This window comes from Cyprinus carpio, chromosome B14 (assembly GCF_018340385.1).
Source record: "Cyprinus carpio isolate SPL01 chromosome B14, ASM1834038v1, whole genome shotgun sequence".
Lineage (NCBI taxonomy): Eukaryota > Metazoa > Chordata > Actinopteri > Cypriniformes > Cyprinidae > Cyprinus > Cyprinus carpio.
The window spans coordinates 8,954,414-9,493,551 of NC_056610.1; the positions used below are offsets into that span (position 1 = coordinate 8,954,414).

Genomic DNA, 539,138 nt, shown 5'->3' on the forward strand with positions numbered 1-539,138 from the left:
AATACAATTTAGAAGTAGTGCATGTGTTTGTAAATTCTATAAACTGTATATTCCTTTCATATTCCCAGTATTTGTGAGTGTTATGTATATATTTTTTCCTAATAATTCTGATTTCCAAATTGGAAAACTACTGATTTTTTATTGTGTGTTGTCATGTGAACATGTTTGCATCAAGTTAGATATATGCGATTAGTAATAAACACTCACTTTTAAACAAATAAAATGCATCATTGGCCCCAAAATAATACATGACTGTATATTTGCAGAAACAGGTGTGTAAATGATCTGTTATCTGTAAATCATCCTTTTTGGTTCCACAAAGCAGGAAGGTGATAATAATCTGTGACAGCATGAAATATTGATGAACAGAAAATGTATGTGACAGCTGCCATTTATTTTTAATAAAACATTATAGACTACACGCTACAATTCAGTTCACTTCTAGAGAAGCTGAGATCTGCATTGGCCCATGAAGCACATTGATTATATTCCCAAATCACTTAACAAAAGAGTGACAGGGCAGGTTAGTCCATCTTGACAGATGCCCCTCAATCACCCGCTTCGTCCGGCCCAGGAGCCTCTGATCTACATAATCCTCTGCAGTTCAGGTGGAATAATTAAACACCTTCCCTATGGGATGGAAATGGCACTGACCACATGTAGAGATTTCAGAAACACCTCAGGTAGATTGAGATCTGGTCAGACAGAAAACAGCGCTACTGTTCACAAACACACACATGCACACAAATACAAATGAATTATATAAGGTAAATTGTCACTCACCATCACAGTTTGACAAATCTGTGACAAATTTTTTCTCTGTATTAGTCATAGAAATGCTATTGTGGATTTTTCTTTTGCTATTGGGAGAAAGAACACCTAAAATATATAGCCTATTTGTTGTCATTTCCATTCACCACCATAGATTCCTTATGACAAAAAATGTATTTTATTCTGTCTTTTATTCAATTTCCACTTGAACCTTCCTTTGAGGCTTTTTAAACATTAAAAGCTCAATCTCTCAAAATAATAATATGTTCTGGTCTTGTTAAATCTCCATGTCACTTGGGGTACTTTTGTTTTCCACTCGACTGTAGGTCTGTCAATGAGGCTACACACTGTGCTTCATATTGACCGAACATCTATTCAGTTCTGCTTAAGTGCATCTGGCTTCTCCGTGTCTTCTACTCAATACAAGAGGCTGATAATACAGTGGGACATTAAATGTTCTTCTGTTCTTATAAGAAAACATCTGGAGTATGCTTTGATCATGAGAATCAGACCCCATTCTCTGGTTGTCATGATAGAGAACCAAGAGCTCTTCATTACTGTAAAGTTGCACTCCGCCTCTGAGTCACAAGCAACAAATTACATTTCCTGTGTTCGCAAGTGACCTTCTGTAGGTTCTGCTCTGGTTTCATTGAGATAAATGTGAAAAGGCCAGTAAATGTGACATGACATTTGAAAGCAGATCATCTTGTGATAAACATTGTACTCATGTAAGTCTGCAGAGGATATGCCTATTGAAAATTTCAGCCTGATTCTAATATCTGTTTTTATTCTGAACGTAACTTTGGATAGTGACTAAATTAGGTCAATCTTTTCCCAAAGGATTGTTTTATGACAATGACAGATGCTGAGCTTTATCCAAATTTAGACAACTGTTCAGCATAATTATGATCATCTAATTCCCAAACCTACATTAATTTAGTTTGGAGAGCACTTCTGATGACTGTACGCACAGAATAGCACCAAATGGTTTCCCATGTCGTATTCTTTTCAAACATAGAAGGCAAACCACCTCATTTAATTGCAACATCACTTAAAAAATTATTTATTGACTTGAACTTTGCCCTTTTGTTAATCAAATTCATATGAAGAGGCTTGTCAAACTACAAAGCCAAACAACCTTTTCACCTGTAATTGTCTGTCAACGCTGCTATTGATCAAGATGTCCACAGGCTTTCTCTTGTGTAATCAGTTTCCTTGTGTGTTGATCCATTAACTCAGAAGACATCTGAGGATGCACAGAATCTCAGTCTTGCTAACTGATATACCTAAACATCAGACTGGATTATCAGACAAAGTATTTGTTTTACTAAAACATTTGCAATAAAACAATACTTTATCAATTATATGTGTTTTTCTCTCTCTCTCTTTTTTCTTCTCTCTGAGAGTTTAGCACGGTAATATACATGACAATGTTAATGTGTTTGGTCTTGGTGGAATAGATCTGCTAAGCTGCTACTGTAGCAGAGGTACTTATTTACAGAGGTATGATGTCACACTTGTCTGTGTGTGAAGACACTGCAGGCAGCGGCGCAGTGCAAATCCATGAATTAATGTTCAGAAGAGAAGAAAACTTAAACGGATTTCCCCTGCTCAGGGAATTAGGGAGCAATGAACACTGTATAGGGATCTTATCAGTCGGAACAAAGTTCAAGCACGTAGCTCTCTTCTTATGAGCTGGTTATCTGAATCAGATGTGTTAACTAAGAGAGACATCCAAAATATGCAAAGCAGGGGGGTGCAAGGACTGGGATTGGGAACCGCTGCAGTATCAGATCTGTACAGGTGGAGCTGGGGAAGGGTTTCTGAAGTGCGCTGCAACTGCTACAGCAAACACTAGCCAAGTATTTCAATGTTGGGCAGCAAGCTCATTAGCTGCTAATGCAAAAGAAACCAATCTGCCATGCCAAGTGAAAAACAATGTCAGTATGTCTAGAGTTTCATGAAACCATATTATGTATGTATGTATGTATATATATATATATATATATATATACATATATACATACAGGAGCTGGTCATATAATTAGAATTTCATCAATTTTTATTTCACTAATTCCATTCAAAACGTTAAACTTGTATATTATATTCATTCATTACACAGACTGATATATTTCAAATGTTTATTTCTTTTAATTTTGATGATTATAACTGACAACTAAGGAAAATCCCAAATTCAGTATCTCAGAAAATTAGAATATTACTTAAGAAAGACCAATACAAAGAAAGGATTTTTAGAAATCTTGGCCAACTGAAAAGTATGAACATGAAAAGTATGAGCATGTACAGCACTCAATACTTAGTTGGGGCTCCTTTTGCCTGAATTACTGCAGCAATGCGGCGTGGCATGGAGTCGATCAGTCTGTGGCACTGCTCAGGTGTTATGAGAGCCCAGGTTGCTCTGATAGTGGCCTTCAGCTCTTCTTCATTCTTGGGTCTGGCATAATCGCATCTTCCTCTTCACAATACCCCATAGATTTTCTATGGGGTTAAGGTCAGGCGAGTTTGCCGGCCAATTAAGATCGGGATACCATGGTCCTTAAACCAGGTACTGGTAGCTTTTGGCACTGTGTGCAGGTGCCAAGTCCTGTTTGAAAATGAAATCTGCATTTCCATAAAGTTGGTCAGCAGCAGGAAGCATGAAGTGCTCTAAAACTTCCTTGTATATGGCTGCGTTGACCTTGGACCTCAGAAAACACAGTGGACCAACACCAGCAGATGACATGGCACCCCAAACCATCACTGACTGTGGAAACTTTATACTGGACCTCAAGCAACGTGGATTGTTTGCCTCTCCTCTCTTCCTCCAGACTCTGGGACCCTGATCTGGGACCCCTGCAAAATTTACTTTCGTCAAAGAACATAACTTTGGACCACTCAGCAGCAGTCCAGTCCTTTTTGTCTTTAGCCCAGGTGAGATGCTTCGCTTTGTTCAAGAGTGGCTTGACACAAGGAATGCGACAGCTGAAACCCATGTCTTGCACTGATTCCAGCTGCAGTCCACTCTTTGTGAATCTCCCCCACTTTTTTGAATGGGTTTTGTTTCACAATCCTCTCCAGGGTGCGGTTATCCCTATTGCTTGTACACTTTTTTTCTACCACATCTTCTCCTTCCCTTCGCCTCTCTATTAATGTGCTTGGACACAGAGCTCTGTGAACAGCCAGCCTCTTTTTGCAATGACCTTTTTGTGTCTTGCCCTCCTTGTGCAAGGTGTCAATGGTCGTCTTTTGGACAACTGTCAAGTCAGCAGTCTTCCCCATGATTGTGTAGCCTACAGAACTAGACTGAGAGACCATTTAAAGGCCTTTGCAGGTGTTTTGAGTTAATTAGCTGATTAGAGTTTGGCACCAGGTGTCTTCAATATTGAAACCTTTTCACAATATTCTAATTTTTCTGAGATACTGAATTTGGGATTTTCCTTAGCTGTCAGTTATAATCATCAAAATTAAAAGAATAAAAACATTTGAAATATATCAGTCTGTGTGTAATGGATGAATATAATGTATACAAGTTTCACTTTTTGAATGGAATTAGTGAAATAAATCAACTTTTTGATGATATTCTAATTATATGACCAGCACCTGTATATATATATATATATATATATATATATATATATATATATATATATATATATATAATGATATTATGATATAAAATATTTAAAATGTATGCAAAATATATATATACATTTTTACTGAAATAATTTAGTATTATTTTAAAAACACTCAAAAACACATTCAAAACACTTTACATTTTTGTAAATTTTTCATTCTCTAATAGTGAACCCGTGTAAAATAATTAATTTAGCACACATACCCTGTGGCCTCTGCTTGTCTTGTTAATAATGAGGGCTTCTGGATGTGGGCAGGGCTGCTGGGCTCTCCTCTCGGTCTCCTGCTGTTCCCATCTCTCACGCCACACACACACAAACACACGCACACACACACACACGCCGATCCTGATGCTGGAGTCAGAGCATCACCTGCAGTGAGCAACGCTGGAGTCCCGGAGCAGCTCTCACAGCCTGGATGTCCATGAAAGGCAGAGGATCCAAATACCAGAAAAGAGTGTCGTTTTCTGAGGATGAAGATGAGCAGTGCTGGAAAGAGGAGAACGGCGGAGTGGACGCACATAACCTGAAATCCGGTCAGGGAAAGACGGTCAGGGATTCATCGGGATATTACCGGCACAACATGTGAGTGTTTATACAACTTTACAAACTCACACTAATGACTTGGATTTCATAAAGCAGTGAAATGAAACACAACGCGCAAGGACAGAATACATGATTGCATGAAAAGTGTAATAAATAAGATTTCTGTATATTTATTTGAGCTTAAAATAGGCTATACGTTTCATAGTCATCTCTTAAGTGTGTGTGTGTGTGTGTGTGTGTGTGTGTGTGTGTGTGTGTGTTTTAAATAGCCTACATTAAATATGTTGTTCCGGTTGAAATAGTCCCGTTTAACCTGTTTCTGCAAACATCTTTCATTAATAACTCGAAATGCTGAACGACGTAAAATACGGTTTATTTAAATTTTCTAATAAAAGCTGTGATATATGAACCCTGAAGCGACACCTAGTGGAAGGTCATTTCTCCACTGAAGATTAATGTGTGTGGGTTTACTGTATTTGTCTCCATAAGTGAGCTAATGTCTGTCAGAGAAAATATTTCTCACAATATATATTTTTAAACATAATATAAACAAAAAGTAATATAAGCATTAACCACCCCAGTCTTTGTTGTGTACAAATTATTAAAAGGTCATTTCTCCACTGAAAATTAATGTATGTGTGTGGGTTTACTGTATTTGTCTCCATAAGTCAAATAACTTCCATAAAATAACTTCCTCACAAAAAATATATATAAACAAAAATAAAACAAAAAAAAATTTTTTTAGTATAAGCATCAACCACCCCAGTCTTTATTGTGTACAAATTATTAGCATTTTTTTTTTTTTTTTTTTTTTTTTTTGAAAATATGTAATTCCTGGCTGAAATTAAGAAGTATAAAGTTTTCTTTTGTTGTTTTTGTTTTCAAAAGTTCATTAAAAGTATAATGTGTGAGAAAAACAAAGGAAGATCCAGGTAAATATCTAACAATATTTCCACTGTGCATCATTTCCAGTTCTGCTCCTGCTGCTGCAAAAAAAACTCGTATAAAAGCATGACATGTAGCTGATTAGTAGCAAACACTAAAATGAAATGAAATGTCCACATGATGTGTCCACTGCTGATCATTAAAATAACAACATAAATTAAAATTATTTTGTAAATAAATAAATTAATTAATACTTAACTCATGTTTAAACCCCAAAGGAAGATGTTTCTTAACAAGATTTTGACTTTTTCTCATAAAAAATATTGTGTGTGTGTGTGTGTGTGTGTGTGTGTGTGTGTGTGTGTGTGTGTGTGTGTGTGTAAAAGCCAGGTAATTTTGTAGTGTTTTTATTTTTAGTAGGTTTTTATATATAGTTTTTATCCATTTTTTATTTCAGTTTTGGTTATTTAACTATATGAAGCTGAACACAAGCTATGTATGTAAGTTGCAGAAAAAAGAAAAATGCAGCCACAAGTGAAGTACGATGCCTGTCAATTCAAATCTTGATTTATAATCTCAATGCTGATATTTACTTTTCAGGATCTACATGATAATTAATTCAGAACTGGAAATGCTCTTTCAATACATCACAATATGTCAAAATGTCCATTTGTGTGACTGATGCATCTCATTAGTGGTGGATGTGCTGTGTACATGCTGTCCAGACTCTGAAATACCCACCAGCTGTTTACGTTTCAAAGACAGCATGTTCTTTTTGAATAATGAGCTGCGTCCCTGCATAATGACAGATAGTCTTGGTCTATCTTGATTATGCACATCTATATGAAGCATTGCTGTGCATTGATGAACATGTGCACATCACAGGCACGTTTTAACATTTTAAGCATGTTTAAAACTCTCACTTTTGTACCTGATTAACAAGGAGCTGCATAATTTATGCCAATCGATCCATTTTTCACGATAATGGAGAGGGTGTTTTAATGAGAGGAATAGAAATAGCTTCAGCTCACGTTTTCTGCTTCCGCATCCATATTTTCTCTGAATGGGTTTCAACTTAACAAGGAATTTCTGATTGCTTTGGTCAAATTTATTTTTTACCACGGCTAACCTTTTACACCAGCATTATCATAAAGAATAGCTAAACATTCATATGAGCTCTGCTTTGAAAATAAAAACTGTGATTGAATGAAAATCCTCAATACAGTTCATTCTACATAATATTAGTTAGAGAATGATATACAGTATAAAACATGACTTAGGGAATTAGACAATATTTTACCATTTCAACTGATACCTTTTTGAGAATTTTTGAGAACACCAAACATTCCCCTGAAGTTCTGTATACCTTCCATAAAGAAATAACCAATTCCAATAAATATCTGGTTCAATCAAATTCAAACCTTAAAAAGTGCATGTTCTGGGAACATTCAGGGAATCATAAACAAACATTTCTCAGATGTCCTTGGAACCCAAAAATTGGTAGCTGGGTTATGTTTTAAAAGACATTATTATATTAATGCTGAAATTTGTTTTGTTGACAATATGAAATTCTTTACAAAACTAAGGGCCGGATTTGCTAAACAGGGCAAATTAACATCAGAGCACAATTCCATAAATGCGCAGATGGTAGGGGAAAATTCTCCACACATTAAAGAACACAGATGTAGTCAGATCATGTCAATAATGACCAGAGCAATCTACCAAGACCAGCGCAAATTACCGTCTGCTTTAAAGGGTTAGTTCACCCAAAAATGAAAATGAATCCATGTTTTACTCACCCTCAAGGCATCCTAAGTGTATATGACTCTTCTTTCAGATGAATCCAGTCTGAGTTATATTAAAATTTTTCCTTGCTCTTCCAAGCTTTATAATGGCATGGACGGGTGTTTTTTTCAACAGTCCAAGTAGTCTTATAAAGTGCATCCATCCATATTAAAAATATGTCTCACCTGGCTCTTCAGCGGGTGAATAAAGCCCTCCTGTAGCAAGGTGTAAAAAGTAAAAAATAAAAAATAAAAAAAAACGCATCAGTTCGCTACAGGAGGACTTTATTTGGCCACTGGAGCTGTGTGAGGCACGTTTTATTATGGATAGATGCGCTTTATTTGACTACTTTTGGACTGTTGAATAAAAACACCCACCCATGCCATTATAAAGCTTGGAAGAATTTTTAATGTAACTCTGACTGGATTCGTCTGAAAGATGAAAGTCATATACGACTAAGATGCCTTGAGGGTGAGTAAAACATGGGCTAATTTTCATTTGGGTGAACTAAGCCTTTAAAACATACTTTTAGAGACATTAAATAACGGTGCAATTTATTACAGTAATTTGACTAGTAAATTAAACTTAAACCACGTTTTGCGTGATTAACTCTTTACGTGCCAACATTTTTGAAAAAAGTTGCCAGCCACTGGCCGGCGATTTTTAATGATTTTTCACTAAAAATTTGATAGCCTTAGTATGAATATTTGAATATGCCTACACCAAAAATAAAGATCAGAGCCTCTACTTTTAAACATAAAAAAATATGTTTTATTCTAGCTTAAAGCATTCTTTTTTATCAACACTTGAATATAGGTAGGTTTCATAAAAATGTATAGTTTTGAGCAAAAAGGTGAGAAAAATCTAATTTTTATCAAAAACTACATCTGGATAACATTCAGTACGATCATCAAAGCATAAATCCAGTAAATCGCTTCCATCAACACCTCCAAAGCTTGCACAGACATACCACTTCCTGGATCAACATTTACTCCATAAATATGCAGATTTAATTTATATGCTGTCTATTGCTGATGATCAAAAAACCATTATTTTTTATATATGCATCTGTTTACCAACAAGAGACCACGCACTCGTTGCTCTTTATTTCTTGTCCTTTCTCTTTCTTCCTTTTCTTCTTCGTTCTTCTTACCGTCTTCACTGCGTGTCTTAAGATAGTAAGTGTTTTTTTACTCATGCCAAAAGACGGTTTTGCGGCTGACACAAGCTAACAAGTTTATTAAATCTTGCCATATATTCTTTAAAAAAAAAAAAAATGTGTTCGCACATGATATGTCCATCGTTAAACATGCGATATATATATATATATACTATATATATGCGTATATATATTATATAATCTATATAAATTATATAATACAATTTTGGTATTTTTTTATTTTAATTTTGTTTTTGTAACAAAAAAAAAAAAAAAAAAAAAGTAAATCAAGTGAGTTTGATTCTCATGGAATACAGGTGAAATATAATACGTTTATTCAAGATAAAAGCCTGCTGCCAAATCAATAAATGTATATAATCTAAATCTTACAAAACTGTAAAATCATCATAAAAGGCTCAACAATATAAGAATAGTTTTTGCATTGTTTGGATACTACATGCAGCAGCAAGGTTTTAAGTTAAACTTATTAATACCTTCAAGATTCAAGTCATGTTCTGTGGTTTTGCTAGTTGAGGGGTTTTAGAGGAGGCCCATCTGTCTCTGTTGCGCTTATTGATTTGGCATGGTAGAAGTGTCTGCATGGAGAGTTTTGAGTTAAATGCTTTCCCCTCCTTTCTGGCCGCTGTGAACGTGGGCGTCTGAAGCTCCAGGACCTGGTTTCTGTGTAAAATGATTTTTCGCGCTCACTAAATCCTGCGTAGAGACCGGGTCCATCTGCGCTTCCGTCACACTATAATTTCAGGCCTTTAAATTAAACAAACTCATTAGTAAATACTTACCTCATGTTTAACCCCAAAGGAAGATGTTCTTAACAAGATTTTGACTTTTCTCATAAAAAACATTGGTCGTGTGTGTGTGTGTGTGTGTGTGTGTGTGTGGGTGTGTGTGTGGTAAAAAGCCAGGTATTTTTGGTCGTGGTTTTTATTTTTAGATGGTTTTTATAGATAGTTTTTATTAATCCTTTTTATTTTCAGTTTTTGGTTATTAACTATATGAAGCTGGAACACAAGCTATGTATGTAAGTTGCAGAAAAAAGAAAAATGCAGCCACAAGTGAAGTACGATGCCTGTCAATTCAAATCTGATTTATAATCCTCAATGCTGATATTTACTTTTCAGGATCTACATGATAATTAATTCAGAACTGGAAATGCTCTTTCAATACATCACAATATGTCAAAATGTCCATTTGTGTGACTGATGCATCTCATTAGTGGTGGATGTGCTGTGTACATGCTGTCCAGACTCTGAAATACCCACAGCTGTTTACGTTTCAAAGACAGCATGTTCTTTTTGAATAAATAGAGCTGCGTCCTGCATAATGACAGATAGTCTTGGTCTATCTTGATTATGCACATCTATATGAAGCATTGCTGTGCATTGATGAACATGTGCACATCACAGGCACGTTTTAACATTTTAAGCATGTTTAAACTCTCACTTTTGTACCTGATTAACAAGGAGCTGCATAATTTATGCCAATCGATCCATTTTTCACGATAATGGAGAGGGTGTTTTAATGAGAGGAATAGAAATAGCTTCAGCTCACGTTTTCTGCTCCGCATCCATATTTTTCCTGAATGGGTTTCAACTAACAAGGAATTTCTGATTGCTTTGGTCAAATTTATTTTTTACCACGGCTAACCTTTTACAACCAGCCCCATTTATCATAATAAGAATAGCTAAACATTCATATGAGCTCTGCTTTGAAAATAAAAACTGTGATTGAATGAAAATCCTCAATACAGTTCATTCTACATAATATTAGTTAGAGAATGATATACAGTATAAAACATGACTTAGGGAATTAGACAATATTTTACCATTTCAACTGATACCTTTTTGAGAATTTTTGAGAACACCAAACATTCCCCTGAAGTTCTGTATACCTTCCATAAAGAAATAACCAATTCCATAAATATCTGGCCAATCAAATTCAAACCTTAAAAAGTGCATGTTCTGGGAACATTCAGGGAATCATAAACTAACATTTTCAGAATGTCCTTGGAACCCAAAAATTGGTAGCTGGGTTATGTTTTAAAAGACATTATTATATTAATGCTGAAATTTGTTTTGTTGACAATATGAAATTCTTTACAAAACTAAGGGCCGGATTTGCTAAACAGGGCAAATTAACATCAGAGCACAATTCAATAAATGCGCAGATGGTAGGGGAAAATTCTCCACACATTAAAGAACACAGATGTAGTCAGATCATGTCAATAATGACCAGAGCAATCTACCAAGACCACGCAAATTTACCGCCTGCTTTAAAAGGGTTAGTTCACCAAAAAAATGAAAATGAACCCATGTTTTACTCACCCTCAAGGCATCCTAAGTGTATATTACTTTCTTCTTTCAGATGAATCCAGTCTGAGTTATATTAAAATTTTTCCTTGCTCTTCCAAGCTTTATAATGGCATGGACGGGTGTTTTTTTCAACAGTCCAAGTAGTCTTATAAAGTGCATCCATCCATATTAAAAATATGTCTCACCTGGCTCCAGCGGGTGAATAAAGCCCTCCTGTAGCAAGGTGTAAAAAGTAAAAAAAAAAAAAAAAAAAAAAACGCATCAGTTCGCTACAGGAGGACTTTATTTGGCCACTGGAGCTGTGTGAGGCACGTTTTATTATGGATAGATGCGCTTTATTTGACTACTTTTGGACTGTTGAATAAAAACACCCACCCATGCCATTATAAAGCTTGGAAGAATTTTAATGTAACTCTGACTGGATTCGTCTGAAAGATGAAAGTCATATACACCCAAGATACCTTGAGGGTGAGTAAAACGTGGGCTAATTTTCATGTTGGGTGAACTAAGCCTTTAAAACATACTTTTAGAGACATTAAATAACGGTGCAATTTATTACAGTAATTTGACTAGTAAATTAAATTAAAACGTTTGCGTGATTAACTCTTTACGTGCCAACATTTTTGAAAAAAGTTGCCAGCCACTGCCGGCGATTTTAATGATTTTCACTAAAATTTGATAGCCTGTATGAATATTTGAATATGCCTACACCAAAATAAAGATCAGAGCCTCTACTTTTAAACATAAAAAAATATGTTTTATTCTAGCTTAAAGCATTCTTTTTTATCAACACTTGAATATAGGTAGGTTTCATAAAAATGTATAGTTTTGAGAGCAAAAAGGTGAGAAAAATCTAATTTTTACATCTGGATAACATTCAGTACGATCATCAAAGCATAAATCCAGTAAATCGCTTCCATCAACACCTCCAAAGCTTGCACAGACATACCACTTCCTGGATCAACATTTACTCCATAAATATGCAGATTTAATTTATATGCTGTCTATTGCTGATGATCACATTATTTTTAATATGCATCTGTTTACAAAAGAGACCACTCGTTTCTTCGTCTTTCACAAAAGACGGTTTGCGCTGACACAAGCTGTTATTAAATCTTGCCATAATTCTTTAAAAGGTGTTCCACATGATATGTCCACTGTTAAACATAATATATGTCCACAAACATGATATGTCCATATAGTATTATAGAATATATATATATATATATATATATATATATATATACATATATATATATATATATATATATATATATATATATATATATATACATATATATATATATACACACACAATATATATTATATAATATATATATATATAGATATATCTATATATATATTATTATTATATGATATATTAGTTTAAAAATGCCTAAAAAAAAAAAAAATCAAGTGAGTTTGATTCTCATGGAATACAGGTGAAATATATACGTTTAATTCAAGATAAAAGCATCTGCCAAATCAATAAAATGTAATATAAATCTTACAAATACTGTACTACATGCAGCAGGAAGTTTAAACTTATTAGTATAAATATAAGAGTATATTATGGAGTATATCAAATATAAATTTTTGGATACTACATGCAGCAGGAAGTTTAAACTTATTAATACCTTCAAGATTCAAGTCATGTTCTGTGTTTTGCTAGTTGAGGGGTTTTAGAGGAGGCCAATCTCTTTGCGCTTATTGAATTGGCATGGTAGAAGTGTCTGCATGGAGAGTTTTGAGTTAAATGCTTCCCCTCCTTTCTGGCCTCTGGTGACGTGGGCGTCTGAAGCTCCAGGGACCTGGGCTGTGTAAAATGAATTTTCGCGCTCAAGTAAATCCTGCAGTAGAGACCGGGTCCATCTCGCTTCACACTATAATTTCAGCCTTTAAATTAAACAAACTCATTCTGTGTTCATTTACTCCCTAATTTATCACCAGGTAATGCATGTAGTAAATTTGTGCTGAAGTTCTTTGATGTCTTGAATGAGTTGTTTTTATAAGAGTACACATTAATACAATTTAATTTGCCTGTGGGTTTTCATTTCTGATTCTATTTTCATGTGTTTATGATTTTTGCTGACACTGTGTTTTTCATTAAGGATTATATTGTATTAAAGCAGATTAGTTTGGGTGTCAGTCAAAGGTTTGTTTAATTTAATACAGCATGAATATGGCTCAGTAAACAGGTGGATTTTAATACAAGGGAGTTTAAAGGGATAGTTCATCCAAAAATTAAAATTCTTTGATTAATTACTCACCCTCATGTCATTCCAAACCTGTAAGACCTTCGTTCATCTTTGGAACACAAATTAAGATATTTATAATTAAGATAAATGTGTAAAATGTCATAATATGTGTAAAATATCCTTTTTAAATTAATATTTTCATTTATAATCTTGAATGTGTTAAATATATATTAACATTTTCCAGCCATGCTTTGCTCTTAAGTATTTGAAACCAGATATTGCTCTCTGTGAGTGCAGTCTCTATAAAATTATTATTATTAAAAAATAAAAAATAAAAAAAAAATCAGAAAATTCATGGATCAGAATGTGAGAAACTCCTCTCAGAATAAGTTTTGCAATTAGGACAAAGTTTCAGTGTCAAATTCTCAACCAATAGACCGTTCACAAAGACCCGCCCTCCTTAGTTACTGTTGCCATTACCGACAAACAATGCGCTCCCACACCAGAGATCGTCTTACTATAAGGAGATGAGAGGGTCTGTATTACTTACTATCGGAGAAAGCATAACAGCTAACTTGTACAACATGTCCCTTAATAACCAATCACATTACAGCCTTGACGTCAATGAATTTCAGTCAGAGTTGTGCGACACTCAGTTGTCATTTACGGATACCATAGGAATGAATGAAAAATGTCATAAGCTGAATCCCACCTGCCGCAAAAAGTCAGTGACTTCTCTTATAAAATGGCATTCTTTTTTAGTATTAAACTCTAAAAATAGTTCAATCCAAAAGTATTATTTAGTGTAAAACATGTTAAGGATTTGCAGATAGGCAGTCATATATGATAAGCCGTTTTCTCTAAAAAGCTGTTTATTCAGTGTAGTGAAGCCTCTCCTCCATTGACATCCATTTAAAAAAAAACGTCCTCTGGTCTCCTTTCCCATAGCCATTAAGCTTTTTCGGCTAATGGTTGCAGGCTTGCCTTCTAGTGGCTTTGCTCACACTACACTTCATGTTCTCACACAGTCAAAAATACATCGCAGAGCAAAGAGGAGACTGACAACACACCGACAGAGAAGACAGAGCAGGTCTCAGGACTCTCAGCTTTTAAAATGTAATTTTTAAAGAAATTCAAACAATAAATACCATTTTGTGGCTCTTTAATGTGTCGTGACAGTTCACTATTGCCTCAGTTCAAACACGTGAACCGATCGTCTTTTCATATTTATGTAAAGCACGAAATGAACATGAATAAACATCAGAAAGTATTTTAACCACAGAACACACCATTTTTTTAAGTTTAAAGGGGTCCTATATGCTCTTTTACAAAGTCTTGATTTTGGGGGTGTACTAGAACAGGTGTGGTGAACTCCAGTCCTGGAGAGCCGCAGCCCTGCAGAGTTAAGCTCTGACCCTAATTAAAACTCACCTGCCTGTAGCTTCCTATTTACTGTTCAGAACTTGATTAGCTTGTTCAGGTGTGTTTGATTAGGGTTGAAGCAAAACTCTGCAGGGCTGCAGCTCTACAGGACCAACGTTCGCCACCCCTGTACTAGAACAGGGTTCCGGGTTTGATGAAGGCCTGCCTTCTGAAAAACGAAATGTGATGTGATTGATTAGCTGTCCCAGTGCGTTGTGATTAGCGAACAGCTTAGACGGTGTTTCAGTACTGCCCTGCCCCTTGCCAATGCAGCAAGTTTCCTCTGCTCCAGTATAGTAAGGATGGTGTCAATATTGCCATATAAATTTGAGCTGGATTCAGACCCCGAGAATATTGAACAAGAGGATCGCACAGAAACTTTGCATGCATGGATACTACAAGACATACAAGAGTGTTAACCTTATTTTTTTATTTTATTTTTTTGGCTAAACCACGTTTCAGATATGAAGTCAACAACTGCTTAAAAGAATTTTACTCTATCGCTTTGTTTTATCCAACGGGGGCGTCCCGAGGCTCGAAAGGTGTAAATCAGCACAGTGATTGACGCAACCAATAAAATCTTTCAAATCAGCTGTGGGGTGGAGTTTCCACTTTACTGGATTGGTAGAAAAAAATGTGCATGCGTGTCATGTGCCTGTCTGTCAATGGGAAGAAGTCACACACTATTTTGGAGCTCCCACCCACACATCTCCAGTGTTTACCATAGACTTACACTCTATTTGCGGTGGCATATATATATATATATATATATATATATATATATATGCAGATTCATTCTCTGCCAACAGGCACAAACGCTGGAGTGGTAGAGATAGAGGTTTCCACGGTAAAGGCTGTACACAAAGCAGCGCTCCGCTCACAAACGCTACTTTATTAGACATTACATGCAAGATGTAAGGAAAATGACGTCCAAAATTTTCTGAAGACAGCTGGTTTCCTTCAGAAATACTGTGATATAAAAACACCTGCACCGGGTTTCGATTTTGAAATGTGCAGTGCTCATGTTTATTCAACGAAGTCAAAGCCTTTTGGAAAATCTGTTTGTGGCGGTCAGTTTTGACATTGTGGCAATCAATGTAATCAATGTATGAGAAACCCTGTAGTCTCATAATTGAAGTGTAAATTCTGCAGATTTCATCATTGTTCAGTATTGTACTGTCAGCAATTTACAAAAATGTTTTCATAATTGTAACATACATATTTACACACATAATTATTCACGTGCATGTGTAATAACTTGCGAAAACTTCACGCTACAGCGGCACTTCTTCTTCATCGCCGTGTTGTCTGATGCACTCAACCAAGCATTCTAACCACGACCTCACCCCTCCCCATCCCCAAATCATTTGAATTTCCATAGGCGGGAATTATTTTAATGATATTCTAATGGGCCATTTTAAGACATCACAAAACCTGGAAAAAAATGCTGTAGTCCAAATGAGCCGTTCATTGTAGTTCTTGAAAAGGGATTGTAGCAAATTAGCTCAAAAGGGAAATGTACTGTATATAAATGATTACAATTGAATATGATTAATTACAATTATTTATATGAGCTGCCAGTAGTAACTGTAGCAGGATTAAATTGCCATCATTGAAAACAGATGAGCGCACCTCACATGTGCATATACAGGTGCATCTCAATAAATTAGAATGACGTGGAAAAGTTCATTTATTTCAGTAATTCAACTCAAATTGTGAAACTTGTGTATTAAATCAATTCAATGCACACAGACTGAAGTAGTTTAAGTCTTTGGTTCTTTTAATTGTGATGATTTTGGCTCACTTTTAACAAAAATTCCACCAATTCACTATCTCAACAAATTAGAATATGGTGAAATGCCAACCAGCTAATCAACTCAAAACACATGCAAAGTTTTCCTGAGCCTTCAAAATGGTCTCTCAGTTTGGTTCACTAGGCTACACAATCATTGGGAAGACCGCTGATCTGACAGTTGTACAGAAGACAATCATTGACACCCTTCACAAGGAGGGTAAACCACAAACATTCATTGCCAAAGAAGCTGGCTGTTCACAGAGTGCTGTATCCAGAAAGTTAACAGAAAGCTGAGTGGAAGGAAAAAGTGTGGAAGAAAAAGACAGAACCGCAGCCTTATAAGGATTGTCAAGCAAAATCGATTCAAGAATTTGAGTGAAATCCACAAGGAATGGACTGAGGCTGGGGTCAAGGCATCAAGAGACCCCACACACAGACGTTTCAAGGAATTTGGCTGCAGTTGTCATATTCCTCTTGTTAACCCACTCCTGAACCATAGACTACGTCAGAGGCGTCTTACCTGGGCTAAGGAGAAGAAGAACTGGACTGTTGCCCAGTGGTCCAAAGTCCTCTTTTTAAGATGAGATCAAGTTCTGTACTTCATTTTGGAAACCAAGCTCCTAGAGTCTGGAGGAAGGGTGGAGAAGCTCATAGCCCAAGTTGCTTGAAGTCCAGTGTTAAGTTTCCACAGTCTGTGATGATTTGGGGTGCAATTTAATCTGCTGGTGTTGGTCTATTGTGTTTTTTGAAAACCAAAGTGACTGCAACAGTTTACCAAGAAATTTTGGAGCACTCCATGCCTCCTTCTGCTGACCAGCTTTTTGAAGATGCTGATTTCATTTTCATTTTCATGATTTTCATTTCATTTTCATCTGCCCACACTGCCAAAAGCAACAAAAGTTGGTTAAATGACCATGGAGTTGGTGTGCTTGACTGGCCAGCAAACTCACCAGACCTGAACCCCATACAGAATCTATGGGGTATTGTCAAGAGGAAAATGGGAAACAAGAGACCAAAAAATACAGATGAGCTGAAGGCCACTGTCAAAGAAACCTTCCATACCACCTCAACAGTGCCACAAACTGATCACCTCCATGCCACACTGAATTGAGGCAGTAATTAAAGGAAAAGGAGCCCCTACCAAGTGATGAGTACATGTACAGTAAATGAACATACTTTCCAGAAGGCCAACAATTCACTAAAAATGTTTCTTTTTTTATTGGTCTTATGAAGTATTCTAATTTGTTGGGTTTTTGTTAAATGTGAGCCAAAATCATCACAATTAAAAGAACCAAAGACTTGTTTAATACACAAGTTTCACAATTTGAGTTGAATTACTGAAATAACTGAACTTTTCCACAACTTTCTTATTTATTGAGATGCACCTGTACAGCTCCTGATTGGGGCGAAATTCACAGGACTTTGAAAAAGTTTCAATTCGGTCGATTGTTTTTTTTTACCCCATTTAAACATGGATCTCTATGGAGACTGGCCATAGCTGTCAGACGAGATGGCAGATAACAGCGGCGGCACATGTTATCCACAATCTGATTGGTCAGATTGCCTGTCAATCAAGCTCTTTGTGAATGGTCAATTCCCCAAAATGTTTTGATGTTTTTGTGTACTACTTTGTATTGTAGAGCGTGTAGAGAGGAATATAGAGGAAACTTGAATATGAGCATCTTTTGAATAAGTGCAAATGCCATGATGATAAACTATAGCTACAAGGCCCAATATTATTAAAATTATTAAAAGTATTACCCATCCATATGAGGGAAATTAACTCTATTGAAGTTCACTGACTGTTGCTATTATATGTTCTCTTCACCTCAAGTGCTCACTAAACAATAAGACACTCACCTGTTGTGTGATTGTAGCATCTGTTGCGTTTCATTAAAAAGCTATTAAATGCCAGAGGGCGAGCTCGTCTTCAGCAGGACCGTCTGGCCCGAATCATTTTCTGCTTTCTGTCCCAGTGGTATCATGTCCCTGATGATAGCTACACCACTTGTCAGCTCTCAGTGAGAAAGTCAAATTGTTGGCTATTTGTCAATGGCGTGAGATATAATCAAGCAGCCAAGTGCCACTTGGATGAGCTTGAATAATGTAAGGTAAAAAAGCCTACTTCTTTTTCAATTGCAGGAAATCTTCAGATAGTTTCCCCCATCGCAGGATGACCCTACCACGAGAAAAGGGCCGACGACAGGCTGTTCGCGGACCAGCGTTCATGTTCAATGCCCGTGGCAGCAGCCTTACGGCGGAGGAAGAGCGCTTTCTGGACGCGGCAGAGTATGGTAACATCCCAGTGGTCCGGAAGATGCTGGAGGAATCATCCACGCTCAACGTGAACTGCGTTGACTACATGGGACAGAACGGGCTACAGCTGGCTGTCGGCAATGAACACCTAGAGGTCACCGAGCTGCTCCTGCGGCGAGACAACCTGGCCCGTGTCGGGGATGCGCTCCTGCTGGCGATTTCTAAAGGCTACGTGCGTATTGTGGAGGCCCTGCTGGGACATCCGTCTTTTTCGGGCGGCGAACGACTCACCCGCAGCCCCTGCGAGCTGCAAGACGACGACTTCTACTCCTACGACGAGGACGGCACGCGGTTCTCGCCCGATATCACGCCTATCATCCTGGCTGCCCACTGCCAAAAATACGAGGTCGTGCACATGCTGCTGATGAAGGGAGCCAGGATAGAGCGGCCGCATGACTACTTCTGCAAATGCGCCGACTGCACGGAGAAGCAGAGGAAGGACTCGTTCAGTCACTCACGCTCCAGGATAAATGCATACCGCGGACTGGCCAGTCCAGCATATCTCTCTCTGTCCAGCGAAGACCCAGTACTGACTGCGTTGGAGCTGAGCAATGAGCTCACCAAACTCGCCAACATCGAGAAAGAGTTTAAGGTAAGATGGCCGCCACTTAGGGAATGGATTAACATGCTTTTTTTTTTGCTTTAATGGCTTTTTATTTGTTTTGAATGTTTTAATTTGATTTGCATAATTTTGCAAAGTTTTTCTTTATTATCTGCGTACACACTGCAGAGTTTTGGAAGTCACAACCACTTTTAAATATGAGTGAGTTAATCTACTAAATTAGCTATTACACTGCATATATAAATAATAGGCTAGGCATGCATGCAGGAACTGTGAAATCAAATTAATGAACTCTAATAAGTGGTTGATGAATCAGTCAAAAAAGATTCACAAAATGATCTCAAACTCACTTTTGAGACTAGACTATCATGGTCTATCTATCTTATTTTTAAGTTTGCACCATATGTTTTCCTTGAAGCACCATGGCTTTTTTAATGTGTTTTTGAATGAGAAATATTTTGTATATATATATTGTTTAATTTTTTTTTTATTTTTGCATAATAGGTCCCCTTCAAAAAGCACGTTTTGTAATTTATTTTAACAGATTGCACTAGTTAATCACATCTTTAAAGTGACGCAACAACAAACTGATTTGTGAACAAATGGCTCTTATGAGTTGGTTTTGATGAGTCAGTCAAAATGATTCACAAATTGATCTCAAACTCACTTGTAAGACTGAACTGTAATTGTATTTTTATGTTTGCACCATTTTTTTTTTCTTGAAAGCTTTTAATTTAAAAGTGTTTGTGAATGTTTTGATACTACAGCAGACATACTATATTTTTCTTAAAACATTTTGCATAATAGTTTTTTATTGGCCATGTACACACTGCAATGTTTCGGGAGTCACACCTTTTAAATATAAGAGAAAATTAGTCTTTATTAGTGCATTACATATAAAAATAGGAGTCACTTCGGGTTCCCACTGCTATAAATAATTACTTTGTGTAATTTATCATTCTATCAGGTTTCATTAGTTGATCACACCCTTAAGTGACACAGCACCGAAAAACGCATAAACCGTGGTGTCTGATTTATGAACAAATGACTCTTATGAGTTGGTTTTGATGAATCAGTAATAATATTCTCAAAATGTTTGTGATTTAAATCAGATTCAATAATCATTCAAAGCTGTTACTGAGAACACCGCTGACTTACTGAACTGAGTCATTTTATATTGTCTTATTCGAAATGAACCTACAGTGTGAACACAGCCAGTTGCAATCTATATTTTGTCAAACTTTAAATTTCCTTCTCCATCCCAGACTTTCACAGAATCAGTTCATCTTATGTTTGCTTCTTAACATTTATCTCCATTTTAACAACATTTTTAACTTCTGTTGCATATGTGTTTGTGTGTGCTGCCGCCGTCAACAGGATAAAAAGAACCGTAATAAAGAGACATCACAGAACAATGGCTTCTTTCTGGTAAATATGTTTGACTATATAATTTTCATTAACTCAGACTAACAGTAACTAATTGTCATGCTTGCTGATTCAGCTCTTATGTCAAGGCTGGCCTGTCTGCTTGTCTGTCTGGAAAATCGAATCGCTGAATCGCTCAGTTCTTGCAGCAGCAGCAGAACCATTAGACATGTGAATGAATCATTTGTTGTATTTTATTAAGCTCCAGAACTAATTTATTCAAAGTTTACTGGTGCACAAATAACCACTGATAAGGTATATAATGATGCATAAATGTGTGAATTTCACAAAACTTGTCATATTTCAAACAAAATTAAAAAGAATAGAAATTGTATAAAGAAAATTAAGAAATTTTGTATAACCATAACCTTTTTGAATTTGCATTTTAATATATATACAATACTGTGCAAAAGTCTTAGGCCAATAGTATTTTCACCAAAAAAAATAAAAAATCAATAAAAAATGGTTTTAAGCCAGTTATTTATATATTTTGCTGTAGTGTGTCAGTAGGAAATAAGTTTACATTTCCAAACATTCCTTTTGCCATTAATTGTAATAATCCAGTGAGATTTTTGTATACACAAGAAGTCTGACAGCAGCCAGTGCTCCACACAAGGATCTGATCTCACCATCATCCAGTCCATCTGGGATTACATGAAGAAACAGAAAAACTGAGGCAGACTAAATCCAGAAAAACTGTGGCAATCACCTTCACAGGCACCTCCATCATCACCGTCACCCAAAAACGGCCCTGGATTTTCTCCCAAATAGGCCCAGCAAAACTACAAACAGATGCTACTATCTCCAGAATATTACAGCAATTCTGTCGTATTTATGGCAAATAACATCACAAAACCCATGGTGACCCTTCTGACAAAAACAAATGAAACCATCACATAAATTCTATTGATTTCCACTACAAATACCACTACAAACCATCAACTTTTAACCATTAAAACCATTAAATAATGGTATCATGTAGTGTGTTTTTTGGGACATATTACATTAGGATGTAATGGTTTTAACAAAAGCCACCAACAGAAGGCGACCAATTACCAGCAGAGACCAACAGGCACCATCACAGTTTCCATTAAAACCAATACAATTTCATTATAACCAGTAAAACATTACAAATTATATGTGATGTAGGAGATTGAAATAAATGTATTATTGTATGAACTAAAATAATTGAAATCTATAGAAAAAGAGCAGAATGCAAAATGTATAATATTACGGGCTGTATACGGCAGTTTCGGTTTCTTATGAGCAAAAATAGATTGCATTAGCGCCCACTTTTGTCGGCTGTCAACATCACTTTATTTGACACTTTTTCTTTGATGGTGAATCAGTCAGGCCGACGGCCATTGGATGGACGGCCATTCTGGACTTCTCCAGAATGTCCCGATGGCCAGTCTGCCCCTGCTGTCACCTGGTCCCAATCACACCCGATCCCAATCGCCAGAGTACTGATCACCTGCACCTGCACTCACTTATCCTTCCCAGCATAAAGCCACCTTCACTTCAGTGCTTTGGTGTCTGGTCTACCATTCACTACACTGAACAGTACCAGACTCTTGCCACACTAACCTGTTTCTATTTTACCTCCAGAAACTCTGATGATCCTTTTGTGGTTTTCCCTTGTTGTCTTCCCAGTCTCCTGTATCCCAACTCCATACTCTGAATCCATGATCCATTGTCTTCCCAGTCTCCTGTATCCCAACTCCATACTCTGAATCCATGATCCAAAATCCACTATCTGTCATTCTCTCTGGACTGTTGCCACTGCCATTATTCTCACCTGCCATTCATGCTGAATTAAGACTGTTCAGTAAACCCTGTCATTTCACTAACCTCCTGTCTCTACCCTGATTTGTCACCTGCAATGCTTCCTGGAAAAACTATGTGCAAGTGTACCTAGGACAAACTATATACTTTAACAAAAAAATTGATAAAATCTACTTATTTAATAAAATAAACTCACAAAATCTATTTACTTAATTTAGTCTTTATTTATGAAAATATCCTCCCTTTACACCGTTTACACAAGTGACTAAAACTTTTAACAGTTTATAGCTTTGCAGGAAGGTTTCATGAAGCATCTTGGAGACATTGCCACAGTTTTTCTGGATTTAGTCTGCCACAGTTTTTTTTTTTTTCTTTTTCTTCATGTAATCGAAGACAGACTGGATGGTGAGATCAGATCTCTGTGTCAAGCACTGGTTGCTGTCAGACTCACTCGATTATTACAATTAATGGCAAAAGGAATGTTTGGGAAGTAAAAGAAAACAAACAACTGGCTTAAAACCATTTTTTGTTGGTGAAAATCCTAATGGCCTAAGACTTTTCACAGTACTGTATACATACAGTATATGTATGTATAAATGGATGTCAATGGTCCTAAAATCAGGCTACACTTTCTATCTAAAAATATTTTATATATTTCTAGTTATATATTTAATATTTTAAATCTAAGATTTTATATATTTCATATATTTTGTTCGTTTGATTTTGGAGTCAAATATGACCTGGATATGTTTCTGTGAGATTTACGTAAATATTACTTTTGTTCTTGGTGTAGCCTACACTTTTGCATTCTCTCTTATTGAGCAAATGAATGTCACATCATCACATGCAACTAATGTACAGCCATCATGCATGTAATAAAAGCCATGATGACACTGTGTCTAATACTCATGTAACATATTGTCGTTAATATTGCTTTTCTCATGCTAATAAGAGGTTTGTTGTCATCCTGGTGCTGGTATAATATTTTCCCACAGAGAATAATAAAGCACACAACATGTAATGTTTTAAACAGAACCTCAGCAGCAGCATGCTGGGTGATCACACGGATATGATGTCTACCTGATGTCTATCAAGTGAACACTGGGGAGGACTGCACACCGTTTAATTATGCTTATTCAGTACTGTCAATAATGTTTTTAAATGAAGCAAAGAACCATTTGGCATCATGAGTCGAATGTATCTGAGCTTAACAAGTGAAGTATTGACTTTTCCTCATAATAAAATATTTATGGTTTAATAATTCAGTCATGAAGAAGTCAAGAAGTCAGTCATAGAAACTCAAGTGAATCAGTAACCAGGATTATCTTCTAGAGTTCTAGAAAACACAGTTCACTACAGTCAAGACTCCATCAACACTTCATTCACATAAAAACCTTTTAAAAACTGCTGAAAATAGCTTTTAAGCTTAAACTGAGCTTTGAGTGTGTAATAACCTTTGAATTTTTCTTCAAAGCTGCATTAAAGTCAACATGAAATTATATTCACAACCCATTTTACCTAACACTGGTTATTTAAAGAGAAGAATATAGGGTGGGGCTTTAAAAATGTATTTATATACTGAAAACTGGTTGTTGCATGTCAGAGTTTCCCCTCTTGAAACACTGATTGTGACCATTGGTTGAACAGCCTTGATGATTTTTAATTATTTTAGCTTAAAAGGAAATGCATTTCAGAGATTATGTAATTTATTAATTTTAATAAAAGGTTGTTTTTTTGTGTGAAATAATATGCACCAAGTCTTTTACATCAAGCCCAGTGTTATGGAAGTTATAGGATGAGTTTTGATTTTATGTTTACTTTAGCTTACTATTTTCTGTTGTTTTATGCCATGATGCATTTTATGATTATGTAAACTCTTTTCTGTTCCAAAGAGTTTTCTAATGATGTAAAATATTTAAAGTGGACCTAAAAATTATTTGGACACCTACATAAATATGTCTGAATATCATTAGATATAAAATGTAAAACAAGTGTCATTTATTGGAAAGAAATATAGTGTAAGCACGTTACAAGCAAACATTTTGCAAATCATTTATAGGCTCTAAAGAAATAGTTCACCCAAAAATGAAAATTTGCAGAAAAATGCAAAAACCCTCAGGTCAACCAATATGTGGAGTTAGTTTCTTCATTAAAGAAATTTGCCATTACATCACTTGCTCACCGATGGTTTCATGAATGGGTGACGTCAGAATGACGTCCAAACAGCTGATAAAACCATCACAATAATCCACAAGTAATTCACATGACTCACATGTGAAGTGAAAAGCTGTGTTTGTAAGAAACAAATCATTTGTTTAGAAATGTTTTGGTTTTGGCTTGTAAACTTGTGTCTTATCTGTGCATATTTCTCTCCTGATTCAGACGAGAGGACTTTTTCCACTGGAGAAAGTAATATTATGGATAGAGGACTCAATTGTAGTTGAAAACATCTTAACCATGTATTTGCACTGTAAAAAAAAAAAAAAAAAATCTGTACAATTTACGGTAAAAAAAACAGCAGCTGTGGTTGCCGGAATTTTACCATAAAAACTACTTTAGCTGCATTTTAGGTTTTAACTTCAATTTACAGTTAAATACCGTAATTTCATTAACTGACATAATGTTAATATACCAACCTTTTGAAGTACTGAAATCTGTTTTGTATTTTGTAATACACTGATAACCACCAAATACAGGTGGTGATGAGAAAGTCACATGATGAACCAAAACCCATCACAAGCAGCTTTTAAATAATAACATATATAGAAGGTGCACAGTGTCATTCACACAAATGCTAAACACCAGCATGGTAACACACATGAAACTGAAATAATGCAATAAATATTAATTTAACAACATTAGGTGTAACACACAACCCTAATATACAAAACTAATAAGAAAAACAAAAAACAAACATAAAATTTTAAATGTAATGCAGGGAATTCTGGGAATTTCAATTTACGGTTATTCACTGTAAATTATACATTCTTTTTCACTTACAAAAATGGTATACTACCATAAAATTAAATGTAATGTCCAATACAGTTTTTCACTGTAAATAGTAGGGGAATATACCGTTAACCATTTAACAGGTTTTTACTGTAGCATTTTTACAGTCTTTTACCATTAAATTCATGGTCATTTACAAACACATAACTTTTCACTTGACAAGATATTAATTGATTGACTGGAGTCATGTGGATTACTTGTGGATTATTGTGATGTTTTAATCAGCTGTTTGGACTCTCATTGTGACGTGAATGATTTACTATTTCGTTCCCCTGATGTGTTAAAACATGCACACGATTAATATTTTGTTCCCTCGATTTGCTAAATCGGGTGCACAATTTACTAATTAGTTTTCTCGATTTATATATCGTGTGCATGATTTAGCAAATTGAGGGAATGAATTAGTAAATTGTGAGCACAATTTATAAATCAAAATAATTAAATAGTAAATCGTGCACATGATTTAGCCTACTATTTTTGTCCTGCATGCCATGTGCGGAAAACAAGCTGAACACACTGACACTACAAACATGAAGAAGGAAATATTGACATTAATGAAGAGAAAACATCCTGTAGCATTTGACACATGTAGATCCAGATATTTGATTTGATATGACATTTAATACATTTTTAAATGTCCAAATATTTTTGGGGTCACAACATGTTTTGTTGCTCACTGGCTGAACGTGTTTATTCTATAATGACAATAATGCTTTAAGTTACTGTTGGAAGGACAAATACATTTTCAATACAATAATAATATTCAATAATTGGAAGGACAATATCACGGTCAATACAATCACAAACTACCCTTTGAAAAATTGACAAATCTTGGTAAAATCTCCCAGACAAACTACGTCAGAAAATTTCATTCATTTGTCTTCCATGAGAACTATTAGGTCTGAGTGGTGTTGTGTTTGAAGTCTGAAGCCCTTGAGTCAGATGTTGCAGTGGTTGTTCAAGCCTGACAACCTTTTCACCTGAAAGACCCCTTTGGACTGTGAGCTCTTGTTTTACAGTGTTTAAACCAATCTTCTGCTTTTTCTCTCCTTCTCTACAGAATGACTACAGGAAGCTGTCTATGCAGTGTAAAGACTTTGTGGTTGGCGTTTTGGATCTGTGCAGGGACACGGAGGAGGTGGAGGCCATCTTGAATGGAGATATATCCGCTGAACTCGAGGAAGGCCAGCATCATCGCTCCCTGCTCAGTCGAGTCAAATTGGCAATTAAATACGAGGTTAAGAAGGCAAGTGTCCATCTAATGATGCCAATACAGAGATTACACTGCAATTTCAAGGATGTTTAGATGTTCTTTACAGGAAAACTGAACAGATAAATGGATAGTATGACAGATATTTCCTCAGCAGATATTCAAACTAATGTTTTATTATGACTATGAAACTGAGCTGAAGAATTAATGCTGTATCAGATGCAGGTAATCACACTCGCTCAGTCCATCTCTCTCTCATAATGCTCGTCTCTTACAGTAATACAATACATTTTCAATCGAGCAACTCAACGTTCCTTCGTTACTAGTTCTTGAGTGACTTTTATCGTATAAGTTACAGAGGCTTGGGCTCAGCTGTTAAACTCTCAACTTAATTTTTTTTTTGTTGTTTCTTATGTGTTTACATTTTTTTATTTACATTATCAAATAATATAATAGAGATATAATAATAAATAGATACTTTATGTGATATAATTAAAATATAAATAATAAATGTATATACATATATGCATTATTATATAAAATATTTTATATAATATAGATACATTAGATGGCATTATAATGTAATTTTCTACCTTTATAAAAAAAATAAATTATTCAAATGTTATTATTACATTAAATTATTACATTAAAATAGTATGTATGTATGTATGTATGTGTGTGTGTATATATATATATATATATGTATATATATATATATATATATAAAATATTAAAACACATCAATAATAAATAAAAAATAAAAAATAAAAAAATATTATTTATGTTAATAAAAGTATATATTACTATAATAATAAGATACATTTTAATATAATATGTCTGCATCTTTTATATTATAATATAATACCAGAATGTTATATTAGGATATAAATAAGTTGAAGAATCCATAAACACGTCAGCTTTTTAATTAACAATTCAATCATTTGTTGTAGCAGGTATATTGTGGCCCATCCAATCAGACAGCATCACACTAAACGCTGGCACTCTAAATAGTTTAAATCCCCGGAGAAGCATCACAGACATTATTGTAATTCACTAAACTGTGCCTGCTGTCCCCACGATCATCATGAGCGCAGGATCTGCGGCCCGCGGCGGCCCTTTAACTCCTGTCATTAGCAAAGAGCTGCCCCTAGAGCCACAGCGAGCAGCATCTGATCCTCTGTGAGCGGCCGGCAGGGACAAACCAGCTCATTACAACACAACTATCAGCATCAAACACATCTCCGTCACTCTCCTTCAGAGAAAGCTGATGCTCACTAAAGTCTGAATGTCTGAGTTTGGACTCCCTCTACCCCGCCACAGCTACCACGATACATTCAAGAACAATAATGAAACCCAAGAAGGAATAAAAAAAATAATAGAATAAATAATAAAAAAACCAACAAAACCTAAAAGAAGGAATAACCAAAAACAAAACTCAAACCGTCCAAAACAAGTAACCATACCATATGAATCAAAATATGTAAATAGTATTATAACAAATATTTGAATAGAGATAAATTAAACACTTTTAATTAACAGCTACCTTGCAACCAAACACGACACCCCAGCAACCACCCAAACAACCCTAACAACCAACCAAACACCAAAAACCAACCAAACACCCTAGCGACCATATTTAAACTGAAGAATATTTAAAAATGTTATTACATTTAATATTTAAATACAGATTTATTAGATGTAATAATCAAACATTATGTAAAAAATAAACAATTAAAATAAATAAATTAAATAATATTGTTTTTAATATTTATTTTTACTAAAATAAAAATATAAAATATTTCTAATGAAATAATACATTTAATTAATATTTCTGTAAAAATCTAGTTTCTGAAATAGGTGTTTTCGCACCTATTTCCAGGCCTTGTTATATAATATACATAATGTTTTAATATATGATGTACATGTAATATTTTAACATATTTTATAATATAATAAAATAACATTTTAATAATTTATTTTTTATGGTAGAACATTACATGTAATAACATTGTTATTATATATATTCAAACATAATATATACTAATGCAGACATACATATATGTATATATATATATATATATCTGTGTGTGTGTGTGATATATATATATATATATATATATACACACGTATGTGTGTGTGTGTGTGTGTGTGTGTGTGTGTGTGTGTATGTATGTGTGTGTGTATGTGTGTGTGTGTGTGTGTGTGTGTGTGTGTGTGTGTGTGTTTTATACTTTTAATTATATTACATACAGTATATCTATATTCATATATTATGTAATATTTTAAATATTATTTTATAATGCTAATATAATATTCTAGATCTGTTCATATGTTATATATATAATGATACAAATCTTGAATTGAATTGAGCAGAATAATGAAACTACTCTTCTGCTTTATAGTTGAAGCAATGGCCAAGCAACCACTAATCACTAAAAGCACTAAAATTAAAAACAAGCAATCTATATTAAAGGTAATATTCAAACATTACCTAAATAATAATAATAATAATAATAATAATAATTATTATATATATATATATATATATAAATATATATATATATATATATTATATATATAATATATATTATATATATATATATAAACATAAAAATTATTCATATTTAATTAAAATTTCTGTAAAAATGTACTGAAATTTTCACTCCTATTACTTTAAACATTTTATCAGCCCAGCTGGTTTAACTGCTGTTGCTATTTCCTGAATAATGTCACAGCAAGGGCATGTAGCATGGTTTTGATTTTGGTAGGTGGTCTGAGATTATTAACTGTCTCCAGGTGTGCGTGGGATCCATTGGTTTTGTCGAGAGCAGCAGTTGCTTGGTGTTTCTGCTGATAAGTAAATGATGCTTGGAGGGAATTCAGCCAGCAGTGACAAACTCTTGAAAAGGTTCCTGAGGTGTTGTCTTCATCTCAGGTTAAACTAACACAAAAATGGCACCTTCCTCAACAGCCTGGCGAATCTCCAATCTGATCAGGGTGCACAGGTTTATTTCTGTCTGCTGGTAATGCCAACTAACTCACAATGCAATCATGACTCATTGCACCAGAGAGGCACATTACATCCTTGAGGAACAGCTTCTTTCTCTCTCAGTGTGGTGCACATCACTTTTGTCCAGTACATCACTTAATTTCTGTCCTTATCTAGACAGAAATATATTTTTCCGCTGCACAATCTCAGAAACCAACTGCTGTCTAAGATTATTCATGTGCATATATTACAGTATTTTTTATAATGTCTTCAAAAATGTTTCTAAAACATTGACACGTCCCGTTTTCTTGTTGTGATTAGAACATTAAACGTTTCTTAAATCAATCTGCAAGAAAAAAAACAACAACAACAATGACAACAACTAAAAAAAAAAAACGTTATTTTAACATTGTTTAAATATGGTGAGATATTATATATAATATTTCATGTATTAATATTACACTTTTTATATGATCTATAGTCATCTAATATTTGAATAATCAAACAAAAAAAAAATAAAAAATAATATAATAAAATATTTATAAATATAATATAATATAATAACATTTTAATAATATATTTTTTAATATATTTGAATAGTATATGTAATGGTATAACATTACATGTAATAACATTGTTTTATATATATATATATATATATATATTATATATATATTATTTCAAACATAATATATATACTAATGCAGACATATATGTATGTATATGTATATATATATGTGTCTGTGTGGTGTGTGTGTGTGTGTGTGTGTATTTATCATTTATATTTTTAATTATATTACATACAGTATACATACATCTATGTTCATATATTATGTACTATTTTAAATATCATTTTACAATGCAAATATAATATTTTAAATTATGTTCATATGGTATATATAATGATGTTTAATATATTAATAATGAACTTTCTATATGATCTATATTCATCTAATATATTTGAATAGTATATGTACTTGTATGTGAATATTATATGTACATTGTAGAGTTAAAGTTTTGTAAGTGTGCAGATAATACATAAATATAGTATATTAAATATGCTAAATATGGGTTAAATTAAATCAAAAGCACTAAAACTGGATGTCCCTGTTCTAAGATATTTCATTCTCTTTCTCAGTAATCTAATTGTGGTCTGTTATTCATAGCTGTTCTCTCGTCCTGAGTTCACATTCTTTCATAATTATGTGGATGTATTTTCAAGTCATTTATTCTGAGCCTCATAATTTATGGCAGGAAGGGGTTTATAGGACAGGCGTGAAATTAACACCTGTTATTCTCTCAGGTCTCAAATTAATTAACCTACTACCTTAATAGAGAAGGACAGGCACACGGGAGGCGGTGTGTGTGTGTGTGTGTGTGTGTGTGTGTGTGTGTGTGTGTGTGTGTGTGTGTGTGTGTGTGTGTGTGTACGTGGCCCACAAAACTTGTGTTGGAGTCTCTGACACCGGTGTGAAATGGAGAGGGTTTTCGAGAACTTTGGTAGCAAAACTTCTCATTAACACTCTTACAAGTAAAACTGTTTCTTTAAAAAACCTGAGCCTTTTTATTGTCTTCAACCACACATTCTCTCTTCAAAGATATTTCAATGTCAGCAAACATGAATGAGCAAAAGCGTTTTTACTACTAAAAAACTAATTACTTCAGCAAGATGTCATTTACTGATATAACTTATGTGAAGGAAAGTTGAAAAGAATTATTTTAAGAGCCTCCAAAACTTTTACAGTAATAATAAGTAGTGTTATAACACTAGTGTAGTTTTTATGAATATTCTGAATATTTTTTTATTTTAATATTTTCTAGTAAATTTTTATCAAAATTTTAGTAATTTTGTTGTGTTTTTGTCTTTGTAAGGTTTATTATTATTTTTATTATTATTATTATTTAATGTCCATAGTTTTTATAATTTTTTACTTAGGTTTTAGTACGTAAAGTAATTTGAAAAAACTAATAAGAAATGTTCTCTTGGCAATTAGCTAGTCGATAATAAAATAATACTTTTTTAATTATTATTGCAAAAAAAAAATAATAAAGTGTTTAGAAGGATAGTGATTAAAATGAAAAAATGTTTTATTAAAAATGCATATAATTTCAAACAGTCTCAAAATGGTCTTAGATTTAATTTATCATCTTACATCAACGGTTTATTATAGTAAGCTAAATCTAAAACCAAATGACACCATTTGATTTGAAGTAATATGCATTTTTTTTTTCTTGGCCGAATGCACAGCTACTTTTGAATGGTCGTCTATGGTGAAGGATCTGCTAAATATTTAAGAGCAGGACTGGACCGCTCAACTGCTTTCACAGCCTCTCTTTGTTGTCCTTGTTGTCCAGTTCATTTGCCAGTGATTCCACATAACATAATAATGAGCAGAACACCATTCAGCACAGATGAGTTACGTGTGCACTGGGATGTCTCTGTGGTTTGTTGCTATGGAGACGTCTTGCGCAAACTTTGCAAGATGCCATCCTCGCACGCAAAGTTATATCTTTAAACAAAGCCATATTCCAGTGTTTATGGTCATACCAGACATTATTTGTAGTGTTTTATTATTTATTTATTTAAAATATATATTTTTTGTAACATTACTGTATATTTATCATTATGTCTTTACTGTCACTTGATCAATTTAATGGGGCCTTGCTGAATAGAATAATTATGAATACAGTAAAGCTTAATTTGAAGCCTTTATACAGCTAGTTATAAATGTATTTTTAATGTATTACTTAGGCCTAATGCACCTTACAGTGCATGAGCTCATGAATAATTGTAAACATAGATACACGGTACATTATAATAAATATCCATGAATTGCTACACCTTTAGAAAGTATAATGCTTTAAAACGCAAACAACCAATTCCAGATGTAACAAGGAAACATAAATATTATAATGCATTTTAGCTTTAGTTATAATTATACATGAAAAGATCTAATGCTTTACAATGTACATTATAAATGCATGTGCAATACACATAAAGACTTCAAGAAAAGTGCTACCAAATACCTACAGTTATACCATGAATCTGTCTCTGTTTCTGCAGTTTGTGGCTCATCCGAACTGTCAGCAGCAGTTGCTGACGATCTGGTATGAGAATCTGTCTGGTCTTCGGGAGCAAACCACTGCAGTGAAGTGTCTGGTGGTTTTGGTGGTGGCGCTGGGACTCCCTCTGCTAGCTGTGGGGTACTGGTTTGCCCCGTGCAGTAAAGTAAGACACATTAAAACCCTATCAAAAACATGCCTGGGTCCTGCAGTACCATTTTAGACACTTGTTATTTAGTATTTATCTAGTATTTAGTATTAGTATTTTCTCTGCAGATGTCAACTTTGTGAAGTCACTTTTGTTGCTATGATGGTTATTATAGGTAACTAAAACTAAAATTATAAATAAAAACATAAAATATAAAATAAAATAGTAACATAAAATGTTACTTGAAATAAACATAAATCAAAAGTTATTTTAATACATCAGGTTAATCTAAATGAAAAAGAGAAATATTTCCTTGGCGAAGAGTATTTCCAATTTCCTTATTTCAAATAAGTTTTTTTTATGGTTTTAGTTCTATTAAATATAATAACCCTGGCAGTAAGGTGACACATTTGCAAAGTAAAAATTACAAAAGGTCATTGTGTCAAAATACACAGCTACTTTTGAATGCTGCTATCATAGTCTCTCTTTATTTTTCTCATCTCCTGTCAATTTTTCACAAAACCATTAAAACAAAAAAAAAAACGATAACAGAAATAAAATACTAAATAAAATAAAAAAAACGATAACAGAAATAAAATACTAAATAAAATAAAAAATTTCATATTAATTTATAATTTCATATTAATAAACTTGATATAGTAAATAAAATTCATATTAATTTATAATTTCATATTAATAAACTTGATATAGTAAATAAAACTGAAATAAGAATGAATAAAAATTATTCAGACATGCAGTATATAAATAAAAAAAAAACTACTAAAAATGACGAAAGCGCACAACAAATTGAAAACAAAATATAAAAATAAAAACTGATCTAAAATATTAATACAAACTATAATAGTATCTCAGTGATAGTAAAATAACGCTGCTGTCTACAGTATCTGCCATTTTTAAGATGCATGCAAGACAAAACAAAAAAAAATATATTTTTAAAAAAAATACAAAAAAAAAATATCAATTTATTTTTAAAAAAATTGTTAATTCAACCATTAAATTCCTATTCAATAATACATGAAGTTTACTAGTAATTGCTGAGTCAATTTTACACAAATAAATTATTTTTCCAGTATAATGAGTTATTCAACATATTTGTTGATCTTTTCCATGTTTTCTCAGCTTGGTAAAGTACTACGCAGTCCTTTTATGAAGTTTGTTGCTCATGCGGCCTCCTTTATCATCTTCCTGTGTCTGCTGGTGTTCAATGCATCCGATCGGTTTGAAGGCATCACCACCTTTCCCAACGTCACCGTCACTGACTACCCGCTCCAGATCTTCAGAGTCAAGACCACACAATTCTCCTGGACAGAAATACTGATCATGGTCTGGGTAGCAGGTAATGCACCAACATTTGTAATCAATATTGATTCATTTATATGATTTCAGCTCTTCATGATCCCTTTGTACAATCAACATTTAGACCAAAAGAGATTTGCAAGATATTCGATGAGAATTTAATCTCATTACTGTCTAGGAGAAGCAATTGAGAGATTGTAGAGATCTCATTTGTGGTTGTTCTGTCATATATAAAATTGTCAGTTTTAGTAGTGTGGGCCATTTATTCAAAAGACTAAAATGTTTTTTCCTACACTGTCAGAAATAGAGTTCCTCACTTCAGGATTAAAGCAGGATGATCAATGAACCTTTCAATAGTTTCGACCTGATGAGACCGATAGAGAATGAGAGTTTAAGTGGATTACAGTGAATGTTCTCTGAAGTGACTGAAAAAGTGAACACTCATTTTCGTACAGATTAGTGCTGGGTAGTAACTTTGGTAACACTTTTTTAAGGTGTCCTTGTTACACGTTACATGTACTTACTATTATAATTACTATTAATTATTATTAGTGCTGTCAAACGACTAATCACAATTAATCGCATCCAAAATAAAAGTTTTTGTTTACATAATAAATGTGTGTGTACTGTGTATATTTATTAAGTATATTTAAAGACACACACATACAGCATGTATTTTGAAAATATGTACATGTATTTATTTTATTTTATTATCATATAAATTATTTCATATATAAACTTATTTAATGTATAAATGTAACATATTTTAAAAATATATATACATGCATGTGTGTGTATTTATATATACATAATAAATATACACAGTACACACACATATATTATGTAAACAAAAACTTTTATTTTGGATGCGATTAATCATGATTAATCGTTTGACAGCACTAATTATTATGCATAATTACATGGAAGTAACCCTAAGCCAAACTCTAATCCTAACCATAAAGTAAGTGCATGTAGTTAGTTAATATTACTCAGTACTTAAATGTATTATTACACTTTAACAAGGACACCTTAAAGTAAAGTGTAACTGCAACTTTCTGAAAGTAGTGACGTTTGTAACATTTCTACATTTTCAAGAGTCATTTTTGTCCATGCATGGCTTTTTACATCTTTTTTTGTAATTGAATGTTTATATTTTTACATTTATTTAATCAATAATACAGTAAAAAAAATGTGCAATATTATTACTGTTTAAAGTAACTGTTTTCTAGTTTAATTAATTTTAAAATGCAATTTATTCCTGTGATGCAAAGCTGAATTTTCAGCATCATTACTCCAGTCTTCAGTGTTACATGATCCTTCAGAAATCATTCTAATATGCTAAAATGCTGCTCACGAAATTATCTTATTATCAGTGTTAGTTAGTTTGTTCATTTTTGAAACCGTGTTACCTGAACTAGGCTACCTGATACCTGAGCTTATTTTTGAGGACATTTCAAGGTTCCACACTCACATTAAGAAACTCCAAACAAGCAAACAAACACTGTTCAGCATATAATTTTAGAGTCATTTAAAACGAGGAATGTTCATTCATCACTGTCACATTGTGAAAGGATCTAGTAATGCAAGGCTTTTCACAGGCAATGCATCATTGAGAGGGTGAACCGCATATTGGACTGGGTTTAGAACATTTTCCTATTTAGTTTGTGGTTCAGAGAGTTCACCCACACTGAGTGCACCTCATTACATTTGATGTAAGAAAATGTTTCGCCATTTCATCCAGGACAAGGTGCTGGGATAAACACATTAGATAAGGGAAACTAATACGTGATGCATGCCATGTGATGTTTGCATCTGTAATATTTCATTTTAAGGGTGATTAAGTTACATATTATATATTTTCACCAAATATAATTTCATCTTCCAGCATTTAAACTTAATAAAACATTGAGTTAGTGTCACCAAATATAATGTGCTGTTGCTGCAGTGTCTCTTAATAATACATGACACCATGTGACTTTTGCTGAGTGTTTGCTTGCATGGTGCAAAAATCCAAAAGCGTTGCTTGGCTTCCACCTGAATAGTGACAGAGTGACGGTCTTTCAGTCAGTGATGACACCTTTGACATATTATGAGTGTAAAAGCATTCCTTATTGTGCTTGTGTTAACCGATCAAACCTGCTCTAACTGCAGAAGTGACCATGTGTGAAGTCCATTAGTAGTGTGACCTTTTTTTTAAACCAAGCACACACTACAAGCCTTGAGTGTGCACTAAGCTTTTGGATAATTGAATTTCTTTGATTTATGCATTTAGTTTACCCTAATCTTATAGATAATTGCATTTTTTACTTTAAGATATGTGTTCAGAATGTGTTCATAGTGTGTTTGGAATATTTTTTCAAAGTATGTGTTCAGAATATTCATTTGTGTGTTTTTTTAATGTTAAGTATGTTCAGAATGTTCATTTATAGTGTGTTTTTAGAATGTTTTCCCTTACTTAGTTTATAAAGAACATTCAAATCATATTTTCATAATGATCATATTGCGTTCAGAATGGGTGTTCAGATTGTTTATAGTGAGCTTTTAGAACATTTATGGACAGTGTATTCGGAATGCTCATTCAAAGTGTGTTTTTAGATTATTTGCTCATAGTGTGTTCAGAATGTTCATTCAGACTGTGTTTTAATGACAATATAATTACACATACAATACAAACATAACATAATTGAATTTTGAAAAGAAAATTAAATTAAATTGATGTTATAGTTCACAACACACATCCCCCCAACGGAACCTGAACCCCTGACCGTTCCCCCTTCAACACAACCTCCTGTCACTGTTCTCACTCATTCCAATGGCTTCTGCTGAAATAAAGCATTTAGAATTTTTTTTTTTTTTTTTTTGTAGTTTTGGAGATGAAAATCACCTTTCCATCCTAGCATGCTTTTAGTATGAGAGTGAACTGAGTGAAGTTTTTCATTACTTGGATTTCTTTTGTCATTCTTCTGGCTTTGATTTAAAATTAAAAATCTAATGCAATGTAGTTAATCATTTTAACAGAATTCGCTGAGGCTCCATCATAATTTTCCTATCAAACTGTTCTCCTCAAGCTCTTTGATTTGTCTGATTAATTCTCTCTTTCTTTTTATCTCTTCCTCACCTCTTACAGTATGTTTTGATGTTTCAGTATCTCAATATGAGCTCAGTCCACAATCAGCTGTGCTGTTTTGTCAGCTCCATGATTATCTTGTCTGATCAACAGGGTAAATGTTACAAATCCATACCCAAATTTTAACTTTTAAGATAATATGTAAGAAATGAGGAATTATATGTTGTTCAAAGAAAATGAAGCATATTTTTTGATTTTTTAATATGGCATTTTTGTGATAAAATTGAACATTTTAAATATATATTTTTTTATATTTTTAAGTAACATTTGATAGTTTTTAGTAAATAAATTCTAAATTTGCAGAGTGAAATTGCAAAGTTCATTTTATCTATATTCAAATGTATAATAATTTATTACAAAAGTGTATAATTTGATTACAAAACAAAAATTAAATACATTTTATCATGACAATTCACACATTAAATTAGTTTCATGGGCCAAAAAAAAAAAAAAAAAAAAAACGAACTAAAATGTACATATACATAATGGTTATGTGAATTTTGGAGTGGAAATATGCTTAATTGTCCATCAATTTTCAATATAATTTTCTTATGCAAAAATATTTTTTTCTGAATTTATGACCTGGATATGATTTTGTGAGATTCGCCTCACTATTCTCATCTATTTTTTCATATATCTACACAAATACATCATAATTGCCTTCCATTGTTTTTACACTTTCTTTAAAGCACATTTCCATCTGTTTTCCGTCAGAAAGAAAGAATGAAGGATGAATGTTTGGGTATTTTCTGGCACAGTGTAGATGCTTGAATTGCTTGAGTTTGAAGTTACCACAAGAAATGATAACTAATCTGCAAAACTGGTCTTGTTGAGTTCATTCAACTAGCACAAATAAGCTTATTTCTGTTTTCAACTACACTGCATACAATGCTTGTATAAGCTACTGCTGTGTTGACCATCAGAACGCCTCTGTTTTCTGCAGGAATGATGTGGTCGGAGTGTAAGGAGCTCTGGACGGAGGGTCCGAGAGAATATATCATGCAGCTGTGGAACGTTCTGGATTTCGGCATGCTCTCCATCTTCATCGCTGCATTCACCGCCCGTTTTTTCGCCTTCCTACAGGCAATGAAAGCCCAGGAGTATGTGGATGAGAAGATCCACGCTTCAGACCTCTCACTGGTCACGCTGCCGCCGGACATCAAATATTTCACATACGGTAAGAGAGAATCTGAGCACTGCTCTGTTTCAAAGAGAATCTGAGAGAACACACAAACACACAAACACACACACACAAAATTAACATTATGTTCTACATGAATATTGGTAGTTTTATGATATTATGATTGAAAACATGATTAAATGTAATGATTTTTTTACATGCATTTTTTATTACTTATTAAACAAAATAAATGTAAAACAACTAAACCTAAATTTCCTGTATTTTCAGCGAGAGACAAGTGGGTTCCATCGGATCCTCAGCTGATCTCTGAGGGTCTGTACGCCATCGCTGTGGTCCTGAGCTTCTCTCGTATCGCCTACATCCTCCCGGCCAACGAGAGCTTCGGGCCGCTGCAGATCTCTCTGGGACGAACCGTGAAGGACATCTTCAAGTTCATGGTCCTCTTCATCATGGTCTTCCTCGCATTCATGATTGGCATGTTCATCCTTTACTCTTACTACCTGGGGGCAAAGGTTAACCCTGCCTTCACCACGTGAGTGACATGCATGCACTGCAATGCATATTGAGGAAAATATAAAAAATATGTATAATTGGGAATGTGCATACATATTTTCAAATGCACTAGTTGAGTTAACCAGGTATATATGGATTAGTTAATGTCTACACATTCTTGTGCTAAAGACAACTATTACAGATAAAACAAACAAGCAAAAAACAGGCCAGATAAATTAACTAGTGAACCTCACAAACTGACTAGTCAGCTGTTGCAATGACTAGATGACAATTTTACATTAAAGAAATTAATTTTAATATCTTAAAATAATTTTTATATTTTTTAATGAATTTGTATTTTTGTAAAGATAAATTGTCATTTTTAATTTGCAATAAGTTTTAAAAATATAAAATAACTAGTCTAGTCAGTTTCACAAATTGTCTAGTCAGCTGTTGCAATGACTAGTCGACCATCCTGACCAACTTAACACATATTTCTATGTACTGTACATCGAAGCAATTACTTTTTTTAAAAAGAACTATAGGAAATTAAGATTATAGGCAGTTTAATTCAAGTGAATTCATTTCATGTCTACCGGACCACATAGGACACATACTTGCGCTAACAACAATTACAATAAAACAACAACAATAAAACAATCCATAAATACTAACTAGTAAACCTCACAAACTGACTAGTCAGGTGTTACAATGACCATCCTGACCAACTTAACACATATCTGTAAATCCTTCAAAGCAATTAGTTTTACAAAAAATATTTTGATATCTTTAAATTATTTTTATTTTTTAAATGATTTTTTTTTTGCATTGATTTAGTTACATTCTTTTGTATAAAATTTATTATTTAATTTTTATTATCTCATTATTGTAATAAATATAACACATCCTTGGCTTTTGAGTTTTTGAGTTGCTGTTACTCATCTTACTTCTGAGTTTTTTGTTACTCATCTTACTACAATAAATGTTACTTTTGTGCAAGATGGTCATAAATATACCACATGCGGCTGCTCATCTCAAAGTAAGGCTATCTGGTCTGTCAGGTGGAGCATCTGTAGTGAAATTGTCAGTCCTGTGAAATGAACTCTTGGTTTCCCAGCATCAAATGTGAGGTTGTCAAGTGCTGGAGCTCATTTCACACTAGAGTGACTCCAACGGGATGAGGTTTGTTTCACAGCAAGTCAGAGGTGATGACACAAGTCCTACAAGTCAGCTTTTGTGTGTGTGTGTGTGTGTGTGTGTGTGTGTGTGTGTGTGTGTGTGTGTGTGTGTGTGTGTGTGTGTGTGTGTGTGTGTGTGTGTGTGTGTGTGTGTGTGTGTGTAGCCTGGTCTCATTGTTTATACATAGGTATTAATACGTGACATTTATAAGCACAAAGCGTACATTTTGTACTTTTTTATTGATGCTAAAGCGTACAATTTAGACATATTTCAACGTTTGAAACGCAAAAAATTGCTACGTATTTTTAGCTAAAAGATGTAAAATATTTACATATCTTTTATATCAAGATATTCATATCAATGCATTTTTTATAATTTTATCAATAAGCGATTTAGATTTTTAGACCCATTAACCTACCCCCAAACCTAAACTTACCCATTTTATAGCGAATATTAAAATGATATAAAACGCAATTCACCGAAATATGCAGTAAAATAACCGTTTTAGTAACAATATAGCATTAAAAATATTTTTATAGTCGCTTACTCCACTCCTACCTCTAAACTTAATCATAACTATTTCTGTAAGGTTACACTATAAGAAAAACATGACAGACAGATAAATGCAATTGCAATTATTTATTTATTGCAAAAATGTCAAAGGCATGTTGCAAAAGTAATCCAAATGATAATGAGTTGCAGCCGCAGTCATCTCTGGCGGAGTACAGTAGGTTTGTGTGAGGTGCAGAGCAGAATTTAGAAGTTGTTAATCGCTGAAAATATTATCCAGATTATTTTCCCAATCCACTCTGAGAACTCGTGAAGTCACGCGTGCATCATTCAAACACCCCTCACCAGAAACAAGGCATGACGCAATCTGTGACAAATGCAGGCGAGAGTCAATGAGCGTTCGATTATCCTTTATCGATTATGTTTGATTATAACCACATTTTACGTAAAATACATACAAATTATTATGAGATCACATTGCAGTGTGTGTGTGTGTGTATTGTATGTACTCACAGTAGACAGTAGAGAGATTAAAGTCTGGAGTTGGTTCGTCAATTCCATCATTCGTGTGATTGCAATTGATCTGATGTGCATTCAGAGGAAAAATTACCAGATCATATGTTTTCACTCGCACCAACCACTATAAGCAAGTTTGAAGGACATTTACAATTACTGAAACAAAAATGTAAAATGGGTTACGGTCACTTCATGTTGACTTTAAACACTCTCTTCCCTCTTGTGTGTGTTCACAGGGTTGAGGAGAGTTTTAAAACTCTCTTTTGGTCCATATTTGGGCTGTCTGAGGTGTCTTCTGTGGTGTTGAAATACGATCATAAATTTATCGAGAACATTGGCTATGTGCTGTACGGGATCTACAACGTTACCATGGTGGTGGTTCTGCTCAACATGCTCATTGCCATGATAAACAGCTCGTACCAGGAAATAGAGGTGAGCTATCTTTCCATGCGCTATTTAGAGAATCACACTTGAGTTTGCATACAGTTTGAGCGTGAGTTACTTGTGCCAAAATGAAACCTAAGAGCAAGCTCATCATAATCAAGATTTAAAAAGCTGTGATTGAGAGGTGAATAGAAAGAAAAAAACTACTACACACTCTTAAAAATAAAGGTTCAAAAAGAGGGTTTTATCAGCAGTAATTCTTTGGGGAACCTTTTTGATTACAATTTTTTATTTCTTTATTGGAAGAACTTTGGTGAAATTTAGTATAACATTACTTGTTCACCATTGGATCCTGGGTTGACTTTAAACGGATGGGTTTAAATTCTGACGGCACCCATTCACTGCAGAGGATCCATTGGTGAGCAAGTAATGTAATGCTAAATTTCTTCAGATCTGTTCCCATGAAGAAACTAACTCATCTACATCTTTGAAAGCCTAAAGGTGAGTACATTTTCAGTAAATTTTCAAATATGCCTTTAAAGTCTTCTTTGCCAAAAATACTTCTGGAATCAGATCAAACTTGTCCTCTGTGTTTCCAATAGTCCCCTGGGAGAAAATGATGTCTGAGGCTTTTGATAACACTGCTGTTAAAATGACTGTAATCTTTCAGAGGGACTCTAGGGTTTTGACTCACTGAGCAATTATACTTGTGCAAATGGCCCATACTTCAGATTTCTGGAGAAGAGGCATTTAGCATCTATTGCTGACCGAAAATGTAATTCTTATACAACACTAAACCTCAGCTTAACCCTTGCCCTGCTGAAAATCCTATAAATACCTAATTCGGTTTTCCTGGTCAAAAATTACTGACCTTTTTAAAAAAATCTCTCATTATGCTATATTATCATTTTTATTTATCAAAAAAAAATGTAAACAATTATCCTTTTTTGCTGGACGGGGTGGATTTCTAATAGTTTTATACAGTATCTAACAGTTTGTTTTTTGCAGGATGATGCAGATGTGGAGTGGAAGTTCGCTCGGTCTAAACTCTGGCTCTCGTATTTTGACAACGGCAAGACTCTCCCGCCTCCATTCAGCATCGTCCCCAGCCCGAAGTCCTTCTATCTGTGTGTCAAGAGATTGGTCAACCTGCTCCGGTGTCGCCGGCGCCGCCTGAAAAAAGACGTGGAGCTGGGCATGGAGAACTCGAAGTCCAGAGTATGTGTCTGCTGTTGAGTATTGTGTGTATTTGTGTGTCAGGGTTGCACAAAATACTGATTTTAAGAAATGCATTTTTCAGTTCATGAATGTGAATTTTAATTGAATTGGCCAAAATACACAAAAAATTGAATGAATACATTAAAAACTACATGTACAATATAAATGTATACATTATATACATACATACACACAAATATAATATTTATATTTAATATGCCTAGTTAGTAGATATTTTAAAAATGATTTTTTTTTTTCATTTGGAGCTTGATTTGGACAAATTTAAAGGCGATTTTCTAAGTATTTTGATGGTTTTGCACCCTCAGATTCCAGATTTTCAAATAGTTGTATCTCGGCCAAATATTGTCCTATCCTAAAAACATACAACGTAATTCCTGCATTTTGGAATTGCTATTACAATTCAGATTTATGGTTTGAATTTTTATTTAAAAGACCTTTTCAGTTCCATTCGGAACCTTTGTGTGTGTGTGTATGTGTGTGTGTGTGTGTGTGTGTGTGTGTGTGTGTGTGTGTGTGTGTGTGTGTGTGTGTGTGTGTGTGTGTGTGTGTGTGTGAGAGAGAGCTCTAGAATGATGCATGATATCTTTCCTCCTCCAGTTCCCTCTTTCTGAAATCTGTAGCCTGAAACAGTTCTCCACCTTCAGTTCAGATTTTAAAGGATGAAGTACCTCTCCTCCCATCCGCCCTGCTCTCGTTGTGATAATTAACTTAACCATTCATTTTCTGCCCCTTTTTGTCCAGTGAGAGCCACAATGATCTATCTGTCTAATAAAGCCCAGATAATACCTCCTTATGTAATTAACTTATCGACATTTCCCAAGCCAAACCGTTTTTACTGTTTCCCTGAAAAAAGACAGATAGTTCTGTCCTTATTTAGCCAGCGGAGAGAATCGATGGCGTTTCAATGCAGAATTGAGTGGAGCAAACTCTGATGAAGAGGTGAGAGATGATCATTGCTTCCTCAGGGCAAATGTCACTTCATCTCCTGTGCGAGCGTGAGCACATGTCCACAAAACCACAAGAGTAACCGTATTATTGTGATTCATCTGAGGCAGAGGCCTCCATCTAATTCACTCTGATCAGTTCAGCGTCTCTCGTGGGCTGCGTAATTGAAAAACTGACAAGAACATGTGCAGAGCCGCATCTACAGGACACAGATGAGAAGGGCTCATCTGGTGGTTGCATGCATGGCTGCTGTTGTTGATGTTGAATCAGTCACTAGAGCATCAAGAAACATTCACTCATGCACAGGGACAGTCAAGCTGTTATGAGTTCAGTTATAATCGCATCAGATTGTAATTTGTTTCAGCTACCACGGGCGGTTGTTTAAGTCTGTCTTTACAGTATGAACTGTTGAACTTCACTGTAAGAAATCTGTAAAATAGGGCACAATGTACTGTACTAATATGAAGGATTTTTCATATTAATGTCAGTGCATTTTCTGTCTTCTGTTCAGAGTTAGTGTTATTTTAGTGTTAATAACTAGTATTTAGTGATATTTTAAATATCTTCTATTTTCAGTTTATATTAATTTTTTTTTAGTTATTTTATGATATGCTTTTGTATTTTATTATATGCTTTTGACATTTTAATTCGTTGTTGTTTTTTCAGTATTTTCCCATAATTTCTAGCTTTAATGTAGAATAATATAATATTCTGTATAGACTTTTAATATTTCTTAATATTTCTGTTTTAGTTTTAGTAGTTTTAGAACTTAAGCTTAAAGTAAAATTTTTAATTTTGTCTTGGAAATCAACTGAAATAACGGCGTTTTTTTATTATTATTATTATATATGTTGTTATTTCAGTTTTATTTCAATTACTGAAAACATTTGTTATGGTTTTAGTTAACACTAACAACAATGCTGAGAAAGTCTTCAGTGATTTCAGTGGTTTGTTACGCCCCCTAGTGGCCAAAAGTTATATATAATTTTATTTTATATTTATTTGCTTCTGAAATTTTATCAATTTCTGAATGTTTACTTGTATCCTTAAAACTGCAGTTAACTACATGTGAAGCTGCAAGCACTGTTAACTTCATTATTGTCTTTACTCTATTGTCTTTACTCATTTCTTGTGATTTTTTTTTATTTGTTTTGTTTTTATTAACTGCTAACTAAATTATTTGAATTATTATCTAATTGTAAAAATGGCTACATGTAATTTCTTCATTTGTTAACATTTAAATATATTATATTATTATAGAATGGATGGATAGAGATATATTTAATATTAATATTATACATAAGTTTTGTTGCTGTGTTTAAATTGGAATCAACACCACTTGTGAAATTTTAGTGGTTTTGATCTCAACTACTGAAATCAGGTAAACAGTTATTGAAACCCCTGTGAGGTCATCATCAATAATCAATATTTCTCAATGCTTACAGCTGAACCTCTTCACCCAGTCTAGCATGAGGATGCCGGATTCTCACAGCTTCAACAGCATCCTAAATCAACCCACACGCTATCAGGCAAGACCGCCATCATATCTCTCGCTCTCTCTCACTCATATGATGAATCATCACTACAGATTTCACCCTTATCCATTTCTCTGATCTTCATTTTGTCTGATTCCCTCACACAGCAAATTATGAAGCGTCTCATCAAACGCTATGTACTGAAAGCACAAGTGGACAAAGAAAATGATGAAGTGAATGAAGGTGAAGTGTGACTTACATTGAGATTCTTGTTTGCCATAAAACCAACCAATTTGATATTAAAAAAAGGATGATTCTTTGATAAATCTAATATGATTAGGATGTAGTAAAAAAACATATTTTGATTGAAGATTAATAAACCTATTTAAGGATCATTAAGAATTTTTTTTTTTTTTTCATTTTTATATTATTTGCATGACTATTATGCATATTTTTTACCCCCAAATGTTCTTGACAGTTTTCATATTTTCATATATACTTGTGTTTGATCTGTAGGCGAGCTGAAGGAGATCAAGCAGGATATTTCCAGTCTGCGATATGAGCTGCTGGAGGAGAAATCTCAGGCCACAGAAGAACTCTCACTCCTCATACAGAAACTCAGTGACAAACTCAACACGCGACCTGTCCATCCACACTGACACAAAGCAACAGTGAAGTCATTATTTGTGTGAAATACTTTATTCTGTTCTTCTTTAATATGCAGATATCCCGAGCTCTGTCTGAACAATGGCAGATGAGGGCATAAATTCTACACTTCTCCTTTAAGTTACTGTTAACTAGAAGGTAAAATGTGGTAAAAGGTGTTTTTTTTATTTTTTTTTTTTTTTTTTTTTTTTGATTGACAGCTCCATGCACCCAAAGTTTTCTGTATTTGAATTTCACATACAATTTCCAACCATTAGGATTACATAGTTTTAAAAGAAATGAATAAACTTAATGTAATGCATATTTGTCAGTCATACATAAATGGTTTTCAGAAATATTCTGTATCTCTAAAATTTTAATGTCTTTGAGATGCTATTGTAGTTTTATTAATATTTTGAATCTATTTTTATTTATTTTTCATTTTCATTTTCATTTTAGTTCAAGTTTTAAAGTTCTAATTTTGTTGTGTTTTGTTATTTTTAGCATTTCATTTTTAGTCATTATATTTCTGAATATATTTAATTTATTTCAGTTTTCTTTATTTTAGTACATCAAATAAATTAGTACATTAAATTAATCCAAATGTTTAAAAAAAAAATGCATTGGCAACTAGCTGAAGTAAGTTTTTTATGATTTTTTTTTATTTATTTTTATTTTTTTGCAGTTAATGTTTATTTTATTTCAAGTAATATTTAAGTAAGATTTATTCAGATTGCTAAGCATAAACCTGTTCATTGTAAAAACAATTAAATCTAACCAGTAAAAATAAATATGAGCAAGCAATATTCAAATAGTTTAAATATAGATTGAAACAAATTTTTATTGATGACAAATATATAAACCTAATAATTGTGTACCGTATTTAAAATGCATTTATTTTATTTCTATTACAAAACTTGGTAACCTGACACATATGCATCACAGTATGTTTAGTAGTTAATGTTAAAACTGTGAAGCAATTCTAATGCATACATCTTTAATTTATGTCTGAATATTTTTGAGGGTGTAGGCTATTTTACCTCCACATAATTTAAGAATAACTAGAAGTGCGATATTCAGTAGTGTTAATTACCTTCAGTACCTGCAGAGCACTGAAATATGTTTGGAGTGACTGTATATAGTCAAAGATTCTAGATGATATTGGTGAATCTGTCCAATATAAATTGCTATATTTAATTGTTACGTTTTTATGTTTATTTTTTTATCATTGTGTATAAATGATCAATTTAAGTACAATTTTTTTGGTATTATGTACCAAAAAACTACCATTTTATGTAAAATAGAGGTAATTCTGAATATTTTAATTAGCAAAATGTATGGTATTTCTCAATCAACCTTAGGCAGGGATGTTAGTTGCATCCTGTTTTAATCCATTCCCAGCATTCCTTGGGAACCTGTATGAGAGTAATTATAAAACTAAAGTTAATAGATGAAATATTAGTGGTCAAGTGTCCATAAACCCATCAGGATTGAGAGATCTTATGAGAGCTTCGAGCACAAATCTATGCAGGGTAAATGTTTATCTGTATGTCACAGTTGTCAACATCTGACAAATTATTTTTAATAATATTATTTATTGTTACAGTCACTTCAACTGTGTGCACACAAATTAATTAGCTGTTTACTTTCTGTTTAATTAATATTCAAGACTTGTTGCCTGAATTTTATTTCAAGTAATAGTTTGTCCAAAAATTAAAATTCTCTCACCATCATTTATCAAACCCATATTAATATATATCTTTGTGTGAAATACAAATGCCGTTCAGCTGAGGGTTTTCTACTGTCATTATGTATTGGTGGTCCATAGAGGGCGCCATTTAATTTCACAAAGTGCAACTCTGCATTCTTAGAATATTCAAGGCTCTTTTGATGAATTATTATGTAGGCTATAGCCAAATGAAAATCAGTAGATTGTATATTTCATAATATATCTGCAGCAGTAGGCAGTATATATTTAGGATCAGAGCAGGGCTACTCAACAACAACAAAAAAAATGTGTGAAAATATGTCAGTTAAGATTCGTTTTTGCTTGCATTTTCGTTTCATTTCCTTAGATGTTTAAGCTATGCATTTTCATATAAATATTACCAATTACATGATTTTAGAGGGAAATCTGAGAAATGTAACTATAAATATTACTGTAATACAATAGCATTGAGACTCTAAATTTGACATTTTTAATGTTTTCTATATAAAATCTATTCATGAAAACAAATGTGTCGTAATTCATTTATTGTGAGCACATCACACAGGTCTACAAGTGAAACCTAATAAGATCTTTTCACTGAGAAGTTCTTCAAGGTCCTTCATCAGTGCTGATACATATTAGACGAGACAAACATGTGCCATTACTAAAGCTTTACACAGTCCTTTAAATTATTGTAATACAGATTAATCAGTGTTCTTAAGAATGCCTTGATGTCTACACATACACATACACAACTAAAATCAACCCTGAGGTGGGAGCTGGCCTCCTTTTCTGATACTGCTTTAGATAGCAAATGTTTTCCCCTTTTTGGCAACATGCAGAGTCATGTTCTTCCTGCGAGAGGTTTATATGAAAGCCTGTTTCTTTAAACTCATCATGGTCGTGTCTGACCCTCAGGAGTTGCAGCAGAACATGCTGGAGAAGTTATTCATGATGTCCCATGGTTCAGTTGTGACATGAAATATTATGCAATGGGACTGCTAACAATACAAGTCTATATGAAGTGACGAAAGAGCTGTGCTATTTTGAAGAAATAGCATTAATTTCAACACAACATTCTGAAGTTTTGAAATATCACTTTGGTGTTAGACTCAACAAATATGAAGCTTTTAAAATGAGGAGGGTGGACCATGGACCTCAGCACACAACAATTATGTGTTATGAAATAGTTCCTGAATTTACACTATTTAAAAAGTAAAAAAAGTTTAAAATTACATGATGAAAAAATAAACATTAAATACTTTACTAGCGCACATTTTTAACCAAAAATCCATTAAATTTTCTTCATCAAATAAAAAAAAACCTGCATTAAATTAAAAATCTAACATATTTAGTTTTTGGTAATCTTTAATCAAAATCTGAACATTCGCTTCTGGAATGGCAAGCCTTCTCTGATGGCTTGGGCAGAATATCCTTGAACACACCCCTCCAAGTTAGATTGCTACGAGTGAGACACAGAGAGGAGGAGCACAAAAATAAAATCACGCCCTCCACCTGCTGGCTGTAGTATTCCCCATAGACATAATATAGTCTATGAGTCTAAAGTATGATGTCTATGATATTCCGTTTCAGATGGAAATACGTCACTACAATTAAATAAATTCGCTTGGAAGTCGGCAGCAACTTCCGGGTCACAGGGACAGGGTTGCCAGGTTTTCGAAACAAAACCCGCCCAAATATACACAAAACTATTCACGTCTCATATGCGTTCTGGGGGGGGGGGGGGGGGGTATTGGGGTCGCTTCAAACCCGCCTCAAAGAAACCCGCACATGAAAAGAGTCAAACAAAACTCCCGCGGCAGCAGTGTTAAAGTAGCCAAGTTTCTGCAAAACCTACAATTCTGAGATGGGAAAAAACTATTCGCTTCTTTTGCAACTTCCAAGTCTTAAAGACACTGCATTGCATGTACAGGCGCGTTTTCCGTTTCTGGTTCTAAGCGTTACTATTCGCTTCTTTTGCAACTTCCAAGTCTTAAAGACACTCCAGGGTTAAATCCTCATAACTTTTACTGTGAAAGAACTAGATGATTAGGTCTGGTTTCAATCTGCGCGTTGCGAGCTTGTGTGTCAGGATGGCCGAGCGGTCTTAGGCGCTACTGGTTTCAATCTGCGCGTTGCGAGCTTGTGTGTCAGGATGGCCGAGCGGTCTAAGGCGCTGCGTTCAGAAAAAGAATAAGGTCGTAGTTCTCCTCTGGAGGGCGTGGGTTTCGAATCCGCATTTAATTTACACTGTTTCCTACTTCTGACAAACACCTAACTCTTTTTTTCATTAAGGCCAAAGAATCCTACAAAACATGCACAGGGTTTCTTTCCCAAAGTGGGGATTTAGTCCTTGTATTCATATTTATTCGGAACCCCCTGGTGGTTCGTGAGTTGAATGTGGTTACCCTTTTTCTTTGTAATTATAGCATGTATACAGTCTATGGTTGGTACATTTATCTAATAAGCATGGTATGCCCTTTGAGTTTATACCATTAAAGCAAATGAATTAAAAAAAAATAATAATCAATTTAAAATGTTTTTTGCAAAGAAATGTTTATATTCACAGGTTTATATAAATACAATATTTATTCTGATCTGTAAATGTATAAAAAATTTGAATTATATTTTGGGGAAACCCTGTATAAAAAAATAATAAAATTAATTATCATTATTATTAAAAAAATTTATTACATTGTAAATTACAGTGTTATGATTGTTTTATTGGATTTTGTTTGGAGTGTAATAAAAACAATAGATATGTAAATATTACTAAAATACTAAAACTAAAACTGATAAAAAATAAATAAACAAATAAATAAATAAATGTTTTTAAAGTTAACCATGCAAATGTGCCACTAAATAATTGGAATATTTACTTAAAATCTCAGGGGGTACTTCAAGTACATAATTAAGGTCAAAGGGGTTCGGCTGACAAAAAGGTTTGAAAGCCCCTGCTATAACACAGTGCTTCTGGTACCACACAACACCAACAAATCCTAAAGTGGCTGATGGAATACTCTACAGGACATCTACACATTTATTATTGTAAGCTGCGTTTCTTTTTTGTCTCAGTCAATAGCATGCGTATATTTCAGGACACGCCCAACCAATCAAATATAAACAAGTTCATCCTTACCCTTATTTTTCTTTTGTCACATCACAAAGAAGCATGCTTCAGACAATGAGTTCAGATTACAAACCCGATTACAAATACCCAGACGAATGTTACAGCCCTTGTTTAACATGGTTTACCTTTCTGTGATGCTCATGAAATATTTAGGAACAAATTGTTGGATCTTTTTAAATAAACTTTTTTTTTTAGCTGGAATGACAAATGTATGGAAGCTTGTTTATGCAGAATTGTGAGATAAAAAGATTGTGGCAGAAACAGGCTTCCATAGAAATGTTATTGGAGTAACATTGTGACAACTAGCCCCAGTCTTTCTTATGTAAAGCATAGAGTCTAAAAATCATCTTTTGTGTGACTATTTATTGCCTTTATCTTGTTTAGTTCTGTAATGCACAGCATGTTTGCACATAAAGCTTTTCATTGGCATTTTATTGAGTATGTGATTAGCGAACTTTAAACTTTGCGGCTTGTTTGGAAGGTTTGTTTGATTTGTGTGAGTGTGGAGGAATTACTCACAGCTGGCGCTGATTCAGCACTATTTTATAATCACTTGGTAAATTATTTACATGAAATATAGATATCTTCACTTATCCATACAAATTGGTACTATAAATCACATTAACTACTTAATACATAACACTGACATAAATGACTGAGCATCACTTTTAAATATTAAGTCCAGTTCATTTAAAACTGACCAAACAATTTGCACCTAAACATTTCATGAGGATCCAGAAAGCAGAGTGTTAACTGGGAGCTGTAACATGATAGTCTGGGTACTGAATGTTGTTTTTGTCATGCTTTCTGCAAGTGGTGTGACTAGCGGTGACAATAGGCAAGAAAGAAAGGGAGAGACCTTGCATGTATGGACATATATTTTTCTTGCCCTGACTGCATGGGCGTGTGCTTCATCATCATGACATCACAATCATTACATAACAAAACAAAATGAAAAAAACAATATAAAAATAAATCTATAAATTTCAACCTATTCATCTCACCCTAATAACCTTTAAATGTATTGCATTTTCTAATAGCTAAATGTATTGCATATAGTTAGAACTATACACGATAACTATATAACCAAGCCTGACTATATAACTATAGAGTTAGAACTTGGTATTAAAGGGATACTCCATCCCATATTTTGGATGAAAACCTGGAGGCTTGTGACTGTCCCATAGACTGCCAAATATATAGCAGTGTCAAGGTCCATAAAATGTATATGAAAGTCGCCATCAGAATACTCCATCTGCCATCAGACGTGCAATCTACTTTCCTGGACCTTGACGACTTACAATAATTTTAACACTTAAACAACAGATTTTGAGAAGCAATAATATACTGTATAAATGCTGTAACAAATCAGTCTAAAAAAAAAAATTGATAGAACATAAACAGAATAGAGGATGCTAATGTTAGAGGGTCAATTTAATATAATTAAATAAAACAATAAAACAAGTAGCCTAGATAGAATAGAAATAGAAGAGTGCTAGTGAAGGTCAAGGTTTTATATTTGATAAATAAAAGAAAACAAGATAGCATATAAATAGAAGAGAGTGCCAATGTTAGAATATCAAGTGTATAAGAAATATAGTATAATATAGTATAATATAGAAAGTAAATATGAGGGTTAATATAACCATTTTTATAGACAACAAGGTTTAGAGAAAATATCTGTGGTCTAGTTGTGCCCTAAAAAGGGGAAACTTATGCAGATTTTTTTATAGGCTAAAAGTCTGCCCTGTTGTCTCTATTGTCATGTCATGACTTGTCATGTTGTTGAATCTTGCTAACTTTATACTGTCAGTGTGTTAAATCAGAACCTGGAAATAAAGGCAAGTTACATCTGCAGGCCAGTAGAGCACTTTTCAGTGTTTATGCATTGATAAATGACAGTCATTTCAGGACAAATAAGCTGCTGAGTTCAAGTACACTTACAGCAGTATGTTTGCTATAGAATTTAATCTGTTTGTTATGGTGACTTCAGTTGGTTGGAAGAACCAGTTCTTGATGAATCACTGCAAATACAGTCACAAAGACTGGCGGAGGGCAGGAGGGGCCCGTGTGCCAAATAGGACAAATATGCTATAAGATTTACATAGAGATAGAATTGTTTGCATTAGTCCTTGCTTTCACTGTCGAAACATGCAAGTCATAGTGAACAGAGCAATAGGTTTGAAAATGATTAAGGGCAGCAAATAGGGCAGCATTTGCATAGCCCTCGCAAGTTCTCCCTAGCTGAGGCCTAGAAAACAAATCAGAATTTCACCATAAATACACTTTTTACACTCCTTCTCAAGTATTTTGTTGTTAAAGGAAAAGCTCAGGCCATCCAAGATGTAGATGAGTTTGTTTCTTCATGAACAGATTTGGATAAACAGCATTACATCTCTTGCTCACCAATGGATCCTCTGCAGTGAATGTGTGCTTTCAGAATGAGATTGCAAACAGCTGATAAAAAACATCAGGATAATCCACACCACTCCAGTCCATCAATTAACATCTTGTGAAGTGAAAAGCTGCATGTTTGTAAGAAACAAATCCATCATTAAGTTGTTTTATCTTTAAACCGTTGCTTTTTGCCAAAATACAAACATAATCCATAATAACGCTTCCTTCAATAAAATCTTTAATGCAACTCATGATGATACTGATGTGCTTTTTCTTGTAATTCACATTCTCAGCAATTTATTTCACAATTAATCTTGTAAAGTGAAATATGAACATTGGTCTTGCTTTCTGACAATAAGAAATGACAGTAACTGGACAGATTACAAACGAGAACTATGTAATTGCCTGATAACACAAATAATAATAATAATAATAAAAACTCTTAGCTGATAATTCATTTAAAAACCATAAAATTAAGGCCATAAAATGCAATAAAAAAAACACATTACAAGCAGAATATTACTTCTAAAATAACAGTAACAGTACTCCTTTTCAGTTTGTTTATGCTGTGTTACCCAGGTGAGAGGAGTAACACACTCCAGAGATTGAGAAAACATAGGAGAAGCCAAGCATTAATGCTTTAACTGACACACAGATCTAATTAGTTTATCTGGAATGCACATGAGGAAAAATATAAAAGGTTAATTTCCATGCATCTCAGGCCCAGTACTAATCCCTAAATTAGTACACTAATACTAAATATGTGTTCATTTGTCACCCATCCTCCTCTTTCTCTTGCTGTTCTTTCCTGCTTCTGTGTTTGTGTATATCATTAAATAGCTTTTTGGCCAGCTAAACTGGAAGAGGGAGACTTGACTCTGTTCCAGACAAATGCAATTCAACTTGGCCCGCAAAGTAGATGAGTATGACAATAAACTACCTCATTTGACCTGAACTGTCTTTGCTTTGCTTATATATATATATATATATAGTTTTTTTTTTTTTTTTTTTGCTAAAAAGTTGGTTGCAGTTGGTTGTCCTCCAGTATTTTAGAATGCAAAAAAAAGAAAAAAGAAAAATTTTAGAATTATATTATACCCTATGGAAGTGTAGTTCTGCAAAATAAAATATAATAAAAAAGGTAATTGCAACTTTTTCCACAATTTGGACAATTTTTAGAATTGCCTTTTTTTTTTTCTTTATTCTGAGATTACATCTCACAATTCTGACTTTTCTTTTCAGATTTGCGAGGTTATATCTTACAATTCTGACTTTTTCTTAGAACTTACAGAAAAAAAAATAAGAGTTGCAAGATATAAACTCAAAATTGCAAGGAAAAAGTCAGAATTGTGACATAAAATGTTGAATTGCTTTTATAAAAAATAAGTTTCCACAGAAAAAAATTCCACAGGACACTAACTAAAAATATCACACACAATGTTATGGTAAATATTAAACTTCTTATTCCACTTCTCTGTCCAAATACTAAATGAGTTCATTCTCAACAGTGAAATGCTGTTGCATAACCACTGCTTTCACTGACCAGTGACATAACATTATACTTTACCTTGCTTCAAAATCAGGAAAAGATAATATCTCCAGGAACTGCATGAAGACCTTGTCCCCACTTAAAACATCCAGCGGATGAGTTCTGGTCAGCTCATGAGTAATTTTAAAAGGTTCATTTTAAGATTATAAGTGCATAAACCCAAAACAAAACTTATGCACACACTTTCACATAATGCATTTTGAAAAAGTGACATTTAATGTTATCACTGATGTCTATTCTCATCCAGAAATTTCATCTGTACACAAACTACTGCAGCTTTTCCTAAAAATAAACTAAAATTATAATGTCTGGACTATTTCTCGTTTAAAAGAGTTACATCGATCATCTTGAAGGCCTTTATCCAGACATTTTCATTCAACACGTGACAGCATTTCAACACTGTATACATTTAGATTGTATGTTTCCTATATAGTTTACACTATAGGCTGTAAAACAGGTGTATAATGGTGATTTTGCACTTTTACTGTATTCACCTCCTCAATAAGAGCTGAACAGGATGAACCAGTTCCTAAACAACTGGAAATGCACAACAACCAATTGGCAAAAGGAGGTGTGCAAAAATTTGTGCATGAGGCCAGATGTGTTAGACTGTATGCATGTACACAGGTTAACAGTTTTGGTTGCATGCTGGTCCCTTTTTTAAACTAGTTAATAAAATATGTTAAAATGGCAACTAAGAGTAGTTTTAATGACTTCACTTTAGCAGTCTTGTCCTATCAGAGTTATGAATGAATGATTCACTTTATCACTCCCAGCGCTTCCTTAATTAGGCACAAATGATTTTCAAGAATGTGCATGTGTTGCATCATGACCTTTGAGCAAAGAAATGACATTTGGAATGACATGAATACATGAAGAGGTTTTCCCCCCTTGCAAATATATATTTTGACTTATCAGACTGAACTCTGTAGACTGTAGAGCCAAACCCAGTACCGAATTGGTATTTGGCAGTATACTGACCCTGGTATTTCTGTGTCTGGTCAGTAATACTCCCAGAGTTGATTGAAAATCTGCAGTGTGTACAGGAGTTTACTGGTCCGTATAAAGCTCTTTTCATGCAGTGTAGTTTGTTTATATCTGGTTGGTTACAGCAAGTGATCTCCAGTGCTAAAAGCTGTTCCAAGTGGATTGAGTAACAATAAGCTCCTCTGAGATAAACAAAAAGATGCACTGATCACTGCAATGCAAGAAATAAAATAAGCATCGCTCTCTATCTCATTCCTCTTTTCCTGCATGTCTCTCTCTCTCTCTCTCTCTGTGTGTGTGTGTGTGTGTGTGTGTCTGTGTTAAACAGCTGTTTGACCATCTGTCTAAAATGGAAGCGACTCTGTACCAGACCAATTTAATCATAAATACTTGCCAAACTAGGCTAGCATATGACATAAAAACAAGCTTATCTGACCTGAACTGAGTTGGCGTTCATTTCCTCTCTCTCCCTCTATTTTTTTTTTTTTTTTTTCAGTTGACAACATCATGTAAGCCAACTGTTAGTCATTACCCCTCAAATTGAGAATTGAAAATATGCCTAATGGAAACGCGTCACTTTCGCAAAAACGCCCATATATCGCAAAAAAAGTTTTTACGCTCGCATGAGGTGGTTTTTCAGGCAATGCGAAAAAGGAATAAGTCGCAAAACTGCAATGGAAAGGTTTTTTTTTTCCGCATTTGCAGGTCACATGGCGTATGTAAAAAGTAACATGATCATTCTTCAATGTACTATAACCTCCAAGAAACATTTAATACTTGGCCTCTCTCCAGTATAAGGGTTTCCCCTACCATTAATGCTTAGACAATTAACACTGCACACGTCTGCGGTTCAGTGTGACTCTGATACAGCCACTGGAGCTGAAAGCGGCCACTCTAGTAGTCAATGCTTGTTTATTCCAACCGCGCCACGCACGTTTCTGAAGCGGCTCTCTGTGCTGCTTCTGTAAAGATACACGCATACGCCTCCTTTGAATAAATATAGCCACAATCCCACCAAATTCCGTTGCCATGACTTATCGCGAGAGGAAACGCCGTCAATACTTTTTTTTTTATCGACATTTATAAAATATCGCACAAGTTTTGCGCAAAACTGTAATGGAAACGCGCCTAATGACTAACATTTCCAACTTTACTTTTAGGCATTATATTTATAAAAAAGTTAAAAGTTAATTAACCGAGACATAATGTCTGCTATTATTTAAACAGCATCAAAATCCTTTTTAAAGTTGCGTGTACTGTAACATCACAAATGACCCACTGGCAATCAATCATGCGTTTTTATGAGTGTTGTCATCATGAATGTCTGAATGCAGCAATAGTTGGAGCTACGCGCTTTGCTTGCTGAGAGGGCGCGTGCATGACTCATCAAAAAACTTAAAGACTTATAAAGGGAGCGTGGCGAGATCTTCTGTGCATTGCATTTCAGGAGCAGCTCACGCATTGTCCGAAACACTCAGCCTTCACTACCCACTCTATTCTACACGAGTAAGTACCTTATGCACATTTAAGTACGTGTGATTGTTCCTTAGATCTGCGTTATGTTGGATGTATTGCTTGCAAACAGTTGCATTGCTCTGCGGTAACAAATGATTCACGGCGTCGTTGAACTCAACAGTGTGTCTGAAGATATTCCTAGAGCTTAAAGGGATACTCCACCACAAAATGAAAATTTTGTCATTAATCACTTAAACCCATTTCGTTCCAAACCCGTGAAAGCTTCGTTTATCTGCTAAACACAGTTTAAGATATGTTGGATGAAAACCGGAAGGCTTGAGACTGTCCCATAGACTGCCAAGTAAATAACACTGTCAAGGTCCAGGAAAGTATGAAAAGCATCGTCAGAATAGTCCATCTGCCATCAGTGATTCAACCATAATGTTATGAAGCGACAAGAATACTTTTTGTACACAAAGAAAACAAAAACAATGACTTTATTCAACAATTCCTCTCCTCTTTGTCTCTCCAAATCAGCGTAGTGCCATTTTGACAAATCTGAGCAGTACGCAGGCGGCGTACGCTCTTTTAAACATGCCATCTGCGTACTGCTCAGAATTGCCAAAATGGCGCTATGCTGATTGTGGCGAAATTGAGAGGGAATTGTGTTGAAAATAAAGTTCGTTGTTTTTGTTTTCTTGAACTACTGATGGACTATTCTTTCATACCATAACACTATTCTTTAACAACCTATCACAGATGGAGTATTCTGACGATGCTTTTCATACTTTCCTGGACCTTGACACTGTTACTTACTTGGCAGTCTATGGGACAGTCTCAAGCCTTCCGGTTTTCATCCAACATATCTTAAACTGTGTTTAGCAGATAAACGAAGCTTTCACGGGTTTGGAACGACTTGGGTGTAAGTGATTAATGACAAAATTTTCATTTTGCGGTGGAGTATCACTTTAAACTTGTATTACTTAATGTGCAGCTATAAAGTCCATTCAATGCACGCATATCTAAACCGAACGACATAAGTTTTAACACTGCAATATGCGTTATTCTTATTTCTTATGTTTTGCATGACCTTCCATGACTATTTTGGAGTACATCACTATGTTATGTACTGCAAATGCCAGTGCATTCAGAAAAAGACATGGGCGGTCTAGAGGGAGTGAATGAAGAACTTCACTAGTACGCAATCTAGTAATGCGTGCAAATCTGTCTTTACAATCGCTGCAATACATTCCCCCTGATTACTTCCTCTTTTGAGTGTTCTGCAGTTCCTCTCTTAAAGGTTTTCCTGTTTAACTCAGTTTTTTTTGTTTGTTTGTTTGTTTTGCAGTGGCTCCCTACACCCTGACATACTTTCCAATCAAAGGTTTGTATGAAAGGCTGATTCTGTAATCTTGTCACGTGATGCGTGTCTAACTGCTCAGAAAAGTCTGGAAAAGTTTTCTTGAAATTGTTCCGTTGAGGCAGTATTATGCAATGGATCTGCAAACAAAATAAGTGCAAGTTGCATGCAATAAGAGCCATAATGCAACTATTAAAAAAATTATATTTAAGTAATTGGTTGAATTTGCGTGCAACTTTAATAAGATTTGATTTGACATATTTGCATAATTTATAATAAAGCTTTCTGGCTAACATGCATTCTAAGAACGTTTTGCTAACGTTCTTAATAGAGTGGGGGAATTATGACGTCACTATGACGTTGGCTGTTAGCATGACACTGGTTTCCTCTACAAAAAGCCTATAGGATTTTTCCATAGGTTTTTGGATTATCGCAAAAAATAAGCTCTGTGTTCCACTATAATTCATGAAACTTACACGTTTTGTCCATCAAGATAATCTTTACAAAGTAATAAAACTTTGATGAATTTTGAAGCCGAAATAAAAGCACCAGAACTTAAAAGCTAAACTTAGGCTATAAACGAACTACAGCACCACGGTCGCTCGACTTCAGCGTCACCACCACCACGCTTCCCACAACTTTTTCAAACTTATTTTTAACATGTTCAGTGAAAAGGATTTACTCTACATATGAATTTTGATCCACGCTACATGAAACTGAACATAAACTGAAATATATACAAAACTAGAGCCAAAGTAAAACTGAAATGAGACATTAATAATAAATAGTGAATAAATGAAACAATCATAACTAAAGGACATATGAAAGCACGTGTTTCTGTACATTTCGAAATAAGGTGCATTAAAAGTCAATAAATCCTTAATTAATATGAACATTTGAATTAAAAACGTGTCTCCATGAACTATTCAATAAAATTCTATTGCATTTAATCGATTAAATAACAGCAGAGTGAGGGAGTTTTTGGATATGGTCTGATTAAACTTATTTTAGTGAATAAAGTACCACATTTCGGCTTTGTTAGGGTGGGTAAGTTACACAAAATGTTGTTTTATCCTTGCTTCTACAAAATCCTCAATCTATATGCTTTCTTACAGCTTCATGTGGCCGTAAACATTTAAATTAAACATGGTTTTACAAACCGAGTCTCCACATCAGTAGGAAAGCGATAAAACGAGTATCTTCCATCTGAAGCCTTCGTCGACCAACAATATAAAATGCGGGAAACTATTAATTTGTTATTCTACTATTAATTGTATTACAAATTATACTATGCCTGGAAAATACTGTAAATGGAACCGGAAGTGCTAAAATGCTAACTCTCAAAGTGACATCATAGTTCCCACGGAATGTATGGAGCCCCTAAAGGGACATGGTGTTTGTAAAAAATCAGAGTGAGTGAAAACATTTGGGGTGGGATGAAAAAATATTTTTTAGATTTTTTGCATTCTCTCGCTAAACCTGTTGAGTTCAGAAAAAACACTTCCTGTTTACTTTACAGATTGTAGTGGTTCATACAGCTCGCACATTCACAATGGAGTGGTTCTTAGTTTTATTTTTAACTTGGACGAAATAGTGCATGCTTATCAAGGCATGATTTTGGGACATTCTAAAACGCTTAATGTAAAGCACTTGATGACTAAATTCAGTACACAGCTTATTAACAAAGCATACAGACAAGCAATAGCCCAGAATATGAACGTAACCTGGTAAGATGCACTTTAAGCGTATCCCTCATAGAGAGAAAATACTTAATTAATGGACTAAGACAGTGGTATAAAAAGGCAGAATTCGGTATACAGTTTATTAATAAATTAATTATACATGAAAGCAGGTAAGCTCTGAAGTACAGAAGTGTTTTCCTCCCATAAAGAAAATGCGGCTAGACCAAATGTGCTATAGAAATTATTAAAAATATATTCTGTGTACATGCAAGCAGATGAGCCCATATGATCTTAATTACATAAGCGTTTTCTTCCCCATAGAAAACCGCGCTTAACGTGGCTTAATATAAGAGGACAGTGATATAAAAAGCCCAAATTTAATATTTTATTAAAAATATACTACAGGCAGTCAACGCAGTAATCCATTAAGCCAGTGGTTCTCAAACCTTTTACAGAGGTGTACCCCCTAGGGCAGACCACAGTCACACCTTTTCCGTTAAAGGACAATATTTGCCCCTTTAAATCGATTTACAGGTGCATTTTTTTTTACTGTTATAGAGGCCAACTTTTTCTAGCCTTATTATTTGTATGTCATGTTTTATGTCATTCTTGACATTCCATTAAGTGTATTAAAAATATAAAAAAAAAAAAAAAAAAATATCAAAAAAAAAAGATACACTTATATATAAAAACTAAAATCGCCAGTAGGTGGCGGCAAGTTACTGTCTATCCCAAATGTGCTGAATCTGCTGATGTAATTACAACCACTAAGTGATGGAGAAGGGGAGGGGGATGCCAGAGGAGAGCTGAGCTAAAAAAAAACAAAAAAAATATCGCCAGCAGATTTACCAAGCTGTCATTCAAACGGTATATATACAAATTAAAAATAAATGTAGAACACGCCTAAGATTGATATAGGCTACAGCAGTCAGCTTAATTAAATAGCACAACAGAATTGTTGGAATTTACATCTTTTATTGGAAAAAAAAAAATTGGGGTGGGTGTAAACTTTTTTTTTTTCATGGTTATACAAATGTTAAGGGATGTTTTAAATTATTATTTTATTTAATTATAATATAGCTATATTTACTAACAACTAACAAAAGTTAAGGAAAGTTGCCATTTTATAATTTACCAAATATTATATGTACATTTGAATGTTTTTTTGAACATTCAGAAACAAGTATTAACATTAGTTATGAACACAAACTTTAGATAAACATCCAACTAAAATTTTTCGTTCCATGAACCATGTATAAATATGTTTTTGTGCTAATGTTTTGAGTGTGTTATTAAAGACCAGATAACTTTGAACAAATGTTCTGGTAACGTTAACGGAAGAATGTTTGTTCATAACTTCGAGAGAACGTTAACCAAAGTCCTGAAAACATTCCTAGTTATCTTCTATTATCTCTGTTATTTTAGTAAAGCCATGCACAATAACATCTCTGTTCAGAGAATACAAAGTGAAATATTCTTCGCTCCACTGCTAATCTTTGGCAGCCTGCATGTTCTCTCAAGCCAGCCAGCTCTTGGTTGTCCAATCAAAATGTGACAATTTTCTGAAGACATTTGCCCTAGATTGGGAGGAATGGCAGTGAATCTCAGCCCACACACACTGAAAAAACAATTCCTTTGTTGGCTATAACCTGAGTGTTTTGCAGACATGTCTTTACACTTAAGAGGATTGTAGAAAGCTGTTGACTCTGCGTCATGTGCATCTCACAGGCAGATGTGGTGCCTTGAAGATGATTCTGGCAGACAATGAGCAGCAGTTGAAGGAGAAACTGGTGACCAAAGAGGAGTGGATGAAGAGTGATACGAAAGGCAGCTATGTGAGTTACAGAACCCCCCCCCCCCTTTTTTTTCAGTTTTTTTATTATTATTTTTAATCACAAATAATCTATGCATGGTTTAATGAAGTTTAAGCTGTATTCCTTCCCTTACATGTTGTTGTGTTTTTTTGTTGTTGTTTTTTTTAGCTCTTTGGACAGTTGCCTAAATTTGAAGATGGTGACCTGGTCCTGTATCAGTCCAATGCCATTTTAAGGCATATAGGTCGCAAACATGGTAACAATCACCATTTTAATGCATTTAAATAAAATCAAGCATACTTAGTTTGGTTTGTAATGACCACTTGCTCCATGAAATCCTAATATAGGGCCCAATGTAAGCCCCCCCCCCCAGTTTAATAATTTGGACGTACATTTTCACTATTAATGAATTCAAATATTAATATACAGTATTTCTATATTTTTGTATTAAAAAAACTATGCAGTTTTATAATTTACATATTAAATATTTCTTTCTGCGATGACTGGATGTCATTCACTGAATTAAACATGCAATGTAATGTGGTCATGTGGCAACAGTTGCATAATACATACTTCCTTTTTAACAATACAGAACTGCCTTTTACACTGGTCTTTTACAGGTGCATATGGAAAAAACGACTGTGAGGCTTCTCTTATTGACATGATGAACGATGCAGTTGAAGATCTTCGCATGAAATACATCAAACTGATCTACCAGGAATATGTAAGCACTGATGTGACTGTAAATCTAGTCTGAGTATGATAAGTAATTAATTAGTTAAAGTTTAGTCATATATTTAATATATAAATTCATTCCGGTTTCTGTTTTTTACATTTAATTATTTATTATTTATTTATTTCATTTAATTATTTATTTATTTCATTTACTTATTTTTTTTTATGAATTAAAAAACAAAGGAAAGTAATATAATACACTTTATACTATATATTATTTAATGCAATTTATAAAATATTATTTATCAAACATTTAATGTTTTATATATAACAAACATTCAGACACTGGAAAAAATGGTCGCCCTTTAGAGCCATTTGAGGGTAAATATCATGTGATATTACCCAAGACAATAGCTCATTATTTTCTATTTTTATTGTGTCCCTATCTGTAGGAGACTGGTAAGGAAGCGTACTGCAAAGATCTGCCCAACCACCTCAAACCATTTGAATCTATTCTGTCCAAAAGCAAATCTGGATTCTTAGTTGGTGATCAGGTGAGAAATCCAGCACAAACACCAGAAGGGTAACGGATGTAATATAGTACAAGCTTAATTCTGACTGTCACCCGTATTTCTAATCTCCTCACAGATCTCATTTGCGGACTACAACCTGTTCGACCTTCTTCTGAATAATAAAGTCCTTTGCTCTACCTTTCTGGACTCCTTCCCAACTCTCAAGAGCTATGTGGATAAGATTGCTGCCCGTCCCAAAATCAAAGCCCTCCTGGAGTGTGAAAACTTCAAGAAGCTTCCCATCAATGGCAATGGCAAGCAGTAATTCAGTAGAACATTCACTTGCTGCATTCCCTTACAGACAGTGGCACTTGCTGTTAAAAGACCTTAACTGGTGCTCTGTGGTTAGCAAAACATCTCAGGTCTTTGTATGAATATCTGTTTTGTATGTTTAACTGTTTTTGATAGTTTTTATTAACCGAAATCCATGTATCAGTTATTATGAATAATAATAATAAAAAAATTAAACATGCAGAATGGTTTCAGTGCTGCTTTAAAGAACAACTTTGCACCACCTATATATAAAACATGTTTATATTGCATTAATAAAATAACAACTTCTGTTTTTAATCATTTTGAAGTTATTTTAATTAAAATATTAAAAATATTTAAGATTGCAATATATATATTCTGATATATAGTATTAAATATATTTATGTATACTTTAATAAATTATGATCTGTGTACTAATGTATAATTTATATATGTAGGTGTGTGTGTGTGTGTGTGTGTAGGGAAATGAATAATAAAAGTAAATAAAAAAATTAAGTAAATAATGAAAATAAAAGTGAAAAACAACGAATTATTTTTAATATAACATTTAATAAAAAAACAAATATCCGTGCATGCATGCATACACATGTTTCCAGCATTATTTCTGCCTAGTCCTGTCCTGTTTCTGTACTGCTGTAAAGACTTTGACAGGCTTTTATTTTGAAAGCGTTCTAGATCAGGCGCGTCTCTGCCTTCACACATCTGTCAGCTTCAACAGCCATCTGCACAGTTAGCCAGGTGCAGTTTAAACAATGTCTTCTGTTGAAGAAATTTCCTACTCCGTGGCGGAGAATTTGGAGGAGGACGGAGTAGAAGAGGAGAACACTGTCGAGGAGGTGGAGATGGAATATGAGGAGCCTGTTAAAGGAGGCTATATCTTCTACAGGTGAGTTTAGCAGCTAGCTTAGCATAATAACTGAAAGAGTGTGTGTGCGGCTAATCACTTAAGTAAGAGATGTTTAGTTATTCTCCTCAGCATTATGTGGGGCATCAGCTTTTAATAACGTTTTAGATGTGAATAAAGATCCTCTAGAATAACGACTTTAGTGTAATCCTTTATTAATAATCTAGTCAATAATCGCTACAGATGTGTTTAGATGTTAGCGCTCTGAGTGAATCACGTGAGCTGAATCAATACGTCAGAATGATTCATTTGAACTGGATTGAACAAGATGTAAACAACCTGTGTAATCCAGCAGAGCTGAACTAAAGGAGTATTTTTCATCCCGAATTTAACACTAGACTAGATGTTTTCTTATGCCAGTATTCCTGGGCTAAAGGAGTCTTTTAAATCCTGATCAGGACTGTAAAAGTCTGTTTAATCTTGAGTTACCAGGTCTAATCATACAGTAGGTGTTTTCTGAGGGTAATTTTTCTTCATTGATTCATTGACCCATTCATTCAAAGTAGTTGAGACACACAAAATGATTCCAGAAAATTAAGCCTAAAGACATATGTTCAAGGCTGTTATAGATTCTGTCACCCGTTTTCTGGTTGATTCAAATGAACTGAGAATTAAGAGATTCATATGAACCATTTTCTTTATTGATTCATTCTGCTGACTGGTTGGTTTAATGCTGACACTCTGTGATACGTGTCACCTCGAGTGATATCACATTCAAGAGATGCATATGAACTAAATCACTTTTTTGAGCACTAGAAATCTGGCTATATTAGTTTATAAGAGGTTCCTTTCATGAAGTCTTGGTGAAATGACTGAGCCATTTAATGTTCACTGTCTTTTAATGTGCTTGTTTTTCTATTTTAGGGACAGAAAAGAGTGGGCTGATCTAGAACCCGTGCCTCAAGATGATGGACCAAACCCTGTCGTTAAAATAGCTTATTCAGAGAAGTGTAAGTGTCTTTTGTTTATTCAATCAGAACATTAATTTCTCATTTTTTTCATATTTCATACTTTTCTCCTCACATGAATAATCCCAACTCATATCCATCGCTCTGTTTTATGCTCATTTATCTTAAGAAATCATGCAGTCAATGGGATAATGTTCAGTCTGCCATAATTATCACAAAATAAACAATTTCAGTGCAATACAAGACCCAATCATGCTGTTAGGGTTTGTTTACTTACTGTATATTATCAGCTGTTCGTTTGTTGAACGTGTTTGTCTTTTCATCTGCAGTTACAGATGTGTTTGACATGTTCAGAGCGCTCCTGAAGAACGACGAGAAGAGTGAGAGAGCGTTTGCATTGACTGCTGAAGCCATCGAACTCAATGCTGCAAATTACACAGTGTGGTGAGATAGATAGCGGATAATTAAATGAACATCTAAATGTGAATATCTTCTTAGGTTCCAGAGCATATTAATGCAGCACTACTATTCAAAATGTTGGGTTTGGTAAGAATATTCAGCATCGTTACTCTAGTCTTCAGTGTCATGTTTCTTCAGAAATCATTCTAATATGGTGATTTTCTGCTTGTTTATTATTTTTATCAATGTGATTCCTTTTTCTAGAATTCCTAGAAAAATAGAACATCATTTATTTGAAACAGGAAACTTTTGTAACATTATAAATGTCTTTACTGTCACCTTTGATCAGCTTTAATGCATCATTGCTGAATAAACATTAATTTCTTGAATGTTAATGTGCATAACACATACACTAAGTCTGCAGTGGCTACAGATTTAAACATCAGCAAGCCTTCTGGTTGCTTTGGTCTGCAAAAAGCTACAAAGTCAGTGCAAGTCACTTGCATCCTACATTAAAGTGAGGTGTTTAATGTCTGTAGGCACTACAGGAGAGTTTTACTGCAGGAAGAGATGAAGTATATCACTGCCATCATAGAGGATCAGCCTAAGAACTACCAAGTCTGGTAAGTCCACCTCAACCTATTGGTACAAATTTGAAGTTTGATGAATAAAAGTGAATGAATAAATTCATGATTTTTCAAAATGATTTAAAAAAATGAAGCCATTTTTAGAGTTTTTCATCAGTTTTGCTGTAGGTTCAAATTCTCTCGTATTTTACTAGCACACTATAAAAAATGATTTTTCAAAATGATTTAAAAAAATTAAGCCATTTTTAGAGTACATTTTAGTAAACCAGTCCCTCTTGGTTATTATTATTAAACAACTTGTGCAAATATACAGGCATCACAGGCGGATGGTGGTGGAGTGGCTGAAGGACCCGACTGAAGAACTGCAGTTTGTATCAGAAACTCTTAGTCAAGATGCCAAGAACTACCATGCATGGCAGCACAGACAGTGGGTCATCCAGGTACAGATCCAAGTCTAGTGTGGTGTGTAACGGTTTGCTGATCTGCATGTGTGTTCATGGTCTGTCTCTGTGTGTCCCAGGAGTATAAGCTGTGGGATGGAGAACTGGAGTATGTGGAGGAATTGTTAGAGGAGGACGTGAGGAATAACTCCGCTTGGAATCAGAGACACTTTGTGATTAGTCACACCAGCGGATACTCCGACCCTGCCATCCTCGACAGAGAAGTGCAGTGAGTCTCATTCGTTACCAAATCATAGCTTTTTTTGCTCAAAGATAAATTGTATAACTCCATGTGATCCTTTGTAGTTTTGCAAAGCTGAAATACTTAATACTGGCCTTGAATGAATTCTTTGTTTTTACTTGCATATCATATTTCTCAGGCTTTTGAAGTTATGCTTTATGCATTTGAGGGTGATTATTCAATAACTGCATCCAAATTTTTATTCACACAGTTTAGATTTTTCTCATAATTCTAAGGAAAAAAAGTCAGAATTGTAAGATATAAACTAAGAATTGCAAGATATAAAATAAAAAAATCTTAATTTTTCACAATACCAAGTTTACATCTCATAATTCTGATTTTTTACTCTGAATTTACATTTACATTCCTTTTTTTTCTGCCATGGAGTAAAAATAAAAAAAATCACAATTATAAACATCACAATTATTTCACAATTCTGACTTTTTTCCTCAGAATTGCAAGTTTATATTGCACTGAATTTATACTGATTAATTGAAAGAAAAAGTCAGAATTGTGAAATGTAATCTCAGAATTGCGAGAGAAAAGAATTTTGAGATAAGTAGCAACTAATTTATGGAAATGTCTAGTTCTAGTGTAATGTCTAGTTCTATAATAGTGCAAAGTTCTATAACATTAACAAAAATGTATTACCTATAAAATGATTAACATATTAGAGTCAAAGTGATGTGCATATGTATCACCTAAAGATGCTTATATGAAGAGCATGCTAGTGTGGTTGCTTATTGCAACATGTGAATGTTTATCTGGTTCCACCTGCTTTTAAAGAAACAGTTTCTGTAGAATTTACACATTAAGACTATTATTTGTTACTTGATAAGCAAATATGGCCAAATAAAACCATTCAGTGCCTCTCTTTCCCTTTTTCTCTTTCTCGTCTTTCTCTTTTTAGGTACACCCTGAAACAAATCAAGAAAGCTCCTCACAACGAGAGCGCTTGGAATTATTTAAAAGGGTGAGTGTTGCAAACAGATATAAACAGCCTGTGAAGTCATCCAGTCAACCAGCAGATGGCAGATTCTCACCATTAACAGACGTAGATGTATTGCATAAAAACACAGTTTTTACTGAAGAGCCAGAATGAATGTTTATGACTATATATTGGCAAAAACATAACATGGATCATTAACAGGGTTTGCCAAGGTATGCATCACTATTATTGTTGCTTATACTTGGAAATAAATATAAATATGTGTAGTATTTGCATGCATTTAAACATTGTGTGTATATTGTGATTTGTCTCAAAGCATCTGTTCTGTGGCTCAGGATCCTGCAGGATGGTGGGCTCTCCTCGTATCCTGGACTGCTGGAACAGGTGACGGAGCTTCAGGACACATGTAGTTCTCCATATCTCACCGCCTTCCTGGTCGACCTCTACGAAGATGCTCTGGAGACCAATAACTCCAGCTACGACCAGCAAGAAACACTCAACAAGGCTTTGGAGGTGAGCTGTGAGTTTGCATAAAGAGAAAACAGTAGCCATGTTTACATGAAGATCGTTTTCAGATTAAGATAAATATTGTTTGGCTGAAAAGGAAAATTTGCTGAATGTTTACTCACTCTCAGACCATCTAAGATGTAGATGAGTTTGTTTCTTCTTCAGAACAGATTTGGAGAAATTTAGCATTACATCACTTGAGCAAATGTTCAGCAAATTATCATTTTTGGATTAAATATTCCTGTACGTTTTTTTTTTTTTTTTTTTTTTTTTTTTCAGAAAAAGATACAAGTAAACTATGCACACTTTTTCTCTGCTACTCACCTGTATACAGTCATATGACAGTTGTGTTAGTAGTATGACCAAATACTGATATTAATCTGCATGTAAACATAGTCAGTTTTGTGTGAATAACTGCTATAAATAGCTGCCTTTAAGGTAAAAAAAACAGTATTTATTGAGATTTAAATCATTAATTGATCACCAAAGCATATTAATGAAGCAGAACTGCTGTAGTAAAACTTCTCAAAACTTACATAATGTGCCCATGTGCAACATTACTGTAAGAAGTGAACTCAGTTATGAGCATTTATTATGGGTAACATTATCAAATGCTGTTTTTTTTTTTTTTTTTTTTTTATCGTATTTCATTAGCCCGTATCACATGTAAAGTGTTCTCATAAAGAATATGTGGTTTAATTCTTTGGTGTAGTGATTATGTTTCATCTCTTTTAGCATGTAGGTTCACTCACAGATATCTATATTTCATAGAATCTGCTGAATATTTCACAGTTTGGTGGTTTGTACAAAAATAGACATCATCCACATCCAGTTATTAAGGTAATTAGAGATTTTGGAATTCTGTCTTTAGCTGAAAGCGCTTGTCTTTAAATATTAACTCAACACAACTTTAATAGATGTTAATTAATAATTAATCCATACCAATAAATAAAATTAATATAAAATGGAACATGGCTGCCTCTGCACGTCAAAGAGCTTAGCATAAAGGAAGGAAATCGGGACAGAGAAAGTATTATTCGCCTCTTGAGTATTTCTCCGTGACAGGCTTTGTGTTTTCCTCCACAAACGTGCGGATGTTGTGTCTGTGTTGAGGTTAATGAGATTTCTTTGCTGTGGGATTCTCATCCTGTGCCACATTGATGATGATGGAGTTCTGTTTTGAAATTGAGGCCATGTGTATGTGTTAAAAAAACGCTTCAACCTTTCAGCTGTAGTCAGACTCGCCTGCATATGAGATGAGGAATATGAAAGCTGTCAGAGGAAAAGTGTCCATGGATATGAAATTAATAGTTTTGTGCCAAGACAAAAAAAGAAAGCTTATAGTAATGTGGGGTGAATGGTATTCAGCGAGTTGCACGGTTCTAGACCTGATTGTAATCTCTAAGGACGTTTTCACAGCTGGTTTGGAGTGTTTGTTTCATAACCGGGTGCTGTTTCCCATCTTAGTTTGGCTTATTTAGGCATATATAAACATGACAGTCTCACCAAAACAATCTGAGACCGATGAACCAAACTGTATCATAATTCATAATGGGAAATGCCTTATGTAAAAAGCAGAAGTGTCTGATTATATGATTAGTTATCACAAATAAAAAAAAAAAAAACTTTTTATCCTAAAGTACTGTGTAATTGCTGTTCTCCAAAAAAGGTGCAATTATGAAGACTTGATTCCCACTATAATATTTATAGGTATGTACATGCACACATAATTGGTTTCCTGCGCGTGTATGTATAACCAAAAAGAAAATTCAGTTTAAGTCTGTTTCAGAAATCTACACATCTGAAAATGCTCTGAATTTGATTCTTGAACCAACTTTATTTTGTAAGTTTCAGTACAGAATCTATAGTAAAGTTCTCACAGTTGTAGAGAAATGGAATTTACATAATTCTAGAGTGTTTCTGTAGAATTGGACATTGTAGCTCTCACATGGTGAAAATCGTTTATTATAACCCTCAAATGGTTCTTGAATGTTTCTAAGGGCTTCTACAGTAAAACTCCACCCAAAAATAATAATGTTATAACATAAAATAATGATCATATGATCTGATGGGTTCTACAATTGAATGCTCACATCAGTTATATAATAATTCTAAAAGATATTTGATGATATAATGATGATTTTTTTTTTTTTAAATGTAACCCTCATATGTTTCTGAGGGCTTGTAATATGGAACCCTCACATGGTTCTAGAAAAAAATGTCTTCCTTAGTATTAGTTTTTGCAATACAAATAACTAAACATACATAAATTAAGATACAATTACTTTAGATACAGATGTACAATGTCTTGGAAAATTAAACACCATGAAGTGAGTTTATGCGTTATGAGTTTATTTGTTCTTCTTTTAATTATAAACTCACTTCATTTTGATCAGTTTGTACTTTTGTAATTTTGCTTCTCAAGTAAAGATATCTTGATTTAAGAATCTTTAGATATTTGCAATGGAAAATAACAAAAATACTGATGAAGAACATCTCTTTTTTTGAAGTGTGGGCAGTGAAAATTATTTCTATATTGTAGTGGATGTGAACAGAGCTATTCAAGCCTTGTACTGCTGTGTTCTTTTGTAAAATTAATTTAAAAAGTAATGGAGATTTGTTGTATTTTCAAACTTTGAAGTGTTACTAATGTAACTCATTTAGAGTCTGTTCTCTTGACATTTATATTAAGAAATCCTATTCGTTTTGTGTTCCCTTTTATTTATTCCCTAAATTGTATTTTCTTTGTTTAAAAAGTCTTACATTTTCCTTCATTAAATCTTTTTAAGGGGTGCTACTGTGGAAACATCACAGTTCTGTAACATTTCTAATGATTTCTTCAGTGGCTCACAACAGTTCTAGAATGGTTCTTCTCCGTAACTTCACATGGCTCCAGAATATTTCTAAGGATTTCTACAGTGGAAGCCTCACAATGGTTCTAGAAAGGATCTGAGAGATTCTACTTTGGAAAACTCTTACAATTCTAAAACGGTTCTCAAGGGTTCTACTGTGGAAGCCTTACAATTGATCTATCGGTAAGCCCTGTTCCTCCCTCGGACAAACAAAAGGAGCTGCTCACTGTCTTACAGTGACAGCTGTCAGTGTGAAAACCTTGTCCCACAATGTTTTTGAACTATTTTGGAGACAGAAGGACCACCATTCAAGTGGGAATTAAATATGCCTTGGAGGGATATATAAAAGATTTTAAAATAAATATTGAGGGTATCAATTTGGAAGCGAGGGTTTACAAATCACAGTGCAAGCGGGAGATGCCTCATGTTACAGTGCTGTACCAAATTCTGCACCCTACCAGATTCTGCATCCCCTAGTATTGGTAGGTTTAGGAGTATTAACAGTAGAAATCTTATTGTAGTCTTCAAATCTGGGTGTTGTCGTACGTTTTAAAATCACTTACAGAGGAAGTTTGGTCCCATCAGGCTAACTTTTCTTTTTCTTTTGTTTTCACTCAGAATCTTCTAATCATAGGTGTATTGTTGACGTTAAATCTAGACCCTGAATATAAGACGACTGCGTTTTTTCAGATGTATTTCCAAGAAAACATTGTCTTATATTCGGGTCAATGCGGTAATTTACATTTAACCATTTTAATATGGAGAGGCACTGAAATGTTTGTTTTTGACCAACACTGTACAAGACGTTAGAACAGTTTGCTATTTATGTTTGTACATTGCATAAACTCACTAGTTTTAACGTTAGCTAGTTTTAGGCAGAAATACCTTGCTGAAGCACAAGATAACATTAATGTACTACTTGAGCAGATGAAAATTCTAACTTAATGACAAGCAGAAAATGAAAGTTTTTTTTTTCTTCATTGGGATTAGGGTTGAATGCTTACAGACAATTTGCTCTGTTTTCTTTGGGTTTTGGAAATACAATAAAATAAATTCCATTGCCCATCCTCTCAGGATACCTGGAATCAGTGTTACAAGTACCACAGGCACATCAGTTTTCCATTTTTATAGCATCAAACCCATGAAGGCTTCAGATCTTCCAATGATTCTCTATGGCACTGAAACCTAAAGATGTCCGAGTTCCGCTCCCCGTGCAACTGATACTCAACTGCCTTTGGCTCATCTGCGTTCGAGGGGAGGGGCTTACCGATAGGCCAATTCTAGAAAGGATTCTGCTCCTGTTTATCCCATGCTTCTAGAGAATTCCTCAGCAGGTCGAGCTGGAGAACTCAGACCGCTGACCTTTCAGTAAGGCTGTGAAGTGCAGAATATTGATGAGCGTAACCAGCAGATTTCTTTTCATAAGGTCTGAACTGGCTTTTACTGCTGCTCAGAGGGAGCCGGCCGTCTCACTGCTGTACGCAGGTGCTCTTTACATGGGAAAATGTCAGAGCTGCATTTAGACTTCCACTCTGAAATATGTACAGTGTTCAGTCAATGTCTTGGAGTTTACCATACATTTCTTTTTCTTTTCTTTTTTTTGGTTCTTGTCAGAATGCATTTCCATTTCTCCCCTCCGTAACATCTCTGCTATCTCCATCAATAAAAAGAGCCCTGATTGTTCTCACTCTTTCACACCTCTTTGTATTTTTTAGCTTTGTAAGCTCCTGGCCGAGGAAAAGGACACCATTAGAAGGGAATACTGGAATTACGTGTCCCGTTCTCTGCAGAAGACGTATGGCTCAGGAGACCCTGTTTCCTCCTCCTCTGACCCACCACCTCCTCCCTCGTCCCAGCAGCCCGACATGGAGGCCAGTGACCCTTGAGGAGAAACACAAGCCTGGACACATGCTTAGACAGAGAAATTCTGAGACATGATAGACTCTTTATCTTTGTATGAGTGCTTGTGTGTGCAGGCTTTAACAGCAGCGCTTGTAAGTCAGAACGGTGTCAAACTCCAAGTAGCCATATGCTTAAACATGCTCAGAAGGAACTGTACAGTGAATGAAATGGACTGTGGGAGTTTGGCAGTTAATCATACCACTCAAACTTATGTTTTAGTTTTCAGAAGTTAAAAGTGTCATTTATCAGAACGAATACGTTGCCAACATGCTTCAGGTGTAGTCAGAAACTTTTCTTGCCAAAGCATCTTCTGGTCTGTGTTACCAAACTCTGCTCAGACTGTCACTGTACACGCTTTTTTGTATGTTCAGAAATAATGATGGATAATGCTAAAGCTGATTGACTTTATTTCTTTTGTCTTACATTTCCTGGTTGAAATAGGATCTGAAAGTGACTCGTTACTAGAAGACTGTTTTTAAGAGTTGTCTAAAGTGTTTGATTTATAGGCAGGTTTCAGATTTCAATGCAATTTTTAGCAGGATACTTAACCAATATTATACTTAATCTTTTGGTTTTTATCACTTTGTTTTATTCTGTGAAAGAAAACGGCCTCCACAGCTCATTGCTTTGCTGTCAGGACAGTACAGGTATGAGAAAGTCTGTCTTTTATAGCTTCCAGTGAAGGATAATTCTACTTCGTTAACTTAAGCTACTGTTTGCTATTATGAGTCATTTTTTTGTTACTAAGCACAGGCTGTATTTACTCTGACTTCAGCAGACATCTGTGGGCAAAGACTGGGGTCAAAGCAGTACAGCTTCCCTAAAGTACAAGGGGGTAATGATCCTCGTTCAAGGGCACTCATCTGATGAAGAGCCCTGTGGCAGGATCTGAAGTGTTTATGGTGCAGAGCCCTGGCAATGAGACCTTCCTGCTGTAGCATTAGAACATTACAGTATTAAGCACATCAGAGAAAGAGAACAAAGTCAGAATTGCAATTTGCGTCAGAGTTAAAGTCCAAACAGCTGATTAAAAAAGGAAGCATTATTATTGATAATGGACTCAGTTTAAAGTTAAAATGCCTCAATGATGAATTTGTTTCAGCCAAAATATTTTCACATCAAATTCAGAAAAGAAAAGAAAAGAGCAATCAAGTCGGCTTGTGTAAGTGAATGTGCTTAGACCAAAGGCTCTGGAGCTTAATTGAGATACACTATAGTGTGAGAAAAGAGGATTGTTATCTCATTTCCAGATGCAGACAGGCTGCAGACATCGACCGTACACAAGAAGAAAACAATGCCTTCCAAATCACGCAGAGAGAGCCCAGGACGGGAGCTCACAGAAAGGTAACTTTCCTTTGAACTTTGCTGCATCTCCACTCAGGCAAACTTGAAAGGAATGAGGTTTAGATGCAGCTGGATGATTTTTGGTGTTCGACAAGATGTCAGAGGCAAGTGACGGTGATGGCTATTACCCCCGTGACAGTGACTGACTTGTGGGTTACTGGTAGATTTGGCCCCTGGGACTGTCTGATCTTAAAGTGTATGTTGTTGTTTCCTTTTCTGTTCTGTTTTATTTCCTTTTTCAGGCCTTTGATCACATCAGAACAGTCTTTTTAAATAAACTATGAGTTCATTCTTTTCCTGGTTTCTTTTATGGCTGTGGTCTGTATGGAATATAAGCATTTTGCTATATATATATATATATATATAATTTTTTTTGTAATTTTTTTTTTGATCTGATTTTTTTTGTTTTTGTTACACTTCCAGCCATTTAGTATAGTGTGTGAAACTGTATGCAACAACAAACTTTTCAAACATTTGTATGCTGCTTTGTTGTCATTTGACCTTATTACTTTGCATGTTTAGGATAGCTATAAAGTAGCTATAAAGCTAACTTCAACAGCAAGGTTATTTTTAAAGTTGTTTGATACTCAATTGACCTGAAAGAGAAAGTTGGTGAAATGGACTAAAAATGCAACATATCACTATCAGTTTGGCGCACTAGAAAGAGCAAGTCAGGTTGGGAGCATTGCGTTGTGGAAGCTATTCTGAAACTGCTTGCTAAGCTACAAGCTCATCTGTTAATATTTATCATCCAAGCGACTGTTTTGAATACGTAGTTAGCTACAAAAAATAGCTATCCAGTGAAATACTATAGTCTGAGTCAAGCCAAACCAATTCACTTGAATTGATCAGACTAGGCCTAGACCCAGCATAAGAGAAACAAAGGATCGTTTCGGTGAGTCTGTTTTGTTATACTCTTATTTGAGATGTTTAAAATAAAGTCGACATTGCGATTTGTTGGGAAGACAAGCGTGTAATTGTAAAAGAATGGTGAAAATATTGTCACACGATGCAAGTTAACTTAGTGGTGTCGCTCTATTTATTTAGTTACTTCTCAAAGGTGCAGACACGTTAATGAGATTTTGGCAAAATTTTGCGGACAAAAATGTACAAAATAGACCTTACTCAGGGTAGCACCATATTTAATTTCTGACAGAAATGTGAGGATAGAAGTACAGTTTATACTGTTGTTTAACAGCATATCCATTGTTCAGCTGTCAAAACATATTTCTGACAATAAATAAACAAATTAGATCATAGCAAGTGTAACTGCACCTTTTCACCTAAAAATGAAAATTGTCATCATACTCACCCTCAAGTTCTTGTAAACCTAGGTTTTATGAGTTTATTTCTTCTGTTAAACATAAAAGAAGCTGTAGAATGTGCATAACCAAACAGTTGATGGTCCCCATTGACTTCCATTGTATGAAAAAAAAAAAAAAAAAAAAAAACGAAGTCAGTGGGGACCAGGGTTACTTACTGTACCAAGATTACAGTGCCCTTGTAGGTTATAGGCCTAGATTTTTAGTATTCCATCCATACTTATTTTCAAAAGAATAGTATGCAGGCAGCATGTCATTTAAACACACCCCATGGCTTTTGTAGTTAAAGGGATACTCCACCCCAAAATTGAGTTAAACCTGGGATACTCCCCTAGACCCATGTAAATAACAGTGAAATTTTGTCATTAATCACTTACCCCCATGTCGTTCCAAAAAACATAAAAGCAAAAGTGTTCCCGTCGCTTCATATAACCCAGATTGCACGTCTGATGGCAGATGATGTATTCTGAAGATGATCGCTTGCAAAAAGTGTTCCCGTCGCTTCATATAACCCAGATTGCACGTCTGATGGCAGATGATGTATTCTGAAGATGACTTTCATATCTTTTATGGACCTTGACACTGTTATTTACTTGGCAGTCTATGGGACAGTCTCAAGCCTCCAGGTTTTCATCCAAAAAATCTTAAATTGTGTTCCGAAGACGAACGGAGCTTTTATGGGTTTGGAACGACATGGGGGTAAGTGATTAATGACACAATTTTCATTTTGGGGTGGAGTAACCCTTTAAGCATAAAAATGAACAGATTGTAGCTTCCCAACCACTCCAGCAGACATAGTGTCATTTGTCAGATTCAGATAAACAGGCATCCATTACAGCAGATGAAAACCTTAGTTGAACAGGGCTGGATGGAACAAGATAAAATACATCACCCCTCGTGAGTCCCACACGGTCTTTATCAGAACCTGACACGGGACCGCAGGGGCACAGAGCTTTAATGAAGTACAAATCCACATTAATCGTGTCTCTTCAGACCCCAGTGGTTCAAATACCAATTCCATAATGTAAATCCTCAATTTGCATGTATGCCATGGCAGGATTTTTCAGTCATTTGTGTGAGGTGACAACATGTGCAGCTGAATTTCATGGTCTGTTTCATAACCTTTCCATCCGGCAATAAACTGCAGCAGAACAGACGCCATCTGAATGGAGAACGACAGAAAGCGAGACATATCTCAGCCAACTTTAAAGAGTTCCTGCGAGAAACGGCAGGAATGTGATCCTAAATGAGGCAGAAACTCATCAGAGGAGGTCTGGAGGAAATGCCTTGTGCTGTTTCGCGTGTAAATAACATCCATCCATTATTAATTGCAGCCTGTGCCAAGACCTGCTACTCGACACATATAGCGATGCCAGAGGTCAGACAGCTCATCACCTGCCCTGTGCACCAAGGCTTCTTAAATAGCTTTTCTCCCCATTTTTCTCGTTTCACAATGTTTGTGCTAAGCAAGCCAAGCAACTACATGATTTTTATTTGTCCTCCTTACGCTAAACTTTGATACTTAATGGAGATCATGGTTGCTAGGCGACACTGGGGTAAAAGTTGCTTTACAAGGTGTTCGTCATAAAGCCATGTCTGTGTGTGCATGAATGAGATCTCAAGCATCAAATGCAGCTGTTGGTGGGCAGGTAAACCTTTATCTGTTGTCGAGCTCAGGGAGAGAATACTTATAAAACATAAATCCCTGCTCATCTGAGACGGAGATGAACAACAGTTTGAAATGGGAGGCCAAATTATTGTTGGTCTGTCGTGAATGTGTTTTATGATGGAGCTGTGAACGTTTGTGGAGTACCTTTGGATGTAAGTCATGGCTATTATGGTACACTTACATCTTAAAGACATAGTTCAGCCGAAAATTAGAAATCTATCTTTATTTACTCACCTTCACATCGTTCCAAAACTGTATGACTCACTTTCTTCTGTGAAACAGTAAAGAAGGTAAGAAATGTTTTGGCAATGCAATGGAACTCAAATAGATTCTGTGTTCTTCAAAATATATATATATATATATATATATGATATATATATATATATATATATATATATATATATATATATATAGACTTATGTATATATTCTTCAAGTCATCACAATTTAGACCATATATTTAGGACTTTTGTATTGGTTTTATTTGTATTTGAAAATTAAAAAGTTCTTGATGTTACATTTCATTTTTTTTCTTTTTTTTGTCTTCAAATCCACTGTTTTTTGTTTTTTGTTTTCTTTCTTTCTTTTCTTTTTCTTTCTTTCTTTCAAGCTTTCTTGTCTTTCAATGTATGATGGTTTCCTCAAGAAATGGAAAGTACCTTAAAGAAGATATTTTGAGAAATGTCTCAGTTTTTGTCCATACAGTTGGAAGTCAAATGGACTCCAGTGTTGTTCGATTCCCAACATTCATCAAAATACCTTCTTTTGTGTTCTGCAGAAGAAACATGTCATGTTTTTAACCACAAGATCACAATTGTATGTGTACATGGGGTTCTTGGGTTGGCTTCATGTGTGTTTAGACTTTAAAAAGTTCTTTGTTACATTTTAGTTTCTTCAGATCAGTGTTTCTAATATTTTAATGTTCTAGTGCCTGATGGTTTTCTATGTAAATAGAAAATATCTTACATAAAACGTCTCTTCTTTTGATTGTATCTTGAAGATGTTTTTGTCCATACAATAGGCTTCAATGATGTTCTTCTAAAGATCTTCTACAGAACAGAAGTCATAATGATTTGGAACCGTTTTCATTTCTGGGTGGACTATGCCTTAAAGGGGTACTCCACCCCAAAATGAAAATTGTGTCATTAATCACTTACCCCCATGTCGTTCCAAACCCGTAAAAGCTCTGTTAGTCTTCGGAACACAATATAATTTTGGATGAAAACCTGGAGGCTTGAGACTGTCCCAAAGACTACCAAATAAATAACAGTGTCAAGGTCCAGAAAAGATATGAAAGTCGTCATCACAGCAGAATACTGTATCTGCCATCAGACATGCAATCTGGGTTATATGAAGCGACAGGAACACTGTTTGTAAGCGATGAAAACAAAAATAACGACTTTATTTAATAATTCCTTTGTCAACAGTCTTTTCTGTGTCTGTCCATATCACCGTATACTGTGTATGCTCTTCTGTGTCATCCACGCCACAAGGATGCAGTGTTTCTACATGTATTTAGCTTTGATTTGAAATTAAAACAGTGCATCCTTGTGGCACGGATGATACAGAAGAGCATACAAAAATTAAATCGATATGTTAATTTACAAAGGAGACCGTTGACAAAGGAATTATTGAATAAAGTCGTTATTTTTGATTTAAATTGTGTTCTGAAGACGAACTGGAGCTTTTACAGGTTTGGAACGACATGGGGGTAAGTGATTAATTACAAAAATTCATTTTGGGTGGAGTATCCCTTTAAGATAACCATTTTGTGTGTATATACATATAGGGTATATCTATATATATATATATATATCTAGATATATATATATTATATACATATAGGGTTCTTGGGTTTGTTTTCATTTTGGGTTGGTTTTTCAGTTAAATTTTTGTTAATTTTCTTTCAAATGCATATAAAATCACCATTTTGGGCGTATACAATGTTCTTTTATTTGGGTTTATTTAATGTGTGTTTGGACATTAAAAGTTCTTGATGTTAATTTATTTTATTTTTTTCAGATCACTTTTTTTAATGCACCAGTCAGTCCATGATGATTTTCAAATATAAGTTACCCTAAACAGTCTCTTCTTGTGACATCAGACTATAAAAGCATTTTGCCCTATATAGAAACTTAAATTTTGAAGGCTGGTGGTCAGTTCCTTTTTGCTTTTTCCTTCACACTTTACATTTGTGTCCTATAAAATTCTAGATCTTACTAAGAAGCCAAACTAACTGCACATTTGTATTTACACCAAAAACTGCACTAAAACATCTGTTCCACTAGTTGCATCAAACAGAGTTGAAATCTCTTTGTATGAGTGGCCTGACATGGCAAAATTGACTCAAACAATGGCGTGAGTTTGTGGTGGGAGGATTTGTCTGGTTCTTGTTTGTCTGAGTGTTTGAAAACAGTCATTATTTCTGCATTTCTGTTTGGTGCTGCTATGGTAGACTTGACGAGAGCTGTAGTCTTCTATTCAGAATATGATATCTCTGATACGTGTTTAATATGGAAGTCAAGTCGTCTCTTCTCTTCCTCCTGCGTGGGCTGTAACATGTCACTGTAATATAATTAGTCCAAGCAGTTAATCAATATAAAATACATTCTGCTTTCATTGTGGCTTGACCTTCTGGTTGACTTGGCGCTGTCAAATCCAATGAGTGTGTGTCATGGAAGGAAGGAGTATTGCTGCTGCCATTGAAAGAGTGAATTTGTTAATAACAAAGATAAACTGCACATCATTGCTTGAGAGGAGACATGTTGAAAAACAAGGGAAACAAGATTAGGTCTTTAATTAGTAGTGTTTGCGAAGTCAAACATTACTACTGTATTATTATTGCTTTGGGTAAGTGATCTGAACAAACCCCTGACTAGCGCTGCAAAAGGGTGGAACATTTCCAAAGAAATTTTGGAAACTTTCCAGGAATTTTTGGAAACATGGAAAATTTCTGAAATTTTCCCCTTTTCCTTTGCAATCCTACACCTAACACTAAAAATTAAACGTTGACGTAATTCTGTGCTCCAGATAGAAATGATTCCTAAAATTATGATTTTGTTATTTTACTATGTGATCAGAAAAGTTACAAAAGTGACCAGCATCTAGAAACCCATCAAAACCCTTGCATAGCAACATGCTAAAAAGTTGCAGATGCATTTCTATGGATATTGTATAGAGTTAGTTTTGGACATTAAAAAGTACTTTATATTACATTTTAGGTTCTTCAGATCATTGTTTTGGCTTCTAATTTTTAAAAGCACCAATACATGATGGTGTTCTGAATAAACAGTATAAAGTCTCTTTATAAGACATGACACTATAAAATTTTTGGCTCTTATGTGATAAATTATTCCCTTCTATGAAAGTAGCATTGGATTAAATCGTCTGCTAATTAAATGTAATGTAAAAACCACTCAAAACATTTTAGCTGTCACAAAATTTGGTGTAGGATTAACCTCAAAAGAATTTTCATTATTGCTAGTAAACTTTACAAATAAATACAAAAACACACTGAATTAACTACAGTTCTGAAGTAAAAAGCCTTAAGTAGTATTTTCTTGTAAAACATACTCCAGTAATATTTCTTTACAGTTTTGCAGCATCCTTACAATACCTTAGCATTATGGCAGAGTTTTGTTTTAGCAAACTGCACCCACATATCAACTTGAACTCACACTGCATTTCATACCCTAAAAATGTCTAAAACATCTGATGTGTTCTTGCCACCAGACACTGAAGTCTTTTTCATTTTATTCAGCTTTTAAGGCACGCTTCCAGTTTGTGTCCTGTTCCAGATGAGTGCGTGCTGCTCATCCTGATTTTGAATAGTGAAAGCGCTGTTGTTGTTAAGTTATTTGGCACTTCTTTGTCTCCGGCTTCCTGTTTGTTTCTCCTGGGATTTCTTAGATCTGCCGGTGCTGCCATGTGCCAGTGAGACTCTGCACCGGAGAACAGACAACGCCGAGATCTGCTCTTGACAGAGAAGTATACACTTTACGCAGAATTGTTCTGTTCAGTCTTTCCCATACAATTATAATAAATGGGGACTGAAATGTTTCAGCTTAAAGATGACATAAAGCAGTATTCAGATAAAAATAGCCCATATGTTTTGTTGGAGCCCATATGTCTTATGTTGCTTTGTGATGTTGGTGCGTCCATTTTAAAGCTTGAAAGTCTGCATTTGGAACTAAATGAGGATGAGTTGGGTGAACTGCACTGAACTGGGTGTAAGCGCTGATTTGAGATTTGATAAGTGCTTTTATTATTATTAATCTGAATAACCAGTTGTTCCGCAAAATAATATAGTTCATTAGCTGTAGGCTGTTTGTGGTTGTCAGATAATATAGCAACTTGTTCTTGGCATCTTTTGAAGATGTATCATATTTAAATGTCTTTTGCTGATTTGTTTGGCCTTGGGTTGTATTTGTCAGTCTGACAGTCTTCAAGAGCTGAAGATGTTTAATATGAACACGAAAGTTAGAAATTCTGAAACTCCCTGTATGAGGCAGGTTTACTCATTTTTTAGACCAGCTGGCAGACAAAGGTGGAAAAAGAAACTCTTGTCGAAGCCAAGGCTTGCTTACTGCTAAGAAGCAGAAATATATTTTTTGATATTGCTGAAAACATGTCCAAAACCTTGAACAGTACTCTATACACAACCCTGTTCTTAACTTTCAGCCCCTTGAAGCTTTACTCAGATGGGATGGTGGTGGTACAGAAGCGAGCCAGGACAGGTTCAAGTAAGGGTGACTTATGTCCAGCATCTCAATGGCCTTGTGCAAAAGGCTGTAAGTCAACATGAAGTTTGAATTCATAATCTTTCATCAAAATAACTCTCTGAAAGTACTTTGGCTGATATTGCTTAAAGGCCATATAGGCTATTGGTTAATATTTATCAATTTGTTAAAGAAATGGCACCCAAATATAAAGTGTTTGAAAATATATTCACTTTCAGGCCATCCAAGATGCAGATTAGTTTGTTCCTTCATCAGAACAGATTTGGAGAAATGTAGCATTAAATCACTTGCTCATCAATGGCTCCTCTCCAGTGAATGGGTGCCGTCAGAATGAGTGTCCAAACAGCTGATAAAAACATCACAGTAACCCACAAGTAATCCACACGACTCCAGTCTGTCAATTAACACCTTAGAAGCGAAATCAAGATGTTTTTATCTTCAAACCACATCTGGCTAAATCCTCTATCTATAATATTGCCTTCTCCGGTGAAAAAGTTGTCTCGTCTGAATCAGGAGAGAAATATGCACCGATCAAGCACTGTTTACAAGAGAAAACAGCTCAAAACGGCACTGAACAAATATGTTGGTGGATTTTGATATGAGAGGACAAACGGGAATGTACTTTTTCACTGGACAAAGCAATATTATGAGTATATGACAAGAATTGATGGTTTGAAGTAACATGCAGCTTTTCACTTCACAAGATGTTAATTAATTATTCTGGTCAGCTGTTTGGACTCTCATTTTGATGGCACCCATTCACTGCAGAGAATCCATTGGTGATGGCAAGTGATGTAATGCTCAATTTCTGTTTCCATGAAGAAATAAACTCGTTTGAGAGAAATAAACTCATCAATACTGTACATCTTCGATGGCCTGAGGGTGAGTACATTTTCAATTTTCATTCACCCAAAAATGAAAATTCTATCATCATTCATTCCCCTTCGTGTTGTTCCAAACCAGTATGACTTCTGTTCTTCTGTGGAACACAAAAGAAGATATTTTGAAAAACATCTGAAAGCCTTTCTAAAATATTGCCAAAAACTACTTATGCAATACTGCAAACTCACATTCAATCTGGCTTCATTCTGGTCTGGAACAGCAACTTTGCACAATCCAGTCAATTCCTAGCAGATATTCTCAGAAATACATCATTCTACAGTAGTAAAATGTAAGAAACATACAAAAATATCCAAAGTCTATGTTTCCAAAGCAGTTGCTATAAGAGCAGTGTTTTTTTTTTTTAGCTTAAAAAGCATCAACATGCAGTGTCTAGGGAATTGCACCGGGAGCATTTTCACAATGCTTCGTAGTCTTGAATGTCGCGTTTTGTCTCGGCATGAGGTGCAGACACGAGACGCAAGCGAGACCGCCTCTCACCCAGAACAGCATTTAATTGCAGTGATTACCAGCATTACGGAGATAATTGTTAGATTCTATGGTTCAGATTGGAGCTTTTGGGGATAATTTGCGCTGTTTTAATGTGTATGTATTGGCTTGATAAACTGGTTTCTCCAGGGAATCGAGAAACAGCCCTTCTCTCTGCAGGGCGCTTGAGGGAATCAGCCAGTCTTGAAATTGCCCGTCCTAATTTCACTTCTCGACTTCACGTCACTACTTATGAACTTTTAGCTCAGACTATTTCTCTTTAATACGTATTCAAAAAGATTTCTATGACTAAGAATAACTAGCTTTTGCTACAGTATTGTCTTTTCTGGTTGACTGCAGTCTTTTACCATTGGCAGCTTTGCAATTTTAACAACTTCCACAAACCAATTATCTGTAAAATTCAAACTTTTTTGTACTGTACATGTTCTTTTTATTTGGAAAGCTCCGATTCTTGGCTTTGAGGAGACAAAACATTGGCTGATGGTAGTTTGTCTGCTCCATATGATATAAAAGCATAACATGACTTCAGCAGCCAGCAGAGCAGAATGTGTTCATGTGGATTTGGTGCAACATGCTCATTTGTGAGACAAAGAGTCAATTTTCCGTCTGTGCCTCTGTCTCTGGGGTGTGTGCAGATGAAAATCTGCTGCCATCAAACACCTTTCAGCATCACTTGCTGCGACACACAAGGCACTCCCAAAAATAGGATGCATTTAGTTGCGCATGTGGGACACGTCTGCTCTAAAGAACCCGTAAAAGATGAATCATCTGCACATCAGACACTTTTTAAAGGTGACGCAGAGACTCGCTGAAGATCCACCCAACCATTCAAAAGGTCCTGCAATGAAAAATACAGCCTTTGTGACTTTTTTTCTCCCATTTAGCAAACAGGTGCATTAAGATGTAGTTGAACCACTTGAACACACTATAGACTGTCTACAGCAGGAGTCTGGGTCTCACTGCATTTGAATTGGTTTGAGATGGAATACAAAGTTATATTTATATACACACAGTGGTGGGCCAAATTATTAGAACATTAATATTTATACCATCTAATTTTTTTAATCAGTTAAATAATAAACAGCTATATTTAGCTGTAGTGTTTCAGTAGGAAATATCAATTTACATTTCCAAGCATTCATTTTGCCATTAATTGTAATAATCCAGTAAGATTTTTGTTTGCACAAGTAGTCTGACAACCACCAGTGCTGCACACAGAGATCTGGTCTCATCATTATCTAGTCTGTCTGGAAAGACAAGAAGAAACAGAAGAAACTGAGACATACTAAATCCAGAAGAACTGTGACAACGTCTCCAAGATGCTTCAAGAGACCTTCCTGCAAGGCCAGTGCTCCATACTTCCTGTATGCAGTGCATGCAGCTGTAATGAGCTTGCATTATCTATAAACCTGAAGTGATTAGTGTACTAATTTCATTGTAAAGTTTCACCTGTCACACTGCAGTTTGTAGTGAACTAGAGATTTTAAAAAGAGACTGCTAGCCATGTCCACCATCTAAAACATAAATTTGTCCTTAAATATGCATATGCATTTTCAAATTGTGTTGTTGGTTTGTGCATTAACTATCCATTTACTTCTACAACATGGTACAAAAATCTAAAAGTTTTTATTTGACATTTTTCAATTTGAGGCATATCAAGGTTTACTTTATATTTTATTTTTTTGACCAATTGGCAGACAAAGGGTGGAAAGAAACTTTTGACAAAACCATGGCTTACTGACGCAGAGAAACAGGAAGTTTTCAGTGATGTCTCAGAGTTTTGGACCCCTCTGTATAAAGAGCTCCAGTCATGAATATACTTTTCTGTAGCGCCTGACGATTTCGCGCTGTTATCCTTGATATATTTAAACTGAGAGGATCATTTAAAAGCGTGACATCACGAAGAACACTCCGAGAGCCTCTGTGACACATTCAGTAGTTGGTAAGAGAGACCAGTAGGGGGTAGGATCGTTTTCCCCTGATCTCCAGCCTCAAGCAGCCCAAGTTCGGTCTCAGTGCTGCATGAACGCACAGCGAGAGGGGGAGGACACTTCCCTCTCCAGCATCAAACGTGAGGGATGCGCTTCATCGCCTTAAGGGGCTGGATGGATGGAGCGACAGGGTCATGAAGGTGACCGCAACCTCTGGTTTGGATTTAGGGGGCCGTTTCCGCAGAAGGAGCCTATCCATAATTAATAAAAGCGAGTCGGAGATCCTAGAACCGAAGCGCAACCACCGGCGAGTCATGTCACCAACTGACAGCGCTTCCAGAGGAGCTGACGAGGAGGACAAAGGAGGATGAAGGAGGCAGAGGAGGATTATAATGAAGCTGAGTGGCAAAGGACTGTGCACCATCGTCTCCAGCAGTCTGCTCTTCGTGTGCGCCGTGAGCGCCGTGGTCGTGGGATTCAAATGCATCGCGTTGGGCTCCAGGGTGCGAGCGCACTTTCACCTGGCCACCGCGGCCGGCGCGTTTTACTCGGGCATCCTGGTGACTCTCGGGCAGGTCCTGATTGGGGTGGCGCTGGTCTTTTGCCGGGGCAAGCCCAGATGTGCGAATTTCTTCCTCTTTGGGATCTTAGTGTTTCTTTTGGGGGTCCTGACGGCGTTCTCCGGCGCGGTGGTGGATGGCGACACGGTGTCCCTGGTGGAGAAGAAGTACGCGCACTATTGCCAGAACTCTGTGGATGTAAACCCGGCGTGCGACCGGCTCAAAGTGTACCAACGGTGTCTGGTGGTCTCCACTATCCTTAACACTCTGGAGTGCATCCTGGGGCTGATGAACCTGGTGATCATCAAGCGTTACCAAACGGCGCAGTTTCACCGGAGACGCCGGACGCAGAGGCGGAGCGCGCGGATCGTGCTGAACGAGGAGCGCGACTTCGCGGTCACGGAGTTCCAGCCGGTGTCCTACATCAATTTGGCTGTGTTTCACGCGTTGAACGACGGGGAGGTGCAAAGCCGGGGCCACCCGTCCATGGAGCTGCCGGGCTATTCGCCCGCCAATCCGGAGCTTAATCACACGTACCCGTTTTCTTACCCGCTTCACAACGAGTTGCCACCTGCCTACGAGGACATATTCCCTTGAGAAGCGAGCAGCGAATAGCAAAGAAGAGGAACCGAGTTGCAATTTTGCAGTGACAATCACGCATTCGGCACGCTGAACTTGGAATCGACACGATTATTTCTATATTACGGTGACCAACTGTTGCCTAATATACTTTTTAATTCAGTGGAGGTTACAGCCAGCGCTCTGAACAAACCCTACAGTTGTTGATAAACTACAAAACGAACCCATGAGAAGGTAAACGTACTGAAAGGATTAAATATACATGCAAAATTTGTTTTTTGACTGACCGATTGTATTCTCACTTCATCCCTTGTCTAAATCCCTAAGGTTTGTGTACAGGATTCCCATTGGACTTTTTGGAATTTTAAGGATCCTGATTTTCTTACAGTATTCCAGCAGGGCACAAAACAAAAAGAAGTTACCAATTGGGCAAAAAGAACAAATGAGAACGTAAACGTACTGGAAGTATACATGAAACTTTTTTTTGTTTTTTACTTTCCTGGTTGATTGTATTGCCAAATAATCCTTAGTCAAAATCCACCCAACCATAAAGGATATGTTTTATAGGATTTCAACATGTGGCAAAACAAAAAGAAGTTCAGGACAAAATGAGCCTATGATAAAAGGAAACTGAAAGAACATTTGTTTTTTGACTCATTGTTAGGTGTGTGATGATTTAGAACTAATCATTTAGAACCAGAATCATAATTGTGTTATTATTCCAACAAAATACCCAGAAAATTCCCAGAAGGGCTATTACGATTTGCAACTGGATAAAATGTCCCTGTAGAACATCAAAAGTATTCTGAAAGGCCTGCAATAAGACATCTTGTATTCAGCCTCATGATTTCTTTATAATCTCTTCATCCCTGATGTTTCAGACAAAAAGCCACTGCTGCTGCCCATATTAAAATGACAGGCAACAACAACAACAAAAAAGTACCTAACACCTATCCTATCATTGTCCAGTAGCAAGAAACCTATGAAATTCCAAATAGCACTCTAAGAATCAAATAAGAATTCCTGTAGGATTTTTCCTTTAGGATTAACACTAGGATTGACGTTTTATTGGGAATCCTGTACACAGTATTTTTTTGACTAGGGATGCACATGTATTTTCTCGATGTGGCTCTCTTGTTTTCCCTCATATTGCTTATGTTTAGCTTCTGAATAAAAGGTGTATGTACTCTCTCCTAATGTTGCTGTTGAGTTCAGGTTAACTAATGCATTTGTGCATGCAGTGCTTCTCGGGAGGTGACCGCATGTCTGCCTGCAGCAGGTGTTGCCATGGTTCCTTGACCCTTTTTCTACCTGCGTGTAATTAGATATGTAACAACCCAGTCTTTGAAATGCAGATTTGCTTGCTTTGTCAAGTTTGATCTGGTGTACAAAGCAAAGCAGGTTGTTTAATGTAACAAACACATTCATACGTTTCAGTTTAGCGTTTTAGAAAGATCTCTTTGAGTCCATCTGAATGGATTTCACTGAATGCCACGGGGACATTTTCAAAGAGCTGCGCTTTTCCTCTGAGGTATTATATGCATTACAAACACAAGAAGAATTTGCGTGAGTTCGGTAATTATTCTGAGTGGATATTATATGCTTTGGCACAACACCAAAACCTCTGATGAGGCTTTTCCCGATTAAAGAGATAAGCTTTTGTCTGAGACGTTACTGGAGCTGGACGTAGAGTGGGGTCTAAACGTCTGAGACCATGAGTGAAAGTGCTGCTATTTTCATAATGTTGTTTGCTTTAATAAGAGCAGCTCTGAAAACCTGGTGATCATGTTCTCCAGAATGATTTGAGATGGTCTAAAAAGCATTCTGAGATTTGTAGGATATGTGCAAATAATCTTAGTCAGAATATACACACTCTTGTTAAATATTTGCAATTTAAAAGGACTCTTTTCTATTTGAATATATTTTCAAATGTAATTTAATCCTGTGATGCAAAGATGAATTTTCAGCATCATTACTAAAGTGTCACATGATGATCCTTCAGAAATTATTCTAATATGCTGATTTGCTGCTCATTAAACATTATCAAAACAGTTGTGCTGCTTCATATCTTTGTGGAAAGCTGATGAGCATTTATTTGAAATATTTCATAACATAAATGTCTATACTGCCACTATTGATCAATTGAATGCATCCTTGCTGAATAAAAGTATTAATTTCTTTCTAAAAAAAATCATACTGTCCCCAAACTTTTGAAAAGTAGTCACCTAACAATCAAATGTATGTCATTTTCTTTGTTTTCTTTAATTCGAGAAGTCGGAACTGTTTTCCAGTTTTGAAGTATTAACTTGATATCACATTTTTAGACCCTACCCTATCTTGTGGACATTGTCTGCATTTATCAAAATGTGTTTTAGATTATTTTCTTCAACACTGAAACCACTTTAGCCTGTTTGAAGCTTGTAGTGAGTGATGGTGTGCAGTATTAGTGTACAGTACATGTGTATTTTTACTAAAATGAGACATCTTATCCTCAGCTTTGTGATTTGTTTTCCTCTTCCCTGAAATGTCAGACAAAAAGCCATTGCTGTTGGCGACATTAAAATGACAGGCGTTACCATTCAGACAGAAAATTTCTGCTTAGCAGAGTTGTGACTGTAGGATATTATTAATGTTTCTGCATCATGTTGTTCCAGAGTAATAGGAGAACATGCCCCTGAATGTTTAGCTGAAACGCACAAACAGCAATGCTTCTCTCTCAGCATATCCAACTTGTCAGTTGCTGGAGTTGTTTGGTTAGAAAGATGCTTAATTATGTAGTTACCATTTCTGCCAGCAGGGGCAAATGGAGCAATGTTAAATGAATAGTTCACCCAAAATTGAAAATTTGCTGAGAATGTACTCACCCTCAGGCCATTCATCATGTAGATGAGTTTGTTTCTTCATCAGAACAGATTTGCAAAAAATCAGAATAAAACAACACAATCACCAACAAATCCACCACAATGAATCTAAACAGCCAAAAAAAACACAAAAATCTGATAAACAACAACAATAATCCACACGAACCCAGTCCATCAATTAACAACTTGTGAAGCCAAAAGCTGTATGTCTATAAGAAACAAATCCATTATTAAGGTATTTTAACTTTAAAGATTTTACTCAAAATATGAGTCCATAATCCATAATAACACTTCCTACAGTGAAAAAGTGCAAAAACTCACATCAAAATCCACCCACATGGATTGGCATAACTAGTTGACTGGAGTCGTGTGGATTATTGTGATGTTTTTATCAGCTATTTAGACTCTCATTCTGACGGCACCCATTCACTGTAGAGGATCCATTAGTGAGCAAATCTGTTCCAATTAACAGTTAACAAACTACATCTACATCTTGAATGGCCTGAGGGTGAGTACATTTTCAGCCAATTTTCATTTTTAAGTCAACAGCTCCTTTTAACTAGCAAACTTGAATGTGACTGATCAGATATGAATGAACGGTGGCACTCAGGTAATTCAGTGAAATCTGCTTCATGCATGCTTGCCCTTTATCTAATAGCGACTGTTGCATTTTGCAGGAGAGGTTGTAAATATTTTAAGCAAATCTTTTTCACCCTTCTAAAGTTTGATATGCTATTGAGATCTAACAGTTCACATTTAGAGTGCATATACTTCCCAATTTCCCCAAGAGAATTTGCTCATCAATAGAACTAAAAGAGCTCTGAATATGTATTAATAGCCTAGAAGGGAAATGATGCCCCTTTGAAAATGGCAGTCGTGCAGAATAACAACTGCATGATGGGAAACCGAATACCGTCATTGTGTTTCTGAGGTGTAAGAAGCTTCCAGCTGTGAAAAGTGCCTTTTGAACGAATCCTTTAAAGATATATTTTGATAAAAATTTCATAGGGGTGATGTAAGGTAAGGAAAAATGGTAGAAAGTACATCTAAATTTAGGTAACATCAACTGGAAATGTTTTTGAAGGTCAGTGAAAGTTCTGAAATTGGTTGCACTGTTGTCTTTTCCATTCTTTTATGGCAGATCTTCAGAAATGGTTTAATTTAGCTAATGGAGGTGAGCAATGTGTAATGCAATTTACTTGTTGCCTCGTTCTCAGCCCATTTTCTGTTATCTATTATTCAAATGGCCAGGACAAGAAATCACAATGTTCTGCCCTTTTTAATTTGTTATTATGCCTTTTCTTGCACATATCTGCCTGCGGCCTTTAATTTTGATAATGAAATATACAGTCTAGTGGTTGATGCAAAATGTATTGCTTATTTGTCAGAAGAAAAAAAACTGTTTATATGAGTTAATTGTCTGAGATGTCGTGATTACTCTATCGTTGTTGTTATTCTTCAGATTCACTCCTGTAAAGAGACGGACCCTAAATACAGCTTTCTTTCTCAGTCTGAACTTTTCATGTAAGTTAAAATTGTCAACTGTACGTTCATATGGATTGCACAATTACAGCCATTCTCATTCAATCAGGACTGTATTTGTAAACTTCAATGGCACAATTGACTTGTAAAAAGCTTTGTTGAGTACTTTGAAGTCTTATAGTAGCTCCTCTTGATTTGAAGACTTACCTCTGTTATGTGGCACATTTCCGAGTGAAACAGGATATAGACAAAAAATGTAGGGCAGGACTTGATTTTATCCTTTTGGGAATTTATTGAATTGTGAAAAGTGGCTGTTATTTATCTGGCCCAGAGATGTCAGCGGGAAAAAGGAAGTGGTCATATTTTGATGAAAGCTTTGTTAGTTGGAATATCACTATGGAGATATAAAACGAAGGAAAACACTTACCATATCTTTTGTTGTTGATGTCAAACATCATCCGTCAGTCGAACTCTACCATATTTTGGACGCATTATTGAAGTAACATGTCAACATGGACCAACCAGAAATAAAAATATGCAAAATAAAAGAAAATACAACCCAAGCAACATTAAATATGAGTTTAGTGAGGATATACTTTGGTTAAACTCTACCATATTTTTCTTCACTTGACGAAGTTTGTCAAATAACATGCCAACATGAACAAACCATGAATAAATGTATGAAAAAAAGAAAAAGAAAGTACAACACAGGCAACATTAAATATGGATTTAGTGAGTATAAACTTTTTCTGCCGAACTGTAATGTGTTTTGTGTGGTGAATTTTTGCCAGCTGAAAGCATTAAACCATAGAAATGTAGTGTAATTACAAACACAGGAGCCCGTGTCTTGATCAAAATTTTGCAAATTGTTTGGCCTCTGGATGACAGATGTAAAACATTTCAGTGTTTGATTTCAAATTGAGTCAAATTACATGCCAACCCGGACGAACCATGAATAAAAATAGGCAAAATAAAAGAGAACACAACCCAAGCAACATTAAATACGGGTATAGTGAGGATTAACATTTTATGCCAAACTTTAATGTTTTATGTGGTAAATTATTGCTTGCTGAAAGCATTAAACCATTGAAATTTAGAGATATTATAAACACAAGAACTAAAAGACATAGATTTTCCAATTTTCCTGTTCAGCCTGTGTCTTGATGATAATTTTGCATATTGTGAGGCCTTTGGATGGAAGGTTTAACACATGTCAGTGTTTGACTTTTTAATGCATATTTAGTTTTGTATGCCTTTTAAAGGGGTCATATGATGCGAATTTAATAAATAAATTATAAAAAATAAATTTTCCATACCCTCCTGAAACAGCTCGTTCTAACACGGCCCTATATCTCTACGTCACTATGTGGGAAGATTTGCCGCCCAGATGTTCACGTAAAGAAAGAAGGCGTATTCTCATTGTAGTATTGTTGTTGCCGGCACCGGCATGTCGTATAGACGCTGTGTGTTTTCACTTTGTTTGGCCTTCCAAAAGAGGATGATATCCGCTTCGTCATGCCTGGAACTGATCAGTGCTGGTCGCTGAGGAAATATATCAACTTTGCACTGTGGATCGCAAAATGGGCTTTCACCGTGGATGAAGTGGCGTCCAGCCTGGGGTCGTCACACGTGTTTGCTGCGAGACGAAGGTATGCTCCTTCGTAGAATCCGTCTGCCGCACCGTTCTCAAGCCGCCCGTCTCTGCTCACTCAAGGCGTGTGACGCTGTTTCGTTGAGAAAGCGAAACTACTTTGTTTTTGCCTTCCAAAAGAAAACATGACTAGAAATCATGTTTATATCACGTTTATAATGGTTTTTATGTTTTTGTCTCGTCGCTCCGGCCAGACAATGCAACACAATATGTTAAGAGGTGTAACATTTCCGTCACACGCTTGAGGCGTTTGGCCAATCACATCACGCTGGCTAGCTGGCCAATCAGAGCACACCTCGCTTTTCAGAGAGATGAGCCTTGTGAAAATCAACACATTTCAGAAGGCGGGGCATAGAGGAGACTCAATAATGTAAAGTATGTGGAAACTAATGTGTTTTTTAAACCTTAAACTGCATAAAACATTCAATAACACCAAATACACAAAATAATGTTCTTTTTAGCAGCATCATATGACCCCTTTAAAATTACTTAATTCTGCCATATTTTGGTCTCTCGATAGAAGTTAGACAAATAAGAGTAATTAAAAACACAATAACTATATAAACATACATACATATATACATACATTTTCCAATTTTCCTATTATGTAAGTCTATGTCTTGTTATTTTTGCATATTGTTAGGCTTCTGGTATCTTTAAATGATTTCAAAGTTCAGTTTTGAGGGCATTTATGTTTATTTTTTTAAATGACTTAAATCTAACATATTTTGGTCAAACTCTACCATAATTTGTTGACTTAATAAGTTAGTCAAATTACATGCTAAATGGACAAACCATGAACAAAAATATGAAAAAGAAAAGAAAATATAACCCAGGCAGCATTAAACGTGTGTAGTGAGGATAAACTGTAATGTGTATTGTGCAGTGAGTTATTACCAGCTGAAAGCATAAAACCATTGACATTTAGAAATATTAGAAACACTGGAACTATAAATTCCAGTTTTCAGTCAGCTAGTGTTTTGCTAATAATTTTGCATAATGTTGGACCTGTGAATGATAGATTTAAAACGCAGTGTTTGACTTCAAGGGCATTTTTGTTTTTGTATGCTGAACGGTACTGTGTTGGGTCGCATTTGATGGACTTAAATCTGGACGAAACAAAACTAGCCTCTAGAATAACATACACTGATGAATGGTGCAGTAAATAGGGTCTGTATTTCACACTGGTTCTAAGGCGTCTCTTTAAGGCAGTAGAAGTGTGAGAATGGTTGAGATTCATAGTTGTGTGCTGCTGATTGAGCTCCAGCTCTGCAGTGAAATCTGTCTCTGCACAGGTGAACCGTTTCCAGCAAGGCAGATGATGAAAGAAGCGCCATCAGGGCTTCAGAGCAAACAGCGCTTGTTATGCACGAGCTGCCTCATGGACTTTGATGCTTCTATTTTTAGGAGTGATATATTTGCCTGTTATGTTTCACATGTGGCTGTGGGATTAAAGCACTGCTGGTGTGATGGAAGTTTATCCACTCTTGAATTAAGCTTTTTGTTTTAGACGTTAAAGCTCTACCCTTCCATCAATGTGACAAAACGTGTTTTAGATCTTGTGTGTGTCTTAAGTATTTAGGCTTATGCCTATCAGATGAATCTAATGAATACATGTCCATTCAGGGCAGATTTCAGTGGGAAGAAATAAGATTATATTTTGCATTAAAAATAAGGCCTATTTAAGGCACATTTTCCAAACAAATTGATAATATTGATAATTCATTTATTATATATTATATTATATATATATAATATAAATTTGTCTAGTATCTATAATATATCATATATATATATATATATATATATATATATATATATAATATATATATATATATATATGATATATATGGTAGCATATATATAATATAAATTAGATTTTATTGCATTTCAGTATTATTTTCATGACAGTTGATCTTATGTTCACATTTAAGTTTTGTTATTTTAGTATCAGTCAATTAAAATTAAAAGTTTTAGTCATTTTATTTTTTTCAGTTTATTTTAAGTTTCATTTAAATTTTAAAGTTTTAGTCATTTTTGTCATCTATATAGTTTTTTTTTATATATATTTTTTTTAATTAAATTATATTTAAATTGTTTATTTATTTTAGTACATCAACTTAAGCTAAATGAGAAATGTTGCCTTGGCAACTATCTTAAATAAAGATTTTTTTTTAAAATGGTTTTAGTTACAGTTTTAGTTAACTATAATAACTGAAAAGTATTTTTTTTTTACTTTTTGTAATCTTTCAACAATATTTCTTACCATAATAATAGTGAGAACTGGTGAAAATGTCCCATGAATGCGTAAAGACAATAGTGTCTCAACACACACACACACACACACACACAAAAAAAAACTAAAATGTTTCTTACGTCAATTTCGCCTATTTCTTTTGCCTATTTTTGGAGGTGAAATGTGCCTTTCTCAAGACGTTTTTTGGCAGGGTTTCTTCAGATTCACCCTATTGTCTTCCAGTGTTTTGAGGTCATTGAGTACTATGATTATCCAGCAGTTGGCATAGAAACCTTACAGTGCAGTATTTTTCATTAATCATGCTGTTAATCATGCATTTAATGAGATCATTCCGCGTGGACATGGATTTATAGTTGCTGGTACTGACTCCTGTGTTCTTGTAAGCCTGGAGTGATTGTGTGCGTGTACGGCAGATCTGCGCGCCCTCGACTGCGTCACGCTGATAAAGCTGGACACTGGCCAAGGTCCCGTCTCTCCTCGTGCGCTCGCCTTCCTGCTTTCAATTTACCCTGCTTGAGAAGAGAAGAGATGTTATCCTGCTCTCTTGCTATGAAGTCTTTTGCAAGCTTCAACATGTTAATTCAACATGAATTACAAACTTAATGTATTCAAATGAATATTTAATTTTAGAAATATTTTAAAGGTATATAAGGATGAATTCATGTCTGCATAACTAGTTTACAAATTGTCATATATTTATAAATCACTGGTCACTGTTTCCACAAAAATAGGAAGCAGCAACATTTTGAACAATAATAATAAATAATAATAGCCACTTGTTTCTTGAGCAGCAAATCAGCATATTAGAATGATTTCTGAAGGATCATCATTTTCCATATAATTTCCATTTTAGTTAAAGTGTTTGGATTTTTTTTGTTTTTTTTATCAAGGTTTTATTTATTTATTTAAATAATATAAGTCACGTGATATTTTATTCTCTACTGATTGGCTCAAACAAACTGCCACTGAGATGAATGTGTTACATAAAACAAGCCTGGAATATCAGAACATATTGATTTTTATTCATTAATCTTGAGTTGGCACAGTTCATTTAATGATCACTTGAAGCAATATTATTCTGAAAAATGATTGAAAAGTTTCGCTCTTCACAGAATAACTCTGGAAGGCAGGAGATTTTCAACTCGAAAGCAAAAGCAAGAATTTCAGCTCTCATCAAGCAGCGCATCCATTACTGCCGCCGTTTGTGAAGCTAATGGTGGTGATCAAATCTTCACGTTTATTCCTCCTTTTTTAAGCTTGATCGGATTCCCAATGAGAATACGGAATGTAGTTCACATCCAGGGAAAGTCTGTTAATTCCCATCAGAGGTTTAATGAAACCTGTTTGTTCAATTTAGCTTTATGGTGTTGGTTTTTGGAGCCGTTTGCCTCAGGCAGCCGCTTTAAAGTGTCTTATGAAGACAGAATAGACTCCTCCTCCGTCAAAGCAAACATAAATAAGCTTTCCCGCGCTTCATTTAGCCGCATTAGCGTGGCACTAATACTGTTTGGGCTCCCGCCAGCAGCACCAGCCTCTGCAGAAGTGCACACAATCTTTCTGAGGTGAGCAGTCATTCGCTGGAGCTGGAGCTGGAGCTGGAGCGTGTTTGTCTCTCTTGTTTAAATGTGGGTGAGATTGGATGAACTCTGTCCTGGTTGAAAGTAAACAACAGCTGTGCTGGAAAATACAGGTGTCGGAAAGGAATGTTTTGGGTTTGGTACACGTTAAAGAGATTGTTCACCCAAAAATGTCATCATTTACTAGTTTTCTTCCAAACCTGTATGACTGACTTTCTTCCAGCACACAAAAGGAGAACTTTTAGAGAATTGCACAAATTTTTGCACAAATTCTAAAGGGCCGTATGACTTTTGCATGTAAAGAACAGACCAAATTGAAAGATAATCTAAATGTAAAATCTGTTGGTTTCATATTTATCCCAGTAATGTGTCTTTGTCCCATAGACTTTATTGTAAGGTTATTATTGTTTTTATGATGTGAGGGACAAATCCTATTGACTGTGATAACTGACAGCATTTCACAGATGTTGCTGATCAACTTGTTTTGGACCCATAATGTATGTTTTAAGATTAATAGTAATTTCGATTGGTACATGACATTTCAGAAGGTTAAATACTAGAAAAATCAAGACATCAGGAGGTATTAATGGCTCTGTCACAGAAATCTCTGCTGAAAATCGACCCACCTATAAATTTTAGGTGAGGTAACTTAATATTTTGTAGCCTCTTAAGGTCTGATGGATATTAATGTTGTGTACAATGGTGTGAAAGGTGCGTTTCTGATTAATGTTTATCAGATAGAAATCAAGTAACTTCTTCTCTCTGCATTTCCATGAGAAACTGCTCACAGACTCAGGCAGAGTAATTGGTTCAATTGTTTTGTGGTTTCCAATTCATCTTAGAGGAAAATTCAATATCATCGCTTTGAGACAGAATGACTTTCACTTTTTACCACTGTGGAAGATGAAAAGCTGTGAAAAACTCAAACCAGGAAGAATGCTTTGTGAAATGAAAGAGCAGCCAAGAGATTGCTGACTTTTTAAAAAGGAATAGTTCACCAAAACATAAAAATTTGACAAAAAAAAAAAAAATAAATTAAAAATAAATAAATTAGTTTCCCTTAATTGTAAGATTTGGAGAAATTTAGCATTACATCAATTGCGCACCAATGGATCCTCTGAAGTGAATGGGTGCCGTCAGAATTAGAGTCCAAACAGCTGATAAAAATCACAATAATCCACAAACAATTAACTCGACTCCAGTCCATCAGTTAACTTGTTGTGAGGTAAAAAGCTGCACATTTGTAAGAAAATAAATCCACCAAGACATTTTTAAATTCAAACTGTCACTTCTAGCCAAAATATGAGTCAATAACCCATAATAATGCTTCCTCCAGAAAAAAAAAATAAAAAGTCCATCCCCTGTTGTCCTTTCACATCAAAATCCACTAACAGCTTTAGACTCTTTTTACTTGTAAACAGCGCTCGATCTGTGCATATTTCTCTCCTGATTCAGACTAGATTAGTTTTTAACTGGAGAAAGCAATATTATGGACTCAGATTTTAAGCAATTCAATTCACAAGACGTTAACTGATAGACTGTAGTCATGTGGTTTTAATCAGATGTTTTGACTCTCATTCTGACGGCACCCAATCACTGCAGAGGATCCATTGGTGAGCAAGTGATATAATGCTGAATTCCTCCAAATCTGTTCCCATGAAGGAACAAACTCATCTAAAGCTTGGATGGCCCGATGGTAAATCAATTTACAGCAAGTTAAAATTTTGGGGTGAACTATTCCTTAAAGGACAATAATCTAAATGGTAAGTATACTGAAGTGCATTTTTTTATGATTAAATACTTTCTCCTATGTCAGCTTTGACAGTTTCCCCAAACTGTGCTTCCAAAACCTTGACCAGCCCAGAACAGCAGCATTGTCTCAACCAATGGCCCGAGTTTGAGATAGGACTTTCTATCTTTCTGCCCAATGTCAGACAGGGGGAGTGTTCAGCAAATGTTTTCGAAAACAGCAGCTCTCTTTGAGGAAATGACACACTTTATCTTTAAGGTTTTGGCAGCAGGTATAGTGCACAGTAAAAGTAAAAGTAAAAACTGTGGCTATAAAAATGAGGTCTTATGTATAAAGTGTTTCATGTTTTTAATTATGTCTGGCACTGGCTCTGTCAGCTTTAACAAGGGCTTCAGATCAGTGATCTCTGCCTCAGCTTGTGTGTACTCACTGCCTGATAAAATTTTCACAAGGAGTCTTTACACAACAAAGTTGAGTTGATTTATGCTGATTCAAGCCTATAAATGCAAAACCAATCTTTGGTTTTTCTCAACAAGGATCATGTGACACTGAAGACTGGAGTAATGATACTTTGCATCACAGGAATAAATGTTCAAATATATTAAAACAGAAAATAGCTATTTTAAAATGTAATAATATGTCACAGTATTACGATTTTTATATTCCTGATTAAATAAATGCAGACTGGGTGAGCATAAAAGACAGAAATATTTATTTAAACTTTTGCATTGTAGTGAATAAGTGACTTTTCATACTGTGCATATTTTATTTTATTCTTTTCTTTGGTAAAATTCTTAATGTTTCAGTAAGATGACTTTGTCTTAGAGCATTTCATGCTCAGATTGTAAATTCAGTTCATGTTTCATCTCTCTGCTATTTGGGAGAAATATTGGTTTGAAATATTTCACTATGTATCCGCTCGCTCTGGGTCCCTTGTGTTGAGATGACAGGCCTCTGGGGGAAGCCGACTTTGTTATTCTTTGTCTCTGAGTGTTTGCAGACTTTCGAGTGTGCACTCAATAGCATATGTAGTGTGTGAGACATGATGTGAACCATGCCACACACATACACACACACATTAAAGAATGTGAGAGTCAGTGTCAGCTCAAGTATGTTCAGAATTTCACAATGCTAAATGTCACTCAAATACAGGCTGTGATAAATTAACTTTATTGGCCAACTAAAAACCTCTCAAGCACTTTGAATGTTTCAGTAATTAATAATGACAGTAAAACTCCTGACAGCTCTGCATTATGGTGTATAAGTGGATGTGGGGACAGCTGCCATTCAGCCAGAGGCCATTGCTGCCGCCCACTGCAGTAATGATATTATGACAATTACATCATCAGCGTGAGACCACTAGTACACTAAAAAAAAAAAAAAAAAAAAAAAAAAAAAGGATTAAAACGAAAATAATTTTCACTCAGAATTTGCTAGTGAATTTTCACAATTAATTACAAAGAAACAGCAACTAGCACATTAAATTAAACATGAAATTTTAAAGTGAAATAGTATTTTCTTGTAAAATGTATCCTCTAGTAATCTTTATTTACAAATTTGAAAAAAATGTTTTTTTACAGGGTCTAGGAGAGAGAGAGAGATTTGTAAATTTTTAAAGCTGTAAAGTCAAATTTTCACTAAAAAACAGATTTTCAATCATTTTGGATTTGGACAAAAATTTATTTTTCATGACAAAGAATCACTATCTCCATTATTTTTCCATCCAAAGTTACTTTTTTTGCGCAAAACTGTAATATTGCATAAAAAATTTGCTAAAAAGGCTCCATTTTCATCCATCCAACAAGTTGATGAGAACAAAATCTTCACTACGTGATCAACTTGCGCTAAATATCATGAAGAAAAATTTTATTTGCTGCAGTAGGAGAAGGCACTGTATATAATTATTTTTGTATACAATAAATTATGAGCTTCAGAGCACCCAGACGAAATGCGGTCATGTTATCTTATTCTCCGAGCCTGAATGCCGTTCTGGGAGTTAATTATATTGAAGCACTTTGACGAGACTTGACTTTTGACGAGTCTGTTAGTTGGTCCACTTATGCTGTCCAATCGCAGTCAAATTTTGTCTTTTTTGATGTACATTAAGGAAATAATTCTGTAAAAGTATATCTTGTATGTATATCGCAAATGTTTTCTTACCAGATAAGAAATTTATCCTACTTAGTTGAGCGCATATGTTTTTATGCAATGTTTTAGACTTCCATTCAGCATATTTTTATGCAATATCCCAAAAGTACAAAAATAGGTGGATGGAAACTATTAACATCACATAGAAATTAAGCCATAAATATTAGTATTGCAATTTTACTGTTGTTTTGTAAAATTTAATTGTTATTATCTTTATCATTATTACAATTTTTATTTTAAATTACTATAATATTATTATATATTTTAACTAGGCAAAAGTTAAATGTCCAGATTTCGCTGATTTTATTTCCAGCAAAATTCTTAACATCAATATTTGTATAAACATAAACTTTAACATAAAAGTTCAAGTATTGTACTTTTACAGTTTTGTAAAATAAAATACATTATTACTATTATACATTAAGTTTTTCATATTATACCTTATGCAGTATTATGTAGTATACAGTTATATGTGTATTTGACAATTTTGATCAGAAACAATTTCCCTTTAAACAGTTAAAGTTTAATGAAAAAAAAAAGTATTAAAAGTGGCTCTGTTTGAGAATCACATCTGTATGAATATAAATGAGATCATTTCTGAATTGACTAAACACAGAAACAGTGAGAGCGCATAAGGACGAGGCTGAGTGAAAGAAAGACGTGCACTAAGTCTGTTTGAAGGAAATAAATGGGGAGGGTTTCAAAGAACTGGAGACTGGAGGAGAAAATTGCTGCAATGGCAAGCAGCCAGAGCCATGCTGAGAGTCTGTACAAATGACCATTAATGAGAGAGAAATCAATGACAAGTCAAGAACCAATGTAGAAAAAAAACATTTGACTCGTTCAAGGTCCCGTCGATGTTCTTAAATACATCTGAATGAGAACTGCTTGTTTTCATTTATATTCTACAGGCCATTAAGTTGCAGGCATGATGACGCTGAAGTCCTTCAATGTCACATACATCCTGATAAGATTTATAAAGCTATCTAAGCAGATGTTCCACGCATATTTAGTGGATTGAAGCTGCATAATAATAATATTCAGTATCAGTTAAAAGTCTGTGGTTGGTAAGATTATGTCTTTGAAAGAAATGCTCGGTAAGGCTGCATTTATTTGATTAAAAATACAGTAAAATCTGTAATATTGTAAAATAGTTTTTCTATTTGAATATATTTCAAAATTTCATTTATTCCTGTGATTCAAAGCTAAATTTCCAGCATCATTCCTCCAGTCTTCAGTGTCACATGATACTTCGGAAATCATTCTAATATGCTGATTGAGGCAACTTTTTCTTCATAAAAACAAGTTATGAATCCATTTCTCAAAGGCTTTCATATGTCATTCTTTCTGGGGAATAATAAATGAAAATGCTGGTCTTTCTGCATCTTTGTGAAATCTAGATTGTGGTTTAAGAAGTCTGTTGTATCTGACCTCGACTAACTAACTAATTAGCGCTGACGGGAAGGCTTTTATTTGTCTTAGTCATCTGAAATGAACGGATCTCTCTATCGGCCTTTATCTTTCTGTGATTCTTTTTGAAAGAGAATGTGGAAGTGGTCTTGGCAGAGTCTGGTCTCTTGGTAATGGTGGACCTCTAACATGAACGTCTGCCGCTTTAAACTGCCACGTCCAGTGTGCTGATCCCAGCACAAAGCTGAATGGATGAACTCCTTTTCATTCATAGCTGACTCTCTATTTTGCCTTGTTCAATAGAGCACTAAAACTTAACTTAGTCCAAAGACACATATTCATCACCATGACAAGGTGACTTCTTCTAAAAATAAAAAATTTAATATTAATTTTATTTTGGTTTTTGAGAGAGAGATTTCTGTTTATTTAGCTGTTTTGTTTGAGCTCTGCATCAAAGTTCTGATCATTCCAAAGCAAAATGTTTAACTTTGAAATCAATGTTTTATGTCATTCAGTCATTTTTGGACTGTTTTAACATGTTGGTGCATTTTCAGAAGAACACCAGATGAAGCTCAGCTATCAGAACCTGCTGTCATTCATTCATTAGGGTTGTATGTGTTTCATTTTACACAATCATTCTTTCAGAACACAAAGATTATTGTCACATTTCATGGGAACATTTGGGTTAATCAGCTAGGTGAATAAGAAATAAATATACAAGCTAATACTGCAGAATGACATTCAGGGTTTGAAAGAATTCTTGGGTTAATTTATTTTGAAATAAGTCTCTTGTGCTCACAAAACTGCGTTATTTCATCAAAAAATACAGAAAAAACATCAACAAAAAACACAAAAAAATCAAAAAATACATAAAAAAAAACAAAAAAAACTGTTTGAACATTTGCGTTATTCCATCAAAAAAATACAGAAAAAATCTTAATTCAGTAATAATATGTGGTATTTTATTCTATATTACAATATAAAATAACTTTTTTTTTACTTAAAATATGTCCACATGGAGCGGACCTGATTTATTTACTATGATGCACAAGCTGAAAATCATTCTCTAATTACAATACACCAGTCTTCAGAAATCATTCTAGTATGCTGATTTACTGCTCAAGAAACATTTCTGATTATTAACAATGTTGAAAACAGTTGTGCTGCTTCATATTTTTCTGGAAACTTTGAAATAGAAAACTTTTAATTACAAATGTCTTTCATTTTTGATTTAATGTGGCCTTGCTGAATAAACATATTTTAAAATGAAATAAAATGTCCGATATGTGATATATATATATATATATATATATATATATATATATATATATATATATACACACACACACACACACACACACACATGCATTCATGTGTACACAATCATAATAGTGTTTTCACAGTATGACTGAACTGACAGTTAATCTTTTTAGATTGGTGTGACCTTTGACCTCTGTTCACATGCTGGACAATGATTGTGATGTGATATATTTACAGACTTTACAGGCTTATAATTTCATCTGTTATATGGACTGTAAACCAGATATTTAATTCATTGATTAATAAAATGAATTAAATATATTAAAATGTATTAAAATAAATGACAACAAATGAAAATGAAAAGTTCTGTGTTGTATTATAAAGAAATATGAAATGTCTGCATGTCTGTTGTAAAAAAATTACTTAATGATTTTATGTCTACTAAATTAATTTACTTATTTGTTATCAATTGAACATATGCTGAAATACTTTTTTTTTATTTTTGTTTATTATGTTTTTTTACAGAATCAATTAATTTCTCTTATATGTTGTGAATTGACATTGAGCTGTTGATGAATTCACTGTGACTTCACTGTTTAGCACCATATAAATGAATGCTAAATAAATGAAATGAGAAGTTCTTGAAGCTTAGTAATTGCTGTCCAGTTGGAAGAAACTAGTAGTTTTAGTGTGTCAGCCTACATAAACAAGATGAAAAATAAATAGAAAAAACAGGCATTGGGAAACAGAAATCTTTGGTCAAGAGACCTCAGAGAAGGACAAGAAGAAAGCAGGCAGAGAGAATGTGAGCTGCAGGATAAAAATACAAAAACAAGCCATTTCTTGGTAACCGGAGTTCACAATCACAACGGAGACAATTAGCGATTGTGACAGGTGAGGATCTATTTCTGCCGCGGCTGATGTCACATTTCATTTCACAAATGATCAGAGATTTTGATTGAGCAGAACAGTGAGAAATCAGTATGAATAAAACATGCCGCGCTGCTCAATTCTAGCAAAGTCACATAACACTGATTCCCCAATGAAAGATGCACTGCAGACAAGGTTACGGTTTCAAGATTCGAGACGATACCCCCCAGACTTAGCTACTGTTCATGATTCATGTTATTCATAACAAGCCACTGATTCTAGAGAAATGGGACAAACAACATTCAAAACAAAAATAAATTGCATTAATTTGTTAAAGTTTTGGTGCTTTTTATTCATTGATGCGCTAATCAAAAGTGACAGTAAAGGCATTTATAATGCTGCAAAACATTTCTATTTCAAATAAAACCTGTGCTTTTCATCAAAAATCATGTATCACCGTTTCCACAAAAATATGAAGCAGCACAGCTGTTTTAAACATTGGTGATGATCAGAAAATTAGCATATATGAATGATTTCTGAAGGATCATGTGACACTGAAGACTGGAGAAATTATGCTGAGAATTCAGCTTTGCATAACAGGAATAAATTACATTTGAAAATATATTCACATAAAAACAGGTATTTTAAATTGTAATAATGTTTCACAATTTGACTGTTCTTACTGTATTTTGATCAAATAAATGCAGCCCTGTGGGCAGAAATGACTTCTTTGAAAAACATTTAAACTTTGGAACAGCAGTGTATATAAATAAAGAATACTGTATGGTTGTAAACTGATTTTCTGCTCTATCCATTGAATTATCATCAAACAATCTGACAAAATATTATTTGGCACGCACACATGTGGTTGTATGCCATTTTACAGTATGAGTGCTTTTTTAAGTTGATTTGACAGAAAACTTGAGCATGATTGCCTTAAACTTAAATAAAAATACAAAACACACTAAATCTTGTGTGACTCTAAACTGAACTCTTAGCAGGTAAAATATGAAAAGAAGACCTGATTGTCTGAATAATATGAAAGGAAGAATAAAGAAGACATTGTTTTGCTAAAGAGAAAATCAAATGAGATGGTACCTTTGTGTGAAGGACATTAGTGAGCATCTCTAATGAACTTCAATGTGCAAATGTGGCTGTTTTGGAGACTAATGGCAGGTATGACTGTGGGACATGCAGAGCAGATGTCCTCAGCCGTCTGTCTCTATCTCTGGGCACAGATTCATCCTCTCCAGGCTTAAAACGCAACAATAATGGAAGTGGAAAGCAAGAATTGATCTGTGTTAAAAGCCACTCGTGAGGCGAGGACCCATTTGTCTGTGTAGAACAGAGTAGCAGGTAAAAACGCTTCTGGAAAAGCTCCAGTGGACATTAACAGAAGAGAGCAGGTCTGACCGTGACAGAAAATACATCATTAGTTCGTAGTGTTTCTCAGAGCCATTAGAAACAGTCCAGCGATGTTCTCCACAAGAGCTCCTGCTGTAACACTGAACCAAAGCCACTCAAAAAATCTGTCATTTACTCACCCTCATGTTTTTCCAAATTTGTATTTTCTACATAAATAAGGCTGTTTAGACGAATGTCCAGGCTGTTTTTTTCAATACAATGATGATGAAGCGGGTCTGGATGGCCAAAAAGTAAGATGAAATTCTGATGCTTGTACTGTAAATCAGTGAGATCTTTATAACAGTATAGCAGACTATTTACATAAAATGATATAAACGTAAGTTCTCACTCTGTATTGCCAATAATATGTCTTAGTAAGATAGTAAAAGGCTTAATATTATGATTAAAACATATAATGCAATGCAAAATGATGACTGAGAGATGAACAAATAAACAATCATCAAAAGCCTGATAATCATATTTGATTATATTTTAACATGATTTTTCTTAAAAAAAAAATAAAAAAATAAAAATAATAATAATGTACGGATCAAGAAAAGCTAATTTGCTTCAGTCCAGTTAGTGTTCATCCTGAAATATTACTAACAATATTACAGTTATTCTTACGTTTACTTCATAAAAATCTGTAAAGATTTCCCAGCAAATAGACATGTAAAGAATAAGTTGAAGGTGGATGGTTGTACAATTATACTAAAAGGTTTTTTACTTGCTAAAAATGTCTAAACTATCAATCAGACAGAAGGCATATAGTAAATTGTGTGGAACAGCAAAGTTTTAATCATGTTGATCATTTAGAAATGTGCATATCAAATATAATACAGTAGGCTTTATAGGGTTAAGGTGCCAAGTCTGACAGACATAAGAGCAGCATGAATGTCCTACAAAAAAAGTAGGTCTGTTTTGGCAAAGTAATGCTCTGAACACACCTGTGAAATGCTCTTCCTGTTATAATGGTCCACTAGAGCAGGTTTCTGGCTGGTCAGGTCAGCTCCACACAGTCAAGAACACCAAGTGAACTCTGACCTTATGCTTTCTCTGTGGTTTTGTTAGACCACCAGCCATTAACAGTCCAAAAACTGCAGGAGTCAAAGAGGTGAATCCCACGAATCCAGAGATTTCACACAAACCTCCGCGGAATGATCCTCCTGATCCTGCAAGAGGTGGAAAGAGCTCGGGGAAATACTGTAAGTTATTAAAAAAAAAAAAAAAAAAACCTTCTGGCATTTCTCTGAGGTCCAGCCTTTGTTTTAAAATTACAAAAAATAGAAAATATGCAACAGAGGTAAATATTTCTACTGCTTTTTCATCATAACTTATTTAATTTAAAAAAATACACATTTTCATAGAGATACACATATATATATATGCAAAAGAAGGAGAAGTTATATTAAAATGTCCAAACAATGAAAAAGAAAAACCCTCCCTCATTTTTCAATTCATTTGAAACTACAAAATCCCTAGTGGCATTTATATTAACTCCAATATTAAAGATTTTGCCAGTATTTAATATTTAACTTGATAAAACATGCAGTAAATAGCAGTTGCTGTTTCCTATGCAGTATCTGAACAATATGCAAGAACTTTCTTGGCATACTTTAATTATCTTTTGGGAATGTTTCAGATTACAATATACATGTTACACATCATAAATATTATAATTATTTACAACAGCATTAACAATAATCAAGTGTGTGTATATAATTACAAGAAGCTCCACAAAAGTTATTATTTGGAATTGCTCATGTAATCATTTTAAATGACTTAATCAATATGGCAATCAGTCTAAATTACACACTAAAGTAATTACTCTGTATCGTGAATGCTGTAATGTAAAATGGTTTAAAGATACATCTAATCATAAAAGAGATGTTTTGGAAATATCAACTCTTTTTGGCAGGATGATTTTTTTTTTTTTTTTACCTTCATTTACGTCTCGGGCGAGATGCCCGGAAAACTGTGGCAGTGCCGTCCTGCTGTGCTTTGTTCGGATCTGTTCAGACAGAGAGTCAAAGCGTTCAGCGTTAAATCTCTGATAACTGCTGCTGTAAATCCATACAGGCTTTAATGATGGATTTTATTATGAGGATCGAGGGCTTTTGTTAATTGAACTTCTTGCAAGCAAACATCTAAGTGTATTTTGTTCACAAAATAAAAGCGTTTTGGGGCACTTCCTGGTTTCACATATCAACTTTGGTTGCTTACAGAAAGACATTTTCATTAAAAGTTTTGAGAATGCTATGCAGAAACTCTGCTTTGATTCAGACCTGCTTTGCTCAACCTGAAATTTAAACAGCACTTCTTTCCATTTTATAACAGTGTCAAAGACGAAAAGTGTTTTTCAAGCACCAAAATTAGTTTTATTACAGTTAAATTTTTTTCTGTACATTATAATGTGTGGTTTTTATTAATTAATTTATTTATTTCTAAACAGGTTTCCCAATTTCATTCCCCATATTACCTTGCTTGCATAACAGAGATGTTATGATACATTTATCTATGTGAAATTTATGGTAAAAAAATATTGTCAGCTGTTGTTGTCAGTAAAAAATAAAACTAAAAAAAATTGGGGTTTTTTCTGGGTTTTGAACTTACATTTACAGTACACTGTTAAAAAATAAGTGTAATTTTAAATGAAAAATATAGTAAAAAACAATACAAAAACAAATATTAATAGGTTATCAGTGAGTATATGTTCCCGCAGCAGGCCTATACAGTATACAGGGAAAAACTGTAAAAGATCTAAGCAGACATTTCATATAATTTTACAGTAAAATTGTGTTAAGTAAAAAAAGAACAAATCAAATAATTTATTCAAAAACTGTAAACTGATTTTCCCAAAATGCCCTGTGAGACACTCCACATTTGAAAGTATTTTGTTTTAAAAAAAAATCATGTTTCTTAATAATTTTTGTTATCAGTTGTAACATAAAACCCAAATGTACAGGTGTTGAGAAAAAAAAATAAGAAGAATAAAGTTATTTCAACAAAAACCATAAAAAGTGAGCTGTCATGCAGAGGATTCTGGACATGTCAATTTACATTATTTCACTGTAATTTATAACATGACCTGTTCTTTTTCACATATAAAAACTGCACATTTACTATACTGTATTTTTTGCTTTTATTGCTGTTTTTTGACTGTATATAGTAACGGTTTGCTTAACTCGTCAACTAAAAAAAGTAATAGAGATTTAATATAGTTTTTGACTGACTGACAATAAAACAGGAAAATATCCCACAGACTCTTTTGAGAGCAAACAATCCCCTAGTAACCACACAGAACACCCTAGCAACTGTATAGCAAAATGTTCTCAGAATGTTTTACTAACATTCTCATCAAAGTTACAAAACATTATTCCTGAATGTTCTCTGACTGTTTAATGTTTTAGAAACTTTTTTCTTAGTCATGGAACATTAAAGGAACATTCCATTTTATCATTTTGCAAAAAAAAAAAAAAAAAAAAAAAAAGATCCATGAACGATGTATAATTAATGTTTTGGGAACATTATTAAAATACAGAGAACTTCGAATGAACATTCCACTGTTACTGCAAGAACGTATGTTTCTAACTTTGAGAGAACCTTGCTGGAATGTTAGCCAAGGTTCTGAGAACTTTCCCTGTTAGATGGCTACCAGCAACAACCTATAAACTTTTAAATTTTTAATACATATAAACGCAACAAAGATTTGATGATCAACAAACTGCCTCAATCTGTTGAGTTTTTTTCTTCTTGAAAGCAAGTGAGTACTCACTTCAGTTGAACAGCCTGAAATATTCTCTACACCTTGGGCATATTCTGTTGCGCTTTATTAATTTAAAACCTGTTTCACAGCATCAGAGCAAAGCTTTATTCAAGAAACCAAAGTTCACTTGAAACATTTAAAACAAACCCTATAATAGAAGAAAACGCATGCCATCATGGAACCACAATGGAGGAAACTGCTAAGCGCTCTCCAGCATTGATCTACTGTTCTCTTGGCTGTGAATGTCAATCGATCTGATCTTGAGGAAGAATCTGATAAATGGGTGAATATGTAGTTTTGCATTCATTTCTCGAATTCTTTCCCTTGTTTGGATGGTCTCAGAGCGGCATAAAAATAGCCAGGGATGATGAAAATTATGTCAAACTGTATTATGAATAAAATACGTTATTTAAGAGACTCCAGAAGGCGAATGCATTCAATATTAAGGGAGAAAAACTTGTTGATTGGGTGTTTACAAATGCTTTTTGGAGAACATCTGCCGTGCAACTGTATGTGTAACTCTGGGAGGAGATTTTTGCATTGCATTCCTGTTCCACAAGCCAATCGTGGCATGCTTTTGTGACCTCCAAAAAACTCACATCTCATGGTGATGAAATACTTAATGAGTTTATATTAATTTGGTCAGTGTCTTTAAATTTTCCCATCACTAATCAGCAGTCTAGATCTTTTTGGCGAAGCCGCTATGGCAGGGGACCAAATCTGCTGATTGGTTTGGCAGAGGTTCTTCAGTTTCTAGTGAGCTCAATGAGGAAGGTGTGATCACAGTCAGCTCACAATAAAATCACATCTGTGATGTCATTTCCTCGTGACTTCTTACAACAAATCATTTGGAACAAAAAACAATCACAGCAACTGCAACAAAAGAAGAGAAAACGTTTGCCAAAAACACAAACAAAGCTCAAAATACAGTATAGTAGCAATAACAAAATATCAAATGATTACAGGTCCTTCTCAAAAAATTAGCATATTGTGATAAAAGTTCATTATTTTCCATAATGTAATGATAAAATTAAACTTTCATATATTTTAGATTCATTGCACACCAACTGAAATATTTCAGGTCTTTTATTGTTTTAATACTGATGATTTTGGCATACAGCTCATGAAAACCCAAAATTCCTATCTCAAAAAATTAGCATATTTCACCCGACCAATAAAAGAAAAGTGTTTTTAATACAAAAAAAGGTCAACCTTCAAATAATTATGTTCAGTTATGCACTCAATACTTGGTCGGGAATCCTTTTTTTGCAGAAATAACTGCTTCAATGCGGCGTGGCATGGAGGCAATCAGCCTGTGGCACTGCTGAGGTGTTATGGAGGCCCAGGATGCTTCGATAGCGGCCTTAAGCTCATCCAGAGTGTTGGGTCTTGCGTCTCTCAACTTTCTCTTCACAATATCCCACAGATTCTCTATGGGGTTCAGGTCAGGAGAGTTGGCAGGCCAATTGAGCACAGTAATACCATGGTCAGTAAACCATTTACCAGTGGTTTTGGCACTGTGAGCAGGTGCCAGGTCGTGCTGAAAAAAACGAAATCTTCATCTCCATAAAGCTTTTCAGCAGATGGAAACATGAAGTGCTCCAAAATCTCCTGATAGCTAGCTGCATTGACCCTGCCCTTGATAAAACACAGTGGACCAACACCAGCAGCTGACATGGCACCCCAGACCATCACTGACTGTGGGTACTTGACACTGGACTTCAGGCATTTTGGCATTTCCTTCTCCCCAGTCTTCCTCCAGACTCTGGCACCTTGATTTCTGAATGACATGCAAAATTTGCTTTCATCCGAAAAAAGTACTTTGGACCACTGAGCAACAGTCCAGTGCTGCTTCTCTGTATCCCAGGTCAGGCGCTTCTCCCGCTGTTTCTGGTTCAAAAGCACACGCCTGTGCACGGTGGCTCTGGATGTTTCTACTCCAGACTCAGTCCACTGCTTCCGCAGGTCCCCCAAGGTCTGGAAATCGGTCCTTCTCCACAATCTTCCTCAGGGTCCGGTCACCTCTTCTCGTTGTGCAGCGTTTTTTGCCACACTTTTTCCTTCCCACAGACTTCCCACTGAGGTGCCTTGATACAGCACTCTGGGAACAGCCTATTCGTTCAGAAATTTCTTTCTGTGTCTTACCCTCTCGCTTGAGGGTGTCAATGATGGCCTTCTGGACAGCAGTCAGGTCGGCAGTCTTACCCATGATTGCGGTTTTGAGTAATGAACCAGGCTGGGAGTTTTTAAAAAGCCTCAGGAATCTTTTGCAGGTGTTTAGAGTTAATTAGTTGATTCAGATGATTAGGTTAATAGCTCGTTTAGAGAACCTTTTCATGATATGCTAATTTTTTTGAGATAGGAATTTTGGGTTTTCATGAGCTGTATGCCAAAATCATCAGTATTAAAACAATAAAAGACCTGAAATATTTCAGTTGGTGTGCAATGAATCTAAAATATATGAAAGTTAAATTTTATCATTACATTATGGAAAATAATGAACTTTTATCACAATATGCTAATTTTTGAGAAGGACCTGTATATATATTATGTATAGTTCACTGAGAGCACCAAGTTCCTCAAAAATACTAAATTATGTATTACTCTTTTATTGCAGTGAACAGGTAACAGATAAAAAAGAACAATTAAATTACTGAAGTAAAAATAAACCTGAAGATTTAAATGAGAAAATAACTCTGATACTTATGCATAATCTTAATATCCATAATAAGCCCTCTCTCTCTCTCTCATGTCCGTCTTTGTGTTGATCATTTGTGACATGTTTGTGTCATTTTTAGAAAATGTTTAGCACAGACTCAATTGCATTGATCGGGGTGAGCTAACGCAGTCAGACAGCCGTCTGTGAATCAGCCGAAAGCACGCCGACGCCAACACGGCCGCGCTGTGCTCAACTTTCTGGGAAATTGTTTGGTAACACTGTTTGATGGAGCCATATCAGATCTGAACTTGGCAACTCCAGTGACATATGTGCGAGCTCATGCCACGTATTAATGCCAGCACAGCCAGAACTCAAATAGGTGTCAGAGATTACAAACAATGCTCCTGTATATTGTTGACAAATAATTGACATTGACATTGACATTGACATTGACATTAATGATTGACGTAAAATTTAGGCTCTAATGGAATTCTGCACCAAAAAATGGAAAATTCTGTCACTTACTCACCCTCATGATATTCCAAAACTGTATTTTACTTTTTCTTCTGTGGAAAACATAAAATGAGACGTTTTCATGCAAGCGTTTTTCATGCATTTAGCCCCCACAGGGACTGAAACGTTCTGCATAATGCATAAAAGTATCCTAGTTCATAAGTTTTGCGAGTGAATTTAGTGCAAAGAAAAGAACAATCCATTTTCAATGAATAATGACTTTAATTTTAGTCTGTTTCTTACACAAAACTACTGTATGACATCAAAAGCCGCAAAATATAGCGCATGAGTCATATGTACTACTTTATTTATGCTTTTATGGTGATTTTGCATTTATTCTGAGCTTCCCAGCTAACAGGGAATTCTCTGAACATTCTGGCAAGCCTCTGTTGAAAAACTATTTACACATTTTATAAATGTTTAGCTGAATGTTCGTCTTGTTTTAGAACATGCAGAGAACAATGAAAAGTAATGCTCCCATTAGTCTTGCAAAATGATGAAACAGAATGTTCCCTTTGCATTCACATAATCAAGAAAAAATGAAATGTTTTCAACTTTTAGAGAACATTTAGAAGTAACATTTTCATATCCTAAAGGGAATGGTAACACATTTTTGCTCAGATCTTTGGCTAACATTCTGGTAAGGTTCTCTCAGGTTAGTTAAGTTCAAACATTATTCCAGGCTTCCAGTGTTTATGTTTCCAGAATGTCTGTTCAAAGTTTGTTCATAGTACAAAAACTATTCATTAATCATTCATGTTTTTTTTATGTTTTAGGTGTTTGTCTAACATTTGTTCATTCATAATACAAAAACTATATATCTGTATATATAACAACAATATATATATACAAAGAACATTCAACAGTAATATTCCCATAATGTTTGTAAAATGGATAACTTAATGGGAATGTTAGCAAATCATTTTTATAACATAATTTTGTTAGCTTGATTTTAAGCCTCAGTACCGTGTTTATCCATTTAAACCAGATGAGGCCAAACTTGTTAATATTAAGGTCCAAAAATCAAACCTGAGGCTATGGGCCAAAAATAAAGTTTGAATTATATCCAATTATATAATATGTATTTTATATATAACATTTACATTTACACGCTTTTACATAATTATATTATATTATTTTATATTATTAATTATATTATTAATTAATTTCCCTGTTACACTTAATGTTTTCACATTTTATTGGTTAAATAAACATTACATAAAAAGAGAGAACAAAAATAATTATATTTTGTATTTCATTAACATTATTTTTATTTTATTTTATATTTTAAATAATAATTATACATTTCATAATGTTTTTATGCATTTTTACATTTATTCCAAAATAATAACGAAAGGCAGTAACAATTTGAACAATATTTTGGAAAGACTTCATTAGTTAGGCTAACATTAGTTAACATGAACTAAGAATGAACAACACTTCTACAGCATTTATTAATTTTAGTTAGATGCTATTTACATTAAGTGAAAATAGTAGTATTTTCTTAGAGATATGCTTTTTACGCTTAGTGCAAATAACTATAGATTCTATTTACACTATGTTAAAATTGCAGGATTTATACTAGTCGTGTTTTCTTTTGGAAGGCAAAAACAAAGTAGTTTTGCTTTCTCAACGAAACAGCGTCACACCGCGGCCTAGAGTGAGTCACGGCCGCTTGAGGCAGATTCTACGAAGGAGCGTACCTTGGTCTTGCAGCAACCACATGTGACGACCCCGGGCTGGAGGCCGCTTCATCCACGGTGAAAGCCGATTCAGTCATCCACAGTGCAAAGTTGATGCATTTCCTCAGCGACCAGCACGGATCAGCTCTAGGCATGACGAAGCGGATATCGTCCTCTTTTGGAAGGCCAAACAAAGTAGTTTCACTTTCACAGTGAAACACACAGCGTCTATACGACATGGCGGCGGCAACAACAATACTACAACGAGAATAAAAGGTGCGCCTTCTTTCTTTGCGTGAACATCTTGGTGGCATTATGCAAATCTTACCACATAGTGAAGTAGATATGTGGGGGCGTGTTAGAATGAGCGGTTTCAGGGGGGAATGGACGAGTATTAACTTTTATAAAGAATATTTCTTTGAATTTGAGACTTTAGTCTTTGCAAACTTTACAGATCTTCTTTATTCACCACGAGCTTGTAACACTCCAAAGAGAAAGCAAAATTTAAAATCGCATCATATGGCCCCTTCAATAGTCAACTTATTTTCAAGTCATCGTCATAAAAGCCCTGTAAAACACTGTCAAAGACATGACATCTTTCATTTCATCATGCTGAATGCTCACTAACTGACACAGTCGTCACGTTTTACGGCCATTTCAAGTTTTATTTTGACGTGACACATAGCAGTGATATATCTAACTGAGTGAGTTGTTTACTTAATATTTAGTCAATAACACCATCATTTTCTTCATTCAAGCCGAGAGCTAGCACGAAAACAAGAGGCGGGATTTATCGCATGTACCAATCACATCCAATCATAACTGATCATATCCAATCATATCACGATCGAGGCATTGCCTCCTCTCACGTGACTGTCTCCCATTTATTCTCAGTTACCCCCCACTAAACCCACGGCACGCTAAGGGGTCTCTGTTGTAAGTTTATGACTCTCTATTTTAAAATTGTATGTCATTTGGTCATCAAAGCCCCTCATCTGTCTGCAAATACCTGAGGAACAGTTTAACTGTATGTTTAGCCAAAGACATATTGCACATTCGACTCTGACAAAGATGCTCATCTAGAAAAAAACACTGTGATGTTCAGCAGTGAAACCAGCCAGAGAAGCATTTGCTGTTACAGGGGATTTGCTCATGATTGATTCTTTGAGATGAGTGCGAGCCGTATGGCAGCGTTGATGGCAATTTCGCCTCTGCCGTGGCACCTGGCCCGGGGATTACCATCATCCAACGCTGTCAAAGACACTGAAGGGCTCTCAGACGCCTTAAAATAAGAGTTACAGAACAACAAACTAAAAGACAAGAGCCGCCTGAGAGTGTGTGCTTACAGTTGTTGGCCCCAGTTAACTCTCTTATGGCTTTAAGTCCACGTCTGTTAGCTTTGAGGCCATCTATATGTTAATGTTCTCCTAAAAGTTGACTAAATTAAATTTAAGAAGCCAAACCCCACATTTATGGAGGCTAAAGGTTTGTTTGTTTGTTGGCGTGTGTGTGTGTATGTGTGTGTGTCCTTGAAAAGATGCATTAGCTGGCTAAGATTGGTGTATATCTCAGCACTGGATAAATTGGAAATGATCCAAAGGAAATTGAATTTGCAGGCAGAATGAGGGGGCAGGTGAGGGGAATGGCCAAGTTCCCATAATGCATCACTTCTACTGCAGTAGGGATCTATGCCACGGCTAATACGAAACATTTAAAATGCTTATAGGAGTGAATCCAGGCGATATACATCAACTACACTTTGCTTCTCAAACTGATTTTACCGTGACATTAAAGCACGACGGTGTACTTCGGTGGGCCATTAGAGGCCCATTTGATCATTCCAGCCACGTGATTTGACAGCAAAGTTGGTTTTGATTTAGTTACTTATGGATTTGTTCTTCTTTGAAAGATACACATCAAGGTCAAGAGTCTAATTTTGCCAGAGCGCTCAAAGCGTTTCATTAACATGGTAACTCGGTTAAGGGCCGATATGATCTGTCTTCTCACTGTCGGCTTTGGCTTCTTGCTGTTGATGGACGTCGGACTTGTGACATAATCATCACTCAGCGCCTGACGTATCGCTGGCGGCGAGCACAATGCTGGCTGCCGTTCATCACCGCAACAACCTCAGCGGCCTTTTCCTTAGCTACAGGTACGGTTGTGTCCTGGGGCAGATTTTTATTAACGCAAAAAGATTTTGACTTTTTTTTTTTTTTGTATTAAAACCTACTGTTGGAAAACATTTTTTATTTTTTTTTTATAATGCAATCATCATTTTTGCTTCTTTTCAAAAGACCTTGCAGTATACAAGAAATTATGTAAAATAAAGCATTTCAGCAGGTGATTCTGTCAAGTTTTTAATCATCAACTTCTACATATGTGACCCTGGACCACAAAACCAGTCTTAAGTGTCAATTTTTATACATAATCTGAAAGCTGAATAAATGAGATTTATTAGGATCAGACAATATTGGGCCGAGATACAACTATTTGAAAATCTGGAATCTGAGGATGCAAAAAAATCACAATACTGAGAAAATTGCCTTTAAAGTTTTCCAAATTAATTCTTAGCAATGCATATTACTATTTAAAAATTAAGTTTTGATATATTTCAGGGGGAAATTTACGAAATATCTTCATGGAACATGATCTTTACTTAATATCCTAATGATTTTTTGATAATAATAATTTTGACCCATACAAAATATTTTTGTCTTTTGCTACAAAAACAGTATAACCTAGCGACTTAAGACTGGTTTTGTGCTCCAGGGTCACAAGAGTTAATTTGCAAAAACCGGAAACTCAGTTTTTAACAATTTTCAAAAGTCCTGTTTTTTCATTGTGCATTCCAGTTAATCTCAATCAAACTGCAGTTGGGTTATTTTGATTAGGTAAAAAATAACACCAACAACAAAAAAATACAGCTAACTAACACAATAAAAACATGATAACATAATAAAAAGCATGATTTTTTGAAAATAAAAAAACTGAGTTATCTGTTTTTGCAAATAAACTATTCATATTGAGCAGTTTATTGAAGCTCAATTTAATGGTTTTAATGGAGTTAATATATTACATAAATAAATTTAAATATGGTTTAAATGAGGTTATTGCTGGTAACTGTAGCTCAATTTAATGGTGTTATTGGAGTTACTGTAGTATGTTACTTTTTTTTATTAACCTTAAAACATACAAAATATAACCATAATCAGGGGCTGTAAAGTAACTGTACTTCATTTGAAGATAGTGTGTATATAAAATAGATTAATTAAATAGAAAAAAAATCCCTGATCTTTGGACCAGAACAAAACAAATGACAAATGTTATAGGAGTTAATGTTACATAATGAAAAAAAAATAATAATAATAATTAAACCGTTAACCTTCATTCAAAATATGGTGATAATTGATGAAATATTTTTTTTATGTATACAATGACTTTACACTCATTATATACATAAATAAAAAATAATATTTCAGCAATTGGTTCTCTCTGTTTTTTTTATCATCAGTGGAGCAGGTTATAACATTAAATCATATAAAATATGACCATATTTTAAAATAAAATGATAACATTGAATAAAATAAAATATTTTAAAAAAGGGAAAAATGGAGTTTCATTTCTAGACACCTACAGGTCCAATAGCGCTCATAGCTGAAGAAACACCTCAAATGTGTTGCAAATACTAAAATGTTTTGAACACACATCAGACTGATGACTTCAGACTCTTAATTAATGAAATAAACGAGCACTAACCATCACAGGGTTGTGAGTAGTTCAGCACATCACAGATGTCTCTGAGAACCAGATCTCAAAACCTGAGTCAGCAGTTCATCTGATTCTCAACTGGAAAAGCAGCCAAACAAAGCTTTGCTACACACCCTACAGTAGGTGTCCAATGTAGGCAACTATTGTGAGGGTCTGTTTCTGCTGATTTCAGATGAGGACTGAAGCAGACGCTCTCCAGGATGTTCTCTCATCTTTGGCTGAACGAGGAACCTGCCAGGGGTCCTAAAACATGAAAAAAAAAAGAAAGAAAAAAAAATATTTCAACCAGCTATTTTCTCAGGAGATTTATCCCTCTTTCTCATCAACTTAAAAGTACTACAAAAGTAGGTTATTTCAGCTCAATTTAATGATGTTACTCAAGTTTATATATTAAATGATGAAAGAAAATTACAAATCTAATCATTAACCCTCAAATACAAAATATCACCATAATTAAATTAATTATTAAGTAAAGTAAATCAATGTCATTAAAATACTGTGCAATTAAATGTGAAACATAGTTTATTTACACTCAGGTATAAATGTCTGGCTTGATATCATTACATTTACTTAATGTGCTAAAATTTCTCTGTACTTCTGGCACTTCTGTGTTTTTTTTTTTTGCAGTGGAGATTGCTAGACTTGCTAAATATATATAAAATCATATATATATAAAAAAATATATATAAATATATATATATATATATATATATATATATATAAATTATATATATATATAAAATTAAAATATATATATATACACACACACACAATACAATATATACTGTATATACAATACAAAAATTGTGTGTGTGTGTGTGTGTGTGTGTGTGTGTGTGTGTGTGTGTGTGTGTGTGTGTGTGTAATTTAAAAAAAAAATATGAAGGGGTATTTTTAAAAGGGAGACGCCTGAAATAAACAACACCCTTATTAAAAAAAAAAAATGTAAAGCTATTATAATCTATACTTTAAAACCAGAATAATGGATATTTTTCTTTCAAATCATGCCAGGGCATGCAACTTGAAGAATCACCTATAAATATAAAAAGACATCTTGTGCTTGACTGATTGGACATTTGGGCAAACGACATTCATCATTTTGTATATGGCAGGCAAATATAGCTGCCAAAAACAGGAGAACAACTTTAATGATAATAAAGAGAGAAACTCATTTGAAGCATTATTGAATCCTGAAGGGAGTCTTTGGGATGAAGCCAGTTTAGACCCTTTCAAACACCAAAGGCATTAGACAAAACGGATATTCAGCCAAGTTTTTACAATTTCATCAGCAGTGGCTGCTTCATTTTCTTAGAATCATATTCATATCCTGACATGGTGCCAGTGTTAAAGAGAAATAAAATATCAAACTAAATAAATAATTAAATAATTAAATAAAAATAATAAAATAAAATACCTCTTTCAGCTAATTGTTTTCTCAAACATTTCCAATAAACTTATACAAGTTGTTTTTACAATTTCATCAGCAGTGGTTGCTTTATTTTCTTAAACACATTTACATCTTGACATTGTGCCAGTGTAAAAGAGAAATAAATAATACAATTAATATAAAATAAAAAATGTACAGTCATTTTTCAACTAGTTATTCTAGTTCTCTTAAATGTCCCTAAGTAACTTCTACACATTTTGGCTGGATAAACATTTACATTCTGACATGGCGGCAGTGTTAAGGATAAAATAAAATATTACATTTTATAAATAAATTTAAAAGAAATATAGTTATATAGTAATCAGAATCATCATTCTAATTAATAAGTTTAAAAAAAATCTTGATAAAAAACAAAAAACATAAGGTCATAATACAAAATATATATATATATATATTTGTTACAATTAAATGATTTTATTTTATGTACATGTCCTATATGTATATATATTTGTTACAATTAAATGATTTTAACAAATAAACAATTCCAATATATCAAAACAAAATAAAATTACAATTAAATGATTTTATTTTATGTACATGTCCTATATGGCAAAACAAAGTAAGGCATCTTCAGTGTGAAGTCAGAAACATCAAGCTTCACGATCTGTGAGAGAAACATCTGAATCGTATCGATCACTTGTGTTCTCTGAGAAACAAAATCAATCGATTCCTTCATCCTCTGGAGTTTCACACTTTATCAACCACAGGCTCTGCGGTTCAAGATGTCAGACATGTCTCTATGCATTCTTTTAAATCTATTTGCAGCTCATGCATACCAACACAGCATCAAACAGCGCAAATCTGCCAATTCTAGAAACACAAATGAGTTGAAATGTAGGTTGGTCTCAGTCAAAAAAGCAGAAGGACCTCTGTGTATATGAGGTTGATGGATTCAGGCCTTTGAGATGAGAAGCAATTCCTGTAATGATGGACAGCTGCGAGGAGACAATAGGTTGCTAGGCGACAGCATGTCGAACAGACAGGTATGTCATGGTGGCCAGAACGAACAGAGAAAGTGGCATTACCCTGGAGACGGAGGAGAGAAACAGAAAGATTGAGCGTTTAGACACCGCAGTTGTTGCTCAAGGTGGACGAGGGACAGAAGTGTGTGACGATTCATCATCTTTGTGTCTCAGACGGCTTCACTGGAGCTGCTGACAGGTGTGTTTTACAGGTAAGTGTCCGGCGATGTGAGAGGTTTCATTCACATAAACATGTCAATATATCACAAACACCATATTTACAATCAAACCATGAACAGAAGAGCTTGATCTCTTCAAACATAAGACTGGAGATGCAAATGGACCAAAGACACCAGAATATATATAATAGTTTATTAAAAACCCTTCTGAAATCTTTTGTGCTGATCAAAACTGATGCAAACACCAGCACTAACACGAAAATACCCAATGGGGCACCTGTTTATCAGTAAAGACCTCTTTGCAACTAATTTATCTATAAATCAAAACCAGTTGAGACGCGTAGGGAAATCAAGTCATTTGCACCATTAATATGCTCAGCAAATGAAACATTACCTATATGTAAAAACACACAGAAGTGTTAATGAGAACACCTGCAGACGACTGTAGGCCAAAAAACACTAGTGACTGACGTACTTAAGTGGCCAATTACATCCCAACTGGTCCAGATTCATACTATGCCAAAATCTCTCCATTCAAATATCAGGCTGATCTACAAGACAACTGAAATAACCTACAAATGCACCTCATTCACTCTGTCAAGTTCTGAACACTGTAGTATTTAAAGTAAAATCATAGTTCATAACAGTATAAAAAGGGTCTCTAAGCATGCCGTTGTTCAAAGGGGTCAAATAATCTGGCCTATGAACACATATCCCTGGGATATACAGGAAACGCCGGATTCCCTGTGTATGTCTGCTTTGTTAGTGGGTGGCTGGGAGTGATATAGCTTAACTCTTGAGCAAAATCGCTGCCTGCTGGGATCAGAACAAACACAGAAGAGAAACTCAAGCTTCTGCCGGGAAATGGGACGAGCCGAGATATTTAAAGCTGAATTTGTAGCCTAGAGTGACAGGTTTCTGGAATAGCCGGATTCACACAGCTATCTGGCGGCGAGACACGAGAAGATCCGGCGGAGCGTAGGAGGAGGAACCTCCACGGCCTTCTGGTGTTAATGCCAGTCGGAGTTTATATGCTAATGTGCACCTTTTGTCTTTTGGCTTTTCATGAGAGGTTTTGAGTTATGGAAGAGTTTAACCAGTTAGTCATTGAAGCTATTGATGGCTTACTTTTACTTACTTTTGGCTTAGTTTTTTTTCTTCTTTCTTTCTTTTTGAGCTATACAATGTCTAAACTTCTGCATCACAGAAAAGAAAAGAAAGTCATACAGAATTGGAATGACTTTAGGGGGAAATATATAATAATAAAATAAAATAATTTTTAGGTGAACTTATCCCTATAAGAACCTCGCTCCGTATGGAGATTGAATAAAACAACCTTCCAGCCACACCATCTGCAAACAACAACTTCATTAAACATGCAATCCATAAAACCTGCAACTGAGAGACTATTACCTATCGGCCAACATATGCTTTGGAACAACATCAAAATGTTTTCTTCTTTACACAGTCTGTCTCTTGAGTGTTTCATCGACATACACAAGCTTGCTTCACTCTCACAGCTGAAGTAGCTCCGTTTCATCAAGTACTGATTGCTTTTTTCCTGCTGTTGTTTCGGAAATTCATATCAAGCGAGACGCGGGATGAGGCAGAGTTATATATTAGCCATGTCGGTTTTATTATAACACTATGAAGACCATCATGATTTTGATAAGCTGAGCCGCCCATGAGCACATAAAATGGATGAGGGTATTTTGTTTGATATATGAATAGACACACAGTCTCTTTGTTGTCTTGTTTCCTCATCGACCGAAGTTCATTTTGCATATGGAAAATCCATCATTTCCGCTCAAGGTTACGGGAGAGTGGAGTGAGGAATAATTCTGGGATATGAAGACAGATTGAGAGAGAGGGAGAGAGAGGCCACATACACACTGCAGCAAAATTCGGTTGTCAGTTCACATTAGTGCTCAATCTCTTTTGTACACACACAGTTCAGTCATTTCACAAGAATGATGACAACGGCATTCTACAACCTGAACAGATTTCAGAAAAATTCAGGTAGTGAGAGCCGCATTTACAGAAATCCTACACAAGTGCTGCGTACAGAACTGAACTGTTCAACTAGATGTTAATGATGTAATTGAATTGCATATCAGCTTTGAAAGAAATCAAGAGAAGGAAGTACCTTGGAAGTATCTTGACTTAGTGTTGCCTGACCTTTCATCAGCAAATAATAAACTTAAATACCAAAAAAAAATCAACCCCTTAATTTTTAAATAATGTAAGCCACATACCAAAATATAATGGATCGCTTCATATATCATGGAAACCCAAAGATGCTTAAGTATCACTTACAGTAAGTAGACATGGCAACCCTTTAAAACATTGTTATGGTTACAATGGTGTCAATCATCGCAATTTCGAGATCGAGTTCAGTCATGTACACATGAAATGATAATTCAGAGGATTCACTCCTGTATTTAAAGTTGCAGTATGTAAACTCGAAAGCTAGCTTTTAAATAATTACTGCAATACAATTTAAAAATATTGTTTCTCCTGACCACTCCTCCTCAGACTAAATGCTCACACAGGTTGCCAGATTATGGGCAAGCAGCAGGAATGAACGCAATTGACTCTTCGTGAAGACCTTGACTGACAGGCAATCTGACCAGGCCTAACATCGAATCTGCTATTTTGTCCAACAAACATATCAGACAGGAGAGCAGATTAACATCAACAGACTTGAAAATTGTTTGTATTGATGTCTTTCCATGGTTGAAATAAAATAAATTTTTTTACATTCATGTTTATTTTGTGTTTCAAGTAAATATGAAAAGACGATCGGTTCACGTCATAGAGCTTTTAGATGGATGCCAGGGTTTTTAGGTCAGGTAGAATCTGCGATCACTGACCCAGTTTGTTTGGCATCCGGCTTCCATGACTGCAGTACACTGTGTTTTCTGCTAACTGGCAACCCTGGTTGTGCTATTGGGTAAATACTATTGGGTAAACTGGCAGTGGGCAGAATCACACAAACCAAAACAAAAACAGACATTCCGACACTTAACACACATTGCAAAGCAGAATAACTTCCTGTAGCACTGTTTTTTGGATAAACAAGTATGTTAACTTAGCATGTTTCCTAAATATCTGTAAATATTTTATGGCATTTTTATGCTTTAATACTGTAAAAAAATAAAATAAAAAATAAAATAAATAAATAAAATTACATATTGTACCTTTAAATGTGTTAGTCATTCCTGATACTTTACAGTGTATGTGGCTAAAAAGATAGAGTAACACTGTTTTATCGAGTAGAAGGACGATTTATGTTGCTATTTGTGATGGCTGAATCATCACAATCAAGCTTGAGGTAAATGGCTGTTCCTGCTGACAACTTTACAGGCCCGGCTCACACAGTCTGGTAAACAACACACACACACACACACACACACACACACACACACACACACACACACACACACACACACACACACACACACACACACACCTGATTGTACATTCAGCAGCCCTTGAGCAGCTGGATAGCTGGTGAATACTAAATATCAACAAAGGTTACAGCTTGACCAGGGGAGCGCCTTCAAAAACACACAAAAATGATAAAACAAACTGTGACTCATGATGACATGAACCTGAAGTGAGCAGTTTTGGTGTTTGGCTTGCTCTTTTCGTTTCACTTTTACTATTGCTTAAACAACTTTGGCATAAAACTTGGTCCTGGTTTGTGGTACTCACAGGAATGATTCCTCAAATCATGTGCTTTCTACTGTGGAGGTGTGATATTACATTTCTAAGCAATTTGGACTTGTGATTTTCAGCTGCTGGACTATAAAACGGACAAAGAAAAACTCATGGATGCACACTGGCGAGACACGCGATTCAAAGGGTATGTTAACATGTTAAAAACCATTTAGACCACCTTATCATCCACACAGCAGCGTGCTAAAAATAAATCAGAACAATCAGAAACCACACAGCAACACTTTTTGCACAGACAAAAACACATTTTCATCAGAGAAAGCAAATCTAGTTACTGAAAATATGTGGTAGTTCTGAGTATTTTGAGGTACTGTGTTACTTTCCTGAATCATAAATCACAAAATGATTCACTCTGATCATTTAGTCTTTAAAACCTTAGCAAATGCCTCACTGTTATCATAGACAGAGAGATTGCAACACAGCCGATTATCTTACAGTATAAAGACACATTACAGGCGAAAAAGAGCTCTTCTGTACACTTGCAAACTCAGAAAAGCTAGAGGAACACCATCATTCACATCTGCCACGTTCAGTTTGTTGTTTTTACACTTAGACAATGAGAACAACAGAGAGCTGAAGATATAGAAACACTCTGGAAAACGACTGCCATAAACAAAGATGTGAGGGGAAAAAAAATCTATATCATTTTATATATGTGCATGTCCAGGAAAATATGGAGAGATATTGACAATGTGGCACAGTTTACTTTATTAAATGTTATGTACAAAGGAAAAAATGTGTTAAATTATTTTAAATAAAACAAAAAATTACCTCAACTCATTTTGTGAAATTGTGTATTTTCAGGTAAAACAGTGGGACATATTTACTTCACTCTTAATTACTTAAACAGTTTTATTTGACCATTAATTGATTAATAATTGTGAATTTAATAAAAAAATAATAAAAAAAAAAAAAAAAAAATAAAAAATAAACAATCATTAAATTTAAATGTTTAAAATACTATTATCTTAGACTGTGATATTACTCTTAATATTATTTTTTATTATCTTTTTATTTATTTTTTTTACTGAGAGATATTAAAAATATTGCACATTTTGCTTAATTAAATTAGTTATATACAAAGAACAAGAGCTTAAAATTATAAATATGGCACATAATTTTAAATGCATAAAAAAAGAACTTTAATCTAGTAAAACAGTTGGGAAATATTTTTTCTTCACCCTTATATATTTAAATAATTTTTAATTATTTAAAAATTATTAAATAACTAAAAAATATACAATTAAAAAAAATATATTAAATAACCCAAGGGTAAAAAAGTATAATCTCAGACTCTTATATTATTACTATTATTTTCCCCTTACCAGTGTGGCCTGTAGCAAAAAGAAAAGTTTCAAAGACGGAGAAGGTTTATACTACATTTTTCTGAAAATATTTTAAAGGCAAAGAATAACAAGAATCTTGCACTGCAAGTCTATTTACTGAAAAACTAAGAGGCCGATTTTAGTTCATGCCTCTTTAAAGAGCAGTTATCTTGTAAAAATGTAAACGGATCTCTTTGTGTACGCCTCTGTTTCCTCTCACCTCACAGAAAAACAAACTGAAAGTGCATAAGAGAACAAACAGCATGAGTTAAGCGCTCAGAGGTACTGGTCCTCTGCAGGAGAGTTCATTCCAGCGGCCCGCTGGCAGTTTGAAGGTCTTACTTTGAGGGGCTTCACCCTTGCAGACAGGACCAGGATCAGAACAACAAACACACAAACACTCAGAATGACGCATTAGAGTTAAACCATCAGCCACACAATAGTCCTGTAGCAGAAAATACATGACTTATAGAAATAAACCCATATGAACACATGAATGCAACCTGTTTGAATGAATCCAGCAGTTTTATACTAGTATTATTTACATGCTATTATAGTCTATGTTTTAAATTTAGTTTGAAAAAGAACATTTCACATACAACTTAAACAAAGTAATTTAAATGATTAATTTAATATAACAAAAAAAAAATTCAGTGCAATATTTTAGAAAGCACATTTCATATACAACGGTAATTCAGTGGTTTACTTGTTGATTTTAAAATAACAATATTTTTTTTTTTTTTTACATTTATTTATTTATTGATTCATTTTTATATTTCTATTTAGTTTTTTTTAATTATTATATTATTCCTAGTAATTTAGTAGCTAATTCAACTTATTTCAGTTAGTAACATTTCTAAATTTGTTTAAATATTCTTTCTTTTTTTTCTGATTGATTTCATTTAATGAAAACATTTTAGTTGACAACACCACTGAATCCCAGGACAAAATGTCACTCCAAAAACATTTTAAATAATTTTTTGCATGTGTTTCAACTCATTAAAAATATTTTTCATTATATTTAACATTTTTACTAGTTTTAGTTTACAAAAACATATCTGAGTTACTTTTAAATCAATATATTTTTGCATTTTAATTAATGAAAACTTTTTTCAATTTGCATTTCAGTTTACAAAAAAATTATTTGTAATCATTTAAGCTAACAACAAAACAGCTGAATTTCAGGGGAAAATGTCACTCCAAAAACATTTGAATTCATATTAATATATTCTTTGCGTTCCAATTAATAAAAACTATTATTCAATATATTTTTTGCATTTCAGTTAATATTTTTCAATATATTTTTGCATTTCAATTAACAAAAAAAATATTTTTAATAGTTTTAGTTCACAACAGCACTTCATTAATTCTCATTACATTCCAAATCTGTTTGTTTTACAAAACAAAAGAAGATATTTAAAATGTTTAAACCATTTTTTAAATAGAATGAAAGCCAGTGGGGTCCAAAACAACAACAAAATGGCACATAAAAACAAAACCAACTTTGACTGGTCACTTTACATGATGCTCAGATTGTCTCTTCCTGTCTAAATGGGTGGAATTAGTTGCAAGGCTGGCAAGACTTTATGCTGACAGTCAAAAGTCTGGACTATTGTTCTATCAGACAATCTTTGGCCAACAAGAGTGACCCTTAATCCTTGGTCAGCCGGAGTCATAATGACAGAACGCTCTTTCTGTCGGCTGTAAATTAGGGGTGATGAGAGAGACCTCAATTCAGGACTACTCAAGTAAATCAGGGTCCGCAGGGACAGAGAGAGGTTATCATGATCCTCTGTGAGAAAGAGAACTCATTCAATTACTGCTGCTCATTTCACACACACACACACACACTGTACCAGTGTTATCTCGTCCTTTACAGAACAGAGCCAACAGCGAGCCTTTCATTAACAGCTAAGCTCGTTTGATCATGTCTGAGCGATCACAATGAAAATGATGTGAATGTCCATCCACAGTCATTTTTAAACGAAAAGAGAAACACGTCTAGCTAAGCGAAACATGCTTACTAAGTCAATTATCACTATTTTTATTGCTCATAGTTTGGTAATGGATTTGAACAAACCCTAAACACTAAGTATTAAGCTTCAGTGTGAACCGCTACATTAAATTGTGTAGACTGTTGTGGAGAGGTTCAATGTAAAAAGCAGTAACATGCATGTGTTACCTCAACGAGCCATTTTTACCTGATTTAATCCAAAAAAATTATTTTCATTTGTATAAATAATGTATTCAGTATTTGTATAATCAATATATTTGGGTTGATTCAGTAATGCTAAATATTTTTATTTGAATAAAACAAGTTAATTTAGATGTTGACATATCTAGGTTACATTTTTATTTATTTATTTATTTTTTCCAGTGTAAAATAAATTCTAAAATAAATGAACTAAATAAATTGTTTAGCATTATGGCAGCAACTTTTGCATGGTCAAGAACCATTTATTAGAAAATGCAAAAATTCTAAAATTATTATAATTATCATTCAAAATGTATTATTATTAATTATTCATCTTAAACTTTTCTTATGCTACTATTCACAAGTCTGGGATTGGTATAATTTTTAAAAATGTCTTTGAAAAAAGTCTTTCATTCTCACAAATGCTGCATTCATTTGATCAGAAACACAGTAAAACAATAATAATGTTAAATAATATTTACATTTAAACTAGATGTTTTATATTGTAATATATTTTAAAATGTAATTTATTCCTGAATTTTCAGCATCATTACTCCAGTCTTCAGATCAACATGATACATAATATATCAAAACAATATACTAAATTTCATCCAAATAAACATTTCAAAAGATCAAAAAATACTATAACAGTTGTGCTGCTTCATATTTTTTTGTGGAAAATGTGATACATCTATTTTTTTTTAAGATTCTTTGATTAATATAAATGTCAAAAGAACAGAATTATTATTATTATTATTATTTGTAACATTATGTCTTTAATGCCACTTTTGATCAATTTAATGCTTTTTTGCTGAATAAACATTCATTTCTTTCACTATGCTGTAAAGGAAGGCAGAATGGGTTGATAGACAGAAAGGCACAAAGAGCAGAAGAGAGCGAATGCTGCTATCACTGTGTTGCCGTTTGCTGAGAGCTAATCCTAAATTTACCTCTGATATAAATCAGGATCAGCCCACACAGCTGTAGTCATGGAGACTGACCCGCGGCTCCACAGCAATATAGAATATTCTCTCCAGATATAGAACTCTGTCACTCCAGAACAAACACACCTGAATATAGAATGAACACACTTAGCACGAGCAATCAATCTGCAGAGAACAGAGGAACATACAACACATGATTAATAGTGTCTAACAGCTCCTGAAAGTTACTAATAGCAAACAAATAGAGTTGCAATGATAAATTTACATGTTTGGCTTGGAATAACATGCACAATAAGACCAGGACTGTGTATTATTATTAAAATAAATAGGGTAGATTTTGATTCTTGTTAAATTAAACCGTGGCATGCCATATTTTCACACCTCTAGCCTCTTTGGTGGAATCTCTCTCAGCGGATCAGATCAGTATATCAGATGATTTATGTGCTGTGGGTAACCTGTCATTTAAACTGCATTTTATCATCTGTCTGTAACTAAAGCATCTCATACATCTTCACCTCAAGTGTTTTGTTCCAGCCCTCTGATTTAAATGATTGGTAGTCTAAGATACTAGAGCTGTCAATCACTTTTTTTGGCTCATCAGTATTGGTTATAGCCTATTTCTTTGAGCATCTCAGTTACACAATATATTCACAAATTTAAAAAATATATACAGAAAATATTTTTTTTAAAAGTAAATATTTTTTGTTAGTTTTAATCAAGGATTTTGGCCATATTCAAGGAGGGTTTTTGAGGATAAATGGACTTTTTAAGGTCATGCCACAGCAACTCAATCAGATTTAAGTCTGGACTTTGACTTGGCCACTCCAAAACCTTATTATTTTTTTCTTGAGCCATTCAGAGGTGGACTTGCTGGTGTGTTTGGCATCATTATCCTGCTGCAAAACCCAAGTGCTCTTGAGCTTGAGGTTACAAACTGACGGCTGGACAATCTCCTTTGGGATTTTCTGATCGAGTGCAGAATTCATGGTTCCATAAATTATGGCAAGTCATCCAGGTCCTGAAGCTGCAAAGCAGCCCCAGACCATCACACTACCCCCACCATGTTTGACTGTTGGTATGATGTTCTTTTTATGAAACGCAGTGTTGGTTTTATTCCAGTTGTAATGGGACACATACCTTCCAAAAAGTTCAACTTTTGTTGCATCAGTCCACAGAATATTTGCCTAAAAGTCTTTTTGGGATAATCAAGATCTTTTTTGGCAAATGTGAGAGAAGCCTTTGTTTTCTTTTTGGTCAGCAGTGGCTTTTGCCTTGGAACTCTCACATTTTTTTATCCAGTCTCTTTTCTTATTGTTGAATCAAGAACACTGACCTTAACTGAGGCAAGTGAGGCCTGCAGTTCTTTAGATGTTGTTCTGGGTTCTTTTATGACCTCCTGGATGAGTCATCGTAGCATTCTTGGAGTAATTTTAGTAGGCCGGCCACTCCTGGGAAAGTTCACCACTGTTCCAAGTTTTCTCCATTTGTGGATAATGGCTCTGACCGTGGTTCACTGGAGTCCCAAAGCCTTAGAAATGGCTTTATAACCCTTTCCAGACTGACACGTCAACTATTTTGTTCCTCATTTGTTTTTGAATTTCTGTAGATCGCAGAATGATGTGTTGCTCTTTAAGCATGCTTCGCTTTGTCAGATAGATTCTGTTTAAGTGATTTCTTGATTGGTCTCATTTTCATTTTATCATGAGCCTGTAATGCCTGATAAAGCAGCGTTTGTGAGCGCAGTGCTGCTTTGTGTACAGCTTTACCGGGGAAACCGCTATTTTTACTGCCCCAAAAGCGGCACCTAGTGGCAAAGAATGAATTTGCATTTTCATTCAGATTAACGCCAAAAGACCAACAAGTGGGCGGGCAATATGCTAATGTGTCATGTTGACATCATCATGAAATGACTTGGGATTCATTTTAAAAATGACTTGTTTCAATGATTCAGTCACTCTTCCTTTTGAAAGACAATAACGTTATACACGGTGTACTTTCAGATTTAAAAATTTGCAGGATGTTTTCATTCACTTAGAGCTGTGTTACACACTGCATGAAAAGTCATTTTCAAAAATCCATAATTGGGGCACTTTAAAGGGGTGGTTCATTGCGATTTCACTTCTTTAACGTTATTTACGCTAGTCTGTAATGTTGCTGTTTGAACATAAACAATATTTGCAAAGTTACAAAGCTGAAAGTTCAATGAAAACGGAGATAGATGTCTTTTAAAATTCTGACAGTTTAATGCCTACAACAATGGCTGGTAGGGACTAAAAGTTACTTCCCGGGATTTGTGAGTAACAAACCCAGATAAATCCTGCCCTCGGGAAAAGGCAGCAAAAGGTGAAGCCATGCTGTGCTGCTTTAAAGAAGAGGAAGAGAAAACTAGAGATGCACGTAAAAATCTATTCATAGATGAATCGCGATTCTGTCTTCTAACGATACTAATGGATTCACAAGTTTCAAAATCAATGTTCTAAAGCAGCAATTCTTAATACTGTTCCTCTCTCCCCATATATATACATATATATATATATATAATTCAGCTCAGCTCCAAAAATAAACTGTTCCAATTATCCACTTATTTTCACATAGCTATGAGAAGCATTAAACATGGACGCTCATGCAATTGCCGTACTGTATTAAATCTTTAATCAGGATAAAACTGTATATTAAAAGCTAACCATAAGCAGTAGCATTTACAAATAACAGCGTATCTAAAAATATGAGACAACAACAAACCAAAAACATAGGCCTCCCATTAAAAGGCATGCTTGCACAGGTTCTGCACAATGCTCTTCAATAATATCCTCTGCTTCTCACTCGGGCTCAAACAAAGTGGTAGCGATCTAAACCATCTTAAAGCCTGCCCTTGAATACCTGTATAGTTCTGTAATCTATCTATGAGTATGTCATGATCTATGGTGTTGAACGCAGCACTAAGATCAAGTAAAACTAGCAATGAGATGCAGCCTTGGTCTGACGCAAGAAACAAGTCATTTAAGTAATTTTAACAAGTGCCGTTTCTGTGCTATGATGGGGCCTGAAACCATTCATGAGGACACAAATTTGTATAATGACATTGGCATGACATAGGTACAGTAGGTATTACAATGTGAAGGTGATTTAAGAGGACACTCGCTGTCCCCTTAATTCAAAAGACTGCAAAATCAATCAGAATTATTTTTATTTTATCTAAAAATGCTCTATGTTTCCTGTGAGGGGTTTAAAAATATGGTTTGTATGGTATAAAAATCATTGCACCTATGGAGAGTCCACATAAACCCTAAAACCAACATATGTGTGTGTGTGTGTGTGTGTGTGTGTGTGTGCGTGTGTGTGTGCGTGTGTGTGTGTGTGTGTGTGTGTGTAAAGATGACATCTTAAAAGGCTGCTTAATTATTATGCTGTAAGTACTCCTGTGATGCTTTTAAATGCAGCCTACAGGTACAGAGAGGTGTGTGATGTCCCTCACTGAAGCCTTTAATTATTGAGTTATGCAGGATAAAATTTAGATATTACAGAAAGACATGGCATGTTGACATGACCTTCCTTTCCGAGAATAAGAGCAATACTCACACAGTCAAAATGAAAAGATTTAATTTCAAACTCCCAGTCACCAAGTTCCAAGCTTCATTACGATCACAAAAACATCTGCTCTCAGGAAAATCTCAAAGATGACACAGCAGTGTTTATCAGTCCTGTGAAAGGTGGCCCTTCTCCAAAAGAAGGAGACGTCTTTGACAGCAGGGCTTCTGGGAAACGGTGCGCATTTCCGTGTAATGAAGGACTTGCACCGTGAATACCTCCGTTTTGCATGTGAATGATCAACTGTCAGGTTGCAATTGGTAAAAAGGTTAGTTCTGCCCGTCCTTGTCAAAAAACCCTGAAGCGGCCGTCTGACAGAATGAGCCGAGAACCACTGCTCTTTTCCGCTCTGATATCTGAACACACCCGCAGGCCCGACACAGCTCTTGTCATACAGCAGACCGTTATCTACCGGCATTCACCGTAGCTCTGTGTAAAGTTATTGTCTCTCAAAACCTATGACATATCAGTGAATTACCGCTAACTCCTCTAAATATGCCCGTGCTCATGACTTATGCATGCCAACCGAAGCCTCTAATGCTCATAAACAGGGCCGTCACTAGGATTTCTGGGCCCTGTGCACTAAATTTGCTATGGGTCCCCCTCAAAATCAGGAGGGGGGGGTGCTAGTAAAGTGTTTTACAGTTCTTTATTTTTTTCTACTGGTTTTATTTTTTTTTTGTTTTTGTTTTTTTACTCAGTACTGTTTTTTAACCTCTGGACTGGGGTTACAATTTGTCCCTGGACAAATCGAGCCCATCTGGCCCACAAATTCCCCCTTGAATGTTTTGATGGGTCATAGGGCCTTCAATTAGAGTAAATAAATTAATACATAAAACAGGACAGAAACGAATACTAATAGATATTACTGAATTCACGACAAATGCAACAAACTTAACAATGCGTTTTTGTCACACAGAAAAGCACTTGACAGTAAAGCAATGATTTTGAGCTAGACTGCACTAATGCTGGAATAAATTCTGTCATTTTCCCCACCCTCATATTAAATTAAATTAAATTAAATTTATGCATTTAGCAGACGCTTTTATCCAAAGCGACTTACAGTGCATTCAGGCTATATCATATCATATCATTCCAAACGACTTTCTTCAGTTGAACACAAAATAAGATTTTGTAGAATGTTACCAAACCATTTTTGGTTACCCTTGATTTCTACTGTAGAGACAAATTTTTTTTTTTTTCTCAAATTATGTTCCACAGAAGAATGAAATTCATACAGGTTTGGAATGGGATGATGTTGAGTAAATGGCAATTTTCATTTTTGGGTGAATCTCCCTTTAAGAACTTTATTATTTGTAAATAATAAACACATAATTTATATAAGACACTGATATTTATCTTTAATGAACATTTAATTAAATTTTTGTAACTGACATTTTACTTTAATTAAAATTCAAAATTCATTGGTGTTTTCCAATATACCTCATTGCCATGCCTGTTTTCAGCCAGCATCACTACAGAACCTTTAATGTTCTCATATCACACAACTGTATAACAATTCTGTGTCACATCTGAATGGATTAAGCGACTTGTGCAGTTTATTACTTATAAATCGTGGCAGAAGAGAGGCCCACGTTCGTCAGCGCTGTGGGGTGACTGATTCCACACTGCTTTCCACCGCGGATGCATCAGGTAGTGCTGCTTCACACTTTTGGAGTATTTGCTTTATGCTGTTTCGCATGCACTGTAATTTCAAACTAATATCGGGGAGGTCGTCCTCGTTTCGGCAATAGGCCCACTAATTGAATGGAATGTCCCGGTTCTCCTGAAGGCCAGTAGGCGATCGCAGGCCCCCTAGAACTCTGGGCCCTATGCACTCTGTCACCCTTTTCCCCTACCAGCGATGCCCCTATTCATAAATCTGAATGCGGCAAGGCTAATTTGTTTGCCTCTGAAGGTCTGTGGATGGATTCTGAAAGTTCATTCACTTGTTGTCCATCCCAAAGTTTGCTTTGAGAGAGAATATCTGTCTGTGCGCAGCGACACAGCTAGAATATGAAGTTTCAAATGTCTTAATAGAGACTGCTTTTAAAAGAAACAGCTTTTAACATGCAAAGCGTCAAACTCAAAGACCATCAGTGGGAAGAAAAGTCAGACGTAGCCTTCAGCCCCTGCTAATCAGAGAGAGAGAGAGAGATGAAGACGGAGGAACAGAAGGGAGAGAGAGACATCTGTGTCTTTGTTACATTAATTTAAAAGGCAACCGCATGTCTTCCCGCATCCTGGTGAATTGATAGCGCGTGTGCAGATGCAGCACTTTGAATAAACAGACAATAAATGATTGCAGAGAAAGTTCAGTCTTGTAGGGTGTTTACACACAGGACCTCATTCATTAGACACCAGCAAAATTAGCGTGTAAATCATTTGTAAAACTATGATTTGCATAAAGTAATTTATGTGCAATTGGATTTACGCTGCTTGAGCTTCATGAACGAGGTCCTTCGAAGGTTTGTTCGAGGGCTCTCAGAGCAGTTATCATGGATTTTGGAGTAAATGTGAATCAAACAAGCCATCTTGAAATACATAGCGATTTTTGTTTGTAACATGCATTGTGAATGTAAAGCTTAAAGTTTTGCTTTATCATCACTGCAGAACGCAATGTTATGGACAGAAGACGTTTTGAGGTTAAAAACATCTTGATGATGGATTTGTTTCTTACATGCAGCTTTTCCCTTAATTGATGGACTGGAGTAGTGTGAATTACTTATAGATTATTGTGATGTTTTTATCAGCAGTTTGGCTCTCATTCTGATTGCACCCATTCACTGCAGATGATGCATTGTTGAGCAAGTGATTAAATGCTAAATATTTCTTAATAAATCTTTTCCAATGAGGAAACATCTTGGATGTAAATTTAAAGGGTGAACAACACCTTTAAATAATAAAACACTTAGGAGGGAGACAAGGGAGTGTTGTAACATGGGGTTTGTTGTAACACTGTCAGTTTGACCAATCAGAAACAACCTATGGTTATGTCATCCATATCATACACTCCCATCTCCACTTTGAGCTAACAGGAGAAGTGGCATGTGTCTGTGAGCAAGATTGTGAATTTCGTCACCAAAAAAGTGATTTTCAGGTAAGAAAGTACGTTTTTTATCAAGATTATTTTTTCCCTAGCATTCGTTGTAATGTAGATAAAAAAAAAATTACTTACATAATCTTAAGTAGCCATTTCTCTAGTTTAATTTGATGCTAGACATTAATGCTTCAAACCCACAGGCTAAAAGAGTTAGCTATGTAATGGCTGCTTGGGGTGGGGATAGTTGTAACAGTTCATTAAAAATGTTACAACCAACCCCTTATGATGACTTAGAATTATTATTATTTTTTTTACTTTTCTCTTTTTTTCTAGCATGCCTAGGCAGTCGAAGCATAAGACAGACAGGGGTGTCCCTGCAGAAATTTTGAGATAGGCTGCAACTGAAGTCAGGCAAGGAAAATCAGTGAGATCAGTCACCAAGGCCCATTCCATCTGTCACATTACACTGTACAGATATTGTAAAGCCTTACAGAAGCTAACAGAAGCTTACAGAAGGTATTAATTCACTCCACAATTATTGTCTCCATTATTAAGAAACCACTGGTTAACAACTTTTTTTTTGCAGTGATTAGAAGATGATAAACACAGCCAGTGATGCATGGATGAAAATGAATCCTGGAAAAACTATGTCAATATATGACATCCCAGGCCTGGTCAGGACCGCATTCCCTAATGCTGCAACCCAAAACAACATACAAGCTGGTTTTAGATGTACAGGCATATGGCCTTTCAATCCAGAAATTTTCCAAGAGTGTGACTATGCACCATCACAAGTCACAGATCAACCTTAGACGTCTGTATCTCTGGCCTCCTTTCCAGTTGATCAGCCAGCCCAAGCATCCACTTCAGCTAACCAACCAGCCCAAGCCTCCACCTCAGCTAGAACTGTTAGATGATTTTTGACATCCCAGACAAACTAAAAAACTGTGAGATAGAGACGACAAAGATAAGGTTATAAAAAAGCCAAGTCTGTGTGTGTGTGTGTGTGTGTGTATATATTAATAATATGGAGGTCTGTCTCCGCCACAGAAGAAAAAAAGTAGGGTGCTAAACAAGTCAGAGCAATGAAAGGCGGAGTAAAAGGCGCCTTTGATATTATTTTCCTCTAAACCACTAGATGGCAGAAAAACTTGGCGTAGCACTTTCCAAAACATCCACTTTTCAAGATGCACGTGCAAATGTAGTCTCAACCTCAGACGTCACGCCCACGGACCATTGGCTGAACGTCTGGATGCATATGGGACACAAAAGTGGAAACACTTCAGGAGTGTCAAAGTCGTCATTGGATTGGTTGAATTATACAGGATTTCCGGAGACGTGTGTGTCGCGTTCTTTAATGGTCCACCTGGAAACAAAGATGCCGTGATGCCAAACTCCCTCATGAAAGAAGAAAGCTGTCGTGTTTTCAACAGTGACAACGAGCGCTTATCAGGATCAACTGAATGCTGGAGTTTCAAAAGTATGTGAAATATTCAAAGTTTGCGGCATAGAATCTTTAAAATATGTCCGAGAGTTTTACACACCAGTCTGTTATCAGTATTGCCAGATTGGATGGACGATTTCCAGCCCAAAAGCTCACAAAAACCCGCCCACTTCAACAAAAAACTGCCCAAAACTTTAACTTTGAAATAATGTGATAGAATATGTCTATTAAGGTTGATATGAGCTGTTCTTAAAACAAAATAATGATGACAAAATAATATAAATATAACAAATTAACCATGGATCAAATCGTGTCAAATACATTAAAGAGAATTATCAAATATGATTACAATATTCAAGCAGACACTGTCAAATTGGCTATCAAGAATTTAACAGATACCCTTGAAAAAAAAAAAAAAAAAACATGTATCATTTTCAATGTCAACAGTCAGAATTTAAAAGCAAAAAAGTGCCCAATATAAGTGATCATGACAGTAAAAACTGTGTCATTCATTGATGCATACTGTATGATAATCAGACAAAAAAGTGTCTCGCTCTTTCACACAGAACTATATAGGAAGTCTTTCGTGAAGTTCTCATTGTAGAACATTACAGAACTTTGCACAGTCAAAACTAACATGTCCAGCAGCTTTCAATCTAGACCGTTTAAAAGATAAAAGACAGGATTGTATAGATATAAATAGATTTTGATTAAATATGAATCACGTCTATCGGCTGATCCCTCGTGATTGGCTAAAAGTGCAGCCGCAATGTCAACATCAGCACCAGTCATCTTTGCAGTGTGTGCGTGTTTAGTAACATCTTGATGACTGATTGGATGCATTATATGCACACTTGGGCTTGTTTGTTAAGCAATTAAGATGTTTAAAAAACCGCCAAACTGACCCCAAACCAGCCCAAATTTTGTCCACCCACCCAACCCAATTTTTACCCACACAATCAAATCCAATATTTATGCATGACTTCAAGTGGAGTTTCTGAAGTAAGAAATTCAGACTTTCTAATTTAATCGGACTGCAGCATTAAATACAGAAAGATATTTACATTGTATATGTATATGTAACCCCTCTCTCCCGGGTCCTCACCGCCACACCTCACTCTTGCGCCAAGTGGGCCTCGAACCAGGCCGGGCCGGGTCTCCAGCGTGGGAGGTGGACACACTAACAAGGTGGCTAAATGACTGCAGCGACTACAGCACCTACCCGCTGCCCTCCGTTACATATAAACCACAACTTTTCAGTGGAAAAAAATAACAGTAAGGCTGAACTAAAATGGACCAAATCACCTTCTAGCAACTAACAATACCTGTCAACTTCCAGCAATTCAATCACTGTCAGTGATGAAGTCAGTGTGAACGTCCCTATAGAGGAGGATTTTCAATCAAAACCTTTATTTCTGGGCTCTGAATGAAATGAGTACATTTCTACATTTCATTCTGTCCCAATTGGAAAGTTATCAAGTTTTTAATCCCTATAAATTGAGCTCTGTTCGGCCTCCTATCGACAGCGAACAGAAGAGCTGGATTCTCATCACGAATCAACACTTCACCATCGACTTTCTCTCATAAGCGACTGCTTCTAACTGCCAGAGTGGTTTTCCATGGTAAGTTGAAAATTACATCAGCATCTGCTGAAAATCTCATTGTTTCTGTTCACACTCGCCAATAACTTTCATTGTTATTAACCTGTCTGGACAACATATCTAAACCAGGCTGACACATTCTCACCCCTGTGGTCTCGGCCCGGCGGCTGAGCGATTCCCTCACATCTCGCTCCAGCGGCGAGGTGCTTTGACAGGTAATCAACTGTAATTTCATGCACTGCATTATTGCAGCCAGGATGTAACAACTGTGGCCACTTCCTGCGGAGTGCGAGCGAGCAGCGAGCCGAGGATTAGCCCACTGCTGATGGGGAGGGAGAAATGGGGAAGGGTGAACAAAGGCATGTGAATTAGGAGAAGGAAACATGAGGTGAAATGGAAGGAGAAGAAGCACTAGAGATGGTGTCAGACTAATCTCAGCCTCAGATGGCATGTCCGTGGACCATTCACAGACCCCCTGACATGTGCTGCTCACAAAAATGCCAAGAGCTGACTAAACTGACCTGTTCCAATCAGGCCGGAAATATCCAAGAGACTGGACTTTGCAGAAATAGCAAGCCTGTGCCTACTCAGAAATTGCATTGTGAAAATGATATACCCTACCGAGCATGGAAAAACTGAGCTGCCAGTTGGACAGCACTGGTGACCATTAGCCGAGAAAAATAGCACCGAGCAGATACTTGCATGCTACAATAAATAGTGTGCAGAAGGAAATTATATATATATATATTCAGTGGAGATCGAAATTAGAGAACAATCTATAAATACTTAATGTTTCTGAAATATTGTTAATCTTCATCACTCAGAAGTTGAAAGAATATTAGCTGTAGGTATACCACTGTTCTACTTGCATGTTTGATAAAATATCCAAGGCATTTCAACAAAAACCTTTATTTTGCTGAAAACAGTGGTCAAAATTAGAGAACTGTAACCACTGTAGCACAAAAGAAAACTTCAACTAAAATTTGGGAGGGTTACAGCTGTCAGAAAGTAGTAGAAAATTAGAAAGGCCCTTGCTTTGAATACCTTCAGCACATCTGCAGCCACAGGACATCGCTAGTGTCTCACACTGTGCTGGTGTGATCTTGGTCCACCTTTTTCCAGTTTCTTTAACAGTTCGGTAACCGTAGTGAGATTCTTAGCCATAACTTTGTTGCCAAGGTTTTTCCAGAGATTTTCAGTCGGGTTTAGATCAGGACTCTGGCACAGCCATTTCATTATTTCAATGTTCTTAGTTGAACTGCTTTACTTGTTTTGCAGTGTGACGGGGGTATTGTCCTGCAAGAAAATTTCAGGCTGATTGGGAGATGACTGCAGGGAAGGTACTGCATGTTGTTGAATGAGGTTTTGATAAACATTTGCATTCATCCTGCCATGTAGCTGTATATTCCTGCTGCAGAAAACATCCATCAAAAACCATGACACATCCTCCTCCACACTTCTTTACACACTTTGGGCTCAGTCTTTCGCCAGTTTGATGCTGAATAAAATGTTTCCCATCAGACCCAAATCAATTAAACTTGCTATCATCACTGAAGTGAACTTTGGACCAGTTCTCCTCTTTCTACACAACATACTTCTCAGCAAAGGTTAGTGTAGCCTTTTGATTCAATCTGCTGATGAGTTTGAGTGACTGCAGAGTGGGTTTTTAGTCCTAATTCTCTTAAACAAGACACTGTATGCTGAGATAGATCCTTACCCTGTTCAGCACTGAACTGGAGAGCAATCCAGGCTGCAGTGTTGAACCGATTCCCCATTGAGAGTTTCTACATTACGCTGTCCTCACATGCATTCGTCTTTCGTAGATGACCAGCCTTTTTGGGTGACTTGAATGAGTTAGTGACATTGTAAAGATGCAATATTCTAGAAATCACAGACTTGAATGGATCTACTTCTTTTGTGATTGGCCTTCACCTGGACAGCCCGCTGTTGGAGGGTTTCAGTCACTTTAGAATGGCTCAGCATTTTGCAAAGTCAGTGAAAACTGGAAAGTTCGGCTTCCAGTTAAATAGTGTTTGTCAGCTAATTAAGGAAATTAGCATGAGGTGCCAGATTAACACCAATAACTGGAAGGTAACTGAAAATGTTCTCTAATTTTATTTGTGTGTGTGTGTGTGTGTGTGTGTGTGTGTGTATTTTGTAAAAACAAATTGCTTTGGTAATTCATAAGTATGACATGAAAATCGCAAAATTATTAAGACTTTTTATCTCATCGTTTTAACATTTTATGTCATAATTATGAGTTTTCTCTATTTCCATCACATACTGTAAAAGAATCATAGTTTGGTAAATCATAATTATGACAGTTAAAAGTTGAAATGTTCATGTCAGAATTATGACTTTTTATGTCATGATTTCAACTTTTATGTAATAATTATTTTTAGTTTTCTCTATTTCAACAACATAAGAAAAAAATCATGTTTTGGTAAATTTTATGACCTAAAAGTCAAAATTTCAACTTTTTAGGTTATAATTATGATTTACTAAAGCATGATTTTTTTTTTTTTAATGTGGCACAAATAGGCTTCCATATCCTCATATCCGTCCTCATTACTGACTTTCTTCTGCAAGACACAAAAGAAGATATAGAAGGAAAAGTCAGAGGTTTGAACTTATAGTCAGCTTACTCAGTCAAAAGTATAGTTAAGCAAGACTACTATCAAAGACCAAACGGAGGGAACTGGCAAATCCTGGAAAGAGTTCAAGATTCAAGGAAACTCCAGCAGGTTGTGAGCTCTGAGGTCAGACCCAGCAGGTGTGTTCTGATTGGACGAGAGAGATGGCAGACTTCATTTAGAGCTGACCTCTGACACACACACTCACGGCTGTCAGTCAAAACACATCAGAGAACACTGATTTTAAGAGAACCTTTCTCTTGCTACACCGCAGACTTTTTTTTTTATATGACCTCTGGACATAACCTGCTTAAAAATATATGATGAAATGTTTCTTGATCATCAAATCAGCATATCAGAATGATTTCTGATCATGTGACATTAAAGACTGGAGTAATAATGCTGAAAATTCAGCTTTGCATCACAGTAATGAATTACATTTTATAAAATACTAAAATAGAAAGCAGCTGTTTATAAATTGAAATTATATTTCACAATATTACTGTATTACAATTTACTGTATTTTTATCACTAAATGCAATCTTTATGAGCATAAGAGACTTCTTTCAAAACCAAAAAAACCTTACAGATCTTTTGAACAGTAATGTACCGTATAATGTCTGCATTTATCATTGTTTTCCCCTATCAAAACATAACTGTGTTTTATGGGTTGTGACCCACTAGTTGAGAAGTGCTGATATTGAACATAAACACATTCTTGCGTCTGTGGCTCAGGCTGGATTTTGTGTGTAGGGGAAAGCGATTGTGTCTTTGCCGTTTAGAGATGGAGTTTTTTTTGTCAGGGCTTCTGAAAGCAAACAAAAAAGGATTGCTCGCAAAACACGACAAGCGGCAGCCAATAAAGTGCCAGGCTTTAAGAGCATCTCATCTCATCTCTCTTTCACTCTTACACTCTTTTCATTTCAGATAGTGGTGTGTAATTCTTTTTTCTCCGGGGTATTCATGGTATGTCTTAGTTGTGAGTCCATGGACACTGTCAGAAGATGGAGGGTCTTTATTAGACAGAAGCGGACGGTGACTCAGGGATGAACGTCTGTCTGCATTACAGGACAAGAATCCAAGACGGTGAAACTCGATACCATGATTTTTATCTTATTTCGGGGAACAAAGGATGAATTAAAGAGTATAGTCTCTCTCAGCCTTAAAAGTAAAGTTTTTTTGGTTGTTTTCTAAGTTCAGCAAAGAACCAGTTTAAGTTGTTTGTACTGAAATTAATACTTTTTATAGTAATATGTTATTTATACTTTTATTCAGCAAGGATGCATTCAATTGATCAAAAGTGACAGTAAAGACATTTATAATGTTTATAAAGATAAGGTGCTTCTATGCTTCTATATATAAAGGTGCTTCTGTTGATTATTAGCTAGTTGGGCAAATAACCTTTTTCTTATCAATAACTATTTTGGGGGGCTGTACAGGTTCTTTAGCTGGTATATAGTTTAAAAAAGAATTTTACAGAAAAATTCTAATCATTTTTATATAATTTTTTTTAATAAAAAATTATAATGCTGCATTGTTTCCTGCGATGGTGATTTCTGAGTAAATACATTATGCTGGATCAAAAAGTCAGGAAACCCATCATTTTGTAGCATATCCTACAGTATATGTAATTTCATGCAAATTATAGCAATAGACACTTGTCCACGGCGGAAAATTGCACTTAGAATGTAAAAACGCCATGCAACCCGAGTCTGGAAGAGAGAGAGTGTCAGTTTGCTGATTGCAAGAAAATAAACTATAACTCGTATTCTCATATAAACCTCATCACCCTTACTCAGTAAGATTTTCATTACAGAAATGAACACTTTTATTCGGCAAGAATGCATTAAAGTGATCAAAGTGACAGGAAAGCCTTTTTATAATGTTACAAAAGATTTATATTGCGAATAAATGCTATTCTTTTGAACTTTCTATTTTTCATAGAATCCTGAAAAAAATGTTTCGACAAAAAAATTAAGCAGAACAACAGATTTGTACATTGACAAAATATATAATAAATAATAAGAAATGTAGGAATATAAGACAAATAATCAGAAATGTTTTTTGTGCAGTAAATCAGCATATTAGAATGATTTCTGAAGGATCATGTGACACTGAAGACTGGAGTAATGATGCTGAAAATTCAGCTTTGCATTTCAGGAATAAATTAAATTTTATAACATATACAAATAGAAAACAGTTACTTAAAACTGTAATAATAATTTTCAGTTTTACTGATTCTGCTGTATTTTTTTGGTTGAATAAATGCTGTCTTGGTGAGCATAAGATACTTCTTTCAAAAATATGAAATAATCTGACCAATCCCAAACATTTAACTGGTAGTGTATGGTATGTTTTGTGCAATATGCATCTGAACGGTCCATTGCTGTGTCAGCTGAGGCAAAAGTGACAGCAGGAGAGATTTGTAATGTCAAACTGTAAGTTCATAATCATGTTTACTGTTTTACAATAACCTCAGAAGCAGGTCAGATGCTCTCATCTTCTGCAGGCCGCACACATCTGCTTATCAGCTCATGGGAATGTTTTTGTTTTCCATGCCTTTTGATTGAGTTTCCCTCCGTTTGAAGATTAATACGCTGCGGAGAGAAAAAGAGAGGGTTATTTGTGTTTATCAGAAATCCCTGTCACCTGATGCAGCAAAGCTGTGTGCATGTGGTGATCCCTCACTTGTTGTTCCATAACACAAGACTTCAAGTGAGTGTTTAGGCCATCAGGGTGCAGAGGCCTCTCTCTCTCTCTGTGTGTGTGTTTGTATCTGTGTGTGCGAGCTTCAGAGATTATTGTGCCCTCTCTAACAGAGTCAAACATCACACACAACACAAACACAGAGAACCTCACAGTTCTGAACACACACAACCAAAATGAAGCAAACAATGCATGCAAACAACATCATTTCTGCAACATTATGAGGAATTATCAGAATTTTTCACAGAATTAATACACAATTTTTTCCAGTGCATAAACAATGTCAACAGACTTATATTTTGATAATACCAATTTTTTTTTTTTATTCTTCATTTTGTTTTGCATATGATGCATTTATTTTAACAAACCATGTTTTATCATTCTTATTCTTATTATCTCTACAGTGGAAGTATCATTTTTATTATTATTATTATTATTATTATTATTATTATTATTTTACATTTGCAATGCTGAATGTCATGAGCATATGAACTGATCAAAAATGCAATTTTTCAGTCTTTCCATATAAGAGCATCTGCCAAATGTAAAATTATAAATGTAAATACTACAAGTAGTACCAATTAGTAACATGGTATACTGTAAAGTACCATAGTATTAGCATCTCATATGGTCACTGAAGTGTGCCTCTGCCACGGTATTTTTCTAAAAGTCATTCTAAACATCTAAACTTTTAGAAGAACAGTAATCCAGAAGTATTGTTTCTTTTTCCTGGAACACCACGGTATTACCATCTGGTATCATTATGTAAGTGAACACAAACAACAAGAGCAACAACACTAAAAACATTTGTCTAAAAACTCTTTTTTTTGTCAGTATTGTGTTCAAATCACTAACATATGAGCATTAGTGATGCTTGATTAGCACTAATAAACAGTGTTATTTCACTTATATTATTGTAGTTTTTTTTATTTTGAATTAGATTTTATTTTTATATTTTCTGTTCTCATTTTGTTTTAGCTGTAGTTTTTCATTTGTTTATTTAATTTGATGTATTGAACTGGATTCAGTGCGTTGTTTTTTGACACAGGTGTGGTGGGAATCAGCTCTTTGGTGTTTCTCTGAGTAAGAGTAAGAGTAAGAGTAAGAGAATAAGACGTCTGCAGGTGCATGTGTGTGTGTGTTAAATGTGCCACAGGAGAGTGAACACTGTGTGAAGGGAGAGGGAAGCAATGGAAGACAGCATGAAAACATACAGGAGACGCTCTGTCTCACAGACTGATGTATGCAGTATTTAGACAGTCACTCTCTCTGGACTCAAGAAACATCACTGTATGAGAGACAGAGAGAGACAGAGAGAGAGAGAGAGAGAGACAAATAATCTGGTACAAATCAAAATTCCACAACCACATCAACACAGTAAAGCAATGCAAATACTACACCTGGCTCAAAATCCACAAGGAACCCTGGGAACACAACACACATTTACATTAGGCACTAACCAGATAACACACACATCACACTACAACTACCTGGGTTTGAAAATCACATCCACAGGAAACTTTAATCATGCTGTGAATGAATTGAGAGATAAAGCAAGCAGGGCCTTCTACCCCATAAAACTGCAATGTGCTATAGAAATCCCTATTAGAATTTGGATGAAAATATTAGAATCAGTAATTGAGCCCATTGCCCTCTATGGCAGTGAGGTGTGGGGTCCACTGACAAATCCAAATGGGAAAAACATCCAACTGAGACCCTGCATTCAGAACTTTGTAAAAATATATTACACGTGCACCGGCACACAACAAATAACACATGCAGGGCAGAATTAGGCAAATATCCTCTAATCATAAAGATAGAAAAAAGGGGTAATTCAATTCTGGAAACATCTGAAACTCAGTGACCCCCAATCATATCATTATAAAGTCCTGCAATACCAAGAGATGAGCAAAGAAAGCAAGCCCCTCCTTCAGATTCATCCAGAGCTTCAGTCCTGATGCTTCACTAACATCTACTGATGCTCTGAATCACAACATCAGAATCAGTCAGATTACTGCACAAATCAAACAGAACTACAATCTCTCACTGGCAAACCCAAACACAACAAAAGAATAAAATGCAATGCTATTTAGCCCTAAAGAGAGAGTACAGTATGGCAGAGTATCTGTACACAGTGTCAGATAAGAAACTGAGAAACACATTGACCAGATACAGACTCAGCGGACACAAGCTGATGATAGAGACGGGCAGACACAGAAAAACAGAGATTGTGTTCACACTGTGATTTAAAACAGATGGAAACAGAACTACACTAACAGAATGCAGCAGAAATACAGCAGATTCATCAGACATTTAAAAGTCTTTTGAACCAGGATAAACTGCTGTATCTGGTAGAAGAAAACACAAGAACTGCTGTGTGTTTGCTGCTCAATATGTGTCTGCCTGTCACCATAGATGAGAAAACACTCAACCTGCCCTGATCTGATGTTTCCAGCACATGTAGATTATGTTATGCCATATTACTGTATTATATTACTTAGATGTATATTTTGCCTCTGTAAATCTAATACTTTATCTTATTTTATTTTATTTCTAACTTATACACTTACATACACTAATTCATTTTGCACTACATTTTTGCATACTTTTTATATATTTTTATTATTACAATTATTCTTTTTCTTTCTGTTAATACATATGTGCACTATTTGTAAGCAGCCCAGCTGCAACTGCTTTGGCAATACAAATGTACCGTTTTTGTTATGCCAATAAAGCTCACCTAAATTGAAATTGAAATTGAGAGAGAGAGAGAGACGCTTGTGATGTATCAAGCATTTCATATGTAAAACACTAAAGGTGTTTGGCAGTATCACTCAAGACATGAACATATGCTCAGGTGAAGAGAAAACATTGCTTTTACAAGAGAAATAAAACATTCAGTCATTTAACAGTCATTAAAACTGTACTGAACCATTAATGTAGTTGATATTGAAATTTTAATTCTAAACCCCTGAAACAAGATATTTAGCTATCTCACAACGATATTGTTTTACCAGACCAAAACATTCAGACAATAAAAAGGGTCATAAAAACTGTAATGATAATTATGAAAACAACATAAACAGCACTATCATTGTTTACATGGTTAATTATTTGGAAACTACATCTTAATAACAGCATTGCTATAGCTCAGCTGGCTCAGTCATGGGTTCATTTTCAAGGCAACACATATATGATAAAATGCATAATCAAGCTTGAAAAAAATAGAAAATGTGCTGATAATGTACTCACACTTTTAGGCCATCCAAGGTAGAGTTTGTTTCTACATCAGAACAGATTTGGAGAAATTTAGCTTTACATCACTTGCTCACCAACAGATCCTCTGCAGTGAATGGGTGCCGTCAGAATGAGAATCCAAACAGCTGATAAAAACATCACAATACTATACAAATAATTGTTCTAGCAAAAGTCCTCTGTCCATAATATTGCTTTCTCCAGTGAAAAAGTTGTCTTATCTGAATCAGGAGAGAAATAATAATAATAATAAAAAAAAAAAACAGACCAAGTCTTAAACAGTTCTAAACCAGCTTAAAGAAGTGCTATTATGGATTATAGACTCATATTTTTTGTCAGAAGCAATGCTTTAAAGTTAATATGCCTTGAAATATTTGTTAGTTACAAAGACACAGCTTTTCACAGGATGTTAACTGAGGGACTGGAGTGGTGTGGATTTCTTGTGGTTGTGATGTTTTTATCAGCTGTTTGGACTGTCATTCTGACTACATTCTGGATGCATTGGTGAGCAAGTCATGTAACATTACATTTCTCCAAATCTGTTCAATTTCAGGTAAACCAGTCCTTTCATGTTTCATTAGGTCTACACTCTTCATCCAGACATGTATTCTGTGTTTTTGGTCACCGCTGGTCATCATTTGCCTCTGCAACACTTGACTATTGTCACTGAGGATCTGAAAGTACCTTTATGCAGCATAAGACTCTTTGGAGCCCAGGAAGATGGACTTAACAAGCAAACCTGTTCATGACAGGTGTGTGTGTGTGTGTGTGTGTGTGTGTGTGTGTGTGTGTTTGCAATAACTCAGAAAAAATAGAATAAAAAACAAAAACAGACCTGGAAAAACAAAAAAAACTAAAAAATAAAAATAATAATAATAAAAACAAAAACTGCTGCTGCAAAAAAAAAAAAAAAAAAAACTAATACTAAAATAAATAAAGAAATAAAAAATACTGTTTCAGTTTTTCTACTTCAAAACTGTTTAATTCAAAGTGTTACTTATCATTTTTTGTAATTAACTGTGAAATTTACCAGCAATTTCTGAGGGAAAATTGTTTTTCAGTGTAATTATTATAAAAACAAAAACAAAAACAAAAAACAATAGCAACATCATTTTTTTATTCAATTACCATTCCATTTCTTAATCTTATTTGATTTTTAGATCTTAATTATGCTTTAAAATAATAATATCTCATGATTTCATTGTTTTGTTGTTTTCCAGAAAAACACTATTTTAATTTCTGTGTAGGGGTTAGTCAATCATAACAGAGGTAATATGTATATGTAAATGAGTGTGGCACTTCTGTGTCAATGCCCGTTCAACATAAAGCTTAACGACAACAAATATGCCACATTATACAAACTTTGTTACTTATTTCACAGCATTATTTACATAGAGAAGTCTTAAAGGTACAGTCCTGTTTAATTCCAGAAAAATCCTGCAAAAAATTAACTAACATTATTGATTAGCATTTAGGGGGGGGGGGCACCTTTAGGAGATACTAATGTTTGTGGCTGCTGAACTAGATATAAACAAAGAGCGCCTGTGCTGAGACTATGTATTAGTCATCCTTCCGTCTTCATGAAATTATCACAAGTTTGCATGTCCTGCCCTTCAGATGTTGTCTGTAGATTTATCAGTTATCTCTCCAGCATATGCACACATATTTCCTTGCCTTGGTTGATTCTGTTTATCATGCAGCGGGTGGCATGTGGAGGACCTTCAGAGCCGCAGACAGGTTCTCTTCTGGTGGATTTTTTACACTTCAAAGACAGACTCTCCCACTCACTGGACTAAACAGATTCATACAAGAGATTCATTACAATAAAACTCTCTACTGGTGCCAATGTAAAACTTGTAACTGTAAGGATATTGCTGACTCAGGATCTAAAGGGTCATGAAAAAAAAATCTAAATTTAAAATTTAAATTTAAATCTAAACTTGCTGCAAAACGGCCTGTAATGTTACATGATCGCTTAACTGCCCACATTAACCAGTAAATGTTATTACACATTTCACATGCAAAGAAGTCTGCTGATTATAAAAGAGGACATTTGTACATGAAAACAGCCTGTTTGTCAAAGTGCTTTTATCATGTTGCTACACTCTCAGAAAAAAAAAAAGGCACAAAAGTTGTGACTGGGGCGGTACCTTTTCAAAAGGCACAACTTTGTATCTAAAAAGTCCATATTGGTACCTTAAAGGTACATATTAGTACCTAAAAGATCCAATAGTGTTCTTTTTGAAAAGGTACCGCCCCAGTGACAGCTTTTGTACCTTTTATTCTGAGAGTGTATGCGATTACTAACTGCAAGTCTAAAAGGATCCATGTAAAATAAAATGCTAAAAAACTGCATATCTATGGAAGCCTGTTTCTGCCACAGAATAAAAAAGGTAACTTTTTTTTCTCTCATAATTCTCACTTTTTCCTTGCAATTTTGAGTTTATTACTCATAATTCTGTTTATATCTTACAAATTCTGACTTTTTTTCTTGTAATTATTTGTATCTAATAATTCGGTCTTTTCTCTCTAAAAATTCTGACTGTTCCTCACAATTTTGAGTTTATATCTCACAATTTAGATTTTTTTCCCCCTTATAATTCTGACTTTTTTCCTCAAAATTCTGAGTTTATGTTTTATAATTCTGACTTTTTCCCTCACAATACTGTTCATATCTCACAATTCTTATTTTTTGTCTTGCAATTCTTTTATAAATTCACAATTCTAAAAAGAAAAGCTGGAATTGTGAGACAAACTTGGAACTGCAAGAAAAAGTCAAAATTCTTTGTGTATTTCTTGCAATTCTAAAAAATTTTCTCAGAACTGCGTGAAACAAAGTCTGAATTGTGAGATAAACAAATAACCGTTTTTGATGTTTGTTTTTTTTTATGATGGAAACAGGCTTCCATACACATCAACCATTATGTATTGTCTCACGTTATCAAATTAAAATTAAATAAATAAATAAAACAAATGAATCCCACACAAGAAAAACCATGAGGAAACTACAGAACTGCTCTCAAGGTCACCCTGGAACCCCCTGCGGCCAGAGGACAGATAGCTCTCTCTCTCTGCCACTGTTTCACTCTTTCCACTTGCTTGTTTGTGAAACACTCAGAAGTCATTTGAATGCCAAGTACTACATTCAAAACAGGACAAACTTTGTCTTTTTTCACTCATCTTTCAGCGTTTCTCTCTGAATAACAATGTAGACCGGAGCAAGCCTGAGAGACGTGTTGCGCTACCGAAAGCCCTTTGGATTTGACAGCCTGGGATGAATATTCATGCTCGCTGCTTTCCTCCTACGCGCTTTCTCTTCTCCGTCGCTTTCTCTTTTCTTTATTTTTAGGTCAGAATCTTGTGGGAGGAGCTCGGAACAAAAACAGCCTCCATTAAGTCTGAACGATCATCCACAAACATACAAGAAGGTGCATTAGTGAGCAGACTCCAGACTTTGCCTTGTCAGCCCGTTTCTGTCCGGCGAGATGCCTGTCCGCTCTGAGCTATTGTCTGGTGTCTGTTAAAAGTCCACTAGTGGGCCCGGAAAAGGTTTTTGTTGGTTTGTTGGAGTGGACAGAACGCTGAGAGGGTTTGTGATCTCAGGTGTGCCTCAGCTTTGCAACGGTTGCAGTTTCCTTACAGCTCTGTTATAATTTAGCCCTATTCACTCCTGCTGAGGAAAGCGGCGGTCCGTTGGGTATAGAGTAGGTTTATTCTCAGTGTTTTCTTCACTGAGTTTTAACGTGATAGTTTTATGAGTGCCTCCAGTCGTGATGTAAACAGTGTCTGAATACACTCTTAAAAATAAAGGATCCAAAAGGGGGTCACAGCAATGCCATACACTTTTATAATCAAAGGTACTTTATTGGCATTGATGGTTCCATGAAGAACCTTTCACATCTATGGAAACTTTGCATTTCACAAAAGGTTTGTTATTGTGGAATAAAGTTTTTTAGATTATTAAAATATTCTTCACACTAAAGAAAAAACATGGTTATTTTAAAAACAGTTCACTGAAAGGTTACTTTGGGGAACTAAACATGGCATCGCTGCGAAAACAGCTTTTTAGAGAACAATTTATGTTCCCTCAAATAACTTTTCAATGAACAGTTCTTCAAAGAAACATGATTTGTTATCTGCCAAAGCAACTTTTTAACATTTTTTAGTCTGTGTTTCATTTATACATATTCTTTAATTACAGGTTTATTTCAGTTAATAAAAATGATTTTTAATAGTTTTAGTTAACAATAACAGCACTAAGTCTTAGTCCAATATAATGGGTATTAGATAGCTATTGTAACTACATACTTTTATAGACAGCTGCTTGAATAATAAACACAAGAGACTCTATTGCATCCTTGAGCAATGGAGTTTGTTACTGCAACAGTAATGCAAGATTGCTTGTTAAGCATGTAGTTAGTATTTACAATGCAGTTTGCAATTTGTCTAAGCATTCACATCTGTGTTTATGTTTGTGTGTATAATATGCTTCTGACCTTATTTTGACACAGATATCCATGTCCAATCGGCAAAACCAGCTTCAAACCAGCACAAACTAGCCAGACCCAACAAAGAGATGGAATCCTGCTGGTCTAAACCGGTCAATTCAGCAGGACTGTCTGAGGAAAAACTGTATTGATCTAAGATCCTAGACTCCTTCATCAAGACGAAAACTGATTCTAAATCAATACTCACCTCAGTCCAGCTTGAGACCTGATACAGCGAAGCGTTTGCATTTTCATTGCATTTAGCTTTCCATTACCGCTGAAGCAGTGACCTTTGACCTGTAATCTTACAGCAAAAAGTAAAGTTTGATTGAAATCTAAGTCATTATGCCCTGAAAATGCCAAGTCATGTCAGGGTTGAATATGCTATCATAAGACTTTAAATATAGTGCAGAATAAGTACAGGCTGCTTTTATAGTGTTTTCATGAACTATATTCTATTCAAACCAATCATCTTACATGGTTAACTATTGAAATATACTTACAGGAGAGAATCAAGAAAACTGGCTGCTGAAAAACAAGAAAAGTCACTGTAATATTACTACTGTATGCCATTTACTATTTAACCTTTCAGTATCAGACATTACCTTGGATCAAGTCTCGAAACATTACAGTCAACGTTTACTCTATCCATACTGTCTTTAGTCCATTTCTTTGCTATTTAATGTAGGATAGAGTGTGTTTAAAGTTTGAGCTGAAGTTAATTGCTCAGCTGTGGCGATTTTCTGCCTCTATATTACTCCTGCTGATGTACTCTTGTACTGAATAGGATTTGTTTCGGCTCTTATGAAGCAGTCTAGGACATTTCATAAGCTACTATTAAACTGTAGCTCTAAACAAAAGGCCTAAAGAGACCCAATCCATCTTCAGCTTTAAATGACTTCAGCAAGCAAATTGCTCCTTCTATTAGATGCCTGTAGTAGCAGGCAGGCTCCAACTTTCTCTCATTCTTTCTTGGTTTTTCTATCACATCAATCTCCCATCGACACGCATCCACCAGTAATTACAGAGGAAAGCAATACTTTTGAATGTAGGTGCTTTATTTGGGAGAAAGGTTCAAAGATGCTTTGCTTTACAACACAAGGAGCAGAATAAATATTGATCTTTGACAGAATAGTATAATGATGCATGGTTTTCAATCACAACATTCATCCTATTAGAGAAAAACTAAAGATTGAACTGTCTTTAGGGAAAGTATAAAAAAACAAAAGAGAAAGAACTGACAAATAAAAACCGCCAACAATCTGATAAAAGAAAGACTGTTAAAATCAACATGAAACAATTCACAATCCATTTTACTTTTATAATGTGATGTTTGGGGTTGGAACGATTTGTAATGTTTTTGAAAGAAGTCTATTATGCTAATAAAGGTGTATTTCTAAGATCAAAAACACAGTAAAAACACAAATATTCTGAAATATTATTACAATTTAAAGAACGGTTTTCTATTTGAATAAATTTTAAAATGTAATTTGTTCCTGTGATGCAAAGCTGAATTTTCAGCATCTTCAGTGTCACATGATCCTTCAGAAATCATTTGAATTCATTTGTATTATGATCAGTTGTGTACGATCAGATATTCAAAAGGTTCAAAATATGGGCGGCACTAAATTTTATCAGCTGAGAATTGATTGATTCACGAAACCCAGAGTTAAAGCTGCATTTAAATCAATAACTTTAAGTATTACTGTGATTTTAGAAAAGTCGCATATAACAAGATGACAACTGTAAAGTCGTTTAAAAAACTTTTGTTAATGTTCATTTTAAAGTTTATACAGGCCAGTTTATGCTTTCTATACACCCAGTGCCAGTAAACAAACAAACATATATAGTGTCTGAAAACAGGATAAAATCTCACACGGGTGCAAACAGTGTCTAAACTGATTATGTATGAGAATATGATCCAGTCACAGGAAGTAAAACAAGAGGGTTGCTTCATGTTCAGCTATTTCCTGCTGCGGTCCGACATGCACAAACAACAACAAAACAAATCAAATCAAACGGATGAAAACAGACCGGATGGAACGCGTCCAGAGCTCCTCGGTTCTATTACGCCGTGCGTTTACAGCTGCACTTCTTGCAGATTTTAAATGAAGTCACGGGTGGCTGCTCAGAGATGTTCGCCTGCATCCCAGCCAGCCTGCTTAAATGAAGGATTAAATAAAGGGAAATCACTATCTCTACCTGCCATCCACCGCAGGTGATCCTCGGCACTTCTATAAGCTTCCTTCCCCTCATAAACACAAACCTTTGGCTCATTGACAGCCCCATTATTATATTCGCAACACACACACTACACAAACATATCCCACAAATCCTGCTGAGGCTGAGAAAGCTGAATGCTTTTCCAGGTGCTTAAACCTACAAACACACACAGAGTTCAAAAGCGAGAATTTAAATAGAGAAACTTTATCCACAGAGAGAGAGAAAGCAGCGCTGCGGCTCACAGCACGTCACATGACGCTTCAACTCCTGCAAGAAAATATCTCTCTGTGGGAGAGTGAAGTAAACATCCATGAAAGCCAGAGAGAGAGAGAGAGAGAGAGAAGCACTGCATTAAATCATTTTCTTAAATAACTTTTTTTGTTTTGGTTTTCAGTAAAAACCTCATTACAGCAATATATTTAGAAGAAGCAAAGAAGCAAAATTGCATAGGATATTAAGACTTGTTTCCAGAGTATATATATAGATATAGTCTCTGAAAACAAATCTTATTTCCTGTTTTAAGCATAAAACTAAGTGTTTAAGTGTTCTTTTGGCTCAAGCAGTATAGCGCATGGCACTGATAACGGAAAGGTCATGGGTTCAATCCCCAGAAAATCAAATTCAATTTAAGTCACTTTGGAGAAAAGCGTCTAGTAAACAAATGAAATCAAATTTAGTAAGGTTATGCTTAAAACATGTAAGTAAAAACACAAAAGAAATGTTAAATATGCTTCTCAAACATACTTTTATTGTTGTACAAATGTCCAGATATATTTACTTAAAAAACACTAAAATACTGATTAGGAAGATTTTAATGAGCTCTTTTATAAGCCCTAGTATGTATAATAAAAAAAAATAAAAAATAAATAAAAAAAAATCAACCATTTAAAAATTTGAGGTCTTTAAAATATTTTTTTCTTTTTAATGTTTTAAAGTCACTTTGGCTGCATTTATTTGATCAAAAATACAGTAAATCTGCAATATTGTGAAATATTAATGCAATTTAAAAGAACTACTATGCATTCCAATATATGTTTAAATACAATTTATTCCTGCAATGCAAAGCTGAATTTTCAGCGTCACATGATTATTCAGAAATAATTCTAATATGCTGATTTGGTGCAAATCAAAACAAAACAAGACTAAACAAAACAAGATAAAATAAGATAAAATGTATATTTATTAGAACATAACATTGGTACATTAGTATCACTATTTGTGCATTAACTCATATACATTTGCTAATACAAACGCACAACACACTTGATATTAATCTGATCAATCCATTGTTTTAAACCTGACACCGATACGCTTCACTCAATGTTAAAATCTGAACTACTTTTCGCTGTCATGGTATAAATTGGAATGTTAACAGATCGCCTCCTCCAGGTATTATAGACCTGTCTTAATTAAAAGTAATCATAAAACACACATCTGCCCGTGAAAGGTGTAAAGACAGCTCACTGCGAGAGGAACCGAGAGAAGAAGAAAATAAGGGAAACAACCCACAAGGTAGAGCTGTGGAAAAAGTGGGACAGAAAAACACAGAGCATGAAGTCAGTGACAGTCCAGACGGGAGTGTGTCCGAATGTCGTGGAGCGGCTGAGCTCTGCTCAATGACTGATAAGAGCTTAGAGAGCAGGACAGCAGCTCTGGTGGGGGACACAGTCTTTAAGGACACCGGCTGGAGACAGATGGACAGTAAACCACATTAAAAACACACTAACTCTCCTGTTCCCTGACAGAGAGAGATGATGATGGATGGGTAACAGAGAATCAGTCTCGGGGCTTTAATTCGAGAGGCTTTCTCATACTTTCTCACATCTGCTGCTCGTCCTTGACCGTTTTTCACCCACTGAGCAGAATGAACTGACCCACGACTGCTTCAAAGCAAGTACTGAGAGAGTTAGTGAACGCTGGTTAGTCTGAGATGAACACTGGTTATCACACACCACGGTCAACATTGAGAAGTGATTTTAAATAAGAACAAAATGCATTAAAAAAGAAAAGACATACAAAACTAAATATTAAAGGAACAGTTCACCCAAAAAAGAAAATTGGATAAAAAAAATTGACTCACCCTCAGGCCATCCAAGATGTAGATGAGTTTGTTTCTTCATCAGATTTGGAGAAATGTAGCATTACATAACTTGTTTACCAATAGATCCTCTGCAGTGAATGGGTGCCGTCAGAATGAGAGTCCAAACAACTGATTAAAACATCACAATTATTTACAAGTAATCAACAATTTCTTACAAACATGCAACTTGTCGGTTCACAAGACATTAACTGATGGACTGGAGTCATGTGGATTACTTCTGGAGTATTGTGATGTTTTTATCAGCTGTTTTGGTTCTCATTCTGATGGCACCCATTCACTGCAGAGGATCCATTAGTGAGCAAGTGATGTAGTGCTAAATGTCTTCAAACCTGTTCTGATGAAGATACAACCTCATCTACATCTTGGATGGCCTGGAGGTGAGTAAATAATATAATTTTTTATTTTTTGGTGAACCATTTCCTTAAATTCAATAAGCAAAGCATGCAAAACATCTAATAATTTACCACATAAAATCTCACAGCAGTAATAAATTAATGCTCCTCATACAGCTATCTGGAATACTTTATTCTGGTTAGTCAATCATAGTATTACATGGTCTTTTTTTTAATGACTCTAATTACTCCACACACTTTCTTCTCACATGAACAAGTAATTTGAACTCAAAAGAATATTTAATGTGCATTTATTTATTTATTTATTTGTTAAGCTGCTGTGCAATAAGCAGAATAATGCACAGTCATCTGATTGCAAAATAAACACCCTCAGGATGAAGCACTAGTTGCTGGGATTGAATTAGCCATAATGACCAGCTGACTGAACACTATCCCTTATATAAAATGAAGGGTAATAGTTCAAATGTCAAATATTGAGCATTTTTACCCTTGGAAAGGTACAATTAGTGTACTGTGGGTCTCTAAATCAGGCACTCAGAACAGAGTGCGATCACAACTGAATCCCAGAGGTCAAACTAAACCTCCAGACTGCGTTTGCTCCAGTGGGAGAGACTGTCCTCCACTCTTTCCCTGGAGGATGTTTGCAGTTCAAAAAGGCATTAGGTTACAGAATCAACTTCTCCAGCCAATAAAAAGGTCAAAGCAGAGCATGATTCACTGGAAGGAAGCAGACATCTCAAACGCCCACTTCCTTCACGGTATCTGCTAGAGTAAGGGGTAGGAATCATACAGAGTATAACAATTCAAATGATTCCAGAATTCTCAACAATTCCTTTATCGGTTCTAATTTTGAACGGCATCTTGCATCAGCGTCCTGATGTTAAGTAACACTACAGACTTTAACAGAAACAATAAGAAGAAACATAAAAAAATGTATGATCCCTTCACATTTATTCAATATAGAAAAAACAAAAATGTCATCCATCCATACATCACAAAGTGAAAATTTGAAGCAGCACAACTGTTTTCAACGATGATCATAATAAAAATGTTTCTTGAGCAGCAAATCAGCATATCTGAATGATTTCTGAAGGATCGTGTGACTGAAGACTGGAGATTCGGTCCTTTGCTTCTAGGGAATAAGTTACATTTTATATATGCAAACAGTTATTTTAAATTGTAAAATATTTAACAATATTACTGTTTCCTATTGTATTTTAGTCTTGATGAGAATAAGCCACTTCTTTCAAAAACATTTAAAAAATCTTGATCTTAAACTTTTGAATGGTAGTGTATGTCAATGTCATCAACAAAAGAAATTAAACAGTCCATAACCATTAATGGAAGCAAAACTTAAAACTTACAACATGAATTTGCCATTCAGAGAATGACTGTTTAATATACAGTCACATGGAGCAGATTTTTTGACCAATAAGCTTTCGCTGTGGGCGGAGCTACTAAGCACAGTGTAATGAAGACAGAAACAAAGCAAAAGACAAAAAGTCTTGTGATGGTCAGTGTGTTAAGTCTGGTTAAGTCACACTGTTAGTGTCACTGATTAATAAGTGACATTTAACACAACTTTAAAACTTGCACACAGCGACTGTATCAAAACAAATCAGACAGGCAAAACTGTGAACCACAAATTAAAAAGCATGCAGAAATGAATAACTCTCAATCAGAAAAGGATTTGTTTTATTAATATTAACCAGATCTAAGCACTGAGATAAAGAAAAACACTTCCCAAGATAAATCAATTTACAATTCACATTCCCAACAGGCGGATTAAACTAAAACGTCACGCGTAGTTGTGTTTACATATGACTTAAAAGACTTTTAAGATCCCTTAAAGCTTTCAAGTGTGTGAGGAGTTTACATCTGCTGTGATCTCAGCAAGGGGAGATTTATTAATGATGTATCTTATCTCGTATTATTCTAAGGTGAAGCAACGGTCAGGAACAGAAATTGCAAGATACAAAAAGAATTACACTCTCCATTATCTGTAAAGCTTTAGGAAGAAAACTGCATAGAGAATGAGAGGAATTATCATATGTACACCCATAAGTCTTCCCAAACATTATCTGCACTATCGAAGACCCCTCAAAAAATATAAAAATAATTTCATCACACACACAAATGAGTAGAAGTCAGTAGAGCAAGCCAAATCTCCATGTAAGCTCTGAATTCTTAACGTTGACCTCATTCACAGTAGTAGTATTACCGAAAACCTTCTCCCATCGCTTTTCCTCTTATTTCTCCTTTTGGTGCATAAAACTCAACTGCACCGTTTGTTCTGTACCTGAGTTTTGCTTTGGTTTTGCCTTTGTATTCATGGTCTGGCCGAGCGTTCCTGATCCATAAAGGTGAAAAATAGACATATGGCGGTGTTGATGAGGGTATGCATGGCCTCGTACAAGAGTTTTGGAGAAAACACGCTCCAGATGAAAAGGTGGTATCGGAGACCAGTGACCAGAACCACATAAAACACTGCTGGGATGGACCGCAGGAGCGCGAAGCAGTAGCTGCCATGACCAAGACCCATTACAGCCCTGAAAGAGAGAGAAAAATACCAGAATAAAGATGTGCAACCCGGTTATGGTCTGGACTGAGTCTATGATATGTGTCATTATAAAAGACTGTAGTCATAAAACCATCAGGTTTCATCGACTGTGGTTCATTCCTCGTTTAATGCTAATGGAAAAGCTATTACTTCATTTACTAACCTTTGATTACGTGTTATGTTTCACGACAAACGTCTATGGTACATTCATTAAGATAAATGCCAGCCTGATAGGCAGCCATCAGCAGGTCTAGATGCAATAATCGGGCATACTAAAAGATAATGGGACCTTAATGGATTTGAATAGACTGGATCAGGCTAGCCTAGACTGTGTTAGACTGGCATGCATTTGACTGGACTAGACTAGACTGGACAAGACTGGATGTCCTCAACCTATCTAATAGACTAGAACGGGGTAGATTACATTGGAATGAAATGAATTAGACTGGACTAGAAGGGACTGAACTGGACTAGAAATAACAGGACTGGACTATCATGAACTGAAGTTGGCTAGGCTAAATTAAATTACCTCAACCTATAAACTGGACTGGCTTGACAGACTAGACTGGGCTAGATTACTTTGGAATTAATTGGTTTGGACTAGAAAGGGCAGGGCTGGATTAGCATGAATTGAAATGGGTAGGTTAGTTTAAATGACCTCAGCCTATGAACTGGACTGGACTGCCTTGCACGGAATTGGACCGAGCTGGTAAAAGACCTCAACCTATAAATTGTAGTTGATAAGAGACTGGACTGGATTAGACAATTTAGGACTGAACTGTATTGGACTGGTTTGGGATGGACTATAATAGGCAAGACTGAATTTATATGGACTGAAGTGGGTTAGGTTAGATTAGATGGCCTCAAACTATAACCGAACTGACTGGAGATGGTTTTACTGGACTAGACTGAACTACATTGAATTGAATAACAGTGTACTAGAATGGACTGAACCAGATTGAATTCGGCTAGACTGGACAAGACCAGACAAGTATGGACTGAAGTGGGTTAGGTTAGATTAGATGGCCTCAATCTATAAACTGGACTGGACTACATTTCACTGAACTGGACTGGAGTTGATTATATTGGATAGATTGACAGTGCTAGACTACACTCTAAAAAACGCTGGGTTATTTTTTAAACCCAAATGCTGGGTTTAGACTGCTGGGTAGGATGTTGGGTTGTTTTAACCCAATTTTGGGTTGAAAATTGGTCTTGATCATAACCCAGCAGCGCTAGGCTGGGAACGCGGACATGAAAGAGAGCATGCGCGTCACGTTAACATCGGACAACGCCAATGCGAGAAGCTGTCATTTTCTCAGCGTGAAAGAAGCGAGAAGCGAGTGAAAGACATTATGGTAAGTAAAGATTAATAATGTAAAGTTATCATTCATTGTTTATGTCCGGGAGTGTTTTGAGGTCTCATGGAAGGTGGAAATAAAATAACGTTAGCCTATATTGAAAAATACGCGGACACTGTTTTTGCCTCAGAAACGGAGGTCTTAACAACCTCTTTTACAGAACGCAAGAGGTACTTCTAATATAACGTCCGTGAGTGTCTTATGTCATATTTACAAAAGATTTTACAATATCTGCACTTTTTGAGGTGTTAATAGATGGTTATTAACACATTTTCATGTTAATTTGTTATCTTATTTTTCGCGGTTAAACTGAATGTAGTTTCATAAAGGAAGATTTTTCATATTTTGAGACTGTTGAAGTGGTAATTGTTAAAAGTAATGTTTTGCATGTAATATTTCAGACTTGTTGAGCTTGTGTCTTCATTGTGCCCGTGCCGGGAGTTAAGGACACAGAAGCCTGCTTTTGTGAGGAGGCGATTTTCTCAGCTTCTTCAGAAGAGCAGGAGTAGACGGTTTTAAGGCAAGTAAACTTCATAATTCCATCATGTTATCAATTTTTTTTTTATTATTCATATTTTTTTCACTAAGACTAAAGGAATGTTTGTTTTTGTAGATATTGAAAGCCAGAGACATAAGATAACTTAATTCTTCTGAGACTGGTGTGAGTTATTTTTAGAAAATAAATGTTTCTGTTGTGTCCTGCTTGTTTACTTCACATTTTGATGCAACAACAGTGTGATTACATGCTCATATTTCATGAAAACCATTGATGTCTGTGTTTTTCATTGCAGAACTCAAACCAACTTTGGAGTTAAGGACACAGAAGCCTGCTTGTGTGAGGAGGAGGTGATTTTCTTTGGAAGAGACGGAAAGACAGTTTAAGGCAATTAAACATCATAATTCCATGTTATCAATTTTAGAGTAAAAGAATGTTTGTTTTTGTAGATGTTGAAAGCCAGTGACATAGGAGAGCATCATTCTTTTGAGATTAATGTAAGTTTTTTTTAGAAAATAAATGTTTCTGTTGTCGCCTGCTTGTTTACTTCACATTTTGATGCAACAACAGTGTGATTAAGTGCTAATCATGAAAACCATTGATGTCTGTGTTTTTCATTGCAGAACTCAAACCAACTTTGGAGTTGTCTGATTTGGCATCATTCTTGGTCTTCCTTTCTTAAAGGAATAGTTCACACAAAAAAAATAATTGCCCTCATGTCACTCAAAACATACAAAACCTAAAACACTCTTGTCTGTCAACAGAATACAAATGAATATATTTTTAATTTTCTCATAATTTTTTGTTAATCCATTGAGAGTCTAGATAATCGGTATTTTCAAGCCTCATAAATACAGAGTTATTGTAGAAGTAATCCATTCCGATATTTCTATATGAATAAATCTTAAATTATATGATAGCAAACATGTCTGTTCAGAAGAAAATATTGGTCTCCCAGAATTGCAGTGGAGGACAAAAATTAGCAGAGTTTGTATGGGTCTGGAACAACATGGGGGAGAGTAAATTATGACCATTTTCATTTTTTGGTGAACTCTTTGAAGAGCAGCCCTCCATGTACATGAAAATTTGTGAGGTATGTAAATGTCATGTCTATTTTAATGTTTCAGTAAAGAAGTAGCTTTCTGAAAGCAATATATTTATTTAAACAATATTATATGCCCTTACACTAGTGCTGCCATTACAGCATTTTGGAGCACTGTGGTAGACAGAGACATTAAACAAAGTGTTGAAATTATAAAAGACTATTTACCTATCCTTACTGATGTGAATACACCTCTATCTGAAAATGGATTTAGTTTTAATTTAATGTTTAATTAAATGTTTTCTTTTTTCAAATGTTTTTCTCTTTTTAGGCCACGGATGAATGCTGGTCAAAGAAGAGAATGTCCTTTCCCCTAAACAGCAGTGGTTTTAAAGGAGGACGCTGCCCTGGATGATGTAGAAGATGTTACATGCTGCGCTGATGGGGCTTCTTCATGACTACATCAATTATGCTAAAGAGATCATGAAAATTGACAGTGATGCATGATCTGTATTCATGGACAATGAAAAACTGTCAATGTATAATTTGTAAAAACAAAATGTTAAATGCTTGTTCTGTGTTGTTTAGTAGAAATGGAGTTTACACTCTGTCATTAATACACATGCTCACATTCTTTCACACTTTCATCAGTTAAATGTTATAATATCATTGTTAATGTTGTGGTTTATTTGTGTACTGTCATGCCAGAATAGTTAGTAAAGAACTTAACTTAACTAATTGTACAATTATTGTATTTTTATACAATATATAAAATTTACCAAAAAAGTCAGTATTGATCTTGAAAGTTCTATTCAACAAATGTTCAATGCTTTATTTATAAACTCTGTAGCTGTTGATGCCATACTTTTCTGCATTTCTTCTTACATGCATGTTACTTTTTGACTGTTATCTCTTGTTTTTAATCAGTAATTACCTTTTGATAGTTATTCTTTGTGTGTAAAAGTGATTTTAAAATGAATGTTTAGCTCGATTTGGATTCGTTTTATTTACTGGACTATATTGAATGGGCAAGACTATATTGGACTGAATTATGATGGTCTCAATCTATAAACTGGACTGGTTTACATTAATTTGGACTACGGCTGCAAAATTATTCAAAATATAAATTGAACATGATTTGTAGGTTTAATTTAACCTTAAGGAGGTTGTAGGTTTAGCTCAATTTGGATTCATTTTAGCGTAGCAATGTAGTAATTTAAAACCATAAAAAAGCAACCCAGCATGCTGGGTTAAACATAATAACCCAACTTGTTGGGTTAAAATAACCCAGCGCTGGGTTCGTCTATTTTTGACCCAGCGCTGGGTTACAAAATAACCCAAAATGGGTTGTTTTCAACCCATCAGTTTTTAGAGTGTACATTGAACTGAATTAGACTGGACTAGAATGGACAGAACCAGACTGAATTAGATTATAATGGGCAGGAATGGATAGGACTGGACTAGTATTGACCGAAGTGGGTTAGGCTAGATATGATGGCCTCATCCTATAAACTAGGCTGGAGCTGTGACAGACCGGATTTGTTTAGATTTCACTGAACTGAAATGGATTGGACTGGATTGGACTAGGATGGATTTTAGTGGGTTAATCCATTTAACTAGATTAAATGGCCTCATTCTCTAAACTGGACTGGGGTTGATTTTATTGGACTAGACTGACAGGGCTAGATTACACTGATCTGAATTAGACTGGACTAGAATGGACTGTACTGGACTATAATGGGTGGGAATGGACTAGTATGAACTGAAGTGGATTAGGCTAGATATGATGTCCTCAACCTATAAACTGGTCTGGAGCTGATGATAGACTGAATTAGTTTGGACTATGTTGGATTGAAATTGATTAGACTGGACTATAATAGACTGAAGTGGGTTAGGCTAGATTAAATGGCCTCAATCTATAACCTGGATTGGATTCACTGAACTAAACTTGATCTGATTTTACTGGACTTTAACTGAAATTATGGATTTAACTGAAATACTGGATTATGGTTTGGTTGGGCTAGATTAGATGGTGTCAACCTATAAATTGGAGTAATTTACACTACTTTGGACTGAACTGGTTTAGACTGGGCAGTGTTCTGTCATTATAACTCTTGTTTTGAACAAATATTAAGTGTTTCAGCCTAAAGTACAAGTGTTACTCATATGATAGACACCAGAATCTGGTTCCTGGATTGCAGGCTGTTGTATCAGAAATCTTTTCTCTAGCCCTGGGCGGATCAATGTGCGAGCAGTCCGGTCAGCCTTTGACTCACACTGTGAGAGTTTGGCTTACAAAATGAGCAAATGACCCAAAGACATTCCGGCACCAGCCTTGCATTAAGAATTTGGATGTAGGGCAGGTTCTACAGCACCAAACAGAAAAAGCTCCACAATCTGCGGTCATGAGTCAAAGACATTCCGGCACCAGCCTTGCATTAAAAATGGAAATTTATTGTTGTGGCGACATAAATATTGATAGCCCAATTCCCTGAAGTGGTAAACACAGTGCTTTCTGTCAATACTGATATGGCAAGTGAAACATTAAGAGAAAATAATCAAGCATGCAGCTCCCATCTTTCACAAACAGCGAGCTGAATCGAGCCGGCTGAAGATGCTCCCCGGATGAGCGCGATGGCCTGGCGTGTTTTGTTGTGAGTTTAAACTCCCTCATTCTTCCACCCAAAGGGACTGCCGCAGTCTGGCCTATAAAACCCCTCTCACAGAGAGAGAGAGAGGCTCATTCTGGGAGATTTCCTCTCCAGTGTAATTATGCTCACAGATTTTATATTACAGTGAAAGGGAACTAGACAAGGATAAGTGAGATAGCAGTGCAGGGTTCAACCTGGAAACTAATCAGTGAATTTAAATTACGTTACGAGACAAACAAGCAAAAGCCAAAGACTGACAGGAGAAATCACTACCAAAACACATTTAAGGGGACAGTGATTTACTCACCCTCATGTGATGCCAAACCTGTGATGGGACACAAAGCATATGGACTACATTTATGGTAATTTAATGGTGTTTCTTCTTTTGTGTTCTGGAGGAGAAACTAAGTCATAAAGGTTTGGAACGACATGAGAGCGAATAAATGATGACAATTTTCATTTCTGGGGTGAGCTGTTCCTTTAAATTTGTTTGTTTTTGCTGTTGGAACATGCAAAAATCTTGAGCAATCTTGGTTAGTTTCTACTACTTCCTCAAGTTTTACAAAATAGGAATGTGACAGAAAGGACAATATAGTTTACTAGGAGTAGACAGACTGAAAACATGATGCTCTCTGCTCTGTTGGACACACTATCAATCAATGCAAGACAACAACAGCAAACCACATTTAATACGGAATCATCCGAGGAACAACATATTGTTCAGTCCAGTTTTGACTGCTCCATCATTTTGACTGACAGTTCGCTTGTCTAAACAGACCGGCTGATTTCCAGACCTGCGGAGCTGCTTGTACTCGCAGTGAATCTTCTGTAAACTGTACAGCCACATCACAGTCCCCGCTGCTGATTCCCGACAGCACTGCCTAAAATCATTTTCCTGCGTCTGTCACAAATTTCTCTGCGAACAGAACTGTGGTCCTTTTCCGCCTCACAAGGAGTTTGCCGGCGGATGAAGGCATTTGCAATTCAAATCCACACCTCAGACACTCGGGTAGTAGATTGTTTGCAGGATTCAATATCCCTGAACACAAAGCACCTGTTGCCTCGGAGGAAATGAAATATCTCCTAACAAGCCTCCGTATTTCTCTCTCTCAAATGGATTGTGTAAATGCTCTGCTCAGATGGGGGACAGGTCAGCCGGGCCTGCTGGGATTCCAGAAAGCAGAGTATTGATCAAAGAGCATTTCCTGGATCTCTTGTGTGTGTATGTGTGTGTGCTGTAGTGACACTGCTGACTGAGCATGCTGAATTATATAAGTCAGACTAAACGTCTCACCACTTAAGACGGTCATTTATCAGGCTCTAGTCGGACAGCACTTTAGGGGAAATCTTCGAGCTTCACAGGGACAGACTTTATAATGAGATAAATAAAGAGTGGGTGGTTCACACAGGCAGAGTTTGATGCTCTGCATTTATGTGGGGTTATGGGATGTGCAGAGTGCATCTACCAGGGTCACGTGAATTGCAAATGCCTTTTAAAGTCAAATTTGATTCCTTAATTTGAATTGAGGAAGTAAAATGGGATGCAGAAGTTTGAATGTGAATGAAAGCAAAATAAACTGAAATTCACAGAAAATCATATAACTAATTTTAACTAGAAAAGCAAAGTTTGAATAGCTTTGAAGTTTAGAACTCTTATAGATGGAATGATTGATCGATAGATACTGTAGATAAATTGGTGGAAAAAGAGCCTTCTCAGAATCCATGTTCAATTTCTTTGAACTGCAATTCAGGAAATTCCTATTTTTGTCATTTCAAATAAAATTCCAACTTCCATTAAAATTTCAGCTGATTAATTCGAACCAATTTGTTCTTTCATTTTTAATTTTGCCCTATCCTGACATCACTGACACAAATGCAGCTGTGTTCATATTGATTCCATGGTCTAAAGAGTGCAATTCAAACACTCCCAAACCATGCAAATAGTAAACAATGTATAATTCTCAGGTATACCTGAAAAACTGGCATTACAACTGCAAAGTGAAAAAAAGAAGGTACAATACTAAAGTGTTGGTGTAAAAGCAAATAAATAATGCATGCATCCTGTGTTTTATTATAATCAGATATGAATTATCACAACTACTCCAGTCTATGCACTAGAATTATTTAAAAATCATGAATATTAATATTTAATTTATACGTGATGAAAACAACAACTCTCAAACCCCATATAAGACTGTCGTGCCTTTAAAACTTTTACAGTATGTAAATGCCCTCTGTGTTTGCATGCAAACTGAGAAGCAACTCTGATAAAATGCAGCGGCACGCTTTAAAGTTGGGATCTTTCTGAAGGATCTGCAGCTGCTACACAAAGACCACACACACACACACTGCAGCACAATTTGGTTGTCAACTCACCTTTTAGTGCTTAATTCTGTTCAGTACACACAGTTAACAGACAACTGTTAATTCTACAACCAAATTAAAGGTGCAATAGGTGACTGTCTTTAGATATTTTTTGTTATGCTGGTTGAAAGTCTCTTCACATCCCGACCTCATGAACAGTTAAATGTTCCCCACTTATGCAAAAAATGTGCAATATTCTTATATTTATTTGTTACCCCTCCATCCAAGGTCTCTGCATCTTACTCTATTCTATTCCATTATCATCTATAGCACAACTGTTCATACAGTTTATTTATTTGCAATTTGTTTTTTGTTTTGTTTTTTGCGTTGTTGTCTCTGTGTACTGGAAGCTTATGTCACTAAAACAAATTCCTTGTATGCGTAAGCATACTTGGCAATAAAGCTCTTTCTGATTCTGATTCATATTCTGATAGCAACCATTAGGTTAAGTGGTCTAAATGTATTTGTCTGTATTTATATATTCTGTGGAAGGCGTAGGATCAAGAAATGTACGTCCAATCAAAACGCTCTGTCTTTTTAATGCCCTTTGGAACATATACGCTCGCTTCGAACTGGATATATATATCGATATAATGGTGGAATATCCAGTGATGTCCACTTTGCAGGGCACTTACGGATGAATAAAACAAATGTCGCACGTGATAAGAGATACATATAAAATGTGCAGCGCGAGGACTAGAATTGGGAACTGCTGATGTAGCTTTTTGTAGCAATGTTGTCTCTGGTATTCTGGTCTGTGTGCGTTCAAGCGGGGCTTGGCTTTGGATGGCAGTTGCAGGGAGGGTGGGGCATTCGTTTTCAGTGTTATCAGGCTAAAGTTAGTATTTTCCAAGATCTCCTACTGTACCTTTAACTCCTGAAAAATTCAGGTAGTGACAACAGCATTCACAGAAATTCTATACAGTGTGTACAGAACTGACCTGAACTAAATAGTTAACGAGTTAATGATGAAATGAAATTAAACGCATATCTGCATTGAGTATTTTCTGCATGTGGTATAATAAAATAACAGAGTATACTTTGACTTTGAGGGTGTGTTCACACTTGTCATGTTTGGTTAGATTAAAACAAAATCTGGTGCGATTGCTCTGTTAGTGCGGTTTGTTTGAGTAAGTGTGAACGCTGCAATCTAAACCCTGGTGCGCACCAAACAAGCGGACCGAGACCGCTAAAAAGATGGGTCTCAGTCCACTTCCAAATGAACCCTGGTGCGGTTCGAATGAAATATGAACGTAACACGGGCCAAATACTTCTAAATGAACCAAAAACAGGAAGTAATGACAAGATGCAATGCTACGCTTGATTTGACGACATGATTTGACGATACGGTGTAGCCAAAACAAAATGAACAAAGGGGAAACGTGGAGCAACAATGAGGTAAAGTGCCTTTTAAGAGCTCCTTGGGAGTTTGCAGGTGGTGAAAATAAATTATATGTACACGCATAAATGAGTGCACTTAGTTCAACAGACGGCAGGTGTGTTCGACTTAAAGAAGCGCTGAGCAGACCGATCAGTTAATGGGTGCTTTGATATTATACACCCACAGCACCACTTTAAGTCTAACGCACCTTCTGTTTGCGGTGTTCGTGAGTTCCATCACGATATATACATCATTCAATCCGACCAATCAGGTTTGAACGTATCCCTATGCCTTTAGGTTCAGTGTCTTTAGGTTCGCTGTCAAAAATGCCAGTGTGAACGGTAGGTGGACCAGAACCAAATGAACCAAACGAACTGAACTACAAGTGTGAAACACACCCTGATTTAGCGTTGCCAGATCTTGCTAGAAAAAACAACAACACCAATTAAGAACAAGCCCATAATAAACTCAAAACCAAATGGTTTATCTTAGAAATAAGCCACATGACGTACTTTATTTACTCTTTAAACTGGATTGCTTTATGAGTTAAGCCCAAAATACAAAGATGGTTGATAAGCATCGCTTATAATAAGTGAACATGGCAACCCCCATGCAAAGCAGCTTTCCAAAAATAAACAAAACACTTAACTGCGGTTGTCACTCCTGAAAACTTTAGAGTGTGTACATGGCCTTAAACAAAAGCAGCCAATTTGATGGCTCTTAAAGGGATAGTTCACCCAAAAATTTAAATTCTGTCAATACACCTGGGAATATTGCAGTTGCATTGCTGTCTATGAAGGGTCAGAGAGCTCTCAAATTTTAATCAAAAATATCTTAATTTGTGTTCCAAAGATGAACGAAGGTCTTATGGGTTTGGAACGACATGAGGGTGAGTAATGACACAATTTTCATTTTTGGGTGAACTAACCCTTTAAGTTCTTCAGCTGTTCAGTAATAACAGTATCTATCCTACAGTACTTGCTCCTTCTTGCCTCATCATGACTGGATGGAACAAGTTTCTGCACACCTCAGTTTGCATGTGGGTGGTCTTACATGTCTGATGTCAGAACGCTTTTGCAGTGTGCGGAGGAAAACTTGAGTGCTGAACGTTACAGTATGTTTTGATGGCACATTGAACTCTTTTAGCTCAAAAGATCAAGGAAAATTTGATTCCTACTGGAATGACCTCTTAAAGAATACTTTCTGTGTGTGTGTGTGTGTGTGTGTGTGTGTGAGTGAGTGAGTATCTTGGGCGAAGTCTGATTGTCTCGGAATGATTTCCATTATCCATTGTTCTGTGAGTGGCTCTAATTGTACCATCATTACCAGGTCGAGCTCTAATAACTGCCCCTGATTCCTCATTCACTCTGACAGATCACTTCAAGCGCCATTAAAACAATTATCTTAAGAAGACTAACACTGATTAATATAACCATAACGTTCTGTAATTACGCATCACTGATATGTGGATGTGGCCTGAATCTTTGAAAACAGTCTTTTTTGTCAGTCTTCTATTTTGAAGTGATACAAATGTTTAGATTTTTCAGAAAAAATGCATGTTTGCTATGAGAAAAAAAGATTACAGACATCCCTATTACAGTGAACTACAGAAGAACTGTTATTGCCCTATAACTCATGAGTCATTTCAAGCTTTTTTTACTGCACTGCAGTATTTTTAATAAAAAAGTGTCACATCGGAAGGTTGTTGCAGCATCATTGCATAAAACTCTGTTTAATGAGGCCAATGTTCAGTAAAACACAATGTTCTTTGCCAAACTTTGTAGAAAAACTCTATGGCAATACAAAACGTTCCCCAAAAAAGCTGCAGATATATACAGATATTATAGTTTTTATTCATATTTTGATTTTTTTTTTTTTTAATTGAATGAAATTTTTCATTTTCATTTTAAAGTTTCAGTCTTTGTGTTTTTTAGAAGTTTTTTTTTCATTTATTTATTTTAAATGTCCTTAACAGGTTTTAATTTAAATTTTAGCTATTTTACTACTTCAAATTAAACAATGAAAATGAGAGATAAAATAAGTTCAATATATATATATTTTTTTCCTTAAATACTATATTTCAGTTCAGCTTTTTTTAATGATGTTAGATGTAGTTAACAATAATAACCCTGGTATGATAACTATACGTTTACATTCATATACAGTACATATAGGAGTCTTAAAGGTACAACAGGAAAGGCCTGTTTAATTCTAAGGGTCAGTGACAAGTCAGACAATGGACATAAACTACACATAAAAAAATTGGTGTAGGATTTATTCTTAAAAAAAAATAATAATAATACAAATAATTACAAAGAAATGGCAAGCAACACCTTGAACTGAATGTGAAATTTACAAGTAGAAAGACTGAAATAATATTTTATTTTATACAACAGTTCTTTCATGTCCTCGAATCTGATTGGCTGAGAGGAGTGCAATATTGATAACAGAACTCCAACGTTTCACTGTTTGTATCACTCTGCTTGCAGTATTTCTCACAGCGGGTGTCATGGTGAATGCCCAAATCCACTGTCATTTTATAAATAATACTGTTTTTACAAAGAATGTTCTTTTAGCCAAGAATTATTTCAGCCAAAAATTACCAATGGAAGACAAGACAAAAAAACAAACAAATTCAAGAAAAATCTTTTTATCATAATCTCATTACAATACTTTAATTCATTATTTGATTTAATATTAAAATTAGAAAAATGAAAAAATGGCTTCTCTTTCGTTTTTTTTTTTTTTTTTTTTTCATTTTTCATTCAGGGGTAGAAAAATGAATAAACAGCTTGAATATTCGATTTCTACATGTGGGCGGGAATTAAACGCCCCTTTCTGCTGACTGGTCAGCCAAAGATCAAACCATGCCGTCATCAGTTCTTCCGGAGTTTCACGCAGCAGAACAGTCCTCTGCTGATGCAGTTGTATAGATTCTTAATGCATTTATTGCAACTACATTACATCTTTTTTCATCAAACAAACAGACTAAAGAATAGCTTGACACAACTCATATCGGGGCAGAGCCTAGACAGGGCTTTCTTCTGTGGAGACCAGCGGTTCTTAAAGTGATAGCGGGTCCGTGAAATAATTTGCTCTAGCCTACTGTATTTTACAGACTGTAAAGTCACTTTTTTTATCATGATACATACTGTGATTTATTCCAAAATGACTTATATTATGCCTTTAACGTCGAATAATCTAAATTAAGCTGAATTCTCGTTTTTAGTTTTTTGGAAAAAAAACAGAAAAGGAGCCATTTTCTCAATTCTCTACTTTTAATATTAATTCAAAAAAACGAATGAACGAATGATACACAGATTGTGTTGCCTGGTAATATCAATAACTTTTTTCTCTCTTAGAAATGCACATTTGACAGTCGCTTGAGGTAGTATGCAGATGTAAATTTTTGTTCATTATCAAAGTCAGTAACATCTGTAAAAATTGTAGCAACCTCATTTTTATATGGTAAACTAAGTATTCTGACCTGAGTTTTTTTTTCTTTTGAACTGTAAGAAAACTGAACTGTAATTATATGCTATTGTCTCTCATAGTAGCATACATTTAAATCATGATAAACACAGTTAAAACCATACATATAGCACCTCAATACCATGGTAAAAATATAACTATATGGTTTTTAGGTATTTGTATGAAAAACAGTAGTCTAAAAACATTTAGGGTAAATGCACACATGCTATAGTTTAATCACAAATAAATACTATAATTATATTAGATTACTCCTATAATAAAATTAAATATGAATATCCCACATCTCTGACACAATACCATGGTACAGTTAGCATTACTACAGTAAATCCATAGTAAATGATGGTGACTTGTAGAATGAAAAGCCTTCTGACTGTATCATTGCACACAGTGTTTCTCCTGTTTGTCAGCACTGTTTCATCCGGCTTTAAACTAGTTTAAATTACTGAGTCATTTGTGTTGCTTGTTGAATGCAAGCGCTTCACACTCGATCTGACTGAGATTCACCAGTGAGTAAACTACTCCATCGCCCAGCCCTACCAAGAATGTACCTGTTTAGATTCAAATATGCGGTTTGTTAATAAGGATAATGTCTATTTTTATGAGCGAGTCAGCAGTAAAGACTTTTATATTGAAAGAGACTGAAAAAGGGTAGTTATTTTTATTTTCAACAACACCTTGTAAGACGCAGAGAACAAATGCACTGAGCAGTGCTGTCATCAGAAATCATCCTTAAAAGATGAAAGGATAGTAGAACAAAGATATTGTTTTCCTCGTAGCCGTGCGATATGGCTGTATACTGGCACGAGTGAGCTAACTGCACAGCTACTCACCTGATATTGCTCATGTAATAAGCACTCTACATAGATAAAAAATAACAGGTTGTTTTTGTTTCTACAGGACTAGCTTTTGCCGGAGGTTCAAATGAACACATTTAATTAGAAACGGTCTTCTCAAGAGCTCAAAAGGCCTGTTTGGAAGTCGACAATGTTCATTATGATTACTGTGTTTAAATTCAAAACAGTTTTCTTTATGTGAATATATTGTAAATGTAATATATTCCTGGTAGATACTTTATCAGAATACTATAAGATCATATAACTCCAATCCTGCAACATGAGCTTGTGTGTGTGTGTGCGTATGTGTGTTACCTGTCTCTCTGTGAACTGAGGAAGCACAGCAGATGACAGGCCCAGAGCAGCGGTCCTGCGTAGGTGCTCAGCGCCGTCAGGAAAATGGCAGGTGCTTCCACATAACTCTCCAGACCCACAAAACCCACAGAGATGTCTACCGTCCCGATGTTATTAGAGTTTCCCTGAAGAGACCATAAAACATCAACACACATAGGTTAACATACATTCTGACATTTTATAAAGACCCCAAAAATGAATGTGCCATTGCTATCTGGAATAACATGTGAGCGAGGGGAATTAATATTTTTGAGTTAACTCATTTAATTCTTTGTGCTGGGGGTTTGAAAACATCTGAACTGTAATTATATGCTAAATAAGGGTTCTTGAGTTGATGAAAAGATAATAATATAATGTTAAATTAAAATAAATAAATGTGGATGCACATCTCCATAAAAATTAAATTTCAATATAGCATAGAACGATTTTAAAATCATAGGCAGATTTTATTCAATAAGTATATAGCTTTTGGGCTGTGTTTCATTTTGGGAATGCAATGTGCACCACGTTTACATTTGCATAATTTCCAAAATTTCTGTGGATAGAAGTTTACAGCATTTCAACAGTATTCCACCAAAACAAAAGCTTGAGGATTTGAACGTTTGAAAGTGAAGAATTTAAGATGTAAATATCTTAAATATTAGTATTGTACATTCCAGTTTAAAATAAATTATTATAATTATCAAATACTTTTTTTTTAGTTTCACAGGATAATTTACATCAGTAGTATATTAATTTCAATAAATTTAAAATACTAGTGATACTACTACTAAAAAAAAAAAAAACAACTAACTAAAATAAATAAAAAAATCAACCAACATCAGAGAAAAAAAAAAAAAAAAAAAAAAAATAATAATTATTATTTAAAATATAAATAATTTCTAAATAAAAACAAATTAAAATATTAACTAAAAACAACTTTCATGTTATTTGACCAATAACCAACTAACCTCAGTGAACCGTGGACATTAATAATAATTATTTAAAATATTAATATAAAATGTCAGGTGGGACTTCAGCTAAATATTTGACATCTAAAGGGTTAAGCTGAGAAAGAACGTTTGGAAACGGCTGATATAAACAGTAGCAGAGTGATGCAGCAGAGGCTTGAGGCGCCCTGCAGCATTCAGGTGAGGTGAGAGAAGCGCCGTGTTTCTAGCCTCCACTGACAGACTTGAGTCTGGGGGTCCCTCGGCTGATGGACGGATGAGGAAGAGGGGAAACAAACGAACAGATACGGCTCTTTCCTGTCAGTGGCTCACAGGAGGCTGTGTCTGTCACTCCGGCTGCTCCTGTCAGGACAGGCAGATTGGAAAATCCTCCTCCTCAATCGCTCTCCTCTTGCCTCTCTTACTCCCATTATTTCAGGCTAGTTTGCAGTGTCAGGGTGGGCGGAAATAGGGCCTGGCCTAACAAAATGAGCTAAATCAATGTGACAATTTAAAAATTCACAATCACCTCCACCCTGCTTAATGACTAGAGAGAGAGAAGAATATATCCGTCCTTTGACAGTTCAGTTGCAATGACCCTGACTGTCCCTCGATGATGATGTCATTGTCAAGCCCATAATTCCATGCTCGGGTGCTTTAAATGATAATTGGCCAGTAAAGCATCATTTATGACCCTCATTTACACACACACACACACACACACACACACACACACACACACACACACAGCTCTGATTTGATTTAAAACCGATTCTTTTGATCAGGTTTATAAACAGTCCATCCATCTGTCATCAGCTGGGAAAAAAAGTTTTGCGACTTTTATTCCATGTCTGTCAGTTTAAAGGTCAAAAGTTTGGAATTATTAGAAATATGTAAAGTTTTTAAAAGAAGACTTCTATGCTCACCAAAGCTAAATTTATCTGATGAAAAAATGAAGTAAAAACAGTAAAACTATGAAATATTATAATTTAAAATAAATAATTTTTGAAATTATAAAATTTTATTTATTCCTCTGATGTCATATTATTATCAAAGTTAAAGACAGTTTTTGCTGCTTAATATTTATGTGGAAACTGTGATAGACTGCCATTCAGAAGTTTTGGGTCAGTGAAACAAAGAAAAATAAATAAGTAAATAAATCAATCAATAAATAAAAAACTTCACATTTACTAAATACGGTATTTCTATTTCAAATAAATGCAGTTCTTTTGAACGCTGTATTAATAAAATAATCCAGAAAAAAAATGCATTATGGTATTTAAACATTCAACATTGATCATTCAACACTGATCATTGATTATTAATAATTGATCATCAATAATAATAATAATAATAATAATAATAATAATAATAATAATAATAATAATAATTGAGTAGCAAATCAGCATGTTTAAAAGATTTCTGAAGGATCATATGACACTGAAGACTGTAATAAGCGGAGAATACAGCTTTGCATCACAGGAATAAATTTCACTTGAAAAATATTTATAAACAGAAAACAGTTTGAATTATAATATTTCAGAATATTACAGTTTTACTGTATTTTTTTATTAAATAAATGCTGCCTTGGTGAGCAGAAGAGACTTCTTTCAAAAATATATATAAAAAAATCTTAATTATTCAAAATTTCAAAGTGTAAACTGCACCGTACATTTTTCAGTCCAGTCAAATGCTGTCTAGAATAAGTCTTGCCCCCATTACAAAGCAACCGACTAGCAAGAGTTGGAATGAAAGCGTTCTTAATTGGGTCTTTGGTTGCCCTAACATGCAAATTTTGACAAAATATTTTCCTATTTAATATTTATATTTTATTTTAGCTTTTTTTTTTTTTTTTATTCATCACTCATCATTACCTGAAAGTAGAAGAAAGCCTGGCCGAACCAGTAGTGCATGATGGTAGTCTGGGCGGCATCATAGTGCAGCTTCTTCCAGATGAACTGAGCCATGACGGTCTGGATGAGGAGACAGCAGGCCAGCGTGGGCAAATTATGAGCTCTGAACAGCAGAGCCACCAGTAACACCACCCCGCTGTACACTTCCCACAGTCCTCTGCTCTTCAGCCTCCCGCTGTCCACCACTGACGACATCACCTGCGAGCGCAACAGGTCCTTCACGCCAGTGAACAAGATACCGAGGACGAAAACGTAGACGAATCGCGCCTCGACGGTTCCTCTGAAAGACAACAAGAGAAAAACAGAAGGAAATATTCTTGTTTAGGCTCATCAAAGACACTCACATTTTCACCTGCTCTCTTTCTTACACACGGAAGAATTGATATTGAATGCAAGCAGCCTTTTGTTTGAAGGCTCGTCTTCATCTTGGCCAAAGCAATAACAGCGAGGTTTGGTGCTTCGCAGGAGAGAAAAGTTACTTATTATAGCCCGCAGGGGGTCAGAAACTGCCTCAAAGACCACCTTCTTGCTTTTGACAATGTAGTAAATGGGAAAATATCAGGTTAACATCAGAGATACAAGAGAGACTATACGGTACGCAAAATATCTCAAATAAATGCTCCTACTGTCAGGACAAAGTACACTGAAGCTATTTAATGGGACAATATACAGTACAACATGTTAAACTAGATCTGATCGTAATATTAGTTCAAGAACAAAGGCTTTAACCCTCTGGTGAATCAATATTGGTGGTGGTCAGAAATGTCTTATTCCATTTCAATAAAAATGAAGCAATTTCAAATTTTCCTTTCTCTTTGGAGTGTTACAAGCACTTGAAGAGAATTCTTTCCTATCTCTTTGGAGGTTACAAGCTCTTGTCCATAAAGCCCCCCTGTGAAGTTGCAAAGACTAAAGTTCTAATCACACCCCCATATACTTTATAAAAGTTGATCCATTCCCCCTGAAACGGCTCGTTCTAATTCGGGAGTGACATCCACACATAAATTCTAAAAACACACATTCATCCAGCCACATAAACACTGCAAAGTTTCGGGAATGACATACACATATTTATGTGGGATTCACACTTGAAAGAGCAATGGACAGGACAAAAATATAATCTATGTGAAAAATTTTGTGCATTGAGGCTAGAGCACACTCACTAATTTTTGAAGCACCCTCAGTATTTAATTCTGGAACCGAGCCCGGATAAAACTGCGTTTGAGCAGTTTTCATTATCAGTAGCTCATATTTGGGAGATTGCATGGAGTGTGACAGTAGGCTATGCTTCAAAGTCAGAAAAATTTGCATGATATTTGTTAATTTCCTCAGTGAAAATCTCTATACAGTTAGAGTAAACATTAATGCAGTTAAGTGAATCTCAGGTTTCGACAGCTTTGATAAGTAATAAACGTGATATATGGCCAGTCAATGTTAATTTCATTTTAATCAAAACATTATTTACCCCATTTGCATGTATAGAATAGTTATGAACCACTTACTACCTGTTAACCACTTTTGAGCACAGACGTTGCACTAGAATTTCCAAAAGAAAAAAGTTATAAATCTTGAATTTAAGAAGAAAATTGTCAAATTTAAGTTAAAAGGAAACTACAAAAAAGTTTACAAACAAAGAAGTTTATTATGAAAACTGCACAAAAATAATATTTTTGTATTTTTGACTCCCCAAAAAAAAAAAAATAAATAAAAAAAAAAATTCAAATCCATAAAGTTTTGTTCCAAATTTGAGGCTGATATCTCAAAAATGGATGCAGTACCAAATGTTTCCACTAGATGAAATTTGTTTCCATTGCGGCCACTTTTGATGTCATGTGACTATTTGCCCTCGCCACGCTCCTTAACACACATCATTGTTGTAAGTACAATCAAGGAGGAGTATTCGTAACACCTCATGTCTGTCCGTCAATTAAATCAGCAAAGACCTTTTCTGGTGCAAAAAACATTGCAAACTTTATTTACTAACCTTGAGAAACATACTAGAAAAATCTGAAACTGGATTTCAATATCATCATTAGCTGCATCATCCCTGCACATATTACTACTTCTTTTATATGTAATAATGAATTTGACATTAATTTAATAATAAACAGCAGTATTTAGATAATTTTGTTCAGTTGTATTTAGCTAAATACTGCTATTTATCATCAAATTACTGTCAATTTCATTACTATAAATGTTAATTCAGTCACTTTTAGTTTTATTGGTTGTATTTAGTGTTACTTTACGGTCAAGTTTGATGCTGTCAATAGGTGGAGCATGTGTAAGACTGGGCAAGACTTAGCCTTCCCCTGGCCGTGGGTCTGAAATTAATTGGGGGTTGGAGAAAAATGCCACCAAATTGCATAAATATGCCCCTGTACAATTAAACTAAACCTATTAAGGACGTCACAAATAAAGTGTAAATAAAATGAAAAGAGTAAACTGCGGCATTAAATTTAGATCTGCTAAAGATGCATCAAATTATGCATTTTTACAGCGTTCTGCATCATATCCAATCACACATGATTCTGTCGAGGTTATGAATGTAATGGCCAATCAGAGATCAATGAAACGCCAAGTTTTTTTGAGCATGCGCATGCTGACTGAATTCTAAACTCTCACGAATTCAAAGTGGAAATGTACGTATGACATAGTAGGTAAGACATTCATTTTACAATGTTGGCAGCTTTATTGATTATAATGGGATTCTTTGAGCGTGCTTAAACCAAAGTCCTTTTAAGACAAGTCATATGCCTCAGTGGCCATCTTTGAATTTCATATTTGAAATCACAGAAGAAATCTGACAACAACTGTGTCATAAATGTTGTTACTTTTGCTCAAATAGCATTATAAAAAGCTTATTTTTCAGGTAAGATCAGCCAGTGCGCATGCGCAGTCCTAAGAGCACGTCTCAGAACGCTCACTGTTTCTATAGCAACCGGGACTTCTAACAGCAGCTGCAGTGACGCGCTGACTTTACAGATCAGCGATTGGCTCTTTCATTCAGAAGGCGGGGCTTCCTGAGATTGAGCGGTCATATACAGCGTTGCATTTTCTTGGGTATTCTATAGTCTTTGCTTAAACTCACGCTCGACTGAAGTCAGTCATCATGTTCTTTGATAATCTAAACGTTCTTTGCTTGCTGTCTGTATATAATTTTGTTTATAATTTAATGTTTTTATTAAATAATGATCACGTTATATACAAATTCAGTCTTATTATTTGATATTTTATAAATATTTTGTGACATGACACCCATATCTGGTACTTATGGAATTAAAAAAGGCAATTGGAAAGAATTAGTCAGAATTAGTTACGAAATATAAACTCACAATTGCTAGAGAGTAAAAATTGTGAGATAAAAAGTCACAATTACCTTATTTTATTTTTAGTCAGTGGGTGCTTGCCTTAACCTGAAGTTGGTTCACCCTCCACCTATGTGTCAAACTAATAATGATCATTGTTTTTGTACCACAAAATGATTTGTTGATTTGATTGTTTTTTTACTAAAATGATCATCACAGTTGGCTTATGTTTTCAAAATTGAGCATCTTTTCAAATACCACACACTATTTCTACCAATTAGAAGTGTAGCATGACAAAACTACAATATAAATGGTTGTTTTAAAGCGATATTGCAGAGACTCACATGACATGCAAAAACTAGATATCATGACCACAAATTAAGAATTTGTTCCCACAACTTATTAATTGATTCTTTCATTCTCTCATTTAGTTAAGTCATGGCCATAGTTAAACAATTAATTCTTTCGATTTCTTAATTCATGGCCACAATATCTTGATTTTTAAATTGCATTAAAAACTCCAAATCATTTTAGTGAATTGATTTATTCTAATGATTTATGAATCAATTCAAGCTGAAACAATTCAATGATTTATCTCTCCACAAAAGTCTGGTTTAATATTAAAATCATTTGTTAAACACTGCCATTCATCACTGTTTTTAACTCTATATTCTATTTTTTTTTTTTTTGTGCGTGTGTACATTTATCTTTTCAAGTGTTATGCTGTCACTCTAATCAAGATCCATTCATTTGAAACCCTTGTTCTTTAACCAAAAATACTCCTCTGATTAAATTATATTATATAATCCAATTATTACGATCTGATCTAGTTTATCATACAGTACATTGCCACCTTGAACAGCTTCAGTGCACTTTGTGTAAGTTGCTTGTATAGTGCACTTTTTCCAAAGGGCAGCGTGACTGTATGTACTTTAACTGTTTAATCCGGAGTCACTTGTCGCTGGGGACTCTACCGTTTCACACAACACTGGATCAGTCACATTAAATATGATTAGAGCAAAACAGGCCGGGGATTTCAGCAATTTCCTTGGAGAAGAAGGAAAATCTCATAATTTTTATTGCCACTGTGTCTCTGTTCCTCTTCACTGTAAATAAGCTCCATCGGGGAACAAACTACATCTGCACGAAACACTTTAATCCAACATGTGTTACCATGCCAACCAAAACTTGGCAACGGCACGTTGTTCCCAGGCATGGACGCATATGCTGAGAGAGTGACGCAGCAGGAAAAGTGACTGCTGGAGAAAATCATCACACACACACACACACACACACACACACACACACACACACACACACACACACACACACACACACACACACACACACACACACACACACACACACTCAAACAAGAGTCCAGACTCTGCGTTTGCTTTGACCAAATGAGGAACAATTAGTTTTGTGTTTTATTACAATAATGCCACCTGCAAAGCTGAAGCTTTAAGTTCAACAAACTTTGTTAATTCTATTATATTTTCAAAGGTTAAAAGGGAGTGTTGCATACAAAAATTTAAATTCAGTTATCATTTACTCACACTCTTGTTGATACAACCACGACTGACTTTTTTATTATTTATAAATTCATTCAGTAGGTCAGTCTATTCATTTAATCAAATTGTTTATTTTGTTGTTCATTTGATCTTTTTTATTTTGCTCAGTCGGTCATTCATGCAATTTTTCAGTCTTTTATTTTTTTCCAATTATTTGATCTTTCTTTTTTTTTGTTCTTTGTTTGGTTATTTTGTTCCTTTGATCTTTTCTGTTCATTTGTTCATGCAGTTTATTTATTTATTCAAAACAGTTATCCTTTTCATTACTTTTTTCTTTTGTTCATTCTGTTTATTTATCTTTCCTTTTTGTTTGTTCATTTGTTAATTCCTGCAATTATTCAGTATTTTATTTATTAATTTAGTCTAAATATTAATTTTTTCTGTATTATTTTTTGTTTATTCTTTTATTTGCATTACCCACCAAACTAATAAGTTCAATAAACATAATCTATAAATCATATTTATAAAGGTTCAAAAATGAGTGTTTAATGCAAAAATTAAAATTTGGACATAATTTACTCACATCATCTCTGTGACTTTCTTTCTACTTTATAACACAAAATTAGATTGTGTTTATGCTTAATGTTTGCACTGTTCTTTTCCAATAAAATAAATAAAAAAATTTAAATAAATAAATAAAGTGAGCAAAAAAAGACAAAGATTAAGGGAACAAAAAGGAATAAACAACAGGGTAAACCAAAAGAGAAAGATCAAATAATTGGAAAAAAGAATTGCATGGATGAACAATTATGCAAAATAAAAAGACAGATCAAATGCATAACAAAATAAACAATATGAATAAATTAATGATTATTTAAATACCTGGAGGAATAAATAAATAAATGAATGAATGAATACACCAATCAATAAGTAAACAAACACAAATAAAATAAAATGATCAAACAAACTAATGAACAAAAAGAAAAACAAAATGAAAGATCAAACTAAGAAAGAAAGAAAGAAAGAAAGACTGAGCACCAAACAAAAGGTGTTCCTCACAGACCCCACCCCGTTAGTGAGCACTAATCAAATGGGGTTCCTCGTAGACTCCGCCCCCTCAGTAACAGGGTGCTGCTAAACCAGCTCCACTAAACTGTTGTGGATGAACAGACTGCACAGTTAAAGGCCACTAGAGACTCTGTATTTCTAGAAAGTCTATATATAAACATTTATAAAGCTTTGTTGTGTCACAGAATGAGCAAAAGTAACATCAGTGCACTTGAGTTCGCTGGTCTCAGCAAAAGCTTCTTAATAAAAAAACAATAACTGCGCTGGAATCATGTACTAAACTCGTGTTCACGCTGGCAGTGTGTCTTAAACGGTCAAGAAGCCAATAAACTAAAGTTTCTAGTGACAAATAACAGTGAAAGTGAAGATGATGCATTAATCTGAACATATTTGATCCTCGACATTACAACGTCCAACAAAACCAGCTGCGTACGCACTTTCACAGTGCTGCAACATGCATATTTAAATTAGGTAAATCTTCATTAGGCAAAACCATGCAAATGAGTCTCTTTCTACAATGTGCTGGATCCAGTAAAAACCTGTGCATCCTTACTCTCAGAAACTGTGCAGATTTAGCCAACCAGAGTGAAGTTTGTCCATTTTTTGCATAGCATTAATCTGAATATCATTAATCTTTGTGTTCTGCCAGTGATTCACTCGGTCTGACGGGTTTCAGTCTGGCACTGAAGGTGTGTGAAACACACACAAAAATAACAATAATATCAGTGTGTGTGAGAGATATGCGTGAAAGAGAGGTGGTTTGGGTTGCCAGATATTGCGTCAGATTTAAAAATGTCCATTCTAATAAAGGAAAATATTGTGCAAGACCGTGGTCGGCGGTCTCCAGACAACAGACCCCACGCACCGCCTTACATAAACTCAATAAATATGCTGAAGACACAAAATGTCTGTTTATTTATTCATTTACCCCCGTCTTTCTGTTTTATTCAATTCCAGTGTTTCTGATCTGTTGTGCCCACAACTGTCCATCTGGTTTTGGAGGAAATGAGAGAACAATATGATATTTCACCCTAGAGCACAACACTTCAACTTAGAGTAACGCAGGTTATTATGATCAACATTAACACATGCAAAAGTCGTGCCGTGACTCCTAGGGTGTTCTAGATGGTTGCCAGGGTGTTGAATTCTGACAGATATATAAATAAATAAGGCTGAACAACTGTAAGAATCAACAAGTGAATAAATGAACAAACAAGAAAAAGAAAAATGTTAAAATAATGAAATAATAAAATAAAATAAAATACAAATAAAATAAGGAAATATAAAAATTTATAAATTTAATAAATGATAGACAAAAATAGGGTGTTGTGGCTGGTTGCTAATGTGTTGAATTCTTATAAAGAATGAAAAATGAATGAATAAATGAATGAATGAAAGATCAAATGAACAAACTAATAAAAATCAATGAAAGAAGAAACAAAAACATGAAAAAGATAAAACATTGGATAAATAAATAAAAAGAAATATTGAATAAAAATAATTTTTGTTTAAACAAACAAACAAACAAATAAATAAATAAATAAATGCATTAAAAACAAAAATACATTTTAGCCCTAGATTAGAGCACTTCGACAAAGTGTCATTCAGGTTATTATGATAAATATCAACACATGCAAAAGTTGTGCCATCCTTGCTAGGGTTTTGCCATGATGTTCAGGGTAGTCACAAAGTGGCCAAAATAGCCCATCTCCATCTCCGTCTATCTAATAAAATTCTGGTCCATTGATACAGCTCAAGACCGTCCCTATGGGGTTATTTCACTGTCCGCAGGGCAAAAAATTGCACATCTGATTGCTCCGAAAAAGCATTAGCACACCTCTCCTCAAAGTCAATTTGAGATATCACTCATGTTCGTAGCACAATCTGTGCAAGACGTGCAGCACGCCACACTTGTTGTTTAATACATGTTTTTTTTTTTATACAGGTAGTATCACAAAGTGCTTTAGAAGAGAAATATGTAAGTGCGTGCACACAGTAATGTGTCTATTTCTTGATCTGAGGCAGAATTCATTTCCATCTCTATGTGGGATCCACATGCATAAACACTCTCAAATGAGGTGTCAGCACAACACATACCCCTAGAATAATCAGGATAAAAATACACAGCTTTTTATGGGCCTTGTCCTGACGCAGGTGTGCCGGAGTGGTTTTAATTACTCTCTTCAGATGTGTTTGAAACCAAAAAGCTGAGAAAAAAGGGCAAATTCCACTTGAAAGTGAGCATCAAGGACCATGGCCTGCTCACTCTGGAGGGCAGAGCACTTGAGGTGAGTGCTCTCAAGGGTGCAGGGCAGTACTGTCTCATAAGTGGCCTTTGGAAGACCCTACACACAGACACGTCATTGCTGCTATATTTGAATATGAATGTGACATTGGTTAGCTAACAAAAAAAAAAAAAAAAAAAAAACACTTTGTAGTATAAAATCATGTTTGGCAGATTAAAAATCATTTTTTACTTTCAGTGTAGCGTTTTTGTGCATCAAAAACCACTCCTTTCCTGGTAAAAAATGAACTTCAAATATCAACAAATTTGCAACAGCTGAATGTAACATTTTTTAAAAAAAGCATGTCAATTTCTGAATAACATGACTTAAGTCATAGAATAAACTTCATTCTGTAAAATAAATATAATTCATTCTGCAAAAGTCATTTCGACTGCCTCCAGCATGTTTTATAATATCCTAGAATAAAACAGTTCACTCCTTATGCATGTTATCCTGTCCGTCAAAAACAGGATGGCTGTTGGTTGGAATAATAGAAATAAAAACATCAACATAATGCAATTTATGTGCATCAATCACAGTGGCTGGCTAAAAAATAAATGATTACAATGCATCTGTTTTCAAATTCACATCATTAGAATATCACAACATCGATGTCTGTCAAAAAATAACATGCACAATATACTGTAGTAGTATTTACAGGAAGCCTGCAGAAGTCAAGCAAGTATGCACATTTCCTGGAAAACCCACTCTACTGGATGCTTCCGAGAAGAAGGAAAAATGGCCACCTGAGCAGCTTCAATGCTGTCTGTCAGACACTATAACATACCAAATACTTAACGTATGTGAAAAAAAATTAGTTCTTCACCTGCTGAAATAGAATCAGAATGCTCAAGGAACTCAGTGGAATATATCACACTACATGCTAAAGAGAATAAGCACCACTTGAGTTAAAAAACTTCACCGGGTTAGTAAAAATTTTTCAGCACTTTGGTTTCTGACAGAAACAGAAAGTTGTAAAGACATTTATTTCATACAGATTATCTCTTTAGAACTTTCCATTCAAATAAATAAAGTAATTAAAAAATGTATCACAATTTCCTCAAAGACATTGTTTTCAACAACTGAAACAACTGTTTTCAGCATTGATAATAGGAAATGTTTTTGAGCAAGTCTGAATAATAGATTATATATTACATCTTAGAAAATTCAGCTTTGCATCAAAGAAATAAATTACATTTCAAAATACATTCAAATGGAAAACAGTTGCTTTAAATTGTAATAAAATTTCACAATATTACTGTTTTACTGCATTATGATCAAATAAATACAGCCTTGGTGATCATCAGAGACTTCTTTGATTTAATTATTCCAAAAATGTGAATATATATATAAGTACAGAAAAAGTTCCATTAGTCACATGAGCTACTGAATATTACGTAAAACAAAAAATAAATCAACCAGTAATCAACTGTGGAGTTACTACTTGGATATGTATTTATTTCAGCGAGTACATCTGCTCTGCCTGAAGAAAATTTATTAGAATTTTTTAGTATTATTTAATGCACAAACTGGCTACGCTTCAGTTCATTTCTCTGGCTTGTGCACATATCTGCAAGAGAAAATATTAAGCTTTAATGCTCAAAGAGCTATGATTTCACCAGACCTGTAACAGTTCACAATATTTCCTCCGTCCCTCGAGAAGTGCTTTTGGAAATCATAGTTTCTTCTCTGACGGTAAACGCAGACATTGTTGAAGTCGTCTGACTGTGGAAATTCTATATACTGCATGTAAAATGCCTTTCAGACAACACAGTTTATGATGTTCACTTCAGCTGATATCTCATACTGTCACTTCTAAACTCAGACGCTCCCACACTTCATTTTCCACACTCCATTCAAATACTCCAAAACTTGTGTCTCTGCCAAAATTCCTGTTTATTTCTTTTGCGCTCAGCTTTCTCTGACAACAATCATTTCCCCCGTAAACAGCTTTGAGCATAAACTCTGATTAAAAAAAGCATCTTGCTTGACATCTTTTCACTCCGTCCTTTGTGTGTTTTCTCTCCACTACAGTTGACTGCGCTTTTGTTTCATTTATATTTTTAATCAAAGGGGGCACAATATTTCAAAAAAGCAAAACCAAACAACGAGCTCAGAATCAAGCTTAGATTTGTATTATTTTTTTCTCTGACCTTGTTGCATTGCATTCTGGGATAGACTGGTATGTAAAAGATGTGACGCTGTCTAACAACTGCTGTGTACATGCTAAAAATATGCTTATGAAATCAGAAAAGCTATTTATACTTCTTGTTTACATGAAGAAACTTTGAAATTTTGAATGGAGTAAATACCACACGCTGAGTTGTTTAGTAGCTTGTTTCATGCATGTGGTGCAGTAATTCTTGTTTTGGTCTTTTAACACGAATAAATCAGATGCAAAACAGACTCAAGGTTGTTTACGCCTCTAAAAGCAGCATGAAGCATATCTGTGATTTACATATCTATTCAGAAAGGTATTAACTGTGCTAATGGCTAGATCACACAGCACACAGAAGAAGAACTGAATCAGCTGTCATGGACAGTTTTTACTCCATGTGTGATTGTATATCTTGGCACAGTCGAAAATTTATCACCAAAGACCTCACTTAAGCAAGTCACTTCTCTGGATGGCCATCTGGATATTGTAACTAAATTAAATTAAAATTATTAATTAACAAACAGAAACACAACAGAACCATATTGAACTAGAGTGTAAAAGCTAAATTTAATAAACTTTTGATAAAATTTAAACAAAATAAAAAGTAACTGAAGTTTATATTACTTCGATAATAAATATAAAATTTAACTAAAACAATTTTAAAAATTGTGAAATAAAAGAAACTGCTGAAATAAAATAAAATATAAAAGACCCTTAACCTGATTTCGGCTAATTGCCAAGTCAACATTAGTGTAACGTGAAGTAGTAAAATAACTAAATCTAAATAAACTAAAACTAATAAATTAAAATGTATAAAAACTATATACACATACTAAAAAAGAATAAAAAAAATACAAAAAATATTCAATTACTAAAACTACTAAAACTTAAGGTAACACTAAAGAGAAAAAAGAAAATATAAAAATCTGATATAATTCAAAATAGTAACAAAAACTACACACACACGTATATAAATATATACAAATGCATAATAAAATCGTATATTTTTTTTTATGTATTTACATTGCCTTTCAATTATAGTGACCAAGCTGTGATTCCACCAACACGCTTAGTCACTATAATTGAAAGGCAATGTAAATAAATGGGAACTTTTTTGGAGCTTGAAAACCCCAGTTCCCATGTATTTTATTTGCATGAAAAAAAAAAAAAAGAAAAAAAAAAAAAAAAAGTTCATTTTTTTTTCCCCCATAGAAAACAAAACATACAGGTTTAAAATGACAAACCCTTTTAAATGCATTACAATCAACATTCAACATTCATTTGGATAAAAAGACGAGTGAGAGAGCGTGTCTAAATGATGGGGTGGAAGTCAGCGGACGTCTGCTTAACAGGCAAGCCAGAGGTTGCCAGGGCAACATAAACAATGTCCTGCAGTGATTAATGAGTGTGAGAGTGACTCTGGTGGCACAGGGTGGCACTGCCAATTACCTCAGGCTCGCGCTCCCTCTGTCATATGGAGAGCGTGTAATGGATCACAGCCTGTGGCGCTACACCAAGGGCAGGAGGTCAAAGATTTAATTAGGTGGGAGTAAAATGTCAAGGGGAAGAGGCAAGCAGTGAGATTTTGTCACAAGAGTAAACTGGAACTGTGTGTGTGTGTGCCTCAGAAAACTCGTCGCACTTTTACTAGTGTGTGTGAAGAACTGGTATAGTATAAAATAGTGCTCTCAGACTCTCTTAGGCCAAACACAGTTTACACAAGTGCACAAATGCATATGAGAATCCTTGACCGACGAATGCACAGCAAGTGCACAGCTAACATTTCTAACACCATCACAGTAATTGACCTGAAAGAGAAAACTGGCTGTAAAAACAAGGTTTTGTTGGTTTATGTTAACGACCATTGTAGCACTTCTTACATGTCATCTTACTGTTATTACTTTATGTACTGTATGTATTCATCCAAATTTCTGTCATGAATTTCTACATAGTGCAGTCCAAAAGGTCTAACTCAATATGACATAATGCAATCATCACATGGTGCAGCTGATTGGTTCGTTTTTTTATCAGCAGCCAATGAGCTGCTGCTCAACATTCAAATACTTGGCTAGTGTTTGATGTATCAGCTGCAGTTCACTTCAGAAGCCCTCCACCTTCCCCAGCTCCACCTGTATAGATCTGCTATGGGATGATTCATGTATGTTATATATGGGGTTTATTTCATATATGATATATGTGCAGCAGCAGTATTTCTTACATGCTCACAGCATGTTGTGGATGTATTGGCAGCAAGGTTATTTTCGTAAGCGAAAACTAAATCTAAGACGAAAATGATTGATCAAAAAACATTTTTGTAAACTGAAATAAAAAAACAAAACAAAACGAATCTAACAACAGTTAGTAATAATTATAAAATAATAATTATCAAAAAGAAACAATCGCTTTCATAATCGTTATGTTCTCATCCTGTGGTGGAAAAATATTTGAGCTGTGTGGCGTTTTAGGGACGGGGTTATCTGACGGAGAGACGCAAAGCAGGTTTAAGCAGAGTCCTGCACATGTCCTGTTTGGTAAACCCACATCCACAGTACTTAACAGAACACCTGACCCGTTAACCAACAGCAATACTAATTTAATTCTGCACTTGAATAGACCCTTTTGGCATAAAGAACGCGAGTCGCGACCCGAACGCATTAAATCTACTTCATCCTTTTTCTGTATACAAAACTTTTGCCTACATCTGAACAATCTGCCAGGCTTTTGAACAAATGTGCATAGGCTAAATTACATCATATACACGTACATATAATTCTTCATAAATGAAAAGAATATATTCAAATATGAGCCTTACTGTTAAATGTGATTGTCGTTAACCTATTAATGAATTTCATTAGTCCCAGTTATGATTTATGCACAGTTGTTCGCGGGAAAGTGAGCAAGACAAGACAGTCATGATTATTATATATTCAAATAAGAAAATAGTTAAATAAGAAAAAAGACATTTAATTTACCACATTAGGCTACATTAATTTTCATATTAAATATCTCAACACACATTATTCAGTCAAGTGTTTTCTTTCAGATATGACATTATTAAATTAAGTGTAACTTGTGTAGATTTATTTAGTGAAAAGGATTTACTGCTTCATTTTGGCATATATTTATATACTTTTACCATCTAATCAATCTCAGCATGCATTAATTTTGTGTCGCTAGATGCTCACTTAAGGTTAGAGTAAGTCTTTCTTTGGCCTGCGCTCGGGAAGTGATATGTTAATCTGCTAAACTTTAATTAAAACTTAAACTCAAACTAAACTATATAAAAACTAAATAAAAATGTTCACAAAAACTAAACCAAAACTAACAAAAATATTAATGAAACTAATACAAACAAAACTGAATTTCATAGCAAATTTGAAAATGATATTAAAATAAAACAAATTAAAAAATTCTAAATTCTAATAACCTTGATTGGCAGTAGCAAGTCTTGGTACTTACTCTCCTGCAGCAGCAGCAGTGTAGCAGATCTATTCTGACAAGACCAAACACATTAACACTGTCATGTACATCAACATGATAATCACTCTGAGAGTTGCCATGTTGTGTGTTTGTATAATATTTGAATTAAACTGAACAAATGTTACAGTAAAGACATCTAAAATATAATAAATGCTATTATTTTTCTCTAATTATTTCCAGTAAAATATGAAGCAGCACAGCTGTTTTAAACACTAGTGTTTTTAATTTTTAATTGATTGCAAACAGTTATTTTATATTGTAATAATATTTCACAATATTCCAATTTTTTACTGCATTACTGATTAAATAAATGCAGCCTTGGTGTGCACAAGACACTTCTTTCAAAACATTAAAAAACATATCTTACTTACCCTAAACTTATGAATGCTAGTGTATATAAATGCAAAATAAAAACTGTTTCAAGGTTTTTAAAAATATATTTATGATCTGTAACATCAGGCCCTGGGTGCTTAGGATGGCATAACTATATAATCACATTCACACACACCTACACTATGGTAGTAAACATATTACAGAGAAATTACTACTGTTATACTTTAAATAAAGCTTAAAGAGCAATAGCTCTGTCACTGAGGAGCTCAATGAGCCTCAAAACCAGCAACAAACCCAAAATCTGATCTAATATCCTCCATCTGGGTGTTTGTGAACACAAGACACAATACATGGTAAAAAGGGTCAGTCTGCTGTGTGCTGGTTTGCTAACCATATTTGGACTCTGAATGTGAATTCAGTCATTTCTGGATCAGAGCATCAATGGTCTGAGTCGATAGTTCACCCAAAATGAAAATTTTGTCATCGTTTACTGACTCTCAGATTGTTCAAAACCGGAGTTTCTTTCTTCTGTTGAACACAAAGGAGATGTTTTAAAGAATGTTGGTAACCAAACAGCTGACGGTAGCATTGACTTCCATAGTATTTTTTTTTCCATACAATGGAAGTCAATGGCTACCGTCAACTGTTTAAATCCTTTTTGGGTGAACTATTCCCTTTAATAATTTCTGAGTATACACTTAACAAACCTCCACTCACGGCAGTCAGAATCGAAGCCTCTTAGGTCAAGCTCTCGCATTTAAAACCTTCGAAAAACACTTAATCCCCACATTTAGCGAGAGCCAGGTTTCTAATGAGAGGAGCTCACGGACATAAAGTTAGCGAAGAAACTTCAGACAATTGAACAACAATAATAATGAGGGGAGCTAATTTATTCACCATCTGACATTCAAGGAATGTCAATAAGATATTTAAATATCATCAAACTTACTTGGAGACGGCACGGCTGCTGTGTTGCCATGGGAACAGGACGTTTCCGACGGCGGCGCGATAGCTGTAAACTCCGAGCAGGCCGAGAGCCAGAGCGATCTTAGACACCAGCGAGCAGTGACGCTGAACCAGGAGGAAGATCAGAACCAGAGACACCGCCGCCAACAGAGAGAGGAACGCCTTATGATCCCCACTGAAAACACACACACACACACGGTGAATAAATAACAGTGCAGACATGTTCTTCTTATATATGCATGCAAACGCTGAATATAAAACAGCAGAAAGACAAACCCCTTATGATTTGAACTCAAAGCAAACACTGTATAATAGCATAAACAGGCATGATGCAACAAATCCTCCACGTTAAGCTGAGTTTCTTTGCAATAACACACTTTGTTGGTGTTTCCATTTGGATTTCTGTCATGTCGAAAATCTCACTGCTCCAAATACGTTGCATTCCATTTAGCTCAGAATTTCACACGTCTTACTTGGTAAAGTGCAATAGAACATATAGCTGCAAAATAACATGTGACTTGGGAACTTGGAAATCCACAACTACTCTGTCTTGGCACTGAGATTAATGATAAACAATCACATTTAAGCAAATAAAATGTATCCTACGTTCCTACGTTAGATGGCCCTGATTAGCGAAAGTCTGCAAGGACAAATGCAAAAAAAAAAAAAAAAAAAAAAAAAAAAAAAAACACAGTGGAAGATTGATTACTCAAAAAAAAAATACTATGTTTGTCGTTTTGTTTATTTATACACCAGATTAGAAAAAGAAAAAGTTTCAATATTGTCTACTTAACATATTTAATGATGGAATGAACTACCCTATAGAAGTTTTTTCCCTTACAAAATTAAAATAAAATGCTTAAAAAGATCAAATAAAAAAATCAAACTCTCAAAACAGCTGCTCAAATGAGAAATCAAATGCTCAAATTATCAAATAAAAAAATCGAACTCTCAAAACGTTAAAATTTTATTGATTACCCATGTTATTGAACTTTGGCTAATGTTGAGGCAAGGCATGAACAAATGTTCTTCCAGTAACATTAAAAGAAGACCTACATCTAAAATCTCTCCTTTAATAACATTCTCAAAAAAAAACTTAATTTACACACACTTAAGGTTTTTTTTTTTTTTTTTTTTTTTTTTTTTTTTTTTTAAACATTTTAGTTGGACGTCTCACAAACTTAATTTAACTAATTAAGTAATTTAACTGTTTTTTAAATAGAAAGCATTTCAAAAACACAGAATAACACTTTTCTAGATTATAATTAACAACATTTATAAAACTCACAAAAACTAATTTTGGTACTGACACAAGAGAGAGGTAACACGTCTAATTATTGATATCAATGTTAAAAATCTCAAATAATGCCAGATGTATCAGTCCATCAGAATTCAGGAGGCAGAGAACCGAGCCGCAGCATGTGTGTGTGTGTGTGTGTGTGTGTGTGTGTGTGTGTGTGTGTGTGTGAGTGAGGGAGTGTTCAGAATGCAGCTGGAGTGCTCCTCTCATCTAATGTAATCAGGTGTGGGCCACACAGGCCAGGCCAAAAGGTGTGTGTGTGTGTGTGTGTGTGTGTGTGTGTGTGTGTGTGTGTGTGTGTGTGTGTGTGTGTGTCAGCAGTGTGGACATGATGAGGTGTTTGTCCTGGAGTGAAGCAGAGGTTAGTGAGTGTGTGTGTGTAGTGAAATGAAATGAAGGAAAGGTGAGTGCTAAAGGTGTGCATGAACGTGGCACTGACATGAAGCCACACAATCTACTGCTCATTACCCACAGAACAGAACAGAACAGAACAGAACCGACAGACAGACAGACAGACAGATAAATAGAGAGATAGATAGATAGAGGCTCTGTTCCAAAAGCTATAGCGATCTGCCATGCTGTCTACAGCCTACATAGGCAGCTATCTTCTAAAGGTAATATCCTAACTGAACATTTTAAGTGACTCTCTGGAATGCTCTATATGGCCACAGACTACTCATTAGGTTTCTATAAAACTTGCATTAGCAAATATTCACACACTATTCAAAATCAATCAGTGTCAATATATCAATGTATATTCTAATTCATAAGCTGTTTAAATAAATAAATAAATAATTTAAACTGAATAATTTTCACAAACTTCAACCAGCGTTTTTTTTTATTATTGTTTTTTCATTTTATTGTTTTTTTAATTATTTATTTTTTATAATGCACCTTTAAAATACATTTCATTTATATTTATTTCAGTTTAAGTCATTCAGTTTTAGTCATTTTAAACTTATTTCTAATTTACATATTATAGCATTTCTTAATTTTTTTAATTAGCTTTTGTCTTCATATTTTCAGTTTTCATTGTAATTTTAAAGTTTTAGTAATTTTATTGTGCATTTGTCATTTCTATTTAGATTTAATGCATTTTTTATTTCATTACTTTTATTAGTTGTGGGTTTGCGGTTGAATACAAAACATAACATAAAAAAATAAAAAAAACATAGAACACACCTAAAATATAAACATTCACTTTAACTGAATCAAAAAAAAATAAACAACAAAAATGAACGGAGAATTAAATCAAATGATTTGAGATGTTAAAAATGTTCTCAAAAAGACAGTTCACTGATTACAAGTACTGTCTGATTCTCCACAAAACAACATGTAGTTAAAGACGGCTTTGTCCCAAAAACAGCACTTGAATGAAATAAACATGATATGTTACTCAACACTAGTGCTGATTGTGTTTGGTCTATTCAGAATAAACTTAGGACCAATTATTTGGGTGAGAGGAGGGAGCAGACAGTGAGAGAGTGGGACTGAGAGAGATAGAAGGAAAGAATAAGGTAGAGAGGGCGCTGACAGAGCACGCAAGAAAGGAAGTAGAGGGAAAAAAGACTGATAACGCAGACGGAGAGAGAAATTTTCATCCCGATGCCAGTGACCCTGAGCGTCTCTCTGCTCCCCATCTATCTGCTCTGAGACAGCCAGAAGAATACTAATGCATTCCACACACACACACACCTGTGTGCATGTGTGTGCGCAATGTGCATAAGCGCACATTTCAGGGTCGGGTTTCAAAATAAGTGCAAGGGCATGTATGATATTCTCAGATTGCTCCGGAAAGTATGTATGAGTGAAAAATTCCTCAATATGAAGCTTAGATCCAAAACCCAGCAAGCTACAGGAAACACAAGTGCGTTCTTGATGCAAATGGCTGCTTAAAAAGTCACCAGAATAAGAAATACAGTAAGGCAGCACTGAGAAGAAGGATCCCAGAATACATTGCAAAAAAAAAAAGTAGGGCCAAGTAAAAGTATCACGCTGTTTTGCTTAGCTTTCTTTTCAGTCAGCATGCTACTCTTAAAACGCAGCTGTCTATGTACGTACTTTAGGATGTTCGCTCTCAAGACCGTCTGCTTTCCAACAGGAGAAATGATTAGTCTCTCATTCCCACCCCAGTGCATTTATTCTGCTCATTTCTCTCCTCCTTCAACCTTAGAAGTGGGGTGTTCTCACCTAAACAGCCCTATAACATATATGCATACACAGAAACCCAAAACTGCACCACTCAGACTTTGTTGACCACAGCAGCATATAGGAACCAGCGTCCAGACCTGTCAATTCAGACACAAACCTCGTCTCATTTACGACAGCAAACGTTTATTCAGCAGAACTTCTGAATGAATCCTACGCAACGCACATCCAATTAGACTCTTCAAACAATAACGCTGACATATCGCAGAAATGAGAAAGCTGTGTTCTGTCAGATTAAAGCTGGATAATACCAGAGAGGGTCAGCGCAGGACAATAACAGACCTGTCAATCTGAGCAAATGAACAGAGCCAGCGAAAGAGAGGATAATTACTTTATTTGTGCAACCGTTCATAAGTTTAAAGTTTGGCTCAAGTGTCAACTGTGTCGCATGAATTATGACGTTTGACTATTAAAATCTTTCATAAGAAGCGAGTTACGGTGTTTTTGTGCAAATCAGCCACACTTAAAATATTCATCCTTGCCATCAATTGATAAGAGTTCTCAAATCCGGTGCACTGATTGTATACTATTTCTGCTTTCTATTTTCCAAGTGTGCATTCATGCATGCTTTTTGGGTGAATAATAAAACAGTCTGTTGAGCAGTGAAAGAGGAGAATATAAAAACTAAAAAAAAAATTCCTTATTCAAATGCATGAATCTAAAATAAAGAAAAATGAGTTACTTAAATACAAAAACAAAAAAAAAAACAAAAATATTAACCAAAATACCAAATAAAAGGAAATCTCATATAAAATTAAAATAACACAAACTACCATTTAAAATTCACAAACAGTAATAATGTGAAATATTACTACAAATTAAAATAACAGTTTTCTATTTGAATATATTTTAAAATGTAAGTTATTTCTGTATTGGTAAAGCTGAATTTTCACCATCATTACTTCTTCAGTGTCACATGATCCTTCAGAAATCATTCTAATATGATGATTTGCTGCTCAAGAAACATTTATTATTATTATCAGTGTTGAAAAGAGTTGTGTTTCTTAATATTTTTTGTAAAAACACAGATTTTTAGGATTCTTAAGTGAACAGAAAGCTCAAAAGAACAGCATTTATTTGAAATCTTTTGTAACATTATCATTACTGTCACTTTTGATCAATTGAACGCGTCCTTGCCAAATAAAAGCATTTTTACTGACAAACCTTTGAATGGCAGTGTAGATGGTATAAAATCCTCAGTAAAAACAATGCAAACGAGCATTTACAATCTTCAGATGAAGCGAAACAGCAGCATTTTTTACAATCTTTCAGATTAGCGTTGCTCACAGCGGTGGCGATCTAATGCAGATTCTTCCCGAACAGATCTAAGTGGAAGGAAGAGGAGCGAGCGTTTCTCGCAGAGATAATGCAGATTCTTCCCGTAGGGCCCATTTCAGCCGGGTAATGAAATATTAATTAGTGCAAACTAAAACAATAATACAAGCCGCCAAATCCCAAACACAGAAACACACATCTAAAAAAATCAAACTGGAATAAAAAGATCAAAGCATGCAAAATAAAAAACACTACTCAAAACTTTTCTTTCAATATTCCAAATTCCAAATCGATAACTTTTAAAAACAAAGTTAAACTTACACAAACTGCATACTTATAGGAATAGTTTACCAAAAGCATCGATTTTGATATAAAAAGTAATTAAATTGGATTCACTTTCATTAGTATGGAAAAGAGCAGCTTTATCCTTCAGCCAAATTTCTTCTTCAGCATTTCATTAAAGAAAGTAATTTATGAGGTTTGGGGGTGAGTAAAAGATGTCTTTTTGTATTTTATTTTGGATGGACTATTCCTTTAAACTCAATTCAATTATCTCAGACGGTTCCCGCATCAGTTCACTTGCTCTCATGCTGTGTGCTTTAAACATAATCATAATAAAAGCCATCTACGCTGAGATTCATTGCAGCACGTATAATTATAAGCTCCATATATGTAATGAGAAGTCCACCGATGGACGCTTCAAACCACAAGGACAGGAAATCACGCTCTGCTTCCTGTAACCTCAGCGAAGCGCTCCAGAGACGCTGGCACATGTCCATCTGTCCTGCATGAATGCAGAGATTTATTACGACCGCAATAATTATTCTTCATCAGAGCTGGCTGGTGGGCAAAAGAGAGGGAGAGAAATACGGAGGAAGGTCTTTATGTGTGGCATTCAAGGCTTTTAGATGTGGACGGCAGGTGATGCACTTAAGAGATGGAGCTATCGATCCATGATCTCATCTGAGAAGACACATCAATGTAAAGATGTGTCGGCCTGAACCTTTAGCTTGTGTGACCCACCTCTATAAACACTTCAGACACAGACTGAAAGAGCACAGATTCTATTCTGTGGATATGAGTGTATTGTGTTTATATGTATGAAGCTAATATTGATTTCTATGCTGCTATTAAAGGAATATTTCAGATAAAAATGAACATCTTTGAGGCACCCTCATGTTATATGCACTACTGTTGTTACGAACTGTTACGTTACAAAAATTGTACAGGTATTTAAAAAAAAATGCTGTTCTTTTGAAAAAAATTTATTCATCCAAAAATCCTTAAATAAAAAAAAGTATCAACATTTCCACAGGCAGCACAACTGTTTTAAGCAATGATTGTAATCAGAAATGTTTCTTGAGCAGCAAATCAGCATATTACAATGATTTATGAAAGAGCACTGTTTCAAAAGTGGCACTAAAGACTGGAGTAATGATGCTCAGAATTCAGCTTCTCATCATAGGAATAAAATACATTTGAAATATATATTTACATATAACACAGTTATTTACAATTAAAATAATATTTTACAATTTTACCTGTTTTTACTGTATTTTTTATCAAATAAATGCAGTCTTGGTAAGAAAATTAGAAAAAAAAAAAATAACAAAATTAACAAAAAATAGAAAAAACAAAAAAAGACAAAAGCAAACAAAAGAAAGAGCAAACAAATGAATGACTGAGCAAACAAACAAACAAATAGAACAAAATAATATAAAATAAAAATGGTATCAAACTAAACAATGTCACAAAAGAAAAAAAAATCAAAAAGATAGAATAAACTAAAAAAGTTTATCATTAACTTGTTCAAAAAATATTGTTGCTAAATAGTGTATATTTAATTTTACATAATATTTTCTATACTATTTATATCTACTTCTACTGTATTAGAAATGGTTCACATAATAAGCATTTCACAATTTTATTGTTAACAAAAAAAGTTTGTTTACTGTAAAAAAAAAAAAAAGAAAAGAAAATACACAGTATTTAATTTACCAAACATAACTCTAAAAATACACAGATTAGCCTAAGCAAAAATCACATTTACTATCTACTAGGAGAAAAAAAATTAGCCAATCAGAGCACAAGAAGAAAGTGCTTGCCATTTTTTGTTGCATTATTTATTTGATGGACAAGTGATGTGATGCTGAGACTATAGAGAAGGTGTGGAAAGTAGTCATGTAAAACTAATTCACAATTCAAGAAACCTCATTGCAAGTGCACTTTAGGGAAAACATATTACATGCTACAAAACTGCAGCATATAGGCCCTTGCAACTGCTTTATGGAAAAAAAACTTAACAGAAGTATAATTTTATTTAATTTAAGCTGAATGTTAACCAATATATAAATTTACAAAGGGATAAAGTTACTAAATTGAAAGCAAATAAATGGGGAATGAAGCTTCTCGGGATTGTTGGCAAATTCTGTCTGTTGATTTACTCTTTTGAGGCTCTTTGTGTGAGACCAAGCTGGGTTTTGATTGGCTGACTGGTTGGATACTGGCTAATGGGGTAGAATAACGCTGGCACAGACCCGCGCTGTACCATCTGTCTGGGAGTGTGTGTTCGTGTGTGTGCCGCTTCCAGAGAAGCACGGATCACAACACACAGGAGAGAACAAAGTTAATCGCCCGGGGTGAAGTGTGTTTAGACGCTGGAAGTTTAGGGGATATTTATCAAACAAACGTCCAGAGCGAGTTTGGTTAGCTGACAAATAACAAGTTCCCAAACAGAACTGTTATATATGCAAAATAGTTTAGTCATCATTATGATTTTATAATTTTTTTAATCAGTTTTGCAGATACTTAAACAGTCCTGCGGTGTGACAAAAGAATCTTGAAAAGAGCCAGAATAATTATTAAAATGCCAACGAATTAAAATGCTTAACGAATACATTAAACCTCCTTTGCAGTGTAGCAATTAGTCCTCTTTTCATAAAACGATCTTTTCATTATCCAAAAAGTCTGCAGGCAGTCTGACTATGAGCCCAGGAGAGTCCAGAGTCCTACTCTCAGATATAAAACCAAAGAGACCGTGAGATTCAGAGGTTGCGAACATTAATTGCCTGCTGTCTGACTGTAGTCTGAGTCTTCTGAAGTTATATGATAGTCTTGTTTGAGGAACAGACCAGAGCACTCGATATTCACTGATTATCTTCCAACGCAGCTCTCAAACAAAATATGGTGCTTATTTCACAGATTTAACATTGTGACTTGGTTATTGTCAACAAACCTTTGGCATGGGCTCCATATCTGGCTTTGGAGAAGAAGCAGATATGTAAAATATTGGTCTAAAGACAGGACGAGCAAATGAATGAACTAGACAAGATAAAATAAATAAGTAAAACAAAACTAATGTAAGAGAAAGTTCAAACAAATGAGAAAACAACCAAAGAAAAGAACAAACAACTGAGCAAACGAGCAAAATAATACACAAATGAATGAAAGAAAGAACAAAAGAAACAGCAATAAATAAGTTAATAAATAATGCATCAAAAATGTCACAAAAAATCAATTAAAAATTATATTGTTGCTAAACAGAATATATACATGCAATTTTATACAAGATCTGTATAATATTAATTTTTAAACGCGATTAATTGCATACATAACAGATAATTATATATATATATATATAATATATATATTTTATTAAACGCGATTAATTGCATACAAAATGAAAGTTTTTGTTTGCATAATATAATATTAATTTTTAAACGCGATTAATTGCATACAAAATGAAAGTTTTTGTTTGCATAATATGTGTGTGTTCTGTGTATATTTATTATGTACATATAAATACACACATACAGTATATATTTTGAAAATATTTACATGTCTATATTTATATTCATATAATTTATAATATAAATATTTTTATATATAAAAAAAATTTCTGAAATATATACATGCATGTGTGTATTTATATATACATAATAATTATACACAGCATACATACATATGTAAACTAAAACTTTTATTTGGATGTGATTAATCGCTTGACGCACTAATATATATATATATATATATATTATCATATATAAAACTGTATATATATACGATATATATATAATATATATATATATAGTAAAATGTATTTATTATAATATATAGTGATTCTATATAGTGTATAGTAAATAATACATAATAACAATAAAATGTAAAATATATTTTAACAATATTACAATGGCAGTGATTCGCACCATTACCGCGAACTGATGTGATTCATTTTCAATGAGAGTTGTCGACTTGATCGAAAAAGACTGTATGATATGACAAAGTTGTGCAGAGATCTGCTGCCAGACACGGCTGAATACTGCAGTCGAGTTGAAACGCCTACAAGCAACCAACAGCGCAGCGACCCGACAACCTGCGGTGATTTAATCGCTGTCAGTGTGAATGCACCATTAACTCCCTGCAGACAGTCAGACATCTCACTATGGTTCAGAGCAGAGCAGCACATCCTCAAAAATGACTGAACAGTTCTAGTTAGTAGGACTGTGCGATTCATTGAATTTTAGCTTCGATTTTAGCTTCAACAATTATGAAAACACAATAATCAGGATAAAACCATTCATGTGCCGCATTCTGTTTCTTTTCCTTCATAGCGATGAGCTTTTGCTCCTCCTTAAAAAGTCTAAATGTAACATACAAATCAGTCAAATTAAACATGGCTATTGTTAAATGTAGTCTACTGAAGGACGTGCTTGATATTTAGAAGTTGTGAAAGAGAACTGCACTGCTCCCCAGGAGGCTTCTGTGTGATATAAAACTGCAATTCCGAGAAAAAAAAGTCAGAATTGCAAAATATAATAAAATAAACTTTTTTTCATACAGTTCAGAGATTATTTTATGTCTTGCAATTCTGACTTTGTATCTCAAAATTCTGTATTTTTTTTTTTCAAAATGGAATAAAAGAGTTTATCCCTCATAATTCAGACTTTTTTCCCATAATTGTGAGAAAAAAAAATCATAATGACGAGAGAAAAAAAGTGAAAAATTTCAGATAAAAAAAAGTCGCATTTATTTTTTTAGATTTTTTATCCCATGGTGGAAACAAGCTTCCATATAAATGTAAATCAAACAAACAAAAGAAAATGAAAAAATCTACCACTGCTCTCGACTGCATTACTATATAGCTTTAACAAGAATCAAATGTTTTATTTTACATTTAATTGTTAAATTTCTGTAGAATAGTATTAGCTAAATAGACTTACTGTACATGAAAAACTGAATGCATTGTTTATTGATATATTTTTCTGTTGCATTTGTTTTATTGTTTGCAATTTGCTTTTATTGTATTACTGACTGTTAACTTGTCTTCAGTAATTGTTTAAGTGCTTTTTTATATTATTTAGCCTAGAATTAGTTTCTGTTGCAACTAGCATTAATAATTTTAAACTTTTGCTGGTATCTAAAACTCTGATATCAGCAACCTTATTTCCATCAAAATATACTTGAAATATAATGCTACTGTGGACCTAAAGTTTTAAAAAAATAACATAAGGTTTAATCAAAAATAAATAATTCAATAAAAATGAATAAATAAAAATTATTAAACCAAAATTATTTATTTTAATTAATTAAAATATTACCTAATATAAATAATAAACAGTCATATATTTTGTCATAATAACAGTTAGTCAACAGGCTCCACATAAGGACCCAAAACCAAATGTGATATTTCTGTGCTCTTACCTGTTGAGCCAGTGTCCAAAGTCAGGCAGGTGTGCCCACTGCACTCCGGTCTGGTTCAGTGACCTCAGCAGGCGACAGCAGGTCAAGGTCAGCAGCGGGGTCGCCAGCGCCAGCCATTTCTCCGAGCCCGGACTCATTCCCAGCTCCACCGCCGGGAAGAATGACGGTCCTTCCTTGGCACCGGAGGGAAGCAAAGGCCCCTCGTCCTCTTCATCTCGATGCCTCTGTTCCTTGAAGTACTTCCTGCAGACGTCCTGGAAGACAGCCAGGCAAAGCGTGTTGAGCAGAAAGTACCAAGTCTGGTGTTCCTCCTCTATGAAGCTGCTGGAAGCCAAACTGAGGGTATGACCCACTGTACCGATCAGCAACAGAACGTCCAACTCCGACAGAGTCCAGTCAGAACCCTACAGTGAGAGAGAGAGAGAGGTTACTTTTTAGCCTTGAAGGCAGCTACCTTCTAAGGCAGCATACTAACTGAAATAGAGCCACATAAGTGACTGATCTGGAGCTTTACACAGACAGCAACTCTGTATATCACACAAAATAGTCAATTTCTTCCTGTGAGTCAAAGCTGAATTCTCAGCATCATTACTCCAGTCTTCAGTCTCACATGATCCTTCAGAAATCTTTCGAATATGGTGATTTGCAGCTCAAAAAAGCTTTCTCATCATAATCAATGTTGAAAACTGTTATGCTGCTTTATATTTTTGTGAAAAAACAATGCTGCATTTCTTTTTCTAGGATCCATTGATGAATAGAAAGCTCAAATACAGCATTTATTTGAAACAGAAATCTACTGAGAAATAAAAGACAAACACAATTATGATACATGCAAGAAAGTTTTTGAGCAGATTTATGCCATGAAATACATTCACACCAAATATATCAATCTTTTCAGCAACACATCCCGTATGGAATCTTCCAAACAGACAAAAGTTTGCACTAAAACGCACTAAAAAATCAATACAAGCAGTCAGATGTGAAGCATAGAGAGAGAAATGGAGTGGAAAAGGTGACGCGGTGAGAGTTGAAAAGGGCAAAAACCACAAATAACTGAAACATCTGACAGTGTGTGACAGTAAAACACAGCTGACACCAAAGTCACTGGTGTCCAACACTGTAAAACACCTCTACAGACAGCACTTTGATGTGTAGAGCCCTGAGCTAACAGACAAACAGACACACACGCACACACATGTGAGAGAGCATGTTGTGACTGTTTCCCACAGTGTGTAAATGCAAGGCTGCAGGGAGCAGAGCAGTGTTGACTCAAAGGGAAAGTGCTAACAGCCACACACACACACACTTGTTTCTCTAGGGAATCCTGTACACTGGTCGATGTCTTCAGAATCACAATCACACACAACGGCATCCCATCTTAATACATATTTCTGTTCTCGTTACAAATGATTCATCAGTGCCTGTTATTCTGAAGACACCAATGTTTGTTTTCATCATCTTTCATCAAAGTGGAATCACAATCTTTTGCATCTGAAACAAATTTTCTTTCCTTCTAATCGCAGCCACACGGGGTGAAAATATTATTAACCAACTATATTTCTGTGAACAAAATATCACTGGTGTTTGCATGAAGTTACAGTAGTGTGGGTGGATGATAGATCACCGCTATATGGTTGCTAGGGTGTATTTAGTCATACTGCAGTGGCAGATTTTTTGCAATCAAATTAAATCAAGTAACAATATCTGACAGTGCAATGAGACACACACACAGCTAATAAAAATAAAACAAAATAAAACCACTTCATAATATCTTAATCAGATTTGCTTCTTCAGTAAATGCATCATGCTTCAATGATTTTTCGAATTTTTACTAGAAGACAAGTTTAAAAAGAATAAAATAAATAAATAAATAATATTGCATTTTGACTAATATAAATGGTGGATATATGCAAAATATTACATATTACATAAAAATATATTACATATAAAAATAGAAATAATAGAATATATAAGTAAATACATAATAAAAAACTAAAAACTAAACCAAAAAAAACAAGCCTAATTTAATATAAAGTAATAAAATAAAATAAATAAAAATAATACATTATAATACAATGTAATTAGAAATTAGAATACATATTAAATATTACATTTATAGATATATAAATTAGTGCTGTCAAATGATTAATCACGATTAATCACATCCAAAATAAAAGTTTTTGGTTACATAATATATGCGTGTATGCCAATGTGTATATAAACATTATGTATATATAAGAGCTACAAATAAATGCAGCTACATTTAAGAAAAATATGTTTTTTGTTTATATATTAAATATATTTAAATAAAAGATAATATAAAATATAAGAATATAAATATATAAATGTATATACATGTAAATATTTTAAAACTAAATACTGTATGTGTGTGTATTTATAATAATACATAATAAATGAATACACAGTACACAATAAATACAGTATGTAAAAAAAAAAAATTTATTTTGGATGCGATTAATCGCGATTAAATTAAGTCAAATTATATTGTATTCATTATATTATAGTCATTTTTTACAGTACACTATCATATCAAATAACATCACAGGATCATATCAGAGCTATCATTTTTACAGTACACTATCATATCAAACAAAACCACAATAAAATAAAACAAAAACCACTAAAAATATGTTTGTTTGTTTGTTAATTTAAATATGCTGAAATAAAATAAAATAAAATAAAATAAAATAAAATATAAACCAAACAAACAAAAATAAGCCTTCAAAATAAACACAAAAAAGACTGCAAATAAATCAAAAAAATGAAATAAGTGTGCAGTTGAAGCACTAAAATGACTGGAAATAATTGGAAATAATAATAATAATAATAAAAACTGAAATAAAAACAAACTAATAAAATATAGAAATATATAAAAGGAAAACAAAATTTAAATTTAGACTAAAATTATTACAGAAATTTTAAAAAGCTAACTTAAAATATTAATAAAAATTATAACAGTATATACATGATACTACACTCTTAGAAAAAAAGGTTCTTTGGGGTTCTTTATAAAACCCTAGGGTTCTTTACTCAACTCCAAAGAAAAAAATAATAAATTTACTTTATGCCAGAAACTTCTATATAAGGATAAAAGCATTGTGACCCTTTTGGCACAAAAGGCGTAACTTGGCCTAAAACATGTTTAAAAAAGTGACGTGACTGAATACAGCCAAGTATGGTGACCCATACTCGGAATTAGATGCTCTGCTTTTAACCCATCCCAAAGTGCACACACACAGCAGTGAACACACACACACACCGTGAAAACACACCCGGATGCAGTGGGCAGCCATTTATGCTGCGGCGCCCGGAGGGCAGTTGGGGGTGTCGGTGCCTTGCTCAAGGGCACCTCCAGTCGTGGTATTGAGGGTGGAGAGAGCGCTTCATTGTACACCTACAATTGCTGCCGGTACGAGACTCGAACCTGCAACCCTTGGATTGCAAGTCCAACACTATAACCGTTAGGCCATGACTTCCCCGTGCATAATGTATATATTTTTACACATTATGCTATTGTAAAATATTATACTACTTTTTATTTGTGTATTTGTAATTGAAAAATTTCAGCTTATTTCAATTACTTTTACCTTAACCCTTGTCATTTTTTTAGCTAGCCTAACGTTACACGTTTATTTCAAGAAGCTAAAAGAAGAAAGGCCTGCGTTGTCCAGGCCTGCGCAATTCTCCGCCAGGAGGTTTGTCATTTTTAACATTAATTCCTAAATTATCTTGATAAAAACTGTTGTGAATTGATCAGTAATGCTGGCGAGAGTTCATGTTATATCCTAATATTTGTTTGCCCTGTAGATTGTATTGGACCTACTGTATACATAGATAGGAAAAGATGAAACAAAGTTTCAGTCAAATCACCGTCAGACAGCCGTTATAAACATGAATTCAAACCAAGAAGAACAATGAGAGAAGCTGATGGAGAGGATTCCATTTTTTCTGTGGACAACTGTGAGTATTTGGTGTTTGTAGTTATAGTGTAGTAAATTATTTGTTTTGCTTAAGTAATTGTATATTATTCTAAGCACACTGTATTTGGTTGTTGTAGATGTTCCTTTATCAGAGAGCACTTTTAAAGTTTTACCACCACCTTATCAGCTGCTGTGGAAGTCAGAGGAAACATGACCAACTTGCTACAACACAACACAAAAGGTAATTTTTTTTTTTCCTCACAGTACCAACTTTGGGAAACTTGTCAAGTTACTGATATCTTTTTTTTTTTTTCTACTTTCCACATTTTATCATGCTGGTTCTTATGACTGACTGATAAATAAATAATTATTTTTGCACCGTCACTGCAGGTCTGGACTATGCAGCATTACTTGTTTGGTCATCTACATTCAGATGAAAACACCACACTTCTATCTAATTCAAGTAAGTTTTAAGATTTGATTTAATTGTGAGAGATTCCTTTCTTTTTCCTGTTGTACTGTACACTCCACAGGTCTAATAAATGTTTCTCTGACTTGTATCCCCATCTTAGGATGTCAAGCCTACTCATCGCAAGGAGAGGTAGCATCAAAATAGATGTTCACTGACCAATAACACAGAGATGCCAGAAGTATCTGTTTGCGGTCTACTTTTTATTCAGTACTATGAAGCATCCAAAAGCCTTCACTCAGTTAATTTCAATCAGCACTATTTAGCCCTTCCCAGTGCTGAAATTGTCATGGGCCCTTTGTTTTTATTGTTTAAATGCTTATCTGAATGTAAAATTAACATTTAATGCTTATACATTTAAAAACAATACTACTAGTTAGTCTTTTAGCTCCCTTTTCAGAAACAGTTCACCATCTCTTATGGGTTACAGAATTGGCAAAAGTTGCAGTATACAAAAAAGTTAAACTACTTGGTTTATAGGAGAATGTGGAGTAAATACTTGACACTTATTTAAGGTAAAGGGTAATGACCTGGTGGTGAGATGGAAAATAAGACTGTTATTAATATACTATTTGATGACAAACTTTTCACATTCTCATTTTACTTATGTATTTATTTCTTTTTTATTCTTTTTGCAAGTTAACTTTCAATTTATTTATTTGTGCAAGTTAATATTTGATTGTTTTTTTTTTGTATTCTATAAAAAAACAAAAATTCTAAAATGAAAAGTTCTATTCTAGATAAGTAAAACTATTAAGAAAAACAATATTTCTAAAATGGAGAGTGCTATTCTAGAGAGGTAAAAATATTAAAAAAGTATTAATAGATAAAGAGAAATAGATTTATATTAATCCCTGTAACTGTTGCACTGTGAACCCTTTTAGGGGTTCTATATATGAAACGCCTGATAAAACCGTTTAAGGGGATATGGAATAAATTATCATTACTAATTTTTTTCTTATCAGTCGATATCGATAATTATCACAATGAATGTTAAATCTTTATTTCTTTAAAGGCTAATTTCTTCTCCTGAGTGAAAGTTGTGGAAATCAGATGGTTAATTATGGTTTTAAACTACTTTTTTTTTTTTTGGTCAAAACATGACAAACACTTGCCACACAGGTGAACATTTCACAAACCTGAGGTACAATATTCAAAACACTTATTATTTTCTGCATGTTCTGTGTGATATTGTTTTAAATCATAAAACAGATTTGTGTTCCCTGACTTTGATGGCACGATGCAGATGTAAATTTATGTTCATTAATAAAAACAGTAACATATACGTATACAGGGTAAAATTTAAATATTCTGACTGTTTGAGTTGGCACTCTTTAATACTTATTAAAATTAACCACTGGCCATCTATAGCATCACAAAATCGGATTATGATAACCAAATATAAAACCACATAGCACCTCACTACCATGGTAAAATGTAACTATATGGTTTCTATATGAAAAACAGTACCTTACACTCTTAAAAATAAAGGTGCTTCACAATACCATAGAATAACTTTTCCATAAAGAACCTTTAACATCTGAAGAACCTTTCTGTTTCACAAAAGGTTCTTTGTGGTGAAAGAAGGTTCTTCAGATTATAAAAAGGTAAAGATGTTTTTTTAAAGAACCTTTGACTGAATGGTTCTTTGTGGAACCAAAAATGGTTCTTCTATGGCATCGCTGTGAAGAACCTTTTAAGCACCTTTATTTTTAAGAGTGTAAATACATTTAGTATAAATATATGCACAAATGTTATAGCTTGATAACAACCATTACTTCTTTAAAACGTTTAATATGTCTACATTAATAATATAATATGTAAATCCCACATTTCTGCCGCAATACCATGGTGAAGTTAGTGTTACTACAGTAAATCCATGGAAAAGCCTTTTAACATTGTTCATGGCACAGTGTTTCTCGTGTTTGTTCTGACGAACAAAATTAAACACTGGGCCGAATGTCAAATACTGAATATGTTTTTTTGCTTGTTTGGCCGAATGCTGTTTTTTTTTGCTATTTTCGGGCAAATAATTTCGGTTGCCGAACATTTGGCGCATCCCTACCAACCAGCAAGTAAAAGCATCTGCTCACACCACGCTGATGTTTGAGTCAAGCTGGTAGTTGGTCCGTGTGGCCAAAGACTATAGAAATACAAAGACGGTTCACTCCTTTACTTATGAATGGGAGAAACTACAACGCACAATATGGCAAAAGTACCAGTTCCCATAGAAACCTGAGGCTAGACCAGCAACTGCGCAGGCACAGGCATAAGCGTGTTGACTGCGCATGTGCACTGGCTGATCTAGCCTGAAAAATTTATTTAGAACATTTTATCATGAGAAAAATATATAGTGATAATTATCATTATTGTTTTTTTAACACGCAGCACTAATCCCACCCTACATTACTTTCAGTGAAAATTCAGTTTCCCTCACATTACTGATGTTAAATGTGCTGCTCTTGATCAATTCAATCAACAGACAGTATTTCTAAGCGATAAAAGGCATCTCAGCTGTGCTGATAACGCAATATTAATTGGTCGCTCTGTGGCTGGGTGTGTGTGTCCCTGGTCATGATGAAAATGACCATGTGCAGCCTTGATGTGTGTTACCAATGGGACCGTTCACATCTCACTGGTGTGACGAGGCCTCGCCACCGCAACCAATGCCTTCCATTCATCACCCGGGGCAACAACTGGGAGGAAGTCAGCCGGCGGAGGAAATGGATTGTGTAAGCAACTTGTGTTTGTGTAAACACCGTCTGGGCTGAACTCGTTCTCACTTCTCATTTCTAAGTAAACCGTCTCTCTTTACTTTTCACTTGTTCATATTGTCGGTCCCATCGAAGGGAATATTTGAATCCACGAGAGTCCAGACCAAAAGCAGCACAAAAGCATCAGGAGTTTGTTTTCTAGGCTGCATGCTCAGGTCTCCTATGGTTTCATCATTGCAGGAGCAATCGCTGAGTTAACGGGGCCACGCACGCTAATCTATATGCTAATGCGGAAACAGACAGAAATTCCCTCTGACGACAGGCTGTGTGTGGGCCTCACCATCAGCTCGTGTGTAACTAAACAGCCTGTTTGTTTCTTTAAAGTGGACATATCATACAGTATTTTATGTTTTCCCTTTGGTACACTTACAATGTTATGCTTTCTGCACTGTAAATTAGTTTTTCATGAGTATTTTCCACCCTCTCTCTGACCCGTACAATTAAACAGCCTGTTTTTGCTACTGTACTTTTTTTGAGGTCAACATGAAACAGCATTTACAGCCAATTTTACTTCTGTAATGCGAGTAGAACAGAATATTCATTTAGGGGAAAAAAAAAAAAACTTTTATCCATCAGGAATTGATGTGAAAGTGCACAGTAGGATTGTTGTAGAACTTGAGACCATCAATAACTTCCTACTAATTTTATTTCCTTTGATACTCTTGTGCCTAGTCAGAATTTTAACAGGGAATTCTGTCAAACATGTAGCAAAATGAATACAAATGCCCCCCAAAATTCAAGATTTGACTGCAAAAAGTATTTGTATGAGACCTGTTTTCATATAAAATTAATATCACAAGAGCAATGAGCATAATTCCAAAATGTGATATTGATTTTACACAAATGTTCAACAAACAAGAATTTAATATTAAGTGAATAACATTTTTGACACAGTTTATTTATTTATGCATTTATGAATTGTTTATTTATTTTTGCTATTTTGGCAAATAAATTGTGTTCATATTGTGTAAATATTTTTAGCAATGAAAAAAATACTGCTGCTGCAAATATAACATGTAAAATAACCCCCATATATAACATACATGAAATCACTCTACAGCAGATCTATACAGGTGGAGCTGGGGAAGGTGGAGGGTTTCTGAAGCACGCTGCAACTGCTACAGCAAACACTATCCAAGAATTTGAATGTTGAGCAGCAGCTCATTGGCTGCTGATACAAAAAGAACCAATCAGCTGCACCATGTGAATAATGATCTCATTATATCAGATTGAGTTAGAACCTATCAGACTGCACCAGTTTCATGACTTTGTATTTAGAATAAAAGGAGACTGTTATTAATCAAATGAAATCACTAACAGAATTCATCTTTGCACAGCAGAGGTGGCACAGAAGCAATGAAAACAGTTCCAAAAAAATCCATAGCAGAACATTTGTGCTTTTCCGAGCAACACAAAGCACTGATTTGTAAAATAAATCAGCTGCTTTGAACAAATTGGCTGAATAAATGATTCTGTGATTTGACGCCACCTATTGGCGGTGATAGTTTGATATTCATATTCATTTTATTTTTCCATCATATTTATATATTCAAAATGTCATTTTTAAAACATTAATCTAAGTAATATTTATGCAGTTGTAACTGCACCAATTCAGATGCAGCTTCTGTGCCACCTCTGCTGTGCAAAGATGAATTCTGTTAGTGATTTCATTTGATTAATAACAGTCTCGTTTTATTCTAAATACAAAGTCATGAAACTGGTGCAGGCTGATAGGTTCTAACTCAATCTGATATAATGAGATCATTATTCACATGGTGCAGCTGATTGGTTCTTTTTGTATCAGCAGCCAATGAGCTCCTGCTCAACATTCAAATTCTTGGATAGTGTTTGCTGTAGGTTGTAGCATTCTTCAGAAACCCCCCAACATCCCAATCTAAACCATGATATAACATCTGCTGTAGAGTGATTTCATGTATGTTATATATGGGGGTTATTTTACATGTTATATTTGCAGCAGCAGTATTTTGTACTAGGGCTGCCCCCTAGTAGTCAACCAAAATTGTATTAGTCGCAGAAACAAAAAATACACAGGCGAAGTCATGCAGTTCGTGATGGACAGATCGTTAACGGCTAGTCTTTGGTAATACAGTACAGGACATCCAAACGTTCGCCTATCATTCACTGACCTCAAATATGGCTTATTATCTGAAATATGTAAGTATTAGCAACTTTACATGGCCGCTCAATTTAATATTAACCTAGCGAAATGTGCGCTGTTCACGTGTCTGTGGAGTGTGGAAACTAGTAGCTCACTGCAGGACAGCTGTAGGTGCTGGTGCACTCACTTGCTCTTAAAATACTCCCTCATTTTTGGTCATACAGAAAAGAATAATATATCTTTCAAATCTGTAAAGACTCTATGTTTATTTGTGCACTCACAATAACAACAAAACATTGTGTTTTTGTAAAATAATGAAAGCGAACACCATGCGCCGTCTCGGTCTGTGAACGTGAGCGCAAAACTCTTTGTATAGCTATCTTTGCTTTACACACATTCAAAATATATCTATAGAGAGTGAATGTCTACTTTCAAGTGAACCAATTCAAATGGAAAACAAATATTCTCAGATTATGTAATCTGTATGAAACATGCATACAGGTGAGTCCACTACTGCGGGGATGATGAGTCAGTGTCACCGAGTTCATCTCTTAAACTGAAAACAAAGAAAGCACTTGTTTATCAGTGAATTATTAAAATATTAATGCAGTCTCCTTAATATTACTGTTTTTCCCTGACACATTCATAATCATTACTTCTGCTGATGCGCTGTGTAAAGCTTTATGTGTGTGCTTATTAGGCTATGTAGGCAATTAAAGACTTATTATAATTATTTAAATGGTTAATCAATAAACATACGATTAGTCGACGAATGCTTAAAATGAACAACTACTAGTCGACCAGAAAAATCCTTAGTCGAGGGCAGCCCTATTTTCTACAATCACAGCAACATCTCATGGATGTACTGACAGTAGGTGGTCTCGACTTGGTCTCAGTTTAGGTGGTCTTGACTACAACACTAGTGTACAGTATGTGTTTCATACCTGAATGATTCTGAGCTGAATAAAAATAAGCACATATCATGAAAATTGTTGGCTTTTTGACATATTTGGACAAGAAAACACCTGATTCTCTTTGAAACTGAAGATTAAAGTCAATGTATTTAAACAAAACAAGGAAAATTTCTTTTAATAATTTATTCAATAGAAATATCAATAGATGTCCATCTCTTCTAAATCAAATTTTATGGAGTGATAAATGTACTTTTTCAGAGTTGATTCATTTTGTTTAATATTGTTTCAAAGAGGATCAAATGTTTGCTTGTCAAAAAATGACCAAAAAAGAATATTTCCATGCGATGTACTTATTTTTTCTTTTCCTGAATACCACACTTTTGAGGCTTTTTGACTCCATTAACAAGAAGATAACAATCATTAAACAGCTATTTGGTAAATACTGGTGAATATTAATTACACTCTTAAAAATAAAGGTTTCAAAAGGAAGGTTTGATTGATTGGTTGATCAATAAATCTCTAAAGAACCTTTTTCCACTATAAAGAACTTTTTGCGAAATAGAAAGATCCCATGGATGTTAAAGGTTCTCAATGGAAACAGTGATGCCAAAAAAAGAACCTTTATTTTCAAGAGTGTAAAGGAAAAAAAAATAAAAAATAAAAATAAAAAAATAAAAAAATGTTCTTTTAAGTATGTTTTTTCATTTTGATGAAATGTTACAAAGACTTTAGGAATATGCAAATGAACACATTTAAAAACAGATGCAGGACTGAGAGATGCGGTCTTATCAGAGTGAGAATAACTTCTGAGATTTGGATTATAATAAAACTCAAAACATCGTCTGAAGTGCCGAGTAAACATCTCTATTAACAAGGATGACAGCAGCACTAATTGATCAGGAGGCAATTAATGCAGACTAATTAAACACTGTGTCGGAATTCCCGACAGCAAGGGACATGAAATACAGAAACAACCCACATCTGCTGGAAACAGCGCTGGAATCACCAGTAAAGCAAGAATGATTTTGTAACATTGATTTTTATATATTACTACCATTATTATTTTCAGTGCCATTATGAAAAAAATGATTGGAAAACACAAAAATTACTGTCATAGAAATGTGCTTCTTTTGACATTAGTCTTAGTATTAATCATCAATGCTTTTAGAATTATTATCATTCTCTAGTTTATAGTGATTTCAGCAGTTCCAATAAGCCTTCAGCGAGGGAGGTTAATGTCAATCATGAGCAACTCGCAGAAGCTTGACAACAATCCCATGATTCCTTTCACCTCGGTCTCACAGCTATGTGAGGGGTCACTGTCACGCATGTGGAAGTAACTCAAATTTCTGTCAAACTGGCCTGGATTCTCAGAGAGCCCATTACCTGGAGAATGAATTGGAAATACAGCCAATTGTCTCCTGGATCTGCACTTGTCAATTATACATCTGAGGCTGTGGTGCATTTCAAAGGGGCAACAGTCTGTTTCTATGTAGAAATGTATATTTTTTTTATTCACTGGTTATCATATTTGTCAAGAACATTCCACCAAAAACAGTATCAGATGGTCGCCGTGATTTTGCCAAGAAGACATGTTCCTGGGTCAACATCTTTTGATGATCATGGATCAACATTACTGCCCAAAAATTCAGACTTAACCCAATCCCTATCCCTAAACCTAACCCTACCCATAATTTATTCCTAAAATCAGAGGGAAATGATAGCTGATTATCAAGAGTCTAGAAGCACCTAATCATGATTGTAAGCCTAAAACTGACAATTCCTGAAATGTTATCTCTCAATTCTGATTGGTTGATTGGAATGATGTTCCAGGATCAACAAGGATTCAGGAACACGTTGTACTTGGTCAAATCACGCTCACCGTTTATCAATTTGCACTGTCTGCCAATAGCTGCTCGCATAAAATTCAAGGCATTAATGTTTGTCTACAAAACCACCACTGGCTCTGCACCCCTTTACCTAAATTCATTAATTCTGAATTATGTGCCCTCTAGAAGCTTGAGTTCTGCAAGTGAACATCGCTTGATTGTGCCATCCCAAAGCAGCACAAAATCACTTTCACATACTTTTACGTTAAATGTTCCCTCCTGGTGGAATGACCCTGCCCAACTCAATCCGAGCAGCTGAGTCCTTAGCCATCTTCAAGAATCGGCTTAAAACACATCTCTTCCATCTTTATTTGACCCTCTAACTCTAGCACTTTCTATTCTAATTCTATTCTTAAAATTAGACTAACACTAGCTTTTCTAATCTTTTTGTATTCTATTTATTTGTTTTTATTTATTACACAATTAACAAAAGCAAAAAAGGCTTCTAACACTAGCTTGCTATTCTTTTTCTATTCTGTTTTCTTTTTATTATATTCAATTCAATTTAATTCAAGTTTATTTGTATAGCACTTTTCACGATGCAAATCGTTGCAAAGCAGCTTTATAGAAAATTAAAGTTTCTACATTATATTTAGTAATAGTCATGTAACGCATATATATATATATATATATATATATATATATATATATATATATATTTATATATATATATATATTAGTATATATATATATCATAATATATATATATATTGTATTATATAATATATTTGTCATAACACCCATTGTCCTATTGTCATAACACTGTCATAACACTTGTCTTTTGTTGATTTTGATTGCTTCTATTGTCCTCATTTGTAAGTCACCTTGGATAAAAGCGTCTGCTAAATGACTAAATGTAAAAAGTCTCTAGCATACACAGTACATCAAACAAGCCTGAAAGTAAATTGTGTTACTGTTGTCCAGCAAAACAAATGGGTTCTTGCACCAAAAACAGTATCAGATTTTCTAAATGAGTAATAAAGTTTACAGGTCACAACCACAAAAACATCTAAATGATCTGTTTTGCAGCTTAGGTTTCACTAAATGTATTTTGTAGCCCATTTGGATTGGCCCATGCTGTTGTGTTGGATGCCAGGAATGCATGAGCATCACCGATCACATAAATCATTATAGTGTTTTTTTTATGAATGATCATCGCTGTCATACTCGAGTACACGAGTGCGTGTCAGTCTCTAGCATACACAGTACATCAAACGAGCCTGAAAAATACCGATTTCCATGATACGGCCCCTTGAAGACACCTCAGGCTGGACGAATTCTCTTTATTCAACCTGAATGCTCCTAAAAGCAAGCGTTTAATTTAGAGCCCAACATATTCCCTGTGCATGAAACCGTGCTCTTGCCACCAGAGACGGAAACCGGAGCAAAAAACCTGCTCATTAAATATTGAGCATGAGTGATACTTCACAATAACAGACAGCCGTCTGGAAGGTGGAAGGTGACAGGAACTCAAATGGGAATTGAGAATTGATGCTGCAAAACTTTCACTCGGCTCGTCTTATTTCTCTTCTCCTCTGCTGCACCACTCTCTCTCTAATGATCATTCTGTTTGTTCGCACCTCTGAGTGTCAGCAATTTTCTCCCGCGTGCCACAGAAAGAGAGAGAGGGAGATCTTTATTTCCTGTAAAGAGGTAATTAAAAGAGGTGTCCTCTTCTTATCTCATTAACTCTGGAGCAAATTCTTTTTTTATCCCTGAAAACTTTCCCTGTCTCTCTGCTGTTTGAGGAGGCCAAAAGCAGATATGCATTATTAAGAGGAGTTTTTATGAAGAGAGAAGACTCTGTGAGCCCAACACAACTTCTTCCTTTCTTATGATTCTGTGTATGATACATGACCCAGAATGTTTTTTGTGAGACTACTAGTGCTATAAACTTAATCCCATGATGCAAGAGTAGGCTGATATGATGGTCATATTCTCATCTCACATTCATCAGAGGCCAAAACAGCTGTTCAATCTCAAACTAACAAAGAAATGTGTTTAAGATTGCCTCTTACATTAGACTTTTTAGTTTCCTCCAAAAGTTCGGTTTCGGATTTCTTGGTGTAAATGCATTATTATTGAAAACTTTCAATAACAGGCTATAAATCATTTTCTTCTTAATGACATAAAATGGCAGTATATACAAGTTTTGGCAGCTGTGATGTCTGACTGCTGGATTAAACTGGGTTTAGATTTACTGAACATTAGAACATTACTGTCTAAACGCCTGCTGATTGACTGACAGTTAAAGTAACCACATAAAACAGTTTAAAGTTGCTTTATGAATAGCTCTACTGCTATTGTATTTGAATCCATTAATTTAAATATTTTTTTATAACTTGTGTTTCTCTTATCAATGCAAAGTCATCAAAGGAGGATGCTGATATTGTTGAAAACTCTCACCTGTGGCCTCAAAATAACTTAAAATTATTTAAAATAAGACAAAAAAGCTTTAAAATGAGCTAAGTTTGCACAGCTCTGTGGAATACTTGATTCTGATTGGTCAATCCCGAGAGATGTGTTATTCCTCAATAACAACCTGAAAAAGCTGATAACAGGATTATCCGGGTAACTGAAGTTGACACTATATGCTTGCTAAGAACAGTTTTTCTTCATGGAAGCTTTGCATTTGGTTGGCTAATAAAATATTAAAACTCAATATGTGTCCAATTATTTAATTATGTCATCCTGGGTATCGCAGACTCGCTCTCTCTTGATTCATATAAATGCAGCTGCTGCCATTTGCAACGATTGTTCTAATCACTTTAATGGATTATAAGATAACTAACAAACTGGCTACAGTTTCATCTTAAATATCTTTTATTGCCATGCTTATTAATGTGGAGAAATTACGTGTAATAAGTACTATTTCTGCACCGTATCCCTTAAATGTCAGTCTAGTTTGCTGCTTGCAAGTAACTGCTTTCTTAAAGGGGTCATATGATGCTATTTCAAGCTTTTCTTTCTCTTCGGAGTGTAACAAGCTGTTCGTAATTATAGATAATATCCGTAAAGTTGCAAACACTAAAGTCTCAAACCCAAAGAGATATTCTTTATAAAGGTTAAGACTCGTCCTCGCCCTCCTGAAACGCCTCATTTTAACACGCCCCCACATCTCTACGTCACAATGTGGGAAGATTTGCATAACGCCACCCAAATGTTCATGCAAAGAAAGAAGGCGTAACCTTTGATTCTCTCTGTGGAATATATACCAATGGAAAACAGTTAAGTCAAATAATTAAGCTCTAGTCAGCATAAAAGACTTTGAAAAACTATATCAAATCTTACCAACCTCAAACTTCTAATAATGTATAGCATTAGTCCATTTTTTTCTTTTTTTACTTCTTAAGCGAGCTTACTGTCAAAGCCGTCTTTTAACAACAGCTCCTATTCACATGTGACCTTTAAACAAGTAAAGGACATTGCGTTTACAGCAAAGCCTGTGTCTAAAGTAACCAGAGAGCTTCTCTACTCGTCCTTAAATAAACTGCCAAGGATAAAACTTCAATCAGGGTTTGTTTTTGGTGTTTAGAGCAAAATAGAAAATTTTTAACTCTGCTTGGCCCTCCAGAGACATAAAGCTGCTGTGTGTGATGCTTCTGATGTTCAAAAACTTTCTCCCATCACAGCCTAATGTGCAGAGACGACTACAAGACACACATTCACAGGTTGACTTCCCCAAAAAGTGTAAACACGATGGCAAAACATTGCTTTGTTTGTTTGTCCCACCAATGGAAGACAAGGGGCAACATTTTTTTTAACAAATAATAGTTCACTAAATAGTCAAAAATGTCCTATTTATTCTCTTTCTCTGGCTCATGATTTATTTACTGGACACTGTTGATTTGAATCCATCACTTAAATTGATTTGGGTAGATTTTGATGTGAGAGGACAAAAGGGGATGGACGTTTTCACTGGAGGAAGCTTTATTATGAATTATGGACTCGTATTTTACATTTGGTTTTGGAAACCTTTTCACTCACCTTAGTAGGGGTCTTATTGCTGGTTGGCATCCTCCTCGCCACCATACTAACCAGAGCACATGTGAAGGCGGAGGACAAGACGATGACGGTGAACACTAGGACCCAAGGGAGAGAGCAGAGGTAGCAGGGGCCCCCGGCGGAGGTGCAGACCAGCACGTGAAGGGCCGAGCCGAACAGACACAGCAGGTAAAATGGCAGAGAGAGCAGAGATGATGCCAGCGGGACGTCCACAACTGCCTCCCTGCTCAACGCCTCCGGCATGGCTAACAAGAGCAAAAACAGCACCTGGAGAACGAGAGAGAGCGTTTCAGTAACACACGTGCACACAAGGGCTCTGTTTACTGCTTGTATTATCATCTGTCTCGGGTGATGCCTTCACAAACGGTCATTCGAGACCGATAGTAGTTTTTACACCTGGTATTAAAGCTGCTGTAAGTGATTTTCCGGGAATATCGCTCATAAAATAGCCCTGGCAGATATCACTGAAATAGGCGTCCTGAGAAATCACACACATCTCTGTGTCAACACAAGGCCCTGTAATCAGCAAAATAGAACCTGAAAGTTTTAAGCCAATCAGAAATGCTCTCTGCCTGTCGATCATTTTGCATGTCTGGGTTTGCAGACATTGGATTGGTTGATGTTTTTGGAGGGCAGGGTTTTGGAGAAATGGTGATCACCGGTTAAGTCAGCACTTTACAGCTTCTCAGTGAACACTTTTGATTGGATGCCATTGAAAAGTATACATATAAAAGTATAAAACATTAAAAAGAACAGAATTTATTCAAAATAGAAGTCTTTACTTTCTTTTATTTATCAATGAACACACTGTTAAATGAATGAAATTAAAGAATGAATTAAAGCATTTATTTCAAAATAAATAAAATAAAATAAAATTCTACTATTGAACGGTTGTGTATATTGTTTCAGAAGATTTATATTTTAAATAAATGCTTTTCTAGTGTCATAGGTTCCAAAAAATATTAAGCAGCACAAATGTTTTTAACATTGACAATAAAATCAGCATATTAGAATGATTTCTGAAGGATCATGTAACACTGAAGACTGTAGAAATGGCTGATGAAAATTCAGCACTGCATCACAGGAATAAATTACACTTTAAAGTATATTAAAATAAAAAATATATATATTTTTGTAAATTGCAATAATATTTCACAATATTACAATTTTTTTCTGTATTTTTGATCAAATAAATGCAACCTTTATGAGCATAAGAAACCTTTAAACAGCAGTGTGTGTGTGTGTGTGTGTGTAGTCAACAGCAACATATGAGTCAACAACACTTAACAAAACTTTATACACAAAGATAAAAGGATAATTTATAGGATGCAAGCCACCTAAATGTTTAGATTATTAACAAGCTCAGGTTTTTCATTGGGTGATTTTTTAAATGTATTACTTACAACATTTGTTCCAACCCAATCCTGACTATGTCACTGCTGTAAATCCCAGGATGCATGTTAATACAATACACACCTCATCCTTCTCAAACACAACTGTATTGGACTAATGCAGATACATTACAATGTGTTGCAGCCAACAAAATAAAATTTTGTTCATATTTAAAAAATACATTTACGCTGGTCAGTGAAAACTTTGGAAATCTCTTCTTTGTACTTTTGTCAATTAAATAAAAGTTAAAGAGAATGAACAAATCACAGATTCTTGATTTTATTGCATTTTACAAAATGTCCCAACTTCTCTGGAATTGGGGTTGTAAATAACTGTAATCTCAAATAAACACACACTTTTCATCAGAAGGGTGGTCAGCGTGGGTCGCACATCAACAAGGCTTATGGAAAATTAATGATGGGTTTGTCTGCAGCTCGACACCAGGACACATATTCATAAACATCCCTAAAGAAAGACTGGAGAAAACCTGTCCACTGCTTTCAGGAAGCCTCTTGCTAATGCACAATCAGCTTATTTCATTGCAAAAAACTGTCGATCGCAATGACAGCCAAGAAGTGAATGCAGATATCTCACACTCTGAGAGATTTCTGATAAAAGCAGGAGAGCAGGGCTTTCAAAAAAGGACACACGCTGACGTGTCCTTGCCTTCGACTTCCAACAATGCACCGACAGTCAAACGCTCGCTTTGAAAGGCACTCGCTCTTTTCTTGTCCCCATCCGGTTCACTCGCTCACGGCTGTCTTCGTTGACATCTCTACGGGATGTAACATTTGCGCTGTGAGCGATGTTTGAAGAAGTCATATAAAAAAAACAAAAAACTTTTCTCTCAGAACTTGAAATCGGAGGGTCAGAAACGCCACGTTAATATTTAACAGAGAAAAGACACAAACTGCCGATCATCTGAGATAAAAGCTTTGTGAGAACTAGATTTAGCATAAAGGGCCAAAAGAATAAGTGAACAATGGGAGGCCGGGAAAAACAGGATGAAAAAATAATCAGGCCGCAATCTGATATTTTGCTGAGACAGAAAATGGAAAGCAGTAATATGCTTAAAGTCAGCATGAAATCGTAACTGACCATATTTTCTTTCATAATGCGTGTTTCTGGTATTAGGTGCCACGAACCAACAATGAACAGCAAAATCTTATAAGTAAACTTATAAGTATACTATTGATCATTTTTAGTTCATGTTCTTTCTTATATCAATGTTATTTATGCAATTATAAAATTGTATTAGCATACACTACCGTTCAAAAGTTTGAGATCATAATGTTTTTGAGAGAAGTCTCTTTTGCTCACCAAGGCTGCATTAATTTGATTAATTTGAAAAAAAAAAAAAAAAAACTGTTAAATATTATTACAATTTAAAATAACTATTTTCTATTTGAACATATTTTAAAAATGCATTTTTTTCCTGTCATGCACAGCTGAATTTCCAGCATCATTACTCCAGTCTTTAGTGTCACATGATCCTTCAGAAATCATTCTAATAATGCTGATTTGATGCTCAAGAAACATCAATAAACATCTAATAATAAAAAACATTAAAACACATTTCTTATTCCTCATATTGCTGATGAAACTGTTATTTTTTTTTTTACTTTCAGCATTCTTTGATGAACAGACAATTCAAATGAACAGAATTGATTTGAAACAGAATTTACTTGGAAGGAAAAATAAAAATGAATAAACGCTGTAAAAGTATTTTTCATTGTTAGAACATGACAGCAGCAAAGATGTCTGTTTGATATTTACCAAAGGCTTTATTAGCAAACTCTGTTTGTGAAATGACTTTTGTTTTCAGATGACGACACCATGCTCATTTGCACCCCTCTCTGCTCTATTTGGACAGGACTAGTTCTCCCAGAGGAGGTCAGGTCAATTTGTTTCTCAGCTGCACTTTGTGATTTCAATCCCGTCCAAATTGAACACATCTGTGTATTTCCTCACACAGCCTGTGTAAAAATTACAGAGCAAATTACCTACTGTTTTTGGCAACCTCTGGAGTCCTCTAATGCTGTTCTGAAAGTAACAGCTATTGTGGTATTTTTTCCACAACACTTCTCTTCGTTTATTTTGACCTTTTGTCCAACACTGCGACTTAAGCTAATTGGTGCACTTCATTATGGTGTAGACCTTTTGCCAGCTTGCTGGGTAAAGTTGGCAAATCGACTGTTCGATTCATCAAGCATGTAAACACATCCTCGCAGTTAGCAGCGCTATATTCTTGTAAGCAATTTGTTTTTGATTGCAAAAAAAAAAAAAAAAAAACATACTGTATAAATGCATAGACTAGTCAAGTAGTCGAGTGTTCGACTACTTCAACCACTAGTCAGCGCTGTTGGAAACAACTGACTCCTCGAGCATGCATTAACCATTGCATGTGCAGAGTTTGCAAGTAAGACGTGAATTTTAGGATTACATTATTGCGTGTAGCTGTTACTTTCTATGACTTTATCTATGTTGCATGTAAAATTAAAATATGCTATGTAATAATTAGGGGTGTGCCCGAAGCGAATACCTTATTCGGAATGGCACAGATTATGGCTTCAAAAACGAAAAACGGAAAAAAAATTATTCTGCCTGAATATTCGGCTGAGGCTGGCACAGTCTGGTGTTTGCTAGATAACAGTTGAGCCAGGGGATCAGCGCAATATTATACACAGCCCTCTAAAGTCACGCAATAGAGTGTGAAGTGAATGAATGTAAACTTTATGAATGAAAAGAGCATAAATCAAACACCACACTGCGGTTGCCTCTCCATGAAATCAGAGCTTGGCAAGAGTAATATCACCTATAATAATACATAATACACATTCTATTATGTGTATATATTTAAAAGGCAATCATTTAAACCTTATCCTACAATATGATACGAATGAATGGAATAAGCACAGCGCGCTCACCAATCAAACAGCCGCGTTGCGCGTCTCTCAAAAACCAAACCAGTTCTGTGAAAAAGTGTTGGCCCCCTTACTGATTTCTTTTTTTTTTTTTTTGCATGTTTGTCACACTTTAATGTCTCAGATCATCAAACAAATTTAAATATTATTCAAAGATAACACAAGTGAACACAACATGCAGTTTTTAAATGAAGGTTTTTTATTATTAAAGTCCAACTGAAATCAAAATTGACCATATTTACTTTGTTTGCCTAAATTGATCATTTTGTGGTGAACAATTCATCCATGCAAGTCAATCCACACACAAAAATTTTTTGGCTTCGTAATCTTTAATCAAAATCTGAAAATGCCCCTCCCCTCTGCATTGGAGGACCTTCCCTGATGACGTAGGTTTGACGGTTTGGGTGTCTGCTTAGCATCCACGCCCCTCCACCTGACAGTAGACAGGCTGCCTGTGTGTTTGCGAGCATTGACAGCGCGTGAAAGGAGAGATGGCGAGGAGGTGCATTTTTGGTAAATAAAGCCACGCCCACTATTTTTCCTCATTTAGTATTCCGTTTCTCTCGGAAATACGTCACAACAATTTTTCCTCATTTAGTTTTTTGTTTCTCTCGGAAATACGTCACAACACTGGAGAAAAGTAATTTGCAACTTCCGGTTCACGCAACAAAATCCAAAACTACATGGCCCTTTGTGAAGAAATGTTTGCCCTCCTGTTAAAACTGTGGTTTATCTCACCTGAGTTCAAGCCACACCCAGGCCTGTTTACTGCCACACATGTTTGCAATCAAGAAATCTCTTAAATAGGACCTGCCTGACAAAGTGAAGTATACCAAAAGATCCTCAAAAGCTAGACATCATTCCGAGATCCAAAGAAATTCAGAAACAAATGACAAACATGCAAAAAAATAAGAAATCAGGAAGGGGGCCAACAAATTTTCATGTATTTATATATATATATATATATATATATTATATATATATATATATATGTATATATATATATATATATATATATATATATATATATATATATATATATATATATATATATATATATATATATATATATATATATATATATATATATATCAGTGCTGGGCAATGATTAATAATTTTAAATAGCAATTAATTACCCTTTTTCAGGCTTGTAGAATTGATGAAATCACCACATTTGATGCATGCTATATGCGCATGTGAGCTAAAGACCTTTTCCTGCCACAGTTCAACAGCTATATTTGCTAAGTGCAATCCATTATTGAAGTACTACAGTCTTCAAACAGTCAATACTTCATCCAGTCAATGAGATCTAAAGGACACAGTGTCCACTGGGATGTGGGACTGGAGAATGTCAGAAGGTTTGAGGGCATCGTGTGGGTCATATGAGATGGAGAAACCCTGGTCTCCTTTCCTCATAGAGGATTGGAAAAGATGTTTCTTTGCTGCAGTCTAGTGAATAGTATTTTCTGTTGAATTAGATCCTAAGGTCTTAATACAGACCATAACAGTCCATTTAATTTATAAAAAAATACAGTAAAAACAGTAATATTGCAAAATATTATCACAATTTAAAATAACTGTTCACTTTTTGAATTTATTTTAAAATGGAATTTATTCCTGTGATGTGATGCAAGCCTGAATTTTTAGCAGCCATTACTCCAGTCTTGAATATATAATATTAATATTTTTGTGGAAACTGTTACTTTTTTTTCAGGATCCTTTGAGAAAACGATCCTCTAGAAAGTTCAAAAGAACAGCATTTATTTGCCAAAGAAATATTTTGTAACATAATAAGCATCTTTATTGTCACTTCAGTTTAATATGTCCTTGTTAAATGAAAGCATTAAAGTGCCCCTATTATGGGTAATGAAAGGTTCATATTTTGGTTTTGGGAGTCCCCAACAACAGATTGACATGCATGCAAGGTCAAAAAACACTTTCGTGGTCTTAAAATATGCATTTATTTTTTATACGATTCGTTTAACGATTCATTATTCCAAACTCCTCCTTTGCGTGATGCTAAACTGCGGTGATTGGTCTGATGACCCAGTAAGTTGTGATTGGTCTACTGCATGCCACATCCTCTGTGGTTTCATCCTCACTTCCTTCACTCGCTCAGTTTTCAGCTCTGGACATGAACAGTGCTACTGACACTTTTTGCTCCACTCTGACCTTTTGCTTGGACATCTTTTGCCCACTGTCATCCAGACCAGCAAGCACCACCCCATCTGCCCCCTGGCTGTCCGATGTTCTTTGTGAACATCACTCTAAACTCAGGGCTGCAGAGAGGAAATGGCATAAATCAAGAAACTCTACCGACCTCAGTGTGTATCAGTCTCTCCTCTCTTCCTTCTCTGCAAATGTCTTCACTGCTAAAACATCATACTACCACAACAAAATTAGCAACTGTTCTGACTCTCGCATACTTTTCAAACCTTTCTCTTCTCTTCTTAATCCGCCTCCACCTCCTCCTTCATCGACTCTTACAGCCGACGACTTTGCAGTTTTCTTCACAAATAAGACAAGAACCATCAGTGACCAATTCTCCACAACGCAGACGGATGATAACTTCATAACGACTAATACACACTCTCTCTCCTCCTTCTCTCCACTCTCAGAGATGGACATTTCCAAACTTATCCTGTCCAGTCATCCTACTACTTGTCCACTTGATCCTATTCCCCCTCACCTCCTTCAAGCAATTTCTTCTTCAGTAATACCTTCACTTACTCACATTATCAACACCTCTCTTCACTCTGGTACAGTTTCCTCAGCATTTAAGCAAGCTCGGGTAAGCCCACTGCTTAAGAAACCATCTCTAAATCCGGCACTTCTAGAAAACTACAGACCGGTATCCCTTCTTCCGTTCATTGCAAAGACACTTGAGCGAGCTGTGTTCAACCAACTCTCTATGTTTCTTGTACAGAAAAACCTCCTAGACAGCAACCAATCTGGCTCAACTGAGACTGCCCTGCTTTCGGTTACTGAAGCCCTGCGACTGGCAAGAGCAGCTTCCAAATCCTTGGTACTCATCTTGCTGGATCTGTCTGCTGCTTTTGACACAGTTAATCAACAGATTCTACTGTCCACCCTCAGAAAGATGGGCATCTCTGGAACTGCACTCCTGTGGTTTAACTCATACCTCTCAGATAGATCCTTCAGGGTGTCTTGGAGGGGTGAAGTTTCTAAGTCACAACTTCTTGCTACTGGGGTTCCTCAAGGCTCAGTACTTGGACCACTTCTCTTCTCCATCTACATGACATCATTAGGATCTGTCATTCAGAAGCATGACTTTTCTTATCATTGCTATGCTGATGACACTCAACTCTACTTCTCATTCCAACCAGATGATCCGACAGTAGCTGCTCGCATTGCAGCCTGTCTGAGTGACATTTCTAGCTTGATGAATGACCATCACCTTCAGCTCAACCTTACTAAGACAGAACTGCTGGTGGTTCCAGCTAACCTATCGTTACATCACAACTACTCTATACAGCTGGGTTCGTCAACCATAACTCCTTCCAGCACAGCCAGAAACCTAGGAGTTGTGATGAATTATCAGTTAAGCTTCACAGACCATATTGCTACAACGACCCGGTCCTGCAGATTCGCCTTATACAACATTAGAAAGATTAGACCCTTCCTGTCAGAGCAAGCCACCCAACTTCTTGTCCAAGCTCTTGTTCTCCCCAGACTGGACTATTGTAATGCTCTCCTGGTGGGCCTTCCTGCATGTACTATCAAGCCTCTACAACTGATCCAGAATGTAGCAGTGAGGGTTGTCTTCAATGAGCCAAAAGCTCACGTTACTCCTCTCCTCATCAGGTTACACTGGCTACCAGTAGCCGCTCGCATCAAATTCAAGGTACTGATGCTTGCCTTCAAGGCGACCACTGGCACGGCACCAATATACCTAAACTCACTAGTTCAAACTTATGCGCCTTCCAGAAGCTTGCATTCTGCAAGTGAACGGCGCCTTGTGGTGCCACCCCAAAGAGGTTCAAAATCACTCTCACAGACCTTTTCCTGGACTGTGCCTGGCTGGTGGAATGACCTCCCAATCTCAATTAGAACATCCGAGTCTTTACTTATTTTCAAAAAACATCTAAAGACTCATCTTTTTCGCCAGCACTTGACCAACTAATACTATTACTTACCTTTTCTTTTCTTGTCTATCCTATTCTTGGAGAAGTTGTATACTGTTGTTCTTCTCTAACTGAGGCTTGTCATGGGACTCTGATTGTTCTATTGTTGATTGCTTCTATTGTTCTCATTTGTAAGTCGCTTTGGATAAAAGCGTCTGCTTAATGATTAAATGTAAATATAATGTAAATGCATGCAGCCCAGGTCAATAACTGAATGGCCACAACCATTACTTAGCCCACAGCTCCGTGGTAAACACCCAAACCGCCATGTTATATGTGGTAGCCCAATGCAGAAACATATTGATAAAGCACTGCAATTTGTACACTAACGTATTGCTCTATTCTTTATCAGAACTACAAGTAATAACAATGACAAACATTTACTATTCATCCATACATTTCTAGACAATTGCTAATGAACAGATATTGCTGTTAGACAGAGACCTACAAGCTGCGCAGAGCGAACACAATACACACAACTAAATACATATTTTGCATGCTACTGTAGGCTTCAGAGTACATGACGAGTTTTTAAAAGAATTACTCCACTTTCAGATTAAAAATATCCTGATAATTTACTCACACCTATGTCATCAAAGATGTTCATGCCTCCCTTTCTTCAGTCACAAATAATTTATCAGTCGCAACTTACATAACGAAAATTCAGTCATTTTATTAAAAAAAAAAAAAAAAAAAAAAAAATTATACACTTTTTGCTCGTCGTGTCTAGCTCTGCGATGCGTTATGCATAATCTGTGTACAACAGTTCAAGACAGGGTAGCCTATGTCCTAAAACTCCCAACACTTTTTTCCTCCAACTTCAAAATCGTCCTACATCGTTGTTTAAATTTATTTTTTAAATTTTTTTTTGGAAAGAGTGTTTGACCATCCTTGCACGTTCACTTTGTAAACACTGGGTCAGTGCTTCTGCAGTGATTTCGGATGATTTTGGAGCTGGAGGAGAAAATGAGTTGGGAGTTTTTCTACATACCCTAACTGTACCCTAACTGATTTCCCCTCACGGTGCAGAGCACAGCGTCTTCTCCACAGGAATCCGCCACGGCATTTGAGGGAGGAGAGTTTCAAGTTTTTCCGGGTCTGCGTGCACAACAAGTGGGCGGGCATAAATATGCTAATGTTTTAGTTTGACGTCACCTTGAAACAGCTAAAGAGTCATTTTAAAAATGACTCGTTTTCATGACTCTGTGTCGACTCTTTCTTTTGAAAGACAATAACTTTATACACGGTGCACTTTTTGTTTTAAAACTTTGCAGGATGTTTCCATTCACTTAGAGCTGTGTTACACACTGCATAAAAGGTAATTTTCAAAAATCCATAATAGGGGGACTTTAATGTCTTTAAATAAATAAATAAACAAATAAATAAATAAATCTTACTGACCCCAAACTTTTGAACAGTAGTGTATGCCGTCAATTGCACATTAAATATGGTATCTGACAGATACTGAACAAATAAATAACTATAACAAATAAATAACTATAATCTTCTATTGCACAAAACTATCATAGTCTTTGCAAATAAACTGAGAGCTATGGACTGTGCATAATAACGGGAACATCGCTCACGACAGGCGATTTGAAGTCTGACAGTAATTGTGTTTATTCTTGAAGGCAGTGAATTTGTTTCAAAAGTGCTGCTTTGATGGCTGTAGCAGCGCAGCTTTAAAGGGATGATTTTAAAGATGTATCTTTTCAAAGAGGGTTTTAGCGTGCTGACAGTCTAAAACCGCAAGAGTAGCTGAATTGCGTGCTTGCAGTGTAGAGTTTGTCGCCCCACAGTCCTCTAAACATATACAAACTTTGAAAAGGCAAATGTTGCAAAAAGCAAAACTTTCTCTCAAGGTCTAAGCTGTAAAATAATGGTTATGACGTCACAACCATGAGTGCATTAACATATGACTGCTAATATTAACATACTGTATCAAATCTGTTCTGCTCACTAAGGCTGCAATCATTTGAATAAAAACATAGAAAAATCTGTAATATTGTGAAATATTATTACAATTTACAATAACTCTTTTCTTTTCGAATATATTTAAAAATTTAATTTATTCCTGTGAATTTCTCCAGTCTTCAGTGGCACATGATCCTTCAGAAGTAATTCTAATATGCTGATTTGCTGCTCAACAAACATTTCTTATTACAAAACGATGAAAACTGTTGTGCTGATTCATATTTTTGTGGATTTTATTAGGAGACCAAAGGTCAGCAAAAAGGCATTCTAGTAGCTTCATATAATTATGGTTGAATCAATGATGTCACGTGGACTATTTTAACAATGTCTTTACTACATTTCAGGGCCTTAAACATATCAGTTACATTGCTGTCTATGCAGGGTCAGAAAGCTCTCAGATTTCATCAAAAATATCTTAATTTGTGTTCCAAAGAGGAATGAAGGTCTGACAGGTTTGGAACAACATGAGGGTGAGTAATTAATTACAGAATTTTCATTTTTGGGTGAACTATCCCTTTAAAACAGTGCTTAACAGCTACTGGTTAACATTGTTTGCCAAAAAAGAAATGCTGTTTATCACATATTAATGAAAGATTATGAAAAACATAATACATACATCTGAACTCTGCTGTGAGGGCTGGCAAGCTCTTTATTGTTAATTACAGCAAAGAGAGGGGCTTAATTAAGCTCATAATGAGTTGGCAGGGCGAGGGGTGTAAATGAGACGAGAGGCCACAGTCCTTCAAACCTTCATTGATCCTCCATCACGCCACTGTAAGACCTCTGAACTCCACTCTCAACTCACGTCTCAACACTGTTCACCTTAATATCAGCCGACGGAAGAAAAAGAATGAAATAGAAATATATTAAAACTAAGCTGTATGAAGTGGTTGTGTACAATGGTGCTGATCTTTCAGCCAGCGAACAACTAAAAAAAAATTTCACAAATTTACAGGCAACCAGAAAGACAGATATGTTATGTGTGTGCATTAGTGCACAATTTAAAAGTTTTACAAATTGGCATCACACAAAACATGGTTTATTGCACTATAATCTTGAGTGAAATGACCTCTACTGTTTACGAGAGTCACGCATCTATTCTATAGTTTCTCCTGAATGGAGCTGAATAAACCAGAATGACAAATGCAGCTGGTCACAGACACCACAGTAAACAACAAACACAAAGCAGTAAACCATTAAACTCGTTACACACACTTTAAAGCAGTTTAATCTTTTTACAACTCATTTAAGATCAGCAGCTAAATTCCAGCTAATCTAAAACTAGTTGCACTCATATATTTTCTTTGGCGACTATGGGACTGATTCATGAAGCAAGAGCAGAACAAATTTTTTGTGTAAATAGTTCATAAAGCTGTTCTGACGTAAATTTTCGGATTCATGAAAGTGTTCCTATTTTCAAAACTTTAGTTGGTTGGTACGAAAATTTTTTTACACCTGCTCCTTACCACGTGTAAATGGTGCATAAAACATTCTGTGTTCACTTTGGCAAACTGATGACACTGAATTTTGATGCACTACCATCATAATATTTTACAAGTTCGTTTGCTCGTTGTTTTTTTGTTTTTTTGTAGATGAGAGTTGATAAACTTTTTAGCTTTGGGTAAAACGCAGCACTTGTTTCTGTAACTTTTTACCCAGCCGTCCAATCAATGGACCAATCATCCTACTACTTATACAACAACTGAACAACAATAGAGAAGTTAAAGGGGTCATATGATGCTGCTAAAAAGAACATTATTTTGTGTATTTGGTGTAAGGTAAAAAAAAAAAACACATTATTTTGTGTAATGAAATGTGTTTATGCGGTTTAAGGTTAAAAAAAATATGCGTTTAAAAAAAAAAAAAAACAACATTATTTTCAGATACTGAGCGTGCCCCGCCTTCTGAAATGCATCGATTTTTACAAAGTCATCTCTCTGAAAAAATAGCGAGGTGTCCTCTGATTGGCCAGCTATCCAGCGCGTACGGAAAACACTTTGATGCCTTGGAACAAACACCCATTATAAACGTGATATAAACATGATTTAATCATGCTTTCTTTTGGAAGGCAAAAAACAAAGTATTGTGTGTGAGCCGCAGTCTAGAGTGAGCCCCGGCCGGGTGGTTTGAGTGATCACAGAGGAAGGGGCGGCTTTTATTCTACGTTAGGCATGGACTTCGCTAATGTCCACGGTGTTTCCAGTGCTTTTTTGCGACCCAGCACGGTGCACAGGCATACTGGAGCCAAACCTGAAGGCCAAACAAAGTAAAATAGACCAGTGAATATTCCCATACTCCGGCGGGTGGACAGGCAATTTGCGTTCTTTCTTGCCTACATAAGGTGAACATGAGGCGGCTGTAACGTGTAGGGGTCATTTAGAACGAGCCATTTCAGCGGGGACAAGTAACTTTTATAAAGAATATCTCTTTGGATTTGAGGACTTTAGTCTTTGCAACTTTACAGATCTTCTTTACCACCAAGAGCAACACTCCAAAGGAAAGGAAAAAATCGCATCATATGAATTTTGCGGTAAAATGAGATACTAGTTATGGCACTGCCAAGCCTGTGCAACCGCAAAGCGTTCAAGCGATTGGGAATGACATTTTTCAGCTGGCTAAAAACACTTTGGTGGGTCCTACATTATTGAATATGCTCTAGAAGTCTTTTCTGCAAAGTCTTGGACTTTGTTTTGGGGACAGGCACTTTGCGTAGCTGTAACGTTAATTGATAGGCGGGGATTATGCTAATTGTGAATGAGCGTGCACACAAGCCCTATTTATAAATGATTGGAATTCATTAAAAGGGTCCTATTATGCTCTTTTACAAAGTCTTGACTTTGTTTTGGGGGTGTACTAGAACAGGCACTCATGCTAGGTTGTTCGATAAACACATTATTTTTCACATATTTTACATTATTACAACACCTCTCTCCCCAGTCTGGCATGACGACTCGAAAATTTCCTGTATAAAATGAAGGCCCGCCTTCTGAAATATGAAATGCGCTGTGATTGGTTAGCTGGGCCAGTGTGTGTTGTGATTGGTTAGCTGGGCCAGTGTTTGTTGTGATTGGCAGCACTCGGCACCTGGTCAGGAAATGTCATGCCCCTTACCATAGCCGCCTGCGAGCTTCAGTGTAAATATTGTGTCAAAATCAAATCAATCTGAGCGTGATTTAAACCTGGATGATTGTAATCACTCCAAGTTCGTCTTCCTTGTGAAAGCTAGCATGTCTCCAGCATAGTGATAACACTCGTTGCCTTCTCTAATGCAGCTCAACCAGGTCTCGTCCCAGGTCTCGGTATTTATGATATCTCAAATCCCGGAAAATATGCGTTGTAGTCCAAACGGGTCGTTCGTTGTAGTTTCTGAAAAGTGATTTCTGTTAAATAAAAAAATCTCCTTTTGAAGTGGACTTTGAGCTTTTGTAACTTTGCAGATCTTTTTTAAGCTCAAACAGCAACATTACAGACTAATTAAAGTTGAAAAAGTGAAAAAGCATAATAGGACCCCTTTAACATATGCATGTTAAACTATCAAATCAGAAGTTTACGAAGCGTTTGTGAATCCAGAAGAGAGTTTTCAGAAAGGTCCGTTTCACAAGTAAATTACTCTGAATTTACTCATCTATTTACGAATGTTTCATGAATGAGGCCCATTGGGAGTATAGGTGACCGATGATTGATATTATGGCAATATACTGTAAATAAATAATGTATCTGAATGGCAAATGAAACATACAGTACCGTTCAAATGTTTGGGGCTAGTAAGATTCTTGTGTTGAAAGATCTTGTGTTGATCACAAGTGACAATGTTCCAAAAGATTTCTGTTTTAAATAAATGTTGTTCTTTTCATCAAAGGTGCTGTATGTGTTTGACTCTACTAAAGCATAAAAATACCATAAAATGTTTGCAGATATTTAAGAAACATGGTAAGTTAACATACTTGTTTATCTGAAAAACAATGCTACAGTCAGTTATTCTTCTTTAAAAAAAAATGTACGTTCCTTGTCTGAATGTCTGTCTGTGTTTTGGTTTGTGAAACCCGCCCACTGCCAGTTTACCCAATTGTATTTTGGCACCCCGGGTTGCCAGTTGGCGGAAAACACAGCGCATTTCATTTCAATCATGGAAGCTGTCAAGGAAGGTGCACTCGTTCCTGTTGGTGTCGTCAATCTGGCAACATGCGTGTGCTTCAAATCTGAGGAGGGGCTGGGTGAAAAAAAACCCTCTCCAATATTTGGAATTTGGACTGCAATGTCAATCCTACATACAGCACCTTTAAAGAATCCTGAAAAAATGTATCACAGTTTCTTTTTGTCATAAAATCACAATTTCCAAAAAATATTAAGCAGCACAACTGTTTTCAACATTGATAATAAAACATGTCTCTTGAGCAGCAAATCAGCGTATTAGAATGATTTCTGAAGGGTCATGTGACACTAAAGACTGAAGAAATTATGCTGAAAATTCAGCTTTGATCACAGAAATAAATTACATTTTAACATATATTCAAATAGAAAACATTTTTATTTGAAATTGTAATAAAATTTCACAATATTACTGTTTTTACTGTATTATTTGATCAAATAAATGCAGCCTTGGTGAGCAGCAGATACTTCTTTCAAAAATGCAGTATTTTTAGATAATCTGACTTAATGTATGAATGAACATGAACTAAAAATCATATAGCACATATTATGTGCTCAAATTGAAAACAATGCAAAAACAAAACAAAAAAACATAAAAAAAAACATTTAATTTATACAAAAAAACACATAAATAAACAATTATACAACAACATCTGACATAATTTATTTTACATTTACATTTATTTTAATCAAAATTTCCTTACAAATACTGAAAAAAAAAGAAACTATACGCATTGTCTCTGTAAAAGGCTGCCAGAAGATTCTGAAAGAGATTTAACTTGCTAAAGAATTAATTTTCTTATCACTAGTTAAAACTGCTTTCACGTGTAATTTAGTGGCACATAACATACACCTTACAAATTCACTTTGCACCAGGAAATGAGTATTATGAAGTGATAAATGCTTTAGTTTCCACTATGACTGCAAGTGATAGATGTGGAGGAGCAAATGTTCAAATCTGACGAGGATTTGCCAAAACCTGCCTGAATATAGATGTGAAATTACGATAGCTGAAGTAAAACCTGCCTGTTAAAAATGTGAAATACTTTAATAATAAATCAGATTGACCTTTACAGCCAGAACCTTGAATAAAGTTTAGTTTGAGTAGACGGCATACTCAGTGTAATGTGAACAAAACCAGACTGTGAGTGATTCAAATACAGCCTCGTGTGGTGTCTTCAGGATTGCACGGATCTCACCTGCAGTATGAAGATCATGCCCATGATCATGGAGTACATGTCGTATTTGCCCAGCTGTTTGCTCAGAGCTGAACTCATGGCCTTCAGGGCCTCCAGATACTGTTTGAGAACCTTCTTGCCCATGTTACTCAGAACCTCTGATGTGTTTCCATCCACATAGAGCTTCATCCAGCTTCCGTGAGACTTCTCTGCCACGCGAAACTGCTCGTAACCAACCTCTGTGACAGAGAGAGAGGGGAAGGAACATGAAAAATTTTGCAGACTTTAAACCAGAACACAAGAAAGAGAATGACTTTAACTTTGTTAACTGCCTTGCTGTCTATCTACAGTATATAGGCAACTACCTTCAGTGGCATTTTGCTGAGCTAAAACATTGCAAGTGACTAATTTGAAATGCTATACATGACTGCTAATTAAATTAAATTATAAAAAAAATTTAAAAAGCTGTAATAAAAACTTTAGAATAAGAGTCAGTTTATATATTGTTGTATATTGTTTTATCTATTGTTTAGCAAGACCGTAAGCAATACAATATGAGAAAACAACAGATTTTAAACTAAATTAAATAAAAAATTAAATTAAACAATAACAAAGTAAATGCAAACAAAATAAATCATAAAAATAAAATTAAAAACCCTAATAAAAATCCTTACAATTACAATCGATTTATCAGTTATCTATCATTTTCTTTATTGTTTAGCAAGCCTGTAAACAGCTAAATCAGTGGGAAAACAGTCATTTTTTAAAACGAAATAATAAAAATAAATTGTACAATAACATAAAATAAATAAATAATTTTTTAATTAAATTTTTACATTTTTAAATTAAAAATATAAAACAGATAAAAATAAAATAAAAAAAAAAAAAAAAACAAAAAAAAAAAAAAAAAATAAAAAAAATAAAAAAAACACAAAAAAACAACAAATTAATCACCTCCTACCAACTATTGTTTTTTTTCTTCCTATTATTTTGCAAGCCTTTAAGCAGCAAAATCAGTGAGAAAACAGTCATTTTTAAATTAAATTAAATGACACAATAAATAAATAAACAAATAAATAAATAAACCTTACAATTACAATCAGTTTATCTATTGTTATCCATTATTTAGCAAGCCTGCACTCAGTAAAATCAGTGAGGAAAAAAAGATAATTTTAATAATAAGCAATAATAATAATCATCTTCATCATAACTAAAAAATAAATAAAGTGTAAAACATCTAATAAACAATTGTAATGAAAGCAACAAAATCAGTAAGAAAAAGACCATTTAAAATAAATTAAATTAAATCAATTAATAAAACAAAACGGAGATATTTAGCTATTATTTAGCAAGCCTGTATAAGCTACAAACTCACTGAGAAAAAATGCCATTTTAAATTAAAACAATTAATGACATAAACAAAAATAAAATAAAATAAAATAAAATTCTAAAATAAAAATCTAAAACTTCTAATAAAAAATACAATTCATTTATCTATTGTTATCTATTATTTAACCCATTATTTAGCAAGCCTGTAATCAGTAAAATCAGAAAGGGGGAAAAAAATTAGTTTATTTTATTGAGCCTACAGCAATGCATTGCAGAATAAATGTGATGCTGATCTCATAAGAAGGTGTTTAAAATAGCATATTAATCTTTCAGAACAGCCTTCACATACAATGCCTTAAAATGCTCACTAGGTTTTGAAACAGAGTCACGGTGTTATGAAGACACCATGAGGAAGCTGTTGCATAAGAATCAGGTGTCTGCTGGCTGTGTTTTAAAGCAGACAGACACTAAGGGCCTTCACAGCAGGATCTCAGAGTGAGCTAACAGACACGTCTGCCTCATACCGCCCAGACGCTTCACTACAGGACACCTCCGTCTCGCTCTGTGCCTCTCTCTTTCTAACATGTCTCTCCCCATCTCTGAGCTCTGATTCTCCACAGAGCTGATGCTGTGTAGAATGACACAGACACATTTTGTTTGTGTCACATACTTGGGTCAAGTGTGTTTTCCGTTGTGTGCGAGTGCAATTTAAAATGCATTAGGCATGAATGGCTGAATTCTACATTCTTGCAGCTCAACTACCGACACAGACAAACAGTTTGTTCAGCAAGTCAGTTCATGTTAAAGAATCAACATGTTAAAATCAGTTTTTGAATAAAAATGACACAAATTTTAAGGAAACTATCGCCTCCTTGTTTGTTATCAAACACGATAAGTATGCAAAACCAATGACACGCTGGCCAAGCATGTGTTGTCTGCATACTTAATGTACATCTCTGGCTTAACATATGCAAGCTCACACTCTCCAAAGCATGCAAAAACACACAAACATGTCCATGAACACACACAGGCTGCATCTGTACATGTATAACAGATTAAAAGTATGCACTTAATATTGCATCTTTATTCAATAAGTCACTCTGTTGCAAACTGTTTGCATACACAAAATGAATGACCTTAAATATATATGCAAAATATCTTTAAAAAGTCCATAAACACACACAGGCTGCATTGCAATTTGCATACTAAAACATTGCACTTAAAACTGTATCTTTATTAGTGATGTCGATTTAGGGCCAGTTTTACTAAACAGGGCAAATTAGCGCAAGAGTGCAATTCCAAAACAGTGTCGATAGGCGTGGAAATTTCTGCAGGTGATTTACTAACAATGCACAAAATTAAAGAACACAGACGTAACATCTCATTTACATATCAACCAACACAATATACCAAGCGTAGGGGTGGGCGATATGGCAAATCACGATTCTTAATAAATTGCGATTCAAATACTCCATCATCATTACTCCATTCATCAGTTTCACGACTTATCACGATTTTTTGTCATGTTGGTTTTACTATTTTTGAGCATTACAGCCAAACTAATTTCCCTATTATAAAGAAAAAGCCTTTCAAGGTAACCAAAATATAAAAAAAAAAGAATGGCGGATATTTAGGCCAAATAAAAATGTTTGTCATTATTTTATCTTTGTTATTAAAAAATAAAAACAAAGATACACATTACAAATAGCCATAATATACAAATAAAACAAACACTGTTTATTTTCAGGTAAAATAGGTGTATTTAGCAGGAGCATTCAAGAAACTCAATCAACAAATTAAAGCAACGCTATTAACGTTTTTAAATCAATAGTAGTGAGTGATTTTTCTCTGTTTTAAATCAATATAATAAAATTAAATTTCTCAATAATTTGAAAAAAATTTTAATGAATTTAAAGGAAAAAAAAATGTGTTTTATTTTTATACTGTACCATCATTTTCTCACTCAAAAGTTGCTTTAAACCTTAATGAGTTTCTTTCTTCTGCTGAACATGAATGTTATGTTGAAGAATGTGAATAAGTAAACAGTTGCTGGTCCACAGTGACTTCCATAGTATATATTTTTTCCTACTATCAAATTCAATGTGGACCAGCAACTGTTTGGTTACCCACATTCTTCAAAATATCTTCTTTTGTGTTCAGCACAAAGAAATTAATACAGGTTTTCAGGGTGATCTATCTCTTTAATGACAGTCGGCAGCATGTTTAGCTCTGTCCCTTTAAGAGCTGCATGCATCTAAAATACAGGCACGCATCCGTTTACAGGCCACATTATCCACTGTTTGACAGTCTTTTTAGTGTCATGTCAGATCAGCATGTGAATGAAACGTTTAACCGGAAAGGCGTTAAAGCAGATGCAAAGAACGTACTTTTGTGACTGCGAATAAGTGCAGTGTCCCGTGAGAGTAACTCTACCACTGCGTTAACACTGATCCGAATGTATGTCACGTTGTACAGTATATTGATATGGCGGCGCCAGAACTGCAGCTGATAGAATTTGTGGTGTAGTACGATACTACGATATTTTTTTTAAAGTAGATTGTGGAGACATTTTTATCATCCATAATCAAAAATTGTCCTATCGCACACCCCTAACCAAGCACAGCACAAATTAGGGTAGTGAAAAATAAAGAAATAAAGAAGCCACATTACACTGAAAAGAACTGGAGGCCAAAAATGAAGGTTTGCTAGAAGTTTTGATAGACCTGGTATTGCGTGACTCCTAGTTGAGGGTTCAAAGTCGTCTTTTATTTCCTGAAGCAAATTAAAAATAACTTGGCTTGGCAAATGATATGTTCGGATAATGTGTTCTTCTGGCATTCAAAATAAATTAAAACGCGTGGAAAAAATCCTCTCCCTTCTACCATGTTCTCGCTTTCTGTTCTCTGCGGTGCCTCCTCTAGCAACAATAATTGCAGCCATTTCAAGCACAAAATAGTTTGATATGCTTTTTTCGGGTGTTAAATAATGGCGCTAATGCCAGTAATTTGATTAGCACAAACGTTAGTAAAACACGTTGCGTGATTCATTTGAATACTCTCATACTCTTGCATAACTTTTGCATCTGAAAGGGAAACTCCTAAAAATGCATATTCAATAAGGTCAGGCACAAAAATAACTGTGTCCACTCCTGTTCAGCGCTAATTCGTCACTGTGCATCTTTAGTAAAACCTGACAGTACAATTTTAACGCCAAAAGACGGTTTACGCTGACGCAAGCTGTTAGTAAAACTGGCCTTTAATGTGCTAACTTGCTGCATTTAATTCTGTAAAAAATAATGCATTCATTAACACATTTAATACACTCTATCCTGGGCCAGACATGTACATCGTCCATGTACGTCATCTCACACTGTAAGTTGCTGACGAACATGATGCATGACTACAAATGACTGTTTAATATAGCTTATGAGTAGCCAATTGTTTTCTCTCAATTGTGAGTTTATATCTCACAATTCAGATTTTTTTCTTCAGAATTGTGTTATATAACTAGTATGCAAATTGGGACACACCTCTCTTGCTATATTCTAGAATGAATCAGCTGTTTGAAGGAATCGGTTGAATGAATGACTGAATGACTCAATTTTTTAGGACAGTAGCATATCACCACCTACTGGCGGTTTTAGATTCAGATTTTCATTTTTTATCATATATTTCAATATTATTTTAATGTAAACCCATGCAAATGTAATTCATGCAACCTTGTTTCATGTGTAAATTATACCTAAATGCCAATTCAAATGCAGCTTCTCAAAAAATTTAACACAAAAATTACAAAAAAATAAATTTTAAATAAATACTGAAAAAATTTCTCTATAAAAACACACTTTTTTTTTGGTCATTTGTTGGTCATTCAAATCCAATTCATTTAACAAAAAAACACAAAAATGACTTTAAATGACCTTTTCTGGGCTAATTTCTTGGCCCTTTTGCGATTCATTAATTGGCACATCATGCAATTAAATAAATTACAATAAGTTTTTGTTGCAAACTGTTTGCATGCACAAAATAAATGGCCTTAAACACTATAGCTAAATTACCTTAAGATGCTAATGCAAAAACACATAAAACTGTCCATGAAGTCAATGCAATGTCATTTGCATACTAAAAAGCATGCACTTAAAATTGCATCTTTATAAAATGAGCCTCTTTGTTGCAAACTGTTTGGATGCATAAAAAATTAATTACATTAAATTACTAGCCAAGTTACCTTACGATAATGGAAGCTAAATAACTAATGGATGCTAAATGAATTACCTTAAAATTCAATATTAACTGAAACTGCTATGGCAACTGAAAAAGTTGCATATGACCTCTTCATCTGTAGAGCAATGGGGTTGTTCGTAATATTTACTGCAAGCAAAAAAAATCAACCATATGAGCACTTGTGGCATACAGTACAATATATTATTATGATTTTGCAGGATGTGACTTTATATACTATATAAGTAGTATGCATGATCAGTGCATCTTGCATATGAATTCTAATCATGCATGCTGCTTAGGACAGATACTGTAGTATGTGAAGCCACACATTCCTCCAGGCCATGTGAAACCTGTGAATGTTTACCATTTCTTTCCTAGAAATTTTTGTTTTTCCCGAGCATCTATGTAGCATCTTAATCTGCTGCATCTTGTCTGCGTGAACCCTAAAGACAGAATGGTGATAAACCAAAACGCGATTTGCTGACAGAGATCATTTTAACCCAGTGAAAAAGTGATGAATGGGACAATTACTGAGCGTTAGCGGGTAAAAACAGAACATTAGAGGCGTTTTCACATGAATCTATCCTATTAATAAATAAACCACTCTGCTAGAACGTTCATCTATTGTCATAACACAAATAAGCAAGGCTGTGATTAATCAATTATATGATTATGCTGAATTAGCTCATGAATCCATGTCAACTGTTACACAGTGTTATGACAGTGAAACATAGCGTTATTTCCACAGTATCAGCTAAAAGTCATGCATATTAGAGCTGCAAGATACATAATAGTGTTACGGCAATGAGAAACCTCTGCCTGTGAGGATGATTCTCAGAAAATGGTCTGTCCTCTCTTAGACACAGCGGCGTCTGCTTAATAATGAAAGTTTAATTCACAGCATTGATCACAGAGCAGGAGAGTTAGAGAAAAGCCAAACGGAGTATCCACTGGGATGAGACTGGAATAATGGGGATTATTCATGAATATTTACAGCTGGAAATAAGAAAGAAAACAAGGAAAGAGAAGGGACAGAGAAGCAGATAGATTAGATAGATCAGATAGGATAGATAGATAGATTAGATAGATTAGATAGGATAGATAGATAGATTAGATAGGATGGATAGATAGATAGATAGATAGATAGATAGATAGAGGGGTAGATAGATAGATAGATAGATAGATAGATAGATAGATAGATAGATAGATAGATAGATAGATAGATAGATAGATAGATAGATAGATAGATAGATAGATAGATAGATAGATAGATAGTTCATTCTAATGTTACAGCTCTATCTCTCACACACAAACCCTTGAGCTTCACAGTTTTGTAAATGAATGAGGAACAGATTGGACTTGTGCAGACACACACACAACATCGGGAGATCAGTGAAGCTATTCAAACAAACCGCAGCACACAGTAGGACCCATGTGTGTGTGTGTGTGTGTGCACGTTCAGACTGTGCTTAATAATGCAGTTCATAAAGCATTCCAGATGAAAGTGCTGAAAAAGGCACAAAAAAAGACACCTCTGGGTGTTTTGGAATGGCACACTATCATACTATCACTGTTTTTACAGTATGCAGTATGTATAGTGTGCAACTGTGCATAGTGAATGAAATACCCAGATGACATCCTTCATTCGCCAAATGTGCAGCATAGTTATATATAAAGTAGTTACAAAAAGTAATTCACTTTTTATTTATTTCCCAGATTTAAAAACAAATGTATGCACTATACAGTATTTACTACAGACTGCAGTATACTAGTATGGAGATTTTTGAGCATACACACACAGTGAAAAGCAGGTCGAGATCTCTAGTGTGACTCAGGGTTCTGCTGCATGTTGCATTTTAATGGTGCGCCGTCATGAGCTTCAGCTCTCAGCGTGTTACCGTGGGAAAAGTGTTATCAGGAGAAAACCTCAGACGTCTCGCTTTCAGGTCAATGTGCTTAGAAAAACTCTGATGAATGATTCTCCCCTTAATCACAATAATTCATCTGCAATTTAATTAAGTGCTTCATTAGGCTGCAAAGCATGATGGAGAAGTTTCTACATCCCTAAGAGAGCAAGACAGACATGGGTGAAGTGAGGTAACATCTGCCTGTACGTCACACAGAGACTGAAGAGCTGACCTCTAACAATCTCATATTTTTGAATTTCCTTAGAAAATGGAAGGACAAAAGTGGGCTGCGGCGGTATGTCGTCTTCATCAATCATATCTCAACCTCCACACGCCTCTCGAACCTTCACTCGAGCACAGGTCAAATTCAATGTCTAATGCATATTGTACACAAAACAATGTCAAGAGTTGGCTGAAATAGTAAGTTTTGATCTGATTGGCCGGTTTTACGTAATTTCCAGCAGTTAGAACACACAGGTTTAGTCTACATCAGAACATAAGGAATCTCGAGAAGAACAGGAACTATAGGACTATGAGAAGAAAAAACAGAAACAGTATTGTCTTTACAGAAATGTTTGTACTTCTATTTAAATGAAAAAAAATATATATATTTGTTTCTGGCTTAACAGATACTAAGCAATACATAAAGAAAAGTAAAACTAACAGGCACAAACAAATGCAGATAATAAACATTTTAATAACATTTTAATAATGTTTTTTAACAAAATGTTTTTTACCCAGATCTAGTTTTAGCAAATAATAGATAAATCAATTATATATATTTCATTTAATTTTGTTCTCAAATATTTATAAAAACAGTAAAATATAAAAAGTCATTTATATTTTAAAAAATTAAATGCTAATAATTAAAAAGTTATTTAACAATAAATATGACATGTACATAGTCTTAAACGTCAAAAAAAAAAAAAAAAATCAAACCATATGCATGAATAAAATTGCATATGAAAAGCAGACTGCCACATTTTGTGCACATATATAAACAGTGTTTACATAAAGACAAGTCACATTTTCATCCCGTCGCATGCTCTCATTCAAACAGCACAGGCCAGCTGTGAACAAAATACGCTCTGCCTGCTAAGTATATTCTTCCCACCATAAAAGCCGATCCTCATCCAAGGGAATGCATCAGTATCTGTGCAGCTGCTCGCGGATTGACTTTGCTGTGCACTCATTTGAATGTCAATCTATTATTTTGCAACAAATTTAGATACATGCACACACAAACAAAATGAACTCTTCTGATTGCTTCACATGCCAGTCAAACAATCTCTTCCTGTCTGAGTGGACAGTTTGTAGCCAGAATAAGCTGTGATTCAGATTCATAACAAGTCAAAATCTCTGGCTACACAAGACATACACTTCTAGAAAACAGCAATAAGAGTCTGTGAAAATGTCAGCAGACATCACCATCAAACACTCTAACCCTGTATAAACACACTCACACCTCATAACCCAGCAAAACACTCAATACTGTAAGATGCGAGAAGTGAATGAGCCAGAGATGGATGTTTGTGGGAGGCCAGATATCCCACTGAGAGAAAATGCAACCAAACTGCTAAAGAGACAGCGGAGGACACACAAACACACATACACACACATCTAGGCTTGGGCTAAAGGGTATAAATTCTCTATTTTTATGGATTTAAAGTGCTGTAAATGCCCAGTCATGTCTGTGTACTCTAACCCATGCTCTTATGTCAGGACAGCGTTTCATGAGCTTGTTACTCAAGCAGCAAAACAGGAAAACAAAACTGAACTGGATTGAAAACTAAAGCATAGCACAGACTACAAGACTGAAGCTTGTTGCTTTTTTGAGACAAATGCCCTAGTTAGTAGTCAAATGTAGTGCGAGAGTGTGAGAGACATTCTGAGAGACCATGACTCTGTTACTTTAGTATTATTTATAGTATTTAATAATATTTAATGATTAAATAGCAGATTCAGTTTTCAGTTTTATTTTTTGTATAAGTTTTAAAGTGTTAGCAATTTTGTTGCATGCTTTTAATATTTAAATTTAGATTGAATTTATTTTTATTTCAGTTTTAGCTTTCCTTAAACTTAAACCTAAACCTAAACCTTAAACCAAACCTTAAACCAACCCAAACCAACCCAAAACAAAACAAAACAAAACAAAATAAAACAAAATAAAACAAACCAAAACAAAACAGTTTTTGGCTTTCAAGCTTTTCATCAAATATTTTTTCTGATATTTCTTAAAATTTTATTTCAGCTTTATTTAAATTACTGAAAACAATTTTTAATAAGTTTCTGTTGAAGTAAAAAAAAGAAAACACTGCATGTGTGTAACTAGTTAAGTTATGAATGTAAAGTGTGAATCATCATCATGCACATCAACAAGACATCAAAGAAAAAAAAAGTTTTGCATTCAGACCTCATCATTTTGTTTTTTCAGACAATATTTGAGTACTTCCATCCATCCATCCATCCATCCTTCCATTTTATCCATCCATCATCCATCCATTTACACTAGCATCCTATTCATCCAATTATACATCATCTATCCATCTTTTTGAGACAATATTTGAGTATTTCAGTTCAGACAAAAACTCTTGGGAAATCTCTTGGGACTTTTTTACACTTCATGCATCTTGATCGATCAGACTGATATCCTATTGGATGTGCTTTCCTATTGGAAACTCCCTTTACACTTGGCCTCCACATAATGGAAACCTACAAATCCTGTGCTATATGCAAATATAGTGACATTTTCTTCACGCTTATGCCAGTCAGCAAAATTTTCTATTGAATGCTCTCTTTGCATGACAATTATGGGCTTAAGCTACATCCATGTGTCTCATCAATCATTACTAATTAACATGTGGATTGTGAGGCTCTCAAACTTCCACTGCTGCTGATGTTATCTGTCCAAATAACCAGATTCATTTACAGTTGGCAGAGTCAGACCTTGTATACATCTTAAACCAGAGGTGACTGGACTGCTATACATCTCATCTTGGGACCTTCTGGCTTGGGACATGAAGTTATTGTTATGGCCAATAAGTGCCTCTCAGATCATTTTCCCGACATACGGTACAAAGAGCCCAATCACTAATGCGACACCGGGAAGCTAATCAAATTGCTATGTGTTTGAAACTGCATCAGATGGTTTGTTGACTGATCATGGCTTTGTGGGAAAGCTTTGTACTGCACATGTGAACTCACCCTTGTGGAAGGTGGGATTGCTGTCCTGTAGGAGGCGGCTGACCTGGTGTCCATTGATCTGGAGGAGGCGCAGCTGTTCTCTGAGCGATAACTCCTCAAACACAGCTGGAATCAAATGGCCCACGCTGTTCTTGGAGATGGGTAACCCCAGACCCAGTGCGAGGGTGGGGGTCAGATCCACCTGCTCCAGGACCCCCGGCTCCTCAAATCCCGCTGCAACAGCAAGATACGTGTCATTAACAGTTAACTGCTCACCCGCTTGAGGTCACTGCACACTGAGTCCGATAATTTCATCTGAAATTTTTGAATGTTAAAAAATAGATGTGATAAGACGTTGTGTTAGTCAGGTTTACACACTGCTTCCAAAAGAAGTCTGTCATAAACATTTTTAGGTCAGGTTCGATTTTCTACATTTTTTGCATTCGTAGCAATTATTTTGTGAGGTGTTTTGATAATCCCGCAGCTCATTGATAATGGGATGGAGCTCTCCTTCCTCTCTATGCAATCGCACAATTGGATGAACCTAATATTTCCTTTCTTTTTCTCTTTTTCATTCATCCATCCATCCATATTTCTATCCAACCATTTATACATCTATCATTTATCCATCCGACCATCCATTAATCCATCAATCAATTCTTATATTCATCCATCGGTCCATTTATAAATCTATCCACCCTTCCATCTATTTATACATCCATCAATTTATATATCTATCCATCCATCCGAAAATGTTCTACTACTGTACTTTTGTTCCCGTTCCAGCGCTGTACTGCAAACTGACACCCAAAATGAAGACATATTTACATATTAATTAATGAATGCAGATCACTTAATCTCTAGCAGGAAGTTGGTCACACTAAGCAAAAATTATTTATACACGCTAAATCTATAATATATTCTTCACATCAACTTCAGCGTTTGATTAAGTCAGAGTTTCCTGCACTGTGTTACTGATGAATCTGTAGTGCTAATTCAAAAATGCATCTATAATTCAGCTGAATGGCATTGCATTGCTTTTGCACTGTCCTCGCTGGCTTTGCACAAAAATAAACACACATATCCTTAAAAGAATCAGTAAATCAGTTGTTAAATCTGACTGAATTGAGTCTGGTCTGAATCGCCCTGAAGACTCACTTTGCAATGTAAAATTCCACTGGAGTTACAAAGACATGAAGGAAGTCAATTCAGGTTAAGTTTCTGCATATACAAAAAAGTAAAAACAAAAATTCAGCTGCTTATTAACAAGTCTGCCATGTCTCTCTCCAGATGGCGCTGGTTTTACCTGAGGCTATAGCAGTATGACGGACGATGAGGTCAGCATGAAACGCCGCATGCAGCGGGTGAGAATATGAGCTCATCTTTAAATAAAAACAGTGTGCTGCACGAGAAAGCTGGTGTGAATGCGTGTGTGTGCGTGCGTATAAATGAGTAAGAGATCACAAAAATAGATCAGGCAGGAAAAGAAACAATTATCACATTCACCCTGACAGTCTGGTGTAGACAGATGCTTTGCCACTCCACACTTTCATTTAGGAGAGAAAAAGAGAGAGAATATAGGGATGAGTGGAAGTGGATAATGAGCATCTCTCACAGATTTTCACACTCTAGGGCGTGAGTATAGTGTGTGTGTGTGTGTGTGTGTTTATCCACACGTGGTTATAAGAGCATCATGTGCTCGCTGCGTGTACTGCGTCACATGACCAGCGCGACATCCGATCAATTACACACGTGTGTGTGTGTGTGTCACAATCAATTACACACTAGACTCAATGCAAATTAATCCATTATAAAACAGTAGGGAAAAAATGAATTAATGCTTCATATTATTAGACAGAGATGAATCAGTGGGTAATTTAAAACCCTCGGGCCGTAAAATTATCCAGCAACTCACCGCAGAATCCCTCTAATGCAATCAGACTGTCACAGACATTTGTGATTTAATGTGCAGCGAACAACTACATGGGTCTATGTAGGATATGTGAGAAGGAGCACATCTAGAAAGCCTTACAGTAAAAATTTAACTTTCTACACTGTTGTTGAAAAGTTTGAGGTCAACATGTTTTTTTTAATTTTTTTTAAAGAAATGAATAATTTTATTCAGCAAGATGCATTCAATTGATCAAAAGAATGTAAACAATATTTTTTCACAAAAAAAAGACAGCATTCATAATAATAAGAAATTACAATGACGTCTGATGAACCATGTTACACTGAAGACTGGAATAATGGCTGCTGAAAATGTATCTTCACCTCACTGGAAAAAATTACATTTTTAAAAATATGTATATATGTAAAATCAAATCATAAAATCATGTTTAAAAATATTTTATATTTTATGAGAAAGATTTTATGGGTAAAAAAAAAATATAAAATAATAATAAAAATTATAATACAAAAAAAATTTGAAATATTATTAGAATTTAGAATTATTTGAAATATTTACCCATAGAATTTTTCTCATAAAATATAAAATATTTTTAAACATGATTTTATCATTAAACAGTCAAGGAGATGACATACTTTTAAGTAAAATCAAATTTTACAAGAGAAAAAAAATTACTATCTATCTGATGGGAACTGACTGGATTGAAAAGTCAACATTCTAAACCAGAATAAAACAAAATTTACTGTAATTTTTACTGAATTAATGCTAACCAGCATTAAATTGCAACATTAATTTTGAGGACCAGAGAGGATGGAAATGATCATGAAAAAAATAATTTTGGCTGTCTCTGATGCAAGAAACCTAAAAATGCAATGAAAGAATGCAAATAATTGCAAATGTGCAAGCAAAGAAAGTGTGAAACACATCAGGCTCTTTTTAGTGGAATAATTGCCCTTCATCAGTACTTTAGAGATATGGTCTTGATTATGCAAAAAAAAATGTCTACAGTTTAAGCTCTAACAAAAGCAGGTCCTATTTTGTGCTCTTGCAAATGATTTAAAATGCAAGAATGGTTGAAAGAACTCCTAAACAGATGAACAGTAGCACACAGCTTTGCACATTCTAAGAATATCTTGCACAGTCATTAACACTGATCTGAAAAATGCAACTGTTTTTGATTTAAGCATTGTTCTGCATTGTGCTTACAAATAATCTCTACTGAGAGTTTGCTGAAACAGACCTTTGATTCTGTGAGACTCTACTGTAGCTTCCTGTTCCTTGAGTAAAATGGTAAACAACATTATTAACTGGTGCATCAGCCCCGTGTCCCTCACAAAGACATTAATTGTCTTAAATGCATGTGTGAATATGCTGGTAGTTATTTGCCATTTTGATTTAAAGCAAGATAAAGATGAAAAATCATCCCCCCAATCACGCCAACTCTCAGTCTGGGGACTGATTTACAAAACTGTTTATTGTGCGTAAAGCTTCTTTGCTGGAGACCGAGGACTATTAGAGCCCTTGTTTAGCTGGATATCTGTCATACAGCCATTATTGGATATGGCTTAACCATTGTGGGAGGAATTTTGTGTATGGATTGCACTAAGTCTGGCCAATATACTTTACTGAAGAAGCAAGACATCAAATATACAACCCAGGCTTAAAAAAAAAAACTTCACTTTCAAACAGAGAAACTTTGGGACATCAATAGAAAATCATCCAAAATGTTTTTCTTGAACTTCAAAGAGTCACATATACTTTAAGTCTGGAGGAGAAACTTTTCATTCAAAACACCATGAAGTGTTTACACCATCTAACATAGAATCTTCTGGCAAATCCAATAGACAAATTTCTCAACACAGAGTCTTCTTTAGAGAACACCCACCAGCAGCCTGTGCTACTCACCTTTCCTCCTGAAAGTGGGGCTGATGAGCACAAGGGGCGTGTTAATTTCCGGCTCCGACGAACCGCCGTGACTGCCGGTTTCAGACATGCCGTGGTCTCCACACAGAACCAGTAAGTTGGGCAACGTCCCTTCAGATTCCTGAAACAGAAAAAAAAAAAATTAAATAAATAAATAAAATAAACAATCTGATTGAATATACTTACTAATAACATTGCTAACATTTATTCTATTAGCTAAAATTATTTATTTAAAATTTTGTATTAATAAGTAAACATATTTACTTAAATGTAACATCACTACAGACATTTAAAAAAATTGTACAAAAAAAAGTAAAATAATCCATTAAAAGACTATGATATTATTAACTTTATTTAATAAAATTGATTTTTTTCACAAAATAAATGGTTCATTTGGTTTTTTTCACAAAATAAATGGTTCACGGTAGTGCTGTCAAATTGATTAATCGCATCAAAAACAAAAGTTTGTGTTAAAATAACATACTTCTAATATTTATATGTATATATATATCTAATGTGGGAAGTCGTGGCCTAATGGTTAGAGAGTCAAACTCCCAATCGAAGGGTTGTGAGTTCGAGTCCTCGGGCCGGCAGAATTGTTGGTGGGGGGAGTGCATGTACTTCTCTCTCTCCACCTTCAATACCATGACTTTGTAGTTGCCCTTGAGCAAGGCATCGAACCCCCAACTGCTCCCCGGGCGCCGCAGCATAAAAATGGCTGCCCACTGCCTCCGGGTGTGTGTTCACAGTGTGTGTGTGGTTCACTGCTCTGTGTTGTGTGCACTTCGGATGGGTTAAATGCAGAGCACGAATTCTGAGTATGGGTCACCATACTTGGCTGAATGTCACGTCCACTTTCACTTTCACATATATATATATATATATATACATATATATATATATATACACATTATATAGGAGTATATAATATATATATATATATATATATAATATATATATATATATATACTATATATAATATAGACACACACACGTATACACGCAAACATAGATTTAAGAAATTTATTTATATATAACAAGTCATATATATATATATATATGTGTGTTTGTGTAATATTTATGTATATATTTCTTAAATATATACATGTATGTTTGTTTATTTATATTTACTGTACATGATAAATACACAGTACACACACATATATTATGTAAACATAAACCTTTATATTGGATATCATTAATCGCGATTAATTGATTTGACAGCACTATTTATGGTTATTTCACTCTTTGTTTAGACTATGATCATTTTAGACATGCAAAAATGTATCATTTTTATACATATAAAAACATATATTATTTTTAAATACAATCAAAATATAATATACAATATACATAACATTGTATAAAAACAACAAATAATAAAAAAATAAAAAAATCACAATCAATCACCAATCACCTATTTCAATAAAAAAAAAATTATTTACACACACTAACAACAACTACAAAAAAAAAAAAAACATTATTGATGGTCAAAGAAAATCAAATTCTTCAAAAATTCTGCAATGTAAATTTTCCTAATTTCTTGTCAGTTTTCCCCAGATCCTGCTGTATATTTGTGTACATTTGTGCATCATACTTTCTGCAAAACTTCTGCAAAATAAATGTTCTTAATTTCTTGTGAGTTCGTCGCAGATCCGGCTGTGTGTTTGTGTATATTTGTGCATCATGTGTGTTTGTGTAAGCGTGCGGGAGAGACGCTGGAATGCTCTTCTCTCCACTGGAGCAAATCACCGAGGTTTTAGCGCTAAGCCGCTGGGGACGCGTCTCTCTCTCTGCCATCAGGGATGTGAGGACGCTCGGCTCTGTTTCACATCAAAGAGCCTCTCAGTGCGTCAGAGCACTTGATTCCCTCAGTGGCACTCTGAAGCTGTACACACACACACTAAACAGCCGTCCTTCACACACTCCTGGGCCCTGTACCGCTGCGCTCACAGCTGGCCGTCCAAACGCTCTTACTGCCACTAACACTGATGATGCTACGCTTACAACCAGTCCTCTGCTCACAGCGGTCCAAATATTCATGAGCCCACTAAACGTATGCTAATTACTAGCCTTCCCTCCCCCCAAGTTAATGCACGCTAATGACAAGCACTGTGAATAAGCCATTTGAAAACGCCACCTCACTTGCGCCCTAATATCCGCCAGCGGTGTGGGGAAATAATTGCGCATTGACAGGTGTGATTTAAGTCACAGTGGCAGAAAAACGCAAACTGTAAATTAGCTTAGGAAATTCCTAATATGCTGTGATTGCCCAACACATCACTGTCAAGTAAAAGCTAAAACCATTCCTTGTGTACATTATTATACATTAAAGGGGTAGTGCACGCAAAAATGACAATTCTGTCAGCATTTACTCAACCTCATGTTGTTCTAAACCGGTTTCTTTCTTCAGTTGAACATAAAAGAAGATATTTTGGAGAATGTTGGTAATCAAACAGTTGCTGGTAGCCACTGACTTCCATAGTATGAAAAAAAAAAAAAAAAAACTATGGAAGTCAACTAAAAACTGTTTGGTTATCCACATAACTTTCCCTTCAAGGCATCTAAATACTGCAAAATAATAATAATAATAATAATAATAAATAAATAATCAATCAATCAATCAATCAATCAATAGGGAAAAACACATAAAATATAAATAATACATATGAAATCTAAAAAATAAAACTGTATGTAATTACTAAGAATAAATAATATGCAAACAGAATAAAATTATGCACAAATATACAAAATATATGCAAATTACATTGGCTATGCTTAAAATTGTACTTCTACATAAAGAAGAACAATTTTAAATAAATTTATAAAAGAAAATAAATAGTAAAAAATAATCATTAATTTATTTATTTTGTCACATATAAGAGAATTTAGGCAAGAAAACATTTGCTTAACTGTCATGAAAATAAATGTATCAAAATCTGAAAATACAAATAGGCTTCATATTCCATATTCATTTTTATTCTGATTTATTTTCAGTTTTTTTTGACAAGCCGCATGAATAAAGCCATTTGAAAATACCAATTCAAAGGGAAAACAAGATTTTTTCTTACCTCATTGATATTTTTAAGAAATTTAATTCTAATAAAATTTTCAGAAAACAAGACTTAAAAAATTCCTTATAGTCAATCTGAATTTTGTAATGAAAAAAAGGCAAAAAATACAAAATCTTCTTTTCTTATCAGAATCAAGTTTTTTTTTAAACAAGAAAAATATCTAATAATCTCAACTGTTTTGAATTTAGGATTAAGTCTTTAATTCTTTTTTACTGTATTAAGCATAAACTCAATTAATTTGGACTTTTTTGTAACTGACTTAATATCTTGCATTATACTTTTCAAGTAAATGCATGAATCTTGACTGAAAAATGTTTAGATATTTCTACTGGAAACCAGACAAAAATGTTGTGCAAGAAAAAAAAAATATATATATTATATATTTTTTTTTCAACATAAAATTTATTACATATAGCCTACTCTTTTGGACCTGAGGGTGAGTAAATGACAACCAGCCTGGTGGCCAACTAAGACCAGAAAACCACCTTGGGCTGGTTTAGGCTGTTTTACTGGTATGAAAACTTTTAAAAGACCTAAAAGGGACAATACAACAGATTCAACAACGAAGCTTTGCTCTAAAATAACACTGCATTACAGGAAAACACTATAACTATTCCTACAGTAGATGGCCAATTTCACCTCAATAATGGCATGAGGATGGCCACCATAAAGGGCCGTGGGGGTGTCCCATCCGCAAATGCCTGTTAGCAGTGGCAGTTTTAGGGCACTTGTTTTCCAGCGGCGAGCCAGAAATAAACTGCTATCAAACTGAGGTGCAGTAATGACTGTAACACAGTGTTCGAAAAACAACAGTAAAAAAAAGAAAAAAAAACAAAAAAGCAAGGAAAATAAATAACTTGATATAAGAATATAAAGCGTTTTTTCTTTCCCTCCTCTAAATTGTGATTTACTGTTATCCTCTGGGTGCCTGCGTCTTACCATAAAAATGCATTGAAAATAGAGCATTTCCCCTTAGGACTTACTAGAAAGCTTAAAGCAGAACAAAACTAATAAAGAAAGGCGACATTAAAGGAGCTTTGAAAAATAATTCAACATGAAGCAACCATTGGGAGTTCTTTTAAAAAAGTCAAGAGTTTCAGACTTCATTGCAGGAATGAGTGCAATGAAATAGAGATGCGTGTGAATTTATCTCAGTGATTTGTTGAGCGCTTGGATGTGGCTGAATCAAACACGGTGTTAATGTACGAACTGACTATTATTTGAAAGCGCAAAAGTGATTTCTGACTTCAGGAAAGAGTGATTTGGTTTGAGACAAGGAGTGGGAAAAATGAATAAAAAATGAAAATGGAACAAGGTAAAAGAATGAAAAATGCCCCCTGCCATTTTAATAGCACTGCAGGTGGCTTTTCCAAGAAACCTTGAGGAATTACAGACGGCTTAAATGAATAGTTCCGCTAAAGTGAGTCATTATTTACTCACCCTCATGTCATTCTGAACCCTACGACTCTCTTTCTTCTGTGGAACACAACAGGAGAAACTATGAATTCTAATTTTAATCTTTCCTCTTTAAATATCATGTACATATGATATGCATATTTAAATTTGGCACATAAAAATGCAATAAAGTACAATAAATGTATGATTTTTGTTTTAAGAATTTAGATGCAGGTCATTTTCGGTTAACTTTCAGTAAATAACGACTTTAGAGGACTTCAGCTTATAAGTTGCAGGGTTAACTGAAACTATTCAAAACTGCTTCTGAAATGAAATAAAATAAAATGTTTAAACTGAAGTACAAAAATGTTAAGTTTAAATTTTAAAACTAAAAATTACTGAAATCAAAACTGAAATGAAAATAAATCTAAATAGACATTAAAAATGTCAAAAGTGCATACTGTACGAAAATTATTAAAACAAACTAAAATGCAAGTGAAGACAAAAGTTAATTCAGGATATTAATAAATAGTATATTTGCATATTAATTATTAAGTTGTCTGGACCACATTTATGTTGCTTTTTTGTCCTCCTAATTATACATTTGTATGAGAGCAGTAGGATTTAAAAACTATTCATGTCTTTCCACATCGTTATGAGTGTCTTTACTGTACACCCAAGAGCAGCACGAGCATGCTTTCAATTGTCTCCTTTTGAAGAAATAAGCTCATATGGATGTGGAATGATATTTTTGAATACTGATGTTTTCATAAAAAGGTAATGGATCCCAGACAAGGAGAGTGGGGGGGAGGGGGGGAGAAAGAATAAGACAAAATAAGACAGAGAGTGAGAAATAACAGAGAGGGGATAAAGGGAATAGGTTCAGAAAAAATAAAAGCGGTAAATCTGTGAGGAGATTTCACAGGCACAGAAACCAAACCCAGACGCTTCTTTTGCCACTTACAGCGATTCCCCGCACAGCACCAGTGAGAAACGTTCCAGAACCATCTTTTAAATATTCAGGAAGTCGTTTAGGCGGTTTTCTCATGAGATTCTTTAATGCTGGCCCTTTTTTAATTGAAGGGGAGAACAGGGGACGCTAGTGCAATTTCAGAGAAAAAGAAACTTGTGGAGTTTGTGCAGAAGCCAAGCTATTAAAGGAAGGGGGGGGGGGGGGGTGTGTACTCATGATGTTCCAAACTCAAACTTTCCTTCATCCATGAAACACAAAAGGAGGGGGTTGGAAGAATGTTCATGCTGCTCTTCTCAATAGAATATAAACAATATACTGTTTAATCATATATTGTTTAATAATGATGTATTGTAAATTAATGCTGATTTACAAATATACCCTACTGTTCATTATTAAATCGTTCTGCAATAATAATAATAATAATAATAATAATAATAATAATAATAATAATAATAAATGATTATTATTATTATATATTAAGGTACATTATATATCTTATATACAACTTGAAAAGTATATGTAAAAAAATCTTCTAATTAATTATTTTATTAATATTGGCTATTACTATTGATATAAACTACTATAATTAATATGTATTGTTATAATCACAATCATCATAAATTACATTATTATTATTATTATCTTAATATCTTAATACAACCTGAAATATATATGTAAAAAATTTTTAATAAAAATAATTAATCTTAATATCTTAATACAACCTGAAATATATATGTAAAAATCTTTTAATAAAAATAATTAATCATGTTATTAATATTGGCTATTAGTATTGATATTAACTACTATAATTCATATATTATTATTATCAAACTTAATGTAACAAATGTATTAGGGCATGTAAAATATAAAAACATTATTACTATCAAATTAATTGATACAACTTGAAGTATTAAATTACAATTTTACATTATTAGCAGTAATCAGTATTAAGTATTGAGATACTCAGTTTTTGTTAATACTTTGAATTAGATTTTACTTTTATATTTCTTGCTTTCATTTTAGTTTTAAAGGTTTAGTGTTTTTATTAGTTAGTAATTTTTAGTTTTTGTTTTTCTATACAATTATTATTAATTAATTATTATGTTTATTATTCAAGAAACAGAAATGTTTTTTATAGATTTTGTTAACTATAATAACCATGGTGGTAATAATAATAATAATAATTATTATTAATATTATTATTATCATCATCATCATCATCATTATTATTACCACTAATTTATACAACTTATAATGTTATACATCTATTAGTATATGTAGAAATTAAAATGAACCAAAATTAACAAACACTGTAAATTACTGATCATTGTTAGTTCATGTCATAATAATGCATTACCTAATGTACATTTCTGTTGTAGACATCAATTCTAGCAACATGCAGAAGTCCTGTACATGAGCTAGAAACCTTACCCATGATGCTCTAGGGCACAGTTATCAAGTAAAGACAAAACTGCATCTCAAAGAGACTGTAGAGAGTATTTTGAGTCGCTCTGGACTAAATGCATTTGGGAAAGAACAAGTAGCCAGACGAGGCAGTGCAGGTCACGGCAAGTGCTCAATAACAGACTTTCAATGGCATCAATTAATATGCAATTTCAATTTAAACCGAGCAAAATGTCCAAGGTTTTTGCAATGCAGCAATATTCATTACAGGAAGATGAACTTGCTTAGGAAATCAATTGCAAAATCAGCAAACATGACCACTTCCTCTACGGATACTTTGTCCCAAAATGAGGCGAATGGGAGATTTGCATGTAATTATTCAGAGTAGACACAAGAAACCAGTGTAGGAGAATGTATAAAAGCGTGGCCCAATTTACAGTCTCAAATCTCGTCTTCACAGGAGGGATATGGACTTGGAAAAGGAGGACAGGAAATTAAAGCGTACCATTATGTTCAGATTCTCTGAAGTGTTGTTATTTACACGACATGCATCGGTTTGAGTGGGAATAACAGGATATTATCCAAACTCCCACTTCAGGCAAACAACCTCCGTACAAAGACACCGGATGCAGCTCTGGGGTCCTGTGGCCCCGTACGGCCCTGAAGAGGAGGAGAGAATATAGCGCAAGCCAGTGGCTGAAAACAAGATCTTCTATTGTGCCCAGCCTGAAATCCACGGCTTCCTTTATGGGATTTTGCTGCACCACACAAAGGTATGGAAAGATTGTTCTGTTGGAGGAGAAATGAATTGATGTGTTCATCACAGAGGCTGTCCAGGGAACGTGAGAATACATGAGGAGAGAGAAAAAAATGATGTAGTAAGACAGGAAGAATCGCACCAAACTAGTACAAACCCAGTCTCTACAACATGAGCGTTGGATGGCAAAAGGCGGCGTTGTAGGAGAGTCAGAGAAAGACTCAAAATAAAAAAAATAAAAAAAACTCAACAGATCTTTAATCCGTGGTATATGTATATTTGTAAAATGCATATTTATTTGTAGTAGTAGTAGTAGTAGTAGTAGAAGTAGTAGTAGTAGTAGTAGTAGTAGTAGTAGTAATACTATATTTCATGTAGTATTTAATATTATATATAATTATTATATTTATATTAAAATACATTATGAACAATCTTTTATTATAAATTTTACTTAAAAAATTTTAATATTATTATTATTATTATTATTATTATTGCAGTATAATAAAATGTACATATAATCATTGAAATAATAAAACATTTATTAATTTATAATAATAATTTTTATTATTATTAGTAGTAGTAGTAGTATATAACTGTCACGGCACGGTGTGTATTAAGAACCACAACAACGACAATGAAAAAGGGTTTATAATATTTAATGTGCAACAAGGGGTAATCCAGACAGGGCAGGTAAACACACACAAGGTAAAGTATTCTATACCGGACCAGGGAAAACAGGACAGACTAGAACTTAAATACACAGGCAAACGAGGATAATTAACAAGACACAGGTGATCCAAATGACAATCAGACATGAGGGAAAACTGGGACAAGGAACACATTAAGGATGAAAACAACAAAACAGTCCAAATGTGTGACAGGTCGTACCCCCTCCCGGAAGGCGCAACCTCACGCCACAGAAACAAAGGGAGGGACGGAGGGAGACTAAGGAGAAGGACAAAGGAGTGAATGTGGGATGGTGACAGGAGACGGCAAAGGGCTGGCAGAAAGGAAGGCAGACAATACTGGTGGAGCATCGGGCGGAGGACAGACACCCAGGAGGAAGACGACTGACAGAGTCCAGGGTGGAGATGAAGGAGGGAGGAACCATGGAGGAAACAGCAGGAGCCAAGGTGGATCAGATGGAGGGAGGAGCCAGGGTGAAGACAGGAGGGACTTGGAGCAGGAGGAGCTAGGCGGGACCGAGGCCGCAGCCATGAAGGCGACCCACAGTGGGGCAGACGAAGGGAGAAGCCATGGTGGAAGAAGGGCTGACGACCCCAGGGAGCCAAGAGACGGCAGTGGCGGAGCAGGTGGTTGTGGAGAGGAGCCAGGGTGACAGGGGAGGATCCAGAGGGCCGAGGCAGAGCAGATGACTCTGGCGACCGAAGTGGGGATCAGGAAGGCCGCGATGTAGCCAGAGCGACAGAGGACCAAGGTGGAGCCGGAGGGAAGGAGAAGCCTGACAGGAACGGAGGGATGAGGTGCAGCTGGAGGACTGCCGGGCCATTGTGGAGATGAGGAAGCTAGGAGCCATATTGGAGCCGCGGGGTCGACTGGACAATGGAGACAAGGGACCTTCCAGCCATGATGCAGATGGTGACTGGCAGACCCGTGGCGATCCCACCGCACAGATGGTGAGCTGAGAGGCTGCCAGGAGACAGCGGAGGCAATGGTGAGGACTGGTGCAGAGGTGGTGGGAGAGAGAGGCTGGGCAGGAGTTCAGGATGATCAGTGGGGTTTGAAACGGTGTGTGCTGCCCACACACACCATATGGCCACTCCTAGCACCGGGAGCGCCAGCAACAGGGGAACGACCTCAGTGGTCAAGACAGGACTGACCGACAGTTCAGGGCAGACAGATATTTCCAGGCAGACAGACAGTTCAGGGCAGACTGACAGTTCAGGGCAGATGGGCACAGAGCGAGTCGTCCAGGTAGCTGGTGTTGTTGGCGATCTCCAGAAAGATCGCCTTATGGACTTTGAGAGGAAGCTCCCCTTGCTCCAGCAGGAGGAGGAGGAATTCAGGATGGTTCATTACAAAAAGAAAACTTACAAAAATAAACATGGGGAAAGCACACTGGTAGTACTTTTGTTTTGGTCCGGTATTCTGTCACGACACGGTATGTATAAAGATCCACAATGACGACGATGAAGAAAAGTTAAATAATATTTAATGTGCATCAAGGGGTAATCCAGACAGGGCAGGTAAACACCCACAAGGTAATGCATTCAATACCAGACCAGGGAACACGCGACAGACTAGAACTTAAATACACAGGCAAACGAGGATAATGAACAAGACACAGGTGATCCAAATGACAATCAGACATGAGGGAAAACTGGGACAAGGAACACATGAGGGATGAAAACACAACAAAACAGTCCAAAGGTGTGACAATAAAATGTTTAATGATTATCATTAATATAATTGTCTTATTATTATAATTATTATAAAATACACATTTTTTAATATTATAACTGTAATATTATAATTGCAGTAATCTACCATTTTAAATATTATTATTGTTTTGCAATAAAATATATATTTGTAATATTAGAATAATTAATTCTTTCATAATTTAAAATTCAGTTTCATTAAAATTCATAAAATCTATATTTTACATTATATATTTTAAATGATAACATACAATTATTATACATGTTTAATTTATCAATAAAACTTACTACAAATGCTACAATTGTATATAGAAATTACAATAAACCAAAATGAATACATTTTTGCTAATTATTAGGTTATGATGTCATCATGCATTAACTAATGTGAATGTGTTGAATGAATTTAAAACTAATATGTAGTGTGTTAGAAACAAAATGTATTGTTATAAGATATGTTTTTAGAAAAACAGAATGCCAGGAAACACTGGCATGCTGTTATTAAAAATACGAAAACAAAAAGATATGAAAAATTACAAACAGAGAGTAAGAGAGAGAGGGAAATGTGTGAGAAATCTCATTAGTTTAGATGGATTCTACGCGAGGGCCGTCAGCTCAGTCCACAAATGAAAAACAAAAACATCTCATCACAACACAAGAGATACAAACAGGAAGGCAAAAGATGAACATGTTAAGCCGAACCTCGTCTGTCCAACAGCATCACAGCTCTGTGTAATTGCAGATGAGACTGTCAAACAGTAAGACTGCGTACGATTCGACGGCTTTCAAACATCTCAGTGTGTCTAATGAGTAATGTCTGAATACTCAACGACTCAGTGACAGCAGAGGGGCTTTTAGAGACCCTCAGAGCCTCTATGCCATGACAACAAGAACATATCAAAGTGAAGCTAACAGGTCATTTACCTCAGTAACAAATGACGCACATTTGAGTCATGTTTTCTGTCTTTTTTGCTAAAAATGCCTGTTGGGTGTCCATGTGACGGGGCTTTGAGCAGAAACACAAAAACATCTAAAACCCATTCTCTGCTGGCCTTCAAAGAGAAGAAAAACAATGTCCAGTTTGACTGAATTTGCATGTAAAAAAAAAAGATTTTGTTCTGCATATGTGCACTACCATTCAAAGGTTTGGTGTCAATAAGAAAAAAAATAATCATCAAGGATTCATAAAATTGATCAAAAGTGACAGTAAATACATACCTGTATATACAGTATATATGTTACAAAACATTTCTGTTTCTAATATATGCTGTTCTTTTTCTATTCATCAAAGAACAATGGTTTCTACAAAAATATGAAGCAGCACAACTGTTTTCAACATTGATAATAAAATAATAAAATGATTATTGAACAGCAAACCAGCATATTAGAATGATTTCTGAAAGATCGTGTGACAATGAAGACTGGAGTAATTATGCTAAAAATTCTGCTTTCATCACAGGAATAAATTACATTTTACAATATATTTTCATAGAAATCAGTTATTTTAAACTGTAAAATTATTTCCCAATAGTACTGTGCATTTTTGATCAAATAATGCAGCCTTTGTGTGCAAACAGTTCTTTCGAAAAAGTAAATAAATTTAAAAAAAAATTCCTACCAAATCCTAAATAGTTTTTTTTTTTTTTTTTAATGTCAAGGAGCCTTGTCGTTATTTCCTCTCACGTCCTTCTAAAAACCATATGAATTTAATCTTTGTAATACAAAAGTAGTAATTTTGAAGAACTGCACTTTGCTATTCTCCACACAATTTCAATGAATGGGTACTAAAGCAAAATGGGGCGAAAAATATTTTCAGACACAAGTATCATACAAGAATCACATATAATCTGCATTCAAGTCTTCTCATGCAATAGTTTGTGTGAGGAACAGACCAAAATAAGTCTCTGGACATCTTGAACTTTAGTTACTAAGTAGAAATGTGCCATTTGTAAAAGACACATTCTTTTGAGTCAGATCTAATCTATTTCACAAAACTGATCTGAATGATTTGTTCACATATTGGAGTAATTTGGAGTCAATCTTGTAAGCTTAAATCCATATTTATTGTACAGTAATTGCATGAAAAGTAGTTTCACCAGTACATCACTGAAACTTTGCGGTGTGTTATGGCAGGAGGACAGGTCAAAGGTGCAGATATAACCTCGTTCAACACCATGTGAAAAAAGTTAAGCTCAAGACAAAAGTGCAGCTGTCCAAATCACTGCTGTAACTACTGGCGATGGCTCTAAAGGTCACACTAATGCTGATGTTATCGTGAACCTTTGCCATTCTGATATTAACCATGACTCTATCTAAGCTGTTATGGAGGCAGCAGAAGAGCTAATATGACTACAGAAACTGTGTTTGCATGTAACATAGCCACATTTTATACACTAAAAACTAAAATACACACTTTATATACTAACACACAATCAGTGAGTGTGATTCCTGCATGGATGAAAAACTCCCACCCACTTATGTGGAGCAGATCGAAAGAAAACGCGCTGGTTAAAAGAAGAGCAGAGGAGAAGAACTAACCCACTGATCTCAGGGGAGGGAGACCTGCGCTGTGTGTTTCACAGGTAATGAGAAATAAAGGGACGCCAGAAAGAGAAGTGTAAGAGATCTCAAGGATATATATATATATATTGCCCCAGCCCAGACCTATGTGGGTCATCTGACATGTCGTACAGTTCATTGATGACACATATGATGCAGGGCAACAACTTACTGCATGACGGAGCCTAGAGGACGTAGTTAGAATATCCCTAAATTTCAAAATATGTGGTAAAAATGCCCCTGTTGGCCTGACTGTTTTTTGTCTCATATTTACATCATATAGTTAAGCGATATCACACAATTGCAAATGTGATACTGATCTTAATGTCTTAATGGTCTTAACAGATCAGTGAATAAGAATTGAATATTGCTATTTTAGACACAATGTTGTCAGTTTTGCTCAATTTTGCCATTGAAAATATAAAGACAAAGCAGAACTGTTCATCTCCGAGCAACACACAGCTGCATTTCATTTCTTAGTCCATGTTTTGAACAAATTGGGTGAACCATTTGGCACGTTGAACCATTGGGCCATATGCGCCTTGGATTTGAAGCAGCGCTGCACAAACAATCGGTGTATGACATTAATGTACAGCGAGAGCGCCTCAAAAGCATAAGGAGCTATCTGCTCTCGAATCGCTCTCGTGGTACTTTGATGTCACACACTGATCTGATGGTGATGATCTGCTTCAAGTCGAACAAGCCTAATGATTCAAAGGACCATTCATAAAGAACCATTTCCTTCACTCCTGAATGAATCAGTCATTTGAACGAATAAAATGAATGGATAAATGACTCGATGACTTAATCATTAAGACATTTACCACCACCTACTGGCAGTTTTAGTTTATTATTTAGAGTAGCATTTCATTAAAGAAATACTTCATATTTTCAAGGTAATAATAATAATAAAAATTATTAAAGGTAAAGTTCACCCACCCAAAAATTAAAATTTTGTCATTTACTCACCCTCATGGTCCAAAAGAGTAGGCTATTTGTAATAAATTTTATGTTGAATGAAAAATATTTCTTGCAGCTACTTTTTAGGTCTGTTGGATGCTTTACATATAACTTTGGGAGTTATTTCTCCACCAAATTTGATGTGATTACTTTGCGATTAATTAATCGCCAAATCATGTAATTAATTAGATTAAAGAATGCTTATATATATATATATATATATATATATATATATATATATATATATATATATATATATATATATATATACACACACATACACACTGGAAGGAAGAAATTGGGTAGGAAAAGGTGCACAAGCAACAGGGTTGACTGTAAGCTTGAGAATACTGTCAAGCAAAGCCAATTCAAACACTTGGGAGAGTTTCACAAGGAGTGGACTGAAGCTGGAGTCAGTGCATCCAGAGTCACCATGCTCAGACGTCTTCAGGAAAAGGGCTACCAAGACACTTCTGAAACAGAAACAATGTCAGAAGCATCTTACCTGAGCTAAGGAGATAATAACTGGACTGTTGCTCAGTGGTCTAAAGTCCTCTTTTTTGATGAAAGTAAATTTTGCATTTCATTTGGAAATCAAGGTCTGGAGTCTGCAGGAAGACTGAAGAGGCACAGAATCCAAGCTGCTTGAAGTCCAGTGTGAAGTTTCCAAAGTCAGTGATGATTTGGGGTGCCGTGACGTCTGCTTGTGTTGGTCCATTGTGTTTTATCAAGTCCAAAGTCAATGCAGCCCTCTACCAGGAGGTTTTGGAGAACTTTATGCTTCCATCTGCTGACAAGTTTATGGAGATGCTGATGGAGATGCTCATTTTCCTGCAGGACTTTAGCACCTGCCCACAGTGCCAAAACCATTTCCAAGAGGTGTGCTGACCATGATATTACTGTGCTTGATTGGCCAGCCAATCTTTGGGATATTTTCAAGAGAAAAATGAGGAGAAAGTCGATCCAACAATACTGACAAGCTGAAGGCCCAATAATGCCTCAGCAGTGCCACAGGCTGATCGCTTGCATGCCACACCTCACTGATGCTGGAATTTGTGCTAAAGGAGCCTCGGCCAAGTATTGAGTGCATAAATGCACTCGAGCAGCAGAAAAGAGGCAGAAAAGAAGCAGTCGAGCAGCAGGAAAAAGACAGCAGTTTGCAAAAGTTTTGTTTTCTGTTCTCATTAAATTTTAGCATGGTTGTCATTGCTAGGAAACATTGTTTTGATTACCGTGTTTAACATGGTAAACCGTGCTCTAGTCGTGTTTGTTCTCGTACATATCAGTGACTTTACAGTTTTGGTTTGCTAAGTAGTAAGGTGTGGCCAGCTGACTTCAATAACAAGTAATCAGGCGGGTATATAATTGGTTAGTTCACCGCAGCAGCGGTTGCGGCAGCCCTTGTGTAAAGACCGACAAGTGTAAAGACCATTGACTCTACCTGCACAACTCCACCAAGAAAGGAAACAGACAAGGCACTTGAGTATTGCTTTTCTCCCCTTTCTTTACTTTTTGTACAGCTTGTTCTCATATACTTGTTTAGTCAATTGCACTCACTATGTGCTTTCAAATCTCTACTATTACTACTAACACTCGGAAAGCACACACTGCACGTTGGAAGCAGGCCAATCCTAATAATCTACAGCCTGTCCCTATATCCTCTACTACTTTACTCCTTATTCCATTTGGTCTCTGGAACTGCCAGTCTGCTGTAAACAAAGCGGAATTTATTTCTTCTATTGCTACTCATTCCGGTCTCAACCTCATGGCCCTAACTGAGACTTGGATCAAACCCAAGGACACTGCCACTCCTGCAGCCCTCTCCACTAATTTCACTTTTTCCCACACCCCTCGCGTGATTGGAAGGGGTGGAGGTCCTGGTCTATGTATCTCAAATGAATGGAAATTTGATCTTCTCCCATCTATTACAGGCAACAGTTCATTTGAATCACATGCGATAACTATTACCCACCCTAACCCTGACCCACTTTGTGGTTGTTTATCGTTCCCCAGGTCAACTGGTGAACTTCTTGGAGAAGTTGGATGTGTTACTACGAAACTGTCCTGAGGACCGTGCACCTCTGGTACTGCTCGGTGACTTCAACATCCACCTAGAAAAACCCCAGGCTGCTGACTTTAACATTCTGCTCGCCTCATTTGATCTTAAGTGAGTGTCTACTATGGCTACTCACAAATCAGGTAACCAACTGGACCTCATCTACACACGCTATACCTCCACTGACAACACTTCAGTTACTCCATTACACACCTCAGACCACTTCCTTATCACTTCTAACCTCACACTAACTCCTGACATAGCACACACTCATCCGCAGGTCACCTTTCAGCGTAACCTATGCTCACTCTCTCATTCTCACCTATCCTCTCAGTTTTCAGCACTGGACACAAACAGTGCTATATTGAAACTCTCTCCTCCACTCTAACATCTTGCTTAGACAACTTTTGCCCCCTTTCATCCAGACATAGCACAACAAAATTAACAACTGTTCTGACTCTCACACACTTCACAAAACTTTGTCATCTCTTCTCTGTCCTCCTCCCCCTCCTCCTTCATCAGCTCTTACAGTTAATGACTTTGCAATATTCTTCATAAATAAAACAAGAAACATCAATGACCAATTCTCCACACCACAAACTGACGATAACTTTATAATGACAAATACACACTCTCTCTCCCCCTTCTTTCCACTCTTGGAGACGGATGTTTTCAAACTTATCCTTTCCAATCATCCTACTACTCGCCCATATAATCCCATCAACTCTTACACATACTTCAGGCAATTTCTTCTTCAGTCATACCTGTGCTTACTCACATTATAAACACCTCTCTTCACTCTGGTACAGTTCCCTCAGCATTTAAGCAGGTTTGGGTAACCCCACTGCTTAAGAAACCCTCTCTAAATCCAGCACTTTTAGAAAACTACAGACATCTTCTGTTCATTGCAAAGACACTTTAGCGTGTTGTGTTCAACCAACTCTCTATGTTCCTTGCACAGAACAACCTTTTGCACAACAACCAATCTGGCTTCAAAAGCGGCCACTCAACTGAGACTGCCCTGTTCTCGATTACTGAAGCCCTGCGACTGGCAAGAGCAGCTTCCAAATCCTCAGTAATCATCTTGCTGGATCTCTCTGCTGCTTTTGACACAGTTAACCCCAAGATCCTCCTGTCCACCCTCATAAAGACGGGCATCTCAGGAACCGCACTCCAATAATTCAAGTCTTACCTCTTAGGTAGGTCTTTCAGGGTGAGGGGTAAGGTTTGTAAGTCACAACTTCTTGCTACTGGGGTTCCTCAGGGCTCAGTGTTTGGACTACTTCTCTTCTCCATCTACATTTCATCATTAGGATCTGTCATTCAGAAACATGGCTTTTTCTATCACTTCTATTCTGATGACACTAGGGCTGCAACAACTAATCGATAAAATCGATTATTATCGATAATGAACAATTCTCATTATCGATTAGTCTGGTCTGTCCACAGTGCACGTCCAACTTCAGCCGGTCACATCAAATCACAGCACTGAATAACGCATTTCTATGGACAAAAATACATCTAAAAATAGTGGAGGAAACAGAATGAGCTCCTGCAGGAAAAGTATGTGATCCAGGTTGCCCAAAACATGAGAAATCCAAGCTGATGCATTAGCGTAATGGCTTGGCCAGTCAGTCGCTTCGACAAATACGTGTGTGCGTCCTCAGCGCAAAAAACTTTCAGTTAACGGTCATTATCCTTATCTGTAAATGTCACAAATTTCCGCAAGCCTTTCCATCTTTGCATAAAGGAGCATCCTGACAGTCTGCGTTAAGTTAAGAAATCTTTACTGAAAGAGCGCCTGCATGGCAGGCACGCGCATTAAACAGACGGCACACAGTACAGAGGGAGACACTATTCAGCGCAAAAACATTCACTGTGCTGAAATATCTGTTGTTGAACATTAAATTTATGTTTAAAAGACAACATGCGGTGCAAATAATTTATGAGAGTAAGTTACTAGAAACTGTGAAGGGACAGTAGCGTGTAATTTTCTGAATATAAATGTCAGACGCTTTTACAGGATAAAGAAATGACAGTAAGAGGAGACTGACTGTGATCAAAGTGCACGCGACACTATCCTGCAGAACATTACTGTGATTTTATTTGTCTTAATTATCTTTATTATTTTAATTTTGATTTTGATCTAGAAATTTAAACTATATTGCCTACAGTGATTAACAAATTTATTAAAACAACTTTATGTAAGGTTTTTAACCAATTTTGTAAGGTTTGTGTAAGCTTAATATGTGTAAGCTCTTTAGTTCCAGTAGTAGGCTGTTTCTAATGCTATAATATAATTATTGCTGTTATCTATGAAAGAAAGGCAGAAAAAATAGTTTTATTTTTATGTTTTTTTTATTGAGATTAGTTAAAAAGTACATAAACAATGCCAGCAAGCATGAAAGCTGTTATCAAAGGCAAAGGAGGCCATTTTTGTTATTATGTGAATAAATACGTATTAGTTGTTTCGGTTTGTTATTTGCCCAATAAATGACAATAACATTTTTAGATTTACATTTTTTTTTTGACAGATTCCTAAAATATTTGTGTTTTCTCTGTTATGACAGGCGGTCTACTAAATTGTTAAGCACTGTATGTTTTCATAGCATTCAGTTGGCACATTTGTTTGAAGGACATTGAGCAGAATGTGCAGAGTGTTTTTTTATCAATAAATTAAAATAAAGAAAATTGTGTGTGGGTGGGGGGGGTTAATCCGATTAATCGAAAAAATTAATAATCGGGCAACTAATCAATTACCAAAATAATCATTAGTTGCAGCCCTAGATGACACTCAACTCCACTTCTCATTCCAACTAGATGATCCGACGGTAGCTGTTCACATTGCAGCCTGTCTGAGAGACATTTCTAGCTGGATGAAGGACCATCACCTAAAACTCAACCTTGCTAAGATAGAACTGCTCGTGGTCTCAGGCAACCCAGGACCTCATCACAACTTCTCTATACAGCTGGGTTCATCAACCATAACTCCTTCCAGGACAGCCAAGAACCCTGGAGTTACGATCGATACAACATTAGGAAGATTAGACCGTTCCTTAAAGAGCAAGCTGCACAACTCCTTGACTAAGCTCTTGTTCCTTCCAGACTGGACTATTGTAATGCTCTCTAAGCTAATCAAAATCATCAAAAAAAAAAAAAAAAAAAAAAAAAAACTTTTGAAATGTTTTACTTTACATGTAATGCATTTAAATATATGAAAGTTTCACTTTTTGAAATAAGTTACTAAATTTATAAAATAATTGACTTTTTTATTTATTTATAAAATAATTTACTTTTTCACAATATTCTAATTTTCAGACGTACAGTATATATATATATATATATATATATATATATATATATTATATATATATATATTTATATATCTATATATATATATATATATATATATATATATATATATATATATTATATTATATATATATATATATATATATTTATATATATATATATATATATATTTATATATATATATATATATTTATTTATATATAATTATATATATATATATATATATATATATATATATATATTTATATATATATATATATATATATATATATATATATATATATATATTATATATATATTCACACATATTTAAATAGAACAGTTAGATAAAATATGCATTTTTATAATTGACTTTTTTATTTATTTATAAAATAATTTACTTTTTCACAATATTCTAATTTTCAGACGTACAGTATATATATATATATATATATATATATATATATATTAGATATATATATATAATATATATATTATATATACACATACGTCACAACAAACAAACAAACATACACATACATACATATATATACACACATATACACACATATTTAAATAGAACAGTTATTAAACCTTTAGATAAAATATGCATTTTTTGTTTTCTATGGCTCATATAATATGACACACCTCAGTTTCTTTCAGAGGCACAAACTGAGCAAAAATATTCAATTTCATAAAGATGCTGATATTTATGAAGCCAGAAAGTCAGATAAAATTCTGACAGCTTGTAATGTAAATTAGTGTGATCTTTATAACAGTATAGCAGACTGTTTACATAAAATGATATAAATACCAGTTGTCAACTTGTCACCATATCTGCCAATAATATTTCTTAGTAAGATGAGATTTAAGATTTAAATGCTTAGTTTTTATGATCAAAGCTCTGTAGTTTCAAAACATAATGCAATGCAATACAATGATGATTGAAAGATGAACAAATAAATGTCTGACGATTAAGACTGGGCTATATGGCCCAAAAAATTATCATGATATCACGATAAATATCAAATCTTTATCTCTTTCAAGTTTAAAGCCAGATTTTTGCTCCAAAGCCCAAATATTTAACTTTACAAAAGTATAAAAACTCAACAAACATTACACTCTAAGGCCTGAATCACCCAGACATCATCACTGTTGAGCCTTGCTTTAAACTATAAACCGAAATCCAGTTTGGACTGGTTGGTCTGCAAACACAAAATCTTATAGAAAAAATTTGATTTTGAGCTCTATCATATAAATAATTTCTAGTATAACAGGATCTGTCAGCAGTACAAAACATCCAACTCGATACGGGCCTCCAGGGAATCCCTCAAAATCTGACACCAAATTCATCTCACATGTTCATTTCCTCTCGCTGGAGCTCCTTCTCTTCCGTCATATGCAAACCATCCCACGCGGAGCATAATTCAAATGGATATCAGGGAGGAATCAATTTTCTATTGAACTATGCTACAGAAACTCAGGTTTTAAGGCAAGAAAACCTGATAGTAGGAAACATTAATCCCAGACATCATTTCACACCATAGTCGACAGCATTATTCAAAAGCACCTCTGAATGTTTCCGTCGATTTACAGAGGAACCTTGAAAATTTAAATGCCAGCCTGATATGCTCCATTGTTGGTGTGGCAGCAAACAGGAAGTGCATTTCGAAACCATAGCAACATACTTTTAATCATCCTCAGGTGTAAAGCAAAGGCACAGATCACTATCAGGTAACCTAGATAACAAGAATAAATAGTTGAGGCTAAAAAAAAGAACTTATTTTAAAGTTACTAAGAGAAATGGACCCTGGATATGAAATCAATAGCACTAATGTATGATCATATCTTGCTTTTTTATTACATTTTCTTTTCTTTTTTTCTTTACTGTATGGTCCACTTATAAATATTATATTATCATTATTATTATTATTAGAATTAATCATATAATTATTATAATATTAAAAAATAATAAATATATATAATGTAATAATAAGCATTTGCTTCATTACGCTTCTTTTCAGACATATTGTAATTATTGTTTACAACATCATATATATGGCTTTTCATTTATGTTGCAACTCATTTATTGTATTTTTATATTTTGTTTTATATAATTTTTTGAAATAAAAATTAAAGAAAGAGAATGTTGTTAGTTATGTTAGTTATAGGGTTTTTATTCACTAATAAAAAACACTGAGAGAAATGGACATAAAAACAGAGAGAGAGAGAGAGAGAGAGAGAGAGAGAGAGAGAGAGAGAGAGGGGGGGGGGGTTTTTCATACTAATAAAAATATGAAAAATTTGACAAAAATTAAAACAAAATATAAAAATAAAATATTATTAAAAATATTAACAAAAACTATAATAATATATTAATGATACAAAAAATCTGCTTGAAACTGAAGACACCAATAATTTTTTTAAATAAATATTATAATATTAAATAATATATGTACTGTAATATATACATTTATTATGTATATGTTAAAAAGAAAGTCTATCGTTTATTATGAATAATTATTTACCTTTAAAATAATAAAAAAAAGGGTGACATCACTTTTACTATTACTAAGTTTCTATAAATTCTCTTTTTGGTGAGAAAGTTTTTATTTAACCATGTTATCATAGTACATTGAGCTCTCTTATCTCAGGGTTATGTGACTTTTCTTCTTGATACAACCCCTTTAAAAACTCAAGATTGTTCTTGTGTATTCTTTCTGTAGATGTTAACTGACGCACCATTTTATCATGACCTAAAATTAATTGTTACTTAAGGCACCGCTCTGAATAACCTACATTAACGGCTCCTATAAGATCTCTCATAAAGGGCTGATGATTAATGAGTGTTGGATGTGTCATACTGCAGGGAGCTCCGGTGTTCCTCTGGTCCTGTAGGGAGTTAAACTCTCTCACCTGCAGCGGGAACAGATTTCGCATGCAGATATTATAATGGGCAGCAGGCCTGCGTGGTGCTAAAGTAGGACGCAGCTGGTTATACAGATGTCACCAATCAAGAGGCGTGTTTAGGCCCCGTGATGGAAAAAAGTGGGTGCATTTCCGTTAGAGTCATTAATGATAGTGTAGCGTTCCTCGATTTCACTGAAATTCCCATGCAAAAAAAGAAATTTAGTGTTTGTGGAAACACTAATTAATATGTAATTCATATTAAATGCATGAATCAGTGTGAAGCACCGGTTATAGGAGGTTGCCCATTTTTAGAAATGACTAAATTCATTTTCCATACTACTTGGGAGATGGTAACACAGCATCTGTGTTGCCAAAAATATGAAAAAAAAAAAAAAAAAAGTAGTTATTGATTTATTTATTTATTTATTTATGCAAAAAATAGATTTTTCAAATGATATGTGTATCAACTTTAATGTACTTATAAATTACAAAAACATAATTTTCAGTTTAAATGAAAAAAAAACTAAAATTTTGACTTGAAACAAAATGTACCAACTGTATGTGGATTATTTTATTAAATACAGGCAGAATAAAAAGGGGAAACTAAAACAATAAAGAAATACCATGCTAATATTATTGAACTGTAAAGTAGAGCTTTTATTGAGCTTATTATAGAGCTAGAGCTTTAGAGCTTTTATTTTGGCGGAAAACTGCAGGAAAATTTTATGTGAATGGTAATTTTAGGCCCTTAAAAGAAGTATTCAGAATGTATAATTTCATTTAAAATCCGCAAAGGAATCTGCAAACCTTTCAAATCGTGGAAAGCAAAAATGCTATGAAATGCATCATTTTATAAGAAAGTGTGACATGCTCGAACAAAACAGACACTATTTTTGGAATCAGCAACACAAAATTAGTTAGAAACAAGAAATGAATTTCATTATGATGCAAAGCAGTGTAATTACATTTAAAACATTTAAAAGTTTCATTTGTTTGGATGCAGTGCAAAGTCAAAAAACGACTTTAAGAGCAGCAGGAATGTTCTGCCAAACGGATGCTGTGGGCTGCATGAGCAGACTAACGCTAATTCTGCAAATCAGACAGCAAATCAGTCAGGGCCAATGTCACATAGTGAAATAGTGCAATGTGCATAATTACATAATTAGGTAATTACCCAGAGCGGAGTCACTGACAGAAAGTAAACTTCCAGAAGAGGGTTACAGAAGATGTCTTGAACAAAATTATGCACTTTTATATTCACCTTTGTCACAATGACGCTTTACGCCTAATTATTGAACTTTTGAATGACAGAAATGAGAGTATCTGATGTGTCTGGAAAGTTTTTAAGCTCTCATATAAATGCTTCCATGGCAACTACAGTGGGGAAAATATTTATTTGATCCGCTGCTGATTTTGTAAGTTTGCAAAGAAATGAAGAAATGAAAGAAAGAAATGAAGGGTCTGTAATTTTTAATGGTAGGTTTATTTTAACGTACCAAAAAATCAAGAAAAAACACATTATATAAAGGTTAAAAAATTTATTTGCATTTCAGTGAGTGAAATAAGTATTTGAAATCAAATCAATCTCTAACCTTTATATAATGTGTTTTTACTATTACTATTTATGTTCAATACGTTTTTATTTCAGTTTTAGTTTTTTTAATTTACAGTGATTTTAAGTGCTTCAGATTGCAGCTAGATGCCTTCTAATTTTTATTTAGTTATTTATTTTTTTTTTAACTAATATTTATTTTTATTTCAGCTTTATGTGAATAAGTATGTGAATGAACAAAAATGTTTTTAATAGTTTCAGTTTTCGTTTACTACAATAACTGTGGCTGAAACCAGGCAAACGTTCCTCTGGGAATAAATCTGTATTTGGGTCAGAATGCAGAAGAACTGCTTAGTCCTTAAAAATACAGTGAGAGGAGACTTTTCAGGAAAAAACTGAGAGAGAGAAATGAACCTCACTCTGACATTCTGGAAAAAAATAGTGTTGCTGCTCCTGCAGAAGACGTCATAAATCTAGGCAGTTCTGTGCAGTTGCTAGGGTGTTACTATGTGGTTGCTAGGCTCAAGTAAAAAGAGTGCACCCAGAACCTACAATATTTTGGTCTCCTATGATATTCAGTGCATGTCTGTGGCATATATTTTCACCTGTTTAATCATGCAGCAAGTGAAAACTGTGCATCTGATCACCTAGTAAAGTAAAAGCACACGATTTAAGGAATCATTCATGTCTGGAGCAAAAATTCTTCAGTTGCACACTGAAATTTAATACTTAGTGTCAGGGGTTTGTTCAAACCAATAACCCTCAGTATGAGCAATAGTAATAAAGATGGCAGACTTGGCAAATGGCACTAAAAAGAGTAAACACTTCAAGACTGAATGCAGATAAAACTGTGGAGGAGAAGAACTTGATACATGATCCCACTAAATGAAAGATCAGGAAGGCAAATATCAAAGCATTGCTTCATAAAGTGCTTCTTCAGGACAGGTCTGAGATGTTGAAGAGGTCGAGAGCAAAGGTTTAGTAAAACAACACCACACCTTTGATACGAGCGAGGCATGTATCTTCTTGATGACGTCGTCCATCTCCATGAGTTTGGGTCCTATCAGAGAGCTGTGGGGTCCGCTGATGTGTCCGATGTGGTCCAGACCCAGATAATGCAGAATCAGAATATCCCAGTCATCTCGCTTCAGAGTGCCGTCCAGATGACGGGTCACGTTATTGTCCACCTGACAGAACGAGACGGAGATATTAAAATCTGAGAGAGGGTGCGAAGGCAAATGAAGACTCTAAGACTTCAAGGGGCCATGAGGAATCAAACTGTCCTTGTTGTTGATGTTATTGTACTAAGTAACCAATGTAACTTCAACCGGGTCTCATATTTGATATGCAAATTTCTAAGGCCTCTAAATGATCGAGATGATAAAAACTGATCAAAACCTGTTGAACACAATCCACTACATGCCTTCTGTCATCTGATTGATAGTTCACATGTCTTTTTGCTGTGAAATCTTTTCTGAATTTTATAAAGTGAACATAAGAATGACTTTTATTTTGTTAGTAATATTTCTAGATGAACACTTACTGGACTGAAGCAACTCAGATGTACTTGATTATCCAGACAAGATTTTTTTTTTGAAAAAGCATGTTTAAGATGTGAATATCAAATACTGTATGATTCTCAGGCTTTTGAGAAATGTTTATTTGTTCATCTGTCAGTCATGCACTGCATTGCACAATATGTTTTGAAATTTCAGAGCTTTGGATCATTTAACTAAGCATTTAAATATCATCTCACTTAGACATATTATTGGAGATATAGAGTGAAAAATTATATTTATAAGTATTTTATGTAAATAGTCTGCTATACTCTTATAAAGATCTCATTGGTTTACAAGCTGTGAGAATTTCGACTTACTTTTTGGCTTTAGAAATACCAGCATCTGCACTAAACTGCATATATTACTCAATTTGGGCCTCGGAATAAAAGCAATTCCTCATATAATCACAAAATCCCCATATCATAATATAATACCAAAAAAACCACAAAAATCAACTATGATGCTAAAATAAAAAACAACACCACACGAATGTAACGTTTCAATTAAAAAATGACTATTATTTCAAATCTCAGGCTTTATGGGGTTAAGAATTCAAAACTTTCTCCTAACTTCAGGAAGAGCATTAATTGAAAGCAAGCTACAAATATATCTTGTTCTGATCTCAAATAAAGGTACAGTCCCACATTTCAGCAAAATTTCCATTGTCTGTTGTCAAAAGCGTAGAGATACATGAAGCACAGCTCAAACTGAAGTCACTTTCAAACCATCTTGAACCCGTTACGAAATCTGTGCGTAAAATCTTTTGCCCTCACATAAGTTTCCCAATCTTGATAATTCCTACTGACACTACTTGAGTTCACCTGGGAAGATTTACAGAACAATGGTAAGAGTCAAAGAGTTCAAATCATCTCACCTCTGTGTAGTCAGACACAAAAAATGAGGTAGTGCCATCATGCTCCATGAAGTGTTTGGGGAAGAGTCGAACCCAAGTGTCGTCGCCGTAGAAGATGATCCGTTTGCCAGCGCTCTTGGCCTGCCAGATGAGATTGTCCTCCAGCAGAGCTGGAGAGTTCAGGTTCATCACCACGTCTATGAAGCCCGGGATGCTGCCGGTGGTCAGAGCCTGATGACAGACATGAGAGAACACAAATATTGCTGTTTAAGAAACCATAAAATATCTTTACTGTCCAAAGAGACCTATAAAGACTCAAACATTAGTCTTCTATACATAATATTGCTCTCTCCAGTGTCATCTCATCTGAATCAGGAGAGTTGAAACAGGCCAAAACAGTATATAAATATACATATGTTGGTGGATTCTAATGTGAGAGTACAACAGGTGATGGACTTTTCTTCGGAGGAAGAGTTATTATAGATTATGGACTGGTATTTTGGCCAGAAGTGTCAGCTGAAAGTTATATACGTCTTGATGGACCTACTTCTTGCTTCACAAGACATTAATTGATGGACTGGAGTGGTGTGGATTACTTATGGATTATTGTGTTGTTTGATTTGTTGGACTTTCATTCTGACGGCACCCATTCACTGCAGAGGATCCATTAGTGTAATGCTAAATTCCTCCAAATCTGTTCTGATTAAGAAACAAACTCATCTGTATCTTTCATGGGCTGAGGGCGAGTACATTTCCAGCATATTTTCATTTTTTGGTGAACTATTCCTTTAAAACATTAGAAATTCACTTCAGGGAAGAAACAAGCAGAATATAGCCCCTATAAAATTTCAACTGCTCCATTTATGTCTTGTAAACAATACAATTTGATATTACTACAGTTTTGACAGCTGATATAAAAGAAGGCAGAGTACACAAGAAATACAGCTTTATGGCGGAAACAAATGGACATTTTTGACAAGAAAAGGCCTGTTGTTTTTGGTGTGCTTAAAAGATTTCTCGGCTCATAAAGTCTCATATTTACACAGTCTGGTTATAAAAAAGTGTGAATCTGAATGTAAATGACCAGAGACGCTAAAATAGGCCAGATAAATCATTAGATATTCTGGGAACAGAACCACAAATTTACAAACTCTTTGTAGTCTCACGCAGAGAAAAACACAACATGAAACCTTTCCCATACCCTCATGGAAAACCCAAACATAATTCCCTCACCCAGATCTCATCTCTCAGGAACGGCATCATCTAATGATGAAAACAACACACACACACTACGAGACCACCCCTCCTATTTGCGGTGTAGATTATAATGAGGGTATTGATTGCGTGTCTGTTAGTGTACACAACACAATTACTGTCATCTAGCGTAACGTGCTTCTCTCAATTAACACAGAGCTGAGATGAGAAGGAAAAAAACACAGGTGCCATCATAAACATCACTAGATCTCTGTCTTATTAGCCAAGTGCTAAAACAGGTGTTTTACGTGTTTCCATCACTCCGCTTGTCTCTATCATATTGCTTTTTTTTTTAAAAAAAATATAACAGTTTGATGTACAGTATTATATAGACAAGGTTTTGAAATAAGTCTCTTCTGCTCACCTAGGCTCCATTTATTTGATTAAAAATACAGTAAAAATGTGTAATATTGTGAAATATTATTACAATTTAAAGTGACTATTTTCTATTTGAATATATTTTAAAATGCAATTTATTTCCGTGATCAAAGCTGAATTTTTAGCGTCCAGTCCACAGTGTCACATGATCCTTCAGAAATCATTCTAACATGCTGATTTGCTGCTCAAGAAACATTTATTATTATTATTAATGCTGAATAATATTTTTGTGGAAACCATGCAATAGCTTTTTCAGGCTTTTTAAAGAATAAAAGTTTCAAAAGAACAGCATTTATTTGAAATAGCAATCTTTTGCAACATTATAAATTTCTTTGCTTTCACTTCTGACAATTTAATGGGTCCTTGAAGGATAAAAGCATACATTTCAGTCAAAATTATAATCTTACTGTCCCTGTACAGTGTAAAAAAAATGCTATGAATATTTTTGAATGATGTGGCAAACAAATGCATTAATTGCCAGTCACCTTTATTTTTATATAGATTGTTTCAAAGCAACTTGCTTTAAATTTGCGAGTTTGCGTGAATTCAAACATTTGAATTCAAAGTCACACTACAGTGTAATTCAAAGACGCTGTTAAAACATCAGTCTTAACCTTGAAAAAAATACAAAAATAAAATCACAAAAAAAACAAATAAAATAACATAAAAAAAAAAAATACTAATAATATAAAAAACATTGCATACACATTACACTTTAATGATTATATAAATATAAATAGAATATGGCTCAACATTCATTCACAACATGGATTCTCGCAGCTGTTCGGTCTTTCCTCTCGTTGCTCCATCAGCAGATCTCACAGAACCTCCTTCACTTATCAGAAATCACAGGCTAATTGCTTTACTCTTGTCACATTTGTAGTGAAACATGAGCAATTAGAGGATTCTGGCTCCCCTCTGCAGTAGTTTTATGCCGCATTAGAGATTCTGGCACCAGGAAAGGCTTAAATTTGAATGCTTGCTAACTGCTGCTCCTAGAAGCATTCACAGCCAGAGAGGATGCCAGTGGCTCTGCTGAACGGAAAGAGCAATTCTGCCAGAAAAAAAAAAAAAAGAAAAACCTTTAAGTTTTTCCATATAGTTACATCAGCAGCAGCAGCACATCTGCTAAATGGAGACTCAGAAGACAGGAAACTGCTGGGTGCTTTTTAAACTCAATATTCATTTGTGAGCCTTCAAACATACTCAGTGATTCAACTAATAAACTCAGCTGAACTGTGTGCCTAAAGAAGTTGTCAAACTTATACACAAGTTTATGTTATAGCTTATTACAAAAAAAAAAAAAAACATCTAGCTTCCACCCAGAATACCACCACAATCATATACCATTTATATTACATTTATAAAAATGTAAAACACTAATCTAAATCTAATGTTTTCTCTACCTTTTATATCCCAGAGCTATCAAGAAACAATCAAACACCTTTAATAAGGTCTGTAATCTGATGTTTTGATGATGCAGACTGATTTGAATGCCTGGGACAGTCACTAAACTCATAACAGCATAATATAAATGCAGAATATTATCAGTCATATTATCAGAGGAGAAACACTGAAGCTTAAATGCCAATAACAAACTTAGTCAAATATATTAGACACTGATCTCAAACAATAAAGTTCATACAGACACCAAAAACAAAATAAATAAATAAATCATGCATTATTATCACTCCTTTAGTAAGACATTTACATATGCAGAGAGGAAAATTTAAGATTATTATAATTTAATTTTTTTTTTTACCGGTCATACATAAAATTGAACAGTCCAACCAGTTATAAAAAATTAGTTATTTTTATGTTATTACTGTGCATCTAAAAAAGTTTTGGCAACAAAAACACCATTATTTTTTTTTTTCCCTCAAAGTGAGTCTCAAAAAGTTTTGCTTGAAGACATTTGTGATCGAAAGCATTGAAAAACCTAACTATTCCAAAGAGTTTTGCTTCTTTTTCGTTCTCCCACACAACAGAAAAGAAAAAGTGCTGTCAATCCAGTGAAAACAGACCAATAGAAACAGGTCCTGCATTCGTTCAAACTGCAGACTCCGCCCACCAGGTGTAAACATTTGCATTTTTAACACGCAAGTAAAAAAAGTTTCTCAGGCAAACACAAACTCTTGAGACTCTTTTTTCTTTTCTTTTTTGGATGCACAAAGATAAAAATAGTTCAAATCAACAGAAGAGCTACAAATGATTCTTAAAGACAAATCAGCACAAAAAATAACAGTACATCACTTCTGCACCATGGGCAACAGGAAGTAGTCAGCAGAACTGATTAAATCTGACGTTACCAACCCGCCCCGGGTGCGTTATCTCAGCATCTTCCGACAACTGTAAGAGAACAGCTTAAAAACACTCGCTGAACACCCTGAGGCCATCCGCGCTTCACATGACAACACACACAAGATTTCTCTTCTGCATTTTTCTTTTCTAACTTTCAGACTTGGTCTCTTTCGTTTAACACTCTTTCTGTGACGGTGATTGGCAAATTCCGCTTCCAGACAGGCCGATTTGCAGTTTGGAAATACATCCCACCTTTTAATGTGTCAATCCTGATGATTGGAGACATGAAAAGTAGGACAGAAGAAGCATTTTTCTTTGCAGCATTAAAACCCTGCAAGCCCAAAGCTTATCTGCGAAGGAAAATAAGAAAAGTTTCTCTATTTACAGAAACAAAACCTTTCAAAATCTTCAGTCAGACTGCAAAAACAGGACCTAAAGGTGCCTGACCATCAGAAGAACACCTACATCTTTAGGAAACCGACAAACAGAAACAAACACACACACAAACTCAGGATTCCAGCAGGGTTTTATAAAGGTGTTTGCTGGTCTGGTGTAAGACATAGGGTTTACACAATGCAGAAAACACAGAAGGAATCCAGACAGAAAAATTACATTTACAGTATTCTTGTCTTGTCAACAGTTAACTAAATAAAATGTTTTAAAAAGCTGAAATAAAATACAATATAATAAAAGCAGAAAAACTAAACCTTACATGAAAATTAGGAATTAATTTTTCTGAATTAAACTAAGTTTTATGCACTTAAATTACTTAGATGGAAATAAAAAGTAAAAGCTAAATAAAAATATAACTAATTAAAACAACAAAAGCACATAATAAAATTACTAAAAATAAAAATAGAATAAAAACCTCAAAAATAAAATAGAGAGAAAGCTAAAAGTAAAAAAAAAAACAGGTCTGTCTTCAGGAAATTGGCTCATATGCTACTCAAACTGCTAAGACACAAAAGCACCAAATGGAATTATGGGTATTCAGCATTACTCTACTCTCCAGAAGCACTTCATCGCAGCAGCTGGTGAAGACATCAAAGAAAAAGTGAGGCAATATCTCAGCAAAAATATTCTGCGTATTTACATGAAACTGCCTAAAATCAGCACAGCAGCAACACAGCGTCTTTTTTCACAGCTACGGTTTCTTATTATGCTTAAAATGAACCAAGCACTGTCAATACAAAATATTTTAACATGAAGCATCTATATTTCAAAGTCGAGGAGGAATTCAGGGAGAATTTTGGGAAATGATGGTCTTGTGTATTCAGAAGACATTTAATGAGTACATTTTGGCTCTCTGTCACATTTGATTTCAGTATAAAGTCAGTGAAACTCATCGCAGAAGAGATGACAGAACTGCTCACTGTGACCCAGACATTTGATTGACAGCTCCATTCACCAGGATGTCACACCCTCCGTTATGACATCAGCAGCAGCGAACAATGACTGAAAATCAATGGCAAGAGCGTCTCTACGGCAACCAGCGGTCTGGCTCATGTTCTTACAGGGGCATAGATGATGCTGGGCCACTCTCTCTAATACACACACACACACACACACACACTCCACAAAGCATGCAGTTTTGATCCTACTGAGCATTTTAACAGAGTTTCAATGCAATCATATTTGTTTGATTCAGGGCAGAAAAAATTGACTTTGATAACAGAAACAAACATGCTGTCTGGTTGAAATTCATTTAAAAGATGTCTACTGAACACACAAAAAAGGTACAAAAGCTGTCAATGTGGCAGAACACATTTGCACCTTATTTAGTGTGTATACAGAGTTATTTTAATATCATAAACATACTGTTATACAGAAGTGTTTATATTTTGTTGTGTGTGTTTATTTTTATTACAAATAATTCGTTTTTTTTTATGTCTATATAGTTTTATCATTTTTATTACATTTTTCATTTTAGCTATTTAATATATAGCAATTAAAATAAATGAAAATAAAATGTTGGCTTGGCAACTAGCTGAAAAAAAAAATATATACAGGTGCTGGTCATATAATTAGAATATCATCAAAAAGTTTATTTATTTCACTAATTCCATTCAAAAAGTGAAACTTGTGTATTATATTCCTTCATTACACACAGACTGATATATTTCAAATGTTTATTTCTTTTAATTTTGATGATTATAACTGACAACTAAGGAAGATCCCAAATTCAGTATCTCAGAAAATTAGAATATTACTTAAGAAAAACCAATACAAAAAAAGGATTTTTAGAAATCTTGGCCAACTGAAAAGTATGAACATGAAAAGTATGAGCATGTACAGCACTCAATAATTAGTTGGGGCTCCTTTTGCCTGAATTACTGCAGCAATGCGGCGTGGCATGGAGTCGATCAGTCTGTGGCACTGCTCAGGTGTTATGAGAGCCCAGGTTGCTCTGATAGTGGCCTTCGGCTCTTCTGCATTCTTGGGTCTGGCATATCGCACCTTCCTCTTCCCAATACTCCATAGATTTTCTATGGGGTTAAGGTCAGGCGAGTTTGCTGGCCAATTAAGAACAGGGACACCATGGTCCTTAAACCAGGTACTGGTTGCTTTGGCACTGTGTGCAGGTGCCAAGTCCTGTTATAAAATGAAATCTGCATCTCCATAAAGTTGGTCAGCAGCAGGAAGCATGAAGTGCTCTAAAACTTCCTGGTATATGGCTGCGTTGACCTTGGACCTCAGAAAACACAGTGGACCAACACCAGCAGATGACATGGCACCCCAAAAACATCACTGACTGTGGAAACTTTACACTGGACCTCAACCAACGTGGATTGTGTGCCTCTCCTCTCTTCCTCCAGACTCTGGGACCCTGATTTCCAAAGGAAATGCAATATTTACTTTCATCAGAGAACATAACTTTGGACCACTCAGCAGCAGTCCAGTCCTTTTTGAAGCGAGACGCTTCTGACACTCTCTGTTGGTCAAGAGTGGCTTGACACAAGGAATGCGACAGCTGAAACCCATGTCTTGCATACATCTGTGCGTAGTGGTTCTTGAAGCACTGACTCCAGCTGCAGTCCACTCTTTGTGAATTCCCCCACATTTTTGAATGGGTTTTGTTTCACAATCCTCTCCAGGGTGCGGTTATCCCTATTGCTTGAACACTTTTTTTGTACCACATCTTTTTCTTCCCTTCGCCTTTCTATTAATGTGCTTGGACACAGAACTCTGTGAACAGCCAGCCTCTTTTGCAGTGACCTTTTGTGTCTTGCCCTCCTTTGTGCAAGGTGTCAATGGTCGTCTTTTGGACAACTGTCAAGTCAGCAGTCTTCCCCGTGATTGTGTAGCCTACAGAACTAGACTGAGAGACCATTTAAAGGCTCTGCAGGTGTTTTGAGTTAATTAACTGATTAGAGTGTGGCACCAGGTGTCTTAAATATTGAACCTTTTCACAATATTCTAATTTTCTGAGATAATGAACTTGTGATTTTCCTTAGTTGTCAGTTATAATCATCAAAATTAAAAGAAATAAACATTTGAAATATATCAGTCTGTGTGTAATGAATGAATATAATATACAAGTTTCACTTTTTGAATGGAATTAGTGAAATAAATAAACTTTTTGATGATATTCTAATTATATGACCATATTAAAAATAAATGTTTATTTCAGATCGAATTTATTCTCTCTCAAGTAACAACAATATTTTTAGTGCTTTTAGATTTAGTTTATGATAACAACTCTGAATATAACATATTATACCTTACAATATCACAGTACTGACACGGTAACATCATGCTGACTGAACAGAAGCAAAAACAGTAATCAAGGTAAAAGGGTTCAGAAGTACCACAAAGACTAAAAAACAGACTGATCTCTGACTACACACATCCCCTGTTCCAATGAACCAGTCCAAAACAAAGAAAACAACAAAAGCAGAGCAAGACAGTGTTCTAAGCATAAAGCTGCAACCCGGGACTGAAAAAGGCTTGTTAGCGAGACAAACCTTGTGTCCCGAGTGAATTGTGCTCTGTGAAGAGGTCATCCAACACAGAGAGGCAACTAAATGACTCTATGAAGCATGAAGGTGTTGCTGTAAACATCAGGCTTTCTGGAGACCACACATGCTTTCTAAATAAAGTCCCTCCTGGCACTTTCCACAAATAGGGTAAAAAATGAAGTCCCATGACATTCTTAAAGATCTTTAGAGAGAAATCTAGTGGATGTGTTATCTTAACTGGTATCTAACATTAAATTAATATAGCATTATATGACTACATAAAACTTTACTGGCTTCCATTTTACACAGATAAAGCTACTATAAAAAAAATCTCAATTTGATGACTGTTTATATCGAACTGCATTTCTGTTGAAATTGTGTATTGTAATAAAACAACTATACATATCAAACTGACCAGACTTTCACTAATTATACTCAACAATTAGTCATTATTTTGACATAATCTGTAAATTATTTTGTTTCTCAAAATAGAAATATTACCAAACTCTTAATGTATTGTTCTACCTTATAAAATATTTATTATTATTATTATTATTATTATGAAACCAATCAGAAATAGACATATTTAACAGTATCCAACATTTGCATGCAACAGTTACCGCTCTGGAATATTCCATACATTTGTGACACTTAAGAAGTAACATTATAATATTAGGTAAATAATCTTCCATTTTCAAACTGTAGTGTTGAAACTATATTAAAAACCATTTTTGTTCATTAAAACAAAGCAGGAAAATAATAAAATGTAAATATTAGAGGAAAAACTTAAAACTAAAAACATTAGTAATATCAACTAACATTAAGGAATAAGTTGAATTAGGAGTACTAAATTTACTTTTAAAAAAAATTATAAAAATGAAAAATAAATAAAAGCTAAACAGAATAAATTAAAAAATTCATAATAATAACAAAAGCACATAAAATTATAATGATATATTTTAAATAATAATAAAATAATTTATTATTAAAAAAATAATATAATAGTATATTAATAATACTAAAATACCACTGACACTGTTAGTTACTGTAAAAAAGTTAAAAAAAAATTAAATAAAACAACCATTTGTCTTTAATTGATGAAAAATATAAGATTATCATTAACGACAAACCAACAGCATCCCTGTGACTCATTCGGTCTTTCTTAATGTTTAAGTGCTTGTTTTCACTCCACTATTGCTGAAAAATACCCTATTCATGGAAAGTGTGTCCTGCTTTTCTGCAGTGAGCATTACACAAGAGATCCAGAAGAAACAAACAGCTGCATGTGTAATGTGATACAGAGTCATGATACCCTTTATTTCAGAGAGGGTTGTTCCGCCTCAGTATTGAAAAGCCTGAAGAAATGGAGGTGGAAAGGTGGGATGGTAGAGAGTAACAACCCTCTGTAGTCCACTTTAGAGAAAGAAATGAGAACAGCAGACAGAGCAGCACTGCCAGCAGAAAGCAGGAAAGTCGAGAAATATTTTTCTGACTATCTTAGCACTGTCTCTCATTCACACTATCAGCATCTAAACATGATGTCTTGAGCAGCATGAAATCACCATTTATCAGCATTTCTCGCTCTTTCTTCTAGACCTTCCAGCAGCGGTCAAACCCGTTAACCAGCAGAAATAGATGACTGATTGATCTCAGGACGACTGTAATTTGGGTTAGTTGGCCATGTCACACCGGTTTACAGCTGAGAGGCCTGCAGTGATGTGACAGAAGATAGTCCGACAGAGCAGGACTGCCATCTGCTGGAGACTTGAGTCAGGACACAACTCACTGAATGCAGGTCATATGAGATGCATGCTGGAAAACTTGTTTACGGGATTTATTTGCTCTTAGCAGACGCAGAACTATGGATTCTGCCTTTTTCTCATGAGATGCTTGAACAAATACCACTGATAACCTCTAACAGCTCACACACGAATCTACGGTTCTGATCGACATATGGATCGACCTACAGCATGAGTTAAAAAACACAATAGAAGCCATCAACAAATGGTCGAGTCATTTCTTGTCATCCAAATACTTCCAGTTCACTGAGAGACGTCAGTCAATAACAAACATCAGCGTTTTCTTCCTGCACAAATTCTTTCAAAAAGTTGCAAAGCTGTTGTGACTTGTTAATAACAACTTAAAGGTATTATTAAATTAAAAATATTTAATTAAATGAAGAATTAGTTATGTGCAGCTGTATCCCGATGTTTTTTGTTTTTCACATTATTTCATTTTAATTTAAGATACATTCCATTAATCTGTAGCATAAAATCTAATATCAAATTAAATATTTAATTTAAAAAAATCTTAAAATAACTGTTATTATTGCTATTAAATGTTCATTATTATTGTTGTTGTTGTTGTTAAATATTTATCAGAAACCATTAGAATTAGTTATTTAAATTTATATTATCATATATGCATATTATTAAATATTTTTACATATTTAGCAGTGTCCCACATTTTGCATGCAACACTGTTGGTTTTCACTCTATTTAAAATAACGCCATTTTTTAACATAAATTTTTTAATATACATTTAATTATTTTGCAGCATAAAAATAAATATCAATTTAAATTTTAGAAAACATTAATAATAATAATTTTTAATACAATTACTTTTAAAAAAAATTGCATGAAACACTGTTTTTTTTTGTAAATAACGCCATTATTTTTGACATAAATTGTCATTAATACATTCAATTAATTTGTAGCAAATACTGTATCAATATATTTATCAAAAACAAATATCAAATTAAACATTATAATATAGTATTATAATAAGGAGTATTATTAGGGGCCAAGCACCGAAGGTGTTTAGGCACCTATTGTATCCGTTAGGATTCTTATTATTATTATTATTATTATTATTATTATTATTCTTCCGCTTCCGCCGCAAGTCTATGGCAGCCCATAGAACCGACTGCGGGAAAGTTGTGAAATTTGGAACAATCATAGAGGACAGTGTCAACATTAACCATCGCAAATTTAAAGTCTCTAACTCCAGCTCTCTAGCGCCACCATTTGTCCAAACTTTCAAAAAATGTCTGCTAATAACGTTTGAACCATAAGGTACAGAAGGAAGATTATATTTTTCTTCCTTGGCTCATCCCAAGTCGATTGAACCCCAAAATTCAAAAATCGCAAGGTTTAGTTTTTTTTCTATTTTTAGATTTTCGAAAAAAATACTTTTTCTATGTCTTCCTAGATGGTTAGTCATTCAGACTCTCACCAAAATGAGCTCAGATCATCTTAAGACCATGGTGGCAAAAAGTTATGGAATTCAAGTTGATTTATCAAAGCGTTCTCGAACACACAAACGAATTCAAGAAAAAACACGCAAAAATAGTTATGAGGCTATATATCCCCGCAACGGTTTAGCGTATTGAGACCAAACTTGGTGTATGTTGTAACAAGCATAGCCTGAGGCTACCTGCAGTGTTTCGGTGCAGTGCCCACTAGTGGTCAGCAGATACGAAAAATGCATATTTTTGCCCAGAACTTCTGAATGGTTTGGCCAAAAATCACAAAACTGGTCTCTTTAGATTTGGTGAATCATGTTGAATCAAATGATACCCAGTTTTCCCATGTCAGCCATTTTGGGCGTCGGCCATTTTGAATTATTATTTAAGTTGCTGTATTTCACAAACCCATTAGCGTATCGTTACGACACTAAATACAGAAATGTTCGACACCGTGCCCTGATGGTACTCAAAAACTTTGGGCACAGCGCCACCTTGTGGTCAAAAGTTATAAAGAAATTTAACATATATGCTAATAACGTTTGAATACATTGGAACTATTGGAATGAAACTGGTCTCCCTAAATTCTTTGGATCATCCCGAGAACATCGATAACAATTACAACAAAATTGGGCCAAACTTCCTGTCCGCCATTTTGATTCATGTTGAAAACCTAATTTTGCCAAACTCCTCCTAGACCGTTAGTCCAATTTTCACCAAATGTGACTCAGATCATCTTCAGATGATGCTGGCAAAAAGTTATGGATTTCGTGTCGATATACGAAACGGTTTTCGTTTAACGCACCAACGAATTTGCTGGAAGGATGCCAAAATGTATCTGAGGCTGTATCTCTGCACAGATTTGACATATTTACACCAAACTTTGCATGTGCCATAGTCACCACAAATTGATCACGTCACATCAATTTGGTAACAGCGCCACCTATTGGTCTGGAGTAATAAACATTCATTAATTCGTAATTATTAGCATTTTTGAAAAATTTCATAACTTTTGATTTCATTGACCTATTTCAATGAAACTGGTCTCAAAATATTCCTTGGGTCATGCCGAACAACATACATATCAATTATGTCATAATAAGCCAAACTTTCTGTCGACCATTTTGATTTATGTTGAAAACATACTTTTTTTGCACTCCTCATCAACCGTTGGTCCGATTTTCATCAAAATCGAATCAGATGATCTTCAGACTGTGCTGACAAAAAGTTGTGGATTTCGTGTCAAAAGACAAAACCGTTTTCGTACAGCCCCGTTATAAACTTTAAGCACTGTGTCAAACATTTTTGAAAATTTCATAACTTTTGATTTCATTGACCTATTGTAATGAAACTGGTCTCAAAATATTCCTTGGGTCATGCCGACAACATACATATCTATTATGTCATAATAAGCCAAACTTTCTGTCGGCCATTTTGATTTATGTTGAAAACATACTTTTTGGCACTCCTCATCAACCGTTTGTCCGATTTTCACCAAAATCGAATCAGATGATCTTCAGACTGTGCTGACAAAAAGTTGTGGATTTCGTGTCGAAAGACAAAACCATTTTCGTAAAGCGCCGTTATAAACTTTGATCATTGTGTCAAAATGACTCTAAGGCTATATCTCTTCAAAGCTTTGACATACTGACACCAAACTTTGTATGTGCAATAGTCACTTCACACTGACCATTCCACACTAATTTGACAACAGCGCCACCTATTGGTCAAACGTGATAAGCCAATAAATCCTATTACTAGTTGTTGTCTTTATTGTTTTCAAGCCATTTTGCCTAAAATAATCTTAAAAAAACGGTTTTAATAACTCATTCCCGCCGTTCGTCTGAACCTTGCTCATGTAGTGCTTGGCCCCGTAATTGCTGCTTGCAGCTATATTTATTATTATTATTATTATTATTCCGCTTCCGCCGCAAGTCTATGGCAGCCCATAGAACCGATTGCGGGAAAGTTCTGAAATTTGGAACGCTAATAGACGACAGTGTCAACATTAACCAGAGCCAATGTGAAGTCTCTAATTCAAACTCTCTAGCGCCACCACTTGTCCAAACTTTCAAAAATTTTATGCTAATAACGTTTGAACCTTAAGGTACATAAGGAACATTATATTTTCTCTGAATCCTTGGGCTCATGCCAAGTTGATTGAACCCCAAAATTCAAAAATCGCAAGGTTTAGTTTTTTTTCTATTTCTAGATTTTCTAAAAAAATACTTTTTCTATCTCTTCCTAGACGGTTAGTCCGAATCTCACCAAAATTAGCTCAGATCATCTTAAGACCATGCTGGCAAAAAGTTATGGAATCCAAATTGATTCGTCCAACCGTTCTCGAATACCACGCGACCAAATTCTACGAAAAGCACGCAAAAATGCTTGTGAGGCTATAACTCCGCAACGGTTTGGCATATTGAGACCAAACTTGGTGGGTGTTATAAAAAGCATGACCTGAGACTACCTGCAGTGTTTCGACGCAGTGCCACCTAGTGGTCAGGAGATATGAAAACTGCATGTTTTTGCTTATAACTTCTGAATGGTTTGGCCAAAAATCACAAAACTGGTCTCTTCAGATTTGGTGCATCATGCTGAATCGATTGATACCCAGTTTTCCCATGTCAGCCATTTTGGGCGTCTGCCATTTTGAATTATTATCTAAGTTGCTGTATTTCACAAACGCATTAGCGTATCGTTACGAAACTAATTACACAAATGTTCAACACCATGCCCTGATGGTACTCAAAAACTTTGGGCACAGCGCCACCTTGTGGTCAAAAGTTATAAAGAAATTTACAATAAATGCTAATAACGTTTGAATACATTGGACTATTGGAATGAAACTGGTCTCCCTAAATTCTTTGGATCATGCAGAGAACATCGATACCAATTACGACAAAATTGGCCAAACTTCCTGTCCGCCATTTTGATTCATGTTGAAAACCTAATTTTTCAAACTCCTCCTAGACCGTTAGTCCAATTTTCACCAAATGTGACTCAGATCATCTTCAGACGATTCTGGCAAAAAGTTATGGATTTCGGGTCGATATACGAAACGGTTTTCGTTTAGCGCACCAAAGAATTTGTTGGAAGGATGCCAAAATGTATCTGAGGCTGTATCTCTACACAGATTTGACATATTTACACCAAACTTTGCATGTGCCATTGTCACCACAAATTGATCACGCCACATCAATTTGGTAACAGCGCCACCTATTGGTCTGGAGTAATAAACATTCATTAATTCTTAATTATTAGCATTTTTTAAAATTTCATAACTTTTGATTGGATTGACCTATTGTAATGAAACTGATCTTAAAATATTTCTTGGGTCATGCCGACAACATACATATCAATTATGTCATAATAAGCCGAACTTTCTGTCGGCCATTTTGATTTATGTTGAAAACCTACTTTTTTGATCTCCTCATTAACCTTTGGTCCGATTTTCACCGAAATCGAGTACAATCATCTTCAGACTGTGCTGACAAAAAGTTATGGATTTCGTGTTGATAGACGCAACCGTTTTCGTACAGTGCCTCTATAAACTTTAAGCACTGTGTCAAAATGACTCCAAGGCTATATCTCTTCAAAGCTTTGACATACTGACACCATATTTTGTATGTGCAATAGTCTCCTTACACTGACCATTCCACACTAATTTGGTAACAGTGCCACCTACTGGTCAAACATGATAAGCCAATAAATCCTATTACTAGTTGTTGTCTTTATTGTTTTCAAGCCATTTAGCCTAAAATAATCTTAAAACAGTTTTATTTACTCATTCCCGCCGTTTGTCTGAAGCTTGCTCCTGTAGTGCTTGGCCCCGTAATTGCTGCTTGCAGCTATATTTATTATAAATATTATTCAATATTTAAATTAATTAGAATTAGTAATATAATAGCATATGTTGACACTAAAAAAGGCAAAAACATCCCATAGATTCATAGTGAGGGGGAACCACAGGCAAAAACAAACTAGGTTAAGAAAGGATTTGATTTGTGTGTAATTCACCTTAATTCTGGGCATGGTGACGGTGGGCGGTCTGGCTTTGGCGATGAAGCTGTGAGAAGAGCCTCTCTCCATCACATGTCTGGTGTAGGGCATGAACCTCCGGCCATCAGATCCGAACACGAAGTCCTCTCTGAGAGCATCGATCAGGACGATCACCACCCGCTTGAACAACGGCGCGGGAGCCTTGCTGGAGTTAGGACCACTTCCTGCAGAACACACAACAGCTCATGAAATCTCTACTGCATGCGTGATCACGATGTATGTTATGAATTCTGATTTCAGAATTAGAATAAGAAAACTTTGAAAAAAGGGGATTTAGAAATTAAAACAACCTAAACATCAGAATTAAATCTTAATCCCCAGAGGGCAATACATTCAGATTTGGACATCCAGAATAAAACAGACAAGCAAAGGTTATATTTAGCGATTTTGCATAAAATTGGGGATACACAAAAAGAGAAGTACAAAAAGTATACAATGAAATACAGCCTACATATTTATATGGTTCAAGTATATAGTAGTATATTTTTATTTAATGCCATGTCAGCATCTTAGGCTATTTTCATGGCAAAAACAATTTAAAAAATACAAGTATAACAAATACAATAAAACCAGCAAACAAACAAGCAGAAGTTATATTACACAAGATTTTTTACATTAACATGTGGTAAAAATTCTACAACTTTTTCTTTATATGGTTCAAAGACAAAAAGTGGTTTTCAAGCACAAAAACAATATATATATATATATATATATATGTGTGTGTATATATATACTGTTGCCCGCCAACAGTCAAACACAAAGTCTAGGAACAACATATATATATATATATATATATATATTATATCTATATATATATATATATATATATATATATTATATATATATATAATTACAATGTGTCCTGTTTATTTCTTTTTTTTCTGAGCAAAAAATAATGACTAACATAAATTTTTACAATTATTTACAGAAGACACCCATGCCATTCAGTGCAACAGCATTATTAGATGACATTAAAAGTGCCCAAAATCAAATTAATTGCACTCTTAAATCTTTTTTACATTTACTGTAATCACCTTTTCTTTTATATATTTTAATATTTCATGTACAGGTCAGAATGAGTGTGTTGCATCATTTTTACATAAATATATCTATTATGCTGAATGACAACGGAACATTATTTCATGCATATTTTGCCATTTTACTTCCACAAAAGTTATTTGAAACATTAAAGTAACACCTTACTTGCATTTAAGCATACATGCTTTCTTTGTATATAAAATCACTTTAAATTTTATTTAATATGATGCATACAGCAAAATGGGCAAAACATACTGCACAAATGTACAAAATATTATATATATATATATATATATATATATATATATATATATATATATATATATATATATATATATATATATAAAGACTAATACAGAATAAGCATCTAAAAAAATCTGAAAATTATTTTACATATCAGTCAAATAAATGAATAAATCAGTATCAATTAAAAAAAAACATATCTTTAGATAATTTAGCCTTAATACCTCACTATAAAATCATCACCATCAAAATACTGCGTAATAATTGTGAGTGTGTGTTTACCTGTCTGTGGCTCTGCGGGAAAATCAGTCACTTTGCTCTTGTCTGAAAAGGATGATTTGACAGGAACAGGGAAGAATCCTCGCAGGAAAAGAGCAAGCGACACAATCTCACATATGAGACACAATAAAGCAAATACTGATGAACTAAGCTTCATGATGAAGAGCAATAACTCTCATTACACTAACACTGAAAACTGTCCAGCCTGCTCTCTGCTCTCTGCTCTCTCACTGACCGCAATCTACCGTCATTTTGAACAGACACGACACTAAATCCACACGATTAATCAAGAGTCTGCCGGATTAGTTTTTTGAAATTCTCATTTCCGTGTTGTGGAGGGTCACTACGGCAACTCAGAAGGACCGTTTCTCAAAACGTGTTTCAACGTTTCTCAGACTCTTATTTTGTAATCAGAGCCAAAACTCCATGAAAAAAATATTTTTATTTACGTTTACATAGTATTTAAACGTACTGTGTACAGTTTTGAAATATCTAAAATTGTAATATAATTTATACAATAAATAACTATATGAATAAAAAGTATCTCGTAAAATGAAAGTAAGAAGTTATATATAGACTGTTATTTTTCACAAAGGCGTCAGGGAGAGAATTAGGTTTTATTCTCGAAACTTATATTATTTAATGTTTATATACTTTATTGTTAATATTATTATGTTTATATTATTAACCGTGGAATGGAAAGTAAAAGTGTGAGGTCATCAGTGGTTGTCATGGTAACATTTTTGTTGTAATGGCGTTTATTTTTATTTCGACATTGTCTAAAACGCGTTTTATTTGTAATAATTTATAGACAGAGAATTTATGGACAGAGAAAACCACAATCCATCGGAATAAGCATCGCAGTATGTCATGTATAAAAGAGCTGCCGACTGTAAAAGTGAAGTGTGTTTTAGTGATTTAGTGGCTCTGTTTGTCGAGGGAAATGGACTGCCGTGAACTGAACTCAACGGAGAAAACCAGAGCCTCAAAGCTTCTCAATGAAATAAACGAGATTTATCAAGATATTAGAGAAGAGTCAATACAACCAGGTGACCAGAGATGTACATTCCACAAAAGCAAAAACATGTTATTGCATTTCTTTTTTATATAACACACACAGACACACACACACTCACATACAGTACAAGTCAAAAGTTTTGAAACATTTCTATTTTTAATGTTTTTGAAAGAAGTCTCTTCTGCTCATCAAGCCTGCATTTATTTGATCAAAAATACAGAAAAAAACAGTAATATTGTGAAATATTATTACAACTTAAAATAATAGTTTTCTATTTGAATATACTTAAAAAAAATAAATTATCACTCTGATGCAAAGCTGAATTTTCAGCATCATTACTCCAGCCTTCAGTGTCACATGTAACATCCAGTCTATCACATGATCATGAAATATTCTAATATTCTGATTTATTATGAGTGTTGGAAACAGTTCTGCTGTCTAATATATTTGATGAATAAAAGGTTAAAAAGAACTGCATTTATTCAAAAAAAAAAAAAAAATTCTAATAATATATATTCTAATAATATATTTTCGTTACTATCACTTTTTATCAATTTAACACATCCTTGCTGAATAAAAGTATTGATTTTATTTAAAAAAAGAAAGAAACAAAAATTACTGACCCCAAATTACTGACCAGTAGTGTATATTGCTATTACAAAATATTTATATTTTAAAAACATAGCTTCTTTTTTTTTTTTTTTTAGCTTTTTATTCATCAAAGTATCCTAAAAAAGTATCACATGTTCTGAAAAAAAAATTAAGCAGCAGAACTGTTTCCAACTTTGATAATGAATCATCAATTAGAATGATTTCTAAAGGATCATGTGATAATGATCCTAAAAATTCAGCTTTGCATCACAGAAATAAATGATGATTTAAAGTATAATAAATTTAAAAACAATAATTTTAAAATGTAATAATATATCACAATATTAATTTTTTTTTCTGTATTTTTGATCAAATAAATGCAGGCTTGATGAGCAGAAGAAACTTCTTTCAAAAACATTAAAAATAGTAATGTTTCCAAACTTTTGACCTGTACTGTATATATATATATATACTTTTTTTTTTTAATCAGAGACTACTGGTGGTTCGGTGGAGAACACAATGATTCTGCTTAAAGAGAAATCAGAAAGAGGAGATTCACAAGCCGCCTTCCTCCTGGGACAGTTACACTACGAGGAGGTGACTGATGCCTTAAAGTTTCTCTCAATTATTGTTTCAATATGCAAAGACAGAATCACGTAAGAATTTGCTTTGTGCATTACTGAGAAACAGTATATGGATGCGTAATAGTTACACATCTCAGGAATAATCTGGTGTCTGCAGGGCCGCTACGCAGAAGCAGAGATCATCTTTGATGGCATTAAAGATGAAGATCCTCGAGCTCTGTATCAGCTGGCTGTCTTATATTACGATGGCCTCGGAACCAAAGAAGACCTCGTGAGGACCATATTGCTATTATTATGATATCTCACACATGTATAGTTAATAGATCATTTTGACGTGACGTACAGCCAAGTATGGTGACCCATACTCAGAATTCGTGCTCTGCATTTAACTCATCCAAAGTGCACACACACACACAGCAGTGAACACACACACACATCGTGAACACACACACGGAGCAGTGGGCAGCCATTTATTGCTGCGGTGCCCGGGGAGCAGTTGGGGGTTCGGTGCCTGCTCTCAAGAGTACCTCAGTCGTGGTATTGCCGTCCCGAGACTCGAACCCACAACCTTAGGGTTAGGAGTCAAACTCTCTAACCACTAGACCACGACTTCCCCATATTAACCTTATTAGTAAGATTAATAAATGCTGCAGAATTAATGTTCAATGTTAACGTTAGAGTTACCAATATCTCATTGTAAAAGCAGTACTGATTTTTTTCTTCTGAAACCCTTTAACAGAGCAAGGCAATTGAGTACATGAGAAAGGTTGCATTCTGGGATTCGTCTGAAGTGGGCTGTATCAGATACGCAGCGCTGTATAACCTGGGCCGGTCGTATCTGGAGGGTTTCGGCGTCGAGGCATCCAGCGCTGAAGCAGAGCGGTGAGAAACGAGCACAGCAAAATATAATGTCAAGAGATCTGTGCATACAAATGTGAAGCACATCTGACGAACATTTCTGTGGCAGGCTTTGGCTCCTGGCAGCTGATGATGGAAACCCGAACGCTAGTGTGAAAGCGCAGTCGTCTCTGGGCATGTTTTACTGCAGACCGGAGACTCTGGACCTCAGAAAGGTCCTGATATCACTCACAACCATCATGCATCATCAGCCGAAGCACTGACCTGTAGAGCTGCTGGAATGAAGGAGAGAATTAGCATTGGGTTCCTTTGGGAAATTCTAATGGGTTTTCAGAATAGTGGTTTGTGATTTAGGAGTGAAATAAGTTCTGTGGTTGCAGTAGCATTACTGGAAGAGACTTTCGTGTCTTGTTCTAACAGCTGCTAACAAGCTTCTAGATAAACTAGAAACACACAAGGAGTTTTTTGCTTGTTGAATCTGAACCAAAATAGTCCTCGTATAGCAATTCTGAAACATTCTGAAAAGCACACAGCGGCTTCAGAGTTCACATTTGATGTATGGCTTTGTATAATTTATGTTATGGAAAAAAAAATGTGAATGTGAAGTTAAGTAATGCTAACCACAGACCATATTCTACTCATACATCAAACAAAAACCCATAGCAAATTCCTGAGGGAACCCCTAGTGATCCAAGTTGGCCTATAAAATGACACTAACAAATGGTTTATAATACATTTAAATAATATAATAAATTATAATAAATTAAGTTAATAAAACATATGAATTATAATAAATATAATATTTAGAATAAAATGATAATAACCTATTTAAAATTATTTTACCATATTTAAAATTAAGTGAAGAAACTTTTTCGACCTACTTTTCTACTTAAAGCTAGTGTAAGAGGTCTGTCTTTTTATAGATAGATAGACAGACAGACAGACAGACAGACAGACAGATAGATAGATAGATAGATAGATAGATAGATAGATAGATAGATAGATAGATAGATAGATAGATAGATAGATAGATCTTGTGTTAAATGTCTGTGTCTTCAGTCAGTCTGGTCATGTGTTGATGTACCGCAGGCGTTCTCGTGGCACTCGGAGGCGTGTGGTAACGGCAGTCTGGAGTCTCAGGGCGCTCTGGGCGTCATGTATCTGTACGGTCACGGCGTGCAGAAGGACCCCGATGCTGCCCTGTTCTGCCTGAAGGAGGCGGCAGAGAGAGGAAACGTCTACGCTCAGGGTCACCTGACGGCCTGCTACTACCACAGGAAGCTCTACTCCAGAGCAGCCGCCCTGGGAGAGAGGTACAGCGCATCCTGCTGAAACCCTAAAGAACACCATTCTGTTTTCTGTGGTAAAAACAGGTTTGTTTTGACTCTCAGAGTGTGCGGATACGAGGACATCAGTGCCATAGCGCGGCACACGGACTGTCTGGAGGAGTACATCAGGAAGGGCATCGCTATAGCCATGTTTTACTACGCACGCTGCCTTCAGCTGGGCCGAGGCGTCCTGAAGAACAGAGACAGAGTGAAGAGCTACTTCACACAAGTACTGTTGACCACCTTATCATTATAATGCCAGTTCTGACGTTGGACGTGTAAAAAGCACTGCTACTGAGAAGCAATGTGGGAAAAGTTTGGGACTTGCAAAATAGAAGATGTGAGTGACATTTGGAGGTCCAGTGGTTGCTAAGTTTGATTTCTCGTTTTTCCTCCATCAGGCTGCCAGGATCGATCCAGAGATCTGTAAGGAACTCAAAATCAATCACTCACACTACATCATCGCTGAAATTGACGGATATACAGTTGTGCTCATAAGTTTGCATATCTCTTGCAGAATATGGAAAATTTCATTTCATAGAGGGATAGTTTGGAAAAAAAATAATGACAGAATTCATAAAAAATGACCCCATTCAAAAGTTTTCATACCTTTGACATATCAGATGTTTATATATTCTCCACATGACAAAATAATGACAGAATTTATAAAAAATGACCCCATTCAAAAGTTTTCATACCCTTGAATCATAATACTCTATGTCATTTCCTGGATGATCCCTGACTGTCTTTCTGTTTTGTGATAGTTGTTCATGAGTCACTTGTTGGTCCTGAGCAGTTCAACTGCCTGCTGTTCTTCAGAAAAATCCTCCAGCTCCGGGACATTCTTTGATTTACCACCATTTTCTGCAAATTTGAACCCTTTCCGACAGTGACTGTATGATTTTGAGATCAATCTTTTCACATGAGGACAAGTGGGGGACTCATACATAACTATTATATAAGGTGGATAGAAACATTTACTGATGCTCAGGAAGGCAACACAATGCATTAAGAGCTGGGGGGTGTAAACTTTTTGAATTGTATGATCAGGGTAAATTGTACTTATTTTGTCTTCTGGTAAACATTTAAGTAATTATGTAGCTTCTTAAGTGCAGTACCAAATGAAAAAATATGATCTTTAAACAAACTAAGAAAAATTAACACATCATCATTCTGTTCAAAAGTTTACCCCACCACAGTGTTGCCTTCTTGAGCATCAGTAAATGTTTCCACCTTTTGTAATAGCTGTTTATGGATCTCAAAATCATACAGTCACTGTTGCAAAGGGTTCAAAAAGATGAGAAGAACCAAAGAATGTGCAGGAGCTGGAGGACCAAGAGCATGCGCAGGAGAACGGCTCAGGACCAACAAAGGACTCTTGAACAACTATCAAAAAATATATAAACAGTCATGGATCATGCAGGAAATGACACAAAGTATTAAGATTCAAGTTTTATTTTATTTTATTTTTTTAATTTTTTTATAAATTCAGTTATTAATTTGTCTTGTAGAGAATTTATAAACATCTGTTAAGTGAAATAGCTTATTCAAGACAGTATTAAATGAAAAATAACATGCAATTTTCATGATCCCTCTTATTTTTTCAATTATTAACATTCTGCAAGGGGTATGTAAACTTAGGACAGTGCCATATAAGAATGATGCAAAGAAAAATTTGGTTTTTTGGGATGCTGATGAATTAAAATTTTAAGTATTACTTCAGTGCCATCTAAGAATGATGCAAAGAAAAAAATTTTTGAAATCTAGTTGAAAATGCAAGTGCCAACTTCTAAGAAATGCAAACTTTATATTCAAGAGATTTTTTTTGAGAAATTTTGCTAACATTTTAAATATATGAGAGTAAAAAAAACTTTATTTCCAAAAAAAATATAAATTCTCTAAAATTCAAATTTCAAAAATCCACATATTAATAAACAATATTTTTTCTCTGTAAGTCATAACTACTGTATATGACTACTTTTTTGGATTTTTGAAATATTTACAGGTATAATTACACATACTAAATATTTTTGAAGAATGTATAAATAAACAAATTTAGTCAGTGAAATTGTAAAACAGTTTCATAAAAAAATTATAAAACTTCAAGATATGAAATACTTTGTTGTTGTTTTTTTTGTCTTTGAAATATTTACAGATATAATCATACAAACTAGCTCATTTTGAAAAATAAATCAGTAAATAATTTTTTTTTTCTTTAAACGTCATATAATTACACTATGGATTTCTAAACAGGATGAATGAATTAACAAATAAATGTTATTCAAACTGTAAAACTGTTGATATGAAATATTAAAAATGTGAAATACTTTTTTTTTATTTTTGTCTTTAAAATCTTTACAGACATAATTAAACCAACTAGATATTTTTGATCAATAAAGAAAGAAGATATGAATTACTTTTGATGTTTTATTTGAAATTTCTACAGGTATGATTACACCTACCTGAGATATAAGCAAACTGAATAAGTAGCATAAATAAATACTGAAACTAAGAAACTGTATTAATGTTTAAGCTGTGAAATGAAAACAACTGAAACTAAGAAATTGTATTTAAGTTTAAAATATGACTTGCATATTAATGTATACATTTAATATCACATTATATTAAAGACACAACACATGGCAAATCTTCTTTTGCATTTTATTGCTTATAAATGCTCTAGTCTATTTTGGTAAAAATAAAATTCTATAATAATAACAATATTAATAATAATATCACAAACAGAACCTTCACAATAACTGTACATGACATATTGCACGATTAAAAGTTTTCATAATGGTCACAATAATATGTAGGGAGTTTACAGAGGTCTGGGTTCTTCTTTTTACAGATGTGTAACACTCATTCCACTGTTATTCACATTACACAGCAAAACCCCCCGGAAGAAAAGAAAAGAAAAGAAAAGAGAGAAAGAAAAGCAGAAGATGACAGCTGGCAGTGGATGTGGTCTGTTCCTCCAATCTCACCAGAGAGAAACACAGCAACGGATTAAAACACAAACATATTCAAGACGCTTCCTAGATCCAGCACTACAGAGTCAAGTGTTTCAGAAATAAAACAACAGAACAAAAAACTGTAATAAATAACACCAAAAAACAGCCATCCAGCACATCCTGAGCCTCTGATGTGATGTGAGGATGTTCAGGCCTGTACGCCCTCCATGCTCAGCTCGGGATAGAGTTCTTTAAGCAGCATCTCCAACAAGATCTGAGGAGAAACAGAGAAAACTTCATGCACACTCAGTGTATTATCATCAATACATTCATCATCATTTCACCATTAGATGGCGCTTCAGTATTATCACTTAAAGTGCCCCTATTATGGATTTTTAAAATGACCTTTCATGGGAGTGTGCAACACAGCTCTCCTGCAAAGTTTTAAATCTGAAAGTGCACCATGTATAAAGTTATTGTCTCTCAGAAGAAAGAGTCGACTGAATCACTGAAACGAGTCATTTTTAAAACGAATCCCAAGTCGTTTCATGATGACGTCAACATGACACATTAGCATATTGCCCGCCCACTTGTTGGTCTTTTCAAATTTATTCTTTGCCACTAGATTCTGCTTTTGAAGCAGTAAAAATAGCGGTTTCCCCGGTAACGCTGTACACAAAGCAACACTGCGCTCACAAACGCTGCTTTATCAGACATTACAGGCTCATGATGAAATGAAAATGAGACCAATCAACCAATCACCGCAGATTAGCTTCACGCAGAGGAGGGGTTTGGAAAAATGAATCGTTGAGTGAATCGTTTGGGAGTCGTTGAGCAAGTAAGGTCAAAATAAATGCATATTATAAGACAATGACAACCTGTTGTTGGGGACTCCCAAATCCAAAATATGAACCCATAATAGGGGCACTTAAAAACCCTTTATTTGAGGGATTTTTAATCCCTATGGCTAAAATGAATGTGAAAAACACTTTATGAAACCAAGGCTGCTAAAAAATAAAAGCAAGCAGTCACTGTTCAGCTCTATATTCAGCAGAAATTAAGTGTGGTGGATGGAAGATGCATGGCTACAAGATCATGGCCTTTATCACATTAGTTGTTTCAGAGGCAAAGAAAGTTCCAATGCTATTCAGTGAAGATTATACTTCCTCCGAATAACATGTGCTGATGAATTAGCAACAGAAACAGAGACATTTATTTGTCAAGTACATCTAATCTTCATCTTGTCTGCAAATGAACAGTGAAAACAGCTCGAGTGACACTCCATTCAAGTTCATCACTACCACCTTCCCTGTGACAGATCTGTCATGTCATGAGAGCGTTTCGACAGAAAGCAGAAACGAGAACATCCGCTGACTGAAAGTGAAAGCCTGAGATATAAATAAACTGGAGCAGGGTTAACGGTCAGTCCCAGAGCGCTAGGTGACTTACGTAGAGAAGATGTCTGTTGGCACTGGTCTCCTGAAGTGCATTAAAGATCCTGATGATCCCGTATCTCGCGTTCTGCTGCCCCACGAGATTCTGAAGTGCATCTAAACAACAAAAACCAGCATTTTGGCTCTCATTACACAGTCTCTGCTGTCCAGCTTTCCAACGAAAGATTGAATTCCTCATTAAAAAGCAGTTTTGATCGTGGTGAGTCTCTGTAGTGTGGGCCTGTGAGAGCCGGAGAGTGAAGCAGTATTGTTGAGCGCTCTGAGCTCAGGCAGGTGTAATTGCTCTCGCTGGAGTGTGTTTTAAGTGTCCCGCTCTAATTAAAAAGCACCATGCAGACAGAAACAGCAATGAAGCCTTTTACATTAACAGCGTCGCACTTTAACACACAATAAAACCTTTTTTCCAGGGTGACTGAATCGGCACAGGATTAGTTTTTGTATTCATTTTCATTTAAAAAAAGGTTTCAACAATATTTATATTTACAAAACTTATTTTATGACAATATTTATAAATACAAATGGTCAGCTAGGCAGCAATGCCTTTTCACACCTATTGTTTCTAATCACAACAGCTGTAAAAAAAAATAAAAAAAAATAATAATAATAATAATAATGCAACAGGAATTACCGTCATTACAAACTGTGAAAAAAAAAAAAAGAGCTTGTTGAATGTCGTTAGTGACTACTTAATAATATTTTTTTATTCAACGTCTTTCAAAGTTCATATAGTTTTCGTTAAATGAAATAAAGCTGAAACAAAACATAAAATCAATCAAATAAAACCTTAAAATTAAAAAACCTTGAAAAATAAAAAGCAAACAAAAAAAAAAAAAACTTAAGCACTAAAATTAGCGAGGGAAATGCTTTGGCAACTAGCTGAAATAAAATAAGCTTAAGCACTAAAATTACTGAAACTGAAATAAAAATAAAGCTAAATAGAAAAAAAAAAAAGACAAAAGCATAAAGTTACTGAAATGGTAGAGGCTTCAATATTTAAATGTTGTTAATGACTGATAAATATACATTTTTTATTCAGTGTCTAAGTTTATATAGTGTTCGTTAAATGAAATAAAGCTGAAACAATAAAAAGTAAATAAAATAATAAAAAACAATAAAAAATAAAAAAAAAATTTAAATAAATAAGATAACAAATAATAATTAAATAGCTGAAATACTAAAATGATTAAAACTGAAATAAAAATAAAGCTAAATCAAATGTAAAAAAAAGACAAAAGCATAAAACTAAAATAAAAATTTAAAAAAAATGAAAAACTAAACCATAATAAAAATTCAAAAGTAAACACAAAAAATATATACAAATAACACTTTTCAGTATTTTCCTAGAGTATCTGGAATTCATGTATTTTTGTCACAAATAAAACCACATGCATTCATTTTGGCAGTATGAGTGTAATTCTGATAAAACCTGAATAGCAAACAGCTGGTCATCTTTGTGTGTAAATGTTCTTATGCCGGGTTCAGACTACACAATATTTTTGTCGGTCACAATAGTCACTGTGTCAAATTACACGATTTTGACTCATAAAATCTTGTTTATTGTCCACAACACGACATGTCAGACTACACGCTGCGTCCCGACCATTTCATCGCGTGCCGTCATTAAATTACGTGCCTGATGTCATCGAAATAAACTAGCTAGCGACCGACTTCCGAAAAAAAGCTTGTAAACATTGCTGAAGCGCTTCTGCTATCATTTGCCAGAATTTTTCTTTTTTTGTTCAGTCGTGATAGTCCCTCGATGACACATCATACAGGCAGGAGTACTGTTGCCACAGCTCCATGAACCTTTCCTCCATCTCATAATTCCACCCAGCAGCACCACTATCTCCCTTTCGTTTCACTATGTTTGAAAACTGTGTATGAAAAAAGTAAACATGCTAGTCTTTTTGTCATGATGTCGTGAAGCATCGCAGACATCAAAAAAAAAAATTAAACATGCTAGTCTTTTTGTCATGATGTCGTGAAGCATCGCAGACGTGGAATCGTTTATCATCCACTATGACACACTACACGAGCTGAAATGATGGAATCTTGCGTCCCATTGCCGTTTACGAATCCCCACAACACCCTGCGTCAAGAAAATCGGGGCAAAATCGGGCTAAAATCGTGTAGTCTGAACTGAGCATTACACTGTAGGTTTCTGAAATATAATGTTTGTTTTGAAATATACCGTGTTCAACCTTCCCAGCGGACTCGTGAGAAGGGAAGTTCTCATTTGTGCTCACCTGGGATGTTGTCTAGAAGCTTCTGTTGCGCTCTCTCCTTGGTTTCTCTGCGTTCACTCTCCGAGCGGCTTTTGTTATGAGGTGCGAGTTTCCCGTTGGGCCAAAACGTGTCCCGGAATATATTAATGTAGTAAACCAACATCTGCTCACTGAAGATCCAGTTCACAGTGTCTCTGATTTGCCTGCAGAGGACGAGAGACAAAGATCAACTCCAAGAGCTCATGTAAGCAAGTTTCCATTACCTCCATTCATTAATGCTTACTTGTTTATAGTCCGTCCAAACGTGACCTGAACTAGTGCAATTAGTGTCTTCCGCACCCACTTAAACACTGCAGAGAGAAAAACACACAAATCTGAAAAACACACAAATCTTTAGAATTTTTTTTTTTTTTTTTTTTATTTTTTTATCCTTAGTCCGAAGTTTCAATAAACTATTCCATTTCAAAAAATGAAGTTTTCAGACTATTATTTCATACAGTAGTGTGACTTCATAAACTAATACTTGTTGGGTGTTGTGTGCACTTCAGTTAGAGAAAGATCGGTCACACTGCCTTGTGGTCAAAGATCTGTTGCGTTTCACACTGTCACAGTCTGACTGCACACATTGCATCACTTCGGGTGACAGGGAGTCATCTGAGCAGTGTGTTGTTGTACTCACTGCCCCTGAGTTCAAAGATCTCTCCGATCAGCATGAAGCAGGGTTCAGCCAGTGCGTCCTTCTTCCCGTCCGTCTCGTCGCCGTAGTCTGAGAGATCGCTGTCATCCTCACTCAGATTCATCACGTCTGATCTGCATTCATCAGATCTGACATCAAAGCTCTGCTGTTTTTTATAATCTGACATTAGTCTGGTGCCAAATTTAGTCTCTGGATAATTATGTGTTTTTACTATATAAATTAATACATCAACAAAAAAAAGATTTAGTCTGTTTGATGTTTTTAAGATGGTGTGTTTTTAAAGTATTTCAATTATCTTTATCTTTGCTTCTCAAGTTGTAAATTTAAGTCTTTTAAATGGAGTGTTACTCATTTTTGCCTTGTTTTGTTACTTCATAAATAAATTAAAATAAAGAAGAGTAAGCTGACTGTTGGCCAATGGGGTAAAAAAGGAAAAATAGTAATAATAATAATAAATAATAATAATATAAATGTATTCAATAAATATGTTATTTTTTAAAAATACTTTTTTTTATCCTGATTTGTTACAAAAGTTAATTTAATAAATCTTATGATACTTTGCTTCTTAAGATAAGTGTAAATAAGCCTTTACTATTTTTGTGGAAAACAATTTTTTTATTTATGATAGCATTTGCTGAAAAACACAAACAACTCATTTAACTCAATATCTTCTCTCTAAACATTTTAATTTTATTCACTTTTTAGGCATCAGCAGGTGTGTGTGTGTGAGACAAATGTTTTACCTAGAAGTGATATAAATATGATATCATTTTCAAAAAACTACCTTTAAAATCAATACATGTATATATCTTATTTTATCATTTTCAAAAGTCTTCTGTGAAGATGATGGCTTATAATTATCTGTAAAATCAATATAGGTCTATAGAATGTCCACATTAAAAAATGTGTGTGTGTGTACCTCCTGGTGTGAGAAGAAGTCTCCCGGCAGTCTCTCCAGGAAGGATGCGAGAGAGAAGGAGGATTTCTTCTGGATGTCGATGACCTTCAGGTGCTCTGGTGATGGACTGAGAAACGCGTACAGCGCCTCGCTCTGACACATGCGCTCATCTGTCAACACTTTCTACAGAGGAAACACACACATACAAACTAAAACTGCATGAATCTAGAAATAAACTTCTTTAAATCACAGCCCTGAACCAAATGAGAGCAGAAATACACACAAACACATACAAATGCTTGACCAAACACACTCCTGGTGTACGTCAACTTAGAAATCATCAGAGGTTTGAAATGTGACAGAGGCTCAAAGGAAACTGACACAGTGAAAAGCTTTAGTAAGCATAGTAAACATTTAAACATTTAATTAGTGCTATATGATGACACATGTCTTAAAATAGGTGTAAAGAATTAAATATCCAACAAGGATGAATATGAAAAAAGCCAGTATCAGTCAATAACAGATATGGTGCTGATATATTGCGTCCCTAAAAGTCATGTTAATATTTTTTTGTGCTAAAAAATGACGTGGTATAAATATTCAAACAAATGCATGTGTGTGTGTGTTTGTGTGTGTATATATATATATATATTTGTTTAAAATATATATAAAAAATAAATACAATTGAATAAATATGGTTGGCATTAGCAGAATTTGCATAATCTTTTGTTTATTATTAATCAATGAAGTGATTTTGTATTAAAATGTTTTTAATATTTATAATAAAAACTTTCATCACTCAAAAATGTATTTAAAAAAATATATTGGCAAATGTTCTGGAAACTTTGGATCAAATGGATGAAAATGAATGAATAAAGTAATGATTGTTTGTTTTTAATAGCATATTCCTCAATGAGACTGGAAAAGACTCACCTGTAAAAACATGTTGAGTTGGTTTTTGGATTTGTCAAGGAATTTTTGGTCAATTGATTTGAACGGCAGTTTACTGAGTGAGGGAAGCTGGACTTTCTTGAGTGACGGAAAACACTGCAAAAGAAAAACGGAAAGATGAACGGTGGGTAAGAAGCATCAGTCCATGGTTTTATGTTCTGTCATGCATAATCTGTATCAGAACTAATAATGTACAACAATTCATTCATTGCCACAGTAGCTTGACAATGGCCGCAGCAGGGGGCAGTCACAGATCAGATGTATTTGAAACACTACACCAGCATATGATTTCACACATCAGAGGTGTGGCAGCATACTGTAAATATCAGCCGTACCTCCGTCAACTTCCTGTGCAAAGCCTGAAACTCGCTGAGCTTCCTGGTAACGGTCCAGCGGTTGTTCTTGCAGTCGTCGTCTTCAGAAAGACTCACGGCTACAAAGTAACACGCCATCTGCTCGCCATTCTCCTCAGAGGCCTACGAGATACACATACTGAGATTTTAGCAAAGTTATTTTCACTCACTCTGATTCAGGTTGTGCAGTGATTCAAATAAAATAAAATAAAAACAGAATTGAAATTAAATTAAAAAACAGAATTGAAATAAAAATAGAATTGAAATCAACTGAAATCCAATAGAATATAATTGAAATAAATGCAAAAATAAACTAAATAAAATGAAATTAGAATTGGAATAAAATAAAAATGAAAACAGAATTGAAATAAAATTAAATCAAAATTAAATAGAATTTGAATTAAATAAAATGAATTAAAATAAAAATAGAATTGAAATCAATTGAAATAAAATTGAATTGAATTGAAATAAACTGTAAAAAGAATCTAAATAAAATGAAATTAGAATTGAAATAAAAAATGAAAACACAATTTAAATAAAATCCCAATTGAAACAGAATTAAAATTAAATAAAGTTAAATTAAAACAATCGAAATGGAAATGAAAAGTAAATAGAATTTAAATACATTTAAATGGAAATAGAATGGAAATAAAAAAGAATATAATTTAAATAAAATGAAATTAGAATTGAAATTAAATAAAAATAGAAATAAGATAAAACAAATCTGATTTATGTTTTTAACATTTACATTTGCTCATTAAACAGATATTTAAGCAAAATCTTTGCGGTAAAAGATTTAATTTGGCTTGAATTAAATCATTTTGCATGTAATGCATCTGATTCTGCCCAGAACTGAGATGACATGAAAACAATAACTGCTTCACTTCAGCTGTAATCACATGAAACATCTGATTTAAAAAGCTGTGTCACTTTGCAGCCAATTAACAGATAAATCGCTAATATACGAATGACTCACTCCTGTTCAGAAATATGCAAATGTGTGCTGTTACTCATCAGAGCTCCAGGAAAAAAGAGTAAAAATAATTGATTGGGCTCTTGTTTACTTATACAGAACGATTGTTTCTCATTAAAAATCACTGAAAAGAAAAAAAAAACAAAAATCAGATGTGCTTCTTCTTAAAGGCCAAAGGAGTTTTAAACATGCAGGTGATCAGAATAAAATGAATACAGTAGCTCTACTCTACATGTTAAATATATAAAAACACAGATGAACAGATTAGAGTAAGTTTTCTTTATTTTTCACCTAAGATGATTTTAAATGATGAAAAGAGTTTTCAACTTTAATTTGTGGTTGCATTCGATTTTAATACGCCATTTTAAAACATGTTGCATCAGTTTTGATTTCAGTTGCTCTATGTCAGTCTGCATTCATTTTTGACATGCTATACAGATCTATCGCATGGCTTCAAAATGATCTGGAAAATTCCTCTAAGAGCACTGACACCTTTATTACTGAGACTATATTGAGATGGTGGCTCTCTGTGAAGTTGAACAGATGGAATGACGGATGATTAAGAGGGACAGCAGGACTGCGTATGATCTAATGACTGTGTTTGTAAAAGAGTCAAACACACAGGAAATGAATCACTGTTGCTTTAAGGAAAGAATGTTGTGAGAGCCGAATAAAACACCACAGACAATCATGCAAGTAATTACAATATGCTTCTGTGGCGATCACAGAACTCAATGCAACAACTACTGATGGTAAGATTGTATATTTCAACAGACTGAAGTCACAATGTGTGAAAACACTGTTAATATGTCACTGCTGCACTCTGTGGTTTAAGAATTTGTTTGACCTTTTAAAGTGGAAGTACTCTGTGTTACTGATGTAATTCCTTTGATTGCAGTGAACAGCATGTAAACAGCACTTTACCAAAAGTTACATCATGTCCCTTTCTGGTATGCATCACCAGGTTTTCCAGGATTACCAGATTTACCAGCATATCTTGGTCATGACCGTGAAAGATTAGATATAACTTTACACAGAGTTTACAAGTTAATTTTTTACAAGTTTAGAAAGTGTTTCTGTCACACTGGTCTCATGCTAACATTTGTGGCTAAATTCTCAAGTGTTTACTGCATTTATTATATTTCCTTTTATATTATATTTAATTGTATATATTCTTTTATTTATTTTTTTACTGATGGACAAGATTAATTTTCTATTTTTCCTTTTCCAAAATATTTTTTATTGTGTTAACCGCAGAGTTTTATCATTAACTAAACTAATATTATTAAAATCATAAAATCATACATTTTTATTAATTTAAAATTAAATGTCAACTGAAATAAAATAAAATAGAAATAAAAACACACTTATTTCAGTTAACATTTATTTAATTTATTTATTACTGAAATAAAATAAAATAAAATAAAATAAAATAGAAATAAATATGAACAAAAATAACATAACTGGAATAAAATAAAATATTTTTTAAAAATAAACTCATTTTATTTTAGTTTATTGTTGAAGTACTAAAACAAAAACTGAAATAAAAATGAATAAAAACTAAACAGTTTTGAAAATGTAAAATGTGATATGAAAAATGTAATAAAAAATGTAAAATAAAATTGGAAAATATAAAAATAAAAATCCAAAAAATATTTATAATAGTATTTTAATTATACAAAAACAACAATTAACCTCCATTACGTCACAGATATTGTAGCTTGAGCTAATCCTGTATTTAAGCCGGGATGTTTTCCTGCACTGTATGCAGGCCTGACCTCTGCGGTGCTGACGACGGCTCTCCAGGTGCCCAGGTTCTCACACCAGCAGTCCGTCCGTGAAATGTGCAGCTGGAGGTCGCTGTGCTCCTTCTCCATGGTGCAGATTTCCTCCTTCAGTAGTGACACAATCTACAAGAAAGGCATTTTCATGAGTTCCAGCACAGATCCCTGACACGTGCTTCATCTGACGCTGCCCCTGAGCTCTCTGCCAGCACAGGAACAAAGAGACCCTCAGAGTACACGAGACAAATCGATTCCTCTCACAGCTAATGGATTCAATCAAACCACACACACACACAGTACAGACTGTATGAACTCCAAAATTTCACAAGTTGATACCAGTACTAATGATAAATTACGTAAATACTGCTTGAAGTTATTGCTTTTTATCTTGGATACGTTACTGTTCAGAAGTATAGTTTTTTTTTAAATGTTTTTCAAAGCCTCTTATGGTCATCAAGGATGCATTTATTTATTTGAAAACAAATATGTGAAATATAAAAATTTGGAATAACTGTTTTCTATACAGTGTATGTTCAAATGTACTTTATTTCTGTGATGCAAAGCTGAACTTTCAGCATCATTCAGTGTCACATGATCATTCAGAAATTAAAAAAAAAAATGTTGAAAACAGTTGTGCTGCTTAATATGTTTCTATTTTTCTTCATATTTTTTTGTTCAAATTTTATTGAGTATTGAGTATTGAGTTCTTTAAAAAAAAATTCTTCCTGGCCCCAAACTTTAAACAGTAGTGTATCTGTAAGCAGTGTCTAGCATTGCACAAAATAAAGCTAAACTAAAGTCAATGCATTCTAAATCCAAAACAAATTGAAAACTGGTCGTTCAGACAACATTTATCAGTCTGGCTTCATCTATGCCAGTCTACAGTCTAATGAGTGGTTTTCAAAGGAAGTTCACACAAATATTTTCATCATAGCTGGCTTGGCCGCTTATATTCAGACCGCAGCTGGTTTGACCTCAGTGACTGAACTGAGTCAGCACTAGTGATAGTAGGAAGAAAAAACAAATGCTTGTGAAATACTGGTCTTTTTGACACCCTACTATAATATTTGTGTTGACACTGATAGCCAGCTGCTTATAGATCTGCTTCTTCCTGCTCCTCGTTCATTAGGAAATTGAAACAATACTCTAAAATAAACTGAAATAAATATTCTCTATAACATGTTTTATTTAGCTAATGAAATAGAGTTAAATTGAGATAATGGAAAATAATGTGCTATTAAAGGGATATTCCACCCCAAAATGAAAATGTTGTCATTAATCACTTACCCCCATGTCGTTCCAAACCCGTAAAAGCTCTCTCCTGTCTTTCGCTTCAAACCCAATTTAAGATATTTTGTATCTTCCTGGACTGTCCCATAGACTGCCAAGTAAATAACAGATATTTATGAAAGTCATCGTCAAATACTCCCATCTGCCATCAGACGGCAATCTGGTGAAGCGACTGAACACTTTTTGTAAGCGAAGAAAACTACCGCAGTAGATGCGCTGTTTCTACGTTATATTAGCTTTGATTTGAAATAACGCAGCACTCCTTGTGGCGCGAAGAAGACAGAAGAGCATACACAGCATACAGTGATATGGAGAGACACAGAGGACCTGTTGACAAAGGAATTGTTGAATAAAAGTCTTTATTTTTGTTTTCTTCGATTACAAAAAGTGTTCCTCGCTTCATATAACCCAGATTGCACTCTGATGGCAGATACTATTCTGACAACGATCGATCATTCTTTAATGGACCTTGAAACTGTTATGTATTTGGCAGTCTATGGAAAGTCACAGGCCTCCAAGTTTTCATCCAAAATACTTTCAATTGTGTTCCGAAGATGAACAGAGCTTTTACGGGTTTGGAACGACATGGGGGTAAGTGATTAATGACAAAATTTTCATTTTGGGGTGGAATATCCCTTTAATTTGTGACACATAAGATACAAATGGCCTATTAAAACAGGATAAACGTCACATTGAATAGACTACTGTTCAAAAGTTAGCACGATTTTTGTTTTTTATGAAATAATTATTACTTTTATTTATCAAGGACGCTTTAAATTAATTAAAATTGATAATAATAGGAAATATTTTTTGAGCAGCGAATCTGCATATTAGAATATATCTGAAAGATCAAGTGATACTGAAGACTGGAGAAATGATGCTGAAAATTCAGCTTTGCATTGCAGGAATAAATTACTTTTTAAAATATATTCAAATAGAAAACAGTCATTTTAAATTGTAATAATATTTCACAATATTACTGTTTTTACTGTATGTTTGATCAATTAAATTATATATATATTTATATATATATATATATATATATATATATATAATATATATATATATTTAAAAATCTTAAACTTTTGAACCCTAGTGTATGTGTTGTTAAATTAAAAATATTCTCATTTATAAACAACAACAACAACAACATATTAGGGCTGCACAATAAAAGTTGTATTTAAAATGTGTTTTTGTAAAAAAAAAAAAAAAAAAAAAAAAAAAAAGGGTTGAACAATAGGATTCAAAATCAAAAACAATTCCTAGTTATAACAAAAAACAAACGGCCATGTCCTTTGATCACACACAAAAAAAAATCAAACAAATTAATCAAAAAAAAAGATCAAACAAAACTTATTTATTCTCACCTATAGAACAGGTAGTCTAGTTGAGGCGAAACTTCCTTTTTATCAGGCCGTGGTGCGTTCTGGATGGAGCCCAGGGCTTGGCGTTTGTACTCCAGCCTCTCGTACAGCTGGTGTAGTTTGGTTGCGGCGTAACTGGCCTGTTCGTTGATGCCTTTGCTGCCCTCATCCAGGGCCACGTCCCCTCCTTCCATCACCGGACCCTAAAGGCACAGAAATACAAGAGAAAAGTCACTGAAAATGGCGATGGTGTGTTTGGATTCATGATGTGATAAACTCACGGCGTCGTCTTTCTCCTCGCTGCTGGACTGTGAGCTGCTCCTTTGCTCCTCTCGTTTAATGAGCCGCTCGTACAGGTCGCTCACCAGGAAGGATGGGTAATAGCGCTCCTTCATGGTCTCGTACACGTCTCCCTGGATCCTGTGGAACACGTTTGTACCCTTGTTCCCCACCAGCGTCTGCTGGATCTCTTTATAAAGAGCCTTCTCCACCGGGATCTCCCTGCTCTCCACAAAGAAGTTCTGGTAGATCTCTCCCACCAGCTGCGGCACCTCATTCTGCACAGAGGAAGAATATCAGACCTGATCTGGAGTACAGACCTTGAAACCAGGCTCATTCTTGTCTTGTTTTTAAAAGGTATTCCTTTAAAAGTGAATCTCACAGATTACGGCAAATCTGCTGTTGCACAGAAATGAACCAAATGTACCTCCTCAAACATTTATCAGCTGACAGCATTCTAGAGCACCTGCATATTTTCATTAATAGCTATGTTTTTGTTCTATATACAATATACACTATATACACTTACTTCACTTAAAAATATACAATATTCCAGAATCCACAGAAATGTTCATCAGTTGTCAACAATAATGTCATCTTAAACTTTTCAGTACCACAGAACAATGAAAAAAAATAATGCAATCATCTCTGACACTCCTGGCTAAATGGCAGCACCGGTAATTGCTCATTTAACACAGCCGGACATAATGGGCTTTCAGAGTTTTCAGCCGTGAGCGTTTCTGTGGTCTGACGTTAATTTCTGGATAAAAGTGCCAGATAAATGACCAATTAGTACATTTGCAATTGTGCCCGTAGATTGGCATGAGCTACAGGAAAATCACTTTTTTTAGACAAGAAAGACTACAGCCCTATTCAGATGCTAATCCTTTCTCATGGGGATGCAAGGTCATATTAAGATTTATAGGAGCTAGTTTTTAGCTGATTTTATTGCAGTCAGAATTCAGAAATATCTGTTATTTTGACAAACAGGTTGTGTGGCCATTCAGTTGCCATCAGAATAAACATTTATACATTAACAAGAAAGAATCCAAAAGTAATTTCGCAAATCCTTTTTGAACACTGCCAAGCACTGAAGAGTAATTGTTACACTTTGCGGTAATGTCACATTTTATGTGTTTTTAATATTAATAATGCTTCATCACAATATGTGACCCTGGACCACAAAACTTCTTAAGTCGCTGGGGTATATTTTTAACAATAGCCAAAAAACATTTCAAAATTAAAAATTATCAATTTATCCCAAAAATCCAAAAATATAAAAAATAAAAATCATGTTCCATGAACAAATAATATAAAATTTTAAACCTTGTACCGTAAATATATCAAAACTTAATTAATTTTTGATTAGTAATATGCATTGCTAATAATTAATTTGGACAACTTTAAAGGCAATTTTCTCAGTATTTAAATTTTTTGATCAGATTCCAGATTTTCAAATAGTTGTATCTCAACCAAATATTGTCCGATCCTAACAAACCATACATCAGTGGAAAACTTATTTATTCAGTTTTCAGATGTAAACATCTCAATTTTGAAAAATTGACACTTAAGACTGGTTTTGTGGTCCAGGGTCACATATTACAAGAAGTGTGAACTGTTAAGAAGAAAAAAAGAACAAAATCATGGGATTTTATTATTATTTTTAATAAAAATGCCATTTTACTTGTCAAATTTTTACCTCATGTAAATATAAATAAGTTTTTGTTAACGTATTTCTCCTGTCATTCTCTATCATTTTGCAAAATAAAAAGCAAGACAGAAAACATCAGCTTTCTATTTTTAATTTGTACAAACCAAAAAAAAAATAAATAAATAAATAAATAAATAAATAAATAAATATATTTTCTATCATTAATTTAAATATGATTTTATTAATTGTTCAAACCATAATAGATATTTTGTTTACTTCTGACTATGGCTGGGTATCGAGAAAAATATGATTCGATTTTGATTTTCATTCACAAGCTTGCGGTTGGATTCAATTTCAATCTCAACTCAATTCGATTTATTTGGACATAGAGACAAGTACAGTACATACTTATTTTTTTAAAGGGAAAAAAATATCAACTAATGCTGTAAACTATACAATAAACCCTGTCAGTTGGTACAGTATTAAATTAAGTGATTTGTAAAGAAACATTTAAGTTGCACATAAGGGAGATTTTATAATAAAATGTATTACATAATAAACATTTAATAATTTAAATATGTTTCCACTCCAGCTTTTATCACGGATTTACTTAAACATACATTAAAGACTAAAGAACAAGTTATGTAAAAATATAATAAATATGTTATAGTGCATATACAGTTTTTTTACGATAATAAATAAAGTTTATAGAAATTAAATAACTGACATAATTTTTACAAGCCGTTTTTTTGGCATCTTTCTGCTCTTGAAACTCGGACTGAGTGATTACATGATATGAGATACATTTCAATAAATTATACTGTATCTTTTTAACACCTTCTGATGTTTATTCATGTTTATTTCGCAATATTAAAGAGCGCCAAACTGGTATTTAATGTTTGAATTTGGTAATAAAATTGACAGAATTTGAACGCCGAGACTTTTGTCAAAAAGTAACCATACATAAAGCTTATCATGATTTATTGGAAAGGAGGAGCGCTTAAAATAATGTTTTGCTCATGCATCAACTGAAAACAACATAGATCAATTCTCAGGACTGAAGAATCAATATGGGTTTAACAAAGTGAGAATAGATTAAAATGAAGAAATCAATATTTTTTGATATTGACTGACCACTTGAGCAGCATGTTTTCAGGTTTGTATGTACTGTAATATCACAGAACTCGCTCCTCCACCAATAATAAATGACCATGCAAAGTATTTTTACAGATGAGAAATGTCCCCATGAGAAACGATTATTGTCTGAATAGGACTAAGGACACTCGTATGCTGACAGATCTTCAGCTCAAGGTCGTGATGTTCTGCTGAAGTGCGTGTCTGACCTTGTTGGCGCTCTTGAGCATCTCCACTAGCTCCCAAAAGCTAATCAGAGCCCTCTTGTCCACGCGCTCCATGTAGACACGGAAATGCTCCCGGTACACTGCGTTTGACATGATCTCCTCAAACTGAAGTATCTGTGAGAGGACAAGAAACAAATGAAGCAGACAGTGTTATTATTAAAAGCACTTGAAAAATTTACGCTGCAGTGGAAGAAGCGTTTCATCTCGAGAAGGCTGGGTAATTTATCAGGAACACTGACTGCTGACCCTAAGAATTAAGAATATTTTTGAAGACCCTTTTGCTCTTTAAGAATATTTTTGCACTATATAGTAAATATATAGTAAATGTTGGCTAAGCTCCTTACACTGACAAAATTCACACAAAATCACCATAACAAAAAACAGTTTTGCTGCTTTGTATCTTTGTGTTTGCTGCTTCAAGCATTCTTTGATGAATAAAAAGTTCAAAAGAACATTCTTTGATGAACAGAAAGTTCAAAAGAACAGCATTTATTTGAAATATTTTATATTTAACAAATGTTTTTACTGACTCACGTTTGATCAATTTAATGCATCCTTGTTTAATAAAAATATTATATTTCTTTTTAAAAATAAATAAAATAATAGCTTACTGACCCCAATTTTTTTTAATATAATTCTAATTAATAAAAAATTTATTTATTAAATTTAGTTTTTTAATTAATGTATTAATTTATTTTTTATGAATTAATTAGTTAATTAATAAGTTTTTTTTTTTTTATTAATTTTAGCTTTTAGTTATTTAGTACATAAAGTTAAACTAAATGAAAATTAGAAATATTGCTCTAGCAACTAGCTGACATAAATGTTAACTAAAATAAAATAAAAGTATCTTTTCTTTTTTTTTTTTCAAGGAATGAAATTTATTTAATTATTATTTATTTATTTATTTAGTTTTAGCTTTGGCTATAGTAACCCTGGTGTTAACTGAATAAAAACCAGTTCTCGATTCTAAACACTAGTAAATGCTAACAGACTAATGCTGTGACATGATGTTACAAAATAATCATTTTCGCAGTAAACTGTCTGGGGAAAGAGCTTCGCATCAAAAGCAGCAGCTACTGTTCATCAGTTTTAAGTTTACACACTGAGGTTTCTAAGCTAGCGTATGAAACCCAGCATGCTCTGTGAGACTCATATCCGTGTGCTGCTCTCGACCGGATCATTCAGGACATTCAGAGACAGGCCTATCTGTGTGGGACGTGACGGCCTACTAGGGTCTACTGGGACAACAACAGCACGTCATACGACTGAATTCAGATAAAGTAGGGGCTTCCTGTCATAACATGCTTCTACACTGATCAGAGAGATAAAGAGAGACAGAAAACACATGTGTGAACTGTAAATGTATGTAAACAGTCATAAAAATTCTTAAATATCTTAAAATGGCATAAAAAAAACCACATCTAAACTGATCATTTTAAGAGTTCTTAAATCACATCCTCATTTCATTATGTCAGCTACAGGATGCAGAAAATAGTTCAATAATTTTGATTTCATATTGACTTAGATATGGTGTTTCTGTGACTGTATAATTTCTTCCTGCACCCGTTGGCTCTGTGGACCGTCCCCTTCATCCTGGGCTCCGTCCTCCTGCTGCTCATAGTTAGGACCCCCGAGGAGTCGGATCCGCTTCTCGCACTGCTTCTTTGCCACTGTGAGCTGGTTAATGTAACGCTTCATGTTTCTGGCACGTAACAGGTCGGCCTTCAGCGCGGCGGCCTCTTTCCCTTTACTGTCTGCAGAGAGAGAGAGAGAGAGAGAGAGAGAGAGGAAATTCAGATGTGCAATCTCATGGGAATCAGCTGTGATAGATAAGTGAGAGAAACTCGCTCTGATGGCCGGAGCTGATATGATGTAAATGGCTCACGGTGTGTTTCATTTCCTTTTGCTTCACCTGTGTTCTCTTTCACACAGAGATCAACACAGACATCAAACAAACGGAAATAAGTTTTGACACATTGCTCAACTTGTTTAAACATGCACTTTTCTAAATTCATTCCTGATTTCCAAGGTTAAAAACTCCAAAAAATTTATAAACAAATAAATAAATAAATAAATAATATAAGTATAACACAATAAAACGTTGCATGAAAGTGTAGGAAAAACTAATTAAAAATGAACAGAAAATAAAATGAAAATTTATATTACAAATAAACAAACAAACAAATTAATTAATTATTAACCAAATAAATAATTTAAAAAGTGTACATTAAAAATTTAAAATAAAAAAGTAGTATTTAAAATAATTTAATTCTAAAGTTAAAAAATACATTTAAACATTTAAAAACTTCAAAACAGCTTAATTTAGGCAAAACTGCCTTTTTAATTATTAATTTTTTTAAACCATTTTAAATTATTAAACTTTTTAATCATTAATAGTGTTAAAAAATGCAAAAGGTCTGCACACTAAAACAATGAAGAACAGAAAGAAACAAATTTAATAATTTTTTTAACAAATTTAAAAATGTTTCAAATTATTCCTACATTTCACACATTTTGAAAACAGGGTTGCAAAACTTGCAAATCCTATTTGCCAAATGCTTTCCTTGAACCAAATGCCAATGAAAATAATATATATATATAACTGGACAGCTCATTACATGATATACAACCAGTGCACTTTTCACTGAATTTTAAAGCAAACAACATAAAAGACATTTATTTTACAGTCTTACAATAATAAAATTAATTTAGTACTAAAAATAATGTACAACTCAAACAACACCACTAAATAATTTCCTATCATATACATCCAGTGTATTAGTACTACTATGTACTTTTCATAGCCAGGCAAAAGTTGTTGACTTTCCATGGGCTCCTGTGAAGTGGCTACCTGTGGCATTCACAGAGCTCACAATGAGTCTGGAAATATGAGCAATCACTGCCAACCAGCGTCCATCTCACAGCACGCTCCGTCTGCCGCTGGAAACCAGGGACGAAGGGAGAGACTTTTACACAAGCTCCCTGCTCTCCTTCCTTTAACAGCCAGTGTCATTGTGCTGGACCAGCAGGAAGATTTATAGATTTGCCCATTACAGGGCAGCAGGAGACGGAAAACATGACGAGAAATAAACAGCCCCTTCCTGACTCTCAGCAAGAACTGATATAACATAAATGCTTCCCAACACATGAATGAAATGATCTTTAATTAATCCGGCACTGAAATGAAGGGACAATTAATTAACTTTATCTCCAATCGAAGATGTTCAGCAGTAAACTTGATCATTTAGTCAAAGAAAGCCTCCTCATTCATATCCAGATACATTTTGTTAGTCATATATTTGTGAAGCTGGGAACATATTTATCTGTTTAAACTCTTGTTCTGATTGGCTGTTCTATTGATGTGGTTTAAACAGATTTAAAAAAATGGCATAAAAATTGATGTTACTTACAGCAATAAAATAGCAAAAATTTCATAATCTGAAGAGTGTTAGAAAAACTATAGATACTACTAAAAACATTTAATTATTTTTAATTATAGCCTGTCCCACCTCAAATAAATAAAATTTATTTAATTTATATTTTTACCTTTAGTAAACGCAACTGAACATTCCATCAAATTGTATGGAATAAAATAAATAAATAAAAATGACTAAATAAAATAAACAAGCAAATAAACAAAACACTTCCTTAGCAAACACAATGGAACATTCCACATAAAATAAAATAAAATAAAATAAAATAAAATAAAATAAAATAAAATAAAATAAAATAAAATAAAATAAAATAAAATAAAATAAAATAAAATAAAATAAAATAAAATAAAATCATCCTTAGTAAACACAATGGAGCATTCCATAAGATAAATGGAAAAGAATAAAATAAAATAAATAAACAAACTACTTCATTAGTAAACACAATGGAAAATTCCATAAAATAAAATTAAATAAAAACTTCTTCCTTACTAAACACAATGGACCGTTACAAAACATTGTAGGGAAAAATAAATAAATAAAAGAAAAGCAATGAATAAAAAATGAATTAATTAACAAAACAAACAAATACAAAAAAAAAAAAAAAAAAAACCTACCATTTGGTGGCAAACTAGCTAACACCTAAAGACACTAAAACTGCAAGTTGGTTGCCCATTCTGGAGGATAAACAAAGCAATCTTTTTTAAGGGAAAATAAATACTTTGGTTCCTGAGGTGGACAAACAAACTTTTAAAAGTTAAAGCACCACCTTTCACTGTTCTTTTATTAAAATCAGACCCTTAAATTGACTTATTTTGTAGAAAAGTGTCAAAAATGAATAATTCAGAAGAAACTGGTCATTTTTTCCATAGGTGCCTAATTTACCAAAACACATTTAAAGTGATTGGAGAGTATGATTTCTGTAAGTATCAGCTGATGTGTTTTATGGCTGCACAGTTAATGTCATCACTGGTTACTACTGCCCACTGTCCAAGCTGAGTTACTCGAGCACACCCCGCACCAGCTTCAGTGTAATTACCTGTCTGCCAATCACAGAGCGGAACGCGGCTAGACACAGAGACTACAGAAGTTTTTTTTCAGGAAGAGCAGAACAGCTTCATAATAGCTCATGAAAGAGCAGAGCAAATAAGGTGGCATACAGCATGTGTTGTCATGTCAAGATAACATCTTCAATTTGTTGAAATAACCTGGCTTGACTGCTGGCAGAATTTTTTCTCTTAGGCCATCCATCACAAAGCTCTTCTGACCATTACACTCCATTACAGGACATTACAAAACATCAAAATGAAAATGGAGCACACAAATTGAGTTTCCTGAAAACTTAATCATTCGAGCCAAATGAAAAAAGGCAAGCATCTCAGAGTTTGTATTCCTAAGTAAGGAGATATGATTGGCAGATGTGTTCGAAGGTCAGCCTACCTTTCTGTCTCTTCAGCTGTGGAATGCTGCTGATGGTCGTCGCCTGAATGATCTCCACAACTATCTGATACCTGCAGAAATGACAGCAGAGTGACTTAATGAAGTACAGTATATGGACATACACAAGACATTACATTTGCATTACATTACAAGAAAATCGAAGTGCTGTTAAAACATGCAAAAAAAAAAAAAAAAAAAGCATTGCAAATGGTTGCTAGAGCACTGCTATATAATTGCTAAAGTGTTCCAAAGGCTTCTAGCATGTTGCTATGTAATTTTAAATATTATTATTTGTTTTAAATAAATAAATAAATAAATAAATGTTTGTTTTCCGATACCGTCAAATTAACATTTGAAAAGACAACCTAAAGACATTAAAACTGTGAGCCAGTTGCTCATCACAGTCACTTTCTTCTTAGGTGTTTATTTTTTGGTTGGTTGGTTCAATTCAAAAAGCCGTGAGCAATAATAATCTAACATTAACTGTAAGTGTGAGCGATAGTGATGTTTGACTGGAAAATTAAAACTGGTAAAACCGGAATTTGTTTTCATATGGTGACACCATAAAACGGTACCATAAACGTACAATACAATTATGTAAGCTGATTATATATGCAGTGTCTGGACCAATCAGACACACAATTTTTTGTTATATTTAACAAATACTCCATAACACCCCTCAATCAACAAGCCAACTATGAGGGTCTTTTGTTGCCCAAAGGAATGCGGGCAGAGCAACTCTCAATTCATTTACCCATAGGAAAGTCACACAATGCCATATAAATAGACTCTCATTCACAGGCAAACCTGTCTTTGAGCTTCCTATCACATATCCTCAGGTCACTGTGTATATTATTACTGTTCTTATATATTGTCTTTTGTATTGTATACTGTTTTATGCATGCTAGAACCGCTCGTTCACGTAACCTTACCTATACCATGTTTGGTCTCTATGAATTCGTCTTCGGATGATCTAATTGAGAGTATATATTATATGTTTATACCTATGCAACATACTAGTGTTCTAAGAATCTTTAGTAGTCTTTGCATCCACATCCAATCCAGTTACATATGCAAATTACCATGTTCAGAGACAAAGAGTCATAAACTTTCCCTCCAGAAGTGGAAGTCACCATTTGCTCTTTGACCCCCGAGAGGTGTGACCTCCACAGAACTTAAAAGGCCCCACTTCAGTGACCCGCCTCGCTTTTAGTCTCTTCACTCATCTCAGCTCAGTCTGTGGTTCTTTTAGATGATAAGAGGATGGGGATGCTGAGCTAGAACTCTTCTGGACCCCCTAAGTTTGGTGCCAGGCTGTGGCCTCATCTTTCCATTCACCAAGGATTTCAGCTGATGTCTACTGAGCTCCACTCTCTTCTCTTTTCAATTTCCACCTGGGAAGAAACTCCCAATCAACACCGGGTCAGAACATTGTTGGAGTTCATCACTCTTCAAACCCGGAAGAATGTGATCGCAAGTCCAAACCTTGAAACCATCAAGACTTTCACCCGAGACTGCATCCGAACACTCGTCAATGACCAAGGCAATGCAAGTATCGTACATTTAACTAAATGAAACCGAGGTTTAGTATAAGCTATTGACCCCGTTATAAACGGAGCTGATGGTTTTTCTCAGGTGGTTAACTGACTCTTTTCATAGCTTCATTTTCTGGTTTTCCTTATGGTTTCATCCATCAAGTCTCATTTCCCCTTTCCCGATGTATGAGTGATTGTATGTGTGTTTGTTTAGATTAGTTATGCGTGTTAGTGTTTAGTTAATAAAACTGCTTGTGAATAATGTCCCTTTATGATTCTGATCAAGCTACATGCTCTCATGATGCGATTTTAATTTTTCCTTTCTCTTTGGAGGTTTACAAGCTCTTGGTGCATAAAGAAGATCTGTAAAGTTGCAAAGACTAAAGTCTTAAACCCAAAGAGATATTCTTTATAAAAGTTAAGATTCAACCACTCCTACCTAAAACGGCTCCTTCTAACAGGCCCCCACATCTGTACGTCACTATGTGGGAAGATTTGCATAACGCCGCCCAGATGTTCATGCAAAGAAAGAAGGCGTAACATTTTCATCACACGCTTGAGAAATTCGGCCAATCACAATGCACTGGATAGCTGGCCAATCAGTGTACACCTCGCTTTTCAGACTGATGAGCTTTGTAAAAATCGTTGTGTTTCAGAAAGGCTGGGCATCGAGGAGCAAAAATAATGTACATTATGTGGAAAATAAAGTGTTTTTTTTCAACCTTAAACCGCATGAACACATTTCATTACACCAAATACACAAAATAATGTTCTTTTTTTTTTTTAGAAAGGTCATATGACCCCTTTAAACCTGTAGGAAAGATATTTTCTGTGGCCACAAAAATATCCTTTCTTAGAGCTAATATGAACTTAAACTGAACTCGGCTGATCCACATCTACCTATAGGAATACGACGCCAATCATAATTCCCTTTATAAGGAACAATCATTAAATATAAAACAACCACCTAGAACATTAATGATATATGCCCCTCCATCCCCAATTCCTGTTCTCCTCCAGTCATCTATCCATGCTAATCACTTAGAACATTAATGATATCTGCTACATTAATCATTAATGTTGGTTTACTCTGGGGGGGAGGGGTATGCATGTTGTCCCTGATCCTATCCATGCTAGGCTGCATGAAAGGGGAAGGGAGTGTTGCCCAGAACAGAACCATACCCCCAACCTAAAATGTTTGCTAATATTAAATTATCTTTGACGATAGTGGTCCTGACAGAAATAAAGTAAGCACTGTTTCTAAAGCTATGTAGAAATATTAAAACTATGTAGAAATATTAAAAAATACTAAACAATATAATAGTATATAAATAATACATTTATCAGGTCCTAGTCTAGTTATAAGCTGTTAAGAGCGAGTCAATGTAGACTTGTTTAATAAACAGTCTGTATAAAGCCTCACATTAATAAATCAGCTCAATTTAGTTTGTTCCCATACTGTGTACTTTAAATAAAGAAATATTGTACTAAAGTAAACGTATTAACTAAATATAAGGTTGCAACAATTCATTTGGTTAAAAAATGATCCTTCAGACGTCGACCTAGAGGGAAGGACAATTTCCTTTAAATACAGACTCTCTGTAGTATAAAACTGCTTCCACTAACACGTCTCAGCTATTGAAGAATGAGAGCATTAAGATTTCAAGGCTACTAATGTTTCATTGAGAAATTCCTCTGAGGAACAATATTCACTCAAAATTAATGAAATGGATCCTTTCGATATTAAGAAATGCTGAATATTTATTACGCACATTCTGCTCTCACAGGCCCTGATGAGAGAGGACGAGATTAAGAGAGAGAGACTGAACTGAAATTGCTTCATGAAAGTCAAATACAAGTAATTTGAGAACATTGCCACTAGTAGCTAGTGCAAAATTAGAGTATTATAAGACGATATGGAGGTTGACCTTCAAAAATGACATGTCACAACATGAGACAGTTTGTAATATTTATGGAAATGTGGGCAAATGTCATGCTGCCATCGTGCATCGAAGTCTGATGCAGGAGAGAATAAATTGTTGAGTAAAGTCATTATTTGTTTTTTTTTTTGTTTTTTTGCACACAAAATATATTCTCGTAGCTTCATAACATTTCAAGTGAACCAATGATGTCACATGGACTATTTTAACGATTTGTCCTTACTACCTTTCTGGACTTTGAACGTGGTAGTTGTGTTGCTGTCTATGCAGCATCAGAAAGCTCACGGATTTCATCAAAAATATCTTAACTTGTGTTCTGAAGATGAACAAAGGTCTTACGGGTTTGTTATGAATTGAGAGCGAGTAATTAATGACAGAATTTTCATATTTTGGCGAACTATCCCTTAAAATGTTTCATCAATCGCAGTAAAAGCATAAAAATCATAAAATACAAATATAAAACATCAAATACAAATCTGAAGCAGATCATTTTCTGTTCATTTAGATGGGCTAAAAAGCTTTGCTGGAACGTGAAAAGAGAACTAAAGACTGTCCAGGTGTTCGTTTTATCCTTACCAAATCACTTTCTATCACAATATCAAATCTCAAACACTTAAACAGGAACTTTCCAGGAGGATTTGAAGGCAGCATCACATTTGCCCATCCTATTGTCCATCCATGGCTTTTATTCTAATTCAATTTGCATAAAGCTTCTTTTAGAGCTCTTATCTTTCTCTGCTTCCTCAAAACTAAATCAAACACAACCGAAGCTGTTTTTACAGTCCCTGATGAGGTCAGAAACCTGTGTGTTTAACTGTGTCACCTAGCAACAATCTCATTACCTGACCTCAGGTTTATTCCTTGTGTGAAATGAGACGGTCAAATTATAGATGCTGAATATCCTCGACACAACAAACTTCCTTTTTCTTTCAGCTTTCAAACAAAGACGGTTTAATCCTTTGTGCACATCAAATAGGAGCCCATTTACAAAAACACCCTCTTTGGCTGATGAGATGTTCAATTTTTAGACTTAAAGTGTCAATGCAACTGAAGAAAAAGCCCAAGAGGCTTACAGTTGTCATGGAAACAAGGGTCTCAGGTAAATTGTAGAGTTGACAGACTACCAGCTCCTGGCTGTTATTAAAGGTGACAGTACAGATATCATCTGTTTTAATAATAATACCACATCACAGAGTCACTCAGAAACATTTCCACAAGCGGGTTAAGATATTTAGGGTCATTCTTCAGGTTTACGTTAACATATGTAAACAATGACTTGATACTAACAATGTGCTTTTATATTCTATATTATTTTAATATTTTTCAAAACAAATTAAAGATCCAGTGGCTTTATTTAATCATGTTAAAAAAAAAATAATAATAATTTCCTAAATAACATACAGGATATACACAAATACAGTAAAAATAGCAATATTGTAAAGTTTTTTTTTAAATATACCATTTTAATATATATTAAAATAGTATTTATTCCAGTGATGCAAAGCTGAAATTTAACCAGTCTCACGTGACCCTTTAAAAAATTTATTGCATTTTAAAATATATTTGAATAGAAAATAGTTATTTTAATTGTAATAATATTTAACAATATGAGCTTGTATAATATTACTGTGCTTTTGATCGAATAAACAGTAAGCACAAAATACTTATTTTGAAAACAATAAAAAAAATGTCTGTCTGTATGTGTAAATGGATGTATATACTTTATTTTTCTATATATAATCATAGATACAGACAGACAGACAGATGATAGACAGATGATAGACAGATGATAAAAATAGATAGATAGATAGATAGATAGATAGATAGATAGATAGATAGATAGATAGATAGATAACGCTATAACAGTAGGAATTTATACACTTTTTCCCATATTGGAACTGAACAATCGGCAGATGGATTTTTCCTCCAAGCCTGATTTCCGACGGAGGTTTCAAAGAACATTGCAAATTGCAGGCTTCGCTACTGATTTTGAAAAGCAGTTGTCTTTGCAATCACTACTAAAAAGCTCTACAACCAAACCCTGACACGATGAAAAGGTCTATCTTTATGACGCCCGTCAAGAAAACACATTATAATCACAATGCATTTATTTCAGAACGCCAGTGTCTGTCTGTTCCAGCCTGTCGCCTTCCAATCCATCTCCATCCTTTACACCTGCAGATCAATACGGCTGAAAAGTTTCTCCAAGCCTTTGAATGTCACTATCTCATGAGTCACAGATAATTCATCCAGAGCTGACCTCGGTGGAACAAACCTCAAATGACAAATGTCCCCTCCGATACGACCTGATACCGCAAGCTGAAAAGCAACAACAAATGACAGCGCCGACTTCCAGTTCACCTATTTAAAGAGTGATTTGTCTGAACGAAGAAACAGAAATTGCTTTCCAACAGAACTATTTTTGTACTGAAATAAATTGGTGTGGATGTGGTGAAATGGCCGAAATCCAGACAGATTCAGTGAGTCATCCACTAACTCTGACTCAAGATATAAATAAACAGAATGACATTAATCAATAACCTAATAAGTCACTGTCAAAAAAGATGACCGCAAAGCCAGAACAATATCACAGGCATGTTCACATACGTTGGTATAAACAGCTTACAATCTACTTTAAAAAAATAGCATATAGTAATTAGTGTGCAGGGTGTGTTCAACTCTAGAGCCCTATGATTTACTTTTTGTACTTTTTATTCATGTTTTAGTTTATACTGTAAACCTCTGTTGTCTGGCACTTTCTTTGAAAAAAAAAAAAAAAAAACACACATATCACATTATAACACTTTAAAAAATTTACTACTAAAAAAATAAGATTTGTAGTAAACTAAAAAAATAAAAAAAAATGTGAAAAAAAAAAAATTAAAAAAAACTTTTGTTACCTGAAATACAATAAACATTCAAATAAATGTTTTTTCCCCAGCTACTAGCCAAGGCACTTTAATTTAGTCTTTTTTATGTTAATTATATAATTATGTAAAAATGAATAAAACTAAGCTTCAAATAAAATTAAAATGAAAACACAAAATAAAACAATATATATTGACTCAAATATTAATAAAAACTATAATAGCACCTCAATACTAAAATAACAAATACAGTAAGCATTCATCTAATTTTGATCAAAACATATACACACACACACAGACAGACATATATATTATATAGATAGATAGATAGATAGATAGATAGATAGATAGATAGATAGATAGATAGATAGATAGATAGAAAGCACCACTAAATGAATGCAGGATGATATGGCACTGATGGGCCGCTGCATGTTTTCTTACCTGAGCTGTTTGAGGAACTGTATGTCAGAGCTGCTGCTGATGAGTTTGATGAACTCCTCATAGGACGGCGCATATGTGTACGCTTTCTTATGATGTTCGTTCACCTGCTCTCTGTGCTCTAACTGAGCTAGCAGCATGCGGTTAATGTAGTCAGGATCACTCAACACGTCCACCAAAGGCTTTAACACTACAAAGAGAAAGAGAGAGAACATGTTAATAGCTTTGTGCTAAACCCAGGGAGCTGACAACCTCAACATGAGGACTGTTCCAAAGGGTAGGCAGCATAATTATATTGCCTTCCACGCTTCACAAACCACAAGCTACTCATAATTGTACTACAGTCAAGCAACCCTTTTAAAAAGGTAATTACTGTAGCTACATACAGTATGAAGTTACTCAGAAAAAGTAGCTGCACAAGCTTTCTAAATATATATCTATCCAACTATATTATTAATGTTTACTTTCAAAGCATTTCATAAAAGCAAAATATCTCAATTAGGGTGATAGCATTATATGAACATATTCAGACAACTAAAAAATAAAATGAATTATAAATTAATTACAATTTACATAACTGAGAAAAAAACAGTGCATCTAAATATTTCACTTAAAAAAAAAAGAAATGATAATATTAAATGAAATTAAAAATTTACAAAAATTTTAAAGAAAATTGAAAACAATAAAGGAAATAATAATAATAATAATAATAATAATAATAATAATAAAAACATGAATCATTCTGATTTGTGAAAATGCAGTCATCTGCACATATGAGCTGATGAATCATCAAAATCAGTTCAGTTGCACTATATGAACAAATGATTCATTAGAAATCATACTTCCCAAATCTATATATGAGAGAATGCATTTGATTATGTAAAAACAGTGAAAAACAAATATTTAATTTAAAAACACAAAAGATCTCAATAAGGGTGGCAGCATTACATGAACATACACATTTAGACTAAATACAACAACAACAACAATTTTTTAAAAATAAAATTCATAATTAATATAACAAAGAAAAATCAAAATGATTTTTTTAAGTATTTAATTGTAAATCTCAAACAATTTAAACAAAGATCAAAATGAAGGAAATCATTTTTAAAAATTAATTACTTGTTCTGATTCTTGAAAATGGAGCCATCTGCAAAGACACTCGTTTAAATAATCTGAATCAATCATTTGCAAGAAACTGTATGAACAAATCCATTCTGAGTCAAATTCTAGCATGCATTTCACTTGAGGGGTGCTACTGAGGTCAGATATGGAAATTCTGCCAATGCAGAACTTCAAATCAATCTTTTATTGAAGTTTTATTTTAGTTAAAATGCTGCCATAGATAGTACTTGCTTATGTAAACTGTAGAAAGCAAGGAAGCTCACTAACAATGTACAAATCATTTTTTCAAAGTTTATTGAAGTCTGTTTTACAAGAAAATAATTCAGTCTTTCTACTTCAAAATTTAATGTTTAATTCAGTGTGTTTCTTTGTAATTCTTTGTAAAATTTACTAGCAATTTCTGAGTGAAAACTGTTTCAAAGTTAATTGTACAACAAATTATTTTCAGTGTACAATTGGTTTTGGAACAGAGTTACACTCAACAGTCCACAATTAAAATCAAACTGTTATTTTCAAAACCTCACTGCGCTTTAGTCAATCTCTCCCCCGTCACTCATCATGATGAGATCTCTAAACCTCCTCAGGAGCTTGTTGACGTAGCTCTGATGAGAAAGGCTGAGACGCAGCAGACGGAGCACGAGGCAGTGCCTCATTACTGCCAGACAGAGCTGGCGGATGACGTCTCGCCCTGAAAAAAATAAATGGCAACCTGCCAGTCTGAGACAACAGATGCAAACACTTCCTCCAGTATAACCCCAGACCAGAGGAAACCAGAGCAGCTGCATCCTGAATCAATAGTGCAGAAATTCATTTTTAATCTTTTCAAGTGCAGTTTTAGTATGTTTTTGTGACGATGAAACCGTTAGCTTTGCAGGTATCAGATTGTCAACAAAGATGTCTCTGGTCAACTACATTTTGGAGGATAAACAATGCTATTTTTACAAATCAAAGTTGCTCTACAGGTTTTTTAATGAATTCAGCAGACACTTTTATCCAAAGTGCAATCAAGGTATACATTTTATCAGTTCGTTCATTCCCTGGGAATCAAACCTAAAACCTAGTGCTATGCTCCATTATTACTTTAAGTAGAAAGTTGGAAATTCCCACTTTCCTAGTTTAAAGGAATAGTTTACCCAAAAACTAGGAATGTGCTTAAAATTTACTCCTCATCAGGCCATCCAAGATGTAGATGAATTTGTTTCTTCATGGGAACAGATTTGGATAAATGTAGCTTTACTTATCAGCTGTTTGGACTCTCATTCTGACGGCACCCATTCACTGCAGAGGATCCACTGGTTAACAAATGATGTAATGCTAAATTCCTCCAAATCTGATGAAGAAACAAACTTATCGACATCTTGAATGGCCTGCGGATGAGTAAATTCACAGCAAATGGTCATTTTTGGACATACTACTCCTTTAAGAATAAAATTTTGGGTAAAGGAAATTACTTAATCATAATGTGTGTGATGGCAGATTTCTAAACACATAAACTTCTTTAATATCCTGTGGTAATCCATCATTTCTCTGTATCACACTGACATGAACTACCAGAAGTCATCACAACCTCCATCCCTCTCCAGCAGCCTGTCTGTCAGTCGCATATAATAGATGTAATTAGTCATTTCATGGCAAATCAAAGACGATAACAATCACACATCTGGTGCTTATCGAAAATATCCTGGAATCAGTTTCATGATTTGTAAAAAAAAAAAAAAAAAAAAAAAAAAAAAAAAAACTGCAGTAGATGAGGTTCCTCAGTTCTGCACAAGAGCAGCACTGTAAGAACACAGATGAGCACTGAACAGACAATCAGCTCCGACCAATCCAACTGTGCAGAGAGACGTCAGTTGAGACACTGAAGCTCGAGCCAAAAAAAAAAAAAAAGATTTTCCCAAAATCTAATTCTCAAGTTATGATACTGTCAGTGAATGAAAGCTTTGTTCTGTGAGAGAGGGATTTATCAGTGTGTAGAACATAAGCACCAAATCTCTGCATCTGAATTTGATTCATGAAAGCAAATTACTTTTACTTATCAAAGTCTTGTACTGCTTTCAGCCGTATTAAAGAGATATCTTCACTAAACACATCACAGTCGGTGTGTGTTTTCTTGCATTCTATAATAATTTGTTGTTTAATTTTAAGTATTAAAATTAAATTATAATTTCTTCTGTCACCTATTATGGAGTGATGGTAATATCACAAAACTGTTTGTTTCTTACCACTATGTCAGCTAGGGCTGCACAATTTCTAATCGCGATTATAATTATGGATGCAACAATTACGTAATCATTCAAAGCTGCAATTAATCGTTCAAAGTCCACTTATGTTATTCTGCGTGCTTAAGATGCATTTTTTCTTTCTACATGTTACCTTAAATCTACATGTTAAATTTCAGTTTTAGTATAACATTATAATACCATTCATATTTTTACCTTTTTTGTAATTTAAAGAAGAAACAAATCTGATGTATAGTTGACATTTGAGGCGTAATACTATTGAAAAGCACTAAAAGTTTTTCAGTTATTTTCATATAAAAATATGGCATGCAGTTGCATCAAACAATGGTATAAACATCATTCAATGTAAATTGTGATAATCGTAATTAATAATCGCAATTACAATTTCAAGGGAATAATCGTCAATTATGATTTTTGTTGTGCAGGCCTAATGTCAGCCCTTTAATGGCTACAGCTAGTACTATTTAATAATAAAAAGTAATAAAAAGTAATATTTTTGTAATATATGTAAGTTTGTATGTATGAACGACTTTCTGGCTGACTTTTGTACTTTTTGCACATTTTTGTCACATTGTACTAACAAGCAAAAATATCACACAGTGTACACCAGGTTCAGTGAGAGTCACCTTTAGTAGCGACGACCTCCACCAATAAGAGGCGCAGACTGCGTGAACGAGCGTCCCGTGCGGGCAGCAGACGCAGCGTGAGCAGACGGGCGCAGCAGCGCAGGAAACGCAGCTCCTCATCAGGACTGCGCAGACACGGATGCAACGGAAACGCTCGTGGTACTTCCTCCAGCCTGGAGAGACAGAAATAGAGAAACTATTGTATTCTATTGTTTTTAAAACTGTCATGCAAATGAAACGATCTGAAAATTTAAATTGTAAGAGACAGAAATTAATATCTTGTTTTATTTTATATTAATCCAATTATATTAGCACTATTTTTATTTTCTCCTTTTTCTTATTTGGCTACATGCAAAGCAAACATGCCAATAAAGTATTTTGAAAAACTGCAAGAGACCCCAAGAGATAAAATTGCAAAAGATTAACAGAATTAAAAGAATGAAACAATATATTATATTATATTATATTATATTATATTATATTATATTATATTATATTATATATGTTTTTCCTTTCTTGCCTTGGCAAAATGCAAACCAATCATGTATATATTATATTATATTATATTATATTATATTATATTATATTATATTATATTATATTATATATGTTTTTCCTTTCTTGCCTTGGCAAAATGCAAACCAATCATGCCAATTGGCAATATGCAAAGGATTCATGCCAATAAAGTATTTTGAAAAAGTGAGATTAAGATTTTATTAGAATATTAAAAGAAATTAATATTTTTAACATAATATAATATAAAATATTAATTTCTACCTTGGCAATATATGAAGCAATCATGCCAACAAAGCACTCTGAAAACTTCAAGACAGTCATTTATTTACAATTTTTGATTTATTTATTTTAGTATTTCTTATTTAAGCAATCACATCTACAAAGCATTGTAAGGCCATAAAATATGAAGGAGGAAATATTCCATAAATGGACAGAGACAGATAAACAGAACAGGAGAAGGAAGACAGATGAGAAGCAGAAAAAGAGAGCCAACAGAAGATGTCTGTCCACTCAGCTAATGAGCTGAGCAGATCGATCACTGAGACACACACACACACACACACACACACAGACGAAGACACGACTGGCAGAAACGCTCATTACTGCATCCACATCCTACACACTCACACAGAGAGAGTATGTAAGCAAATGGAACAACAAGACAAAGTATGTAAGTGTGCGTGATGTTTTGTGTAAAACAAAGGGTCACATTACAGCCTGGAGTTTTAAAGCTGCAGCAGTCTTCATCATGTTAATCAATCAAACTGAGAAATATTAATCTCCGGAGAGTGAGTGAGTGAGTGAGTGAGTGAGTGAGTGAGTGTGTGTGTGTGTGTGTGTGTGTGTGTGTGTGTGTGTGTGTGTGTGTGTGTGTGTGTGTGTGTGTGTGTGTGTGTGTGTGTGTGTGTGTGTGTGTGTGTGTGTGTGTGTGTGTATAAAGCAATCATTTGGCTTTCTTTCCACTGACAAATCAGTAATCAATGAATCCAATCAAGAGAGTGCTTGTGATCCAAACCCAAGCAGACTGAATTTCAACAAGCACAAAGGTTTTGCATTTACTGTGTGCTGTTATCAGAGTAAAGATGAAAGAAGCGGCTTTCGCTCTGTCAATCTGGATAACCGCATTTAGGCGTTTTAAAGAAACCACATTAAACATTGTTTTTGGAGGAAGAAGTAAAGTGCCTGAAACATATACAAGAGCTTGGTAAGAATGTTGTTTGTGAATGTTTTTGAAAAAAAGTCTCATATTCTCACCTAGGCTGCATTTACTGGATCAAAAAACAAACAAAAAAAGACAGGAAAATGGTAATAATGTGAAATATTTATACAATTTAAAAAAAAAAAACTTTTCTATTTGAATATATTTTCAATTGTAACTTATTTTTGTGATCAAAGCTGAATTTCCAGCATCATTACTTCATTCTTCAGTGTCACATGATCCTTCAGAAATCATTAAAATATGCTGATTTGCTGCTCAAGAAACATTTCTTAATATCATTATTATACTCGATTTTCTTTTGTAAAATTTTAAAATGTCTTGACTGTCACTTTTGATCAATTTAATGCACCCTTGCTGAAAAAAGGTTTTTAATTTCTTCCACCAAAAAAAAAGCTCACTAACCAGGAATTTTTAAATGGTAATGCATGCACATAATACACTATAGAATGTGGTTATTTTTACATTTGCACTAAATTTAAACAACATTCATTAGAATAAAAATGTTAAATGCTTAACAGCCCTAAAATAAAGTACCAGTCAGTATAACCTATAATGCTTTGTTCTGGACAATAATCAAGCATGCCAAAAACAAAACAGTTAACAGATTCAGAATTTCATCTTGTTTACAAGTCCACTGAGAGTGTTGACAATGGATAATGTGCATTTTGCATGCATTCAATGGTAACAATTTTATGTCCATCTAAATTAAACCACTAGAAGTGCTGAATGTCTCACCTTCCATTAGCAGCCTTGAGGTCACAGAAGTGCGTGTGAAGGGTCTTGACCATGTCGTTACACACCAGGTTGACCACGTCCACCTCAGACAGACGCAGTCGCAACTGTTTGGTCATTTCCCAGAAGTCCTCAGACAACATCTGATACAGTTGGCCCTCATCTCGACTCAAGGGGACATACCACGACAGAATATAGTCCCGATAGCTGTAGTCAAAGACTGCAGGGAGAGAAACAGAGAGAATCTCACTGATTAATATAGACAATAATCAGTTCTACCAATATTCCAGAATTACCAACATTTAGTATAGAACCAGTACAACATGCAATACAACATCTCCTTCTTAACTGCCCAAAGTTAAATGGGTAGTTCACCCCAAAATGAAAATTAACCTATGATTTACTCACCCTCAAGCCATCCTAGGTGTATATGACTTTTGTTTGTTTGTTTGTTTTTACACAGATCAGAGAGTGGCATTTAGCAGATAACGTAGGTTAACGTTTTTTTTTTTGATAGATTGTCATTATATACACACAGACTGGGGGTTTAGATTTTTGCTTCTGAAGAGAGTGGGGGGGGTAATAAAGACCTTTCTGCATTTAGCTAGATAAAACTATAAAGCGTAATCTCTAATGTTTTTACACATATGCATCAATTCACTTCAGAACACTTTTATTAACCACCCACTTCACTTTGCTTAAAAATCTCAACAGCCATTCACTGCCAACCACCCAAAGCCGTGTGGAGAAATTTTTGTGATGGATTTATGCACTTTACTTTGCTTAAAAATCTCAACAGCCATTCACTGCCATTATAAAGCTTGGAAGAGCCTAGAAATTGTTTTAATATAACTGATTGTATTTGTCTGAAATAAGAAAGTCTACACCTAGGATGGCTTGAGAGTGGGTAAATCATGTGGTAATTTTCATTTTTGGGTGAACTATCCCTTTAAGACACATTTACTTCCAAAATCATTACTGGACATCACTCACTCACTCAAACATTCAATGAGGTCAAGTGATAATAAAGCAGTTTAAAATGTTAAATGTGGTATAATGCATACTGTTTCACATACTATTTATAAAAAAAGCCTCTTAAGTCAATGAGGCTACCAGATCACTTCAAAGCTTTTTATCAGCATGATAAAGCACACAACATCCTCGTCAACATCTTGCTGTCAACAGAGAACCAAATATAATACAATCATGAGCAAATCAAGCTAATCAGCAACACTGTATTTATTGGGTGTAAATGGAGAATCTGCTGTTTGTCCTGTCAATAGATAAATCAACAAATACAGACAGCTGGACAGAAATAAAACTGTCACAATTTTGGACTACAATGAATGATGAATATACTGATTTTTTTTTTTTTTTTTTTTTTTTGAATAGTATTTACTGTTGAAAAGAAAAGAAAGGAAAGGAAAACACACACAACAGCAGGTGGCAGATTGCATGAATGTGATGGCACTAGCAATGATTGCAGACAACTGCAACAGTCCTCTAATGACATGAGAATCCAACGGCCACCGTAACCCTTCACACAGTCAAAATAAGCAGATCTCCAGCTGAATAAGCTTCAGTGACACCCTCTGTGCAGCAGTTATTGAAAACGTGGTTTGCAGGCATTTTTCCTCTCGGCTGAGGCAGCACTATTTATAGCCACAGTGACCTCATAAAATGTGCTGACTTTCCCCAGCTGAGCTTCAGGAAGTGCTGCTGACACTGTTCCTGTGCAGTTTCCTTCAGGCATCTTCTGCTTATTAAGTGACATGACAGAAAAGAAGCAAGAAGGAGAACGCCAATAATTCTGTCTCACTGTGACTGCAGGAAACATGTAAAATAAAAAATGTAATTAGTATAATAAAAAATATAATATAAAAAAATATATAATAATGTAAAAAAGTAAAAACTAAACAAAATAAAAATTTGGACAATTTTGAAAAATGGAAAGCAACAAATACAGACTGCTGGATATAAAAAAATCATTTTAATGCATAAATCAACTAAAATATTATTTTTAAAAAGTACAACAATAACAAACGGACAACAATAAATAACGGCAATTATATAAAAAAATGAAAAGTAAAAAAATAAATACAATTAAAAATTTGTCATTAGGATGCTAGGATGTTCATAAAAACATAAAGCATTTCTCAGGTACGGTGATATTTAAGCAATTAAACGTTAAATTTATGAAAACTTTAAAATGAAATAATATTTCACCCAAAAACAAGGGTGTAAGAAATTATTTACTCAGCATTGTGTTGCAGTCAAACCTGACAGCAAACAAGAAATTTCCGATAATAGCCTGGTTAGTGTTTCATGCAATAATAATGAACACGGACTTAATATTTCAAGAATTACAAAATTGACCAAAATGTAAGTTGTTCATTCATTCGTAATATTCCTCCAATAAGCTGTTTACCATCTGGGGTGAATCATTGAACTCAAGACCAGTCCGATTTGGAATCATTCCACTCTGCTTTGGTCAAGGTCAAGGTCAAGGTCATCTTTATTTATATAGCACCTTTAAACAACATTAATGCTGTCCAAGGTGCTTCACAGTAACACAATACAATGATAAAAATACAGAGTTTAAAATTTAAATCAACAGCTTAACCCATAAAACCAAATAAAAATCAGGAATAAGAATTTAACTCACTAAGATCAATATATACAACACTTATCAATAGACCTGAGAAAAGAGATATGTTTTCAATGATGATTTAAATGCAGATAAAGAGGATGATAACCTAACAGATTGAGGTAACAAATTCCACAGCTTAGGGGCTAATACAGAAAAGGCTCTATCACCTTTAGATTTCAGACGAGACAATGGGACGGTTAATCGATAATCAGAGGATGATCTAAGAGATCTCCGCGGTGAGTATGGACAAATAAGGTCTGAGATGTAGACTGGAGACAGAGCATGCAAGGCTTTAAACACAAAATTAAAACTTGTACTCAATTCTTAATTTAACTGGTAGCCAATGTAAATGTTCTAAAATAGGGGTGATATGCTCCCTCTTTTTCTTCCCCATTAAGAAGCAGGCTGCGGCATTTTGAACCGGTTGCAAACGAGAAAGGAAAATCTGATTGATACCAGCATATAAAGCATTACAATAATCAAGCCTTGCTTGAAGGCATGAATAACTGTCTCTAGATCACTAAAAGATAAAAGAGTTTATGCAAACCCCTAAACTGGAAAAAAAAACTAGCTCTAACAACAGAATTTATTTGCTTGTCGAATTGAACTCTGAATCAAAATCAACACCCAGATTCTTTACATAAGTACAGATATTTGCTTGCAAGGGTCCTAAACTAGAAGACATGCAGTTAACCAAATGGGGGGAGCCAAAAATAAGGACTTTTTTTTTCATTTAACTGAAGACAATTATCACCAATCAAGTTTTTGATGTCGTTTACACAAGCAAGCAAGTCGGATAAGGACTTCGACCCAGGTTTAATTGACATACAACTGGGAATCATCAGCATAAATGTGATATGGGACCTTGTGATACTCAAAAATGTAACGAAGAGGGAGCATATATAAAGCAAACAAAATCGGGCCTAAGATAGAGCCTTGCGGCACTCCACCAGTAACAGAAGCAGGTGATGAATGAGACTGACCTATCTCCACAGAGAAATTTTCATAGTAAAATAGGATTCAAACCAATCTAAGGCCGAATCACAAATACCAACCTCAATTTTTAACCTGTTTAAGAGAATACAGTGATCTACTGTATCAAACACTGCACTTAAATCCAACAGTACCAAAACTGCACAATTTCCAGAATCCACAAATAATAAGTCGTTTACCACTCTTAACAAATCTGATTCAGTGCTTTACTTAGATCTAAACCCAGACTGAAAAGGATCCAATATATTATTTTCAGTTAGGTGATAGTAAGGTGATAACTGATTTAAAACAGCTTTCTCCAATACTTTTGATAAGAATGACAATTTCGAAATAGGTCTATAGTTGTTAAAATCAGCAGGATCCAGATTTGCTTTCCTTAGCAGCAGATGAACCACTGCATGTTTAAAGTCACCATGAAATCAAAATTGAAAATTCTTATTTTTTAATGGAATACTGTAGTGTTTATTATAAATAATTTATCCGTGCACTTCATTATTTATTTTTTTTAAATCTATGTGCCCTTTTAATCTTTAATCAATAACGTTAACCTCCCCTCCCCCTCAAAATGACTCATCTTCTCTTCAGCTCAACATCAAAGAAGCAAGTGCATAGACAATTACTTAAGCAATAAACGCTGGGATAAACAACAGGGGGAAAAACTGAATCTGATGCTTCACTTTATAGAAATCAATGCATTGACCAGTGCTGACGCAAGCCTTGGAGAGTACACTACCCTTAAAAATTGAAAGGATATTAGGATATTACCACAACATTACTCTTATGGTGCGTTCACACCAAAGGTGAATGAAGCGTTAAGCATGAGCGATTTACATGTTAAGTCAATGCAAAGACGTGAATAGACATCCTGCAGCGTTTCGGGCGTTTTGACGCACGTATTGCATGATTTGCTCTGCGTTAACCAATCAGGAGCTTGCTCTAGTAGTGACATGATTATGACGTAGCGAGCAGAGGCAGAAATCCAAAATAACAATGGAGGACAAAATCATTGTCACTGTATGTGGATACCCGGAGCTGTACGATACATCTTCGTACTTTTATAGAAAAAGTGGCTCCATTTATCATTTGAAAACTATAACAATCCAAACTTGAACAAAAAACACCACTGCCTCCTTTAGTTTTAATTTAAACATATTAAATCACCCCAGAAATGTAGTTCGGGGAAATGTGTAGGCCTATACTGTATAGCCTGCATTACAATGAAACAAAATATTATATCAAACATTGTTGCCTCTTTTTATTTTTAGTTTCATTTTAACATATTAATAGATTAATTGAATAAAGACCAGAGATTACCTGTTAGATTTACCCAAAACTAATTATATTTTATGTTTAACCACTAAAGAGACATCAGAACCATAGAATTTTTAAATAGGTGCTGTCTTTATAAACAAACTACATATTTGAGTTTAAAACAACTACATTCTCGCCTGAAATACATTTCATGACACAATAACAGTAATATTTTGAAAATTATCTGAATAAATGGTGGTTGAAATCACAATGCTGCGTAAACTTAACTGGCAGAAGCCCCTCCCATGATGCGAATTTGCGTCTGTTGTGAAGTGAATTTCACGCGTGAATGAAGCGAATAAACTCAAAATGTTCAAGCCCCCAACTATGCGCGAATAGCGCAATTTATTTGTGCAAGTTGCGTCTGGTGTGCACGCACAGTTAGTACATCGCAAACTATTTTTTTATGAATATTACTTAACCTGATGGAGGATGCGCTCAGTCATTCAGGCAGTCTCTCTCTCTCTCTCTCGCTCTCTCTCTTTCTCTCTCACGTGAGCGCTGTTAGGTATGTTTTGTGCCATTGATCTTCCTCGTCGGCATCTTCCTCAATAAATTTTTCAAATTCTTCATGCTAGGGTGTCGCCGGTGAATCTAGTGGAGAGAAATCCCTCACAACTAACTGCAAACTGGGATTCAGATCTGCCTCCATTTTGTTAGCAACGCCCCAACTTCCAATGATCCAATCAATTCCCAAGAACAAAATCAAGTCCCACCCTCTCATTTCAGATGCCGCTTCAGAGACAATCGCTACTTCCGTTTCATGCCGACTTTAAAACAGGATGGAACTGAACCTGTCTGTAAGGAAATGTTGACAACGGAAATATAACGGCATATTTGGTGCAACTTCTTCCAACACTTCCTTTAGTAGCGTAGTTGGTATAACGTCAAGAAAGCAAGTGGTCTATCTGGACACTATGCTCAACAACTCAGAGTGCGAGATAGGATGGAAATGTGAAAATTTAGCAGGACTCGAAGGTAAATACCAGACCTTCTGTGATGCGTTCATAACATCTGAGATTTAATGCAAGCAATTTTGCTTATGAAGAAGCTGCAAAACTTCTCACACAACTCTGGGGTATGACCAACACCAATCCCAGAAGGAGGATTTAATACAGAGTTAATGGTAGAAAACAAAAGCTTTGGACAATGGGAATTTTGAGAAATCAGACTGGAAAAATATTTAGACCTTTGCAAGGCAACTGCATCTTGAAATTTGACCAAAGAATTTGCAATAACTTATAATAAACTTATAATTTGTCCTTTCTCCATTTTTTTTTCTGCCCTTCTACATTCCTTCCATAGAACACAAACTTCTCTATTAATCCAAGGCTGTTTTCTAGATTTTAGCTACCTGATTTTGAAGGGGGCAATTTCATTTAAAATCCCAGTACATGGTGTATTAAAACTATCGACCAAACCATCCACATCAGAATACTGTTAACCAAATGAATTGATTCACTAGAAAAAGATCATAATCAAACAATTGATTTGATTTTTGAATTTTTATGGAGAAGACTTAATTAAATGTGCATTACTAGAACTTAATTCAAAATGTAACTTTTAGCGTTCTGCAGAAGAAAGAACATCAAACAGCTTTGGAAAGGCAGGGTGAGTAAATGATGACAGAATTTTCACTTTGCAGATGCAAATGGTTAAAATGATTTTTGCTCTGGCAAACATCACTAATGAGAATGAAATGACATTTAATTTACTCGATTCATAAATGTGACACCCAGCTGTGCTCAGAATACAGGAGGGAGTGAGTCAGAATGAATGATCAGAAACCGCTTCAGTGAACATTATTCATTCAGTGTGATGCACAAACCTTCATAGCCACAACCTGGAAGAGAGTAGATGCCATATTCTCACCGTTATACACTCATCTTGAAAGAAGAGAGCGAGCAAACAGGCACATACAGATTATCTAGGCTTTACAACACAAAAACAACACCTACAAACACCCAGAATCCCTTTAGCCAGGAATGAACCATAAGAGAAATGCCATCAGGCTGCCAGAAATGCAAGGGTGCCTTGTATGTTTACCAAAAATACAGTAAAAATTGTTAAATATTATTATAATTGTAAATAACTGTTTAAATTTGAATATATTTAAAAATGTAATTTATTTCTGTGATGCAAAGCTGAATTTTCAGCATCATTACTCCAGTCTTCAGCTTCACATGATCCTTCAGAAATCATTTCAATATCCTGATTTGCTGCTCAGGAAACATATCTTATGAATATCAATGTTGAAAACGGTTGTGCTGCTTAATATTTTTGTGGAAACAGTGATAAAAAAAATTTCTGGATTCTTTGATGAATAGAAAGTTAATTTTTTGAAACAGAAATTAGAAGTCACTTTTGATAAATTTAATACATCCTTGCTAAATAAAAATGTGAATTTAACCTTACTAACTTACCGAAACTATTGATCTTCACTGAATAATGATACAAAATTGTATACTGTATATTTATATTTAAAGAACTTGAAATTTAATGAATTAGACATATATGTTGAGATTTTCTCCTGATGGACAAAAAACAGTCCAGACTTACATTTAATGAAGGACCAGGGCCATATGCAAAATGTAAAACATTAGTTATGATTCAAGTCTCACATCCACACATCACAGACCTTTAAGAAATAAAAATTATATTAGTTGTACAACTATAAAAAATTTGATGAAAATCTATGAAAATTCCTCACGAATCTCAGCAGCTGACCTTTAAATGCGAGTAACTCTCTCCTTTTACAGGAAATTCTCTGTTTTAGTCTCAATAATAAGGTTTATCATAAGACTCCTACTGTGGTTTGGCTGATCATGGACTAAGCAACTGTGAACTAAATCCCATAAAAAAAAATTAAATTCAAGGGTGGCTAAATGAGAGTCGAGTCATTCAGTTGTTTACAGGAAGCAAAGTTTTGCTAAAAACACCAGCTGAATACATAAATACAACAGGAGAAAGCTTTTTGAATTATTTAAAGCTTGAATCATCGTGGTCCAGAAAACCACAAACTACCACACATATAATGCTTCCCTCTGATCTCTTTTCTTTGGTGATTTTGCTCCATTTTTCAGATTGTGACAGCACAGAGGAGTCAAACTGAATGCCAAACAACTGCATTCACCAATTATTTACGGCGTGTGACGTTGGTGCTGATGGGATTTTGTCATCGGTGCGTAAAAACACCCAGCAGGGAGTCTGATAACAACGTTTGTGCTGCAGACGAATTCAAAAGAGTCTATTATCCCCAAAACATGCTTGCAAGACTATGATTTCACACATCCAACACATCTAACACAGATATGGGTTATAACAGAAAACTGCATACTACTATTTCTGCAATATATAGTATGTACAGGATGTAAATATTATTATAATATAGACAAACATTTCTTGGTCCTATACACCTTCCACAGAATATATAAATACATATAAATACATTTAGACCACTTAACTTAATGATTGCTATCGGGATGTGAAAAGACTTTCAACCAGCATAATAGAAAATGTTTTTACGGTTTTAGTTTTAGTTAATTGCTGTATAATAACCCTGACTAGTATTCCATTCAAGTCATGGTCAAGATATCTTCTGCAGCGATGACCAGCATGATAGCAGAAAATACACATAGGAATTAGTGATTAAAGTCTTCCATCTCTCTCTGACCCATCAGGCTGATCTACAGGAAGTGTGCATCATGAAAAACTGATTTACATCATCAATGACAGCTGATCCTGGGTCAGTAATGCGGTTAAAGCAGCTAATGGTCCATGTGCATTTGTCATGCAGAGAAACCTGATCAGAAGACCATATCGGTTATGGAACATCATCAGCTTTGTGTGAAGGCAAACCCTAGTAACACCCTAGCATCTTCTCAGTGTTTCTCAATGAAGAGTATACAGCTGCAAAATTGGTCTTTACTTTCTGAAATTATATATTTAATAGAATTATATTAAATATATTCAAAATATTTGGACTTGTCGTTCAGTTTGTGAGCAGCAGAACAGAGTACATGTGTATCGGAGTGAAACACAGACCCATCAGTCTGGATGAAGGACTCTCTGTGACAGAGACCACACTAGTGTCCGGTGTTCACCAGCGCTGTGCGTCAGCTCTGTGTTGGTAACAGGGTCTCCAGTGTACCGAGCACTAAGGGGATCAAACCGTGTAAGCAAGCTCATTATTATAATCATGGATCCCGTTCCCCCCCCCCCCCCACACACACACACAATTCATTAGGAGAGTGAGGCTGAATTCCTCATTCATGTTAACGCTATTAGCTGTCATGCACCAGCAGCTGTTCCTGGTCATGTGATCAGTCAGAGGTGCTAAAAAACACGAGTAGAAAGAGTGTGACATATCTTTTTATAAGAAACAGACTTATAATGGGAAACATATTACTGTACATATTACAATTATGCATATGATGATGTTTGCTGGCAGCAAGCAAAAACACATGCACATGCATGCACACGTCCATATTCAGAACAAACTAAAGTTGTGATCAGTCTTATGTGAAAATATGGAGTGCTGATGATAGTTTTTGTGAAAAAAAGGAAAAACAGAAAAAGGAGAGATAAAAACATAAAGAAGCCCACAGAGGCCACACACACACACACACACACACACACACACACACACACACACACACACACACACACACATATACATATACACACATATACACACACATATACATATATATATATATATATATATATATGAACATGCATACCTACATACACACACACACACATACTGTATATAAACACACATTTACATATAAAGTAAATGAAAAGTCTAAAAATAATACAAATAAAAAATTATTAACAGAAAAAAGTAATTATATACAGAAGGTGTTCCTGTTCATGTAGCCATATTTACTTCAACTAAATAAAGCAAGTGACTCTTAAAAAAAGAAAATGCAAAATGCTAATGTAATATGAAGCATCATAGCACATTTCACAGCACTTTTGTAATCGAATTCATCTGATGAAGTATGCACTCTGAGAGCTTTCAGAACGCAGACAAAAAGCATCGTGGAGGTATGAAAAGACTGACAAACATTGGATCCTTATGAATAACCTGAAATAACCTACGAAACAGTTTAAAAACAAACAAAAGGTCTTAACATAAAAAACAGCATGGTTTGTGTGAGGGTCGTGTAAAAATAGAAAACAACTCCGCATATAAACAACAGATGTCAATGGAAAGTTTCCAACATAACAGAAAAACAAGTGTGTGTGTGTGTGTGTGTGTGCGTGTGTTTGTTTGTACTGAGGTGAAATACATGTTTGATGGATGCAGTTAGTGGTTTCTGCTATAATGTCATTCCACCCACACGCTCCAACAGAGAGAAAGAGAGTGAGAGACAGATAATAAGAGAGACAGGAAAAAACTGCACGGTCAGAGACAGCGATTGTTTTCTCAAGCCTATCCAAAAATGAAACAGCAACACTACAGACAAAGAGAGAGAGATTAGACCCTTCTGACCCCACGACTGTCCAAATAATGACGACTAGTACCCTGGAGCTGTCAGAAGAGCTGTTCCTATTTTTATTTTTAATATATATACCCAATTAGCAAAATAAAAATAAATACATACATATACACAAATTTATATACATAAAAAAAAACACATAAACAAATACACACATACACATATATACATACATACATACACATATATACATATACTGTATACATATATATATACATATATATAGTGGCCACAGTATGGACCTTCAAGTCACACTTAAAAATATGTGTATGTATCTGCATTAATTATTCAACATTATTATTACTATTATTATTATTAATATTATATCTAATGCCTTGTGACATTTTAGGGTGCCATTTATTTTAAAGAAAGAGCACAAGAACACTTAAATTAATAGTTAACACAAAAATGAAAATTTGCTGGACACACACACACAGGCTTGTTTTTCTACTATTGTGGGAACTCTCCTTTGACTTCTATTGTTCACGTACTAAGTTTCTTACAAACATGCAGCTTTTCACTTCACAAGACATTAATTGATGGACTGGAGTCATGTTGTGGATTATCATGATCTTTTTTCAGCTGTTTGGACTCTCATTCTGATGGCACCCATTCACTGCAGAGGATCCATTGGTGATGGCAAGTGATGTAATGCTACATTTCTACAAATCTGTTCCTATGAAGAAACAAACTCATCTACATCTTTGATGGCCCGGGGGTGAGTAGAGTTTCAGCTAATTTTCATTTTTGGATGAACATTCTGAACAGATTTCATATATCCACTTTGAAATGACTAAAACATCAGCTGATTAAATCTCACCGAGTAAAAAATGATGACATAAATGATGTTATGAAAGAGAAAATATCTTGCAGCATCTGAATACAGATATGGAGACTTGATCTGATATTTTATTAATATCTAATGCAGTGACATTCAGACATTTTAAGTCCATAATCGGCCTAGACTGCTGCAGGAAACCCCAGATGATCTGTGATCTGCTTCTGGACTCTAAAACTCTAAAAAAGTCATGCAGCCAGTCTGAGTGCTGGAACACAGCGGTGGTCTTGTGACTGACAAGAGATCAAAGGTGAAAATATCTGACACTGTTGTGTGCTGGAATGATTGATTTCACATTCAATATTCACCTCTAAACAATAACACAGACCATAGGTTTAGTTCAACAAATAAAACTGCCATCATTTACTCACTCTTATGTAATCTTTTTTCCATGAAACACAGAAGGAGATATTTTGTATGGAAAAGAGCGGTGTAAACAATGAAAGCAGATGGTAACTACATAGTGCTCAAAAACCTTGTGCACTTTATTCCAAATCTTCTGCTTTTATATAACAGCTTTGTGAGAGGAACAGACTGACATTGTACTATAAACTACAAATCTTTCCCTCCACAGCAGCTCCCAAATCTCATTCCATTTTTAAACTTGGTATGCTGCACTCAGTTAAAGGCCACGAAAACAAATGGGTTTCCTGACATCAAACTTGGTGCAAACTAAATGGAAATTCAAGATATATTGAATATCAACAAAAGGCTGAAAAAATATATAGATTTAGTTTTTTTCAGCATTTGTACCAAACTGCATATTTCACTCGGTTTGGGCCTCAAAAAAATTGGGATCTTTTTCCTCCTTGAGTATGAGCTTCATATTCTCATATCTACTAACTGAGCTACATAATAGCCAACAAAAAACTAATTTTGAATTTATTTTTTCTATATATTTTGATAAAGTTTCAATAAACAGTTCTATTTCGAATCGTGAGATTTTTCTGTCTAGTATTTTTTATATGCCAAATAAAACCTATCGTAAGCCTTCAGTCAGTTTGGAGTTTCATGGCCCTTTTTTTTTGTCAGTTTTGGAGCTTGATGTTACAGTTCAGAAAAGAGCAGCAGAACATTCTTCAAAACATCTCCATTTGTGTTCCACAAAAGACAGAATGTCAAACAAGCTTCAAACGGCATGAAAGTGAGAAAATAATCACAGAATGCTCATTTCGTTGTGAACTATTCCTTTAAATAACAGATTTTCTTTTGCATACATATTTTGTTAAATTATTTAACCGAATGTAGGTCGGAGAAAACCACACAAAATGATTGGAGGATCTCGGCAGATGCTAAGCATTTTGCACCTTTACAAAATAATCAAAACTGGCAGCATATTTTCCTTGGCTGTGCAAAAACATGTATTGGTCTAAAAATAGCCAGACGCCCTTTAATTTCACACCTGTTTTCATCTAAGCCGTGATGTCCTGCAGTTTTGCGCGGGGAAGACAGCACACGAGGATTTCATCATCAGCAAAGACAAACACTTTTGTAGGCTGACGGATCCCATCATCTCTCTCTCTCTCTCTCTCTGGTAAGCTGACACACTTCACCCCCTCTTTGGCCTATTAAAATGATCCCCATCAATGAAAGATTTTAACATGAAACGTGTCCCTTCAGAGAGCGGAGCTACAGATGGAGGATCTGTAAGATGCTTTGGTTAATAACATTTTCCTCAGCATCAGAACGACGCGACAGAGGAATAATTTCACGGCAATCACTGATCAAACAAGGACTAGTTATGAGTCCCACCAAAGGGTGCCGCTTTCACCGGATAACTATTTCCTGTTTACATGCTGATGTCACAGGCTAACACACTGCATTCACAAATAAGAAGAAAACAGGTCAAAAGGGTAAAAACTGAAAAGAGACTGTCGGGGACTCCACACATCTTGCTAGCTGGACTACTCACCTTCTTTAAGGGCTTTATCTACATTGAGGGACACCACAACCCTCCTGGTCTGGGCTGAATCCAGCAGAGGAACACAGAACCGGCCTCAGAGTGAGGAAGACAATCATTAGACATGAATCACTCATGACATTCAAACACAATGCTCATTATGTAGAAAACCAATTTAAAGACCCAGCTGAAGGACATTTTTAGTACCAGTTACATGGGTTACAAGTCCTGGCATTGATCCTACGAGGAATATACAGTACAAGCCAATACAGTACTTTTACGATATCAGGTTAACAATGCAATCACAACAAAAAGAACCAGATAATAAAGTCTGGCTGATTTGTAAGAACTGGAGTTTTCTATGTATTTGCCAATAAATTGTGTAATATTTACTTTTGTGTATATTGAGTCTTTATAGTGGGATATTTGTGTTCTTGTTTTGGTTACAGTGTAAGTGAATCTCAGGAAGCCCATTTATTTCATTTTATAAATTATTTACATATGAATATACATTTACATTTAAATGAAACATACATATATTAAATATTAAATAAGTTTCAAATATTTTTCTTTTTCAATTAAGCATATTTAAATTTACCTTGAAATCACAAGTGTGTGTGTGTGTGTGTGTGTGTGTTTGAGCAAGTGAGTGAGTGAGTGAGTGAGGTGAGTGAGTGAGTGAGTGAGTGAGTGAGTGAGTGAGTGTGTGTGTGTGTGTGTGTGTGTGTGTGTGTGTGTGTGTGTGTGTAAACATGTCATCACCATCAGACACAGTCACATTCTTTGAAACAATCACAGTGGCAGTGTAAAATACTTTTTTGGGTGTATTTGTGTGGATGTTGTGATGTGACATCAGCCTTACCATTAACTTATTGAACAGATCCACGAGCTTCGATGACTGTCTCCTTGTGGTGTCAAACCTGCTGATCTTCAGGGGGCTTTTCTTCACCAGCAGCCCGAAACTCCCCAGCAGGAAACAGAACAACGCGAAGGACACATAAAGAAAGAGTTTGAGGAAAAACGAGGTGAGAGTGAGTCCTCCAGAGCCGAGCTGGAAGACCAGCACCGCCGCCGCGATGCCGACGACCAGAGACGGGTAGACGGCGCTGCTGGGCATGAGGACATCCGACCTGCTGCTGATGATGCTGCTGCTGCTTCGGCCATCAGGATGCATGATGCTGCTGCTGCTGGAAATGACATGTCCTCACGTGCGCACAACAATAGACAGGCTGCATGCCCCTTGAGTTCCCAGCCCAGATTCCACTCATCACAATGTATGCGTTCAATTCAGAGGGGAAGCGCAGACGATCCGAGCGTCTGAGACACTTAATACAAGAAATGCACATGCAACTGTTGCATCCGAGCAGTTCAGTGACAGCAGTGCACCTGAAATGATGATCAGCCAGATAACCTGGCTGGCTCTAGGACAGCTTAAACGGCTGCTAATTCAAATCCTCCACAAATGCATAAGGAACATCAAGTAGACACAAAGGAGGTCAAGTTAGAAACAACAAAGCAGATCACAGTCCACGCAAGCTCATCCAAATCTATCAAAACATCTTGAGACGCGATCAGGTCCACTGACGCCTATACAAACAACGGAGAGCCATCACGCGATGACTTTAACTTTTAAGCCTCAGACGTGAAATAAAGATGTAAATACTAAGTGTTCACTCCCCGGTGTTGTCATTATCCACCGCAACTAATACAAGATGTGGCAAATAATGAAACTTCTTATCAATCCGTCGCGTTGACAAGCGCTCTCAGCTCTGCTTGGATCCCGAGCTGCCTTTCGAGTGGCGAATTTGCGAGTCCTACTATGGAGAGACGGTTGCTTATGAATATTAATTACGCTACGTGACGTTCGCTGAATCGCCCATATTGATTGGCCGAAAAGCAGACGTTGGTGCGTAGGCGGTAGTCGGCTAGCGAATGAGCGAATGAGATTTGCTCCATGAATAATTATTAATCACTTGACTGGAAGCTGGCGGAAGGTTACCAAGCAACGTCAGAATTATCTGATTAATATTCATAAGAGCAAGTCTTCCCCGTAGTAGGAAAACAACACGGCGACTAACGGAGCATCGAGTAGGCCATAAATCACACACAGTGAGTCCACACAACAGTGAAATGCCTTAAATCTTTGACCCAGACTGGTTACAACATACTTTATGGGTCCGGTTGTTGGGAAAATGTTTACTACTCTATTAATATATATATATATATATATATATATATATATATATATATATATATATATATATATATATTACTACTCTACTAATATATATATATATATATATATATATATATATATATATATATATATATATATATGGCTTATTTGCAAACAAATGGTCTTTTTGCGCCACCTAATGTTCATCTGGAAAAACAAGCAAGTAAAAGCAACATATATAGAATAAAAGTCCCCCATGAATTACAATATCAATATTATTTATGAACAAATATAGTTACAAAACAACAACAACAAAAAAAACTTTGAGTTTAGAAGAAATAACCTTACTTTTATTGAGGAAATACATTTGTTTTATTGATAAAGAAATTAGTGCAAACCCTGTACTAAAGAGATGGAGAATCTATAGTTTTATAATCTACAGTAGAAATTAAACAAATAATAACAATATCATAAAATAATGCCTCACATTCAAAACAGTGTATATCTTGACAGAGATGTGATACCAGCCAACTAGTCAAGTAATTTTACAGTAATCAAAAACCTGCCCTATGTGGTGTGAAGACTGAGTAGATGTACAGAGACCATTCACAGAACAACAGAAAACAGATGGAGACCATTAACAAAATGAAGATCATATCTTACTAAAATATAAATCTTTCAGTGAAAGTGTGCAAATTGGTTCATCCAACACCAACATCATTTCTTCTACTTCATCAGCAATGAATGATATTTACAACTCAAAAATAGAGGCAGTGCAGCAAAAAGCTTATAAAAATTAGTTCTTGGCATTTATCCGACACCATGGCACACCCTAAGGCTTAGAATATGTGTTTGATACGTGCGCTCCCGCAGTCTTCTGTTCCGTCTGATATAGTCTGACAGAGTGAATGCAGCGGGGGACTCGTCTAGAGCGTCAGCAGCAGCAGCGGCAGCAGGCAGCTGTAGATCAGAGCGGCTCGTACAGCGCCGGCCGAGCTCCTCATCATACACTCCACACGAGACCACGAGCCGTTGTTGGGCAAGGGTTCGATCCCCAGCGTCTTGCACAAAACATTATACACATCTACTGTTCGGATGGGACCGGCGCGGAAGTTCGTCTTGAAGTCTGAAAAAAAATAAATAAAAACAAATCAAATCCAAACTTTTTACAACTATTTTAATTAAATAATATATATATTATATATATAATATATATATATATATATATATATATAAATAATATATTCTATATATTCTTAGGGTTATTCTTTGGTGAATGTGAAGTTAAAACATTTTTTTCTGTGCAACATTACAAATGTCTTTTTTAACCATTTACCTACACCCTTGCTGAATAAAATAAAAAATAAAAAAACAATCAAATAAAAATCATCATTTGAGTTAACAGACTAAAACAAAACCTTTTTTAACTGTTTTCTATCTAACTGTTTATTCTATCTATCTATCTATCTATCTATCTTTCTATCTATCTATCTATATATATATATATATATATATATATATATATATATATATATATATATATATATATATATATATATATATATATATAAACAAACATTAAAAATGTCTTTTGACCAATTTCATGCACCCTTGCTGAATAAAAGAAAAAGAAAAAGAAAATATTAGCATTGTATTTTTGAAGGGTTCTATAAAACAAGTGTATTTTTTTATTTAATACTCATTTTTTTATTTTAAAATATAATTATATAATTACCAAACTTTATTTATTTTGTTTATTTTATATAAAAAAATAAACAAAACAAAACAAAGTGCTTGAAAACCTTTATGCACCCCTGTATATATAATTTTAAAATGAATCAAAAACAATTCTATGATACTCTACAAATTTAAATGTACATGTAAATATAAAGCTTAGATTTTAAATTAAATTGTAAATATAAATTCTATATACATATATATGTATGTATTCAAATATACATACATATGCAGAGTAAAGGTGAAGTTTGCTGAACTTTACCTGGTCCCTGTGCCAAAAAGAACCCCCTCATGTCCATAAACTCATTATCATAACCGTGCCATCCGTGTTGCCAGCCCTCCGCCTCCTCTGTGCCGTTTTTCCAGAAGGGCAGTTTGGCTTTATTCTGTGAAGACAGTCAGGATTTGCAGAGGTTAGCATTTAGCCTGCAATGTTGGAATTAGACTGATGCCTTGGTGTTTTATCCTCTGAGTATGTTTTTGTAGTCAGCTAATGACGCATCACTGAGATAATCTGTGTTAAATCAGGCAAGCACACAAGAGGAAGACTGTTGTTTTGGGCTTTATATGCAAGACTGAATCATGACTGAAGCGATTCCTGTCAGTGCTCTTATTGGGAATGTACAAAGCAACATGTAAGCAAATGGATCACAAGGACACGTGGGGAAATTTCCACACCCTGCTAGGACGAATGGTGAAAGTTGCTCTATGATACTCTATTATAAGTTTCAACAGTGCAGATAAGGGCAGGTAGACTCTAAATAAATAAAACTATTGCATCTTTATCTATATCTAGATTTGGTTAGATTGCTATAATCATAAAACAACCCCATAAACAGTCAGGAGGACATTCAGGACATATTGTGTAGAGAATAACCTCACTAACCTCTGTGATAAACCATCCAGGCTCTGCAACCAGCGTCAGCGTCGAGACGAACCTCCCATTCTTGTAGTGGAAGCGGTCCGGGATCTCTTGTTTCTTATAAACATTCATGTTGTCCACTGTGCTCAGGTTTTGATATATCTGAATCAACACATAAAAAACATTTTCACTTTAAGCAAATGCAATTCACATTTCATCCCAAAACCTAAAGACAAAACAAGGCATTAAACTAAGGGATACTCCACCCCAAATTGAAAATTTTGTCATTAATCACTTACCCCCATGTCATTCCAAACCCATAAAAGCTCTGTTCGTCTTCGGACACAATTTAAGATATTTTGGATGAAAACCGGGAGGCCTGTGACTGTCCCATAGACAAGTAAATAACAGTATCAAGGTCCATAAAAGGTATGAAAGTTGTCGTCAGAATACTCCATCTGCCATCAGATGTGCAATCTGGGTTATATGAAGTGACGGGAACACTGTTTGTAAGCGAAGAAAACAAAAATAACGACTTTATTCAATAATTCCTTTGTCAATGGTCTCCTCTGTCTCTCCATATCACTGTATGCTGCGTATGTTCTGCTGTATCATCCGCGCCACAAGGATGCTTGTGGCACGGATGATACAGAAGAACATACACAGCAGACTATTGACAAAGGAATTATTGAATAAAGTCATTATTTTTGTTTTCTTGCATCACGACATGGGGGTAAGTGATTAAGTGATTAATGACAAAACTTTCATTTCGGGGTGGAGTATCCCTTTAAAACTCAATTTTGGGATTTGCCATGATTTTCAGATTTAAAATTAATTATTAATTATTTGTATTATTGTATTGTTATTATTTTGTAAATTAATTCATTAGTGAATGTTATTTCAAAAAGAAAACATTTTTTCATTCAAACTTACGCCTACGTTTTATTATAATATTATTGTATTATATTATAATTGTACTTTATACATTTAATGCGGTTCAACAAACCGTGTACCACCAAGTATAAATAGGTTACTATTTAAATAAATTATCTTTCTTTCCACAGTATAGATAAAGATATTTGGTAGATTTGTGAATTTTCTTATTACAATTTTTTTTTTCAAAATGCTATATATACAAAACACACACACACACACACACACACACAGAGAGAGAGTGAGAGAGAGAGAGAGGCCAGTACATCAAAGTTTAAACATACTTTACATACTGAAATATCACTAAAGTTAAAGTTTAAATCTAAATGGGGCTAACAGCAGGTCAAAGTACACCACTGCCTTCTCACATTGACTAATTCTGATGCTAAGTGTATTTTTCCCTCAAAATAGCAGGTGGAGAATAAAAGAGGGTTGTTTTTTGGTGCTGTGGCCTTGCTGTAAACATGAGTCTCACGGAAAGCATGCAGATGGAAAGAGAACAGAGACAGGCTGAGTTCACCTCTTCAAACTTGTCCTGTTTGGGCCACAGACTGACCACCGGCCCCCTGTCCATCATTTTAATGATGTATGTCATGTCAATGTAGTTGTCCAGTTCAATGACTTTCTCCATCCACTTGAGGTCTGTCATGCCGTGATCAGAGAACAGGACCACGTTTATATCATCTCTCATATTCTTCTCCTGACAAAAAATAAAATAAAAAATACATAAAGTAAAGTATTTTAGATGGCCAGGTAGAGCAATCAGCAAGTTCTGTTCTTTCTCTCTTTCTTTCACCCATGTAAAAACACCTTGATTTTCTGGTTGAGGGTCTGGAAAGCCTGGTCCAGTGAACGAATGGCGCGCTGTATTTCCGGAGAATGTGGCCCAAAGTGATGTCCTTCCACATCAATCTTCTCGTAATAAATACCAGCCATGTCTGCTTTATCACTTCTGTTTGAAACACATCATTTAAATATATATATATATAAGATTAGGAGAAATTTAAGCTAAATTAGCATGCCTGGCTTCATCTAGACAGAAAAGCCAACAACATTATCTGTGTTAATGATTTCTTGGGCTTTTGGCCTTACTTTAACATATTCAGAGCGCTCTCCATGGAGTCGATCAGGTTCTTCTCTGAAGGGTTGTACACATATTCCTCACAGAATGCAGGTTGGACTCCAAGAATCGTCACTTCACAACCTAAATAGACAGAAACACATAGACCATGAGAGATCAAAAAGGCTTTTGAAAGTTTGAACACTCCACTTGGAAACCTTGCATGCTTTTTTAATGTCAAGTAGCAGTAGGAGTAGCTTGTCCTTTTGAAATGACACTAATCAAATGAGCCTGGCACAGGGGGAAGCTCTGTGTGACCGCAGTGTGTGGATATAAAAATCCCTTTATTTATACTTTACACTGCCAGTACAGATAAACCAGTATGACGTCCACTAACCTGGCCAGTAGTACATGTAGACTCTCTTCCCTAGTTTCTGCATGGTGACCCACAGCGGCTCTGATCCGTCCCACCACATGGGCAGACGGCTGTCTGGATTAGTTCCAATCAGGAACTCTTTCATGGTGTCTTTATCCCACATGTAATTTCCAGTCATCTGGTGCACCTCGCAGTGGCGTCCTAGAGTGCAGAACGAATATTTATAGACACAAGGCTGGATTTCAATTAGGTTCATTTGAATAAAGAGCTCCATTCATTTAATTGCATTGCTCATATGTTGCTCTTTTAGAGCTCTGGAGGCTCCACAGAGCTTTCGGATATGTTTCAGTATCTGTGGATTCCCTGCAACAACAATGGATCATTTGTCCACTGATGTAATTCATTCTCTATAGAGATGAAGGCACACAATGAAGAATATTTAAAATAAAGCATTAGAAAAAATCATTTCTATGTAAGTTCATCATGTAATGTTAATAACAAACCCAGAGATTTAAGTAAGGAATAATTGACGACGGGCCGTTGAATTTTTGGAAAAATAATGCAGACCCGAGGTGGTGATGCGGCCACGAGTTATTAAATGATTATTGTTCTAATAATTCAAGAGAGCTGCCTGGAACTATGTTCCCCGTGCGTTTCCCATAAAATAATTGCACACCTCAGAACGTTCGTCAGCCAATCAGATTAAAGCATTCAGCGGCCCGTAGTATAAAATATATCAATACAATGTCAATGGAAACAGTTAAAGATCTTTGTCTCGGGCCAAAAACATGGAATTCCTTAGCTGTTTGCTTGATTTTTCTGATGATGTTGGAGTTGGAATGAGGCAGCCTAATGAGTTTTAGCATGCTACATTCACAGCAGAAGATTAATTTCTACCAACAATAACCAAACATATTGTCTCATCAGACATCATCTTTCAAATATGTGAGTATGTTGAGTTTAGGAACTCAAGCAGGTCTTAATGTTTAAGCTGGACTATCTCTAATGCTTTTATTCATGAAGCAGGTGTTATGCCACCATCACAAGATCCTTCAGAAATCGTTAATATGCTGATTTGCTGATTTTGAAAATATTTTGCTACTTATTATACCCTTTAGTATTAAATTTGAGCATGTAACACATTCTGCACTGTTTATGCAAAAGACATGAATGATTCCTCAAATCATACAGCTAAGGAATTCTTCACCCAAAAATTGAAAATTTGTTAAGAATATATTCACCCTCAGGCTATCCGAGATGTAGATGAGTTTGTGTCTTCATGGCCATGGGAACAGATTTGGAAAAATTTAGCATTACATGACTTGTTCATCATTGGATCCTCTGCAGTGAATGGGTGCCGTCAGAGAGAGTCCAAAGTAATCCACATGACTATAGTCCATCAGTTAACGTTTTGTGAAGAGAAAAGTTGCGTAAAATACCAGTTCTCTATCCATAACATTTTTTTTATTCAGTGAAAAAGTCATCTAGTCTGAATCCAGAGAGAAATGCACAGATCATGCAAAGATCAAAGACTGTTTACAAGCAGAACATTCACTGCAGAGGATTGGAGAGGATCCATTGGTATGGTGAGCAAGTGATGTAATGATAAATATATCTCCAAATATGTACATAGAAACAAACTCATCTATATGTTGGATGGCCTGAGGGTGAGCAAACTGTCAGCAAATTGTAATTTTTTGGTGAACTATTCCTTAAAGGAGATGTGCTATATGACTGTTCTAAGGGATGTTGTAAAGACAAAAAAAATTGATTAACACACACTAAAAAAGAGACCAAATTTAGTGAACACTGAAAAACACTATCAACCACATAGCAAGGCCTTGGCAACCACCCAGAGCATCTACTGTATAACAGTGACGAGTTGTGCATGGGCAAGCACATTTCATTTTAACATGCTTCATTTCAGATTAATTCTGTGATATTCTGTGATATTTGATGGCTTGGAAAAAATCTTAAATTTATACTGCTGACTGTGCAGTGTGCACAGTACAAAGGGCAGGGTCAGAACGTCCAAGAAATGCAAACATTAAACAAACAAACACCCTCCTTTAAAAACACAAAACCTGCTATAAAACAATTAGCATGTCGAGAACCTTTGGCCGTCCCTGCAAGTTACAACCCTTGTAACATTCATTAAAAAAAATCACAAATATTATCCTCAACAGGTTCAGTTCAGGTAGTTCATGCATACTTAAATATGAATTATGAAGTGTTTCAGAAGGCTGCATTTATGTGATTAAAAATATTGTGATATTGTGACAAAGTTGAATTTTTAGCCAGTCTTAAGTGTCATATGATCCTTCAAAAATTAGTCTAATATGCTGATCGGATGCTCAAGAAACATTTCAAGTTGTTAGACGTTTTTCTGTTTAATATTTTTGTGGAAACAGCATTTATTTGAAATTTGAGTATCATTATAAATGTTGTACTGTCACTTTCGATGCACCCTTGCTAAATAATATTTTTTTAAAAGGACAACTAAATGCATTTAAATATTATATAAAGGTAATAATGTTTGTTTAATGGTATTAATAACAGTTGTTCTAAGACAGTTTGCACTGTGGACATCCCTCACGGTGTCCCAGCTTTGTTCTCATTGTTTGATTTCTTTGTCAAAGCTCGAGCCCAGTTGTCTTCTGAAGCTTTGTGGAGAGGGGAATGTGCCCAAACAAAACAACTGCCATCAGCAGAGCGCTAAAGCATTGGCTCTGAGCTGCTGTGATTGGTGGACACCGGGTCAAAGCGCATGTGCTGGAGCTCAGCGCTGCATGGCCTTTGTTACAGAAGTCCGGCATACAGACCACACTCACTGTATCACCATGTGATTCAGCAACACGATTCTCTGACTCAACTGAGTGGACATGATCAGAAATGCTTGTGCAATTTTTATCAAATATTTTATCAAATAAACTAAATGTCTCTACAAATAATAATTATTAAATATGAATATACTCGATTAAGTATTCATAACTCTTGATAACATTTTAAATATTTTATGTATGTCTCTACAATTAATCACTTTTTTAAAATATGAAAATACTTTGTCAGATATTTTAATCTGCTGGTATACCAATAAATAAATAGGGCTGAGAGCGAGCTGTTTTTCTGTTGTCATTGAGGATGAAGGACTCATCATTTGTGCCTGGCCCCTGTGATCAATAGTCCTATTCAAACAATAATGAATGAGCACATCTCAGATCCAACAGGTCTCTATTGTTCTACAGTAAGAGTACTTTTAATGACCTTTATACTCTTTTTGAACTGTTTTTGTATATAAGTGTGCAACATTTCACACAAGGAATGCATTATGCGGTAAAGCCCATATTAAACTGTACCAGACAACAAAAAATGATTATGTTTGTATAGTATGTGTAATCTTCACAGGCATATGGACATCATTTAGAGCTCCAGGAGTTCATAACATCTTAAATTCCACCATTGCTATATCATAACAGAGAAAATCAGTGTTCAAAAAGAGCTAAAGTAATAATTTATGACTGCAACACAAGAATGGCTTCAAAGTAAATAGACTTGAAAGTAGTTAAGACTGTATATAAATAGGATATTAAAAATCCGTGGGTAGTCATTATTGGTAAAAAAAAAAAAAAAAAAAAAAAACAAACCTCACCTGTCATTAGAGAGTAATAGTTGGGATAGGACAGACTGGGGAAATCTGGAGTGAGGTAATCCACTTTAACACCGTTTTCCACGATTTCTCTAAATCCAGCCAAGTTTTGTAAATCGTCCATGTAATCATAACGGAAGCCATCGATCAGAAACACCAGGAGTTTGCGGTTTGCGTCGCAGCATCGGGACAGAAGGAGAATAATTACGGTGAGGATGTTCAGCGCGACTCGAGTCATGATGCTCCGCCACTGAGAGCAGAACTGAGCTGAACTGTACTGAACTGAACTGACTGATGGAGAGCTGAACACTCATCGCGCTGATTCATGAAAAACTCTCCGTCTCAATGGGCGTGTGCGGGGGAGAGTCCACTTCCACTGCAGGGACAGACAGACAGCACTCTGAAAAAGAATGTGGGGGCAAAAAAAAGCCGCTCTCCCTTTAAAATGTTATTTAAAAAAACAATTATAGATTATATATATATATATATATATATATATATATATATATATATATATATATATATATATATATATATATATATACATCAAAATTCAAAAGAGCTATTAACAGAGGCTCTCTCTCTCTATATGTGTGTGTGTGTGTGTGTGTGTGTGTGTGTTAATAGCTATTTTGAATTTTCTGTATCATTTGAGGCTAATAGTTGCAAAAAATATTTTATTTTATATATAAAATAAACAATTTGAACACTTAACTTCAGCCACAAATTACTCAAATTAAAATTTTTAATGTGGCACCACTTTCAGAGCCATTGACAACATCCCTGCTGAAAAAAAAAATAGAAACTATCACAGAAATTATAATGGTAATACCATTACAGCCATTACAAACCATCAACTATTAATCATTAAAACCATTAAAAATGGTAGTGTGTTTTGGGACATATTCCATTAGGATTTAGTAGTTTTAACAAGCCACCAACAGAGGGCGATAAATTACTGATATAGACACAGGGATCAGTTTCCATTAAAACCAGTACAGTCCCCTTTATAACCAGTAAAACAATTACAAATTCTGTGCTGGTTTATTTATTTCTATATTTATTTTCAGCAGGGGTCTCAAAAACAGCGGTTGTTTACATAATTTCTTAACAAAATTTGTTAAGCATGTTTATCTTATTTAATTCCACAACTCACAATTCCGGTTACTTAATATCTCCGACGATTATGTAACTCAATTTAAGTCTTGACCCCTCCATTACGAACAAGCTAAATCTGTTTGTCTTCATTCACTTCCAGTAAATGTTTTTTTTATTTATTTTTTTTTTTTTTTGTGAATTCCTGAAAGGTTTTAAAGCAGGTGACGTGGTTTTAAGCTCAAAATGATCCTAAACAAAACCTAAAAATCCTTTTCAAAACGTTGACCCAGCTGAAAGTTAATAATTCAGATAAGAGGATAACTTGAGCTCCCTGTTGTTGAAACTCTAAACTAGGCCTTTATTTTTCCACTTTTATTGAATTCATTCATGTTCTTAGACATATTTAAAATCTGCCACCCCATTTTCACTGTTTAGCACAGCATCTAACCAAAAATCCTGGCTGATGCTTGAACTGTACCACTTGAAAAGTTTTAGCTCACGTTTGCTCTACACGTCTATGATCTGCACTGACCTCTGCTGTCTGGAAACTGATAAAACAGCCCTTATAGAAACAAACAGAATTGTCCTTCCTCTGCCACTAGGCTGTGCAATAACCTCAATTTTATGCCCTCATTGAAAACTCAAGTCTACAGAAAAACAACAAATATGAGAAACCAACCCAATATAAATGGTCCATCAAACCTCTGCTGCATTTCATTCAGATTATTAGTTACACTGAACTCTGCAGAACTCTGTCCCAGTGCAATAAAATTGTGCAATAATGTTCAGAAATATGTTTGCTACAGTGATCATATCTCTGCTTCATTGTGTCACAGCGGCCCAGGTGCAATTTCTTAATTCTCCTTACAGCAACTGAAACCAAAAGACAGATGGACCGTACTCCTTCATACACGCACAAACACACACAGGCCAGATCACTTTACACAACACTCACTTATCAGTTACAGTCACTGATCTACAACAGAGACATTGCATAGGCCTATAGATCAGTGGTACTATTCTGGAGGGGACACTTTGTGTTAAAAACAATTATGGATCATGAAAGTAGTTTGACAAGACGTGTATGTGATGTGCCCAGAGAATCAGTTATGTGAACATGCACATTTTTAATGTACTAAACGCTTCAGTATATTTTATGTGAGGTTTAGCTCCTTTCTTCATTTGCAGTTGTTAATGGCAAATTTGAATAATAATGAATGAGTTTTAGATAAAGCACTGGTCGTTTTTCCTGTGACCACATTCTCTTGCAAATGTCAAACACTAAAGCAAACGTGCTTTCCAACGTCTAAACTAAACAAAAGCAGATTTTGACTGGAACCACGGAAAATGACTCACTCTGAAATGTAAAAACAGAGTGTGATTGTTCAGTTTTGACAGTACAGACGACACAGAATCAACTGAAATCTGACCCAGACAGTGTCTATCATTTATTCCTATGATCACATGATTGTTATACACCAGAATCTTGCGGAAATCATTAAAGAAGCCCTTGAATGTGTATAAACACACATTATCTGGGACTTGAATACACAGCTGTAGACACGAGACAAGCAGAACATATACTTAAGATCTTTACGTTCACATATACAGTAGAAAGAGACACATTAAAAGGTTCTAACTTGCATTTTTCTTAATAAAAAAGAAAATCATAAAACAAGTGCTTTGTTTTGTCATAAAAACCACAAACTGACACAAATTCACACAGGATTTCTTACATCACAGGGCACATAATGTATAATGGCATGTCCTATCAATTGCATAAAGATCCCTAAGGTATAAAAATTGATTCGCTCACAAAGAAGGTCTTAAGATAAGTTAAGATTATGCCATTTATCATAAAAAGTCTATCCTTGATTGCGAGCTACAAAAGTCTGATTATGGCAGCCAGTGCTCATCCATAAGGTGCGCGGGCGACTAAAGGCAATTAGGCAATGATCCCTCTATATACACATTCACAATGGCTTGCGGATCACTACAGCAGCTTACGGATACATGTCACTGCGCTCAAAAACTCCCTGAATTTAAGCTCACGTGTCACTTCCTGTCCGGGAGCACTGGATCAACTTCCCGTAGGGTGGTCCATCGCTGTCCTGTGAGCTCGTAGGTCCTTTATTGAAGGCGATGATAGTGTTCTCGACGAGTCCGGCTGGACGTCGCGTGCAAGTTTGATCAGCAAGTCTTGACGGAGGATTTGGACACGTCTGAGGTTTTCATGATGACGCTGGCACGTTTTTCGTGGACCGACAGTTGGCTGGAGGGTCCGGGGCTGTGGGAGGACGAGGGCAAAGGGGTGTTTAACAGGCTCCAGGTCGTCCCACCGGTGAAGGGGTCATGCAAGGGTGAAGATGCGGGGTCTCGGACAGTCGTTATCTTGAAGTTGGGCTTGTCAGTAGAAATGAAAGTGGACATGCCAGGCAGCGCCATCCTCACCTTCTTGTCTTCATGTCCAAATAGCGCGGCCTGAATACGCTGCAAAACAAAGCCACGTCAGTGATTAGGACACTGGAAGAAATGACTAATTCTAATAATAATAAGTGAAGTTAATTCCATGATTCCAATGATTTGCTGACAAACATACAATCTTGTAAAATGTGTGGTAAGTACTGCTGCTCCATAGTATAAATTGCTGCTCCATAGTATAAATAGAGTACTGTGATCGCGGGGTGGGGGCATCATGATGCCGGCGCAACATTGTGATGTCTATCAGCCATCGCCGATGGACAATGGCATCGTCTATCTGCCTAAAACTACTCCGTTCACAGTGCGCAGGCCTATGCAATGTGTATTTTTAATCGCGCTCATGTTAACAGTTTTTAAAGCGTTCACACTGCACACGGTTGCGGTCCGGCAGTGCGTCCCATAAGCAGTCTGCAGCAGTGCAGCGATTCAGGAGTTTGCTCCACGCGCTGAACTAAAGTGACAGTGCATGTTTTGTGGTAGCCTAAATATGAAAAAGAAAATGTAGTAATTACACCATAAATGCATTTAATTAAAGTCACATATGGCTTTTTAGCTAGGTTTAAAGGGAAAGAGCACTTTTAGATAAACAAGGCAATAATAGATGGCACTCGTGGATGTAGGAAAACAAAGTTCTTTATGAACCGCAGGATTGCTTGTAATAAGGATTTAAAGAGCAGGTCAGATGGTATTTTAAAGTGTCCCAATATTGTATTGGAATCCCCTACATCAGGTTTAAATGCATCTAAGGTCAGAAAACATTGTAATTTTCTCAGAATATACATTTAATATTAGAATCATTTGCCAATGATTAGGAAATGATTCGTTTCAAGCAAGTTCGGAGCAAGCCCCTCCCTTCCTCAAGCCTACTCTGCTCTGATTGGTCAGCTGGCCAAACCTGTTGTGATTGGCACAGAGATGAGTCCTTGAGCCAGTTAGCCAGCGCTACCATTGACAAAGCACCTTTACATAAAACAATAATATAATCAATCCGTTCTTATAATGACATAAAATACTAAAGCACTTATGCAAGCGAATCGTGCCCACAGCTAAAGTTTAGCTGCTAAACTGTGAACACTAGGTGAATAAGTTAGCCGAGTGCTAACGTGACTAACTGATGAAACAATACAGTTTGTAAACCAAAATATGTCTACTGTAATGTTTGAAGAACGACAGACAAAAGACGCTTGGTCTTAACTTTTAATCAGAACGCAGAACAGTTGTATCACAGGAGCACCAGCCGAAATCACTCAACTCTCCCGCATTAACCCTGTAACTGCCAGTGCAGCACAATAAACAGCAATTTCACAATTATTATAAAGTATGTGCTACACTACATTCTTTATTATTAAACAAAGTAATTAGAACAACGTCAGTCTACAATAATCGACATATTCTTCGGTTCACTGCGAATTTTTAGAACTACTTCAGTAAGACAGTAATATCGTGCTTTACCTGGAAACCTAAAGCTGCACTATGTATACATAACATATTGGCACAAAAAACTGATATTTTGAGCACTCAATTGAAAATGTACACCTAACGTATCAATCGTACTACTTACAGGTCGTGGTTCAGAGAGCTTGTTAGTCCAAATCAAGAAGATTAGAAGCCAACGAAGATAAAAGCCCAGATTAGAGAAGCAGTTCTTGATAAAATGACAAGCACACAACAAAAGGCTCGAATTGTATTTCTGTGGTATCATTGAACACCTCGTCTTCTCAACATGATGTAAACGCACTAATAGCAAAAGTGTTTGTGGGCAGATCAGACTCTGTTCGTATTTCGCGGGCAGGCGGGGATTATGCAAATGTGTTACCCAGTGACGTACACCAGTAACAGGCAAAAGATTCGAAAATATAACGACTCGTTACGGCAATTCAGAACCGACTCTCTCTTTTGAGAGACAATATCTTTATTTATCATGCACCTTTTTGATTAACAACTTTGCAGATTGTTTTCATTTAAGGATAGCTACGTTATAAACTGCAAAAGAGAGATTTTTCAAAAAAACCATCTGACCTGCTCTTTAAATGCAAAAGAAAAGGCAGTAGAGCTGACTTTTTCTGTCAGTGACAAGTTTTAATTTAGAATGTTTGTGATAACGTAAGAAAAGTATTTTAAATGTTTTGCAACTTGCTTGAGCAACTGTTTTGTGCTGTGTGTAAGCTATTGTGCAACAATTGCACGAGTGTAAAAACGCGCTGCATGATCGAACATTTAGGTGAAATAAATATATATTTTTGAAAATGTCTATAAAATGCTCCCCTCCACCCCTCAAAAAAAAAAAAAAAAACCCTCTCACAAGAGTCACATATAAAAGGGAAATTCCCCCATTTTCAGGCCCTGAATAAATGTCTAAACTTCCTGATTGGGGTATTACCATAAATAATTCTACATGATGAAAATAAGGCTTAAAAAACATCGGTATCGGTAGATACTGCTTTTTGTGATCAGCGATCAATAAACATAAACAAAAATACATATATAAACACCCCATATACAGTATATATATATATAAATATATATATATATATATATATATATATATATATATATATATATATATATATATATTATATAAATTATTTCTTTATTTTAATTATATTTATTTGGTTTATTTAATTTAACTTATTTAATAGAATCAAATGTTTTTATTTATTCAATGTATTATATTTTAATTCATTTTTGTTGATTTTAAACTAGTTGATATTTATTTTAATAAAATGTTTTTATTTATTTACATATATACTTTAAACACTTTTTATTATTTAGGAATTTATTTGTTTATTTAAATGCTATAATTATGTTTATTTTAATTCATTTTGTTTATTTTTAATCTAACTTTTTTTAATCTAACTAATTTATTATAATCAAATGTTTTTATTCATTTTAAAGTATTTTAATTCATTTTTTTTATTATGTTAAACTAGTTGATATTCATTTTAATCAAATGTTTTTATTTATTTATTTACATATTTACTTTACTTTTTTTATTATTATTTGTTTGCCATTTTTTAAAAGGATTTTCTCTAAACTCCCTTCCTGACCCTCTCAGTCTATGTTCATTCCCTCTCACTCATTATTTAAATACCAAAAATGTGAGATTAAAATTCACAGCTTTGTAATTTAAAATAAACAAAAATAAAGCACTTAAAAAAAAAAGATTGACCAGCATGTCATGTCATTTTTAGCCAACATCAGAAAATCCTGAACATGAAAATAAACATGACAAAAAGTCAGTCAATCTCTGCTGATGTTACAGTAAAGTACTGTAAGTGTCTTCTTCAAGAGCACAAAGGTAATAGTTTGCACTTGCAATCTGTCAATTTTCTACCAGGAACTAACAGTATATTTTCATGAATTACAACCTGAGGCCATGTCATAAAACACACACACTTCCTTGAGTTCAAATTATGATTATCCCAAATTGCATGAGAGCGTTATCGCCCACATCTCCAGGGGCCCCACCACACACAGCACACAGCTCACCACCATCAGTTGCATTTCCTCTCTGACACTCAACTTCATGCCTTTGATTGTTCTCTCTAGAAACTGCTGTGCTGCCTGTAAGATGTTTGCTTCATACATCTCAGCTGTGTTTAGACTGATAACCGGCACATACAACAGTCTGTCTAACAGCACTTAAAAAGAATGATTATTAATAGCTTCTATTGTATTTACTGACAGAATTATGGCGGCAGACTGACTATCATCGGACTTGCAGGATCTGCTGGCTTCCTGGCACCATGTGAGGGCAAATTTATCACAAAAAGTCAAAAATTAAGTTCTTAAATTTAAAGTACTGAAAAAAAGAGACCATTGTACCATTTTTATGTGAAAATATTATTTATGTCCAAAGAAAAATCTGCTCAATATATATAAAAATAAATAAAACAATAATATAAAATATGTGAAATATATAAAATTCATTTAAAATAAAATATGCAGTCATTTTGACATTAAAAATGAATTAAAAACAATATAAAACATGAATTGCTCTTGGACAAATTTAGTAAATTTAGTAACTTTATTCTTGTATGACAATATATCATAAATACTAAATTAAGTTGTTTTATTTCTCTTTTTTTATTATTTTATTTCATATATTATTTATTTGATGCTGTGGTATAATAAACTAAGGAAAAAAATATGTCTAAAAGGTACAATTTAATTTAAAGCCTTCAACATTTGCAATGGTAAGATTATGAGAAACTTTTCAGGGTGTTAATATCCTGCCACGAAGCAAAATTCCCCTCCCTCGAAGCCTAAATGACATTTTAATCAGCCGTCAACACTGACAGCGGTCTTCTGGGCTACAGTAACTCTATGGGTGAATCAGAGATTCAGTTTTTATATTTCAATAGTTTTCTAACAAGCCGCAGCACATTTGCCGGAATCAGCGAGAAGCGTCACGTCACTGCTTGCTCTTTCTCTTTTTCCCCCCGTCTTGTTTTGCATCAGAGTTCTGAGGTAAAGGAACCGAAAACAGGGGGTTGAGAGTACCATGTAAGCTTTACCCAGATGCATGCTGGAACTTACATGTGTGGATAGATACTGTGCGCTAGTAAACGGGAACTAGGAAAAGCCACAATCTTTCAGGCATGAAACAATAAATCACAAGACATGTTATTTTAAAATCAAATCGAGTTTTGCAGCTTTTAGTCCAAGTCTGTAGCTTAAAACTCGTCTTTTAGCAGATAAAGCCATTTAAAATTTAGTTTTCGTTTTCCAGAAAAACAAATTGACCAAAATATTATGACTCATGCATTTACAAACTTTCATCCATTTAAATGTGCTGTAGGATGATAATTACTTCATTATATGAGTAGCAAGTAGAAAAGCATGTTCAAGTAAATTATGCATAAAATGTACCTTTACAATACATTTTTTTGCAAAATTGCCAAAATCGGCTCCATCTTTTATCCATGTCCTTTGCCTAAAAAATGCACTTTCTTATTAAAGTAAAAATGCTTGTTCATATTCTGTGTGTATCAGTTTGTATAATATGCTTCAGTTGATTTATATAATCTGGCATGCTTGTACAAGACTAAATGCAAAACTTTAAGCTCAGGAAATGGTCCCTGATACTAGTTTACTCAAAAACAGCTGTGACATCTCTAGAGGCAATCACAGGCTGGACTGATCGTGCAAAAAGCCAAAGTGAGCAAGTACTTAGACTTGTTAGACTATCAAAGAAATTTGAGTCTGTAATCTTACCACTGCAATGGGCTGTGAAAACATTTGCACACAAGCACTGACAGCGTTTGATATATTTGGCCCTCAGAGTGGCAGAGGGAGAAATAGCCTGTGGAAACTTGCTCTGCAAAATTCAAAAGCACAAAAAAAAACCTTCACAGGCTCTGGATCAGCGCTTTTCTAAAAACGACCTCTATGCATGCATGCAAAAGCACATTTTTGGCACTGCATGCATGTTAACCAGCATATCTGTGTTATGTCAGTAACAAACCTCTGTACAAAAGAGCTTCCTTTAGATGTCTGAGCCACTAAACTGAATGTTGCTATTCAGGCAGCTGCTATAAACGTAAACAGTAACTCGCTCAGCAAGATTCTCCTCAAACTGTTGCATTTGCCGTAGTTGACCTGAAAGTCAGCACAGCACAGGTGCAAGCAGTTTATATGATAGTGCCTCTTGTGGCTGAGAATGCAACACGTACTAATTTTAAAGGAACAGTTCCCTCAAAAATGAAAAATTGCTTAAAGTTTACTCTCCCTCAGGCCACCAAAGATGTAGATGAGTTTGTTTCTCCATCAGAACAGATTTGGGGAAACGTATCATTACATCACTTGCTCACCAATGGATCCTCTGCAGTGAATGGGTGCCGTCAGAATGAGAGTACAAACAGCTGATGAAAACATTGTAGTAATCCACACAATGAGTCTATTAAGTGAAAGTGAAAAGCTGCTTGTTTGTGAGAAATAAATCCATTACTAATGCATTTAACTTTAAACCACTGATTCAAAAATATAATCAGAATATAAGTCCATAATCCATGATAATGCTTCTTCCAGTGAAAAAGTCCATCTCTTGTTGTTCTCTCACATCAAAATCCACTGACATATTTGTTTAGAGCTGTTTCGGACTGTTTCACTTCTGTTCAAAAGGAGCTTGATCTGTGCATATTTCACTCCTGATTCAGAGGAGACAACTTTTTCACTTGCATTGTTATGAATAGAGGACACAAAACGTTAATTGATGGACCGGACTGGTGTGGATTACTTGTGGATTATTGTGATTTTGTGTTGTGTTTTATCAGCTGTTTGGACTCTCATTCTGACGGCACCCATTCACTGCAAAGGATCCATTGGTGAACGAGTGAAGTAATGCTACATTTCTCCAAATCTGTTCTGATGAAGAAACAAAACTCATTTTGGATGGCCATGAATTTTCAATTTCAAAGTGAACTATTCTAACATTGTGAAATCAAATAAACATAGTCTTTGAATAATGTCATAGTGCATATTTTGGCCTTTAGCGTCTGTACGAGAAGCACAATTCAGTTCCTCACACCCCTAAAGCCGTTGCAATAAACAGACATACAGAAAAGGATTCTGGGTATTGCTTGGACACACCCATTAAAAGCACTCTTCTTTCTGGTTATTCCTTTTGGCCACTATCACTCAGCAACTGCAGTCTGCAATAAATTTCACATGTGAACACAACAACAATCTATTCTGTGTTTAAACCTGTCCAGTTTCGAAATAGTTTGGATAGATTTTGCATTTACCTCTTTGGAGTCTTCCTCACTGGCGCTGTCTGTATCGCTCTCTGCTGGAAGATAGAGAGAAAGCAAAGTGGTCAGACTGATTCATCAGGGATTTCCTGACAGACAGGTTACTGTGTATGGGTGGATGAAACAATGCAAAGATCATCAGATAAAAAAAAAAATGTTCACTGTATATTTAACCCTTACAGGTTTAGAAGTTTCAACTGATTACACCAATTAATGACTGAAAGATATCCTCAGGGCCAGTCATTTCTAATGTTTTAGATGAGGAAATACAGTTTAAATTGCATGGAGAGCTGCTTAGATAAGACAATATCAATCAGAAATATCAGGAGAAAGAAGCTAGCTGGCTTTGGCAGTGTGGCATTGTGTTTGTGTTTACTATGAATAACTCAACACTTGAGTAAGACATTTCATACTGTAAACCACATGCTTTCAGCCCCTGGGATTTCTGAGAAAAAAAGGATTGTTGATTGGAAAACACGGAACAACAGGACATGAGTCAACATTCCCGTCCGTGTACAATCGCACTGACAAGTGCTACTGTACGGTAAATTTCATGCCACTAAAAACAAGTTTTCTAAGCCAAGCCTCACAATTTCAACAATGCCAAGAGTTCATCTCAGTACTCCACACGCAGTCAATGAGCAGACTACATTAAAAGGCAGACAACACCGCAGATAAAGGATATATTTGATTATTTTTTTTTTCTACTCTAGGAAGTCATTTGCATTCCTTAGTCGTAACTAGCTCCCAGAGGGAACTGAATGAAACAGCAACACTTATAGACGGAAATGCAAAAACGTTCTAGCTGTAATCTTGGATCTAGTAGTGTTCATGCTTTTAGAAGCGAGCTGGATGGCTTCTTATCGAAAGCAGTGTTTCAGAGCGGGCCTCTGCCATAGTCAGCAACAATTAATTAGTGATGTTTGCTAAGATAAGAATTATAACTAGGGTGAATTCTGGTAAATTGGGACACATTGGCCATTGAGATGACTGGGAGAAAATTGCCCCAAATAACTGAGTTCACTCTGTTACTCATTTTAACAGTATGTATTAAGTCTCTGAATAAATTTCTTACCCTGAGTATTACACCTTAGCATGCAACTCTCTACCAAACACCAATGAATGATTCATGCAATTAGACTTAACGTTTTTGCTTCGAAGCCAATAAAATGTACAAAAAAATTCTCATAGGCTTACAATAAAAATGATATTATAGAATCCTGCTAGCAACTGCATAGCAATTCACTTAAAAAGCATTGCAACATACTTATTTAGACTTACTTGCTTAACCCAGTTTCCACTCCAAGACAGTATTAGAATGAGCTCATTCTCCAAAATGGCTTAATTATCATAGAGTAAGTACTTCTTACAAGCCACATAACATTCTGGACAGTGTTGTTATTGTTAACTAAAATAATAACGATTAAAAATTGCTTTGGTAATTGAAATAAAGCAAAATAAAAAAAATTGAAATAAAGCAAAAAAAAAAAAAAAAAAAAAAAAAAGTTTAAATATTAGGAAAATATGGAATATACAAATTGTTGCTTTGGCAAATAAGTTTAAGTTTAAGATGAAGTACTGAAATTTCTAAGACTAAAATTGAAATAAAAATAAATTTTAAAACTATATAGAAACTACACAGAAACTTAAGAAACGTACAATAAATAAATTCTGTCCGCATGTCATATGCTTCCTTTTAGTAAAATGTGGACACCTACTAATTTGTTTCCTCGTTTTACTAAATCGTGGCCCATTGTAATAATTCATTCCCTTGTTTTAATAAATTGTGGCTACATTTTAATAATCTGTTCATGTGTTTTTATTAATTGTGGCTACTAAGTTGTTCCTTCGGTTAATTAAATCAAGGCCATGTTGTACTAATTTGTTTTCTGGTTTAAATACATCGTGGCTCATTGTACTTATTCGTTCCCTCATTTGATTCAATTGTGGCTACATTGTACTAATTTATTCTCTCGTTTTAACTGAACTAAAAGAAGGGAACTAATGTGGTCACACTTTATTTTAAGCTCCTATTTCCACTAACAAACCATTAACTAGGACTTTTGCCTCAATACGATTCTAATTTGCTGCTTATTAATAGTTAGTAAGGCAGTTGTTAAGTTTCTGTATTGGGTAGGATGAGGGATGTAGAATATGGTCATACAGAATATGTGCTTTATAAGTATTAATAAACAGTCAATATGTTAATAATAGGCAGTAATAGTTAATAGTGAGAATTGGCTCTGCAGAAATTACATACAAAAACAAAAACCCAATAAAAATCATGAACACACAAAAAATGACTAAAACTAAAATGTATCAATAAATAACACTATATTAGTGACGAAATAATGCTAAAAAAAAAACACTGGTCCTGTCAAGAACCCAGAACACGCTAATATCAAAAAGTTGTGAGAGTAGTATTGCCAACACAATTTGATATGATATTTGTAGACCAATACGCAAACTACCTAGCAACCAATCAGAACACTCTAGCAACCACAATGCGCAATATGTCAACAATCCACGTAAAACACTTTAGAAGACACACCGCAGTGCACTAAATATGGTACTACAATGAACATCTTGGCAACTCCATAGCAACAACTTAGCACTGCAGCTGCAGTTTTGCATGGAAAATGAAATACACAATTTCAAATCTTGCTATAAAATAACTTTGACAAAACTTGTCCATTATAGCAATATAAGTGAATAACTGTGCCATTCTTTAATTATAACATATTGAAGGCACACTTTAACTTTATGAAGACGAGCACATGCAGGTGAGAGAGTGAACTGTGTTCGCACCTCACCGTTATATATTAACTCCATCTGGCCAGAGCTGAGTTACAGTACAGAGGTACAGCCGACGTGACACAGACAGCATGTCCTTGAGGATCAACTCTAATGGACATTGTACAACACAACCAACACACGCAGCCTACACAGATCTCAATGCCTCAAAGCATGTTTCAAGCTAAAAAATGAAATGCTTTAGAAGTGATGTTTTCAATCGGATCTGAAATGAACACTTTCTTTTCAAATAAGAACAACAGATACACTGCAAAAATTGATTTTCTTACTTTTTTGTTGTTTTCCAGTACAAACATCTGAACATTCTTAAATCAGGATACTTTGAGAAACAAAATGACTTAATATATTAAGGTCAAGAAAATGGGTAAGAAAACTAAACTTATTTTAAGGGAAAACAAGATTCTTTTTCTATGCAAGCCTTTTTCCGCCACTGAATAAAAACTAAAAAAAAAAAAAAAAATTGTGGCTTTTTATTTCACAATTTTGCCTTTTTTTCCCCACAATTGCGAGTTTCCATCTAGCATTTCTCAGAATTGCGAGATATAAACTTGCAATTCTGACTTTTTTCTCAGATTTACATGATATAAACTCAAAATGGCCAGAAATAAAGTCACAATTGCGAGATACAAACACCCAACTGCAAGAAAAAAAAGAATTGTGTGTTTGTATCATGCAATTCTTAGAAAAAAGCCAGAATTGTGAGATAAAATGTCCCAATTGCTTGTTTAAATTTTTTATTCAATGGCGCAAATGGCCTTCCATATTTTCTGACCCAGCTGGCAGGAATTTTGTTTAAGCTCACTTATTTTGAGAACTGTTCAGAAAACAAATTTATTAATCAAAAAGTCAAAATACTTCAGCAAATAGAACCGGACTGGGACAAATTCAAACCGACAATTTTGTAACCGGATGAGTGCAAAACCAGCAAGGATCTCAAAGCAATGCTGCATTGTGAATATAGTCATGCCTAAAGTATATTTGTCAAGCCAACCTCCATACGAGGAGACAGGGGAGATCTGTAAGGGGTACAGGTCGCTGGACGTCACGGCCTGCTCCTCGTTTTCAGTCACCACCTCGATGGTCTGACACACGTCTGGCAGATCGTTGATGATCAGGTGGTCGTCTGCAGGGCTCCGCCCACCAGCCTCTGAGGAAGGAGAACAGGGAAGAGAGAGTGAATATGGAGAACAGTGAAGTGGGAAGTGAACATGTTTCTTAAGGGGGCCTGAGCCAGATCTGTGTCATTTTTCACTCTGGACGCAATCCCTCCGGTCCACGTTGCTAAACTCTATTTCCCATGACTCCGTAATGAAATGATGCAGTGGAAACGAGGTTAAAAACAAATTAACCAGCTGTAAGGCTTTTTGTAAATCAATTACGTTGCAGTTGATGTTGCTTTGCCAATTCCATGTGTATCACAAGCCCCACATGACTAACAAAGCAAACACATGCTAAGCTTACCTTTTACCCCGATCGAGTGTGTTAGTGAGATTGAAGGGAGAACAGAGAACAGTGGACGTGAATAAACAAACACAGTAACAAGGAGATCTGGATAAACAGGTCCACAACAGAATGATAGGTGTAGTGTGATCATATCTCATCCCAAATGTAAAAGACGAATCGCACTTAAATCTGTCAAGAACATGCCTAGGTTGAATGTCACCTCAAAAAAATCTAAGTAAATTAGTAAATATATAGCACTTGTTGTACTTAATTAAATTCATGTTGATTTATCCTGTTGTGTCTGGATAAGGTGATTTTCATTAATATAAATAAAATTATTATTATTACAGTATTGGAATTTGGTGGGGAAAACTGGCATGAAGATAATGGCCATATGTATGTATTTCTTTTTTCTTTTTTTTTAAGCAAATACAATTTCCTTTTTTTATTATTATGGGGTATGACCCAGAGTTTGACCTCCACAATCTCCAATGACATAATCTTTTACAAAACCTTTCCTTCATTATGTCATTAACTGTTCATTTAATGCCAGCCATTCATACAGTTCAATAGTAGGCAAATCAAAAGGCTCTTTACTAACTCAAACTGACAGCATTGTGACTCACTGGGTTTACATGTGTAGGTGGTATGAACACGGCTGCTGGCATGAGGAATAAAACTTACTCTATAGGTCAAATTTAGATAACGTCTATAAAGGTTTTGATTTTGGAGATTTGTGAAGGCAGAGAAATGTAAGAGAAAGTCAAACAGCTGTGAAGTGATGCCTGTGTTAAATTAGGATAGGAGAGGCACAGCAAAATAAACTCAGGCTGTTCTGAGAGAAGCCTGAAGAATTCTGGGTATTTGCAATAAGTGGCTAAGGAACAGAACAAACTGCTGTTGTGTTTCAAAGACCATTACATATTCTTTCAAACCACAAGTCATGCTTTTTTGAAGAGAATCCTAAAATAAACTTGAGAGATCTTTTAACAACTTAATGTGTAATAACAATACAATTGAAAAAATACATGAGAATGAATATTTGAACAATACATCGTGTTCAAAATATTTTTTAATGGTTATTTTTAGTTTTTCTTTTAAAAAGCATGACTTACGAAACAGAATTTAAATGTGTAATATATATATATATATATATATATATATATATATATATATATATATAAACAAATAGTTATAGTAATAGTAACAATAATAAATTATATATTTGAATAAAATATTCATTGACTATTTGCTACATACATAACATATTATTATTATTCTTATTAATAATAATAATAATAATAATAATAATAATAATTACAAATAATAAATACACAACTATTAATTATAATAATACATTATTATAATTAGTAGTAGTAGTAGTAGTAGTAATATTTTTGTATCAAATATCTTTGGGTATTATATTATTATTATTATTACTATTATTATTAATAATAAAATAAAAAAAAAATATATATAATACTAATGTTTCAGGGTTATTTAAGTTTAACTTAATAAAAAAAAAGGCTAAAATTTGAATACTCCCTTGAATAACAGTTATGTAAAATGTTGAGTAAACAGATCTGCCAGATTATGTTTAGTCTGACTATTAAGCTCCGATATACTTCAAATGAAGTTCGTTTTCGTTCTTCGTTGTAAGTTAAAAAAAAGCTTAGAAAAGGCATACCGACTCCAAACATTCCGACTACCATACCCACTGCTTAAATCAATGTAAACATTAATGTAAACATAACTTGCAATGCTCACACGTATCCCCTAAACACAACAATGATGATATGATGACGTGTATCTAAGTGTGAGACGGGCCCCAATGATCAGAATATTACAGGCAAAAGGAATAATGATTAGCAGCAGTTCAGAGTCAAGTATCATATTTGCAATACAAAAGAACCATTCCATTTTCCATAATCAGTCCTTTATGGGAAGTGTGAATGACTCATATTCTAAAAACTTTAGCATGATGTGGAAAAAAATATTGTGGAGTCAGTTTGTTACTTTATTTTATTAGTGTTCATTTATTTTAGTAAACTGGGTAAATGATCACACCTTTTTATATTGTATGTAATATCATTACTACGGGGCCATTGAATGCTTGAATCTGATTGGCTGACGAATGTTCTGATGTGTGCAATTATTTTCTGGGAAACACACAGTGAATGTAGTTCCAGGCAGCTCTCATGACCGCATTACAGTTCCATACCACTTCGCATAGTGAAACTGTAATAACAGAAATTACAGGACTAACAAAAACAATAACATGACAGATGATTTTCCGAAAGTAAGTACACATGACATTTCTCACTAGCGAGGTAATAACCACGCTGTTTAGAGATGCTGCTGCAGCCTTATTCACACAAGCCCTCTCTCTCTCTCTTTTTTTCTCCATGTCTCTGTCTCTCTCTCTTTCTAATAACTTCATTAATAACTGCATTAATTTAGAATGCTATCAACAGTTCAAGACTTCATTACCAGCTGTAAAATGACGTTGTGAAACCAGCAAAAGAGGCGTTGGATGAGATGCTGAAGAAATAATCCTACTTCCAATAGCGATTTAAGTACAAAAACCGAACGAATCCCTTTAAATGTATAATCTGATCGATGTCTTGAGGTGTGGTAACCGCAGTATAAACGGAATAATTGACTCCGGGCCGTTGAATTATTAGAAATAATCAATTATTCGTCATCAATTATTCCTTGCTTAATTTGGATAAAAACAAGGTTTTTGGCATTTCATTTACTGCATACTTTTATAAATTTGCTTACTGAAAAAACAGCAGCAGCAGTATGGTGTAACAACATTTTTTTTAAAAACATATGTATTTGGTTTCTTGCCGCCTTATATCTCCACTCTTTCCTTTCATTCTTTTCATGGCTTTGGAAAAATTGTCTGGGATGTTTCTCTGGGATAACTCCAGGTCGTCGACACCAAGCTTCGTTGCTATTTCTTTCTAGGAATTAAATACCTTCTCCAATTGTTTAAAGTCTCTCCGCGAGCGATCGTACAGGTGTGGAAATATTTGTTCCAGCTAAGCTACTCAACAGTGTGTTCATGTTGCTAGTAACATGTTGGTGTTGTTGTTTTGGATGTTGTTCTCCTGTCTGACCTCCGTGGAATGAGAAACGAAATGGACACCCACCGACTGCGTAACCGCCTCGGACTAATGGTAGCTCAAAGGTGTCTAGAAGCCAAAATAAATTCGCCCAGAAAGTTGGCTTTGGTGAGCGTTTCAAACTTGCGAAACGAACTCAAAACGAATTTGGCTTCGGCCTGATTTTGTTCGAAATGACATTATATCAGTTCGTTCTTCGATTTTGTTTGAAGTATATCGGGGCCTTAATAGATGACTCACAATTGTCTGTTTTGGTGAGCAGAGAAACAAAATGTGCAATAGAGAGAAAGCATACAGATAAAAACTAATCCATAGAGCAGACAGCATTTCAGATCTTAACTCCTTTTTTGCTAGATTGTAAAGAACGGGTTCCACCTGAATATACTCCTGTGACTTGAGCACAGGTGTGCAGGGCGGAGCAGGAAGTTAACTACCTACCTGTACCAGAGTAATCTGCCTCCTGCTTGATAGTGACTGGGGTTTTACATGACAAAGAGCCGTTACTGTTTTCCCAGCTCGAAGGTGCAGGGCATGGTCGCTCTGCCTGCAGTTAAAACACACACAAACACAATACATTCACATCCGTGTCAATTAATCTCATAACCCTTTTTGATTAGAGCATTTCTGACAGCAACAGAATATACACAAGAGTGAAAGTCCATACCTTTATCTTTTCTTCTTTTTCAATTCCTCTCTTTTTTCCTTTGAGAAACACACAAATCTAGATCAGTGCATGCAAATAAATAACCCTTCAGAATGAATCAAAACGGCAGATGTCACAAAACCTGTCAAGAAGATTTCTAGGTTCAACTGTCTCACTAGTGGGCTGTTAAAGTATTTTGACATTTGTCTTATATTAAAGTATAAGACGTTTGGTCCTCACAAGTATAGTCAAAATAAGTACACACACACAATGTAAGGCTGCTCTCGGCGGGCTCAACGTCTGCTGACGCCCTGGAGCTCACATATTCGAAAACGTTGAAGCAAATTTTCAAAGAGACGTTATCTTTATTAACAAACTGCATATTTGAAGTCTAAACGAGTACATTCTTGCCTAAAAACTCTTAAAACTACATTCCGTGACACAAAACAGTATTATTTTTAAAATTATAGTGGATTTGGGCGTCCGCCAATGCAATTGCTGTGAGAAATAGCACAAGCGGAGTGATACACGGTTGGAGTTCTGTTATCACTAGAATACTGCAGTGCTCTCAGCCAATCAGATTTGAGGACTAGACAGAACTGTTGATTATATATGGAATGTCCTCATAAAATAAGGAAACTCAACATATGTGTGTGTCTGTGTGAAAAATACAATGAGTGAAACAATTTTCATTTATTTTTCATTTTAATCAGTTATTCATGCATGAAATTACTTCTTATTTCTTTCTAATATTTTTCGGTGAAATATGGCAAACATATTTTCTTATGTCAGCTTCTGTGAGACTGACCCAAAAACATAACAGGCAGACTAAGTGGAATCATACCATTCTTAGGTGTGATTAAACAAACATGACAGAAATGCCTTTAAACTGCACATCAAGAATGAAATGATGCAGTCAGTGACTGACCTCTCTTTGATTGCCGTTCAGATGCTGACAGCATCTTGTACACCCTGAAGGCGTTTGTTCCCTTTTTGATGCTTTTGTCTTTCACCTCCTCTATGTCAGGCAGGGAGTTCATCGCACAGCGGAAGTTTGCTTTCCATGTTTTGGGGTCCGGTTTGTCACCTGGTTGATATTTCCCTAAAAATGGCAATTGAAAACCGGATACACTTATAATGCAGAATGGCAGTTCACTACCACTTCAGCTCTTTATATTTGTATTGACATCATTAGTTGTAAACTTATGATGAAACTCAAACTGTAGGAATATCACGGAGACACTTCGCTGGACTCTTTTGATGTATAACAGAAACAACCACTCAAAACACCCTAGCAGCATACTAGAAAAACCCTAACAACCACCCAAAACACCACAACTACCAACTAAAAAATCCTAGCAACCACCCAAAACACCCTAGCAACCAACTAGCAAAATCCTATCCTAGAACCCAAAAACTAGCAAAATCCTATCAACCACCCAAAACACCCTAGAAACCAACTAGCAAAATCCTATCAACCACCCAAAACACCCTAGCAACCAACTAGCAAAATCCCAACAACCACCCAAAACACCCTAGCAACCAACTAGCAAAATCCCAACAACCACCCAAAACACCCTAGCAACCAACTAGCAAAATCCTATCAACCACCCAAAACACCTAGGGCTGGGCGATATGGCCTAAAAAAAAAATCCCCGATTTTTTAACAAAAAATCCGATTTACGATTTAAATCGATTTTTTTTCCCCCTACTTAAAATCAATATTCAGATGACAAAGAAATTGTTCAAAACAAGTTTTAACTTTATTTTGTTTTGATTTTACCTTCTGGGATTTGATCTGGATTCCCCCTTCAGGTTAAATTGCAATCAGAAACAACAAGCCAAAAAGACAAGATGGCAGGTCCTGCCATTGTAAACCGTGAAAACGTTACATAAAATAAAATGTAACATAACATTCTTATCATACTGGATACAGTCTGTAAGACTGTCAAAGGTCTTTACTATTTATTTATTTTTTTCATGGGAGCTGCACTGATATGGCAGAGTCAATCAGAGAGCCACTTTTACCGCAAAGTATCAAAAGCTAAATCTAGTCACAAATAGCATGTCTTTTTATCAATCTGTCATCCCTGATATGCAATGCAATGCAATACAAAAGGGGCTATCATTCTTTAACATTTACCAGTCAAATTTGTAACTGAGACAAGATGATTTAAAAAAAAAAAAAAAAAAAAAAAGCAGTATTACCTTAATGCTGGAAAGATTATACTAGCCCATCATGCATCTAACCATCCATGTGCACACTCGGTGTTAAGAGCTGTAAGGCTTAAAACTGCCAAACTCCGCAGTGAGTCAGTGTCATGGACGTAGGACAGAGCAAGTGTAAATATATTTTCTAGTCTATATTTCCATCTTGTTGTAAATAGAGCAGACAGTGTCTAACTGTGTCTACACCGTTAGATAACAAGAATAACAACGGCAGCTATTTTTCATGAAAATCATCAAATACACTTCTTCAGTTTTTGAATTTTAGGTAGGCTATGTTTACTAAGGTTAGATTAATATATTAAATACATTTTAATTAGCCTAATACAATTAATAAAATTAAGAAGAACGTAAGAATTTCGTTTTTGAAAAATTGCCATTTATCTGCATGCATAATTTTTAGACAATTATCCAAGAATTTCGGTACAAACAGTAAACATTAGGCCTGCTAGAGACATTTTATGTCGGAGCGGGATCTGAGCGGGAATTGGTTTATGGCGAGGGTGAGCGGAATATTAACGGGGGGATTGCTTGGTGCGGCTGAGCGACTGAGTGGAGCGCACGTCCATACAGCGGGAAACGTAGCGGAGCTTCACACCGCTCTGTTTCGCTCACATGCTCTGCTTGGCAGCATGTCTCTACGCGCGGGTAGGTGGGGGGTGTTGAGCCCATTCTGAACTACGGGAGCCCTGAGTGGAGAGCCGGCGGATGTTAAAAAGAAAACCGATTTTCATTCAAACAAATCGATGTAAACTACACATTCAAGTTAATCGATAAAATCGATTTATCGCCCAGCCCTAAAAACACCCTAGCAACCAACTAGCAAAATCCCAACCCAGACCACCCAACCAACCAATGAGCAAAACCCTAGCGACCACCCAGAACACCCTAGCGACCAACAAGTAACCACCCTAGAAACCACCCAACCCAAAACACCAAAGCAACTAACAAGCTAAACCCTAGCGACCACACAGGACACCCTAGCAACCAACCAACCAACCCAGAACACCCAAGTAACCCCTAGCGACTACCAAGAACACCCTAAAATCCATCTTGAAACCCTAGCAACCATAATGCAGCATGCCAATAACTCCTCAGATCATCCTTACATTGTAGCAGTGGATTTTGCACAGGTAAAAAATAAACCTAGTTTGAATCTAGTCTGGTCTAGATCTAGTTTGAATATTCACAATCGTATCCCAACATTTCATGAACGTTCTGTTTGTACAGCATGTATATGTGCATTTAAGTGCACATGTGACCGTTTGCATGCTGGCTGCACCTGTATGGATGGCCCAGTTTCGGAAGAGTGGAGCATCTTTCTCCACATCCCAGCCGTGTCGCGCAGCATGCATCCATGGAATCTGGAATATTCTCTTCTCCTGCAGGCAAAGAACATGCAAAACATGTCACAAGCCAAGACACACCCAAAATGCACTGCATTTGTGCACGCAGTCACATTTACATGGCAAAATAAATACTTCACAAACAATAGAATCTTGCTCACGGCAAGTGAAAACAATGCTGCAAAAAGACAAGTTTAAACAACCACAGTCCCAGTACCTTGTTGACCCATTTGAGCCCCGGTATTTTACAAGAGTTTATCTGCTCTTCCAACCATGGTCTCATACGCATTCTCTCCACCGGCATGCTGGCCTAGAGAAAGAGAGAGAGAAAGAGAGATCTGGAATGTGTCAAAGTTTGACAGCAACCTTTCCTCCTTCAACAGGTTGTTCATTCTCCTATGAGTATCCAGGAAGCACGATGACAAACTTTAACCCTACTTCTAAAAACAAACATCCAGCGGAGGTCATCTGAATCACAATTTACTGAAAGTTACTGCAAACAAAATGATTATGAGATATGATTCGTATTTGGGCTTTTTTGTGAAAGCAAGAGTCAGGACCATGAGTCAGGACATGAATGACAACACAAACAGAGGATGTTGGAGTGTGTGTGTGTGTGTGTGTTCGTGAGAGAGAGTTTATCTAAGGAGTACATGTGGTCAGACCTGTAATATCAATCATGCAAGATGACAGACACAGCAAGATGTTTCTTAATCCATTTTCATTTCACAAAGCTCAAATCACAAGTTACAGATTAACCAATGTGAGCTCATAAAAAGGTTTATAGTTAATCACAATGAAAACTTGCACTTTAAAATCATCTGTTTGTCGCTAAGACCTTTGAGCTTTTATGGTCCATTAGGAAATGAGAGCGAACAAAGGCAATCAAAACACAGAACAACAACATACATGCATTACACTGCATACTACAGCACAGACAGACACAATTATGAGCACCAAAAAAGTTACAGTTTGAAATATAGACATAAACACACACAAAAAAGATAATAGTGTTAGTGTTTTAGTATTTAGTAAACACAATAGTGTTTTAATATATATGTGTGTATATATATATATATACATACATATACACACACACACACACAAGTATGTATGTATTTATGTATGCATGTTCATACTGAATATGTAATATTATTAAATTTACCATCATCTTCTGCCAACATGAATAGCTTTAGATTATAACAAATCAACACGTTTTCTTGAAGTTTCTGCTCATGATTCTTTCTGACTAGATACATTTTCTTGAAGGACACGTAAACTTTTATACCAACTATGCTTTCTCATTAACCCCTTACCAGCACACCCATCTGCATGGAGGACAGAAATGACATACCCAAAAATAAAAGGTTCTGACATGATTCTTTCTGACTAGATACATAATCAACATGTGTTCACAAAGCTGACACTTCAAAGTTTACTGTCCAGGAATCAGAATTACTCAGACTGTTATGGTAATAGAGATATATAAACTCAAACATAACTATTCCTATGCAAGTTAGTATTTCATAGTGTGCATTATAACACTGTAAAGCCTGAATTTAATCGAGCACCATGATTTGAACTTGACCAAAAATACTAATAATACTAAACATAATATAAAAACTGTTAACTTTAGTTGTTAATGCGTTTTATTAACACAAAATCATGTTATAAGAACATGAAGCTATATTTTGACAATTTGGATTCAGACACTGGTGCACCAGTTTATGACAGACACTTTCCATTACAGTGCCCATGTTACACCCAGTACATGTCCATGTAAGTCAATAACAGCAATAATAATATCCACACGTCCGTGCAAACGTCTCAATAACATAACAAGACATTAAAAACACGTTATTCATTAGTTCTACTCAGTACTTACGGTGGCGTTACATTGCGGTGTCACAATCATTCTTACAGCACACTGAATCAGTTGACTTCAACCTCCCCAAATAAGTCTGATAGTGTTGTCAAGTCAACTCAAAAGTGAAAATAAACATTCCTTGATTCCCATTGGATCCAAACAGCCCATGACTTTCGATTTAACACTCACCCCAGCAACTCTACGTGGCCTACAGCATAAACATCCACTATATACACAAGAGCCCCATAAATACATGCGGAAATGTCATTTATTACCTGCGACGCGTGGAAATCACTCCAGGAATAATAGCAACGAGTGTATGGAGAGTCTTGACAATTTGTAGTTCTCGATAACAAAACAAAAAGTCAATTGGGTTTGATTTCGCTCTTCAGATCGAAAGCAAAACAAGTGAAGGAAACAAGCGCTTGGGTGGAAATCCCCAGTGTGCGCGCGTGAGCGTGAGCTTACTGCGTGTTTACAAATCCTACTACGGCCAGGGTTTGGATACTTAATATTAACGACGTGGCGAGACGTTCGCTAGCTGATTTGCTGGCATACAGACAACCTAGTAGGTGGGCGTGTGAATATTAGTAAAAGTAGGAGGCAGTCAGATTAGTAACCTTATGCTAGTAACGCAGTGAAAGGGAAGGCTTAATTAATGAATATTAATTACGCAGCGAGACGCTCGCGCACTGATTGGCTGACAAGCAGAAATGTGGGTGGCAGTCAATGAAAGATCTATTTTTGAGTAGTATTAAGAATTTGATTTCTTTTCCAAATGACAGCCTAATACAAATAACACAATGCCATTTGCATTATCACAAGAATATATATATATATATGTACTACACGTAAAACAATAAAATACCCGAGACTTTAACCCGAGCAACGTCTCTGAACCTACTAAATATTCATAAGCTCAACCTTTGCCATAGTAGATTTTGCGCTGGTTTGCTCATTGGCTGCAGGATGAAATGCGAAAGTCGATTTCATTTTCACTTCCTCGTTGTTTCGTTATTGCTTCTTAAAGGCGAAGCAGGCAGAAAAGAAACTTAAGCTGCAACATCCCAGTATGAATCGCACTTTAGTGCTGGTGGTTGTGTGGGATTAGAAAATTACCATGTTTCTGAGACTTCATTTGTGCTATATCACATATATTTATATGCAGATGTTGTGCATAATTCATTGCTGCATGCATCTGACTTTAAACTGCATTCATCTATTGTATGTCTTTATTAAGTGCACTACTGATGTGCACATAATAGTTCTGTCCATGACTAGCTGGAATGACATTTCCAGAAAGATACTGAGCTGCACAGATGAGAGAAGCAATGCAAGTTGTTAAAAGCATTATAGCTGTGCAATCCTATCCGCACTGTCTTTCCAACACACACACACACACACACACACACACACACACACACACACACACACACACACACAGAGAGAGAGAGCCTCATATCTTATCTATGCTGCCAAGCCCTGCAACTCCCAGCGTATGATGCAACACACCGACTCTAACAACACAAACCACATTTAAATAACACATTGGACTCAGATATTCTTTGCTAGAGTACCATAATTGCAAAACAACTCTAAAGCATTTCTAAAATCAATATTCTTCTCTTAAATCATCCATGTTTTTCCCCTGTATAGCAATATTTTTTGAATTAAACAAAGACGAAAAGGAGACAGCTTGACGGATGATTGAGAAACAAGAGTGAAACAGAAATAAGATAAAGTTTCAGGGAGTTGTTCTGCTTTCTGTTGCATTTCTCAGGAACACACCTCGTTTTTAAGCACTCGGCTGGGATCTAAGAACAGAGCACCACCTAGTGGTTAATACTGGTATGATCTCGTAATACAAGTATCTTATTTATTAATACAGTATATTTTAATATATTATTATAATTAACTAAAACTAAAAGTTATTTTCTTGAAAGGTAAATAAATAAATAAACGTTAACTGAAATAAAATATAATATCTAGTTGTCAATGCAGCATTTCTAATTTTCATAATTTTTAACGATGTAATAAAATAAATATAAAACGGAAAAAAAAATAATAAAATAATAAAAACTATATAGACATGTTAAAAAAATGCCAATAAAGCACAACTAAATTACCAATGAAAACAGAAAACATACAAATAAATACTAATTCAAAATAAAAACTATAAACTATAATAGCATCTCAACGATCCTAAAATAACTCTTTGAGAATTTAGACACTTATGAATAGTAGTTTTAAACACTTTTCATCCTTGCTGAATGATTCATTTCTTAAAAAAAAAAAGTGTGTGCACGTCTGTGTGTGTGTGTGTGTGTATACATGAGGGGGGGGGGTAGCCCTGTATCTTTTTCTGCATTTTGTTCAACTTTACACTCTCAACGCAAATTACACAAAGTACACAAGCTTAATAGCAAACTGATTATTTATTATAATACAAATTGTGCTAGCATTTATGTTCAGAACTTCCTCTTGTCAAACAATCTTTAATGAATTGAATGCTGATGATAAACCTGAGAACTGTGAACCTCTATACTCACAGATCTCTGCACAAAAACAAAGCAAGCAAGGCACAACTGATGAGTGACAGCCTTTAATGTGCATAGAAAAATCATAAAAGATCTGTCTGTGTCAAACCCAGCACTGTAACATTCCACACACCAGGATTAAAAAGTTACAGATAATTTCAAATACCCATGATCAAATAATAGTGTATTAAAATTCAGTATTTCCCTTATAATTGCCTTTATATCCCTTCCTGTGTTGGCTGCAGTCTGCAGTGCTTTAAACGGCTACATAATAATTATTAAAATAATGATTTAAAAGTGTTTGTATCCCACTGTGACATAATCAGTCAAATAAACATGAATTATTTAGGGAAATAGACTTCTTTGGTCAGCATAGACACAATACACGGTATCTGTTTCATGCCATCAAACCCTGGAAGATTGGAGGAGGATTTAAAGTCCAGCGCCACCTTGTGGTTGACACGTGTCATGATCTGCATGAGCTCCAGCTGCTTGCCATATTTTGACAGCATCTCACACAATGAGGAGATGAACCAGGAACCAACAGCAATGTTCCTCCATGCGTAATAACCTGAGAACAGACAGAACAGAAGATAGTAAGGTTTGTATCTGCACATTTTCTTATTTGGTTCTCAAGAAAATTTCTTAGAACAGAAAATCAGATACCTGGTGCAGTGGAGTAGGCATACAAAAAATCTGCCTCAACAGGAATCCTCTGTGTTCCCTCTTCACTTACACTGTCGCACTCAACGCCAGCATCCAGATCTGAGCCTCGGCAAGCCTGCGTGTAGACACACAGGACAAACACACTCAAGCATTTGTGTAAGAAGCTATTTATGTCATATAATTTGCGTCTCTGCGTGTTAGTGAACAAAAGTCCACTGGCTACTTAAAAAAAGAGCCCTTTAATCGGAAATACAAGAAGGTTTTGTTCATTTTTAAAGGTTTATTATTGTCTTTATTGAGATAGGATAGTATGTGGAAAGTGGCTATCACAAGGCTATCGGCCAGCTAATTGTTTGTTTTTAAAAGAATAGTTCACCCAAAAATGAATATTTCCTTGAAAATTGACCATCCAAGATGTAGATAAGTTGCTCAGCAACGGATCCTCTGCAGTGAATGAGTGCTGTAAGAATCAGGGTTCAAAACGCTGATAAAAACATCACAATAATTCAAAAGTAATCCACATGGCTTTTTGTGTTGATTACTTGTGGATTATTGTGATGTTTTTATCAGCTGTTTGTCTCTCATTCTGACGGTACCCATCCACTTGCTGAGCAAGTGATGCTAAATTTCTCAAAATCTGTTCTGATGAAGAAACAAACTCATCTACATCTTGGATGGCCTGAGGGTGAAAACATTTTTAGTAAATTTTCATTTTTGGGTGAACTATTTCTTTCATTTTTGTTTTAATAATTATAAAATATGTAATCATTTTTAAAATATATTTTAATAGATAAAAAATAATATATTTTGTTTTTATTAATTGTATAACATATTGGCAAGCAGAGTGATTTTGAAAAAAAAAAAAAACTAAACAAAAGATTTTTTAATTCTCATTTTCAATTAGTTTAACGTAAAGTACTTAATTGCTCATAACTTGCCGCTTTAGAAGAAAATCTTGAAAATAATGAATGTATTCTGTCCTAAATTTAGGACTCCTACATTTTTGCTCTAAGAGTATTTCACAAAGCGTTTTAGCTCTAAAACTAGCTCCTAAATCTGTGAAAGGTCAGGAGTAGTGAAGAGGACTCCTAAGTCACTAAGACCAAGCCACAAACTGTCCCAACATGGCTGTTGTTGGCAATCTGCCTTGGAACATAAATATTTTAGAAACATGTGACAATAATGCGCTTTTAAAAAGATATCACCTTTGGTTTTGGAGGTTATTCCAACTCCAAATTTTCCTTTGATTATATCCTTGTTTTCATTTATCAGTTGTGAAAGAAGTAACAGCTGTTCTTGCGTCCGGTTTGCCTTTTTTTTTTTTTTTTTTTTTACATTTGCATGTCTTACTATCAGCCATGATTATTTTACTCTTTTAATTAAAAGGCTGTTTATATGCATATCCACTAATTGTTTTTGAGAAGCATGCATGAAAGAGGTTCGACAATTAGCTGAACATATACTTGTTTAATTAGTGACACTTAATCTGCATTTTTAAATCTTTATTTGGCAATAAACATTTTTAATTTTTAAACTTTTATTTGAATATGGCAACATAATATTGCGCTCTACAATATTTCCATGAATAAATCTTTGACAGTGAAAGAGTCTATCAGCCAATCACTGTGTGTACAGTTAGTAAGCAAGCTGACATCATCCATAGCAAAAAGGTCAACCCCGCCCCCTTACTCTTAGCTTAAGACTTCTCTCTATTCCTTCTTAAATGTTTGTCTCAGCTGCTTTGTGAATAGATTTTAAGAGAAAACTCTTAGTTAAAAACATTTACTGCTATTTAGGAAAACTCTTAGTGGTAAGAAAAAATGTTTTGTGAATAAGGGCCCAGATCTGTGGAGCACTGGCTGTTGTCAGACTCTTTGTGCAAACAAAAATCTCACAATTAATGGCAAAAATGAATGTTTGGTTACACATGTAACCCTAGTTCCTCCAGGGAACGAGACACTGCGTCGAACGCTTTGGGAAACGCCTTTGGCGAGACCAACTCTGAATATCGTGTGCAATCTTTCCAATGGAAGGGGCGTGATGTTATGGCCTGGGTGACGTAACGACCAGAAAGCTATAAAAGCACATGCCGCGCTGCTGGCTTCAGCTTCGAGTAGGGAAGCAAGCGCCGGCAGGGGTGCCGGGAGTATGGCGATGCGATGCAGCGTCTCGTTCCCTCAAGGAACTAGGGTTACATGCGTAACCTTGAGACGTTCCTCTTCATGAACTCGAGCTGCGTCAAACACTTTGGGGAACGATGTGCCCATGCTGCCAGACTTCCAAATCCCTGCCTAGTGTGTATCCGAAGAGCACAGCTAAGGCGAGAGAACAGAAGAGCCAGGAGTGGCTCGCATATCTAGATCGTAAAATCTGACGAAAGTAGACTGACATCACGTCAGTCAAGAGAGTCAAAGAAGGCCAGTCACTCACTGTCAAACAGTTTCAGAGATTGTTAGGTCTGATGGCAGCTGCGTCCAACGTCATGATCGACTCGATACGAGCAGGAGACAGACGTGCCTGCATCGTGGTCGAATCCCACACTACGCCTAAATAGATGGTTCTATGAAGTGGAGAAAGTACACTCTTCTTGGCGTTCAGTCTCAAACCCAGCTCCCCCATGTGAGCGAAAACGACATCTCGATGTCGAACCGCCATCTGCTCTGATTGATCTAAAATCAACCAATCGTCAATATAATTGAGAATGCGGATGCCCTGCATAAGCAGAGGAACCAGAGCCGCATCTACACATTTGGTAAACATGCAGGGTGAGAGTGCAAGGCCAAAGGGAAGTACTCGATCTTGGTAAGCTTCGCCCCCAAAAGTGAACCTCAGAAACTTCCTGTGTTGTGGAAGGATGGAGACATGGAAGTATGCATCTTTGAGATTTATTGTAACAAACCAGTCCTCGGATCTGATTTGAGCTACAACATGCGTGATGGTGAGCATTTTGAACTTCAGTGACATAACTGAGCGGTTCAGCTGACGTACAGTAGATCTAAGATCGGATGCAACCCCCCATCCTTCTTTGGAACTATGAAATACCGGCTGTAAAACCCGGATTCCCTGTCTTGAGGAGGGACCACCTCGATGGCCTCCTTCCTTAATAGGGTATTCACTTCTTGTTCCATAACCAGAGCCTGCCGGGGGCCGACCACAGTCGGTGTAACCCCGTTGAACTTCGGTGGTGGACGACCGAACTGAATGCAGTAGCCTTTTTCTACCATGCGCAGGAACCATTGAGATACATTTGGCAGTAGTTTCCATGCTGCTAAATAATCTACTAAGGGAATCAGTCTCTCGAGACTGACCTCTGGTGTAAGAGGCCCCCGAAGGGCCTCAGCTCCGCTACACTGGCGGGCGGAAAAAACTGAGACCACAGCATAGAACGCCCAATAGCGCGAGCGGTACCTCCAAAGCCGCGCATCCAGAAATCAGAACCTGTCACTCTCTATAATCTCGGACAGATACATCAACAAACCCCCCAACCCCTCCAAAAACTCTGCCACAGACCGCCCAATAGCGCGAGCGGTCTCTTTAGTGGCGCGGAGGGAGAGATCAGCGGTCTGTCTAAGCTCTTCGAAATCTTCGGACTTGATCCCCTCCCCCTCGTCGATATCTCTCAGCAGGTCAGCCTGAAAGGCTTGAAGGACTGCCATGGTGTGAAGGCACGCCCCAGCCTGACCTGCTGCCACATACCCTTTGCCCACCAGTGTAGAAGTTGTTTTGAGTGGCTTGGTGGGCAACGCTGGAGCCTTTAGAGACGATGCCGAGCCGGGGGACAGATAGTTCGCAAGCGTCTGTTCCACCCTGCTCTCCCAGCCCCACTACATTGCCGTAGTGCTGTGACTCGGGGCCAAAGAGGCGGGTAGAATAGGGGTGATTCCGCGATTTCGTTGTGGAGATCGGGAAAAAATGGAAGGCTCCGGCGTGGAGGTGGTTGCATCGCCCGCAGGAAGCGCTCATCTAACTTGCTTCTCTGCGGCTCAACGTGTTTCTCAGTAGGCCAGTTGATTTTTAATCTGTCTACCGCATGAGTAACCACCTCCAATAGCTCCTCATATTGTGGCGATAGGGGTGGCGAATCCCTGCTGACAGTCTCCACATCAACCAGATATTCAGAGTCAACCAGATATTCAGAGTCGGTCTCGCCAAAGGCATTCCCCAAAGCGTTCGACGCAGCTCGAGTTCCTGAAGAGGAACTGATATTTTCAACTGACACACTACACCTAAAGATAGAAATAACTGACTTAAAACCATTTTTAGCTGGTGAAAATACTAGTGTTCTGGTCATTTTGGTCACCACTGTATACAGTGGTATGAAAAAGTGTTGGCCCCCTTCCTGATTTCTTATTTTTTTTGCATGTTTGTCACACTTGAATGTTTCAGATCATGTAAACAAATGTAAATATTAGTAAAAGATAACACAAGTGAACACAACATGCAGTTTTTAAATGAAGGTCTTTATTAAGGGAAAAGAAAATTTCAAAACTACATGGCCCTGTGTGAAAAAGTGTTTTCCCCCTAAACCTAATAACTGGTTGGGCCACCCTTAGCAGCAACAACTGCAATCAAGCATTTGCGATAACTTGCAATGAATCTGTTACAACTCTGTGGAGGAATTTTGGTCCACAAATCTACACATAATTGTTGTAATTCAGCCACATTGGAGGATTTCCGAGCATGAACCGCCTTTTTAAGGTCATGCCACAGCATCTCAATAGGATTCAGCTCAGGACATTGACTAGGCCACTCCAAAGTCTTCATTTTGTTTTTCTTCAGCCATTCAGAGGTGGACTTGCTGGTGTGTTTTGGATCATTGTCCTGCTGCAGAACCCAAGTTCGCTTCAGCTTGAGGTCACAAACTGATGGCGGACATTCTCCTTCAGGATTTTTTGGTAAACAGCAGAATTCATGGTTCCATTTATCAAAGCAAGTCTTCCAGGTCCTGAAGCAGCAAAACAGCCCCAGACCATCACACTACCACCACCATATTTTACTTTTGGTATGATGTTCTTTTTCTGAAATGCAGTGTTACTTTTACGCCAGGCTTAATGGGACACACACCTTCCAAAAAGTTCAACTTTTGTCTCGTCAGTCCACAGAGTTTTTTCCCAAAAGTCTTGGGGACCATCAAAATGTTTTCTAAGAAAACTGAGACGAACCTTTATGTTCTTTTTGCTCTGCAGCGGTTTTCATCTTAGAACTCTGCCATGCAGACCATTTTTGCCCAGTCTCTTTCTTATGGTGGAGTCGTGAACACTAACCTTAACTGAGGCAAGTGAGGCCTGCAGTTCTTTGGATGTTGTTGTGGGGTCTTTTGTGACCTCTTGAATGAGTTGTCGCTGTGCTCTTGGGGTAATTTTGGTCGGCCGGACACTCCTGGGAAGGTTCTCCACTGTTCCATGTTTTTGCCATTTGTGAATAATGGCTCTCACTGTGGTTTGCTGGAGTCCCAAAGACTTAGAAATGGCTTTATAACCTTTTCCAGACTGATAGATCTCAATTTTTTGAATTTCTTTGGCTCTTGGCATGATGTCTAGATTTTGAGGATCTTTTGGTCTACTTCACTTTGTCAGGCAGTTCTTATTTAAGAGATTTCTTGATTGTGAACAGGTGTGGCAGTAATCACGCCTGGGTGTGGCTAGAGAAATTGAACTCAGGCGTGATAAACCACAGTTTTAACAGGGGGCAAACACTTCTTCACAAAGGGCCATGTAATTTTGGATTTTGTTTTCCCTTAATAATAAAAACCTTCATTTAAAAACTGCATGTTGTGTTTACTTGTGTTATCTTTGACTAATATTTAAATTAGTTTGATGATCTGAGACATTAAAGTGTGACAAACATGCAAAAAAATAAGAAATCAGGAAGGGGGCCAACACTTTTTCACACCACTGTGTGTATATATATACATATCCCATTACATATATATATATGTATGTGTATATATATATATATATATATATATATATACTTCTATTATATATATATATATATATATATATATATAACACCATTTTGAACAAGAAAAGACTTTAATATTATCAGTCAGCTCACCTGAATGAAGAAAAGTTTGGGTTTTCCCACCAGTGATCTGCAGCGGTCTCCTCTGAAGAGCGCAAACAGTTCCTTCAGCTCAATAGAGTCATCTGTGCCAAATATCCTTCCATCTTCTCCATGACTCAGCAACACACACGCAAACATGGCCGATTTACTGTGATCTTCCTTAGACACTGAGGATGGAAGAATTTATGAGTTTATGACTGATCAATTCAATTATTGTAACCAATCACTATTCAGACTCGGTCAGCGTCTCGCAAAAAAATACTTTTAGTTAAGAAATCTCTCATCTGTGAGACAGTCTGATCATTGCAAATTTTGATTTGGAAGCCCATCTTTAAGAAGGTCTGCATCACATTCTTTGCATCCTCGTCTGTCCCATTACGAACTCCCATTCCTGTTCAAAAAAAAGGATTAATCCAACAAAAAGTATGAGGACATTACTACTAACTAGTTCAACTCATCAGTGCTAGTTCCAGCTCTTACCTGTTTTTTTATGGAAATTCTTGTTGTTGATGATGACACACTGTCCCAGACTGGGATAGTTCATATTGTATTGAAAAACATCTGAATGTGGTTTGGCATCCGTCTGATCGACTCCAGCATCTGTGAGATGCGAGGAACCCCTGTGCAAACAAAGAGACTTTTATGATGCATTCATAATTAACATGGAAATGATTTACAGACACTTTAGGAAGTGGTAATGAAAAGTGGTTAGTTAGCAGTTACTTTCATTAACTTCACAATGTGACGATTTTTTCTTAAACAACCCTGGGTCGCTCTATTTTTGACTAATTTTGATTATTCACCCACAAATGAAAATTAGCTGAAAAGTTATTTCACCCTCAGGCCATCTAAGATGTACACGAGTTTCTTCATCAAAACAGATTTAAAGAAATGTAGCATAACATTACTTGCTCACCAATGGATTCACTACAAAGAAACATTAGTGAGCAATTCCAAATCTGTTCAGATGAAGAAACAAACTCATCTATTTTTCAGCAAAGTTTTAGTAACTATGCCTGTTGCTTGTAATAAAATTTCTGCAATCAATCAGTTTCATTTAAATCACACATACTCTTTGGCATTCACTTGTCTGGCATCCACAGAGTCCGACATGGTCACTAAAGAAAAACAAAAGAAACAGATCTACTGATAAATAATGCTTCACATTTTAATTCAGCAATTTTAATAAATGTTATAGACTATATGTCAGATCAACACTTTCTCTAGCAAATCCAAGTAATATAACATGAGTAAATTATTTTTTTTATTTTGTAAGTTTCTATAAGTTATTGTAAGTGCTATTTCCCTTTCACTGATTTTGTACACACTGATGTTACTACAACTATTCATAAAAATGACTTATACAATACTTCAGGATGACTACTGAATTCTTGTTAGGAAATTACCATACAATATGTGTTTTCAAACACACTTCCCATAAAGCTTGTCCTAAAACAACAGATGTAACAAGTTCATATAAAGATAACTTGTTTCCTTCTTTCTTAGTCTAGATGTTTAACATCCATAATGATCACAAATATCTGGATTTACAAAGATGTAACAGCTTGATAACTGAAGGCTGGGCCTCTCACATGTGTCAACTGCTTGAAGATTGCAGTTTTCTAGAAAGTAGGTGATTCTGTGTTTACTGGGACAAGCCCATGACGGCACATTAAAGAAGAGTTGTTATGAAGAGTTATGGTAACTTTGTATTGTGAATTTTTACAGACACCTAAATGAGACAAAACCTCATTTTTACCAGTTACTTCCCAGAAATTTCCAAAAACAACACACAGACTCTATTGATTCTCTTTAGTGGCATTTACAGTCACATCTATAATTTTTATCTAAATCCATTTGTCATTAAAACACTTAATCACATTCAGAACTAAATCATTTGTTTTTTTAAAAGCACATTTCTTTCTGACACTAAAAAAAGCAAAATAAATTGATGCAATTTGGGTGATCAGATGTTTGAATAAGGTAAATAACTTACAGTTGTGTTGTCAGGTGTTTTCCTTCTGAAAGAGAAATAACATACAAGTAGTTTTGATGATCCGGAAAGTTTTTTAAACACTCGTAGTACACCTTCAAATGAAGTTTCTCTTTAAGCAGGGAGGGAGCGGACAACGTCTAAGACAAATTTTAGATTGTAACTATTAATGAAGTAATATTTGTAACGTCCTTTCAATAGCGAAATCCTATTAATAAATATTAACTGAGATTACGTTGCGTTTTTACAATATGTTCTTATGAATATTGAGAACCAAGCATTAATCATAACCAGTTCCGTGAGACTGGCTCCACCCACGAAGTTTGGTTCTGCGCATGCGCAGCAGTCTCTAATACCAAAAGTGCATTATTATAAAAGTCATTACGAAAGTCATTATTATAACAGACTGTTAAGCTTTATCTAAACAAACTCTAAACTTACGTATTCTGCTCGAACAAAACATGCTGATTGGCTGATTCTGCGTTCACGTTTATAAAAAGGTTTTTTTTGTTTGTTTGTTTGTTTGTTTTTTTACATGAACCTTCAGAAATCTAATTTGCTAATTTGGTGTTCAAGAATGAAGGCTAATTGATGAAGAAAAAAACAGTTGTTTCTGTTCTAATAGCCCAGGATGCTTGTCTTGTTTTTTACATCCCTCATTTCTTGTCTTTAATCATTGCTCAGCTAAAATTCACAATGCAATGCTCAAATGATGCCTGGCAGACTAAATGTGCACATAAAATAATAATGCATTTTATTTGTAATGCACTTTTCTTAAACCCAAAGTGCATCAGTTAAATAAAACAAAAACAAGAAGAACAAAACAAAAGTTAATTAAAAACAAACTTAAATATATGTGTCTTTACCAGCATTTTAAAAAGTGTTCCAAAGTTGAATAGTTTCTGATGGTAGAAGGAAACGCATTCCAGCTTGAGGGCTTTTAATGAAAAAGCTCTTTCCCCCATAGTCTTACATTTTAATGAAGGCTGACAGAGTAAAAGAGAGTGTGGTGGAATATAAGAACTATAAGATCACAAAGATACGTCCTGTGCAGTCCCATATATGTTCAAATTAGAACTTCAAAATCAATCTTATAGAATTAATAGGAAGCCAGTCCAACTGGAAGCACCGGTTGTAATGTGTTCCCGGGGAGCAGTTCGAGAAAGCACACAAGCAGCAGAATTTTGAACATAGGCTACTGTAGCCTGCTCAGAGATTTAACTGGAAGTCAAGAGAACAAGTTATTACAATAATCCAACCTAGTCATAATGAAGGTGTGTATAAGCCTTTCAGAATCAGCGATATTGAGAATGCAATGTTCTTAAGATGGTAAAAAGCAGTTTTATGAATGTGTTTTAAATGTGCATCAAATGTTAAATGTGGATCAAAAATAACACCAAGATTCCCCCCCTGTGAAATGGGAAATACCATGTTGGAATCAACAACCGAACTAATCTGATCGGCCTTACTTAGTCGCCACTATACAAATCAGTATCAAATCAGTTTTGGAGCCATTCAGCTTCAGGAAGTTAAACTGTACCCAGTTCCTTGATTCTAGACACCTACTTAACATGCAAAGGACATCAGGGCTACTGGTGATGTAAATCTGAGTATCATCTGCATAGCAGTGATACCAAAGACCATATTTTCTGATACTCTGCCCAAGCCGAAGCATATATAAAAATAGCTGCCATTAAACCAGAAGCCTGGTTTTTGATGTTTCTGCTTTGTCTAATTATAGACCTATTTCTAACCTTCCATTTCTGCCTAAACTACTGGAGCGTGTTGTGACTCTGATGCATGCTGTCAGGGATTTGGATTTTTGGCCAGCTGTGTTTTTTCCTTCTTTTTGTGTGTCTGTGATAGTGTATACGGGGCATAGATATGCACTCCACTCTGTGGCTGATTGCTGAATGTGAATCACCTGCGTTGTGTTGTGTTGTGTTGTGGTTGTCTTGTGTTGGAGTTCTAATTCTGTTTTTCCAGTGTTTTAAACCTCACTCCTCCTGCATTCTGCCTGCCACACCTAATAAACAAACTAGTCTCTCAGCTCTACCAACATACAGTACTTATGGCCTGTTTAGTTTCCTGCACACCTCAGCCAACAATCTTCAGCAGCAAATGAGAGATGGATTGTGTTGCTTGACTTCTGGCAAAAAATGAATTTTATTTGCATCATTTTTAGTCTGTGTTCTGCTTTTGGGTTCAAAGCTGTGTTTGGTTACAACACATGCAGTATCTTGGTCATGTTAAAGCTCTGCTGCTTTTGACACCATGTGCCATTCTGTTCTGTTGGACAGGCTGTGTCTTTCCAGTTGTTTCCAGTCTTATTTAACCAATTGTGCCCAGTTTGTTAGCTTGGGTAATCATAAACCCAATACCGTGCCTGTTTGAAGGAGTTTCTCAGGGTTCAGTGTTGGGCCTAATTTTAATTCTGGAGAAACAATTCCACAACTCGGTGATAAATTCACAGTTGAAACCATGTGAGGACAGAATGCTGCAAGACAGTTCTTAATAACTGAACGGGGAAGTGGATCTAATATACTGGTAGTTGAAAATTAAAAGACTTGTACTTACAATAAAGTAAATTCCAACCGTTTCAAAGTTCGGAAAAGTAGTGATTAGTGAATTTTAAGGCTGAATATCAACTAATTCAACCAGGGTGATAGAGATTAAAGAACTGTTAAGAAATGTATTACACTGATCAACAGAGGAGTGAACAATGTCCTTAGCTAGTTTAAGAAGTTTATTAAAAGTCCTAGGGCCAGATTTACTAAACAGGGCAAATTAATATTAGAGCATAGAAGTCCATATGCTTGATATTACAAAATGTAATGCTATGTTCAGACAAAGATCGGGAAAACATAACATTAATTTCATATGTAACAAACATATAGTCACTTATACTCACGTCAATCCTTTTCACAGATTAAATACCAACACCAGCAGGACAAACCACAATCAATGTTTGACCCAGCTTAAAGATCATAAAAGAAATATATTTGTCAAATCCAGCACTGTAAACATATCACACACCAATATGAAAAATACAGATAATTTCAAATATTCATGATTAATTATAAATTCTCTTTATATCCCTGCCCGTTTTGACTGCAGTCTACAGTGCTTTAAATGGCTACATAGTATTGTTTTTTTATATGATTTAAAAGTGTTTGTATCCCACTGCAACATAATCAGTAAAATACACATGAATTATTTAGAGAAATAGAGTTCTTTGGTCAGCATATATGCAATACACGGTATCTGTTTCTTGCCATCAAGCCGTGAAAAAAAGGAGGAGGATGTAAATTTCCGCGCCACCTTGTAGTTGACACGTGTCATGATCTGCATGACCTCCAGTCGCTTGCCGTATTTTGACAGCATCTCACACAATGAGATGATGAACCAGGAGCCATTAGCAGAGTCCCTCCAGGCGTAATAACCTGAGGTCAGACAGCAAACAAGATGATTAAAGCAAGATAATCCGCATGTTTTCTATAATTTAGATCTCAAGAAAGTTTCTTAGAACAGAATATTCGTTACCTGGTGCAGTGGCGTAGACATACAAAAAATCTGCCTCAACAGGAATTTTCTGTGTTTCCTCTTCAGTGTCATAGTCGGACTCAACGCCAGCATCCAGACCTGAGCCTCGGCAAGCCTGCATGTAGACACACAGGACAGGCACACTCAAGCATTTGTGTGAGAGCAACTAAAACTATTAATTTAAACACGTACAATCAAAATTGGCCTTTAAAACATTCGTTATGGTTTTGGTGCAGTCTGGAAGCTATAGGCTATATGATGTATAATTTGCATCTCTGCATATTAGTAAACAAAAGGCTCTACTTCAAAATAAACCACTAAAAACTAAACAGTGGAAATTAAACAGTATGTGACTGTTTGAATGTTTTTTTTTTTCTTTCAGTAACCCTGGATCTTGTTTTTTGTGCATTTTCTGAAATTGTTCAAAACAAAGTATAATCAAATAACCTTGCAAGCTTCCAAATCCTCAATGCTCATCTTGCTGAAGCTGTCTGCTGCTTTTAACACAGTTAACCACCAGATCCTCCTGTCCACCATCATGAATATGGGCATCTCAGGAACAGAATTCCAACCAGATGATCCGAAGTAGACATTTTCTGGCTGGATGGAGGACCATCACCTTCAACCCAACCTTGCTAAGACAGAACTGATTGTGGTCTCCGCCAACCCAGCACTTCAATACAACTTCTCTATAGAGATAGGTTTGTCAACCATAACTCCTTCCAGGACAGCCAGAGACCTTGGAGTTGTGATTAATGATAAGTTAAGCTTCAAACCATATTGCTACAACAGCACAGTCCTGCAGATTTGCCTTATACAACATTAGGCATATCAGACCCTTCCTATCAGAACAGGCCACACAAATCCTTGTCCAAGCTTTTGTTCTCTCCAGACAGGACTATTGCAATGCTCTATTAGTGGGGCATCCAGCATGTACTATCAAACCTCTGCAGCTGATCCACAATGTAGCAGCTTCAATGAGCTGAAGAAAGCCCACGACACACCTCTCTTCATCAGACTGCACTGGTTGCCAATAGCTGCTCACATCAAATTCGAGGTATGATGTTTGCCTATAAGACAACCACTGGCTCTGCACCAATATACCTAAACTCACTAGCTAAGACTTATGCGCCCTCCAGAAGCTTGCATTCTGCATCGCCTTGTGGTGCCATCTCAAAGAAGCACAAAATCACTCTCACAGACGTTTTCCTGGACTATTCCCAGCTGGTGGAATGGCCTGCCTATCTCAGTTCGATCAGTTAGGTGAGTCTTTAGCAATTAAATAAAAAATGTCTAAAGATACATTTTTTTCGACAACACCTGACCAATTAATACTAGCACTATTTTCTATTCTATTTGTTTTTTCTAATTGATTTCATATTAATATTAAACCTTGCTATGTGTACTGTGCTAGACTAACTGATACTACTGATATGATAATAGTATATAAATGGTACTAAAGAGTTCTTACTAGAACCAGGATGTATGACCATATTAGCCCGGTTCTATCAACACTGCAGTGACTCCCTATTAAACATCGTATAGATTTTAAAATCTTGCTTATTACTTATAAAGCCCTGAATGGTTTAGCACCTCAGTATTTGAATGAGCTCTTGTTACATTATAGTCCTCCACGTCCGCTGCATTCTCGAAACTCTGGCAATTTGATAATACCTAGAATATCAAAGTCAACTGCGGGCGGCAGATCCTTTTCCTATTTAGCACCTAACCCCTGGAATAACCTACCTAACATTGTTCAGGAGGCAGACACACTCTTGCAGTTTAAATCTAGATTAAAGACCCATCTCTTTAACCTGGCTTACACATAACACACTAATATGCTTCTAATATCCAATCCGTTAAAGGATTTTTAGGCTGCATTAATTAGGTAAACTGGAACCGGGAACACTTCCCATAACACCCGATGTACTTGCTACATCATTAGCAGAATGCCATCCACGCTAATATTAGTCTGTTTCTCTCTTATTCCGAGCCACAAGATCCAGTCTGTATCCAGATCAGATGGTCACTGCAGTCACCCGGATCCAGTATGCATCCAGCCCAGATGGTGGATCAGCACCTAGAAAGGACCTCTACAGCCCTGAAAGACAGCGGAGACCAGGACAACTAGATGAGCCCCAGATACAGATCCCCTGTAAAGACCTAGTCTCAGACGACCACCAGGACAAGACCACAGGAACCTGTTGAGTCCTCTGCACAATCTGACTTTGCTGCAGCCTGGAACTGAACTGCTGGTTTCGTCTGGCCAGAGGAGAACTGCCCCCCCGACTGAGCCTGGTTTCTCCCAAGGTTTTTTCTCCATTCTGTCACCGATGGAGTTTTGGTTCCTTGCCGCTGTCGCCTCTGACTTGCTTAGTTGGGGACACTTCACTTTCAGCGATATCGTTGACTTGATTGCAAATGATTGCACAGATACTATTTAAACTGAACTGAGCTGCATGATGACATCACTGAATTCAATGATGAACTGCCTTTAACTGTCATTGACAATATTAATTCACTCCATACCTAAATAATAATTATCAGTAGCACTTTTGACACAATTTGTTTTGTATAAAGTGCTATATAAAAAAATAATACCATACTAAACTAAAATAACAGCTTTTTGAACAAGAAAATACTTTTATATTATCAATCAGCTCACCTGAATGAAGAAAAGCTTGGGTTTCCCCACCAGTGATCTGCAGCGGTCTCCTCTGAAGAGCGCAAACAGTTCCTTCAGCTCAATACAGCCATCTGTGCCAAATATCCTTCCATCTTCTCCATGACTCAGCAACACACACGCAAACATGGCCGATTTACTGTGATCTTCCTTAGACACTGAGGATGGAAGAATTTATGAGTTTATGACTGATCAATTCAATTATTGTAACCAATCACTATTCAGACTCAGTCAGCATATCGCCAAAAAAAAACAAAAAACCTTTAGTTAACAATTCTCTCATCTGTGATACTGTCTGATCATTGTGAATTTTGATTTTGAAGCCCAGCTTTGAGAAAGTCTCTTTCACATTCTGTTCATCTTTTTCTGTCCCATTACGAACTCTCATTTCTGTTAAAAAAAACAACAACAACAACAACAACAAAAAAACAGGATTAATCCAACAAGAACAAACATTTAAATTAACCTGTTTAACTCATCAGTGCTAGTCCCAGTTCTTACGTGTTTTTTCATGGAAAATGTTGTTGTTGATGACGACACATTGTCCCAGACTGGGATAGTTCATATCGTATTGAAAAACATCTGAATTTGGGTTGCCATCTATCTGATCAACTCCATCATCTGTGAGATATGAACCCCTGTGCAAACATAGATTTTCATGATACATTCATAATTAATGTGGAAATGATTTACATTCTCCTCAGGAAGTTGTAATTTGGGAGGGGCTAGTTTAGGCAAGTTTCTGTTTGAGTTTGCTGTGAATGGAAAAACTTAAAAAATCTGGTAATGAGTGATCCTCAGCTGTTTAGTGTATGGTCAGTTTTTCCTCTTTGACAAAGTCAGTAAGTATATGATGCCCAGTGTTTTAAAAGCGTGTTCAGAGAAACCAACCTTGATGTAGCTGTCTCTTATATATTTTAAACAGCATAGTAAAAATACTGACAATTTCCTCACCAACAAACACTCTTGTGAATGGGTGCTGTCAGAATGAGAGTCTAAAATAACTGATAAAAACATCACAATAATCCACATGTAATCCTTACAACTCACGTCCATCAACCAACATATTGTGAAGCAAAAAGCTGTGCGTATGTATGATACAATTTTAGATATTTTTCCATTTTGCTTCTGGCCAAAATATGAGTCCATAATGTATCCGCAACCTATAAAAGTCCCATGTTGTCCTCTCACATCAAAATCCACCCACACATTTGTTTAAAACTGGACTGTTTTGTAAAAGTTGCATGATCTGTACATATTTCTCTCTTGATTAAGATAAAATGAAGTAGACAATGGTTTCATGGATTAGTTTCTTACAAACACACTGCTTTTAACTACACAAGTTACTAATTGATGGACTGTAGTGGTGTGTATTACTTGTGGATTATTGTGATTTTTATCAACTGTTTTGACTCTCATTCTGACGGCACCCATTCACTGCAGAGGATCCATTGTTGAGCAAGTGATGTAATACTAAATTACTCCAAATATCTCCACACAAACTCTATATCTTGGATGACATGAAGGTGAGTAAATTTTCATTTTTGGGAGAAATAATAATTAATTTTCACCAAAATCACATACTGATTGGCATTAACTTGTCTGCTGTCCACAGTGTCTTCACCCCTGGGTCCTCTGACTGACATGGTCACTAAAGGAAAACACACACACAAAAAAGACCTTCTCATAAATAACAATTCTTCTGATACATAACGACTCACAGTTGCTTAGGAATTTAGGAATTTGTGCTATGCATTTACCCAGAAGTCCAGTATATGGTTACATTTCCCCCAGAGCTCTTCTCTTTAAAACAACAGGTGTAACAAGTTCCTCTAAATAGCCCAGATAACTTGTTAACTTCTTGGTCACATACATCTTGATTTTACAAACTAAGAGCTTGTTTACTGAAGGCCTCTCACTTTTGGTCTATTGCAGAATATATAAAAAAACAAGTCAGTTTCACTTTACTGGGGCAAGCTCATGACAGCACATTATGAAAGAAAAGAATTATGAGTTTTGTTACTCTTCTTTACTTTTATATTACATATTACACATTTATCTATTTATCTATCTTAGCCAGCAGGAAAAAAAAACAGGTTCCTTATTGATTCTCTTCAGTGGCATCTACAAACATTTACATTTAACACATTGTTATCTAAATCCATTTGTCATTAAAAACATGTAAACACATTCAGAACTAAATGAATTAATAAAAGCACATTTCTTTCTGATCAGTAAAAAAGCCAAAAAAGTCAAATATGCAATTAAGGTAATCAGTAATGTGAATAAAGTAATTAGCCCTAACTTACAGCTGTGGTGTCAGATGTTTCTTTCCGGAAGAGAAATTAAACAAGTAGTTCGGTTGATCTAGGATGTTGTTTAAATACTCATGGTACAAGTTTTAGGTCGTGAATATTCATTAAGTAATGTTTTTAATATCCTTCCAATAGAGATAGAGCGCATTTAGGCCATGCCCAAATAGGGGAGGGGTGGGGTGGGGGGCATGGGGGGGGGGGGGTCAATCCAACCAACTCTTTCCAGGAAGCTGCCAGCAAACAAGAGCATGGCTTCAACAACTCCGTCGTGTTTGAACGCATAGAATGACAAATAGTTAACTTCACTTGAAGCTTTCATAAAATTAAAAATGAAAACACCCCAAACTGTAAATGCCATCATAATGAAGATGAACTATATGTTGATATGTGAAATTCTGCAGTGGACATCAGATGGCTTAGTGTGGTGACGTAATGACGTGTGCCATTAATCGATCTACAGGAACATGAAAGGAATATTCTAAAAGCAACTCATGTAAACACCTTAATCATCATTTCAGAATAAGGTAAACAATTAGATTACTGATGTCCATGTAAACGTAGTCACTGTCAGTGTTGAATAACTTACTCTAAAAAAGTAATTAATTAGGCCTACTAGTTACTAATTACATCTTCAACAGTGTAATTAGATTACTGTACAAATTACTCTCTCCAAAAAGTACTTAATTACTTATTACTAATTACTTTCAAAATCCTATATCAACCTTGACAAGTTAATGATACTTTTAATTCTTTCAAGTAACTACATAAATTAATCTGGTCACACTTTAGATTAGGGTCCAATTCTCACTGTTAACTAACTATTAACCATGACTTTTGCCTCAACACTTTCACCTTTACACTGCAGGATTTCTCAGGGTTTGTTCTTTTGGAGCTCAACTTGTTTCTCCTAAAATTCCTTAGAAAAAATGAAGAAATTCTTCCTTAGAAGAAATGAAAATTGACCATGACAAGCAATATGGCAAATATGACAAGAATCATTTTGAAAAAATAATTCTAAAATAACACCATTTTGAACAAGAAAAGACTTGTAAGATGTAACAGCTTTATAACTGAAGGCTGGGCCTCTCACATGTGTCAACTGCTTGAAGATTGCAGTTTTCTAGAAAGCAGGTGATTCTGTGTTTACTGGGACAAGCCCATGACGCCACATTACGAAAGAAGAGTTGTTATGAAGAGTTATGGTAACTTTGTATTGTGAATTTTAGTCTTAGACTATCACAGACACCTAAATGAGACAAAACCCCACTTTTACCAGTTACTTCCCAGAAATTTCCAAAAACAACACACAGACTCCATTGATTCTCTTTAGTCCCATTTACAGTCACATCTGACATTTTTTATAATCACATTCAGAACTAAATCATTCGTTTTTTAAAAGCACATTTCTTTCTGACACTAAAAAAGAAAATTAAATTGATGCAATTAAGGTGATCAGAATTTGAATAAGGTAAATAACATACAAGTAGTTTTGATGATCCGGAAAGTTTTTTAAACACTTCAAATGAAGTTTCTCTTTAAGCAGGGAGGGAGTGGAGAATGTTCTAAGACAAATTTTAGATTGCAAATATTAATGAAGTAATATTTTTAACGTCCTTTCAATAGTGAAATCCTACTCATATATATTAACTGAGATTACGTTGCGTTTTTACAATATTTTCTTATGAATATTGAGAACCAAGCATTAATCATAAACAGTTAGAGAAATCTCATTCAAATTGTTAGACAGATTTTACCCAGCTAAAGTGTTTTTGAAAAGGTTTAAATCAGACATAGATACAAGCTGTTCTTTTTGTGGTGACCCTAATGAAAATGATATACATATCTTTTGGGGACTGTCTTCACACACAGCTATTTTGGATTGAATTCTCTAATGTTATCAATCGCAGTGTGCTCCAGGGTTTCTCTTTGCTTTTTAAGGATGTACTGTTTGGCTTCTTTAATATACAAAAAGATCAAATTAATTAATATTTTATTATCAACCTATTATTACTTCTTAAACCTTTATATATTGATTTTGAAAAAGAGGTTCAGCAGTATATCCAAACTATTTCATCTTCCAAGAATCTTAAAGCTTTTAAAACAATTAATTTAATATTTTTAATTTATTTTGTTAAAGCTTTTGTCTTGTTTTATTTATTTACTGTTGCTCATGTCTGTAAATGGTGCTTTGCATGTAATGTCACCTCTTTGCATGTAATGTTGATATTATCAGTATTTATATCTTTGGTACCTTGGCATTAATATAAAAATAAAATAAAATAAAAATTAATAAAAAATAAAAAATAAAAAATTAGCCTGGCAGACTAAATGTGCACATAAAATAATAATGCATTTTATTTGTAATGCACTTTTCTGAAACCCAAAGTGCATCAGTTAAATAAAACAAAAACAAGAAAAACAAAACAAAAGTTAATTAAAAACAACCTTAAATAAATGTGTCTTTACCAGCATTTTAAAAAGTGTTACAAAGTTGAATAGTTTCTTATGGTAGAAAGAAACGCATTCCAGCTTGAGGGATTTTAATGAAAAAGCTCTTTCCCCCATAGTCTTACATTTTAATGAAGGCTGACAGAGTAAAAGGGAGTGTGGTGGAATATAAGGACTATAAGATCACAAAGATACGTCCTGTGCAGTCCCATATACTGTATGTTCAAATTAGAACTTCAAAATCAATCTTATAGAATTAATAGGAAGCCAGTCCAACTGGAAGCACCGGTTGTAATGTGTTCCCGGGGAGCAGTTCGAGAAAGCACACAAGCAGCAGAATTTTGAACATAGGCAACTGCAGCCTGCTTAGAGATTTAGCTGGAAGTCAAGAGAACAAGTTATTACAATAATCCAAGTCATAATGAAGGTGTGTATAAGCCTTTCAGAATCAGCGATATTTAGAATGCAATGTTCTTAAGATGGTAAAAATTTTTGCACATGCACATATAAAACAGTTTTATGAATGTGTTTTATTTGTGCATCAAATGTTAAATGTGGATCAAAAATAACACCAAGATTCCCCCCCTGTGAAATGGGAAATACCATGTTGGAATCAACAACCGAACTAATCTGATCGGCCTTACTTAGTCGCCACTATACAAATCAGTATCAAATCAGTTTTGGAGCCATTCAGCTTCAGGAAGTTAAACTGTACCCAGTTCCTGATCAATTCTAGACACCTACTTAACGTGCAATGGACATCAGGGCTACTGGTGATGTAAATCTGAGTATCATCTGCATAGCAGTGATACCAAAGACCATATTTTCTGATACTCTGCCCAAGCCGAAGCATATATAAAAATAGCTGCCATTAAACCAGAAGCCTGGTTTTTGATGTTTCTGCTTTGTCTTATTATAGACCTATTTCTAACCTTCCATTTCTGCCTAAACTACTGGAGCGTGTTGGGACTCTGATGCATGCTGTCAGGGATTTGGATTTTTGGCCAGCTGTGTTTTTTCCTTTATTTTGAATGTAAATCACCCACTGCTATGCATTCCTCTCTGTGGCTGATTGCTGAATGTGAATCACCTGCTGCCAATCAACTCATCTGCCTCCAGTATTTAAACCCTGGTTCTTCAGGTATTCTCTGCCAGATTGTTTAGTCTGCTAATGTGGTACTCTGCTAAGGCGTCCCAGTGTCTTTAGACCAGGTGCTGTGCTGTGCTGTGTTGTAATTCTGTTTCTCCAGTGTTTTAAACCTCACTCCTCCTGCATTCTGCCTGCCACACCCAATCAACAAACTAGTCTCTCAGCTCTACCAACATACAGTACTTATGGCCTGTTTAGTTTCCTGCACACCTCAGCCAACAGTCTTCAACAGCAAATGAGAGATGGATTGTGTTGCTTGACTTCTGGCAAAAAATGAATTTTATTTGCATCATTTTTAGTCTGTGTTCTGCTTTTGGGTTCAAAGCTGTGTTTGGTTACAACACATGCAGTATCTTGGTCATGTTAAAGCTCTGCTGCTTTTGACACCATGTGCCATTCTGTTCTTAATAACTGAACGGGGAAGTGGATCTAATATACTGGTAGTTGAAAATTAAAAGACTTGTACTTACAATAAAGTAAATTCCAACCGTTTCAAAGTTCGGAAAAGTAGTGATTGGTGAATTTTAAGGCTAAATATCAACTAATTCAACCAGGGTGATAGAGATTAAAGAACTGTTAAGAAATGTATTACACTGATCAACAGAGGCGTGAACAATGTCCTTAGCTAGTTTAAGAATTTTATTAAAAGTCCTAGGGCTAGATTTACTAAACAGGGCAAATTAATATTAGAGCATAGAAGTCCATATGCTTGATATTACAAAATGTAATGCTACGTTCAGACAAAGATCGGGAAAACATAACATTAATTTCATATGTAACAAACATATAGTCACTTATACTCACATCAGTACTTTCCACAGATTAAATACCAACACCAGCAGGACAAACCACAATCAATGTTTGACCCAGCTTAAAGATCCTAAAAGAAATATATGTCAAATCCAGCACTGTAAACATATCCCACACCAATATGAAAAATACAGATAATTTCAAATATTCATGATTAATTATAAATTCTCTTTATATCCCTGCCCGTTTTGACTGCAGTCTACAGTGCTTTAAATGGCTACATAGTATTGTTTTTTTTAATATGATTAAAAAGTGTTTGTATCCCACTGCAACATAATCAGTAAAATACACATGAATTATTTAGAGAAATAGAGTTTTTTGGTCAGCATATATGCAATACACGGTATCTGTTTCTTGCCATCATACTGTGCAGGACAAGAGGAGGAGCTAAATTCCAGCGCCACCTTGTGGTTGACACGTGTCATGACCTGCATGACCTCCAGTTATGAAAGCAGATTAGTCTCAAATATAATTCACGCAAAAAACACGATTCACACATGCGTAGACAATTTCACATGCATGAAACCTAATATATTATTATATATTATATATTATATATTTTGTGAATATATAAAAATATATTCACAAAAAGCAATTGCACATGCGCAAAATAAAATTATATATTCATAAAATACATTTCACAAATGCAAACACAATTCGTAGATATACAACTGTGCACAAAAACCTTTGAATGTTTAAAATGTACGAGTGTCTGAATGTACAAATCGTCATTTACTACGAATCCACTCGGATTTGTGTGTGTGTGTTTTTTGAGACTTTCCTGGCAGAGCTCTCTTCCCACGTGGGTCTGTCGTACTCTTTAGCCAATCAGATGCGAGCTTACCATTCAACCAATCATATCATAAGCCACCGAGAGTGCATTCAGAACCTCGCAGGCAATCGGGGAGACGTCAAGAGAGAAGACCATAGAAGCCCTGGCGTTACATATTAAAATACTATACAAAATAATTAATCAGAATACTTACTCCTGCTCACTCACGCCAAAGAACTCCCCGCTCAAGCTCGCCGTCTCTGCAAGATTAACGATGGCAGTTTGCACGCACAGCTACTAGAAGATTTACATCTGTCAGACAGGTTGCTGACGTCATCAAGCTTAGTTTGACTCTGCGCGTCAGAAACGGAAGTTCTAAAAATCGCTAAAAATGGGCTTCACTTGTCTCAGTTGAGTTCCAATTGGGTCGCTGTGTCCATTTCTTTTACTGTCTATGGGATTACTGATGTAAAGGCTTAATTTCCGTTCTAATTAATCCATATTGCGCAAAAGGATCGTACGACAGACCCACGTGGAAAGAGAGATCTGCCAGGAAAGTCTCAAAAATACACACACACAAATCCGAGTGGATTCGTAGTAAATGACGATTTGTACATTCAGACACTCGTACATTTTAAACATTCAAAGGTTTTTGTGCACAGTTGTATATCTACGAATTGTGTTTTGCATTTGTGAAATGTATTTTATGAATATATAATTTCATTTTGCGCATGTGAATTGCTTTTTGTGAATATGTTTTTTTTTTTCACGCACGTGAATTTTTTTTGTGTGTACGTGAATTAGGTTTCATGCATGTGAAATTGTTTATGCATGTGTGAATCGTGTTTTTTGCGTGAATTATATTTGAGACTAATCTGTCTCCATATCCAGTCGCTTGCTGTATTTTGACAGCATCTCACACAATGAGATGATGAACCAGGAGCCATTAGCAGAGTTCCTCCAAGCGCAATAACCTGAGGTCAGACAGCAAACAAGATGATTAAAGCATAGATTGAAGATAATCAGCATGTTTTCTATAATTTAGATCTCAAGAAAGTTTCTTAGAACCGAATACTCGTTACCTGGTGCAGTGGCGTAGATATACAAAAATTCTGCCTCAACAGGAATTTTCTGTGTTTCCTCTTCAGTGTCATAGTCGGACTCAACGCCAGCATCCAGACCTGAGCCTCGGCAAGCCTGCATGTAGACACAAAGGACAAGCACACTCAAGCATTTGTGTGAGAGCAACTAAAACTATTAATTTAAACACGTACAATCAAAATTGGCCTTTAAAACATTCGTTATGGTTTTGGTGCAGTCTGGAAGCTATAGGCTATATGATGTATAATTTGCATCTCTGCATATTAGTAAACAAAAGGCTGTACTTCAAAATAAACCACTAAAAACTAAAAAGTGGAAATTAAACAGTGTTTTTTTTTTCAGTAACCCTGGATCTTGTTTTTTGTGCATTTTCTGAAATTGTTCAAAACAAAGTATAATCAAATAACCTTGCAAGCTTCCAAATCCTCAATGCTCATCTTGCTGAAGCTGTCTGCTGCTTTTAACACAGTTAACCACCAGATCCTCCTGTCCACCATCATGAATATGGGCATCTCAGGAACAGAATTCCAACCAGATGATCCGAAGTAGACATTTCTGGCTGGATGGAGGACCATCACCTTCAACCCAACCTTGCTAAGACAGAACTGATTGTGGTCTCCGCCAACCCAGCACTTCAACACAACTTATCTATACAGTTAGGTTTGTCAACCATAACTCCTTCCAGGACAGCCAGAGACCTTGGAGTTGTGATTAATGATAAGTTAAGCTTCAAACCATATTGCTACAACAGCACAGTTCCTGCAGATTTGCCTTATACAACATTAGGCAGATCAGACCCTTCCTATCAGAACAGGCCACACAAATCCTTGTCCAAGCTCTTGTTCTCTCCAGACAGGACTATTGCAATGCTCTATTAGTGGGGCATCCAGCATGTACTATCAAACCTCTGCAGCTGATCCACAATGTAGCAGCTTCAATGAGCTGAAGAAAGCCCACGTCACACCTCTCTTCATCAGACTGCACTGGTTGCCAATAGCTGCTCACATCAAATTCGAGGTATGATGTTTGCCTATAAGACAACCACTGGCTCTGCACCAGTATACCTAAACTCACTAGCTAAGACTTATGCGCCCTCCAGAAGCTTGCATTCTGCATCGCCTTGTGGTGCCATCCCAAAGAAGCACAAAATCACTCTCACAGACGTTTTCCCAGCTGGTGGAATGGCCTGCCTATCTCAGTTCGATCAATTAGGTGAGTCTTTAGCAATTAAATAAAAAATGTCTAAAGATACATTTTTTTCGACAACACCTGACCAATTAATACTAACACTATATTATATTCTATTTGTTTTTTCTAATTGATTTCATATTAATATTAATATTAAACCTTGCTATGTGTACTGTGCTAGACTAACTGATACTACTGATATGATAATAGTATATAAATGGTACTAAAATAACAGCTTTCTGAACAAGAAAAGACTTTTATATTATCAATCAGCTCACCTGAATGAAGAAAAGTTTGGGTTTCCCCACCAGTGATCTGCAGCGGTCTCCTCTGAAGAGTGCAAACAGTTCCTTCAGCTCAATACAGTCATCTGTGCCAAATATCCTTCCATCTTCTCCATGACTCAGCAACACACACGCAAACATGGACGATTTACTGTGATCTTCCTTAGACACTGAGGATGGAAGAATTTATGAGTTTATGACTGATCAATTCAATTATTGTAACCAACCACTATTCAGGCTCGGTCAGCATATCGCCAAAAAAAAAACAAAAAAACCTCTAGTTAACAAATCTCTCATCTGTGAGACAGTCTGATCATTGCAAATTTTGATTTTGAAGCCCAGATTTGAGAAAGTCTCTTCCACATTCCCTTCATCTTTTTCTGTCCCATTACGAACTCCCATTCCTGTTAAAAAAAAAAAATGAAAAAAGGATTAATCCAACAAAAACAAACATTTAAATTAACCTGTTTAACTCATTAGTGCTAGTCCCAGCTCTTACCTGTTTTTTTATGGAAATTCTTGTTGTTGATGACGACACATTGTCCCAGACTGGGATAGTTCATATCGTATTGAAAAACATCTAAATGTAGTTTGCCATCCGTCTGAAGTGGTAATTTGGGAGGGGCTAGTTTAGGCAAGTTTCTGTGTGAGTTTGCTGTGAATGGAAAAACTTTAAAAATCTGGTAATGAGTGATCCTCAGCTGTTTAGTGTATGGTCAGTTTTTCCTCTTGACAAAATCAGTAAGTGTATGATGCCGTGTTTTAAAAGCGTGTTCAGAGAAACCAACCTTGATGTAGCTGTCTCTTATATATTTTAAACAGCATAGTAAAAATACTGACAATTTCCTCACCAACAAACACTCTTGTGAATGGGTGCTGTCAGAATGAGAGTCCAAAATAACTGATAAAAACATCACAATAATCCACATGTAATCCTTACAACTCAAGTCCATCAACTAACATATTGTGAAGCAAAAAGCTGTGAGTATGTATGATATAATTTTATATATTTTTCTACTTTGCTTCTGGCCAAAATATGAGTCCATAATGGATCCGCAACCTATAAAAGTCCCATGTTGTCCTCTCACATCAAAATCCACACATTTGTTTAAAACTGGACTGTTTTGTAAATGTTGCATGATCTGTGCATATTTCTCTCCTGATTCAGATAAAATGACTTTTCATTGGAGAAAGCATTATTATGGATGAAGTAAACAATGGTTTCATGGATTAGTTTCTTATGAACAAGTTCCTCTAAATTGCCCAGATAACTTGTTAACTTCTTGGTCACATACATCTTGATTTTACAAATTAAGAGCTTGTTTACTGAAGGCCTCTCACTTTTGGTCTATTGCAGAATATATATAAAAAAACAAGTCAGTTTCGCTTTACTGGGGCAAGCTCATGACAGCACATTATGAAAGAAAAGAATTATGAGTTTTGTTGCTCTTCTTTACTTTTATATTACATATTATAAATGTATCTATTTATCTATCTCAGCCAGCAGGAAAAAAAAAAACAGGTTCCTTATTGATTCTCTTCAGTGGCATCTAGACACATTTACATTTAACACATTGTTATCTAAATCCATTTGTCATTAAAAACATGTAAACACATTCAGAACTAAATTAATTAATAAAATCACATTTCTTTCTGATCAGTAAAAAAGCAAAGTCAAATATGCAATTAAGGTAATCAGTAATGTCACCTTTATTTATATAGCGCTTTAAACAAAACAGATTGTGTCAAAGCAACTGAACAACATTAATTAGGAAAACAGTGCATCAATAATGCAAAATGGCAGTTAAAGGCAGTTTATCATTGAATTCAGTGATGTCATCATGCAGCTCAGTTCAGTTTAAATAGTATCTGTGCAATCATTTGCGATCAAGTCAACGATATCGATGTAAATGAAGTGTCCCCTACTAAGCTAGCCAGACGCGACAGCGGCAAGGAACCAAAACTCCATCGGTGACAGAATGGAGAAAAAACCTTGGGAGAAACTAGGCTCAGCCAGGGGGCCAGTTCTACTCTGGCCAGATGAAACCAGCAGTTCAGTTCCAGGCTGCAGCATAGTCAGATTGTGCAGAGGACTCAACTGGTTCCTGTGATCTTGTCCCGGTGGTCGAGACGAGTTCTTTACAGGGGATCTGTATCTGGGGCTCATCTAGTTGTCCTGGTCTCCGCTGACATTCAGGGCTGTAGAGGTCCTTTCTAGGTGCTGATCCACCATCTGGGCTGGATACGTACTGGCTTTATAAGTAATAAGCAAGATCTTAAGTGAATGTGAAAGAGACATGACATACAGCCAAGTATGGTGACCCATACTCAGAATTTGTGCGCCAGTGCAGTGTTGACAGAATCGGGTTAATATGGTCAAACTTCCTGGTTCTAGTAAGAACTCTAGCTGCTGCATTTTGGAGAACTAACTGGTTCTAGTTTGTTTTTTGGATTAGCGTTCAGAACAACCACCCAATAAAGCATTGCAATAATCTAAGCTTGAGGTCATAAACGCATGGATTAACATTTCTACATTTGACATTGAGAGCATAGGTCATAATTTAGATATATTTCTGAGATGGAAAAATACAGTTTTACAAATGCTAGAAACGTGGCTTTCTAAGGAAATATTGCTATCAAATCGCACACCTAGGTTCCCTGGACCCCTTCCAGTTTGCATATCGGTCCAACCTCTCAACCGATGACACCATCGCAACTGCCCTCCACTCAGCACTCACACATACAGAAAAAAAGGACTCATATGTCAGAATGCTGTTCATAGACTTCAGTTCAGCATTCAACACAATCATACCCCAACAGCTCATTTACAAACTGTTCCAGCTGGGACTTCGCTGCGCAACACTTCGCTGTGCAACTGGCTGTTGGACTTTCTGACTGGAAGACCTCAGGCAGTATGGGTCGGCAGCAACACATCCAGCACCATCACACTGAACACTGGGGCCCCCCAAGGATGTGTGCTGAACCCCCTCCTCTTCACTCTGCTGACCCACAACTTCACACCGTTACACAACTCCAACCTCTTTATAAAGTTTGCAGATGACATGACTGTGGTGGGTCTCATTAGCAACAGAGATGAGACAAACTACAGGAGCGAGGTGAGCCGCCTGGCTGGGTGGTGCAGTGACAAAAATCTCTCTCTGAACGTGAAGACGAAGGAGATTGTTGTTGACTTCAGGAGAGTGCACACTCAGCATGCTCCTCTGACTATCAACAGTGCAACTGTGGTCCTGGGTGTGCACATCACAGAGGACCTCTCCTGGACCGACAACACCGCAGCACTGGCCAAGAAAGCACAGCACTCTACTTTCTCTGCAAACTGAGAAGAGCTAGAGCCCCGGCCCCCATCATGTGCACCTTCTACAGAGGCACCATTGGGAGCATCCTGACTAGCTGCATCACTGTGTGGTATGGCGCCTGCAACGCGTCCTGCCGGAAGACTCTTCAACGCATAGTGAGAGCAGCTGAGAAGATCATTGGTGTCTCGCTCCCCTCCCTCCAGGACATTTACGGAACCCGTCTCACTCGCAAAGCCCTCTGCATTGCAGGTGATCCCACCCACCTGTCACACAGCCTCTTCAGTCTGCTGCCATCAGGGAGGAGACTGCTGAGTCTCCAGGCCAAGACCAGCAGACTGGAGGACAGCTTCATTCATCAGGCTGTTAGGAAGCTGAACTCGCTCCCAAACTTGCCCCCACCCCAGGTCCCACATCCCCAGGTCCTTCCACTCCACCCCTCCCACTAAAATACGATGACATGCACCAGTCACTTTGTGCCGCATTGGTCTGCTCACTACCTCATTCAGCATAGAACTGACATCATTCTACTACCTCTTCAGTCAGTTAAATAAAAGAACTGTTCTCTGAGCCCTTTGTCACTTTAATCAGACTGAATAAGCCTTTTTTTGCACTACAATCTTTTTATCTGCACTGTTTGTTCACCTCACTGGTTTGCACTCTATCTGCCATGTGCCTTGGGCTGCGTTATTTTACTTTATTTGTATTTTTATTATTATTTTACATGCCCTTATTTGTATAGTTGTATTTTATATTTTATATTTGATCTGTATCTATCTGTATTTTTAGGATGTACTGTTAGTGTTATCTGTATGCACCATGGGCAAAGGTGTCAAAAGTATTCACATTAATTACTCAAGTAAAAGTATAGATACTAGGGTTTAAAAAGACTTTTGTAGAAGTTGAAGTATCAACTCAAGCTTTTTACTCAAGTAAAAGTGTAAAAGTAATGGTTTCAAAACTATTTAAAGTATAAAAGTAAAAGTAATGTAAGGTTAAAATAATGCATTAAGAATAAAAGCTTAGGTCCTATGCATAACACCCCACCTCCTCAAAAAAAACATTTTTCTAAAAATTTGGTATGCACTAGGCTACCTGTTTCAGCCGCATATATGCCCATTGAAAATGGACGCACCTTTAGTACAATGCAAATACATTAAAGAACTAGAGATATGATGACTAGTTGGCCTATAAGTATTGTACTGCGTGCAAAAAGTCAAACTTCAGAGGCATGTCATCCATCCAACCTTTAATGGAAGGTAAATGTACATCCACAGCTTAGCTGCAGGAATCTGCGAGGCCAATGGACACTTGGTGTACCCAGGTATAACAATTAAACAATTACCCTTGTATATATACAAAAAAAAAAAAAACATTAAAAATGAAAAAATAAACCAATAAACCAATCAAAAAATTAAAATAACTCATAATCCTGATACCTTCCTGGTATGTAATTGATACCTTCCTGTATTCGCTACATACGTCTGCTATAGGGATGTCAAAATGGCTGAAAAACTAAATTCGAGTTTTTTACTTATGTATAATAAAAATTCGAATTATATTCAAATTTTAAAATGCATAATTTCAGTTAGGGTGAAGAGAAGCTTTTGGCTTTTCTCCTGAGGTCACAAGAGGGCGCATCGAGCAAAATATTACTAATGTACGTTTATTCAAGCATTAGAATACATGACTGTTAAGTATGACAGCATCATGTATGCATGCATAGTTTAATACAAAGCGCGGAAAGCCAATCACACAATAAATTTTTTATTTAAAAACATGAGAGGCAGTGGGATGGGGAAAAACCCACCATAAATTCTCGAGATATGTTTTTAAAAAGTGTGAACGAGGGGATAACGAGTTACAAAGTTGGTATAGCCTACTTATCACAACATTGTCAATTGCGTTGTCAATCGCAAACGCCAATTTATTCAAACGTCTCGCTACCCGAACTACCTACAGTAGCTTAATTATCGGAGGAAGAAGAGAAAGCACCCATTTGATAAATCAGCCAGTAGTAAGAAATAATATCTTTTAAGAAATATATTTTTTGATAAACGAACCCAACACTAGCTATGTCCTTGCTGGAGTGTGATGTGATTTGTGTCATGTGCAGGTGCGATGGATCGCGTACAAACCAATAAGGTGTCGGAATGGTATGCTTCTCATCCAACCACAATCAAATTCACTTCATCCGGATGGCGCGATTTATCTGGATAGGTTTTTATTTTTTATTTTATTATTATTATTATTATTATTTTTTTTTTGAATGAAAACAAATCGAAATGAAATAGTAGTAACGAGGCTATTTTTTTTAAAATGTAAGGAGTAGAAAGTACAGATAATTGCGTGAAAATGTAAGGAGTAGAAGTAAAAAGTCGGCTGAAAAATATTTACTCCAGTAAAGTATAGATACCCAAAATTTCTACTTAAGTAAGGTAACGAAGTATTTGTACTTCGTTACTTGACACCTCTGACCATGGGTCTGAGAGTAACGCAATTTCAATTCTCTGCATGTATGTTTGACAATAAAGCAGACTTGACTTGACTTGACTAACTGATGACGAAGAATTGACAGAGCAGCCATCAAGTCTTAGACAGCGTTCTAGGTTATTACATGCAGAGTTTTTAGGTCCTATGCATAACAGTGAAAGCTAACACCGTGTTTCCTGATGGTATCTCCCAAGGGTAACATGTAAAGCATGAAGAGTAACGGCCCTAGTACTGAGCCTTGAGGTACTCCATTCTGCAATTGTGATCGTATGATAACCTCTTCATTCACTGCTACGAAATTTATGATAAAGTACGATTTAAACCCATGCTAATGCACTTCCATTAATGCCAACAAAGTTTTCTAGTATGCACAAAAAATTTGTGGTCAATAGTGTCGAAACCCAGTGCTAAGATCCAGTAGCACTAATAGAGAGATACAACCACGATCAGATGATAAGAGCAGGTCATTTGTAATTCTAAGTAGAGCAGTCCCAGTACTATGTTACGGTCTAAATCATGACTGGAAATCCTCACAGATACCATTTTTCTCTAAGAAAGAATATAATTGTGAGGATACTACCTTTTCTAGTATCTTGGACAGAAAAGGGAGATTCGAGATTGGTCTGTAATTAACTAGTTCTTTGGGGTCTAGTTGTGTTTTTTTGATGAGATGCTTAATAACAGCCAGTTTGAAGGTTTTGGGGACATATCCTAATGACAATGACACATTAATAATAGTCAGAAGAGGATCTATGACTTCTGGAAGCACCTCTTTTAGGAGCTTAGATTGAATAGGGTCTAACATGCATGTTGTGAATAATGTGAATAAAGTAATTAGCCCTAACTTACATCTGGTGTCAGATGTTTCGTTCTGAAAGAGAAATTAAACAAGTAGTTCGGTTGATCTAGGAGGTTGGTTAAATACTCGTGGTACAAATTTTAGGTCGTGAATATTCATTAAGTAATGTCTTTAATATCCTTCCAATAGAGACAGATTGCTTTTAGGCCACATCCACACGGGGGGCGGGGGCATGGGGGGGTCAATCCAACTAACTCTTTCCATTGACTTTGTATTGCAGGAAGCTGCCAGCAAACAAGAGCATGGTTCAACAATGCCGTCGTGTTTGAACGTATTGAATGACAAATAGTTAACTGCACTTGAAGCTTTCGTAAATTAAAAACGAAAACACCCAAAACTGTAAATGCCATCATAATGAAGATGAACTATATGTTGATACGTGAAATTCTGCAGGGGACATCAGATGGCTTAGTGTGGTGATGTAATGACGTGTGCCATTAATCGATCTACAGGAACATGAAAGGAATATTCTAAAAGCAACTCATGTAAACACCTTAATCATCATTTCAGAATAAGGTAAACAATTAGATTACTGATATCCATGTAAACGTAGTCACTGTCAGTGTTGAGTAAGTTACTCTAAAAAAATAATTAATTAGGCCTACTAGTTACTAATTACATCTTCAACAGTGTAATTAGATTACTGTACAAATTACTCTCTCCAAAAAGTATTTAATTACTTATTACTAATTACTTTCAAAATCCTATATCAACCTTGACAAGTTAATGATACTTTTAATTCTTTCAAGTAACTACATAAATTATTCTGGTCACACTTTAGATTAGGGTCCAATTCTCACTAACTAACCAACTAACTATTAACTATGACTGTTGGCCTCAACACTTTTGCCTTTTGGGTTTGTTCTTTTGGAGCTCAACTTGTTTCTCCTAAAATTCCTTAGAAGAAATGAAGAAATTCTTCCTTAGAAGAAATGAAAATTGAATATGACAAGCAATATGGCAAATATGACGAATCATTTTGAGAAACTGAAATATCTTCTGTAAAATTACTGGAATCTTTTTTTCTACATTAAAAAATCTGAGCAGCAAGAGTCTAAAAATGAATAAGTTTCAGTGAATTTTATGAAATGTAAAATTTTTGTGATATTAAAGATGTCTCAATTTTTCTTTCCTATAAATTCACAGAACTGCATGTAACAGAGTTGGGATGTTTGGATTATTATTTTCTTCTAAATGAATTAGGGGCATTATCATAATATTTTCATATCATAAAAAAACTATTAATTAAATTAAAGCTGAAAAGAAATAAAATACAATATGTAAAATGTAAAATGTATTCTGAGCAAAAAATAAAAAAGTTAGCACTAAATTTCCTAAAAATAAATAAATAAAAGAAACTAAATGAAAACTTAAATTTTAAAAAGCTAGTAATAATAATAATAATAATAATAATAATAAAAAGCATATAACAAGATTACAAAAATGTAACTAAAATTAAAATGAGTAATGGATATTAAAAAAATTAAAGGTAATTATAAATATAATAATTACTATATCAGTAATACTAAAACATCACTGAAACAAATACATGCACTGCATGCCATATAATACAAATAATACTAGGTTATACACAACTTCTTTCTATGGAGAATAAAAAAGTAACCAAACCTACGATAAAAGCCCTTAACAAACTGGGGGTTTAAGATTTCAGATTACTTAAAGGTGCTGTATGTATGATTGACACCGAGTGGTTGAACTAGGTATTGCAGTCCAAATTCAAAATATTGGAGAGGGTTTTTTTCACCCGGTCCCTCATACTCAGACTTGACACACACGCAGGTTGCCAGATTGACGACACAAACAGGAACGAGCACGCTTGATGATGAATGAAATGAAATATGCTGTATTTTCCGCCAACTGGCAACCTGGTGTGCCGAAATACAATTGGGTAAACTGGCAGTGGCACATCAAAACAAATACGACATTCCGACAAGAACCACACATTTTCAAAGGAGAATAACTGACTGTAGCATTGTTTTTCAGATAAACAAGTATGTTAACTTAGCATGTTTCTAAAATATCTGCAAACATATTATGGTATTTTTATGCTTTAGTGGAGTCAAAATCTTACATACAGCACCTTTAATAATGTAATGCATTTTAAAAATGTGTATTATAGACCCAGGAAAGTTGTGTAAATTAATGAAATCTTAAAATGCTGTGTGCATTTTTAAAACGAATATAATTTTTTTTCTAGTTTTTGAATATTGATGTGGATGATACAGGGTCTTTGGAGTCAAAATGTAAAGAATTACTGCTCTAAATAAAGTTCAGTTAGTGCAAATACTTAACATGAAGCTATGACTCTTTGCCTGTCTATGCTGGAACAAAGAATACATATCCCATCGGTTGTGTGTGACAGGTGACAACACTGGCTTTGGGAAGGCGACTGCTGCAGAGCTGGCCATGAGAGGAGCCCGAGTGATTCTGGCCTGCTGCAGCAAACAGAAAGGAGAAGTGTCAGCACAAGAAATCAGGACCGTGAGTGACAGCTCTGATTCTACTCTGATCTGGGAAGCTAGTTGTCACAGTGAGACCTCTGTTAATAATGACTACAATAAAACTATTAAGCACTGAAGACATGAAAAAAATACTTTGTCCACCAGTTTATTAATTTTTAAGCTACAACTTCACGCTTGATCTATTGTACAAACAATGCAGTATTAATATTGTGAAAAATATATTTATATAATATATATACAAACACACTATAATAATAATAATTATTCTATATATTTCAATCCTACCCTGAAAATTTTCACAAGTTTATGCTGAGAAAAGCTACTGATTTGCAACAGAAAAAAGTTGTTTTTTTTTTAACTGTAATAATATTCCTGTTTTTACTGTATCTTTTGAGCATAAGAGATTTCTTTCAAAAATATTTAAAAATCCTTTTCCAAATTTTGACTGGTAGTGTAAGCTGTGGTTTGTTGTGTTGTTAAGCACTGGCCACTCCAGGACGAACTGATGCCATTTTGACAAATCTGAGCAGTACGCAGGCGGCGTACGCTCTTCTGTATCAGCCGCACCACAAGGATACGTTTTTTTACGTGTATTTATGCTTTGGTTTGAAAGCAAACAGTGCATCGGCGCAGCGCGGCTGACACAGAAGAGTATACGCCGCCTGCGTACTGCTCAGAATTGCCAAAATGGCGCTATGCTGATTTGGAGAGACACAGAGGAGAGGAATTGTTAAATAAAGTCGCTATTTTTGTTCTCTTCGTGTACAAAAAGAATTCTTGTCGCTTCATAACATTATGGTTGAATCACTGATGGCAGATGGACTATTCTGACGATGCTTTTCATACTTTCCTGGACCTTGACACTGTTATTTATTTGGCAGTCTATGGGACAGTCTCAAGCATACCTGTTTTCATCCAAAATATCTTAAATTGTGTTCCGAAGACAAACGAAGCTTTTACGGGTTTGGAACGACATTGGGGTAAGTGATTAATGACAAAATGTTCATTTTGGGATGGAGTAACCCTTTAACGGCAATCCAAAAGGGGTAAGCTTTCAACTTAACTGTATGCTCTTGCCCCGTCCGTGCAAGTTATTATTATTATTTTAAACATTAAAACTGCTCAGGTAATTTAAGTGGTAGGCTATGATACATATTCATGTAGCCTATTACACTTCCCGTAACTCACAAACTCCTCGTAATAGCGCACAAATATTTCTGCATGTTTTCACTCGTGCCATGCTTCTGGTTTTCTGCAACAGACTGAAGCTCCCAGTCAATTCAGCGCGCCTTGCATTTAGCTAATAAAAGAAAAATGCTGCAGTTTTCTGGTATTTTATTATTGTTTGGGGAGTCTCCAGCTATATCTTAAACTTCTTAAAATACAGTCCACTTCAGATTGGCTTTAATCACTGCATAAAAGAAAAATAAAAAAATAAAAATTTAATGCAATCTTTATCTAATTCTGATTGGGTGGGCAAGACTGTCATTTGGGCGAGCTTAGCCCACCCCAGCCCAAACCTAGAGCCGGCCCCGTATACAACAAACATAATGCTAAATAGATAAGTACAACAAAGATTCCTAAGTGTTTCTTTGCATAAACATTAGCTATGAGATAGGTATTACTGCCACAAAACACAGGGTTTCTGCAAGTTTTATAAGGGCATATGTAAAACTTTCTAAGACCTTTTTAAAACCATTTAAAGAAGCTTTAAATGTGCTGTATGTAAGATTTTGACTCTACTAAAGCATAAAAATTCCATGTTTGCAGATATTTAAGAAACATGTTAAGTTAACATACTTGTTTATCTGAAAAACAATGCTACAGTCAGTTACTCTTCTTTGAAAATGTGTGTTCCGGGCCGGAATGTTGATCTTTGTTTTGGTTTGTGAAACCTGCCCCCTGCCAGTTTACCCAACTGTATTTCGGCATCCCGGGTTGCCAGTTGGCGGAAAACACAGCATATTTCATTTCATTTTCATTCATCGTCAAGTGCACTCATTCCTATTTGTTGTCAGTCTGGCAACCTGCATGTGCCTCAAGTCTTAGGAGGAGGGGCAGGGTTAAAAAAAAAACCCTCTCCAATATTTTGAATACCTTTAAGGAATAAATTAAAGGGTACACAATAGGTCAATACATTCTCTGAGAAAAGGTATTAACAACATTTCAAAGTTTGCAAATACAACAACCAATACTAATTTTACACACAGAATAGCTTGTTTTCTGAGAAATTAATAAAACTTAGCTGAATTTATGTTTAAAAAAGGGACACGTCTGCCAATTGGAACTTTATTTGCTTAGCTTTTGTTCAGCTACTCAGATATAATTATTATTTTTTTTTTTGCAGTGCATTACATTTAACGTTATCATGACTTTATGCGATTCAAGACTTTCTGCTCCAATGTAAGATCTTTTAAAGGGGTCATATGATGCTGCTAAAAAGAACATTATTTTGTGTATTTGGTGTAATGAAATGTGTTTATGCAGTTTAAGGTTAAAAAAAGACATTATTTTCAACATACTGTACATTATTGTTTCTCCTCTATGCCCCGCCTTCTGAAACGTGTCAATTTTCACAAGCCTCATCTCTCTAAAAAGCGAGGTGTGCTGTGATTGGCCGAATGCTACAACGGGCGGATTCTACAAAAGAGCGCAACTTACGTTGGTCTTGCAGCAACCACATGTGACAACCCCTGGCTGGACCCATTCTGCGATCCACAGTGCAAAGTTGATGTATTTCCTCAGCGACCAGCACGGATCAGCTCCAGGCATGACGAAGCGGATATCGTCCTCTTTTGGAATGCCAAACAAAGTAGTTTCATTTCACATTGAAACACACAGCGTTTATACGACATAGCGACGGCAGCAACAGCAATACTACAACGAGAATAAAAGATATGCCTTCTTTCTTTGCGTGAACATCTGGGTGGCGTTATCCAAATCCTCCCACATACTGACGTAAATATGTGGGGGCGTTAGAACGAGCCGTTTCGGGGGGCGTGGACGAGTCTTAACTTTTATAAAGAATATCTCTTTGAATTTGAGACTTTAGTCTTTGCAACTTCACAGATCTTCTTTATTCACCAATAGCTTGTAACACTCCAAAAAGAAAGGAACATTTGAAATCACATCATATATGACCCCTTTAAGGCCTTAATTCATGGAAGGGCAAATTAGACACCCAGAAACCCTGAAAACAGCAGAGATCCAGGAAAAAACAGGGAAAAGTCTAACCTCTCGCATCCATTCCTTATCCTGTAATGGTTTGTTTTCCATATTTGAACTATTTCAGGGTCGGTAAGAACAGAGCTCACCCGTGACATCAATGAATGGCATATGTGCATTATAAAAGCCATCATTAGCAAGTTCTGGGTGACTGACCCAGTGTCCGGGGCTCAGACAACGCTGTACTGTGCACTAAAAGAGAACATCGAGCACCTGAGCAGACGATACTTTTCTGACAGTCAGTGGTGCAAGTCTAACCCGAGGCCAGAGATGATGGAATCACCAAAAAACTGTGGGATATTAGTGAGAAGTTATGTGGCATGGCTTGAATACACAGACACACACACTGCTGTGAGAAAATTATTGGTATCTTTTCTTTTGGTATATTAATGTGTCCTTCAGTCGGAGTTCTGTGCAAACAAAGTCATATTTACAAGCAGGAATCTTAAAATTCTAGATGAAAAAGCCCCCGAAACACCACTGAGATCATTTCTAGCCTAAAGCATCGTCTCTATATGATTCTCTTATCAGACAAGCTCATGTGGGGCATTAGAGGACAAAGGGTCTACATGACTAAGCCCCATTTCAAACATTACCACCATGAATAATAAAAAAGTATTCTTGATGCATCAGTAATAGAAATGATAACAGTAATGAAAAGACCTATTGTCAAATGTATTTACAGAACAACAGTATTAAAGATAATAGGATAGCTCGTTTAAAAATATATACAGTAATACAAATAGCATAAATTCCTAAAACTAATAAACACTGTGACAAAGTGTACCATTAGATTAAAATTGTTTATTTGTTGAGCTGTACAGTGTGTGTAGTTATTCATTTTCTGTTTCATCTAAGACCTGCTGTAGATGGTCATTAACAGTCTTTAGCTGGTGCTCGGTTCCCATGATGCACCTGGCTTCCATCAACATGGCAGGCATACAGGATGGGCCATACTGTCAGACAAAAGACAGAAACGAAATGAGAAATAGATCAAAGAACAATAAAGCCCATAAAATATGATGAGATGATTTGCTTGTACAATCATTTTATGTACACAAGCACTTTGAATTACCATTGTGTATGAAATGTGCTATATAAATAAACTTGCCTTGCCTTACAGAGCTCAATAGGAATGAAAGATCAACAACAAATCAACTGACTGCAGACTTGCTCACCGTTTCTACCTCATCCGGATGAGCTGTGCGGTGCTTCAGGTACTTTGTGTTGAGCTCCTGCAGGTTGGTGAGCAAAGAGGAACCTTCTCTCAGAGCTTTGAGTCTCTGTTCCATCTCATCATGATCTTTCTGAAGGTTTCTCAGCTTTGTCTTTCCCCTGAGACAAGAAACTCATTTCAATTTTGTAGTTACAAATGCATTACTATGAATTGAACAAGTAACTTTTATATTAAAGAAAAATCCAGTTCTCCTTGATATGGTGCCTTTACAATAACAGATCTCAAAATTAACATCAATTACTGTATGTTTACTTGTCAGTGCTTACTTAATGAGCTCATTATTGGCTTCCACAAGTCTGGTCCTCTTCTGATTAATAGTGCTATTGATCTGAAAGAGAGAACAATACAGTTAATGTCTGCAAAGCAACTCTGCTATTCAACATTTCCAGTCCAAAATTTGGAAAAACCATTGTGAAAAATGGTTCAAATTTAAAATAACCATTTTCTATTTGAATATATTTCAAAAAGTAGTTTACTTCTTTGATGGCAAAGCTGAATTTTCAGCATCCAGTCTTCAGTGTCACATGATCCTTTACAAATCATTTTAATATGCATTTAAATTGTAATATTTCACATTACCGTTTTTACTGCATTTTTGATCAAATACAAAGAGTCTTGGTGAGCATAAGATACTTATTTTATGAACATAAAAAACTTAATTATTTCAAACTTTTGATGTGTAGTTGGTAGCTGTATATTGCCCAGATGAGTCATGTAATGGAGAATCACCTTGTTATTTTCTCTTTTCACATTCCTGAGCTCCTTTGTTGCTGTGATCTGTGAATAAATGACACATTTTTATAATTATGTCATCAGCAACATTTCCATTTATTTTACATGAAAAGATCTGAAAAACAGTCTTACTATCTCTGAGAGCTGCTCCTCAAATGAGCGACTGACAGCATCAATGGAGCGTTTGACTGCTTCAGAGTTTATGGTCTGCCTGCAGAAACCAGAGTCAAATATTTAAGCACTTGACTTCTGTTTATTATGAAGACACTGGATTGATTAGTGCAATTCATACTTATACTGAGTGACAAACTCCTGGAAACTATCGAGCACCACATCAAGATCAGTTGGACTTCTCAAAACCCTGGGCTTTTTAGAGGGGCCAGTGCTTTCTGAAAAAAAACAACAACAATTTTCATTCATCCAACCAATTTTTTTTTTTTTTTTTTTAAAGAATATTTAATTTAAGGTAAACATTTTACCAGATCATGCATTCCCAATACATTTTTAAATCAAAAGTTTTGCAATGTTGTCATTCATTATCATTTCTGTGCCGTTTGGTTGGTTTTATGCAACCTATGTTTTTTGAATAGGAAAATGAATGGGGAAAAATAATGCAAGAACCAAGACAAGCTTCATTGCGTACTATTAAAGCATTTCGTGCATTAAAAAAAAAAAAAAAACCTTTAAAACAACTAACAAATAACTTAACAACTGTCTTGTTTAGTACCTGATGAAGATGAAGATTTCCTTTTTTGTTTGTGGCCACTTTGCCGTTGACTGGACGATCTTCTCTTTGCCCCCTTAGACTTCTCTATGCTTGGGTGCTGTAAAGGACGAACTGAATTAAAGTGCCATATTTCATATATCATACATGTAGATACTGATAAATGAAGGCATGAGACATACAAAACTTTCGTCCTCGTCTGTCAGCTCCTCTGAGGAAGGAGGTGACCTCTGCTGTCTCTGAGCCGCTCCTAGGGTCGAAGAGGTTTCTTTTGCTGACCTCTGACCTTTTACTGCTTCCTGGAAAAATGAGGGGGAAAAAACATGCATGCATGAATGGGTGCCGTCAGAATGAGAGTCCAAACAGCTGATAAAAACATCACAATAATCCACATGACTCCATACCATCAGTTAATGTCATGTGAAGAGAAACACTGCATGACTGTAAGAAACAAATCCATCATGAAAATGTATTAACTTCAAAAAATTGCTTCTGGATAAAATATGAATCTTCTATCCATAATATTGCTTTCTCCAGCGAAAAAGCTGTCTTGTCTGAATCAAGATAGAAATATGCACTGAATCATGAGACAAACATTGACAGTTTATAAGTGAAAACAGTTCTAAACAAATAGACTTTTTCCACTGGAGGAAGCAATGTTATTATGGACTTGTATTTCAGCAGGGAGCAATGGTGTGAAGCCAAATCAATGGATTAGTTTTTTTTTTTACAAGCACACAGCATTTCACTTCACAAGGCATTACTTGATAGACTGGAGTGGTGTGGATTACTTGTGGATTATTGTGATGTTTTTATAAGTTGTTTGTTTCATTCTGACGGCACCCAATCACTGCAGAGGATCCATTGGTGAGCAAGTGATATAACGCTATATTTCTCCAAATCTGTTCTGATGAAGATACAAATTCATTTACATCGTTCATGGCTTGATGGTGAGCAAATTTTCATTTCTAGGTAAACTTATTTTTATCTATGCTTTCAGATCTGGCCACCGAGATTGCGTGCGCAGAGGAAAGGGATCACGCGTGACCCCGGCGTGTTAAGCAGGACCACAGGGAATGCTCCAACAAATGAAAGACATGATCAGTAGAGGGCAGTCATGTAACGTACTGAACTGCAGAGGCAGAGAACATTAATCACTTCCTTGACAATTTTTCTGTAGGTTTAATACATTTGGCCCAAATCTTGTTATAAATTTTTTTTCTGTATTTTCTTTGCTGTACTTCTATTATTATTATTATTATTATTATTATTATTATTATAGACAAAAATATCTTTAATTGAAAAATATGAATATATGGTTGCAATAATAGCCTATTTTAGTTAAAAAATATATATTATAGACGTTTAATTTACTTCTGTCAAACTATCAATCGCGATTAATCGCTTCCAAAATAAAAGTTTGTGTTTACATAATGTTTAAAATTGTTAAAATTGTACATTATATTAAATTGTAAACTTTTTGTTGTAATTGAAATTATATATATATATATATATATTATATATATATATATATAAAAAATACACAATACATACAGCATATATTTTTCTTAATATTTACATGCATTGTATTTACAGTACGTATCATAAATATAAATACACACATTTAATGAACAAAAATTTTGGATCACATTTGACAGCACTTTTTTATTAAAATTTACATGCCATTTGTGTGTGTAATTACAGTACGTATACATAAATACTACACTAGTACAGTCACAATTCTATAATGTAGTTCAGTTGTTATGCCTACAAATTTCTTGCCATTTGTATGTGTGTAATTTTACAGTATTTTAACATCCTAAATACAAATTTCTTGCCATTTGTATGTGTGTAATTTTACAGTATTTTAACATCCTAAATAACTACACTACTTGTGAATAAATAAATAAATAACAGGAATGAATATGCAAAATATATTTGACTTAAATAATTAACAGATTAACACAAAAGAAAAAGACTGATGGCAAAGTATATGCTGCTGAGTTTGGTTCCTTTCTGTGTAGCGTGGCGCTCTACAAACAAGATCACAGAAAGGAAACCGAGATGACAGAAATAAAAGTAAACACGCTGCAGTTTCGAATGAATTGTGTGACTAAAAATGACTAGTTTTTTTTTTTTATTAATTTGTTTGTTTTAGCTGTTCAATCACGCCAGCGTTCACTTTATCTTTAAAGTCTTTATCTTGTGGTTATTTTTAGAAAAACAGTAGGGTGGTGTTATAACAATATTGTAGACCTACATAATGGTATCTAAATATGATAATTTTATGCTATACTAGATCTACCACATCACCCTCTGGATGTATAATGGGCAGCAATAAACTAATTTTAGAAACTCATACTTCTGTGGATATTTTGGTCAAAGTAACTCAAAAGTAGTGTAACTCATTACAATTCAGAGACAGTAATATTGTAATGTAACTAATTACTAGTTACTAGTAATACATAATGTACATTTTGGAAGTAACTTGCCCAACACTGTATGTATATATAGGCAAGGCAAGACAAGTTTATTTTTATAGCATATTTCATTTGTATAGCACAAAATATAAATGCAAATATGCACAAATGACAACTTTTGCATCACTCAATTTGTTGCTTTTTAATTTACTTTTGGTAAGACTTAATAAATCAGCATGCTGACTTTGTTTAGCTATAGGCCTATAGCAGCCTACAAATCGACAATTGCATGCGGAAAGCGCAATAAAGTGTGCATTTACAAATAATTAAAACGTAAATGTCCAATCCCATTTCACTAAAAATAAATATTAACTATAATAAAACTTATATCCAAACTAAAAATATAATATAAAAAGTATAAAACAATCATAAAACTAACACAAAACGAATTCTCATCAAAAGCAGTCTGATCTGGGGCTTATTTGATGTTTAATTCATGGCAGGTTCCTTCTTATATCATACCCCGGGGTTCCTTTAGGCATTTATGCACATGCACACTCTACAAAACAAGCGCTTGTAGAGCACATGCAAAAATACATTGAGGGTGAGTACATTTACATTTTTGGGTGAACTATTCCTTTAAACTCTCACCTTGGCTGTGTAGCTTGTGGGAGTTGATGTTCTTTTCTTGCCTGCATCCTCTCTGTGTTCTGATATGGTTGGCAAAGGTCTGCCTTTACCTTTTCTGTAATCACATAGAAAGCCTTTACATTAATATGCTGATGCATAACCACGGCTGCGTACCAGAAATCCCTCTGAAACCCAGTGATCTCACAGGACCACACTCTACCTTACTACTGATTTTGCTCCTTTATTTGTTGTCTGAGGTGGTTCCTGGTTCTCTTTGGATGAAGCTTTCTTATTCAGTGCCTCAGAAACAGCTTTGCCTATTTTCTTAGCCTGAGTAACTGCTGTCTTATCAGTGTCTGTTACACCAAGAACAGGCTTCCCAGCTCGCGGTCGACCCAACTTCTCTGGAGCAGACTTTTGGTTCTGTTCTGGTCCAGGACTGAGATCTTCTTCCAAAGCTGTGCTGTGAAGGGGGTTCCCTGCAAAAAACACCAAGAACTGAATAAAGTCACCTTCTGGACTTAGCCTACATAGAAGCATTACTTTCAGGCTTTGTTTTCAAAAAGTGATGACCACTTGCTTTTATGTTTTTGCTTTTCCCCCAAACTACAGTACACTTATTACAGGACTGTCATACCATTAGGAGAATACTGATCTCCTTGAAAGAAACTGGCTTTCTCGATGGATGAAATGTCCAGTGGCTGTGAAGACTCCACTGCATCATTACTGCTCTGTTTTGCACTCTAAGAAAAGACAGAAATTAACAACAAATTCTGCCAATTGTGTCCAAACCTTTAAGTGCATATTACTGCATGTACAGTAGCTAGCTATATATATATGTATATGTATTACTTAAGTCTAAAGTCAATACTATATTTATATTTATATACTATAATATGTTTATTATGTGTACTATATTTATATACTATAATATACTATAATATGTTTATTATGTGTATTAAATTACACATATAATTTAATGCTTGATATTACTCATATTAATATTATAAACAACAATAAAATATTTATCCCATAATAAAAATATTGTTGTTATCAAAATAACATGCTTTACGAATTAAGTCAAAATATAAAAAGTATAAAATAACAAACATATACAAATATGATACATGTCATATTATTAAGTTATATTAAATACTATATTATATACTAAACAACAACAACAAAGAGAGATGATTTATTATTACATTAATATTGGTGATATTAATATGATGTTTCAGGAACAACTTATCAAAAAATAAAACGTATAATATTTCATATGCTACATTAATATGTCGTATAATACTATCATAAAAGAACAAAAACAATTTCTTATAAATTATAAATAGTGGTGACATTAAAAAACGACATATTTCAATAATTAAAAGTAACAAAAAAATACAAATACGTATAAAATATACATGTAACGTTACAATATTGCAAGTCATATGAATGCTAGCAATATTAGACGCTATATTTTATCTCATAAATAATAGTAACAATAAAATATTTGTTATTACCTAATATAAATGTTGGTGGAATTAATATTATGTTTCAGGAATCACTTGATAAAATATAACGTAATTAGGATTCAAAAGAGTCTGATGAGAAACATTAAACCGCTGACAACAACTAAACACTCACCTGCAGCTCGCGCTGAACAGCTTTCAGAGTTTTCGTCATCCTACTCATCTTTGCATTCATTTAATTACATATAATGATAGATACAATACTCACTAGCAATAAAACAAAAACAATCGTCTAATTACAAAGTAAAAAAAAAAAAATCTCCAGCGTCTAACAGTCATAATAATTTTACCGCGAATGTTTGAACGCTTAAACTGGACCATTTCAGACACGGGGGGTATTGAACAACTTTATGGTGTGCAATTTATTTATACAAACGTAGAAAGGAGATTTTACAATTAATTTGAATATATACCGTATAAAAATAGAAATTAAGAAAAGTATTTCACTATTCACGCATTATTTTTTAACAGAATAAAATATGCTATTTAAATTACCCCTACAATCGTCTAAGGAAGAGTCCTTCCCTGTTTCGTGGAAAGCACACAAGGCGAAGCAACGCGTCATTTTCATTCCGACCGCCCCCTGCTGTTCTGGTTCTGCACAACGCGTTATTAGATCTACAGTACAAAGACATAATATCTATTCTATTTAAATTAATTATAAATTAGTTTTTAAACGTACTCGTTTTATTACAACTAATTGTCGCTGCAAACAAATATGTTCTGTTCGTTTTATGCATAGTTTTGCTTAATTATGTGTAAACTGTAATCTATGATGCCTGTTTACAGTCATCACAAATCTGAGGTTTGTGAATCTGAGTCCATTCTAATCTCTTATTTTGTGTAAGCTAAATAAATAAACAACCCTTTCTCTTGTTGTGTATTATGGTCTCTGGCGTCTTCTAGTGGCAACTTACTTACAAACGCCACGCGAGTGGAAACACTAGAAGCGATTCTTTCGTAACCACTTCCGGTCTAGCCCTCTGTCAGTCTGAAGTGGAAATACTAGAAACCAAAGAAGCTCTGAGTCGGTACCGCCTCACTTGACCCAACCAGCCCCCGGACCACAACCAGAAGGTAGTTAATTACATACATCTAGCTGTACGAACGGCTCAGATTTATATAATCACAAACATAATAACTTTTAGTAAATAAATTCGCGGTGCAAACATCTGAACTTGTGCTGTCACAGTATTAGCATTAGCTTCGCGTAGGAGTGTGTTCTTGGAGCGCTAATAACAGTTAACGTCATGGAACACGTTTAAACAATTAAATCATAACATACAGGTCATTTATGTTTATTGAAGTGATATTTGAAAGTTAAAGACTCTCAATTATTACTGTTAGGACATGCTGTAGTCAAAAAGAGCAACATAATGTAGTTTATAGAGAGAAAATATTTAGTATATTTTATGTATTTAACACTTATATTGGTGCCACAGGAGATAATACTTCTATGTTCGTGATATTGGTGTTTGATTTTGTCTATCCACTGTTTTTGTCACTGTAGTGCTAGCAGTAGCCTGCTAGCTGTATCCAACACATGTTATGATTAATAATGGAATGTTATGGAAATTAAATATTTCATCTGCACATATGACACCAGATTTTAAACAATGTGTATGTAGCATACATGCAGATGTAATATGTACGTATGCAGATGAATCAGGCTTTCAGATACTCTGCAAAGAGATGATTCACATAAAGTCCGATCATATCAAGGACATTTCAGCCACACATGCTTAAAGTGCTTTATAACTGTTGTGTCATTCTTAAAAAGCTACATATGTAAGTGTTTAATGAGTAGTGGAGTTGGGCAACTGTCCAGCTGGCTAACACCGAGCTGTCATCACTGCTGGGTCATGATCGTGCAGAGTTTTAGTCTGATATATGATGGTGGACAGTTTAAGTCTTGTTACGATGGCAGCAGATTATTTCATGACCCAGTCCTCAATATGACCTTCAGAAGTCCCTATAGTGTCCACCACATGTGCCGTTTTATTTTTGGAGAAGTCTTGCACATGAGTTGTAGTTACATCCAGCCTACTATTGGATTACTGTGCATTATTCTCATGGCTTTTTAACAATGTTAAGGAGTAAATGTCATGATGAGAACTGGTATTATTCAGCCTCATATCATTTCAGATCCATACAGATCCATTTCTTTCTTCCACACAGCAGGAGATGTTTAGTAAAGTGAAACTGCTCTTTCATGTAAGGCAAAAGCACACAGCAAACATGGGCTGTCGAGCTCCAAAAAGCACAGTAAAACACCTTATATGACAACGTGCACTATATTTCAAGACTCGTAAAGTAATTATAGGTATTATACGTTTTAATTTGTTCTACTGCATTTTTAAACTTAAGCAATTGTTATGACAGATTTCACATAATTAACATATAAGCTTGCACAACATGTCTTGTGTCCATGTTATATATATATACTTGCATTGAATAGAAAAGATCAGTGTGAACGTCTCCTTTTATGTTACACATGAATGAAGTCACACAAGTTTGGATTGACATGGGGGTGAGTCAGTAATTTTGGGTGAAAATGTAACGAATAGATATCACCATACTTTCCTAGTTGATCATTCACAGTACATTAAGACAAGTGGTTAGTGTTGCAAGTTTTCTGAAGTGTTTAAATATGCAAACGAGGCATTATGTAATTAATTATGCACTAATTTGCATACATTTCCAGAACAGAAATCTGAACACTGGATAAAGCCAGGCTCAAAAATCCTGTTTAAATCTAAAATTTGTCAACATAATAAGAGATTTTTACAGAAATGGATGTCTCTTTTTATTCCATTAAAAAAAAAACAAAAAAAGAACATTATAAACTCAAATTTTACTTGTGCATAAACAAAAACAATGGTTTTGCCAATGTTTTTTGCCTTAAGATGATAATGCACAGCATTTATCATAATTTTCGATTTTATTTTTAATCTTGCCATATTACAAACAATATAAAAGTTAGGTTTTATGTTGATAAGTAGCCTGATGTCCTCCTGTCCTCTTTCTGTCTAGGTCACTTGATCTGTGGTTAGGTAACGCGTCTTATCTCAGCAGTAAATTACGCAAAACAGTTTCAAAGATTAGACTCTTGCCTGAAACCACCGGCAAGTAAAACACGTTTGGATTGGATCAGCTCTTCAAGATATGTTTGTTGACTGTTCTTATGCTATATTTTCTCTTTCCTACAGCTTAAAAATGCTATTGATGGGTGTTTACCTGGATCACTTCTGCTGACCAGTCCAATGCTTAGTTTTCTATGGGGGTGGTTACTACTATGGACCCGGATTCGGCCCGGCAACCACAGGGCAATTTGGGTAAAGGTGGCCATGCGCTGATAGGTGCCAATCTGGGCGCTCGGGGAAAACACTATGTGTGTGGCTCGCTTGCTGCGTTCACCAACATCATCGTGACCTTTCCTATTCAGAAAGTGTTGTTCCGGCAGCAGCTTCACGGGGTCCGAGCGACCGAAGCTGTCCGTCAGTTGCAGAGGGAAGGGTTGAAACATCTCTACCGAGGGCTTCTGCCTCCACTACTGCAGAAGAGCACCACCGTGGCCATCATGTTTGGGCTGTATGAGGATTTTTCCCGGTTGCTTTTGCGTCACGCTCACAGAAGTGGTGTGCCTGAGCTTGTTACACGTAGCTTCGCTGCCGCTCTGGCCGGGACGGCTGAGGCTGCCCTTACGCCGTTCGAAAGGGTGCAAACGCTGCTTCAGGATCACAGGCACAACGGGCGTTTCAATAACACTGCCCACACCTTCCGGACTCTCCTGCGGGATTATGGTGTGAGGGAGTGCTACCGTGGGCTGGTCCCAGTTTTGTTGCGAAACGGGCCTAGTAACGTTTTGTTCTTTGGCTTGCGTGGGCCAATTAAGCAGCGGCTGCCTGATGCCCGAACCCGTATGGGTCACATGGCCAATGACTTTGTGTGTGGGGGGCTGCTGGGGGCGGCGCTGGGTATCATGTTCTACCCTCTGAATGTGGTCAAATCTCGAGCTCAGGCTCAAGTCGGGGGCGAGTTTGTTCCTTGCCATCAAGTGCTGATGACGGTGTGGCGGGAACGAGGCGGCAGCATCGTGCTGCTCTTCCGCGGAGCGACGCTCAACTACCATCGATCTCTTCTGTCATGGGGGATCATCAATGCGACTTACGAGCTTCTCCTGAAAGTTTTCTGAAGACTGGGGTGGATAACGGAGTGCACTTTTTCCGAAGCAAGCCAAATTGAGGGTTTTTTACCTCTTTAAAAGAGGTCTGGACACTGCCAGCTCCTTAATGTCTGCACTTAAAGGGATAGTTCACCCAAAAATGAATTATTTAACCACACCATGTCATTTCAAAGCTGTAAGAAGATATATTGAAGAATCTTAGTAATCAAATGGTTTTGTGTCCCATTTTGTGTCCCATTGACTGCCATAGTATGAAGTCAGTGGGACTCAAAACTGTTCTTCAGAATATCTTCTTTTGTGTTCCACAGAAGAAAGTAAGTCATGCAGGTTTGGAATGATGTGAGGGTGAGTAAATGGGTTTTGGGTGAACTGTCCCTTTAACACTTAATGATCTGTATAATTGTGGATGGACAGTATACATGTGCTGATAACTACATAAAGTCTATCCATATTACTCGGCTACTATAAGTGTTGTAAAATGTATCGCCACATGCTGTGTAGTTGTTCTTTTACTCACTTTTTGGGGGTCTGTGGGACACGGATGGAGAAAGCACAGTGCTGCACTACTGACAGTACATTTCTACTATTTTCTGTTGTTTTGTTAAAAGAGCTGATGCACAAACTCTGGACTGGAGCATGACAAGCCATGTGTCATCATAAGTGTTACGTGCAGGTTGGCCGAGGGTTCGTAAATGGATGTGACTTGTGGACCACACAAAGCGAGAGATGTCTGTACAAGCCCATGGTGTTAGTGTTTTTGCCATTACGAAAAAGTCTGATGTATTCAAAGATGTGTGATCATTTTCATGAAATGCTGTTTTTATGTAACAAATGTTTTGTGACATGAATGTCATTTTCACATTGTTGTGGGTGGAAAGTAAACAAGTAATTCCTCTTATTGCATTTTGGGTGTCATTTTTGAACAGTTCATGACAGTTTAATCCTCATGAGATCAAAACAGACTTTACTTTTATTACTCATCTTATAGTAAACAATGTTATTTTACATGTAATTAAAGATAGATATCATATATATACACCAAATATGACCAAATATTCGGTCTTTTGTATACTTAAATATTAGGTATATTATTGGTAGAAATATTATGCTTAGAGTATCTGTTCTTAGCTTAGCAACATGGTGACACCATGCACTTGACATGAGGAGAGTTATTTGTCAAGACCGGGTTTACTTTCATAATTCTTTTAAGAGTATACATATTTGAAAGCAGCTTTACAGATTATATTATGTATCATTGCCCTGACAATGACCCAATTGCATTTGCAATTGTATCAAGAAATCTGAGCAATAGAATTCGGAACCTTTCTGTCCTACTTTTGCATGTTTTTCTGAATGCAATTTTTCTTTCTCTTCAAGCCTTTCAGCATTTACACACTTTAAAGCCCTGTACTTAACCATGGCTGACATAATGGGCTCAATTGCACTTCCCTCCATTCTGCTCAGACAGAGTTACCCTCCGGTGGACAGAGGAAGACACGGAAACATCCCATCACATGGGGTAAAATGGCATTCAAGGACAGATGCTTTTAGAGCCTTGTGGCGGCATCATGTGGGTGGCTTTTCCTTCTCTGAGCCGTAAGTAAATCCCAGGGATTGTTTTGGAAAAATGTCCTAAATGATTTATGTTGATGGAGGCCGCAGGCCGGACGTTTTATTTAAATTAAAAATATTTCCCTAGTGAAAAAAATAAAGTATACCAAGTATACTTGCAGCCAGACTAATTGTCAGTATACTTCAAGTGTAATGATTAGTTAACTTGAAGTGTGCTATTTTGAAACAACTATTTTTTGTACTAAGTGTATTTTAGTTATACTAAAAAGTATAACTTTAAGAGTATTTAGTGTACTTTTTTGTGCTAAATTGGAACAACTTCAAGTATACTTAGTACACTTTAAGTATATACCTATTTACATGCTTGATTAGTGATATTTAAGTGTACTTTTTTGTATTATGAGTACATTACAAATTAATTATGAATGTCTTCGAAACACACAATCAATATACTATAAATGTATTATTTTTGAGTAAAAATTTGCTAATTTCTCCCCACTGCTGAATCCACTTTTTAAGGTCATTACAATAAATACATAACTTCAATGACAGACAAAGACAAATTATTAACATTAGTTTTTATTTAAACCTCAAATGGTTTTAGCATTGCAAAACTTAAAATGCACCAACCATGTTCTTAAATAAAAAGAACACTGAAAGAAACAAACATAAAATAATAATAATAATAATAATAATAAACATTTTGTAACAGCAGCAACACACAAACTTCACTTTTTTGCTGAATTTGCTTTTGATTTTTTTGAGACTTTATTTCGAACATGTAAAATAAATACAATAAAACAAAACAAAAACAATACAACACAATGCAAAACAATTGTAAATTATACATGTCCAAAAAATATTGCAATTCTATAAAGAATTGGCCACTCGCACACCAGATGTACTTGAGTGTGGAAACTAGGGCTGTAACGATATATAATTTAATAATAAATTAATACATTTATGCATTTAGCAGACGCTTTTATCCAAAGGGACTTACAGTGCATTCAGGCTATACATTTTTTTTTACCAGTATGTGTGTTCCCTGGGAATTGAACCCACGACCCTTTGTGCTGCTAATGCAATACTTTACCACTGACATTTGCATATCTACGTTTTTTTTTTTTTTTTAAAAGGACTCTGCATTCACTCATCTGCTTACACACGTGCAGTGGAGAAAATAACAAAGACAGAGATTATATCTCATCTCCATCCCCTCCGGAAAAAAGTTAATATCTGGAGTATGGGAATACTTCGGATAAAAAAAACAAACAAATGCAGGGTTGTCCTTGAGGACGGATCCAATTTGCAAAAAAAATGTAGACCCAAAGTGGCTGCAAAAGCAGACAATACATCCAACATCTTCGCTCATATTCACAGACACCATCCCTCTGCGCAGATGAAGGTGTGTTGCATTAATAATAAGTTATAAGTTGAGGCCATATGATTTCCGTGATGCAGAGGGAATGCCGGTGCAGTCGTGAACATGCAATTTACAGTATAATGAGAATGTCACATAAAACACTCAATCTGATGGATGGCTAAGTCAAAAGTAGATAAGATATGTGTCTTTGAATATTTATGCGCAAAGTGACAGCTATATAAATAATCTGCTTCTTTCTGCATGTCTCTGAGTGGCGCCGTTATATCTACTACATACTGAAATACTAGGACTGCACAATTAATTGAATTTCTAATGGATGCCACAATTACATAATCGTTCAAAGCTGCAATTAATAATTCAAAGTCCACTTAGGTTGTTCTGCACGCTTAAGATAAGTTTTTTTTCCTTTCTACATGTTATCTTAAGGGTTTTTCCACTGTTTTAGTTTTAGTAAAACATTATAATACAAATTTATATTTTAATTTTTTTTTCATTTTTTATAATTTAAAGAAGAAACCAATACGATATACAGTATATATAATACTATTGAAAAGCACTAAAAGTTTTTCAGTTAGAGTGTTTTCAGCTTGTTTATTTTCATATAAAAATACGGCATGCAGTTGCATCAAACAATGGTATAAACATCTTTCTACACTCACCTAAAGGATTATTAGGAACACCTGTTAAATTTCTCATTAATGCAATTATCTAATCAACCAATCACATGGCAGTTGCTTCAATGCATTTAGGGGTGTGGTCCTGGTCAAGACAATCTCCTGAACTCCAAACTGAATGTCAGAATGGGAAAGAAGGGTGATTTAAGCAATTTTGAGCGTGGCATGGTTGTTGGTGCCAGATGGGCTGGTCTGAGTATTTCACATCTGCTCAGTTACTGGGATTTTCACGCACAACCATTTCTAGGGTTTACAAAGAATGGTGTGAAAAGGGAAAAACATCCAGTATGCAGCAGTCCAGTGGGCCTTGTTGATGCTTGAGGTCAGAGGAAAATGGGCCGACTTATTTAAGCTGATAGAAAAGCAACTTTGACTGAAATAACCACTCGTTACAACCGAGGTATGCAGCAAAGCATTTGTGAAGCCACAACACGCACAACCTTGAGGCGGATGGGCTACAACAGCAGAAGATCCCACCGGGTAACACTCATCTCCACTACAAATAGGAAAAAGAGGCTACAATTTGCACGAGCTCACCAAAATTGGACAGTTGAAGAAATAAAAACCTGCCTGGTCTGATGAGTCTCGATTTCTGTTGAGACATTCAGATGGTAGAGTCAGAATTTGGCGTAAACAGAAATAGAACATGGATCCATCATGCCTTGTTACCACTGTGCAGGCTGCTGCTGGTGGTGTCTAATGGTGTGGGGGATGTTTTCTTGGCACACTTTAGGCCCCATAGTGCCAATTGGGCATCGTTTAAATGCCATGGCCTACCTGAGCATTGTTTCTGACCATGTCCATCCCTTTATGACCACCATGTACCCATCCTCTGATTTTTGTCATAATCGTGCAGCCCAATAATAAAGGACATAATAACTCAAATAACTCTATATAAAACTATAAATAATCATTATTACTTACAACAAATAATGATAACTGATTCTCTTTTTGTGTAATTCTCCTCTATGCACACTAGACACTTTTTGCTTTCAATTCAAGTATATTTTTGTAAAATATATTTTTAGAAAACATACTAAATTACAATTGTTTTAAAGTGTATCAAAAGTTGTATTGTGAAAATAGGCAAAAAGCATGATGCTAATATACTTTTTATATATTTAAAGATAGTAAATTTTTTGTTAGTATATTTGCAATGTACTATTAAAACTATTATACTTTTTTCACTAGGGGTTGATTCCTGCTTTTCATACAAATTGCAAGCAATTAAAAACTGCAATTTTTTTTTGTGTGTGTGTGTGTTTTCTTTAGTAGGTAGTGCAAAATAGGCTTCTAGATCAACAGGGCAATGATATATGGTTGCTTGGCTGTTCTAGGTTAAAATAAAAAATGGTCAGTGTTATATTTAACACAGCACAATGTGGGAAAATAATATGACAACAATATTATACATTTTGATTTTAAGATCAAATCATGTTTTTCTGGCTGCCCCTGCTTGTGTGCATTCATAAGTAAAAAAAAAAAAAAGTGTTCTTTTAACTTTAAAGTGGGACTATAGTCGCCATATTATATGTTTCGATTACACCCACTAATGTTCATACAAATGGATCCTTTCAAGTATAAAGCTACATGCTAAACAATTAGCATGCTCTGTGGACTGGAAATAAATGCAATTTCTGCCCTCTCAACATGCAAGAGGATGAAAATATCATGAACATTTGCCAAAAAAGTGGTCCTGTATTACTAAACACCACACGGCACTTCAAATATTTGCCTTCTGGCTGCTCTGATAGTGTGATATCACTACTGTGTGAAATGGCATTAAAAATTAATAAACCATAGTAAAACTGCACAAAAACTGGCCTATCAACCATATAACAGCATGCAAAAAAACAAAAAAAACACTCAGAGCACTTTAGTAACCACATTGCAACACCCTCGCAGCTACTAAATAACATACTAATAACTGTACCATCCTCAGAAAATGTGAAAATCTAGTTTGTTTAATATTTTTGTAATAAAAGCATCACTTTGAGGGATAGTTCACCCAAAAATGAAAATTCCATCATCATTTACTCGTTCCAAATCTGTATGACTTTGTTTCTTCTGCAGAACACAAAGGAACATATTGTGAATAATGTTGGTAACCAAACAGTTGATGGTCCTCATTGACTTTATATGGACCAAAATACAATGGAACTCAATGGGAACTGAACCTGTTTGATTATCAACAAACGGCATGAGGGTGAGTTAATAATGATGGAATATTTATTTTTTGGTGAACTAATTTTTTTTATTGAGTGTTAAATTACCTAAAGCACAGAGTTTTCTATGACATTTAAAACTGAAAAGAGAAAAGGCTACAAAAACATCTTTGAGAGTTACTACAGATTCAAATTTAGTCACTCCCTCTGTTGAAAAGCCACGGATTACAGTGAGCGTGTCTGCCAGCAAACAGCTCCAGCACAATCCCATCATTCCCTCTGTTTGAACTGTAAAAGATTTCGGTTTGAGTTTAATCCCAGGTCTAATCTGTAATCTCCTCCTGCAAACTGCAAAACAAATACAGTCTGACTGACAATTTAGTGCTTTAGTAGTTGTGTGGTAAACTAGAAATTAGACTGTTTGAAAAGACAAAACATTGTAAAATAACAGATGTCACAGCTTTTGAGAGTAGCCCAAAAATATCTAAATCAAATCTCACAAAATCTGTCAAGAACATGTCCATGTCATATTTCAACCCAAAATTATATTTTGCCTAAAGGAAAATGAAAAAGCCACACAACACAAAAACTGCATTAGTTCCATAGCCTTTGTCATTTGAAATCAAACCTTTATTATCATGAACACAGTAGAGGAAATGCAAAACATACTCTCGATTGTCCCTTCTCATTTCATTCAGATGTTTGCCTTCATATTCACGTAAAGCCACATTTAAGATTTTATTTTGTGCACTTTGAAACACAATCATCTGCATACAACATGTGATCTTTACAAGCAGTTTTTGCTTTATAGTTGCAACAAATGCAATAGCAGGTCCTTTAAGTCTTCGTCATTCTTAGAACCTTCATTTGACAGGAAGATTTTAATACAGAAATATGTTTGCTCTCTGATAGTCCGATATGAAAATTGTTCCTGTGAAAAGACTGAATAATAACAGATATTTGTCTCTTTCCTTCTCATTTTTTTTTCTTGATGCAAACTAGCTTTCTGACTTGGTGACCACAATCTGGCAGTGTGTTTATTGGGAGGGATGTGTCCAATATGGGTGATATTCTTGCCATCTGGAAGCACTTCTCTAAAGTCAAGTTACTTAGAACTGAACAAGGCTGATGTCATAATCCACCAATTGATTTCAAGTTGGTCATGTGATCTGGGCAATTTAATTTTTTATGTATTCTGGGTGCAAGTTGCCTTTTGAAACCTTTTCTAGAAATAGCCAGTGAGAATTTTCATCCTTGGCTGTAATACCACAAAAAAACTGGTCTGAGATCAGCAACAAAGGGCAAATGAATCACCAGGACTCAATTACTCAAAATTCCAAGTGTAGTCTTTGATAATCTCCTCAATCATATTTTTGTGAATATGACAGCCAAATCCAAAATTGGAATTCTTAGATCAGAAACACTCTATGCAAGTACAAAAATGCAGATTTGTAGGCTTGAGCGATGCATTTCAGCTGTGCAGTTCCAAACAAACTCTCAAGGAGGCAACAGGCACTGCGTTATGTATTACACAATGAAATTGAGTTGGTTTCGTTAGAAGCATTTGCGTTCACATACTTGCATGGAGTATGTTTCTGGCCTTACTCAAAGATGATTTACTCTTGAGTATTTAATGTATACTAAATATGGTGCAGTTCACCACTTACAAAAGAGGAAGAAAAAAATATTTCCAACTGAAACTTTTGTTTGAATAAACAGAAGGCAAAATAAATATACGCTGCATTTGCAAAATAATGCAATCCAACAAACTTCACAACAATCTTCCAAGATATAATATAAGGCCTGGGCTTGTCAGGAATGTGCTCTAAAGTGAAATATTAGTGGTTCATAACAAATTTAAAATTATGCATGTATTAATATGTATAAAATGTAAGAAAGTATAATACGTGGAAAATTTTGGGTATAAATCGTGATGCTTGCATAGTCGAAAATGACAGATGAGTGAGAAATTGTGTGGTTTGGCTATCATTGGGATCAGTTTTACAGGGTGCTACAGTAACGTGGTGACATCGTTGTTATGTAAACACGCCCCAATTGTGCTATTATGTCTTTGGACCACACCGATCTCTGTGGTTAACAGTCAGCTGATAGGCCAATATAAAAACTTACATCAAAAGCCAAACTTGACACGCCAACATACAGGTAAAAAAAGCCAAACTGCCACACTTCTATTGCCATCAACTCTCATTCTACAGCTGGAAAGTTATCGTAGACAAAATTTAATGAAAATCCTTTGGATAGTCCGGTGAAACATTACTGCATAAGTATTTGGGCTTCTTAGTGTTTGTCCCAGGATCTATTGTTAGGAGTTAGTGGAGTGTCCATTGACTTTGTTCCTTCAATCTGTTAGAGCAGCATAACTAAACTAAAAATGAAAACAAGTGAAGTTTCATAACACTTTATCTCAGTTATTAGAGCAAGAGGTAGGGATTCACATTTACCCAAAAAAAAAAAAAAATGCAGGTATAGTACGATAGAAACCACGGTGCGCATATACTGTATGCAAAAAATAAATACATACTACAGACTATACATACATCAGGAATTAAAGAACCGTTAGAAAATAGCTATGTCTGAATGCATAATTCCAGTACGTTTATAGGGAGACTTGGCAAGACAAACAGGTTAACACATAACAGTTCTGACATGTTAGTTTGCTAACTGTGTGTGTACGTTCACGGCACTTACTATTATTCTTGTGTGCCAGCACACAATCAGTTTTTAGATGCCAGAAAGGCATAGCTACTTTAAGTACAATTCTATGCTCGCACTCTACAATCCCTTAAGAGGGTGCCGGAAGGTAAAATTCAAAAGTTCAAAGGTACATTTCCATTGTCTATGTCTGGTGTCCGTGTCCGAAACAGTTGTGTTAGTGAAAAGACGGTTGAAATGAGAACAGTACACTGCTTGGCTAAGAGCCTGACACCTTCGCCCTCTCTCGCTGTCTCTACAGCACCTACAAACTCCTTATACAGGTCCACGATCTCCTCAAGCTTCCTCAGGGCCTCATCTGCATCAATATCCCCATGACAGCCTCCGCAGTCCGAACAAGGAACTCGCATGCAGGTTGAGGTAAGTTGTACTAGAGCTCCAAAACTGTTTCCGAGGGACAGAAGAGCATCGTCAGGTGCCCATCCAACCCGTGTGGCTCTCTGACATCCTGACGCCAATTTCCTTGCCTCCGCCTGAACCAGGCATCTCTCTGTCTCTGAAAGCGAATTCCCATTCACATTGCCGTTTTCGCATTCCCCCTTGTGGGTTGGAGGGTATACTGCAGAAGGTCCTTTTTTCAAAACCATAAGTAGTTCATCAATATCTCGCTGCAAACAGGCATAGCCATCTTTAAGCCCTGCACCTTTCTGACCAGTAACATAACGGTGGCCTTGCAAAAAATTTAGCGGATTATTCATTGGTCCACAGTCTAGAGGCAGAGATTCCAGAGCTCGGGGAGGGACCAGGAGTGGACTGAGTTCTGAGGATGAAGATAGGGGACGAGGGGAATCTCTGAGTAGGGAGAGAACATTTGGTGAGGGACCAGAGAGGGTTGCAGAGGAGGGAACCGGGGTGGGCTGTGGTGGTTTACTTATCTGGTTTCGACGAGAAAACTCGTAAACAGTGAGATCATCATCAAAGCTGCAGTTGTCCTCTGTATCTCCGCTGAAACAGTTGGCATAGACTGTATGGCAGCCACATGCATCACGATGGGAAGGACTTGTGGAGGATAGAGAGGACGCATTGTCAAGTTGAATCTCTGAAGGGTTACCTTTGTGTGACTGAGGCTGTTCGGACTTGCAGGTCCCAAAATGCCTGTGCAACTCGGTAGCTTCTGTGGAAGATTTCTGCCTCAGGTCGAGATGGCTTGACGATGTTGGAGGTTCCACGTTAGTGTCTTTAACAGGAGTTGAGGTCACTTCCTCAGGTCCATCTTTTAGCTTCACAATGACTACTTCAGCATCTTTCTCTTTCCAGTCAATCAAAGATGGCACTGAAGTGGCCTTGGGAGATACCGTCTTGGAATCGTGATTCACATCTGTTGCAGTGGTTGCTATATTGCCGGTTGATGAAATAGTGTTGCTGAGTGCTACTGTCCCCAAGATCTCTTGGGAGCGGGTTAGGTACCAGGGCATATCCTGAATTTTTCCCCGCAAGGCTGTGGCAGACAGACGTCCGGAAAAGCCTGTTCTGCTCGGAAAGCTAGTCCCAGTTTGATCTTCTGGAACAATATTTACAGATTGAACTGAAGGAGAAGGTAAGGGAGATGGAGATGGGGTAGGAGTGGTTGAAGCACTTGTAGGTTTGACTGTAGAGCTTTCAGCCTTTAGTTCAGTTCTTAAGTTCTCATGACTTAGAGAAACACCCTTACTCAGTGTAGAGAGTGGGGAGGTACTGGTACCATTTCTCTGAGACCAGGGGTATAGAGAAAGACCATTTGGGGGAACTTTTTTCTTTTCCTCAGGCTTTTGGGACTGGGCATTAACTGCCTTTGAGGATGGCTGTAAACCAATGAATGATGGCTTGGGAGGTATTGGGGGCTTTGTGTTCATCTGGGGCACTTTATTTTCAGATTTTCTGGTTTCAAGAGAGTCTGATGACTGTTGTTGTAGAGGACTCTTGCTGTCTGCTGTTATTTTCCCAAATTCAGTTGTTCCTTTTGCATTTGTTGGCTCTTTCTGATATGGCTTAATATCTTGACTATCAGGTCTCTCAATATCCACATGATTTGGAGTAGTCTCTTTTTCTGGACTGTCTGAAACCTGGTCAGTTATTCCATTTTGTGATCTCAGACCATTTTGAACAGTCTCTGGGTCTACTAAAGTTTGTTGGGGAAAGGTAGCTTGGCGTACAGCTGTTATTAATGAGGAAGACAGTGGTGGTCCAGGCCCTGTGACTGGTTTAAACTCCATGGTGTCTGGCTCCATCTCTAGAAGCTGCGATGATAGGTGTGAATTTCGGCCAGGTATGTCTCCATTGCAGTGCTGGGCTTTCTGTCCCATGGAGTGGTTAGTAGCGAAAGATTTAGGTTCCATAGTAGGTTTAGGGAGAAAAATCATTGAAGGCTGATGGACCTCCAATTCAAGGGATTTCGTCTCAGGGATTGCAGGGGTCAAATGGTTGGGAAGAGAAGGTTTTTCTTTGAGGGTCTCTGGTGTGACACTGTCCTTCTCTTTGCTGTCTCTGGATTCTGGTGCTTTTTTCTTGTCCACACTAACCTTAATGCCATTAAAAGAAGGATGTTTGCTCTCAGAATCCGAGCTTTTCTCTGCAAAAGAGTAAGAGTACATGTACATAAGTTGAAAAATAAAACAAAAAAACTAGATATTAAACTTTTAAAAAGAATATTCCGGGTTCAAAATGTTACATGTAACAATGTTTCTTTTTAAGATTTATTTTTTGTGTTTTTGCCTTTTATTAGGATAGGACAGTATAAACTGACAGGAAACAAAGTGGGAGAAAGTGAGAGGGTACAGGGATTGGAAAAGGTCTGTAAGTCGGGACTCAAACTCGGGTCGCCCACAGTGCAACGGCGCTATGTGTCGGCACGCTGCCCATGAGGCTATTGGAGTCGACATACTATGTAACAATGTTGATGACCTTCAAACACTAATGCCAGTGCAACTTCTTACTTTTTGCTTACTAATCTTGTGCAAATTTATATCCTATATTTCCAACTTATCATGACCACCTAAAGGCAGTAAACCCTGCTACTCTGACATGCAGTAAGATACGAGAAATATGATTTTGTGTAAAACAAATGCAAAAATGTTACAGATGAGATAATATATGTTTAAAATAAAGTGCTTTTACAAAAAAACAAAAAAAAAACCCATTACATTTCTGCTTTTAAACCCTTAAAGTGCAAAGCCATGCTTGCTTTATTTCAAGTGCTTTACTGGAATAGTGATTTTAGCTAGTTTTTTTGGGGGGGACCTGTCGGAAAAAAGTTTCTTTGGTAATGGACTTTATGCTATAAATGTTTTTGAACTTGTATTGAACCTGGAACATTCTTCTACGGAATGCAAAAATGTTTTGTGGTAAAAATAGATGGTTCACTGACCTGCGAGGCCTTGCTCTGTGATGGGAGGGGTAAATCGATCTTGGGCATCAAAAAATTCATCCTCAGATTCTGAACAACTATCTCTAGAGTCCTTTGCTTTTTCAGGGACGTTTGAGGGCACAGCTCTCATCAGCACAGATTGTGCTATTAATTTTGAGGATGCCCCATGTTGTTTAGCTTCATTTATCTTTCTCTGTGGGAAGCCTTTTCCCTCTCGTCTACATTCTGGAAGATTGTGAATCCTTGTGAAGAGTGCCTGAAAGTTCACTCCTGCTAATTTAGCATTTATGCTGTTAGGGGTACAAGAGGCTAACACAGCCTCAAATTCTGCTGACATGGCGGAAATGCGACTGTCTTTTCCACTGTCTCCTACTTCATAATCCTCATCATCCTCACTCAAAGCAATCTTGCTGGCCGCAGGTGGGCTTGGCAAGCTGTCAGACATTTGAGAGAGCTCAGAGAAGCACAGAACTGAATGATTATCGTAGGGCAGGTCTGAAGGTCGTCTGAGTTTGTTTGAACTGCCGCTTTCATCCAAACGCTCTGGCACCTCCAGGAGGTAAGGGTGGTGGACATCCAGACTCGAGGCACCAGAACTGGGTTTCTCTTTCAGAGACACATCCATATGGCCAAGCCCACCAATGGCTGCCTTAATACTCTCCTCCAGTGCATTTAGTGAGTTACTAGACAAACTGGAGAAGCTGCTGTTGACTCGAGGGTCCGTGTACCAACCTGTCTCCAAAAGGGAATCCATTATCATGGCGTATTCCTCATCTCCAACAGACTCTCTCTTGCTTGAATCATCTCCTTCGTCTTCTAAAAAGGGATGCGTTACAATCACTCTAACCTTTTCTGCCTCTGCTTCACTTTTCCCCTCGGCTTCCTCTACTTCCTCTGTGCCATCATTTGTATGAGTAGACATAGTGTCCTCTGACAGCTGAGTGTCTAGCAGTCCCTCCATGGCGTAGTCATCCTCTGAACTCTCTTCTGAATCGCTCCCACACCGAGAAACATACCCTACACAAAACACATTAAACATCATTTATGTAGCATTTAGTATAATATAATGTACAAGTGACCTTTTTCCATAAGTGATTTAATGCACTAATTAAAAATACAACTAATAACAAATCTTACAAAAAGGCATTTCATAAAATCTGTAAATCTTAACACAACATACATTCCATATACATTGTAACACAGTGTAATCAATATGTCCCATAGTAGTACCGTGATATTCTTGGAAGAACTATGTATACACCAAGGTACACAATTTTCAGTATATTTCAAAGTACCATAGTCTGGCACCATCACTGTACAATGGTACCACCATAGTACTTTTTCATGTTTTTGCAACCACAACATGCAATGTCTCTTGGTTTTTATTTTTGCAGCACTATGCTGTGTAGCAATTTGTGGGCTGCCTAGTTTTCCGATCAGTGTTATTTTAGTATTATAAATGTAGTAGTATTTATTTCTTGAATTAACTATTTTCAGCTTCCAACAGTTTTCAAATTCCACTTCAGTTTGTTGCCAAGGCAACATTTCAGAAAGTTTTTCAGTTTAAGTTTTTCATCTAATATTTAGAAGTAGGGATGCACAATATTATCGGAATCGGCTAAATTATAGTGGCTTAACATGTATCGGTATCTGCTTGATATGAAAATTGATGCCAATATGCCTTGCCGATAAGTACCTCACATGTGCTGAGCATGTGCTAGTGATAAGATCATGTCTACAGTGTGGTCATTCTTGATGCTAACTTATGCCTGAATGATGATAGATTCACTTGGTGTTGTTTCCAAACAAAAGAAAATATATCGGCATTGGCTATCGGCCACAATGTGTTGAAGAATATCGGCATATCTGATATCAGCAAAAATCCAATATTATGCATCCCTAATTTATTGTTCATTTTATTTCAGCTTTATTTAATATAACAAAAATGATTTTTACAGATTTAGTTAACAATAATAACACTTCTCCCTACACAGAGCAACTTCAATCACTCTTAATAATGTGGGCAGGGTGTTAGGAGAAAAAAGTTGTTAAGTTGTTAGTTGCTACCTTCTTCTGCCGGAATGCGTCGCATTTTAGGTCTGGGTCCCCAGCGAAACACATTGATATTGGGGTCAACCAGCAGTTTGCAGTATCCAGCCAGGAGGCAGGCCAGATCTTTAGCCGCTACCGATTCCATTAACAGGGCTATTGGCTGGAAGTTGCAGAATAAAGAGATTGTCAGATGAAGAGACAAAGAGAAGAAGAGAGAGGAAACACATATTTCCATGTCTGGGTGTTTATCCACACCTGGATGCCCCTAAGGTACAGTTTCAGCATTTTAACTGTGTTTATTTTAATCTGTTGGTAGACGTGTACACACCTGGATGTCCTGCAGGTAAATCTTGAGCATGCTGACTCTGTCGGACTCTGAGAGCACCTCTATTCGGGTGATATAGTGGAAGTCTATGATTGTGGAGATCATGTTGAGCTGGTGGTTTAGTATTTGGCTGATCCCATATCTCGCACCCACCAGCAAACTCACCAGCGACTCCCTGTCCTGCAACTGTAACACACACATGTCCTTCAATCTGACTTATTCTTACCAAGGAAATACATGAACATAAAAAGAATATAAACAGGAACTTTAAAATGGTCCCATTTGAATCTTATGAGTCAGTTCTTTATAATGAATTGGTCTCAGGCTTTATGTCATTTCAAGGTTTATTTTTATGCCATTGCAAGAGATGCTGCTATTTTATCCAAATCTCTCGCTCCCTAGAACAGCCATCTTATATAACATGCTTAAATTCATATCCTTAAAAACAGGATATGATTTTTTTTTTTTATCCAGCATAACATTATCTAGAAAAAAACAAATGGTTGCCGCCAGACAAGAGAGGAAAATAAACGAAACATATCTGTGCCCTGCAGATTTTGTTTGTTATTTGTGATGAACGTGGCAGATGGACACAACTCTCTCACCAGCATGGTGGCGTTGTAGCTTCTCCCGCTGTATGAAATCAGCTCCGCCATCTGGGTCAGATAAGCCAACCGGGCCTGAGACACAGAAATCACCTGAAAAAGTGAGAGAGAGCGAAATGGAAAAGATAAACAAATAGATTTTCATTATGATTGAAGTAACAAAAACAAGGACAGGACAACGAAAAGTGGTCTTACAACTGCTGCAGTGCATAATATGTATAATGTGCACAGTATACATATTCTTGTTTGGTATAGAAAACCCAGTCCTCAACTACATTTGGTAAAATGTGCAGGATATCATCAGAGCACAATGCATGGAATACTGCATCCCACATTTACAGTATGACAGATGAACCAGCAGTAATAGAGTGCAACAGTTGTTCTCCTCAAGTAAAAAGTCCAACCATTTTCACCATAGGAAAACTGATTTTCAACGATAACTTATAAACCTTTATAGACAGATCTGTTGTGAGCTCTGAGGTTGTTGTGATGAGCAAAAAACGGTCTGCATGATGCAGCATAACTGAAGTAATCGAGTCAGTCTCCCTACGCTATCAAAATACTTACAAAAATATATATATGCATATTTTGCCATTGTTTTAAATTTGATCGTGTCATTTGCAGTGGGATTCATGGGATTGTAAGCTCTTTAATTGGCTACGTACGTTTGCTTTTTTTTGTGTGTGTGTGTGATTCTCTGAGTACTTTTTGTTTCCAATCAAAGTTTGTAATGTTGTAATTGACCTCATAGCTGGTTGGTTTGGTTTATGGCTTAAATCACTTTAACAAATCATTTTTTTTAAATCCCTATGGAAAAACTGAATGGAAAAATTACTTCCAGTAATCAACAAACATTTACACTGCATACTATTTCACATACATTTTTAAAAGAATAGTAGGCAGAGTGTTAAACCATGTTTATTTTGTCAAATGGATCATCTATAAACTAGTATTAATTGAATTAATATTTTAAATATAATAAAATCTTTTAAAATATATTATTTTCTGTTTACAGGGACATTTTAATAGCTTTCTGAAAAATGTAAAAGACACACACCTTCTGATGTGGTTCTAGCAGGGACTGGATCTTCTTCATGTGGTAGTTGAGAGCTTTCCGTAGGTCTTTCTCTCTCATGTTCCTCAGCAGAGTGGGAGAGATGAAGCTCTCTAAACCAAACTCCTTGCTGATGCAGACACGCACATGTATTAAATGACTGTTTTATAATGCAGCATGAGTATTTTTGAGTGTATGTGTGCGCTCTTACACAACGCTCTTGACAGATGCTCTCGTCGTCTGTCCACAGCTTGCCAGTTTCTCGTGCATGTACAAAGCGGCTAGTCTCAGTGCTGTGTTACATTTCATCTCTACAGCATAGCGTTCCTGTAACACATCTCCCACACTCTACACACATTTACACACCAGGGTTACGTCAGTTAACTAAAACTAAAACCACATAAAACATTTTCCTTACTTGAAATGAAATAAACATTAACTGACATTAAGTAAATAAAAATATTTCAGCTATTTGCCAAGGCAACATTTCTTGACATTACTTGATGCACTAAAATAACTAAAACTGAAACAATTTATAAATAAAAACATGAAAATGCAATATAAAAATAAAAACTAATTCATAATACTGATAAACTGTAAAAGTAGCTTACTTGCTATTACTTAATAACACTGATACACACAGCAGTCTTTAAAGCTTTGCTTTATTTCTACGGCACTTTATTTTTAGCGGTACATAATGAAATTGTGGTACCTGCTGAAAGAGGTACTCAAAGGCCACAGGATCATCCTGCAGGAGGTCCACTGGGTCTCTGGGAATGAAGCAGACTCTGAACAGACACCTGTAGTCATGGGAATCCTTCTTCTGTACCACCTGAAAGAGCAGCACTTTATTACTAACTCCAGTCATGGCTGTAGTGTGTATAAGTAGGTATATTTAACAAAATTAATAGTTCTATATGGTTTTACATAAGTTAGAAAATTAGACATATCTTTAGTTTGCCTATCTTTATACATAACTTGCCTAGTTGCAAGCTACTCACAACTGAACAACCATTTTTTCCAGAAAAAAAGTCACACCTGACTATGTCACAATTGCATTGTTGAGAGAAACAAAAGCTAAGTTGCAATGAACAAGTCACATTTTTTTTACATTTAGAAATATTGTAAAATACTGGTATATTAAATGTTTTCAAGCATAATACCTACTATGAACGTTTTGCACATTATGTAAGTTGCAACATATTTAGATGATTTAAAAACTTGACTTATATTCCAGAAAAATACAGTAGTCAAGACCTTTTAAGTTACTGACAAAATATATGATAATTACGATCAAGCTGTGCAAATCATTTTAAATCATAATAAGTCATTTTAATTATACAATTATCAGAGCATATTATTTCAAAATTACACAATTACACAAATATTTACACAAGATACAACTCATAAAAAAACCCTAATTTATATTAGATGTAATTTTTACCAGATCAAAACTGAGTGATTAATAGTAGCAATTAAAAAATAGATTTCAATAAGTTAAAACTGAATGATGATGGGAAGAATCAGTGAACTGTCCACATTAATCAATACACAAATATGAATCAGACTTCCCAATGAGAGAGAGAGGCATTTTAGGTGTGTAATGTGTTTGATCAATGCTCACTTGTGCACAATATAGTGTCATGCTACATTTAACTATTTGTCCTGCTACGTTTATTGCTGGAAAAGTTGCTTTTTCATGCATAGCATTATTCTGAATGTAGCCGAGCTACTGTTGTAACTTGAAAAACTATATATTGAAGTTAAAAGCATTGCCACTTTTAGTTAGCAGGTGTGTTACCTTTTGTATGAGCTCCTCCTCATGCAGCAGCAATAGTTTGGTGATGTTATATTGCTGTTCCAGCACCAGTGCGAAATGCTCAATACATCGAATGGACAGCTTCTCTTTCAGAGTCAACACGATATCCTGCACACAGAGACAACTTTACTACACTCTCAAAAATAAATCTTTTAAAATAGGGTTGAGAAGCAATGCCATAGAAGAGCCGATTTTAAGTTCACAAGAGAACTTTTCAAGTGAACAGTTCTTAAACAAGTTAAGAACATTTTAATGATCCAAAGAACCCTTTCCACTGTAAAGAGCTTTCTGTGGAATGGAAAGGTTTCATGGATCTTAATTCACCGATACTAATAATGAAGCTTTATTTTGTAGAGTAAAGTCATTCTGGATTTTGGAGGTTAGTTAAACAAACATAGATGTCTTCTAAAATAAAGAAAAAACGGTCTTTAGGCCATTGACTCTTGGTGGATAGATATTTTAATCTTTTCACAAAAATAAATTTAGAATCATGCAATAACTGATAGATTTCCTGCAGTATAGCTGGACCCTCACAGTACTGAAGTTCAAGCCAAAGTTGATATAGAGTACAGAAAAGAAAAACAGCAATCTGAAACCTTGACAGTGGTGGTCTTGTGAAATTTGAAGGCTTTGGTCTGGCCGTTCTCCAGGTACACCTTCAAAACGTTGGGCAGGAAGAGAAGAGAGTTTCCCTGGAAACAATCAATGAAACATTAGGAAAAAAGCATGTCATCATGTTTTGATGAAAACAAATATACCAACAACAATTCTGCTTGTGGTCATGGCTAGAGAGTACAAAACTATAAACCAGACTGCATCACACCATTTTTTGGTCCAAGTGTAATCCTGACTAGGATTGGTGTGAGAGTACGTGTGTGGCTTTACCTGAGTGTGTCCGTTGACGACCACCTCTTCTGCAAAGCGCACTTTAACGGGGTTTCTTCTCAGACGAGCTCTCTTCTCTGCTGTTATGAATGAAGACTTAGGATTCTGAAGGCAAAAAACAAACATTTCTTTAACTTCGGAGTTGGACAATGACACTATGGTGTTCTGTAGAGTTGAACGTTCATCTTCTAAACACAAATTAGGATATTTTTGATGAATTTGATTGATTTCTGACACTGCATTCAAGACCCAGAAACATAGTAAGGACATCGTTAAAATAGTCCATGTGACATCAGTGGGTCAACCGTAATTTTACGAAGCTACGAGAATACTTTTTGTGCACAAAGAAAACAAAAATAACGACTGTAGTCAACATTTTCTTCTATTTCATGTCAGTCTTCGATGTGCATTCACAAGAGTACCAGGATGCAAGCATGTGGTGCCACTGATGCAGGAGCCGGCAAGACTGACACCGAAGAGAAGAAATTGTTTAACAAATTTTTGTTTTCTTTCCGCATAAAAAAATATTCTCATAGCTTTATAAAATTAATGTTGAACCACTGATATCAGATGGACTATTTTAATGTCCTTACTACCTTTCTGGGCCTTGAACGTGTCAGTTCGGTTGCTGTCTGTGGAGGGTCAGAGAGCTCTCGGATTTCATCAAAAATATTTGAATTTGTGTCTTAAGATGAACAAAGGTCTTATGGGTTTGGAACAACATAAGGGTGAATAATTAATGACAGAATTTTCCTTTTTGGGTGAACTATCCCTTCAGACGTTTCATAACTAAAGATTTTTGTTTATCACTGTGAAGCTGCTTTGAAAAAATCTGTATTGAATAAACTACTATATAAAAAAAATGTGACTCCAGAAACCGGATTTAATTAAAAACTAGTTCTTGATTCCCAACCCTACCACTATCTGACTCAGCATCAACAAATTGCAAGAAGCCTCTTCAGTACACACCGCCATATTTCTGAGGATTGTCATGGTTACAGAGTCCTGGCAATCCCTGAGGGCAGAGCACAAAACATGAAAAACAAAAACATTGTTAGCAAATCATGAGGTCATGACATCATCATATAAGTGGGACAAGGAGCAAGCAAGCAATATCAATTTAGCAAAGTTATTTAAGCTGTGTCCCTTTAATCAGTCACCTAATCATCTGCTCCGTGTTTTCAGGCGAAATATCTTCTATGGCTTTATTGTTCAGTTTCAGGATCTGATCTCCAGGAAAAAGCTGACCGTCTGCTGGGCCTCCTACAGATAAACACACACACATATGCAACTATTAAAATACAACTCTAGTTTCATGCATGCTGAACAGTACCTTCAATGTCAGTGTCTGCTTTTTATTCTTACAGGCAAAAAGTTGATCACTGATAAAATGAAGAACGCACCTGTCATCAAAAAGCCACACGATTTAAAGGTATGTGCCACAGCTTAATACTTGATTTAGGGGTTTGTTTAAATCACTAACCTGAATTGTAAGTTAAAGTTATAGTGGGGCAACTATGAGATAAAAACTCTTTGATTTTATGGTCATTAATGTTAAGAATTTCAAGATCAGTCTACACTACTGTTCAAAAGTGTTGGTGGATCAGATTTTTTTTTTTTTTTTTAATTTTGAAAGAAAAACGTTCTTATGCTAACCAAGGCTGCATTTATTTGATCAAAAATACTGTAAACACTATACTGTAAAAGTTACAGTAACAGCCATGCGATTGCGAAAGTTGCATTGTTAATTCATTATTCATGTCACGTCTGGTGCTTCTGTGGATGGAGTGTCTGACTCAGAGTCTGTTTGCCTCTGCTCTGCTCTGTTCTGCAATTTACACCCATTTGTCTTCAAGCCAAACTATACACACACATAAACACACACAATCTGCCCTTCTGCCCCGACAGCATCCCCTTAGTCCCTGATGGCTCTCTGCCCTGCCAGAACCAACCACCAATGCCTGGCAGATCTCTCGCTCTCCTTCTCCTTTCACATAATTATGTGCTGCAGGACTGTGAGGTTCTCCCTCTGGGCTTTTATCAGCTGTTTCTGCTGCAAAAATAAAGAAGTCAGCACTGCAGAATGCCGGTGTGTGTGTGTGTGTGTAAGAATGCACACACAATAGCTTTGTTGCAAGATCCAGTGTGCTGCTGTGCTGTCTGCTCTGTATACACAGCTGCCTTCTAAGGCAACTAGAATGAAAACTTTATAAGTGGCTGCATTAAATATGGAACGCTCTGCAAAGGCGGGAAACATCCATTCAGGGATTTATCACTTGTGATTCATGGGCAGACTTGCAAGAAAACATTAAAAAAAGATTTCAGCTGAGTCCGTATAATTAGGGCAACATTGTTGACGTGCAATCTCATGCAGTCTTGCCTTCCTATGTTCTTGTATTGTTGTTTTTTATTCTTTATTACAGTATGTTACTCTCCTAATGTGAAGAAGACAGTTATTTGTAAAAATCTGGGATGCCACTGAGACAATGAATGACAGCATCAGCTCACAATTGATTCAGACAGAGCTTGATGTTAGCGTGTTGCTAAGCAAAAAATTGTATGTGTTTTACTGTATTTTTAATTAAAAAAAAAAAATGCAACTTTGTGAGAATAAGAAACTTTTTTTTAAATGAGAGGATTTTGGGACTGACTTTTATCAAGGATATATGCAAGGATATATGACTATGTTGTCTTGAATGCTATCTAGTTAGGTTTTTATGTGGACTTCTAACTAGATGTGTTGTGATTGTGTGAGATTGTGTCAGTAACTGCTGGTTCAAAAGGACAATAAATATAACTAGCTTGTGTCAGTGTGTGTTTGTGTGTGAGAGACCGATACTATGTGTGAAGGAGCTTGTGCACCTGCATCGTAATGAATTAAATAAATGACAGAGGAGCAGGTGGCCACCTCACACACACCAGCTCAAGTGTCACGTCCTTTCTCACAGTTTCACCATCTCTGTCAAAGCAGCACAGAGGGTGGAAATTCAGTCTGATGCAGAGATTTCAAGACACAAACATCCAGAGGAAAAGCTCTTAAATCAGGGTACCTTTCTCAGGATAAACATCTGAGAAGCAGGACAGTGCTTCTTAGAAGTCTCCATTTAATCTTATTGGTGTCTCTGAGAAATATAAGAGATCTAATCAGGATATCATTTGTGTTGTTTCTTTCCTCTGGGCATATTCGCTCACGCACAGCCAGGACAGTATCCAAACCAGGCTTCACTTAGATCACAATCTGTGTTTAAAAGCAACCTGCTCTAGTGCATCCCCTAAGCCAAACTTCACGTGAAGTGTGTGTGTGTGTGTGTGTACCTGGAGTGACGTCCCTGACCAGCAGGGGGTGCTGTGATGAGAGAGTGAATCCATGGGAGTCCAGGACAGCATCTCTGATCACCTCCACTGTCACCCTCACAGGGAAGTTCTGCTGGCCCGAATCCCCAGAGCGCGACCTCCTGCCTCCTAAAATACGCTCCCTTTGAGAGACAGAGCGAGCACAGAATCAAACTTTTGATTAATTTAATGCCGCCTTGCTGAATAAAAGTATTAAAATCTTACTGATCCCAAACTTTTGCACAGTAGTGTAAATTAAATGTAAAATAAAAGCAATAAGGGGTTTTAGGCACTCCGCTTTGCGGCGTAGCTAACAACGCCCCTTAGCAATAAATTCACTGCTTCATGGGGCTTTTTGCTTTCATTTTAAACACTTGTGTTGTGCTAAAAATCCTTTACTTAATTTGGTGTGCCTGGTCAAAAATTACAGACTTTTTTTTTTTTAACCCCTCATTATGCTATATTATCACCAAATCTGGGATTCAATCTTTTTGTCAACTTATTTTCTTTTATTCTTTGGTTTACTTTTATAGTAGGTCTCATGATCTGAGCTTATGCACCTCTGTAGCAACAGTTTCTGAGTGAAACATCAATAATTTTGTCATTGCTCACTCCAAAACTGAAGTGCAAAAGCTCAGATCGGTGAGGCCTATGATCAGTCAGTTCCAGAAAGAAATATAAAACCTGTGCTAATTGAAAATAAACAATGGGGGGAAACCTATATTTAAAAAAAAAATAAAAATCACAGAAAGTACAAAAACTACCTTTTTGGGGGGGGCTTGTTTGAGCAAAGAAAGTAAGTTTTACTCCAATGTGACAACATTAACTATCATTTTCTGGAACAGAAAATCCTAAAATAAATAACTACAGTACTAAATAAACTACTGTGGATTTTCTCCAAAAATATCACATTCAAACCACATGAAATGACGTCACTGTATGCTGACAGACTCTAAAACACATGGCGGTGATAATTGCCTGATGAACGTGTGGTTGCATGGCAGGAGACGACTGTGTTTATACCAGCGGGTGAAAGACAAATGAACTACAAGCCCACAGCAGATGGAAGTACGAGAAAATCTCGAAAGCAGTTCTCATGAGAAAACAAGGAATTATTTGCTATCTAAACATTTATGTAGATACAGATATTAAGTATTTTCAGAAGAAAAAGAGCCCACAAACAACATGTCTAACTACACCACTCTCAACAAACGCTGAATCCTGCGAGCTTCGCAAAGCTGGAATTTATGGTAGGGCCCATCTGGAAACCAAGGCCAATATCTTATACAGGAACCATAAAACCTGCGACCCTAATTAATGGAAAATAGTACTACGATCTGACTAGTGTTCTTTCCCTATATCTATATGAGTTTGGAGAAAACCAAAAGATGGCTTCACCCCACACAGTCTCTGTTAAACACATGGGAGATCCGTCATGGTTCGGAAGGACTGGTTTGGTGGTTGCTCTGTGTGTTGTTCACAGTCCATGTGACACTGCAGCATCAAAGTGTGCACTACATCAAAAGATGACTACAAAGGCTGAGGGCACCAACTGGGACAGAGCCTAAGTCAACCGTCTTCCGTGGCTACATCTAAACATCATAAGAACTGCCTGTGATGTTCTGGAGCTCCAAATGTGAAGGGCGTTTTCACTTTTTCTATCCTTCAAGAAATGCATTTCTCCTCTGGTTATAATATTATATGTGTCTCTGTGTGTGTGTGTGTGTGTGAGGTTACTCCACCTGCTGAGAGAGTCTCGAGAACGGCGCAGCCATTTCCCCACCACCTGCTCCACCCGACCGACCCTGCCTGGAGATCGACTTCTGCTTCTCTCTCGCTCCTCCATCTAACTGAGAGATAGAAACACAGACAGAGAGAAGAGCAAACATAGAATAAAGATGACAATCATACAGTGCAAAACACAATTTTTTAAATCACCATCAACATCAAAATTGACCATATATTAACTTTTTTAAAACCCATGAAGTCAATGTCATTTATTTCTTTGATGCAAAGCTGAATTGTCAGCATCATAACTCCAGTCACATGATCCTTCAGAAATCATTCTAATATGCTGATTTGCCGCTCAGGAAACATTTACTATTATTATTATTAGTGGTTAGTGTTGAAAACAGTTGTGCTGCTTTATATTCTTGTGGAGACTGTGATACACTTTTTTCAGGATTTTTAAAGTGAAAGTGACGTGACATACAGCCAAGTATGGTGACCCATACTCAGAATTCATGCTCTGCATTTAACCCATCCGAAGTGCACACACACAGCAGTGAACACACACACACACACCGTGAACACACACCCGGAGCAATGGGCAGCCATTTATGCTGCGGAGCCCGGGGAGCAGTTGGGGGTTCGGTGCCTTGCTCAAGGGCACCTCAGTCGTGGTGTTGCTGGCCCGAGACTCAAACCCACAACCTTAGGGTTAGAAGTCAAACTCTCTAACCACTAGACCACGACTTCCCCTTAGAGTGCTCGAAAGCCCAAAAGAACAGCATTTATTTGAAACTGAAATCTTTTGTAACAATACAAATGTCTTTACTGTCACTTTTGTTGGATTCTTGCTCTTCTACTAAGTATTGCTGACGTTATCTTGCACTACAAATTTTTGTCCAATCAAATGCTCTCTGGAATGTGAATGTCCCTCCCTCTTATACCACCTGCTTCTGACAAGTACACGTTTCATTTCAGAGATTTATTTTAAAGACTACTGAGTATTAAAAAATAGGGACAAGCCTTGTTGCATCTTCATGTTTCAAAAGGAAATCAACACAGGAAAGAAAACTCATCAATGAATTTGCAGAGCAGACATGAAATGGCATTCACAATCCATTTAACATCTGTAAATGAGTTAAATCCATTTACTTCAATTTCAGATGCAGCTTATTTCATCCTTCTTAATTCATATTCTCATCTCAACACGCTCTCTCTCTTTGTCCTGTCTGTGTGCTGGGTTTAATATATGCTAATAGCAGCGGCACAGTCATGATGTGACACCAGGCCTGGCATTTAGAGGACAATCTACGTCACAGCAGACAAGATATCACATGCATAATAACATCAGCCATCTACAGATGATAGAAACACACACTGCACCTATGCAGCACACACACATTCAATCTGTTTAAATACCTGAACGGCTTCTTTCGCTCCTCTGGACATGTGCAGCTACAAACACACATGCATCTCTCTCTTTCAGACACACACTGTTGTAAGTGTGTGTTATCTCTGCCGTCAGACGCAAGGGAGCCCTAGCCCTTACACACTTACTCAATCACTCACAAACCACACTCTGAACATTTTGAACGTCTGATCAATATGCACAGGTTTCTTCAACTGGGTTTCATCATGCTTAGAATAATCGGCCTGATTGTGCACTGATTTGCTGGTTGTATTGCATGCTGATGAGGGTCATGTGACCTTTTACCTTTGCTCTATGAGAATGCATACAGATTCAGTCTAAATCCTGATGACTGTGAGGTTTGGTCAGTTTAATGAAATGACATTTACAAGAACACTATGAAATGCTTGTCATTTCCAAGCAACATTAAGAGTAAGCCAGCATCCTTTAGCCAGCTACTGTATATGTTGACCATTAAAACATAAATAACTTGCTCAGCAAGATTCACTTCAAACAAATCGTTTTATCATTTCAGCAATTAATAATGAACAAGTGTGCTGCTTTATAGATTGCGTTCTAACACTTTTCATAATGCAACAATGTGTGAAATCAATGTGGAACTAGGCAGTGTTGTTACTGATAACTATTAAAACAATTAAATTAAAAATAAATACATTTAAAAATAATTTTCATTAATTTGTATAAGGATGAAATCAAAGAAAAGGTAATAATTATATTTAAAAAAAAACTTAGGAATAAAATAATTTGAAGTACTAATATATCAAACAGTAATACATTATATATATATATATATATATATATATATATATATATATATATATATATATATATATATATACTTTGCCGTTCAAAAGTTGGGGATCAGAAAGAAATAAAAAAACAGGAAAAAAAATAATTTTGTGAAATTAGCTGAATTTTCAGCATCATTACTCCAGAGTTTTCTTCTGTGTCACATGATCCTTCAGAAATCATTCTAACATGCTGATTTATTATCAGTGTTGGAAACAGTTGTGCTGCTTAATAGTTTTTAGGACCTTTGATACTTTTCAGTGTAATGGTGTATTTGTTTAATAACAGTATAGAACTAATGCTGAAACAACACTGTAGCTAGAAGGGTTTATATTCACATTCTTACAATCTTCACAAACAGACAAAATAGGCAAAGACAAGTATGTCTAAGCACAACCTCCCTCCTTCAAAGCTGCTGAAGCAGGGAAAGAAAGAGCTCATTCATATGACTGACAAAAGACCAGATCAGACCGTTTTATGTTTGGTCTGTGTTACAGAACAATGATCATAAACCAGCACTTTTGGCCTCTGAATGCAGCTTTGACTGTCACATGAATACTAGAATTAAACAGATGAAATCAACATTTCCTAAATAAATTTCCTTGGTTTTTAGGATACACCATTCACATTACTCTAAACAAAATGTTTGCAGTTTCTAATGTTTTGGAGCATTTTTACTGGGTTGTTATGCAGCTGCTAAGTCATTCTGATTGGTTTGTTGTGCACCACGTTAAAACTGTGATCACTTATTAAAGTAGCAGCACATCTTTCCTCACACGTGACTTTAGGAGTCATTTACGTCTGGAGCAGAAAAGTTGTGGTGTGAGTTACACGCTTAAGTTTAATAGTTAGGATTAAAGGAAATACGATATAAGTATGAGCAACAATAATTGTAATGCTCAACTCACAACATCCATGATCTAATGGATCGAATTAAGCCCTGACCTACTGTATATTCCAAAAAATATTCATACCGAATATTCAAATGCTGCTTCATGCTGTCTGTAAATTGAAAACGCATGTAAACCCCGTTCAGACGACCTCTTGACCTTCAAGGCTCCTCGAGCGCAGCTAGATTTGCGGCTCTCATGATACTGTGACAAACAGGATTAATCCAGCATGCAATCAGAGCACTGAACATGTGCGTGTGTGTGATGTATTAGTGGATTAGTACGCCCACCTAGTAAGGGTGTCATTTAGTCACTCGTGCTGATCCGGATTGATCCGGATCTGCAGATCCGAGACGGGCAGGTGCACTGCAATTATGTGTTAAGCAGGAGATACTATTGATATTTCATAGCTCACAGCAAAAGTAATTGGATGAAAGTAAAGTGACTGCAGATAATAAAACAGTAAAGTTTTGTGTTGAGAATTTCTGCACTGTATACAGCACACCTGTGTGTGTGTGTGTGTGTGTGTGTGTGTGTGTGTGTGTGTGTGTGTGTGTGTGCTGAGTCAGGTAAGAGCCACTGCCCTTGTGGAGTCATGAAGACGTCTGCGGTGACAGTTTCAGCTCCTGTTTATCCATAAAAACATGAGGCCTCTTCTCTCTCCACCTGCATTTCTGCATCTTCTTCAAGACTCAGATCAAGCACAGCTCTCGATTTCTGTCCGAGAGTATGTGTAACATCCACACTTGTGTATTGATTTTTAAAGAGGTTTTTCCTAAAGCATATACACACTGGAGAAAGCAAAAAGCTAACCAAGTTGAACCTATTATATGATATTATTAGTTTTGTTTTAGGCAAAAATAAACAGTTTGTGTTGACTGCCTTCTGTACTAGTTGTTGTAAAACAAAAAGAAATGTTGGAAATCGATTTTTTTTTTAAAATGTGTCCATTGGTTAAATTCATTTTGATAATAGTATGTAGGAAGTTTGAATTACAAAATATAACAATGTTAACAATTTGGTGTAATCTTATTAAATATTAAGTAACATTAGTCAACATTCTAGTGTATATTAATTTATTCAGGAAGAGTCTGCTTTCTTGATTTTAGTTGCTAAAAACTGGCACTTTAGTTGCCCTTCAACTTAAGGCAATGATTTTGCAACCATTTTTTAAGTAAACTGAACTTGTTAGACTTTAAGGTGTAGGTTAATGTCCCACACTTTTTTCAAGTCAAGTCAGAGTAATAAACAGGAAAATATCAGTGATAATTTAGTAAAATCGATCAATAATGAAACAACTTTAATTTCAGATATAAAGCAGCAACTCTAGAAGACCATTTAGTTCTATGTTGTTTAAATAGTTTAAAGTTGAGCAAAAATGCATATTCACTATTGAAATGTACATGATTTTATAATTTCTTTTAATCTCAGTGACTTATCAAGGCCTGGAAAACATATTCCGGTTTATATATGGCTTTACAGTAACAGAGAAATATGTGTACATGTTTAAAATTCCTATCCAAAATTCATTATTTAAAGACTGTTTCACAGACATAACTTGAAATCTAATTTGCATGCCACTAATAGCCTCAAACGAAACTTTAGAGTATCTTGCAAACATCCGAATAGACAAACCTTGCAAACTGGCAATTTCAACAAGTTCTTGCCACTTGTGTGTGTAATTTGCATCAGCAGATGGGCTTCGAGTAGTTCATCTAAAGCTAAGACTAGACAGTTTTTGGCCAAAATAAGATGCAATGCAACCAGACTTCATGCTGAAAGAAGTTGGGCTCTATGACACTACATTCAGCCTCAGTATTTCATTTAGTCCCTTTGAGAGCTGCTGTAATGACACTGCAGTCATCAGCCTGCAGCAGAACAGTAAAAGCACTTAGATTTAGACACTCGCACTCAGCTTCTCCCGTTCACAATCACTCAGCACTCCTGTTAGGCTAAGTGATTTCTGCCAAATTCATTCTGTCATTCTCTGACTAATCCTGCACAATTCAGTCAAAATCACTGAATTACTGTCATGCTCAAACTCAGCTAATAATGTCTTAATGCAGCATTACTACACTCTCACTCTTACAAACTTACTAAGGTGCCATAGAAGAACCTTTTTGTCTAAATGGTTCCATAAAGAACCTTTAACATCTGAAGAACCTTTCTGTTTCACAGAGTTTCTTTGTGGTGAAAGACGGTTCTTCAGGTTTTAAAAAGGTAAGAAAGAGATGGTTCTTTAAAGAACCTTTGACTGAATGATTCTTTGTGGAACCAAAAAAGGTTCTTTTAATGCATCGCTGTGAAGAACCTTTTAAGCACCTTTATTTTTAAGAGTGTAGTGTCTCTTAAACTTATGCTCTAATAACTTCCCACTATACTGTACACTACTAGTGTGTACTACTCTCTTTGTATTTAACGGTTTTAAATTTATGTACGTGTTGTTTATTGACATATAGGGTCAGCTGTCTTGTTATTTTGTTATATGGGCCATAGTTCAGGAAGAGCAGTATTTTATTCTCTCAAACTTGGCTTGTAATGAAGAGAATGACAATAAACCTAACTTGACTTTTATACAGTCTGGCCCCATGACTGCAGTTTCAGCAGCGTCGGTTGCCAGGTTTCTGTATAGTCTCTTTGCTCCAATATATCACCAAAAAGGGCCAAGATGTCTCTTTTGAGACAAAAAAAGACGATGTTTCATTTTTGTAAGTGATGACCGCTGGGTACAAATGAAAGCTGCTGAAAGAAGCCTACATTCATCTTCTGATACATTAAAGGAATTTTCCAGAATATGATTTATGACACATAATCATCCCTCAAAAATGTATTTACAAAAATACATTTAGAGATTTGATGGTTCTGGTTCCTAAATGATTTGTTAAAGATTATTTCATGTCAATTACCACGTCATCTGTTTTGCATTATACAAAAGGATTAAAATTCATAGCATTCATTAAAAATGAACCTACATTACAAAACTGACACGAGATCAGTCCCTGTAGCTTCATTGCTGGACCAAAGAGACCGACATGAATGATGCTACTGTAAATCACAGTTTTGGAATTACTGTAGTGCTGTCAGTCAAAGCACTTGGCACATCGTGATGCTCACAATAAGCAACATCTTACTGTTATTCATCTATAATCAGAGCTATAAGTCATTCTAAAAGCTACTAGGCGTACAGCCACAGGATCTCCACCGCCTCTGACCGTGTGGTCCGGATCACACCGGAAAGCTGCTCTCAGCTCCGAACCACCTCAAAGCATCTATTAATGCTGCCTACAGTAACCCTACACCCTCCCTCCCATGTCTGTCCCAACCCCCATCTCCTCCTGCACTTAAGCAGATGCCTATTATAAGCACCATGCACGCTGTTAAGGAAGACCGCGTGATGTCTTGCTCACACTTCCTCTCCATCCCGTTCTAAATGCAGGATCCATTACAGAAAGAATCACTTTTAATATGTAACCGTAACCCGTGTGCTCAGTCACTAGGTCAAATGTTTGAGGCTCTTCACCAATGCTGGAATGACTCTCTAGAGGATAATCTGCTAGAGGACATTCTCCATTAGTATTTATTATACTTGCTTGAGTGCTTCACATTGCTGGTTGAATGCACCGGCCATCAACAGTCATGCAATGTGACTGTGACCCACTGCACTGTGAAGCTGACCTAAATGTAAGTTGACACAATAACAACCAACTTTTCTTATTTCTTTAATGTCAGAATGATTTCTCCTATCTCATGCAGTGTCATTTTAGTATTATTTATATACTATTACGTAATTTATTCATATTTTGAATTTGAATTTTTATATTTTTAGTTCATTTTAATTTTGTTGATAAATTTTTTTTTTGAATTTTATTGTATATTATTTATTTTTGCTTCATATATATATATATATATATATATATATATATATATATATATATATATATTTCTATTTAGACATTTTTTAAATTAATTTTTAATTCAGTTTTAGTCATTTTAGTACTTATACTAATTTATTTTAGTTTAGTTTCATTTAATCTATTCAAATTTTTTGAAAATGATGTAAATGTATTTATTTATTTCAGTTTTAACACAGATCACACCTCACTATCAGATTGGCAGCTTTAAGGGAAATTATAGGGAACTTAAATTTCCAGTTCCATTGCCAGTTCCTCACACAAAGCTAACGTACCACGCTCTAGTCATAGTCTAGTCACTACTTTTATGGTGCATTTATGTCCTTTTAGGAGCAAATGTGACCTCTTGCTCACTTTCAATGTAGGAAAAATAGCATATGAACATCATGAGCAAAAAAGGACAATTATACCTGACTTTTACATTTTTGGATGAAGTATTCCTTTAACACGAACTACCTGTTTTCGTAGTGCAAGGAAAATCAAACAGGTATGGTTTTCATTCAGTCAGATTCACAATCAAAGCCACAGCAGCTCTAATCCCTGAGGGAGTGAAAGCTCAGCATCTTCAGAAAGATAAATCCCTGGGTGTTTCTAATTGAAAATATGCTTTCTGTCACAACTGGATGCATCCATTTGTTACACCTGCATCTTTTACAGCAGACTAGCTTAATGAAATGTAGCTCACCTGGGTGTGGCTTGTGTCCTAACAGCTCCAGAATGCAGAAATCTTAGCGTGTGATTGGATGTCACATCTCTCTTGTGCGGACTGGTTAAGCGGAGACGGGCCCTCACAACCATCAGGACCAATGAGAACTGATCTGTTAGAGGTAAAAGCATATTCATAATTAGAGTCTGAAATATATGTCCTACAATATAACGTATATTACTGACTATATTTGATTATGTTCATGCTTGTATTTTGATTACAACTGGGCAACACGCTAAATATACATAATGATTCTATCACAGAAAAATGTAGAAATATTGTGAATGGTCACTTTTTAATTTTTAAAAGTTTTGCTGTTTTTTTCTCTCTGTATTTTACTTTAAATCCACTTTACAGCGATGACCACTTGGTTGAAATTATTATTATTATTATTTTTTTCAAGCCAAATACTTAAGATATTCTTTTTAGTTAGTGTCTCTGATTAATAAGTGGCATGAGAATTGTTAAAGCTGCAGTCCATAAGTTTTGCCTCTTTGTCGCCATCTCTGTTCGAAACCTGCAATTGCAGTTATTTGCAGAATTATCTTCCACGCGTGGGTTCTGCACCGGCATGGCTCCAGCGAGGATAACCTACTAGTCAGGACAACTTCTTTATGTTTACAGATACAGACGTGTAATGACGCGCAGCATGTTCGAATTTCCCGCGAATTCCTACCAGTACCAGTCAAATCAGAAAACATTATTATAAGCTAACCTTTGTGAGTCAGGCTAAAGTAAGGCAGTAGTTTTGAACACTGGCTGGTTATGTACTTGCTCAATAATTGATTTTGTATCTTTTTTTTACCAAACAAAGTTGCGGACTGCAGCTTTGAATTTAAATCATTTTTAATAATCAGTTCAAACTTTACGCATCCATGAATCAATTCCAAACTCTGAATGAACAATTAATTTCCATTATTGCTCAAAACGATTCCATGTGGCACTTTTCACGTTAAAATGGTTTAGTTAAACTATATGCAATGCTGTTTATTATCGTATATTGCAATACTGGTGCATTTAAATGAAAATATTTAATTTATGTTCTTCATGTTTTTATTTTAGTGAAAAACAGTGTTTGGTTTAAATGATGGTTCTCGATTGGGGGAAGAAAAAAACAACAACTTTTAGGCCATTTCAGTGCTAACATTGAGACATTAGAATCCTAGCTCCTATATCATCTGAAATACAAAGGACAGACTTTTTGACTTTGTGTGTAACTGCACACCTGGCCTGCACCAGAATCAGCAAATAAATCTGCATTTCTGCACTAATCCTGATAGATTAATCTATTTTCTGTGCTGAGCCTCACTGCGGTAATGTGCAATGCTTGTCCAAGGGCTGATAGTGAAAAAAATTCCTGAGCCTGAACTTTTTTTCCTTGCCCCCCGAGAGGGTACTATGTATGCGACGCACTTTTAACACAACTTGTTGGCCCCTGGGCCCAAATATATAAACAGCCTAAGTATGTATAACCCTGATCATCATTATTGACAAGTGGCTCTTTTTTTAGATATTTTCATATTTGCAGTATTATTCAAGAAAACACAGCATTTTCTTCTCAATATGTTCAGTGCCTACATTGACCTTATTAGCCCATCTTAGTACAATCACTGGAAGTAAATTGCTGCAGATGCTACAGTCATACCAAGACAGGTCAGTAAGTGGCAATAATAGTACTCCAAAAGTACACAGGAATTGATTACCTAAAAGACATGAAAAGGACACACATTCATTTTTTTCTTTAACAAATTTAATTGCAAAAATATGCACCATTCAACTGAAAAAAATATATAAAAAATGAATATACTGTAAAAGACGGTATGGGATTAACAAAAACATTTCTCCTTCCCTTCATTTCTTCCTTTCTGAACGTAGTTTTTTTTTTTTTCAAAACATGCAAATGGTGACCACTGAAAAACAACTGAAAAAACCAAAATAAATAACTGTAAAAGACAGTGTGTAAAACATGTCTCCCTCCCTTCATTTCTTCCTTTTTGATGAACATTGTTTTTGGTCCTCGGAACCTTTCCTTTTTAACATGGTTGATGATGCTTTGGATTGATAAAAGAGAGGAAAAAAACTGTGATGGTGCAGATGATGTGGAGACTTGTGCAGAGGAGGGTTGGGGTGGTCTTCTTTTTTCAAGGGCCTTTTGAGCAGAGGTGGTGGAGGCTTGTGCAGAGGAAGTGGAGGCTTGTACAGAGGAGGATTGGGGTGGTATTCTTTTTTCCAGGGCCTGTTGAGCAGAGGTGGTGGAGGCTTGTGTAGAGGAGGGTTGTGGGTGGGTCTTCTCATTTTCAGGAGGGACTGTTGAGCAGAGAGGAAATGGAGGCTTGTGCAGAGGAGGGTTTGGGTGGTCTTTTTTTCAGGATGGCCTGTTGAGCAGAGGTGGTGGAGGCTTGTGCAGAGGAAGTGGAGGCTTGTGCAGAGGAGGGTTGGGGTGGTCTTCTCATTTTCAGGAGGGACTGTTGAGCAGAGGAAAATGGAGGCTTGTGCAGAGGAAGTGGAGGCTTGCGCAGAGGAGGGTTGGGGTAGTCTTCTTCTCTTTTTCAGGAGGGCCTGCTGAGCAGAGGTGGTAGAGGCTTGTGCAGAGGAGGTGAAGGTTTGTGCAGAGGAGGATATTGCTGGCCTTTTGGTTTTTCGGGCCTGTTGAGACAATTTGTTTGCCTCCTTTGAGGACAGAATCCTTGCTGCCTCACTAAGCCTTTTCTTCTTTAGTGCCTGTGCAGTCTCTTTCTTTTTCTTTAAATGTAATTGGTAGTTTTGGAATGAGGAAAGGCAGGATCGCCTTAAAGGCTGGTCAATGTTCATAGTTGAGGCTGTCCAGTTCCTGGCCTTAAGTGTGGACTTGATCACTGCGCGAGGCTCTCGTAGGTTTCCACATTCATGGAGCACCTGTCAGACTCTAGGATATCATCCATTAAATTGAATGATCCTTCCACCAAGGGGCCTGTAAAAATGGACAGAAGCGCTTTAACAAGTTTTGCACAGGGTGGGATACTTCACACCTCTCTCTGCATTTTTAAAAGAAGCAACATGGCTCCACCAGTCTACATCAACTCGACAGTCCCCTTCGATGTAGTTTTGGTACACGAAGAAGCATGTCCGCATCCATCTGGTAGGCCCGGCATTCTTCAACCAGTTGGACCGATCTCTTCTGGAGGGACAACATTTGGCAAGGCCTCTCCTAATGTAGTGAATGCTCCAACAACTGCATCGGATTGAATTAGAGATGGCGTCAGAGCAGAGAGTGATGTTAATATGATGTTATCCAGGGGAAGGTTTTTTAGCAGAAACTCTGCTGACCTTCATATACCCTTCTCTGAGAGAGTCATAGATATGTCCAACCCATACCTTCCTCTCCACACGAGCTTTGTTCATTGCATTGTAGCAGAATTGTCCAACAGAGAGCCTCTGGTTTGACAGTTGCAAATCCCTGCTCCGTACATCAACCTTGAGAATCTCCTTGTGACTCAGTGGAATAGCCTTTGGTCTCATAAATTTTGCTCAGGAGCTCTCTAACAAGGGCCACCATTTCCACATGCAACAAATGCACCATTGGCTTTTCATGTTGAAGCTCTTTGACAAATCTCTGAAATGTCAGAAGGACCCCTGCAAATATAAAAAAACAACAAATAATTCAATTTGAGCAATTAAATGAACAAAAGTATGATTATATATTTAAAATACAATATATACTGTAACTAAATAATAATACAACTAAATTTATTTCCAGCTAAACATTAATTGGATCAGAACACTTGTCATACATATAATAGAGGGAATTACTTTTTGATATATTCCAAGATAACTGTATAACAATACATTTTTCTTTCTGACACAATGGAAAAAAAAAAAAAAAAAAAAAAACAAATCAAGCTTCTGTATAGCCTCTGAGGTGACATATGTTTCTAGGTATCAAGTCTAGGTCTTGCATCCTCTGATAAATAAAAATTTGATTAGACTAATGAGACTACAGAGATGGCTTTTGAATATGCTACTCACTTTCATGTTACAGGAGTAAATTATAGGAAACTGATACCTTGTTACATAGTTCTTCACAATATCGTACTTAAATGTTGATCATATTCTCATTAATTTTGGTTATTGTTGCTGTAGAAAAGACCTGACTGTTTCATTGCATCATGGACTTAGGTCATTTGTTAGATCAGGTGCTAGTGGACTTCAAACACAAAAAATATTTAACAAATACAACATTTTAAGTTGCATTTAGTTTGCCTAGTCATACAAAAGATACCTCTGTATAAGTCAATCATGACTTTTACTCTTTCAAACTCTGAAATGACCACAGAGATCCGATCTTTTCGGTCTTGGTTAACTTGTGTTCTCCCGTCCGGGACGCTGCTGCCTGTTCTTTCTGAAGAACTACTATCCTGGCCCTTTTCCTCAGTTGTGAGGTCATGACGCTCAAACACCTGATTAAGAAGCCTTTCTGTAGTACCACACACACACGCACACACACCCACACACACACACACACACCACACACGTTTATGTAAAACTATATAGCCTATTACCTTAATATGCTGCTAATTTGCTATTTTCCTAACACCTACAGTAACCATTTAAAAAATATCTTTAAAAGATGTTGCATCATTAGGCCTCCTGTACATTCCATAATGAGCTAAAAATAACTAAACTAAATAACAGACATTAAAATACACACTTGTTACACCTGTTATTATTAAAAGAGTTTTATTAGGCCTACCTGTATTTGTGTTCCTCATTTGCGTCCATGACATGATAGTAGTGCACCACGAGTACATCCAGGAGTTCATTCATTCTACTGCAGACTTCAAGCATCTGAATGAATCGGTTACTAATGGGCCTTATCAAGCTCTTGGGGGTGAGATGGAGTAAACTCTGAAAAATTGTGCAAAAATCTCCTTCTGCTTGGGGGACTTCTCTATGTCATAATAAACATCAGAGCAAAAATCTTCCACCTCTGATTGAAATGGGCTCATGAGAGCCTTAGCCGCATTTGACACCATATGGACAGTGTCTCCTGAAATGTCCAACAGATTGGGGTTCTCCTTTCTAGCTAGGGTCTCAAGCCCCGACGTCTTCTTCCCCCTCATCACTGCGCAATTGTCTAGTAGCATACTGGTGACCTGCCTCCACTCTAGCCCATATGAGTGCAGGACGTCATTTAGTTCCAGCATCAAAGCTGAGGCATTTGCAATATTGACTTTTTTGCTGGCAAGATGCTGTGTTTTCACACTGCCTGCATCCTCGTCATAAAAATCGGACCAGTACATTAAGAATTCTATCCATACTTTTGTCCGTGGCCTCGTCAATGTTGACTGAAAACATGGCATTCTTAAGCTTCTCAGACAGACGTTTTTTAAACTCTGGCGAGATGCCATGTGTAAGAAGATAGCTTGCGTGCTGCCTGGAGACAGACAGATGCTCCAGGGTGGGTCTATCCTCCGCTAATTTTTTACATAAAGTGACGAGTGGGTGGGCGATATTAAATGACAGGTCAAGCTCAGCAATGAAGGAGCACAAGCGAATTTTTAAATCGGTCACACGATCGGTCATTGAGGGTGGAATAGCTGCCGTGGCTGTTGCCCCTGGCAAACGTGAGGTGTGTTGCAGTGCTCTGACTGTTGCTTTGTGAACAGGGTCTAATTCGTGCCGTGACAGTACTTTTTTCCCGCTAGTTCCATACATTAGTTTTCTGGCACACACAGTGCAAAAGCATGCTCCTGGTTGCCGGAGTTTTTGACACCAGCTTCCAAAGGGCTTTCCGTCGCTACCCACATCCTCAATCCAAGCCCAGCGCCATTTATTCTTTATGCTTTTATCAATGTCTTTAATGTCTTCCCCCGCATTCATAATTGCCTTAACCTGTATCAATTTTGAGTTGAGAAAAGACACGAGGCCCACCAAACAACTTCGCGCATGGAGCATTGCCTTAACCTGTATCAATCTATTTGACAAAGACACGAGGCCCACCCCTTAACTAACTACTTCTGATTGGCTCATGAGTCGTTGAGCGTTAAAGCTGCTCTCTGACCTGCGCATCTCAGATCTAAATGACAGATCAATACGACGACATATAGTGCCATGTTAAAAAAAAAAATTATTTAATAAAAAAAAATCTAAGTTTCCGAGATTAAAGTCTGAATATTCAGAGAAAAAATACTAAAAATATTAATAATAAAAAAAAAAAAATAATAATAATATTAATAATAAAAAAAAAGTCGGAGAATAAAGTCGAAATGTTCCGAGAATAAAATACTTTATTCCGTGCGGAAACAAGGCTATGGTTGTGACGATGACGCGCTTGATTTATTAGCCTATGTAGCCTACTGCTGTTCTGTTTGCATAGACAGAAACATAGCAAAAACGTTTAGATATCGTTTCAGCTATTAAAACAGTTCCGTTTTGTATTGTATGCACATTGATTTCGTTTCTGTTTTATTAAGTTCAGTTCCGCAGTAAAGAGACTTCTGCAGATTTCGTTTGTCTGTAAATACACGGTGCGCTGTCATTCATGATTAAAATAAAACTAAATGTCATTCTCCATGATTTCAATGAATAATCCCACCTGGTCAACATAATGTTTTATTCATTGATACTTTTAATTGAATAATGCCTATCACTTGAAACAGTTTTGCTGATTTGTATTTATTAAAACGATGTATTTTAAATTTATATTAGTCTACATCAACTTGTATTCCTTGAACATAACAATGAATGTGTCGGAGGGTAAGGGGATATTTGAATTATTTATGAATAAACTAGTGTATTCTAAATCAGTGACGCAAGATCTTAAATAGAAATCTCCACTTTGGCGCGAGAAATGCATCTTTACAGATATAATGAAAGAGTTTTTGGTTTGATTTGTTTTTATTTCGTTAAGCAATAATTTAAATCTCTCCATCTATGTATTTGATGTCGGTAAGGCATGTATTGTTTTGAGGATAATTCGTTTCCACTGGATAAAAAAAAGTGCAAGTGACGGCTCTGGCGCCTCTGTATTGCATTGTGCAAGCTTCCACTCTCCGCACAAACCAATGGATATGCGCCTATACCTTATTTATATCTGACGAATAAAAAAAAATCTTCCCATTACCACTTAATTAATTAAAAAAACAGAAACGAAATCACTTTGCCATACATACAAAACGGAACTATTTTAATAGCTGAAACGATGTCTAACAGAACAGCACATATTCTCTTCCGTGCTTTTAAAAACAGACATCAAATAAACATTAGACAATCTTTTTTATTATTATTATTATTATTATTATTATTATTATTATTTTTATTATTATTTTTTTAACATGGCACTAAAACGCCGCCGTAGACCAATATAACCAGAACCTGATTTTTTTTTTTTTTTCCCTTAGCCACAGTAGCCTACGCCGGAAATCCGGCGTGGTGCCGGAACGCTATCACCCCTGTTGTCCATCGAGCAAGCTTTATTAACATTTCAGAGTGTGGAGCTCTGTGACTTTCACTCCAGTGCACATGAAATCATGCGATGGCGGCAGTCATGCCACAGTCACGAGAGCCATTCTCAGGCTGCGTCTCTCTGCGTTTGCATCACATACATCGATCGGGCTCTTTCATCTCATAGAATCTGCAGGGCTTGTGATGTCAGCAAACATACATCTTGACCCTCTGGATAGGATTTCCATTTCCCAATGTCCCCGTACTGCAGCCCTTATGGAATTGAGGTCCAGCCTTTCGATGCTTGCCCTCTTTAGCATGCCATGCTGCTGGGTAACTAGCTCATATGCCGACTGCAAGACTCATGAATAATGAATTCCAATAATGCAGTTACTGTACTTGAGCAAGGCTGCTACGGTTCATGCGCTTCACAGCCAATGTGAGAAGAAGGTGTGATAAAGACAGAGATGGAGACACAGAAGCATGGATGAAGTCTTCCCATACTGAAGAATTATCACAATGACATCTCTTTAATATCTCAATACAGCAAAGAGATTAAATTGAGAACAAATGGAGATATCATTTGCTTCATGTTCTTACTGAAAAAGCAAAAGAGTTTCAGAAGCTTCAAACACTTTTCACTAAGAAACTGCTAGTAAACAATTACAAGGAAATTGCAAGTAACACATTAAATTAAACATGAAATTTTGTATTTTTCACAAAACATACTTTTTTACAAGAAGATACTAAAGTCAGTCAATTAAATTCAGAACATGAACTCAATATGAACTCCAAAATCTTTCATAAATTTCTTTCAAGACCAATTATATTAGCTATACTTTTATATATTTAATATTGTTAATATATTATTATTTTATACATTTAATATTAGCTATAACATCTGCATTAAATTTTATAATGCAATATTCAAGATAATTATAGTTTTGAATCTTGTTTATTTATTTACTTTAAAATCAAACCACACATTTTATATTCTATATAGCCCTATGAGAAACATGTTTCTTGATTTATGGAGAAATTAAGTCAGATCAAATAAGATTTTGCTAAAATAACCCTCACAGACTAAGTGATGTCTGCGAAATGGAAATCTGTTTCAGAAGAAGACAAATTATGGAGACATTTTCCTTCTTTTGAATAACAAATCATTAACAGTTAGACCAGAAACAATCTTGATTTCATTTAGACCTTTATGAGAAACAACAGATGCCTCATAATAAAAGAATTCCTGCTCAGAAGCAGTCAATGAGAAATGGGCAAATAAACAGGCCGGGCATGAGTCTGACCTGTGGTGCTCGAACTATGTCGCAAGAGTTGCCTCGACAGCCTGGCTCTCTAAAAATATGCTATTTTTAAGCCCACCGAATAGCGTAACACTGTAATTTTCAATCGCCCCACAGAAACAGCATCTCTTTGCTCTCCGAGAATACACTGGTGGAAATGTGGAAACCGTATCGGTGTCTTCGGGATCATTCGATTGCTCAGACACAAACAGTACCCAGGGAATCAATAGCGATCGTGTCTGCGAAACGGAGAGTTTGTCTCCTATCCTATCTGACTGGGACAGAAATGGATGTTTGCTTGTGACTCATTTACATGTGACATTTACAGCTCTCATTAAACTGCTCCTACAGCAGTCGAAGAAAAGGGCTGCAAACATCCAGAAACGAACACGAACAAAATGAGATGCAGCCTTTTCACACACAAAACCCAAAACCATTGACAATCTGGCTTGAATTTTGTCATGCACAGATTGTTTTATGGATATGAATGATACTTGAAGTTGTGTGGCTAGTTGACTAAAATTACCCTGAAAATTTAAGTTAGAATAGTTTACAAGAGTGCATTTATAAACACAATGAGGCTGTGAAAGTGACTAGTGAGCAGTAGGGGTGACCCCGAATAGTCAAAGATTCAATGCTTTGATAGGAGGAGCCTGATTCGACTACCAATCTCACAGATGAATATTCGCTGAGGTGTTATGATCATACCATTTTGGCTATATGGGGGTGCTCAATGTGTGGTTTCACATAGAACTACCAGTTTTCTCCCAATAAGTTAATATATGACAATGCTCTAAATAATAATCTGAAAAGAAAGAAGCGTGTGCATGAATAAATCCATCCACCCCATGACAGTTTTAAGTTCCACTTTCCATAATCTTTAATCGACTGGAGCATCTTGGTGGCAGGGATTTAAATATTTAACAAGACTCAAATTGACACAGGCAGAGTGAAAGACTGGATTTTTTTCGATCAGGTACAGGGTACAAGTGACTTCAGAACATTTCAGCCGGTTGATTTTTCCATTCTGTGAACATAGGTGCCGATCCCGTGGGTGCTTGGGAATGGCGAAACACCCACATAAAAACTCGAGATATTATCTATTCACTATCATACTGGTAGCACACTTTCTGAAGCACCCACAGTATTTAATTCTGGAACCAGGTCTGGATAAAACTAGTTGTGTTTGAGCAGTTTTCAGATATTTAGGCGATTGCATGGCAGTGGGCTGTGCTTAAAAATGAGCAAGATATTTGTTAATTTCCTCCGTGAAAATCTCTATACAGTTACAGTAAACATGCACATGGGCTTCATCGAATACCCCTTGCATCTGTTGATTTCATCTTATGTGTGGATTATTTTGGTATTATTTTGTGCAAATCTCCAATTTCATCAGCTCTGATAAGTAATACACAACATGATATGCGGCCAGCTAATGTTAACTATCTTTTAATCAAAACATAATTATTTATCCCATTTGTATCTGTGTTCGTATCAGTATTTATGACTGTAGAATGTCTGAGTACTTGATTCTAGGTAATGTATTTTGCTCCCAAACATATGATTCGACTATAAGTCGACTATCAGCAAGATTCAACAATTCTGATTTGACTATGTAAATCCTTAGTCAGGGACACCCCTAGTAAGCAGATGTGTTTATCTGTTTGGTTTAATGATGTTAAATATCCTCTGTAGTCCCATTTAGCCACTTGTTAGCAACCACCTTTTTCAAGACAAGTAAAAGCTAAAAAAAAAAAATAGTGTATTTTATGTTAATGAATACATTGTGAAAATATATTCAGCTTGTGTTCAGCACAGACCTTATTTCATTTAAACTAAACCTAAAAACCCATTCAAAAAACCCATTTCATTGGGAACGAAGGAACCCGAAATGCTAAAATGCTAACTTGTTTCTGGGTGTTCTAAAAATGCATGCTCTCTACTGGATTGATTATTGAAAACCCCACAGAATTTGAGAAAGAGTATTGCATTTGCAGCTCCTGCTAAGCAACCAAACACCCCAAACACCAATCGCAAGTCGCAACTGCATTAAACTGCATCCGAACGCAGAACACTCTGTCCATCTGGACACTCTTTCATTGCATTTGTCCTTACTTTCACCCATCTTCCCCTCAGATGACACAGTCCCGTCTCTGCCCTCCACCAACCACCTCGCTCTCCTTCAGCAGGATTGAGGGATTGCATGGAATCAGGAGGATGATTCTGTGGGCTCTGCCACTGAATGCTCAAATCCAATTAGAACTGAGAACAAGACAAGTAAAAGACAAGGCAAGATTGGGCCAAGATGGGCCGCACCACAGCAGCCAATAATGGGAGGGACTTAGCAAGAGCTAAACTTGCATCTGTATTATGCGATTGTGTCTGGGTTTAATATTGCAGTAGTCGATGTAAATTAAAATTCTGTCATCAATTGCTCATCTCATGGTAAAATAGGACGTTGAGATTGTGAAGAATGTCTAAGCCATTGCTAAACATTTCTTTACAGGTGAATCAATGACATGGATCAAGGTTCAATCTAAGTGTTTTGTTTTTTTGTGTAAATATTATGACTTAAATTATATTGAATTGTATATAGATTCACACACTTTCAACATCTTTTACACATCTTGGGCCAGCTTTACTAAATTACCACCAAGAGTTAGTTCACCCAAAAATGAAAATTAGTAGGATATGTCATTTAAAATATGCATTTTTTGGTGCGTTAAATAATGGCACAAATACTACTAAATTGATGAACACAAATCTTAGTAAATTGCGTAGCGTGATTCACTTCAATACTCTCCTCCAAATAAATGTACAGATCAAAAGGGAAACTCTTACAAATGCATATTTAATAAGGTGAGTCGCAAAAATAACTGTTTCCATGCCTTTTCAGTGCTAATTTCCCACTGTGTGTCTTTAGTAAGTCCTGACAGTAGTTTTTTTAATGCCAAGTGAGGGTTTGCGTTGGAGCAAACTGTTGGTAAATCTGGGCCCTTGTATTTTGTCAGCCTTTACAGTATTAATGTTCTTAAAATTTCTCAGCATTGAAACAAAAACTGACATTATTCCAACCACATTTTTAATGTTGAAGGTAGGTAATGTCCCGACTGGGAAAGCGGTCAAACTCTATGCAAAAATGATAGTTTTGAAAAGTCATTTTACAATGAAAATCTTCTCTCAGCTCTCAGATTACATTTGTGTCACATATATTCAACCTTGAGATTGAAAACAAAAATGCATGCAAGACTTTTAGTCAACGATAACTTGGAGTCTGTTCTAATGACATAAAACTTCAGACTTTTATGATTTATTTGCCATTTTTGGAGTTTATCAGAGTATGGTTACAAAATTATTTCATAGTATATAAAACAGCTGTTCAGAGATTCCTTAAAAAAAAAAAAACTAAATATTATGGGTTTGGAGAAGAAAGGAAGTAAATGACTATTCCTTTTAGCCCTAATATTTAATCATAATTCAGACATGTATTTTAGAAACAAGTTCTTATTTAGAAAGAGAAAAAAGACTTTAAGAGGGACATATTGATATAATACTTGACTGCCTTCCAATAGTAGGTTGGTGCATGAGTAGTTGTGCACACTGAGAGGCTCAAAGAAAGAAGCTATTAACCATATGCCCTCCAGGTCTAAACGCCACTGAATTTAAGAGATTCCACAGAGATTTCTAACATTTCACATAGCGCAAATGCACGTCAAATGTAATGCATCGCGTCCAGCTCTATTGACTGTTCTCTGCTGCATCACATTCATGAATAACGTGATAAGATGTGGCATATGCTCTTAAAACGAGGGTTCAGTCCCGGGTTGGCACTGCACCACTTGAGGACTAAGGAAATGCAGCAGACACGCTACTCACAACATCACTCCATAACGTAACATTAACTAACAGCCAAATAAATTCTTGAGCCCTAGTATAATGGTGTTTCCTTTGCTTTGTCTGTGCAGTCAGCAGTTTGTTGTGTGTGTTGAAAATGATTCCACGTTTCCTCTTTAGCACTAATTAAATCGCCCTTCTCGTCCCCGTTCTGCCTTTCAGACCATTAGCATAATAAAAGAAAGAACCTTTTGTGCAACCTCTCAATTCAATTCCGTCTGCGACTCGACCGAGGGCTTTCAGTTCCCAGCATGCTGGTAAATCTAGGCACCATTTGGAGATTAATATTCGGCATTTGCACTCGCATCTGATAATTCGAGAATGTAGAGACTTCTGGGGATGTGTTTCTAGGGACATGATAAGTTGGTACAGAAATTTCAAAAATACACCGAAAGTCAGGCTGCTTTTAGGCTATGTCTCACAGCTTGTGCTAAAAATACACTAAATTCAATTTTTAGCAAGAAAAAAAAAAACTTGTTTGACAGGATGCACACAAATTTTCAATCAACAAAATTCTCTTTGGAATGAAAAGGCCACTCCCTCTAAATTATAAACACCATTTGATATCAATAGCAAGTAGCAAATTATAGTTTCCCCATGTTGTGACGTAAACTAGAGTAGGTTATTATAATTGAACACTTAGTTCACTTGACATACTAAAATAACTACAAAATTATAAAGAAAAAACAAAAAATTATAATAATAATAAAAAGACAACAACAAAACTAATTCAATATATTAACAATATTAATATATGACAAATATAAATAATATAAAAATCTAATAACATGATACTAAAATACCACAATATCACACTGTAAGTACTTTACAAAAAGTGGTTCAGATTAGATGTTCAATTAAGCAAAGTGGTTCATTTAGACACAAATGATCCAATTATGTTGACAACAGAAGGCCAGAGACCATGAATGGGACGAATCAAATCAAAAAAAAAAAAACCATTTCATTTTTTTTGTGTTTTTTTTTTTTTTGTGTTCATCATGAAGTAAGAGTGAATTTGGGTCACAGGAGCTTCCTGTATTTCCTGATATGTAAGTACAGCAGGCTGTTTCTCTGTACTGGAACTACATCATATGTTCTCCATTCATCACCAAGTCATCAGCTGAGCCTTAAGTCACACAAAATGCTGAGAATACACACGTAGACACACACACACACACACACACACACACACACGTTAATTCTTGAGATGTGAAACAATATCCCGAAATAGAACACAACAGTCATGGTTCAGGAAGCAAAAATGGCTATTTAATTTGCATAACATAACATAACATGTGAAACTTTCAAAACAAACCTGCTATGAGCTGTTGAAGATAAACAGTGGTATTTCCCTCTCTAGACGCCATAAGTCACTGTTATTTAAATTTTTAAAAAATCATGTTTAATTCCCAAATTATAGAGTTTTATGTAGTATATTATTTTTTATTACCTTGAAATATTTCTTCAAAAATTATTTTTCTTTTGTCTTTGATTTTCAAATACCTATTTGTATTTTTTTTTTATTTCAAGTTCAAATCAAAGATTGTAATACTGTCATTGTTATAACATACTTTACTAACCATGAAAAATAGCACCAGATTGTCATTTAGATAAATGCAGTTTCCTTTGATTTACTCTCTATTTTAATTTTAAATAGATAAAGTAAATGGATTTAAATAATGGCAATATCTTTCACCCCTCAAACCATTTGTCCACAAACCATGACTCAATACTTCATGTTAAAATATAATGTAAATTCACATTAATATTAAAATACACCTGTTCAATAAAGATTCACAGTTGTGTCCCTACACTTTGTTTTATAAGAAAGCTTGCGGTTAGTAGATATCAACTCTAGTAAAATAAAATCATAATAAAACAAATATGTAGCCTATTTTAAAGTTTAAAAGATGAATGTAAAATAATGTCTTGGTATTATGCACCAAGTTCTGTAGCATGTTTCACTTCTGTAGCCTGTTTTGTCTCTAGGTTGAGCATGTACAGAGCATTACACACACACACACCACTAAATAATCATGTTCCTTATTCTCTACACTTCCTCCTGACATAATGAGATCATCTCTCCAGTACATTTGGCTGTGGCCTGCGTGCGCACATGGTCGTGTGAGCACATAATTACAATCCACTCCCCATTTAAATACATGCAAAATAAAGCTCAAAATATCTAAACAGCAGGAACAGAGCATAAAATCTAGTGCAGTGTACATGGTGTGCCCAAGCGCCTAAAAAAAGAAAGAAAAAAAAGAAAAGAAGACCGGGGAGGCGAGGGAGAGAAAGAGGGTGCCTATGCCACACCTCACTCATTCAGAAACAGCAGTGCTCTCTCTCCCACTGTAAGACATAATCACATGGTCTACGAGATTTACAACTCCAGAGTAAATCTTAGTTTATTTCCACAAAATATGTGCAGTCCGAGCCAAATATAGTCCAAACGCAACGCAAAAGCCACAGTGCGTACAAGAGCAGCGCCGCGTCAAGAGCGCGTCTCCAAAATAACCAGTGCACTGAACAATAGTAAACACGCGAGTGCTAGGCATGTCCGAGTCATTAACGCGATTCACTCTGTTGAACTGTTCGTTCATTTAAAACGATTCAATGATAGGTTTTTTTAAATAGTTTTATATTAAACGTAACAGAGCTGCTTGCTGTTTAATCAAGATACAAAAAATACAAACCTGACAATGTAGTTATTTTGTATTATAGCCATAGTTCGCCTAAAATCTCACATACAAACAAGGAAATACTAATTTGGTGTCTTGTGCATTTTACCTATTATAGTCATCATTCATTAAAACACACCTATTTATTTGATAAGATTCGCTTCAGACCAATTCATTACAAGGAACCGATTCAAACGAACGATTCGTTTGCGAATCACTACAACGCACTCCATACACACAACCATGATCCCTTATCAGCGTTAAGCAATCATGATGAGACTAATATGACAATCAGAGTTAAAAGCAGAATTATTATTATTAATATTTTTAACAATTAGTAGATCTTTTTCACGTCCGACGGGAAACCCAAAATGACACTCCGCTCAGACTGGCTGTATTTCCTCGGTCCAATGTGTTGAACAGATTTATTTTTTTTCTAAATCCATACGTGTCATCTGATTTGAGAGGGAAGTCGTCGTGTGTGGTAATGTAGTAAGCAAAGAAAAAATGGTCAATCTTTTGTTGGTTCTCCCGTTTAATCTCAATCCGATTTGAATCTCGCTCTCCGTCCGTCCGAACAGCAGCGAGCGCACAATAGCAATGAATCTAAACCCTAAAAATAACAACCCTCGATTCTCTAAAAATGCTCCTTGTTGGCACACAAACACATGTCCAGTGAATGAACATGCAGAAGAACAACAGAGACAGCTGCACCCACCTCGTGGTTTGAAAGGACACCGGTCCGGTCCGGGGGTGTGGACCGATGCTGTCCGGCGATGGAGAGCCAGCACGGGATGAAGGGAGCAGGATCCGGCTGATACAGACGGGACAGACAGGTGTGGGATGATGTTTGGGCTGGGTGTCGGTGCTGGATGCTGTCAGGATAGGGAACAGCTTAATCCTCCATCTGAACGCAGACAGCCTCTCCTCGGCCACTCCACCCCTCCCTCACCCCTTCCCTGCGAGGTCCGATTCGCAATGGAAACGCTGTTTTGAAACGGTTCTTTATATAGATTCGGTTGAACCGATTCGCAACGCGTTTGTAAATCGCGACTGCTATGAGAGAACATTTTACAATTTGTGTGATTTAGTAGAAAATACAATTAAAACAACAGTATTTAATAAGAAATGTAGAAAAATGTATTCATAAATTATAAATCTGCAATCTAATTGAATTAGCCTACACAAAGAAACTAACAGCACTTTAAAGTAAATTAGTATGTTTTTTTTTTTTTTTTTTTTGCTTTTTAATTTCAGGAACCACCAACGTACGAAAATTGCATGAACCTAATAATGTCCAATATGTATATATTGAGATGCAGACAAACAAACAAACACGAAAAATAAAAACAAATAACCCTTATTGACCATGGTTTTATTACAAATAAAACCAAAAAAAGCCATGGTTATTGTATAGATAAACCATGGTAACCACAAATTAACCATGGGTTTGCTACCCTAACCATACTTTAACCATGGTATTTGTAGTAAAACTGTGGTTATACAAATGGTAATCAATAAGCCAAAAAAACAACAACAACAAAAAAAACAACTGGTTACTACACTTTTACTACAATAAATTCAAAGGGGTATAAAGTGCACACTTTGATCTATCAGAGAGATAGCAGGAACATTAGGAGTGGTCAAATCAACAGTTTAGTAGCCTACATTCTGAGAAACAAAAGTATGCACTGAGCTCAGCAACATAAAAAGGCCTGGACATTCACGGAGAACAACAGTGGTGGATGATCTGAGAATCCTCTCCATGGTAAAGAAAACCCCTTTCACAACATCCAGCCAAGAGAAGAACACTCTCCAGGAGGTAGACGTGTCACTGTCAGAGTCTACAATCAAGAGAAGATTCATGAGAGCAGATACAGAGGGTTCACCACAAGGTGCAAACAAGGCCATTAGACTTTGCCAAAAAACATCTAAAAAAGCCAGACCACTTCTGGAAAACATTCTTTGGACAGCTGAAATATCAACTTGGACCAGAATGACAGGAAGAAAAAGTATGGAGAAGGCTTGGAACAACTCATGATTCAAAGCATACAACATCATCTGTGAAACATGGTGGAGCAGTGTGATGCATGAGCATGCATGGCTTCCAGTGGCACTGGGTTACTGGTGTTTATTGATGACGTGACAGAAGACAGAAGCAGCCGGATGAATTCTGAAGTGTACAGGGATATACTCTCTGACCAGATTCACCCGAAAGCTGATTGGATGGTGCTTCATAGTACAAATGGGAATGACCTTAAACATACTGCAAAAGCAACCCAGCAGTTTTTTAAGGTAAAAAAGTGGAATATTCTGCAATGGCAAAGTCAGTCTTCTGATATTAACCTGACTGAGCATGCATTTCACTCACTGAAGACAAAACTAAAGACGGAAAGACCCACAAACAAACAAAAACTGCAGTCAGCTGCAGTAAAGGCCTGGCAAAGCATCACAAAACCCAGTCTTTGATGCCCATCAATTCCAGACTTATAGGCAGTCATTGCATATTAAAAATTAACATTTTATTTATGATTATATTTATTTGTCCAATTACATTCGAGCCCCTGAAAATGGGGGATTGTGTATAGAAATGGTTGTAATTCCTAAGCATTTTATGTCGTATTTTTGTTTAATCCTTTAAATGAATCTGGATTGCAGTGGTGTACAGAGCCGAAAATATGAGAGTTATTGTCCAAATATATGTCCTTAATGTATATACAACAATTCTGTCACGACAACATCAATGCATATTTACTTAATCACACATAAAGACGCTGTTTCTTTAAACACTTCACAGTGTGGTCTCAAACGAATCGACTGAACAATTTTTGAACCGCTTGAAACGAACTGTCCGAACGAACCGATTCGCCAAAAATGAATCAGACTTCTGCACGCAAGTATCATCCCTCAATCCGTCGCCTTCTGTTCCTCTCTTAAAGCCGTCTGTCTCCCTGGGGTCCTCCTGCAAGGTCAGGCACAGTAGAAAAGAAGGAAATTAAACGACCGGAGAGAAAATTGGACAACATTTACAAATTGCGCTACGCAAAACATTTTTTGTCATACTAAATAATGCTAAAAAAAACATACATTTTGATCAAACAATATGTCTCCTTTAATAAGCAACAGTGTCAGTACGATGCAAAAAACCAATGTTTCTTAATTCACATATTTTCAATTTTAAACGATATCTTACATGCTTATTATCATTTCTTTCATACTGCACATTGCTTATTTCATATTATAGAAGAGCCTCGTCGGTCTCCATACATGGGCAGTTGCTGCAACCCGGAAGTGTGTCGTCAGCGCACATGACCGGAACTCGATCACATGATCAGTGTTTTCAAAGAAAACTTGTATCCATTCACCCGGACGCGGCGGAGATCCTGCGCTTTATCACTGTAAGTAAAATATTTTATTACCCATCATATATCCATAACCATTATTCGACAACTAACGACACTTAAAAACGCAGCTGGTTGTAAATAAAGCTAGAGGATTTGATGTCAAGTTAAAAAGCAAACATATGCAGTGTTATGATTAACGTTATATATTGCCATGCTGATTATACATTGTGCATGTTATTCGATCATATTTATTAAAGCAAATGTGCATCTTGGTTGTTTTTCTCCTCACTGGTCTGGGCTTTGCTTGATCATCTGTATTGGTCAGTGCTGGTCAATCCAGTATTGATCTGTCTTTATTTTTAGGGTCTTAAGGTTGCAGTGACCTGTTATCTGTGAGAAGTCATGAGACTTGTGATTCTGGACGACTATGATCTGGCCAGCGAATGGGCTGCAAAGTACATCCGGAACCGGATCGTCCAGTTCAAACCCACTGCTGACCGCTACTTCACTTTAGGACTTCCAACAGGTGAACTAAAATTTACCCAACAGTTCCCAATGTATAAAACCCAGTCCTGCCCTATGTATGTCTTTCTTGATGAATATGCTGTTTCTCTCAGAAATATATCAGAATCTGGAAATTCCATATATCAGGAAGATTATGATTATTATTATATAATTTGATGATTTGCAGGTAGCACACCCCTCGGTTGCTATAGGAAGCTGATTGAATACCACAAGAATGGAGACCTGTCCTTCAAATTCGTGAAGACCTTTAACATGGATGAGTATGTGGGTGAGTGAACTGCACAGATCGCTTCTCACAAAAGTGCTGAGTACGCAAGATCTCCAGAAACTCTCTCAAAACACTGCAGAACTAGAGCTGCCGATGCAGCAAAACAACACATGGATAACGCATACAACAGTGTTAAAGAGCGTCTACACACTGGCCTTTCATCCTCATCCCTTTCTAGTCTAGTTCAGAAAACATTTAATAAACATTATAGTTGCACTGTGACATTTTCACGACTTTAAAAAAGCATGTTTTCCATCAAACTCTCATGGTAATGAATCTAGTTGGTTTACCTTTTTTTGTAATTCCCATTATTCTCAGTGATGATTCTCATTAATTGAATGCAGTGTTAGAAAAGAATGTAGGAATTAAAAGCAGCATCATAATATCTTTCTAAATTTGTCTTCAGGTCTGCCCAGGGATCATCCCGAGAGCTATCACTCCTACATGTGGAATAACTTCTTTAAGCACATTGACATCGAACCCCAGAACACCCATATACTGGACGGCAACGCCAGCGACCTGCAGGCCGAGTGTGCAGCCTTTGAGCAGCAAATTACTGCTGCCGGTGGAATTGAGCTGTTTGTGGGAGGTGCATTCAATAAATTGGTTTTCCAGACACAGATTAATCGAGAAGACACCAGTAACAGTGCTTTGTGATGAATATCTTAATCTGCACTCACAAAACTGTTAAACTGCTGCAATAACAAATGCTTTTTGTCAGTAATGCTTGTATGGTGATTGCACATTCAACTCCAAAATCAAAGGTCTGTTTGTTGGCCACTGAATTGATTCTTAAGCTTGCTGTAGCAATAATTGATAGAATTTTAGTCAGTTTTATTGTAGTATTATTTATATACTATTTATATTGAATTAGCAGTTATTTAAATATTTGTAACTTTAAGTTTTACTAATTGTCTTTTTTTATATATTTAAAAAAAAAAATTCTATTTAGCGTTAATTGAATATTTTTATATCAGTTGTAGTATAGATTTTATAAATGTATGAATTTTTTATCTAATATTTATATTTTATTTAATTGCAGATTTATTTCAATTAATATAATAAATTTTTAATGGCTTTTGTTAACGATAACAAAACTGGTTTAAATGATATAGGCTTTAGGCTGTTAGTTACATGATGACAACATACACAGTAGATTGGTAAATTTATGAATCTACTGGGGTAAATCATAATTAATGAGTTGTCAAAAGAAAATGAAAATTTTTACATAGTTTTTATGATAAATAAGCACATTTCGACTGTAATGCCTGTTTTCAGTCATTTGCATTACTTACTTAAATACTCAACTACTATTATAGTCAGAATCATTGCATATTTTCATCCATTCATCTGTTATTAATCTTTCTCTATTTTGTATCTCTTGTTTTTTCAGGCATTGGTCCAGATGGGCACATCGCCTTTAATGAGCCCGGCTCCAGTCTTGTGTCCAGGACCAGAGTGAAGACCCTGGCCAAAGACACCATAGTAGCCAATGCTCGTTTCTTTGGGAACGATCTTTCCAAAGTGCCCACCATGACTCTCACTGTTGGAGTAGGAACAGTGATGGATGCCAGAGAGGTAAATTAAAGAATACGGGAAAATCACATATTAAGGAGGAGACCATTCAGCTGAAAGAGTTTAATTCTTAGAAATATTAGCTTAGAAATATTAATAAAGCTCAGAAAGGAAAACAAAGTGATCAGCTGCAAAGATTAAAGCATCTAAAAAAGAAAGAAATTATATTTTCAGTGATTAAAATGGGAATTTATTTGGCATCAATTTAACATCACAATGCAAACATTTTACTTACCACATCAATATTCTTAATACTTCAAAATGTAAAACTTTACATAAATCTCTGAGTGGGAACCAGAAGCTGAAACTGAATGTGTAATGGACACAACATCTTTTGTCCTTAATTTCAATAGCATCCTTTGTGATATCAGTGTCTTCCTTTTGTCCCAGTCAGACACACTTTTGTTTGGAGCGTTTGTCATCTGCAATTGATAAATATAATTATCTTTTATATAGTAACAAATGTTCTTTTTGTTATAGCACTAAATTGAATAGGAGTCTGTGTCTCAATGTGAAATACAAAGAAGTATATAAACATACCTGAATACTTTAACAGACAGGATGCTGCTGGGTAAAATGTCCTTTGGGTCACCTGATTATCGTCATCATCATATTATTATAACAGACAGCGTGCATCTCCTTAAACATTTCCAAGTCACATTGTACCCTGCAAAAAAAAAAAAAAAAAAAAAGTTAAACTAGTTTTTGACATATGTTTGCCTTCAGAACAACATGTGAAAGCCACCATTCTGAACATGATCATTTTAAGACAATACTATCTTTTTGTCCTCGATTTGCAGGTCATGATTCTGATCACAGGGGCTCATAAGGCCTTTGCCCTGTATAAAGCCATCGAGGAAGGTGTGAACCACATGTGGACGGTATCTGCCTTCCAGCAACATCCACGAACCATTTTTGTGTGCGATGAAGATGCGACACTGGAACTCAGGGTCAAAACTGTGAAGTATTTTAAAGGTACGTGACTGAGCTCTCTGCTGCCTGAGGGGCAAATCTTTGACTCACATACACGGAAAGTTGCTCTTCTGTAGAAGCAGATTCTTTGAAGAACAAAGAACTGGTAAATTGACTAAATAGTTACTTAGTAAAACAAGCGTTTAAAGGTAAGAAACAAGTTCATTCAGGTTTGTTTAGCAGTTTGCTCTTACAATTGAAAATTCTGTGCGGATTTGATTGATGTTTACTGTTGTGACTTCATGGAATTCTTTACATCCTCATGGCCTCAGGTTTCATATGCATACTACTGTTCAATTTAAAAAAAAAAAAGAAATTAATACATGTATTCAGCAAGGATGCATTAAATCAATATTTACAATGTTACAAAAGATTTCTATTATGCTCTTCTTTTGAACAATTGGTTTATCAAAAAATCTTGAACAACATTTACAGTATTTCCACAAAAATATTAAGCAGCAATTTTTTTTCAACATTGATAATAATAAAAAACATGCTTCTTGAGCATCAAATCAGCATATTCGAATGACTTCTGAAGGATCATGTGATCACACTGAAGGCTGGAGTAATGATGTTAAAAATTCAGCTTTGACATCACTAAAATAAATTACATTTTAAAATATATTCAAATAGAAAACAGTTATTTTAAATTGTAAAAATATTTTACAAGATTGCTGCTTTTACTGTATTTTACGTCAAATAAATGCAGCCTTGGTGAACATAAGAGATGTCTTTTAAAACATTTAAAAATCTTACCAACCCCACAATTTTAGCCATCCCTTTCCCCTCTGAGGAAACCAATATAGCAGCTGTGTGTTTGCTTTTCATCGTTTTTCATGATCTCATCTTGGTTTTAGTGGTTGGCTCGTCTCAAGGTCAATATCTGTCTAAAGACGGCAGGTTCAAGATCTTAACCCGTCTGGAATGTCCATCACAAGCACTTTTCTCAGAAACACGATCTGTCCGGTCTTAAGGGCTTTGGTCTCTCCTGGGGGTTTAATATCTTTGGCTGGGCTGGATTTCCTAAACATACTGATGGATCTTCTGTCCTGCAGGGCTGATGCACGTCCACAATCAGCTAGTTGAGCCGATGCTCAGCGTGAAGGACTACATTGACTGAACGCGCCAGACGAGACGTCTGGAAAAACCACAGAAAAATCGGAATGACATCAAGTGTGAATGAGTGGGTCTCAGGGACCACAGCAGTTTTGAATGGTCATAAAGTGTAACAGGTAGATGTTGTACAAAAAAAAATCTTCTTTCCTATGGTGCCATGTTCACACACTCCAACTGAATCTCTGTATTAGCCTTTTTCATAATTCACTCTTAAACTACTTTAAGGCCAGTATTAACAAGAAAAGACAATGTTTTAGGGAAATTATACTAAGAAACACTCTTACTTTAACCCTTTCAGCTGATGTTTACTGTTTTAGATAACACTATCACACTCCTTCACATCATTAATGAAAGAAAACATCTGTTACAACCCATTCTGAGTAAGTGAATACATCAGTTCTTCTGTACTGCAGTTTAATCAGGAAATACGGTTTTCACTGATGGTCAGTTTTTTATTAACACACTATAACCCACAGCTACTTAAAGTTGACTTGAATGTGGATTTTTACTACAAGGCAAATTATTGAAAGTGTTTTTTTTTTTTTTGAGAATATTTTTGTTTAGATGTTACCAGTTTTCCCTAAATTCTCAAAATTTAGGATCTCTCTCTATACATACGAACCCTCCAGGTTTTATGATAACCAATCATTTGTAGTGTCTTATATGCTGATGAACACAAGTTAACAGGAAGCTGATCTGTGATCAGAATTTCCTACTAAGTACATGTAATTTTATACAATTTCAATTTCAATTTTCTTGTCTTTGAATTAATCCAGGTTACTTGCAGCATGTAAAACCAGTGGAAAATGCTGGAAAAGTGTATTTCATGTTTGCTTATTCATATATTAAAAAGGCTTTTATTGGCACATCTCATTGCTTTCTGGATAAGTCTGTGTTGAGTTTTTGGTGTTTCAAAATAACAGTTGTCACTTGGCTTCTGTGAACAGTAAATCCTGCCTTTATTTGATTGACTGGCCATTTCAATCATTTGGACAATGGCGAATGCTGAAAAACGTCACGGCCTTGCATTGAACAAAATTTGTGCAGCACCAAAGTACAGTTTTTATTCAAACTCTTCTTCTTTTATTTTCTGAAAGGCCAGCAGCTGTAAATGTGGTGTGCTTAATTGCAACAGTATAAAAACAGGGCTAATTATCTATATGCACAGTAAAAATCCTTATATGTTTTTAATTATGGGGTGAAATAAGACACTGACATGCAATAGTCTTGTCAGAATCGCCCGATTTCTGCTTAACACTCAAAAATGTTTCAGAAAATGTCCCGGACTGCTTTCAGCCTTACATCCACAACCACTGCAACCTCTGCAGCTTGATGGAAATGAAATAAATGTGTTCAAAGGAAAACAGCGCTGCCAAATACTTCTGCATCCACTCAGTCTAAACGTTTCCAATGAAAACCCTTAGCTTGCAGTCTCTGAATCCACTCCTGAGAGAACTGCGATGTTGTTTCGGCATGATGAAGATGAATTCATCAAACCTGCTTTAAGTTCCCAGAACAACATCACTTAGTTATATGAGCTTCAATAGCATTGCTAAATCAATCATCATACTGTACATTGGCATGTGGCCCCAGGATTTGATGTCTGTTATGATAATGTTCCTGAGGGAACTACTTTCTTTTAAGAACGTTGATAAAAGCGTCTTTTAGGACGTCAGTGTTTCTAATGCGGCGCAATTTCTTCTTTCCCTCAGCCTGCTTCTTTAGCAGCTTCATTTTTCAGGTAATGTCACCACCGTACTAGTAAAGACAGACGTGACCAAGAATCAGCAGCTAATTAAAAAAATGTAGAAGAAACATTTTTCAGTATGAGAAGAGGTACACATTTTGCTAGAACATTCTTTTGATATTCTTTTATTCTAAAAGAGAGAATGATGGCCTTTGGGTGAGATCATTTTTAAGCAAATTTTCATTTTTGGGACAACTATTACTTTAGGTTTGAAGTTATTATCTTAGTAACATGCACAATACGACACGTCCACACTTATGTTTCTCGAGTGATGATCTTGCTGCCGATGGCTGCTTGCACTGCGATCTCAAACATCTGTCTGGGGATGGACTTCTTCAGTCTCTCACATATGGCTTTACCCGCACTGTACGCTTTGTCTCTAAACACAAGGACGAATCCGAGCTTATGTCATTTATTTTTTTAGTAATCACATCACAAACATAGAAGATGGTATCGAGATGCTGCCAATTTCCAGCTCAAATCATACACAAACTACACAGCTGCAGTTGTGTTTTTCAGAAAAATAAAAATAAAAAAACGAAACAGCTGTTGATCTTTAAGGCCATATTCGCATTTTTAAGGGATTTGGGTATTTAATTGCCTTTAAATGATCAAATAACTTATAAACACCTCTTGAAATATAAGAAAAACTAATTGTATCATGAAAGATCAAGACTTGCTTATGAACGATAGTGGCAAGTTCTTCCACTGGCCGCCCACTGAGGAGGAAGTCCATCTTAATCAGATCAGCGGCCTCATAACCAGCATCCTCGTAAATCAAAGCTATGGACAACAGGAAAACAAATTCACAGAAGTGACATCCAGCTCATCCAGAAACTCAAAGTGAAAAAACATATCTATCCAGATATCAAAACACAACTGAAACCTCACTTATTTACAATCTTTTTCTAATGTTTCCTAACACATCTCACACTTTTATTTGTTTTGCCTCCGTTTTCTTAGTACTGCATGGATTATGTATTTGTTTTATGGATTATGTATTTGTAAACCTTGAGTTTCTAAAATGTGCTTTATAAAAGTCTTATTACTAATGAGCACTAATTCATTCTTTCACAATGAGCTCACCAGGCGTATCCTGATGACACGGATTTCAGTTGGTCGTAAAAGTCCATTACAATTTCGTTAAAAGGGAAAATATACTTCATCATCACCCGACGGTCAATGATGTAGAACATATTCTTCTGAATGGCCCTGCGGCTCTTCAAAAAGGCAGAGAATTGCATTTTGGTGCACTACAAATGCAAGACTCAGAATATGAATTTGCAGAAATTGGGAGGAAAATTAAGGCTATGTTTACAAGACAAGGATATAGTCAAAAACCGAAAAGTTTTTCCCCCAAGTTTTTAAAAAGTTTAACATATACACGACAACATTTTCAAAACGATTTGTGTTTAAACATATCCGTGAAAACGGCCAAAAACATTGTATTAAGTAAAGTTGTAGCCAGTAGTTGGCACTGTCACCTTTTTAGTAAACAGTATATTAAAGCATATATTGTATATTAAAGAAGCCAAACAGTACATCCTTAAAAAGCAGAGAGAAACCCTGGAGCACACTGCGATTGATAACATTGGAAAATTCAATCCAAAATAGCTGTGTGTGAGGACAATCCCAAAAGATATGTGTATCAGTTTCATTAGGGTCACCACAAAAAGAACAGCTTGTATCTATGTCTGATTTAAACCTTTTCAAAAACACTTTAGCTGGGTAAAATCTGTCTAACAATTTGAATGAGATTTCTCAAACCTTGTTAGTTATTATGTATTTCGAAGACAGAGTCCATACTTTTTTCCAATCAATATGATCAACCACATTCCTCCAATAAGACATCACATATGTTGTTGTTACAAGCTCTTTTTGAAAAAGTGATCTAATATTATAGTTACATGATGAAGGAGGTGACAAAAGGCATAGTTTTCCTCCTGGGATTTCCAGTGGGTCAAAAGAAATATATAAAGTGCTGGATGATCTAACAGAGTCCCTTAAAAGCATAACAGCTCCTTTAGGAATAGCGTCCATGACGATGGAGAATACTTTGGGAGTTACTGGAAAATTAAATTTACATAAAAATTCTTCGTAACTTTTAAGAAGACATTCTGAGTTAAATAACTGGGATACAATATACAATGTCTTGATTGTTCCAAATGAAGTACCGGTGAGGGGAGAAATTGTGCTTAAAGATTAATAACCATGCAAGTAATGCCTGTTTGTGAAATTTAGATAAATTGTAAGGGATTCTAGCAATATTATAATTACAGATCAATAGGAAAGGGAGACTACCTAATCTGGAAAAGTACTAATTGGGGATAAAATTCCAGATTGAGTTTGGATTACACAAAAACTAACCAATTAATTTTGAAAGTGTTGTTCAAAGAAGGGAAATCAAGGAAATTCAACCCACCATACTCATACGTGTTCATTAATACACACTTCTTAACATAATGGATTTTGTTTTTCCAAACAAAATTAAACAGGATTTTATCAACTGATTTACAAATTTTGTTGTCCACACATAGAGAGAGTGCAGAGTATGTAAGCCTGGAGATGCCCTCCGCCTTAGCAAGCAGTATTCTGCCTCTCAAGCTCAAGTCTCTCTGCAACCATGCATTGAATCTTCTTTGGGCTTTTATTATAACCGGATCAAAATTCAAGGCACATCTTTTATCTTGATTTTTAGTTATCATAATGCCTAAACATGTAATTACAGATTTAACTGGAATATTATAAATAGTGAGTGCTGTACAATCTTTAATAGACATTAATTCACTTTAACTTATGTTCAGATTAAGACCTGAAGCTTCAGAGAACAGTTTTATATAATTAATTGATATAGGGATTTGGAAAGTATCTCTCAAAAATAAGGTGTCATCTGCTAATTGACTAATAAATATTTCTCGATCAGCTAAACGAATGCCCTGAATAGCACTTTCACATACAAATGTTGACAGCAGCTGCACACAAAGAAGAAATAAATAGGGAGAAAGGGGACAACCTTGTCTCACTCCTCTGGATAAACTAAACCTTGGTGAAGTTCCATTCTTTAATTTAAAAAGGTTTTAATTGCTCTGCAAAACATATCCCCAAAACCAAATTTATCTAAAGAATTAATAATAAATTGATGCTCTAAAGAATCGAAAGCCTTATAGAAATCTAAGAAAAGAATGAAACTGTCCTCCTGAATCAAGTCTGAATAATCTAATAAATCAAGAATCAACCTTATATTGTTAACAATGTGTCTTTTGTTCAAAAAACCAGATTGTGTCTCATCTATAACAGAACCCAATACAGATTTTAGTCTTTTAAACATAATAGCAAAAATAATAAGCACTGTTTAGCTGAATGGGATTTCAATAAGCAATCTTTTTAGGAATTAAAGTAATTAAGCTTGCAGATTTATTGGGGAGAGCCTCATTCTGTATACTTTCTTCAAAAACCTTAAGTAAAAAAGGAGACAATTCTTTAGAGAATTGTTTATAAAACTCTGCAGTAAGCCCATCCTTTCCGGCAGATTTATTGTTCTTAAGTTCTAGAATTGTGTTACTAACTTCAGATAAAGTAATTTCACTATCACAGAGATTTCTGTCATCTCTTGAGATAGTCTTACAATCATTAACAGACTTCAGAAAAGTATGGGCTGCCTCTTCCGAAAATGTTTTTTTTTAATTTTTTATACAGATTACTGTAAAATTTAGCACAGACATGTGCAATTGCCTGAGGATTATTAGTGACCGTCCCCTCGATATTAAGAGTTTCAATTAGTGAAGTACTTAAGCGATTCTTTTCTAATCTGAAAATTTAGGCTGTTACATTCTCCCTTCTCCAGCCATTTTTGTCTAGATCTAATATAAGCACCCTGTGCCCTATAAGTGTACATCTCATCTAATTTAGACTGCAGGTCAGCATACTCAAGTTTATCAGATTCAGAAAACAACTCTGGGGGTTTAGATGAAAGTATTGCAATTTTAGACACCACCTTATTTTCTTCTGCTCTCTTAAGTTTAGCTAAATTACTACCAAATTTTCTAAAGCATTTCCTAATTTCAAACTTCAACAGCTCCCACTGGCAACAGTATGAATCTAACACTAAAGCTCTTCTCCAGTACTGCTCAATCAATAATGTAATCTTCTTCTTAACATCTTCAAAATGGAGAAGAGAATTGTTCAATTTCCAATAAGAAGGAAATGAGCTGAAATTAAGGGATGCAGAAAGACTAATCCTAATAGAGACGGCACTGTGATCTGTAAGAGGTGTAGCATGAATGCTGACTGATTTACAACTATTTGCTAGGCTTTGAGAAATGAGCCAGTAATCTATTCTGGACTGCTTAGAACGGTCCTTGCTGCTCCACATATAGAGTCTCTGGTGTGGATACATTTCTCTACATATATCAACAACACAAAAACGCAACATTAAATTATTCATAATTGGACTTATAGAAGCAGCTCTAGGGGAAAACCTATCTAAATCACTATTTAAAAACATATTGAAATCCCCACCTAAAATAAGAACAGAACTGGGGTATTTATTTAACCAGTACTGAATATTTTCACTGATATTGTCCATTAAAGTGGTATTTTCTATAGAAGAATTGTACCCATAAACATTAAATAACACTGAGATGGTCTGACCAAGTGAAAGCACTAATAAGAGAAAATGACCCTTGGGATCACTGACAAAGTGTAGAATTTCACCAGCAAACTTATTTTTTAAAATGGTGAGACCTGCTGATCGCTCTGTGCCGTGCGACATCCATATATCACTGCCTCACTGGGACCTCCAAAATGTAACATTGTCCTGTGTGGAATGGGTTTCTTGAAAAAAGCAAAATTCTGATCCATGGTTTTTAACAAACAAAAAGAGGGCTTTGTGCTTCACATTGTTTCTTAGACCCCAGGCATTAAGAGAAATGAACGATATTGACATTAATAAACGAACAGCAATGAACAGCTGTTAACACGATTCAAAACAAAGGCAAAAAGTCAAAACTGACTGAGATGAACAGAGCTTAACTGACCAATTTAAAGGTCCAGCTGTAATAGACAATAGCTCAAACGCCATAGTGACAGTTAACAGTCATCATCTTACAAAAGAGTACACAATCCTCATGATGGAACTCACAAAGTAATCTCCACACCTTAAAAAAATGCACACGCTCCGACATAATAGGCCATTTTTCCAGCAGCCCTCGCCTCACTCACTCTCGGCCACAAGCCCTCCATCTCTCCCGGTCCAGCGAAGTCAGATCTTCTCGGAGGGCAGGTTGTTGTCTTTGAGAAACTGGGACTTCTTGGCAGCTTTCCTTAAGGCATCGTGGATAACCCGTGAGGAGAACTGCATGATAATGGCGCAAGGTTTTGTGTTGTCACCTCTCCTCCCCAACAGATGCACAGTGTCAACAACATCAGGGTACTTGCTCTTGGACTCGGGATAAGTCTTGCTGCAGATTTGAATGACCTCGGATCTGATATCTTCTTTGAAAGTCTCAGGCACTCCAAATAATCTCAAATTCCACCTGCGAGAGTATCTCTCTAGACCAGAAATGCGAGTATTTCTATTTCTATTTATATATATATATATATATATATATATATATATATATATATATATATATATATATATATAAAGAACATTAATCAGGGGTCTGTGAATTGTTGTTATTTTTATTTCCAGTTAATTTTCTTTAAAGGGATACACCACCTCAAAATGAAAATTTTGTCATTGATCACTTACCCCCATGTCGTTCCAAACCCGTAAAAGCTTTGTTTGTCTTTGGAACACAATTTAAGATATTTTGGATGAAAACCGGGAGGCCTGTGACTGTCCCATAGACTGCCAAGTAAATAACAGTGTCAAGGTCTATAAAAGGCAATAAACACACCCCCATAATACTCCATCTGCCATCAGACGTGCAATCTCCTCTGTCTCTCCATATCACTGTATGCTGCGTATGCTCTTCTGTATCATCCGCGCCACAAGGATGTGCTGTTTTCTTTCAAATCAAAGCTAAATACACGTAGAAACAGCGCATCCTTGTGGCGCGGATGACACAGAAGAGCATACACAGCAGACCGTTGACGAAGGAATACAGTGATTTTGGAGAGACACAAAGGTTCCCGTCAACGACATGATTGCACGTCTGATGGCAGATGGAGTATTCTGACGACGACTTTCATACCTTTGATGGACCTTGACTCCCGGTTTTCATCCAAAATATCTTAAATTGTGTTCCGAAGATGAACGGAGCTTTTACGGGTTTGGAACGACATGTGGGTAAGTGATTAATGAAAAAATTTTCATTTTGGTGTGGAGTATCCCTTTAAAGAAGAGGAAAAGAAAACTCGGGGTGCAAATTAAAATCTATTCATATATGAATTGCCATTCTGTCTTCTAATCATTCTAATGGATTCACAAGTTTCTAAATCAATGTTCTAAAGCAGCGGTTCTCAATCCTTTTCATCGCATCCCCCTGCTCTGCATCTCTCTCTCTCTCTCATTCTGATCATCAGATGAGCTCCAGCAATGAACTGTTCCATTTATAAACTTATTTTCAAATAGCTATGAGAAGCGTTAAACATGGACGCGAGTGCAGTTACCATACTGTATGAAAGCTTTAATCAGGGAAAAACTGTATATTAAAAGCTAACAGAAGCAGTAGCATTTAAAAATAACTGCATATCTAAAAGTATGAGACAACAACAAACAAAAAACATACCATTAAAAGCCATGCTTGCACAGGTTCTGCACAATCCTCATCACTAATATTCTCTGGGTCTCAATCGGGCTCAAATTGATAAGCCATATTGACGATGTTTACAATACAACAGGAGCACATGCCACTGAGCTGAGGGGCGGGACGTTTAGACGCACTAGAGGCAGTTTAGCCAATCACAACACACCGGGCAAGCTAACCGCTCTGAACTCATCGCGTATTTCAGAGGGAGGGGCTTCATAAAAGCAGGAAATGATCAGCGCGTTTATAGGAGAAGGGACAGAGCGGTGTAGAATAAAGATAAATTACGTGAAAAATAATGCGTTTAAAAAAAAAAAAAAACGGCATTAACACATGTTAGACTGCACCCCATAAACACAATCAAGCCTAGAAAAAAAACAGTCAACCACCCCTTTAATATTACATTTTAAATCCTTCATTTCAGTGCAATATCAGAGTTTTGGACCCCTAAAAACTATTTTCTTAAATTTGAAAACAAGAATTAATCAGGGATCTATGAATCTCTTTACTTTTAATTCAATTTAATTACTTTAAATATTTTTAGATGTTATTTATAATATTCAATGTTCTTTTTTAAAATTATGAAACTCACTTTAAGGTTTAAAACTTTAATTCCAGTGCTATTTCAGAGTTTTGGAATTGGAACAATTTTCTTAAATTAATAGTATCCAACTAAAATAACCATTAAATAATTATAAAATTGTATTTTATTAAATGTAAACAATTCTATATAAAAATGCAAAAAGATAACTGAAAGGTTACTTATAATAAAGAAATACAACTTTATACTGGAGTCTCTGGGTTTTATGGCTGAAAACTTAAGACGACTTGATTTTTTTCTACTTCTTTAGATGTGGTGCCTCTGAAATGGGTATCTTCATACAAAACCTGTTTAGGACTGACTGATTTATTTATCTGCGTTTTGTTTTCTTGTGAGGTCTGTTTGTGCCGTCAGCGTATGTGAGATTCTCACAGTGTTTCTGTTGGGTGTACATTGGGTCTCAGAAGGCCCAGCTCATTGACCTCATATGAATTTCCCAGTTGAGCAGAGACGATCTTGTCTCCTCTGGACACACGTCCACCACACAGAGCGATGTTGGCCACTACTCCTCTGTAATGGTCGAAGGTGGAGTCAAAGAAAAGGGCTTTAAATGGATCTTCCACTCTCACTGTCGGACTGAAACAGAGAGGAAAAACTGATTAATTACGTATAGAAATGTATGTAAACAAACTCATTTCTCGTGGGACTTTTTAGAGAATGAAATGCTTTATTTATACATTTGAAAACTGTCCCTCAGGTACAATGCCAACAATGTAGTTAAAAGGAAGAAGTTATGAAAGAAGCTATAAAAAACAATTTATGGAGGAAATGTGATGTGATGAAGAATGTAGACGAGCAGGTCTTTTGAGAAAGCACATGATGGTGTTGATTTACCAAAATGAAACTTCCTGATTCATTCCCATCTTCATGATCAAAGTTAGTTTGTAAATATTCACATGAAATGTAATTTTAACAGTACAGTAGAAAATATTATTTCAATTCAAATGATCATTAAGTTGCCACAAAAATATTAAGCAGCTCAACTGTTTGCAATATTAATAATAATAAGAAATGTTTCTTGAGCAGGAAATCAGCATATTATAATGATTTCTGAAGGATCATGTGACTAAAGACTGGATGCTGGAAAACATGTTTTGCATCACAGGAATAAATTACATTGCACTACATGTTTACATAGAAAACAGTTATTAAACTGGCTTGAAAAAAGCCAACTTACAATCATGCTATTGACATGCTAGTAACTTACCAATCATTTTAGCAACATGCTAAAAACATGTAAACAACATGCTAGTTACTTGCTAATCATGCTATTGACATGCTAGTCACTTACCAATCATTTTAGCAACATGCTAAAAACATGTAAACAACATGCTAGTTACTTGCTAATCATGCTATTGACATGCTAGTCACTTGGTAGTCATGCTAGCAACATGCTAGTCACTTGTTAATCATGCTAACAACATGCTAGTCACTTTATAATCGGGCAGGAAACATGGTAGCGATATGCTAGTCACTTGATAATCATACTGGAAACATGCTAGAGACATGCTAGTAACTTGCTAGTCATGCTAGCAACATGCTAGTCACTTGCCAATCATGCTAACAACATGCTAGCGACATGCTAGTCATTTGCAAATCATGCTAGTGACTTGCTAATAATGCTAACGACATGCTAGTGTCTTTGTTAATCATGCTAACGACATGATAGTCACTTGTTAATCATGCTAGCAACATGCTAGTAACTTGATAATCATGCTAGCAACATGCTAGAAACATGCTAACGACATGCTAGTAACATGCTAACGACATGCTAGTAACATGCTAGAAACATGTTAAATACATGCTAGTAACTTGCTAATCATTCTAGCAACATGCTAGTAACTTGCTAATCATGCTAGTCACTTGGTAATAATGCTAGCAACATGCTAGTAACTTGCTAATCATGCTAGCAACATGCTAGAAACATGCTAACGACATGCTAGTAACTTGCTAATCATGCTAGTCACTCGGTAATCATGCTAGCAAAATGCTAGTTTACTATTTCTTATCTATTTATCTATCTATTTTTCTATAGACTTTAAATTAGTTAAAACTGAAAACCCTCAAATTTTAAGCTTTTAAAACTACTTCAAACTTTCTGGCTAGGCTTATTTAAGCCAACTTAAAGTTTGCCTACAAACTTTACTATCTAGTTTTAAATTGTAATAATATTACACAATATTACTGAGCATTTAATTACTTAAATTACTGACCCAAAACCTTTAAATGTATTTAATGCATTACTGTTTAGGAGGAAATGTATGTGCTTAACTGTTTTGCAATTTATTTCACAACGCAATTTTATATTTTACAAGTTTATTAGCTCTATATATTACAAAAACAGGCTCCATTACTTCAAATATATAAATGAACAAATATATAACAAAAAGTTTGTTTTTGTCTTTTGTAGTGAATTCTTGACAGGTTTTGTGAGATGCAGAAGCCTGGTGTCTGTAACTAATACTGTTCTTGCTCTGATAACATCTGTCTCATTGAACCTTCTGTTCTTCCTGACATCACACATCAATTGATTCTAAATATTTCCTGCGTGTCTCTCTATTGTGTGAACTGCAACGTATGATTCATTGTCGATGGCCTCTCCCTGTTCATAATCTTGTTTAGAAAGATGCAATCTGGGCTTTGGGGATCATTGTCTTCCTTTCGTCTGATACAATCTTACAAATACAAAGATGGTCAAATACAATCAATCAAATCACACCCACATAGTATGTGCTGCTCTTACACTCTCACAGTGACCTCTTGTGGAGAAAAGGCAATCAGCAATCAGGAATCCTTTTCACTACTTCTTGAAAAAATTGGTCCACCAAACTTTGTGCCCAATTTTGCAGAGATCTACAGAAAACAATCACAAGCCAAGGTAAAAATATATATGGCATAACATCTGTATAAAAAAAAAAACAAAAAAAACAAAAACAACAAAAAAAAAACATGTTTAAATAGGGCTCACCCTAATACACTCTTCCTTTGGAATATCAAACACTTTTTCAATCTGTTTTTCAACTCGCTCTGGATCAGTTTCAATTAAACACACACATATTAAAATGCCAAATGTTGACAATTCAGATGAGCAACATTGTGCATTGTGTCCTGCATCTGTACTCAACTTGAGTTGGATATGAAGATATTTCTATAATTTATCTAAAGCATTGGGATGAAACATTGTGTTTTTAACTTCCATATTTAAAATGTTTACTGCATTTAAAAGAAAGATCATAAATTCTCTCTGTAATATCTACCTTGTTTATCACAGGGATGATTGTCAGTTGAGCCTCAAATGCCAGGTAGAAATTGGCAACTGTTTGCTCTTGAATTTCCCTTTGAATTATAGAAACAAACATGCAGTTGGTTATTTTTCTTTTAATACAATTATTAAAGGCTTAAGTTTTTAGTAATGATAGAGTATTTACTCTAAAATATAAGATCTTAAAATTTACAAAAATAATAAAAAATATTCTCTATATAAAAAAATCAAAAAACTAATAAAAAAAATAATATAAGAATAAAAAAATCCTCATTGAAGGCATATATTCTGTGTTTAGAAACAGTCAAGTCTCAACTAGTCTGTGTTCTCCAGTGTGACAGCTACTGTGAGCCGCCATGTTGGCAAAAACGTCATCAAGCGTTGTTATGGAGCATGAACTTGGAATTATGGGAAATGTAGTTCACTACCAGTGCATTTTACTAAAATCCTTAAAATGTCCATTATTTAAACGTTATTTAGTTCCTAAAATGTTTCGTACAATGTTCTAGGCTACTAATTTGTTTTATAGCATAGCCAAAATAAAAGGTTGTTTGATTGTGTATTTTTAATAGGCCTATACTAAAACGTTAAAATTTCCATTTACTTGTCATGATTAGAACATTATTTATAGGAGACTAAAGAGTTTCTTACCGTATAGGATACTATTTTTGTTTTCACCCAGAATGTTATTTTACCATTTTTTTAAATATATATTCCAAGAAGAACGTTTCTCTTAACATCATGAAAACATTCATCAAGTAAAAATATTATAAAGACTTTCTGAGAATGTTGATCTTAGAATGTTTTCTCTCAGCGTTGTAAGAACATGTCAAATATTAATAGTTATAAGAACATTCCATTACTTTAAGAAAGTTTTGTCCTAACATTTATATCACATTTATACATTAATGAATGTAAATGATTCATTTTCAAAAGCTCAAACAAGATCTTACAATTTTCTGATTGACAAAACAGCAGCTTGAATTCCACTCGAATAGAATAGAATAGAATAGAATAAAATAGAATAGAATAGACTAAAATGGAATAGAAAAGGCCTTGATTAGATACCATATTAAATTTACTTACACTGTATAAATGTCTTATATATTTATCAATGAAATATAAATATATTTAATTATACATAACATTATATATTTATATTTATATATTTATTATATATTTACTTACATATAAATATAATCATTGATTAAATATAAATAAAAGAATAAAGAGCAACTAATGAACACACACACACAATCATTAGTTGCTCTTGTTTCCCACAAGGTGTCACCGTAAACACAATGTATCATGCAGCCAGAATAAGTGGGAGAAAAATCATTACCATGGCAACATAACAGCCCACTCATAGTGAGTAGGTCCCTCTGAATATTGCTTCAGTAAGAAATCAAATGAGAGATGCTTTCCTGGTTCTGATGGCTGACGGCCGCTGGTTGATATTTATCATTGTCAGGCCTTTCTGTGCCTTTGTGTTTGCACCTGTCAGTTTCTCAACATCAGTGCTGAGGACCAACTCTATTTTATTTCATGATCAGAAGCCCTTATGAAGGATATTTATAGAACACTACTTATGTTAGGTTTGAAAAGTGTTTGCAGCTGTGAGCCTAGTTATGTGAAATTACACTTTGGAGTGTTTATAAGCATGTGAATTAATCATAGAGTGTTTAATGTATGTATGAATTTAGAAATATACATTAAGCATTTTGCATGTTTATTTGGTGTGAGAGTATGAGAAACGATAAATTAATCTGCATATTAGATTTATTTTAAAAACATTGCTTGTTTTAGATATATTGTTTTGTCAAGTTAATGAAATGAGGCATACAAGATTTCAGCACTGAATTTAAAGGGATAGTTCACCCAAAAATAATAATAAAAAAAAAACTTTGTGAGAACTTTGCCAGAACATTCCAAACTCTGAGAACGTTCCTTGGGATATTAGTTTGCGCACTTTATTCATCACGTGTGATTTATTTCCCTTCACTTTCAGGAAAAAGGTACAAAAAGCTTTCAAGTTTGTATCTCATTTAACCTAAAAGATGCATATTGGTATCACATTAATACCTAAATTGTACCTTTTGAAATGTAAAGGTTCAAAAGAAAAAGCTGGAAGCGAACAGACTGTGATGGAAGCGCAGCACAGGTTTAATCACCATCATAAGCATGTTTCCTCTTCCTGTTGACCTCTCACACTGCCTGATGGATGTTTGCTGTAGGCCTCAGCCCCATAATAATGATGTATGACTGTGTTCAACATGACTTTGCTAGCCTGTGTGATAATGTGTCCCTCTGTAATGGCAGTTAGTAAAGGATCACTCATTAAAATCATGCTCCTCTGCCGCACTGATCAGATCCTGGAATAAGCCCTGGACCCACGCATTCTCCTTAGTGTGATTGTGCCACCCACGTCCAGCCCAGCGCTCGCTCATTCTGCTGAGGCTGATCCACGGAGAGCTGAGCATTTAAATATCACACAACATTTGATTCAAACATCAAACAGTGGGGTCGCTCATCTACATGTCACATGACGGTCATCGCACATGAATTTCAGATGAAAACAATATGCTGTGACTTCAAAGTGCACCATTAAAATAAATGCGTGAAAAAAGGGGTTTCACATTGTATCTGGCAAGCCAAATCTGGTGTTTAATTAGTGAATGAGCTCTGAGATTTATTTTTGAACACTTTAATTGAGATTTGGATCTGTGTCTGAGACACTGATTTAACAGAATATTAAGAAGTTTAAAAAATAGACATGCTTTGAGAAGTAATAAGGTTGTAAGCCCAGTCTTTGCACAGTCAGTGGCCCTAAAATTAGATGGGTGAGCCATTGGATTCCAATATGCGATGTCTACTAATACTACATACTAAAAATATGCAAATCATTGGTGATGCACACTTATGAATTTGTATGAAGACAGAATGGCGATATTAAGATACACTGCCATGCAGTGCTGTTATTGTTAACTAAAACTATTACACTTAAAAAATCAGTCAGAAATTGTTATTAAAATTCACAAATACCGTAATTACAAAGAAACATAAGTAACCCACTGAATTAAATGTGAAATTTGAAGCAGAAAGACTGAAATTGTATTTTATTGTAAAACATGCTCCTGTAATCTTTGTTTTATTTCGAACTTTGGAATGAATGAATGAATGAATGAATCATTCAATCATTTTTTTGACAGTGTTTTAGTGATTGAAATGAAGATAAATGAAAAAAATAAATAATAATATTAAACAAACAGCTTTATAAAACTGTCATAAAACTGCACCATCACAGCCTGCAAAACAACAACAACAACAACAACAACATTTTTTTAAAATGTTTTTTTCTTGTATTTACTTAAAACAACAGCTCACAGCTTCATAAATGTAGCTATTGTTTGTTTACACTTTATTTTAAGGTGTCCTTGTTAAAGTTATAAGCTACATTATAATATAAATATTAATTAACTACATGTACTTACAGTACTATATGCTTAGGGTTAGATCAGGTACTGATAGAAAAAAGTAAATAATAATAATAAAAAAACTCTTATATGATGAAATATTTAATAAATAATTCAAATCTAAATATAGCCCCTTTTAACTGCTAGTCAATGTTTTTGTTGCTGTTTTCAAAGTAGTATGATTTGGGATGCAATAATCATTCTCTTGCATAGGAAAATATGCACATTTGGATGCAGGGGGCATCTCTATTCATCTGAGAACCAATGAGAGAGATCACTATAATCTTGTAAATCTAGATACGTGTTGCACACAGCAGTGTATCAATATATCCGTGCAGAAACCTGCAGTAGTTCACAGACAATAAAAGGAAGTCTATGCCAAAATGAAGATTGTTTTGGGACCATAATTTCAAGCTACAGTATGAAACATAAGCTACAAAAGAAATCTTTCTACAAAGTCAATTTCACAAGAGAAAACAATTCATCCTGCTCCAAGGGTGCGAAATCCATGTATTTCATATTCAGAGTTATTTCAAGTAATTTTGCAGAAATTGTTTTTCTCTGGATGCCAAATTGCCTCACTTTAAATCAACTCTTTGGTTCAATATCACTTCATTTCTGCAGTCTCTGAGTTTCCATTATGATCGTGCCACACAAAGGTTAAAGAGGAAAAGTGGGATTGTGGCAGTGGCGAGTAATTGTGAAGAAAAAGAGGTCCTGACAATCCCCCCTCTGCATTTTTCATGGAGCCTGGGGTATAGCTGAAAGGATTGAGTGGGTGGACGCGAGGCAAAACTTTGGAATTACTCCACATTCGGCATCTGTAGAGGGAAACGTGTGAAAGCTAAATGCTCAGCACCTGATTCTGTCATTATTGTGTCATGCACAGTGAAATCCTTACACATTTTGCTTGTGACGTGATCAGTGGAGTACATGAAATGCATCAGCCAATGAGCGAATTGTGCTGTTTTTACATTCTATTCACAATATATAACACAGCCTCTCCTTTTTTATAAAAAACAATATATTTCAATTCTTAAATTTATTATACAACATCATTACACTAGGACTAGTGAACGGTTGTCTTTTTTAAGGCTAACGTTCTGGCAAGGTTCTCTCAAAGTTATGAAAAATGTCCTTCTAGCAACATTAATAAGCTGTACAAAGTTATCTAATGTTCTTAAAACATTAGTACAAAAGTGTTTATTTTTAATTTATAGATTGTTCATGAAATGTTTCTTCTAAAGCATTTTAGTTGGACATTTTTTAATGTTACTACTTGTTTCACAATGTTGAGAAAACATTCGAAACTAACATTCACATATTGTTTGCAAAATCATGAAGTGGGATGTTCCATTAACGTTCGAAAATCCAATAATTTATTTTTTTTTACGTTTTAAAAACTGGACATTTTGAACATATTTTTTGTTATTTTGAGTAGCTGGCAGATGTTTGTCTGTTATTCTATTGTGCATTTTAGGCTGGAATGCTGTAATGACCCATCAGAATAAGCCACTCAGAAATCAAAATCAAGTCACACACTCAGTGGGCATAAAAACGACCCTTTAGTGCATTTTCGAAAACACTACAAAAGCCTGGACCAATTAAAGCACTTAGAAATTTGCTATGAGCAACATGAATCACTGACCACTAATAATCAAAAACACATTTTCCATTTCTGTAAGTCATTTAGATACCAGAACTTACAAAATCCCTAGATATCTGAACTTGGTTTTGCATTTAATTTGTGGCAATGTTTGGCAAGAATTACTTCTGTGAGGACTGCATTTGCACTGTTCATTATTCTTGCAAAAACTATTAATAACTATTAATTAACTATAAATTAAACATGCTGTTAATTTGTGGTGCATTTGGCAGTTTATGCCAAAAGTTTGCTGTAACATTGGATTTTTGTACCATTGTAAACCGTGCCAATGCATCCCTTGGAAAATACAGTTTTACTGCAAACACCTGCGACAAAAGCCTGAGGAATGGGAATTGTGAAAAATTATCCTGGTGTTGATTCCTTTTAATGATTCTGGTTCCTTATCAGCCTCAATTATTTTAAGAAAAAAGTTAATAACATAATAATAAATTCAACTGGCAAATGATTTTAATAATAAACTTGCAAAAGGTGTGTTTACACTAACTTTTAATGACTTTTTTATTTGTATTTTTTTTTAAACTATAATTAGTCTTAACTATTAAACAATACTTATCAAACACAAAAATGTGGTTTCATTTGTTTTTCATAAAATTGCCAACAGTTGACAAAATGCATAATGTGTGTCTTTAACTACATGAACAAGCAGTCAACTCCATTTATGCAAGTCTCATTAGTAAAGCTTTAGAGTTTGATTAACTAAAAATAACAGACTCATTGTGAATTAATGGTTTGAACTACACTGGATGTGCAGTAGATTTTTGATTTAGTAAAAAAAAACGGGAATTAATAAGTAACTGTTTCTTGATTCCTAATCCCTACTGCCTAACGTTTCTATGTATTAAAAACAAGATTTGCCTGACCCAGCACATGCAGTTTGGAAAATGGATTGAATGGGTTTGTCTAAACAGGTTCTTGCCAAATTGGAAACTTTATCCACCTGCTTAAAGGATTTTAGCGCAACCATGCGATTTATCTAGTAAATGGTTTTGTAAATAAATGCATCTGCCAAGAGTTTAACTGTAAATGTAAATTCATTTGCCGTGATAAAGCAACTCTCTTGCACAACCTTTGCCAACTAATTATCTAAAAACGTTTGACAATTCGTCTTTTCGACTTTTCACAATGTGCTTCTTTACCAGCATGATACAGCAAAGTTTTCCCTGCCAATATGTATCTTTTGCCTCATTCATTTGAGAAAGTAAAGCTAAAGGTTGGTTCATTTCTGTTGCCTCTCCTCCCTCTTTCTGGAGCAGTTCCCTGGGGCAATTACAAAACAAGCCAGCAAAGTGGAGCTTTGTCATATGGAATTTGCAATCAAATCAGTCAATTTAAAAAGGTGCTCGTTGTCTTAAAAAGGCTTTGCTTTTTTCTCTGCTTTTACTCCCAATTACCTGTGCAGCATTCCACAGCATGAGTAATGGGATGCAAAGTGGTCTGTCTGCCTCGGCCACATCTCTGGAAAGCACTTACATCCTCATGCACACACACACACACACACACACACACACACACACACACACACACACACACACACACACACACACACACACACACACACACACACACACACACACATACACACACACACACAAGTAATGCATGAAAGGACACACATGCACACGTAACGTAAACAGTACATTAAAACATGCATTGACGCAGACTTTTCCTCTCTTTTTAAAAGAGAATTTCCATGTCTTGATGTAATCAGCCGATGTTGCACAAACACAGCCAATGCTATTTGATTACTGCAGTACATTTTGTTTTAGCTGACTGATTAAATGTCGGTATATACTAACGGCCTTGGGCAGTATTTCTGGATTACCAGGGTCATTCCTCTTATGCAGCACCTTTGAAACTTTGTAAATGAAAACGTATGAGTTGTTTTTAAAGGAATAGTTCACACAAAAATTTTAATTTGGTGAAAATGTTCTCACCCTCTGGCCATCCAAGATGTAGATGTGTTTATTGCTTTCACAGAGCACATTTGGAGAAATTTACCATTACATGACTTGCTCACCAATGGTCCCTTTGAAGTGAATGGGTGCCGTCAGAATGAGAGCCCTAACAGGTGATAAAAACAACACAGCAATCCACAATCAGCAGTTAACATCTTGTGAAGTAAAAACCTTTGTAAATTATGAGTCCTCTATCCATAATATTGCAAATAAGTCAGTGGATTTTGATGTGAGAGACAACAGAAGACTTTTTCACTGAAGGAAGTGTTATTATGGATTATATATTATATATTACATATTATATATTTTGCTGATGTTATTATATATATATATATATATATATATATATATATATAATATATATATATATTGTGATGTTTCTATCAGCTGTTTGGACTCTCATTCTGACGGCACCCATTCACTGCAGAGGATCCACCATTAAAAAAAAAACAAAACTCAAATGCCCTTAATGAAACTTCAGATGAAAGAACAAACTCATCTTCGAAGGCCTTAGTGTGGGTTCATTTTTGGGTGAACTATTCCTTTAAGGATATATAGTAGCTTCTCAATCTCAGAAACTTGGACTTATTATAGCTTGACTGATTGAATTTATCATACATTAGTAATCATGCTTTTGAATGTTTATCTCGTCTCATCTAATAGCTATTCCATGTTAATGTCTATGATGCCAGATGGAAACCTCAGGAAGAAAATACAGATACGGATGCGGATGTGGAGGTGGATGTGACCCCCTGGGTCGGTCTCATATCAGACAAACGGAGGTCATTCATCACACCTCCTGAATGACATCCACCCCACTCCTCATCATAATGCTTATCAGCCTGGTGTCACTCAGAATGCAATATCCGGCTCTGACGACTGCTGACAACATCCAGCTCAGCGCTGCGGATGTGTATTAATTTCAGGAGAGTTATGCTGTCTTTATGATGAGAACAAGCCATGTGGTTTTAATAACAGGCCAGTGTGCACATAAGAACATATGGACTCTTTTTTCTTAGGCTGAAATATCTATTTTCACCTTGGCCAGAAATAAAACTGAATGTGCACTGTCATATATGTTTCCACCCAATCAAAAAAAAAAAAAAATTCTCACAGGAAGGATCCCGTTGGCGTTCACTGTCTTTCCAAACACTGCTTGATATAAATAGACTCTGTAAATGAGAATTGTTTCGTAAATTCTTCATGCTGATTTATGCTGGTTCTCCAGACATTTGGTCCACCAGCTAATTGTCTCCATGTCTCAGATCTTACCTGCTATAATTAGAACAATGCCAGAACACACAAATCAACATCTGGCCACACTGTCACTGATCTCAGATCAGAGGAACGTCAGACTTTGTGAAATGCTAACTAAACTGAGTCCTGCTGATGCCTGCAGTAATTTGGCTCCATGCCTGCATGTGAAGGATCTATCTGCTTTCTGCTGTTTTCTTTGGGTATATATTTTGTGTATTGTACAGTAATGCTGTATAGTGTATCTGATTACATTCTTTTGAGTCTAATGTTGCTTTGATGCAAAAGTTCAATTTACAAGTATGTAAAAATTACTTTGCTTATACAATTTAGCTTTACTCTGCTAATTTTCACAGACATGATCCAGTAGTCCACACTTTTGCCACGGCAATAAGTAATATTTCTTTTACACATTTAATTGGGTGACTTACATTTAAAACACTCCAAATTATTTAAAGTTACTTTGTTTTGCTACACCATTGAAAATAGCTCCAAACAAAGCCACAGCAGAACCAAACAGTAGGCTAGTGTTTCCCTGCTGAAAGGCTGCATTGTTTTGAACAAATGGATGATTCATTCATAAATACATACAGTCACTAATTTCGTTGCTGAATGAATCGTTGATTTTTAATGAATCAGTTAAATGAACAATTCAATGACTCACTTGAAGACAGTAACTTGTATCATTACTGAATTAGTTCCATATTTTAAGTTCTATTCTGTATTTAACTGTGTGTCAAATAAAAATCTTGAGTCTTAAATGAAAACTTTAATGAATAAATCGATTGAATAGGCAATGATTAAATTTCAAAAATGGTCACTTGCTGCCAGCTAGTGGTGTAAGGCTGTAAATAATATGTCCAAAAAAAAAAAAAAAAAAAAAATTCATAAAGAAAATTAAGGCTATCTTAAGACTACTATAATTTGCATTGTGATATTATTTATGAAACTATTCTTTCTTTTTTTATGCACATTCTCATCTGTTCATCTGTCTATCCAAATATTTATCTCCCATATAATGATGTATGACAAAAATGTTAACATATTGTACCTCGCACAAACCATGAAATACCCCATAAGGTCTGTGTTTTGTGAATTAAAACTGGGTTTTTTACACTCTTTATGAACTGTTTTCTAATGACCACAGCAGTGTGACATTATCTGCTGGTCTGAAAGGCCACAGGAAGACTAAATGTCCTGCTCACCTGCTTGGCTCTCTAAAAGCTGCATGTGGGTTCGATTTGATTCCTGCCAACTGAACCATGAACTAATCTAACCCTTCCTGACAGGAGCAGTAAGGGCAAACACAATCTCACCCGGTTAGTAAACTGTGTGCGTGCGTGTGTGTGTTTGTGGTTGCACACGAATGCTTGCATGCATGAATATTTCCAGGGGTGTTGGGTTTGTTTGTCAAATGCAAAAGGGCACAAGGAGAAAAAAAGTGAACTTACACTCTATATGCCTATTGTTGCCCAGATGTCATTCTTTTATAGCTCAGTGTGTCTCAGATGTTTCTCCTGCAATTCCATAAGTGAAACAGGCAAATATAAGACAATTGTCGACAAACAGTAAGCGACTTTCAAAAAAAAAAAAAAAGGTCCATTGTTAATAGAGTAGAGATGTAAGCTCAGCTCACACAGAATGTTGATTCCTATTGAAATGACTGGATTTCACTAGCGACATTTTGCTTACCAGACTTTAATCAATGAAAATTAACATGAATCATAGCTCATATAATTTGGTCTTAAACTTATCAGTTTAATCTCCATTTACTCATGTTCCCAGCTAACAATGAACATATATGGAGACAGATTAGTCTCAAATATAATTCACGCAAAAAACACGATTCACACATGCACGTACACACAAAAAAAATTCACGTGCGTGAAAAAAAAAAATATATATTCACAAAAAACAATTCACATGCGCAAAATAAAATTATATATTCATAAAATACATTTCACAAATGCAAAACACAATTAGTAGATATACAACTGTGCACAAAAACATTTGAATGTTTAAAATGTACGAGTGTCTGAATGTACAAATCGTCATTTACTACGAATCCACTCGGATTTGTGTGTGTGTGTTTTTGAGACTTTCCTGGCAGTACGTGGGAAGAGAGCTCGTCTGTCGTACTCTTTAGCCAATCAGATGCGAGCTTACCATTCAACCAATCATATCATAAGCCACTGAGAGTGCATTCAAGGAGCACGATTCTGCACACCTTTTGCGCAATATGGATTAATTAGAACGGAAATTAAGCCTTTACATCAGTAATCCCATAGACAGTAAAAGAAATGGACACAGCGACCCAATTGGAACTCAACTGAGACAAGTGAAGCCCATTTTTAGCGATTTTTAGCACTCCCATTTCTGACGCGCAGACTCAAACTAAGCTTGATGACGTCAGCAACCTGTCTGACAGATGTAAATCTTCTAGTAGCTGTGCGTGCAAACTCCCATCGTTAATCTTGCAGAGACGGCGAGCTTGAGAGGGGAGTTCTTTGGCGTGAGTTAGCAGGAGTAAGTATTCTGATTAATTATTTTGTATAGTATTTTAACAATGTAACGCCAGGGCTTCTATGGGCTTCTCTCTTGACGTCTCCCCGATTGCCTGCGAGCTTCTGAATGCACTCTCAGTGGCTTATGATATGATTGGTTGAATGGTAAGCTTGCATCTGATTGGCTAAAGAATACGACAGACCCACGTGGGAAGAGAGCTCTGCCAGGAAAGTCTCAAAAACACCATAGACAGTAAAAGAAATGGACACAGCGACCCCATTGGAACTCAATTGAGAAAAGTGAAGCCCATTTTTAGCGATTTTTAGCACTTCCGTTTCTGACGCGCAGACTCAAACTAAGCTTGATGACGTCAGCAACCTGTCTGACAGATGTAAATCTTCTAGTAGCTGTGCGTGCAAACTGCCATCGGTTAATCTTGCAGAGACGGCGAGCTTGAGCGGGGAGTTCTTGGCCTGAGTGAGCAGGAGTAAGTATTCTGATTAATTATTTTGTATAGTATTTTAAAATGTAACGCCAGTACGCCATACTCTTGACGTCTACCGATTGCCTGCGAGCATCTCCTCCTGTCTGTACGGTAATTTCTCTACTGTGCGACAGAGAGTCGAGTGGTTATGACGCAATCGTTAGCCTATTTTTACAAAAACTGTTTCTACGGGGCCATAATGTAACATAGAAGGTAATGGAGCCCTTTATACTTGTCCGTGTATCTTTAGAAATAAATAATGGGACCAAATGGAGTCTTTAAACGCCTCAGATTTAAAGTTATTAGCTGTCAAAGTGACGCCAAAATGAATGGGAGTCAATGGGATGCTTACGCAAGTGAAGTTCTGCTACAAGATGGCGGCACGCGGCCGACTTCAACTTCCGGTCGACTTCCTTCCCCCCTGAAAAACACACACACACAAATCCGAGTGGATTCGTAGTAAATGACGATTTGTACATTCAGACACTCGTACATTTTAAACATTCAAAGGTTTTTGTGCACAGTTGTATATCTACGAATTGTGTTTTGCATTTGTGAAATGTATTTTATGAATATATAATTTTATTTTGCGCATGTGAATTGCTTTTTGTGAATATATTTTTTTTTTCACGCACGTGATTTTTTTTTTTTTGTGTGTACGTGAATTAGGTTTCATGCATGTGAAATTGTCTACGCATGTGTGAATCGTGTTTTTTGCGTGAATTATATTTGAGACTAATCTGTCTCCATAAACATATTGCTGACATTCCCAATTAGTTATGAAAATGTTATTTTTCAATGTTCTCATAACGTTTATAACACAGCTAAGTTTTTTTTTTTTTTTTTTTACATTCTCGGTTATGTGAACATTAAAGAAAATATTACGAGCAATGTAACATTTTTATAATTTTGCAAACATTATGAGAATGTAACTATTGAATGTTCTCTGAACCATCTGAGACAAGTAGTAATGTTTAAAAACATTAAAATGTTTCAAAATAAAAAAATATACATTTGTTACTATATTACATTATGCAAATACAGCTCGGCTTATGAGGTTGTAAGGTGGATACAATTATTGTATTTAGTTTGAAATACATAAATTGTGTTTCTTTGGAATGAATGAATGAATCTTAACAGTCACCTGTTTTGATGCTGAATAAATCCTCATTTTTGAACAATTTGGTTGAATGAATGATTCTGTGACTCACTCATAAACACCTTTTTGTCACTTTTTTGTTCCTCTTTCCTATAGCAATAACGTTTAAAAAACACTAAAATGCACACACACACACACACACACACACACACACACACACACACACACACACACACACACACACACACACACACACACACACACACACACAAATTAATATAAAATAAATAAATAAAAAACATTATATGAACAATGTGAAAATTATGTTTTTGTGCGAATGTTTTGTTAAAGACCAAAGAATGAACTTTCTATTAATGTTACTGGAAGACATTTGTTTATAACTTTGAAAGAGCCTTGCCAGAACACTCCCTGGGTTGCTGTCTGGGAGAAACAACTGAGATAAAGACCTCATTTGTGATTTTTATTTTTTAAAATGAGCACACATATTCTCTCTCACACAGAAACAGGGAAGTATTTCTGTCAGGTACGAGCTGTCTGTATGTCTGCGTATCGGTGGTTAATCAGTTTCGGCATGAGTGCACCAAACAGCAGTTGGTCCCCAGGTTTATTTTGACTCAATCAAAACTAATCAGCTTTCATGCTATCACCTCCAGTTTCATATTCCACTGCTTTGACAGTTGGGTGATAACTTCCAATAGGTTATGTCTGGTGTGTGGGTGTGTTAATCTATTTTGTTTATTTGGACTCCCCAATAGCTGTCAGAGCTGTGAAAGCTTGACTTGTGGTTGAAATGATTTACCTTTTGACTGTCATCATCAGTTATTTTTTTTAACTCATCTCCTCCGATATTTTCGCATTAAGGCCTGTTCACACCAAGATAATTATAAAGATAACTATAACGATGACGATATTAGCGTCTACACCAGCGGATGATATTGTCTGTTTATTCTAAGCGCACATTCATCTGCTGCTTTAAATTCTCAAGCTCGTGATAGCAGGATGGATTCTGATTGGGTGTCAAAGTTTGTATCGTTCATCAGCTGGATAAAAAAACGTTCTGAAAGTGATTCCAGTGATATTGTTTCTCTGTGCCTTTATCGTTATAGTTGTGGTGTGGACTCTGCTATTCTTTAATATTGAGAATGATTTTTATAACTATATCTTTATTGTTGTCTTTATAGTTATCGTGCTTGGTGTGAACAGGGCTTTACAATCAATTAACATGTATTTAAAGGGGTCATATCATGTGATTTCAATTTTTCCTTTCTCTTTGGAGTGCTACAAGCTCTTGGTGCATAAAGAAGATCAGTAAAGTTTTTAAAGACTAAAGTCTCAAATCCAAAGAGATGTTCTTTATAAAAGTCAACCACTCCTAACTAAAATGGCTCATTCTAACACGCCCCCACATCTCTACGTCACTATGTGGGAAGATTTGCATAACACTGCCCAAATATTCACGCAAAGAAAGGCGTAACTTTGATTGTCGCTGTAGTATTGTTGCTGCTTGTTGTTTGTTGTTTCTCCAGACATGGTTTTATGTTTACGTGGCGTGATACACAACGCAATGCATAAAAAGACAGTGTAAGTCATTATAATCAGTAATTATGTCCCCACTGGATGCAACAAATGCCTTGTTTTATAATGGGTTTTATTGTTTTTGTCGTCACGCCGGTTAAGGTGCGTAACATTTCCATCACACGCTTGAGGTATTCAGCCAATCACAAAGCACTGGATAGCTGGCCAATCAGAGCACACCTCGCTTTTCAGACCGATGAGCTTTGTGAAAATTGACACGTTTCAGAAAGGCGGACCATAGAAGACAAACAATAATGTACAGTATGTGGAAAATAATGTGTTTTTTAACCTCAAACCACATAAACACAATGCATTACAATGCATTATCAATATAAAAAAAAATTATGCAAGTGTAGATTATTACAGTACAGGTTGCAGTACAGGCATATACAGGTGATACTTGTTACGGAGCCGACAGAACAGGAAACATGCGGATCCAAATGCAAAGCTTTATTAGACCACATGGTAAGACAGGCAAAGATCAGACACCGGCAAACAGGGACAGAGGAGACAAGGCAAAGAGTGATGCATAGGCGGCCGTGGATCTGCGATCTGCAAACAGTATCCAATAGGGTAGTCCAATGGGGTCATCCGTATCCATGCAATGATCAGACAAGGGGTAGACAATGTCCAACAAGGGCAAGACTAGAGAGGTAAACTAAGGCAGGCAGAAGGTTGAGGCACGGGATGAAACTAAAATGATTAAACTAAAGCTAAGACACAAAATAACTAGAATAGTAGAACTAAGACTAGGAACTTAGAACTAAGGCAGGGAACTAGAATGGTTGAACCAAGGCTAAGACAAGGAATGAATCTCAGAATGAATCTAGAATGAATCTAGCTAATGCTCTCGAGCGCTAAACGCTAACAACACTCGGCCTGGATGAGCAAGAGAGCGAGCCTTTTGTAGAGCATGTGATTGGACTCAGTTGGATGTGTGTGTAATCAGTGAGATGCATTGTGGGAACTGTAGTCCAGGGTGATCTGTGACGGTCTGTGTTGTGCAAGAGTCGATGTAAAGCACAGGCAAATTCTGGTGGCGAACGGACAGAAGGCTACAAACCAGGTTCGTTACAATACTATTATTTAAATTTTATTCCAAGTTTGAAATATATAAATTATGATCCTTTGGATTAAATAAGTAAGGAAACAAACAAATAAACAAACAATGTAAATAAGTAATACAGAAACAAATAAATAAAACAGCAGCAGAAAAATAAAAAGACACAAATGTTAAACACATATTTATACATTTATTAATATAATAAATTAAGCAAGTACAGCTTATTTCAGAACAGACATGAACAAATTATAAATTGGAAACATAGTTTGAAATGTATAAATTGTGCTCCTTTGGATTAAATAAGTAAATAAATAATAAATAAATAAACAAGTAAACAAACAAAGTTATTAAATAAAACAGGTGAGAATAAATGAATGAATAAATAAATACATTTTAATGTTTAATTTTATCCCCAGTTTTTTTTTAAAAGATGCTCTTTGGAATAAACTAAAAGTAAAAGTAAGAAAGAAAGAAAGACAAAAAGCTCAATACTTTGTGTGTACTGGGCACAACTAAACAGCATCTTCTCACACACACACACACACACAAAAAATACTCCAATTATTCCATTATTCCAACTATAGATTGTTTACAGTTGCCTGGTTATCATCTGGCTTTTGCATTTAGATACTTCTATTTTTAGAAGACATGAATATAGTTCTAATCATATGTCTGGATGAAATCCCATTTTTTCAGTAATTAGAAACAAAAATGACACTTCATTATTTATATGCACAGACTATATTGTTTTGATTACAAGATGATATGAGGGATCGGCCACCACAGCAGCTGACCTTGTCACATTCCTCTCAGATCTGATGTCTTCCTGAATTGAGATGTGGGCACTTTAGCTCTGTTGTTGGCATGGCAACTGCAAGGCTTGTCAGAAAACTCCCACACTGGGAAAACAATTCAAGTGCATGTTGAACCTTGAGTGTTTTTCAGTTGTATTGTAGTATACTTCAAGTTTTAGAGCTGTTAAGACATAAACAATAACTGAAGTGCCAAGTCTAACTTAATACAAATCAGTTTATTTATAAAATGTTATTTTTATGCTCAGGCAGACATGATTTCTCATATGGTACATGCATTAACACCTCAAATCAATGTTAAGGAGAGGTTGATTTTATCATAAATATAAATGAATAAATCAACTGCTGTTTTAAAATGGCATATGCCAATGACACTGAGACATTTAAATACAATCTTTAAATATTTCCAGCCTGAAGTCCTCATTAAAGCTCAGGGAAACAAAGCTCTTTTACAACATCTTTTTCCACCAAGTGGCAGATTTTCTGGGCATGGAGGATCTTGTATGGGCACAGGAGCTGGGTGCGTCCGTCCTGCCAGGCCCCCGTGATACAGGTCCATATGCCACTGCACCAGATGCCAAGAACAAAGGCATGGCAGCCGGAGCGCTCTCTAATGCCCTTGTCTGAGGCCGCCTGGTGCAGCCGAGAGAGGACGAGACAGCTAGAACTAATGAAAAACTAACAAGGACTGAGACTAAACCATCTAACCGAGAAGCTGAGCTCTGCATGTGTTCTGGAGTCACGTTCAAAAAACCATGAGCTCGTCCCAGTTTTAGCATTTAACTTCACAAACAAGGCAAACAGAAACAGTCTTTCCCTGCATACGTAGGCAAAACAACAACAACAACAACAACAAAACAACATTTTATCTGAGATGTAAATCAAACTAAATTCATAACTGTAACATTTTAGAATGATTTAATTATAATTAGCTCTATAAAAAAAAGATAAAAACAACAAAAACAACAACAACAATAATTAATAAATAAACATTACTGTTGTTATTATTATTAACAACAATTACAACAAAAGTATAATTATTATTATTATGATCCTATATAATCTTTCAACAAACAATCTTTTCCTGCATGTATAAATAAAACATTTAAAATATAAATCAAACAAAATAATATTAATAATATTTTCAAACTACTATAATTTTAAATTTGTAAATACTAATATCATTATCATCAACAATTATTAAATAAACTGATACTAATAATAAACTATTATTACAATAATTATTAAAACAACAATTTCTAAACAGTAATATTAATATTATCAACAACAATTATTAAATAAACTATTATTATTATTATTATTATTATTATTATTGCCTTTGAATAAAAATATATTTTCTGTACTCTTACACTTAATTTTAATAATTGTACCTTATTTTACCTTTAATGTGCATGAGAAAAAATGGTCAGAATACATATTTTCGAATGGCTGGCAAAGGAGAAAGATGCTTTTTAGAGTCAGAAGGTGTAGTTGCAACATCTACCAGCAGCTTCTGAATTTGAACATACAAAATGGGTGTCGTAGTTTTGGAAACCTGTTCGGAAACAATCATTCCATTTTTGTGCCACATCATCACTTAGTACATTCTCTGACTCTCCGGCATCATATCAACATCATCATGATTCAAACATTATTCATATTGAAAGTGATGCCAATAAACAACCAAAAATAAGACATGACTGTACCACTTGAACATGCCAGGTTTCCTAGCAACAGCAATTTAACTAGTATGTCCATGCCTAATTTGCTTTTAAAATCCGTGCCAAGACTCCCACCTCGGATATGAGCCACCGAAATATCAGCTTCACCACCACTGATGGCGATATCACTCCCAAAGGAGAAAAGCAGCATTCAGAAGATGGTGGTCTTTAAAGCAATGCCCTGCTCATGTTGTTGTCATTCTTGGCTTTGCTCCTGTCACAGAAAGCTTAGCTGCTCAAACTAGAAAATCCCTTCTTTCTACGGTTACCAAGGAAACTATTTACTGAGACTCTTTCCCCCCACAGCATTCATTCTCGGTTGCCGAATCAAGAAAAGTACTTACATTTCGACTTCCACTCTGTGCATAATAAGACTATTACAAGCACAATGTGTTATCTGCCTGAAATGCCAAAGGATCGCAGGCCTGAGAGGACTTACGAAAAAACTGATGTGTTTTTATTGTATTCCCCTTCTGACGCTGAATTGATTGTAATTGCTGATGTCTCGGACGTGTATTTGCTTCTGAAGTCTGTCATGGTTTGAAAAGGTTTAAGGATTATTGTGGAAAAGGAGCATGAGCACAAAATGACTGCTTTTATTATTTCACCAACAATGAAGCCGTATAATAGTGCATCAAAATTTATGAATACGAGTGACTTGTGGATCTATCTGGGTCAGTGCTCAAATCGAAGAAAATGGGTCAAGAGACATCAGAGAGACAGACAGAGATCTTCTAGTCTAAGGTACTGTATATGTGTGGTTTCTTTACGCCAAAGATTTCACAAGCTTGATGAAATCAATTACATACAATGAAAATGGCCTTTAAAGATATAGAAATGTGCAATAATAATAATAATAAAAAAAAAACCTTAAAAGTGTTTTTTGCATGTCTTGCAGAGTTGCAGTATTACCATTAGTTATGGAAAGCCAAATAGCTCAAAATCTTACAAGTGACCAATAAAAAATCCCAAAATAAAACTATGCTTTTTTTTTTTTCCATAGTATCTTTCCTTAAAGTATAAAACTCTTTGAACTTAAAGTAACTTAAGTTAAATGTGTTTTTTTGTGATTTTAGTCTTCTTTGAATCAAACACACCTGTGTTTTTTGCTGTAAAAAATTACATAATGATTTTCTGGGAAATCGAATCCCATATAGATCTTTCTGGGTAAATTAGCAATTAGTGCTAAAATAAAAGTATTGCTGGCATTCATCTGACATAAAGAAACTGAAAACAGTAAAGGAGAGTGATCAGACAAACCGCTCAGAAAGCCATTGTAGCAATAGTTTAGTGATGTATGATCTTCACCTTAATTTCTTAAAGGAATATAGCAATATTATTATGGACAGAAGGGGCATATTTTAGCTGGAAACAATGTTTTTAAAGTAAAATTGTCTTAATTATACATTTGTTTGTTGAAAACACACAGCTTTTTGCTTCACAAGATGTTAGAAGAGGGAGTGGATTATTGTGACGTTTTAAACAGCTGTTTGGACTCTCATTCTGACGGCACCCATTCACTTCAGAGGATCCATTGATGAGCAAGTGATGTAATGCTAAATTTCTCCAAATCCCTTAAATCTTGGATGGCCTGATGGTGAGTAAATTTTCAGCAGTTTTCATTTTTGGGTTAACTGTTCCTTATAGCTTAAAAGGTCATTAATAGAGTTCTAACAGAAAAGCTTATATAATGTTTAACTCCAAACATATATTCATGGCACATATCTTTTGAGAAGGCATGAAGTGAGAGCTCTACACCAGGAGAATAAAGTGTGCCCACATTTGTGTATTCGCTGCTATGTTATGCATAAATAATGTTTTATATGTGTGCATTCACTCAAGCACCCGCTCGCCTGTGTGTTTGTGTGCAATCTTGCATGAGCCAATATGGGCTGATGTATATGTGTTTGTAAGCATGCATGTGCCCACTGCTCTGTGTGTGTGTTTTATAATGATATATGAGGTCAATGTTAAGCACGGGAACTAGACAAGGACACAGGGATCCCACAATCCCCTGCAGGCCATTGACACGCTCGACATCTGCCTCTCTGGCTAATGTCTGCAATCGACTGAGCAACCTCCAAACAGCATCTAAGCAACATCTGAACAATGTCCCAGCTGAACTCTCCTCAGGGGCTGAAGTCTGCGCTCACCTCACCTGCCACTCAAATGGATTGTGCTCTGTTTCACTAATGTGATAAACACACCTCACACTACAAAACAGAATGAAAGGCAAAAAGAAAATGTTCAGCCTTAGAGAAACGAGGTGCATCATCAAGAGGATGGTGAACTTGAGATTAACTTTGGCCATGTACACACTGCAGCTAAATTTGGTTGTCAGTTCACATTAGTACTCAGTCCTGTTCAGTACACACACAGTTTAGTCATTTACAGGAGTGGTGACTGCATTGTACAACGACTTGACTGCTGTAAAATTCAGGTAGTGGCAACCGCATTTACAGAAATTCTACACAGTGTGTACTGAACCGAACTGACAAGCTAGTATAATTTAAACATGTATAAGAGTTGTGTGTCTCTTCTGTATGTTGCCAGATCTTGCTCAAAAAAATATAAAATGAGAACTAGCGCATGCTTAAATCCAAGCGCTTTATTTTGAAAATAAGCCACATACCAAAAGATTGCAACCTGCCTACTTTATTAACTCCATAAACTGAACTGATTTATAAGCCAAACCAAACAACAAGGCCACAAACTTAATAAATGTCACTTATAATAAGTCATCAGATGACCATTGTTTTCACACTGCACAACTATCTGGTGTAGCATTCAACTGCTGCTGTGTTCACATTGCACGATGGATCGGTGACATGACTTTACAATGGAAGAATCACTGACAACTCTGTCTGGTCCACAAACTACACTGTAAAAAATAATCCATAAAATATACGGTAAAAAACTGGCAGCTGTGGTTGCCAGAATTATACCGTAAAAAATACGGTAACACCGTTTTAGGTTTAATGGTTTTATACCGTAAAAAATACGGTAACACAATTATTGGTTTAACGGTTTTACCTTAAATGTACAGTTTAATACCGTAATTTAACTGATATAATATTAATATACCAACTTATTGAATACTGAAATCTGTTTTGTACCTTTGTAATACACTGGTAACCACCAAAAGCAGGTGGTGATGAGAAAGTCACGTGATGAAACAAAATTATATGTAAAATTACATGTAAAGTCCAATACAGTTTTTCACCGTATATAGTAGGGGAATTTACCGTAAACCACCAGTTTTTACTGTTACATTTTTACAGTGTTTTACCGTTAAATTCACAGTAATTTTTTACAGTGTACGTTTCAGAACCAAACGCACATGAGAAGTGATAAGGAAGATCACGCGAGATCAGAGTTCTCGTGTGAGACTGAAAATGTTATTAAAATGGTAGGCCGCAAGAAGTTTGTGATACAAATGGTCCTCTAAACTTTTGTACATTTCTTGGGTCCAAATTGAGTGAGAAGGAGCCTTTCTCGGAACTAAAGCCATGCTTGCTGATATTGTGGTTTATAACTCTTCCCTGAACTTGCTGCTGCCCTGTATTTTGGTCTCTATTTGGCTGTAGGTCATTGCAGATGTATTTTTCAGTCAGAACATTCACACAGCAGGATTCTGAATCGCTGACAGGTCCAGATACAGCGGGTAAAAATAAGTATTGATTTCCAATTTCCACCACAGGAATAAAAAGCATTTTAACATATTTTACAATAGAAAACGGTTGCTTTTAATTGTAATATTTCACAATAATTTTTTCTGCATGTCTTTTTACACATTTTGCTTAATTTGTCACTTTGTGTAGTATTGGTCTGCTCACTACCTCATTCAACTACCTCTTCTGACAGTTTAAATAAAGATGTCAGTCTGTGTATTTGTATAGTTGTATTTTATATATTTTTAATCTGTATTTATCTGTATTTTTATGTTCTACTGTTAGTGTTAGTGTTATCTGTATGCACCAAGGGACTGAGTACATGTGGAAGAATTGACGATAAAGCAGGCTTTGACTTTTGACTTGACTTAAATTATACATTTAAAAATGTTAATTATTCCAGGCTTTTGACTCTTAGTGGAGCACCAGTAGAGAAAATCATTTTCATTTCTAAAATCTAAAAAGTTAATATTGCCTTATCTATTTATCACACTCGCAATCATGCATCTGAATATCAGTATGGCTCGTGTGATAGAGTTCAGTTTTCTAAAGTTGCTTTAAGCACAAAGGCACAAACACGGCTTTCACTGGCTGTGTCAATGCTTCCTTGAAAAGCCTTCACCACTGCTTTACCTCCACAACAACGGCAAGCAGATGAGTTCTATAATGTTACCCCTCGTCAGCCAATGCTCATTTCTGACCGTCTGACCTCCGGACACCTCATCCGACTCCTCTCTGATGGAACCTGTTATGATGTCCAGAGAGATTACAGCTCTGCACCATTCACATAAACTCCAGTCAATAAATGAATCCCTGCTGCTTATAATTTGATGTGATGATTCATTATTTTTCCGTAAGCTGAAGTATGCACCTCCAGCTATCAGTTCTAATGATACTGAGAACAGCCTTTCTTTCTGTTATTATGGGTCACTCATAAATGCAGCTGCAAGCATGCAAGCAAATAAACCAGATGGGGAAAACGTCCTTGTCATTAGTGTGATGGCAATAACACAGAAGATTGCTGCAAAGAATATAAGTGTTTTCTTGATGGGCGAATGTTTGCGCATTACTGCACAGATAGACAAAGATTTTCTGAGAGTTTTTGTATTTCACCACAAATAATCATGTTTCTTGAATTATGCTCAGAAAATAGAGAATCATATAGTTCACATTGATTATATGTAACTCAGCGACGCTGCTGGTTTTCTTACCAAATGTCTGACAGGATTTTATAAGAGACAATTAAAACTCCTTTAGCAGAAGAATTTTGATAAAATAGAGATAAACTTGCTATTGAAAGCCTGTTTCCATGATGGAATTAAAAAAATTAACATTTTATCTCACAATTCAGACTTTTTTTCATGAGACTTTTCAAAATTGTCACAATTCTTTTACATCTCGGATTTACATTTTTTCCTCACTATTCAGTTTTTTCATGGCATTAAATAAATAAATAAATAAAATGTAATGTAATTGTGACTTTTTATCTCACAATTCGGACTTTTATGAGATAATTAATTATGTTACATTTTTAAAACTTTATTTAATATTTTGCTTTCATACGAAACAGACCTGTTGGATTTATTAACATTTTCTTGTGATAATTCTTAATTAGCTTTACATACCTCATTATTTTATATGAATACAACTTTGCTTGGTCATTCATGTGCAAAATACTTTCAACACCACTTGAAGACCTCAATAAACTGAAGACTGTTTAAACCAGGACAAGACCTTCAGTAGGCCTATGTAGCTACTCATCTTCCTGTTTTAAAATTCTCACATAAGAGTAATAACATTGCAGGATTGCCAGCAATAAACCTTTAAAGTTTTAAAGAGCACATTCAAAATCATAGACTGAGACGTACAGTACATGAACCACAAGAGAAGAGTGTCAGTGTAAATGAAGAGATGTAATGTTATTCATGGTAAAGAACTTCCTCTGTTTCCCATTAGCAGTCTCCATAAAGTTTCCCGTATCTAATGCATCATCTGTTTATAAAGTTCACCACAGCTCTTCAGGGAATCAGACAACTTTAAATCAAACGACTCCTTTAAAGTCAGCTGGAATCGGAGGAGTTCGATGATGGTAGTTGTACAACCTACAATGACTAACGACTTAAATCGCTCAATAAATCTACCTGTGACGTTAATGTCTTCTCTCCTCAGGACTTCTCACAGAAGGTACTTCATCATTGCACCGTAACCATCTCCCATATGCACTCCTAGCCGTTATAATTGTGAAATTAGCTTTGTGATTATGCCGTAGGTGCACCTGAGGCGTGTCGTGGAACCGCAGAGCTGAAAGTTCTGTCGGGAATATATTACTCCCACAGCGCTCTCAGCTATGGAAGTTTGAAGGTGAAAATTTTATTTCAGATTGCATTGCAATGACAAGCAGAGATGTCTTTGGTGATAGGAAGTTTAGAAGAACTTAAACTTAAATTAAATTGATGCACTGAAAATTTACTTTGCAGGAATTCGTTCACTATTAAAAATCAATGGCTTAGCTTTACGGCCCAGATTTTACATTGGAGTAAAAACAGTGACCAATCACAGTACCCAAACAGCAATATTGTGAAATAATACAAACATTTATAATAACTGTTTTCTATTTAAATGTATTTTAATATGTAATTCATTTCTGTGATGCAAAGCTGAATTTTCAGCATCATTACTCCAGTCTTCAGTGTCACATGATCCTTCAGAAATCATTCTAATATGCTGATTTGCTGCTTAACAAACATATTTCTGGTCCTCTTTTTGCTGAATAGATATCTGAAGCTTCTCCAATGTAGTTTTATAAAGTCAGAAAAGGAAGAATAAGACAAAGTGCTCAGATTTCTGTCAGGGCTGGAGGTGTGCAGAGCAACCGATTTGTGCCGTCAACGAAAATTACAGACACACTGTTTTCTCATTACAGTCAGACCATGGCTCCAGGAGAGAAGTTCTCATAAGTGTATCTGGTTTGACATCAAGACATTATTTTAGGGCTTGAGGTATCCCACAAGTTGCAGTATGACTGAGAAGCCGGCAGGTTTGCAGTTAAAAGATTAGTAGTGAGTATTTATGACAGTATTGTTGAGACAAGTGCAGCACCTACACACACAAACGTATGACACACACCATCATATATACAAGAGACCGTAGTACGGACGAGCAGAACATGACACACCACAGAATAATGTCACATCCGTGCAGTGGGTGAGATGGATTGAATCATTTATCTGCCAAATGAGAAGAGGTAGACTGGGAGGAGAGAGGGGCCAGAGAGAAGATAGATGTCAGATGTGTGTGTGTAAAGAGAAAAGAAAATATAGAGTGGAGCAGTGGTTCGGTGACACTGAGGTACATTTCTGTCAGCAGTGGAGGGAAAGGAGCTGTGGAGAATGTCAAGTCTGGTACCTTGTCTTTGCATGATGTGTTTGGAGTCCATCAGATCAGATCTCAGCGCTGACAGACTCTTTTTAGCGGGTGAATACTGACAACACATACTTTTAATACATGGATCATACTGAAGAAACCGGATTATGGACTGGACCGGGGGTCTCCGACTGTCAGGGGCCACCAAAATTGTCTGTCCGGGGGTCTCGGAGGACATGATGTGTGTCACCATGACACACACACACACACACACACACACACACACACACACATAGCTATATATACATACAGTATATAGGTTACTGACTATAGTCACATTATCTGCTAGATGCTAGATTTATGGCAAGAAACCCCTGGCAAAAATGATTTTGGGTGATTTTTTTTCCATAACATGTCTTATTTTCAGACTAGCGGAAAGAAAATATCCAAAATACACATTTAAGTTTTTATTTGATAACACCTTATCAATTTCATAGATTTATTGAATGTATTTGATAGATAGTGTCTGTAGATTTCAATTATGATACATATCTTTAAAGGCTGTTTTCTCAAAATGAGTTATTGTTAAAAACATGTGAAAAGGTCTTTTTTTTTCCGGCTGTTGTCAGTATTTTCTGATGTATGGAGTGATAAAATGAGAAATCCAAAATGTAAAAACCCCAAACTCTAAAATGTCATCAAAATGAAACTAGATTTTTGAAGCTGGCTTTATCCAGTGTTCAGATTTCTGTCCTGGAAATGTATTCAAATGTGTGCATTTTTATTAGATATTGCATCATTTGCATATGTAAACATACCATTTCACTTGTAATACAAAAATGAACACCGTAATGTACTGTATTTAAATAACTGGGGAAGTATGGTGATTTCATTTTATTCATCTGTGGTGTCTTGCCTTAACACTGTTTAGAATGCAATGCAAAATAATTTTTAAATAAAATTTTATTTTTATCAGTACTAATTATTTCATTTTTCATGTTTTACAATTTAAGTGTAAGTTAAATACAGTAATTATGTAATTATTTTAATAGAATTAAAACTCAGTTTTGTTTAAATAAAGTTATTATTGAAATTAAAATATTTTGCTATCACAGCTTGTACTTTTTTCAACCTAGTTGTCATCATATTTCAGGAAAAGACATCATAGACTTTTCTCACCACATAATTATGGAGACAGATTAGTCTCAAATATAATTCACGCAAAAAACACGATTCACACATGCGTAGACAATTTCACATGCATGAAACCTAATTCACGTACACACAAAAAAAATTCACGTGCGTGAAAAAAAAAATATATTCACAAAAAGCAATTCACATGCACAAAATAAAATTATATATTCATAAAATACATTTCACAAATGCAAAAACACAATTCGTAGATATACAACTGTGCACAAAAACCTTTGAATGTTTAAAATGTACGAGTGTCTGAATGTACAAATCGTCGAATCCACTCGGATTTGTGTGTGTGTGTTTTTGAGACTTTCCTGGCAGAGCTCTCTTCCCACGTGGGTCTGTCGTACTCTTTAGCCAATCAGATGCGAGCCTACCATTCAACCAATCATATCATAAGAGTGCATTCAAGGAGCACGATTCTGCGCACCTTTTGCACAATATGGAATAATTAGAACGGAAATTAAGCCTTTACATCAGTAATCCCATAGACAGTAAAAGAAATGGACACAGCGACCCAATTGGAACTCAACTGAGACAAGTGAAGCCAATTTTTAGTGATTTTTAGCACTTCCGTTTCTGACGCGCAGACTCAAACAAAGGAAGCTTCTGCCATTATTGTGACTTCATCTGAACATGTGCAAAACTACTCTCCTTGAATGCACTCTCAGTGGCTTATGATATGATTGGTTGAATGGTAAGCTCACATCTGATTGGCTAAAGAGTACGACAGACCCACGTTTTTACAGAAAATAAAACTTTTTAGATATTCACATGAAAGCGTTAAAATATAATTACATTACCAATACCATACTGATCAATGTTTTTGCAGAAAATAGGAATTTCTGTTATGAATATGAAAGTTGGAAAATGTTATATTATCATACTGACTAATGTTTTTACAGAAAATATAAATTTTCTTTTATGAACATCAAAGTAGGAATATATTACTATATTATCATACTGATAAATGTATTTTATGAATTTTATGTATTTTAAGAATATCAAAGTGGGAAAATATTAATAAATTATCTGCAGTAACTTTAAATGTATTTTTTTTTTAGGTTTAGCAAAAATGGCACTATTTCCTGATAATGACCCACTTACACTTTACCCAAAATGCTGCACTCCCAAGTGTTTAAAGTTTAAAGAGCGGTTTTCAATCATAGCAATGTACACAATCTAGTTTTCTCTACAGCGTTGCCTTATTCCTGTTTTATATTCCTTGCAAATTAACCTTTTGCTGCACTGGCCAACTGGTGGGCAACCCTGTGTTATTTACTTACCAAAGCCAGTTTTACTAACATTTTGCTCTGGTGGTGAAAGTAATCTTAGCCTCTGCGGGCAGAGAATAATCAAGAAAGACATTCATGCAGTAGTTTACAGGCCTCTCGTCCCTGCTGTGAATGCCCACTTTGAGTGGAGTGAAAGGGTGTCCCTGTCTGGCGTAGCTTTCTGGACAGAGCAGGCCAGAATGATATTGATTTAAGTTTGGCAACACATTCAGATCCATCAGCCCCTGACAAGTTAAATCCAATTTTCATCCTCTTCATGTCTGTCACTATTGCTTTCTGTTAAGTTAGACATATAAACATTGAGAGGTTGACTGGAAAGGTTGTAGTTTCAGCAAAAGGCTAAAATAATCACTGCACAGAAGTGTCTATACATCTAGAAAAAAACCTAAAAAACTATTTACATGTTTGATTGATCATAAAAACCCTTATAAATACTATTTAAACGTGTCATTTTATTTCCAGAGTTGACTTTTTAATTTGGAACGGGAAGTTAATATCTAAGGATTGGAATACAGTACAAGTTTTTGCCCAGATTTTTGCCCCAAATTACAGTCTGGACCCTAGTTGCGGAAAGTCAGAGCCAATATACAAGGGTTGAGTTCACAGATTTCATACAAATCAGGAGTGTATGGTGGCCACAGAATCCAATTTTTTAGCTTCAGACTTAAATTCTTCCAGTTGGAGAATATTAGACATGTTTGATATTTTGAGCTGATTTTATCTGTTTAAAATCTGTCCATATTTTAAAAGTTGTATAGTTTATTCCAGCCTTTAAAAGATCCCCCCTGGTTCTTAATTGATCTTGACAAACTGTGTATCATTAGAAAGATTTAAGTCTCCAGTTTCAATATCTGATCAACTGTTTTTGTGACAGTCATTTTTTAATTTATGTCAGGAGTGCAAATCCAACATCCAAAATCATTTAGTTACTGACATTATGGATAGAAAAAACAGCCTCATGTATATATTCAGTCACGTTTGTGTTCCAAAGAATTCACTAAATATCCATTAGTGCTTTAAATATTTATATATTTAGACATTTACTTCAGACAGGATCATCATTTCTAGTAATTTTCTACTAGACTGGAAATGGGGGTGCAAGAGAAATGGTTAAATGCAGGTATCTGCAAAAAGTTCAATTTTAACTTTTTTTTGGAGTACACTAACAGATACGGATGACCTCAAAACAAACAGAAATGGACTAAAAGCCACAAAATACCAATTTCGATTTTACGGGGTCTTATTTTTCTTATTTGTTTGCAATAAAACAATTCAATGTACTATGCAGACTCAACCACAGCTCTCTCTCTAGTCCACCCACACTAATTTACTAAACTTAATTGCAAAAATGACTCGTCATTGTTCCCTAATGCACTGAACTCCGGAATGAAGCATCAAGCTACGCGGCACTGTGCAGACAGTGTGGCATGAAACCAAAACATAGACTGATCCTGTGCGTTTCTACATACAGCAAGTTGCATCGAAGGCATATAATTCAGAGAATAATCACTATAGTATAAACATTAGATATTCTTTGGAAATTAATAAACAGGAAAAATACCTTTTCATCATGCGTTTCATGGGGAGGCCAACAGGTTCATGGCAGTTGTGTTGAAGTACATAGAGACCTTCATGTGTGAGTCATAAGAAGGTCTTTGCAATTGCATTGTTCAAAATATGATGTGTTTCTGCATATTAATGTTACATTTTACTTTTTTAATGTATATTAATGTTACATATATATTAATGTTACATTTATTTATTTATCCAGCAAAGGAACAATAACTGGCTGTTACATTATAATTTTTTTTGCTAACGTTTTGAGATCATAAGAACAGAGAACTTTGAACTAACATTCTATTACTGTTGATTTGAGAGAATCTTGCCAGAACGTTCTGAGAATGTTCCTTTTAGGATCATTGTGTAACCTATTCCATCAGTTAGATCTGCACCTGTTTCCAAAATCAAAAATATCCAGAGCAAAAATATCACATTATAATTCAATATTCAGCATCTATGAAAAGCAAAGTTGAACAACACTGGAGCTGCATCCGTCTCCAACAATATAGATAAAACTGTAAAGCATGACTCAGGCTTTCAAACGGCTGTTGGCTTGAAAGGAGATACGCAAACACACACTGTGAAGACGCGACCGTGGAGTGTGTGCGTTCTCGCTTCACAGAAGCCGTTCTGTTCTCCTTCACTCTTCATGGCTGAGCAAATAATTAACGAGAAACAGGATGAGTTTTGCTTTTCGTGACGCGCACAAACACATTCAACTCCTCCCCTCTTAACACGACCTAGATTTGGAGAGCTCATCTGGACAATTTGCATGCAAATGATGCATCATTTTTCTTCTGATATTTATTACTTATCTCCGCATTTGCAAGTCTGTATTAAAAATCTTAGTGTGGAGCGAAAAATTATGTGAGCTGAAGCAAGAATGATTATTCTGAGAGGCTGTGAAACTTATGCGTAATTTGACTTTGTTATTATTATGTAGACTTTTGCTAGTTATTGATGAGGTTTTGCATAATTCCTAATTAGATGAGTTACAGTAGGAAGCTGGATGACTTTGTAACTTCATTATAGACTTTAGTCAGGGTAGGGGCATATTTAATTTTTGACAGGAATGAAAACGAGGCTGTGATGGACTGACACAGTGCGGTCAGTGGATTGTTCTGTTGTTTAACAGCCGATTGTTCTACTGATTAAACATCTTTCCGACTTTAAATGGACGATAATGCCATAAAGTTTTGAAATTTGTGAGTTATGATTATTACGTGTTCTACAACCTACAGTGTGAACTGCGAACCATTGTAAACACTGTAAGTCAATCCCTCACTTTTATTCACGTTAAATACAATATGGCGACTTAACTGACTACCATTTTTTAAAAAAAAACACACAACCACCTCACACTGTTAAATCCTCATTTAATAGCAATGGTAATTTTGCCTTGTTAGCAGACAGTGCATTAATCCTAATTTCTCTGTGGCCTTAAAACTTAACTAGATACAACAGCACTTAGCACTGACCTTTACATCTCAAAACCTTGTTAAAGATGTTGCTTTTATTTGAATCTTTAATCAGATCTCCCAGGTGCTAAAAATAGACCAGCATTCGCCTTGGCAATTAAACCGCTACTTGAGCTAATCAGCATAGCCGAAACAACTGGAAAAGCCCAATTAATTGAGCTTGTGAAATTCCAATCATAGTTTCATTCTAGTGGCATTAAAGCCAAGTAAACTGCCACACATTCATTTGGCTTTATTTTCATTAGCTTGCTTGATAGAGCAGCGACAACAGCGGAAACAGTAGCCTTTCCATTTCACTTAGCTTTCCATTAAATCAACAAATTAAAATGGCAGGGTGCTGATCAGTCAAGCTGTTGGTTTAGCTACAAAACTGGTTAAATGGAACTATAATGTGGTCTTTTAAACAAACAGTAGCAAAACCATTGCAGCACTAATTTGCTCGCAGCTAATGGGCAAAAAGTATTCTGTTGATCGGTCATGGAGATCCATCTCGCAGTCGCTCAATCTCCAAAAGCATTCGATAACAAATCTAGCCAAGCCGAAAGAAAAAAGACACAAGGAAGGCAATCATTTATTTGAAGTGCAGTGCATTCGCCAGAAAGGCCACAGATAGCGGTGACAGCTAGGCTACACAAAAACATTTGAATGCAGACGGGTGGATCTGTTATGCTGCTGACATGTTAACCGTCAGGCATCTATCACATCCATGGAAATGACTCTCCTATTTGCGATCACCAGCTGACGCACAAAGACAACAATCTGTTTAGCGTGGCACTTGCTGGGTGTACGGCGAGCTGCCGCTGTGCTCGTTCGGTAGAGTAATGAGGAAGAGTTTGTGGTTATTTGTGAGTGATGGTTCTCACTTTGTCATAGTGCTGTATGAAAGAGCTGGAAAATAGTCTACATGGAAAAACTGGGAGAGAAAATCTGTAAAGAAATTACTTGACAAATCAAACTGTCACTTTGTTCAAGAAACAGTTCAATACATTTGATCGTGTGACTTTCTTCTGTGTATCACAAAAGATGTTTTGCAGAATGGCAGAGACTTGCAATAAGTAGATGGGGAAATCAGGCTCCTAAAATCATTTGTGCTTTATGCTTTAAGTCTATGACTGACGCAAAGTTTTTGTGCCAGAGCCATTATATATATATATATACACACACAGGTCCTTCTCAAAAAATTAGCATATTGTGAAAAACTTCATTATTTTCCATAATGTAATGATAAAAATTAAACTTTCATATATTTTAGATTCATTGCACACCAACTGAAATATTTCAGGTCTTTTATTGTTTTAATACTGATGATTTTGGCATACAGCTCATGAAAACCCAAAATTCCTGATCTCAAAAAATTAGCATATTTCATCCGACCAATAAAAGAAAAGTGTTTTTTTAATACAAAAAAAAGTCAACCTTCAAATAATTATGTTCAGTTATGCACTCAATACTTGGTCGGGAATCCTTTTGCAGAAATGACTGCTTCAATGCGGCGTGGCATGGAGGCAATCAGCCTGTGGCACTGCTGAGGTGTTATGGAGGCTCAGGATGCTTCGATAGCGGCCTTAAGCTCATCCAGAGTGTTGGGTCTTGCGTCTCTCAACTTTCTCTTCACAATATCCCACAGATTCTCTATGGGGTTCAGGTCAGGAGAGTTGGCAGGCCAATTGAGCACAGTAATACCATGGTCAGTAAACCATTTACCAGTGGTTTTGGCAGAGGTGGAAAGAGTACAAAAATATTCTACTCAAGTAAAAGTACCATTACATTAATGAAATTTTACTTAAGTACAAGTAAAAGTACCAGTATAAAAATCTACTCAAGTAAAAGTAGCTCATTTAAAATTTACTCAGAGTAAAAATTACTTAGTTACATTTTAACAGTGGGAGGGAGGCAAAAATGGGACAGGTCAAGGGTGTCGAACTCAGTTCCTGGAGGGCCACAGTCCTGCACAGTTTAGATATAACCCTAATTAAACACACCTGATACAGCTAATCTAATCATTTAGGCTTATTTGAAAACTACATGATATGTGTGCTGGAGCAGGGTTAGAACTAAACTCTGCAGGGCTACGGCCCTCCAGGAACTGAGTTTGACACCCCTATAGGCCTATTAATCTCAAACTAGTTGTTTTTAATTAAAGGAATCAGTTATTTAGAATAATAAGACATTTGGGCTGTTACCAGGCAAATCAGTATCAACAAACTCATCTTTTCAATGCAGACGAAATGCAGAAGCTTCATCGGAAGTGGCATTTAGATGTATTTACACACTGTTTAGTGCAGGACAAGAATGCATTTAACCTGCTGTTAGAGATGCATGAATAAGGTTTTGATATACAAGACCTAAAATGTTGAAAACTCATTTGAAATTATAAGAAATTAATTATTAAAAAAAAAAAAAAAAAAAAAAAAAAAAAAAAAAAAAAAGATACTTTAAATGTGAAATTAAAATGGCCAGTAGGTGTCAGGAAGTCACTGTTAATAAGTGAGTCATTGCGACTGAACCGAATCATTTAAACGGTTGATTCATTCAGGAACGAAACACTGTCATGTTGCTCAGAGATGCAAAACTGGGCTTTTGTGGCTGTGTTTGGAATTATTTTTTTGTTGTAGAAATAGAGCAAAAACAGGCAATATGGTGTCTAAAACGCAAGTCTCTTAATTAACTTGTTTACTGACCTGTTGTAAAAAAAAAAAGAAAAAAAAGAAAATTGTATATATATATATATATGATATTAATTATATAAATATGATGATTTTTTGAGGAAAAGACGGCGTTCGTTGTGTGATTTTGATTTAATATATGAAATGATATAAATATGTAAAATTTACTGCCCCTATCTTCAATTTTGTGATCATTCTAAATGCATTTTACAAGACTGAATCACACAGTGAAAGTACGCACTATAAATGCGCGCGCACATCATTAAAACAATTATATTATCGCAGACGATACATATCGCACACTCCGCACCAGTCTTTGGCTAATTTGTGCAAAACCTCTTGCTAAAATGTCAAAGCTTCATTTTTAACAACGATGCAATTATTTAGCTTACCTCTACATGCTTGCGAAGGGTTGATGTCTTGTCGAGATTTTATAAACTGCTAGTTTGGTCTCCCAAGGTAAGCACAGCTTACACTGCATAATAAAGCGTAACTATGGGCAGGAGTTCACTTCATTTCCTTCGAGTTCAACTTCAGAATATGACGGGTCTCGTTTTCAGCGGTGTCTGCACCACCAACGCCTGTTTTGTCCGTCTGCATCTTTCTTGTGATTTTAGCACCAGTTTGCCCGCCTGCCCATTATTTACTGCAGTAGCTTCGAGGGAGCAATTTTCTTTTTTTTTTTTACTCAGTAATTAATGTGTTTTAAATTTAGTGAAGTATAATACTTCAAACAAAATATACTTAAGTAAAAGTAAAATTACAGATTTTAAAAATTACTTTAAAAAGTAGAAGTACACAAAAAAGCTACTCAATTACAGTAACGCGAGTAAATGTAATTCGTTACTTTCCACCTCTGGGTTTTGGCACTGTGAGCAGGTGCCAGGTCTTGCTGAAAAACGAAATCTTCATCTCCATAAAGCTTTTCAGCAGATGGAAGCATGAAGTGCTCCAAAATCTCCTGATAGCTAGCTGCATTGACCCTGCCCTTGATAAAACACAGTGGACCAACACCAGCAGCTGACATGGCACCCCAGACCATCACTGACTGTGGGTACTTGACACTGGACTTCAGGCATTTTGGCATTTCCTTCTCCCCAGTCTCCCTCCAGACTCTGGCACCTTGATTTCCGAATGACATGCAAAATTTGCTTTCATCCGAAAAAAGTACTTTGGACCACTGAGCGACAGACCAGTGCTGCTTCTCTGTAGCCCAGGTCAGGCGCTTCTACAGCTGTTTCTGGTTCAAAAGCACACGCCTGTGCACGGTGGCTCTGGATGTTTCTACTCCAGACTCAGTCCACTGCTTCCCGCAGGTCCCCCAAGGTCTGGAATCGGTCCTTCTCCACAATCTTCCTCAGGGTCCGGTCACCTCTTCTCGTTGTGCAGCGTTTTTTGCCACACTTTTTTCCTTCCCACAGACTTCCCACTGAGGTGCCTTGATACAGCACTCTGGGAACAGCCTATTCGTTCAGAAATTTCTTTCTGTGTCTTACCCTCTCTTCGCTTGAGGGTGTCAATGATGGCCTTCTGGACAGCAGTCAGGTCGGCAGTCTTACCCATGATTGCGGTTTTGAGTAATGAACCAGGCTGGGAGTTTTTAAAAAGCCTCAGGAATCTTTTGCAGGTGTTTAGAGTTAATTAGTTGATGCTTAGGTTAATAGCTGTTTAGGAACCTTAATAGAGAAGGACCTCGTTTAGATAAACCTTTTCATGATATGCTAATTTTTTGAGATAGGAATTTTGGGTTTTCATTGTATTATATGCAAGTCCAAGTCTTGGTCATATACTATGGACTATATACATGCAAGTCTTTGACACAAATTTTGTACTGGAGCCATTATTTGGGACTGAATAAATTTAGCAAAGATGCATTAAATTGATAAAAAGTGACAGTAAAGATATGAACCAGCACTGTTCTCGACATTAACAATAATGAAATTATCATTTTAAAATATATTTCAATAGAAAACAGTTATTATAAATGGCAATAATATTTCACAACGACTGTTTTACTATGTTTTTGATTGACTATAAAAATTGTGGCTGAAAAATGACAAAGCGCTTGAATTGACTTGACAAATTATTATTGAGGTTTAAGTTGTTAAATTTGGATTTGTGGTTTGGCTTATTCAGAGTCTGAAATCTCATCTTTAACTCCCTCCTCATGGTGACATTTCCAAAAATGTCACAAGTGAGAATCATATGAAGTCTCTAGTGTAAGCAAACCAAAGCCACACTGCAATAACAGTGGCAGTTTCTCTTCCTTCTCAAGGGTGAAGAAAATCTCCACAAGCACAGTTACATAATTGCTTTTTTTTGACCTATATGACCTTGTGAAATACATGACAATCACACATTCCTCTAAAGAAGGACAGAAGATCTTGAAATCCATAATGCCAGCAGCACATTTGCTAGTAAGATTTGATTCTTATAATATAATCCTCACAGGCTTCTAACAGAGTCTTAGTCAACAAGTTCAAACAATGGTTTAGCATTAGCAGACCTTGGCAAAAAACAACAACAACAACAACAACAACAATAATAATAAAACAACAACAACAACAACAAAAAAACCTGCAATATTAATTCATATTAATATTATATATTAAGATTCTGTTTATCAAATTTTTGTCGATGTGGAGTCATATTAACACCCTGCAGTTTTAAACAGCCATTGACAGATTTAGCAGCAGTGTGCATTTGGCCTTTGACATTCACATTTTCATTGTAGGTGTACTGATAATCTATATGCTGAAAATTATTTTGTTTAGGCTTAAATGATCTGTAAAGTGTAGCTTGACAAAGTCAGTATATAAATTCCCTCTATAGCCTAAACGAGGGGTGCCCAAACTCTGTCCTGGAGGGCCGGTGTCCTGCAGAGTTTAGCTCCAACTTGTCTCAATACACCTGCCTAAGTTTCAAGTATGCCTAGTAAGAGCTTGATTAGCTGGTTCAGGTGTGTCTAATTGGGGTTGGAGCTAAACTCTGCAGGACACCGGCCCTCAAGGACAGAGTTTGGGCACCCCTGACCTAAATGAAGTGCCAAAATCCTTGGTGTTGTTAGACAGGAGCCATCATTCACTGTCATTGAACCCTCATTCTGCTGAATGATGAAGGATAACGTCCTCTTCCTCTTCCTCCTCTTCCCCTTCCATTTTTAGAACTCCATTTAAGGGTTATTCTTCACTCAGTCAGAATGAACCGTCTGGTGCTGCTCAGGAAAACAGTGGCTTGTCAGAACCGAGACCTCATCTGGATTCACCTGCCCTCAATTTCATGTGCAATGCTGGGTCATGTATGAAAAACCCAGGATGCCTTGTTCTGCAATCTGGTTTGACAACCAATACAACAGGTTGGGCTTTGAAAATACTAGTTTTAAAATCCCATAAAAGGGGTGAACAAAAGGTGAATCTGACAAAATGAAACAAATGTCTTGGTCATATTTCACTCCAAATCAAAAGAAAAAATTAACTTTGCATGAAGAAAATCCTATTTTAAGATCACTAAGATAATTTGGATTAACATTTTCATGATAATTAAGCATACTTCATATTCTCAGTTGCATTATAGTAAAAATACAGAATTTTTATTTTTATTTATTTATTTTTTAAGAAATACAACAGCTAACAGGAAATTACACTTAAATATTATTTAAATTATTTAAAATTCATATAAATTCCCATAAATAATTTCCATTTGAATTAGTTTGAACATAAACTAAAACATAAACTAATAAACTTAATGTGATGCACATATATACATAAAACATTTAAGAAACAGGTACGATTTCTGTAATAGTATTATAAACTGACTGTCTCTTACACACACACACAAAACAGTATTTATATTATATTATATTATATTGCATACTGATTCTAAGCAATTTGAATAAATGCATTTTGAAAATATAATTAAATATGCATGCAAACTGTCTAAATGGACAGCCATTTTATATGCAATTAAAACACATAAATCTTAAAATCTTAATCTAAAGTGAAATAACTGAACAAACATAGGAGTCCAACAAAAATAATCATTTTTGAAGAAAATTTCAAAAGGCACTTTAGAGACTTTTGTATCTGAACTCTTCACACCCCCCCCTCCCCAATATATACAGGGGCATCTCAATAAATTAGAATGTTGTGGAAAAGTTCATTTATTTTCAGTTATCACAATTCAACTCAAATTGTGAAACTTAATTGAAACTTACTTGTGTATTAAATAAATTCAATGCACACAGACTGAAGTAGTTTAAGTCTTTGGTTCTTTTAATTGTGATGATTTTGGCTCACATTTAACAAAAACCCACCAATTCCCTATCTCAACAAATTAGAATATGGTGACATGCAAATCAGCTTATCAACTCAAAACACCTGCAAAGGTTTCCTGAGCCTTCAAAATGGTCTCTCAGTTTGGTATACTAGGCTACACAATCATGGGGAAGACTGCTGATCTGACAGTTGTCCAGAAGACAATCATTGACACCCTCCACAAGGAAGGTAAGCCACAAACATTCATAGCCAAAGAAGCTGGCTGTTCACAGAGTGCTGTATCCAAGCATGTTAACAGAAAGTTGAGTGGAAGAAAAAAGTGTGGAAGAAAAAGATGCACAACCAACCGAGAGAACCGCAGCCTGAGGATTGTCAAGCAAAATCGATTCAAGAATTTGAGTGAACTTCACAAGGAGTGGACTGAGGCTGGGGTCAGGGCACATACAGACGTGTCAAGGAATTTGGCTATAGTTGTCGTATTCCTCTTGTTAAGCCGCTCCTTAACCACAGACAGCGTCAGAGGCGTCTTACCTGGGCTAAGGAGAAGAAGAAATGGGATGTTGCCCAGTGGTCCAAAGTCCTCTTTTCAGATGAGAGCAAGTTTTGTATTTCATTTGAAAACCAAGGTCCTAGAGTCTGGAGGAAAGGTGGAGAAGCTCATAGCCCAAGTTGCTTGAAGTCCAGTGTTAAGTTTCCACAGTCTGTGATGATTTGGGGTGCAATGTCATCTGCTTGTGTTGTTCCATCGTGTTTTTAGAAAACCAAAGTCACTGCACCCGTTTACCAAGAAATTTTGGAGCACTTCATGCTTCCTTCTGCTGACCGGCTTTTTTAAGATGCTGATTTCATTTTCCAGGAGGATCCGAGTTTCACAATTGTTGAATTACTGAAATAAATGAACTTTTTCACAACATTCTAATTTATTGAGATGCACCTATATATATATTCTTGCATTTATGGTAATGAGAGTTTTCAAGGGAAAATGTTGCATTAATTGTCATAAATAATGCAAAAAATGCATTGCTAAGCAAAAAAATTAAAATAAATGAAAAAATCATCAAAGCATCAATCATAATGCTACTAAACATGGGCTATGTTATGTGTTAAAGCAAAATGTAAATCATTACTTTATTCATTTAAATTGATCCGGACAACACTCTTGGCAGATTTTGTACGCCGTGTTCTGGACAGAGACTGTGCACTTTATTAACTGAGGTCAAGGCAAAGGTATTAAATAAATAAATAAACTCAGACTCAAACTGTTCCTGACCTAATTGAGACACTAGAAATCGTTGGTCATTAACTTCCAGTCCTCAGTGTCTTGCTAATGGAATTGTCTCATGGATTTGACAGTGGACCTCAGATCCTCGGAGTAGATGAGAGTTAAGCTGCAGTGCAGAGAGAAGCCTCCTCCAAAAAAATCAATCTTAATGAGGAGTTAGCTGAAGAATTGTGTCACGCTCATAGTATTTTGTTCCCCTGACCCAGCTGAAAAGTCATGGAGGGAAATCCCTGTATCTGATGATGGAATTCCATGAGCCCATGTCCTGATCTTTTCTTGCACCCAAAAAGGAACATTTGCTGAAAGTGTACTCACCTTCAGGCCACCCAAGATATACAGAGATGATGAGTTTGTTTCTTCATCAGAACAGATTTTATCATGGATTATTGCCTAGAATTTTGGCCAGAAGTGACAAATGCATTAATATGCATTAATAATGGATTTGTTTCTTAGAAACATGCAGCTTTTCACTTCACAAAACATAAATTAATGAACTGGAGACGTGTAGATTACTTGTGGATTATTATGATGTTTTTATTCGCTTTTTGGACTCTCATTCTGACGGCACCCATTCCACTGGTCAGCAAGTTATATAATGCTACATTTCTCCAAATCTGTTTTGATAAAGTAATAAACTCATCTAGATTTTGGATGGCCTGAGCGCGTGTAAATTTTCATCAGATTTAAATTTTTGGGTGAACTATACCTATCCTTTTCCTAAATTGCTTGGATAAAAGGATAGCAATACTTTCAATAATCAGTTTTAAACGGAAGGATAAAATACTACTTAACCTATTTTGCTATTGACATATTTTGCCTTTTCCTAAGATCTTAGTCATCATGCAGCCTGGCACAAAACAATGGCAAATAACAGCATAAGAATGTATATCAGTATGTATTTTAACCATCCCGAATACTGGAAAATGCCCTGAAAGAGATATAAATAAAATAATCAGACATGAATATATTTGTTCTAGTTGTTTTTTTTTTTTTTTTTTTTTTAGCAAGAAGCTGTTGAAAGATTATGCAGAATGATGTTTGAAAGAGAAAGTACCAATATTTAGAAACTGAGTCCCAGCACTTAAAGGACTGAAGTGCCTAAATTGACATTTACATTATAGGAAACAACATATTCATTATATAGAATGGTAACAGACTTAAGTGAGAACTGGTCCTGTTGATTCATTTTAAAAGAGTATACAAATCATCGATTTTCCCCCACATTTTCAATTAAAATAATAGTTCACTAAGAGTGAAAATGTAGTCATTTACTCACCCTCATGTTGTTCCAAACACATATGCTGGTATTTTTTTCTGAAGTAACATTTCTGAAAGAACCTCATGCAGCTTCATAGTGATTATGTCTGTAAACCTTCCAAAAGTACACAAAAATACCATAAAAAATAACAGCATATGCATTTAGAGCACCATGTAAGTGAGATAAATTAGATCAAATTTTATTTTTGGATGCGATGCTCCTTTAAATAATAATGCTGTCATTAAAAGCTGATTGACAGATCAGTTGTAACACCTACTGTATGAAGAAAAATCATGTTTCATTTAAGATGTATTTGCATTGTCTTTCAGCAGGACAATGACAGAGAACTATACATTCTGTGTGTGGAAAACTCTTTTCCATGCCAGGAAGTTTACATCACCTCTTCTTTTTTTATTGCTCAAACAGTTTCTGCATAACAAAGATGCAACCATCATTAAATACAATCAAAGCAATGTGAAAATTAAAGCAGAGCTTCAAACTATATGATACTCACACAGAAAAGAGATTTAATATGATAGCATGTCAAATAATACTAAGAAATAAAGAGAATAAATTAATACATATTCAATAAATATATGAAATAAATTTTAGCTAAAAATATTGAAAAACATATTGACACTTTGATATGAACTCCTAAACATTAGAAAATATTTTTTTATAATGAACAAATTAACCATAATAAATAGTAATAAATAATTGTAACAACAATGTATACCATTCTGAAAAACTTTGATCATTTTCTATAGAGCCAAAAAGGCTGCAGCATGCTTAAATAAACATTATACATCTTTCCCCTAGAATGAATAACTTAAAATCTTGCCTGAAATCTCTGCAATTCTTTTTTTTTTTCTGTGTATAAAACTGTACAAACAGACAACATAAAACAGGCTCATGGTAAATCACACACAAGTGTATAACAACACCTAAATGAACAATATACAATATATATATCTTACATATATACAAAAAAAAAAAAAAAAGTTGTCTTCTCTGTGACAGGCAATTGAAATTTGCAGAATTCAGAGTCAGTGACATTTATGAGATGTTACTGCATCATATTTTGTAACACACTGAATTTTAAGGATATTTAGCTTCATTTTAGAGGGTAAACAATTGTAGTAAACATGCAGTAGTTGAAGCACTTCGGTCTTTTGGTCCAAAAAAAGGAGGAAATGAGGAAACTGCTGAACATGAAATCATCATGATTATAATTTTTTTTAACATGTTCACTAATTTCCTTAGTTCCAGCATGAAAGATGAAGTCTGTCATTTCTGCATCATTAACAGCACCAAACAGATTGTTTCCAAACACTCCCTGTCTGCCATTGGTTGAAAAACAAATAGCTCCGCCCATATCATGCTGCTTAAAGTTTTTAAAGTGCCACAAAGCCACAGTGTTTTCACTCTTTAAGAAGGCAACATACAGATGTCTTATAATAGTGTTTTCATATTAAACCTGCACAAGGAGAAAGTATTTCAACATCAAAAATGATGCACTTCATCTTTGATGGAAGGATGTGAGGAAAGCTCAACTTGCTGTATTTATAGTGGATTCATTAATATGCAATTTAAGAATAACGAACAAAAACTATGACTAGGAAATAGTGCATTTATGTACAATCATGAAGCACCAAGTCTAGTCACGTTTAAAGTTATATGGACTAAATCTTAAAGTAAGATTTCACCCAAAAATTAACATTTCCCTAAAATATTTTCAACCTCAGGCCATCCAAGATGATGATGAGTTTGTTTCTTCATCGGAACAGACTTGGAGCACTTGCTCACCACTGGTTCTTCTGCAGTGAATGGGTACCGCCAGAATGAGAGTCCAAATAACTGATAAAAACATCACAATAATAATCCATAAACTGAATGTTTGTAATAAACAAATCAATCATTATGATAACACTACTTTATCAAGTGAAAATTTGTCTTGTCTTCAGTCTGCTAAAACAAAAACAGACCAAAAGTTACTTGTGGATTATTGTGATGTTTTTAGCAGCTGTTTGGACTCTCATTCTCACCCATTCACTGCAGAGGATCCATTGGTGAACAAGTGATCTAATGTTAAATTTCTCCAAATCTGTTCTGATAAAGACACAAACTCATACATCTTGGATGGCCTAAAATTTTAGAGCAAATGTTTGGGTGAGCGGTTTCTTTTAAGACCAAATAATATGTATTCCTAATCTTTCATCAAAAACAACAATTTGCTTTCAGCTCTAGCCTTGTTGGCTTGTTTTTAAATGAAATGGAATACTGTAAATCCCCAATGGGTAAAATCAAACAGCTTGCATTTTGTTGTTGTAAAAATAGGGCACATTATGGAATTAATATGGCATGCAATTGTGGTTTCTTCTTGACTTCAAAGTTCAGGTTGAATGAGCTTTCCAAACAACCCTGTCACATGCTGCTGCATTAGAGACCTTTATAAAGGGATGTAGTCAAAAACTGACAGTAAACAAATCTTCTGTTGCTGTTAAAGGAACATTCCTGGTTCAATAGAAGAAAATAAAACCACAGACGGTAAAGATACAGCAATGTGTGTAAACAGTTGATTTCATTTGTTTTTCTTTTTTTTGTGTATGGGCCCAGCACAAAATATCAGACCATAAGCACAAAAGAGCTTGGTCTTTTAAAAAAATATTTATAGGCTACTCAAAAACAAGCACCATCACAAAAAGGTTTAACTTTTACATCGAATAAATAAATAAATAAATCACTATAATTTTCTAGTCTATATCACAGATAGAGGTCCAAAGTCAGATT

General features: G+C 35.5%; 16 protein-coding genes and 2 long non-coding RNA genes across 28 annotated transcripts; 7 read left to right on the top strand and 11 right to left on the bottom strand.

Annotated features, from left to right (window-relative positions):
• The first annotated feature begins 4,660 nt into the window (after positions 1-4,660).
• On the top strand, positions 4,661-46,429 carry trpc3 (transient receptor potential cation channel, subfamily C, member 3). 2 transcript variants are annotated; one of them, XM_042737963.1, is made up of 13 exons: positions 4,661-4,988; positions 18,666-19,431; positions 20,779-20,829; positions 26,681-26,866; positions 32,884-33,048; positions 34,171-34,387; positions 38,418-38,651; positions 38,883-39,147; positions 41,549-41,744; positions 42,705-42,914; positions 45,326-45,409; positions 45,523-45,598; positions 45,872-46,429. In XM_042737963.1, exons 1-13 carry the CDS (start codon positions 4,822-4,824, stop codon positions 46,012-46,014), a joined length of 2,760 nt encoding a protein of 919 aa, XP_042593897.1. In that variant the 5' UTR covers positions 4,661-4,821; the 3' UTR covers positions 46,015-46,429. The 2 variants fall into 2 exon arrangements, with proteins under 2 accessions (XP_042593897.1, XP_042593898.1); XM_042737964.1 differs by lacking the exon at positions 20,779-20,829.
• A 10,691-nt stretch (positions 46,430-57,120) lies between these two features.
• Positions 57,121-63,803, top strand: LOC109090485 (glutathione S-transferase P-like). Its single transcript, XM_019104299.2, has 7 exons — positions 57,121-57,277; positions 58,575-58,610; positions 61,997-62,103; positions 62,251-62,338; positions 62,703-62,806; positions 63,210-63,311; positions 63,406-63,803. Coding segments are annotated over exons 1-7 (627 nt in total). The 5' UTR covers positions 57,121-57,276; the 3' UTR covers positions 63,595-63,803.
• A 468-nt stretch (positions 63,804-64,271) lies between these two features.
• On the top strand, positions 64,272-74,929 carry fnta (farnesyltransferase, CAAX box, alpha). Its single transcript, XM_019104297.2, has 9 exons — positions 64,272-64,488; positions 65,371-65,456; positions 65,744-65,858; positions 66,353-66,436; positions 66,714-66,840; positions 66,921-67,069; positions 67,992-68,054; positions 68,366-68,543; positions 73,105-74,929. The coding sequence occupies exons 1-9, from the start codon at positions 64,355-64,357 to the stop codon at positions 73,273-73,275; spliced, it is 1,107 nt and encodes a 368-aa protein (XP_018959842.2). The 5' UTR covers positions 64,272-64,354; the 3' UTR covers positions 73,276-74,929.
• A 10,564-nt stretch (positions 74,930-85,493) lies between these two features.
• LOC122139610 (transmembrane protein 271-like) lies at positions 85,494-87,752 on the top strand. Its single transcript, XM_042737965.1, has one exon. The coding sequence runs from the start codon at positions 86,077-86,079 to the stop codon at positions 86,839-86,841; it is 765 nt and encodes a 254-aa protein (XP_042593899.1). The 5' UTR covers positions 85,494-86,076; the 3' UTR covers positions 86,842-87,752.
• Positions 87,753-143,341: 55,589 nt separating this feature from the next.
• On the bottom strand, positions 143,342-151,797 carry LOC122139533. Its single transcript, XR_006156371.1, has 3 exons — positions 151,639-151,797; positions 151,440-151,562; positions 143,342-143,579 (listed from the first exon to the last, which is right to left on the bottom strand). It is a non-coding gene; the product is annotated as an uncharacterized LOC122139533 (long non-coding RNA).
• Positions 151,798-157,784: 5,987 nt separating this feature from the next.
• pigg (phosphatidylinositol glycan anchor biosynthesis class G) lies at positions 157,785-290,272 on the bottom strand. The gene is made up of 13 exons (XM_042737966.1): positions 289,923-290,272; positions 288,318-288,523; positions 273,183-273,392; positions 271,748-271,936; positions 247,405-247,543; positions 243,612-243,824; positions 232,970-233,187; positions 217,169-217,453; positions 201,076-201,479; positions 190,576-190,767; positions 175,445-175,763; positions 172,603-172,766; positions 157,785-158,656 (listed from the first exon to the last, which is right to left on the bottom strand). The coding sequence occupies exons 1-13, from the start codon at positions 290,074-290,076 to the stop codon at positions 158,437-158,439; spliced, it is 2,913 nt and encodes a 970-aa protein (XP_042593900.1). The 5' UTR covers positions 290,077-290,272; the 3' UTR covers positions 157,785-158,436.
• Positions 290,273-290,663: 391 nt separating this feature from the next.
• LOC109092560 (LRP2 binding protein) lies at positions 290,664-297,311 on the top strand. Its single transcript, XM_042737722.1, has 9 exons — positions 290,664-290,968; positions 292,019-292,125; positions 292,270-292,383; positions 292,852-292,994; positions 293,080-293,185; positions 294,060-294,283; positions 294,362-294,527; positions 294,700-294,783; positions 297,189-297,311. The coding sequence occupies exons 1-9, from the start codon at positions 290,863-290,865 to the stop codon at positions 297,309-297,311; spliced, it is 1,173 nt and encodes a 390-aa protein (XP_042593656.1). The 5' UTR covers positions 290,664-290,862.
• On the bottom strand, positions 296,946-345,660 carry snx25 (sorting nexin 25). Its single transcript, XM_042737969.1, has 19 exons — positions 344,706-345,660; positions 343,856-343,940; positions 330,648-330,864; positions 328,178-328,350; positions 324,190-324,376; positions 317,407-317,477; positions 314,099-314,289; positions 312,515-312,646; positions 309,523-309,798; positions 309,280-309,444; positions 306,582-306,713; positions 303,813-303,953; positions 303,460-303,573; positions 302,524-302,709; positions 301,611-301,716; positions 301,215-301,281; positions 300,953-301,134; positions 298,702-298,802; positions 296,946-297,526 (listed from the first exon to the last, which is right to left on the bottom strand). Exons 1-19 carry the CDS (start codon positions 345,015-345,017, stop codon positions 297,461-297,463), a joined length of 2,904 nt encoding a protein of 967 aa, XP_042593903.1. The 5' UTR covers positions 345,018-345,660; the 3' UTR covers positions 296,946-297,460.
• A 681-nt stretch (positions 345,661-346,341) lies between these two features.
• Positions 346,342-354,952, bottom strand: enpp6 (ectonucleotide pyrophosphatase/phosphodiesterase 6). The gene is made up of 8 exons (XM_019105339.2): positions 354,637-354,952; positions 351,009-351,188; positions 350,644-350,755; positions 350,362-350,503; positions 350,072-350,251; positions 348,643-348,780; positions 348,019-348,142; positions 346,342-347,145 (listed from the first exon to the last, which is right to left on the bottom strand). The coding sequence occupies exons 1-8, from the start codon at positions 354,869-354,871 to the stop codon at positions 346,946-346,948; spliced, it is 1,311 nt and encodes a 436-aa protein (XP_018960884.2). The 5' UTR covers positions 354,872-354,952; the 3' UTR covers positions 346,342-346,945.
• A 2,203-nt stretch (positions 354,953-357,155) lies between these two features.
• Positions 357,156-378,902, bottom strand: irf2 (interferon regulatory factor 2). Of its 5 annotated transcripts, none has more exons than XM_042737974.1 (10): positions 378,453-378,622; positions 376,785-376,877; positions 376,504-376,603; positions 373,924-374,097; positions 373,017-373,054; positions 372,791-372,896; positions 368,770-368,925; positions 364,959-364,999; positions 364,804-364,865; positions 358,084-358,221 (listed from the first exon to the last, which is right to left on the bottom strand). In XM_042737974.1, the coding sequence occupies exons 1-9, from the start codon at positions 378,480-378,482 to the stop codon at positions 364,848-364,850; spliced, it is 756 nt and encodes a 251-aa protein (XP_042593908.1). In that variant the 5' UTR covers positions 378,483-378,622; the 3' UTR covers positions 358,084-358,221; positions 364,804-364,847. The 5 variants fall into 5 exon arrangements, with proteins under 5 accessions (XP_042593906.1, XP_042593905.1, XP_042593904.1 ...); XM_042737973.1 differs by having other exon boundaries at positions 364,959-365,002; positions 378,453-378,620; XM_042737972.1 differs by lacking the exons at positions 364,804-364,865; positions 378,453-378,622 and adding an exon at positions 378,710-378,902 and having other exon boundaries at positions 357,156-358,221; positions 364,959-365,002.
• A 1,948-nt stretch (positions 378,903-380,850) lies between these two features.
• Positions 380,851-390,029, bottom strand: LOC109071296 (caspase-3-like). Its single transcript, XM_042737977.1, has 7 exons — positions 389,700-390,029; positions 388,776-388,821; positions 388,184-388,323; positions 387,966-388,094; positions 387,695-387,870; positions 381,638-381,752; positions 380,851-381,542 (listed from the first exon to the last, which is right to left on the bottom strand). Exons 2-7 carry the CDS (start codon positions 388,814-388,816, stop codon positions 381,313-381,315), a joined length of 831 nt encoding a protein of 276 aa, XP_042593911.1. The 5' UTR covers positions 388,817-388,821; positions 389,700-390,029; the 3' UTR covers positions 380,851-381,312.
• A 2,398-nt stretch (positions 390,030-392,427) lies between these two features.
• On the bottom strand, positions 392,428-398,339 carry LOC109071297 (caspase-3-like). 2 transcript variants are annotated; one of them, XM_042737976.1, is made up of 8 exons: positions 398,232-398,336; positions 397,683-397,848; positions 397,507-397,573; positions 396,424-396,560; positions 396,184-396,312; positions 395,905-396,080; positions 393,240-393,354; positions 392,428-393,139 (listed from the first exon to the last, which is right to left on the bottom strand). In XM_042737976.1, exons 3-8 carry the CDS (start codon positions 397,566-397,568, stop codon positions 392,910-392,912), a joined length of 849 nt encoding a protein of 282 aa, XP_042593910.1. In that variant the 5' UTR covers positions 397,569-397,573; positions 397,683-397,848; positions 398,232-398,336; the 3' UTR covers positions 392,428-392,909. The 2 variants fall into 2 exon arrangements, with proteins under 2 accessions (XP_042593910.1, XP_042593909.1); XM_042737975.1 differs by lacking the exon at positions 397,683-397,848 and having other exon boundaries at positions 398,232-398,339.
• A 6,119-nt stretch (positions 398,340-404,458) lies between these two features.
• On the bottom strand, positions 404,459-409,659 carry LOC109068105 (caspase-3-like). Its single transcript, XM_042737723.1, has 5 exons — positions 409,571-409,659; positions 406,490-406,632; positions 406,266-406,394; positions 405,985-406,160; positions 404,459-404,614 (listed from the first exon to the last, which is right to left on the bottom strand). Exons 1-5 carry the CDS (start codon positions 409,657-409,659, stop codon positions 404,459-404,461), a joined length of 693 nt encoding a protein of 230 aa, XP_042593657.1.
• Positions 409,660-419,148: 9,489 nt separating this feature from the next.
• Positions 419,149-426,102, bottom strand: cenpu (centromere protein U). Its single transcript, XM_042737978.1, has 12 exons — positions 425,749-426,102; positions 424,745-424,850; positions 424,328-424,586; positions 424,129-424,222; positions 421,240-421,356; positions 421,061-421,157; positions 420,626-420,722; positions 420,466-420,544; positions 420,331-420,378; positions 419,868-419,929; positions 419,543-419,699; positions 419,149-419,320 (listed from the first exon to the last, which is right to left on the bottom strand). Exons 1-12 carry the CDS (start codon positions 425,806-425,808, stop codon positions 419,198-419,200), a joined length of 1,299 nt encoding a protein of 432 aa, XP_042593912.1. The 5' UTR covers positions 425,809-426,102; the 3' UTR covers positions 419,149-419,197.
• A 460-nt stretch (positions 426,103-426,562) lies between these two features.
• Positions 426,563-430,717, top strand: slc25a51b (solute carrier family 25 member 51b). The gene is made up of 2 exons (XM_042737980.1): positions 426,563-426,710; positions 428,843-430,717. The coding sequence occupies exon 2, from the start codon at positions 428,911-428,913 to the stop codon at positions 429,826-429,828; it is 918 nt and encodes a 305-aa protein (XP_042593914.1). The 5' UTR covers positions 426,563-426,710; positions 428,843-428,910; the 3' UTR covers positions 429,829-430,717.
• A 5,510-nt stretch (positions 430,718-436,227) lies between these two features.
• frmpd1b (FERM and PDZ domain containing 1b) lies at positions 436,228-477,475 on the bottom strand. 3 transcript variants are annotated; one of them, XM_042737981.1, is made up of 17 exons: positions 477,233-477,475; positions 461,196-461,328; positions 453,506-453,613; positions 451,746-451,906; positions 449,591-449,693; positions 449,400-449,445; positions 448,431-448,535; positions 448,142-448,237; positions 447,528-447,653; positions 446,439-446,558; positions 445,938-446,074; positions 445,730-445,856; positions 444,673-444,765; positions 444,071-444,253; positions 443,758-443,902; positions 441,691-442,707; positions 436,228-440,895 (listed from the first exon to the last, which is right to left on the bottom strand). In XM_042737981.1, exons 3-17 carry the CDS (start codon positions 453,607-453,609, stop codon positions 438,443-438,445), a joined length of 5,016 nt encoding a protein of 1,671 aa, XP_042593915.1. In that variant the 5' UTR covers positions 453,610-453,613; positions 461,196-461,328; positions 477,233-477,475; the 3' UTR covers positions 436,228-438,442. The 3 variants fall into 3 exon arrangements, with proteins under 3 accessions (XP_042593915.1, XP_042593916.1, XP_042593917.1); XM_042737982.1 differs by lacking the exon at positions 461,196-461,328; XM_042737983.1 differs by lacking the exons at positions 461,196-461,328; positions 477,233-477,475 and adding an exon at positions 454,911-455,460.
• A 2,299-nt stretch (positions 477,476-479,774) lies between these two features.
• Positions 479,775-485,187, top strand: LOC109068802 (glucosamine-6-phosphate isomerase 2). 3 transcript variants are annotated; one of them, XM_042737984.1, is made up of 7 exons: positions 479,775-479,912; positions 480,222-480,384; positions 480,550-480,651; positions 481,058-481,240; positions 482,045-482,229; positions 483,027-483,201; positions 484,254-485,187. In XM_042737984.1, the coding sequence occupies exons 2-7, from the start codon at positions 480,261-480,263 to the stop codon at positions 484,316-484,318; spliced, it is 834 nt and encodes a 277-aa protein (XP_042593918.1). In that variant the 5' UTR covers positions 479,775-479,912; positions 480,222-480,260; the 3' UTR covers positions 484,319-485,187. The 3 variants fall into 3 exon arrangements, with proteins under 3 accessions (XP_042593918.1, XP_042593919.1, XP_042593920.1); XM_042737985.1 differs by having other exon boundaries at positions 479,785-479,912; positions 480,184-480,384; XM_042737986.1 differs by having other exon boundaries at positions 479,817-479,912; positions 480,199-480,384.
• Positions 482,418-492,942, bottom strand: LOC122139611. Its single transcript, XR_006156417.1, has 3 exons — positions 492,796-492,942; positions 482,767-482,893; positions 482,418-482,648 (listed from the first exon to the last, which is right to left on the bottom strand). It is a non-coding gene; the product is annotated as an uncharacterized LOC122139611 (long non-coding RNA).
• Between the last annotated feature and the right edge of the window lie 46,196 nt (positions 492,943-539,138).

Excerpts from the sequence above, each read along its gene's own strand:
- frmpd1b (XM_042737982.1), bottom strand. The coding sequence starts at position 453,609 with ATGGAGGAGCGAGAGAGAAGCAGAAGTCGATCTCCAGGCAGGGTCGGT. Across the intron at positions 449,446-449,590 it reads AACACGGAGCAGATGATTAG|GGATTGCCAGGACTCTGTAA; the intron begins GTGACTGATTAA and ends CTCTGCCCTCAG. Across the intron at positions 445,857-445,937 it reads GCATCTGTCAAGAGCGTTGT|CAAGGAGTTTGGTTTAGAGA; the intron begins GTAAGAGCGCAC and ends TGTCTGCATCAG.
- LOC109090485 (XM_019104299.2), top strand. Across the intron at positions 62,104-62,250 it reads GTGATACGAAAGGCAGCTAT|CTCTTTGGACAGTTGCCTAA; the intron begins GTGAGTTACAGA and ends TGTTTTTTTTAG. Across the intron at positions 62,807-63,209 it reads AACTGATCTACCAGGAATAT|GAGACTGGTAAGGAAGCGTA; the intron begins GTAAGCACTGAT and ends CCCTATCTGTAG.
- irf2 (XM_042737970.1), bottom strand. The coding sequence starts at position 378,482 with ATGATTGTGACACCGCAATGTAACGCCACC. Across the intron at positions 376,604-376,784 it reads GGCTCAAATGGGTCAACAAG|GAGAAGAGAATATTCCAGAT; the intron begins GTACTGGGACTG and ends CTTTGCCTGCAG. Across the intron at positions 358,222-364,958 it reads GTGAGGAAGACTCCAAAGAG|CGTATTCAGGCCGCGCTATT; the intron begins GTAAATGCAAAA and ends TTTGTTTTGCAG.
- enpp6 (XM_019105339.2), bottom strand. The coding sequence starts at position 354,871 with ATGACTCGAGTCGCGCTGAACATCCTCACCGTAATTATTCTCCTTCTG. Across the intron at positions 350,756-351,008 it reads CTACATGTACTACTGGCCAG|GTTGTGAAGTGACGATTCTT; the intron begins GTTAGTGGACGT and ends CTGTCTATTTAG. Across the intron at positions 348,781-350,071 it reads AACAGGACAAGTTTGAAGAG|ATATATCAAAACCTGAGCAC; the intron begins GTGAACTCAGCC and ends GTGTTGATTCAG.
- LOC109068802 (XM_042737984.1), top strand. The coding sequence starts at position 480,261 with ATGAGACTTGTGATTCTGGACGACTATGATCTGGCCAGCGAATGGGCT. Across the intron at positions 480,652-481,057 it reads TAACATGGATGAGTATGTGG|GTCTGCCCAGGGATCATCCC; the intron begins GTGAGTGAACTG and ends ATTTGTCTTCAG. Across the intron at positions 481,241-482,044 it reads AATTGAGCTGTTTGTGGGAG|GCATTGGTCCAGATGGGCAC; the intron begins GTGCATTCAATA and ends TTGTTTTTTCAG.
- LOC109071297 (XM_042737975.1), bottom strand. The coding sequence starts at position 397,568 with ATGTCAGTCAGAGGACCCAGGGGTGAAGACACTGTGGACAGCAGACAA. Across the intron at positions 396,313-396,423 it reads CATTTTCCATGAAAAAACAC|AAATGAGAGTTCGTAATGGG; the intron begins GTAAGAACTGGG and ends TTTTTTTAACAG. Across the intron at positions 393,140-393,239 it reads TGTCTACGCCACTGCACCAG|GTTATTACGCCTGGAGGGAC; the intron begins GTAACGAATATT and ends GTCTGACCTCAG.
- LOC122139610 (XM_042737965.1), top strand. The coding sequence starts at position 86,077 with ATGAAGCTGAGTGGCAAAGGACTGTGCACCATCGTCTCCAGCAGTCTG.
- LOC109092560 (XM_042737722.1), top strand. The coding sequence starts at position 290,863 with ATGGACTGCCGTGAACTGAACTCAACGGAGAAAACCAGAGCCTCAAAG. Across the intron at positions 290,969-292,018 it reads AGAAGAGTCAATACAACCAG|AGACTACTGGTGGTTCGGTG; the intron begins GTGACCAGAGAT and ends TTTTTTAATCAG. Across the intron at positions 292,126-292,269 it reads GACAGTTACACTACGAGGAG|GGCCGCTACGCAGAAGCAGA; the intron begins GTGACTGATGCC and ends TGGTGTCTGCAG.
- LOC109068105 (XM_042737723.1), bottom strand. The coding sequence starts at position 409,659 with ATGAAGCTGTCCTCCAGTCTGCTGGTCTTGGCCTGGAGACTCAGCAGT. Across the intron at positions 406,161-406,265 it reads GAGAGATTTGTTAACTAGAG|TGTCTAAGGAAGATCACAGT; the intron begins GTTTTTTTGTTT and ends TTCCATCCTCAG. Across the intron at positions 404,615-405,984 it reads CCAAACTTTTCTTCATTCAG|GCTTGCCGAGGCTCAGGTCT; the intron begins GTGAGCTGATTG and ends GTCTACATGCAG.
- cenpu (XM_042737978.1), bottom strand. The coding sequence starts at position 425,808 with ATGAATGCAAAGATGAGTAGGATGACGAAAACTCTGAAAGCTGTTCAG. Across the intron at positions 421,357-424,128 it reads CCACAAGCTACACAGCCAAG|GAAGCAGTAAAAGGTCAGAG; the intron begins GTGAGAGTTTAA and ends TCATTTTTCCAG. Across the intron at positions 419,700-419,867 it reads GCCAATAATGAGCTCATTAA|GGGAAAGACAAAGCTGAGAA; the intron begins GTAAGCACTGAC and ends TTCTTGTCTCAG.
- pigg (XM_042737966.1), bottom strand. The coding sequence starts at position 290,076 with ATGAAGCTTAGTTCATCAGTATTTGCTTTATTGTGTCTCATATGTGAG. Across the intron at positions 273,393-288,317 it reads TCACCATGCCCAGAATTAAG|GCTCTGACCACCGGCAGCAT; the intron begins GTGAATTACACA and ends GTCTGTCATCAG. Across the intron at positions 175,764-190,575 it reads AGCAGCCGTGCCGTCTCCAA|AGGAACCGTCGAGGCGCGAT; the intron begins GTAAGTTTGATG and ends GTTGTCTTTCAG.
- slc25a51b (XM_042737980.1), top strand. The coding sequence starts at position 428,911 with ATGGGGGTGGTTACTACTATGGACCCGGATTCGGCCCGGCAACCACAG.
- LOC109071296 (XM_042737977.1), bottom strand. The coding sequence starts at position 388,816 with ATGTCGGACTCTGTGGATGCCAGACAAGTGAATGCCAAAGA. Across the intron at positions 387,871-387,965 it reads GAGAGATTTCTTAACTAAAA|TGTCTAAGGAAGATCACAGT; the intron begins GTATTTTTTTGC and ends TTCCATCCTCAG. Across the intron at positions 381,753-387,694 it reads CCAAACTTTTCTTCATTCAG|GCTTGCCGAGGCTCAGATCT; the intron begins GTGAGCTGACTG and ends GTCTACACGCAG.
- fnta (XM_019104297.2), top strand. The coding sequence starts at position 64,355 with ATGTCTTCTGTTGAAGAAATTTCCTACTCCGTGGCGGAGAATTTGGAG. Across the intron at positions 65,859-66,352 it reads GCTGCAAATTACACAGTGTG|GCACTACAGGAGAGTTTTAC; the intron begins GTGAGATAGATA and ends TAATGTCTGTAG. Across the intron at positions 68,544-73,104 it reads CACTCAACAAGGCTTTGGAG|CTTTGTAAGCTCCTGGCCGA; the intron begins GTGAGCTGTGAG and ends TGTATTTTTTAG.
- trpc3 (XM_042737963.1), top strand. The coding sequence starts at position 4,822 with ATGTCCATGAAAGGCAGAGGATCCAAATACCAGAAAAGAGTGTCGTTT. Across the intron at positions 38,652-38,882 it reads CATCAAATATTTCACATACG|CGAGAGACAAGTGGGTTCCA; the intron begins GTAAGAGAGAAT and ends CTGTATTTTCAG. Across the intron at positions 45,599-45,871 it reads AAATGATGAAGTGAATGAAG|GCGAGCTGAAGGAGATCAAG; the intron begins GTGAAGTGTGAC and ends TTTGATCTGTAG.
- snx25 (XM_042737969.1), bottom strand. The coding sequence starts at position 345,017 with ATGCATCCTGATGGCCGAAGCAGCAGCAGCATCATCAGCAGCAGGTCG. Across the intron at positions 309,799-312,514 it reads TGCTCAAGAGCGCCAACAAG|AATGAGGTGCCGCAGCTGGT; the intron begins GTCAGACACGCA and ends TCCTCTGTGCAG. Across the intron at positions 297,527-298,701 it reads CCAACAGACATCTTCTCTAC|ATCTTGTTGGAGATGCTGCT; the intron begins GTAAGTCACCTA and ends GTTTCTCCTCAG.